The 576,716-nt window shown below is 40.2% G+C and overlaps 6 protein-coding genes and 1 long non-coding RNA gene across 10 annotated transcripts; 5 read left to right on the plus strand and 2 right to left on the minus strand.

The window, feature by feature from the left end:
* Nucleotides 1–13,225: 13,225 nt before the first annotated feature.
* leap2 (liver-expressed antimicrobial peptide 2) lies at nucleotides 13,226–26,600 on the plus strand. The gene is made up of 3 exons (XM_059976515.1): nucleotides 13,226–13,294; nucleotides 21,289–21,443; nucleotides 26,564–26,600. The coding sequence occupies exons 1-3, from the start codon at nucleotides 13,226–13,228 to the stop codon at nucleotides 26,598–26,600; spliced, it is 261 nt and encodes an 86-aa protein (XP_059832498.1).
* A 16,736-nt stretch (nucleotides 26,601–43,336) lies between these two features.
* On the plus strand, nucleotides 43,337–170,916 carry phka1a (phosphorylase kinase, alpha 1a (muscle)). Of its 3 annotated transcripts, XM_059977275.1 has the most exons (33): nucleotides 43,337–43,616; nucleotides 56,797–56,955; nucleotides 57,944–57,991; nucleotides 59,207–59,375; nucleotides 64,675–64,757; nucleotides 66,307–66,387; nucleotides 69,650–69,748; nucleotides 73,332–73,478; nucleotides 75,150–75,203; nucleotides 78,085–78,207; nucleotides 79,823–79,918; nucleotides 83,709–83,816; nucleotides 90,753–90,831; nucleotides 95,286–95,420; nucleotides 101,014–101,123; nucleotides 105,729–105,873; nucleotides 106,727–106,805; nucleotides 107,856–107,935; nucleotides 121,468–121,644; nucleotides 129,921–130,006; nucleotides 130,415–130,551; nucleotides 130,664–130,820; nucleotides 131,406–131,485; nucleotides 131,567–131,645; nucleotides 134,812–134,941; nucleotides 137,572–137,673; nucleotides 146,147–146,253; nucleotides 149,338–149,379; nucleotides 152,820–152,861; nucleotides 156,747–156,893; nucleotides 156,991–157,044; nucleotides 168,113–168,313; nucleotides 169,053–170,916. In XM_059977275.1, exons 1-33 carry the CDS (start codon nucleotides 43,539–43,541, stop codon nucleotides 169,224–169,226), a joined length of 3,588 nt encoding a protein of 1,195 aa, XP_059833258.1. In that variant the 5' UTR covers nucleotides 43,337–43,538; the 3' UTR covers nucleotides 169,227–170,916. The 3 variants fall into 3 exon arrangements, with proteins under 3 accessions (XP_059833258.1, XP_059833260.1, XP_059833259.1); XM_059977277.1 differs by lacking the exon at nucleotides 121,468–121,644 and having other exon boundaries at nucleotides 169,053–170,915; XM_059977276.1 differs by lacking the exon at nucleotides 149,338–149,379 and having other exon boundaries at nucleotides 169,053–170,914.
* An 8,017-nt stretch (nucleotides 170,917–178,933) lies between these two features.
* On the plus strand, nucleotides 178,934–276,964 carry hdac8 (histone deacetylase 8). Its single transcript, XM_059977278.1, has 12 exons — nucleotides 178,934–179,072; nucleotides 179,285–179,537; nucleotides 185,540–185,592; nucleotides 199,521–199,651; nucleotides 215,064–215,205; nucleotides 226,448–226,560; nucleotides 231,907–231,984; nucleotides 232,079–232,187; nucleotides 258,070–258,242; nucleotides 260,682–260,776; nucleotides 270,802–270,907; nucleotides 274,223–276,964. The coding sequence occupies exons 2-12, from the start codon at nucleotides 179,427–179,429 to the stop codon at nucleotides 274,243–274,245; spliced, it is 1,134 nt and encodes a 377-aa protein (XP_059833261.1). The 5' UTR covers nucleotides 178,934–179,072; nucleotides 179,285–179,426; the 3' UTR covers nucleotides 274,246–276,964.
* Nucleotides 266,843–287,786, minus strand: LOC132398193 (uncharacterized). Its single transcript, XR_009513566.1, has 5 exons — nucleotides 287,647–287,786; nucleotides 284,291–284,402; nucleotides 283,744–283,841; nucleotides 270,756–270,927; nucleotides 266,843–270,659 (listed from the first exon to the last, which is right to left on the minus strand). It is a non-coding gene; the product is annotated as an uncharacterized LOC132398193 (long non-coding RNA).
* On the plus strand, nucleotides 283,903–287,653 carry cited1 (Cbp/p300-interacting transactivator, with Glu/Asp-rich carboxy-terminal domain, 1). Of its 2 annotated transcripts, none has more exons than XM_059977279.1 (2): nucleotides 283,903–284,169; nucleotides 286,442–287,653. In XM_059977279.1, the coding sequence occupies exon 2, from the start codon at nucleotides 286,468–286,470 to the stop codon at nucleotides 286,942–286,944; it is 477 nt and encodes a 158-aa protein (XP_059833262.1). In that variant the 5' UTR covers nucleotides 283,903–284,169; nucleotides 286,442–286,467; the 3' UTR covers nucleotides 286,945–287,653. The 2 variants fall into 2 exon arrangements, with proteins under 2 accessions (XP_059833262.1, XP_059833263.1); XM_059977280.1 differs by lacking the exon at nucleotides 283,903–284,169 and adding an exon at nucleotides 286,133–286,308.
* A 15,218-nt stretch (nucleotides 287,787–303,004) lies between the features above and the next one.
* Nucleotides 303,005–312,208, plus strand: rps4x (ribosomal protein S4 X-linked). The gene is made up of 7 exons (XM_059977281.1): nucleotides 303,005–303,073; nucleotides 303,503–303,580; nucleotides 304,164–304,344; nucleotides 305,205–305,302; nucleotides 307,881–308,052; nucleotides 310,438–310,595; nucleotides 312,042–312,208. Exons 1-7 carry the CDS (start codon nucleotides 303,071–303,073, stop codon nucleotides 312,141–312,143), a joined length of 792 nt encoding a protein of 263 aa, XP_059833264.1. The 5' UTR covers nucleotides 303,005–303,070; the 3' UTR covers nucleotides 312,144–312,208.
* A 47,038-nt stretch (nucleotides 312,209–359,246) lies between these two features.
* drp2 (dystrophin related protein 2) lies at nucleotides 359,247–450,261 on the minus strand. Its single transcript, XM_059976516.1, has 22 exons — nucleotides 450,164–450,261; nucleotides 437,145–437,301; nucleotides 434,450–434,567; nucleotides 432,956–433,224; nucleotides 428,860–429,006; nucleotides 426,814–426,892; nucleotides 425,499–425,559; nucleotides 412,791–412,852; nucleotides 407,282–407,356; nucleotides 405,245–405,446; nucleotides 400,073–400,158; nucleotides 398,958–399,115; nucleotides 391,693–391,859; nucleotides 390,493–390,604; nucleotides 389,576–389,712; nucleotides 386,572–386,637; nucleotides 385,219–385,284; nucleotides 382,393–382,551; nucleotides 381,145–381,382; nucleotides 366,326–366,446; nucleotides 364,635–364,727; nucleotides 359,247–359,928 (listed from the first exon to the last, which is right to left on the minus strand). The coding sequence occupies exons 1-22, from the start codon at nucleotides 450,208–450,210 to the stop codon at nucleotides 359,891–359,893; spliced, it is 2,658 nt and encodes an 885-aa protein (XP_059832499.1). The 5' UTR covers nucleotides 450,211–450,261; the 3' UTR covers nucleotides 359,247–359,890.
* Between the last annotated feature and the right edge of the window lie 126,455 nt (nucleotides 450,262–576,716).

Raw genomic sequence — 576,716 nt, forward strand, 5'->3', positions numbered from 1 at the left:
TGGAGATGAAGATTATGGCTCCACTATCTCTAAGGCTTTGCACAAAAGGAGTATTTATGGAAGAGTGGCAAGGAAGAAACCCTGGCTTAAAAAAAATGAGTACATCTTTGCCATAAAGAGTTTGCAAAGTGTCATTTAGAAGGTACTTGTAAAGAAATGGCTTCCTCAGGGATTCAGATAGATAGGGAACATTACATTCTGGCTAACTCTCTCTTAAAGAAATGTGACTACTGTGTGTGGTTAAATTTTCTATCTGATATATTCTACAAAGGCAGGCAATATAAAACTCATGCAGCTACTCTGTAATCTTACCTTCAATGAAAGCAAACACCAGCATTGTTACAAGAGAAAGGTATAATTGGACCCCACTGAGAATGAAGTAACCTGACTCAACAAATAAAGCAGATTATATCCCAGGTGCCCTGTGCCAGACATTTCCAACACTTAGATAATGTTCAATTAGTATGGTATTTTATGAATGCTGTCCTTTGCCTCCAGTATAAACAATATTAATGCACAGAAATTGAAAAATGTTGTTTTGTTCTTTTTTTAAGAGCAATACAATCCAATATTGTTTTTATCTGAAGTCGGGCTAGTGATCAGTTCCAAGGAAGTCATGATCCCTGTTAATGGGATATTGTTATAATGTCAAAATCATAACACTTAGTTACATCTGTATAGTTAAAAATGGAAACTAAAAACTCTATACTATGAGCATCAGGAATAGTATCAGTAGATCTAGCAGTTCACTTCTGTTTAAGTTAATGCTTTTCTTGTTTTTAAGGACTTTGAAAACACTGAGTGGGCTACAACTGACAGTAATGAGTATTTACTGAGCTATTCATTCAGTGAGTAATTGAATACAACAAACTGCAGACACTGACAATCTGAATTGAAAAGAACACATTCTCTTATTTCATTCAATGGACAGTAACATGATATCAGCACTGTATTATTAGAAACTTCATGATTGTCAGGGTAGTCACTTACGGAAAGTCAGGAAACTTCATCTGGAAATAGACTATTTCCACAGAATGCGCAGAGGCACCAAAAGCCTGTACCTGTCTGTGTGCCAGCGAAAGAATAGAGAGCTTGTCACTAACTGTGGCAAGATACCACAGTCAGATACCACTACACCTATGTGAATTGCCCCCACCACTGGACTGAGTACTGTTATTATAGGCACTGCAACTGATATTAGATTCATGGAGTTATACAGCACAGTGTTAGGCCCTTCAGCCCAACTTGTTCATACTGACCAAGGTGCTTTTCTAGGCTAGTTCCATTTGCCTGCATTTTGCTCATATCACACCAGACCTTTTCTATCCATGATTCTGGCACTAGCATCTCTGCTATAGGCCATGCTATTGGTCCATCTACTAATTTTGCCCAGGTATTATTACTTCAATAGGTATTGGATTAAATACTAATATTTGTTCAGGCATAACAATTGATAAAAAGACACAAATATTACCAAGATAAAAAGAAAGACCTCCATTTGTATGGTATCTTTCAAGGTATTTAATGCTCCAAAGCACTTTAAACTCAAATAACTTTTTTTGGCTTAATTTTTCTTTAATGTGCAAGCTGTTACAGTAAAACTGTACATGATAAGCTATGACAACAATGTGATGGTGATGAAATAACTTGTTTTGGTGCTGTTGGCTGGGGGATGGGTATTGGTCAGGTCTAATATGTACTGGTACAAGGAGAAGTACCACAACTGACAGGATGCCTTCTATGGTGCATCTATAAAAACTGGTAAAGGTCAAAGGGGACATGCCAATTTTTCCAGCCTCTTGAGGAAGTAAGGACACTGGTGTGTTTTCAGATTGAGAATCATATTTAAAATCACCAGCATATGTGATGAGATTTGTACATTGTACAGCAGTACATTGCAATATCTAGTCCTAGTCCTAGGCCTGGCCCTGAATTCTAGTCTCGTCCAGGGCCTCTGTGTCACTGTCCAGTGTTGTTTCTTCCTTACTCACTTTGCTATCTCAAAAAACCTAGTCCTGTCCCTAGTACTCCAGTGCCTATGTCTTGCATTTGGGTCTGCCATCAACGCCTGCCTTGTAACAGAGGTAGTGTTTATGGGTTCATTGACCATTCAGAAATCTGATGGTGGATGGGAAGAAGCTGTTCCTGAAACATTAAGTGTGTGTCTTCAGGCTCCTGTTCCTCCTCCTTGATAGTAGCAATGAGAAGGGGGCATGTCCTGGGTAATTAGCGTCCTTAATGATACATGCTGCCGTTCTGAGCTATCAACTTTTCAACCCACTGCCTTTACAGGGTATCCTGGATGCTGCAGAGGCTAGTGCCATGATGAGTTTACAAGCTTTTTCTGGTCCTGTGCAGTGGCCCCTCCAAACCAGATCCTGATGCAACCAGTTAAAATGCTCTTCATAGTACATCCATAGAAATTTGTGTATGTGTTTAGGAAATACCAATTCTCCTCAAACTCTAATGAGATATAGCTGCTGTTGTGCCTTCTTTGTAATTGCATCAATATGTTGAGCTCAGGATAGATCCTCAGAGATGTTGAAACCCTTTCCACTTCTGATCCCTCAACAAGGGCTGCTGTGTGTTTCTCCAGCTTCATCTTCCTGAAGCCCACAATCAATTCCTTGGTCTTCTGTCATATGCTGTTGCTGTGACTCCACTCAAACAGCTGATCTACCAAGTTCAAGTTTAATTGTCATTTAACCATACATGAATACCAACAAAATGGTTGAGGGAATGGTCCAGGACCAAGGTGTAAGACACAGTACCAAAAGCCACACAGCACAAGCCACATACGAGATAGGAAACAGATTTAAGATATTACTAAGATACAGTCACACAAAAAATATACAGTCCCAGACCCTGAGTCCATGAAAGTTGCACAGCCTGCTGTCGAACACAATGCAGCTGGTCTTCTGCCGAGCGGACACTGGGAGCAGTGCTGATTCCAGCTTGGATGCCACGCCACACCGCCGCTGGTGGAGACACCGATTCCGAAGCCTCCTTCCTGGGTGGCTGTAAACAGGAGACACTGTGGCTTGAGGCCTTGTCTCCACTACAACCAAGGCCATGCGGCTCCCTACTGTTCACCAATAACTCAAAGAATTGGGCTTGCAGCATTCCACATTAACAACGGCCAACAGGGTCTTGCGATCACAAGAATTACTAAGGTGATCAGTGGCTGTTAGACAGCACACCACCTCTGTGAACCTACTCCTCTCTGATGCAGGCAGTAGCACGATCCGTGCCATCTCCAGCTCCTTCAGCTTCTCTGCCACTGAGCAACTCGCTGATGGGGTAGGGGTAGGTCTACAGGACTTTAAGTTCTTAATGTCCAGCAGTGTCTTGTGATTGTAGTGTCTAAGAATCAGAATCAGGTGTAACATCATCGGCATATGTCATCAAATCTGTTAACTTTATGGCAGCAGTACAATGTGATACGAGATAGAGAAGAAACTGAATTACATTATGTATATATGTATATTAAATAATTAAATTTTTAAAAGTAGTGCAAAAACAGAAGTTTTGAAATAGTTGTGAGGTAGTGTTCATGGGATCAATGTTCATTTAGGAATCAGATGGCAGAGGGGAAGAAACTGTTCCTGAATCACTGAGTGTGTGCCCTCAGGCTCCTGTACCTCCTATCAGATGGTAACAATGAGAAGAGGGCATGCCCTGGGTGGTGAGAGTCCTTACTGATTGACACCACCTTTCAGAGGCACTGCTCCACGAAGATGTCTTGGATACTAAGGAGGCTTGTACCCATGATGGAGCTGACTGATTTTACAACTCTCTGCAGCTTACTTCAATGCTGTGCATCAGCAAACACACCCCCCTCCAGCATACCAGATGGTGATACAGCCAGACAAAATTCTTTCCATGGTATATCTGTAGAAGTTTCGAGTGTTTTTGGTGACAAGCTGAATCTCCTCATACTCCTAATGAAATATAGCCGCTGTCTTGCCTTCATTATAGCTGCATCAATATGTTCGGACCAGATTAGATCCACAGAGATATTGACACACAGGAACTTTAAATTGCTCACTCTCTCCACTTCTGATCCCTCTATGAGAATTGGTTTGTGTTCCCTCATTTTACTATCTTACCCTTTCTGAAGTCCACAATCAGCTCTTTGGTCTTACTAGTGCTGTGACACCACTCATCTAGCAGTATATCTTGCTCCTGTACACCCTTTTGTCTCCATCTGAGATTCTGTCAGCAATGGTTGTGTAATCAGCAAATTTACAGAAGGCTTTTGAGCTATGTCTAGCCATACAGACGTGGGTGTAGAGAGAGTAGAGCAGTGGGCTAAGCACACGTCACTGAGGTGTGCCAGTGTTGATCACCGGTGAGGTGGAGATGTCATTCCCAATCCACGCGGATTGTGGTCTTCTGATTAGGAAGTTGAGGCTCCAGTTGCAAAGAGAGGTACAGAGGCCCAGGTTATGTGGCTTTTTGATCAGGACTGCAGGATTGATGGTGTTAAATGCTGAGCTATAGTTGGTGAGCAGCATCCTGACATAAGTCAGCATTGTCCAGCTGATCCAAGGCCACGTGGGGAGCCCTTGAGACCACATCCGTTGTAGACCTATTGTGGCGATAGGCAAATTACAATGGGTCCAGATCCTTGTTGAAGATTCTAGCCATGACCAATCTCTCAAAGCATTTCATCACCGTAGACGTGAGCGCTGCTGGGTGATAGTTGTTCAGACAGCACACACTGCTGGTATAAATTCTGCCCTTTTGAAGAGCTGGGAACTTCCAACTGTAGCAGTGAAAGATTAAAAATGTCTTTGAATACCCCTGCCAGTTGGTTGGCACCAGTTTTCAGAGCCTTACTTGCCGCCTTGCAAGAATTCATCCTCCTGAAGGACAGCCTGACATCGGCCTCCGAGACAGGGATCACAGGGTCACCAGGTGCTGTGGGGATCCTCACAGCTTTAGTTTTATTCTCCCTTTCAAAGTGTGCATGAAAGGCATTGAGCTCATCTGGGAGTGAAGCATCTCTGCCATTCATGATGTTGAGTTTTGCTTTGTAGGAAGTAGCAGCCTGCAAACTCTGCCAGAGTTGACATGCATCTGACATTGCCTCTAAACTCTCTCAGAATTGTTTCTTAGATCTTGGAATAGCTCTCTGCAAGTCATACCTGGTCTTCTTGTACACACCTGGGTTGGTTGATAGACTTAAATGCCATAGATCTAGTCCTTAGCAGACTATGAACCTCCTGATTCATCCACGGCTTTTGATTTGGGCATGATTTGGGTATGTTTTTGTAGGTACACACTCATCCATAAGGGTTTTAATGAAGTTGGTAGCCATGACAAACTATTAGTGATGTTAACTCTAGGGAACTTCTAGCTTTCAACTCTTGACCTCAGCATCATTGTTACACATATGAATATTTTACTCCTTCGTGAGTACTTGGAGGAGGAGGAGGAGGAGGAGGAGAATAGTTCCATTATAACTTCATAGTCAGACATTCTCAGATCAACAAGTCCTCATACTGGGCAGAACAACACAAAGCTGACAGGAGGTGAAGCCAAACAAGAGAAGATCTGCAGATGCTGGAAATCCAAACAACATACACAAAATACTGGACGAACAGCAGGCCAGGCAGCATCCATGGAGAAAAGCACAGTCGACATTTCGAGCTGAAACTCTTCAGCAGGACCGGAGTCTCCAGTCCTGCCAAAGAGTTTTGGCCCAAAACTTAGACTGATTTTTTTCCATGGATGCTGCTTGGCCTGCTGAGTTCCTCCAGCAGATAGTGAAGCCATTACAAGCCCCTTGTGTTCCAGTGTGGTGTCTTGCTGGACAAGGAACAAAAGGCCACAAATCAGAAGTAGACTTACAATGGGTTGAGAAAAGCTGTTTAGCTCTCTAGGAGAAGTAGCTGTCTGGAAACAACAGTTCAGTGATGAAGTTGTCCTCAGCCCTGAGGGATTGTATGGACGCACACTCTCAGAAAACGCTGCCTTCTAGATGTATATTAGTGCCCATGTCGGAGGGAATCATCTCTTTAATCCACAAGAATAAATGGGAGCTGAATAAAATCAAGAGTTGGTGACAAATTTTGTTTCTAAATGTCAGTGTTTAGGGCCATGACTCTGTTTAGGGCCATTACCAACAGGGTCAGGGTCAATTCTGGCCAGGCCATGAAGTATCTGGCAGAAAGATCTCTAACAGCCTTGCACTATGATTACCTGTGTACAAGAAAAGAGGTTAAACCTTCTCTTCAATTCCATATAAATTATACTGAACCTCTGCACATCAATTAGGGAAGACACAGTTTTTGGGACGACAGATAGGTATTGATATTGACGATTCCAGCAAAGAAGGCATTCAGGTTATTGGTCCTTTGTGCAGACAATGAGTCCCCAGCAAAATTAACCTGGCTGTGTAATATTTTCCATTTCTGACAGCTGCAGGTTTTATTATTTCCAAGATGCCTATTTTGTTCCAATTCAAAAGACTGTTCAAACAAATTATGATGGGCATGGATATTTTCAGTATAAGCACAATGAATTTATTTTTAATTTAAATGCAGTACAAAAAGCGATACTTAAGACATCTGTCATAGTCTGTTCCTCAAACCTCAGATACTCTGGAGAGAAAAGGACAAGCTGAACCGTATGCTTTGTCCTCTAAGTGGTTTCTTATCACCTTACTGTCTGCTGTTGGCTTCAGCTCCTCCTGCTCCTGTGTTGTAGTTGTTTTTTTACTGCATTCTCTTAATAAACCTTTTCTCTATAAATTTTATGCTTTAGTTTCCTGAGCAATTTTAGCCTTGCACATAGACCTACTGTAGCTTATTCTGTTCTGGGGACTTCACAACAATTATCTTATGTTCTGTTACAAATATCTTTTGCTTCAGTGAAAACGTCCCTGGGGATGTTTTAATCCTGATCTCTCTATCTCTTAACAGTGTTATGTCCTGAATTTATTTGTTTGATGTGTCATACTTTGTTCGCACATTTCTGTACTTATTCTCTTCCTGATGATCTGTCATAATTCTACACTCTTAATTAGCTCCCTGACCTTCACAGTCTCGAATGTTAAAACATAATCCTATTTCAGCACATCCTTTGAAGCTAACATAATTTTTTTTTGATTTAACTGACAATCAAGCTTTGCTTTTTGACCTATGCCATATTAATACAGTTAATGCACATTCTCGTTGCCTTAGCAATCTTTGGAACAGTGTTGCATGACGTGATCAAGTCAATGATGATTTGGAGTAAGGCCTTTGATTGCATGCAAATGGAAGTTCATCTGCACACAGAGGCTGATTTAATCTTGGTTCTGGAGTGAAGACAACATAGATTTAACTTCTCAGTATTCCCACCAATAAGTTCCACTCCAGTGGAAAGCTTGTTAGAGGTAAGGTGTAGCATTGTGGCCTGAAATATTGACAAATGTTGGAAGGATGATGGTCAATGCTGGTCTGCGTTAAGATTAACGCTGCTGTAACCCATTGGTTAGGATCTCAGTTTGCATGGCATCATGAAACAATTGCAAAATGAAGCCTTATTACTACCAAATTTGAAGAGAATTCCTCACAATCTCATCTGACTGATGATGTAAAAGTTTGTAGCCTGGTTGAAAATGACCATGTACAGAGAATGACATAGCTCTCTTCATTTTTTTAAAAGTTGTGCCTTTAGATCAGAGGTTCTTAATCTGGGGTCCATGAACTTGAATGGGAAAAAAATTACTTTTACTAACCTCCAACTGAAATTTAGTATTTCCTTCAATTATGAATGTAGACTACGGACCCCAGTGGTATTAGCAGTACCTGTGACTTTGCCGCCATTAGAAATCACAGATACTTTCATATCACATTACAGTTGTTACAAATATCTCAAAATATCGGTATGCTTATTACTACAAACTTACAGTAGTTATTAAATCTACTGCTAGATGAACATGATTGCAGTCTTCCTGTGTGCAGATGTCTGTGCAACGTAGCTGGCCAACTACAAGGCACCCTGCTGTAGATGGATTGAATTCCCACTGTCATTCAAGGAGAGGTTCTTAGCTGACTGGGAGGAGATGGTTGAGGAAGACTCTGGTGATGACTTTCCCTGTGACAGGCAGCAGAAGAATCCACTTGCAGTTTTCAAAGCTGGATTTGCCTCCTCTCTTGAAGTCTTTGATGTCCTCTGGTATAGCATATCTTTCAAAGACAGTGTGTATTTGTGACCCTTGCTACCAAGCTTAGAGCTTCGGGAGGGATATAATTTGCTCTTAAGGCTTCTTTTTAATTAAATTTTCATCAGCCAGGAGGGGCAACAAAGCTTGTCTGAATAGGGTGCAGTGGGATCCTCTGAATATAATATAGTGGGATTGAATCTCATGTCAAGACAAAGTGAGATTAGAATTATTTTGTTCACGCTGGGCTGATTGCTTCAATGAGGTCATCTCAATTCTGGGCTTTCAATGGGGTGCAGCTTCAGGTGTTTACATAACCTTGATAGCTCATTAGAACCGACTTAAGTAATGACCATTGCTGGATTCTGGACTCCTACGCACTTCCTGCCATCACCTACTGTTTCATCATTGATTTGTTCACTGAAGCAAAAGAGAGGATTGCCTCAAGTGGCAAAGAAGCATTTGAGATGACACCGAGAACCTTTGGTTCAATCAGTACTTTGTGTGCAGTCAGAAACCCCATGGAAGGAATGTATCACCTTATTAACCATTGAAGCCACCAGTCCTGCCTCATCTGTGATATAACCTGTCGGTCCCATAAGGGGTCTCGGAAACCACAGAATCGGGTAGGACCCTGAGAGTCTGTCTGAGAAGTCAGGCTGAAAACACTTTGAGTTAGCAGGAACGCTTCTAAATAAGACTGAACAGTTTCAGTATTAAGCTATATTTTACAGCAGGAACCTCATGACAGGGCATATCATACTGGAAGTGTTGCCTACTCCATTCCTCATGACCACTACAATCAGCTTATCTAAAGTCAAAGTAAAATTTAAAATTTATTATCGGAACACATAAATGTCAAGACATACGGCCCTGAGTTTCTTCTTCTGCGGCCATACTTAGTAAATCTATAGAACAGTTAAATTAAACATCAGGAACTGTAAACAAACTGTGCAAATGCAGATGGTAAATAAATAGCAATAAATAACAAAATTAAAGTCCTTAAATGAGTGTGGTTACTCCCTTTTGTTCAACCTTCCATTTCATAGGCCATAATTCAGGTAGACACTATATTCACACAGCCAAAGGGAGAGATACGGAGCTAAGAAAACACTGGTTCAAACAAGATTGCCTGATTTCTGTCTTTGGTGGATTCCGGCTAATTGGGACACATCATGACCCTTTGGCCCAGTTAAGCCGCTCTCCCATTTCGCCTTAATTGAGGAACAAATTATGTATTTAAATGAAATACAGAATAAATTGGAGCACAGCCAAGTCATTATAGTACTATAAAACTGTGAATTAGTTCCAAATGGATGTCAGTGGAGGAATTCATTCATTGAGCTTTCGATTGACTGTAAATAAACAAAATCAGCAGACTCCTACTGTATATAACTGCCTTCAAAGAGTGCTTTTGATAATTGTATTGTCCAAATCTCTTTTTTTAAATTGTAATATTCAAGATAATTGCAAATACCTTAAAATTCTTCACAGGTTCTAACTCGTTTAAGTGGTGAAATCATTTACATTTTCGCGCTCAGCCATTTCCGAGACTGAATGCTTGAAGCCGCAGTGAGCAAGGCAGTTCTGAACTGTCGTGCTGTTTTTTTACTTGCCAACTATCAGTGACAAAAAACACTGCCTTTTGAACACGCAGCCAACGCTATTTTAAAAACTGTTCGCTCCAAACACAGTGTAGTGTCCGGCAGCCACACAACGTGAACACAACTGTTGCTGGTTAGAACCTGTTCGGCTAGTCTCCCGCCCCGATTAAACGGCGGAGCGACCCAAATAAACGAAGGGAATCCTGGCTATTTTCTGGGTTTGCTTTTGTTCTTTAAGCGTTGTCCAAAATAAGCCGCTGCCCCAATTAACCAGAATCCACAATTCTCGTGTATTTACAAATTCACTATAAAATTTGTTTATACTGTTAAGCCTCATGGAAAATGGAAGGCAAGGTACTCCAGGAAATGTCTCCCGATTTCAGCCTGGGGAGAGGCGAAGAATATTTAACATAGAAAAACCAGTTAGAATACTAGCGATCAAGGGGACCCTGCTGTTAATGTTAACCGAAGAATAACTCAATACCTCTGCCATGTGGTTAAAATGACACAATACAAGGCAGAATGTCATGAATTGCTCAAGAAGTTGCCATTTCAAATGAACTCTGAACTGATGTTTACAGAAGTTTATTTCAACTTTGAATGACACTTGTACAAATTTTTCACGAACATTCTACAAAATGATTTTTATACAAGTAGACACAAGAGACTGCCGTTGCTAGAATATGGAGCAAAAAAGCATTCTGCTGGAGGAATTCAGTGGACTGAGCAGCATACTTTTGGGAGGGGGTAGACGTGGGATGGAATTGTCAATGTTCCAGGTCATCATCAGGACTGGTCTACCCAAATTCATATGGAACAAACTTTGAATGCCCTTCATTATGCAATTTGTAAAACAGAACCATTCATTAACCTCTCATAAGAAAGTTTGGCTTTCATTTCTGTGGTGGCACAGGTAATGGATCAGTGATCATGAATACATCTGCTTCTGAACAACTGTATGAGGGTCAGCCCCTCCCATTCCTCTCCAACCACCAAAGCAGCATAAAGTACCCTTACTGAGATGAAGGATAGGACCTGGGTTTAAAACCCCTTCTTAATCTCCTGTGAGGTTGAGCTCCCATTCTTAGCCATGTAACTCATTGTTCCCTTACTCTCAGTAAGGGGTGATTAACTTATGGGCTACTCAGAGTCAAAGCCAGGCAACTGCCATACCAGATGCTAATCCGTTATTCCAAAATAAACTTTAGAAGTCACACGATTGTTGTTTGGGCACAAACAGAAAACGTTAAGAAACTGGAGTACAAAATTTCTGTGAACTTGGCAATCAGTGACTCCATGAGCATGTTAGTCATGGCTTAAATCAGGATTTTCACATGAATCACAATTCCCCTGTATGCATTACAAGCTCCTTTAGTTTTTATATGTTGTACTTTCAGCATCTGTTGATGTTGGAAGAGGAATTTGTGGGAGGCTGCACTCAAAGTGCAACTTCACATCCAGACAAAATTTAACAGATTTCATCTGATATTTCACCTTGGCTGAACACCCTCATCCTGGTGTTTGATTGACTGTTGCATAGATTCAAGACAGCTCATTAGACAGAGGATGGGGTACCAAAAGAAAATCACTGCAATCTGTCCTGTTCTATGGAAGTCATGTCTAATCAAAAAGATGCAGTTAAAGTCACAAGTCAGTCTATTTCAGGTTCAGTCATTATTTATGAAATGTCTTCCTTGACTTCCTCCTAAGTTTGGACACACCAAAAAAAAGGCTAAAAGAAATATATTTACACAATTTGGAGTTTGGAAGTTGTGGAAATAATTTACAGGTTTACTAAATAAAGTAAAATCTATGTTAACATTTCAGAATTTGGTTCAATAAATATGGGAAGATTGAAGGGAAAATTGTGGGTAAATAAGATGGAACTATTTGCTTTCATGGAAAATAACCACAGGCACAAGCTATCCACTGAAAGGTCTCTTCCGTATTAACATTTCTATGAATTTCTAGACAGGGTAGTGCTCTAAAAATGCACAGCTAATCACACATGAAGGGAGTATAGTAATGGTAAACTGATGGAAAGGCACCAATGCTAAATGAAAGGAGAATAAAATAGAGAAAACTTAATACCCTCGGTCACTTGGATGAAAATACGCATGTAGAATAAATCATACAGACCAGAAAGATCCTGCTTTGAACCATTCTCTGTGTTGAATTTGCTTTGTCTTTTGGAAATTAGCCAAGGTTAGAACTGGATATAACTCAGGTTACAAAAAGTCCAAATAAAATGTTGGCCCTGCTAATGGCCATGTTCTGGATGATATGGAAAATTACTGTCTGGCTTGTTGATTTCAAGTAACACTTTTAACATGACAGAATATCCCAAAGATGTATTCACGTTTTCAAACAAATTGGAATAAATCTCTCAATGAAATCGAGACTGATTGCCAAAAGCTTTGCAAGTAAAGGTGGTTTTAAAGCAGCATTTTAATTAATGAAAGTCAATGGAAAAGGATATAGCGTTAACACCTTAGGGTATGTTATTATAGGTATGAAAACTGGACTGTGCACTCAGAGTGCCAATAGCACAGAGGTGTTTGTGGCTGTGGGCTGTTACAGAGATAAGCATATGAGGAGTTCCATTTTTATGTTCTGCATTTTCAACAATACTCAGAGTTATGAGAAATGTGAACTCATGACTGTTTTAATCACGGTTGATGACTAATATATATAAAAGGGGCATGTAACCTTTATTGCAAACTTACATAGAGGATAGCATTTTCATTATGTTTCACATTTGTTATGCCTTTTTTGGTTAAGTTGCAAATAAAATTAGTATTAATTCAGAGAGAAGTGAAAAATACAAAGGGTCAGTTTTTAATATGACTGCATTGTGTGTCAAAGACCAGGCTGGGCCTTAAGCAAGGGAAGAGAGATGTTCAGGCGTTGTTCAGCTCTTATTATAGCTGGACTGGGAAGTTCATGCACCCTCTCAGACAAGGACAGGGTGTTAGCTTCTGGTATGGAGATACGTGTTGTTGAGCATTGTGAAATAGCTACACATTAGCATACCGACCAACACTTCAAGGATCTAAGAAAGCGAGGGGAGTTTAGATGAGCCATTAATTATTTTGGGAAGAATTTTACATATTAATTTGAGATTCATGCATATAGGCATATGGAAGAATCCCAAACACTCTGAGATTTCAGGACAGAAATGATGTACATATATGGCCATCATTCTGAGTCAGTTAGTAAAACCAATAAAGTTATCACAGGAGTCCACTTTTTTCTCTCCCTCTTGTTTGATGAATGCCTCACAACAGGTTCAATACAAAAATCTTTAAAGTTGCTAAATACTTGGCAAATAATCTGTTGCAAGTCCACTCTGCAGATAAAAGATAGAACAGATTGTGTCCTTGAGTACTACAGATATAAAACTAGGCTTGATCTCACAGCTCACAAATCTCACCGGGCTGAAGCAGTTGTTGGACGGTTTTGAAAGATGGAAACTAGAGGTTGGAAGACAGGACTAATCATTGCATTTGTTACTTTATTGTTGATTTGTCCTATGGTAAGTGAAATTAATATTGATCTTATCTAGTCTCTAGCAAATAAAAAACTGGTATTACGTAATTATCTCTAGCTGTATTTTCCTTTCTGCTTTATGACTGGGCAAATATGCCATACCACGGCAAAAAGATTAGAGAGCTTTCTGGACTGTTGTGAAGTCAGCAATCTATGCTTAGGGACTGTTGCAACATGTTTCAGTGTTCTGGGCTGAGATGGTAAAAAATCAGCAGAAATTCCTGTCTCATAATACCTACAGGATATTGTTGCATGCTGATGTCTGACTAGAGTAGGAGAGAACATCCCTAAAGTATTCCATGGTTAATGACTTACTGACAGCATCCCAGCATACAAGAGAATTGTGGTTATTCAGAAATTACATCAAATTGTGGCCTGTGCGCATTGCACAGAAAATGTCACGGTAGTCAACAATAAAAGGAATGATTTAAATTTACATAGTGCCTTCCCTGCCCCTTTCAGGATTTCCAATACATTTTACAGCCAAAGTAACCACCCTTCAAATGCAGAAAACATGATGTCCATCTTAAACACAACAGGATCTCATTGGTGACAGTATGATGATGACCTGTATTTAGGAATCAAATAATAAAACAATTTGATTTTTAGGAATCTTTACCATTAGTCAGGGCATTGGGAGAAATACCAGGATATTGTTAAAAATGGAACACCTGGATAAAGGGAGAGAGCCTCAGTTTATACATCCAGATGATGGTACAGCTAATCCATCAGTCTTGCATTGCTATGTCAGTTAAGAGTTTGCTTTTGCTCTGATGCTTGGAGTGATACTTAAATCCTCTTGATCTAGAAGAAAATGTACCGCAGGCAGGGCCAAGTTCATACGCATTTAATTCTGCAGTTGAAAATCGGAAGAGATCTGTAACAACTGGCTGTAACATTGCTAAATAGATAATGCTATCTCATACATCAAAATTACTCCACCTGACTTCAGGAAAGGGGAAAATACACAAAAAAAGTATGCTCCTTAGTTGCAGGAAGTAAAAAGAACATTTGCACTAAGATGGGAACTATAACCAAGTTAAAACTGACAATATGTGAATGTAATTTTGCCGATTTGTGCAAAATGCCCTGACGGTGATAACCTTGTGTGCATGAAGCACAATTCATGGTATACACTTAAAATAGTGTTTTATGCTTAAATACATGGAAGGACATTCTAATCTGCTGTGTATTTAATATTTCAGTAATAATTGAGTAACTTCGTATATATTGTTTGATTAAGCATTCTTATTTGTTTAAATAATTCATTACGATTTATAGGTATGTTACGTACATGGGTTATGACTGCAGAAAAGGTTGACAGAAGTTGCTTAGCACTTTTGTTCAAGGGTGTTTATTCAGTGGCTCAAAAAAATCAAACTTAGACAAATTAGCTAAAATAGCAAATAGAAAACTGCCAATATTTACAAAAAGCTATCTGCCAGAAAACACAATAAATAGCTCCATACTTTGCCCAGAGTGAACTCCTAGCAGCTTGATCCCTCTCCCCTGCTGAGAGCGATCTGCTTTGTTTTTATTTGCACCAGGAATTACCATTTGTTACTACCCACAAAGTGAACTTAAGACTACACATGAATCAAAATGTTATGCACTCACACTGTAGTTACAATCATATTACAAAGAAAAGCATCCACCTTAAATACAGTATACAAACATACATATACATTTACACTTCCCCATTACTAAAGAAATAGAATATTCTGAAGTGTATGGCCGGAAAGGTCCTTTTAGGACACATTATTAGAATATACCAATGGAAGGACATTGCAGGGTGAACAATCAGCACAACAATAGCAGAACGACAAGGCAACGTTTGTCTGTGTATGTGTAAATGTGCAAGTTTATGAAAAGTATTTATTGAGTGCTCTCCGGCACGATGTATAAATACGTGAATATTATACATCATCACACTACCATGTGATACATACAAGCCTCATTTACAGTAAACACAAAGTTAGACTCACATTTTGGATTCCCATGTCTTACTTTGAATTAGTTTAACGTTTTGAAGTTACAAAACATGAAAGTGGCAATGAAGCATTTTTAAAATGAACCAGAGACAGCTATTGACCTGTTGAAGCATGTGCAGAGAGGGTCAAGTTTTAAAAAAAGAAATACAGTGTGTGTTCTTTGGAAGGGAAGCCACGGTCGAGTTGTTTTTAGGTCAGGAAATGGAGATAACTGGCTCTTGTATACTGAGCTAATTGAACAGTATTTTGAAGCAAATGAACAGCCAGTTGTGAAATGAATACCAATTTTGCCAAGTGGATTGGGCTTAAAGGCATACAGTTTGCTTCAATGTTTGAATGGCCCAACCAAACCAACAAAAGTTAGCTTTGCTGATATTGTGAAAGCAATGCAGGAACAGTTAGAACCAAAGCCACTGTTGATTTGCAGAATGCTTTTGGTTTCTTAAGTGGAATCAAAAAGAAGATAAGTCCATTTCAGCATATATGGCTGAATTGAAGAGATGGTCTAAGCATTGTTAGTTCAGTAATGGGCTCAATGATGCACTGAGAGATTGTTCAGTTTATGGAACCTTACAAGAAAGCATTCAAAAATGGCTCTTAACTGAAGCACAACTTATATTCAAGAGAGCAGTGGAAATTGCTGTATCAATGGAAATAGCAGACAGAGATGCAATTGAATTGCACTCAGGAATGAAAGTGAACATGAACAAAATTGCAACATCTAAACAGAAACCAGCCTGGCCAAACTAGCCTGTGTCACATTTGTGGCAGGGGCTCACGTACACCAGACCAATGCAGATTTAAAGGTGAAACTTGCAAAAAATGCAACAAAGTAGGACTCGTACAAAGAGCATGTCCGTCACAGAAAAATAAGTGGTCTGCATGGAAAGAGAAAAAGATAAAAAGTCAAGCTGCAATTTCAAAAATAGCACTAATCTGCATACTGCATACTGTTGATGAAAAATTTGATTAAGTTGAGAGAGACTGGCTAGCCTTGAGATTTACAATGTGAAAACCAGCAATAGACAAACAATATGCCTAATGACTGAAATGAAAGGCAAATTAATTAAAATGGAATTGGACACTGGTTCAGCTGTTTCATTCATTCCACAATATGAGTTTCAATGGCATTTCAAAGATACTGTCCTGAAGCCTGTAGATATCCAACTAAGAACTTATAGTGGAGAAAAGATAACTCCTGTGGGAATGACACTCGTGACCATGAAATACAACAGCCAACAAGCCACATTGAACTTTTATGTGGTAAAAACAGGAGGACCAGAATTGTGGGGTCATGGGTGGCTGAGACAATTTCAATTTGATTGGAGATCTATCCACTGTTTCCATACCACATCCCCTGCAATAAAGTTAACTGAAAGCAAATTAAGAAAGGTGCTGGATGATGCCACAACTATCTCCATGCCAAACACCATGAACCATTGCCAAACAGAGGACAAAAAGGTGTTGGTGCCAATCTCTGTACCTCTGGTTGGAAAGAATATTGGACCAAGGAAGGACCATGTTGCTCAGAGAATTTGTGAAGGTAATGTGTTACGTATCCTGTAACTGGATCACTTACCAGCAAAGATAGAGAGGTCCGTTGAAGTCTGATGGCACTATTTTCAAACATTTTTATTTATAAAGGGACACAAAAGTAAGGTTAATACAAACATTCAGATAATGCATGTCGTCAATACTCAATCTAAAGCGCGGGTATAGTAATAATCATCATTAAGAAGTGAGCTCTACTGTTGTCTAGGGGTTAATATATTGTCCGTTGGAAATATAAAAGTCACTCAGAAGTCTGCAGGCTTCAGCCTTTTGGGAATCGCTGGGTTTCACGTGTTGCGACAGAGAGAGAGAGAGATTGGTGAGAAAAGGAAAAACTTGCCCGGGTCTTTATGAAGCAAATCCGTTGAATCAGGGGAACGGGCTCCCCCCGATGTTAGTTAAAAGTGGTTTTCTGTGAGTCCAGCCACAGATTCCAGGCCCGGAATCTAACGCACGTGGCTTCCTTCAAAATGGCTTCCCGCTACGATGGGATCGCTATCGTGTCTTCTTGGTGCGTCTGAAGGGGCTGTCCCCCCCAGACCCTCCTTTATACTTCCTCATGGGGTCGCAGGTGTCAATCAGGTTGGGATGATGCAATCTCTCTCTCAACCAGCCCACTTTGCCCGAGGGCTTTACACATGGTCTCCATGAGACAATAGTCAATGTCGCCTTATTTTGTATCCCGGTGGAATGCGGTATTCGGCACGTCTCTCTCTCTCCCACTTCCTGGGTCTACTGACCCCCCCTCAACTAGTGCTCTTGCAATTCTCACAAAGGAGGGGGCTGGGATCATAACAAATGAAAGCAGTGGTCCGACTCCAAAAGTTTTTGTTAGGCAACATTTCTGAGAAAGCATCTGTTACATTGATCAGGCAGTTACTTGTGAAATGTGGCTTGGTTTTAAGCTGGAAGAGAGTTCAAGGACCTTCAGGAAAATTCTAAACATTCAGATTTTGTGTGTAGAAAGAACCAGAATCTACCCTGTGTGCATTAAGGTTATTGCATGACCTTCTAGTGGGAGACAAAAATCTGTTGGTAAAAGTAGATGCAAAGACCAAAGCCCAGCTGGATGAGTGGAAGGCCAAAAAAGAAAGGAGTCAATGGAGATCCAAAAACAAAGGACTCATCAGATGATTTTGTGGATGAGGAAACCAAAAGGAGAAATCAAATCGTAAAGGGAGCAACAGAAGGATGAATAAGAGAATACTCCTTCACAAGATCAAGGTGCATAAACTAGAAGAAGAATGGTAGATAGTGCTATCAGAACCACTTCCTACAGTCTCAGAGTCAACTCCAACAACCACCATGGAGGAGGCCCCAGAACCTGAGATTCTTTTCACAGCCACAAGTCTCACCTGCCAAGCCGAGGGATCCCCTTTGTCAGAAAGATGTTATCCCACAAGAGTAAAAAATCCTCTGCAGCGATTAAGTCTTTAGATCTGAATGGGACAATTTAAAATTTACTATGTTGTGGATATCAGTATTTAGCAGATGTATTATATCATAAATAGAGTATATAGTTGAGTTGCCTTCTTTATTGAGTTGGAGTTTATAGCTAAGCAGAGAGAAGTGCTGTGTATTTAAAATTATAGCAATATTTGAGTAATCTTGTGTGTATATATACACACACACACACACACACACACACACACACATATATATATATATTGTTTAAGCATTATTGTTCATTTAAATAATTCATTATAGGTTATATGTATAAATATGTGAATTGCATATGTCATCACACTACCATGTGATATGAGTGCATCTCGCTTAAGTAAACACAAAGTTATACCTACATTTTGGACTCCCATGCCTTCCTCTTGTTACGAATGTGCCACAACTCTGAGGGCCGAAGGGTACAAAGTAGCCCCCTCCTTTTTGAGAATCACAAGATTGCTATTAATTCGGGTCTGGGACCCAGGAAATGAGAGAGAATCCAGAAGGTTTTGGAATGTGTCCTGGCCTCAGCGAAAACAAAACCCCTGATAACGGCTATTGTCTCTTGGAGATGGAATTGTGTACTGAGTACTGGACTATTCATTGAAGCCCTCAGGGGACGACCAGAGTGGGCTGGTTGAGGGATTGCATCATCCCAACCTGATTGACATTTGAGACCCCGTGAGTAAGGATAAAAGAGGGTCTGAGGAACAACCCCTTTAGACGCACCAGGAGAAATGCTAGAAATCCCGTGACAGCGTTTAATAGCGACAGCCATTGGGGGGCTCGTGTGCGTCCTTTCCCTTGCTTGGGATTGGCAGCCTCACCACGGAAGAAGGGCTTTAGCTAAAGGAGAGGCCACAAGTGAACGGCCACACCAAAGGGACTCCCAAAGGATCGAAATCATAAAGGTTGGAAAACCCGCAGCGGTAACCGTTCCCATTCTATTCCTATTTCTCTCTCTCTCCAACAAAGTGCAACACAGTGACAACCAAAAGGCTGCAGCCTGCATGAACTGAGTGACTTTTATATTTCCATCGGACAATACATTATCCCCTAGACAATGATAGAGCTTATTTCTTATTGATTATTATTATACCCGCACTGTTAGATTTAGTATTGACGACGTATATTATCTGTATGTTTGCATTGATATTATTTTTGTGTATTTTTACTAATAAATACTGTTAAAAATAGTACCATCAGACTTCAACGGACCTCTCTATCTTTGCTGGTAAGTGACCCAGTTACGGGGTTCGTAACACTCTGAATTAATTTAATGTTTGAAGTTACAAAACACAACATAATCCACAAGCTCTCATCATTGTCGAGCCTCCATTGCAATCAATTAATCACAGACTTGGATAACAGAAGGAATGTTCGGGGAGAGGGGTGCAGAAATATTGCAAATGAGTAGAAAGTATCCATAGAAAGAGAGAAACAAGAAGTAGGGGCAGGTGAACACGTATGAAAGAAATAATTGCAGTGAGGATAGACTAAATCATGGAAGTAAAGAGGGTGGGAGTTAGCCTGTGAGATATTTGAACCTGTGCTGGATAATTGACAGGATTAATAGAATTGAGGAAGGATCCAGCAGGAACAGACAACCAGGTATAGAGCACTAGAATCAGTCAATTTAAAGGAATGGATGTTGGTGGATTTTCCCCTTTAATTAATACAAAAAAGGTCATGACTTTCTGGTTAAAGCTTACTGCAGATTGCAAAGCCTATAATGTCTGCAGGCCTTGTATGTGCAGAACAAATAGTGCAGGAACGACCTTACTCAGCATTTGATACCATTGTTTGTGCCTGACGACCTCTTGTGGCCTCTGATGGCATGTCATAGGCATAGGGGACGTGGGGTGGGGGGTGGGGTGGAAAATATCAGTGGTACACTAAATATTGGAATGTGTTTAGTAACTGGATTTTTTATACATTTCCATCACATAATGTACAGAAATATTGAACAAGGCAATAGATTTTCTGGTATAATTTATATTCTGTTGTTTAAAGCAGGTTTTATATGTGTTTTAGGATGAAAATGTCAATTATCAAAAAATACGAGGGATAGATTGAAATAAATTTGTATCAATGGATTGAAGATCTGTTGTGATTCCTATTAGAAGATTCCTATTAATTCCTTAATAAAATACCAATTTATGGAGTCAATCATGTGAGACTTGTCCTGACTCCAACGTACAGAGTGATATCATTCTATTAGGCCTCAGCTAACAACAGTTCCTTCTTTTAGTAGACGCTTGAATATTTGTATTGCTCTAACGTACATCTTCTGATTTACGTTTGAAAAAATCTCTGATGTCACAAGATTGGAATAAATGTTCTGGAATCATTAAATTATAATTTAACCAGGACCATTTAATAATTAAAATAACAAAGTATGTTCTTAACGGAGCTTTTCCTTATACCCTACATAGCATGAATCAGAATGTCCCAGAAATCCTAGATGAAAAAATACCAGTGCAACAGTTTATGTGGATTTCCACGTGTAATATCTAATAATTGGGAAAACTGCATATCAAATTAACCCCAATTATCCAAATGCATGATAAAAATTTAATGCAACTGTAGCAAATTAATTTCCCGGGCTATTTATGAATCATGGTTGATTGCACTCAGACGTCTTGGCCGCTCCTTTGAGGTTTAGTGAAGTGTGGATGAGAACTGATGGAGCTATTTTTCCTGTTCATCATCTTTACCGTTCCAAATTGTGCTTCTGTCACAATACTGAGTTTCCAACTGCTCCCAAGTGGGTCAGTGAATATTGGCTGCCCCCATCCTCCTTTGTACTAAAGAACATCCAAGGTAGTCACTCTTAAGATCTGTGGATGTATATTTCTTAAAGATGTTTTATTCTAGCTGGACAACATTGAAAAATAATCAATCTGTAGGTGCCAATTATAAATTTAATCTATTCATTTGTTTAAAGACTTATTTATTTTTCATTTAGTAATTATCTGGTGCTTCTTTTCATTTCAAGTTTGATTCAATGCCCATCCATAAGGAAGGTTGTCAGAGATCCCCATTTCTTAGACGTTTTTCACGGAACACTCCTTTCTGGAGAATTGTCGGTAGCAGTAAACCTATTCAAGCCCTCTGTCAGAGTGACTATGAGTGCAGCACAAAAACTTGCAGGTAAAGTCAGTGTATTATAATTATTCTGAAAACAAATACTTGTATTCTTTTACATAGTTTCCAGCATATTGCATAACTGCAAGGAAACTCTCCCTCGTTTCTAACCAAGTGCGGTATATCACCACAAACTGCAGCTCAGGCTCTAGAATTCAAATTATCTGCTCATTGTCTGCTACCAGTAGAAATACTATGAGCAAACACCTGCAACTTTTATATAAGGTTTACGTGCAAAGGATTGCTCTTTCTTTTATGAGGGGTGATTGATAAGTTCGTGGCCTATGGTAGAAGGAGATGTTATTAACTTCAAACTTTCTGTATAATCAAAGAGTTGAGCTGTATGTGCATGCAACAAGAGCTGTAAAACTCACCTCCTTCTACCTTAGGCCACAAACATCAATCACCCCTGCTGTGGACACTGGAGGTCCAAGATCCATATGCTCCATGACTGCTGGACCTATGTAAATATAGGAGGGGATTATGTTGAAAAATAAATGTGCTAGGTTTTCTAAAATTGACTCCTACCTTAGGCTACAAATTTATCAATCACCCTTCGTAAGTTGATTATCAGAGATATAACATCAAAAATAAATTTATAATGATTTATTTGTGTTTTATATTTTAACTAAGCCAATCTTTTCAACCACAGTCTTATACTTCTGACACTCAACTACTGATTACTGTCAATTTACAAACAGTCTTTCTGCTGCATGTTTATAGCCACTAGGCTATTTGACTGAAAGTAGATTTTCATATTGGTCAGTGCTGATTTTAACTCACATCTCAGAGATGTAAATATCTTGAAGAGCATTGGGGGTGTGTGGATAGTAAATTTACTGATAGCTTGAAATACCTGGTAATTTTACTCTGCCCAAAGTAAATAGTGGATGTAATATTGCTTGCATCAATATCTTTGTGTCTGAGTTGGGATCTTTCTGCAGGAATAGCAATAACTGTCTTCCCCTCTCGCAGAACTAATTTTCCCAATCTCCTCCTTTTTAAGTTGCTGACAAAGGCACTGGTCTGGTAATACCAAATGTGTGCGATCATTTGCACAAGCTGTACGTTGGCAGGCTTCTTGCTTGTGCTAAATATGACATCTAAGTTGTTGTTCACACAAAAGGTGTGCCACCAGCAGTGATGTTGATTCCAATGAGATTGCGAAGAAAATTCCCACATAGATCCCGTGACTCAAAGAATACTGCTGTTAAGCACCATTTCAATAATATCCCAGGTGTGATATCAACTTGCCCAAGCACAAAAAGACTAAAGAATTCTCTATCAGGAAGCAATTTTTAAAATTGATTATTTAAACACCATACATTATATAATTCATATACTAAATAAGGATTAGATCATACATTTATTTGTTAAATTGCAGCAGCTGAAATATCAAAATTCTTTTAACATAAAAATTCCTTATATTTTGAAATATTCATATAAGGAAATAATGCACACAAAACATACACAGAATTAATTTAATGGAGTCAGCTAGTCTGCTAAGCGATCTTCTAAATATGGATAAGGGACATCACAAACAATATAAATTCATTATTTCACACAATTTCCACTTGGTGGCAGTAAACTACAAATATCAAAAGTTGCTGTCAGTTTTATGATGTAGTGGTGACAAACGGAGGTTGTCTTCCCAATATTACCAATGTTGTGGCCATCACTGAATCGTGGCTGAAGGATGGTTGTAGTTAGGAGCTGAACATCCAAGGTTACACATTGTAATGGAGGAATAGGAAGGTAGGCAAAGGGGGAGGCATCAAATCAGTAGAAAGACGTGACATAGGATTGGAAGATGTTGAATCCTTGTGGGTTGGGTTAAGAAACTGCAAGGGTAAAAGGACGTTAATGGCGGTTATATACAGGCCTCCCAATAGTGCCTGGGAGGTGGACCATAGGTTACAACAGAGAATAGAAAAGGCATGTCAAAAGGCCAATGTTATGACCGTCATGGGAGATTTCAACATACAGATTGGTTTGGAAAATCAGGTTTGTAATAGATGTCAAGCGAGTGAGCTTGTTGAATGCCTATGAGATGGTTTTTTAAAGCAGTTTGTCATTGAGTCCATTAGGGGATCAGCGATGCCAGATTGGGTGTTATGGAATGAACAGGAGGTGATTTTTGAGCTTAAGGAAAAAGAACCCTTAGGAGACAGTGATCACAATATGATTGAGTTCAACTTGAAATTTGATAAGGAGAAAGTAAAATCTTAGCTATATTTCAGTGAAGTAAAGGAAATTTCAGAGGTATGAGAGAAGAGTTGATCGAACTAAATTGGAAGGAGATGCTGGCAGGGACAGCAGCAGAGCGACAATGGTGTGAGTTTCTGGGAAAAATGAGGAAGGTGCAGAATAGATGTATTCCAAGAATGAAAAACACTCAAATGGCAAAATAGTACAACTGTGACTGACAAGGAAAGTCAAAACAACCACAGAAGCAAAAGAGAGGGCATACAACAAAGCAAAAATTAGCAGGAAGATAGAGGACTGGGAAGCTTTTAAAAACCTACAGAGGGCAAATAAAGAATCATTATGAGGGAAAAGATGAAATATGAAAGCAAGCGAGCAAACAATATCAAAGTGGATGGTAAAAGCTTTCTCAAAATGTAAAAAATAAAAGAGAGATGAGAATGGATATAGGATCACTAGAAAATGAGGCCTGAGAAATAATAACAGGGGGCAACAAGATGGCAGATGGACTAAATGAGTATTTTGCATCAGTGTTCACTGTGGAAGGCACCAGCAGTGTGCCAGATGTAGAAGGTAGCGAGGGAAGAGAATTGAGTGCATTTATTATTACAAGGGAGAAGGTGCTCAAAGAGCTGAAAGACCAAATGGTATATAAGTTACCTGGACCAGATGAAATGCACCCGAGGGTTCTGAAAGACAGAGCAGTAGAGATTGTGGAGGTATTAGTAATGATCTTTCAAAAATCATTGGACTCTGGCTGGGTACCAGAGGACTGGAAAATTGCAAATATCACTTCACTCTTTAAAAAAGGAGGATACTTTCTTTTAAAAAAGAAAAAAAGAAAGTAAATTAAAAACCAGTTAGCCTGACCTCAGTGGTTGGGAAGATGTTGGAGTCAATTGTTAAGGATGAGGTTATGGAGTACTTGGTGACACAGGACAAGATAGGACAAAGTCAGCATGGTTTCTGTGGTGAACTACATATACCTGTTTGGACATGCCCCCTCCCCCCCCCCCCCCCGCTGACTGTTCCTGTGGCTCCTCCCACGGACCATGGCTCCTCCCACGGGCCCCAGTATAAAGGTGATTGGGGACTCCGCCCCAGCCTCAGTCTCCAGGATGCAGTGTGGTGGTCAATTGCTGCTTATTCTTTCTTCCAGCCAATAAAAGCCTATATCTCGCCTCACGTCTCCAAGAGTTATTGATGGTGCATCAGTTTCCTTAAGAAAAAATCTTGCCTGATGAACCCGTTGGAATTCTTTGAGGCGATTATAAGTAGGATGGATAAAGGGGATACAGTGGATGTTGTATATTTGGATTTTCAGAAGGCTTTTGACAAGGTGCCACACATGAGGTTACTTACCAAGTTAAGAGCCCATGGTATTACAGGAAAGTTACTGGCATGGTTAGAGCATTGGCTGATTGGCAGGAGGCAGCAAGGGGAATAAAAGGATCCTTGTCTGGTTGGCTGCCAGTGACTAGTGGTGTTCTGCAGGGGTTGATGTTGGGACTGTTTCTCTTTATGCTGTATATCAATGATTTAGATGATGGAGTAGATGGCTTAGTTGCCAAGTTTGCAGATGATACGAAGATTGTTGGAGGCGCAGGTAGTGTTGAGGAAACAGGTAGTCTGAAGAAGAACCTAGACTGATTAGAAGAATAGGCAAGAAAGTGGCAAATGAAACACAATGCTGGAAAATACATGGTGATGCACTTTGGTAGTAGAAATAAACATCCGGACTATTTTCTAAACTTGGGAATTCTAATGCAGAACACCTTAAAGGTTAGTTTGCAGGGTGAGTCTCAATGGTGAAGAAGGCAAATGGAATGTTAGCATTCATTTCAAGAGGTCTAGAATACAAGAGCAAGGATTTTATCGCTGAGGATTTATAAGGCACAGGTGAGGCCTCACCTTGAGTATTGTGTACAGTTTTGAATATTGTGTGCAGATGCATTGGCATTGGAGAGGGTTCAGAGGAGGTGCACAAGGATGATTCTGGGAATGTAAGGGTTATCATACAAAGAACATTTGATGGCTCTGGGTCTGTACTTGCTGGAATCTAGAAGAATGAAAGGGGATCTCATTGAAACCTTTCAGATGTTGAAAGGCCTAGAAAGAGCAGATGTGGAAAGGATGTTTCCCATGGTGGGAGTGTCAGACAAGAGGGTTCCGCCTCAGATAGAGGGGCGTCCATTTAAAAAAGAGATGTAGAAAAATTTCTTTAGCCAGAGGGTGGTGAATTTGTGGAATTTGTTTCCACAGACAGCTGTGGAGGCTGGGTTGTTGGGTGTATTTAAGGGAGCACTTGATAGGTTCTTGATTGGACATGACATCAAAGGACACGGGAAAAAGGCCAGGGTATGGGGCTGAGGAGGGGAATGAAGCATCAGCCATGATTGAATGGCAGAGCAGACTCGATGGGCCAAATGGCCTAATTCTGTGTTATAGTCTTATTACCACTATTGAATCTGCCAATGATCTAAATGGTTACTTTTATTGGTCAAATACTTTGCAATTCTTTGAAATGAAAAGCTTGCTTTTTAATTAACTTTTTCTTCAATGAATCAAAGAAAATACAATGCAGTTTACTGCTATTAACTGGATAAAACTTTTGGGATTATTTTACTGTGTTAATGTAAAGGCATTCACTGTCATTTGTGCATGTATAAATCTATCTTGAGTGCTAAGACCTCAAAACTAAATGGAACATGAGCCTATTCAGTAGGGAACATGCATAGTTGATAAAGGTTTAATCATTTCTTAGTAACTGTGGCAAAAAGTAAGTTACATTGCTGTCTTCATTTGAAAGAATAAAGATATTGGAATACAATAAAGAATTGCTAGTAGTTGACAATGATTGTACTTGACTTAAAAGTGCTTTCCACATTCTGATGTATAATTTATGTCTCTGTATTTCATAGGGACGGACGCTGTACTCATTCTAAATTTGTGTCCTGAGGAAATGTGCCCCTGGGATATATTCAGCAAACTAAATCTTGTGCTGGTCAAGAACGAAGCCTACCACTACAAGTCTTATTTACTGTTCTTTCTTCCCTCACATTTATATTCTGAAAATATAAACTTTGAGCCAGTCCAAACTTGCCCAGACTAACTGCCTGCAATCCTCACTGCAGTTTATCCATGCCTGTACTTATAAAGATATAGAAGATCAACTTCGCCCATCTGAAACATTTTAGTTTTGCAATGCTTTCAGCAATATGAGGCTCACTAAGGAAAGAGATTCATTTAATTTGTTTGTCCTGGACCACATCCAGCCCCATAAATGACTAAAAGCTTGGGCATCATCTCCAAACCCAGTCTGAAAAGCTGAGAGCTTTGGAAGGAGATAAGCAAATTTTTGAAGTGTTCTGAGAAATTTGGGAGCTTCTGCCTGAGTAAAGTTTAAGTCAATAACATTAAGTTATTTTTTTAAATTTAGTGCATTGTTATAAAGTTTTTAAACAATTAAGTCAAAGAAATTTATTATTTTGGGTTTTGATCATATTTGTATGATACTGTTTTAACAAAAGTGCTTATTTCAATACCTGTATTAAACTATGAACAACTATTTCAACTGTGCTCTTCTGTAAAACCTTTGACTCATGTTTAATATTCAGCTTCTATAAAGAGAGCATTTTAATTGTTTTTAATTCAGTACTTCTTTTTCATCTAACCTGATTGTCTCAATTTCATTGACTGGAAATTTCTATAAGGATGTAATTAATAATACATAAGTCATATAAAAGTCAAAGAAAACTAATCAAAATAATTTCTACCACATTCCAATCCTTGGAGCCATGGACAATCAACAAGGACACTGGTAGACACCATAAGCACAAGAGATTCTGCAGATGCCGGAAATCTGGTGGAGGAACTCAGCAGGTCACGCAACGTCTGTGGAAATGAATAAATAGTTAATGTTTTGGACTGACACCCTTCACCAGGATTGGAAAGGAAGGGGGAAGACTCAAGAATAAAAAGGTTGGGGGAAGGGAAGCTAGAATGTGATAGGTGAAGCCTGGTGGGTGGGGGAGGGGATTGAAGTAAGAAGCAGGGAAGTAATAGGTGAAAAAGGAGAGGAGAGTGGACCATTGGAGAAAGGGAAGGAAGAGGGGCACCGGGGGAGATGATAGGCAGATGTGGAGAAAGGAGGACAGAGAGGAGAATTCAAGAAGAGGAAAGGGGGAGAGGGGGAAATTACTGGAATTTGGAGAAATCGATGTTCATGCCTGAAGGTTGGAGGCTACCTAGATGGAGTATGAGGTGTTGCTCCTCCAACCTGAGTGTGGCCTCATTGTGACAAAAGAGGAGGCCATAGACTGACCTGTAAAAATGGGAATGAGAATAGGAATTAAAATGGTTGGCCACTGGGAATTCTCACTTTTTGTGGATGGAGCAGAGATGCTCAACAAAGCAGTCCCCCAATCTACGTCAGGTCTCACCAATGTAGAGGAAGCCACATCAAGAGCACCAGGTGCAGTAGATGATCCCAGCAGATTCATAGGTGTAATGTTGCCTCACTGGAAGGACTATTTGGGGCCTAAACGGAGATGAGGGAGGAGGTGAATGGGCAGGCGTTGCACTTACAAGCAGGGATAAGTGCTAGGAGGGAAATAAGGTAAGCTGTGGAGAATGATTGCTGAATTTGGAGGCTCATGGGCTGGTAGTTGAGGACAAGAGGAGCTCTCCCTGTTAAGGTAGCTAGAAGATGGGGTGAGTGTGAATGTCTGGAAAATGGAAGAGATGTGGTTGATGACAGCATCAATGGTAGAGTAAGAGAAACCCTGTTCTTTGAAGGAGGACATCGCTGATGTCCTGGAAAGTATGCCTCATTCTGGGAGCAGATGCGGAGATGTAGGAACTGAGAAAAAAGGGAATGGCATTTTTATAGGAGACTTGGAGGTAAGAGGTGTAGTTAAGATATCTGTGGGAATTGGTAGGTTTATAAAAGATATTGGTAGACAGCTTGTCTCCAGAGATAGAGACAGAGAGATTGATAAAGGGGAGAGAGGTGTCAGAAATGGATGAAGGGAACATCATTAAGGGCAGGGTGGAAGTTGACGCGCTCAGCATTGGGGCATGAAGCAGCACCAATGCAGTTGTCAATATACATTGCACAGAACGAGTTGGGGAGCATTACCAGGGAAGGCTTGGAGGCAGGGACCAGTCCTGTCAGATGGAGGAGGGTGGTGGTGGAGGGGAACTGATCAGCTTGTTATTGAGAAAGAAACAGAGGGCTTTATGGCCTCCCAAATGGGGGATAGAAGTGTATAGGGACAGGACATCCATGGTGAATGAGGTGATCAGGACCAGGGAATTGAAAGTTACTGAGGAGATCAAGAGCATGTGGTGGATGTAGGTGGAAATAGACTGAACCAAGAGGGAGAAAATGGATTCGAGACATTCTGTCACAAGTTCAGCGGGGTAGGGGCAGGAGCAGGCAGAAACAATGAGCCTACCCAGACAGTCGGGTTTGTGGATCTTGGGTAGGAGGTAGAAATAAGTAGTGTGGGAAAAGGGAACTATGAGGTCAGTAGCAATGGATAGGAGATCTCCAGCTCTGATGAGGTTGATTATGATGCGGGAGACAACAGCTTGATTGTCCAGATGGTTCAAAGTGTAAGTGAGAGAAGGTATCTGAGAGTTGCCACACAGCCTCAGCAAGATAGAGGTCAGTCCAACAGACTACAATGGCACCAGCCTTGACTGCGGGTTTGATGGTTAGGTTGGGATTGGTGTGGAGAGAGTGCAGGGCAGTATGTTCACAGGAAGTCGGGTTCAAGGAAGAGAGAAGAGTTCTGAAGTCAAGTCGGCAGTTAGAGATGAAAAGATCCAAAGCAGGCAGAAAGCCAAAGTGGAGTGTCTGAGGGGAGGTGGAGAGTTGGAGATGGCCTCTTACCCTTTCTCTTCACTGTCCTATCACCTCCCCTTGGTGCCCCTCCCCCTGCCCTTTCTCCCATGGTCCACTCTCCTCTGCTATCAGATTCTTTCAACTTCAACCCTTTACCTTTTCTATCTATCACCTTCCAGCTTCCCCCGTTCTCCCACCCACATGGCTTCACATGACTTGTAACTCCTTCCCCTCCCACCATTTTCCTAATCTAACATATTCCCCTTTCCTTTCCAATCCTGATGAAGGATCTTGGCCTGAAACGTCGACTATTCAATTCCATAGACACTATCTGAGTTGCTGTGTTCCTCCAGCATTTTGTGTGTGTTAACAGGCAGACACTGTTATCCAGAGGGTAATTTACAACAAATATCTCACACCAATCCTTAAGGGAAGGTTCTGCGAGAAGCATCTCCCAGGGAACAGAGCCAGCCACCCGAAAATCAGAAACTGAAAACTTGTTGATTTCACAACTGCCACAGTTTTCATTTAAATTCCTAAAACATCATTGCACAGTTATTTTTAATCTGGAAAGAACATTTAAAGTAGTTTAACAGCTATCTTTGATGGCTGTTTGGCTCTCTTCAATTGAAAGGAACCTTCCATTGTACTAAAATGACTCTACCAAGAATGCAGAACAGAACCCCAGCCTCCATACCAGATTTCTGATGGAAATGGTTCATTTGCTTTTGACCCACACTGACATTGTTAAAAATTTAATAATAATAAAACTCTCATAGTGTCTGATATTGATACATACCATACTAAAAGACTGAACATACTTGTTTGGAGTAAATAATAATGATCGCACAATGTGATTATTCTGAATATTGCAGTTTAGATATCAGTGCCATCAGGATATAAAACGACATCATAAGAATAAGCATAAGTACAAGAGATTGTGCAGATGCTGGAAATCCAGAATAACACACACAAAATGCTGGCGGAACTCAGCAGGTATCAAAGGAAATTAATAAACAGTGATGTTTCTGGCCAAGACCCCTCTTTGAGACTGGAAAGGGAGGGAGAAAAGGTTCCTGTTTTTGAAGAGTTTACAACAGTGGTGCCAAACCTTTCTGGGAGTGTATGCCCAAATTGGTGATAATCTTCTAAAAAATTCTCTCATGTGCCATGGTAATTTTGAACAGAGCTGATAATTGATTAATGAATTGGTAACAATAATTATGAACTTTTTTTTAAGGAAAAAGGATATTTTTCCTTTGCATATTCCTGTTGCATATTTAGATACATTTACTGTGTTACTATTTATAAGAGTATAAAAGGGACAGATAGAAATAAATGAAGCATTTTAGAAAAACTGTTCAAAAGTTATTAATAATCTTTTGTAAAGATAATTGAAAAATAACATTTTGTTGTACCTCATATATAAGAAACATGACCGTGAAAATATAAAATTATAAACTTTGATGCATTTTCATAAAAGATGAAAGGAAGGAAAATAAGTACACTTTACTCTCAGGGAGACCTTTGTTGCTGCACTAATGATACCAAATATTTTATATCCAATTTGAATTTTTCTTTCTTTTTGCCCATCATTCTGCCTGTTCTCCATCTCCCTCTGGTGCTTCCCTCTCCCTTTCTTTCTCCCTAGGCCTCCCGTCCCATGATCCTTTCCCTTCTCCAGCTCTGTATCCCTTTTGCCAATCATCTTTCTGGCTCTCAGCTTCACCCACCCCCTCCGGTCTTCTCCTATCATTTCGCATTTCCCCCTCCCCCGACTACTTTCAAATCTCTTACTGTCTTTCCTTTCAGTTAGTCCTGATGAAGGGTCTTGGCCCGAAACGTCGACAGTGCTTCTCCCTATAGATGCTGCTTGGCCCGCTGCATTCCACCAACATTTTGTGTGTGTTACTAATCCAATGCCATGTGTTTTTGCTGGCACCAAGCTGGCGTGAAACATTTCCTGTTAAAACATCTCACTGTTCTCAGGTTGTAAAAATCTACTCACAGTTTCATTTGTCAGTAATGATAATCATTGTCTATTTTTTTTAACATTGGTAGGGTTTAAAGAATCGAGTAGCAGCACTGCATGCTGTGTGCCAACAAAATTTTTGCATGTGCCACCTTGGACACACATGCCTAAGGTTTGCCATCCCTTGCTTATAAGGTTATAAATAAAATGACCATTGTTAATTTTTATGTCAACTCATATTTCTTAAAGTAGCCTTTGCCCACAACTCTCTTGGTCAGCCGCATGCTAGGTTCCGGGCAGATCTGGTTACAGACTGTGGTCTTGTAGATGAGGATAGGGGAATCATGTGGAAGACATTAGTTTCTACATTATTGACTCACCACTCATACCCCTGATCGTCTGATACCCTTGGCTATCCCAGCATAACCCATCCATGAGCCAGCAGAAGGGGAGGATCATTGCTTGATCCAGTCATTGAAAGAGGGTTTTTTTGCAGCGTGATGTTCCAAAATACAGACCCCCCCATGAGCAATGACCAGTAAGGGGGGGTGGGGGGAGCCTTCAGTGTGAGGAACCTGATACCTTCTGGAGATCTAGCCCTGCTCTCAAGAGAAGACAAGCCAGTTCTGACCAATCAGACTGTGTGAGCCTCGCCACTGTCTAGTTGGGATCCCACAGGAATTAGGGAGAAGGAATCTACAGTTCAGAAGAGGGTTAAGGAGATGCCCGAACAGTCCGGCAAACTTGCCGCTAAGCTTAAGGAATCTAGCCAGCAGCTCTCAAGGAAGGGAAAGACTCCATTACGCTGATCCTTCAAACCTATTCCTGGGGGGGTGGGGGACAAGAACCCTCTGTAATGTCTTGCTGCCATTGCCTGAGGATATAGATGGGAATTTGGACTCTGATTTGGCCACTGTTTCTATGAATGAACTTCGTGAGCTTAGAGAGAGGATTCTGAATATTAAATATCCCCTGCCACCTAAGAAGCCTCAGGAGCTGTCCTCGAAGGGAGGTCTGGAGGAGACAGCAACACCCAAACCAGTTGAAATCACTTCCGTCTACAAGGACTTGGAGGAGGTCTTCAGCAAGGGAAAGAACTTGACTCTTCCTCCGCATCGACTGTGCTATTGACCTGCTGCCCGGGATCAATTGTATGCACTCTCAGGCCCAGATAGAAGAACAATGGAGGAGTATATAAAGGAACCTCTTGAAAAAGGCTTCATTTGGCCCTCCACCTCACCTGTCAGCACAGGCTTCTTCTTTGTACAAAAGAAAGATGGGAACCTGCTGCCGTGCATTGATTATAGGGAATTAACTGCATTACGGCCAGGAGTTGCCAACCCCTTCCACTCAGGAATATAGCTTTCGAGATGCTCCACAGGGGGAGGGTATTCACAGAACTAGACCTACGGAGTGCATACAATTTGGTCCGTATTAGGGAAAGCGAGGAGTGGAAGACGGTATTCAATACACTGACAGGACACAACGAGTGCCTGGTTATGCCCTTTGGCCTTGCAAACGCTCCAGCCATTTTCCAGGCCTTTATAAACAAAGTGTTCTGGGTTATTCTCCAATAAGCACACCTTCGTCTACTCTGAAGATATACTTATCCTCTCGAAGTCCATTGAGGAGCACATTGCTCACATCAGGGACATTTTAAAGAGACTTCGAGACCATGGACTTTATGCCAAGTTGGAGCTACATGTGAGTCTAAGTTACATGTGACAACTGTTTCATTTTTGGGTTTCATCATCTTCGAAGACAATTTGAATGATGGACCCTACCAAGACCCAGGCTGTCAGAAACTGGCCACCGCCATCCAATATCAAACAAGTTCAATGATTCTGGGATTTTCAAACTCAGTGTCAGCTCTGCTGATGGTGCTAACTAAGAAATCTATGGGCCCTTTTGTCTGAACTACTGAAGTGGAGGCTGCTTTTGCAGAGCATAAACAGAAGTTCTCAACAGCTCCCTCCTGGGCCTTCCTTTCATTGTGAAGGTGGGCTCCTCAGACATTGGAATGGGTGCCATCTTGTCTCAACGATCACTTTGGTTGGTAAACTGCACCCACTGCTCCTTCTCCAGGTGGCTTTCTCCAGTAGAGAGCAACTATGACATCAGGAATCCGGAGTTTCTTGAAGTTAAGTTAGCTTTGGAGGAATGGTGTCACTGAATTTAGAATTTAGAATTTATTTAAATCCATCTGTGTTGCCTTTATGGCAGTTATTTAGTTTATAATATTTTCGCTTAGTAATTCATTTTCTAGTTAGAATTAGAAGTGTTTAAAGTATATTCATTGCCTGTAAAATATATCGGCATGCGATGACGTCACATCCAGTTTCGCCGCGTCTTGTGGGAAAATACCGGTTTGAGATCGACGCGAGGGCGGGGGCTCGCACGAGGCAGACCCAAGCAAGAAGTTGTTTGCAAGCATTAGAAATCACAGTGAGAGCAACGCTGTGAGTTAATAGATAATTGATATGTTGAATTAAAATGTTAATGTCGATCCTGTTAAAAGTAATAACGGTCGATAATGTTTATGTTTTCGTTAGTTAAAGAGTTGCAGATAGTTTGCATTGAAGTGTATTTAAAGCAGTCAATGGCGTAGGTAAATTCTGCCTGTATGCTGCACTTTAATGTAATGTAGTTATAGTTACTTTTACAAGTATTTACAATGTAAATGTGATATCAAGAAGGGAACAAATACTGTATCAATCTTGTATTGTTTTATCAACAGTTTTCACCATATGTTAATGTGAAGAGTGAACAGTAAATGGTTAATCTTACTGTGACCTTGTTCTCATTGACTACAGTTTATCTCGGCGTTTAATTTGGCTTTTCAATTACACACGAGCGAGAACGCTACACCATCCCACAATGTGAGAGAATAAAAATCTTTGTGTTATGACTCTGTTGCAATGTACAGACATGTGAATTTAAAAGTCTAATGGCTTGCAGAAAGAAGCTGTCCTCTAACCTGTTGGTCCAGGCTTTAATGCTACGGTGGCTTGTGCCAGACAGAAGCAGCTGAAACAGTTTACGGTTGGAGTGAATGATGTCCCTGATGATCTTCTGGTCCTTTTTTTTTGTACCTACTGCTATAAATGTCCTCAGTGGAGTGAAATTCATATTCACAGAGGCACTGGGCTATCCGTACCACTCTCTGCAATGCCCAGCGATCAAAGTTGGTGCAGTTTCCATACCAGGCAGTGATACAGTATGCTCTCAATGGTTTCTCTACAGAAGGCCTTGAGGATTTGGGGGCCCATGCTGAACTTCTTCAGTCGCCTGAGGTGGAAGAGACGCTGTTGTGCTTTTCTTTTGCCACAAAGCTGGTGTGTACAATCCAGGTGAGATCATTGGTGATGTGTATACCAAAGAACTCGAAACTACTCACCCTCTCAACTGCAGACCCATTGATGTTGAATGGGGCACACTTGTCTCTGTTCCGCCTGTAATGCAAGATCAGGTTTTTTGTTTTTTTTTGGACAATGAGGGAAATGTTGTTATCTTGACACCTCTGTGTCAGGGTGTCAACCTCTCCTCTGTAGGCTGTCTCATCACTGCTAGAAATAAGGCCGATCAGCATTGTCTCATCTGTAAATTTGATCAGCAGATTGGAGCTGTGTGTGGCAGTACAGTCATAGGTACAAAGGGAGTAAAGGTGGGAACTCAAAACACAACCCTGGGGACACCTGTGTTGAGGGTCAGAGGACAGAGGTGAGGGAGCCCACTCTTACCACCAGTCAGCAATCTGATAGGCAGGCTAGGATCCATCTGCACAAGGTGGGGTGCAGGCTGAGGTCTCTGAGCTTCCTGTCAAGTCTGGAGGGAATTATAGTGCTGAATGCTGAACTGTAGTCTAGGAACAGCATTCTAACACATGCATCCCTCTTCTCCAGGTGAGTGAGGACAGTGTGTAGTGCTGTGGGTATGGTGTTATCAGTAGACCGGTTCCATCGGAAGGCGAATTGCCAAGGACGCTTCTATCATTTGGACTGATCACAAGAACCTGGCTTGTAGTCAGGAGGCCAAGAGGCTGAAATCCAGGCCTAACAGGTGGTCCTTGTTCTTTAACCATTTTGAATTCATCCTGATCTAAAAATCCAGAAGCTAGATGCCCTGTCCCCTCAGTTTGATGAATGAAACGGACTAGCCTGCCACCATTTTGCCCCAAGCCAGTGTGGTAGTGCCAATTCATGGAGAATCAGCACTCTTGTACACAGGGCCCAAATGCAAGGGGAGATTCCCTGGAACAATTCTCTGGGGTGGCTGCTCCACCCGGTCCCAGGTACTCTAGTGGGGACGTTCGTCAAGAATGACTGCATACCCAGGGATTGTCACAACACCTGAACTTATCAAGGGGAGGTATTGGTAGCCCCAAATAACAAAAGAGGTTCAGCGGTACAAACAGGCATGCAAGGTGTACTGGATCTTAATGGCTCCTCCACCCGTCACCTGTTCCAGTGAGACCGTTAGCACATGCCTCCATGGACTTTGTCACAGTTCTCCTGCCATCCACGGAGAAGTCGGTCATCATGGCAATTGTCAACTGGTTTTTGAAAGTCTGCAAGTTTATTGCCCTGGAGAAGCTGCTATCTGTGGCAGAGACAGCCAGTATTGTCCTGGACCACGTCTTCAGGATCCACAGATTCCTGGTGGTCATAGTCTCGGATATGGTCCACAATTCACATCACATTTCTGGAGGGTGTTCGGTAAACTGATGGGGCCAATAGCAAACCTTTCCTTTGGGTTTCACCCCATAGTCCAATGGCCAGACAGAGTGGAACAACCAAGATTTAGAACATACCCTAAGATTCCTAGCCTTGGGAAGACCTGATGAGTGGTGCGACCATTTGATGTGGGTAGAAGTCCCCCACAATGCCTTACAGCATTTGACACATGGGATGTCACAGTTCCAATGTCAGTTTGCCCATCACCTCCACCTCTCTTTCCTGAACAAGAGACCAAGGTTGGGGTCCCTGCAGCTGATGTTCTCATCCAATGCTGCAAGCAATAATGGCTTAGGTCAAGAGGGATTTAGTGGGCCTCCACCCAGAACCCGAGACCAAGACAAACCAAAGGAGAAGACAGTAACCTGTGTTACAGCCTGGGCAACAGGTCTGGCTCTCCACTTATGACTTGCTGCTCCAAATGGAATCTAGAAAGTTGGCGTCTAAGTTCATTGGACCCTTCACAATCCTGAGGAAAGTAAATCTAGTGGCTCACATCTTGCAGCTCCCCAAGACCCTGAAGATCAATCCCGCTTTCCACATCTCTAAGTTAAACCCTGTCTGCACCAGCCCCTTAGCCCCACCACCATCCTCCCCACTGCCACCCAGGTTTATTGAGGGCGAGCAGGTCTTCATGGTGAGAAGACATTTGGACTCGCATACTGTTCAAGATATATGGTCATACCTCAAGGACCGGGAAGGATTTGAACCCGAGGAGAATTGCTGGGTTTCTGAAAGAGACACATTGGATCCGGCTCTCATTCACAATTACAATCACTGCCACTCCAAGCAGTCAGGGCTGTCGGCAGTCAGCTGTATGGGAGGGGGTCCTGTTATGAGATGCTCCCAACTGCACCAGTTTCCAGGATTTAGATGCTCCAACTCCCTGGAATACAGATAGCTGACTCAGCCCCCTTAAGGGTTCAAGACGGTCCCGCAAATTGTTTGTCATGTTTTGGGCACCAAGAATCGAATACTTAAGGACCACCTGAACTGTGGTTTGGTGTTCGATAGTAAGCCCTACTTGTGATTTCGTCTAGCTCAGTTCTCGATCCAGTTTGATACCGTATCTCGATCTGTGCTTCAGATATACCAGCATATGGGTCTTGTCACAATAGCATAGAAACAGGCCCTTCAGTCCATCTAGTCTGTGCCTAACTACTAATCTGCCTAATCCCATTGATCTGCATCTGACCTGTGAACCTCCATACCCCCCTCATTCTTGCACCTATCCAAATTTCCCTTAAATGTTGAAATTGATCCTGCATCCACCACTCGTGCTGGCACCTTGCTCCGCTCTCTTACCACCCTCTGAATGAAGAAGTTTGCCCTCAGGTTCCCCTCAAACATTTTGCCATTCACCATTAACTCATGACCTCTAGTTGTAGTCTCACCCAACTGGAGTGGAAAAAGCCTGCTTGCATTTACCCTACCTATACCCCTTATAATTTTGTATACTATAAAATCTCCATTGAATCTTCAACTTCCTAGGAATAAAGCCCTAACCAATTCAACCTTTCTCGAGAACTCAGGTCCACAAGTCCCAACACCATACATAAATTTTCTCTGCACTCTTTCAATCTTTTCTGTCGGTAGGTGACCAAAACTGCACACAATACTCCAAAGCAGGCCTCACCAAAATCTTGTACAATTTCAACACAACACATCAGCTCCTGTACTCAATACAATGATTTATGAAGGCTAATTCATCAGACACTTTCTTTGTGACTCTATCTCCCTGTGGTGCTACTTTAAAGGAATAATGGACCTGTATTCCCAGATCACTCTGTTCTACTGTACTCCTCAATGCCCTACCGCGTACCATGTAAGACCTACCCTGGTTGGTCCTCTCAAAGTGTAACATCTCACACTTGTCTTCATTAAATTCCATCTGTCATCCTTCAGCTAATTTTTCCAGCTGGTCCAGATCCCACTGCAAGCTTTAATAGTCTTCCCTGCTATACTTTACACTACAATCTTGGTGTCATCTGCAAATTTGTTGATCCAGTTTACCACATTATCATCCAAATTGTCGACATAAATGACAAACAATGGACCCAGCACTGATCCCTGAAGCACACCCCTGGTCACAGGCCTCCAGTCAGAGAGGCAACCACCTACAGGCACTCTCTGGCTTCTTCCGCAAAGACAATGTCTGATCAGATTTATTACCTCACCTTGAATGGCAGGCAACTGCACCTTCTTAACCAACTTCCCACGCAGGATCTTGTCAAAGAACCTGTGGAAACCATGTAGATAACATCCACTGCCTTGCCTTCATCAACTTTCCTGGTAACTTCCTGGAAAAACTCTATAAGATTGGTTGGACACAACTTACCATTCAAAAAACCATATTAACTATCCCTAAACAGTCTTTACCTATCAAAATACTTATATATCCGGTCACTTAAAATGCCTTCCAATACCTTTCCTGCTACTGATGTCAAGCTCACCAGTCTATAATTTTCTGTCTTAGACAGTGGAAAAACATTAGCTATCATCCATTCCTTTGGTACCTCACCTGTGGCTAAGGATATTTTAAAAATCTCCATTAGAGACTTTACAGTTTCTGCACTAGACTCCTACAGGATCTGAAGGGAACACTTTGTCACCCTAATTTGCCTTAAGACAGGAAATACGTCCTCCTCTATAATCTGTATAGAGTACGTGAACTTGCTGCTGAATTTCCTCATATTTATAGACTCTGCGTCCATCTCTCAAGTAAATACAGATGCAAAAAAAATCCATTTAATATCTCCCTCATTTCTTTCAGCTCCACGCATAGATTACCACTTTGATTTTTCAGAGGACTGATTTTGTTCCTTGCTATCCTTTTGCTCTTAATATATCTTAAGAAACCCTTATGATTCTCCTTCACCTTCTCTACAAAAGCAACCTCATGTCTTCTTTTAGCCCTGCTGATTTCCTTCTTAAGTATCTTATTGTATTTCTTATAGTCCTCAAATATCTCATTTGTTCCTACCTGTCCATACCTACTATGCATCTCCTTCATCTTCTTAACCAGGGCCTCAACACCTCTTGAAAACGAAGGTTCCCTGAAGCTGTAATCCTTTCCTTTTATTCTGATAGGAACATACAAACTCTGCACTCTCAAAATATCTCTTTTGAAGGCCTCCTTTGCCAGAAAACATCCTTTCCCAATCCACAATTACCAGAATTTTCTGATATCATCAGAATTGGCCTTTCTCCAATTTACAATGCCTATAAAAAGTATTCACCTCCCTGGAAGTTTTCATGTTTTATTGTTTTACAACATTGAATCATACTGAATTCAATCTGGCTTTTTTGACACTGATCAACAGTAAAAGACTCTTTCGTGTCAATGTGAAAACAGATCCCCACAAAATTATCTAAATTAATTACACATACAAAACCCAAAATAATTGATTGCCTAACTATTCACCCTCTTTGAAATAACGCACCAAGTCATCACTGGTGCAGCCAACTGGTTTTAGAAGTCATATAATTAGTTAAATGGAGATCACCATGTGCATTCAAAGTGTTTTAGTCGATTGTGGTAAAAAATACACCTGTACCTGGAAGGCAGTGAGTCAGTATCCTGGCAAAAACTGCACCACAAAGACAAAAGAGGACTCTAAGCAACTTTACAAAAAAGCTATTGAAAAGCACATGTCAAGAGATAGATACAAGAAAATTTCAAAGTCACTGAATATTCCTTGGAGTACAGTTAAGTCAATCATCAAGAAATGGAAAGGACATGGCACAGCTGTAAATCTGCCTCGAGCAGGCCTTCCTCAAAAACTGAGTGACCGTGCAAGTGACGGAGGCCACCAAGGGACCTATGATAACTCTGGAGGAGTTACAAGCTTCAGTGGCTGAGATGGGAGAGGCTGTGCTTACAACTGTTGCTCAGGAGCTTCACCAGTCGCAGCTTGACGGAAGAGTGGCAAAGAGAAAGAGAAAGCCACCGTTGAAAATAGCTCACATGAAATCTCGACTAGACTTTGCCAGAAGGTATGTGGGAGACTCTGAAGTCAGTTGGAAGAAGGTTCTATGGTCTGATGAAAGCAAAATTGAGCTTTTTGCCATCAGACTAAAAGATATGCTTGGTGTAAGTCAAACACCACACAATATCAAAAACACACCATCCCTACCATGAAGCATGGTGGTGGGTGCATCATACTGTGGGGATGCTTCACTGCAGCAGGCTCTGGAAGGCTTGTGAAGGTAGAGGGTAAAATGAATGCAGTGTGGTGAACTACATATACCTGTCTGGACACGCCCCGCTGACTGCTCCTGTGGCTCCTCCCACAGACCCCGGTATAAAGGCGATTGAGATCTGAGCCCGGCCTCTCTTTCTCCAGGATGTAGTACGGTGGTCAACCACTGCTTGTTCCTTCTTCCATCAATAAAAGCCAATATCTCGCCTTTACGTCTCAGAGAGAGTTATTGATGGTACATCATGCAGCAAAATGCAGGGAAATCTGGAGGAAAACCTGATGCAGTCTGCAAAAGAACTGCAACTTGGGAGGACATTTGTTTTCCAGTAAGACAATGACAACGACAATGACCCTAAGCATAAAGCCAAAGCTACACAGCAATGGCTTAAGACAACTAAGTTAATGTCCTGGTGTAGCCAAGTCCAGACCATAATCCAATTGAGAATTTGTGGCTGGACTTGAAAAGGGCTATTCACTTACGATCTTCATGCAATCTGACAGAGCTTGAGCAGTTTTGTAAAGAAGAATGGGGAAAAATTGCAGTGTCCAGATGTACAAAGCTGATAGAGACCTATCCAGACTCAAGGCTGTAATAGCTGCCAAAGGTGCAACTACTAAATACTGACTTGAAGGGGTGAATACTTATGAAATCAATTACTTTGTGTCTTATATTTGTAAATTAATTCAGATCACTTTGTAGAGATCCGTTTTCACTTTGACACAAAAGAGTCTTTTTCTGTTGATCAGTGTCAAAAAGAGCCAAATTAAATCCACCGTGATTCAATGTTGTAAAACAATAAAACATGGAAACTTCCAAGAGGGTGAATACTTTTTATAGGTACTGTATAATCTAACCCAAGGACCAGTCTAATCAGTGGTGCTAGAAAGTTTGTGAACCCCGTAGAATCTTCTCTATTTCTGCAAGAGTATGACCTAAAATGTGATCAGATCTTCATGCAAGTCCTAAAATTAGATAAAGAGAACCCAGTTAAATAAATAACACAAAAACATTATACTTACTCATTTATTTTTTTGAGTAAAATGTTCCAATGTTACAGGCAATTGCTGGAAAAAGTAAGTGAACTTCTGCTTTCAGCAACTGGAGTGACACCTTTGTACAGCAATAACTTCAACCAAACATTTCTGGTAACTGTTGATCAGTCCTGCACATCGGCTTGGAGAGATTTTAGACCATTTCTCCTTACAACTCTGTTTCAAATCTGGAATGTTGGTTGGCTTTCTTGCATGAACTGCTTGCTTCAGATCCTTTCATACATTTCTATAGGATTAAGGTCAGGACTTTGACTTGGCCATTCCAAATCACAAATTTCTTCTTTTTAAACCATTCTGTTGTTGATTTACTCTTTTCTTTCAGATCATTATCTTGTTGCACTATCCAACATCTATTAAGCTTCAAGTGAGGGACTACTCCCCTGACATTCTCCTGTAAAATCTTTTGATACAATTTTGAATTCATTTTTCCTTCAACAATTACAAACTGTCGAAGCCTTGAGGCAGCAAAGCAGCCCCAAACCATGATGCTCCTTCCACCATGCTTCACAGTTGGGATGAGGTTCTGGTGTTGGTGTGTAGTGCCCCTTTTTCTCCAAACATAGCAGTGTGCACTTCTGCCAAGAAGTTCAACTTTTGTTTCATCTGTCCACGTAAGTGTTGTAGAACATTATTATCCCATAAGCATTGTAGAACATCTAAGTTGTCTTTTGAAATTTCTTTTTGAGAGCAATGGTTTCCTCTGTGTGTCTTTCCATGAACACCATTCTTGTTCAGTGTTTTTCTTATAATGGACACATGAACAGACTTTAGCAAGTTCTAGAGATTTCTGCAGGTCTTTTGCTTTTGCACAAGAACACCCTTGTGTTCTTTTGCACCTCCTTCAGCATTGCACGTTGTGCTCTTGGTGTGATCTTTGCAGGATGCCCACTCCTAGGGACAGTAGCAACAGTAATGAGTTTCCTCCATTTGTAGACAATTTCTCTTAGTGGACTGATGAACACTCAGGTCTTTAGAAATACTTTTGTAACCTTTTCCAACTTCATACGTCTCTATAATTCTTCTTCTAAGGTCCTCTGAAAGTCTTTGATTGAGGCATAGTGCACATAAACGGATCTTTTTTGAGAAGAGCAGGCTCTGACAGTAACCTGACTTCGTGTGTCTTTTTATAGGGAGGGGCTGTTCTAAGGTGGGCGTTGAGAGCGGACCCAAATACAAGACACAAACACTGAAGTACCAGGAACAGGACTAGGTGTGTCAAGAAAGCAAGAGGAGCTGCTGCAGTATCCAAAGCGGAAGACTTGCCATTGAAGGGAATGGCCACGGGGGTACACGATACCGGCTGCTTATTATTCCCTTTCCCCCTCCTGACAGTCACCCAGGTACCTAATCTCCTGTAATTTAGGGTTGACGACTTCCCTGTGGCTCCCATCTGTCACCTCCTAATTCTCCCGCATGTCCAGTCCATAAATAGCGTGACTAAATTAATTCAGCCAACTCCCACCACATCAGCATAGTGGAAAGTTTGGGTTATGCGGGACCATTTAACTCTGTTACTGTCTTCCAAAAGGTGGTCGAAATAACTGTTAAGACAGGACAAAATTCGCAGCTGGTAACAATTAAAACACAGATGGCCGTTGCCTGTCCCCTTGTTGAATATAACACCTGGAGGATGACAGTGAACGACCTGTTGTGGTTTTGAGATTCGGAGGTATGTTCAAATTCTGGGATAAATACTTAGATTTACATCTTTCAGTTGATAATTGAACCACAGAGGCAGTGATTGAAGAATTGACGCCAATACAAGACACAAGCCAATTCTTGAGCTCTGCAGCGGCGAACGCAACTGGAGATGTGAGCCTGCGCAGTGACGGCGCGCGGAGCGCTCGGTGTGCGCATGTGCAGTGAGCAGAAGCGCCCTCTGGCCGTTGTTGGCGGGGTGGCGGGAACGGGCTGCGGGGGGCTCTGGCAGTTTCTGCCCCGGTCGGTAACAGGTGGCCCGGATAGAGGGGTATCGGGCCGCTCAGTGCGGCGCAGGGACACGAGAGGCTGACACTGCTGAGAGGACAGCGAGGTTGACGGGCGGATCTTGCAGCGGCACCCAGCAATAGGCGGGCGAGATCCAGGATGAGGAGCCGCAGTAATTCCGGGGTCCGGTTGGATTATTACGGCCGGATGGTGAACAACACCATCTTGTGTCACCAGGTAGGTAATTGTCGGCTCAATTTATACCGGAAAAGGTTTCGCTTCAGTCATCTGTAGGCTTTTGGTGACTTTTGACTCACAAGTTAAAGAGCCTTCACCTCCTTGAAACTCATTCGAGGTCTCATTTTTCGGCTTGAAGCCAGTTCCACTGTGAAACCTTAGGATGTGTTAGCTGTGAAACTTGATCTTTGCAGATGAAGACACTCTGTTCCCTTTAATCAGGGCATGTAATTTGACAGTTCATAACTCGTATCACGCTGTTTGCAACTGCAGCAGGTCTGTAACTGGCTAGTGCTGAATCGTTGCTGGATGTACTTTTGTCTTGGCAGTATTTTACACGTAGGTCTGAGCAAAAGGGGATAATTTCGTCTTGGCAGTATTTTATCTTACACGTAGGTCTCAGCAAAAAGGGGTGATATTTAAAAAGAAGCGTTTTGCAGTATTGGTACATATTCTACACCGGTGATAGTTTACAAGTGTTTTTTGGAAACATTGTAATTATTTACCATCTCTTGAGACATTTAATACCAACGTTCCCTCTAAGCTAATGAATAAGCTCCAAGACCTTGGCCTCAATACCTCCTTGTGCAGCTGGATTCTGGATTTCCTCCCAGTCAGTTTGGATTCGCAACATCTCTTTTACCATCTCCATCAGCACAGGTGTAGCACAGGCTTCTGTGCTTAGCCCCTTGCTCTACTGGCTTTATACCTATGACTGTGTGGCAAAGTACAGCTCCAATACCATATTCAAGTTTGACCAGGACTCCACTGTTGTGGGCTGTAACAAAGGTGGTGAATGAATCTGCAAACAGGAGTGAGATTGAAAATTTGGCTGAGCTGAGTCATAACAACCTTTCACTCAATGTCAGCAAGACCAAAGAACTGATTGTAGACTTGAGAGGGGAACCGGAAGTCCATGAACCAGTCCTCAATGGAGTATCAGAGGTGGAGAGGGTTAGCAACTTTAAATTCCTGAGTGTTACTATTTCAGAGGACCTGTCCTGGACCCAGCATGTAAATGCAATTGTGAAGAAAGCACAGCAGCACCTCTACTTCCTTAGCAGTCAATGGAGATTTGGCATGCCATCAAAAACTCAGACAAACTTCTATAGATATGTAATGGAAAGTTTTGACTGGCTGCATCACAGCCTGGTATGGAAACACTAATGCCTTTGAATGGAAAATCTTACAAAAGGTAGTGGATTCAGCCCATTACATTACAGGTAAAGCCCTCCCATCCACTGAGCACATCTAAATGAAATGCTGTTGTAGGAAAGCAGCATCCATAATCAGAGATCCTCACCATCCAGGCCCTGCTCTTTTCTTCCTGCTGCCAGCATGTAGAAGGTACAAGAGCCTCAGGTCTCATGCCAACAGGTTCAGGAACAGTTACCACCCCTCAACCATCAGACTCTTGAACAAAAGGGGATAACTACACTCACTTGCCCATCCATTGAGATGTTCCCACAAACAATAATCTCACATTAAGGGCCTTCTCATGCCATTTTATGTTCTTGTAATTTATGGCTATTTCTTTATAGTTGCATTTGCACAGTTTGTTGTCTTTTGGTTGATCTTTCATTGATCCTGTTATAGTTACTATACTGTAGATTTGCTGAGTATGTCAACAGGAAAATTAATCTCTGGGTTGTATATGGTGGCATATATGATGATAAAATTTACCAACTTTTTGAGTTCATTGTAATGTATCCTCTATTGTGCCTATTGTCTTGTTTATTAATTATTGTACTGCCTGCATGATTTTGTGTGCTTTATGTAGCCCTGTGCAGGTCTGTAGTCTAGTGCAGTTTTTATGTTGTTTTACGTAGTTTAGTGTAGTCTTGTGCTGGCTCACATAGTCTAGTGTAGTTTTGTGTTGTTTCATGTAGCACCAGAGTCCTGGAGGAACGTTGTTTCATTTTTACTGTGTACTGTACCAGCAGTTTATGGTCGAAATGACAATAAAAGCAACTTGAACATGGAGTGAGATTGTGTGTATAGACAGGTTGGGGTTCTATCGTATTCAAATCATTGCAGTTTAGTTGGTGGTACAGTACTGGATTCCCTAATGTTTGTTTTAAATACTTCAGTGTCTGGATTAGAAATATAAAATACTGGAACTACTCAGGAGTCAGGTATCATGGAGAGAGAGAGAGTTAATGTTTCAGGCCAGTAATTTTTCATCAAAGCTGGAAAGGGTTAGAAATAAGTTTATTAAATTGCAAAGGAAGGGAGAGATGGCAAGAATGTCAGGATGGAGATATGAAAAATAATGTTTTCTCTGCAGAAGGGATGTACAAATATAGAGGGAAGTTGTTGCGACTGTGAAATACAAACCACTGTAGGTACAGGGAATCTAAAATGAAAAGCAGAATGTTAGAACTATTAAGCCAGGCAGCATCTGTGGAAAGAGAAAACAGAGTTAATGTTATAGGTTGATGACCTTGAATCTGAATTAGCCTGTTCTGGTGCAAACTGAAAAGCCTGGTAATCTGAAATTTTTCAGTTTAGTGTTAAGTTCTGAGGTCTGTAACATGTTTGGTTGGAAGATGAAATGCAGTTTTGCAAGCTTACTTTGGAACAATGTTAGATGCAAAAGACAGGGATCATAGTGGGTCATGACCCTGACTTTACACTTGTCTGTCACCATAATATCCCATTACACTCTGACCTCTTTGTCTTTGGCTTACTACATTGCTTCAGCAAAGGCCTTTATAAACTCCAGGAACTGCATCTTCCAGCCAGTGTTACATACAGACATTGAAATGTAAAACTGAGTTGAACAATTGCTGTCCTTTTGCAGCTTGTTCCAGAGCAGGCTTTTCCTGATACAAGGTAATCAACCTGTAAGATTAATTTTATTTTTTTTCTCTTTTCCAAACAGTAACAACTTGCCTACTCTATTCAAGTGTTGAATGAATGGTTAATCTACTTTGGTGTTGTCAATTGAGGGAAGAATGGTGGGAGGAAGCAACAATAACTCACCTTTCATATTGTACAAGCTGATGTTTAACTTGCCTGAGTGCTGGCAGAATGGGCAGGGGCATCAGTCTAAAGGAAGGCAACTGTAATTCACTTGTATAACCAAACAATATATTTACCAGGTTGTCATTGCAAAGATGATGCTAGTGCATCACCTTTCAGATTGATGCTGCACTCACTCACAGAGTGCACCCAAGAACATTTGACATGGACAGTTATAATTTAAGCAATTATTTGTTGGAAGTCTTTCTGTTATGCACATTGCTACTATTCTGAACCACTTGTCCATCTGTGCTGAACACTCTTTTAATCTGTAAGGCTGGGCCTAATCAGAGTATTTCTTTTTAACCTGTATCGACAATACTCTTTGGTTATAACGGAGGGAAGTATGAACTTATAAACTCTACTTGGGCTTCCAGTGGGGTATAGATTTCAATTTTAACTGATGTTTTAATGACAAGCTCTGCCATCTTCGTCCTCATCCATCCTTCTTGATTGGTTAGTCTTCACCTTGTTTACAGTTCTTACTTAGAGTGAGACCATCATCTTTGCTAAAATTCTTTTCCTCTAGTTTTATTTCAATGACTTCCTTTACCAGGTGGTCCCAAAAGCCATTGGTGTGGCATAGTAGTTTTGTGCCATCATTATGGCCATTGTGAATGCAGTGTTCTGCTACTGCTGATTTCTCAGGTAACCCAACTGGATATACCTCCTGGGCTCCTTGATGTTGGTTTTCACCGTGTGTTCTGTCTGGCCAATATAGGCTACTCTGCATTTACAGGGAATCCTGTAAACACCAGCCGTCCTAAGATTCAGGTCATCTTTGACCTGCATAAACTGTGGTTTGAGCCTCCCTATGGGTTTGTGGGTGGTATTAATCTGGTATTTCAGGATCCTGGTAATTGTTCCAGAAATTGGAAATATAGGGAAGATAGATGGTTGTTTTCTTTCAGCCCTTTTAATGGCTCAATTGATTTCCTTCACCTTGTAGCCATTCTGTAGGAATGTCGTCCGTAAGCATCTTATTTCCTCAGGAGACTCTCCGGGTCCAAAATTGTTTTCACATGGTTAATCAAAGTAGAAAGAACCACTTAACGTTGGGAGGCATGATGGTGAATATTATTGTTAAGGTGTAGGTCTGTATGAGTGGGTTTCCAATAGATGTCATATCTGAGGCTACTGTCCAGTATCCTTCATATTAGAATGTGCATCTCCATGGTAAATTGAATCGATTAAAAAAAAATCTATATCTCTACCTGGCTCGAAGCCTGAGAAGTGTTTATTTGTCATATACATTTGGAAAACACTAGATCCTTTTTTAAAAGTATGAACTTGTTTATAGTTGTCAGTGTGACTACTGCTTTATTGGTGAGAGCTGACCCTGCGACTTTGATCAGTTCCATGATGAAGTAATAATAGACAATCAAATACATGCCAGTATAGCAGGTATGGCACTGAACTCTTCTTCCCTTCCATCTCTGAGCCTATTTCTTTGGCAAGGATTCCCGCCCCCCCCCCCCCACCAATAACCCCTTCTCCCATCTTCAAATCTTCAACCCTCTTCCTCGTGTTGAACATCCTGCTCTGGTCTTCTGCCCAATCTGGATCTTTTTATCTCTAATGAGATAATGAGAACTGCTAATGAGACGTCAACTGTCTTGACTTGCATATTGCTCTCTTCTATTCAAACCTCATGCTCTCAGAATGCACTGCCCTTCACTTTCTCCGCACTAATCCCACCCTCACCATCAAACCCGTAGACAAGGCCAGTGCTGCTGTAGTCTTGCAGACTGACCTCTACCTAGCTGAGGCCAGGTGGCAACTTTCAGATACCTCCTGTTATATACCCCTTGAAAAAGACCTCAGTAAGGAGCATCAGGCCATTGCCTCCTATATCATCACAAAACTCATGGCCTCTGGAGGTAATCCATTTACTGTCACCAACCTCATAGTTCCTTTACCCTGAGCTGCGTGTTTCTACTTCCTATTCTAAATCTACAATCCTGACTGTCTGAGTAAGCCCTTTATTTCTGCCTGTTCCTGTCCCACTGAACTCGTATCCGCATACCTTGACTCCATTTTGTCCCCCTTTGTTCAGTCCCTTCCTACCTACCTCAGTTAACTTCACACGCTCTTGATCATTTCAGTCACGCCATCTGTGGCCTTGATTGCCTCCTTTTCACCGTGGATATTCAGTTCATATATGCTTTTATCTCCCATCAGGAAGGCCCTGTAACACTCTGCTTCTTTCTAAACAAACAGACTTAACTAGCTACCCTCAATAACCACCCTGTCCATCTGGCAGAACTAGTTCTCACGATCAACAATTTATCTTTCAGTTCCTCCCACTTTCTCCAAAGCCAAGTTGTAGCCGTGGGCAACCACGTGGGCCCCAGTTATGCCTGTCTTTTGTCAACTCCATGGAATAGTCCATTTTCCAAGCCTTCACTGGTAACCCTTCTCAAGTATTTCTATGCTACAAGTTCAAGTTTAAGTTTAATCAACTATAGACATGAATACAGCCAAACAAAACAGTCTTGCTCTGTGGTCAAGGTACGTGCAGCACATATAGTTGTGGTAGCAGAAAATAAAAGCACAAAAAATAATATGACCGGGTCCCTAAGTGGCATGCCCTATAGATAGATGGTGCATGGGATGTTGTCCTGGTTCAGGTTATTTTCTGCCAAGCAAACACTGGAGGGCAGCAACGATGGGAGAGGCCAACACACAACCCAATACGGATTCCAGCGCACCCACAGAGGCCTACTGGTGCCTCCTCTTCTGGGCAGCTGCAACAGGCAACATTGTAGTATGAGGGTCTAAGATGTACAACAACAAGGCAACACAGCTCCCCCACCATTGGTCTTGCCAATGAACCAGTGAACTGGACTTAAATATTCTATATTAACAATGTCCAAGTGGTATTGTGATTGCAATAAAAATGTATAAGGCAATCATTTGTACTGCCTCCATGCCACAATGGTGCACAACAAGTCCAGGTGACAACACGGTACACAATAACTCCAGCTCCATCGCTATCAAGCAACTCACTGATGGGGTAGACCTGCTGTACTTGATGTTCTTAATATCCAGCAGTGTCTTGCAATTAAAGACGGTTATAATGGGCTAATGGTTGGAGCCAGAAAAGTTTATCATCTTACCGAAAGACCAGCAACAGCTGCAGTAGTGTGCTTCCTGCTCCCATGCAGAGCTCGCCAATTTCATCAACTTTGCCTCCAACTTCCACCCTCCCTCAAATTTACGTTGTTCATCTCTGAAACTTCTCTCCATTTTCTTGATCCCTGTATCCTCAGGATACAGACTATTTACCGATAGCTTTTAAATCTACTACTATTAAATCTACACAAATATGTACTTGTATTTGTGAGTTGTTGTATTGTAAATACATTAGCTGCCATGGTACGTTCAGGGAGAGAGGGTGAGGGGAGGTTTGTTTAGGGGTAAGATATAAAAGCAAAATGGAGGAAAATGTAATCCATTATGTATTCTGTATTGCGTCATTCCTTCAATAAAAATATATTTTAAAAAATCTACTGACTCTCATCATTTTTACTATATCTTTTCCCACTATGTCACTTATAAAAATGTTACTCCCTTTTCTCTGTTCCTCCACCTCCGCCTCATCTGTTCTCAGGATGAGGCTTTCCATTCCAGAACATCTCAGACAGCTTCCTTCTTCCCTTCTGCTATCATCGATGCCGCCCTTGACTGCATTTCCTCTATTTCTCTTACGTTCACCTTTGTCCCATCTTCCCACAGCTGTAATAGTGATACTGCCTGACTTGCTGAGTTCCTCCAGCATTTTGTTGTGTTGCTCTGGATTACCAGCATCAGCAGAATCTATTATGTTCAGTGGACTGGTTCTTGATATCTCATAAGTCTTCATTTTGGTAAAGAGGTGGAATAACAGATCTCTCTTGGAAAAATCTACATACATGATCCCTTTTTAGTAGGTCTAAAGAAACGACTATAATTGGATATTTCTGGCAATTCCAATTCTTAATTGATTTTCAGTCTTTTTTACTTCTGCTTCATTATTGATGTTAAAAAAGCAATCACATCACTTTTTTCTTCTACTATGGATCTGCTTTTGTATTCTCTTTCCCCTCCCCTTTAGATTATTGTCCCATAGTTATCAGCTACAATGCGATTGCATTACCGGTCATATCTTTTCTTCCCCTCTCTTCCAAGTTCACCTGCACCTCTTCCAACCTGGTTTAATGCATTTGATGCTGACAATGTAACTTCATCTACATGAAGGTAACTAAGAATACTCTAGGGGACCGCACACGTATTTGTCTACATATTATTTTAACTGTTGTTCCCACTCCCAATCCAACTTGTCTGTCCTCACATTTTCTCCACTGTTGCAGAGAGGCCACATGCAATTTAAAAATAAAACAGCTTATTTTCCACCTGGGGTAGTGTACAAACCAATGATATGAACATTGGATTTTCCAATATCAAGTTACCCAACCCCTGGCATTCATCTTCCACACACATTCTGCTGTCCACCAAGCTGTGTTTTGCCTTGGTTCACCTTCTCCATCCCCTCTCCCCATGTTGTTCCATCTCTCCTCATCTGGCTCTACATTACCTACCAGCCTCTGTTCCCAATCACTTTCCCTTTGTCCTGTAAATGGGCAATATTTCCTCTTCCTTCTCAGTCCTGATGCAGAGTCTCAACCTGAAACACCAGCAAGTCTTTTGCATCCACAGATTCCACTTGAGTTACTAAGTTTAAACATAGTAGCTCAAACTTAAAAAGCTTAAAACTTAGTAAACGTAAAATAATTCCATTTCCAGCATCTGCAGTCCCTTTTGTTTTCATACACATGTAATGTTCCCTCTCACTAGGTGTAGAGAAGTACACCAACTCAAAATCCTGACAATAATTTAGGGAAAATGACAAAGTCTACAGCATTCCCTTAAGGTGATTACAGTAAGCTTTGATGATAAACATACACAGCAATGCATCTGTTCAGGTTGTCAGCACTTGCAACATTCCATCTTTCTTGCTGTGTTCAGTGAAGTTACTTATAGAGGGAAACTTGTCCAGTTCACATTTAAGCTACACAACAGATCTGTAATTGTTACACGATATTGAAACTTCTGTGATCTTCTAGTCAAAATGGTGCCTGCGTACAATGGCCAACGTTTTCTGGGTAGACCATGAAACCATATATTGCACTTTTTAAAATATCTTTTGTGTTTGTTTTTCATCTCAAATGTGATTCTGGAACTGTTAGAGTCTGTGATTTGCAGTTTGGATGTCGTTTGGGTGTCTCAGTGCTCTGCAGTGTCCATGAGGATTCCAGGAGGCAGAGGCAAAATTTGTGGCAAGCAGGCTGAGGGCTGGGATGGGGTGCAAGCTGATGTTCGACTCCATTTCCCTGATTGAAGTTTCCATTATTTACCGATTAAAGTGGCAAGGGAGATTAAAACATTGAGGCAAATGTGGAAGGTCAGTGCTGGCTGCCTGCCTTTTGATCAGAGATGGGATCGGTCTGCTGCTGGAGATGGAAGTTGCCATTGTGCCCGGAGAATGTTACCCAGATTTTCTGCATTTTGGATATGAACTTGGGCTATGAACTTTTCAAAAGACTTATAGTTTTTATATTCCGTGTTTTTCAGCTGATCTTCCTTACTTTTTCTTGTGCGGGGAGGGAAGATTTGGAGGTTGATGATTGTGTTGCCATTCTCGCTTGGTTTTGTGGCTCTCTGGAGAAGAAGAATTTCAGAGTTGTATACCTTGATAAAAATATACCTTTGAACCAATGCAAAGTGGCAATAACATTTATACATTTAATCCAGCATATAGTTATGCTTAATAACATTTTCTGCATTTCCCTCTTGTTATTTTCTTACTCTTAATAATATGTAATTGCTTCAATTTTCAAGTGAACAGCAGTTCTATAATTTTAAGCTTTTTGAATGTATCAACAATTAACTTTAATCCTGCAGCTTTCTCCCACACCCTCATATGCAATCAGAATTAAAATTTTGTTTCAATTGGTTGTTTGTAGGCATAATTAATGTTACTCTGTTAATTTAAATTAGATAGTTGAATAAACATGTTAAATAATTGTGAATGTATAAGGCTTGTTACTAGGAGTTTTTTTTTGCTGGAGTGTAAATAAACATAGAGCCTTACTGTTTAATTTGCCTTTACATGGCTGGGCAAGGGAAAAGATGATAAACCTGCTTTTTGTTAAAAAAAATTTTAGGACCTTATGACTCACAGATTAAAGGCGTGTGTAAAATCTTTCTTTTTGTAGCCCTATAAATAGCAAATGCTTGGTAATAAATATAAATACTACCAGAATACAGATGTTAGCAATATGTTTATTATCGTATGGATTGCATTATTAAAGCATTTTCTGTAAAATAATGTGCAGTGAGCTAGTATTCAGTTCAAATAATTCAGTAGAATATTATATTACTTCAGTTGACATGAAGTTCCTTATATTAAGCAACATCAGGATTTTACTGCTGTAAATATAATGTTGCCCTGTCGATACAGGATTAAGCATAATTCATAAATGCGTTGCTGGGTCCAGGTAATTCTGGTAAATGAAGCTTTAATTACACATCCTGTCTCTATATACCTTTCCATCTGTAATTAACAAATCCTTTTTGAGGGTATTTTGTTGAAATTGAATATGTTAATTAGAAGCTTAAAATTGACTTTGACTTTGCCATAATGTACACATTTGTGGCAGCTTTTCTGTTGTTGAAATGCAGTTGACTTTGAGTGGAAAATTGAGGAAAAGCATATTTACGAGCTATCACAATTAGAGTGATAATTTGCTTTTGGTGTACCACTGATTGCTCTCAAAACAAAAACCTTCAGTTCAGGATGGCAGCCAATGCATTGGAGAGATTGTTATGGTTGGTTTCAGTGTCTCTGGCTGAGAGAGGGAGAAAAGTATTATTTCAGACTTCCAGCTACTGATTGATAGCAGGATAGCAAGAAACTGCCTGCGACGGACAGGAACTCTCTACATAGGGTAGTCAGAACTGCACCAACCTACCCCCATCAAAGACATGTATACAAGAAGGTGGTGGATAAGGGCCAGTAACATAATGAAAGTTTCTACCCACCCTGCTGATGGACTGTTTGTCCCACTCCCATCAGGGCAGAGGTTACATAGCATCCATGCCAGGACCACCAGACTTGTAAAGGCAATTCAGTGACTTTCCCCAGGTAGAAAGGCGGATCAACACATCCACCCACTAACCCACCCCTCCACACCTCCCAGCACCAGTACTTTATCACTTTGTCAGTCACCTTATTTACAGAGACTTCTGTGTCTAGCATTACTCTATGGACATGCAATCAATCTATGTACATAAGCTAGCTTATGCTTTTATATTTATTGTGTTCCTCATCTTATTGTACATTTTGTATTGCATTGGATCTGCAGTAATAACTATTTCATTTCCCTTTACACTTTGTACTGCAAATGACATTAAATAATCTTGAATCTTGAATCCTGAAATTGAAGGCAATTAATCGCTGGTTTATTGTGATTAAAATAAAATGTTCCACATTGTATGTGTGCTTTAGATAAGATAAGTGCTTGGACATTGAAACAATATTCAAAGATGTGGAGAACAAGGGCATAGTAAGATTAGAATTATTTTTTTCAGTATACAAGTGCTGCCTCTCCGCAATAAAGCAAAAACTTTACATCAGATTCTGTGCATATACTGGTGGTATTGAATTCCCTTTCTCAAATAGCTCACATTTATCAAACATTATCTTGTATCCCAATGATGGATGGACAAAAATATTCTATAAGAAACTTATAGAAAGTATTGACATTGCACCTTCTTGACCATAATTCCCATTACAGCAGTTGCCTGGTGCTGTGTTAGATGTTTCAGCACCATGGTTTTGTGTCTGAAACAAAGTCCAATTTAGGCCATATACCATCTCCTTTTCTAATGCTGCCCATTTCCACCTGGCATGCCAAGTTCTATCTCTGCCTCAGGTTATCTGCTGTCAATGCACTCATCTTTGATTTTGTTATCTTTATTCTAGACTATTCCAATGTAATTCATGTCGTAATATTTCTAATTCAGTCTTTACACCTTTGCTTGGTATTTTATATTAAGATGCATTCGCAAAATTTATATTTTCGTTTTTCCCATGCCTTTGCATCTGTTCTCATTGCTGCTGCCCTTTCTACCCATATAAATGTACTTTTTTTTCCTTAATTTTTGTCTTTGTGAGACAGGTTTCATAACTTCTGTTTTGATGGTTGTGCTGATGTCAGTTTTTTTCCTTACCGATAGATTTCTTTGATTCTGTTGTTGAAGTGTGCTGAAGAGGGATGGTGGGACTGGAGAGTTGTGGTGAGAAGCCACCATGGTTGTGCATAGATTGTGAAGACGTTGAATAGTATGTGGCCTTTCCAATGCACCCATTTGATCTGTGGCATTCAGTCTTTTGAGAGGGAATAGAGACTAAATGACAAAGTTCTAAAAGTGTATATATGAACAGAATGAGCCTGATGAATGTATGAATAAATCCTTGAATAGAGTTGAAAGAGTATTTAGAATTCTGGGAATTGTAAATAGAGGAATCAAGCACAAAATTAGGAAAGCTGTTGCTACGAACACTAGTTAAGAGATGCTATTTCCATTAGCAGATAGTTTAAGGATTGGAGGACACAACTGAACACGTAAAGTTCTGGCAAAAAATACAGAAGAGATATGAGGCACAAGAATTTTTATTCAGTGAGTACTTAGGATTTAGAATTCACTAATGATAATGGTGCTGGAATCTTAATCAATTAGTGCCTTTGAAAAGAGGTTTGATAAATATGTAAGAGCAAATAATTTGGAAAATTCTGGGCAAAGAAAAGGGAAATATGACTGACAGGTTTATTCTCATAGGAGCTAACATAGACTCAATGGAAAGAACAATCCCAGTCTGACCTGTAATAATGATTTAATTTTATTGCAGTTTTTTTTTGTGTTTTCCAGCCAAGACTTAAATGTATATCATTTTGGTGAGCAAACAGTGGATGTACATGTCATGTAAAGATGAACACCTTAACTTGTACTTTCAGCATTGTAAACCAATTGTGTGTCTCAATTGATGCCCGATTTCAGTAATTCCTTTAATAAATTACTTGCTTATTATTCACTTCTTTATTTTTGTGTCACGGCAAATTTTTGAGCTTATTACGTTGCATTAAATGTTGCAGTAAGGAAACATCTGGAAAACTTAAGGAGAAATTAAGCACCAATACAGAAGCAAGTCTCAGCACTAATTATGAGGAGTATAGATAGGTTAAATTCAAGCAGGCTGAATGAGACTTGAACTAGAGGTCATAGGTTAAGAGTGAAAGGTGACGTATTTGATGGGAACCTGAGGGGCAACATCTTCACTCAGAGGGTGGTTTGAGTGTGGAACAAGCTATCAGTGGAAGTAGTGGATACGGGTTTGATGGCACCATTTAAGAAAAGTTTAGATAGGTGCAGAGATGGGAGGGGTATGGAGGGCTGTGGGTTGATGGGTCTAGGCAGAATAACAATTCGGCACAGGTTAGATGGGATGAATGGCCTGTTTCTATGCTGTATTACTCTGTGACTATGAAGTAAATTTTATAGGTGGGGGTGTATGTCTAGGGTTTTTCTCAAAATCTATGATGAGGGATTATTGGGCAAATCATACATGCGAGTCAGAAAAAAGTATTTGGCTTAATTCCATCTTCAGTGCTAGACCTACTGTCCTCCAGGTCACTGATCTTCAAGTATACATCCAAGTCCTTCTTAGCTGCTATTTAAGTTTTGATTTCTGCATCTATTTCCCTTTCAGGCAATAAGTTTCAGATCCAAACTGGGTGATTGACATTTTTTCTTGTTTATGATCCTCATTGTGCCCTGCTTTTGTTAGAAGCATTCCTTTCTGTATATTCATGTCCCTCTTAATATAGTATAGCTGAAAGAGCTCTCCCCTCATCCTTCTGTGTTGCAAAGAAAACAGTCCTAGTTTATCCCATCTTTCCTCTCATCTATAATTTTCTAATCCTGGTACCCTCAAAAATTTAATAATTTCACTTTTGATTTTTTCCCTGTACTTCCAGTATTCTTATTTTTAAGTGATGCGGAAGTATTTACTTATTGCTTAAAATCTATTTATAATCATCTCTCCTTTGTCTAGAATTCTGTAACTGGATTACTGCCAGCTAGTCTTGATCAGCAGCATGCTTGGGTGCGTGATAATGTGTACAGTATCCTGGCAGTCTGGGGTTTGGGAATGGCCTATCGTAAAAATGCTGATCGCGATGAAGATAAAGCAAAAGCTTATGAGCTTGAACAGGTGAGCAGGTGCATCTAACAAGCAGTCCTTGTTACAAAATGGGAGAAGTGTTCTTCATAATGTGTAAATTTGTTTTGTCTTTCTGCTTTTACCGGTATGATCAAGAATAAAATAAATGGACATAGACTGGATAATATATCTATCATTCAGATACAATTCAGATTCAGATTTCCTTTATTATTTATCTTTGATATTGGATAGAACTATTTATCTCTGTATTGGTGTAGAACCATAATTTTTACATGTTAGAATGGTGTCCATCCTCTTTTAATTGCCACATCCTAATTCTTCCCCAGTGAAGTAGGCTTGTGATCTTTTTCATGTAGGCCACTCTTGAGTGCAATATGGTTATTCTAGAAATTTCTTAATGCTAACCTTGTAAAATTTAGCTACTTTTCTCAGCGGTATCCCATAATTGAGTTTTAACCAATCCTGTGTCAGATTGTCTGATGAATGTTGTGAAGAGATGGAGCTTTTTTGCCAGCACTGGGACTTGGTCATAGAAGAGGAATTATGTAATGTGGAGAGGGTGGCTGATATATAATATATGCTGTAGTTGCAGTAATGTTCAACCTCCACACCCCTCACTTCTCGACCATGTCAACATTTTGCTTTGTTCCAATAGGACTTGGTTACATAAAAGAATCCTCCAACTTGCACTATTTATGACAGAACGAAACATTTCAATTTGTGAAAAAACAAGATTTGCCAATTAAACATTTCTGAAACATTTTGAGATTATTTTCAACTGCATCTGTGTGGTTAAAATTTCAAGTTCTGTTTATTTTCTCAATATGTTTGTAATGTGAATACTCCAATTTATTGGACCTACTGAGAGCTTGTAACTTAATCCCTGAACAATTTGGAAATGTCATGTGAAAGCTGAGGTTGGTACCATGGTGCCAAAAAAGATCTATTGGTGGGTCATGACCTGGTAGGAATTGCTGACTGCATATTAATATGTACTGGTTTTTATTTCATCTTACAGAGTGTGGTGAAACTGATGCGTGGATTGCTACAATGCATGATGAAACAGGTACAAAATGATTCCAGGTTTCACATCGTATCTTTGTTTAGAATTATTCACATTTAGCACTTTGAACTCGTCCATGGCACTTGTTGGTTATAGCTTATCTGGACTACCTTTTAAATAAAGAAGCAAATGTCACATTACCACCCATAAACACATTCTGAGTATTTAATCTTTGTTTAAAATCTTTAAAAATATTTTTACTGAGGTTTTTTATGTTCTGCTTAAACTGAAGCAGATGATGCTTTATTTAACACTGAATCCTGTTTTGGGATTTGTTAATTCTTTTTTCTCAGTTTGGAGAAATACATCGAATCACTGGAGAAGTGATTATTAATATGAACAAGTGGAGTGTATATACATTTTCCCTTTCTCCTGAAGAAATTCTATGATTATCTTGAGGGTACAACAGCCTTTTGGTACCTTGCCCATGGTACCTTTCATCTTGGCTAAGTTTATAAAGAAGGCATCCAAACATTTGAGTTGTGAGAGGTGTCACAATTGGTTTGTTGTCACCTGATGTTAATGTACACCTTTTGTGGGAGTCATTGGATAGTCATCAAGAGCAGGTCTATCTGAATTGTTCCCCCCGTGAAAACCTGGAAGCTGATGGAACCTAATTCTATGAACTCAGTTGCTGCATGTTATAGTCTGTCATGAGACATTTCGCTATATAAGAGCTCTTGAGTGCCTTGAGATCAATAGCTACGTCTGTCAGAAATGCAGTTAAGTATACTTCATACAGATAATTCTGTTTTAAGGACATCCTTAAATTTGATTTTGTTCATCATTTGGAAAATGTACAAGAATACTCTATGGTAAACATACTACTACAGTATTGGAATGAATGTCATCTAAATCCATAAGGCTAATTAAAAAATTCAATTACTAAAAGTGGAGCAAGAGTTATGTCGTTCATAGAAACAAACTTTGAATCTAATAACATTTTGGCAGCTCTTTCATATGCTTGGGTGTCCCTAAGTTGAATGTTCTTAACCTGGGGATAAGTCATTGGGTATATTTACATCGAAGGTTGATGGGTTCTGGATCAGACAGAGCATCAAAGGTTTCATGGAGAAGGCAGAAGAATGGGGTTGGAGGGATATTAAATAAGCCATGATGAAATGGCAGAGCAAGCTTGATGGGCTGAATGACCTAATTCTGCTCCTATATCTTATGGTCTATTTTGCCATTGCTGATAATGTTCTTTTATATATGTAGATAAATAAAGTTGAAAAATTCAAGCAGACCCTAAGCACAAAGGATGCACTTCATGCAAAATACAACAATACAACATGTAATACAGTGGTTGAAGATGATAAATGGGGTCACTTGCAAATTGATGCCACCTCCCTTTACTTGTTTTATCTTGCACAAATGACTGCATCAGGTAAGGAACTCTGAAATGTTGCCTAAATATCATTTGATATTTCAAATTACTGGTAATTCTAGTACACCAGAGTTGATAGTTATATTTGTCAGTAATTTGAATGTTGTGACATCACAAATGCTTGCATTTCAACTGGTTAGTTTTGATTTACCTTTAGCTCTAATTTGGATATTCCACATTTTATTTATTGATGATTGTTTAATTTGATTTATGATTGTGAGCTTGCGGTAGTAGCACATTATCATTGAATGTCTTTCCTGCTTTAATACTTAAAAGGAGTGATGTTCCCTACCTGAACTGGCCTCAAAATCACAAACATAATTGTAGCTATCCCAGTCCTTTGTAATTGATTTTTATTCAAATTGGCCAGAAATTAGCATTTTCTGTGTAATGCAGAGTAATACGTGCAAGGGAAGTATGAGCTCTTCTCCAACTGGAAATGTACTTGCTGCATTCTGGAAAATCAAACCAGGAACTTGGTATCCAAGATGAAAGCAAGTGTAAGACCATTTACACACACTAATAAGAGATTTTCTAACCACAAGCTATTCACCAACACCTTTACCGGACCCTCTCTTTCCTCCAACTGTGCACTCTTGGATTGTAACTATTATTGTGCTATTCTGTTAGAGCTCTGTATGGATACTGAATATTCTCATCTCAACAACACTAGAATTCCAACGTTGTATATACTAGTGCTTACACTGGTGCCAGAATTTATGTTGGTGGTCTATCAGACTTTGTGTTACTATCCTTGAATCCATATGGGCTTTTGAAAACTTGAATAATTATTTTGGATACTTCCAGTTTTTTCACTCTATTTAATGTTTCCTTTTTATATGAAACAAAAACAAAAAAACTAAGTAGGTCATGCAATATCTGTAGAAAGAGGACAAATGTTAAAGACGAAGTGAATCTATAACTTCCTTGTTAAAAAGCACAGAAGTTGTGAACAATCTGAGCCTAAAATTCTTGGTTCCAATCATGCTGTCATTAAGACAGTATTCACACAGGTACTTTTGGTAGATCTTGGGGATTGGTGGCATTCCTACACTGAATTATCTCTTTAGACAAAAAAGTGACATAACTGCATATTTTCTTTTAGTATGATTCATTTTTCTTCCATTAATAATATTGATTTTGAATTCATAAAACATGAAGAATGAACAGATGAAGTTTTAACATCTGATGAACTTCACCTCAGCATTTGAATCCCTTTTTTTGTAATTTATATTTTTTATTGAAGTTCATCATCAAACAAACATTTCCATAAGATGTATTTCAGACATTGTACATATAGATCATATAATCATATATGTCACAAATCTCCACATAGTATTTATCTGAGGTATACACTTATAGAAAAAAGTACAAAGAAAAAACAAGCAAAAGGAAAAGACTATGTACAAGTAGGGAGTGATCTTTTTTTTTAACAACATATTCATTGATTTGTGAGAATAAAATCAGGCCTATGAGGCATTATGTAGTTAAACCATTTTTCCCAGTATGAATCAAATTGTTCCAGCTTATGATTAACAGATGCTATTATCTTCTCCATTTTGGAAATGTCCATTGTAATTTCCATCCATGCATTTAAAGTTGGGCTCTCCTGTGATAACCATTTCCTAGTAAGAGTCTTTTTACTAGCCACCAACAGTATATTCATGAAATATTTATTTCTTTTCAACCATTCTTGAGGTATATACCCAAAATATGTGGTCTTGCTCTCTAAGGGTATTTCACATTTAAAGATGTCTTGTAGGGGATTGTGTATCCCCCTCCAATGGTCTTTGATAGCAGGGTAGTCCCAAAAAAATATGATAATGATTTGCATTTTGATTTCCACAATTTCTCCAGCAAACAGGGAGCTTACTATCATAATGGGATTTCTGAGAGGGTGTAATAAAATATCTTATCAAGTTTTTCCATCTGAACTCCCTCCATTTCAGTGAACTGGTACACATATTATTGTCCATTCTTCGTCAGATATAATTATCCCTCCTTCCTTCTCCCATTTTGTTTTAATGTATGAAGTCGAATGTGTTTTAAGATTTGACAACCCCCTTATACATGCTTGAAATGATTCTACTACCATTATCTGAATGATATGCTTTTCTAAAGAGCTCTATCAAGCATGTACTTGCCTTGGTTACATTTTAAGCATCCTATTAACATATTGTCGCATCTGTAAATACAGATTTTAAAAAATCTTGTTTTTCTAATAAGTGTTTCTCTTTAAGCATTTCAAAACTGAACAGTGTTCCTTCTTTCATTATGTTGCAAAGAACTGTTATTCCTTTAGCTGTCCAGTCCTTAAATCTAGCATCCAGATAATTTGGCGTAAAATCCATTTAAGAATTGCAATATCCCCCTCTAGATTACACTCTTTTATAGTAGTTTTCCGTATTTTAAGAGTCAATTTCACCCATGGGTTATCAATAGTATTTATGTACCTTTGCAGGTTGTTATCAGCCAAAATTGCTTGTATGGGGATGGGAAGTACCCGCTCCTCAATGTTTTTCCATTGAGCATCATATGAGGGGTTGCACCAACATTTCACAGCTCTCAACTGTGCTGCAAAATAATAATCTCTAAGAGAAGGTAGGCCCTATCCCCCCCGTTCCTTTGCTAATTGCAAAGTTTTGAGACGAACTCTAGGCCTTTTACCTTGTCAAATATACCTTGATAACATCTTGTTCCATTCATTGAATTGATTTTGATTAATCTCTATTGGTAGGGTCTGAAAGAGATATAACAGTCTGGGCAGTATATTCATTTTAATAGACTTAATCCTTGAACTGAGACTGAAAAAAGGAATCAGGTTCCACCTTGCCACATCTTTCTTAATTTTTTTAATATAAAGGCTGATAATTGCATTCTGATAATTTTGCCAAATCCTTTGGCATAATGATGCCCAAATAATTGAAAGACTCTGTTTGCCATGCCCAGGGGTATCAACTTTCAATTTCTCTTGGTGGGCTATAGTTATATGAAAGTAACTGGGTTTTATCTATGTTGATCTTGTATCCTGATAATTGACCATATTGTTCAAAGGATTGCATCAATTTAGGTAAAGAGTATGTTGGTTGCCCCAGGTAGATCAAAATGTCATCCGCATAACAAGCCAATTTATGCTCTGCCCCTTTAATAGTAATTCCCCTGATATCTTCATTTTGTCTGATGTATTGAGCCAATGGTTATAGATATAATGCGAAGAGTAGCAGTGACCATGCACAACCCTATCTCGTGCCCCTTTCTAGGGTAAGACTATTTGATAAATATCCATTGATTTTAATCCTAGCGGTAGGATTGTCATATAGTGTCTGTATAGTTTTAATAATTGTGTCTTGGAAACCAAATCTATGTAAAACTCTGTAAAGAAAATTCCAATTAACCGAATCAAATGCTTTCTCAGCATCCACGCTTATCACTATTGCTTTGATTTTATTTTTTTGTATATGATCCATAATGTGAAGTGTCCTTCATATATTGTCTTGTGTCTGGCGTTGTCATATAAAACCTGTCTGATTGTTACGTATCAGTATGGGTAGAAACTCTTCTAATCGTTTGGCCATGATGGAGGTAAATAATCTATAATCTACATTAAGAACGGATATTGGTCTAAATGACCCGCATTCCATTTTATCCTTGCCTTCTTTCAGTATAGCTGGGTGGCACTTGTGCCTTTTTTAGAGCCCAGTTCAGTGTGGGGAGTAAAACAGGAATTAACTCATTTTTAAATTCTTTGTACCACTCCGCTGTATACCCATCTGATCCTGGTGACTTGCTTAATTTAAGACTACTAATTGCAGCTTTTAGTTCAACTTCAGTTATGTCAGCAGTCATCATTCTATTTTGTTCTTCGCTTAAAGTGGGTAACTCTAGAGAATTCAGGAAGGTGTCATTTTGGGTTATGCTTCCCCCTGGAACTTTGGAATATAGAGTTTTGTAAAACACTTCAAAAGCTTCTTGAATTTCACTTAGCTTATTTTTTTTTTTATCATTTTTGTTCTTGGATCTCTAATTCTATGAATTGTATTTTCTGCTATCTTTTATTTTTCAGTTTCCATGCCAGTATTTTCATAGACTTAGATCCACCTTCATAATGTCTCTGTTTCAGAAGCATTAAATTTTTCTTTATTCCTTGCATAGCCAAACTATAATTTCATTCCTAATTTTTTTTAAATTTCCTCTAATGTATCCTGTCAAATTCAATTTGTGTTTTTTTTCTCTAGTTCCTTCAGTCTATGTTGTAATTCCTCTAATGGTTTATTCCTTATTTTTTTCTTATATGAAGATATCGCTATAATTTTCCCTCTTAAGACAGCCTTCAGAGTATCCCATAGAATGGGAGGTGAAACCTCTCCATTATCATTGAATTCTAAGTGGAGACCAATTTCTTTTTTAATTTGTTAGCATTCGAATACCTTTAAATATATTTTTAACTTTGTTTTTAAAAAGGTTTAAGCTTTTTTCTAGAATTGAGGTATTTAATGTTAAGTTTTTTGATCTTTTGCATAGTTATATATCCACCATCTTTCTTTAAAACTTCGAAATTGCAAGTTAATGCTTTGTAAATTTACATACTGCCAAGTTTCCAATAAGTACTTTTGTGTCTTATCTTCATTTAATCGTGGCTGATACAATTCTGTGCATTTTTTGGGATTCCATTGAAAGCTAAAATCAACAGTGTCATGGTGTTTTATTTTATTTAATGATAGTATGAAATTCTCCTTTTGTCTCCCTTATTACTATCCAGTATTGAGCATGTTATTCATAGCTAGACACCTACTTTAACACATAAAATAGTAGACTTGTAAAAACATTGTAATTTTAATCTCATAATTCCCTGAAGCAAGAGAGCCCAGTGATATGGATAATCATTCACTTTCAGTGACCTGATTTGCAGTATTACTGTGGTCCTTGTATTACAGAGCCTGCAATTTGCTTCATGTCTAAATCTGCATGATGACATATTTAATTTATGATACTTAAATATTTTTAATGATCTCAATCTTTTAGTGTAAATATTAGGCTTTCTGTTCATGTATAAACTTTGCCATCACCAATATCCAGTTCTTGTTGAAAATTTGCTGATGTACTGTCACTATTGCACAGTGGAATTGAATAATTTGGTCTCCATAGTTGAAATTTTGTATTCAACACTAAAGGTTTATAGTTAATTACTGTAAATTTGAGTTTCTACATAATTCCATCGATATCAAAAACAGAACTGTTTTAATGCTACATTCTAAGTCATGAGATTAAGTCTTTAATAATGTCTGTTTTCTCCCCCCAGGGCTTCATATAATTTTTACTTTGGATGAAGTAAATTTTATACAGAATCTTGTATTTTATATTGAAGTAGCATACAAAGTTGCAGTGAGTATCCAGATATCCTGACCCTTCTGATTTCACTTTGCAGTTTTGTAGGGAGGAATATTGTGTTTTGTTCGGTGAAGAAAAATTTTTTTACTGGTACGGTTGTACAAATAAAGACAATCTGCTTTACATATTAAGCATATTAATATGTTTACATATTAGTACTGAATATTTTGGTGGTTTTCTTATTAATAAGCCGCACTGTCTTCCTTTCACCACTGGGTTTGTCTAAATCCTTTGGTAAGGACACTCGTGAGTTGCTTTTCCCTGCTACTTCCATATACATGCTTTCATGAAATTTTGTTACAAGATGACAAGACACATTGCTATATTATTATTGTGCATTCTGTCAAAATTGATGAATAACCACATGATTTGTTTTTGTCTATATACCTACTCTTTGGGTGAGATACCCAAATGGGGCCAGGCTGTTTGGCTTTGTAAAGAGTGTATAAGAACATTCAATATAGCAATAGATCCGTATTCTGCCTGGAGAACACCGCTGATCTCCAGGCAGAATACAGCCACCCTCTCTCTTCTATAGGCATGTGAATTCTGAAACCGTGGCTAGGTTTCTCTGGATCACAAGCCTCTTGACTTTCTGAATGAGCCTACCTCATGAAACACCTTACTAGATCCATATGTACCACAACCATCAATCTACCTTCATCAGTGTGCTTTATCACATCATCAAAGAATTCAATCAGGCTTGTGAGGCACAACCTGCTCCTCAAAGCCATGCTAATTATCTCTGATCAAAGTAAGCTTCTTCAAAAACTTATGAGTCTGAACCTAGGACAATGCCCTAAGCAGAGCTGAAGCGACTCCGATTCATAAACAGTTTTCAGCCTCATTTCTAATAGCTTGAATTTTGCTAAGGTTCCTTAATGCCCGATATCAATTATTGTGATTCAGACCTAAGCCCTCAGATTCAAGTCATTGTACCTACATTTAGATCAAGGCTGAACTAAGACCTTAAGCACCAATAATATTGTTTATGATGTTGTTCATCATTTTGGTGAAAATTGGTTAGTTTGGATATATTTTACCTTTTGTGGGTTGGCCAAATCTTGGTGATATTCCATTTTACTGTGTGGATGTCAATGTTACAACTGTGCTGAACAATGTGCCTAGAAGTACAGCTGTTTCTGGAGCACAATTTTTTGGCATTACAACTAGGTTGTAAGTTTCATTAGTGAATTGCAATGGTTGAAGGTTTTCTTTGATGCTGACAATCAGTGAAAAACATCCAGAAGGATCAATAGCATTTGCACTGAGGTAAATAGGTGGTACACAATGGAACAGAATGGTTGCAGTTATTCTTTTCTCTCTGTTTATCTCATCCCTGAAAATAACATATTTTGGTTCCTTTCCTTATTTTTCTGGCAAGAGTCTTTGATTTTGGTACCATTGCTATTTCTGCCTCGGATGTTTATGTTTGAAACTCCATTCCAGACTGCCAGGTTCTAACTTGTTGCATTTGTCCAAGCTAACCTTAATAGTTTCTTTCATGTGCTGCATATATTTTTGTTGTTTTCTTTTGTGACAGGACTATGGGATGTGGGAACGTGGTGACAAAACTAACAGAGGAATTCCAGAGCTCAATGCCAGTTCGGTAGGAATGGCCAAAGTAAGTATTAATTTATGGTTTAATGCAATTTTTATAATTTTAGAAAGGCAAAGTGATGGAATTGAACAACCTCCTTTTTGGGACCTGGAGTTGTGGAATGGAAATCTCTTTTCTGTTAGCTACAAGGAATTGAGAAACAGTAGCAGCTTACATTTATACAGCAATTGCTAGGGTAGCATGATTAACCAAAGCATATTTCTTCCACTGAAATGCCAAATATAGAATAATGATGAAAACCTTATTCATAGTAAAAAAAAATTAAAGATCAGATTAATCAAGAAGATTAATAGAAGATAGAATTCTGGAGCTTAAGGCCAAAGGTGGCTGAAGATATGGTTGCCAATGGTGGAATGGTGCAAGAGGTGAGAACTGGAGGATATATTGTAAAAGGTAAAAACGGTATGCAAAAATGTGTGACTGATAACATGTACAGTAATAGAGCAGTAGAATTGTACAGCACAGATATACTTAATGCTTTGCATATTTTTGTGCTTAAATAAATGTTTTTTAAACATCATGATTGTATTTGTGTCCCTCATCTCCTCTGGCAGTGCATTCCAGATACCCGCTACTAACTGAGTTAAAAGACTGTTTAAATCTGCTTTAAAGCTTCATTATCTCACATTAAACATAAACCCTTTTGATTTTGATAACCTTGCCATTGAATAAAGATTCTGTTTATCTACCCTGTTAATTCTTTATACACAACTATCAGGTGATCTCTAAGATTATTTCACCCCAGTCTGTTCAACCTCTCCCTATACTTAAACCCCAGGCAATGTGTGGGGTGAATCTCCTTGGTACTCGCATCCTTCCTGTAGTGTAGTGACTAGAGCTGCACACAGTACTCCCAAGTGCAGTCCAACCAGTATTTTCTAAAGTTGCAACATAATCTTCCAGCTCCATATTCTGTGCCTTTACTATAAAGTTATGTATGCCATATGTCACCTTCATTGTTTTATCTTTGTGTTGCCAGTATGAAGCCTTACTAAAGTTCATGTAGAGAACATATACCATCCTCCCTTTGTTGTTCCTTTTAGTTGTTTTCTCAAAAAACTCCCAATAAAGTTGGTAGGACAGAGCTTCCCCTACACAAAGTCATGCTGGCCAACTGTCCCTGATCAGCCTGTTTTTCCAAATGTACATAAATTAATAAATCCCTTAGGATTTCTCCAATAATCTCCCTACGTATGACATAAGGGTCATCACCTGTAGTTACCTGACTTATTTCTGCTTCCCTTCTTAAATGTTAGCTATCCCCCCAGTGTTTTGGTATTTTATCTGTTGGAAATGAAGATGCAAGTATCTGTGATAGGACCCCATGTTTCTCCTCCCATGCTTCCCATAGGAATTTGGGATAGATATTGCCTGCCCCTAGATATTTATAAAGCTTATGTATCCCAAATCAGCTAAGGTCACCTGCTGCAGGTTATTCACAACCCACTCCCTGAACTCTCTCTCTTCCATATCCTTGGTGAATTCAAATGAGAAATATTCATGTAGAACTTTGCCTACATTCCATGGTCCACCTTCTGGTTACTAAGGGGCCCCACTTTTTTCTTGGCTACCCACGTGCTCTTGATAAACTTATGGAATGTTTTGGAATTTCTTTAATCTTAAATGCCAACTTCGTGGCCTCTTTTTGCCTTCCTAATTTATTTCTTAATTTATCTCTGACATTGTATATATTCTAATTTCTAATTGCCTATGCCTGCCATATGCTTGATTTTTCCTCCAATCAAACATTCAATAACCCTTAGTTATACAAAGTTCCCCAATCTTGCAGTCTTTGTCTTTCACCTTCACTGGAAGTCTTTACAATTCTTTTTATTATCCTAAAATATATTCCCATTTGTAATCTGTTATTTTACCTACAAACAACTGCTTGCAATTTACTTTCAACAGGTCCTCTCTCATGATAGTAAAAGTAGCCTTTCCTCAGTGCAACAACTAAGCTTGAGCATTAATCTTACCCTTTCCATATCTACTTTGAAACCCACAGAATTATGGTCACAGTTCCCAATGTTCTTCCTCACTCACCCTTCCATCAACTGCCTAGCTTTATTTCCAGTTCTGCCCTTACCTTTAACTATCATAACATCCATAATTTTATATTCAATGTCCTTGTGATGAACTGGAACAGTAAGCAAAAGATATTTTAACAATGGTCTTCTTTTCAACCTAATCAAAATATTAAGCCATGACAAATATGCAGTATCCCTCATGGAAATCTAAGGTATCTGTGTGGTTTTCATTCTTTGTGCACAAGCTCAACTACCAAATTTCAGGAGGTTGGCAAACATGAGGAAATCTGCAGATGTTAGCAAACGTGCTTTCAGTATCCTAATTACCTTAGAGCAATAAAGAATCAATCAGAACTGATGAATTATCTCAACTAACTCTAGCAGTTGTGAATCTTTCTCCTCTCCAGCTCTCAAATCTTGGTAAGTAACTGACCAAATTCTGCTGTACTCGGTGTAGAGGCACTAGTTTAATTGATCATCTTTATCAGAATGATGGTATTAATATTTGAATCTCTTTTTTCCTTACCTGCTTCCCAGCCATCTTGTTTTTATTTTATTCTGCAAAGCAAATACGGCACCAGAGGTACAAACTGTTTCTCATAGAGTTGCATTACAAACCCATCAGTTGAAATTTTTATATTAAAGGATTCTTTCTCAACATGTTATTGTTTTTCCTTTCCTAGTATCATTTCCTCCATAATCATAATACATTGTCTATCACAAAATATTTTTAAGAAATGCGTGCACCTTCATCTTTTAACTGTCAATTAATAACTTGATTAATAACTTGGTGTATCCAAAACTCCACATGTTGAGTATGATTATTAGCCTGTTCAATTGCACTGTGAAATCCAAGTCCCTCCTTTGACTTAAACAGCTTCTGTTAAATAGACTCCCAAGTTACAAGTATAACATAGATAAGGGAGTATCTGCAAATTACAATAGTGACCACCAGCATCCATTTATTCTGTCATCTATTGTGTTGAAATCATAGACATTGAAATTTACCCAAGTCTTGTTCAGAAAATCTAGTTTACGGAGGGTAAAATTCTTAGGTGTTTTCTGAAGATTAGATTAAGTACACGTAGCTTTCATTCATCAGAAGTGTTCTGTGTATCAGAAGTGGAAAAAGATATTGTTTCATTGCAGCGTAGAAATACAAATGTTCCCTAGGTTATTTTTAAAAATGATAGTTTGGGTGTTGTTCTGAAATAAATCCTTTTCTGTTTGAAACACAGGCAGCTCTGGAAGCACTTGATGAATTGAATCTCTTTGGTGCTAATGGAGGTCCCAGATCAGTCATTCATGTCATGAATGATGAAGTGCAACTTTGCCAAGTAAGATCTATAGAAAGGTTGTTTTATTTAATATATGTTGTTGCTAAATTATACTGCAGTAAAATGTGATGTATTGAAGAGAATTGTAATTAGTATCAAAGTGTACAGATTTGATTTTTCTATTCAGCGTTCAGCATCATGTGGTTTTGGAGTGCAAAGATATCCACAATTAATCAAAACATTTTTTTTCTAAAGGAAAGGAAATCAAAACAAACATTTACAATAAAAATGAAATAAATAAATTGCCTTAAGAAATGTAAACCATGCACTGTAGCCTAAAAATTAATACTTCTAACTTTTGGAAAAATGACAGTTCCAATTTAGTTTAAACAACTTGGATTTCCATAGCTTTGTTGCCCCTTTTACTAAGGGCACTAAGTACTTCAGTGGGCACTTCTTTGGTTTTTGAAACATCTTAACTTCTTCAACATCTTCATACAGCAATTTTCTCTGTACGTGAAAATCTAATTTTCAAGTACCTGTATAAAATAAGAGATTTCAGTTCCTCAAAGCAATGCATAACTTGTGTTCTTGTGCTAACAAATACCCAATAAGTTCCATTTTCTGTGTTGTTGGAACACTAAAGATGTGACAAGCATTGAATATGCTAACATTGTTCCTTGTTCTAAGCCATAAACACAAAAGATTTTACAGATGCTGGAAAACCGGAGCATCATACACAAAATGCTGGAGGAACAGTCGACATTTCGGGCTGAGACCCTTCTTGTCACCTTCTAGTTAATACTCCTCCCACTCACCTCACATTTTTATTCTTGCATCTTCCCCCTACCGTTTCAGTCCTGAAAAAGTCTCTTGGCTTAAAATGTCAACTGTTTATTCATTTCCATAGATGCTGCCTGACCTGCTGAGTTCTTCAAGCATTTTGCGTATGTTGTTCTTTGTTCCAAATTTTATATTTCTTCTCCTTTCGTATTCAATGTTTAGAACATTTTTTTCAATAAAACACAGATTCTTTGATCAAAACTTTGTGCTGATATAAAATTGGATATTTTTAATACTTGATCTTATGCAGTAGATTTTTGATAAGCGTGTTATTTCTATTGCTTTCCACCTATTAGAGTTACAAATTCATTGGTACTTGTAATAAACAAAAATCATATGCATTTCCAAGTTTTATTTATATCTATTTTTGCCATAGAATTTTTTTTTCCCCAAAAGGGAACTATTTTTGTGCTAAGTTGGGCAGATAAGGGTGCTGAGTAAAGTTTAGTCAAGAATCCTTTGCTTTCACATGGATCAGAAATTAGTTTTTTTTCTGTTGCAATTGTTACGATGTCTAACATGCTTTGTGTTTTGTATGCTTTCTTATTGTGAGATGTGGTGCAGAAGATCTCAGTAGAGTATGATAAAATCTCTGCATGTGTCTTAATTTCAGGAATAGATAGATTACAAATTATAAACTCTGGAGATGGTGGGCAGGGAAGGGGCATACTTCTATTGGTAAGTTCATTGTGAAGAGTGATATTGTATGATGCTTATAGCTTTCATCCTGCTGTGCTTTTCACAGTACTTTGGTTCTTTATAAGAAAGTAGCCAGGTGGAATGGTGGAATTACCTGCTGATTTCCACCATATTTACTATAAAACCCACTTTCAATTATACAAGACCTCCATTATAGTGAAATATGCCAGCACCTTTATTGTAGGCTCAAAAATACCTAAGAGCCCAAACATCAACAGTATGGAAAAGGAGTAGCAGTGAAATCTGAGGACTGTAGCTCTGTGGGAGTTTAGAGATTGAGAGAAACTGATGAAGGATTTAAAACTGAGTATGAGCTTTAAATTTAAATAAAGCATTGCTGGATCATGAATTTACACAGGTAAAGAATGAATGAGATTTTGTTCAAGTTAATGTGTGAATAATGAAAGATTTGGATGATCATGTTAAAGAAGGTGGAAGATGAAGGCTTGATGGGAGTAGATTGGAACAGTTGTACTTAGAGCTTCAAAAGTATGGATAAGTGTTCTGGCAGCCAATGAACAGGCAGTGAAAGGTTGTGCTATGGGGATGGAGTCAGGTAATCGGGAACAATGAGGAAAGGGTGAGGATTAGAGGTAATAGCTTTGATCTTCCCGCTTTGAAGCTGGAAGAGCTTTATACTTACATTTTAAGCAAAGAATTTGCAGGTAAACTGTGGCCACAACTGTTGCAAGTGTAACCCCCTGGGTCGCCTCAGGCTCGCTCAACTTATTCTCGTCTAGAGGGAGCAGCCTTCGGCCCCGCCAAACTGGGTAATCAGCTGGTGTGGATGCTGTGTGATGTCCCCGCCTCGCCTAAAAACAGACAGTACACCATAAGCGATTAAATGAGTACAATTTATAAAGGTTACTATAACTAAGTGATTAATAATGATACAGTATATATGAAGAGAAAAATTAAAGAAAAGGCGCCAAACTTATCAAAGTCCAAACCCCTTCGTGCACAACCGTTGGAGCTCAATTACTGAAGTCTTCTGGCCACCATTTGATCCCCTCTGAACTCCTCAAGTCGCAGCTCAGGACCCTCCAAAGTGGTCAACCAAGCACTTCTAGCTTCAGCCCCCCTCCTCGGATACCTCCGGGCCTCGGACCCCCACTTGGGGTCCGTTCCTCGCCCAGCTTACAGCATTGCGTCCTCTCGCTCGACCCCCTCGTGCTGATCTGCCCAAAAGCCCGTCAACAAAAGCTTACAGACTCAGAAGAAAGAACGTTAATCCCCATTTGGTTTACAAAGGAATACAATTCTCGTTATCAGTAAATTTTAACCCAAACAAGCTTCCAGCACTCTCTCGCAACAAAGAAACATTCCTGCTTTTAACAAAACAAAGAAAAAAGAAGAAACCCCCATTCCTGCTAGTTAACAAAACAAAGAAGCCCTTTTGATTACATACACAGTAACAAAGAGAAAAGAAGAAACCCCCTTTTCACAAGAAAGAATGGGAATAGGCCGATATAGTAACAGTTGACTCTAAGGAGAATGATGTGGTCAACCATATTGAAGGCTGTAGACACGTTGACAAGGATTATGAAGAAGTAACTCAACCTGATTATTGTCAATGTATAGAATGCTATTAATGGCTTTTATAGAGGTTTATTTATTTTTATTTATTGAGAATAGGCCCTTCAACCCGTCAGACCTTGCCAGCCAGAAATCCTCTGATTTAATCTGAGCCTAATCACAGGACAATTTACAACAACTAATTAACCTACTGACTGGTACATCTTTGGACTGTGGGAGGAAATGGAACCACATAGTCACAGGAAGAGCATACAAACTCCTTGCAGGCAGCGGTGGGAATTGAACCCGGGCCACCTGAGCTGTAAAGCTTTGTGGTGGCAGTACTCTGGTACAAGTAGGTGTTATTAAGTTGTGCAACTAGTTTTGACTGTTATGTGCTGTTTTACAATGGTTTGTTTTGTTATAAGCAATGGATAAAGGCTAATATATGAACTTTAGTAGAACTGAGTTAATAATTGGAAATTGCAGGATTGGTCTTGGACTCCAAACAGCTTTACATTTATTGAACAGACTTTCATTAGCAAAGAAAAATATACATAGACATTAAAAATATGCTTTATTCCAGTTTATCTTGCAGTCAATGCTGCCAAGAGCATCAACATCTAAAGAAATTGATGCTGGTCTCCTCTCAGTTATCTCTTACCCAGCTTTTGCTGTAGAAGATATTGAACTTGTTGAGTTAACAAAACACGAGATCATCACAAAACTACAGGTAAGTCTTTTGACGAGCTTACATTTTTCTCCTGTGTAGGCTCAAAGGACTCAAATAGTCCTTTGAGGTCTGTCAGAATGCAGTTTAATAATGGGTCACATTTTGCCTCGGGCTCAGAAGTGTCATGAAGAGAATTTAATCTAATTTTTGTTCTTTTCCATTCCTGGCTTGGGATATATTCAGACCAGCTATTCACCACCCTAGCTCAAAAGTGCTAACTTGGTATAAATTACAGTTTGATTTAGCTATTTTTATATACTGCATTCATGAGTAGATGAGAAGGATGTGAATTTAATCTGAGAGTGAGTGAAATGTGGCTTAAGTTACACTCAGTGGCCATTTTATTACGTGCTTCTTGTACCCAGTAAATTGGCCACTGAGTGTATGTTTGTGGTTTTCAGCCTCTGTAGCCCATCTGCTTCAAGGTTTGACATGTTGTACCTTCAGAGATACTCTTCTGCACACCATTACTGTACGTATGGCTATTTGAGTTGCTGTCACTTTCCTGTCCCCTTGAAGCAGTCTGGCCATTCTCCTCTGACCTCTCTCATTAACAAAACTGCTACTCACTAGATGTTTTGTTTTTTGCTTCATTCTCTGTAAACTGTAGCGACATATATGTGAAAATCCCAAGAGATCAGCTGTTTCTGAGATACTCAAACTAGCAATTACTCCAGGGTCAAAGTGACTTGGATCACATTTCTTACCCATTCTGGTGTTTGGTTTAAACAACTGAACTTCTTAACAATGCATGCTTTTATGCATTGAGCTGTTACAAGTGATTGACTGAATAGATATTTGCATCAAAGAGCAGTTATACCTAATAAAGTGGCCACTGAACATAGGTTGTTCTTTGTAACATGCTTCTGAATGTAAAGATCTGACAACAGTCTGGCTGCCAATAGCTCTGTTGAAACTTGGATTAGTGGTAATTTTGGAAAGCTTACAGTGACCTTTGATCACACTCCATGTCCCTGAGACCTTGGTAGAACAAAGTTTGGTCCAAAGGCAGAAGATCAGTGACTTTGGAGCAGTGTAAAATCTGCTTCATTATATTCTCTGATCATAATTCAGTCCCCTTTACGTTATGAATGTCTCTGTTCAGTGTGCAATCATGACCATGTTTGGGCTTTGTTCTACTTCTCCATCTCATCCTGCTCCATCGTTTAAGTGAATTTTTATGGGAGTTGTATTTTTATTAGCTGTTTGTGGTCATTTGCCTTTTCCACTTACACTATTCCAGATCCATTACTATCTTTTGCAGTTCACCATTCAACTTGCCACTTAAATACTTTCTGTAATGTGGGGTTGTTTTTCCTTAGCTTTGTGTGTTTTTAAATCCTTCCCGTTTTGATGAAAAATTATTAACCCAAAATGTTGACTTTGTTTTCTCTCTTTAGTGCTGTTGAAATTTTCCAGCATCTGTTGTTCGTTTTCCATATCTTCCTTTTTTCTGTTCTCTTCCTCTTTTTTCTCACTGCAAGTTTCTCAACTAAACCAACTTGTGAAGCTGATCGTGAGATGCTATAAACCTTGCTCTAAATGGATTTGATTTTCACCTTTGCATCATATAAGGAATAAACATAATTTTGTATGTGGAATTACATTCAAAATGGGACTACATTGGTGCAGAGATGATCCAAATAACTTGGCTGTGCTTTTGTGTAACAGGGTCATTATGGTTGCCGCCGGTTTCTGAGAGATGGTTATAAAACGCCAATAGAGGTATGGTAGAACTCTTATTTTCCCCACAAATGTGCTTTTTTAGCATTAAATAATACTGTGATTCTTGATCATTCAAGTATGGAATAGCTCTAATATGTATTTTCTTCTGACAATATTTTGCACTTTAGTGTCATTTTCTTAATCAGTATTTTTCTATTATAAACCCTTGCAAGTGTATATGATGTATTTTGGCTTTTTGAGGTGTGATTTCCAAAAAAAAATTAGAAAAGTTTTGTTCTTTATAAATTGGAAAATTAGTCGGTGTATCTAGGATTAAAGAGAAAGAGAGTGTCAAGTTAAAGTTCAAGCTCAGTTTATGTTACTTCAACCAATATCACAATATCACAAAACAAAACAAAGCCCCAAGGTGCACAATACAGTACATATAACTTGGACATGCAACACAAAGTAATATCACCACAAATACATTAACAAATAATAATGTGTATATATGATGCAAGTTAAAAGTAAACAGTATAACGCAACTGGTGCTTCATACCTGATGAGAGCACTCAGAAGTCTTATGGCCTGTGAAAAGAAGCTGTTTCCCATCTTAACAGTTACTTGTCCTAGTACCATGGTATCTCCTGCCTGATGGTGGAGGGTCAAAGAGATTGTTGGACAGAAGGGAGGGTTCGTTGACAATGCTAAGGGAATTGCAGCACTCCTGATAAATATCTCTGTTGGGTGGAAGAGAGATCCCAATGCTCTCAGCAGTCGTCACAGTCCTTTGTAGGGGCTTGTGGTCAGATGCCATGCAATTTCTGTATCAGATGGTGACACAGCTGTTCAAGACACTCCTGGTGGTGCTCCTGTAAAAATGAGGTAAAATAGGTGCGGAGGGGGGCACCTCACTCATCTCAATTTTCTCAGGAAATGCTGCTGTGCTTTCTTGACCAATGTGGTGGTGTTGAGGGACCAGGAGAAATTGTCTGTATGTACACTCCCAGAAACTTGGTACTCCTATCTCTCTCTATGGAGGAGCTGTGAATGTGCAGTGAGGAGTGCTTCCTGAAATCCACAATCATCTCTTTGCTGTTATCCATGTTGAGACTCAAGTTGTTTGCTTGCCCCATTCTACTAGTCACACTACCTCCTCTGTACATTGTTCTGTGTCGTCGTTGATGAGGCCAACCACTGTTATCAGTGAAAACATTCATTTGGTTTGAAATGCATTTATGCATCAGCCACGTAAACCAAAGTGGGCTGGGCACGCATTCCTGTGGGATGCCGGTGCTAGGTGTGATGTAGATAGAGATGTCACTGCCAACATGGACTGAATGAGGCCTTTCTGTCAAGAAATCCATGATCCATTTATAGAGACTATAAGACTTAGGAGCAGAATTAGGCAAATCTGGCCCATCAAGTCTGCTCCGCTATTTCATCAGTGCTGACTTATTATCCCTCCAAATCCCATTCTCATGCCTTCTCATAAACTTTGATGCCCTGACTAATGAAGAATGTATCAACCTCCGCTTTAAATATACTCAATGACAGCCTCCACAGCCATCTGTGGCAACTAAAAAGCATACGCAGCCACCTATCTGGTAAGAAAATAGGTGGCTGCATATGCTTTTTAGTCAATTCTCGTTGGTGCACAGACATTGGGGTTATGTCAACTTCTTGTTTCCCTGACTTAGAACAACTAACGATTAAATGTAGTGTTTTGAGAGGCTGGTGTTGAAGAAGATCAGCTTCTGTCTGAATGGTGACTTGGATCCGCTCCAATTTGCCTATGGATAGTAAAATCTGGAATTAAGAAACAGATAATACAGTGTTTGTGGCCAAAGATTGTTAGAACTGTTGACTCTCATCTCATTAAACCAGATTTGCTTTCCTAAGTTGAGCTAGAATTGCAGTTATGGGCAGTGAATGTCGAGATAGAAGGGCTATATTTATCTTAAGTTATTTACATAGTGTTAAAGGGAAAATCTTAAAGAAATAGGTTAAGGAACAAATTGTGTGGTTGCATTGTTTCTGAGCATAGTTGGCTACATACCCAGTCCAGTCAGCTGGAGGGTAACCTCAGGGGATGAGACGAGTGGTCCAGAAGTAGTTTACAGGCAAGTCAAGGATCACTTGATTATAAAAGACCTGCCTAACTGTTTTGAGTTTTGTTCTACAACCAAAATGTAGTTTACAACTTAGTTTGTCTTGCATGGCGAGCCAGAGATGTTAGTACAGAGCTGTCAAGAGAAAGGGGTAATTGGATCAAGATGGAGAGCTGTTACTGAAACATCATTTTAAAGTGTAATTTGGCTGATTTTTATCATTGTACTTTCATGCACAAATTTCTTTGCAGACTAGACTGAGAAGTTTGGAGGTGAATAAATGAGGCAATGTACCTGAAGTGATGTTTTCTTGTAATTTGAGGAAGTTTTATATTTCTTATTTCTATTATAAATTTGAAGAAAAATTTAATGTAGCAAATAATACCAAAATTTACATGTGATTTAAAAAATGTCTAGATTTGTGTATTCCATAATTCCTTTATGTTTCTTGGGTTGATTTGTAGTCTGCTCTGAATCCAATGATAATTGTCCAAAGGTTAAAGTTCTTTTAGCACCTATCATCTAGCAGCCTTCCTTGAGAATTCTACTCACTAATTGCTAGCTACCACCTATTTCTCCAATAGCCAATTTGATCCTCCTGTACAGTTTTTTAAAAATTAAAGAAAAGTGGATCCTTTTTCATCTAGTGACTTGCATGAACCTTTATTTTACTATTCTCATGCATTACAATGGTTGCCTTGTCAATGGCTATTAAGGAAGGAGGAACTGACTTCCACTGCAGATCTTGCTTGACATATCCAATGTCTTTATTATTTGCACAAAATTCATCTTTCTGTTATTTTAGTTACAGTAGCTTATTATGTCTTTAGGATCCTTCCAGACTTTATTACGAAAATGCAGAACTGAAGTTGTTTGAGAACCTAGAATGTGAATGGCCATTGTTCTGGACATACCTATTACTCGATGCACTGTTCAATAAGAACACAGAGCAGGTAAGAATATGTGAGATATTTGATCCAAACAAAAAGAGCTTATATTTAGCACTGTATCTTCATTCTTAATTGGCTAATGAGTTGCTGGTGCAGTAAATGCTTACTTTCATTAAAATTTGATGCCAGCTAATATGAACTGGCAAAAAAATTATTGCATGGCAAGAGTCCGCCTAGTTTAAAGTTGACGTACTTGGCTTCAAATCAAAGGATTTTACAATTAAGCTCCACCCTAGAAATATCAGCACATAATTTTCATTGAATTCATCTCTGAACTGTAGTAAGCAGAGAAATATTGAACTAGGGTCACCCTTTACATTTTCCCATGGTATTATTTGAATAAGCTTCTTGCTATCCCAACAATAACTTAACACCAAAACATCTCTCAAGAAGTCAAACAACACACACAAATTGCTGGTGGAACACCGCAGGCCAGACAGCATCTATAGGGAGAAGCACTGTCGACGTTTCAGGCCAAGACCCTTTGTCAGAACTTCTCCCTATAGATGCTGCCTGGCCTGCTGTGTTCCACCAGCATTTTGTGTGTGTTGTTTGAATTTCAAGCATCTGCAGATTTCCTCGTGTTTGCTCCCAAGAAGTCATCTAATTGCTGCTTGTACGACCTAACTCTATATTATAATCGATTATAAACTGCCTGCAGCAGTTTTCTGTTTACAGAAATAGCAATTAGAACTATTTCCTCAATTCATGTACAAGCTGCTAGGTAATGGGTGGAGCCAAGGGTGGCAGGGTTTTATAGTGGCCAACTGTTTTAATTCCACTCCACATTCCCATTCTGATGTGTCAGTCAATGGCCCCCTTTACTGCCATGATGAGGTCACTCTGAGAGTGGAAGATCAACAGCTCATATGCAGTCTCGGTTACCTCTAACCTGATGGCATGAACATTGATTTTTGTAACTTCAGGTAATTTTTCCCCCTCCCCTTCTCTCTTTTTTCCATTTCCATTATGGCTCACCTCTTAACCCTTCTCTTCTCACCTGCTAATCACCTCCCTCTCAATGCCCCTCCTCCTTTGTTTCTCCAATTGTCCATCTCCTCTCCAATGAGATTCTTTCTTCGTCAGCCCTTCATCAGCTTTTTACTCAATTCCCCCTCACCCACCCACCCACCCACCTTCCCTCTCATCCACCCACCTGCCTTTCCCCTCACCCAGTTTCATCTATCACTTGCCATCTTCTACTCCCCTTTTTTTCAGTCCTGATAAAGGGTCTTAGCTCAAAGCTTTGACTGTTTATCCCCTCCGTAGATGCTTCCTGACCTGCTGAGTTCCTTCAGTGTTTTGTGTCTGTTACACTAGATTTCCAGCCTCTGCAGAATCTTTTGTATATACAATACACTATAACTTTTAGTTTATATATAAATACAGAATTATTATATCAAGTAGATATATTTTTGATAAAGCTGTATTTGCAAAGAACTAATGTACTATTTCTGGATGTCATATTTTGCCTCAATTTAGGCACAGGTCAAAGGGGTCTACTGCATTTTTATTTCTTCCAGTCCTTCTTTAGGATAAGTAATATATTTTCAAGGTCTTAAGATGCTGTTGAACATTTGTGACTAGATTATTCAGATATTTCTCTTCCTTTTTATAGATTGAAGAATACAGGGAAGCTCTGAACAGAGTTCTTGTTGTGCGCCCAGGTGGTATCCATTTAATACCAGAACTTTATGCTGTTCCAGCTGATAAGGTAATTTTAAAATACTTTCCGGTAGGTATAGGGTACGTGCAGAATAAATACTTTCAGATTGATTCTTCTGCAAATTTGTTGACACTAAGAATACTTTAGTAATAAAATGGCTTAGAAGTATTATTCTCACCATTGTTATTTTGTCTGAGCATTATTTCTGTATGATGTAGTATCTTGCAACTTAATATTTTCAGTGCAAATACAATAAGTTAGAATGTGGGGAAATGGTCCATAGAAGACCATAAGACATTGGAGCAGATTTAAGTCCTTTGGCCCATTGAGTCTGCTCCACCATTTGTTTATGGCTGAGTTATTTTCCCCTTAAACCCCATTCTCCTCTCCTCTCCTTGTCACCTTTCATTGCCTTACTAATCAAGAACCTATCAACTTCCACTTTAAATAGACCCGATGACATGGTCTCCACAGCCATCTGCAGTAATTCCACAGATTACCACCCTCTGGTGAAAGGTATTCCTCCTCATCTTTTTTCTAAAAGAGTGTCTTTCTATTCTGAGGCTGTGTCTTCATGTCCTACCCTCTTGTACTATCTGAGAAATATATAGTACTTCAAAACATATTTATTTCGCTGTACATTTCTCACATGATATATTAGCAAGGCAGTGAATGCGGCTGACATTTTAACTGTTTGGTGAAAATCAGCAATATCAAGATACTCTGCAATTATTATGCTTCTTGGGTTTCAGTTCCACATCCTCTGACGCTCATGTTTACCATTCCTTAGTGTTTTCTATATCCTCATCAAAGCTTCTCGTAACTCACTGGATGTTTTTCCAGCCAAGGAAATGGTTCCATGATACTTTGAGTGAGAAATTAGTGGAATACCTGTAGAGGAGAGACAGGAAGCTTTTGCAGTTCCTTGGTGTACTTGAACAAGATTTTATTTTAATCCATCTGCCATGTGGATTTAAGCATTTGTTGTTCTTAAATGGAAAACAGGATATGAAACTTAACTCGAATGTGCCAAACAATTTTGCTTTGAAGACCTGATCACATCATGTGTTATGTAGAAGTGCAATGCTAGTCTATTATTGTGCATGGAGATTAAGTTTATTCATGACTTAGTTTCATGCCATCAGAAAAGACTTCCATTTTCCTAAAATGAAAAGGTCACACAGAAAGGATTTTGTTTGAAAATTTCCGGGTCCATGGTGATCGCTTCTCCTAAGTATTACTATATTTAATGATCTTCCCTGGTATTTCAACAAATATATTCCTCAAAATATTGCTGACTTCCGATCCAGTCAGCTATTAACAAATTAGATTGGAATTTCCTATTTCACTCTCACTTGTGAATGATTTAGCTTTGGGAGGACTTTTTACAGAATGATGTTGCACCCTTCCTTGACATCCTTTCTGAATTCTATGGACTCTCTAGCATACCATGCCTTTACTGACATGCTTTTAGCTCTTGTCTTGATATCATTTTTCTAAATAAGCTAATTTCATAATTTCATAATGCTCTGTCTTCTACAGGCCCCATGAATCTCCAAATCTATAACTTCTTTACGAGGGAGGTTTTTTGACTTCCTTTCCTTTCAGGATTTCCAATCTGTGAATAGCATTTTTAAAAAGGAACAAGCTTGTAGATTGAAACCTATTCTAATTTCCCTATTTCGACCATAACACTTAGGAGCAGAATTAGACCAGGCCTGCTCTGCCATTCCATCATGGCTGATTTATTATCCCTCTCAACCCCATTCCCCTGCCTTTGCACTGTAACCTTTAACACCCTTACTAATCAAGAACCCCTCAACCTGCATTTAACGTACACACAATGACATACTCTCCACAGCCATCTGTAGCAATGAATTCTAATAATTCACCACACTATGGCTAAAGAAATTCTTTCTTATCTCTATTCTAAAGGGACATCCCTCTATTCCGAGTCTGTGTCCTCTGGTCCTGACTCCCCCATTATATGAAACATTCTCTCTGCATCCATTCTGTCTGCGTCCTTCAATATTCAACATGCTTTAATGAGATTCCCCTCATGCTTTTAAATTCCAGCGAGTACAGGCCCAGAGCTATGAAACACACCTCATGTGTAAACCCTTTGATCCCTGGGCTCATTCTTGTGAATCTTCTCTGGAAGCTCTTCAATGTCAGGAGCCTGAAACTGCTCACACTACTTCAAGTGCAGGCTGGCTAATCCTTTATAAAGCCTCAGCATCCTTAATCTTTAATTGTTGGATTCCAGCATAATATATTTAAATAAACTAAAATTAATTTAACCACTCAACTTAGTTCATCAAGTAGACAGTAAGTCTGTTAATTTCTGAATATTAATATACCAATTTCATTGTTGTTTGTCAGCTTGCATGTGATTTCTTTGTGAAACTTATTTTCACTCTTAATGAAGAGATCAAATTAATTAAACAAATTCAATGCTTATTGCATGGCCAAATTAGTTTATTTTTATGATTAAACTTTAGATGATTTGGGCAAATGTGAAGTATAATTTCCTAAAACAGGTATTCTCCAACTTACAAAGATTCAGGTTACAAACAGAAACCTGCCGTAACCCAGGGAGGTTGTGCAATTGAATTTGATTCTAATTTCAATACCACATTTGCCCCAGTTTGTACTTGCAGTAAAGAAATATCTGAGTATTTTTATAATTAGTTCTTTGTGTACATCTGATTTCACATTGTTGTTAATAGACATTGAGTGGTGTCTGAAATTTTATTGGAGTATCTATTAAACCATTATTCACATAATATGAAAAAAATATTTCAGCCAAATATTTTAATTACTTGGGTGGACTCTTACTAATTTCTGTAATAAATGTACACTTGTTTGAATTTCTTCTTTAATATTATCTTCTGAGTTTTATTTAGACCATAAAACCATGAGACATCGGAGCACAATTAGGCCATTTGGTCCATCGAGTCTGCTCTGCCATTCAATCATGGCTGATCCTTTTTTTTTAACCCCTCCGCAGCCTCACTCCCCGGTTTTCTTCCTGTAACCTTTGATACCGTGTTTAATCAAGAACCTATCAAGCTCTGCCTTAAATACATCCAACAACCTGGCCTCCACAGCTGCCTGTAGTAATAAATTCAACAAATTTACCACCCTCTGGCTAAAGAAATTTCTCTGCATCTCTGTTTTAAATGGTTGCTCCTCCATCTCGAGGCTGTGCCCTCTTGTCCTAGACTCCCACACCATGGGAAACATCATTTCCACATCAACTCTGTTTAGGCCTTTTTGCATGCTTTGTTATTCTTTTTGTTAAAAGAACAGAATGCAGTTTTTGCATTGATTGCCAGATGATGCTCTATCTGTCACACGAGCGAGGCGGTGGACGAACCCAAGTGTAGAACACGGGCGCGGAGGCTGAGTCGGGAGGCATTCTTGACGTAGCAAGAGTGGAATCGGTATCCAGGAGCGACGCTAGACTTAGAAATGGCAGTCCTAAGAACCATGAAACGAGGTTACTCACACTGGAGTTGACTAACAAACTGGCAGCTCCTTGTTGTGAGCTGCATTTACCCTGCATTTGCTGATGGAAAACAGGTGTGTGTAATTAGTGGCACCTAGGAATGATTGGAAACTAAATGAGGGGATTGAGGCCCAATTCCTGAGGTAAATAGCAAGGTGGGGGATTGCCAGAAGGGACCAGACACTATCTTTTTTCCTTGGATTAAAAACAATCTTAGTCTTGAGTGCCATCTTGACGTTGCCTTATTTCAATGCCTGTTTATAATGCCAACAGATTTACTGAAGTAGAAAGTGCTTTGAAATTAATTATTTCACTTTTTGCTTCTAGATGGATGAAGAGTACCAGAACCCTCACACTGTCTCAAGAGTTCACTTGGGGAAGCTGCCACATATGTGGGGACAATCCTTGTATATGCTAGGATGTCTTGTTGCAGAGGTAAATGTTACAATTTTAAAATATTGCAATATTTAAAAGTTACAATTCTTCCAATTAAATCAAAATTATGTATTGAAACTTCGTATCTATCAATCCATTCTATCGTGTAATGTACTTGCACAATCCCAAGGATTTTTCATTTGTCTTGCTAATCATACAGTTAGTTGCACAAGCACACACAACTATTTTGAGTTTTTATTTCTTGTATGGTGGAACTTTTCTGTTTCTTCACCCATGCAGATCATCAATGGATTTGTTTTCCCTAATTAAGCTACAATAAAATATTTCCCCATTATTTTTTAAATTTTATTTGTTTTGTTCTTAATTGTATTTGATTTCATTACCATTTCATCTCTCTACCTTGTTAATCATGCTCCTTTCTTTCTCTGGCATCTCCGTTCCTACATGCTTGCTTAATGCCTGTTATGCCACTAGCATTTAGGTCAGTAATAAAGTTCCTCCATCTCTGTCTGATCTTGGTCATTTTCTGCGTTCTGACCTAGCTGTGGTTTAGGATCCTTACTTCTACCTCTGTGGTATGGCACCAAGTTTTCTTTGGTCTCCTACTTTTCCTTTGCCCTTCGGGGTCCAGTGAAGTGCTGTTTTGATGACAGAGTTGGCTTCTCATCTCATTTGGTGCCCAATCCATCTCCAATGTTTCTTCCTGATGGTTGTGGCTATGTCCTTTTGATACTGAAGGAGAAGTGCATGGTTGGAACTCTTTCTTGGCCAGAAAATATGGAGGATCTTCTGGAGACAGGTTGTGTGAAATGATGACCACTTGGCAAGGTTGCTTTCAGTCACATGCTAACATTCTGACCCATACAAGAGTGTGGTACAGCTTCAATTTGGTTCGATGCTGTACACAGTTGATTCTCATATTGCTCATTGATCTGAAGATGTTTCTAGCTTTACTGAGTCTGCACTGGATGTTGCTCTTGGTCCCACCATCCTGCAGAATGGCGTTGCCCAGGTAGATGAATCCAGCAGTGCTGGGTAAGTGGACACAATATATCTTGACGAGAGGAAGAGACTCTGCATTGAGGGTAATGGTTTTGGTCTTCCTCTTGCATGTGCTGGTGTGTATGTGAAGGAATGTGAGGTCATCCACAAAGTCAAGGTTTTCTAAAGTAGAAAGCAGAGTCCACCTAATGCGTACAAACTGCTGGGGGAACACAGCAGGCCAGGCAGCATCTATAGGGAGAAGCACTGTTGATGTTTCGGGCCGAGACCCTTCGTCAGGACTAACTGAAAGGAAAGATAGTAAGAGATTTGAAAGTAGTTGGGGGAGGGGGAAATGCAAAATGATAGGAGAAGACTGGAGGGGGTGGGATGAAGCTAAGAGCTGGAAAGGTGATTGGTGAAAGTGATACAGAGCTAGAGAAGGGAAAGGATCATGGGACGGGAGGCCTCAGGAGAAAGAAAGGAGGGTGGGGAGCACCAGAGGGAGATGGAGAACAGGCAAACAACTAAATATGTCAGGGATGGGGTAAGAAGGGGAGGAGGGGCACTAATAGATGTTAGAAAAGTCAATGTTCATGCCATCAGGTTGGAGGCTACCCAGCCGGTATATAAGGTGTTGTTCCTCCAACCTGAATTTGGATTCATTTTGACAGTAGAGGAAGCCATGGATAGGCATATCAGAATGGGAATGGGACGTGGAATTAAAATGTGTGGCCACTGGGAGATCCTGCTTTTTCTGGTGGGCCAAGCATTGGTGTTCAGCGAAATGGTCTCCCAGTCTGTGTCGGTTCTCACCAATATATAAAAGGCCATACCGAGAGCACTGGACGCAGTATACCACACCAGCCGACTCACAGGTGAAGTGTCGCCTCACCTGGAAGGACTGTCTGGGGCCCTGAATGGTGGTGAGGGAGGAAGTGTAAGGGCAGGTGTAGCACTTGTTCTGTTTACAAGGATAAGTGCCTGGAGGGAGATCGGTGGGAAGGGATGGGGGGGGGGGGGGATGAATGGACAAGGGAGTCGTGTAGGGAGCGAACCCTGCGAAAAGCAGAAAGAGGCGGGGAGGGAAAAATGTGTTTGGTAGTGGGATCCCGTTGGAGGTGGCGGAAGTTACGGAGAATTATATGTTGGACCTGGAGGCTGGTGGGGTGGTAGGTAAGGACAAGGGGAACCCTATCCAGAGTGGGGTGGTGGGTGGATGGGGTGAGGGCAGATGTGTGGGAAATGGGAGAGATGCGTTTGAGAGCAGAGTTGATGGTGGACGAAGGGAAGCCCCTTTGTTTAAAAAAGGAAGACATCTCCTTCGTCCTGGAATGAAAAGCCTCATCCTGAGAGCAGATGTGATGGAGATGGAGGAATTGTGAGAAGGGGATAGCCTTTTTCCAAGAGACAGGGTGGGAAGAAGAATAGTCCAGGTAGCTGTGAGAGTCTGTAGGCTTATAGTAGATATCAGTAGATAGGCCGCCTCCAGAGATGGAGACAGAAAAATCAAGAAAGGGGAGGGAGGTGTCAGAAATGGACCAGGTAAATTTGAGGGCAGGGTGAAAGTTGGAGGCAAAGTTAGTGAAGTCGATGAGCTCAGCATGCATGCAAGAGGCAGCGCCAATGCAGTCATCGATGTCGTGAAGGAAAAGAGGGGGATGGATACCGGTATAGACTTGGAACATGCACTGTTCCACAAAGCCAACAAAAAGGCAGGCATAACTGGTACCCACACGGGTGCCCATGGCTATACCCTTGGTTTGGAGGAAGTGGGAGGAGCCAAAGGAGAAATTATTGAGAGTAAGAACTAATTCCGCTAGACGGCGGAGAGTGGTGGTAGAAGGGAATTGGTTAGGTCTGGAATCCAAAAAAAAGCGAAGAGCTTCGAGACCATCTCGGTGGGGGATGGAGGTATATAGGGACTGGATGTCCATGGTGAAAATAAGACGGTGGGGGCCAGGGAACTTAAAATCATTGAAAAAATACAAAGCATGAGAAGTGTCACGAACATAGGTGGGAAGAGATTGAACAAGGGCGGATAAGACAGTGTCAAGGTATGCAGAAATGAGTTCAGTGGGGCAGGAGCAAGCTGAGACAATAGGTCTACCTGGACAGGCAGATCCACAAACATCTGCCCTCACCCCATCCACCCACCACCCCACTCGGGATAGGGTTCCCCTTGTCCTTACCTACCACCCCACCAGCCTCCAGGTCCAACGTATAATTCTCCGTAACTTCCGCCACCTCCAATGGGATCCCACTACCAAACACATTATTCCCTCCCCCCCTTCTGCTTTTCGCAGGGATCGCTCCCTACACGACTCCCTTGTCCACTCATCTCCCCCCCCCCCCATCCCTTCCCACCGATCTCCCTCCTGGCACTTATCCTTGTAAATGGAACAAGTGCTACACCTGCCCTTACACTTCCTCCCTCACCACCATTCAGGGCCCCAGACAGTCCTTCCAGGTAAGGCGACACTACACCTGTGAGTCGGCTGGTGTGGTATACTGCGTCCGGTGCTCCCAGTGTGGCCTTTTATATATTGGTGAGACCCGACGCTGACTGGGAGACCATTTCGCTGAACACCTACGCTCGGCCTGCCAGAGAAAGCAGGATCTCCCAGTGGCCACACATTTTAATTCCATGTCCCATTCCCAATCTGATATGTCTATCCATGGCCTCCTCTATTGTCAAAATGACTCCAATCTCAGGTTGGAGGAACAACACCTTATATACCGGCTGGGTTGCCTCTAACCTGATGACATGATCATTGACTTCTCTAACTTCCGTTAATGCCCCTCGTCCCCTTCTTACCCCATCCCTGACATATTTAGTTGTTTGCCTGTTCTCCATCTCCCTCTGGTGCTCCCCTCCCCCCTTTCTTTCTCCTGAGACCTCCCGTCCCATGATCCTTTCCCTTCTCCAGCTCTGTATCACTTTCACCAATCACCTTTCCAGCTCTTAGTTTCATCCCACCCCCTCCGGTCTTCTCCTATCATTTTGCATTTCCCCCTCCCCCAACTACTTTCAAATCTCTCACCATCTTTCCTTTCGGTTAGTCCTGACGAAGGGTCTCGGCCTGAAACGTCAACAGTGCTTCTCCTTATAGATGCTGCCTGGCCTGCTGTGTTCCACCAACATTTTGTGTGTGTTGTTGTTTGAATTTCCAGCATCTGCAGATTTCCTCATGTTTGCTCCACCTAATGCCTCTCTGCTTATCTTTCATTGTTTGCCTCATAACTCAGTCAATCCCAGGTAAAACAATATCACTGACATCGCACAGCCTTGCCTGACTCGTCTCTTGACTTCAAAACTCAAATTGCATTCCCGACTATGCAGGTGAAATTAACATAGAAACGCTGGATAAGCTGGACAATTTTGAAAGTGATCCCTTATGATCTGAGAATTCACCAGAGGCTTTCCCTGTGGAGGCTATCAAAAGTCTTTTCAATGTCCACAAAACTTGCATACAGTTACCTCTGCCACTCTGTGCACTGCTCTATGATGTTATGTCTGTGAAGATCTGGACAACACAGCCTCTGTTCTTCCTGAAGCCAGCTTGCTCCTTCCTCAAGCATACATCAACAGCATCTGTAATCTGTTGGACAATGACTTTGACAAGAATTTTGCTGGGCAATGATAAATGTATGGTGCCACACCAGTTGTTGCAATTACTTAGCACTTCTTTCTTGGGAATCTTAACAGTGCTTGAGGAAGCAGCAAGCTCCCTTTCTCCAATCACTGGGGACTTGTCCCTGTTCCCAGATTATAGTAAACAGTTGCTGCAACTTTTGGTGTGACTTGGAACTGTTCGGCATTTGAACTGTTCGCCAGTTTTGAAATCTTGTATATATTTTCCTGATCACCTTGATTGGTTTCTGCTTCGGTCTCCACTGCAAGGTCCTCCATGCAGACTCTCTTTTCTTACAAGTCTCTTCACTTTCTTATTAGCTTCAGTATTTGCTGGGTAAAGTTTCACCTTAATTCATGTTGACTTTGCTTCTAACACTTGTTAATTTTACATCTTTCTTCTAAAGCTGTTCATGTCTCCTACTGAATCTATTCTTTGTTTTTATTTCCTGCTTTGTATCCTAGACAAGTTTTGCAGCTCTCCTTGAAGAATAATGCAATTTATTATTACTTTTTATTGATCTTATCTACTGATACATCCTCATCAAGGTCTTGCAAGGCCTGAAATCTGTTCTTAAAGTTAAAGGTGAAGGCAGATATCACATTGTTTTCCTTGAACTTCTCAAAATCAAAATGTCTTTGTACATGTGTTCTGGTCCCAATGCTTCTCAGCTTGAGTTTTGTCACTGCTACAGCAAGGTGGTGATCACTTCCCGCATCTGCTCCTCTTTTTCACCTTTACATCCTGCAAGGATCCTTTCCTCGTACCATTGATCATCAAATGGTCAGTTTGATTCTTGTGGAGTCCATTGGGTGAGCACCATGTCATTTTATGGATTTCACAGTGTGTAAACAGGGTCCCTCCTATGACTAGATTATTCATGGCACATAATTCTGATAGTCTTTTACCATTATTATTCTTTGTTCCACTTCCATGCATACTCATGATCCTAGTAAAGTTTGAGTTATTAGTTCCTGTATAAATTGGCTTTTAAATCTCCCATGATGAAGATTATTTCATGGCATCGTGTTCACTGTACCTTCGATTGCAGCTGTTCATCAAAGACATTCTTTTCTTAAGTGTCACTATCATTGGTTGGAGCATAGCACTGGATCACAGTCATGTTCGCTTGCTTCCCTTTCAGCCTGACTCTCATCAGCCTTCTGTTGACTAGTTTTCATCCGTTCCTATAGTACTGTGCAAAAGTCTTAGGCACATATATGGAGCTCGGGTGTCTCAGACTTTTGCACAGTATTTGTCAATGGGGAGTGGAAGGTGAGTTTCTAGATTTGATGGGAGCAAACTTTGCTGGGACTGGTGAGGGATGTAGGACAGGCGGCAAAGAAGGAGTACTGGGGTACAGGGTGGCTCAGATGTAGACTCACCCAGCCCTGAGACACCAGGCAAGGTCATTTGATTCAAACAGTTGGCTAATTAATTATTACAGAATGTCTCTCTGATGCTTCCTGCTCCCTCCGCTCTCCCTGCTCCTTTCCCACTCTGTCCACAATAGAGACCCATACCAGAATCAGATTTATCAACACCCACATACGTCATGAAACTTGTTGTTTTTGCAGCCGCAGTACAGTGCAGTACATAAAATTACTACAGCACCTTGGGGTGGAAAAGTCTTGGGCATCCTGGCTATAGTATCTATATATACCTATCCATACATAAATACTTTTGGCAATGATTTTTACCAGCTTTCTTTCATTTAATAATTTATGGGATATGGCTGAGTCTTGGCAAGAGCACATGTATTCTAATCATGAATGGAGAAGGGATGTTAGGCCACAAAGAATGCCTGCAATAGGATTGGCGAAGGTCCTCCCTGACGGTTCTGGAATGTTCATAGAACTAGGTATAGCGGCTGTGGTTAACTGAACACATCATTGGCCTTGATGTTTCTTTTACTGATCACAGCTCTCTTTATAAATAGTGTTTTGAATGTATGTAGTTAGATAAACTATATTTGAGTCTGTTGGATGCTTTCATTAGTTACTATAAAAACAAATATGATGTTTCATTTTTCTGTCTGACTGTTAGCATGCATTTTTTTTTTGGAGTCAGTAGCATAAAAGACCCTCTTTCTATCTGGGACCTCACTAAACTCTGCATGTATTAACCATTAAACTAGGGTGTCCAGTTGGAATAGTAATATGTTCCTACTCTACCCCTCTCCAGTTATAATATGCCCATTTCTGCTTCAGCTGAGTTCGGGTCTTAATACAGATAGAAATTTACGATTAAAGCCTTTCAGGCATGTTTGACTTAGTTACGCATTGTCATTAAGGGAGAAATTTATTTCAGTTTGTGAACTCTGCAATCTGTGTCTTAATATAAAACGTGTTTCTTCCAGGGTTTTCTTGCTATTGGTGAAATTGATCCTTTGAACAGAAGATTCTCAACTGTTCCAAGACCAGATGTAGTAGTACAAGGTGTGTGCATTGCATTGGTTTCTACTTTATTCATCATTATTACAGTTTTCTTACCAGGAGTCTGATTCCAAATTTACTATAAATCAGCTAGATAAATTATGTGCTGTTCAGCACTGATAACCAACAATTAGAAAGTGGAAATTTTCTTTATATGTACCGTATATTTATTGAGTCTGAAGTTCACTTTCTATAAATATAGTCTGTATAATAACTATCCGATCTATTCTAAATAAAAAAATAATGGAAGCAACATCAACAATACTAATGTTCTTCTCCAGTTCCTCTTAACAATATACCACATTCTAGCATGAATAAGACTGCTCCATTGCTGAGGTGTGCAAAGCTGGTACGTGACCTTGCTTAGCATCAAAATGGCCCAATTAATTTGAATTGGAGCACAAGACCGTAGATGCCGGAAATATGAAAAATTCCAGTGAAATTGAAGTTAGGCAAATGAAGGGAACAATTCTGCATGAACTTCAGTTTAATGGCTTACTTACTTTGTCCATTACCCATACTGGAGCATAGGCTATTGACAGCAGCTTACCAGAGTTCCCCAGCACCACCACACTCCTCCGGTTGGCAGAGCTTGTTCTAACTCTCAATAACTTCTCCTTCAGTTCTTCCCACTTTCTCCAGATCAAGGGTGTAGCCATGGGCACTCGCATGGGCCCCAGCTCTGCCTGCCTCTTTGTGGGTAATGTGGAACAGTCTATGCTCCAAATTTATACTGGTACTGCTCGCCAACTTTTCCTCCGCTACATTGATGACTACATTGGTGCTGCTTCCTGCACCCATGCTGAGCTCGTCCATTTCATCAATTTTGCTTCTAACGTTCACCCAGCCCTTAAATTCACTTGGTCCATCTCGGACACTTCTCCCCCCTTTATTGATCTCTCGGTCTCCATCTCTGGAGACAGACTATCCACTGACATCTTCTACAAAGCCACTGACTCCCATAACTATCTTGGCTATACCTCTTCCCACCCTGCCCAATGCAAAAATGCCATTCCCTGTTCCCAGTTCCTCCGTCTCTGCCGCATCTGCTCCCAGGATGAGGCTTTCTGTTCCAGGACTTCTCAAATGTCCTCTTTCTTTCAGGATCGTGGTTTCCCTTCTGGCGTCTTCAAAGATGCGCTCACCTGCATCTCCTCCACTTCCCGCACTTCAGCCCTTAACCCATCCTCCCGTCACCACAACAGGGACAGGGTTCCCCTTGTCCTCACCTACCACCCCACCAGCCTCTGGATCCAACACATTATCCTCCGCAACTTCCGCCACCTTCAACAGGACCCCACCACCAAGCACATTTTTTCCTCCCTACCCCTCTCAACTTTTCGCAAGGATTGTTCCCTCTGTGACTACCTGGTCCACACGTCCCTCCACACAGAACTCCCACCTGGCACTTATCCCTGCAAGCGCAAATGCTACAACTGTCCCCACACCTCCCCCCTTACCACCATTCCGGGCCCCAGACAGTCCTTCCAGGTGAGGCAACACTTCACCCGCGAGTCTGCTGGAGTTGTCTATTGCATCTGGTGCGGCCTCCTCTACATAAGTGAGACCCAACGCAGATTGGGGGACCGCTTTGTCGAGCACCTACGCTCCGTCCGTCACAATAGACAGGACCTCTCGGTTGCCACCCACTTCAACTCTGCCTCTCATTCCCATCTAGATACGTCCATACATGGCCTCCTATACTGCCATGATGAGGCCAAACTCAGGTTGGAGGAGCAACACCTCATATACCGTCTGGGTAGCCTCCAGCCTGGTGGTATGAACGTTGAATTCTCCAATTTCCAGTAATTCCCTCCCCCTCCCCTTTCCCCTATCCCAGGTCCCTCTCTGCCTCTCTCCCCTTTCAACTTTCTGCTTCTTTATTTCTACATGCTTATCCCCTCCCCCCCCCTTTATCTTTCCTCTGATTGGTTTTCCACTTGGCACCTCTAGGCCCTACCCCCTCCCCTATCTCTATTACTGGGCTTCGGCCCTCTCTCTCCCCCCATTCCTGATAAAGGGTCTCGGCCCGAAACATTGGCTACTCTTTTCTCACGGATGCCGCCTGGCCTGCTGAGTTCTTCCAGCGTTGTGTACGTATTCTTTGATCCACAGCATCTGCAGTTGTATTTTTAAGCTTACCAGAGTCCTCTGTCATGGGCCAACCTTTCAAATCGTCCATAGATGTAGCGCATCTTTGAAGATCCTCCCTCTCCCTCTCCCAGGTATAAGGTCTTTGGAGCTTCTGTTAGCATTTTTGTAGTACTGGGTTTTTACGCATAGGGGTTGCGAGCCCCATGCCCAACTCCTCCTTTCGTAGCCATGCTTCAAATCCTCCATGATAAATTCTTCTCAAAGGAAAATAGTTCTAATTGTTACCAATCAAAGGTATTATGCTAGGGTTATCTTTTTTAAGAGTTTTTCCTGGCTGTGTCTATGGCCCAGTTATCTTAACCATTTCATCGTCTATCATCAGAGAATGTTTGCTGACAAATTCAACTTCAAGTGCTCCAATATTGAAACACTTCATACTTGTACGAAGTGAGAAAATAACAATGTGCAAGGATAGGATGATAGCAATCAAATAATATTCATGACCTGGCCAAGCCTGACAGTAATCAGCTCTGCTGAAATAGTAATTTCTTTTCTTGTGCATTTTTCCTTTGTGCTTCTTGTCAGTTTTAATATCCTTTGCAGAAAGTAGAGACGCTGCTGCGCTTTCTTGGCTTTGGAGCTGGTGTTGAGGGACCAGGTGAGATTCTCTGCCAGGTGAACACCAAGGAGTTTGGTGCTCTTAACGATCTCAATGGAGGAGCCATCAGTGTTCAGCAGGGAGTGGTCCGTGCTCTCCTGAAGTCAACAACTATTTCTTTTGTTTTGTTCACATTCAAGTGCAGGTTGTTGGCTCTGCACCAGTCTAGTATTTATTATTTATTAACTAGTAGTTAATAAATGAAGGAAAATGGCATCAAGTTCAAAGTAAAATTGATTTTCAGAGTACATACATGTCACCACATACAACCCTGAGATTCTTTTTCTGTGGGCATACTTAGCAAATCTATAGAACAGTAACTAAACAGGATCTAAAAACTGTAAATATCAGGAACTGTAAACAAACTGTGCAAATCCTGGTAATAAATTAATGGCAACAAATAACAAGCCTGAAATAACAAGATAAAAGAGCTCTTAAATGAGTGTAGTTATCCCCTTTTGTTCGAGGGCCTAATGGTTAAGGGGACAGTAACTGATCTTGCACTTGGGGATGCCATTCTTAAGGCATCTGTCCCTTCTACCTGACAGCAGCAGCAAGAAAAAAGCACGGCTTGGGCGGTGAGGATCTTTGATGATGGATGCTGCTTTGTGCTTAATGGTTGGGAGGGTTTTCTTCCCTGATGTAGTGGGCTGAATCCACTACCTTACATAGGCATTGAAAGACTTACAGAAATTCTAGCAAATTTAAATTTCAGTGGCCTGGAATAACTATTCAAATCAAATTTGTGAGGCTATTTGAATAGAGTCACAACAAAAAGTGATAGATTGAGAGAATAGACCAATTTAAAGTGTGGCAATTTGAATCCAGTGCACAGAATAAAGACTCAAGAAAGACAACCATTACTTTAATAGATCAGGAATAAGAAAGAGGCAAACGTAACAATGCTTCACTACTTCTAAACTCTAAAAGATTTATGAATTTATTCATAGAAATTGCTAATGACTTTTTCAGCAAGGCAAGTGGGATGTTGGTCTTTAGTTCAAATGGTTTAGAATGAAACATTAATAAAGTGAATAGTATAACAGATTTTTTTTGAATAATCAGTGAAATTTGGTGGGCTAGGCTCAGGAAAACTAATACCTCCATTCTTGGAATTTAGAATAAGGAGGCATAATGTTTACATTAGAATTAATTCACTATTAGTGAGGCTAGAAAATACAATCTCATCTACAAGGAGCATTAAAAGGTGTGGAATTTTCACCCAGGAAGGCTCAATATTATGAATTGAAAATTACAATTGATTTTTTTTGTGTTAGTAAGGCTACCATGGCAAATAGAATTAAGATACAGATCAACTCAATGAGTTGTATTGTAGATTTAAGACTTCAATTGCTTATTCTGGTTTCTGTTATACTGAAGAATCTGCTTGATTTCAGCTCCCTATTTAATTATGTCTGGACCAGTCAATCTACCAAAAATTCATAAAATTCAATTTTTGCCTTCCAGGGCTCTCATACATCATTCCAATGCTATTAAGATTAACTAAGTGAAATTATTAAATTAGAGGCAATTTGGTTTTCTTGATGATCCATTCATGGAGCTGGGTTTTGAAAGGTGCAAATTAGTTATATTTGAGATGCACTTAAAGATTATCTACAAGGATGATAGGTTTAAATTCCATGAACATTGGTGAAAATCTTCTATATTTTATTCCCTTCTGTAATCTATTTTCTGTTTATAATAGTGGCAATAATAGCAGAAACTGTGGGAATAAAGGAGGTTTTAGAGAAGCATGGAATCAGCGTTGAAACTGTATCAGAAGTCTTACCGATCCGTGTACAGCCAGCTCGTATTCTTTCTCAGATTTATACAAGACTAGGTGAGAGAATCTGTTCCTTTATTTGCATTGTTTATGGAAATTGTCAATTTTGCTCTGAGATTTGTAAAGTCAGTGTCGTAGAGTAATAGAACACTACAGAATCAGGCTCTTCGACCCATATAGTCTGTGCCAAACCATTAATCTGCCTATTTCCATTGACCTGCACCTGGAATATAGCCTTCCGTATCCTCTCACCCATGTGCTTACTCAAATTTCTCTTAAATGCTGAAATTGACCCCACAACCACCACTTGTACTGGCAGCTCATTTTGCAAACTCACCACCCTCTGAGTGAAGAAATTCCCCTTAAACACTTCACCTTTCATCCTTAACCCATGACCTCCAGCTGTAGTCTCATTGAACTGCAGTGGAAAAAGCCTACTTGCATTTACCCTTTATAATTTTGTATACCTCTATCAAATCTCCCTTCAATCTTCTACATTCCAGGAAATAAAGTCCTAACCTTTTACACCTTTTCTTATAACTCAGGCCCTCAAGTCGTCCTGGCAACATCCTTTAAAATTTTCCCTGCTCGCTTTTAATCTTATGTATATCTTTCCTGTAGGTGGGTTACCAAAACTGCACATGATACTCCAAATTAGGCCTCACCAATGTCTTACATAATTTCAAAGTAACATCCCAAATCCTTTACTCAATACATTGATTTGTGAAGACCAATATGTTAAAAGCTTTCTTGCGATCCTATTTCCCTATGATGCCATTTTCAAGAATTCTGGATCTGTATTCCCAGATCCCTCTGTGCTACCATATTCCTCAGTGCCCTGCTGCTTACCATGTAAGATCTACCCTTATTGGTCCTTCCAAATGCAACAGCTCACACATTATCAGCATTGAATTCCATCTGCCATTTTTCAGCTGATTTTTCCAGCTGGTCCAAATCCCTCTGCAAGCCTCAAGATTGGTTAGACACAATTTACCACACACAATACCATGTTGACCATCCCTAATCAGTCACTGTCTATCCAAATACTTATATATCTGCCTGTACATCCTTTCCGCTTCTTTCTGGACAATAGACCCAACTAGTTCCCCTCCACCATCACTCTCCTCCATCTGGCGGAACTGGTCCTTGCTCTCAGTGATTACTCTTTCAGCTCCTCCCACATCCTTCAAACCTAAGGTGTAGCCATGGACACTTGCATGGGTCCCAGCTGTGCCTGCCATTTTGTTGGCTATATGGAACAGTCCATGTTCCAAGCTTACACTGCCATTGCTCTCCAACTCTTCCTACGCTGCATCGATGACTGCATTGGTGCTGTTTCTTATATCTATGCTAAATCGACTTCATCAACTTTGTCTCCAACTTCCACCCTGCCTCCAAATTTGCCTGGTCCATTTCCTGCAGGAATCTCATTTGTTCCTGTGTACTTACACCTGCTATGCACCTCCTTCTTTTCTTTAATTAGGGCCTCAATATCACTCAAAAACCAAGGTTCCATAAACTTGTTATCCTTGTCTTTGATTCTCATAGGAATGTACAAACTCTGTACTCTCAAAATTTCACTTTTGAAGGCCTCCCATTTATGAAGTACACCTTTGCCAGCAAACTACCTATCCACACTTGCCAAATCCCTTCCAATTTATAATCTCAACCCAAAGACCAAACTTATCCTTTTCCATAATTACCTTGAAAGTACAGGTAATCCCTGGGTTATGAATGAGCTCTGTTCTTAAGTCCGTCTTTAAGTTGGATTTGTACGTAAGTTGGAACAAGTACATCTGGTATTATTTAGCGTCAGTTCGTCAAACGTTTGTCTTAGTATATAGCATATATTTTACCTTTCTATGCATATAAAACACTTAAGAAACATATGTATTCCAACAATTAAACCACAGCGTTGCTTAGTAATAATTGTAGCTTTCATCGGGCCAGGGCCTTTCACGTGCTCCATTATTCTCACTTTATCCTTTAAAATTGTTCTGGTCATTGACTGACTGTAGCTTAACGATTTTCCAATGACCGATGACGTTTCACCTCTTTCCAAACACTTTATTATTTCCACTTTATTTTCAATCGCGATCGCTTCCTGTCAACGGATTGGAAACACTGCGGGTGGTGGGTCCCGGGCTCCACCGGGTCCTAAGGACCACCGCACTGAATTCCCCAGGTGGCAGTGTTTCTGTTTTACAAGATCGAGTTGCGAGCTCGACATCAACCTAGCACGGATGGAGAGCGCACTCGGAAGCGGTCTGTCACTGGATCGAACTCGGGAACCTCCGTTCTCGAGCCTGGCGCTGATCTCACTGCGCCACCAGCCAGCCGGAAAAGGGGGCCCGGGCAGGATCTGGGTGAATCTTGCTAAGAAGAATTTAAGCCAAATGCAAAGTTACACACTCAACACAGTGTCAACGGCAACGGCTTAAAATGGTGGATGGCATCGTGATCCGACTTAAAATGGTGGACGGCGTTATCCTTCCTCGGTTCGTAAGTACAAGTTGTTTGCAAGTCGGACGTTCAGAACTCGGGGACTACCTGTAACGGCATTATCGAGGAAATCTGCAGATGCTGGAAATTCAAGCAACATACTCAACTAGAGAGCATGCAATACTAAATCATCTATTAGGGAATGAAACGGGCAGGTGTCAGAAGTTTATGTAGGGGAACACTTTAAATCTAGTGATCGTAATGCCGTTACACACACAAAACGCTGGTGGAACGCAGCAGGCCAGGCAGCATCTGTAGGGAGAAGCGCTGTCGACGTTTCAGGCTGAGACCCTTCATCAGGACTAACTGAAAGGAAAGATAATCAGAGATTTGAAAGTAGGAGGGGGAGGGGAAAATGTGAAATGATAGGAGAAGACTGGAGGGGGTGGGGTGAAGCTGAGAGCCAGAAAGGTGATTGGCAAACGGGATACAGAGCTGGAGAAGGGAAAGGATCATGGGACGGGAGGCCTAAGGAGAAAAGAAGGGGGAGGGGAGCATCAGAGGGAGATGGAGAACAGGCAAGGTGATGGGCAGAGAGAGAAAGCAAAAAAAAGCCGGGGGGGGGGGAACAAAAAAAACCCAAAAACAAATATCAGGGATGGAATCTCCCAGTGGCAACACATTTTAATTCTACGTCCCATTCCCATTCTGATATGTCTATCCATGGCCTCCTCTACTGTCAAGATGAAGCCACACTCAGGTTGGAGGAACAACACCTTATATACCGGCTGGGTAGCCTCCAACCTGATAGCATGAACATTGATTTCTCAGTTAATGCCCCTCCTCCCCTTCATACCCCATCCCTGATATATTTAGCTTTTTTTTGGGTTTTTTTTGGTTTTTTTTCCCCCTCCCTTTATTTTCTCTCTCTGCCCATCACTCTGCCTGTTCTCCATCTCCCTCTGGTGCTCCCCTCCCCCTTCCTTTCTCCCTAGGCCTCCCATCCCATGATCCTTTCCCTTCTCTAGCTCTGTATCCCTTTTGCCAATCACCTTTCTGGCTCTCAACTTCACCCCACCCCCTCGGATCTTCTCCTATCATTTCGCATTTTCCCCTCCCTCTCCTATTTTCAAATTTCTTATTATCTTTCCTTTCAGTTAGTCCTGACGAAGGGTCTCGGCCCAAAACGTCGACAGTGCTTCTCCCTATAGATGCTGCCTGGCCTGCTGCGTTCCACCAGCATTTTGTGTGTGTAACGGCATTATGATCACTAGATTTAAAGTGTTCCCCTGCATAAACTTCTGACACCTGCTTTGTTCATTCCCTAATAGATGATTTAGTACTGCATGCTCTCTAACTGGGACTTCTATGTTCTATGTACTGATTAAGGAAATGTTCACAGACTTTTTCCCATCCAGCCCTTTTACAATATGGGAGTCAATATATCAAAAGTTACAATCACCTACAATCAGAACCTTGTGTTTCTTGCAACAGTCTGCAATCTCTCTACAAATTTCCTCCTCTAAGTCCTGTGGATTGTTGGATGGTCTATAATATAATCCCATTAACATGGTCATACCTTTCTTATTCCTCAGTTCTATCCATAAAACCTCACTAGATGAGCTCTCCAGTCTGTCCTCACTGAGCACTGCCATGACATTTTCATTAGCTAGTAATGCCACCTTCACCCTTTAACCACTCCCCCTCTGTTACATCTATAATAATGGAACTCCGGAACATTGAATTGCCAGTCCTGCCCCTCCTGCAGCCAAGCTCACTAATGGCAATAATGTCACATTTCCACGTGTAGATCCATGCCTTAAGATCATTTGTCTTTCCTACAATATTCTTTGCATTGAAATATGTGCAGCTCTCCCTCCGCCTTTAATCTCACCCACTCTATCACATCTATAACAACGGAATTCCGGAACATTGAGCTGTCAGTCCTGCCTCTCCTGCAAGCAAGTCTCACTAGTGGCTATGATGTCATAAATCCATGTGCAGATCCATGCCTTAAGATCATCCATCTTTCCTACAATACTCCTTGCATTGAAGTATATGCAGCTCAGAACATTAGTCCTGCCATGCTCAACCTTTTGATTCCTGCCCTTGTATTAGACTTACAACAAATTTCTCCATAACCACTCCACCATCTGTTCTGGCACTCTGGTTCCTGTCCCCCTGCAACTATAAACCTTTCCCCACCCCACTACCTCTAGTGCAGTACTAGTAAACCTTCCTACTAGGATATTAGTCCCACTCCATTTCAGGTCCAGTCTGTCCTTGACTACAGGTCCCATCTTCCCTGGAAGAGACCCAATGATCCAAAATTAACTTTGGTTACTGAATGGTACTGATTTTCAGTGAAGCATTAGCTGCACTAAGTGAACTCGTAACTTAATTCTGAAGAAGGGACATGACCGTTTCAGATGCCTGATGTTCAACAATATATCAGTAAAGAAAGTGTAACAGACGATTTGCCTCCTGAATTAGCAATCTTTATTTCATTTAGCGATAAAGCACAGAACATGCCTTTCCAGCCCTTTGAGCCAGGTTTCTCAGCAACCGACAAATTTAACCCTAGGACAATTTACAATGACCACTTAACCTCCAAACCAGTGGGAGGAAACTGAAGCACCCAGAGGAAATCAACCAGCATATGGGAAAGAATGTACAAAGTTTCTTACAGAGAGTGCCATAATTGAACTCTAACTCTGAGCTGTAATAGCATTGTGCTAACCTAGGTGCTCCTTATTGGAGTAATACCCCAAAATATCCCCGGTAAAAGGAATCACACTGGCCTCCTGCACTGTGGTGAATTCCTATCACATGTGTCCGATGTTGGTATATAAGCAGTACAAAAAGGGAACAAGACCTATCCATTAGATAGATGTGTTGCAACTACATAAAAGATTGAAATCCCTTGCCATGCAGTAGAAAAATAAATGCAGCTATTTCTGGAAAAATACTTTGGGGTATTCCTCCAACCCACAAAGACAATCAAACAAGATTAAGCTTTTCTCACCAAAGTTATGAACTGTATCTGAATAGTTAGTCCGGTAATCTCTCCAGCTGTCCTCCCTGTGTTTTCTCCAGTGCATTTTTTTTTTGTGCTTGCACCAAAACTGCACACAACATAACAGGTTTGAGAGTTACTGACTTTAGTCTTTAAAATGCAGCTGACATGTAGATCTAATTTTGTTGACAGGTTGCAGTAAAAGAATGGGATTGAGTGGTCGGCCTTATCGACACATGGGTATTCTTGGTACTTCAAAGTTGTATATTATACGGGATGAGATCTTTGCTTTTACTCCTCAGGTAAATTAGATGCACCTTATTTTCAATTCCATTTGAGAAGTTTTATTTGTTCTCTAATGAAAGTATCTTCTTTTAGATTTGTTGCACATCTATTCATAGTGCGGAGACTTTTCAGCATTTCCCTATAAGATCATGGATTTATGTGGACATAGTTGCAAAAGTAAATTTCGTCCTGCAAGATTGTTCATCCATTGCATGTTTTCATACTAATTTCTGACTTACCTTTATATATTTTGCCTATGAACTTTAACACCTGAGTAACAAAAATCTATCAATTCCAGAAAATTAACCTTGCCATTTGCAGAAGTGTTTCAAACTACAACAACCCTTAGTGTAAACAAGTGTTTTCTAAATCTGCACTGAAATGCCCATCTCTAACTATAAGGCTATGTTTCCTTCTCTTATAATCCTCAACTAATGAAAATGTTTCATCGGTCTATCTGATTGTCCCTCCTTACTGCTTGTAATGATCAAATTGCTCCTTAGAAACTTTACTTTTCAATTTCAAATAATAAAATGTATTCATAATAAAAATATATATGCAAAATAAACAGTGTGAAACTTTAACATTCATGGTCATTACATTCCGTAGTGTTAACTTATCATTCTTTTAAAAATCACCACCATAAACACTCATGCAGTCCCATTGGGTTTTACTCCTTTTGCACTTGCAGGGAATAAAACTTTAGATTGTGTAATCTTGAACTGTGCCATTCAGGTACCAATCTCATAATTTAATGCCACACTAAGTCCAGTATCAGTGTCATTCTCAATTTGTTGAGCTATGAACCTTTCAGAGAAGTCTTCTTGGGGCTTTAAATAGCACAACTTTGAACTCTTTTGAATAACTACAAACTGGCCTCTGTTGAAGTACATTTGCCACAGTTTATACTTATTTACTTAAAGAATCCTAGCTCCTTGCACTATATTAAACAATGACAAAAATTTCAAAGTAGTTCAAAGGCATCTTAAAAGTACTTTATATGTGTAAATCTTCGTATGCTAATTTGCAAGTGCTGTTTTTTTGTTCAAAGGTCAAAGTATATTTATTATTAAGTATGTATACATTATACAACCTTGAGATCCGTCTCCTTGCAGGCAAGTAGGAGACAAAACAAAGAAACCCAAAAACAAGCCCCATTTATATGAAAAAAAAACTGTCTAACACCCAATGTACAGAGAATATAAAAACCACATCATGCCCATTAAGAAACTAAAAGAATAAAATAAGGACTATAGGACAGTTGAACTACCTAATCCAGGCAGCATCCTGGTAAATCTCTCGAGCTTTTCCAAATCCTCAACATCCTTCCTATAAATGAAACAACCAGAACTCCATATGTGGCATAACTATAGTTTTATAAAGCTGCAACATAACGTCCTGACCTCTGAACTCAATGCCTCAACTAATAAAGGCAAGCATGCCATATGCCTTCTTAACTGCCCTAACAAACTGTGTAGCCATTTTCGGGGATCTATGATCTTAGAGCCCATTATCCTTCTGTTCATCAACACTGTTCAGGTTCTTGTCTCTTCACATTTGACCTCCTAAGACTAGATTAAACTCATTTACCATTTCTCAGCCCACTTCACATTTGCCTGGTTTAATCTCTGTCAACCATTTCTTCACCCATATCTACAATTGATTTTTATCCTGTTATATCTTTTGCCAGTATTCTACACTAACCACGATACCCCCAATCTTCACATCATCTACAAATTTATGAACCCACTCATCTACATTTCCATCCGGGTCGTTTAGATAAATAACAACAAGCAGGGGTCCCAGTACAGATCCCTAAAGAACACCACTAATGACAGGCTTCCAGCTAGAAATCCCTTTGAGGTGTTGAGACCTAGCGAGAACAGATTCCCCACCAGAACACTGAGCACTGGCATTCCCCAGGGCAATGCACTCAGCCTGCTGCTGTTCACTCTGCTGACGCATGACTGTGTCACAGGATCCAGCTCAAACCATGGCATTAAGTTTGTGGATGACACAACAGTGGTTGGCCTCATCAGCAATGATAATGAGTCAGAGTACAGAGAGGAAGTGGAGCAGCTGGTGGATTGATGTAGGAAGAACAACTTAAATCTGGATGTGGAGAAGACCAAGGAAATCATTGTGGACTTCAGGAAGGTGCAACTGAACCATCCTACTCTGCAAATACATGGCTCTTCTGTAGAGAGAGTTAAGTGCATGAAGTTCCTGGGAGTTCGCATCATGGATGATCTTACCTGGTCCCTTAATATCACCGCAAACACGAGAAGATCTGCAGATGCTGGGAATTCAAGCAACACATGCAAAATGCTGGTGGAACGCAATAAGCCAGTCAGCACCTATAGGAAGAAGTACAGTCGACGTTTCGGGCCAAGACCCTTCGTCAGGACTAACTGAAAGAAGAGATAGTAAGAGATTTGAAAGTAGGAGGGGGAGGGGAAATCCTAAATGATAAGAGAAGACAGGAGGGGAAGGGATGAAGCTAAGAGCTGGGAAGTTGATTGGCAAATGGGGTACAAGTCTGGAGAAGGGGGAGTATCATAGGACAGAAGGCTTTGGAAGAAAGAAAGGGGGAGGGAGCACCAGAGGAAGATGAAGAGCAGGCAAGGAGTTATTGTGAGAGGGAAGGAGAGAAAAAAAATTAAAAATTAAGGATGGGTTAAGAAGGAGAAGAGGGGCATTAACGGAAGTTAGAGAAATCAATGTTCATGCCATCATGTTGGAGGCTACCCAGATGGAATATAGGGTGTTGATCCTCCAACCAGTGTGGTTTCATCTTGACAGTAGAGGAGGCCATGGATTGACGTATCAGAATAGGAATGGGATGTGGAATTAAAATGTGTGGCCACTGGGAGATCCTGCTTCCCTCTGGTAGACAGAGTGTAGGTGTTAAACGTAAAGGTCTCCCAGTCTTAATATCACCTCCCTGTACAAGAAGGCAAAGCAGTGCCTCCACTTCCTATGGAGATTGAGACAAGCAAGGCTCCCTCCATCTTAACTGAATTTTATAGGATCATCATTGAGAGTGTCCAGTATAGGAGCAGTCAAGCATTGGACTAGAAGTCCCTACAAAGGAATGTGAGAACAGCTGAGAGAATCAAAGGGGTCTCCCTACCATCCATCAGGTACATTTATCAGGAGCGCTGCATACACAGAGTCCTTAGTATTATTAAGGGACCCACTTGTTCATCCAGCATCTTCATTGACTTTTGGCCATCAGGTAGGAGACCTGATGCATAAAAACAAGAACAGTCAGGATGGGCACCAATTTCTTCCTTCAAGCCATTAGGCTTCTGAACTCCCTGCTTCATCACGTTTGAAGTGTCACTGGTTAATCTGTTCTGTATCTTACAATACTTAATTCATGCACTTTACTTTGTTTATTTATGTATAATTCATCTATAGATTTTATCCTAACTTTCATAAATTATTTTGTGTTATGCGTACTATGCAATGATACATATACATGTACTACTGTGTTTTGCACCCTGGTTCGAAGAATCGTTGCCTCATTTGACAGTATGTAAGTATATAGTTAAATGACAAGAACCTTGACTTGACATTGATCACTTTGAATCCAAATGCCTAATTCACCATAGATCCCATGCATCTTCATCTTCTGGATGAGTCTTTCATGAGGAACCTTGTCAAATTGTGTAAAATTGTGCTGCATTATAATAAAAGTAATTGTGTTGCATTGTGTAAGATCCATGTAAGCAACATCCGCAGTGCTACCTTCATCAATCACCCTTTTCATTTAATCAGAATCCGGTTAGTAAGTCACATCTTGCTCTGCACAAAGCCATGCTGGCTCTTGCTAGTTAGGTCACAACTTTCCAAATGCTCATAAATCTTATCCCTAATAATTCTCTCCCACAATTTCCCTACTACAGACATGAGACTCACAGGGTTATAGTTTTCAGATTATCCCTGGTTCTCTTCTTGAATAATGGGCAACACTAGCTACTCGCCAGTCCTCCTGGACCTACCTGTAGTTTAAGAGAACATGAAGATGTTGGTCATGGCCCCATCAATCTCTTCTCTTGTGTCTCCCAGTATCCTGGGGTTAATCCCATCATACTCAGGGGGCTTAACCGCTTTAATGCTCTTTAAGAGACCCAACACTACCTCCTCTTTTACCTCAAAATGCCTAGCATATCAAATTATATGGCTCTATCCATTTAGTTCGGAGTTGAATAAATTGAACATTTGAGGCTGTAACACAAATATATCAATGAGGTGTTAAATACATTGCTGAGGTGTGAGTGCCAATTTATGTCCCTGCCCGTTGCCTCTAGATGTGGTTTCCTTCATTTGCTTTCCAAATTGTTACTTAGGAACGTGAATTTCAAACATAGTTTGTAGTTCTGGTACATCATTAAGTTGGTATGAATCTTTCCCTGATTACTTTTTGAAAATTTGTATAAATAACATAGTCTCCTTTACACTAGTTTAGTTGCCCCTCTAAATATTTCTGTCTCGTTTTTCATGCTTGATACATTCTGCACTGGAATTGCTTAGTGAAAGTTGGGTACTATTTTCCCTTTTGTTCTTTTAATAATTAGCAGTTGCCTAGCAATTTAACAAAATTTGTGTATTTACAGTTTGTTGATCAGCAGCAGTTCTATCTTGCTCTTGATAATCGAATGATTGTCGAAATGCTTCGAACAGAGTTATCATTTTTGTGCCGTTGCTGGAGGAAGACTGGGCGGCCCACTGTAACATTTCCAATTTTACAGTCCATGCTCAGTAAGTCGAGAAAGTAATTCCTGTGGGATTGAAAATGTCTCTAATTCTTTAATAAAGTCTCACAATCATTTAAATTTGTTAATGTTATTAGTTGGCCTGTGTTTGTTCCACAGGTATCTTGTAGGCTCCGGTCTTAATTTTTGAGCCAATTAATGTTTGCTAATGGTTTGACTGTAGAAGCCTTTGAACTAAATTCTGACACTGATAAAATGCATTTCAACTGGAAAGAACTGCAGAACTGGGTCACTGAGCCAAAGCTCCTAATTGGCCATTGGAAAGCAGGGAATCTCTTGTGATTCATGGTTGGCTAAACAAATGATGATTAATTTTCTAAATTAACAAAGTTGTGTTGCTTGTCAATTATATTTTTTATGGAAGGGCATATATTTCTCTCTCCTGATTATTCACATGTGTTCATTATGGAGCATTTTTGTCTTGCATGGAAGAATATCGCAACCGATGAACTATGAATGCACATAGATTAATTGTATTGTAATATCATTTATTCAGTATGTTTTAATTTCTTTTCTGAATTTACTTATGTTTATGTTTTCTTATGCAGGTATCAAATTACACTTACACTTGATTAGCTATGTTAAGTTTTATTTTCTTTTAAGATAGTTGCAGTAGTGAATAAACTAATGGAAAGTAAACTCTGTGGTTCCATAGATTTCCAGTGGAAATAATCATTTAGTAAAAATCACTGATTATAAAAGGGAAGCTAGTTGGAAAAATGAAAAGCATTTCTCATTATTAGTTGGAAATGAGAAGGTTTGACACTTGAATGTAAATTGTGATTGCAATGCCAAAGCAACTATTATCATTTCAATTGGATTCAATATTTATGTTGCAGTTGATAATGGCACCAGTTTGGATCCTTATGTTATGTCAACATTAAGGAAATTACAAGATGGATACTTTGGAGGAGCCAGGTAAGTAATATGTTAACCCATGCACGATTTAAGCCTTGCACATTTTTAGGAAGAGTTGCTGAATAATTATGAAGAACAGAACTGGGACCAATGTAGAAGGAATATAGCCACTAGATAGAAGTAAGACTGAGGTGTTGGGCAGAGACTGCTAGGTAACAGGTGGAAGGGCGATTCCAGCATTTGTCTCCTTTGTTCTGCCCATGGACTTGACCTTAAAAGTAATTAATTTACAATCAGTCCTGTGGGTGAAAGCAATGTTTCATATTAGTTACTATTAACATGAAACAGAAAGAAGTGATTACTGGATATTTCGTGAGTCACTGATAGCTGTAAGGGATGTGAATTTTATTGCAAGTCGTCAAGTGAAGTTTGTCATTTAACTACATATATGTATATATTGTATAGAACCATATAATGTATATAGAAATGAGACAACATTTCTTTGAACCAGGGTGTAAAGCACAGTGGTATACGTAACACAACTGTTTTTCTCCTATCTTTATATGGGCTCTTGATGATCTTTCCTGCTTTAAATTGAAACCAAGTTGTTTTAGCCTATATAGCTCGTAACTTTTGGCCTGAACTTTAAATAACACAAATGTTCCAATTCTTACTGTTCCCAGACAAACAAACAACACATCTTGGTCATCTTGTTGATTCGCTGATTTGTGAAATAGGCACATGATTTTTCATGCAACACACAAAAAATGCTGGTGGAACGCAGCAGGCCAGGCAGCATCTATAGGGAGAGGCGCTGTCGACGTTTCGGGCCGAGACCCTTCATCAGGACTAACTGAGAGGAAAGATAGTAAGAGATTTGAAAGTAGGAGGGGGAGGGGAAAATGCGAAATCAACATTCATTTTCTTTTTCCAAATTCAATCTAGTTAAAGCTTGGGAACAATGCATACACAGTTTCTGACTTGTGCTTTAGTAGCTTCTAAGTACTTTATTTCACCTTTAGAAATGATAAAGTCACTCAAGTGTAAATGGCTGGGTAACTTTGATTAGGAGTTACGATAATAGAAATGCGATGTATTTCTTGTTTGCAGAGTTCATGCAGCCAATTTGTCAACATTGTTGGTAACCTCATGCTGCACACGACTCAGTTTTATGGATGTTGGACCTAATGGTAAGACTTTTGATAACTGATTTGATTCATCCTATTCACTACAAATGATGGAGGACCTGCATGATTTTATGGATTTAGATCTTGGGGTAAGGATGAGGATCTACATGATTCCCATTTTTTATAATCATATAGATATATTCTGATACTGACATCAGATACTTGTGTAACAATATAGTTAGATAATTTTTGCTATATTAAAGTTTTATAAAGGATGTCTGCATAAAGTTCAAAGAATTTTATTCAGGATCCTGAACTCCATTATTTCAAATATATGCAACTTTTACTACCTTGGTCTTATGAATTTGAAGTTCTTTTAAATTAAGTGTGATGAGTGGAAATCTTTATTAGTGGTTTAGGTTTATTTGGACTTTGAAAATTATTTATTCAATTTACTGAATAAACCTTTTATTTCCATAGACATGGAAGGGTGGACAAAATACTTCTTTGCCGTTTTCATGTTCTTGTGTGGTTGATGAACAGTTAAAATCATTAATAAATTGTTTCAAGATTCTTTATTGTCATTCTTCTGTATATAAGTGTAAAAGGAGAGCAAAATAATTGTAATACTGAACCTGATGCAACAAAAACACACCATAAGTAGAAATAACACGATAAATATAAATACATAAGACTAGCTTATATACTTAAACAGATTGTATGTACGTAATATAACACTAGGCACAGGAGTATCTGTACATAAGGTGACTGACAGAAAATGATAAAGTAGTGGTGATGGGGGGGGGGGGTTAATGGCTGGAGGTGTTGATCAATCTGATGGCTTGGGGAAGTAACAGTTTTTATTTTAGTTGTTATTTATGCATTACTTAAGAGTATTTTAAAGATAGACACCAAATTATGACTGCTTAATGCTTGTTTGGCAACAGCAGATGAGACGTTGTCTTCCTGCTCCTTTGCTGCCAGATAATTTGTACTTTCCTAGACTTTCGCACTTGGTTTTCCTTTTTATTCATCCTTTTACGAATGCTTGTTAATTATGATGTCATTTTCTGAGCTGGGTTCTTCTCTCACTAGTGTTTCAATAAGCCATGATTGAGATGGACCTCACAGCCAGCTCAGTCAGCACTTTGCTCCATCACATATTCAGTTATTATTGCTTATTCTTTGATTTTTGGAAATTCTTCACTTAGGGCAGTTCAATGAGGAGTCTGGAGCCAATGGATTTAGGCAAGAAGCAGGGGTTGATGGGGGTAGGGTTATGCCCTCCATCTCCTACTCTGCTAGTTTGGTTTTGTTAATCAACAGCTTCTTGGGCTTAGACTGGCCTATCTTCAATTTTCTAGCAAGTCCACTATATCTACCCAGATCAAAAAGGCTTAAACACATTGGGACTATATTGTTTTGACCAAGACTAACATCAGTTGAGTAAGTCACAGATTTGAATACATGAGCTTAAGAGGAAATTTTGCTCCAGTACTTTGGTACAAATTAACATAATGTCACTCAGCAGTCCCAGTGCAAGAGCTCGGATAATCTACTGGGACTACATATTCTATCATATAATGGCTGGTGAGCACTCTTTGTTGCTTTTACACTGTCACTCATAAAGATTGTGTTTATTAATTACTAAAGAAGAGCAGAACTTTATGAGGATAGAAACAGCACATGGGAAAAATGAGTACAGTTTAAAAAGTCAAGCCGAGTATTTGTTTTAGTAAATGCATAATGGCAGGCCAGGAACAAACTGGTTGTATCGGAAACCTCAGTCTTACAACAGGGCAGGAGCTTTCAAATAATGCATGGGAAGGATGGAATTTTGCGTTGGGATGGGGTAAATAATGTTATTGAAGTAGTGGGCAAAGGTGCAATGAGGCAATGTATGGACATATTGAAACTGTGTCTTGAAGGATATATGGTATTCCATTAAGTAGATAAGATAAAATATCATTTAAGCTTTGTGCCATTTGGGAAACCCTGAAAAGCTGTGATTTAACCAGAGATCCAGCGAGATGAATAATGATAATATATTTGCAGAGAATTGTCTGTTGTGGCTTTGCAAATGTAGTATATTTTTGGGTTACATCTGAGAATTTACGTGTGGATCTAAGTTACTGATATTAAAGATTTAACTATTGAATGTCTATTTTTATAGAAATGCCCTCTTAAAATTATTAGACGTTCTAGCTAGCTTAAAACATTAACGTAAACTTGGCACTTGGATCAAAGGCAGGCATAATGGAGGGAGAGGGTGGATTATTTGAGTGTGACTGATTTGAAGATTAGATTGATGGGAAACATTATTAACATTGTAATGGGGATCAGCTCATAGCTGCCTGCTGTTTTAATTGTAGAAGCAAATGTACATGGTTGCTATATTAATAGCTTAATGGAGTCCAGCAAGCTTAAACTGTGGGATTTCAGCCATGTTCATAAAGAAGAAAACAGTTACAGCAAAAATACTTGAAGAGAAGTTTACATTATACTGAGTGAAAGAATATTACAAGAAGAGCATTTTACATAGTACATATGTCGCAGGTTGTATTAAGAGAAACCATGATTTTAGAATTAAAGCAAAATTTGATTATTGATATTGAACTAAAATTTGACAGTGCTCTGCATTGACAATGGATGCATATACCAGGTATCTAGTGAGATGTTATTGGTCAGTAAAAATAAGAATGTATTTTGTGAAACCTTGAGAAGATGAGGACAATTGGAATGTGTAATTCTCTGTATTGAGCATGGAGGAAAAAAACCTTAAGGTACTTGATGAGTTTTTAAAATTGTAACACAAATGGGGGAAACATATGTTCATGCAAAAGAACTAATTTGTTTAAGTTAACTTGTTGTTGGAAACAGACTATGGCCTTTGTGGTTAGTGTAAGAACCAAAATATTACTGAGCCATTCCATTTTTTTTGTTGTACTCCAATACTTTATTTACTTTGTACCAGACCCGCCACAGTGTTGATATGATGCTATCAGTGACTAAGAAAAGACTGTCATTATGGTTATATTGATCTGTATAAAATGTAGTCTAAGAAAAGCCTCAGAAGTGAGTCATGCAATATGTCACCAACTGTGCCAAAACATGGGATGATTTTGGCAATGGAGTTGTGACAACAGTTAGTGATGTTGCAGGCAATGGTGTTGAGAACTTTAAAACTAATGCATCAGGAGCACCAACCAGAATAGCAAACGACAAATTATTCTCAGAGAGGTGTGAACTGATGGCTGTTTACAGATTGTATTTCTTGCTAAGGAGACTGTTGATACTTGTATACCACATGCTGTTGTTAGTTATTCTGGACTGCGCAGGCATGTGACGGTGGGCAGTGAAGCGGGGAAGATTTAAAAAGGGCAGAAATCCTGAATCGGTTTTCGTTTGGAGAAGGAAGTTGGAGGATCAGAATGGGAATGCGGCGGGAGCCATCTTGAATTTTTCTTATTCTCATCGGAGTTAAGAAAGGCAGGACTGCGCAGGCGTGTGACGGCAGACAGTGAAGCGGGGAAGATTTGAAAAGGACACAGCCTTATACAGCGGGCAATGGAGTGAACCAGGAGCAGAGTGAGGGCTTAAGGGCTTGGGCTTAATGGGCTTAGGTGGAAGTGGGCAAGGCAAGGTAGGCTTAGGTTTCAGTTTTTCCTGTTATTTGAGGAAAGGGGAAGTATGAGTGTGAGGGCAGCTTGTGGTTTTCAGAGTCGGATGTGTGAGGTCCTGGAGTCTCCAAACCTCCTGGAAGTCCATATCTGCACCAGGTGCGCCAAGCTGCAGCTCTTAAGGGACCGTGTTAGGGAACTGGAGCTGCAGCATGATGACCTTCGTCTGGTCAGGGAGAGTGAGGAGTTGTTAGAGAGGAGTTACAGGTAGGTGGTCACACCAGGACCACGGGAGGCAGACAGGTGGGTCACGGATGGGAGGGGGAAGGGGAAGAGGCAGGTACTAGAGAGTACCCCTGTGGCTGTACCCCTTGACAATAAGTACTCCTGTTTGAGTATTGTTGGGGGGGGACAGCCTACCTGGGGGAAGCAACAGTGGCCGTGCATCTGGCACAGAGTCCGGCCCTGTAGCTCAGAAGGGTAGGGAAAGGAAGAGGAAGGCAGTAGTATTAGGGGACTCGATAGTTAAGGGGTCAGATAGGTGATTCTGTGGATGCGATCAGGAGACCCGGATGGTAGTTTGCCCCCCTGGTGCCAGGGTTCGGGATGTTTCTGATCGCGTCCAAGATATCCTGAAGTGGGCGGGTGAGGAGCCAGAGGTCGTGGTACCTATAGGTACCAATGACATAGGTAGGAAAAGTGAAGAGGTCCTGAAAGGAGAGTATAGTGAGTTGAGAAGAAGGACCACAAAGGTAGTAATCTCGGGATTACTACCTGTGCCACGCGACAGTGAGAGTAGGAGTGAAATGAGGTGGAGGATAAATGCGTGGCTGAGGGATTGGAACAGGGGGCAGGGATTCAAGTTTCTGGATCATTGGGACATCTTTTGGGGCAGGTGTGACCTGTACAAAAAGGGCGAGTTACACTTGAATCCTAGGGGGACCAATATCCTGGCGGGGAGATTTGCTAAGGCTACTGGGGAGACTTTAAACTAGAATGGTTGGGGGGTGGGAATCAATTTGAAGAGTCTAGGGGAGAGGAGGTCAGTTCACAAATAGAGAAAGCTAGTAGACAGTGTGTGAGGGAGGATACGCAGGTAATAGAGAAGGGGAGCCCTCAGACCGAAGATGTAGGGAAGAAGGAAGAAAAAGATAATAAAGTTGATTGCATTCGTTAGGGATAAACAGAGAGGAAGAGGTGGAAAGTTTCTTAAATGCGTCTATTTTAATGCTAGGAGCATTGTAAGAAAGGTGGATGAGCTTAGAGCATGGATTGATACCTGGAAATATGATGTTGTAGCTATTAGTGAAACATGGTTGCAGGAGGGGTGTGATTGGCAACTAAATATTCCTGGACTTTGTTGCTTCAGGTGTGATAGAATCGGGGGGGGGGGGGGGTGGCAAGAGGAGGAGGTGTTGCATTGCTTGTCCGAGAAGATAGTACATTAGTGCTTTAGCAGGATAGATTAGAGGGCTCATCTAAGGAGACTATTTGGGTGGAATTGAGGAATGGGAAAGGTGTAGTAACACTTATAGGGGTGTATGATAGACCACCTAATGGGGAGTGAGAATTGGAGGAGCAAATTTGTAAGGAGATTGCAGATATTTGTAGTAAGCACAAGGTTATGATTGTGGGAGATTTTAATTTTCCACACATAGACTGGGGAGCCCATTCTGTAAAAGGGCTGGATGGTTTGGAGTTTGTAAAATGTATGCAGGGTAGATTTTTGCAGCAATACATAGAGGTACCAACTAGATTAGGGGCAGTGTTGGATCTCCTGTTAGGGAATGAGATAGGTCAGGTGATGGAGGTATGTGTTGGGGAGCACTTCTGGTCCAGTGATCACAATACCATTAGTTTCACTATAATTATGGAGAAGGATTGGACTGGACCCAGGGTTGAGATTTTTGATTGGAGAAAGGCTAACTTTGAGGAGATGCGAAAGGACTTAGAAGGAGTGGATTGGGACAATTTGTTTTATGGGAAGGATGTAATAGAGAAATGGAGCTCATTTAAAGGTGAAATTTTGAGGGTACAGAATCTTTATGTTCTTGTTAGGTTGAAAGGAAATGTTAAAAGTTTGAGAGTGCCATGGTTTTCAAGGGATATTGGAAACGGTTCGGAAAAAGAGGGAGATCTATAATAAACAAAGGCAGAATGGAGTAAATGAGGTACTTGAGGAATATAAAGAATGTAAAAAGAATCTTAAGAAAGAAATTAGTAAAGCTAAAAGAAGATACGAAGTTGCTTTGGCAAGTAAGGTGAAAATAAATTCAAAAGGTTTCTACAGTTATATTAATAGCAAAAGGATAGTGAGGGATAAAATTGGTCCCTTAGAGAATCAGAGTGGACAGCTATGTGTGGAGCTGAAAGAGATGGGGGAGATCTTGAACAATTTCTTTTCTCCGGTATTCACTAAGGAGAAGGATATTGAATTGTGTAAGGTAAGGGAAACAAGTAGGGAAGTTATGGAAACTATGACAATTAAAGAGGAGGAAGTACTGGTGCTTTTAAGGAATATAAAACTGGATAAATCTCCAGATCCTGACAGGATATTCTCTAGAACCTTGAGGGAAGTTGGTGTAGAAACAGCAGGGTCTCTGACAGAAATATTTCAAATGTCATTAGAAACAGGGATGGTGCCGGAGGATTGGCGTATTGCTCATGTGGTTCCATTGTTTAAACAGGTTTCTAAGAGTAAGCCTAGCAATTATAGGCCTGTCAGTTTGGCGTCAGTGGTGGGTAAATTAATGGAAAGTATTCTTAGAGATGGTATATATAATTATCTGGAAAGACGGGGTCTGATTAGGAACAGTCAACATGGATTTGTACATGGAAGGTCATGTTTGACAAATCTTACTGAATTTTTTGAAGAGGTTACGAGGAAATTTGACGAGGGTAAAGCAGTGGATGTTGTCTATATGGACTTCAGTAGGCCTTTGACAAGGTTCTGCATGGAAGGTTAGTTAGGAAGGTTCAATCGTTAGGTATTAATATTGAAGTAGTAAAATGGATTCAACAGTGGCTAGATGGGAGATGCCAGAGAGTAGTGGTGGATAACTGTTTGTCAGGTTGGAGGCTGGTGACTAGTGGTGTGCCTCAGTGATCTGTATTGGGTCCAATGTTGTTTGTTATATACATTAATGATTTGGATGATGGGGTGGTAAATTGGATTAGTAAGTATGCAGATGATACTAAGGTAGGTGGCGTTGTGGATAATGAAGTAGGTTTTCAAAGCTTGCAGAGAGATTTAGGCCAGTTAGAAGAGTGGGCTGAATGATGGCAGTTGGAGTTTAATGCTGATAAGTGTGAGGTGCTACATTTTGGTAGGACTAATCAAAATAGGACAGGGGGATATTGAGGCCTACGACTTGAAGCTTATTAATTAGTTTTGAGAGAAAGATGCATTGAATACTAAGCTGTAGTCAATGAAGAGCATCCTGATGTATTCATTTTCTCTGTCCTAAAGTTTCAGGATGGAATGAAGAGTCAATGTAATGGCATCTGCTGTTGACCCGTTATGATGGCAGACAAATTGGAGTGGATCAAGTCACTTTTCAGGCAGGCAATAATACATTTCACCACCAATCTTTCAAAGCAGTTCATTGCAGAGGATGTAAGTGCTACTGGCTGGTAGTCATTGAGAGAGGGCACCATGTTCTTCCCAGGCTTAATTGAAGCCTGCTGAAGCATGTGGATACCTCAGGTTGCTGAAGCGAGAGGTTAAGGATGTTGGTGAACACTCCAGACTGTTGATCAGCACAGTTTTAATATTTGTCTGGGTACCCTGCCTGGTTCACCCTCTTGTAGGGTGGTCTTATGTTGGCAGAAACTGAAATCTCCAGGTCATTGGGAGCTGTTAGGAGTTCATGAAGGTGCCTGCGTGTTTTGATGGTCAAAACATCATTTGAGCTCATTTGAGAGTGAAACCTTTTTGTCACCTATTTCACTTGTTTTTACTTTGTGGGAGGAAATGGCATTCAATCCCTGCCACAGCTGTCGAGCATCTTTCAGTGATTCAGTTTGGTCCGGAATTGCTACTTTGCACGTGAGATTGCAAGATAGTGTCAGCGACTAACAGCACATTTTGCAGACACCTCTTAAAACTATTAGATACTCAAGTAGATATACTACTTCTGAACTGTGATCACTGGAGTCTGTAGCCTGTAATTTCCCTTTTAAGGATGCTATTTTGCAGCAACTAAATGATCTGGTGCATTTGTGATCTACTGGGGATTTGGAAATCTAGATTCTTGTGCAGGTATATCCAGGCCAGCCATCACTGGGGGGTGGGAGGGGTAGACACTGCATTGATGCCAGATGATGGAAGACAAACCCACAGTGGGTTCTGTTACTCTGTGCCGATTAAAGCCTCAATTAAGTATAACCCTCAGGTTTGGCCAGCAGCGTTAGTCTAAAGAAGGCAGTCTTTGGCCTCGCCAAATGTGTGGAATCTGAGGTGCAAAACCTCCTGTTTGTGTTGATGCTGTGTGATTGGTTTCCCCGTTACAAATCAGCACCACGAAATAACAGAAAGTACATTATATGCAGTTAAACGTTTTAGCTTTATAATTCTTAATTTGACTAAAGGGTTGGTAAAGAAAAATAAAGGGCCCATTCTAATGAAACAGACTAATGTGCACGTGTTGGAGCTCACGGTTTTCCTTCCATTGGTCCTCCATTGATTTTCCCAGGCTTCGATGACTCCCAGCCCCACTCCCAAGTCTACTCAGTCCTGCTGGCTATGAATTCTCCTTTCAGGTGTCTTCTCCGTTCATCTGTCGTTGAACAAAAGACCCAGATCACGTCAGTCTCAGGCACACAACAAGAAAAAAACACCCCCTTCATTGGACACTGCACATTGCAAAGCCCCCGTTATCTCTAACCATAAACCAATCACAGCTGCTACAAAAAAACTATTACATTAGCAGTGAAACCTTTCCCAAGATGTTACTTAAGATTAAAATTGAGAGTGGAAAATGAAAAGGTATTCAGCACTGTCTGCCTGCAATTGACAGGTCTACCCTCTCTTTCTTCTTGCTACTACTGTTGGGCAGGAGGTGCAAGAGTCTTAGGTCCCATGCTGCCAGGATCAGGAGCACTTGTTGCCCTATAGCTATCGAGCTCCTGTACAGGCTTCACTCACCTCAGAGCTGAATGGGGTCTACAGTTGTGGACTCGCTTTCAGGAACTCTGCAGTTCATGTTCCTTGTGTTTTTGTGTACTTTTTGTTTAGTATTTGCACGATTTGATCAAGGCACGGGCAAAGGATGAACTGGTGTTCAGCTCACTACTCCACGAGGTTCGCTCACTTCAGCACTGAACTGAGTGGCCTGCACCCATCGACACTATGTTCCATGTGTTTTTGTTTACTTTATTTTTATTATCTGTGAGATTTGATCAAGGCATCAAGGCTGAGGGTGAAGGCCGAGGGTGATCAGCTCAGTACTCCAGCGCTGAACTGACTCTGAAGCTGTGGCCTGCAATCATTGGCACTCAACTAAGTGCTGAGCAGGCTCTGTGACTGCGGACTCACTTTCTGCGGTTAATGTTCTGTGTATTATTTGTTTTCATTTTACTACTGTTTGCATAAATTATTTCTTTTCTCACATTGGGTGTTTGTTTTTTTTTAATGGGCTCTATTGTGTTTCTTGTGTTTTTTTGTTTTATGGCTGTCTGCAAGAAGACTAATCTCAAGGTTGTATAATATATATAAACTTTGATAATAAATGGACTTCAAACTTTGAGATGACTTTCTGGAGATTGTACCTGGGCCTCTGGTGTTTAACTTGGTCGCCAGGCTTGAACAGTACTGATCCGGCCTTCAGCAGATTGCAGATCTTATGGTTTGTCCAGGGTTTCTGATTAGGGATAACTGAATGATTTTGTGGGAACACACTGGAAAGTCAATGACAAATATGGTGCATTTGTTCAGGTTTTCTGAATCCTTGAACACCATGCAGTCATGAAGTGTTCAGTGCCATAGCAGAGCCCTTGCTGATTGTTTAAAAAATGTCTGAAATCTCATGAGTACTGGCAGCTACTGCAACCAAATACGTGGTTTGTATTAATATCTCCTTAAATGAACTCTCATCTTGTTTTCAGTCTCACAGTCTGCATTTGCCAAGAAAGGTTTCTGAATAATTGTTAGAAATGGGAAGCAATTTTTATGTTGACCTTAGATCAAAAATTCTGAGACAGTTTCAATTAACTCAACAAATCAGAGATGCTTCAGATTTCAGGATTACGTAGGACAATATCCTTATAATAAGGAAAAAAATCATTAAGAATTAAGCAATGGATAAGTAGCAGAAAATAATTGCTATTTTGTTTTGAGAGAGAACATACAGTAACCGATGAATATTTTAATATTGAAGAATCAAGTTATACGGCGTAACTTATGTAAAATGTAGCCAGTGCTATCTCTTTCATTCAGTAATTGCTTTGAACTTAGTGACAGTCATTCAGTTTTGTAAAATGAAATGAATTGCTCATTCTTTCACTGTGCTGAATGGGATTGAATTTATTATATGGGCCGTGACAACTCTCCTCATCATTGCACCCAAGATGATTCTTCATTTTATGTGTGATTGGACTTGATATACTTATTTTCATTGTCTTTATTAATGTGGCATGACAGTAAGTTGATCTGTTCTTAAGAAAAGATGGATGAGAGATATTTTTGCTTCATGCTTCAGTGAAAGTTATTGGCTTTGTTCTCAGTGCATTTTATTTCAGATGCATGGTATGCAGTATTGCTTTTTTGAAGCTGAGTCATGTAATTTTGCCTTGGCCTTTGTTGTTTCTTTTGTAATGTTCTTTGTAATATACAAATGAAACATGAAGATATTATTCTCAGCATATTGGAAAACTGAAATGTGTCAAGTTGTCATAATTTTGTTTGCATCTTTCATTTGCTCTTTGCTGATGTCTATAGCAGAAATAAGCAAACTGTACACAGTTCTTACTGAGATTCTGAAATTGAAATTAATTTTTTATTATTTCATATTTAAAAGAACTGTGGGTCTTTTTAAAAAAAAAGAAATTTTGGGAATATGGGTTACAACCTTACACTTAAGATATCAGTATTAGTGTTCATCATTTGAAAGTATCATGTCTGATTTCCTTCTTTTGATTTGCTTGAATATAATTGTTCGAAAGTTTGAACATATTTGTTACATGCACTGATTAAGTTTGGAGGAAATAAAGATGTCAATGTTATGACTTATTGCATTCAGTACCAGACAAACTGCATTTTAAAATTTGCATTTTAGTTTGAATGTTTTCTATTAGCACTTGTATTTTGTATTCCTGTTTCTCCTTGATTCTTGTAAAGCTTCACGCTGAAATACTATCTATTAAATGGTGACAGCCTTTCTAAAATAGTATCTAGTTGTCAACATTGACAGGCGATTCTTTTCTAGGGGAGATCAATTTCTGCAATCATGAACTCCTTTCTGGTATTCCGTTGATATCAGATCAATAAGATATAAGATCTAAGGAGGGCCTGACATGATGTTCCTCAAATTTTATGGAATGCTAATGCAGAAATTACAAGGGCCCAGAGACATTTAAAACATCCTAAGCAATGAGTGAGGTGCCAGAGGATTGGAAGTAGCTAATGTTGTTCCACTGTTTAAACAATGCTCTAAAAATAAGCCAGAAAATTATAGGCCAGTGAGTCTGACATCAGTAGTGGATAAGTTATTGGAAGGTATTCTAAAGGACTGGATGTATAAATATTTGGATATATAGAGACTGGTTAGGATAGTCATCATGGCTTTGTATGTCCAATCTTAAGAGTTTTTTGAGGAATTTACCAGGAAAGTTAATGAAGACAAGGCAGTGCAAGTTGTCTACATGGACTTTAGCAAAGCCTTTGACAAGGTCCTGCTGGTCAAATGGTTCAGTTAGTATTTATTTATTTATGCGGCATGGAGTAGGCCCTTATTGCCTTTGACCCATGCTACCCAGCCATCCCCAATTTAAGCCTAGCCTAATCACAGGACAATTTACAATATGACCAATTAACCTACCAGCCAGTACGTATTTGGACTGTGGAAACCCACATGGACATGGGGAGAGCGTACAAACTCCTTCCAGGCAGCGGTGGAAATTGAACCTGCACAGTAAAGCATTGTGCTAACCACTATACTACCATGCCATCCTAATGATAAGATAACTTGGATTAGATGCTGGCTTCATTGGAGAAGCTAGAGAGTGGAAGTAGATGGCTGCCTCTCTGACTGGAGGCCTGTGACTAATGGTGTGCTGCAGGGATCAGTTGCTCGGTCTGTTGTTGTTTATCATTTATATCAATGATCTGGTTAATAGTGTAGTCAACTGGATCAGCAAATTTGCAAAAAAACCCACCAAGATTGGGGGGTATAGTGAATAATAAGAAAAGCTAGCAAAGCATCAAAGCTTGCAGCAGGATCTGGACCAGCTGGAAAAATAGGCGGAAAAATGGTGGTTCAAGTTTAATGCAGACAAGTGTGAGGTGTTGCACTCTGGAAGGACAAGCCAGGGTAGGACTTACATGGTGAGCACTGAGGAGTGCAATAGAGCAGTAGGATCTGGTAATATAGATCTATAATTCCTTGAAAATGGTGTCACCATTGATAGGTTGTAAAGAGAGCTTTTGGTACATTGACCTTCATAAATTGAAGTATTGAGTACAAGAATTAGGATGTTATGTTGGAGTTGCATAGGACTTTAGAGAGGGCTGATTTAGAGTGCGGAGTCGATTTCTAGTCATCTACCTAGTTACTGCCTGTTACATTGCTGGCATTTAGGCAGCAAATGAAGGTTCTCCATCTCTGTCTGTCTTTGGACATCTTCTCTATTGTGCCCCAGGTATGGTTCAGAGTCCTCATTTCTGCCTTTATAGTATGGCGCCAAGTTGTCTTTGGTCTCCCATGTTTCCTCTGCCCTTAAGGGGTCCTATGAAACACTTTCTTCATGATGGACTTGACCTCTCTTCTCATCACATGCCCAATCTGTCTCTAACGTTTCCTCCTGATGATTGTAGCCATTTACCTACAGGAAAGATATCAATATGATTGGAGAAAGTGGAGAGAAAATTCACAAGGATGCTGCCAAAACTCGAGAACATTAGTTATAGGGAAGTGTTGAATAGGTTAGGACTTTACTCTGTAAAGCATAGGAAAACATAGGGAGATTTCATAGATATACAAAATTATGAAGCGCATAGATAAGGTAAATGCAAGCAGGCTTTTTCCACTGAGGTTGGGTGAGACTACAACTAGAGGTCATGGGTTAAGGAAGAATGCTGAAAGGGTGGTGAGAGTATGGAACAACCTGCCTCTGGAAATGGTGGACATGAGTGATTTCAACGTTTAAGAAAAGTTTAGAGAAGTACATGAATGGGAGGGGTGTAGAAGACCACAGTCTGTCTGGATGCAGGTTGACAGGACCAGGCAGATTAATAATTCGCCTTGGACTAAGTAGGCCAAAGAACCTGTTTATGTGCAGTAGTACTCAATAATTATATATTCAGCTTCACAGTGCAGCGTGCTGTTGCACATTGCATTGCTGGCAGCTACTTCTGAATTTTGATGTTTAAACATGCCAACTCATGCCAGTTGCCAGTTTTGCAGAGCAAGAACTATGTGTGTGTAAAAGAGGTGTGTGTTTGCCACCGTTGCTCCTGTAAAATCTAGACCATTGGGTATTGTTTTAGATCGTCTGTGGGGTGAAGTGTTTGTACATATTGCTTTTCCCAATGAAACAGCTGCAGCCTCATCAATAGCTATGTACGGCTTGATTGCGTAGCATTTTTATTTGTACTTTTTGACTGTGTGCATAGCTGCATCCTGCCTTTTAATCAGCCAGTGTGTTGATAAGGAATTTCTTACATGGCTGCTGCAGGATTCTTATTATGCATGCAAGCATTGGAAAAGTTAGAGTTCCCATTATCAGTACTAATTCAGTTTGAGTTCTTCATTACCACAGTGGAATACCGAGATGAGCTAACTGTGTACTTAAACCAACTGCTTGAGACGAAACCTTCAAAAACTACTTTGCTGTCATCTGGAAAGAAAACGAGCCTGCATCGATTCCGTGATGCCGCACGTGCTACGCGGGATGTCGTATCTCTGGCACATAAAGCAAAAGAACTTGACATTCAAAGTTAGTTTGATATTACTGAATTATTTTTAAAGAGCTTTTATGATGAGAGTTTCAATGGTAACCAAACCTTTCTTGTACATAAGTAAGATGCTCATACGATAGTTTAAGTAATAATTTTTTCAAGAAACATGGGGGTAGGCATAAGAATCCTTTTCCTGTCTCAATGCCTTTATATTAATTAATATTTTTAAACAACTTTCCATTTTGAACTAAACACCCTTGGGTCTTTTGTCACTTTCATATTTTAGAGAAGAGTGAGAATTTTTTATACGAAGTGCAGAGTGCATTAATACAGAGTACATCGGCATCTGTATGTATAATGTTTCAGGGAATTACATTGCAGTCCTCTGTGCATGTGATGTGCAAACATAGAAATGTGTTCAGTGATGTCAATTAATGTGCAGTGCAGAGTAATGTAAATTATGTGTAACATTGCTTAATGTCATTGTTATGTTAATACTGTGAGATTAGGAGACATGGCAGTGGGTGGATTCTTAAGTAGGGCTTGATTGGTTGAAAGGTGGTTGTGTTTGGCAGTTGTTTAAACTGGCAAATTTAAACTCTGGGAGATGATGCTCAGATAATTGACAAAGGATCCTGATGGTATTTGATAGAAGGGTGATGGGTGGTAGTGAATACCAAGAAAGTCACTGAAAGATCAATCTATATAGAAGTTGATAGGTGCATGGACTACCTAGTAGCAAACAGGTAAGGCTTGCTTCGGCATACTTGACACCTGATCAGCAGGTTCTTTCCTGCAATCACAAGTGAGCCATAATTCTCTTGTTGCATGTCCTGGTTCTTCCAAAGCATATTCCCAGCACCTGCAGGTAACCAGACATGATGCTGAAGGGGGACAAAGGATTGGTTGCATTGAAGAGTGAGTGAGGTGCTGCTTTGTTGCAATTAATTCCATGAAGTTTTGACTTGAGCTTCTCTGCCTGGGATAATTACCATTTCTTATCCTTAATCATGGAGTCTTAGATAAATAAGAAAGAGAAGAATGGGTAGTCCTTGCCTATCTAGATTTGATGGGGAAGTGCAGTATTTCCCACACACTGAGTAGGATTGCTCCACTGTTTTTTTACCCAAACCCTGTATTGGACTGTACATCCATCATATACAAATGTGATATTCTGTCAAAGTTATACTCTGGGTCCAAACTAACTAAAGAGTGTCCACCACCCTGTCCTGTTCAATAATGATTATGTTCCAGAGATTATCTGAATAACATCGCTTATCAATGTAAGAATTCTTCTTTTTTGCCTTTACACTGGTAGTTGAGGGTGATGTTACCCTTTTCAGTTTGTCAGAGATGTCCAGTTCTACTGAGAGACCTCTGTGAGTAGTTGTTGTGAAAGGCTAGGATGGCTCGATAATGTCCTCGCAGCCAAAAATGTTAAGGATCTGCAATCCTTCTCTGTCGAGCTATATAGTTTATAAGTCAAATGCAATCTTCCAGATCTTATTCTCCTGAGCTCAATAGACTAGAGGATAGTTTCAGAGGATTGTAAATTTAAAACAAAATTTAAAACTTCTAAATAAAAACTAACTCCCCATTGATTGCATCAGCTGCAGATTTTGCATGCTTTTCTGCACGACACACTTCTCTCAGAATACCTTCTTTTCTGAATGCTGAGGATGAATAGTTTCTTAGTATTTTCTTAGAATGCTTCACACCACTGTATCTGTGAAGAGAAGCTTCACAGTTCTTTAACCACTCTAATCCATTTTAAGTTCCTTAATGATTTTTTTTAAGAGACATTAATTCTTGTTCTACTATCCTATTCTAATGTTAGCCTATAAGATTTAATCAATCACCTGGAAACACTTTTCAAAGAATAACACTGGTATGATTTCAATGATATGTGATTGAGCATGTGTAACACAAATGGGAAGTCTACTCTGGACCAATCTGACCCGTCTACTTTCAATCAGATGCATTGCCATAGTGTTTCATCTGCTGAGTTGCTGAAGATGTCATACAACTTGTATTTGTAATTATTCAAAGATTCATTAGCATATAGTGTACAGTTTACTGACATCTGCCAGATTATCTAGGTATATCAGCAATGTGTTTGAAGTCACCGCCAGGAATTGTCCAAGAAGTTGCCAGCAACAGTGTGAACTTTGGGAAGGAAGTCAACCAATTTTTCTTCAGAGAGGATGTATGCATATTGATAAGCTGGAGTGGATCATATTCGTATGTTACAAGCATTAAAGGGAGACGGCAATCTTTGACTTCTGTGATGGTGATGTTGCCTTTCTGCTTAATAATGTTTATTATTGTCTGTTAGCCAGATTGATTGCCAATGGGACTACCATTATGATCGTTGTCATTTATTCCTTAAGTGCAGCAAGTTTCACTCCTGCAAAAATTGCATGTCAGCCTTGACCTTGAGGTATTTCTAAGGTCTTAACTCTTATATCATGCTTTAAACAACAGTACATGTCAATAGATGCAATCTTTAAACCTGTTAATTTGCAAACATATGATTTAACACTGCATCACAACAGTCATTACTTTGTACCAGTGTACCTAAATTATTTAAAGCTTGTGAATATTGCCCCCAAGCTGAGATATGAGTTGATCTGCCCTGGGGTTTGTATTGTACTGTGGTGAAGAAAATGAAGTTGCTGTTGGTTGATTCCCAGTTATCCTTGTCTCCTCTTGATTTGTATCTTCAAGTTTGCTGCTGCTGGATCTGGAGTAAGTTCTCAGCAATGCTGATCCCAACTTCTCAGTGTTGGCGAGTCATTTTCTTAACATTGCTGTTCCTTGTCTCCTAAAAGCAGGGTGCTTTGGATGCTGCACTGTTATGTTTTGTAACTTCAGAAACGAATCAAAAGAAGAATGCGAGAATAGTTTTTGTGTATTTAGTTTTTCTTTAGTGAGTGAGGGCTCCGTCAGTCAGAGTCAACCATGGATGTTGTGTTGTAGCTGTCTAGATATGCAGTGTGGTATGGAGAACAAGCTGTTGCCCCTTTCCATGCATCTGATGAACCCAAAGGAGTCCAATACAGTTTGGTACCAGCAACATCGCAAGAGTTGCCAGTTAGAGTTGAACTTAACATAGGATGCCTTAGTGACTCCAGCTCCTGATTTTTCCCAAAGCCTTCCCCATGAGTAGGTGTAGCCACAAGGCAGCTGGAGTTTGAGATCAGAGTTTTCCTTCTAGGTGAGCTGCCAACCATGGCTGACAAGCACTACCTGCCCGAAGTGACTGGTTTTAAGGTGCCAGTAACTTGCCTTTGCCCCTCTTTAGTGAGTTGTTGACATATGATGTAGTTGCATAATGACGAATGGCATTCACATATTTCTTACATATAATCCATAATGAATTTATGTAAACATCAATGAATACTTAATCAAAACAATACATTTACAATATTTTAAAAATATACCTAAAATGCTAAATATACTACACTCCTCCCTGCTTAACTATGAACTCCAATTCAATACAGAATGCATTTCAAGTCAAGATGTAACATATTGTCACTTGAAGAGCGTTTGATGTCTCTGGGCCTGTATTCACTGGAATTCAGAAGAATGACGGGTGACCTAATTGAAACCTTTTAAGTGTTGAAAGGCCTTGATAGAGTGGATGTGGAGAGACATGTCCTATGGTGAGGGAGTCTAGGACCAGCGGGTCACAGCCTCAGAATAGAGGGGCATCCTTTTAGAATGGGGATGAAGAGGAATTTCTTTAGCCACAGAGTGGTGAATCTGTGGAATTCATTGCCACAGACAGCCCGTAGAGGCAAAGTCTTCACATATATTTAAGGCAGTGATTGATAGAGTCTTGATTGGTCAGGGTATGAAGGGATATAGGGAGGAGGCAGGAGATTAGGGCTGAGAAGGAAATAGATCAGCAATGATGAAATGGTGAAGCAGACTCAATGGGCCAAATGGCCCTATTCTGCTCCCATATCTTGTATTACTCTCTCGTCATTATATATTTAATCACTATGATGGATTTCTTACTCTTGTGGGATAATATTTTTTCTGAAAAGGACAGTCTCCCTGTTTGGCAGGTGAATCTTGTGGCTATGAAATAATCTCAAGTTCTGTGGCCAATCTTTCCAAGTGCCATGTTTAATCCCCTCTGTAGTCTTTCACCATGATTTTTTGTGAAACATCGAACCTCCTTGTTTGAGGGGTCTTCAGAATATTTTAGTTGTTGGTCTTGCATACTCCTTCTGAGATTGGATTTGAGGAGATCCAAGAGTGAATGCAAGGGACAACCAAGGAAAAGCATAGCTGGTGAGTTGATGGTTGTGGAGTGTGCTGCATTGTGATATGCAAGGAGAAAATTGACAAGCTTCTGATTCAGTGTCAGTGTTGTGTGTTTTACTAACATTGCTTGCAGTGTGATCTTTAGACTCTAGACAAGCCTTTCCGCCGCGCCATTTGTAGCTGGGCGAACAGTGCAGATGCGATATGTCATACTCTAGCAATGACCAAACCTGTTCTGTAACAGACCATGGTCCATTGTTACTGACTAAGTGTTCAGGAACATCAGTCCTCGAGAAGAGGCTTCTCAATACATCAACAGTGTGTGAGGCTGTAGCGAAGGCAGTTGGGAACTTCTGGCAATTTTGTAGTTGCATCCACTACAACCAAGAAGTTTGTGCCCATGAATGGCCTGGAAAAATCCATATGAATCCTCTGCCAGGGCCATGGTTAGAGAGGCATTGCTCTTGACAAGCTACTCAATCTTTTACTTTTACTTTGAACTTTGATCTGCTGATCTATACCAGGCCACCAGTCAAAGCTTTGAGCCAACACTTTAACTCAGCTTGGATAGTATGACTCTCAATCCTCACATCAGATAGCCCCCATCAGGGGCAAGTTCCTCCTGGCACTGGTAAAAATGGGGGAGCTGGAGATTGTTGTGTATTCCAGCCATTTTGAGCGACCATGTAGACATAAGACGGTGTGGGGTCTTTCCTGGTTTCCCTTTTGATCATCTCTGCTATAATAGGAAGACTTGATTTACATTAGGGAGAATATGTAAAGAAGAGTGTCCTCTTTAGTAACTTTTTTCAGGTATTTCCTTTTCCATGGGTAAACAGGAAATCCATGATTAGTTGTAATCTTGAATTCGATCTTGTAATTGTGCCCTCCAAGGATTTGTGCTGCTTTTGTTAGTGGAACACCCTTCTGTGGATTGAAAATGGACACTAGTGTTTGATGATCAGTATTGAGGGGAAACTCTCACCTATACTGGTTGAAATGTTTTATGTCGCAAACCAGGTTCAAGGCCTCTCTGGCAATTGTTGCATAATTTTTCTCTGCAGCAGTTAAGGGAACATGATGGGTGTTCACTTCCATCACTCATAACATGACATGATTGCACCTATAACTTAAGGCAAAGTGTCATAGGCAGCTTCGCTGGACAATGTGGACCATAATGTGTCAGTACATTGTCTAATGTCACCATTTCCTTGGTCTTTTGGAAAGCCTCCTCACACTGCTTTGTCCATTGCCATGTCTTCCTGATCTGTGGTAATGGGTTCTAAGGGTGGAGTACAGTAGCCAGGTTGACAGGAACCTGTATTAGTAATTGACAAATCCTAAAAAGAACCATAACTGTGACATGTCCTTTAGCCTTGGGACATCTACCACTGCTTTAATTTTTCTCAGCACACTTGTGTGATCCTTGTGCATCTATGGTGTGACTACAGTAAGTGATGTTTGGTTTAAAGAATTCACATTTGTTGTGTCGTGCTCCAAGTGCATAATCTTCCAATATTTTTAACACTGTCTTGAGATTTTGGAGATGTTCCTTGTCATCTTCACTGGTAACAATGATGTCATCCAGGTAACACTGAGTGCCTGGATACCCTTGCAGTACCTGGTCCATTGCTTTCTGCCAGAATGCAGGTGTAGATGCTACACCAAATAAAAGCCTATTATCATGATAAAGCCATTTGAGTTTCTATGGTGAAAAACAATTTGGACTCCTCTTCCATCTCCATCTGTAAATAGGCCTCTGCTAAGTCCACTTTGCTGAAATATTACCCTCCAGAAAGGTTTTTCAAAGGTGTTGTCTATCCTGGACAGAGGGTGTTGATCTACGTTCAGTTGATGGTGACCTGAAAATCACCACAGATCCTGACAGATGCACCCCTCTTTGCTACTGGGACCTCTGGAGTTGCTTATGGGCGCCACTCAACTTTGGAAAGAGTTCAGCCTCCATGAGATCTAGTTCACTATCTACTTTAAAATGGTTGGTTGTAAGGAACTGGACAGGGTTTGTAAAATTTGGGTGTGGCATTTTCATTTAACACTATTTTACCTTTGTTCTGTTTGAGGTTTCTAATGCCATCCTTGAACACTGCTGTGGTATCGTTCAGAACCTTTCTTCATTCATTTTCAGTTGGTACTATTGCAGTGGATGTGACATGCAAATGGTAGATGAATCTTAACTCAAATTGTTGTTGTCTCAGCCAATCATGACCCCATAATGTTGGCCCTCTTCTTCTTACCACATACAAGCTCAATGTGGTTGTTGTTGTACTTCACCATTCCGAATGTCATTCCCACAGGAGTTATTTTAGTTGGATATTTGCAGGTTTCAGTTTAGTAACTTTGAAATACTGTTCAGTCTCATTTTGTGGAGTGACTGAACAGCCAAATTAGTGCCCAATTCCATTTTAATTAATTTGCCATTCACTTCTGCTGTAAGCCATGTTGCTTGTCTATTGTTAGATTCCACATTGTAAATCTCAGGGATTTTCAGTCCTGTGCCACTCTAATCATTCTCAGATTTTTCATCAACAGCATGCAGATTAGTGTTCTTTTTGGAACTACAACTTCACTTTAGTTCTTTTTCTCTGTGCAGTTCATTTCTTTTGTCTGCCTCAGTGCTACTTTGTAGTATTTTGTGCAAGCCTTGCCTTTAAACCTTCATTGGTCTGGTGTATATTGAATGCCTACCACAATGGTAACACAATTTGTTCAGCCAGGCAGGTTTCTGATAGATATTGCAATTTTGTTCACACTCACTTTCATTCCTGGCAGCAACTCAATTGTATCTCTGGCTGCTGTTTCTAGTGATACAGCAATTTCAACTGCACTTTTAAATGTGAGTTGTGCTTCAGTTAGGAGCCATTTTTGAATGCTTCTCGTAAGATTCCACAAACTAAATGATCTCTCAGTGCATCATTCAGCTCATCATTGACTGGCAATGCTCAGACCTATTTTTCAGTTCAGCCACATAAGCTGAAATAGATTCTTTCTTTTTAATTCTGAACTTAAAATGTTCTGCAATCAACCATAGTTTCGGTTTTAAATGTTCCTGCGTTATGTTCACAAAATCAGCAAAGCTCATTTTGGTTGGAGCATTTAAACTTCTAAGCAGACTATATGCTTTTCCACCAAATGCACTCAGCAAAACTGGCACTTGTCAAGTCAAGTCACTTTTATTGTCATTTCGACCATAACTGCTGGTACAGTACATAGTAAAAATGAGACAACGTTTTTCAGGACCGTAATGTTACATGACACAGTACAAAAACTAGACTGAACTACTTAAAAAAAAAAGAGAGAAAGCTACACTAAACTACAGGCCTACATAGGACTGCATAAAGTGCACAAAAACAGTGCAGGCATTACAATAAGTAATAAACAGGACAATAGGGCAAGGTGTCAGTCCAGGCTTCGGGTATTGAGGAGTCTGATAGCTTGGGGGAAGAAATTATGTAGCAATTCTAATTCTGATTGCTTTTAAATAATAGAACCCTGTTTTCATCCATTTTAAATTCCTAGTTTTATGCCTCTAGTCTATAATCTGTGGATTATTGAATTCTTGTGACCTGGTCAAGATATCCAACACAACTATTTTATCCTGCCAGATATCTATGCATTTAAAAAGATTCATTTGGACAGTTTATGAATATGATAACAATATTGGAAGATATTGGAGAAATGGTTCTAGTTGAAGACCAGAGGAGCAGAATGAATTGCGTAGCTCTATAGCTGATAAAGGTTCAGTAAGCAAATTGATCTATGAAGGATAATAAAAATAGAAAATGCTGAAAAATAGAATCTGTGATAAGAGAAAGTAATTTAATATTTATGACGAAAAACACTTCATCGGAACTGGGTTGCCAAGTTGAGTGCAGTTTGTATCAATAGTGTAGAAATGACCATGTTGGATGCATGTTAGAATTAAAATCTAGAGTAACATTATTTGATGGGTCGAAGCTTGAACAACATTTGTTCTGAATAGCATATAATATTTTAAATGTAAGATTTTTTTCTTTTGTAGATGTCTCTTTCTATCTACCCAACAGCTTGTTATCTGAATCACGTCATAAACTCAATCTTGTATCTGCATCCTCAGTCAGTCCAGAGGTAATTATTATTTGAATGAGATTTCTTTTTTATTATTTGTTCTACAAAATTAACTCGCATTCTTCCTTTACGTCCGTACCTTAGGATATCTTCTGTTTATCAGTATAATATTGGGAGTGCTTGAAATTAGACACCACAAGCAGACCAGGTGCAGAGTCATGTTGATGGGTTAACAGATTGGATAGAATATTTTGGAAAGAACATTTTGATTTGCCTTTGGGTTAAAAAAAGTTGTGTTCCTGCTGTAGCCCTCTGAGTCCTACACTTGTACAATAAATTCCACAGAGTATCTGCACCTGGTCTGAGGAGGTGCACAACTTGTATTAATTGAGCTTGATTCATTTGTGTGACTAAAAGAGTTAAACAATCTGAATTATTTAATTTGATCTTGTTCTCATTCTGTAATAGTTTCCATTAAAGACCTCAAAAGACTTGCCTAGAGATGACTCTGGTGAAATAGACTGTAAAGCCTTGATGGAACAGTTGAAAAAGTGTCATAGCTTACAAGAACAGGTTGAAATAACCCACTTAATCTATGTCACAAAGTAAGATTATTGTGTTTTAAAACATTTTCATTTTTTTTAAAGGTAGTGATTAATATGTGTTTTAATTACCTTTTCTGTTTCTCTTTCACCACCCTGCTGTTCAAATGTGTAGGGGTATAGATTGGAATGTGGGGCAAGAAGATCATCCTGACATGACTGTTCATGACCTCTTAATGGAGCTGTACACAAAAGCCAGTAATGAGCACCACTGGGGACTAATCCGTTATATTTCTGGTATGCTCCATAAAAAAGTTGAAGAACTTGATGAGGTAAACAAACATCTAATACTGCAGTTTTAACCTGCAAATTGCTACATATGTGCAGTGTTTAGATTATTTTTTACTTGCGCAGGTCTACTAGAACAGATACTCATTTAACCATGATATAAGTTTGATTGTTTGTATCTAATTGTCATTGAAAATTGTTGTGTGCTTCAAGGAGATTAAATTTTCATAAAACTATATATTATAAAGTTTCAGCTTTTGTATGATGGAGTGTTGAGTTTTTGTATCTAATTTTATGACATGTTCTACCTTCTGCTACTTCAAGTTTTGCTTTGCCGCTCTCCTTTTATTCCATGAAAGTGACAACTGATTTGAGCAACAGTTGATCATATAGTAGTAGTCCTTTGTAGTTTATACAAGGATTCTTCTCTGATCCTCCCTGTAAGCCTCACTTACTAGATCAACAAATAATATTTGTATCCAAAAGGCAACATCGGGTTGGTGCACTTTAGGCTAACTACAACAAAATGATGAAGCATTTACTGAGATATTGGAAGATCTTAGTAATTTAACATACCTGTTCTAATGATTAAAGAGCTTGATGATGCATTCTGATGATATTTGTCATAGGCCTGCACAACCCTTTTGTCAAATCAGAAGCATCTGACTGTTGGCCTTCCTCCTGAACCACGTGAGAGAACCATTTCAGCGTGAGTACTCCATTAAGCATCATGCCAGGTCATAGGTTGAGAGAATTTTAACATTAACTTGTGCTTCTGCTTTCTCATTAGACCCTTGCCTTCTGCTGAACTTACTAAACTGATCGAAGAAGCTAACGAACACAATAACACTTTGTTCATCCTCACACAGGTTGGTTCATGCAGCATAAGTTAATTAAATTTAGATTCTGTTATATGAATTCAGCTTTAATGACCTATTTATTTTTTTATGTTATCATTGGATTACTTCAGCCAGTGAATCGAGCAAATATGCAATGGAAAAGCAAAAAAAAATTAAATGCTGATGCTGAAAATCTAAAAGAAAATCAGAATGCTGGAAATTTTCAGCATCAGTGGTGAGAGGACCAGAATTATTGTTTTGAAATTGATGATCTGTTATCCAAGTTTGTTGTTGAAATGTTTTCAGTTACAGGGAAGGGTGGAGAGAACAAAGGAAGTGTGTACAGTTGGATGCAAACCAATAGGGACTAAATGCCACTGGTGGTGATCATGCTGCTTAAGAGAGCGGTGGGGGCATGTCTTTAGAAGATATAAGGAGCAGATGAATGAAGAGAAGAAAAGGAGGGAGAACAAATGACAGCATCTGCATTGTTGTTAATCTCACAGTTTAAGATTTTTTTCCCCTTTATTTTGTTTTTACTTACCTTTTTCTCATTACATTAACTGCCAGAATGTTGGGTGGATTGGAGACCATGTTTTATGAGGGAAGGTTGAGCAAATCAGGTCTTTTCTCTTTGGAGCAAAGGAGGATGGGGGTGGCTTGATAGAGGTGTATAAGGTGATAAGAGGCATGTTTAGAGTGGACAGCCAGCATCTTTTTTTCCAGAGTAGAAACAGCTAATGAAAGAGGGCATAATTTTAAGATGACTGGAGGAAAGTATAGAGAGGATGTCAGAGGTAAGTTTTTTACAGAGAGAATGGTGGGTGTGGAAAATGTGCTGTCAGCAGTGATGTTAGCTGCAAGTACATTAGGGACATTTTAGAGTCTCTTAGATGGGCACATGAATGAAAGAAAAATGGAAGTCTATGTGGGAGGGAAGTACTGTACCTTTTGAATGTTCTATGTTTGTAACTACAGATAGATCTTAAAGTTCAGTTTGGATAGTTTTGGAATTCAATAAAATGACAAATGTTGATTTATTTGTCATTTCCATAACACAAACGTATTAAGGATATCTTGCTGTATACATAGTCTGATGGGTGTTTTTGTGGAGGTGGGGACACTGAATTGATCGTCAAGGTATTGTGATATTACAAGTGTTATTTAAAATGTAAAAACTTAAGAGAGAACAAAATCTTAAATTGTGAATCCAATTAATGATAGAAATCTGATCTTCTTTCATTTAAAGGATAGCTATGGCTTTTCTTGAATTGATGTAGGCATAGGAAATTTGAAATATGAAATTTAAGGCAGGAATAGTGCAGCAAGTCATTAGAAATGCCAGGCAGGAACTCTAAAATGTGATATTCTTTATCAACCACTTGTTTATAAGATTTTATTAATACCTTGTTTCTTTTTGTGGTTATTGCCTGAATTCTAAAAAGTAGAATTGACATTTGTTTTACAGTTTGCCACCTCTGGTATACAATAATTGTTGTGGTGCTGGTACACCTTGTACAATATGTTTATACATTGAGAATGGCATACCTAGAATTGTTCAACAGAAAACCATAAGGGAGAGCTATTATAATGACATTAAAAATCTTTACAGAGTGACTTTTTTTTTAGCTTAAATAAGGATAGACCCTTACACAGGAAACTAGAGAACCCAAAATGAAAATAATTGACAAAAATTCTAGATCTTTGACCAGGATTTTAAAAATACGCAGTGAATTATGATCTAGAATATGCTATCTAGAGAGATTGTGAAAACAGATTCAGTAGTTATTTTCAAAGAAGCAACTGGTAAATACTGGAGTGGTGAATTAAATTTGCAGGGTCAAGGAGAAATAGGAATAAAGAATCAATTTTGAAACATTTTTCAAAAAAATGTGTACAAGTTAATAACATAAGAAGTAGGAGCAGGAGTAGTCCATCCAGCCCATCGAACCTCCCCCGCCATTCAATAAGATCATGGCTGATCTGTCCGTAAACTCAGCTCCATCTACCTGCCTTTTTCCCATAACCCTTAATTCCCTTACTATGTAAAAACCTATCTAACTTTCTTATATATATTTAGCGAAGAAACCTCAACTGCTTTCCTAGGCAGAGAATTCCACAGATTCACCACTCTCTGAGAAAAACAGTTTCTCCTCATCTCGGTCCTAAATCTTCTCCCCTGAATCTTGAGGCAATGTCCCCTAGTTCTAGTCTCACCTACCAATGGAAACTACTTTCCTACTTCTGTCTTCTCTATCCCTTTCAAAATTTTGTATGTTTCTATAAGATCCCCTCTCATTCTTCTGAACTCCAGAGAGTATAGTCCCAGTCGACTCAATCTCTCCTCATAGGTTAACCCCTTCATCCTTGGAATCAACCTGATGAACCTCCTCTGTACTGCCTGCAAAGCCAGTATATCCTTCCTCAAATATGGAGTCCAGGTGCGGCCTCACCAGTACCTTGTATAGTTGCAGCATGACCTTCCTGCTCTTGAATTCAATCGCTCTAACAATGAAGGCCAACATTCCGTTTACTTTCTTAATAACCTTTGGTACCTGCAAGCCAACTTTTTGTGATTCACGCACAAGCACTCCCAAGTCCCTCTGCACAACAGCATGCTGCAATCTTTCATTATTTAAGTAGTAAACTGCTGTTCTATTATTCCTTCCAAAGTGCATGATCTTGCATTTACCAACGTTGTATTCCATCTGCTAGACCTTAGCCCACTCACTTAATGTGGTGAACTACATATACCTGTCTGGACACGCCCCCCGCTGACTGCTCCTGTGGCTCCTCCCACGGACCCCGGTATAAAGGCGATTGGGGACTCCACCCCAGCCTCAGTCTCCAGGATGCAGTGTGGAGGTCAATTGCTGCTTATTCTTTCTTCCAGCCAATAAAAGCCTATATCTCGCCTCACGTCTCCAAGAGTTATTGATGGTGCATCACTTAACCTATCTATAACCCTCTGTAGACTCACTACATTCTCTGTACAATTTGCTTTTCCACTTAGTTTAGTGTCATCAGCAAATTTTGGTACACTACACTCAGTCCCCTCTTCCAAATCATCAATGTAAATAGTAAACAGCTGCGGGCCCAAATTGTCTTTTTTTGCCATAAACATTTTCTGGATTCAGAAATTGTTCTGCATATTATGTCCACTATTTTATATGTATGGTATTTTATTTTTTGATAGGAAGTCATGGTTTATCTGGCAATGTATGCAAGGACAGAAGCTAATCTATTTGCTGAGATGTTTCGACTGCGTGTTGGATTAATAATTCAAGTTATGGCAACTGAAATGGGCAATAGTCTCAAATGTTCAGGTAAAGTTTCTCAGAAACATCAGCAGGTAAAGCAACCTGTCTGAAAAAATATATAGTATATATACATTAAAATTCTGTTGTGTGTGTGTGTAATTAGACTATGGGGAAGAAAAAGAAATAATGGGTTGAAGGCAATATTTCATTAAGAATTTGAAGAGATTTGGTTTATCACCTGAAACACTCAAATTTCTACAGATGTACTGTGGAGAGCATTCTGACAGGCTGCATCACTGTCTGGTACTGGGCTGGGAGGCTAATGCACAGGATTGAAAGAAGCTCCAGAAAGTTGTAAAATTAGTCAGTTCCATCTTGGGTGCCTCAGAAAGGCAGCATCCCAGGACATGCCCTCTTCTCATTGTTACTGTCAGAAAGGAAGTACAGAAGCCTGAAGGCACACACTCAGAAGCAGCTTCTTCCCCTCTGCATCTGATTCATAAATCGACATTGAACCTGTGAACATTGCCTCTCTTTTTTCATATTATTTGTTTTTGCACTTTTTAATTGAACTGTTTATATATAAATATATATTTACAGTAATTTACTTTTTGCTCTATATTATCACGTATTGCATTATACTACTGCCACTAAGTTAACAAATTACAAGACATATGCCGGAGATATTAGACCTGATTCTGGTTCTGATAGAATAGGGCAAGTTGTTTATCAATGCTTGTTCAAAATATTTTACTAGGTGATTAAATTGATAGGCTGGCATTCATGATTCCACATCATGAAATAATCAGTCTTCAAAACTATATGTATTTTATGTTTTATAGCTGATACCTGATTCCAAATACTTCTCTACAGTATTTCCATGGGTGCATAAATGAGCAGAGAACTTGAGAACCAGAGAAATTTAATTCATGAATCACTCTTAATAAATGTGACAGACCTTTAGGACTTTTGAAGTGCAAGTGGCAGTAGATGGTGAAGACACATGGCATAATAAGATGAACGGGGAATTGGCTTAAGAGCAGATTGCAGAAAATGGGTCTTTATCAACTGCAGTTTATAGGTTAACTGCAGGACTCAAAACTGTTTACAATCTAAATAAAAGTTGGCAGCTATATAACAGTATTGGGCTATATTTGGAGTACTATGTTTAGTTTTGGTTGTTGGAATATAGCAAATATGCAGAAGCTTTGGTGAGAGTGCAGAAAATATTACCAAGATGTTGCCTGGGTTGGAATGCATTAGATATAAGGGGAGTTTGAAGAAACTTGAAATGTTTTCTCTTGACTGAGGAGTGATGTGACAGAGGTATAAATATAATGAGAGACGTAGATAGAATAGATATATTGAGTCTTTTTCCCAGAGTGAAAGTACCAAAGCTGAAAGCGTAGGGGGGATGAGTTTAAAGGAGATATGTGAGGTAAGTTTTCTTTCATAGAGAGTGCAGGTTCTCAGAATATGCTGAGGGAGGAGGAAGAGGCAGAATAATAGCACATTTAAGAGGCAGTCTGGAACAGATCAGTCTTCACCATGACTAGATCACTGTTCTGTGCAAATAGAATGCTCTGAGGATAATATTTCATCCTCAGTGAACAGACAGCTGCTTTGTGTAATTTGATCTGGAGGCTTATATGTGCCTCCAGATATTGAGTGCAATATTTGACAACCTTATTTGTTTGGTACATTGCAGTAATCATGCCTACATACCTTATGCCACAAGCTATATTGAAATAAGAATAAGTGGTTGTGCTTGTGGCCTCTTAATCCCAAAGAGTGCATTTATGTTCATGGTTTGGAAACTCATTTGGGTGGCATGAAACACCATTTCAAACCAATACCAAAATTCAAATTCTGATATTGAGCCAGGCCTTTTGTGTTAGTGCAGCAAATCCTTGCTACAGTTGCTTTTAACAAATGCTTTCATGTTTTTAGCACACAGAGAAATAGAAGTAGAAGTCCATTTGGTCCCAAAAGCCTGCACCATCATTCAGTGAGATCATGGCTAATCTTTTACCTCAGTAGCAGTTTCTTGCACTAATTCCTTATCTTTTTGATTCCCATAATGTTTTATCTATCATCAACCTACTCATTGATTCTGATTCTACTTTTTGCAATATTTCACATTTTTTATGAACATTCCTTGTGTTTACAAAAATACATCTATATTGTAACAGTGTCAATTTTCATTACAAACTATTAGTGAATTATTGTTTTTTCAATTTCAGTTATTTTTATATATTTCTTAAATGTGACTATCTTTTAAACAATCCAGCTATCTTTTATGTCCTGATTTTTATTCAGATTGCTAAGGGAAGCTTTTTTTTTAAATGATTCTCAAATTGAATGACATATTACATTTTTGGATTTGTAGTATTATTATTTAAAAAAAAGCATCTTCAAAGTTGAACATAAAATGTCTTACTTAACATCAACAAGCACCTGAAATGCCCCAACCTCTTTTTTTTCTGAGGTTGTTGAATCATTTCTTACAGCCTATAACTTCCAATACTCTGGCTCCTTGGTATCCTATTTAATGCTTATACATATTTTGTTATGTGACTAAATTTAATGTGGTACTCCAATTATAGTTCTGTACCATCAATACACATCAGAATTTGTTTTACAGTAATCTGACCTTAATGATTATTATCCTTACCAAGTTTTTTTCTTTTATTTAGGTGAAGCAGCAACTGAAAGCTTGATGTCAATGAGACCCTCTGACCTGAAGATACTTCTTCACCACGTCCTCAGTGGAAAAGAATTTTCAGTTGAAGAAAATGGTTAGTATTTTTGACCTAATTTATTGCTTTTCCAAAATATATACATGTGTATAATGTGAATAAACTGCACTGGGTAGAAGTAATATTTAATGCTCAGTTAGGAGACCATTTGAAATAGGATGCCATTAAAATGGGTTTTTCTGAAACAATGTAGGCGAATGAGAGAGGAGATAAGTTGCAAGGGCACAGGAAGCTAAGGAGAGGAGGAATAGGAATGATGTCATTGTTCTGTTGGCAGATGGCATGGATATGATGTTCAAATGGCTGTCACCTATGTCATAACAATTAGGTAAATAGTGGCTTGTAATCCCAACTTTCTTTCATCTATATTCGAAAAATTCTTTTCCATTGGCTTTTGTATTTATCGGCTTCCTGTGGATTCTTCAGAAGTGCGTGATGGTGTCTTGGAATTAATTGCAATTTCTATTTAAATATAAAAGTAAATTTCAGTCCTTGGCTTGTGTAAAACTTACCAAGAAATTCAGTGATTTCCTTCAAATTTATCAAGATTGTTGTAGGAAGTTTAATCATCTTATATTATGCAGAATTACTGAGTATATTGAAATATTCAGATTAAATAAGACAATTGGTTCTTCTTGTGTGAAAGATTAATTGAGCTAAAGGGATACTGTTTGTGTGAGTCATATTTATGTCCAATTGGATTTGCACTTCCCTTTCTTATCCTCTTGCAAGTACTGTGCACTCTTGCGATTTTTCTTGATTTTACCTATCAAAACGTTGTCATGCCTCTCTTTCCCTTCCCACTTTGCTTTTCTGGTCTCCATTCATACGTTCTACATATGTATATATATCATTTCGTGTTTCCATTCCCCATTTATTTCCCTATAACGTTCTCTCTCAGATGCCGATCAGCTACTCCATGATTGTCTTGTCACCCATCAATACAAAGGGTATTGTACAGTAACACGCAAAATGCTGGAAGAACTCAGCAGGCCAGGTAGCATTTATGGAAAAGAGTAAACAGTCAATGTTTTAGGCTGAGACCCTTTGTCCCTGATCAGCCTGGTCTGCTAAGTTCCTCCAGCATGTGTCTGTTGCATGGATCTCCAGCATCTGCAGATTTTCTTGTGTGGTAATTTACAGTAGCTAATTAACCTGCAAGCATAATTTAGGAATGTGGGAAGAAATAAGGAAACCTAAGCATAAGGATTTGTCAATTTTGTCCTTATTTATACCTACGCCTATTATATCTGCAATCTGATTACAGCCTCCGAAATGCTTTTCCCTGAGCTTTCCATTTGCTCTGGTTGATTCTATAAAGTGCAATTAAGACTCCCCACCTACAGAATGTGCAATATGCTAATCTGAACAATTTCAATATTTATGGATAGTTGCTAACCCTTTGTCTATTCCAGCTTCAGAGTAATTCCATTCCCCATGTTTATTTTCTTAAACCCACCTGCATCAGGTATTTTATAGCAGCTCATTAACCTACCAACCAGCACTAAGTAGGTCATGAGAATAAATGGGAGCAACTGGGGGAAGCCTACACAACAGAGAAAGAAAGTGCATGCTCCGGTCTGGTAGAATTGAACCGGGGCCACTGGAGGTGTGAGGCAACATAACCACTTGACCATTTGTAAACACATGTATGCCTCTGTTATGGAGTTAAAACATACCTTTATTGTCTATTCAATTAAGATTTTTATGGATTAATTATTGTATCAGCAATCCTATATGGTAGTTTAGCGGTTAACATTATGCTATTACAGCTCAGAGTGCTGGAGTTCAAAGTTCAATTCCGGCGCTATATGTTTGTATGTCCTTCCCATGAGGCTGTGGGTTTCCTCCCGGTGCTCCAGTTTCCTCCTGCGGTTCAAAGGTGTACTGGTTAGTAGGTTAATTGGTCATTGTAAGTTGTGCTGTGATTAGGCTACGGTTAAATATGTAGGTGCCGTATAATGGATTTGCTGGGCTGGAAGTGCCTGTTCCACACTGTATCTTTAAATAAAAAATAAATAATTGTTTCCTTGACCACTGCTGCTTCACTCACTTTCTCCCTATTCCTCAAGGCTAAAGCATTCATAGTGATGTTCACCCAGAAGTTCTGAGTAGAGACCTATCTTGATCTCTTCATGAGATCTTACCTTAAGTATTGTGATAGAGCAACATGGCACAGATACAGGTCCTTCAGCCAAATGAGACCATGCTGACCACAGCACTGATCCATCAAATCCCAATTTCCTGTGTTTGGCCAACTTCCCTCTGAGCTTAGTCCATGCGTGTATTGACCCAATTGCTTCTTATAAGCCTCTATAAGGCCACCCCTCATCCTCCTATGCTCCAAGGAATAAAGATCTAGTCTGGCCTATCTCTCCCTACAACTCAAGCTCTCTAGTCCTGGGAAAACATCCTCATAAATCTTTTTCTGCACTTTTTTCCACTTTTACCACATCTGTCCTCTAACAGGGTGGCCAGAACTGTACACAGAGCTCTTAAGTGTGGCCACGCCAATGACTTGTACAACTACAACAAAATGTCCCAACTCCTGTACTCAGTGTCTCACTGAAGAAGGCCAGTGTGCAATATGTTTATCTCACCACCAGTGAATGATGCACTTGTACAGTACTCCCAGGTCCTCAGTTCCATTGCACGCTATAGTGCAGGATCAAGTCAATTTGGTTCATTCCACATAATATTAAGAAATGTTGGAGAACCCCTTGTCTTCAAGGCAGCATTTGACTGGTATCAGTATCAAGATTTCCAGGAAAACTGAAGTCAGTGTGCTCCCCTAGTGGGACTCCTACCTTGTTTAAAGCAAGATAGTTGAGGATAGAGCCATTAAATAAAGTACAGCATAGAAGCAGACCCTAAAGTCCATCTTGACTTTGCCGAACCATTTAAACTGGGTACTTCCATCGACCTGCACTGGGACCCTAGCTACCATCCATATATCTATGCAAACTTCTCTTAAATGCTGAAATGAAGCTCGTACCACTTGTCTTGGCAGCTTGTCCACACTCTCACAACCCTCTGAGTGAAGAGGGTTCCCCTCATGCTCCCATAAACTTTTCTCCTTTCACCTTAATCCATGGCCTCTGGTTGGAGTCCCACACAACCTCAGTGGAAAAGCCTGCTTGCATTTACCCTATCTTTACCCCTTATAATTTTGTATACCTCTATCAAATCTCCTCTTACTCTTCTATGTTCCAAGGAATTAACCTATTCGGTACCACACAGTAGGCTTATTCAGAAAGTCAGAAGGCATGGGATCCAAGGAAGTTTGGCCAGGTGGATTCAGAATTGGCTTGCCTGCCGAAAGCAGAGGGTCATGGTGGAGGGGAGCTCTACTTTTTATGATTTTTATTAATGACTTGGATCTACTTTTTGTGATTTTTATTAACGACCTGGATTGCAGATGACACAAAGATGGTGGTGTTGTGGATAGTGTTGAGGATTGTTGAAGATTGCAGAGAGACATGGATAGGATGCAGAAGTGGACTGAGAAGTGGCAGATGGAGTGCAACCCAGAGAAGTGTGAGGTGGTACACTTTGGAAGGACAGACTCCAAGGCAGAGTACAAAGTAAATGACAGGATACTTAGGAGTGTGGAGGAGCAGAGGGATCTGGGGGTACATGTCTACTGATCCCTGAAAGTTGCCTCACAGGTAGATAGGGTAGTTGAGAAAGCTTCTGGGGTGTTAGCTTTCATAAGTTGAGGGATAGAGTTTGAGAGTCGTGGGGTAATGACGCAGCTGTATAAAACTCTAGTTAGGCCACACTCAGAGTACTGTGTCCAGTTCTGGTCGCCTCACTATAGGAAGGATGTGGAAGCATTGGAAAGGATACAGAGGAGAATTACCAGGATGCAGCCTGGTTTAGAGAGTATGCATTATGACCAGAGATTAAGGGAGCTAGGACTTTATTCTCTGGAGAGAAGGAGGATGAGAGGAGACATGATAGAGGTATACAAGATATTAAGAGGAATAGATAGAGTGGACAGCCAGGGCACTCCTCTTCCCCAGGGCACCACTGCTCAATACAAGGGGACATGGTTTTAAGGTAAGGGGTGGGAAGTTCAAGGGGGATATTAGAGGAAAGTTTTTTACTCGGAGAGTGGTTGGTGCATGGAATGCACTGCCTGAGTCAGTGGTGGAGGCTAATAGACTAGTGAAATTTAAGAGACTAATAGACAGGTAAATGGAGGAATTTAAGGTGGAGGGTTATATGGGAGGCAGGGTTTAAGGGCGGCACAACATTGTAGGATGAATGGCCTGTACTGTGCTGTTTTGTTCTTTGTTCTTTATTCCAATTTACCTTATAATTCAGGCCCTGCAGACCCTGCAAAGACCCTGTAAATTTTCTCTGAGCTCTTTCAACCTTATTTACATCCTTCCTGTAGGTTAGTGACCACAACTGCACACAATGCTCCAAATTAAGCCTTACCAATGTCTTATATAACTTCACCGTAACATCCAGTCTCCTGAACTCAATGTGCCAAAATCTTTCTTAATGACCCTGAATACCTGTGACACTACTTACAATGAATTATGGACCTGTATTCTCAAATCCTTTTGTTCTACCTCACTCTTCAGTGCCCTATCCTTCACAGCATAAGACTTGCCCTGGTTGATCCTTCCAAAATTCAACACCTTGGATTTGTCTGCATTAAATTCCATCTGCTATTTTTCCAGCCTATTCTTCCAGCTGGCTCAGATCCCACTGCACCCCAATCTTGGTATCATCCACAAATTTGCTGATCCAGTTAACCGCGTTATCATCCAGATCTTTGATGTAGATGACAAACAACAACAAACTGAGCACTAATCCTTGTGGCACTCCACTCGTCAAAGGCCTCCAGTCAAAGAGGCAACCCTCCACTATCAATTGTTTTGCTTCTCCCATGAAGCCTATGCCTAATCCAGTTCTCTACCTCATCCTGAATGCCAAGCAACAACCTTCTTGACCAGCCTCTCGTGGGACTGTGTCAAATCCTTACTAGAGTCCATTTAGACAATATCTACCGTCTTGTCTTCAAGTTATGTTCCCAGTAACTTCCTCGACAAACTAAAAGATTGGTCAGGCATGACCTACTACATACAAAGCCATACTGACTATTCTTAATCAGTTCATGTCTATCCAAATACTTATATATCCAGACCCTCAGAGTACCTTCCAATAACTTTCCCACTACTGATGTCAGGCTTACCAGCCTATAGCTGCTTGGTTTATTTTCAGAGCCTTTCTGGAACAGTGGAACAACATTAACTATCCTTCAATCCTCTGGAGCCTCACCTGTTGCAAAGGATAATTTAAATATCTCTGCTAGGGCCGTGACAATATCTGCAATTGCCTCCTGAGGGATTCAAGTGAGGAAAGCTGTCATGGCTTGCAGTGGGATTCAGACCCTGGGGATTTATCCACCCTGGTTTGCCTCAGCACAGCAAACACCACCTCCTCCGTAATAGGGTGCATGAAGATGCCACTTTTCCCCACTTCTATAGACTCTTTGTCCATCTCCTGAGTAAACACAAATGCAAAAAAATTGCTTAGGATCTCCCCCATCTCTTTTGCCTCCACACATGGATTACTATTCTGATCTTCCAGAGGACCAATTTTGTCCCTTGCTATCTTTTTGCTCTTAACATATCAGTAGAATCTCTTAGGATTCTCCTTCACCTCATCTGCTAGGACAACATTATGCCTTCATCTAGCCCTCCTAATTTCTTTAAATGTTGGAATACTGAGCTGCCAGTCCTGCCCCTCCTGCAACTAGGTCTCACTAATAGCTACCATATCATAATTCTAGGTGTTGATCTATGCCCTGAATTCATCTGCCTTTCCTATGTATGATTCTTCTTGCATTGAAATATATGCAGCTCAGGACATTCGTCACACCATGCTCAATCTTTTGATTCCTACTTAGCCTGAGGTCTTAACGTCTGTCTCCAAAACCTCTCTACTAACTGTTCTGTCACTCTGGTTCCCATCTCCCGCAACTTTTGTTTAAACCCCACCGTGCAGCACTTGAACTCATTTTGCAGAACCTTGACACTCCTCTTACCTATGTCATTGGTACCTACATGGACTACGACCTCTGGCTGCTCACCCTCACACTTAAGAATGCTGAGGACTTGATTTGAGATGGCCCAGACCCTGGCACCTGGAGGCAACATACCATCTGAGAATCTTGTTCTCATCCACAGAACCTCCATTCTGTTTCCCCAACTAAGAAATTCCCTGTCACCACAGCTCACCTCTTCTCCCCCCTTACCTTCTTGGTCACAGAGTGAAACTCAGTACTAGAGACTGTGTCTTTCCTCTGAAAGGTCATCTTCCCCCGCCCACCAGACATTATCCAAAGTAGTATATCTGTTGTTGAGGGGGAAAGCCACAGGGGAAACTGCACTGGCTGTTTAAATCCTTTTCCCTTCCTGACTCTCCTGACTTTCCTAGTTTCCTGTGTCCTGCACCTTGGCTGTAACTACCTTTCTATATGTTCTATCTATCGTTCCCTTGGCCTCCCGAATGATCCGGTGTTCCATCCAGTTCCAGCTTCAAGTCCTTAATGCTGAGTGTTAGAAGCTAAAGCTGGATGTACTCCTCGCAGTTGTAGTCATCAGGGACACTGGAGGTCTCCCTGCCTTCCCATACCTGCAAGAAGAGCATTCAACCATCCTGCCTGGCATCTCTACTGTTCTAATTGAGCAAATATAAAGAAGAAAGAACAATAAACTGTGGCATGGAGGGGTATTGGGGTGCTGTACCAGCAGCTTATCACTTTCTGTGAATCAAACTCTCCTTGCTAAAGCCGCAAAATCCCCACACTAATTCTGTCTACTCCAATGATAACAGCTGCTCCGCTTGTCCCTGCTTCCTATTTGCCAATCAATCCCGAACATGGATTGGCCGCTGCTCAAAGCTCCAAACTGCTGCGAGTTGCTGCCTTTTCTACTCACTTGGTGAATCTGAGTGAACTATGTCTTCTTAGGCTTCCAATCTCTCCATTTGGGTGCTACTGAAAGAGAAGGATGTTGGAGGTTAATCAGCTCAGCCACAAATCATTACTGTAGGTGTTCTTAAGAGCAGTGACCTAGGCCCAACCATTTTCAGCTGCTTCATCAATTATCATACTTCCATCATAAAGTCAGGTGGGTGTGTTTTCACAATGTTCAATTCTATTTGCATTCCTTCAAAATGAAGCAATGAATGCCTGCATGCAACAAGATCCAAGCAGCACTCAGATCTAACTGCACACAAGTTCAGGGTGGTAAGTGGCAAGTAACATGTATACCACAACAATGCCAAGCAATAACCATTTCTAACAAGATAGAATCTAACTACTTGCCTTGACATTCAAATCCAATACCATTATTGAGTCTATCCTTCAACATCTTAGGAGGTCACAATAAGTGCTACAATAAGTGTATGGGACACTGGAAAAATGTTGAATTTCCCCTTGGGGATGAATAAAGTATCTATCTATCTATCTACTAATGTTTGTAAACTCAGCTGGATTAGCCACATTAAAGACTATGACTACAAGAACAGGTTGGAGGCTAGGTTTCCTATGATTTGACTCGCCTTTTACCACCCCAAATTCTTGCTGACCTAAGACAGGACATAAGACAGGAATTTGTTCTGTTGTCCTGGGAGCAAGAGACTCACCTTCCCCCAATGCCCATGATAAGAAGAATCCACTGCTCCAGAATAATCATTCTGCTATTCTAGTCTCCCCATCCTCTTTCCCTAGGACTGAAGCCTGTCTTGGTTTAGCTGATGGCTGTGTGTTGAGCTGTAGAATCAGGGAAGAGGAGAATGGGAAGAAGTGTTTATATGAGTTGTCTGCTAGTGAACATGGTGGAGAGGAGAGTAAAGAGGTGAATGTTATAGTCTGGTTGTCATTGAGTGGTGGAGAGGAAGTGAATTGCAGGTACAATTATGTTTAAGAGACATTTAGGCAAAAACGTGAAAAGAAACGACAAGCTCAAAGAGATGATTTGATTGGTCTGGATTAGTTGGGCTGAAGAGGCTGTTTCATGCTGTAAGACTCCAAGACTGAATATCATTCTGTGGATATATACACTGCAGGAGTTCACCTTTCAATGAAAGAACTCTTCATGGTGCATTTACAAGTTTTTTCTGAAAATTAGTGAATCATTTAAGGTAGAATCATTATGATGGAAGATTGTCCAAAGAAATTCTAGACATATTTAACCCTTCTAGGTGTTTGTCCCCTGTTTTATTTCAAATAGCTATTTTTGTTGAGCGATATTATTGTATGTATTAATTAAATTGGAGATATCTCATAAATGAAATAAAGTCATTTGGCAATCTATTTATTTTCTATATTTCACAATAAATATACCTTTCAAACTCTTGCAAACTTGTATTAATCCCTTTTCTTATTTCTATCATTGTTTTTAAACTGTCATAACTTTTTTTCTGACAAAATAATGATCCAATTATTGCCATATGTTGGAGCTGCAACCTTCCTGATGTCTTTCCACAGTTGATCTTTCTACAAGAAAATATATTTCTATCCATGATGTGGATCACACTGGAGCAACAAAAAGTGAGCGAGCTGGAATTAGTAAACTGAAGCTTGAGATGATGCAGGTGAGCAGTCCATTTAACTGAAATGTGATCCATGTATTTATAAATATGCATTTAGAATAGCTATCATAGAATAATACATTATCCAGTGTAGTTGGGGTGCACTGTACCACTGAGTTGAGCTGACATTCAGCTACTCTTCTTGTCCAGTAGCTCAAACTGCAGAATGCATGTGTCCATACTTAATGAACAGAATCAAACTGACTGCCACAAGTTATTCAAAGGCAGCAGTATCAAGATTCAGACAGCATCAGTGGAATGATTTTCAGCATGAATTGATGCTGCAAATTTTACAGTTAGAATATTATGCTTCGTGGAGTAGATTGGAAAGTAAAGAATTGAATCTTAACACAAGCAGTTAAAGAAAGAAACTGGGAAATTTCCTGATGTCTTGATTCAAGGTTTCAACCTAAAATGTTGACAGTGCCTTCCCCCTACAGATGCTCAACCTGCTGAATTCCTCAGGCAGATTGTTTATTGCTCTGTGCCTTGGTACCTGTTTATTTTGTGTCTCAAGATCAGGAAATTGCCACATGAATTGTTGTGATCTCCTTTGAGATCTTCAGCACTGGTACCTTGCTGAGATCTTCAAGATTAAAGTATATAATAATTTACTACATATTTGTGAATTTAGTATACATTTCTACCAGTTACCCCCTGAACAAGCAAAAATAATATATGATCTGGACTATTCAAGTTTAAATTAATTTATACTGACAAGCAAACAATCTGGCACTGAAATTTTACTTCTAAAAGTCCTGAATCTCATTCCTTTAGTTTGTAATTATTCCTGTAGATTTTAACCAAAATTTAAATTGTTTTAACTATTTTCTTTAGTCTCTCTCTTTCTTTTCATCTCATTTTTCTTTATCTTCCCTTCACTTTCTGTGTTTCATATTACAGTGAATTTTCTGTCTTGGATTCTACAAAATGCAGTTACCCCTGAATATGGCCATGGAGATTATGGGCAATTGACCTGCACCAATTAAGTGGAATTAAAATGACAAAATTACTTTGTACTCTGTGTACATTTTAATTATTTTTCTTTTTTAATGTAGCCTCGTGAGGCAAAACCAGTATTTCCTGTCTAATCTTGTTCATCCTTGAAATGGTGGTTGTTAGATATCTCATTGAACCTGTACTGTCTTTTTAGTAAAGGTGCTTCCACACAGTTAATGAAAGAAGAGTTCAAAGGCTTAGATTAAGTTTTGACAAGGGAATTAGATTTGCTAAGTCAAGATGGTGTCTGAACTGCTGAGGAGCTTGCATTTGGTTTATTCCTTTGATTTATTAGAACTTACTAAAACTTGCTTGCTAAAGTTTACTTGCACTACCTAAAAAGAAAGGTTGCACCTCTTAAAGATGCATTGCAAGTTGGCCAGGATTTGGAAGATATACTAGAAGTGCAACTGACTGGGAAGCAGTGAGGAATAGCACAAGGTATAATGCGTTGTTTTCAAACACAGGACCAGTTAATGGAATTTAAAGACTGTGGAAAATGATAGCCCAGGAGGCCAGAACCATGATCTAAGCACAGTGCTGCAAAGGATTTGATGAGATTCCATAACTTAGATAAGTCTGTGCATCATTGAAAGGCATAATGTACCATTTGCAAGACTAGCATTAAAATACTGCTCAATAATTCACATCCCAGAATCTTGTTTATAAACAAGCACTTTCAGATGGAACTCTTTCCTAACACATAGGCACAGCACCTCACCAACATATAGTTAACTTATCTACCTACATCACATCTGTATTGAGGTAGATCTGCTGCTAGCCATTTAATTATAAAACCACATAGACTAGGGTACATATTGATACTCTACTGTCAGGTGAAGGTGGTGCATAATTGGAGCATCCAGAAACAAAGCCCCAAGAGCTCAGACATGCCTTCGTACTTTTATGGAGGAGACATTGCGGCCCATGATTGGGACAGAGTTATACCCAACTGTCTTCACTCCCCCCCCCCCCCACTTCCCCAACTACACTCTCTTCTAATAGAAAATCACTCACTCTCACCACGTCACAGCACTTTTCATATTTTATAATTTTTTCATGCTTTTCTCATTTATGGCAATTTTTTCTCATTTATGACATCATTGGCAAGTCCAACATTGCTGTCATTACCAAATTGCACTTGAGAAGTTACAGGTTAGCAGCTGCTTTGAACAGCTACAATTCTTCTCACAAAGATATTACCAAAAAGTTGATTGGTAGTGATGTTACAAGATTTAGATACAGTAAATCATGATATCTGTAGGGGATGTTGGATGGTCCAATACTTCTGCTGTCATTGTCCTCCTGAATGTAATGTTGCAGACTTGGGAAATTTTGTTTGATGGTCTTAGTGGTTCTGCCTGCCCTGGATTTTGTAGAAGAGACACACTGCAATAATCCCCTCCTGATGCCAAAGTGGTAATTTGATGACTGAAAGAAGTGCATAGAGGAATAGTTGAGTGAAATTCTGCAACTCATGTTTCCAGCATTTGGTTTTCTTTATTTGTTGTCTTTGATGTTTAAGATTTGTACAGCTTATTGTTTAGGATACAGCCCTTGGGCAATTTTCCACATTGTTTAGTTGACACCAGTGTTGTAACTGGACTGGCATCAGAAGTGGCTAGTTCTGGAATGCCTGTCCGTTAATTAAAGCCAGGATTTTGTTTGGTCTCAGAACTGAACAAGTGGTGCTTTTATAATTCCATAACGTGGAGGCTGTTATTGAACAGAAATGGTTAGTTTTCATAACATTAAATGAATCCAAGGATTTTGGACCAGGCAGGAAAATAGCATTTGAGTTAGAAAAGCAACCAAGGTTTCCAATTTCTTGCATTCCTAGTGCTTTCTTTACTTAATTAGGGGAGGAGAAAGTAAAATTATTATAATGTGTTGGGGAGAAGAAGAAAACATAAAATACATATCAAGAGAACACTGTAGTTGATGGATGTTTTGGCAATTTGCTGCCAGTGGAATTGTGCTAACAATGACTGTGTTATTTGCTAATTGTAGCCTTTAAAGTGTTTAACTCAGAAATTGTTTACAGTCCGTTAAACTAATTTATCTGATTTCTCCCCCCCATGTTTTTAGATGGATAAGCGTAGATTTTCTGCTGCTGTAACCAATATTGAGGTGACATATAACTCTAGCTACAAATAAATCTTCACAATTTTTCCATCCTTTTATTTTACTGACATACCTAATTATTTCTTTACAGAACATTAAATCCTATACATTGTTTTGAGGTCACAGCTTAACGATCAGTTTAATGTTTTCATTTAAAATAACCAATATATGTATAACGGTAATCCTTTGGAGTCTTCTAATTGTTACTGCGTGCTTTGATTAATCACCATTTTATTTGGATTTGCATGTACCCCAGAATAACAGATTTAACCTTAATCCTTTGTTTTAAATATTTTTTTTCTAAACTGGTACTGTTTTCTGACAAAGATTGATGAGATGATAATGTTCATGGATCATTCACAATCCTGATGACAAAGTGGAAGAAGTTGGATCTGAATCATTAAGTCGGGGTCTTCAGGCTCCTGTACCTTCTCCTGGCTGGTGGTAATGGGATGAAGCCATGTCCCAGACAGTGAGGGTCCTTAAAAATTGATGGCACCTTGTTGAAGCACCGCCTCTTGAAGATGTCTTCAGTGGGGAGGGTTGTGATGGAGTCTATAACCCTCTGCAACTTATTGTGATTCTTAATAGTGGAGGTTCCATAGCAGACTGTGATGCAATTAGACAGATTGTTCACCAATATCTATCTATAGAAATTTCCTGATCTTCAGTGACATACTGAATCTCTTCAAACTCCTAGCAAAGTAGGGCCACTGGCATGCATTCTTCATGACTGCATCGATGTTTTGGGTCTAGGATATATCCTCTGAGATGTTGATGCTCAGGAGTTTCAAGCTCCTCACCTTTTTCACTGCTGACCCCTCAATGAATACTGGTGACTTTAGACTTCCCCTTCCTGAAGTCCACAATCAGTTTTGTATTCTTTCTTTTCTTTTTACAATATTATTATTCAGAAGAAAAAACAAAATTAACAGAGTGCAACACATAGATACATCTCAACATAAATTGTGTACATTCATATATTGTGATAAAATTGATCAAATTGTTATAGCATATCACATAATGGTATACCACTCTGTAATCAAAAATTTAAAGATAAGTCATACATCATAAAATAATTTTTTTTATATAAAAAAAGTCAACCCCCCTACCAACTACCAAAGAAAAAAGCTGATGGATGATAATGGATAATTAGAAAAAAAACATATTCGCTTAAGAAGAGAAGATAGAAATATACATAAAAGTCTGTGCACTGTTAAACTTTATAAATTGGAAAAGTAATTTAGGAAAGGTGTCCAGATATTATAAAAAGATTGTTTCGAATTTAAGACTGAGCAGCGGATCTTCTCTAAATTTAAATAAGACATAATATCACGTAGCCATTGAAGATGTGTAGGAGGGGTAGACTCCTTCCATTTAAGCAAGATTGCTCTCCTTGCTAAAAGAGAAGTAAAAGCTAAAACCTGTAGGTTAGGAGTATTTAAAGTTATATTTTCATTTGCAATAATACCATACAAGGCAGTAAGGGGCTTTGGGTTAAATTGGACCCTTAAAAAGTTGTGAGAAGGTATGGAATACTTCCTGCCAAAACTTTTCAATTTTAGGGCAAAACCAAAACATATGAATTAAAGAGGCATCAGCAGAGTTGCATTTATTACAAAGTGGAGAAACGTTTGGATAAAAACTGGACAGCTTCTGTTTAGAAATGTAAGCTCTATGAACCACTTTAAATTGTAGAAGAGAATGACGGGCACAGAAAGATGATTTATTAACTCGTTTAAGAATTTTATTCCATCTTTCATCTGAAATCTGACAATTTAGGTCATCCTGCCAAGCTTTTTTTATTTTATCTAAAAAGTCTTGTCTAGAATCAATCAACAAGTTATAGATACTAGTAATAGAAACATTAACAAATTGTTTTAAATTTAAAAGATAAAAGCTTTTAGGTTTTACTATTGGGCTGCCAATATAAGGAATATTACTTTTTGGTCCAATTATATTTATCGTAAAGATTGCCCATTATGGGTCTCCTTAGAAGTTAAGTCTGTAAAAAAAATTCCTCTATTGTCTCTCTTCTTGGATCATACTCTTCTTTTTCAGCAAATAAAACAACAGATAACATAATTGTTAAGCAAAGTTTAAGGATCTGGTCTCAATTTAGAACATTTTTTGGTTTAGCGAATTTTTCATTATCATCTCCCATTCTCCTTAATTATTTTTTTTATCTCTTCCATGACTGACAAAGTCATGGGATTGGGATGAACTAGGTATTAAGTGTTTTTGGGACCTGTTTATCTCAGGATCTCTTGCTTCATTTGACCAATTGTTAACTAAATTTGCACTGCCAAAAACACATTTTTACAGATACCTTCAAATGAGAGATTTCTCATGTTCCCAATTAACTACTTTTCCTATAGGTCCTGATAAAAAAAATTACTGATAATCTTTTAAATTTAAAACCTTTTGTTAATGGTTCTAGTTTTGTATTCTTTCTGACATGGATTGTGAGGTTATTGTTGCAACATCATTCAACCAGCTGATTTATCTCACCCCTGTACACAACCTCATTCCCATCTGAGATTCTATCAATAACAGCAGTGTTATCAGTGAATTTATAGATGTTGTTTAAACTGTGCTGAGCCCCACAGTCACAAGTGTACAGAGTAGAGCCATGGGCTAAGCAAGCATCCTTGAGGTGAACCTGTGTTGATTAAAGGTGAAGAGATGTTATTAGTGATCTGCTCTAACTCTTGTCTCCGAAGAAGGAAATCAAAGATCCAGATGCAGACGGTGGTATTGAGACCCAAGTTTTGAAGTTTGGTTAGTAGCACTGAGAATGATGGTACTGAACACCGAGCTGCAATCAATTAAACGTTGTTTGTCTTGTGGTTTTCTAAATGCCCAAAGCAGAGCTAATGAGATTGAGTCTACTCTAGACCTGTTATGGTGATAGTGAACTGCTTCAGGTCCAGGTCCTTGCTCAGGCAGAAATTCATTCTAGCCAGAACCAACCTTTCAAAGACCTTCATTAAGGTAGGTGTGAGTGTTGCTGGTTGATAGTCATTGAAGCAGCTCACCCTGCTCTTCTTGGGCATGGGAAGCAGGCTGAAACCTGACTGCAGCAATGTGAGACTGTAAATGTCCTTGAACACTCCAGCCTGTTGATCAGCAAAGGTTTTCAGTACCCAGGCAGGTACTCCATTGGGGTATGTATGTAAAAAGTTAATGTTTTAAGTGGAACTTTACCCCAGTGGAATCCTGCTCAGTTACAAATTATGATTTCTCTTCCTGTAACATTTTAACCATGGATATTAATACTGCATGATGTTTTTTAAAAAAAGAAATAATTTTTGTTATGGAAGTTTAACCTTAGTATTTGAGATCACTAACTTCCAACTTGCTTTGATAGGCCAGAAATCCATAAAATTGCATTGTTTACATGGTATGTTCATTAATCTAAATATTGTTATTTCTTGCTATTGTAGACTGGAACTTTGAAGCCAACTGGCAAAGCTGATGAACAAGAGGTGATGATTTTTGTTACTAATGTTGCAAATTTTGTCAATTGATTTGTCAGAATTATGTCCTCATAATTTTTGACAAATACCATTGAACAATAACTGCTTTAACTATCTTGACCTCTGTCTGATTTTTCCATTACCTTAAGGAAAGGCTAGGTGAAAATGCACTCAAAATTTTAAACATCAGTTTGTGTGCTCCTGCAAGAGTTACTTTGCAAAATGAGGTATATAATGGATCTATACTGGATCTTATTTCAACGTGATTAGCTTAATTTAATGATTTAGACTTTGTTCTTTTAAGATAAAGGTGTTGAAACTGGCATCTAGTCTTCACTCCAGCTTTTTTACACTGAACATGAAAATTTCTGTGACCCATTAGAGATAGAGAATACTTTGAACTTCATGAATACATATTTCTCAATGAGTGATCTTGATACTCTATTCTGTCTTCATTGTACAAGAAGTGCACAATGAGGTATCTTGGGTGTGCTTTTTCAAGTCATATGCAATAAACTAGTCTATCAACTGTGTGGTCATAATGACCTCTTTCTGGAGCAGCAACTCTGATAATCTGGATGTTAGCCATTCTCCTAGGACGCAAATTTCAAGCGTTAATCATTCCAAAATATAAAGCATAACTGTAGTAAGCACTTTCCTGGAACTTGCATTGCGCCATTTCTATTTTATATAAGTTTGACCTGGATGTATAATGTTCTGCAGTGTGAAACATATCAATATAACTTTGATGCATCAACTTCGTTCTCTCTGAAGATAAAGTGAAAAAAACATTGAGTGAAAATACAGGAACATGTTTTCATTATATTGTAATACACAGAGAAATGCATTGTTTTCAGTATTAGTTAATTCAGTCTGTGGTTAGTCTTCATATAAGTAAAAATTTAGCATGTTGCTCTTTCCAACATCTTAGATTAATCTGAATAACTATTCTGTTCTATAAGCCAAAGCAAAACAGTTTTCCTTGCAATCTCTTTAAGCAGATTGCCTGCTTGCTATTTTGGATTCTTATTTTCAGAATGTTTACACCCATCAATTTCCTTCTCAAATTCCATAATCACAGACCAACAGATCAAAGGGCTTTGTTTCTCCAAGCCCAGTTCACAAACCATTTGTTTTTTCTTTAGCCTTTGGAAGAAGCAACTTCTAACATTCAACATTTGTAACATGTTTTGATGTTACTTTCCTTAAATTGCCAATTGTGCAGATTGATTTCAGGTTCCTATTTTTATTAATTTCCTTTCTCTAAATACTTTCTGTTGAAATATTAGCCTTTTAACTCCAGAAATGTGGCTAAAGCTTATTCCTCTTGGCCTGCATAACCTGAGCTGCTTTCAGGTTAAGATACTATTAAGAGTAAACACGAGGAAATCTACAGATGCTGGAAGTTCAAACAACACACACACAGAATGCTGGTGGAACACAGCAGGCCAGGCAACATCTATAAGGAGAAGCACTGTGGACGTTTCGGGCCGAGACCCTTGATCAGGGAGGCCTCGGGAGAAAGAAAAGGGGAGGGGGGGAAGCACCAGAGGGAGATGGAGAAGGAGAAAATGGAGAGATTATATTGGTGAGACCCGACGCAGACTGGGAGACCATTTCACTGAACACCTACGCTCGGTCCGCCAGAGAAAGCAGGATCTCCAGTGGCCACACATTTTAATTCCATGTCCCATTCCCATTCTGATATGTCTATCCATGGCCTCCTCTACTGTCTAGGTTGGAGAAACAACACCTTATATACTGGCTGGGTAGCCTCCAACCTGATGGCATGAACATTGACTTCTCTAACTTCTGTTAATGCCCCTCCTCCCCTTCTTACCCCATCCCTGACATATTTAGTTGTTGGCCTGTTCTCCATCTCCCTCTGGTGCTTCCCCCCACCCTTTTCCTTCTCCCGAGGCCTCCCGTTCCATGATCCTTTCCCTTCTGCAGCTCTGTATCACTTTCACCAATCACCTTTCCAGCTCTTGGCTTCATCCCACCCCCTCCAGTCTTCTCCTATCATTTCGCACTTCCCCCTCCCCCCACTACTTTCAAATCTCTTTCTATCTTTCCGTTCAGTTAGTCCTGCCCGAAACGTCGACAGTGCTTCTCCTCATAGATGCTGCCTGGCCTGCTGTGTTCCACCAGCATTTTGTGTGTGTTGTTACTATTAAGAGTGTTTGTTTGGAATTGTGTGGATTACCACTTAAACAGTTGCGGACAAAAATAGTGTTAAATTTAACCTGTTTTACAAATATATTTTTACAGTAAAACTAAGAATTTTGTCCTACTTATTTGACAACTGCTAAATAAAATTCGATGGTGAAGGAGAGATACATAAATGAAAAAAGTGGAAAGACGTAACCTATCAATTTTCCTCGATTCACTAAAAATCATGGTACTTTTTGATGACTGCTAAATATGTCCACCATTTGTTATATTCTCTTCCTGGTGTTCTTCAACTTTATCTTTAGTATAGCCCACTTTTTCCCAAATATTCATCTCACTTTTTAGGAGTCAGAATGGATCAAAGTTTGAAGGAAATTATTTCACAGCACCTCTTGTTGATTTGTACTGAGTATTTGGGCTAAGGGCCATTTTACGTAGAGGGCAAAAGAAGTCACAAGATAGGTTCTGTAGAATCAAGCCATCATTAATGGAAAATCACTTGGAATCTGGAGCCATTATCGTAGCAAGCCTTTATTCATTTGATCTCAGTGCAGGGAAGACTAGGTGGAAAAATCTCCCTGAAATTAATAGTTTCATACTTCCGATACAATTATGAAACATGGCAGATGATTGTCAAGCCCATCAGGTGTGCCCTTAACAACTTTTGGTTTGACTAAGTAGATATAGATGACTATCTGGAACCTCCTATTGTCCTTTGCATAAGTTTGAGCCACAGAGCTCCTCTTAGTATTTGTACTTCATAGCTTTCAAGTATATTAATTCAAAATTATATGCTGACCCTAATATTTGACCTATTCAGATCTTTACTGTTTCTTAAGGATGATCTGTTTAAGTTATTTCAGATGTTTCATAGTTATTCACAGTCCATTCATTTACTGTTTCTGTTATCCTGATCACAACAGGGTCATGGCATGAAATTTCAATTTGTCTCTCAAGGGATTAATTGGTGCCCAATCAACAGCCCATTATCTCCTCAGTCTCAACAAGGCCCATTATGTTTCCTGCACATTTGATCAACCATGTCAGAATGCCTCATGTTAATGTTACATTTGTTTTTATCCCAACATGTGCATGTATGTTGAGGAACCAATTTTTTTCATGTGAATACCATGATTAGTTTACAGCCACATGACATGTGGCTCCCTTCTGCGTGATCAGTATAGCTGATGTTCTGTCAGAAAGCAAGCTTTGTATCTGTACAGCTGTATCTTGTGCTTTCAAGGTTGATAAGAGGTTGATAAATGCCCTGTAGACATTCAGTGGAGAAGAATGGTTCTTGCTTATGTCAAATGATTAATATATCTTCCATTCAACGTGCTCTCTATCAAAGCCACTCAGTTTTAGTAAGTACCTATGCTAAGATGTTTAACAGATTGACATGGAGTTGGACAGCTGAATTTAGACAATTTTATATTTAAAATAGATAAATATTTATGTGACATTGGTAGGTTAAAAGTTGCTGAACAATTACAAATGTGTTTGCTCTTGCAGTAGTTGATTAAAAACCTACTATTGTCACAGATGAGCAAGTTTTTCAGCTAGTTATTTACATCACAATTTCATTGGCTACTGCTGCTTGAGATATCCAGTGTATGTGTGATTTGGACACGGATAACTTGAGCAAACTGATATTGTTTTCTCCTGCCTTAAAATACAGTGGAAGATGCATTAATAGTGAATCAAATAATTTGTATATTACAGCAAACACTTAATGTGCCTGATCCATGGCAAGATAGTGATTTTATAGACATACGTCAGGGACAGTGGTTGCGGCGAAGACGAATCGATGGTGCACTCAACAGAGTTCCTGTTGGTTTTTATCAACGAGTATGGAAAATTTTACAAAAGGTCAGTGTAGCCTTTGAGTGTTATTTGTATTTTCATGCAGTAAATGTTTCCTTTATGAAGCAAAATTCTATTATATAATTTTATCTCTAATTTGCAGTGTCAAGGGTTGGCAATTGAAAATTATGTTCTCTGGTCATCTACAACTGAAGAGGTAAACCACTATATTATCTTTAATTTATCTAAGACCACAGTAAGATCTCAAACTTAAAGTGGTTCTTTGGTATTCTGCAATAACTGTAATATCATATCATTCTACTGGCCAGGAAACATCTTTGGAGAGGAAAACGTATTTAACAAGACATGACATTAGGGAAAAAATATAATAAAAAAAAATGCTTGGCGATAGATTGGGAAGAGAGCGCATGAAAAATAGATATTGGTGCAAGAAATGGCATAAAACACAATGAATAGATCAAATGGAGCTGTAGATAAGAATATCAGAATCTCTTCTAGAAGCTGCTGTCTGAAAAACTGGGAGTGTTCCTCATAATCTGAAAGGGTTGAAGCTGTATTAGTATTAAATGCCAAATGGAAATATCAGGTTTCATTTATGAGATTGGAGAACTTTGTCGCAACTTGAAGACAATTTGTGAAGAATACAAGGATTCTTGTGCTCCAAATTTTGGGACTGATCAATCTAATATTCTGTGACAAAATACAGATCAGTATATCTTGTGAATACTTCAGCTGCTGAAATGTCATCTGATATACACAAGCAAGTCTCATATGTGCAAGCACCAGTTTTGAGTAATTTGGGGCACACATAACTAATAACTGTTGAGGAGATACAGAGGTTGCAAACCATATTATTGGTATGGCCATTTTGAAGCTCAGAATTCTAGTTAACATCATTCAACATTCTTGACTGAATGCATTTTTCCCCTACCACAAGCAAACACTATTTAAAGGGATGATCATCTCTTTTCAGATGACATCCCAATTGATTTCTAATATCTCTTATTGTACAAGTGTTTCATGCTTTTTAAAGTATTTAAAGGCTACAGAATTTGGTGTAAAATTTCCTAAAGAAATTGACCTCTCCAGTTGTTCTGAAACATGAATGCACCAGTTGGCAATTCCATTGGAACGTGATGTTACTGGGAAAATTAAAATAGCCATAGGGTCTAACAAGCAGGTAAAAGAGGAAAGAAGAGGAGGAGGAGCTCTTTACTTGGACAATTCATCAAGGTATTCAGGAAACATATCTTCTGCCTGAATCTCAGTAAGGCACTGTTTGTGACATGCTGATACCTCAGTAGACACATTCCTGCTGAAATTTGTCACCTGCTGCAGAATGCATTTCCCCTTTGTGATGCAGACTGACTTTTAATGGCACAGTATGGTTTTAATGTGTGCTAGATACTTGAAATATGAAGTTACATTATGCGGCATGTTGCCACGCAGCAGTGCAGACTGTATGTTGCAAATATGTTAATTAACAGACAGAATACATTTGGTGTACTGCTTGAATTGGAAGCGATGGGCTTGCATCATGATCTCTGTGTCTGTTTTCATGGAATATGACATTTTAGTCTAGTCATTTTTCTCAAACAATTTAAAATTAATAGTTTATGGCCTAGAGAAATATATATCCGGAGAAACATATAGACTTAATAATTCATAGCTATCCAATAAATATTATTTTTGTGCTCCTGAATCTGTTAAATTAATAATTCAAAAGTCACTACAGAGTATTTAAATAAAACAGATTGGCTATGGGCCAGGGCATCAATCTGAGGTTGGCACAGGTGGATTTCTGGGTTCACAATCTAGCTGTTGGGTAGCAATGACAGAGATTGCAATGAAGTTGCATGGCAGGATGGGGTAAGGCTTTGCTAAGGGTATGTATTTGACTTGAAGAACTTATTTTTGATTCACACTCATCTTGTAATGACTAGATGCTTCCTGCAGTAGGTTTGAGGCTTTGGTGGGTATGGAGTACCTGGAATGCAGATACTGAGCCCTCAGTTATTTTTTCCCTCCAGTAAGTCTAGAAGGGCAGTAAGAATGAAAGCAGATCAGAGCACTGTAACCTCATCACAGTACTCTCTTCATTCATTGTACACATGCACATTCAGATCTCGTCTCTGGAAAAGAGAGTAATCAGGAACTAACTTTTATCCCATCCAGAGCACTAAATCCATTTCTATTTCAAAATTACACTAGCTGATAACACCACAAGGTAACCTTATAATTTTCTATGTCTCATTAACACATTTCACTTACCAATTCAGCTCTCAGTAATAGAAACATTAAATGATATACGACAAAGTGACATTATTCAGACAAAAACATAGGCTGCAAGTTTTTACTGGAAAAATTTGTTGCATCAAATTCTTTCTCTGCTCATGACTAGAATATTCAGAGGTGCATGAGAGCAGTCTACTAGCTCTTCTTTACAATGAAGAAACAAATGTCTCTGCCAATTGGAACATAGTACTCACACGCTCTTAATTTCTTTTAAAAGTTGCACAGGCCATGGATGTTAGTTCCTTTCCACTATCCTCTTAAGCATTTGCCCAGTTTCTCTATTTCCAGTTCATAGCTTTGCATTCAGACATTTTAGAATTAAGTTTTAATATAACCTCCACAAACCTCTCTTATCTTCTCTTCTAATTTTAGAGCTGCCTTGAAACCAATCCCTTAATTAAAGTCTTCATTATTTAATAATTGCTGCTGTAGTTACTAATATTTTCCTGTTTATGATCTGTGTTCCACTTTGAAATATTACCAACAAAGGGTAATCAGTCACAATTATCAGTTTGGATGTTTTGACTGCCCCAAAGGTACTCAGTTTTGTTTTGACAGCAATGTTAAAATAGTAAAATGATCAGACAATCCAGCAATGGCCTAGATGTTGAACTTGAACACAACAAAGTTGTTCTAGCCCAGTCTAAGCTTCAAAGCCCTAACCATTATTATCGGGAGACTAAACACCACATTAGGAGAACTGGCTAAAAGACTAATCAAATAACTGCCCGATGTATTTGTACTTTAGCTTCATATTTTACAGGCAATCTGTCATCTGAACCCCTGTGGTCCTGGGAATTAGTATTGACTCTGAAACCCAAAGAAATAGTGTCCTATCAAGTCAAACAAGTGCAAAAAAAACCTCTTCCTGATTACCTCTAACCATCCTGCCTCAGTCTTTGAATCAGTTAAACAATACTTGCAAGTGGCAAAGTGACTATATACTTAGCAACACACACAAAATGCTGGAGGAGGTCAGCAGGTGAGACAGCATCTAAAGAAATGGAAATGAAGCCAGTGTTATGGGCCAAGCCCCTTCTTCAAGACTGAGAAGGAAGGGGAAAGATGCTAGAAAAGAAAGGTGGTGTGGTGAACTACATATACCTGTCTGGACACGCCCCCTGCTGACTGTTCCTGTGGCTCCTCCCACAGACACCTGTATAAAGGCGATCAAGGCCTGAGCCCGGCCTCTCAGTCTCCAGGATGTAGTATGGTGGTCACTCACTGCTTGTTCTTTCTTCCAGTCAATAAAAGCCGATACCTCGCCTTTATGTCTCAGAGTGAGTTATTGATGGTGCATCAGGTGGGGAGAGGGGAAGGAGGCTAAGTGAAAGGTAAAAGGTGAGGCCAGATGGGCGGGAGAAGAAGGAATCTGATAGGAGAGGAGAGTGGACCATAGGAGAAAGGGAAGGAGGAAGGGATAGGCAGGTGAGAAGAAGTAAAAGATCAGTATGTGAAGTGGGGGGGGGGGGGGGTGAATTAGTTTTTTGGAAGGAGAAATCAATGTTTATGCCACCAGGGTGGAGGCTACCTAGACAGAATATAAGGTGTTGCTCCTCCACCCTGATCGTGGCCTCATCATGGCACAAGAGGAGGCCATGGGCCAACATGTTGGAATGGGAATTAAAATGTTTGGTCACCAGGTAATCCTGCTTGTGGATGGTGTGGAGGTGCTCAGTGGAGCTCATTCCCCCCTCTTCCCCCCCCCCCCCAATTTATGATGGTCTTACCAATAAAGAGGAGGCCGCATTGGGAACACAGGACACAATGGATGACCCCAGCAGATTCGCAAGTGAAGTGTTGCTTCACCTGGAAGGACTGCCTGGAACACTGAGTAGAGGTGTGGGCAGGTGTACCACTTAGGCCGGGATGAGTGGAGAAGGAAATCGTGAAGGGAGTTATCACTGTGGAAAGTGGAGGTGGGGATGGGGGGGTGGGTGGGGTAAGGAAAGATGTGGTTAATGGTAGAGTCCCTTTGGAGTGGCAGAAGTTGTGAAGGATAATGTGTCGGATGTGGAGGCTGATGGGGTAATAGGTAAGAACAAGAGGAACTCTATCATTGTTAAGGCTGCAGGAAGATGGGGTGAGTGTGGGTGTTACATAAAATAGAGGAAATGCAGGTGAGGGCAGCATCAATGGTAGAGGGAGGGATTTGCCGTTCTGTAGAGGAGGAATCTCTGATGTCGTGGAATGGGAAGCTGCATCCTGTAAACAGATGTGGTAGAGGTGAAGAAACTGGGAAAAGGGAGCAGATAGGGTGGGAAAAGGGCAACTGAGATATATTCTTGGATATATGTGAGATACAGTCACCATATATTTAGTGGAGAATTTCATTGTCTATTGCCTTAAGAAGCTTGGTAGTTTCAGCAGAGTTCTGAAGGAAAGAACTGTTGGATTTGTCTGAATAAAGAATCGACAGAAGGAAATAACTTACATGACTTGGTGCAAAATATCTATCCAGGGTAGTAATAGTAGAAAAGACCAAAACGTAATCAACTTGAGTTCTGTGTCACAACCAACTTTCTAAATGAAACATGCATTAGTTGCAGAAAGTACATCAGCATAATCTGTAACCTCAAAAGCTGGCACCTTCCTCCATTTCATTCAGCATAGATTCAGGTTTATTTATTTATCAAATGTTTATCGAAACATACAGTGAAATGCATAATTTGTGTTAATGATCCACACAGAGTAATGATGTGACACAAAGTAACAGTTGACATTTCAGGTCAAGGCCCTTCATCGGTCCTAATGGCCCAAAACATTAGCTGTTTACTCTTGTTCATAGATGCTACCTGGCCTGCTGAGTTCCTCCAGCATTTTATGTTTGCTGCTTTAGATTTCCAGCATCAGATTTTCTCATGTTTGTAAACAGGAAAATAAGCCCCTTTCCTCCCCCCAACCACTCATGCACCCACCCATATGCATACACAGTGCTCCAACCACAAGACAGGCCACCTTCAGCCTTTTGCAGACTCGTGGATTTGCAAACATTAGGCTTCACAGGAATATCACAGGACAGGCTCTTTGACATACATTTTCTGTGCCTGTCATGATGCCAATTTAAATCGCATGCCTGCCTGTACATGAGCTATGTCCCTCTTGACCCTATCTGTTCATGTGTCTGTCTAAATGCACCTTAAATATTGCTATCATATCAACTTCCACCACTTCCTCTAGGCACCTACCATACTCTGTGTAAAATGTATAGTAAACTTGTAAACCTATCCCCTCACTTTTAGATGATAGAATAGATGGCTTTGTTGCCAAGTGTGCAGATGATACAAAGATTGGTAGAGGGGCAGATTATGTTGAGGGAAGAGGTAGGCTGCAGAAAGACTTAAACAGAGTAGGAAAATGGGCAAGAGAGTGGCAAATGAAATGCAACGTTGGGAAATGCATGGTCATGCACTTCGTTAGAAGAAATAAATATGCAGACTATTTTCTAAATGGGAGAAAATCCAAAAACTTGAGATGCAAGGGGACTTGGGTGTCCTTGTGCAGAACACCCTAAAGGTTAACTTGCAGGTAGAGTCGGTGGTGAGGAAGGCAAATGCAATGCTAGTATTCATTCAAGAGGTATAGAATACAAGAGTAGGGATGTGGTGCTGAGTCTTTATAAGGCAATGGTGAGGCCTCAGCTTGAGTATTGTGTACAGTTCTGGGCTATTCATCTAACAAAAGTTGTGCTGGCATTGAAGAGGGTTCAGAGGAGGTTCACAAGGATGATTCCGGGAATGAAAGGGTTATCATACAATGAATGTTTGATGGCTCTGGGTCTGTACTTGTTGGAATGCAGAAGGCTGAGGGTGGATCTCATTGAAACCTTCCAAATGTTGAAAGGCCTAGACAAAGTAGATGTGGAAAGGATGTTTCCCATGGTGGGAGAGTCTAGGACAAGTGGGCACATCCTCAGGATAGACAGGTGTCCATTTAAAATAGAGATGCAGAGAAATTTCTTAAACCAGATGGTGCTGAATTTGTGGAATTTGTTACCACAGGCAGCTGTGGAGGCCAGATCACTGGGTGTATTTAAGACAGAGCTTGATAGGGTCTTGACTGGACACAACATCATAGGTTATGGGAAGTGGGGCTGAGGAGGGGAAAAAAGGATTTGCCATGGCAGAGTAGATATTTGATGGGCCAAATGGCCTCAGTCTTCTCCTATGTCTTATTGTCTTGTGGTTTTCCCCTTCTGTGTTTAACAAAGGGACAGAGGCTCTGACCATCTACCCTGTCTATGACTCTTGTAATTTTTATATATTTCCATCAGATGTGATACAAATATGATACAGCCTCTGTGATACAGAAAAAAGCAAACAAATTTGTCCAATTTCTCCATATACTATATAACTCTCTAATACAGGCAACCTCTTTTGCATCCCTTCAAAACCTCCTTATCCATCCTGTAATGTGGTGATCAGAACTGCACACTGTATTCCAAATGTAGCTAACCAAAGTTTTGTACAGTTGCACCATGACTTCCTGACTTTTATGCTCAGCAGCTTGATTGATAAAGACAAGTATGGTACACCAATTCTTTATCAGCTGGCTTGTTTTTATCGCTACTTCCAGAGAACTAAAGACGTACATCGCAAGATCCCTCTGTATATCAATGTTCCTAGAGTTCCTGTCACTTACTACAGTATTTCCAAATGGTCAGAGAAATAGTGAATCATTTAACAGCTTTCCTCACCATCCGTAACTCTGTTAAGTTTTTAAGTGAAATAAAAATTGGTAATCAGCCCACCTACATGTTTGTCCAAATCATTGATACTTAAACATAAGTAACACCAGAAGATACAGCTCTGATTCTTGAGGAAGAACACTGGAAACAGAACTCCAGTCAGAACAATTCCTCTACATCATTATCCTCTTGTGGCAAAGACAATTTTAAGTCCAATCTATTGAGTCTCCATAGATCCCATGTGCCTTAATTTTCTGAATCTACTTATCACAAGCATTTTAGTAAGGTGTTTGACATGGGCTTTTTCAAGAAGATTAAGATGCATGGGATCCATGATGAATTGGCTGTTTGGATTGAAAATTGGCTTGCCATAAAAGGCAGGAACAGTCTATAGTCTTATTCTTTCTGGAGATCTGTGATCCGTGTGTTCCACAGGGATCTGTTGATGCACCATCAATAACTCTCTGAGACGTGAGGCGAGATATCGGCTTTTATTGACTGGAAGAAAGAACAAGCAGCAATTGACCACCATGCTACATCCTGGAGACTGAGAGGCAGGGCTCAGGCCCCTCAGGCCTTTATACCGGGGTCTGTGAGAGGAGCCATGGTCTGTGAGAGGAGCCACAGGAACAGTCAGCAGGGGGGATGTGTCCAGACAGGTATATGTAGTTCACCACATCTGTACTGGGTGCTCTACTGGTTATGATGTATATACTATAAATGATCTGGATGAAAACGTAGATGGGTGGGTTCGTAAGTTTGAAGATGATATGTAGATTGGCGGTGTTTGATATAATATAAAAGACTGACAAAGGATACAACAGGATTTAGATCTGTTGCACATATGAATCGAGAAATGGCAAATGGAATTCAACCTAACCAAATGTGAAGTGTTGTACTTTGGAAGATCAAATATAGAGAGGCAGTACACTATTAATGACAAGACTCTTAATGATATTGATATGTAAGGGGTCATGAAGTTCAAGTTCATAAGCATCCTGAAATGGCTATACAGGTTGATAAGGTGGTAAAGAAGGCATATGCATGCTTTCCTTTTATTAGTTGAGGATTTGAATTCTAGGGTTGGGAAATTATGTTGCAGTGTTTTAATACTCTAGTTAGGCTGCCTCTGGTTTATTGCATTCTATATATTATAGGAAGGATATTGAGGCTTTAAGAAAGACGCAGAAGAGGTTTACCAGGATGCTGCTTGGAGTCAAGGGAGAGGTTGGAAAAACTTGAGTTGTTTTATCTGAGGGGAGATCTAATAAAGGTGTACAATTTAATGACAGGCATAGATAGAGTAGACAGCCATTATCTTTTTCCCAGGGTTGAAATGTCTAATAGCGGAGGGCTTGTATTTGAGGGAAGAGGGGATATGTATGTGAGTCAAGTTTTTTTTATACAGAGCTGTGGATGTCTTGGTTGGTGATGCAGACAAATGCAGTAGTGTTGTTCAAGAAGCTTTTAGGCATGTGAATGTACAGGAAATGGAAGGATATGGAAATCTGGTAGGCTGAAGAGATTAGTTTACTTGGCATTTGAGTACTAATTTAGGTTGACACATTGTGATTTGAAGGACCTGTTTCTGCACTATACTTTCTACATTCTTTGAGGGACTTTACTGAAAGCTTTGAACTTCAAATTCTTTTGTATACAGCATTAATCTTCAACTCTTACCAGTTTATAATTTCCTGAGGAACATCATAGGCTATTCTTCAGTCCTCTGGGACCTCGTGTCTGGCTATACAAGATGCAAAGATCTTTGTCAAGGCCAAAAGCACAATTTGTCCACCAACATAAATACAAGAAAATTTGCAGATGCTGGAAATTCAAACAACAACACACACAAAATGCTGGTGGAACACAGCAGGCCAGGCAGCATCTAAAGGGAGAAGCGCTGTCGACATTTCGGGCTGAGACCCTTCGTCAGGACTAACTGAAAGGAAAGATAGTAAGAGATTTGAAAGTGGTGGGGGTGAGGGAAATGTGAAATGATAGGAGAAGACCGGAGGGGGTGGGATGAAACTAAGAGCTGGAAAGGTGATTGGCGAAAGTGATACAGAGCTGGAGAAGGGAAAGGATCATGGGACAGGAGGCCTCAGGAGAAAGAAAGGAGGGTGGGGAGCACCAGAGGGAGATGGAGAACAGGCAAACAACTAAATATGTCAGGGATGGGGTAAGAAGGGGAGGAGGGGCATTAATGGAAGTTAGAGAAGTCAATGTTCATGCCATCAGGTTGGAGGCTACCCATCCGGTGTATAAGGTGTTGTTCCTCCAACCTGAGCGTGGCTTCAACTTGACAGTAGAGGAGGCCATGGATAGACATATCAGAATGGGAATGAGATGTGGAATTAAAATGTGTGGCCACTGGGAGATCCTGCTTCTTCTGGTGGACCGAGCGTAGGAGTTCAGCGAAACGGTTTCCCAGTCTGCGTTGGGTCTCACCAATATATAAAAGTCCACACCGGGAGCACCTGATGCAGTACACCACACCAGCCGACTCACAGGTGAAGTGTCGACTCACCTGGAAGGACTGTCTAGGGCCCTGAATGGTGGTGAGGGAGGAAGTGTAAGGACAAGTGTAGCACTTGTACCATTTACAAGGATAAGTGCCAGGAGGGAGATTGGTGGGAAGGGATGGGGGGGTGGGGATGAGTGGACAAGGGAGTCGCGTAGGGAGCGATCCCTGCGAAAAGCAGAAGGGGGTGGGATGTGCTTGGTAGTGGGATCCCATTGGAGGTGGCAGAACCTAAATATTCTGGCTACCAGAGTAATTCAAAGATTAGATATCATGTCCATCTTTGAGCTTAACATCAGCTCCAACAACATTGCCAAAACTTAACTCTAACCAAGATGAAGCAGTCCTCTCAATTGGTACCTCTTAATGTCCTACACAATTGTTTCTTTCTGCACCATTGCTGTGGTGCGTACCACCTTCAAAATTTACAGCAGTTACTTGTTTCAGCTATTCCCAACAGCATTTCCCAAGCTTACAACCTCCACCAACAAAGAGGACCAGGGCCACAGGGACCTGGGGACACTACCACCTGCAGATTCCCTCATGTTGCAGGTAATTTGATTTGGAAACATAATTCAGTTCCTTTACTGTCAGTAACTATACAAGAAGAGTTCTAGCGGTTCAAAAAGTGACTTGTCACTAAAATTCTCAAGGGGACAGGGATTGGCTATGCCGCCCCTGTAAGAGGCAACTACGGCCCCAAAATTAATGTTAATCAAAATAAATATTCTTTTCCATTCAGTTTGCATGGTTGGGTGGAGAAGCTGAGGTGAATGGGCCAGCACTGCTGTGAGGTGGACACTTTTTAATAATAATTAATGAACAGGATTTCACTAATAATAGGAATTTTAGAAACAGATCTAACCTGTGTCTTCAAGGGGGAGTGAATAAAACTAAAGATGCTAGAAAGAGCAGAAGTGATAGTGATCCTTGAAAATATACCACTTTATCACTTCATACAGCTGGTAAAACAGCTGTTCCCAACTCCTGTCTTCATCTGTGCCTCAGCAAGTATTCTCTCCATTGGGATATTTCATCTTTAATCCTGTGGGCAGCATCTTTACTAATGGATTTATCACACAATACATTATGAAATTAGTTTTTAAAATCTGTGTGTTCATCAATTGCACTACTCTCGTCAATCCTCCATTACTTCAAAGAACTCATTTAATTTTGTCAACTGTCATCTCTAACAATCTCATTCAATTTATTAACTCATTTTTTAAGATGTGATTGATTTTTGGTCAGATGTTCACTGAGCACTGTCTTTAAGACAACTAGCCTGTCATTGTTGGAGGCGTAAACTTGCAATTCTCCATTTTCTGTATCATTCCTAAAACTCAGACTGTTGGAAGATTATAATCAAATCCTCTGATATCAGTTACCTAAGCTGCATCCCATCCTAACAATGTTCATCTGTTTTATCCCATTCAAATTCTCTGTTGCCTCCTCCTCAATTGTTTAGAGAATTAGAGGTGATCTATCCACTTGGGCCTTAGTCCACACAATGATTTTTTTTGTTTTGTTTTTGCTCCAATTTGACCTGTCTTCAATTCACCAACCCTCTCTTATTGATATGTTCATAAAAAACATTTTAAGTTTTCTGTGAGTGCATTCTTGTACATTCCTTTTGCCTTGTTTTTCAATTCTTAGAACTTAAAGCATTTGGTTTGGTGCTGTAGTGTATAATAAATGTAACATTATGAACACAGATGTGAAGTGTACATTTTTATTTACTTGATCATTTCTTCTTCTGAACAGATGACTCCTGGTGAGATTAAGTTTGCTGTTCAGGTGGAGACTTTCCTAAACTGTGTGCCACAGCCAGAATATCGGCAGCTTCTTGTGGAGACGATCCTTGTGCTAACCACGCTGGTGGATATAGACATAGCGAACATTGGTAGAACAATTCATATTGAGGACATTGCACACATGGCAAATAACTTATTCATTCAGGAGCAGGTAAAATTGACTTTCTCATTCATAAAGAAGGATTTTTTTCCTTTCTAATTCCAATCCTTCTTCTGACCAAAAGGTTGGACGGGGAGAGGATAATCCACAAAATCCAGATTGTGTCCAGGTTTGCAATCACTTCAGGCGCTAATAATCTTTTCATTTTCTCCATCAATGTTATAAATTTTCTGGATATGTTCTCTGTGAATAATACATGAGTGGGAGCCCAAATCCATAATGATGAAGTTACTAGACTGATGTTCACATACTTAGACTCACCGGAGAATATGAGAATCAGTTAAATTCAAGTAATTTAATAAACTTTGAATAAAAAGCTTGACTAATAGTGGTAATGAAATTACTAGATTGTTGTAAAAATATGTTTGGTTCACAAGTGGCCTTCAAAAAAGCAGGAAAGGAAATATGCTGACATTACACGGCCTGTCGACTCATAACAGTATTCTCTGAAATGCCTGGACTATCAGGATGCAGCAATGTCCTATAATTGAGAATTGCCAATAAATCCTTTTCTTGTGACATCTTCACATTTCAAGAACAATTAAAACAAACTACGTTATTCCTCTAGATCAGGGGTTGCTCACCTGGGGTCCACAGACCCCTCGGTTAACGATAGTGATCCATGGCTTAAAGAAAGGTGTGGAACCCCTTCTCTAGATTCATATTAAGACTGAATGATTCGGTTTTAACAGAGCTATGGCACTAACTGGATTCTCACTTCTCTTATTAGGCAGCCTTGGGAGCCAATGATGAAATGCTAGAGAAGGATAAAACCACCGGGATTTGTAAATTGTTATATGACAGTGCTCCAAGTGGTCGTTTTGGCACCATGACTTATATCTTGAAGGCTGCAGCTATATATGTAGAAGATTTCTTACCAGCTGATGGGTGTCAAGTGCAATAAAATATTTATGAACTCAAATTAGATTGTGACACTGAACAAAGAAGCACAACGCGTAACATGAAAATCCAGAAACTTTATCCATGTTGAGTTACTCACAGTTGCAAAGCAAAAATGACTGTGAATTAAATACTTATCAATTAAATTTTCCAAGGAAGCATGACCTAGTATATTTCTGAATCCCTTTTGTTTAGTAGAGACTGAGAAAGATCTAAGATTTTATGTAAGTCTTTTATGTGAATTGCGAATGCAGAAAAATTGCATCATTAAAGAAAGCTATTAGGCCAGAAGTTCAATTCATTTCTGCCAGTGGATGGGTTTTTCAGTCCTGTATAAACTCATTAGTATTAAAAGTCCGATACTGGAAATTAAAACAATGTATTTTTGCTGTAAACTGGTATATAAACAGTAAAATTACCTCAGCATCACTTCCCATCATAATGTTTTCACTGTTGCATTATATACTGAATTTGCATTGAGAATACTAAGTTCTCATAAAACCTCAGGAACAAATAAGCAAAATAATGAAAAAATGTTTTTCCCTTGCACTGACAAGAATTGCCGATTTTGGTCCTGTAGTTTGTATTTCCTTTTTATTTATAATTTTTTAAGTAAGTTTACACTTTGACAGTAATGATCATTACAATAGATCTGCCTTATCTTAATCTGTAAGAAATGATTTTGGAAGTTAAATTAATTTAAAAAATAATTTAAACCAGAATCTTTTGTTTATTTTGGCAATACATTTGTTATCTTTGCTACTTAATGATTTGCATGTGGTTGAGCTATTTAACATGTTCCTTTATTATTTCCAAACAAGGACAAATCAAGCCTGTTAAACTTTAGAATGATATGCAACTGCATTCACAAGGGAGCTTGGAGCTTGATTACTTGGAATATTTGATGTGTAAAAAAAAAACAACTTGTGTGTAAGCATTGTAGCAAAAGGTAAAAAGTACCTTGGAAGCTCAGAGTGTGGGGTGAGCTGCTTTGGATAATATTTATGAAGATGTTATATTCAGATCTTTACAGTGGCCTTGAAAATGGCATCATATTCTAATAACAATTATACTTCACTTAATTTGACCCACTTAAATGCTTTTATCTATCTCAGGAAAATCTAAACCAGTTAATAAAATATTTATGAACCTAACAAATTAATTTTTTTGTTGTGCCAATAATTTTAACTGATACTTTTTTAACCTGAACTAGTATTCACACATGTGTAGTTGTCTTCCTGAATTGTTGTGTTGCCTCCCAAATCTGCATGATTGCATGTCTGAACAGCACAAAAAGGGAACCAATCAAAGTCTTTCTCTATTACTGCGATGCATAATCCATTTTTGGCCTAGCTGTAGTTTACGATGTGATTTAACAAATACACCTACATCTCTTACCTGTAACCAGTAGGATAAGGTAGCCTTCAATTGATTTTACCTAATGTTATGCCTCGAAAATAATTTATCAGTACATTTTCCGATCCTGCAATGTTGCTTCATGAAATCTTTGTGGATTACAGTAATCATTGTCCACACTTAGATCTCTCCAGATGGACCTCAAAGATATGAAATCCAGTTTCACTTTATGGTCATCACATCTTTATGGTCATTGCATTTGCTGAAGAAAGATACAAAACTAGAAAGGTATGGAAGTTAAATTATTATGGTCAGTTACAGAGACTAGGCCTGTGCTCACCTGAGATAGTAAAATTAACAGGAAATATAATTGTCTTTTGTGCTAATTAAACAAGCTGATTTTTGATTTTGTGGCAGCTTTATGTTTTGGCACGTCAGAGCAGGCATGAGGGATTCAGTCATTTAAGCTTATATTCTCTGGATTATATTAGAATGAGAGAGGGTTTTCATAGAAACCTATACAATTATAACAAATTTAGAGAGACTAAATATAAGGAAGTTGTTCCCAACCACTAAGGAACCCAGTACCAAAGGCCATAGTGTCAGGATAATGGAACAAGCCAATTAGAATTGAGTTAGAGAATTTTTTTTTCACCCAGACAGTGGAGAACTTATGAAATTCTCTAGCTTTGTTGGCAGTGGATACAGAGTCATTAAATATATTCGAGGTGGAGGTAAATGTCAAAGGAATATGTTCTCATGCAAAAAAAGTCATTTCTCTGAAACTTTTCCAAGACCTTTATTAAAGGTGGCATAGTGCATTTAGTCCTAACCTTTGTGTGTTCTCCTGTAACCACAAGGGTTTTCTTCCCACATCCCAAAAATGTGTAGATTGGCTACTTTTAAGTATTAGTGTATAAGTGGTTGGTATAATCTGGGATTATGAAGAGAGGACTGGGGCTATGGAGAGAGAGATTAGTCTAAATGAGTGTTTGACGGTTCAAGCAGTCTCAGTAAGCCAAAGAGTCCGTTTCTGGACCGTATGCTGTCCCATGAACACAATATAGTAACAGATTAGTACTCTTTTATTTAATACAATACCCTCAAATTCATCAATGGATTTACTGTATTGAACATGAACTTTTGGTGATCACTATAAAATCTTCCTCAATCTCCTTAAGAGCATGTGGTTCTTCTGCTGTGAATTATCTGGGTTAAAAAACAGTTCCCTTTGGTCCGTTCTGATGGTGCATTCAAATCTGCATTAGTTTTAATTATCTTTATTTGGAATGTGGACATCACTGGCAGTTTCAGCAATTAATGTTGTCCTTAATTGTTCTTTAATGCCTTAACCTTTTCACATATCTTTGTATTTTCAAACGTATTGACCACAGTGCCATCACCACAATCCAATTTATAAACAAAACTGGACAGCAGGTTGAGGACTGATCTGTGGAGAAGGGCATTGTCAATGTGCCTCCAGGCTAATGAACAGCCTCTAGTTACACTTTTTTAGCTGCAAGATTAGAGTCACTGAATATACAAACATACACAATTCCTCAAGTTAACTAAAGGACACTTGCCCAGAAATTGAATGTCATGGTGTTGTTTTATTTCCCCCAATATGCAGTTGATTATCAATAACCACAATGGATTCAGCAGATGCTGGAAATCTAGTTCAACACCCATAAAATGCTGGAGGAACTCAGCATATCAGACAGCATCTATGGAGTAGAATAAACAATCAACGTTTCAGGCCAAGACACACGAGAGGAAGGGGAGAGAATTCAGAATAAGGAGGGGGGGTGAGGGGAAGGAGTACAAGCTGGCAGGTGATAGGTGAAACCAGGTGATGGGGAAGGTGGATGGGTAGTGGATGTCAGAAGGAGTGAGAAGCTGAGAAGTGATATGTGGAAGAAGAAAAGGGTTGGGAAAACTTGCCTTTTGTGATGGACGGAGCAAAGGCCCTTGATGAAGCTGACTGCAAGTCACAGATGCCGAGGAGGTCACACTGGAGTAGCAGATATAGTAGATGAACCTGACAAACCTATGGGTGAGATATCACCTCACCAGGAAGGACTGTTTGGGGCTCTGAATAGTGGTGAGGGAGGAGGTGTAGAACTTGTCTGCTTGCAGGGGTGAGTGTCAGGTGATAGGTCAGTGGGGAGGGATAAGTGGACAAGAGAGTCATGAAGCGAGTGGTCCCTATGGAAAGAGTGGGTGGGGGAGGGAAAGATATATTTAGTGAAGATGGCAGAAGTTATGGAGAATGATGTGCTGGATGCAGAGGCTCGTCGGGTGGTAGGTAAGTTAATGTCCAGGAAATGGGTTGGGGGATATGGATGAGGGCAGCATCTATGGTAGAGGAAGAGAAACCCATTCTTTAAAGGAGGACATCTCGGACGTTCTGGAATGGAAAACCTTATTCTGAGAAACTGAGAAAAGGGAATAGCATTTTTACAACTGATAGAGTGGGTGAGAGTCAGTAGGTTTATAAAAGATATCAGTAAACAATCTATCACCAGGGAGAGAAAAGGGACAGAGTGTCTGAGATGGTGTAAATCATGTGTGAACATTTGTGGGTCATATCACACCATTAATGAAACTTGTATGGGCACTTCTTGTCATGAGACACCCTTGTGATTTCTTCATGAAGAAGCATTTAAAGAAGCCCAAAAACTGCTTGGGGATATCCATGAGAGTGGGTTCTTAAAACTGCAGCACTTAAAACTGGACTGTGTGCTCAGTCCACTGCTGTTCACTCTGCTGACCCATGACTGTGCTGCAACACACAGCTCGAACCATATCATCAAATTCACCAATGACACAACAGTGTTGGGTCTCATCAGCAAGAACAATGAGTCAGCTTACAGAAAGGAGGTGCAGTATGGACTGATGCAGAGCCAACAACCTGTCTCATAATGTGAACAAAACAAAAGAGATGGTTGTTGACTTCAGGAGGGCATGGAGCGACCACTCCCCGCTGAACATCGACGGCTCCATGGTAGAGATCATTAAGAGCACCAAATTTCTTGGTGTTCACCTGACGGAGAATCTCACCTGGTCCCTCAAGACCAGCTCCATAGCAAAGAAAGCCCAGCAGCGTCTCTACTTTTTGCGAAGGCTGAGGAAAGTCCATCTCCCACCCCCCAACCTCATCACATTCTACAGAGGTTGTATTGAGAGCATCCTGAGCAGCTGCATCACTGCCTGGTTCAGAAATTGCACCAGCTCAGATCACAAGACCCCGCAGTGGATAGTGAGGTCAGCTGAGAAGAATATCAGGGTCTCTCTTCCTGCCATCACGGACATTTACACTACACGCTGCATCCGCAAAGGAAACTGCATTATGAAGGACCCCATGCACCCGTCATACAATCTCTTCTCCCTCCTGCCGTCTGGGAAGAGGTTCCGAAGCATTCGGGCTCTAAAGAACCAGACTATATAAGAGATTCTTCTCCCAAGCTATCAGACTCCTCAATATCCGAAGCCTGGACTGACACCTTGCCCTACTGTCCTGATTGTTTTTTATTGTAATGCCTGCACTGTTTTGTGCACTTTATGCAGTCCAGTGTAGGTCTGTAGTCTAGTGTAGCTTTCTCTGTTTTTTTTATTATTATGTAGTTCAGTCTAGTTTTTTGTACTGTGTCATATAACACCATGGTCCTGAAAAAGTTGTCTCATTTTTACTATGCACTGTACCAGTAGTTATGGTCAAAATAACAATAAAAGTTGACTTGACTTGACTTGACTAATCTGGGAAGTATGCAGGTGGATGAAACATGCAGCTGTATCCTTTGGCCAGCCCAGCCCTGACCTACACTGTACCAATTCCCCCAACATCTGATCTCCAACATGGATCAAACCAACTTTACAACTCAATTTCAGCACTCCTTCCTCCCTGCATTCTTCATTCCTAATTCATTGTCTTCCACTATTCCCCAATGATGTTACTGCAATTTTCATCATCTTCCCAATGCTGATGTTGTCCTTTCCATCACTAACACAACCCATCCACAACCTTGGCATTAATGGACGACTCCTGACCATTCTCATGTAACCCCACCAATAACATCAGCCAGCTTGATCCCAGCTCATGCTGGGCTCCACTCCCAAGTCTGACCTTGAGTACAGATTCACAAACGAGAAAATCTGTGGATGTTGGAAATCCAAGCAACACACACAAAATGCTGGAGGAACTCAGCAGGCCAGACAGCATCTAGGAAAAGAAGATAGTCGACATTTTGGGCCGAAACCCTTCGACAGGACTGAGGAATAGATTTAGAAAGTGGGGGGATGGGAGTAGTACCTGTTTACTTCTTTGGCAAGGGCTCTCCAATCCGCACCAACGACCCCTTCTCCCATCTTTAACCCACCTCCTCTTCCTGGACACCCGGCCCTGTGTCCTGTCGGCTCTCCACTCACTCCACACTGACGAGATGTTCCTTACTGGGGTCCTGTTCAAGAGGTAAGTAAGAGGAGGTGTCCGAGGCTTGGTGCTGGGCCTCAGCAAGGTAGAGATCAGTACACCAGACTACTACAGTACCTCCCTTACCTGGGGGTTTGATGGTGAGGTTAAGATTGGTGCAGAGGGAGTACAGAGTGGTACCTTTCAAATTTAAAAAAAGCTGTCATACCTTAGTTTGGCAAATGAAGCATTTCCCTTGTAAAACAAGACAGAACAAAAAAGAATTGCAACAAATTTCCTTTATCCTCTGTCCTAGTGACTTATTCAGAACAGTTAAATAATTCCTATTCAGAAGCTACTGTATGTTGAGTAATTACAAAGGTCTACTTAATTAACGAAAGCTACCATAGAAGTTATTCAGATTTTGTCTATGTGTAGTATTAATAAATTCATTCCTCAGGACTGACTAGCTATACTGTAAAACTAACATTTTTGCTAAAATAGAACAGTGCCTGAATTTGTGCAGTTTGAAATGTGAAGCATCAAAATGTTTTGTAATGTGGTTGAATAATGGTTAATAATAAGGTAACTTATGTGTATAAATAACATTCATTATCACCTCTTTTGGCATTTTAATAAATATTCCATGTAAAAACACATAAAGTTCAATTAGGATTCAGAAAATTTCCGGTTAACATTTCAGATTTTTCAGGAAGTATACATTAAGAAGGGAGTTCAGGATTTTTGATGTAGTAGTAGTGGGGGAGTGACGATATATTTCTAAATTATGATTATAATTGTAACTTCTAGGTGGTGCAGTGCCATGTTCCTGCTAATGTTTTTCTTCTGGGCAGAGGAAAGTATGTTTAAAATGCATCTTGTACATGTTACAGACCAAAGTTTGCTGGTAGAGAAGAGGATGTGAATAAAACAGTGGACATGTTCCCAATAAAATGAAATGCTTTATACCAAATGGTATTGCAGTTATAAGATTGCACACATCCAAGCAAATGGAGAGTATTCCTCCAGCCTGGGAAATAGTGGTATGAAAGAGTACCCAGAAGGAATCACAAAAAAATACACACCAATGACTTTCTTTATATGCAACATTGGCATCATTGGCAAAACCTGTGTTCATTGGTCATCCACAACTGCCCCAAGAAGTTAGTGCTGTGGTCGCACAATTCTATTGGTTAGGGAGTTCCAGGATTATTAAGGAAAGGTAACATATTTCCAGGTCAGGACTTGGAAAGGAACAGCAGATGATGATGCCTTCATGCACTGTTGCCCTTGACATCTTGGTGGTAAAGGTCACAGATCTGAGAGGTTCTCTCAGACTAGCCGAGTTAAGTAACTGCTCTAAGTTTTGTGCACAGCACACGCTACATCTGGTGGTGGAGGGAATGAATATTAAGGGACATGCAGGCTACTTTGTTGTGAATGGTGTTACACTCCTTGAGTGCTTCTGGACCTGAAGTGATGTGGAACAGTGAAGAATACTCCATCCTGCTCTTGTGGCTTATAATGTGTAAAGGAATTAGGATGACAGTAGGTAAGTCATTATTGCAAGATGCAAATTACTTCAGAATATTAATATTCTGACCTACTGTAACCTAAGTATTTGTTTGACTGCTGCAGTTGAGTTTCAAACCAATTGTGATCATCAAGATGTAGATAGTACAGGACTTCCAATGATAACTAAATATTGAAAGTAAGCAATTAGACTTTCTTATTGAGATGACTGTAACTGGGCACAAATGTTATTTGCCACTTATTCACCCAAACCTGAACGTTGTCTAATTGTGCTGCACATAGATGTGGACTGTTTCATTGCCTGAGGGATTGGGTATTGTGGGATCTTAAGTGAACATTCACACTTTGGAATTTATACTGGAAGATCACTGAGGCAGTTGAATTTGGTTTGGCCTGGCACTGCCCTATGAAAACCCTGCAGGGATGTCCTGAGGCTAGAATGATGTTTGGAGAATAATCACGTGTCCTACAAAAAAATCACAAGAAATACACAACCATTGACTTTATTCATTAACAATGATGGCATTATTGGCAAAACTAGAGTTTTGATTTCACCTTTATGTGGAGGGATAAGGATAAAGTAAGTTGGAGGTTTCCAAAATAATTATTTTAAGAATCCATAATCCCTAAATAACCTAGTTTAAAATGTTCTGAATTCCTTGAAAAAAATAAAGCCAGAAACATAGTAATTAGAAGAAGGATTAGGCCATTCACTCAGCACCATCATTCAACATGACGTTTGCTGATCATCCACTGAAATATCCTGTTATCACTTTCTCACTATTTCTCTTAATCTCTTTGACATCAAGAAATATACTGCAATTTACCTTTTTCTTCAATCTATTTAATGACTCGGTGTCCATTGCCTAAGATACTAGAGAATATTGTAGGTTCACCACCGTTTGGCTGAAGAAATTTCTCCTGATCTCATTTCTCAAAGGCTTGTTCCATAATCCTGATGCTGAGACCCTTGGTACTGGTCTACCATCCCAGTACATAAGGGTGATATACATATTTAATTTTAGCTATCCAGAGAGTTCATCTTTGATGCCACGCCCCTATTCTTCATTCTTCATTATCCAGATCATTCCCTTGCTTCATATTTGTGTATCTATCTAAAGCCTCTTCAATTCCACCAAACTACAAGCTTCCACGATCACCCCGTTAATCCATTCCAGGCACCAACACTCTCTACTTAAAAAAAAAAGTTACCCCTCATGTTGCCTTTAAACTCTACCCCTCCTTCAATTTCAAAGCATGTTGTATGGTGTTCGATGTCTGCCATAGGGAAAAGGTTATGAATATATGCCCTAGAATGCTCTTCATAACTTTAGTATTCTCTGTCAGATCTACCCTCGGCTTTTGATGCCCTGGGGGGGGGGGAGGGAAGAACTCAATTTTGTTCAACCTCTCCTTATGGCTCATCCCCTCTAATCCAGGCAGCATCCTGATAAAACTCTTCTGTACCTTTTCCATATCCTTCTTCTAATAGAGCAACCAGAGCTGTACACAATACCCCAAGTGCTCTCTGGCAAAAGTTTTTATTTAGCTGCAGCATGACTTTCTTACTCTTATATTCAAACCCCTACCAATGAAAACAAGTATGCTATATACCTTTTTTACTAGCTATCTGCTGAGGTAGCCATTTTCAGTGAATATGCATCCAAAGATAATTACGTACTTCGATGTTATTAAGGAGTTACCATTAAATGTGTACTTTCTCATTTCATTCGACCTCCCAAGGGGCAACGCTTCACACATGCCTGGATTAAACTCCATCGTGCCCCTACTCTGCCCATATCTGTAATTGATCTGTATCCTGCTTTATTCCTGCACACTGTCCACAATTCCGTCAGTTTTGGTGTCATCTGCAATTTGCTGATCCACCCATTTACATTTTCAACCGAATCATTGCAAACAACAAACTCTTAACTTATTGTTGCTTAATTGTGCCCACAATGAAGAAATTCCATTATTTTGCTGCTGATTGAGGACAGATTGATTGGGTAGTGAATTTGCTCTTCTTGTCAAGTATATAGTGTTTTTGAATGTCAAAATAGTAGATGCAGTAGATTGTGGTTTTTGGCATGACAATTTCCTGATACTCGTAAATCCAAACCTAATGATTTTCCGGTTTTATTGTTAGTGGGCAAAGACCATTTCAATACCAATTAGCCAAAAAAGTGTTTATGTTGGAAATCTAAAATTAAAAATTAAAATGCTGGGAACAGGCAGTATGCAAAATATAGAAAGACGAACAAATTACAAATCAAAATAATCAGATAGCAAGAAACAACGTTTATGGTTACAATTGTCTAGTTTAATTTCAATTAACTTTTTTTTCCTCTTTCCCAGTTTTTGACTTGAAACAGACGTGGAAATTGAGGAATCGGCGATGAAGATTATAACGCTATCGATTTCACGGGAAAGAAGCTGATGAAATTCTTGTTGACGAGCGGATCGGGAACACCGTTATGAGAAACTTTCGCAGCAAATCTTGAAGCTGAAGTGACAGGCTTCTAATAACAAACACATCTATCTCTTTATTGTCAGGTACTATTTGAGCCGATGAGATTCCCTATGGTTCACATTTAATATTTTATTGATATTTAAATTATATAATAAACATTTGTATTTTATCCAGGCGGTAGCGTCTTTTGTCCCTCTGATCAGAAGCATTCTGTTCCTACTAAAGATTCACAGCAGTCGAACGTAATGTATGAAGTTGAGGTTTCATGATGCACACGTTTTGTTTGTCTTCCCAGTTCATGGTGACTCTCCGCCGAGCTGACGCTGCTGGTGGAGGCGGAATGGTCCGACAGCCAGGAACGATACTCGGACTCTTTATCAGGTTGCACGGCGGACGAGTTGAGGGGAGCGTCACCCGGTGCTGGTGTTGTATCGGAGATGGAGGCGGAGGTAGAGGGTTTGGAGTCGCCCACCGTCACCAACACCATCTATATATATACTCCTGATTATATCGAGAAATGCGACTCCCTTTCCAAGATCTCCCGGCGGGTAAGCGAGCGGTAAGGGGCTTGAGCTCAGGGCTCAGACACTGAGGCCACGGGGTGGAGAATCAGAGTAACCGCCCGAGAGGTGGGCTGGAAGGTGCAGCGGGCCCGTCAGCGGCCAAAGGGACAGACTTTGGATGTATCAAAAATCAAAATAAATCACATCAGATAGCGGAGCGTAGGTGAGCACGCAGCGAAAGGCATGAGACAAGCCTGCAGAAATGCAACTTTTCATTGACTCCTGGGAGCCTCCGACTTTGCTAAAAGTGGAGAAGGTGCACCCTAGATATTAATGAGAATCTAAGAACGTGCCTTGAGCACACAGAAGCCCTGTGTAGGAGGCACACCATTTAGTAAACTATCCATTCATCCTCCTGGCAGCCACCACTAACCAGGTTAGTATAGAAAAAAGTAGATTTTACATTGGTCTTTTTAGCCTCCTCAGAACCCACAAAACGAGTTGTCTTAGATTTTAGGTATTGTCTAAGAATAAGGTTATGTCTGAAATGGCGAATGTAGATATTAAATGCTGAAGTGCGAATCAAGTCACCATCTCTGCACAGATAGTGACAAAATTCTTGATTCTTGTAGCCATGAGGATGAGCTATACACACCGAATGCTGGAGGACCTCAGCAGGCCAGGCAGCATCTGTGAAAATGAATAAACAGTTAATGTTGTGGGTCGAGGCCCTTCTCCAGGACTGGAAAGGAAGGGGGAATATGCCAGAATAAAAAGGTGTGGGGGCGGGGGGGAATGAGTTTCCGGCATTCCATAATGCTGCCAATAAGCTTAACAGGTGGTGGAATGATCTTGAGTCGTTAGAAGGTAAATCATATTGTGGAGTATATACAGCTTTTGCACTGCTTTGGTAGCAAATGGCTTATTCCAATTAATCACCTAGTAAGCTACGGATGTTAACGTGCTGCTGAAGCAGAGCTTATTGTCATCTGCACAAATATGGAGGAACAGACACAAGGAAAAAGGTGCTTGCAGCTTTGTATCATTGGTGCAGAAATGCACAGAACATAAATCATGCATTTTTCAAGACAGTGAGGAGACAAAAGAAACACTATCTGAAACAGATTACGGTAACCTGTAGCATTCCATTGCTGATCGTTAGGCTTGGGCAAGTTGTTCGAGAACATGACGGCAGCTGTTTCTGAATTTGGTGGGATGGGGCCTTAGGCTTTGGTACTTCCTGCCTGACAGTCACAGTGAAAAGAGGGCATGATCTGGATGTAGCTTTGCTTTTTAGTTGCTGGAGTTAATCATCAGATTAACTGTGTGGTCAATTCAAGTTTTTGTATCTCAAGACTTGATGCTGGCTGCTTTGGTCAGAAGAGCTGGGAAAGGAGTTGACCATTGCTACCACCACACTGGAGTTAAAGGCAAATGCAGTAGATGATTGTAGGGCCACTGGTGTTTCCCTGAAGACTTCTTAGTAATATCCTGGGGCTGCATTAAACAGGATTATTGAACAAACATGGGTGTCCCAGCTGGCTGAATGCAGTTTAATCACATTCTTTATCTACACCCCTTCATTCTCTGACAGCTAAAACTCAGCAGTGGATATGAGTGGTTACCGTCTGGTCGGGGGTACCAGCAATGTAAATGTGTCAGGCCCACAGGCCCTCTCATCGATGTACAGGAGGGGGTTGAGGTGGTCCCTGTTTGAATGTCTGCAAGGACCTCATCCCCTTCCAGACTATCTCATGGATCACTGGCCCAACCACTGAAAGGGCCCAGCTTATCAGTATTCACTCCCCATTCAGGTTGACTGCCTTCAGCTGGTTTGTGTATTTTCTTTCTCAGTGTGCCACGTCATTGAAGTTGTGGAACTTGATGTCTTTTCTGTAATTTGGATCCTTTCCCATCTATATTCCCCAATATTTTTTCTATTCTGAGCTATACAACTAATCTTTTATCTTCAGCAAGCAGCCTTGATTACAGAGTACCATTAGCATTCTACTTTGCCATATTGTTCACGGCTTGCTGTCACACTATCTTGGTGTCTTGCATCTCAGTTTGTTGTGGATCTGCTTCCATCAGGTGTTGTCAGATCTAATATAGCTGGCTGGTGTTCATCACTTAGGTTCTCTGCAAAGACACTATTACAGGATGTACTATCTCTTGCTCTGTCTGTGAGAGCCACAAGAAGTTGGGTCATATGGTTTATGCTGAGTTCAGTGTTTCGACTGGCTGCCTCACTGGGACTGTACACCAACACAGGCACCATTCATCTGGAACACCACTTGGGAGCAAAACCTGTCTTTTCCGCCAGCTCCTTTACCCTGACGTCACCTGGCTGTGGGAGGGCTATCTTCTCTCCCTTTGGCTCTCTCTGATCTGCAATATGTTGTTGCTGCTTTGCTTGATCCTTCAATGTGTTACCCTGCTTGCAGTGGTTCTTCACCTGTCCATTTGATGTTCTTCCGCTGCTTTGCTTGCACTGATGTCTGCCCACTCGTTCTCTTTCTGTTTCTGAACTATTCCCTTTCTGGTGAGCCTTTACTTTAATCACTGCTACCTCCTCAGGCAGCTGCACGGCTTCTAACAGCCCTGGCTGAACTTGGCCCCTCCCCTTAGGACCTTCTGATATGATTCCCGCACATCACCTTGTCTCTCTCTGAACCATGTTAGCTGCTCTGCAGGTCACATATATTTACTGTCCCTCAGCATAAACTGTGTGACTCAACTTCTTGTGGCTCTCACAGACAGAGTGACAGTTATTTTTTTCTTTTTCTGAGTCTGTGTTAGCACCTTCCCTATTCAGTGCGTCTGTTGCCAGGATAGTACTTTCATTGTTTGGGCACACCAAAAAATCTATAGGAAGCTGCTCTCCCTCAGTCTCAAGTAGTGGGGGCCGACTTCTCTCCACCCTCATTGTTTCATCTCCTGCACTGGTGATATAAATCGCCTCTCTAGTCTTGGGCAAGGGTAGATCATTTACCGATACTGACGACCCTGTGTCCACTAACATTTCACATAGCTGGCCCCCTAATAACCCCTCGTGTATGACCACCACTGGCAATAGAGGCTGCTGTCAGCTATTTGTCCGACCTCACCAGCTGTGTAATCTGATCAGCAGTCAAATCGGAAAGAGAGGGCTTTGCTTTAGATTCTGCTTGCTGTGGTGAGTGATACTCACACTTTGCTCCCTTTTCTCCATTGCTCCAATAATGACCTGAGAAACTGCAGCTGTAACAAATGATCTCTTTTACCCTCCCACTTCTTTTCCAGCAGTTCCTTCATTGCTGGCACACAAAGCAAGCCACAGCAGCTACATTCACAACAGCCACTTTACAATCTTCCCCCCCCCCCCACCCCCCCATTCTGTCTCACCAGCCCATGATACTATCACGGAGCTGGTCAATTCCACCGCTATCCCCAAATCTAAAACTTGCTGGTGGGCTGATCTCAGACTTCCTTCAGCATTTTCAGGAAGCCTGGGTTGTCCCTGGATTATTCAACCCTGAATACTCCTCATACGCTTGATATTTATGCTCAGCATAATCCATGGTTGGCTCTTCAGCTATCTAACCACTGACATCAGCATTCCCCAGTTATTGCCTCATATACCCCTTAACAAAGCAATACGTCTCCCCATTGCTGGCATTCCCAGTAGTTGCCCATGTATTGTCCTGCACTCCATGGGCCACAGTCTCCCAAATATTCCTCAAGCACTTTGCTTTTACCAACATATGTATATCTTTAGCATGCACCTGGTGAATTTCAATCGTTTCTTCAAGCTTGCACCAGAATTCTGCACTCCCTCAGGCGACCTTAAGTGAGGGCCGCTCTGACAAAATGCTCTGCTTCTCCCCTGGGGGTGAAGGGTTTATGGATGGTTGTAGTCAAAGTTGAGGGGGTGGCTCGGGTCATTGGCATTCTCGATATGATGTTGCCTAACCTCATTTGGTGTTAACTGGGTGTAATTTCTCCCTCAAATATCTCCACACTAATTTCCACATGATACAAAATATAAATGATGGATTAAAATTAAACAGTGCATACTTAAAATCATAGTGTACGTACTCTGCAATTTGCCACTTATGTGCGTCTAAACTTATAATACCTGTTGTATTCCTTTACACTTAAAACTGTTATACCAAGGTTTCAGTTTTATTCAGACTTGTATAAAACACACAAATGCACTCGCAATTGTGTCTGCTACTGTGTAGATCCCTGAACGAGTATACACACACTCCATTGGTGTCCGGAATAGTCAGTAACCACCCTTTTCTACTGGTGGCCCTGTCTCACCAAATTAACACAAAGCTGTCTAGTCTCTTAACTGAAACACACGTGCATGCACGCACACCACATTACTTTTGTACCCACCAGTTCAGCTCTGCCGTGTTTGAGAAACTTCGTGATCCCGTGGTCACTGACCTGACCAGAACCAAGTGTGATGCTAATTTTGAAAATACTCGCCCCATTTGGACTGCTGAAATCGCTGGCCACACGATGGGTCACGAATGTATCCTGGACGAGCCCTTAAATGATGTGACGTGAGCAAAGACACCGAAGCTAGTGGATGTAGAAGTGTTTTATTTGACATAAACGAGCAGTAGGCATCCTATTGAGGCACTCTTGGACGAAGAGGCCAGCTTGATCCAATATTGCACAACATTTTTATATGCTAAAGATCAAAGGTAACAGTAAGGCAACTCTAGTTACAATGTTTCTACAAAGCTTCCTTAGAGTTACATATAGTTTTCGAACAACTCCTCCTTCACACCCACACCCAGAATGAATGTTAATTGCCACTGACTGTAGGCCACACTGGCAGGTATCTGAGGTCTAATTGATCAGAGCTGTATTCTAAATTCAATCTGCAATCCACACTCAACTCTGAAGATTAGTTGGTAATGAAATAAATATTTGCTATATACCCTAACTCCAGAATATACCCTAGAATCTTTTTGTTCATTTTACCCTGACCAAGCATATTTTTTTTTCCTTTTCTACCATGTACAGGTTATAGTTGCCTCTTCTGAGGCAACAAAGACAATCAGCTTGAATGTTCAAAACTGTTTAAAGTGTAGAGTTATAAGCTTTGTTAACCAGCTCCTTCAGGTACTAGATTTAGGAACTTTTGGAAACGAGCTTCAAGATTCCGAGTGGTTTAGATTTCATGATCAGTGGAGAGCTAAAATACTTTTAATTTATGTAAGTGATTGTTTGGCTTGTTTGTGGTTTCATTTCAACTCTGTTGGTGCAGATTTCTAGATGTGAGATTGAATGATATTAAACCATTATTAACTTCGGTTAATGATATTAACTTCAGTTCAATTTCATTCCTTGGCAGAATTATTGGTGTACCAGTAGGACATCACTGAATTAGAAAAATATTGGTTTACCAACCTTCAGTGAGATTATAACTAGGGAAGATCTGGCATCCTGACTTATTTTTTCAAGCAGCATCATTAAAAACAAAATAATTGACCATCTTATTCTGGCTTCTGACCTCTTTCTTTTCAGTCCTGATGGAGGGTCAACTGAAGCATCAACTGCTTATTCCTCTCCATAGATGCTGCCTGACTTGTTGAGTTCCTTTAAAATTTTGTGTGAGCTGTTCAAGATTTCCAGCATGTGCAGAATCTGTCGTGAAAATAATTGATCGTTTTTTGGTGTTGTTGGGATATATTAATTGCTATTTCCCTACAACACAAACTTGATTCTACTTGAGTACTCCAATGGTTTTGAAGATTATATATATAATCAACCATGTCATTTGTGATCCTAAGTTGGCTGAATGAAGCAATTACCTGTAAAAAAAAAATTGCCATTTTAAAAATGCAAGTGTTCCATGGGAAAAGTCCAAGCATCTGTTTGTTGTTTGCTAGTACAATGAGAAAGAACTTGAACTGATCTATAAGAACTTAGCATGAATCAATGCTGTTTGTGCTCTGTTTTGTTGCTTTTGAAAGCTGGACACCTTTTTAGTACATTCATACCTTCACTTTGTGCTATTAATTAATTAACTTTCTTTTCTCTTCCAGGCTAGTATGGTCCACTCACTGATTGCTTCCTATGGATTGCTGAAATATATGAGGTATGGCCATATTATTTAGTCAAAGTATCTTCTCAGGCATCAAACTTCCCTTTAATACCATCAACCCATCCTGGCTTAATGCCCTTGGCTAAACAGAATTATTATTAGTAATATAGAAAATATAGAACTGTATGTTTTTCCTATCATTTGCCAGTGTTGATTTTAAGCTTTTCCTCACATGAAAAGAAAAACTTTCTTCAACAAGTGGAAACCCTTCTTACTTAGCTCACATTTGTAGTTCATAAGTATTGTTTGCTTTACTGAGGTAGTTGCACAAAGAGATCTCTGTATGCAAACACCAATAAATAAAAATTGCAGTGTTCTTTATTACAGCTTTTTTTGTTTATTTTTTAAAAAGCAAACTAGGATTTTTTGAGGGATTTAATTGATAACTATAGAAGTTGTGAATTAACATTCTTCAAACCCTAGTTAAACCACAGTTGAAATTCTGAGTGTTTTAGGTTATAAGATCCTGCCCAAGTTTTGGCATCATTAGCAAGCTGAACATGCTTTCAAGATCTCTAAGCTATTTTCCTTCATTGCAGTTTCGTCAGATCAAGAGGAACAATTATTTTGTTCGTCTTTACACTTGTGTACTGGAAATGATGTTAAGCAGTCTTGAATCTTGATTGTAACCACATACAGGAAGAATAGGCTTTTTACATGTAAGTCCAGTATGATAGGAAGGGGAGTCATGGGGTTGCACTGTTGGTTGCTAACTAAATCCTACCTTCAAAACTGCTGAAGAATCTTTGCAACTTGGCTAACCACCATCTGGCTTAAGACAGCTACTGTTTAGTAACTTCCAGAATTACTCCAAACTGATAAAAGTAACATTTTTGAGAAAATTTTCAAAATGTTTTAAGAAACTTTAGCATTTAAATAGTTTTGAATAGGTTTTGTTGGGAGTCTCCTGGTGGTGCTCATGGCGTGAGATTCAATTTGGTTTCGCTCCATTCCCTTTACTTCTATTACCTGTAGCCACCCTTATTTATTTTGATTTATACCTACACTAGAAGGCTTATGTTATAGACATATTTTAGGATTTTGACTAAGTCATTGGAAATGAATACCAGATCACGAGAAGCTAAAAATGGGAAAGACTCTGATCCTAATGGAAAAAAAGATGGTGATACGAAACCATCTAAGCAACCTTCTTTAACTTTTGAAACAATGTGGAAACTTCTAGATGATAAACTTACTCAAAAATTTGCTGTGTTCGAAGGACCTTTAAAGATGGTTGAGGATAATTTTAGATCCCTTAAACATGAATTTGAACTACAGCAAGCAACAGTTTCAAAACTTGATGAAGGAGCTCACCAGAGAGACTAAAGGATTACAACTCTGGAAAAAAGTATAGCTTCGATGTCTCAACAGCTGAATCGTTATAAATTCAAAGTTACCGACGTTGAAAATCAATCTCGAAGACAGAATCTACGGATAATCGGCCTGCCTGAAGATGTTGAGGAGGGTGATCCTATCAGGTTCTTTACTCAATTTTTATTCGATGTGTTTGGCACAGAATTTCTGGACGCCCCTCCATTAATTAAACGCATTCATTGCACACCACGTCCAAAATCTTCTGCTGGTTCTAAACCAAGACGAGTTATTGTTCGTCTCCGTTATGTTCATATTAAGGATTGTTTGATACGTTTTGCTCAGCGGAAGGGCATGTTCGAATTTAAAGGTTTCAAATTCTGCTTCGTTGAAGATTTCAGCCCCGAGGTTCTGAAGGAATGAATGGCGTTTAAGCTGCTGATAGCGGAATTCTTTCGAATGGGTCTCAGACCATTCCTGCTGTTTCCTGCCTGATTGAGAATTGTCCTCTCTGATAATTCCCATTGTCTCTTTAAGTCATTAAATGAAGCACAAAAATTTTACGACCAACAAACTTCCTCTGCTACGGTCTAATTAAGGTGTTCCGCTTTCTTTTTTGGCTTTTACTTAAATTTTTAAGCTATTTGCCAGCTTACTGATCTGGTCGGTCAGAATGTGAAGGTTCCCTTTTTTGGTTTGTACTGTAGGTATTTTTAGTATTTCTAGGTTAACTTTTCTGTTCCCTTTTGGGATTCTGCTTTTATTTTTTGAAACTATTTAGTAGATGATTTGGTGTTTGATTTGTTTTTTGAGCAGAAATGCATTCATTCTCTCTTTTTTTACATTTTAAGATGTCATCCTGCTTTCTTCCCATAAGACCTTATTTTCTTGCTGTGTTATTTTCAATTGTTTATGTGTGAAAATAACCAACAACATGAATTGGTGTTTTTTTTTTCCTTTTTCTGAAATACTAGTATTTTAGTACTCTGTTTTATGATTTCAACTTTTTTTTAAATTGTGGTAGTTTTTTTTCTTGTTCTCTTTTTTGATAATTTTTTTCATATATTTTTTGGATTATGGGTGGCTTTTCTTTAAAAACTTTTATCTTTTGGGCTGGCATCAGGAGAGATGGGGGTAGATTTAGCTCTAGCTTATCTCTTGGCCAACCTCTGGCCTATTTGTTGACTTCAGGAGGGCACGGAACGACCACTCCCCGCTGAACATCGACGGCTCCTTGGTAGAGATCGTAAAGAGCACCAAATTTCCTGGCCTTCACCTGATGGAGAATCTCACCTGGTTCCTCAACACCAGCTCCATAGCAAAGGAAGTCCAGCAGCGTCTCTACTTTTTGCGAAGGCTGAGGAAAGTCCATCTCCCACCCCCCATCCCCATCACATTCTACAGGGGTTGTATTGAGAGCATCCTGAGCAACTGCATCACTGCCTGGTTCAGAAATTGTACCATCTCTGATCGCAAGACCCTGCAACAGATAATGAGCTCAGCTGAGAAGATCATCGGGGTTTCTCTTCCCGTCATAACGGACATTTACACTACACGTTGCATCCGCAAAGGAAACAACATTATGAAGGACCCCATGCATCCATCATACAATCTCTTCTCCCTCCTGCCGTCTGGGAAAAGGCTCCGAAGCATTCGGGCTTTCACGACCAGACTATATAACAGTTTCTTCCCCCAAGCTATCAGACTCCTCAATACCCGAAGCCTGGACTGACACCTTGCCCTACTGTTCTGTTTATTATTTATTGTAATGCCGGTACTTTTTGTGCACTTTATGCAGTCCAGTGTAGGTCTGTAGTCTAGTATAGCTTTCTCTGTGTTTTTTTTATTATGTAGTTCAGTCTAGTTTTTGTACTGTGTCATGTAAACCATGGTCCTGAAAAACGTTGTCTCATTTTTACTATGCACTGTACCAGCAGTTATAGTCGAAATGACAATAAAAGTTGACTTGACTTGACGACTTGATTTCCGGGTCTTTGTGGGTGGGGGGGAGGGAGTTTCTTTCTTTTTAGATTAGACTTTTTCACCTGGGCTATTTTGAAACTACTAAAATGTCCGATAAGTCGTAACTTCCAGTTCCTCTTTGAACCTTTCTTCCTCTTCCGGGTTCATGAGTTTGTATTCTGGTTAACTGTTTATGTACCATATTATTGATTTTACTATGATGGATAAGGTTATTAATTTTGTTTTGTGGAACACAAACGGTTTAAACCGTCTGATTAAATGGAAAAAAAATTTCAAACTATTCCATAGAATAAATGCCCTTTCTTTGCACAAGAAACTCATGTGAGGAAAGAGGACAATAAGCATTTTTTTTAGGTTTTGGAAAGGTTAACAATACCATTCGAATTCTGAGACCAAAGTGAAAGGAGTTTCTATTTTTATAGATTCTTCAATTTCATTTGTTCATTATGAAACAATTTCGGATCTGAATGGTAGATTTTTGTTAATTACTGGCCTACTGTGTAACAAAAAAGTGGTTATGGTTAATGTTTATGCTCCAAATGCTGACTATCCTGAATTTTATAAACACTTATTTAGAACCCTTCCCAATTTAAATGACTATATGTTGATAATGGGTGGAGATTTTAATTGCTGTTTAAATCATTCAGTGGATAGATCTAAGTCTAATCAGGCACTTTCGAATAAATTGGCGACCTTTATTAATTCCTTTATGCTTGATTTTGGAATTTCAGAAATTTGGAGCTTTTTACATCTAAAGAATAAAGAGTTTTCATTATTTTCACATGTATACCACAGTTATTCTAGAATTAACTGTTTTTTTATTGACTCTTGTTTAATTCCCTCTGTTACTGACTGCAATTACAATTCCATTGCCACCTCTGACCATGAGCCCCTGAAACTCTATTAAATTAATGGATACGCCTTCTAGTTTTGGACAATGGTGATTCAATTCTGTATTACTACAGGACTTGGACTTTGTAAATTTCATTAAGGAACAGATTGGTTTCTTCTTTTCAACAAACTCTACGGAAGAAATTTCCAGCAGGGTTCTATGGGATACTTTTAAAGCAGATATCCATGGGAAGATTATCTCATATTTTGCTGGACTGAAAAAACAAATTAATAAAGAGATTCGTATGTGGGTTGATAAGATTAAAGCAATCGACAAGAGTCAGGAGCTTTATAAAAAGAGGGTTGAACTTCAAATGGAGCATAGTTTACTTTTAACATCCTTGATTGAAAATCAGTTAATTAAGTCTAGGAGTCAATTTTGTATACATAGTGATAAATCTGATAAACTATTGGCTAGTCAATTGAAATCTGCTTCGGTTAAGTGTCAGATTGTTAAAATTCATAAACGAGATGGAACTTTGACGGTTGGTCATGATGACATAAACAAATCTTTTCAAAAATTTTATACCTCCTTATATCAATCTGAATTTCCTGATGACCCCACTATAATGCACGAATTCTTAAGGAAATTGAATGTTCCGAAATGATCACCTAATAAATGTTTAGTATTAGATGCTCCTATTACAGAACAAGAAATAAAGGATGCTATTTACACAATGAATTCAGGTAAAGCACCTGGCCCAGATGGCTACACAGTAGAACTTTTAAAATCCTTCTCTAATATACTTTCTCCCTGGTTATGTAGAATCTTTAAAGATGCTTTATTTTGTAGGTAAATTACCACAATCTTTTTATGGTGCCTCTATTTCCTTAATTCTTAAAAAAAGATAAAGATCCCACTTGAATGCACATCATATAGACATATTTCCTTATTGAATGTGGATTCTAAGATCTTTTCTAAAACATTGGCAACTAGTTTGGAGAATTTATTGCCTCAAATTATTTCTGTTGATCAGACCGGATTTATTAAAAATCGCTATTCGTCCTTTAATATTAGGAGATTAATGAATATTGTTTATACTCCCTCATCTAGAATTCCAGAATGTGTCATCTCATTGGATGCTGAGAAAGAGTTCGTTAGAGTTGATGACCATACTTATTTAGTACGCGTGAGAAATTTAATTTTAGTCTGCAATTTATATCCTTGATTAAATTGATATATTATACCCCTATGACTTCAGTACTTAGCGATAATATAAGACCTCCTTTTTTTCAGTTGTTACGTGACACTAGGCAAGGCTGTCCTCGTAGCCTGTTGTTATTTCTTTTTCTTTTTACAATATTTTTATTCAGAAGAAAAAAAACAAGATTTACAGAGTACAACACATAGATACTTCTCAACATAACTTGTGTACATTCATATATTGTAATAAAATTGATCAAAATGTTATAGCATAACACATAAAGGTATACCACTCTGTAATCAAAAATTTAAAGGTAAGTCATGCATCATAAAAGAAATGTTTTATATAAAAAAAAAGTGAACCCCCACCAACTATCAAAGAAAAAAGCTGATGGATGATAATGAATAATTAGAAAAGAAAACATATTTGCTTAAGAAGAGAAGATAAAAATATACATAAAAGTCTGTGCACTGTTAAACTTTATAAATTGGAAAAGTAATTTAGGAAAGGTCCCCAGATATCATAAAAAGATTGTTTCGAATTTAAGACTGAGCAGTGAATCTTTTCTAAATTTAAATAAGACATAATATCACGTAGCCATTGAAGATGTGTAGGAGGGGTAGACTCCTTCCATTTAAGCAAGATTGCTGTCCCTGCTAAAAGAGAGGTAAAATCTAAAACCTGTAGTTTAGGAGTATTTAAAGTTATATCTTCATTTGCAATAATACCAAACAAGGCAGTAAGGGGATTTGGGTCAAATTGGACCCTAAAATATTGTGAGAAGGGTCTCACCAATATATAAAAGGCCACTCCGGGAGCACTGGAAGCAATATATCACACCAGCCGACTCACAGGTGAAGTGTCGCCTCACCTGTGAGTTGGCTGGTGTGGTAGGGCCCCAAACAGTCCTTCCAGGTGAGGCGACACTTCACCAGTGAGTCGGCTGGTGTGGTATACTGCATCTGGTGCTCCCGGTGAGACCTGACGCAGACTGGGAGACCATTCCACTGAACACCTACGCTCTGTCTGCCAGAGAGAGCAGGATCTCCCAGTGGCCACACATTTTAATTCCACATCCCATTCCCATTCTGATATGTCTGTCCATGGCCTCCTCTACTGTCAAGATGAAGCCACACTCAGGTTGGAGGAACAACACCTTATATACTGGCTGGGTAGCCTCCAACCTGATGGCATGAACATTGACTTCTCTAACTTCTGTTAATGCCCCTCTCCTTCTTACCCCATCCCTGACATATTAGTTTTTTTTCTCTCTCTGTCCATTACTCTGTTCTCCATCTCCCTCTGGTGCTCCCCTCCCCCTTTCTTTCTCCCTAGGCCTCCAGTCCCATGATCCTTTCCCTTCTCTAGCTCTGTATCCTTTTTGCCAATCACCTGTCTGGCTCTCAGCTTCACCCCTCTCCCTCCAGTCTTCTGTCATTTCGCACTTTCCCCTCCCTCTCCTACTTTCAAATCTCTTACTGTCTTTCCTTTCAGTTAGTCCTGACGAAGGGTCTCAGCCTGAAACGTCAACAGTGCTTTTCCCTATAGATGCTGCCTGGCCTGCTGCGTTCCACCAGCATTTTGTGTGTGTAATAACTGCACAAGGATTTTCATTGGTTTCCATCTTAGGGACTTGGTTCTTTCTGAATTGAATAAACAATTGTTTAATCCAATAATTAAACATACATTATGAATATGATTTCAGTTTTGTAAATTTTTTGGCTTGAATTAATTTATTTTATCAAGACCTATTATATCTAATTTTTTCTTTCAACCCTCTGTCATGGATCAAGCCATTTTGGAATAGAAAATGAAGGATATGATATGTTTTCGTGATTTATTTTTGGATAACTGTTTCATGTCTTTTGAAGAGTTGTTTAATAAATATAATTTGCCCAGATCCCATTTTTTTTTAGATATTTACAGATCAGAGATTTTTTGTATGCAATGTTTCATATCCAACCGATAGCACGGAAGAAGTTTTAGGCTTAAACCCTTATCAAAAGGGTTTAATTGCAATCATCATGTGATTATGAAAATACAGTTAGATATATCCGATAAAATTAAAAATGAATGGGAAAAAGCACTTCAACTTTCTTTATCTATAGTGTTATGAATGCACCACAGCTCTGAGGGGCCGAAGGGTGCGGGGGAGCCCCCTCCTTTGTGAGAATCACAAGAGTATTATTGGGTTGTGTCAGAGGACCCAGGAAATGAGAGAGAGAGAGACCTGGTCATTGTCTCCTGGAGACCACGTTTGTGGATTGGGGACTATGCTACATGCAAGCCCTCGGGCAAAGTGGGCTGGTTGAGAGAGGGATTGCATCATCCCAACCTGATTGACATCTGAGACCCTGTGAGGAAGTATAAAAGAGGGTCTGGGGGAACAACCCCTTTCAGACGCACCAGAAGAAATGCTAGCGATCCCGTAATAGCGGGAAGCCATTTGAAGGAAGCCACGTGCGTTCAGTTCCCTTGCCTGGGCGCCGGTGGCTGGTACCACGGAAAATGAATTGGAACTAACAACGGGGAACCAACTCCCCCGACGCAACGGATTGGCCTCATAAAAGTCCCGGGCAAGTTTAAAACCGTCTCTCTTAAACCCAAAAGCTGCAGCTTGAAAGGACAGTGACTTTTATCTTTCCATCGGACAATACAATATCCCCTAGACCGGGGATCGGCAACCCGCGGCTCCGGAGCCACATGTGGCTCTTTTACGTCTGTGCTGCGGCTCCCTGTTGCTTTGGGAAATAATTGGTCAGTATTTAATTAAAATATATTTTATGTTAGTTTGTTAGTTTTTGAAATGTAATTCTAAATTTGAAGATTATGGTGATCTTGTACAATCTAAATAAGATGTTGTGGCGACCCATTTCCTGACACTTCCGAACCGGCTCACAATTAGCCAGCGTTCAGGCGAAGGGAGATAGCCTGCGGGGATTTGCGAGTACGTGTCTTTTGCAGCATCCGCGCCCATGGGGGGCGGGTTGAGGGAGGCTTAAAAGCAAGGCTGTTTAGTTCGAATAAAGCTATCTTTGACTGCAGTTTACTGACTGCGTGTAGCACACCGCTACAACGTGTTTTTATCGCTGGCTGTCCAGAGGGGAGGTGCTGAAACGCTTTGTCGCGTGTCTGGAAGAAGTGAAAACTTTCCTGGGCAGCAAAGGGCTCACCTTTCCTGAGCTGGAACAGCCAGAGTGGCTTGAAAAGCTACACTTCATGGTAGACATGACAGCGCACCTGAACACGCTGAACACAGCTCTTCAGGGGAAAGGACGCACAGCCCTGCACATGTTGGAGGATGTTTTGGCATTCGAGCGCAAGTTGACAGTGCTTGCCAGAGATTTACAGAAAGGCACACTGTCTCACTTCCCCAATTTGAGAGAGTTCAAACAAGGTCACGACATGATAAATTTGGAGTATTTACATTCTGCAATCATCGCAATGCAAACATCGTTTGGGAAACGCTTCTGTGAGTTCAGAGAGGAAAAAAACACATTATCCTTCCCGGTCACTCCCCTAAGCATCGATCCATCCCTACTGAATACGACTGCATTGTCAGGTGTGAGTCAACCTGACCAAGTATGATAAATATTTTAATTGCCTATTATTTTACGTATATTCATATGTTTTCATTGTTCAGTGAAATAGTCCTTTTATTTTTCAGGTTGACAGCTGGCTGACGTTATTTTTGGTTTGCTGCTGGTGGCAAATTTAAGTTTGGCGTTTTTCATAAATACAAGAAGGACTCAAATAGACGTTGAGTATTTTACTTAAAAGTAACCTTCAACCCAACGTCTTTTTTTCGGAGTTCAAAATGTTTTTGTTGCATGCAGAAATGTAATTTTGTTTTCTCTGCAGGAGTTCATCAATTTCATAAATGCAACACATTATAGTTTGTTTATACATAGCATAAAGGCAAAACAAAACATTGTATGCAGTGTTATTTCATTTTAAATGTCAAACGGGTTTTGTGGCTCACAGTGTTTTCTTTTCTGTGGGAAACGGGTCCAAGTGGCTCTTTCAGTGTTAAAGGTTGCTGACCCCTGCCCTAGACAAACGATAGAGCTATTGCTTAATTGATGATTATTATTATACCCACGTTTTTAGACTGAGTATTGACGACGTATTTTATCTGAATGTCTGTATTAATCTTATTTTTGTGCCCTTTTATAAATAAAGACTTTTAAAAAATAGTACCATCAGACTTCAATGGGCCTCTCCATCTTTGCTGGTAAGTGACCCAGGTACAGGGTTCATAACAACAGAGAAATGGGAGAAAATTTTTCAATTAGTTATCTTTTCTTCTGTTTTCTATTTGTGCCAAACATACATTGATTCAATTTAAAGTGGTGTCCAAAGATAAATTAACTCGTTTTAACTCTCATATAAATCTGATCTGCGATAGTTGTCATTCTGAGGTAGCCTCTCTGACTCATGTTTTGGTCTTGCCCTCTTTTGGAAAAATATTGGAAAGATATTTTTGATACATTTTCTAGTTTTACACATTGATTTACAACCTCACCCTATCACTGCAATTTTTGGTTTACCAATGATTGATCTGCCCTCTTCAGCTCGGCAGATGATTGCATTTGCTACTTTAATGGCTAGAAGGTCTATTTTATTGAATTGGAAAGAGAATAATCCTCCAACTACATCTCAATGGTTTTCCCAAAGCATATCCTGTTTAAACTTAGAAAAAAAAATTAGAAGTGGTACCTTTGATCCCTCGGTTAAATTTGAAGAAACTTGGAGGCCATTTATCCAATAGTTTCATAGAACATAGAACAGTACAGCACAGTACAGGCCCTTTGGCCCACAATATTGTGCTGTCCCTCAAACCCTGCCTCCCATATAACCCCCTACTTAAATTCCTCCATATACCTGTCTAGTAGTCTCTTAAACTTCACCAGTGTATCTGCCTCCACCACTGATTCAGGCAGTACATTCCATGCACCATCCACTCTCTGAGTGAAAAACCTTCCTCTAATATCCCCCTTGAACTTCCCTACCCTTACCTTAAACCCATGTCCTCTTCTACTGAGCAGTGGTGCCCTTAGGAAGAGGCACTGGCTGTCCACTCTGTCTATTCCTCTTAATATCTTGTGCACTTCTATCATGTCTCCTCTCATCCTCCTTCTCTCCAAAGAGTAAAGCCCTAGCTCCCTTAATCTTTGATCATAATCCATAATCTCTAAACCAGGCAGCATCCTGGTAAATCTCCTCTGTACCCTTTCCAATGCTTCCACATCCTTCCTATAGTGAGGTGACCAGAACGGGACACAGTACTCCAGGTGTGGCGTAACTAGAGTTTTATAGAGCTGCATCATTACATCGCGTTTCTTAAACTCTGTCCCTCGACTTATGAAAGCTAACACCCCATAAGCTTTCTTAACTACCCTATCTACCTGTGAGGCAAGTTTCAGTGATCTGTGGACATGTAACCCCAGATCCCTCTGCTCCTCCACACTACCAAGTATCCTGCCATTTGCTTTGTACTCTGCCTTGGAGTTTGTCCTTCCAAAGTGTACCACCTCACACTTCTCCAGTTTGAACTCCATCTGCCACTCCTCAGCCCACTTCTGCATCCTATCAATGTCATAGAATGTAATTTGACCTTTTCTGATTCCTTTATATTATTTATTAATTTGAGTAGAGGAGTGGAGTTGACGACATTAATGATTTTATCCGATATAATAGAATAGCCCAGCTTTGTTTAGTTTTATTTCTGTTTAGTTTAGTTTACTTTTTTATTTTTCAATTTGGGGTATTTTTCCCATCTTTTTATTTCTTTGTATCTTGTCTATATTAAGAGTTTGGAAGGTCAATTATATTGGTGTTACCTATAGTTTCTACTCACATGTGTTAATTGCCAACAATGTAATTTCACTCCCTTTGTACTATTATGACCGCTATGTATTCGTCTTTGAAAAATTCAATAAAAAGATTGAAAAAGAAAGAAAGAAAGGTTTTGTTAAAATACTAACCCCTTGCAATGGAGGGGAACTCCCTACTCAAGATTTAAACATGCAGATTAGTGGATAGATTGTGGAGTCCACTGTCACAATCACAAAGTCATAATGATGCAGTGGAGGCCACTCAGCCCATCAAGTCCATTCAACTACCTTCTGTATAGTAATCAAGTCTTTCTCATCCTACCGTCTGCTCCAGAGGGTTTCCTCAACCCTCAAAGGCAGCTGTTCAGGCCATTACTGCCTAAAATTAAGAGACACAAGAGACTGCAGAAGTTGGAATCTGGAGCATCAAGTGATCAGAAAGGATGCAAGATGTTGATACAAAGCATTGACAATTTCTCATCCACACCCCACCTTATGTGCTTCTCAAGCTGCTGAAATCCTTTAGTAGATTGTTGCTACGGAAAGGTCTTCCTCACAACTTCCCATAACTGTATTTCAAAATCTGATCTGTATCCTTGTATCACCAGGTAATTGTAATGTTTTTCTTTGTCTATATTATCTAAATTTATAATAAGCTCATACTCTTATTAAATCCAGTATCACTCTCCTTTGTTCATGGAAAACATTTTCAGTAATTTCAACTTTATAAAATCCTTATGCCTCGAAACATTTTGGCAAACCTATGCACTCTTGTCAAGTGTGGTGATCAGAAATTAGCTTAATACTCTGTTTTTAGCATAGCTGTTGTTTTATGAAGATCTGACTTAGCTACTCAACATTTGTTCTGATTTTCTTTTGAAATCCAAGATGCCATATGCTTTGATAACTACCATTTCAATGTAAAATAAAACCGGGCAGCACAGTATCGTGGTGGCTAGCACAAAGCTTTGCAGTGCAGGCATCCTGGGTTCATTTCCTACCACTGCCTGTAAAGAGTTTGTACATTCTCCCGGTGACTGCGTGGGTTTCCTCCAGCGCTCTGCTTTCCTCCCACTGTCCAAAGATGTACCATTTGGGAGGTTAATTGGGATTAAACTGGGGGATTGCTGGGCACCGTGGACCCATCAATATGGTGGCAAATGCTGCTGGTTCATCTGTGCTGGCCTTGAAACCAGTGTGGTTGGCACTCTGTTTGGGTCAGTTAAAGACAGGGATTCATACAGACGTATGACTATTTTTGTTATATTTGGAAATGAACAGCCAACCATTTACACAATGCACTCCACTGATATGGAATGATGATTAACTTAATTTTCCAGATGTATTCTGTTGGATCATCCTACTAAATTAGCTAACTGACACATTCACATCTGCTACCATTTACTCTTTTTATATCTGATATGAGTTGTCAATACCTAATTGCTTTGATACAATTGCAGATTATACCTGTGATTTCTTATCTGTGTATCTTATGCATGTCTTTTGATTGTAAGCATTGACAATCTAGCGAGAAACCTTACTGATTGTTATGCTCCATACTTGACATCTTATGCCAGTGGCCACCTTCTTAAAGACAGGCCAAGCTGAGACCTTTCTCAGCTTGAGAAAGGAAAGACGGCAGCTCGCTCAGTTTCGGCAATCTCTTCAAATCCGACCACAAGTGTAATTGACCTTTATGTCTTTTTCACAATTGCAAGTCACCGATGGACATTAAAAACATCAAGTACTGCAGGTCTCATTAGCAAGTTGCTGGATAGTGGTGGGGCTACACTTGTCTCACCTGCTACAGCCTCCCAGGGAAAAAGGTGCGGTACATTTAATGGTGCAGACAATTGTCTTGGACATTTTGTTTGTGATCACAGGACCTGTTGGACATTGGTAACGTAGCATTCTGCAAGTCTGGTTCATTGGTGAGACCGACAGCTGAGGAGCTGCGTGGCCTCAGTGGTTACACACACCAGGCCCTCATGCTATGGTTTTGCCTGTTGCAGCCACCCGGGGAGGAGCCACTGGAGCCATTTTGGGAGAGAGCAGAGGCACGGTGGGCATGCTGGAATCCGGATTGGGTTGGGGATCGACCTCTCTCATCAGTGTTACCCTCCAGTATTTGCTTAGTGCAAGACAAGTTGGATTCACTCGCCTGCAGCTGCACTAGTGCATGATGAGGAACTGTTGCATCCTTGTTCTTGCAGAAATGTAGCTCCATGTTTGCATCCCATGTACCATCAGTCTGCAGGCCATGTCAGTCTGGGGCATGGGTTATATTAGCTTTTTTGTGACTATGTTTTTCTGCTATTGTAATTATATGAGCTGTGTGTGATTGTTGGTACTATGTTTTGCATGTTGGCCCAGGAGGAACATTTGGCCATATACGTATGTATGGTTGAATAACAAGTAAACTTGAACCTGAACTACTTGTTCTTTCCAACCAGTGTTTGGCTCTTAAATATTACAGTTAGTTCCCTAAATTAACTTGCTGTTTCCGCATTAACTACAAAAAAAAGGATTTCAGTGGCACCTCCATGTATTTTTCAATGTTAATGCCTTTCATCATCAGCTAGCCAGTTGGTAATTCCTATTCTGTCATTGCACTTTGAAAATATTTACAATTACAGACCAAAAAGCATTGGGGCTGAAGCATTAACTCCAGATAGAAATTTACTAGCTACTGTACCTGTAAAGTTCTCTGAAAGGTGTAAATTTGTATTTTTATTTCTCTTATTGTTTCTACTAGGGTTGTCAAACCCCGAATAGCTTCAATGGAGGAAATGGCAATGTTCCATACGGATGCTTACCTGGAACACTTACAGAAAATCAGTGAAGATGGTGATGATGATGACCCTGAATCTGTAGAGTATGGACTAGGTGAGCAGTCTGACCTGTCTTTTTTGATGTTTTGGAGATTTATTGAAATCATTTGTTTGTGTTTTTCATACATATTGGAAATTTTTTCACTGATAACAACAGTGAGGTAAACCTAGTTACATGTAGGTTAAGGTATTTTCACTCTGCCCTCATCTCAGTGGTTCACTGTTGTTTATTAATGTGGCTTTTGCATATTCCATACTTATTTGTGACCTTTTTGACTGATAATTCCGGCCTTTTGCAAAACAGCAGTAAATTAATCCCTATTAGTCCTTGATGCTTTTAATGAGTGAAAAGAAGCCAGATCTGTGCCTTGAATTCATGACCACAAAGTACCAGGTTGAAATCGCTGAACTTCTTCACTTGGGATTTTTGGCACTGGCAGGGAGGAAATGTTTCATTCCAACAATCAGAGGAGGGTTATTGTACAGGATAAAAGAACAGTTCATAATCTGCTATGCCTAAGTGAATGGCTAATACGAGGCCGCATAATTTTAAAGTGATTGGAGGTATGTAGAGGGGAGATGTCAGAGGCAATTTTTACACTAAGAGTGTTAAACTGAGGTAAAGCTTTGCAAATGATGCAGATGCAGCAGATCATGTTTTTCCCTGGCTGCTGGTGGATCTAGATGTGGCCAGCTGCAAAATTGCTGAATGTATCGGGTTATTTAGAGCAGCTGGACTTTTTGTCCACTTCTTTATGTTTCATAAGTGAATTTCCTGCTCCAGACTTTTCCTTTTGATTTAGCCCATATGTTTGAAGCATTAAATTCACATCAATGCAAAGCTACTTTGTCAGGAAATATACTGAATAGATCCAGCTTTCGGAAAACTGTGGTTACTGTGTGGTTGCATTTAAAGTGCTTTCATTTTCTTTATCCTGATGTGTTACCTATTCAAAATATGGTGTCTAATCAAAGCATAAATGCTCAACCTTTTAAATGGATTCTCTGCGAATGAACAGAAAAGGTGTGATATATTAAAATTGTATCAGTTGAGAATGACTGGTATACATTGACTATGGCAAACTGTCATTAATCATGACGCCTCTTGCCGCTTTCTGAAAGGGAAGTGATGAATTTGGATCCAACTCCAGATATTCTGAAAACATTTAATTGTTTTACTGCTATTTGAGGATTGTTTTGTAAGAGTTGTCTTCTGGGGGGGAAAGCACAGAAGACGTCTCCGGAGCCTTTGAGTATAAGAAAACTTTTCTGAAATACGACATTGTGCCATTTTGAAGAGATCTGAGATCTATCTCACTTCTGATGGTTTCTGAGAAATGATCACTTGTGCAGAATAACTTAGCACTTGATTGACTTTGGTGGAACATTTGATTTTAACAGCTTCTGCTTCCATCTGTATAGCAGAAACTAGTTAAATGAAATCAAAGGTTGAAATGTGTGCAGCTTTCTGTGAGCTACAATAACTATTAGCAAATCACACAAAACTTACCATCCCTGTGCAGTACTACCTTTAATGAAACTAGTTAGAAAAAATAAAATACAGAATAAACTTATTATCTAAATACATATATGTTACCATATAATTACTATATATATAGGGAAAAAGAGATACAATAGATTTGTACAAGTTATACATAAAGACTGATAAACACCAATGTGCAAAAAAGATAAATCGTGCAACTAAAAATAGTACTGAGAATGAGTTGTAAAGTGCACTTGAAAGTGAGTTGGTAGGTTAGAGGATTAGTTCAGTGTAGTGACCCATGTTAGTTCAGAGCCTAATGCTTGAAGGGTAATTCCTTAACCTTGTGGTGTCAGACCCAAGGCTTCTGTATCTCTGATATGTTAACACCAAGGAATTTAAAGCTACTGACCCTCTCCACCTCCATCCCCCTAACGAAGACCAGCTAATGGACCTCTGGCTTCTCAATAATCAGCTCTTTTGCTGCTGTTAAGTGAGATGTTTTTGTTGTGACACCACTCAAGCAGATTTTCAGTCTCAATCCCATATGCTGATTCATCACCACTGTTTATTCAGTTAGCAGCAGTGGTGACATCAACAAACTTAAATATGGCATTGGAGCTGTACTTAGCCACAGAATTCTAAGTATAAACTGAATAGAGCAGGGAGCTAGGCACACAGTCCTGTGGTGCACGTGTGCTGATGCTGAGTGGGGAGGGCATGGTTGAAAAATCCGTACTAACTGGGGTCTGCCAGTGAGGAAATCAAAGGTCTAGTTGCACAGGGAGGTACCAAGGCCCAGGTCTTGGAGGTTAAGGTTGAGTTTCGAGGCTGTAATGGTGTTAAATGTAGAACTGGTCAATGAAGAACATCTTGACATATAAATACACATATAATTTTTTGAAGCTAATTTCAAGTCCTTCAAGTGCTCTGACTGAACTTTAATACATTCCAACTGGCCACTGGATTGTTTAGACTTCAGATCCACTGAGGGTTAGTGTGATTGTGGGAACAGCAAGGGATGAGAGAATGAGGCATGGGCTGACTAGAACAGGGATGATATGATTTGGTGAAATGAAATGATATGAGTCAGCTGCACCTTTCCTCATTCCCTGTCACGCCTATTGTTGAACTTGAACGTACACGAGGTCCTCAGTCGGTCATTAACCTGCAACTACTCAATGAGTAAAAAACAAACGTTGCTTGAGAGTTTCTTTGGAAGAGGTGGTAGGGACATAAAAGGCTTAACAATGATGATAACGCAGAGACAGCTGAGGCCGAGACTGCAAAAAAAAAGCTTCCTTCAACAGAAAATACGACAAGCCGCACATAAAATATGGCTTTAATGCGACCGGTGACTCGCATCCTCCAAGCCTCCTGTGTGTAATATGTGGAGACAAGCTGTCTAATGAGGCAATGAAGCCCTCAAAACTGCTTTGGCACCTTGAGTCCAAGTACCCTGCACTTAAAGACAAACCTGTTGAGATTTTGAACGGAAAAGGCATAAACAAGCGGGACAGAAGCAAGTGCTGAAAGCCACCACCTCCACAATGCTGCTGCTCTGAGAGCATTGTACTTAGTGGCTAGATGTATTGCTAAGGCTAAGAAGCCTTTCACTGTTGGTGAAGAATTGATTCTGCCTGCTGCCAAGGACATGTGCCATGAACTGTTATGAGAAGCTGCAGCTAACAAGATGGCACAGGTCTCTCTTTCAGTCTCAATCCCATATGCTGATTCATCACCACCTTTTATTCGGTTGCAGTGGTGACATCAACAAACTTAAATATGGCATTGGAGCTGTACTTAGCCACAGAATTCTAAGTATAAACTGAATAGAGCAGGGAGCTAGGCATACAGTCCTGTAGTGCACCTGTGCTGAAACCACAGTTTCAAGGAGAATCGATGACATTGCGGAGGACATTGAAGCACAGCTGTTGGAACAGCTTAACGAGTCACTGTGTGACGAGGAGTGGATAGCAAAACTCACTTATCTGTGTGATGTCTTCAACCTGCTCAATCATCTCACTTTGTCACTTCAGGAGAGAATGACAGTTGTCTTCAAGTTGGCAGATAAAGTGGCTGCTTTCACCTGTCTTCGCTGTCGACAGAACTTGAGTGTTACTTCCCAACTGCAAATGACCCAAGACGTGCAAAGGAATGGGTCCGTGACCCATTTGTGAATGTCCCCGGTGAATCATCCATGTCAGCGTGGGAAGAAGATCAACTCCTCGAGCTTGCAAATAACGGTGGGCTGAAAAGTATGTTTGACATAACATCTCTGCCGGCATTCTGGATCAAAGTCAAGGCTGAATATCCTGAGATAGCCCCAAAAGCATTGAAAACGTTGCTTCCATTTCCGACATCATATCTCTGAAGCAGGGTTTTCTGCAATGAATGCAATGAAAACTAAATTGCGAAATAGACTAGACATAAGGAACCTCTTTTAATTATTGCTGTCTCCCATCACCCCTCGATGGGACCGTCTTGTTGCAGGGAATCAAGCCCAGGGCACCTACTGATTAAGCGATATTGGTGTGTTGCAATGATTTTATATGTTCATACAAGGAAAATATGTGTCGTGTGTTTAATATCCAAATGTTACTTAAAATGTTATGATGCTATTGACTTATAAGAGACATATAATTGACATTACTATATTCATGCGAGGAAAATAGGCGCTATGTGTCTCATATTAAATTCATTAGATAACCCTTTTAGAAACAAAATTAGCTACTTGTAAGTGACTTATAGTTGACTTATCAGCTATATTCCGGTTGTGATTAGCAACCCCCCCCCCCCGGTTAGCCAGTCTGCAAGAATATTGTCAATATCAAACCAGTCCATGGTGCAAAAAAAGTTTGGGTCCCCTGGACTAGAACACAAACTGATCTATTATATTCCTCTTGCCACTAGATGGCACCAGGTGCCAGTTTTATAGAAAATCCTGGTTGGCTGTCTTTGCTACTTGTTGGAGTAGCTTCCAAGGCTATCAACAATGCCCCGTTTAATTTCAGAGCATCACCTTTTAAAAAGTTAGCTGTACACCTTGTGCTATGGCTGCTTGGGTAACAGAAATTTGCTCTGCAGAATTCATAAATACGACTGAAAATTGGAGTTGTAGAATAAAGTTTGCTCTCATGGAATTTATGTGGGGAGAAAGAAGTAAATATATACAATTTTTAGTTCATATTACTTGGCACATGAGCAGATTTTCCAACATTGCATTATGGAAAATCATAATATGGATCATTTTCTCAGATTGTAATCCCCCCCCCCCCCCCCCGATGTGTATAGAGAAATCAATTGTTTGATATTTGTCCCATTGTTCAGAGATCTAAAGTTTGCACTTGTCTCTGCACAAGATGTAACCAAGTGAACAGTAAATCCAAGGCTGCTTTGTGGCTGCTGATTCGCTGATACAGATCCTTTAACTGGGATAGTTTTGTGTATGGAGTGAATTACTTTCAAGATCCAGTTGTATTTGTATTTCATCTGTCTTTGCTTTTGCTGTGGAGAGCAACCAGTATTTTTCCAGATGTCAAGCAAAGTTCAAAGACTAAAATATAATTGTGCATTATGCCATATTGAGAAGCTATTTACTGTTCATACACCACCACCACCTTTACTTTGATTATAATGTGTGTAAATTTATCCAGTGATTATTGTATCCAATTAACATTTGCATAACTACATTCCTAATTACAAAATCAAAACCTGATCTAAAAATACCCTATCTCACAACCATTATGGTGCTAGGAGAAACACTGTATTCTCAATTTGATTCACAGCTGTGCAGAATACATATTTATCCTGAAATTAAATGTGAAGCTTTTTTTTAAGTTAGCAAATATTATTCCTGGACTTCAAATGGTGGATGAATATGGCTGTTTCTTTGTTGTATCTTGGTCAAAATAAGCAAATTTATTAAGAATACCATGGTAGTAAAGCCACAACACTGATTGCAGTGATGTGAGGAGAATAGCTGTCAAATAATATAAATTACCCTGTACTTATTTTTTTCTTGGGAAAGATGTCATGACTAAGAGGTGGCTTCAAAGAGAAGAGAACAAAATGTGAGGAAATGTTTCTTGTTGTGGAATTGTTCTGGGAATATTTACAACAATCTGCAGTTACATATCAGTCTCACATTACCAATATGTCCTAAGGTATTTTGGAAAATTGTTATCAAATATAATTTGATGCTGAACAACATGGTGAAGTAGTAAAATGGATAACCAATAGCTTCAATAAATAGGTAGGGTTTATGTAACCGTAAGCCAGAGAATTCCAGAGACTGAGCCTCAACAGCTGAAGCAGAGCAACTAATTAAGGGTCATTTATAATGAGCTCACATGACAGCAGGCGAGTCAGACCACATGATTTTTATGGTGTTGAAGGGTTGGAGGAGAACAGTTTAATTTGAAAATAAGGATGTGAATTACAAAACTAAAATAAGGCACCGTTTAGTTTTGGGTTGGTGTAGATCGGCAAGCAAAAAAGCGAATGAAACTTGGTGTGAATTAAAATACGATCATGAACTTGTGCTGTAACATAGAATGGCACGTAATGCATATGTTGTTGTCATTTGCCCAAAGTTAATTTGTTCATTTGAGACCAATGAATGTTATGGGCCACACAAGCTCTTTCTATCTGTAGATTTGAAACCAGCTTTGGCCTTAGTTCCACCCATATAGCCTCACGAGACGAGCTTGCCAGTCTGTCCTGACTGAGCACTGCTGTGACATTTTCCCTGACTAGTAATGCCACCCCTCCCCCTTTAAACCCTCGCACTCTGTCATATCTAAAACAACAGAACCTCAGAATACTGAGCTGCCACTCCTGCAACTAAATCACACCAATAGCCACAATGTCATAATTTCACATGCTTTAAGCTCATTCACCTTACCTACAATAATCCTTGCATTGAAATAGATGCAACTCAGAACATTATTCCACCATGTTCAACTTTTCAATTCCTGTATCTATATTTATTCGGGAGATGGACACGGAGTCTGTAGAACTGAGGCAGTGAGGACACGAAACTTATGTGGATTTCAAAGGAGGAGGTGTTTGCTGTCTTGAGGTAAATTCAGGTGGATAAATCCCCAGGGTCTGACAAGGTATTTTCTCAGACCTTGTGGGAGACCGGTACAGAAATTACAGGAGTCCAAGCAGAGGTATTTAAAATGTTCTTAGCCTTGGGTGTGGTGCCGGAGTATTGAAGGATAGCAGATGTTGTTCCATTGTTTAAGAAAGGCTCTTAAGAATAAGCTGAAAAATTATAGGCCAGTGAGCCTGTGGGTAAGTTATTGGAAGGCATTCTAAGTGAAACCATCTTTTACTGGGCGTCTCTGGAAATGCGGCTCGTTAGCCCCTTGCTAGCAACCACTGGATTCCGCAGCGAGAAGTCACCTATCCAGCTTTGTCTGTCTAGGGAGTATCTGATTTTGGTCCCACCAAATCTATGGGATTGGATGGCTCATCCACCCAAACCCCAGTTTGTGCGAATGCTGTGTGATTTACTGCCTCTGCAATAGCCCGTCGGCATGAAGTAATAAATTGCACACTGTATACAATTATAAAGCAGTGCATTTATGAACGTTAACCAAAGAGTTAGTAAAGAAAAGAAAGAAAAAAAACCCAAAAAGGAGCCATTATAGTTAAACAGTCAAATGCTTCAAAAGCAATAATTCACTGATCCTTAGCAGACCTCCGTGTCTTGGCTGCATCGATTCGTGTTTTCCCACTGGATCGAATCATATGACCGGTTCCCTCCAGCATCTGTCTTCATCTCCCACCAAAGACCAAGACCAACCTTAGTGTCTCTCACAAAACCTCTGCCCCAGCATTCTCTAGGGCCTTCTCCCGGTTCCACCATCCTAATTGGATGACACACATTACTCAGCATCCCTTATCTTCAACAATAACCCAAAGAAGCTGAAAGCAGAACTACTAAAATGAAATACCTACAGCATAAAAATGTGAACCAGGGTATTGCACATGGAACCAAATGCATAAGTGTTTGGACAGACAGGCTGATTAGGGATAGTCAACGTGGTTTTGTTCATGATAGGTTGTGTCTTATCAATCTTATAGAGTTTTTCAAGAAGGTTACTAGAGAAGTTGATGAAGAAAAAGCAGTGAATGTTATCTACATGGACATTAGCGAGGCCTTTGGCAAGGTTCTGTATGGAGGGTTCAGGATAAAGTAGTAAATTGGATCAAACATTGACTTCAGGAGCTGGGAGAAAATGGTGACACATCACAATGGCAGTGAAGGGTCTCCAGTCTTCTTGTGTTCCATGGCACTGGACTCTGACCCTCATCTGTCAAGGCGGCTGCCCATGCATTAGCCCCCCCATGTTAAACCAAGTCAGGCATAGGCATGACTCCATGCCTCCATTCTCCTTAAAGGGAATTCATCTTAATGTGTTAAAACTGGATTAGCAAATTTGGGGGCGTAGTGGACAGTGAAGAAGGCTTGAAAGCTTGCAGCGGCATCTGGACCAGCTGGAAAAATGGGCTCTTTGAGAAAAGGCAGTTGGAATGTAAGTGTAAGGTGTTGCAGTTTGGGAGGATGAACCAGGATGGAACTTACATGGTGAGTGGTAGGGCCCTGAGGAGTGCGATAGAACACAGGTTTATAATTCCTTGAAAGTGGTATCACAGGTAGCTAGGGTCATAAAGAGAGCTTTTAACACATCGGTCTTCATATATCAAGGTACTGAGTACAGGAGTTGGAATGATATTGTGAAGTTCTATAAGACTTTGGGGAGCCTAATTTGAAATGTTATATGCAGTTCTGGTTACCTACCTACAGAAAATATATCAATAAGATTGAAAGAGTACGGAGAGAATTTACAAGGATGTTGCCAGGACTTGAGGACCTGAGTTACAGGGAAAGGTTGAATAGATTAGGACTTTGTTCCCTAGACCCTTGGAGAATGAGGGGAGCTTTGATAGAGGTATACGAAATTATGAAGGATATGGATAGGGTAAATGCAAATAGACTTTTTCCTCTGAAGTTGGGTGAGACTAGAACTAAATGTCATGGGTTAAAGGCTAATTTATACTTGTATGTTGTATTGACGCCGTAGGTAACGCGTACCCTACGCCACAGGGTGACGTGCACCTCTCCAGAAAAGTTACTCATGCATCATGGTGACGCAGACCGCAACAACTGTGATTGGTCTACTTGGTGGCATCACATTTCCGGTTGCTTCTTCTCTGCCGTGTCTGTAGGCTGTACGTACACCGATACGAAATAGGTGAACCAAATCGTCAGATCTATCTGCCAACATGCGAAAATGTTTGAAATGCATTTCCTCTTCCATGTTTCTCATGAAGAAACTCAACACAGTGGCATAGAAACCCCACCGCCAACTAGCGGTTTGGCACACACCAACGCATACTAGCTACAGTGTAGAGCAGGGGTGTCAAACTCACGGGCCGCATTGGGCAAAATGCAGCTTCATGCGGGCCGGATCAGTCGGGCGCGTGCGAACGCAGCTTTCATTGCCTCCGTCTTTTCAGCCTGTTCTCATGTGTCTCAGTCTCTGCTATAACTACAAAGTGTTTCACTTCACAAATTCCGTTTCTTATGAAGAAGACTGCTGAGCAAGCATTATTTTTATGATTGGTATTAACTTACAATCATAGGCTTCATATCGCCGGGCCATTAATAATTAAAATAATAGATCTATCTAAAATGATCTTGCGGGCCGGATATGGCCCGCGGGCCTTGAGTTTGACACCTATGGTGTAGAGCGACGCAGAAGTGAAAATCAGGGTTATGGTGTAAGCTGCAGCGTAGCCCGTACGCACGAGGATAAATCACCCTTTAGGGAGAAAGGTGGAATGTTTAAGGTAATGTGAGAGAGAACTTCTTCACTCAGAAGGTGGTAAGAGTGTGAAACAAGCTGCCAGTGCAAATGGTAGGAGCGAGTGATTTCAACATTTAAGAAAAGTTTGGATAACTAAGGGTATGGAGGACTATAGTCCTGGTGCATGTGGATGGGGCTAGGCAGAATAATAGTTTGGCAAGAATTTGATGAGCTGAAAGGCCAGTTTTGTGTTAAGAGTGCTTTATGGCTCAAAGATGATGCTGATTAAGATTGGATTTTCATTTCAATCAATTCTCTGAGCAATGCAAGCTGGAAGCTGAAGCATGAAAAGATCATATACTCAGTGGTTCCACTTAATATCAGAAAATGTAGACAGTATACAACATGAAATTCTTGCTGTTCGCAATCATCCACGAAAGCAAGGGAACCCCAAAGAATGAATGATAGTAAAACGTTAGAACCCCAAAGCCCTCTCCTCTCCTCCCATGCACAAGCAGCAGCAAAGCTTCAGCACCCACCAAGCAATCGATAGCAAAGTCCCCAAAGAGAGACCATGATCTGCAGTACAACAAAAACTAATTGTTCATCTGATAATTCAACATGCCGCAGGTTCTCCACTTCCTATAAAGGACAGAGAGTCGCCTCCCTTTCCACAGCCAGTGGGGAGACCAACAAAACAAAACTGCTTGCTGGTTATGATGTTACAGTCTGCCGAGTCGCTTTTATTCTGAGTTTTCTGACTTGAGAATTGGCAGTAAACTCTCCTCCACCATCGAGAGAGAGAGAGAGAGAGAGAGAGAGATCGCCTGAGTGCAGAGGTCTCTGACAGCTGCATCTGCTGTCCTGATGTTCCATTCTATCTCCCACGACGCTTCAGTCAGCAGCACTGGCATGGAATCGATTCATCAATAGGGCCTTACCCTGACAGCGCTCATCTTCCAGATCCTGGGGATATCACAAATGGCTGGTCGGTGAGCTCTGGGAGAGCAAATCATCACCATAAAGAACTACAGTTTGAGTGCAGAAGTAGATCATGGACTCCAACAGAACCTCATCCACCTTGAAAAGGGAAAAGGAAACGTTAAGGGAAGAAATTAAGGTGTTTCACAGATGAGCTTGAAGAAGCTATCCTCTACCGACATCTTAGCTCCGCCTCAGTAACAAAGATACTGCATCTTATTAGTTAATCTTACCTATTCTGTTGACGGGGATTTTGAACATTTCTTGCAAGTAGGTGTTTTTTATATAGATCTCATTGTGCTCACTATCAGCATCAAAATTTTCTGGTGTTAACTTTAAGGTTACTGCTACAATGTTAGGCTAGTCCAGTACATGTTTTCTTTCTCCACACCCTATATGTCTCCCGGCATAATGTTTACCATTGTTTATCTAAGAGCAAACTTACTAAGATAGTGTTCCAAACCATCTTTGTCTTGTGAAGGAAACTGAACTGAAAAATAGGGAAGTTATTCTTCATTAATATAGGGCATTGATACAGCCACATCTGGAGTACCATTGGTCTAGTTATTTATAGTAAGGAATGTAAATATAGTGGGTTCTGGTTAATTGCATCACCTGTTAATTGGGACAGCCACTTATTTGGGAGAACTATTAAAGAACAAAACCTGATAAAGAAAATAACCAGGATTCCCTTCATTTATTTGCGACTTTGCCACTGGATATCAGGAGTTCAGCAGGATATCAGGAGTTTGTTTAATTGAGTTAGAAGTTAAAATTGCAGAGGATTAGAGAGGAAGGTATTGGTGACGTCTCTGAAATTTTTGATCATGGTAAATGGATATAAAAGAACAAGACTTTTAAGTGAGAGGTGAAGGAGATAAAACAAGCAAATGATGAGGTGATTAAAGAATGGTAAAATTCTTGCCTCTATTTGGCTGAACAGTGATGAAAAGCAGAGTCAGAAGGGACTTCATTTAGGAATCAAGTGTCATAACTTCCGAATCAGTTTTCCATCAGGACCATGATGATGAAGCAGTCATTTACAGAAAACCTGATCAGCAAACAGATGTTCTGAAAGGAGTTGTGAACTGGAGCAGTGAGAGTTGCGTCTACAGAGTATTTGAGCAGAAAGAGGTGAATGGAAGAAGAATAGTGCAAGAAACACAAGAACCACTTGCCCTGTCAGTGCGCTGCAGGAGAAGTTCAGCAAGAAAGATTGCTAATTAATTATAAAGAAAAAACAGTAGGACAGCCACAACCATGGCATATCAAAAACACTGGGATATTAGAAGTAAAGTAGACTGTTAATTGGAAATTCACTGATTATATGAAATAATTATAAACAATTATGGTATCACAGGTATCCTGACAGAAACAGTAGTGAAAACTGAACAGAAAGAAAATGTTCTTTTAAAATCAAGTAATAAAAAAGGAAGAATTTTTTTTAAAAAATACAGAAATATGGACGATGCATAGTCACTGCAAATCTGATGGACTGAATGTTTCCTTCAGTGCCATAAAAATCAACAACCAGAATTTTAATAATAATTCTCATCGTATAATGTAGATTTTTTCCCCATTTGAAGGTACCAGCTTCAAAAGTATAAATATTTAAATATGTTTCTTCAAAAATAATGTTTCTCTTTATAAAAAATGTAAGAGTATTTTCCATGTACTCATCCATAAACTGTTGCTGGGATTTTGGATAAGTTTCTTTGTCATCTAAAGCTTTGGCAGATTTGAAAAGTTTAGTCATAGTCCTTTTAATGGTAAACACATAACAACAATGTTATTCTTGTTTTTTGCATTGTTCTTCAGTAGCACAGGATAACTTTTAGCAATCACGTCCCACCCCAATGTTCTATATTTCCCAATTCTAAAGAACCTGGTGCTCAAAGAGTTAACCTTATCTGGCTGGAATACCTGCATGAGGAAAGATGGTCACAAGTAGAGCGTCTTGTGATTTCCAAAAAGTAATTTGCTTGTGAAAAGTTCTGTACGTTCTGTCTGCCTGATTCAGAAGAGGATCTTCAACGTGAACGCGGCAGCCAAGTCTTTCTCTTGTTGCTAGGTGTTACGTAATCTCAGTCTGTATCTCGCAATAACTCTATAGATAAGGATTAGTGTCAGTCAGGTTGCCTGAAAGCTGGGACCATTCCAGTACAGAGGAATTTCAGTTCACAAAACTCTCATTATCTTTCACTTGAACCTGATCTAACAAAGGACCTTCTGTGGAACTGTTAGTAGCCTATACTGGGAAAGGACAAAGACAACCAGACTGGTGTTTCCTACCCTGAAATCCCCCTCTTTAGCTCTGAATTGGCTTTGGAAAGGGGGGGGGAAGAAAAGAATTTCTGTTGATTGAAATAGAATGATGTGTGGAGGGGGTAATGTAGGAAATGGTGTCTGCATCTGAATTTAAATTTGAGATTTTGTTCAAATCTTTGCTGCTTCAGATTAATCTGATATATTAATGTTAATGTGGTGGATTTAAATAATAGATTTCTTTTATTTTCCCTACTCTTAAAGAACTATTCTGAACAGAAATCTGGCTAAATAGCCAGTTTTTAACCTTACCCTACCAGACACCTGGTAACAATGAGGCATCCAGAAAATCTTGGGTGACCTGATCTTGTTCAGGTTTACTGTCTTTTTCAATGAACAAAGATATGTATATATATTACAATAGTAAATTATGACGTTGAAATCATGTTAAATCTTATGAAACTAATAGTCTGTAAAGTTGTATCGCTCACAAATAGGACTCTGCAGTCCCAAAAAAAGATGGAAAGGATTAATAAACTTTGAAACTCAGGCTTATGTGTAGCTTCTACTACAATATGAAGAAAGTTATCTCAAACTCCTTTAGTTGAAACCCTTTAATATGGAACAACCTAATGCATTTAGCATGATGATGCAAAAACAGAATTGTACAAAAAATATGTACTTTGCTTACTTTAATATATATTTCTTTCTTACAACGTCTTTCTCTGAAGGGGGGTAATAAAAGGATTAGTTGTTCTGGGGAAAATAAGTGACTGAGAGGCTGAATTGTTTTTGTCTGATATGATACAGCTCTCAGGGTTTCACTGTTGAGTTTCAGAGGGCTAGCAAAAGATTATAGAAGTTTCTTTCAGCTCAGGAAATAGTATGTTGCATTAGAAAGGCTGAAAAAGGAAGAGGAAATAGATTTCTTGTTAGCTCTGAGCATATGCATTGAAAACAGAAACTGTGCAAAGAGTATTTTCAATTAACAGTGCTCTGAGTTAGCTAATCACTGCTTGGACAATGTTAGAAGTGATGAAATTAGTTATAACAACCATGGATTTCAAAAGTGAATATCAATATCCTCCCCATTTATGAGAGTATGTATATATAATATGCTTGCATCTGTGTGTAAATGCATAATAATTGTGGAAAGAATGGGCTTGGCTCTAATTTTCACAACAGTTGAATAGTTGTTCAATATACAGTAGCAGAAAAAGTTTGTGAACCCTTTGCAATTACTTAGATTTCTGCATTAATTACTCATAAAATGTGAACTGATCTGATAAGTCACAACGATAGACAAATACTACCCACCTAAACTAATAACAGACAAACAATTGTACTTTTCATGTCTTTATTGAACACATGGTTTAATCATTCACAGTACAGACCGGAAAAAGTATGTGAACCCTTGTATCTAATAACTGGTAGAACCTCTTTTAGCAGCAATAACCTCCACCAAACATTTCCTGTAGCTGCTGACCAGACTTGCACAACAGTGAGGAGGACATTTATAGCATTCCTCCATACAAAAGTGTTCCAATTCATTTATATTTCTGGGATATGCCACAGCATCTCATTTGGGTTAAGGTCTGGACTCTGACTTGGCCATTCTAAAACACAAATGTTCTTCTTAAATCATTCTGTTGTTAATTTACTCTTGTTTTGGGTCATTGTCTTATTGCACCATCCGACTTCTATTGAGCTTCAGGTGATGGACTGTTACCCTGACATTCTCATGTAAAACGTCTTGATACAATTTTGAATTCTTTGTTCCCTCAACGATTGCAAGCTGTCCAGGCCCTGAGGCAGCAAAGCAGCCCCAAACCATGATGCTCCTTCCACCATGCTTCACAGCTGGGATGAGGTTTTGGTGTTGGTGTGCAGTGTCCTTTTTCTTCCAAACATAGCAATGTGCATTTCTGCCAGAAAGTCCAACTTCTGTCTCATCTGTTCACAGAACATTGTCCCCGAAGCATTGTAGAACAACCAGGTGGTTTTTTGCAAACTTGAGATGTACCGCTAGTTTTTTTTGGAGAGCAGTGCTTTCCTCCATGGTGTCCTTCGCTTGGGTTCTTTTTCACCTCCTTCAGCATTGCACATTGTGCCCTTGATGTGACCTTTGAAGGATGCCCACTCATTGGGAGTGTAGCAACAGGACTGAATTTCCTCCCCATTGACAGACAACTTCTCTTATTGTGCACTGATCTCAGTCTTTAGAAAGACTTAGTTCTTTGGAAATGCTTTTGTAACCTTTACCAGCTTCATGCATCTCTACAATTCTATTAATGTCCCCGGAAAGTTGTTTTGATCGAGACATAGTGCAGATTTTTCTTGAAAAGAGCAGACTTTGTCAGTAACCTGACTTTGTGTGTCTTTTTTTATCAGACAGGGCACATCTACAACCCACACCTCCTAGCTCATCTCATTGATTGGAACACGTGACTCCAATTAGCTTTTGTAGAAGGCATTACCCCAGAGGTTCGCATACTTTTTGAACCTAGACTGTGATTTTTTAAGTGGTGTACTCAGTATTGATGAGAAAAGCAGATTGTTTTTGTCTATTACTGTGACTCAGATGAAGATCAGACCACATTTTATGAGTAATTAATGCAGAAAAACAATTGCAAAGAGTTCACAAACCTTTTCTTGCAACTGTGGTTTCAAAGCTCATGAGTAATGGTCATTAGAGTAACCTTTTCTCTAAGCATGAAATTGACAATTTAACGTTCACATAGAAATAGTGGCAGAAGGTGAGCAAGAAAAATAGAAAGAGAAAAGAACAGAGTAAAATTAGTTTTTTACAAAAACCTGTACTGTGGTTGGGCTGTTTTTAGTTCAGTTTTCATGTTTACTATTGAATTGGTTTAATCATTGTTTTACAGCTTCTCTCCAATGCTTGCATGTTTCAGGTTATGACTGCCCTGCAACAGAGGGAGTGTTTGATTATGCTGCAGCCGTAGCTGGAGCCACCCTTACAGCGGCTCAGTGCTTGATGGACAAAAAATATCAAGTAGCAATAAACTGGCCTGGGGGATGGCATCATGCAAAAAAGTAAGTTTAGAAAGATAATTTTACCAAGTTAACAACAAAAATAATCAATGTAAATATAATTAGATTAAATTCTATTAATTAAACTTTCATTTATATCTTTTAATATCTTTATAAGAGTTATACTTGAAGAACTTGGCCTTTTCCAAAACTGGGCTTCGAGATGAAATTTTACCTGGAATTATGCTGCTCTGTACTGAATTCAGGACGTTGAATTTCAGTCTGGATGTATTCAGTGCACTCAGGATTTAATATATTTTTTAAAATATCTTTTTACTGATGTGGTTATCACAAGTAAGGCTTACGTTTATGGCCTATCCCAATCACTCTTGAGAGTGTGGTGGTAAGCCATCAATGTTCCCTCTAATTTGTAATGACCAGTGTGTGCAAAAAAAACTTATGTAATTTTTTGCCAGTAACATGTACACACTGGATTTTATAGAGGTATTCATTTTGACAGCAAAATTCTGTCAATAAAAACTTTGATTTCCTCAGGGTTTGATCATTTTCACTCTCATTCATCTGCACTCTCACGAAACATATGTAGCAGGACTGTAGCAGGTAATCAAGGATATTCTTGCCGGAGCTTTTGCACACTGTCCATATGTGATCTACTTAAAAAGTTAAGTTTCCAAATATTACTCCACTTCTTACCACTTGCAAATTCTCCAGCAACTTCAGCAACGCAACAATACACGCAGGTAACACCATCTTCTGTATTATACATAAATATTTCTGGTAGCTGCACATTCCTGACCTCGTGTAGCAGTTTCTATTGTTTCATCAAGCCTTTCAGCTTTAAATGAACTATCAGTCCTTTTGTGCTTCACACCCTTTGCTTCTTTGGAATTTAACATAGTGAATTAATAATTTCTTCAATAAAATAAAATAACTGTTGAGGTGCCTTGCCGTTTGGCGTGGGCAATCATGTCTCTCCATCCATCACGGTCCCTGACCCTCTGAATTATAGTTGTTGCCTCCCCGTTTCCAACTACGATGTTAATCCATCTATCATTTTCTTTCTCTGTCCACCTCTGCTTTTTCCTTCCAGCTTTCCAGTTGTAACTAAATGTTCTGATGTCTCTCTTCGCATGATGTGTCCAAAGAAATTTGATTGCTGTTTTCTGATTTTTTTTCAGTAATGTACATTTTGTTTTTGTTCTCTGTAGAACTTCTGCATTGGTTATCCTGTCCGTATATGATATGCATAGCATTCTTCTGAGGAACCACATCTCTGCTGCATTGATTCTTTTTTCTTGCATTTGTGATGGTCCATGACTCACAGCCATGCATCAATATAGGAAGAATGTAGCAGCTGAGAGTTCTAAAGCAGATGTCAATTGCTATTTTCTTGTTCGTTAGAATATTTCTCATTTCTGTAAATGCTGTTCTTGCCATTGCTATTCTTGCTTTTATGTCTGTTTCAATAGACAATAGGTGCAGAAGTAGACCATTCGGCCCTTCGAGCCTGCATCACCATTTTGAGATCATGGCTGATCATCTACTATCAATACCTGGTTCCTGCCTTGTTCCCATATCCCTTGATTTCCCCTATCCATAAGATACCTACCTAGCTCCTTCTTGAAAGCATCCAGAGAATTGGCCTCCACTGCCTTCCGAGGCAGTGCATTCCAGACCCCCACAACTCTGTGGGAGAAAACAACACACACAAAATGCTGGTAGAACATTCCTCGTGTTTGCTCTCTGGAAGAAGTAGTTTTTCCTTAACTCTGTCCTAAATGACCTACCCCTTATTCTCAAACTATGCCCTCTGGTACTGGACTCTCCCAGCATCTGGAACATATTTCCTGCCTCTATCTTGTCCAATCCCTTAATAATCTTATATGTTGCAATCAGATCCCCTCTCAATTTCCTTAATTCCAGCGTGTACAAGCCCAGTCTCTCTAACCTCTCTGTGTAAGACAGTCCTGACATCCCAGGAATTAACCTTGTGAATCTACGCTGCACTTCCTCTACAGCCAGGATGTCCTTTCTTAACCCTGGAGACCAAAACTGTACACAGTACTCCAGGTGTGGTCTCACCAGGGCCCTGTACAAATGCAAGAGGATTTCCTCGCTCTTGTACTCAATTCCCTTTGTAATAAAGGCCAACATTCCATTAGTCTTCTTCACTGCCTGCTGCACTTGCTCATTCACCTTCAGTGACTGATGAACAAGGACTCCTAGATCTCTTTGTATTTCTCCCTTACCTAACTTTACACCGTTCAGATAATAATCTTCCTTCCTGTTCATACTCCCAAAATGGATAACCTCACACTTATTCACATTAAACGTCATCTTCCACGTATCTGCCCACTCACCCAGCCTATCCAAGTCACCCTGAATTCTCCTAACATCCTCATCACATGTCACATTGCCACCCAGCTTAGTATCTTCAGGAAACTTGCTGATGTTATTCTCAATGCCTTCATCTAAATCGTTTCACGTTTGTCATCAGATGTTACCCATGATCCAAGGTACTTGGAGTTGTGAACTTGCTTCAGGATTTCATTTCCCAATATGATCTTACAGTTTGGGATATCGGATTTCTTTGATATTACCATTACTTCAGTTTTCTTTTTGTTTAAGGTTAGGCCAAATCTTTCACTCTCTGTGTTGATGGTAGATGCTAGTTTCTGTAAATTTACTTCACTGTTTGCTGTCAATACTGTATCATCCGCATAGCGGAGGTGGTTGATATTGTGTCCTCCTATACTTATTCCAGGTAGGTCTTACATAGTTCTCATGATGTTTTCACTGTACAGGGAGAACAGGTCTGGTGAGAGAACACAACTCTGACTCCTCGCTTTATTAGCTGATATTCACCAATCTCGTTGTCTATCCGTATGGCTGCACTTTGTTGCTAGTAGAGATTCCTGATTATTCTTAGATCTTTTCTGTCGATATTAATATCTTTAATCATTTTCACGATGACTTGGTGTTTCACTGTGTCAAAGGCTTTTGTGTAGTCAATGAAACAGAAGTATAGGTCTTCTTGTACTTCTATTGACTGTTCAATAATATTCCTGAGAATCTTAAGTTGTATTTGATGTTCCCTTGCCTTCAACAAAACTGCATTGTTCTTCACTGATCTCTGGTTTAATTTTGTTTCTTATTCTGAGCATGATGATTCTAAGTAGAATTTGTGTGAGGTGGCTCATTAAACTAATTGTTCTGTGTTGTCCACACTCTGTTGCACCTGGTTTCTTTGGCAGCGCAATGAATGCTGCCTTTAAAAGATCTTCTAGTACTTTGCCACTGTTGTATATTCTATTCAATAAGATTGTTAATTTCTCTACAGCCAGTTCTAAAATCTGCAGACAAGTCATCGCAAACCCCATGTTGTCAACACCATCTACATCAGAAACCGCATAAAGAAATGTGATTGTGTACAATTGTGAAATATATTTAACATGCCAATGAGGTAGAGTGAATGTGCACAACCTTTTGTGCACAAGTAACAAAAGATGTGTACACATACACGTTTTAGAGGGAATATTGTAGGCCATTATTCTAAACACCTACGTTCTTCCTGATGAAGTATTTCCATAATGCTGCGTTAGAAATCTTATGATTCAGTCTAATGGAGATGAAAGAAGAACATATATTGTGAACACGTATTGTTTTTCAAGGATAGTGTGTGATCAAAAGAGAAGCCTACAGACTGGTGATGTTCCCAAATGTGTGCTTCCCTTGCCTTTAGTGGAAGAGGCTGCCGATTTGGGAAGTGTTGTTGGGGTAGACTGAGAGAGTAGCTGCATTATCATTCTTGTTTTATCCTGAAAGCAGCAAACTGTGAACCTTAAAGAAAATATATTTTTAGTAAAATCGGGTCAGACGTTGAAATGCAGGTGATGGTGATTGTGTGCTTCATTTCACTTGAATTTCCTCAAAAGCTGTTTATTATTTCAGTCAATCAATTTTCTTGACTGCTTGTTCTTAGCAAATGTAGTTGTGTATCATTTAAAACTAATTTTGATTTCTAGCATTTGAAACAGTGAAGTCTGAGATCAAGAGAAAAATTGGGTTATGATGATACTGTTTATCTAACCCTTTCTAAACATCACCTGAACCTGTTTACGTTCATCAGTATTTCAGTCTGAATCATTGCCCTTGACTCTGGGGCGGTGGGGGGGAGATGGTTTTCTGTAGATGTAATGTTGAGAGTTAGAGGTTTGTGGACATCCATCTGAGTGGAGTAAAGGACAGAAAAAGAGAAAGACATGATGGGGAGAGGTGTTGTTTGCTCTAATGTTCTCCATAGCAATGGTTTCATTATATGTAGATTTTAAATGTAACCTTATGATCTTGATATGATTGTTTTAATGGTCAGAGGTGTAAGTTCAGTATTATAGAGTATTTACGCACACTCGCACTCATTTGTCATTTTGCAGTTGTAGCACTGACAGTACACACCTCAATGTCTTCCCCGGTATTTTCTCATAATGTCCTAAACTGAGCTGATGTGCTTGGGTTGGCTTTATGGTGACTTCCCTGCCATACAAAGAAGAATATTCCATTTCTTTAATAATGGGGATGTGTAAATGTGTATATGTTGTTCATATGCTGTAATTAATATAAATATTTTAATTTTGTAATATGATTGTAACTACATTGTGGGGTGTATCATATTCTAATTCATGTGCACAGACATCCCACCCTGCAAAAACTCATTTCAGTGAGGTAGCACCATCAATTTGAGGGAGACATCAATTGGTGGGATGTCTGTGTGCAGTTTTAATTTAACCTTGTTCGTAACTAAAGATGGTATGTCCTAGTGCTGATTTAAAGGAGCTCATCGCCCTCTGTAGGGGAGAGTGAGATCGGGGCTGCCAGGAGTTCAGACTGGACAAAGTATGGAGTTATTATTGTGTTTTATAGTAGATATCTTTTTGTAAATATTGGCAGTTTTCTTTTCACTATTTCCACTAATTTTTGTATGTTTGATTCTTGATGCACCTCAAAAACACCCTTGCACTAAAGTGTAAAGTGACTCCAGTCATTTTTGCTTTGGTCATTACCCACGTATCTAACAGTTGGCTTTAACCAAATGTAAAAGGATTGAACTACTAGTTAACACACATTTGGATAAGTTGAGAAGACCACATCATTTACATATTTTACTCCTGGTTCCTGAAATAGAAACTCTATTCTGAGCTCTGTTATCAGAAGGGATTACAAAGTGTACAGGGGAAAAGAGTCCAAGATTCTGCTCAAAGTCTTTGTGGGGGAGAAAGAATGCAATATTCCACTCAGGGAATCTCTGGCTTATGACTACTCAAAGTGGAGAAGGAGCATCAAGATCACAATGAAAACAGGCATAAGTGGCAGATGCAATGCATCATCTTGCAGTATACTCATTTGCCTGCTTCGTCAGACATCTCTTGCTCTATCCCTGGAAGTCTGTGGGTCCCAGATTTGTCTCGTTAGTCATCTCAGACCACACAACACTGGAACAGGAACAAGTTATCCTTGATCCCAAGGAACTGCGCAAGGACAAACATTGTTTCCGCAGCACCATCTTATGATGAACTTTGAAAAGTTGTGAACAATTCACATTTTGATATGCATTTCTTTACAAATCTCACTATTTTTATTCTGTGTCTGTTTTAGGGTCACAATTTTATTGCAGCATTTAACAGTATATCCCATGTTTTTGTCATGATTTAGAGTTGTTAATTCAGCAACATTACTTCTGATGATGTGTTGCCTCACTGTCCATCATCAGAAGCAATACGTATTTTAAGTTGGGAATAAAATTTGTTCACTCGTATTAAAACAAAGGATGAAGTGCCTGAGCTAAGACTGGAATAAAACAGTCCATTTTGTTCCATTCTCTCATCATTTGTCCATTTGCTTATAATTTTCTTCCACTGAAGTACATATCCAGTCCCTTAATCATCTTAATTTTCTGCAATGAAATAAACATTTGCTCATATCAACTCAGGCTCTTTTACCCATTTTGAGCGACAATGATTATCGCAGACTGCAGTTTTAAAATTCTGTAGTTGTCGCTTCACTCTCTTCTTATATGTTTATTGATGGTTTCTGTCAGTTATAAAAGAAATTTAGAAAAAATACCCTGAATTCTGCCAGAATAATTCATTCATTTGCTGGATTGTTTACAAGCTCTCAGAATATGTTTACCATTGTGTTGGATTTGTACCAAGATTCAGATAAAGCTCTGCTCCCTCAATCTAATACTATGATGTCAGTCTGATTTCCAGAAGTAGTGTCACATCAAAGACTATTGTAGAAAACACAAGCTTGGGGCTTGTGAGTAACAATAGAGAGTTGTCCCAATAGGAAATAGAGTATCTATAAATGGGCCCCTTTCTGGTTGGCAAGATGGATTAGTGCTGGACCTCAACATCTTGATTACTGTGTACAGTATTGATGTTACTTAAGGCAAATTGTTGCTGTATTAGAAGGTGTTCAGAGGAGGCTCACTGGACCAATACCTGAAATGGTATCTCAAATGGTCATCAGAACTCCATTCCACAAAGGGTGGTGGAAGCAGAGGGTTTGAGAGTTTTGAAGGCAAATTTAAATAGAGTATTGATAAGCAGAGAGTGTGAAAAGTTGGCATTGTTAGCTAAAATGGAGAGAATTTATAAGATGGAAATCAGGAGTGCAGAGTAATTAAACAATTAATTTCAATCTGTTTTCACAAAAGACATTCAAAATCTCCCAGTTATATTAGATAATCAAGGGTCTAACAAAAGCAAAGAATTTAAGGAAAGCAGTACTCAAGAATTTAGAGAACTCAAGGCAGATGAATCCCAAGGAAATGATGATTTATAAATAAGAGTTTGAAAGAGGTGGCATTAGATGTGATATTAGTTTCCAAGGTTCAATAGATTTTGGTATTGTAACTGTAGATTGGAGGGTGGCAAGTATTATGTCACTCTTTGTGGCATTGTACTTGGCAGTGGCTTGTAGGTCAGTAGTAATAATGTAATAACAGAACATCTGGAAAAGAATAAGAGAGCCGGCATGGATTCAAGAAAGGAAAATCACATTTCAATAATCTGCTGGAAGACTTGAACTATGTGACTAGTAGAATAAATTAGGGGGAACCAGTATATAGTGCTTTGAAAATGTATACAGCCCTCACAGCTTATTTTACCTACTCATTTTCTAAATTTAAAATATATCAAAGTAGGATTTTTAAACTAATCTACAAAACATTGTACATCATGTCAAATCAAAAGAAAAATTCCAAAACCTGTCAACAATTTGCTAAAAAATTAAAAACCTAAATTGTGATGCTAAAGAAGTACTCATTCCCTTTGTGATTACTCTGCCAATATTCCTCAGGTGCAATACTATATATTACCTTACCAATTCACCCAGTTTGTTGATGTAGAAAATTGGAGAATCACCTGTTTTCAATGAGTTTATGAGAATAAGTACCTGCTCTCTCTGTAAGCTCCAGCAGTGTGGTAGATTTTCAACAGACAACACCAAAATGAAAATTAAAGACTATTCAAGACTGGACAAGAAATTATTATAGAGAAGCAAAAATCTGGGGAAGGGTAGAAGACTGTTTCAAAGTCATTGAACATACCTTGAAGCTCAGTGCAGTCCATTGTAAAAAGGTGGAAAAAATATGAAACCACAGCCACACTGCCTAGGTAAGGCCTCTCCCTCTAAGTTCAGTTGCCAGAGTAGAATGGCACTTATGAGAAGAAAACATGATGCCAACATTCACTCTAAGTGAGCTGCAGAAGTTGATGGCTGTGACTGGAGATGAAGTTCATGGCTTCACAATCTCTAAGGCCTTGCACAAAAAGGGTACTTATGAAAGAATGGCAAGGACCCCAGGCTTAAAAGATAGCATATCCTTGTCTGTCAAGTGCAAATCATCACTTAGGAGATACTAGAAAGAAATGGAAGGACGTCTTGTCAGATGAGACTAAAGTGGATCTTACTGTCCTCAACACTCAGCAGTAAGCGTGTCGTAAATCTAATACTGCACATCAGTCAGGTAACACCATCCCTACTGCAAAGTATGGTGGAGGTAGCATTGTGCTATGGGGATGCTTTTTAGCAGCAGGGACTGGAAATCTGGTCAGGGTTGATGGGAAACTGAATGCTGCTAAATAAAGAGAGATCCTGGATTTAAAAAAAACCCTGCTAGCCTCTGCCAGAAAACTTAACTGGGGAGGAAGTTAGTCTTTCAGCAGGACAACAACACAAAGCATGCTGCCAGAGCAACCATGGAGTGGCTTCAAATGAAGAAAATTGAGTGGCCCAGTCAGAGTTCTGACCTTTAACGGATTGAACTTCTATTGGTGGATGTACATGGTGTACTTTAATAAGGCGTTCAATCAGAAATCACACAGGTTGGTCACCAAGGTTAGACTGCACAGATTGAAAATTGGTTAATGGACAGAATGCATTGAGTGAGAATAAGTGGATTGTTCTTGGATTGGCAGACTATAACTAATGGGGCATCATAGGCATCAGCCTCAGCTTTTCATAAACTACATCAATGACTTATCTCAGGATACAAAATGATACCAAACATCAGGCTAATGATCAATCATCAGACCTTTCTAGCATCTGCTTTAATGTGTTACTTTTGTAATGTATGCTCATGTCTCTGGAGTTACAATTGAGCTTAAAACCATTAGTACATTTTCCTGCAGTAGTTGTTAATTCTTTTGAGAGTAAGATAAGAGGGAAAACGGCAGGTTTAGCATATTGTTACTTTGAAGTAGTCTGTCATCAGTTTGCCACAGAGACATGTTATATATGGGAATGGTTTGAGCAACAGACATATTGAAAATGTTATTGTAACATGAAAAGCATGTGATCATCCACTATTTAGATTGTTTTACATGTCAGATCATTCATAATCCCATTTATATTGATTGTGGTTATGAATTCCATTTCCCTCAGTTAGGTCTTGTATAGATTTCAGTTAATATACAGTCAGCAAGATGGAAAAAAGCCGATTTAGTCTTTTGGTTTGACTTATTTATAGATAGTCTTCTAATTTGAAGAAGTGGAAAGCATTCTGTGAAAAAGAACTGTGCAAAATTTTGGCTTTTTGAAATATTAGAATGTATTTGATACTTTGAGGGTTTTGTACATTCTTGGTTTTAATCTATAATAGTATTGAGACTACAAAATATTACTACACAGATCCTGTAGCAAGTTTGAGTTAACACTGAGCTGGGGCATTAAAAGTTCTGTTAAATCAGGAATTGAAAGGCAGCATCAGTAATAGTGACCATGAGACAATAAAGTTGTAAAAACCCATCTGCTTTGCTAATAACCTTTGTGGAAGGCAATCTGCCACCCTTTCCCGCCCTAACTGTATGTAATTCCAGACTCATTATCGCCCACCTTTTGGATTATTAGCAAGAAACCTGAACTTTTTGTGTGCTGGATTTGCCACTCAACCTCTTGCTGATATAATTCTGAAACTATGAATTTCCCTTTTCTGGGATTGTTGATGTTGATATGTTGCTGAAAACTATGCTGATCACAAAATGGCAAGGCCTTCTGTAGCAGCGAGGCATTGTGCAATACAATGCCATCAGAATATGGGACTGGGGAGGATGGGCAAATCAAACCCCATCCACAAAATAGCTGAAAAACTTTTGACAGCCAGCAAAGCAATATTCCCAGATTTTGCCCCCTATTAAATTATTATGGAGTTTTGAGTGTTTTTGTATGGCCATTCCAATTCAAAACTTTCAAAAATAAGCTAAACCAGTGTTTTGCAACCTTTTTTAGCCCAACGCCCCCCCTAAAGCACTTTCATACTTGCCAACGCCCCCCCCCCCCAAAGCACATATACTTTCCAGCGCTCCTATAGTGTAAAAACTTGTCTACCATATGATTCTGCTTTAACTTTTTATTTGTCTTTAAACCTAGCTTCCGCAGTACCTGTGCGCTGTTCGGTGGCTTCCATATCAATGTGATCCTTGAGCTTGATGGTTTTTAGCAAGAGTTGAAATACCTGGTTCAGCTTGTGACAGCAAAAGTCTTAAGTCCCCATGCAAAACAATGTCCAAGCAGTTTCTAGTTTTTTGTGAGTATGTGGTTCACTGCACTGGAGCCTCTTTCAACAAGGTAGGAGGATGGAAATGCAGTTTGGCTCTTCTCCAAAGATCAGGAAACTTTGTATGACAGTGTAGCCACATACCACAAAAGCCAACATTTTTGAAAAGCATTTTTGTTTCTTCATTCTGAATTTCGATAATTTCTTCTTGCAAGCTCTTTGTTCCATTTTTTCCACCTTGCAAAGAAATAGGTTAATTACCCAGTCCGGAATTTCCAGATTGTTCAAATCCTTGAATCAATTCTGAAAATCCTTCAGTGACTATAGTTGTAAGCAGTACTCTTGCAAGTCACCATCTGTGAAAGAGAGTGCTGTGCTATCCGTGCAGGGAAACTGAGAAAATTCTTCTCCCAGTCTTTTGCTTATATAATTGGATAGATGCAGAATGCATTGATGTAGTTGCCATGAATTTGGAACATAGTAATCATTGGAAAATTGGGTGGGAAGATACAGGACACTTAGTCCATTTGCTCCATTGAGTCTGCTCTGCCATTTCATCACGCTGATCCATTTCCCTCTTAGCCCCAAACTCCTGCCTTCTCCCTGTATCCCATTATGAGCTGTCTAATCAAGAAGCTGTCTACCTCTGCCTTAAATATACCCAATGACTTGGCCTCCAAAGCCACTTGTGGCAACGGATTCCACAGATTCACTATTCTCTGGCTAAAGAAATTCCCTCTCATCTCTATTCTAAATGAACGTCCCTCTATTCTAAGGCTGTGCCCAATGGTCCTAAACTCTCTCACTGTCGGAAACATCCTCTCCATATCCACTCTGTTGAGGCCTTTCAACATTTGAGAGTTTTCAATGAGATCCCCCCCCTCCAATCTTCTGAATTCCAATGAGTACAGGCCCAGAGCCATCAGATGCTCCTCGTATATCCCACAAGAAATTCCAATTCACTGTATTGTATCTTAGAGCAGTTAAAAGATTCTGAAGCTACCTCTGAAGGAAGCAATGAACTTCATTGGATAGCCTTTTAAATATCCATATTTCTGCTAACGTTTTGTAACAGAATTATCACTTATAGTTTAGTTACTAATTTTGAAGTTTGTTTTGTAGGAACACAAAAAAAATAGCATGAACTATTCCTTGTAAGTACACTCTGTTAATGCCATGGACAAAAGCCATCATCTTCTTATATCTACCTGTTTCTTTTGCATGTAGGGATGAAGCATCTGGGTTTTGTTATCTGAATGATGCTGTGCTTGGCATTCTAAAACTGCGAAAAAAGTTTGATCGAGTTTTATACATAGATATGGACCTACATCATGGTGATGGTAAGATTAAGTCTATCAATTAATTTTAATTGCAACATCATGATGTGACATTGCTAATGGTAAATTGAAAAATATTCTGTTTCATAAGGATAGGAGCAGTAATATACTCATCTGCTGCAAACTCAGGCATGTGTGATCCAGTATGTTCTCAAGGGCATAAGTTTAATTGCTGCACCTGAAGTCAATTAGATGTTCATTTCTTTTTAGGGGAAGTTGGAGTGAATTAAACATCTGAACAAACTAGGAAATAACAAACTTGTTAATGTGACAAAATGAAAACTGACAAATATATTTTACAACCAGTAATGTATTAAAGGTCTTGCATCTGCTTAGACCTTGGTCTGTGAAGTTTGATATTAACTCTGTCCCTTATAAATTCCTGGGATAACCATTAAACTATTTATGAGTACCTAAGCTTGTTTTGATTGTATCATTTAATCACCAGGTGTCATGAAGCAGATGAACACTTTGCAGAGCAACATCTCTTCTTTAAAATTTCCTTTATTAACTGAAACTTATAATTTACATGATGTGGACATATGAAATAAGCTTGAATTCCTCATCTATAGGCAGATAATTATGTTACCTGATGTTTTAATGTCTGTATTAAAGTTTTTTAACTTGAAGACCTTAATCTTTTCTTAAAAGCCTTAGCTTCAGATTGATAAGGGGTATTTGAACCCCTGTGTGTTAACATGAGGTTGGGTGAAAGTAGTGGTTGGTAGAAGGGTGAGAGAAAGCAATATACACAGGAGATGATAGCACCTGGGACACACAATGCCAATCTACCAGTTGCTGCATTTGATTTGGGTGACATGGACGTAGAGAAATGTCGCCCAGGGGAGAAGTTGATATGGTAATTTCAATATTCTGCCTGGATAATGAGAGATAACAGAGATTTGGGACTTGAATTCTGTACATGAATGTTCTGAAATGGTAGAAATCAAATGAAAGTGAGCAAAATGAATTAGACAAGCCTTGAGGACTTACAAATTTTCTAGTTAAAAACTAGCCATGTAACTATTTTCTTGAGTGACTTTTTGAAAGGCTTTCTTCGCAGAATGTGTAATAAGACTATGCTTAAGAAACTTTGAAGGAAGTTTTGGTATAATTTAAATTAACATTGTTGATCATTTACAAACTTTGGAGATGCCATTTTTTATTTTCTGTTTTCTACGGCTGTTGTACCATTGGAATTACTTGTGCTGTGATACTGTGGAACCTAGTAAAGAGCAATGCTGGGCAAATTAAGGATTTTAAGCACAATAGCATGTTTTTCTCCCACACCTGCAGTTGCACAGGAGAGAAAGAATCATCTGAGTGGTCCAGAATGTAGAAATCATATGCGCCAAGAAGGGATGTAGAGGCAAAGGCTGTTTCCTTGATGTGTCTAAACTCTGATGCTTAGGCTCAAGATGTCAAAGCTGTTGGTGAGATATGTTGTTGTATATGTTAGCAATCTGTTTACTGCTAAACTTGGTAGTCATCCTTAATCTGTTCCTGGAATGGTGAACCCTAGTATCAACTCCTCCTTCACAGGTTCAAGGCTGAGATAGATTTTTGAGCTGCATTGGAATCAAGAGTTGTGAAGATCAGTAGGAAAGTGGAGTTGCTGCTAGTGACCATGCAACCATAATCTTATTGAATGGTAGAGCAGGCTTGAGAGCCAATGTTGACAGACTCTTGTGCTTATCTCTTATTTCCATACAGGGGCATGTTGGATGCAGCTGGTAGCTATGCACAAATGCATCAGATTGGTGAATTGTTCTCTAGGATGGATAACTAATCAGTTGATGAATCCAGTCATATTGGCAGATTGACTTGCTTCCGCAAAATTTAATGTGTCTGTGATGAGTTTCTTACTGACCATTCATGGTTACATAGGGATAAAGGGGGAGGGGTTCCATACCAGCAATATATGGCTGTTACACAATCACGAGAAGGTCTTTCTGTGGATGCAGGTTCTGAGTAGTTGCTACTTCGCATTCATCCAATAGCAATCCACTCCTATTTGTATCTCCGATCCAGGCTGGTTGGCTGTTCTGAGACAATAATTATTATCTGTCCAAGAGCTATAGCTTAAAAATAGCACTGTGTGTGCAATTTCCGGCTGTCAATGAGTAATTTGCTATAAGTCAGTGGTATGTTGAAGTTTAAGATGAGGGCATCCAGAATCCTTTTCAGTGACATGCATAATGTGCTGCTCTAGGCAAAGGCTTGGATATTCTCAAAGGAGCCCATTTAATACTAGAGCAGCAGAAATGCTGGAGGAGTTCATCAGGTCAGCAGCATTGAAGGAAAGGAATAAATAGTTGATGTTTTGGGCTGAGACCCTTCAGGACTGAAAAGGAAGGGGGGAGGTTAGTGGTGTGGTAGGTATCCCTGTTATGGTGACTGGAAGATGGGATGAAGATGCATGTCTGGGAAATGGAGGGGATGCGGGTGATCTCCCTCCTGGTACTTATTCTTACAAGCTGGACAAGTGTTACACCTACCCCTTACCCAGTGATTATTCAAATTATACTCTTTGCATCCAGATTTCAGAAGACCCCCAAAATCTATTTTGCCTCCAATTGCCAGGGACATTAGTCAGTTGATTGCAATGTTAATTTAGGCACAAAGTAAATAATCTATATTTTAGTTTCTGGATGTATAAGTATATTTATTTTATAATTAGAAATAAAAAAGTCTTTCAAGATCTAGGATGATTTCCTTCCACTCCAGTTCTGTGGTTCCAGGGTGGCTTGTGACACCAATGTGGAACATACAGATTACACAGATAGGCAGGTGAGACAAGAGCAAGGAGTAGATAAAAATTTATATTCCATAATATATAAATGTATTCTTCATGGGCGTATCAACTGCTTATAGTTATATACCAATGGATGAAAGGATATTTGTTCATTATATGCTGTAATGTATGATGTAGGCAGTCATAATCTCATGACCATGATTGCTCTTGGCAAATTTTTCTGCAGAAGTAGTTTGCCATTGTCGTCTTCTGGGCAATGTCTTTACAAGACGGGTGACACCAGCCATTATCAGTACTCTTCAGAGATTGTTTGCCTGGTGTCAGTGACATAGCCAGAACCTGCGATATGCACCAGCTGCTCATATGACCGTCCACAGCTCCCATGGCTTCACGTGGCCCTGATCGTTGGGTGGGGCGGGGGAGTAAGCTGGTGCTACACCTTGCTGAAGGTGACCTGCAGGCTACTGGAGGGAAGGAGTGCCTTATACCTCCTTTGGTAGAGACGTATCTCCACCCAGCCACCTAGAGAGGATATTAAATATGTAATAGTTCCTGGAAACGTTGTTCCATTAATCACAATTCCACTGGAGTCTGTCACTATAGGATGAGCATTATAGCACATGTTTGTAATGTGACCTGTTTTCTTGTACTCCAAAATAGTTTGGATTTAATGACTTTGACAATAAAGGTACATTATCCTTTATTTTAGGCTGTACTTAATGCATGACGTATTTATGCTGTTAAATTTATGCAATTAAATTATTGAAATCGTAATCCAAAAACCTGAATTAATAATCCAGAGAAGTGAGAAGAGTTCCACTTTGGTAAATGTGGAACTTGAATTTAGTCAATTATACCATCTTTCAAATGAGCTTTTGAAATTAGGCCCATCTGCACAACCAAGTGGGCATAAAGGATCCCACATCTCTGTTCTGAAGACGAGCAGGGGAGTTATTCCCAGAATCCTGGCTGACATTTAACTTAAGCAAAACAGGTCATCATTACATTCCCATTTGTAAGTAGTTTACTACATCTAAATAGTTCATGTTTCCTTTTTTATAATACTATTTCAAATGTACTTCATGGTGCTTTGACTAACCAGAGGCAGCGGACATCCTATATAAAAATGTTTTTCTTGTATTTCAAATTAATTTCTCAGCTTTAAACAGTTCATAGAATCTAATGGGATCGAAGAGGAATGTGCCAGTTCTCTCATAAAATGGGCTAAAGATCCTGTTGTTTTAATGTTGTAAGGGATAACTTCATGTATTAATACCAAACAGTACTTGTTTAATTATCAAAACAAAGACTGGAAGGAGTGCAAAAAGTTACAAATTAAATGGATATCATAATATGTTTTAAAAGATATCAGGGAATAGTTCTGCTTGGTAGAAAATTACTTCCAGGTTACAGCCATTTCAAGCCTGACAAGAGCCTGAGGATTTATATTAGTTTTGAACCCCAACTTGGCGCAAACCTAATATATGCAGTTAGACCTTTGGGCATGAGTTCTGTGGTAAAGATGGATATTAAGAAATATGACTCGCTTACTGTGTAACTTGCAATCTTCTGACTGCTTGCAGTGAATAAGCTGAATCACATCAAATTGTACTGAACCTTAGTACATTCTTCACAAAGAACAGGCCCAGTTTCAGGGCTGAGTTTTTTGATATGTGACCCAACCTGATCTGGGGTTGGGTACCCAGGCTATACAGGTAATTTTAAAATTATAGTTTACATATAATATTCAACTGATTGTTGTAAAGTGTTTAACATTTGCTTTCATGTTTCTGGAGCCCTTCAGTCTTTGAAAACTCCAGCAATGATTGAAATCAGGAATAATGAGCCACAAGTTCATTTTCACTGCCAAAGTGATTGTTTGGAAGTTGTTGAGACATTCTAAAGTTTAAATTTTTTTACCGGGGAATCCCTAATTGTTCATTGAGGTACTTTTATAATAAACTTCTGGAGGCCCAGGGCAACTCCGTTCTGATTTCTGCTTAATGTTACTTGCAAGAATGAATGTTGGAAGTCATTATCTGATTTATGACTTAAATTTAGAAATTTTCTTTAATGTGCTATATGAAAGTTGTTTTGTAAATTCAACAAGATGAGCCATTCTATTATTCCTCTAAATTTTACATCAACTTAACATCGAGTCTTGTAGGATATGGTGTTGTTTGTATCTAAAAGCATTATCTTGAAATAAAAATAATGATTTCTGGAAATACACAGTCAGGCTGGCTGTGTTTGTGGGGAAAGAATTAAGGATTTTTTTCCTTCCTAGTTCTGATGATCTAGGAAGGAATGAAAGTCGGTTAAGCTGCTGTGAAGGTAGGGGTTGTGTCTGATAGGATAAAACCCAGCTGATTTTTGGTCTCCACCTGCATTTCACAACAATTTTATGATTAAGATTTGTATGTCACTTTGAGAATTAAAAAAGGCGGGGGGGGGGGGATTCCTAAGTATATTGGAACTCCAGAATTCCAGAAGATTTTAACACTTATTAAATGTTCTCTATATCCACATAACATCCAGAATCTAAAATGTCATAAAGTGTGTTGCTACTGCACTCTTTTTCTCAACATCTCCAGGTGTCGAAGATGCATTCAGCTTTACATCAAAAGTAATGACTGTATCTTTTCACAAGTATTCCCCTGGATTTTTCCCAGGTAGTTTTTCCTTTTTCTCAATCCTTTGAATTTGATGACAACATTTCCTTTCTCAGACATTTTTTTTAATGATTTCTTGCTGTTACTTCCCAAGGGACAGGAGATGTGACAGATATTGGAATGGGGAAGGGAAGATATTACACTGTTAATGTCCCATTGCAAGATGGCATTCAAGATAACCGGTACTACCATATATGTGAAAGGTAGGAACTGCTGTGGAACTCAGACAGATCATGGTCAAAGCCAAAGTACTTTATTTTGAAATCTTACTATTGAATTGGAGTTTTCTTAATTTCTATCTACATTATTTCATATATTTTTATAATTTTCTCCTTGCATAATTAATTCTTGATATCTACTGTGTGAAAATGGTGCATATATAACTGGGGTCAGATATTTTTATGTTGAGAGAAGATTCTGAATAAAATTTCAGTTTTTGGTGTTGTGCATTTGTGTATGCAAAACAATCAAGTAATCTTGCTGGTTGATGTTGAGTAAAAGCAACATTCAAGTTATTCACTCAGAAAGACTCAAGATGCTGGAAATTCATAGTAAAAATGAAATACCGTAAATGATCAGCAGGTCAAGTAGATTCTGTGGAAAGAGCAACAGGATTAATGTTTCAGGTCAAAAACCTTTCATTAAAATGAGGAATGAAGGAAAAACAAATTGCAGGGTTAGGAGTGGATGGGAAAAAAAAGAAAATATCTGACGGTGTGAGGCCATTTATTGTGAGGATAAGTTGCAGAGGTCCTCTGGCAAAAGGGTTAATGGGACAGTTAGAAGATTTCAATACAGTCAAACAAATGTAATGTGTTGCAAGCAGTAAGGCTGTGGGGTCTAGAAAATCAGGCAGTATTCAGAGTGAACTATTGAACCAGAATAATTGGTGTCGTTTTTCAGCAGAAATAACCAGTTCTGATGTAGACAAAGGCAAAGAGTTACCTGAAGTGTGAGGATTAAGTATCGAGTCCAGAAGGTACAATGTGCATAGATGAAATTCTGCTACTCAGGGTTACATTTAACCGCATTATAGCAGTGCAGGGGGACACAAGCTGATACAGTATATCAGAACAGGAGTGAGATACAGAAGTGAGGTGTCAGGAAACAACAAGCGTAGGGTTTTCCTGGTAGACTGAACTCATCCTTCCACTAATTAGCATTTTTTCAATCTGAAACTGAGGCTCTACCTAAGCACGCTAAGTGTTCTGCTAGCACTTCATTAATAACGTCCAGAAGCATTTGTGAACGGAAGCCTCAACCCATTCAGATTTGATTATTTATGTGCTCCAGTATTACTTCCTCAGTAAAGCACAAAATACCTTTATTATCAAAGTACATGTACTATATACAACCTTGAGATTTGACTCCTTACAGGCAGCCATAAAACAACGAAACCCAATAGGACCCATTACAAAAAGACTGTCAAGCACCCAATGGGCAAATAAAGAATAAATCGTGCAAACAATAAAAATAAGCAAATAACATTCAGAACTTAATGTTCATGAAAGTGAATACCCAGCCATGAAGCCAGTCATCACTGCAACCGATCCAGGTGACCATTAGTTGTAGGCCACAACCTCAGTTCAGCACAGAAACGAGTATACCTCGTCAAGCTGTGAGCTCACCCCTGGCCCTGGCACCCTGACCTTTTCAATATGAACCAGCGCTTATATCACCCAAACATCAGTTTGTTCCTTGCTCTCAGACCTGGGCCCTGCTGCTTAACATGCTCTTGGACCTGGGCTCTACCACCTCAACTTGGCCTGCACGCGACCTTTCCAATCTGACCTGGCACTTAAGTCGGTTGAACTTTGGCTTGTCCCCTGCTCTCAGCCTGGGCCTGGGCCCCGCCGCCAATTCAAATCGGCTCCAAGTCCACTCAAGCAATGGCCAAACATTGCCTCGTTCCTCGCTTTTGAGCCTGTGCCCCACCATCTCAATTCACCCACACATGCCACACCACAACCGTACTGACCTTTAGGACTTCAACTCACACTGTGAAACTGCTAGGTTGTGCAGCTGGTTCAAAAGCTCATCTCTGAAAGGGAAATTACAAGTGAATGATTGTAGTGATCATTGTCCAGAAAAAGTGTGATTAATAGAATAGTTGGTAGTTTTGTTTGCTGTCAGTAAGACATCGCTGTGTTTCACTAGCACTGTCTTAAACTGCCATCTTTTACCAGCTACCTACCTTAACAACTGCTGTTAAGTATGTAGCCTTATTTCTGTTTTCTCCCTCCCTTTTTCCATAATAGCCATTTAACATTTCATCTTTTTCAAAATATGAGAAAATTTGTAATTGGCACTAAATGCGTTCACTTTCTCTGCATCAATCTTTTTCAAATCCCAGATATGCGGACCATTAGATCTAGAGGATATATTATTTCATGTTTGTTGTAAGTTTCCCCTCTTTAATTTTTTTTGTATTTCTTTACAACATAGAATCAGGCCATTCAGCCCACTGAGTCCATGCAGCTCTGTGTGAAATCTCTTCAACTGTTAACAGATATTTCTTACGTGCCTGTCAAATTTTCCCATCACCTAGACCAGGGCATAATTTACAGTGGCCAGTGTCTTTGGGATCTTGGGAGTGGGAGGGAGGTGTTGCCAATGTGGTCACAGGGAGAGTGTATAGAAGTTCACACAGACAGTAGCAGAGATCAGAACTAAGACAATAACACGATTCGCCGTGCCACTGAGCTGACCTACTTCTTTTGGCAGAATTTTTAAATTTGAATACAAGTACCATATTTAACATCTCTGCCATTTCCTCATTCTGATTTGCTTGTCTCACCTTCTAAACACTGTACTTGTACTTTTTGCAACTGTCGACCTTTTACAATCTTGTAGAAGCTCTCTTATTTCCTGGAACTACATTGTGATGATGAAACCACTCCTACACGGGGAAGACTTTAATTTTATTATTTCAATCTTGACTTCCCTGATTGATACCGTTTTATAATACCATGCCCAGCTTATTATGGCCATAAATGGTTTGGAACATTTCAAAAGTGAAATTATTGGATCGTTTTCTCACAGGTAAGAAGTTAGTGGGTTTGTCAGCATAGAATTAGCAGCACAATGTTTTGATAACATTAGCTAACCTCCTAAATGTTAATTTCCAAAGCATACAAGATCTTCAGACTTTATTTTGACCTGGCATTAAATGAACACTCTTTTATTCAAGTCCAGCTCTCTGTTGATACTGGCACCAGAAGGTGGCTTTGATAGTCTTCATGATTACAGATTAAGACATGAACACAAACAGTTCTTCTAATGTGATCAGTCCAGACAGGAAACAAGAAGAATACTGCAAAGACTAGATACAGGCAGCCCTCATTTTATAGAATTCCAGTTAGCAGAAATTCCTAAATCACTACCAAAATATTTGGGATGTGGGATGAAAATTTGCTCTTACAAAATTTAAGCAAAAATTGTAAATAATTTTTTTTTTCATCTCACATCTTGATGCACATACAGACAACAGAGCTTTGCATTACTTTCTGGGAACATAATCACAGCTGTCACTTGTATTGAAACTTGGTGAGGATTGAGATCCTATAACAAAGCAACAACAACTTGTTATGTAAAGTACTTTACTGGGGTGTTTTGAAACAAAAAAATTGACTCAGCCGCAGAGATTTTTGGAATGATGATGAAACGCTTGATGAAAGAAGTTCCTTTCAGAGTGCTTTAAGGAGCAATAGAAGTAGGATAGCTGCAACCCTTGCAGGGACTGAGTAAAGGCATTCAGATTATGAAAGAGCAAGATGCCAAAAATGATTAAAAAAAAACAGACTTGGAAACTTTGTACAACTAGAGGATGTGTAGAGCTCATTTAATTGTACCATGTTAAATTTGCAAAAAATATTTCTCAGTTGGTACAAGTTTTGAGATGTTTTCATTTATAACGGGCTTGTGCATAGCACACTTGTTCAACCATCATTTTCATTGGTAAGCACTGCATCACTTAGATATCACTAAGAAAAAGAGGATGTAGCTTTTCATAATTCCTCACTAACAGCAGCTGTGTTATTTAAAAGGATATTCAGCCTCTTTACTCTAAAGCAGACAGCTTAGTTCACAGATACTTGGTGGCTGCCAAAGCAACTAGAGCTGAGTCCAAGCTGTTAAATCTAATTTTGATAACGTGCACAGTAATTTTTCCAATCATTTGAAATAGTTCTTCAGTGGTGGCCTGAATCTGCTGTGAATGGAAGAGAGAGTTGTAGACAGGAAACCATGTTTGGGGACCACCATGAAGGATAGAAAAAAGGGTTCAAGTCTGCAGACATTATACCCCAGAGAGTGCAAGCTTCCACACTACCATCTACAGCTGTTGATAGCATGGCAGCTAGTTAAAGTTCTTAAGGGTTTTCAAAGGCAATGGCAGCAGTTTCAGCATTCATTTGAAATGTGTTATTCTGATTCTGGAAGCTAACCCTTAACTTCTTAAAGTAGCAGCTTGCACTTCACTTTGGGGAGGGCTTGTTGATGCACGTTCTTTCTGAAGAAGGATCATGCTCTCCATGAGTCCGCCTTCATGAATTGAAACTTTCAGTCAGAGCAGTATTACCTGAGCCTGTCTCGGTGGGGTAAGATGTGGATCAGCACAATTTGGGACTTTTTATTTTAAAGTTTATTGAAACATAGCAATGTTATTACTAATATAGGGGATGGCATTTTAACAAGTTACAGGGTGGGAGGAGGCATAGTCCAGGTAGCTGTGAGAGTCCATGGGTTTATAATTGACATCAGTAAATAAGCTGTCTCCAGAGAGATCAAGAAAGGGGTGGGAGGTGTCGGAAATGGACCGGGTAAGTTTGAGGGCATGGTGGAAGTTGGAGGCAAAGTGGATGAAGTCAATGAGCTCTGCGTGGTTGCAGGAAGCAGCACCAATGCAGTCATCGATGTGGTGTAGGAAAAGTGGGGGGCAGACACCAGTATAAGCTTGGAACAGTGCCATCCCCTTCTCAATTCCTCTGGATTCCAGAGATAGGGTTTCTCTTGTCCTCACCTACCAACCCACCACCCTCTGCATCCAGCACATAATTCTCCATAAGTTCTGCCATCTTCAGTGGAATCCCGCCACCAAGCACTTCTTTCCCTCTCCCCCACTTTCTGCTTTCCACAGGGATCCATTGTCCATTCGTTCCTCCCCACTGATCTCCCTCCTGGCACTTACACTTGCAAGCCGAGCAAGTGCAGTACCTGCCCCTACACCTCCTCCCTCATTACCATTCTGGGCCCCAAAGAATCCTTCCAGGTGAGGTGACACTTCACCTGTGAATCTGTTGGGGTTTATATTGAGTCCAGTGCTCCCAGTGTGGCCTCTTGTATATTGGTGAGAGCCGATGTAGATTGGGAGAATGCTTTGCTGAGCACCTACGCTCCATATGCCAGAAGAAGTGGGATCTCCCAGTGGCCATCTATTTTAATTCCTCTTTCCATTCCCATTCCAATATGTCTATCCAGGCCTCCTCTACTGTCATGATGAGGCCACAGTCAAGTTGGAGAAACAACGCCTTATATTCCTTCTGGGTAGCCTTCAACCGGATGTGAACATCGAATTCTCGAACTTCTGGTAATGCCCTCCCTCCCTTCACCATTCCTCATCTCCTTTTCCCTCTGTCACCTTAACACCTTGCCTGCCCATCACCTCCCTCTGATGCTCCTCCCCCTTTTTTCCATGGCTCTCTATCATCTCCTATTAGATTCCCCCTTCTCCAGCCCTGTATCTCTTTCACCAACTTTCCAGCTCTTTACTTCACTGCACACCCCCTCTGGTTTCACCTTTCATCTTGTGTTTCTCCCTCCCCTTGCTCCCATTTTTGAAATCTACTCATCTTTCGTTCTCCAATCCTGCTGAAGGGTCTTGACCTGAAATGTTGACTGTATATGAACAGAGACTTCAGCGAGTTCTAAAGGTTCCTGCAGGTCTTTTGCTGTTACCCTTGGGTAGCTCTTTTTCACTTCCTTCAGCATTGCACATTGTGCTCTTGGTGTGATCTTTGCAGGACTCCCACTCCTAGCGAGAGTATTAACAGTACTGAATTTCCTCCATTTGTAAACAACTTACTGTAGACTGATGAACACTCAGGTCCTTAGAAATGCTTTTGTAGCCTTCTCCAGCTTCATGCATCTCTACAATTCTGCTTCTAAGGTCCTCTGAAGTTGTTTTGATCAGGGCATGATGCACATAAACAGATCTTTCTTGAGAAGAGCAGGTTCTGTCAGTAGCCTGACTTTGTGTCTTTTTCATAAGGCAGGGCACCTCTAAAACCCACACCTCCAATCTCATCTCATTGATTGCAACAGCTTATGCCAAACACCTCTTGTAGAAGGCATTATCCTGGAAGTTCATACGCTTTTTTTGAACCTAGACTGTGATTGTTTACTGGTGTACTCGGATTGACAAGACGAAGTACAATTGTTTGTATGTTGTTAGTTTAGGCAGATTGTGTTTGACTATTACACTGGACAGCAAATTTTTTCAAAAGTGTTGTTTCCTCAGAATTTTTTTTGTTTATGATAGACTGCTTGAAGATGAGCACTACCATAATTTCAGACTACTTGTATCACGTAGGAATTTGGAGAAACAACAAATTAACTTTTATTGAATATAATGTGTTTAATTGCATAATGGTGTTGATGCTTTGCAATAGTCCAACTAAGTTAAAAATATTTTGTTAATGATTTTCATTTGTACTCAGTATCTGTGGCTTCTCGTTTAAGTGTCCAACAATAATTTGCCAGCGTTGATGAATTCCAGTTGCCCTGGTATCTTTTCTCCATGACCGCAATGTCCTGGTGAAACCTTTCACCGTGCTCGTCACTAACAGCACCAAGATTTGCAGGGAAGAAGTCTAAATGGGAATGCAGAAAATGAATCTTTAGTGATATGTTGCATTTCATCGTTTTATATGCTTGAAACATGCTTTCAACCAGCTGCATGTAGTTCGGTGCTCTGTAGATGCCGAGAAAAATTTCAACAACTTCTTTGAATGCCTTCCATGTGATTTTCTCCAGTTCCACAAGATATTCTTCAAATTGCCTGTCATTGATGACCTGTTTGATTTGTGGACCAACAAAAATGCTTTCCTTTATCTTGGCATCAGTTATTCTAGGAAGCATCTGTCTCAAATATCAAAATCCTTCATAGAAATTTTTGTGATAGCAAATTTCATCCTTACAGTCCTGAACCCAGTAATTATTACTAAAACCTGTCCTGCCATGCAGCAGCCAGGCCGCCTAAGCATGCCCAAGCATGCCTGGACAAGATAGGAAACTCTCCAGCTTACATTGTAGGCAACATTTTAATTGCCTTGAATTATGAATTGAAATAATAAACATAAGTTTATTTAAAAAATAGTGCAGGATAGGGAAATTTCATGGTGATTTTCATTATCAGTAGCCCAAAATTCATAAGATACACCTAAAGATATTCAAGAAGCAAAATCTTTATTGTCCAGTGTTATTGACTTAGATAATAGACAACAGACAGTAGGTGCAGGAGTAGGCCATTTGGCCCTTCTAGCCAGAACCGCCATTCACTGTGATCATGGCTGATCATACACAATCAGTACCTCGTTCCTGCCCTCTCCCCATATCCCTTGACCCCGCTATCTATAGGAGTTCTATCTAACTCTCTCTTGAATGCATCCAGAGACTTGGCCTCTACTGCCTTCTGGGGCAGAGCATTCCACATATCCACCACTCTCTGGGTGAAAAAGTTTTTCCGCATCTCTGTTCTAAATGGCCTACCCCTTATTCTCAAACTGTGGCCTCTAGTTCTGGACTCACCCATCAGCGGGAACATGGTTCCTGCCTCCAGTGTGTCCAATCCCTTAATAATCTTATATGTTTCAATCAGATCTCCTCTCATCCTTCTAAATTCCAGTGTATACAAACCCAGTCGCTCCAATCTTTCAACATATGACAGTCCTACCATTCCGGGAATTAACCCAGAATGTCCTTCCTCAAATTTGGAGACCAATACTGCACACAATACTCCAGGTGGGGTCTCACCAGGGCCCTGTACAGCTGCAGAAGGACCTCTTTACTCCTATACTCAATTCCTCTTGTTACAAAAGCCAGCATGCCATTAGCTTTCTTCACTGCCTGCTGTACCTGGATGCTTGCTTTCATTGACTGATGTACAAGAACACCTAGATCTCGTTGTACTTCCCCTTTTCCTAACTTGACTCCATTTAGATAGTAATCTGCCTTCCTGTTCTTGCCACCAAAGTGGATAACCTCACATTTATCCACATTAAACTGCATCTGCCATACATTTGCCCACTCACCCAACCTGTCCAAGTCACCCTGCATTCTCATAACATCCTCCTGACATTTCACACTGCCACCCAGCTTTGTGTCATCAGCAAATTTGCTAATGTTACTTTTTATCCCTTCATCTAAATCATTAAAGTATATTGTAAACAGCTGTGGTCCCAGCACCGAACCTTGCTGGTCCCTTGATTCCTGTCAGCCAGCCAATTTTCAATCCATGTCAGTACTCTGTCCCCAATACCATGTGCCCTAATTTTGCCCTCTAATCTCCTATGTGGGACTTTATCAAAAGCTTTTTGGAAGTCCAAGTACACTACATCCACTGGCTCTCCCTTGTCCATTTTCATAGTTACATCCTCAAAAAACTCCAGAAGGTTAGTCAAGCATGATTTTCCCTTCATAAATCCATGCTGACTCAGACTGATCCTTCTACTGCTATCCAAATGTGTCATAATTTCCTCTTTTATAATTGACTCCAGCATCTTTCCCACCACTGACGTCAGGCTAACCGGTCTATAATTCCCTGTTTTCTGTCTCCCTCCTTTCTTGAAAAGTGGGACAACATTAGCCACCCTCCAATCAGCAAGAACTGTTCCTGAATCTATAGAACATTGGAAAATGATTACCATTGCGTCCACGATTTCTAGAGCCACCTCTTTAAGTACCCTGGGATGCAGACCATCAGGTCCCGGGGACTTATCAGCCTTCAGACTCAACAGTCTATCCAATACCATTTCTTGCCTAATATAAAGTTCCTTCAGTTCATCCTTTACCCTAGTTCCTTTGGCCACTATTACATCTGAGAGATTGTTTGTGTCTTCCCTAGTGAAGACAGATCCAAAGTACCTGTTGAACTCATCTGCCATTTCCTTGTTCCCCATAATATATTCACATACCTAAAGAAGCTTTTACTATCCTCCTTTATATTCTTGGCTAGTTTACCTTCGCACCTCATTTTTTCTTGGCGTATTGCCTTTTTTGTTATCTTCTGTTGCTCTTTAAAAGCTTCCCAGTCCTCCGGTTTCCCGCTCATCTTTGCTATGTTATACTTCTTCTCTTTTATTTTTATACTGCCCTTTACTTCCCTCGTCAGCCCTTACTCCCCTTAGGATCTTTCTTCCTCTTTGGAATGAACCGATCCTGCACCTTCTGCATTATTCCCAGAAATACCTGCCATTGTTGTTCCACTGTCTTCCCTGCTAGGGTATTGTTCCATTGAACTTTGGCCAGCTCCTCCCTCATAGCTCCATAGTTCCCTTTGTTCAACTGTAATACTGACACATCCAATTTTCCCTTCTCCTTCTCAAATTGTAGGTTAAAACATATCATATTATGGGCACTACCTCCTAATGGTTCCTTTACCTCAAGGTTCCTGATCAAATCCGGTTCATTGCACAACACTAAATCTAGAATTGCCTTCTCCCTGGTAGGCTCCAGTACAAGCTGTTCTAAGAATCCATCTCGGAGGCACTCCACAAACTCCCTTTCTTGGGGTCCAGTACCATTCTGATTCTCCCAGTCTACCTGCATGTTGAAATCCCCCATGACAACCGTATAATTACCTTTGCAACATGCCAATTTTAACTCTTCATTCAACTTACACCCTACATCCAGACTGCTGTTTGGGGGCCTGTAGATGACTCCCATTAGGGTCTTTCTACCCTTAGAATTTCTCAGTTCTATCCATACTGACTCTACATCCCCAGATTCTATGTCCCCCCTCTGCCAGTCAGTTTCGATATGATGTATTTCCTTGAATATTCATTTCCCAGGCCTTGTCCGCTTGAAGCCATGTCTCAGCTATTCCCACAACATCATACTTGCCAATTTCCAAATGAGCCTCAAGCTCATCTACTTGATTCCTTATACTTCGTGCATTCATATATAATACTTTTAATTCGGTACCCCTCTCCTTTCATATCAATTCCTATTTCGCTTGGCCATACTGTATGATCTCTTCTTGAGCTTTCTACTCCATTGATTCTGTTGTCCTTTTTAACTTTTCTTATTTTCACTTTCCCTTTAACTCCATCCTTATATTTCCAGTTCAAATCCCTTCCCATCCCCACTACTTAGTTTAAACACATCTGTGTTGCGGTGGCAAACCTGTCTGCCAGAATGCTGGTCCCCCGCCTATTAAGGTGCAACCCGTCCCTTTTGTACAATTCATCCCTACCCCAAAACAGATCCCAGTGGTACAAGAATGTAAATCCTTGCTTCCTGCACCAGATCCTCAGCCACACATTCAGATCCATTATCTCCCTGTTCCTGCCCTCTCCAGCATGAGGAACTGGAAGCAAACCAGAGATAACCACCCTGGAATTCCTGCTTTTCAGCCTTCTTCCGAGTTCTCTGAAGTCCCGCTGCAGAATGTCCTTGCTCTTCTTCCCAATGTCATTTGTGCCGACATGCACTACCACTTCTGGCTGTTCACCTTCACCCTTGCGGATTCCCTGCAATCGGTCCGTGATGTCCTGGATCCTAGCACCAGGGAGGCAACACACCATCCTTAAGTCTAGCCTGTTGCTGCAGAAGCCCCTTTCCGTACCTCTTACTATGGAGTCCCCTACTACCACGGCTCTTCCTGATGTCTGACTCCTCGGCTCTGCTTCTGCACCAATTTTCGGCTCGCAGTCCTGTCCGCCTCTCAGACTGGCAGTATCTTCTGTTCTTTCAGCTTCCAAGAGGGTGAACCTGTTTACAAGAGGTACCTCCCCTGGGTTCTCATGTACTTCAAGCTAATCCTTTCCTTCCTCATCGTCGCCCCCTTTCTCTCTTCCGGTATCCTTGGTGTAACGACCTCACTGTAGGTCCTGTCCAGAACACCCTCATTTTCGCGGATAAACCTGAGGTCATCCAGTTCTTTCTTCAGTGCTGCAACATGCTCCTTCAGAAGCTGAATCTGGACACACTTTCCACAGCTGTCGCAGCCGAGGGCACCATCAGTGTCCCTGACCTCCCACATCATGCATGTAGCACACTGAATCAGCTTAGTGGTCATGTCTTCACCCTCTGCAATTGTGCCTGGCGTAGTCTCCTCGCCGAAGACTCTCGAGCCAAAGACATGAAGGTGAGACCACATTTTATAAGTAATTAATGCAGAAAACCAGGTAATTTAAAAGGGTTCACAAACTTTTTCTAGCAACTGTATCTGCTGGATAGTGTTCATGAAATACTAAAGCACCAGTGTCTCATTGTGGGAAGATAATAGCCATGTGAAACTTTATATCACTGAGTGTGTGGCTGTTCATTTTTATCTCAAGCCCAGCTGCTAGTTAAAAAAAAAACTAATTATGTTACAAAGTTGAATGAAAAGATATTATTGAATGTTTCCAGTCTTAGATGGATCTCATGAGTTGTTTTAATGATCTTATTTTTGTAATGATTCATGTGCTCATTTATTGATTTTATGTCTTGGTGACTTTAGCTGGCATGGAAACATAGGCTGTTATTTTGGACAACAACACACACACAAAATGCTGGTAGAACACAGCAGGCTAGTCAGCATCTATAGGGAGAAGTGTTGTTGATGTTTCGGGCCGAAACGTCGACAGCGCTTCTCCTTATAGATGCTGACTAGCCTGCTGTGTTCTACCAGCATTTTGTGTGTGCGATGTTGTTTGAATTTCCAGCATCTGCAGATTTCCTCGAGTTTGCTGTTGTTTTGGATTTATTTTAGGCTAATTTTCCTTTTGATTTCAGAAATGGTTAGAAATGTGCAGCTCTGAAGAGATTTACACAGCTGTCCACATTTGAAATAATGCCTAAAAGTTGTGAGTCTTCAAGGAAGATTGCTGTCATTATAGTCTGCTTTTTCTTTACCTTTGAGTTTGCTCATTCATTGTGGCATCAAGATCAGCAGGAGGACTGAAAGATACTAGGAGCCTTACAACATTAGAACTAGTATTGGAGAACTAAATGGAGTGGTGTGGAAATAGGGAGCAAGTAGAAAGGTTGAGAAACATAAAGGAGAATCAATGTTACTGAAGGTGATGGAATTGCAGAATTAAAGACACTGTCCAGTGCCATTGTTGGTTATTTCCTCTAATGGATCAAACTTACCTTCCAGTATAAAGATTGAAAATCTACAAATGCCACAAATCTGAAATAAAAACAGAAAATGCTGGAGGTGCTCAGTCAGCTGGGCAGCATCTGTGATTAAAGAAACAGAATGACCTTTCATTAGAACTAGAAAAGTGAGGGAATAAAGAAAAAAAGGAGAGGTGGAGAGAAAGTAAATGTTTGTGGTAGGGTGGAGTTTAAAATAATCCAGATCTTCATATGATTTTTTGTTTCATCTGAGGAAGAGCAGGGAAGGATGACAATAAAAGACTGCTGTATATTTGTAATTGTATTTTATTTCAGCTTTTCAGAAACTGCATCTTACAGTTCCAGCATAATTCTTGTTCTTCTGCCATCATTTATCACCTTCTATTCATGTCTCCTCCAGGCAAATCATCAATGATTAGCAGGCACTTTCCACCCTTTCTTAGAGGGCACCAGCAATAATTGTCGTCTGGGCTTTCTTGAGCTCTAATGTATCATGTGCTTTATCCTTCCTGCCCCTTCCTCTTCTCTGCTTTAAATAGCAGAGTAACGCACACACACAAAATGCTGGAGGAGCTCGACAAATCAGATGACATCCAAGGTGAGGAATTAACAATCAATGTTTCAGGCCAAAATTCATCATCAGGTCTGGAAACGGAAAGGTGTCAGAATAAGAAGATGGGAGGGCAGAGGTGAGAGGAGGGGAAGGAGTCCAGCTGGCAGGTGATAGGTCAAAAAGGTAAAGTGCTAAAGAAGGGATCTCAGAGGATAGTAGACTGGGGAGAAAGGGAACGAGGAAGGGCACTAGAGGAAAGTGTAAACAGGTGAAGAAAAGAGAAGGGGTAAGCGGGGGCCCAGAATGGTGAATGGAAAAAGAGAGAAGGGGGACGGAGAAATTACCGGAAGTTAGAGGAATCAATGTTCACGCTGTAAGTTTGGAGGATACCCAGAGGTATGAGTTGTTGATCCTGCAGTCTGAGAGTAGACTCATTGTGACAGTAGAGGAGGCCATGAACCAACATGTAGGAATGGGAATGGAGAATGGAAATAAAGTGGTTGGCCACTAGGAAATCCTGCCTTTTGTGAATGCACAAAGATGTTCAACAAAGCAGTCCTCCAATCTGCAATGGGGCTCACCAGCGTAGAGGAGACGGCACCAGGTACAGTAGCTGATCCCGACAGACTCGCAGATGAAGTGCTGTGTTTGGGGCTCTGAATAGTGGTGAGGAAAGAGGTGATTAGGGAGATGTAGCACTTTATGTGCCAGGAAGGAGGTCACTGGGGAGTGACAAATGGACAAGGGAGTCAGAGAAAGGGCGATCACTGCAGAATGTGTGGGGTGGGGGGGTATATAAAGATGTTTTCTTGTTGAATCCTTTTGAAGATGGCAGAGTTTGCGGAGGCTTGTGGGGCGCTGGGTTAGGACAAGAGGAACTCTATCCCTATTATGGCGACATGAAAATGGGGTGTGAATGTGGGAAATGTATGAGATGCGAGTGAGGGTAGAGGAAGGGAAACCCTGATCTTTGAAGAAGCATCTTTGAAGATGTTCTGGAATGGAAAACCTCATCCTGGGAACTGATAGTGCAGAGACGGAGTAACTGAGAAAAGGAAATGTCATTTTTACTAGTGACGGTGGGAAGAGGTATAATCAGCATAACTGAGAATCAGTAGGTTTGTTAAAGATATTAGTATTATTAGTAAAGGTTTTTATCATTTTTCATTTCTGATGAAAGGTTGTCGATCTAAAAGGCTTTCTTTCTGCAGGTGCCCTATTGACCTGCTAAATATCTCATGTATTTTTTTGTTTTATTCATGTTAAACAATGTGTATTTACTGCCCAGTTACTAACAAAATATTTAACCATGTCTTTAATTAAAGGAAGTTTCAAAGTTAAAAAATGAATTTATGCTTTGTAAATTCTTCTTGCGCAAAGAATTTCGGAGTTCCCAAAAATATTGGAATCTTATTCACTGTTAAACTTCCTGAAAATAATTGCCTAGTAATTGGATTGTACACTGGTGTGCTAAAATTTCCTGCTTATTGCTGTAACAAGAACAACTAGCCTAAAAAAGTACCAGCACAACTAGCCCATGCTTGTACTACTGCAAAGTGATCACTAAACTAACATAACATTGTGTTCTCATTGATTACATTCTTCAAAAGCACTTATTGTTACATTGAGCTCTGTGGAACCTGTATGAGTAGACTCCAGAGAGTTTTGTGAAGTGTGTCAGCAGGATGACCCTCTTAAATCAAGATTATAATGTGCTTTTCATTCCCCTAAGACAGTGGTTATTGTGTGGAGGGCTGAGGTTCAGTTTATATCAGTGTGGGTTGACAGTTGCATTAGATGACAATTGATAGCGTTAGATACATAGCTGGAAAAGGAAAAATGTCAGGCATCCTCTCTCAAATTGAAACAGGAGACTCCTGGTCCAACTTTCCAGTTGTTGCAACTTCATACATGATTCATTACTAATGTGATGTACTTGGGTAAAATCAATTATGAATTATGTAGCATAAGACAAAACAAGGCTGTGTGATACATTTTCTAGGCTAAATAGTGAATATTTATAATGATAAAGGGAATATCAGCAGACAAATATTGATAGCACAGTTAAATATAGCCTTCTAAAATCTTCTTTTCAAAACCCTACCCTGTTATATGCACACTCTGCTGACAACTATTATTTTATTTCTGGATGTCTTCATTGTTACTATGACTAGGGATAGTGTTAAATATCTGTAGCAATTTTGACAAATCTCCAAGATAGTCCACAGTCAACAAAAAAAAGTCTTGGAAATCACCATGGACCATGTTATTTGACAGTACATTTTTATGGATGCAATTATTTGTTAAAATATATAACATCCTTAATGTATTATCTTCTGATATTTCAATACAAAGTTTGCAAGCAAAGCAGTCCAGAGACAGTAGATGAAAGATAATGTCCTTCCATTCACCCTTTTTGTCCTTTCAACAGTATTGGCAAATAGCATTTGAAGTTTCAGATTTCTGTTACTGACTTTCATCCTGAATGAATGACAAGAAGACTAGATATGAATTAGGCGTTACTCACAATAATTAGTAGTTGGTGTCCTTTTTAATGGCTCCCTTGACTGTTTTTTTCATCATCTATTTTACATCAGCCTTTATATGATAATGCTTCACTCTTAGGTGAATTCAGCCGCGTATACACATTATTACTTCACACGTAGCTCCAGCACAAAGTTTTATCAGTCAGGAATTGCTTTCATTTTGGAAGAAAGGATACTGTCATTTTGTTATACATAGCCAAAAGCATCACTGTAAATAGCTAGTATACCAAATATTTAATTCTGTTTTTGTATTTAACTTGTGTGTATCTTCATAATAGGGTGCATGGTATGCTTAGCAATTCATGTTAGGAACCTTATGATCTATTCATTGTTTTGAATCATTGCAGCCTCTTGTTATTGCAGTTACAGTACATTTTCTTTGCATGGCTGGCTCTGGCTTCTGCTACTAGTTATTATGTTCAGTCAAAACTGACAACTCTAAATATATTGGAACAAAAGCCCTCAGATGTTGAAAATTGGAAACAAAAACAGGAAATACTGGAAGTACCCAGCAGGTCAAATGACACCTGTTGAGAGAGAAACAGAGTTAGTATGTCAAGGAACTCAGCAGGTCAGGCAGCGTCTATGGAAAAGAATACAGTTGATGTTTTGGGCTGAAAACTTTCATCAGTCCTGATGAAGGGTGTTGGCCCAAAACATCGACTGTACTCTTTTACATAGATGCTGCCTGACTTGCTGAGTTCCTCCAGCATTGTGTGTGTGTGTGTGTGTGTGTGTGTGTGTGTGTGTGTGTGTTACTTGGATTATCAGCATCTGCAGATTTTCTTTTGACTGTAGTATGTCAAATCAAGGTCTCTTCATCAGGATTTGGGTAATGAGGAAACAAGCATGTTGAAGGAGAGGGAATGAATGAGAATTTAATGAATTTATTCCCTCTGTTTGGAGTTGTGTCTGTACATTTTTTCCCAATTTATTTCTTTTTTCCTCTTGTTGTTTTCCAGTTTTTAAAGTAATTGTTGCCTTAACAACTTTTGGTGTGCACCAATTGCCCTCAGTTCTCTCCCCACAAATGCAGTTTAATTTGCTGGGTGCTTCCAACATGTTCCATTTTGACCCAAATATATGTATGTTAGCTTGATGATATTTCTCCTTAACCAGTGAATGATGATAACTCTACTGGCCTGTTGGGAGAAAGAACCTGAGGGTGTAGTGAACTGAAATAATGAGCTGAACAACTGCTACACAGAGTAGAAGTAAGTTGGATTGAGCTTCTGAGCTTGGTGACAGGATTATTGAGTATATTGATCCTTGCTTCTTAAAGAAAATTGCCTGCCAATACACCACTAATTCAGTAAACAGATGTGAGATCAAACCTTGCAGTGGTCTTTATAACTGATGGCAGAAGTATTCGCAGATAGATTGTCATTACGCTTCTGACTATGAATAAGGTGATGTAAGTGCAGCTGTTTGCAAATATTCTGGTCAGTATGGTAGTGCTGCAGTTAGTGCTGCTGTCATAATGTTTCAGGAACCTAGTTTTGATCTTGACCTTGGGGGTTCTCTGTATGGAGTTTGCATGTTCTCCCTGTAACTTGTTAGATTTCCCCTCACATTCTAAAAGTTGTGTTAGGTTAATAAGCTACAGATTTTTTAAAAAAACTATTGCTTCATGTAGGTAAATGGCTGAAGAATTAAAGGGAGCCGATGAGGATGTTTGTGAGAGAGGGAGAGATATAAATTATAGGTGGAGGGGCAAAATGGGATCGATAGGAATTCCGGCAGCCCCAAGGTTTATAACCTCCTGTGTGATAATAAGTAGGTAATATATAGATGAGCACTATCTCCCTGATTGAAGCTTTTTATTGCAGAATATATGTGATTTCTAAATTTCTAATGAAAGATGGGGATTTGATATGGACTTGCAAACAATTCTTTTTCATATTGCATTAAGGCAGTCTAGTATGGAATAGCTTGAAAGTTGAATTGCTTTACTGCAACTCAAAGGAATATAAACCTGATCAAGTATTCGTTTCCACTGAGAAATATATCACTATTTCTAGACTCCATTTTTGGAATGACTTTGTAGTTTTGGAATTCCTGTATATAAGTACATCTTTTGCACTGCAAATTTCAGACAAAAGATCCTCTTATTATGAGCTAATATAATGAGAGACAGTGTGTTTCATGGAGTACTTGTACAAAAGGAAAGTCTGTTCACAACAGAAGCAGTAGCCTGGTAAAACATGGAACTGGGCCACCCCTTGAAAGTGAGGACTGCAGCACTGGCTGAAGTGGTAAATTTCCACAAAGGGAATGAGAATGGAACAGTGCTTCTCCATGCTGGACTGTTGACATGAGTAATGTATTACTTAGAGAAAAGTTTTCCACGGAGGGTTATGACATGTATCTGGGTCAGGTGGATTCTCAGTTTTGATTGTACTGTTCTGAAGGACCATGATGCCTGAAGCCAAAAGTGAAGCACAAGTCATGATTAAAATTAAATCAAGCATTGCACACAACTGCAGGAGATGCAATACCTGTTCTTTCATCTTCTCATGTCCAAGTACCAGGAATAATATGAGAATTTCAGAGGAAGACTTGGTATAGTCTTCATTTTATCCACTCCCTGAATTTGAGCCTCATTTCAGTATTCATTCATGTAGTTCTGCCAGTATCTCGAACATTCAATCCAATGCTAGGTAACAATATTCTAAAAATCATATTTTACTAATGTCTTGACTATATCTGCTTGGAAGCTTGATGATTTTCTTTAAATAGTATTTTTTAACATTAGCAAGGTAAATGGATAATGAAATACACACACACTCTCTCACGCTTGCTCACAGTCTTGCTCACATACAGTACCTTAGGTATATGAATCCCGATGAAAGGATGTTGGGAAGGTGGAGTGCCATGGGTGGACGGGGGGTGCAGATGCAGAGAAGGAGTGCTAGGGGCAGGGGGTGATACTGGTGCATACGCACCCAGCCTGGAGACTAGTGTTCTTAACACATGCACGGTACTATAGTAATCTTGTGTATTGTACTGTACAGCTACCACACAAAAAAACAAATTTAATGACATGTGAGTGATGATAAACCTGATACTGATATGGATCTCTATTGTGCACTGAGAGTGGGAAGGGGGGAGGGAGAGGGAGGGGAACCATGATTGGGAAAGGGGGAAAGGAAAGGGGGGAGGGAGTGGGAAACATCAGACAGACGTAATGATTAATGAACCAATAGTCTGGAATCAGATGACCCTGCCTGGTGTCTCAGGGCTGGATGGTCTGCACCCACGTCACCCTCTGCCTCTTGTTCCACACCCTCCCATGGTGTCCACCCTTGCAATTCTCAACATCCTTTGCTCCTGCCAGATTTAACAAACACTCTCTGCCTTTCATGTTGACAAATAACAGCGCTGTGCAAAAGTCTTATATTGTACATATATACAGTACATACAAGTGATGATCCATTTCACTACTGTTAATTCCATTCCCTTCTATAGTTAGATTCAGTGACATTGAACATCCAGCAGCATGTAATGAGAAATCTCATCATCACAAACATTTACCAGACCAGTGACTGAATATCTATTAATATTATGTTAATCAATAGTTATACTTCTTAACCGGAATTTTGTGATGATGATTGAATCTGTACTGATGTTATTACAGTTGTCTTGAGCAGCTGATTTCAGTAATTACTTGCAAGCAGCGCTTTGTGATAATTACTTCATCTGTGGCTAATTTAGAAGATGTGCATTGTCAATAACTGTCAGCATTGACAATGGCTCCTGACCAATTATCACACCTACATTCAAATATGATATTCGCAATCAAAGCAATTGTATAAGGAATTGTTTTGTTAATAGGATTTTCTATTGAAGAGATGCTATCATTTGGAGTGTATTGTACCAGAGAGTATTGAGGGTTAAACCTTCAAAAGTGTTGTGCATTTATGAATTCTGTTAACAATTTGTTCCAGCAATAAATTTAGTGAAAAAATATATATTGCTTATATAATACTGTTTTAATTATAGATTTATATTATTAGACATATTATGGTCTTTCCTAAACAATATTTGCAATAAAAAAACATTTGTAGAACCTGTAAACAATTAGTCCTTGAAAGCTGAATAACTGCATTTTACATTGGTATTGTGAAGCACTGTTGTAACTCACTCCAGATGCGTGCCCACAGAGAGTAGGTTTATTCTATTCAGCCAGCTGAATATGAACACATCTTATGTAAGCTTAAATGTGCACACTTTGTTTAATTTTATCCAATTTCAGTCTGCAATAATGTAGATTTACTGTAATAGTACTTTTTTGTACAATTACCTCTGTGGCCCTGTTTCTTTTCATGTATCCATGATGCTTGCTGTTAGTTTGGATATTCCTTGCCAGTTTGTCCTCATAGTCAAATTTCCGCTACTCAGCTTTGTAGTTTTGAGCTGCCAGTTCCTGAAAAATTCCCAGTCTGCTCACCTACCAGCAGCTTTTGTCACTTTTCTATATTCTAATTTTAGTTGAACGTAGTGCTTAATATTTTGATCCTTTTAATTGAGTCCATCTTTCCAACTGCAATAAATTTAATGCTGAGCATTATATGTAGCTACTTCATAGAAACATAGAAAATAGGTGCAGGAGTAGGCCATTCAGCCCTTCGAGCCTGCACTACGATTCAGTATGATCATGGCTGATCATCCAATTCAGAACCCTGTACCTGCTTTCTCTCCATACCCCCTGATCCCTTTAGCCACAAGGGCCATATCTAACTTCTTAAATATAGCCAATGAACCGCCCTCAACTATTTCCTGTGGCAGAGAATTCCACAGATTCACCACTCTCTGTGTGAAGAAGTTTTTCCTCATCTCGGTCCTAAAAGGCTTCCCCTTTATCCTTAAACTGTGACCTCTCGTTCTGGACTTCCCCAACATCGGAAACAATCTTCCTGCATCTAGCTTGTCCAATCCCTTTAGAATTTTATACGTTTCAATAAGATCCCCCCCTCAATCTTCTAAATTTCAGTGAGTCAATCCAGTCTTTTTTCAAATGTAAGTCCTGCCATCCCAGGAATCAATCTGGTGAATCTTCTCTGTACTCCCTCTATGGCAAGAATGTCTTTCCTTAGATTAGGGGACCAAAACTGCACACAATACTCTAGTTACGGTCTCACCAAGGCCTTGTACAACTGCAGTAGAACCTCCCTGCTCCTGTACTCAAATCCTTTTGCTATGAATGCCAACATACCATTTGCCTTTTTCACCACCTGCTGTACCTGCATGTCCACTTTCAATGACTGGTGTACAATGACACCCAGGTCTCATTGCACCTCCCCTTTTCCTAATCGGCCACCGTTCAGATAATAATCTGTTTTCCTGTTCTTGCAACCAAAGTGGATAACCTCACATTTATCCATATTAAATTGCATCTGCCATGAATTTGCCCACTCACCTAACCTATCCAAGTCACCCTGCATCCTCTTATCATCCTCCGCACAGCTAACACCGCCGCCCAGCTTCGTGTCATCCGCAAACTTGGAGATGCTGCATCTAACTCCCTCATCTAAATCATTAATATATATTGTAAGCAACTGGGGTCCCAGCACTGAGCCTTGCGGTACCCCACTAGTCACTGCCTGCCATTCTGAAAAGGTCCCGTTTATTCCCACTCTTTGCTTCCTCCCTGCCAACCAATTCTCTATCCACATCAATGCCATATCCCCAATACTGTGTGCTTTAAGTTTGCACACTGATCTCCTGTGTGGGACTTTGTCAAAAGCCTTTTGAAAATCTAAATATACCACATCCACTGGCTCTCCCCTATCCATTCTATTAGTTACATCTTCAAAAAATTCTATAAAATTCATCAGACATGATTTTTCTTTTACAAATCCATGCTGACTTTGTCCGGTGATTTCACCTCTTTCCAAATGTGCTGTTATCACATCTTTGATAACCGACTCTAGCATTTTCCCCACCACCGAAGTCAGACTAACCAGTCTATAATTCCCCGGTTTTTCTCTCCCTCCTTTTTTAAAAAGTGGGGTTATATTTAGCCACCCTCCAATCCTCAGGAACTAATCCAGAATCTAAGGAGTTTTGAAAAATTATCACTAATGCATCCACTATTTCTTGGGCTACTTCCTTAAGCACTCTGGGATGCAGACCATCTGGCCCTGGGGATTTATCTGTCTTTAATCCCTTCAATTTACCTAACACCACTTCCCTACTAACATGTATTTCCCTCAGTTCCTCCATCTCACTAGACCCTTGGTCCCCTACTATTTTCCGAAGATTATTTATGTCCTCCTTAGTGAAGACAGAACCAAAGTAGTTATTCAATTGGTCTGCCATGTCCTTGTTCTCTATGATCAATTCAGCTGTTTCTGAATGTAAGGGACCTACATTTGTCTTGACCAATCTTTTTCTTTTCACATATCTATAAAAGCTTTTACAGTCAGTTTTTATGTTCCCTGCCAGCTTTCTCTCATAATCTTTTTTCCCTTTCCTAATTAAGCCCTTTGTCCTCCTCTGCTGGTCTCTGAATTTCTCCCAGTCCTCAGGTGTGCCCTTTTTTTTGCTAATTTATATGTTTCTTCTTTGGACTTGATACTATCCCTAATTTCCCTTGTCAGCCACAGGTGCACTACCTTCCCTGGTTTTTGTAGTTCAATTGTTGTAGTTCATCCATGAGATCTTTAAATGCTTCCCATTACATGTCCACCGTCAACCTTTTAAGTATCATTTGCCAGTCTATCTTAGCTAATTCATGTCTCATACCTTCAAAGTTACCCTTCTTTAAGTTCAGAACCTTTGTTTCTGAATTAACTATGTCACTCTCCATCTTAATGAAGAATTCCACCATATTATGGTCACTCTTACCCAAGGGGCCTCGCACAACAGGATTGTTAACTAACCCTTCCTCATTGCTCAATACCTAATCTAGAATGGCCTGCTCTCTAGTTGGTTCCTCGACATGTTGGTTCAGAAAACCATCCCACATACATTCCAAGAAATCCTCTTCCTCAGCACCCTTACCAAATTGGTTCACCCAATCTACATGTAGATTGAAGTCACCCATTATAACTACTGTTCCTTTATTGCACGCATTACTAATTTCCTGTTTAATGCCATCCCCAACTTCATTACTACTGTTAGGTGGCCTGTACACAACTCCCACCAGCGTTTTCTGTCCCTTAGTGTTATGCAGCTCTACCCATATTGATTCCACATCCTCCAGGCTAACGTCCTTCCTTTCTATTGCGTTAATCTCCTCTCTAACCAGCAATGCTACCCCACCTCCTTTTCTTTCCTGTCTATCTCTCCTGAATATTGAATATCCCTGGATGTTGAGCTCCCATCCTTGGTCACCCTGGAGCCATGTCTCTGTGATCCCAACTATATCATATTCATTAATAACTATCTGCACATTCAATTCATCCACCTTGTTATGAATGCTCCTCGCATTGACACACAAAGCCTTTAGGCTTGTTTTTACAACACTCTGAGCCCTTATACAATTATGTTGAAAAGTGGCCCTTTTTGCTTTTTGCCCTGGATTTGCCTGCCTGCCACTTTTACTTTTCACCTTACTACTTTTTGCTTCTACCCTCATTTTAAACCCCTCTGTCTCTCTGCACTTGTTCACATCCCCCTGCCACATTAGTTTAAATCCTCCTGAACAGCAGTAGCAAACACTCCCCCTAGGACTTTGGTTCCAGTCCAGCCCAGGTGCAGACTGTCCTGTTTATATCAGTCCCAACTTCCCCAGAACTGGTTCCAATGCCCCAGAAATTTGAATCCCTCCCCCTTGCACCATTTTTCAAGCCACGTATTCATCTGAAATATCCTCCTATTTCTACTCTGACTAGCACATGGCACTAGTAGTAATCCAGAGATTATTACCTTTGTGGTCCTACTTTTTAGTTTATCTTCTAACTCCCTAAATTCACCTTGTAGGACCTCATCCCGTTTTTTATCTATATCGTTGGTACCAATGTGCACCACGACCACTGGCTGTTCACCCTCCCATTCCAGAATGTCCTGCAGCCGCTCAGAGACGTCCTTGACCCTTGGACCAGGGAGGCAACATACCATCCTGGAGTCTCGTTTGCAGCCGCAGAAACGCCTATCTATTCCCCTTACAATCGAATCCCCTAGCACTATAGTTCTCCCACTCCTTTTCCTTCCCTCCTGTGCCGCAGAGCCACCCATGGTGCCATGAACTCGGCTGCTGCTGCTTTCCCCTGATGAGACATTTCCCCCAACAGTATCCAAAACAGTATATCTGTTTAGGAGGGAGATGACCTCAGGGGACTCCTGTACTACCTGCCTACCGCTACGCTGTCTAGTGGCCACCCATTCCCTTTCTGCCCGTGTAGCCTTTACCTGCGGTGTGGCCAACTCACTGAACGTGCTATTCACGACTTTCTCAGCATTGCGGATGCTCCAATATGAATCCAATTGCAGCTCCAGACGCTCAATGCAGTCTTAATATCGGCCACTGCTTATCTACTACCTTTCCTTTCACCTGCTTTCCACTCAAAACAACTCTTCCTGGATTCTTTTTTGTCTTTATTTAAGTTGAAGACACTCATTTTAGACTAGAGGAATTCATCCTCAAACTGTATCTGAAATCTGTAGAGCAAACACGAGGAAATCTGCAGATGCTGGAAATTCGAACAACACACACAAAATGCTGGTGGAACACAGCAGGACAGGCAGCATCTATAGGGAGAGGCGCTGTCAACTGAAACCTGTAGTGTGACTTTAGTTCTTCAAAATCTCATTTTAATCCTAACTCATTACACATGACTAATTTCTTAAAACCTTGTTCCCACCTAGGTTCCACAGCAAAAGGCTACAAAAAAACAATGTACAAATTCACCACTTTGATTAGTCCAAGTCATTTTGCAGGTTAAAACTTGTCAAAATATTTGCAGTTTCCTTCCCATTTATGATTTGCCCTCACGCAAGACAATACTTCGGGGACTAATGGATCATTCTACTCAAGTCTTCTTTCCTTACTGTTCTTTTTGTCTATCCACTGCAACAAATTAACTGCTCATCACTACCTTCCTTGTTTAATAATGCTACCCTTCCTTCCCCGCCCTCTGTGCCTATTCTTTTGGAACACAGAATAGCCCGGAATATTGAGTTCCCAGTCCTGATCAGCCTCCAACCACATCTCTGCAGTAGTTATTAAACCAAATTATTTAGTTCTGTTTTCGATGTCAATTCATCTACCTTGTTACAGGTTCTGCTTGAATTCAGATAGAGTCTCAAACTTTGACATTTTTGCATCTGTTACTCCAGTTCCAATTTTAATTGCACACTTGTTATATTTTTGCTTCTTTTTGTCACATTTTGATTTTTCACTCCTTACCACTCTGCAACTGGTCTCTCTTTTTGATTCGCTTCCTGATACTTGAACCCTCATCCCTTACAATTAGTTTAGAGCCCTGTCAGTAATGCTATTTACACAGTTCTCCAGGATATTGGTCCCATCATGGTTCACATGAAACCCATCCCAATGCAATAGCTCTCTCTTGCCCCAGCACGGGAGATTATTAACTTTATGATTCTGCTTACCCATTTCATTTCAAATTGCTGTTCATCTCCAACACAATGTTTTTCCAAGATGATTAGTGCCCACAGGGACTACAACTGTATCCTCCCCCTTCCAATCCAAATTCCTCTCCTGCCCAAAGAACAGTGTTTGTTACTCTAACAATGATATCTCCTCGCTGGTATATTTTTGTTTCTTCCCCCCCCCCCCCCCATATCATATATCCCACATATGCTATAGTATTCTGGATAGTTTGCATATTCATCCTGCAAACCCTGCATGTATGTCAACAAGGAGCATATGCCTCATACCTATTAGACGATGGTAGGAACTGAGACCTCAGCATCCTCCTGCCTATTTTATAACTATTTCTTACTGACCTTGACTACTGAAAAAAATTTAGGTATTTAATTTACAGAGTGTAACTGCCTTCTGGAAAGTGTTTGGGTAACAGTTCCCCTTCCTGATGTGTCACAGTATCTGAAGCTCAGACTCTCGCTAATCAACTCCGAGCTGGCAGGTCAGTTCCCTGAACTACCAATACTTTCTGTAAGTGTAGTTATCATGAGCCACAGTGAGGGGTATTAGATCCCACATGTTGCAGTTTCAATAATTACCTGCCTAGCCATCTCTCTCTGATTTGTATGGGCAAACAATGAATCAACAGGGTGAAATTGCTGATTGACCATATATATGAATTCAGAGAAGTAGGCATTAAGATCAAGGTAGGGTGTCCCCTACCCTATGAATGTGAGGAAGTCACTGAATACAGTCTTTTTTTTAACCTCATTATCCCTACTGGGCAGAGGCTGACTCATCAGAGTCCTCTGTTCTGGGCCAGTTTTTCAAGTTGTCTCTAGGTATAGTCCATCTTCTTAGTGTATCCTTTCTCTCCCAGGGATGAGATCTTCGGAGCTTCTGTTGGTGTTTCTGTAGCACTGGGTTTTTACAGGATGGGGTTGCTAGCCCCATGCCCAACCCTCCGCCTTTCACAGACGGGCTTGGGACTGTCCGTGGCGGAGTTATTGAATATAATGATTCTGGGATATCAAATGCAGGGATAATTTTGTAGCCCTTAATATCTTTACTTCTGTGTTTCTCTCTAGTGTCTTGAAAGAGGTTTATGTTTCATTTAACCCTGAAGCTGTAGTCTGTCAGCTAGGAGCAGACACTATGGCCGGGGACCCTATGTGCTCCTTTAATATGACACCAGTAGGAGTGGGAAAGTGCCTGCGTTACATACTGAACTGGGAGTTGCCAACTCTGATCTTAGGAGGAGGTGAGTTTATCTGCCTTTGGTTGAAGGATGGTTGAGACTAAATATAGAGTTAACTGCAAATCAATATGCAACTAGATTATTGAACAGTTACATTGTTGGTTGTGAGAAGGATGTAAAAATAAAATTGCATACCTTTACAGAAGGGAATTTTTTAAAACGCTAAAGCCTCTGAGTAATTGTATAACTAAATCATCAGTGGAGCCTATGTATAGCCTGATCTGCTGGTAATGTTCCAGTATGTCAGAACCACATTAGCAACAAATTATAGCTATTGAAGTTTAATCAGATTTCACCTGCCTCAAAACTTCACTCAAAGACAGAAATTCCCTTTCTTCCATCCATTTCCACCACCATCTTCTCTGTATCTAAATTATTCTTTCTCACTTCTTCAGATCTGATGAAGCACCCTTCACCTGGAGTATTTTCTTTCTCTGTTTCCGAAGATGCTGCCTGACCAGCTAAGCTTCCAGCATTCTTAAGTTTCTGTTTCTATATCATGTTGGCTCAAGTTTTCTTATCGAAGTCTGGCCTGGATAGTTTCCACAAGATTATGCCAGCATTATATTGTACTGACCAAGAAACTTAATATTCTGATAACTGCTCCCGTTAAGCCATTTCAACTTGTCCTATCACAGACATTTGCTTTGTTCTATACATGCCTAATCCACTTCCTCTCATACTGAAAATTAATTTGTATCTCTCTCTTTCTCATTTCTGCCCAGGGGTCACATTTCTGAAATGTTAACTTGGTGCCTATCCACAAATGCTAACTGATCTGCTGAATTTCTTCCAGCATTTTCTGTTTTTATTTCAGATTCCCAGTATCTACAGTTACTTTAGATCTTTGAAATGTATTCAAGGTTCTTCCTTAATCCTATCAATACTTCCTTCTGGTGTATTGTTAAATATGTCTCTAGAGGATTAAGGTAGTGGGTGAATTGGGTCCATTGATTTTTTTAAAAAAGTTCAAAAGGCATATACTGGTAAAAGTCTGTCAGGATATGATGCCAAATATTTGGTTATAGGCTCTGATGAAATGCAATCTTAGCTGAAAGAGTGAAGCTATCTCTTTATTATTTGTGAAATTACAGTTTAAAATAAATTTGTAAAATACTGTGGAACCTGAAATGAACACCAGAAGTGCTCAATGCTCTGAAGTCAGGAAGAATTGGCGGGGAATCGAAAAGATTTTTGTGCTATGTTGTCCAGACCCAACTGCAAGGTTTCCTGAGTTTCACCTGCCTCAAAGAATGCCAGTAATTTTAAAGAGGATCCAACAGAAAATCTGTAGTATGCTTATTGTATTAGGGATCAACTTACTGCAGTCTCTGTCAGGAATAAGCAATAATATTATTATACCTACCTTTGATACAAATTTGTTTGTGATAAACTCCCTCATCAAAATGACTATACAGTGGATCACAGACTTGAACCTCATTATATAATATTACTCCAGCCATGACCTAGAAGTTGCTGTTTTCGGTTGAAAATTAAATTGGGAAAAATTAGACTTAAAAGAAGTATTGGGGTGCAGATGAAGGGAGAACAAAAGAGGCTTGAGTGAGGGCAAGGAATTGTGGCTAAATCTTGCATTTATTCTCTTTTACACTTTCCCTTTTAAAATCTTCTGAGGACGATAAACCCTATTGAGAGATGGGTAAGAGTACCAGTTGTATTGAAGTATGTAAAAATTGTCAAAGTGATCTTCTCCCTCCATGGCAGGAGTTTTTGGAGCAGGATCCCACAATTTATAGAGGAAATGAAAGCAGTTCTTGAAAACTATAAAATTTAATTGTTTTGGTAACGAATGGACTAATATCAACTCAACAGTTATCCACCAAGCAATTGTGTAAACAACAATACTCACAGACTTGTATTTTGACAGTATAATAGCCTATTATTGAGAAGTCTTCTTCAAAGTTAAGACTGTTAAGACTGAACCTCACTGATGTTGAGGGGATAAACAGAATAGTAATTGCTTGTATGTTCACGTACTAATAATTTAATGCACTGTACAAGCTCTGAAAACCTTATGTTAAACTGTAGGAAGAGAAAAGATAACCTAATTGATAGTTTTCTTAACTAATCATTGTGCCTTCAAAGGTAATCAATTTGAGTATATAATAGTGTATTAAAATGCTATTAAAATGAGAACTATTAAATAATCTGTGTACAATGCATTGTCTCATATAATATTTCAAGCAACACACACAAAATGCTGGAAGAACTCAGCAAGCCAGGCAAAATCTATGGAAAAAAGTACAGTTGAAGTTACGTGCTGAAATGTCAACTGTACTTGTTTCTGCAGATGCTGCCTGACCTGCAGAGTTCCTCCAGCATTTTGTGTGTATTGCTCAGATTTCCAGCACCCGCAGATTTTCTCTTGTTTGTGATAAGATATTTCTACATTGGTTTGTTTTTTTTTTCTGGTGGTGACAGGAGGCTATAACCATGCTAATACAGCCCGGTGCTGGACATACCTCACTGCTATTATCCTCGGAAAAACTCTGTCTTCAGAAATTCCTGATCATGAGGTAAGACTGCATCAAGCTTCTTTTCCTTGCTGAGTGCTGAGTCATTCTATCTAATCAAAATGGGGATTTTTACTCTGAATGCAGCTTTGTTGTTGAATTGGTCACACAACAATAATGTACTGTTTCTCCATTTTTCCCCAAATGATCCCTTGCACTGAACCAAAGTAAACTGTAACTGTTCGATATCTTAAATAGTTGTTCATTTAAAATTACTTGATGGATTTTTATTTTATCTGTGTAATGTGATTTTGGCAAAGATAGCAAAGGATACAAAGCGATGGGATGATATCATATGTTGGAGTATAATTGTTTAGAAGAAATGAACAATTGTTTGTTGCATGAATTCTTTACTAATGATTTTAAGAATATTACTAAGAGAAGGTACTAAGTGTTAACAGGGACTAGTAGTAATGAAGGAAGTTGACAGAAAACTTTTTTTAAAGTAGCAAATTCAACAGAAAAGTTCAGTTGCCATCAATCTTTATTGTAAAATTATGACAGAATCATTAGCTTTAATTTGCAGAGTACCGTTATTTGATCACAAACATACAATATTCTTCACAGAAATTATATCAAACAAAGAAGTAGCACTGACCAATGTAAGGAGACACCATAGTAGGTGATCATAAGGTTTATCAAAGAGGAAGGTTTTAAGAATCATTATGAAGTATTGAAGAGAGGTGAAGAGAAAGTACGATGGTCTGAACATTTGGAGATTATAGAGAAGTCAAGAGAGTTGGCATCATCAATGTATATGATGCTTTCTCAGCTGAAACACAGCATGTGGATATGTGGATGGTGGGTGGGGGTGATCATGTGAGACAATAGAAGAACTACTACATGTATGGAAATTAGTCACCAAAAGGAGATTCTTCGGTAACAAATGGACAAATATATATACACACACACACACACACAAACACACACACACACACACACACACACACACACACACACACACACACACACACACACACACACACATATATATATTATATATAAACTGTGTAACTATGGTCCCACATAGCTCGTAGCATTAGAGGGGACGGGGTGGGTCTGGTCAACTATATAGACACTAAGAATTTGGTTCACATATCACTCACTCGCAGATTGATTCCCATGCTCCTGTTCACACATTGGGTCCTCAGTTCCTGTGCACCTATCTATTTGCTAGTGCCTAGTCAGTGGGTCCATTTAATATCAGATAATGTATACAGTATACAACCTGAAATTCTTACTCTTTGCAGACAACCATAAAACAGAAGAAAACACCAGAGAATGATGAAAGAAAAAAGTGTTAGAGCCCCAAAGTTCCCCTCCCCCTCTCAAAGCATCAACCCTCCTCCCACTTGCTCCAGCAGGAAGCATCAGAGCCCACCACCCATTAAGCAGTAGCAAAGCTCCCAAAGAAAGACCATGGTCTGCAGTCCATCAAAAAAACATTGTTCACCCAACAGTTTGACATGCCACCGGCCCTTTCTCTCACTAACAAGGGACAGAGAGGTGTCACCCATTCTACAGCTAGAGGGGAGACCAAAAGATTGCTGTTTTGATGTTACAGTATAAACCGATGCTTACTTGAGCTCACCCAACTCAAGAACCGGCAGATCCCACCCCCCCATTGAGAGAGAGAGAGAGAGAACAAGAAAAATCACTTGAGTGCAGAGACCTGGACATCCACACTTGCTGCCTCGCTGTTCCAAACTCCTGCAGTGCCCCAGTTGGTGACACCAGCAAAGAATTGGGTTCATAGGGGCCACCCGAGGCTGCACCCCGAAGGTGCACATCTTCCAGGCCATTCCTGGAGAGATCAAAGAGATCAGTGAGTTCCGGGAGCAGGAGCCTACTGCCATGAAGAACTGCATGATCAAGACTCTTGACAAGACCCCAACCATCTTGAAAAGGGAAAAAGAGACATCAAAGAGAGGAAATTATGCTATTTCACAGCTGAGAACATAGAACATGGAACATAGAATAGTACAACACATTACAGGCCCTTCGGCCCACAATGTTGTGCCAACCCTCAAACCCTGCCTCCCATATAACCCCCCACCTTAAATTCCTCCATATACCTGTCTAGTAGTCTCTTAAACTTCACCAGTGTATCTACCTCCACCACTGACTCAGGCAGAGCATCCCACGCACCAACCACTCTTGAGTGAAAAACCTTCATCTAATATCCCCCTTGAATATCCTCCCCTTACCTTAAAGCCATGTCCTCTTGTACTGAGCAGTGGTGCCCTGGGGAAGAGGCGCTGGCTGTCCATCCACTCTGTCTATTCCTCTTAATATCTTGTACATCTCTATCATGTCTCCTCTCATCCTCCTTCTCTCCAAAGAGTAAAGCCCTAGCTCCCTTAATCTCTGATCGTAATCCATACTCTCTAAACCAGGCAGCATCCTGGTAAATCTCCTCTGTACCCTTTCCAATGCTTCCACATCCTTCCTATAGTGAGGCGACCAGAACTGGACACAGTACTCCAAGTGTGGCCTAACCAGAGTTTTATAGAGCTGCATCATTACATCGCAACTCTTCAACTCTATCCCTCGACTTCTGAAAGTTAACACCCCATAAGCTTTCTTAACTACCCTATCTACCTGTGAGGCAACTTTCAGGGATCTGTGGACATGTACCCCCAGATCCCTCTGCTCCTCCACACTACCAAGTATCCTGCCATTTACTTTGTACTTTGCCTTGGAGTTTGTCCTTCCAAAGTGTACCACCTCACACTTCTCTGGGTTGAACTCCATCTGCCGCTTCTCAGCCCACCTCTGCATCCTATCAATGTCTCTCTGCAATTTTCGACAATCCTCTACACTATCTACAACACCATCAACCTTTGTGTTGTCTGCAAACTTGCCAACCCACCCTTCTGCCCCCACATCCAGGTCATTAATAAAAATCACAAAAAGTAGAGGTCCCAGAACAGATCCTTGTGGGACACCACTAGTCACAACTCTCCAATCTGAATGTACTCCCTCCACCACAACCCTCTGCCTGCTGCAGGCAAGCCAATTCTGAATCCACCTGGCCAAACTTCCCTTGATCCCATGCCTTCTGACTTTCTGAGTAAGCCTACCATGTGTAACCTTGTCAAATGCCTTACTAAAATCCATGTAGATCACATCCACTACACTACCCTCATCTATATGCCTGGTCAGCTCCTCAAAGAACTCTATCAGGCTTGCTAGGCATGATCTGCCCTTCACAAAGCCATGCTGACTGTCCCTGATCAGACCATGATTCTCTAAATGCCCATAGATCCTATCTCTAAGAGTATTTTCCAACAGCTTTCCCACCACAGACATAAGGCTCACTGATCTATAATTACCTGGACTATCCCTACTACCTTTTTTGAACAAGGGGACAACATTCGCATCCCTCCAATCCTCCGGTACCATTCCCGTGGACAACGAGGACATAAAGATCCTAGCCAGAGGTTCAGCAATCTCTTCCCTTGCCTCGTGGAGCAGCCTGGGGAATATTCCATCAAGCCCCGGGGACTTATCCGTCCTAATGTATTTTAACAACTTCAACACCTCTCCCTTAATATTAACATCAACCTCACTCATATTGTCCTCACCATCATCAAGTTCCCTCTCAGTGGTGAATACTGAAGAGAAGTATTCATTGAGGACCTCGCTCACTTCCACAGCCTCCAGGCACATCTTCCCACTTTTATCTCTAATCGGTCCTACCTTCACTCCTGTCATCCTTTTGTTCTTCACATAATTGAACAATGCCTTGGGGTTTTCCGTTAACCTACTCGCCAAGGCCTTCTCATGCCCCCTTCTTGCTCTTCTCAGCCCCTTCTTAAGCTCCTTTCTTGCTACCCTAAATTCCTCAATAGACCCATCTGATCCTTGCTTCCTAAACCTCGTCTATGCTGCCTTCTTCCACCTGACTACATTTTCCACTTCACTTGTCACCCATGGTTCCTTCACTCTGCCATTCTTTATCTTCCTCATCGGGACAAATTTATCCCTCACATCCTGCAAGAGATCCTTAAACATCGACCACATGTCCATAGTACATTTCTCTGTAAAAACATCATCCCAATTCACACCCACAAGTTCTAGCCTTATAGCCTCATAATTTGCCCTTCCCCAAGTTAAAATGTTCCTGTCCTCTCTGATTCTATCATTTTCCATGATAATGCTAAAAGTCAGGGAGTGGTGATCACTGTCCCCCAGATGCTCACCCACTGAGAGTTCTGTGACCTGACCCGGTTCGTTACCTAATACTAGATCTAGTATGGCATTCCCTCTAGTTGGTCTGTCAACATACTGTGACAGGAATCCATCCTGGACACACTTAACAAACTCTGCCCCATCTAAACCCTTGGAACTAATCAAGTACTAATCAATATTAGGGAAGTTAAAGTCACACATGATAACAACCCTGTTATTTTTGCACCTTTCCAAAATCTGCCTCCCAATCTGCTCCCCGGTATCTCTGCTGCTACCAGGGGGCCTATAGGATACCCCCAATAGAGTAACTGCTCCCTTCCTGTTCCTGACTTCCACCCATACTGACTCAAAAGAGGATCCTGCTACATTACCCACCCTTTCTGCAGCTGTAATAGTATCCCTGACCAGTAATGGCACCCCTCCTCCCTTTTCTCCCCCCCCCCACCCCATACCTTTTAAAGCACTGAAATCCAGGAATATTGAGAATCCATTGCTGCCCTGGTGCCAGCCAAGTCTCTGTAATGGCCACTACATCATAATTCCATGTATGTATCCAAGCTCTCAGTTCATCACCTTTGTTCCTGATGCTTCAGGAAGAAGCTGAGCTTGAAGAAGTCGCCCTCTGGTGCCATCTTAGCTCGTCCTCCATGCTTTATTTAAACCGGCTAACCAAAATGTCTTAAAAAGGTGAATTAAATGCATGTTTGAGTCATAATAAATTAACATCTGATTGTCCAGATAATTTGATCCTCTGGTACCTTCAATGTCCTGACCCTGCTTCATGCACATGAAATAAAAAACAGAGATTGCTAAAATATTCAATTACTCAGGCAGCAGCTGAGGAGAGAGAAACAAGTTGTTGACTATTTACCAGAGTTCATTTACCTACAGAGATTTTCCAGTAGTATTTTTTTTGTAATTATTGATTTTCAACATCTGCAACATGTTGCTTTAAAGGGATAGATTACCTTTGTCAAAATCACGTAGGTATCAATAGTAACTTAGATGGTTAGAAATATAGTGATAATCAATCTGAACCCTTCCCAAGTCTTAAGTATTCAGAATTTCTTCTCGTACCCAAGCTGACCCAGCCATTGCCATATGCATTGCAATGTTAACCATGCTATTGACCTCTTTGAGGATGGAACATCATAGAACTGGATCTGAAACTTTCAACTTCCTGAAAGTTATTTCCTTACCAAGTAAGTCATATTGATTTAGTAAAGTACAGACAGAGCTGGCATGGCAAAGCATGTCCTGACCCATAACAAAAAGATTTATCAGAACATACAGCTAATTTGATTTAAATCCAACCAGATGTTAGTCAGAACTCCTCTGACTTGCACCAAATAGCCAGCCTCTAGTGTGATCAAAGGCATTTTAGTACTTGACAGTGACAATACCTGGTTAGATGGAATATTGAAAAAGGACAACATTAATCTGGAAGGATTTTGGAGATGAAATGAAGGTAGATCTTTTTTTGGAGCAATGAGGTGATTGTGTCAGATTTGAAGGAGTGCAGGACAGCAGTTGAGGAGAGAGAACTTGTAACACTATAAATTAACATGGAGCCCAAGAAGCAATGTTAGATAGTCAGGAGTTTTAGGGGAATAAGGTTAAGGAGAAGGAGGTGGGTTTTAAGGACAAGATAAGGTAGCATGAAAGGATATGGCAGAAAAACCAGAGTTCTTGGTCACTACTGAGTGAAGTGCTAGAAGCTTAGCCGAGGGAAACAAAGAGAAATGGCAAAGGTAGCTGATCTTTGCTTTACTGTCAAGATCTCCTATTGTAACAGAAGGCATCAAAATCAGCAAGTTGACAAGCTGGTTGGAATGGGATGGGCTGTTTAAGATTTTTTTGCAGCAGAACAATGAAGCTAGGGTTAAATGTATTGCTGTTATGATCAGTGGACTTAAAATCAAGACCAAGAAATGTAAAATAACCTGACATTTAACATTTGGAGACCACGATGAGATTTCGAATGGTTTTAGTTTCTAGCAAAAAAAAATTGTGATCTTGTGTGGTTATATTAATGTAGCAAATTTTATTCATCATGTGTATGTTTTAAGCTAAAAATATTTCACCTCAGCAAAGTTTATATATTTAGGATTGGCCACTGCTTGAACTCTGAGAAGATATTGGCTGTTCCATTCCCATGGATAATCTACATCATTGTTGAGCTGACGTAACTGACACTTCCTCTTGTATTTAGCAGCAACTATTTACAGAGCACCAGTTTAAATTTAATTCCTTTACAAATTGATCTTGCACAACTTGAAGACCACTCAGATGTTGCTGTTTTCAATATATTTTTCTTAGTAATCTAAAATCTTTTCATGGACAGATGAACAGATGTCTTTTTAAAACTATACTTCAACTTTTCCACATTCTTTTCTCTATGTACACCACTGCTTGTTGGCTCTCAGTATTCTAGTTTCTGCTGACTGAATACATTTCATTGTGTCCTGACTCTGACTTTGAATCTTTGAATCTGACTTTCCAGTTAAGTGTTCTAATAGATCACTGGAATTTTAGGAACGGAAAGTATCTGGAAGCTGCATTGTCCTCTTTGTCGCACACCTTCAAGGAGACATCATTTTTCTGTTAGACCAGACTTCATCACTTCTTTGGATGACTTTTAAAATTTTAATTTTTAATCTGTCTCTCAATTTGTTCTTTGAAGCAAGTGAACCAGATGGCTTTATCTCTGGACTACTTTACTATTGCTGACATTTTAGAATGGGGCAGTTTACAACGCAGCTAAAACAAAGACCGTTTTGAGTGTCAGAGACTGTGATTATAGTTGAGTCAAGTACTCTGTATCCATTATTCTACCACTTTGGACTAATAATAAACGTGGATGGAAGTATGGAATTCAACCCTTTGCAATAATTACAAGCTTCCTTTGCAAATGCCTTTCTCATTGAAACTGTAGCAAACCATGACTAAGCTGAGAACAGTGACTGAGTGAAATGATACAGCCTGAACTCTGCTCTGCTAATCTCTGGTTGGGTTTGCAGCTCCATTGTCCTGAGTATAATTGGTTCCAGTTGTATGGAATCTCAGGTTACTTAATTATTTATCAACACCCAAACAATGAACTAGTTGGCATTTCCTGCAATTACTTCGGAATATATTGTTTTGTGGAATTTACAGGCAATTGCCTTTCAAATCCTGCTTCACAAATAATGAGCTTGGGTTGTTATATATGGACGGAAATAATTAATTTGAGTGAGAGGTTGCTTTTTGAGTCTGAAATCTCAGTCAGAATACCCTGATATGGTCAGGGCTGCAAAGCCTGCAGTACTGTGCAAAAGTCTTATTATATATGTGTAGAGCTATGGTGGCTAAGACTTTTGCATGGTACTGTATTTGTCAATGTGGAGTGGAGAGCAAGTCTGTAAATCTAACAGGCACATAGGTTGTTGGGAATGTAAGGGTAGAATGCTGTGGGAGGGTGAGGAGCAGGTGGCAGAGAGGGAGTGCCTGCTGGAGCTGGTGCAGGTGCAGACACACCCAGCCCTGAGACACCAGGCAAAGTCATTTGATTCCAAACAATTGGTTTATTGATCATTACAGAATGTCTCTCTGGTGCGTCTCACTCCCTCCCCTCTCCCTTCCCATTTTCCCAACCGTGATTCCCCTTCCCACTCTCATTCCACAATAGAGATCCGTATCAGAATCAGGTTTATCATCACTCATATATGTCATGAAATTTGATTATTTTTGCACCAGCAGTGCAGTCCAATACATAAAGTTACTATAGTACTGTATAAGAATGCAGACAATGTCACCTCTACACATTCTATACAAATTTATTATTGAAAGCCATCAAGGTATCTTTGTGTAAATTCCCAGCTCTTAAGATTAAAGGCAATTGGTTTCCAAACTTCTAGCAAATTCTAGGAAAATTGAAACTACCCCACCCAAAACATTCTTTTTCTTCATGCAACATTTATAAAGTACCAAGGAATGATTTCACGCAACAGTCACGAAATGTTCAGTATTTTGCTTATAGTTTCACAGCTGAATGATTGTACTTTAATCTATCCCACACTAAATACTGGAAGCACTCAGTAAGTCGGGCAATATCTGTGGAGGAGAATAAACAGTGGATGCTTTGGGCAGAAACCCTTCATCAGGACTGGAAAGGAATTGGGCAGAACGCAGAATCAAGGTGGGGGAGGGGATAGGGGTACAGTATGGCAGATGAGGGGGGGTATGATGATGAAGTATCACTTGGAGGTGATAGCTGGAAGAGGTAAAGGGCTAAAGAAGATGATGTCCGGCACCTTCTCTCGCGTCTGCCACAAAAGGCAGAATCTCGTGCTGGCTAACCATTTCAATTCTATTTTTCATTCCCATTCTGGCATCTGTTTATGGCCTCTTCTACTGCAATATTATGGCCGTACTCAGGTTGGAGGAGCAACACCTTGTATTCATTCTGGATAACTTCCAAACAGATGGAAAGAAGATCGATTTCTCCCCCCCCCCCCCATCTTTTTCCATTCCCTATTCTGGTTACCTTCTCACCCCTTCTCTTCATCTGCCTGTCACCTCTCTCTGGTTCCCTTACTCCTTCCTTTTCTTCCATGGCCCCTGTCCTCTCCTATTAGACTCCGTTGTTATTCCTTTACCTCTTTCACTTGAAACCCCCTTTTTCCAGGCATCTTCAGAGAGGCAGCTCGTTAGCCCCTCACTAAAAGCCACCAGACTCAGCGGTGAGAAAACTACCTTTCTCAGACATCTGTATGTCTACTGTCCCGCCAAACCGGTGAGGTTGTGGTGTCTCACCCACCCGAACCCTGATTTGTGTGAATACTGTGTAACTTACTGCCCCCATGCAATCAGCCATTGGCAAGAAATAACAGACCGTATACTGCATACTATTATAAGAGAAAGTATATTTATGAATATTAACTTAACCAGTTATTAAAGAAAAGAAAAAACAGAAGGGCCCATCATAATTAAACAGTCAAATGTGCACAGGCTGGAGCTCAAATCTTCCCAAAGCGGTTGTGTCCAATGTACTCACGGTGCCAACTCATATTCACCGATCCCTGGTAGAACTCCCTCTCTTGGGCTCTATGGAATGTGCATCCCGTCAGATTGAACCCCACAGCCAGTTCTTTTGAGCTTCTTCTTTCCATCTCCCGCCAAAAGAAGACCTCAACCTACCTTCGTGTCCGTCACAAAACCTCTCCCCAAGTGTTCTCTGGAACTTCCTCCCAGTTCCACCATTCTGATTGGATGACACAACATTCCTAAACATCACTTTTCTTTAATGATAATCGAAACACTACCAGCAGAGCACACTGCTTCTACAGAAAACCATTACATGAAATACCGTACAACAGTAGCAGCAAAATCTTTACCAGGCCGTTACGCACCTATCACCTTGCAGCTTCTTGCCTCATCTATTCTCTCTCCTTCACCCCTTCCTCTTCACCTGGTATCACCTATCACCTCCTTCACCTTCTTATTCTGGCTTCTTCTCCCTTCCTTTCCAGTCCTGATTAAGTGACAGGTTGTTTCCCCTCTATAGATGCTGTCTGGCTTGCTGACTTCTTCCAGCACTTTGTGTGTGTTGTTTTAGAATTCCAGCATCTGCAGAATCTCTTGTGAATTCAATTCCATGTATATTCTTCATTTGAGATGCCAGTCTTTATTTCTGTTCCAGTCGTCCATTATTCTGTACAAGACCAAAACTGGTTTTAGGTTTGATTTGATTATAACACATAATTTATTCTGGGCATCAAAAATAAGATTGAAGAGAAGGTTAACATACCTGCAGATTTTTTTAAATGCCATTATTAATGCAATTGCTTTTATAGTATTTTACAGAGTATGGGCCTGATTATGTACTAGAAATCACACAAAGCTGCAGAACTGATCAGAATGATCCCCAGCGGATTGAACAGTTACTCGATACCATCCGAGGTGAGCAGCAGAAACTTTCACTAAATTAAGATAAAGAGGAAAACCCGTGTCAGAAAAAAACATATTTATTGAATTCATTTATAACAGATTTCAGCAGCAATATTTCCCACAACCAGGAAAGGACATGTCATTTCAGATCTTTCAGAGGGACCATGAAGTCACTCATTCCTGTCTCCTTAGTACCATCAATGCCAGGTGACATCCAGTGCTCTTGCCAACCTTCCTACACAGCACAGCTGCTGGATACTAATTTTGTGTCTAATTTACCTCTCCTGCTCTGTAAGCTCTGCTGAAGAATCAACTACTAAATACCCTCTGTATCAGTCTTCAGAATTTGGGTTCACTTGTGAACAAAGCCTTGCTGTTCATGAACATATTGGAGACGGTTACTTTCAAATCATGGTCTGGATGGGCAGCTGACTGAGAGAGAGGAAGATGTCTTTCCTCTAAATATTGCTTTCCCATCTAGCTGTACCTCCCACCACTTGCCCCATTTGAACACTATCAAACTTTGGTGTGATCCCAAGCTCCTTTGGTACTTTCTTCAGGTTTAAGCATTTTGTCGTGTTCCTCTTGTCTCTTATTTAAAATCCATATCCTTTTTATCTACTCACATATAAGCGTTATTTCAGTGTGATGCCTTCACTGTTTTTTTCGTTCATCCTATGCATCTAGCGCCCTCTCATTGAATTGATTCACTTTGTCAGACATGCCTTCAACAAAGTGTGCCCTTTTAAAGTATTAAGGACATTATAAATGAAAATGAAGAAATGGTGGATGTTAAATAATTACCTTGCATTACTATTTACTTCATAGGAAGAGAGTAACATGCCAGATATCCCAAAGAAGCTAGAGTGTTCTTTGCACAAAATAATTAATTATAGTAAATTGTATTGACAGATCCCAGGACCTGTTTTAAAGGGAATGAGAACATTTCAGGTGTTCACATTTTGCTTTTTCTGAAGTCTTTCAATTCAGGAGCTGTTCCTTTATGATGGAAAAGTCTGCAAACCACTTTGCTGTTTAAGAGAGCTTTGAGATGGAAACTTTGTAGTCTTACATCTGATGACAGGAAATTAATAGACCCTCTGTTAAGGATAGGGTGAAAAGGCACCTTGAAATGTCTTAACTGACTGGATATTGCTAGTCCAGAGTTGAAAAGGATGGATCACCTAAGTTGAGATTCTACAGGAATCTCTGTTAGGGTCTCAACTAACTGCTACTTTAGTGATGTAGTTGACAGCAGGGAGAGCTAAATTCCTATCTGCTGGTTTCCAAATGAAAATTGTCAAAAAAACCTTCAAGATTATATTTTATATTCATACTTTTTTCATCTGTGAACTTGTTTACATAATATCAGAAGTGGATTTTTGCAACCACATGACTAACATCTTTACTGTTTGTTAATGACAATACATTGCTCATTTCTATCATAATATTGTCCATATTTGCATGCCACAAGATTTGATTAAGACTTAGGCTAATAGGTGGCAATTAACGTTCATAATGTTACAGGTGCAAGGCAATGACCACCTTCTAAAACAAGTCTCACCTAGACTCCTTGATATTCAAATTGTTGCCGTTGTCACCATCATCATCCTGTAGGGTCAATATTCGCCAAGTGCTTAATTATACCAGCCTTGTAAATATTGCCTTCCCAGGAACATTAGATGTCCAATTACAGGCTGCACATCCAGTGACAGCATCTCATCATTTCACTCACGGAAACCATTCCATCTTCTACAAGATGGAAATCAGAAATTGAACAAGTATTGGGCACTAACTAGGATGAATGTGTTTCTAACAAAACACAAGGAGACCAAGAAACACAGTTGCTGGAGGAGCCCATTGGGTTGAGCAGTATCTTTAGGGAAAGAAGGATTTCTCACTATTTCGGGTCAAGACTCTGCATCAGCTATCAAGGAATACCAAAGTTTCAATAAAAAATGCTTTGTCAGAGTACATATAGATTACCACATAAAACCCTGAGATTCATTTTCCTGAAGATATACTCAGCAAATCTATAGAATTATAACTATAACAGGATCAAGTAGAGTGCAGACAACAAACTGTGCAATTGCAAATAGCAATAAATAAAAAGAACATGAAATAACAAGATGAAGAGTTCTTAATGTGAGATCATTGGTTATGGGATTATCTCAATGGATGGGCAAGTGAGTTATTTATCTCCTTTTGTTCAAGAGCCTGATGGTTGAGAAAGCAAGAAAAGAGCATGGCCTGTGTAATGAGGATATCAAATGTTCAGTCTCACTATCATCTTTGTGGTATTGTGGCCTGTCTCGTAGTCATGAAGTCTTTGAAAGGGAGAGTGTGGAAATGGCCCAAATAGTCGCAGGAAGAACGTGCAAACTCCACGCAGACAGTACCAGATGTCAGATTGACCCTGAGTCTTTGGAGATGTGAGACAGCAGCTCTACTAACGGCACTGTGTATTGTCTACAAAGTACTTCATGGCAATGTTGCACAGCAATATTGACACTTCAGATATATCCCTAAATTGTACTGGAACCTTGCAATATTGTGGAGGTTAGTTCACAACCTGATCTGGAGTGGCTCAAGAAGACAACATCCCACCAAATCCACAAGGGCAATTAAATGGGGGCATTCAATGGACACCGACTAGACACATGAAATGTACTTGACTAACCCATTGTTTTGGATATAATTAAATTCAGGAGGTTGCATTTCCGCAGAAGCATATGAATTCTAAATGGTTAGTGTAAAACAGTTCATCCTAATAACTTACTGAAATAATAAGATAATTCATTGTTAGCTATTAAATGTGGTTTTACAAAGAAAGGGATTATGTAAATTTATTGAATTTCAAAATTGAATTTTGGTCTTTATTACAGCTGAAAATAGTTAACAAGGTGTTAGTAATTTCAATAAAAAGGAAATAATTTGGAATATAGTTAATCTTTATTAAAGATGTATGTTATTTGGCCTGAGTACTTCCTGGATCTGAACTGAAATGAATACTTTTAAATGAAGCATTGTCAGTACATGGATTGTTTATATGATTTACATCTTCCCCAGATAACTGAAAATAAATCTTATCCAAAATGGACCTGCAGACAGTAAAGCAAAGCTTGAGCTCTGTCCAGTAGTTGTACAGAAATAACATTCCTGAAGAAGAACCTTTTTCGTTGTATTGTTTAATGTTTCTGTAGCTAATAAGAATACAGCTGGTCCTGAAACTTCATTCTTTGGGGGGAATTTAAGGTGAAGTTAATCTGTGAGGAGCAAGGTTAAAAGTTTATGTAAAAATATTGTGTTTTTGTGTGTATTTTCCAGGAAATCTGAAGAATGTAATTTAATATTTGAATGGGAATGAGCGGAAGGCTGCAAAATCTTTGAACTGCGTGCAGTCTGAGCCTGTTGTAGCTGCAGGGGAGACATGGGTCAAAATTACTTGCAAGTTCCAGGACAACAGATGCTCATTGAAACTTGAAGATCCAGTTAACACTTTAAGGGGAAAAGACTATTCAATATTCCAAAATTGTCATATCTTGTTGTGTTTGCTTATTTTGTTAACCTCATGTTGTAAATATATTTTTACTTGATCTTAATTGCTTCTTTGTAATGTGACCTTCGGTGGAATTGCATTTTAATTTTAATTTCTGATTGGCCAAGGAATTTGTCAATTACACTTTCAGGAAATCAATTAATATTTTAGGCTTATTGTGAAAGCATTTATTTAATCAATTTCATCTACTGTTGAAAAATTGCAAAAAAACACCTTTTCAAAATGTAAGATATCAATTTAACATCTTTATGACAGTTTATTGGCTAAATTTTCAATGGAGTTAAGAGTCTCAAACAAAGTTGGTAGCACAGAAATATACAAGGGAGACTCTCCCACTCAAGAATTAAGTCTGGTTAGAAGATGGTGTGCGGGGAGGGGGTCCCTGCTGTCCCAGGAATGGACCACAATACCTGGAGAAGGTGTATGCTACATAAAGCCATTTGTTAGAACAGGATCGGAATGAATTCCATACAAGGAGTTAAAGTTGGACCTTTACTGTGTATTCCACCTCCATAAGTTGACCCTTCTTTCCTCATTGTCTGACAACGGTGCCCCAGACATTTAAAGATGTCTCACATCTTTGAACTTAAAACAGTCTCAATATGTCCTGTTTAAATGTTACATGGATCTAGGTTTGAAAAATGTTGCTGTTGTGCAGAAATCTTGGACTAGAATTCTACCATCATTGCTGTTAGCAATTTGATGTCCTCAAATTAGTGAAAGTGTTTATAAGCTTAACATGTGGCGTGTCAGGACAAGAGTTAGAAATTCCTATGCTCTAGGATAAATGCCAGACCTCACTCTAAGACTCTTTTAATAAAAAACATATCAGTATTATAATTTAACCATTAGAAATTATGACTAGTGTTTAAAAACTGTTGATGATATGAGGGAATTTGATGGAAAAGTTATGATAAAATAATTACTGGGAACAATAAGGTAGCTAACTAACAGGCTACTTTGGGCGATACAAAGCATGGAAGCTTTGCTAGATGAGGCAGTTCATTTATAATGTGGGATGTAAAATGGTATAATGTGAGCCATTTTCATATTTCACCAAGGCAGGCTACTGTTGCGAATGCCCAGTCTCCAAATCCAAAACAAAACTGTCCAAGATCTACTGAAACTAGCTGTCAGGGAGACCCATTTTTTGTTTCTTCCCAATATGAGATCTTGGGGAATTCTCATAAATTGAATTGCTGCATGCAGTTTACAAGATATGTTAATGGCATTGAAAACTGGCTCCACTAAGTGGATTTAAGTGTGACTTAATAGCAACTATGATCACTGAGTACTGCCTGGCAAATGTTTACTCAACCCAAGAACATTAAGGAACCAAAATTGCCTAAAGAGATATCATTTTAACCACTAAGTGCTAGTTGTTTGCTGGTATTGATCTTAATAATTTGGGTGGGCTATACTCCATGGTGAGCACAGAGTTAAGATAACACGGTAATTATTGTCCCACCTTCTGTTGAAGTAAAACATCTTCAAACATCAGTAATGGTGAGTCTTCTAATCAGTTTCGAATCTTAAGCGTGTCGTCAACTCTCACCATTTGAACATTTTCAGAAAAATGATTTTTTCTGGAGTTGCGCTGATGTACAGATACACTCCACTTGTCTAAAATGTTTCATATAAATAGAGATGACAACAGAAAATACAAGCAAGTTGTTTTCGTTTGCACTTGCATTAAAAAGTGTCTTGTCAATTAAAAATGTTTCTGTGCTTCTCACCGTTGGAATGCAATGACTAGTGATTTTTAGGCAAGCATGACAATCTTCGATATACAGGTATTAGATGATCAGTTTTTGCTAACATTGCTTGAGGAAGGAATTAGGATGCAATCAAGGTAACTGAGACAGAACTAAAACCAAAAGAGCAGTGAATAATTAATTGCAACTCCAGTAGAGTTAAAGATGGCTGTAGAGAGCTGATAAGACAATAAATTAAATGAGAAAGAAAAATGAAAAAGAAAATTAGACACATCTCCGTTCTTATTTTACTTACACCATAATTATTCTGGTGACATGACTGTGTTGGGATTAACTCTTGTTGGGGATTCAATCCACCTTGGAACTAATGGAATTGGTTTTTGGACCCCAATTCCTAAATGTTCATAATTTTCTTCCCCTTTAATACTCAATGCAGGGATCCCACTAAATCATTCCTATGAAATTCCTTATTTATTAAAGTGAGAAACAATGCCTTGTGTAGCATTGCCATAGGTTATGTGTAGATGTTAATGAAGCAATTCATTTTTAACAATTCATTCAATTGCCAGCATCAGCATGTTTGTTTTACTTTTATTTAAACCAAGTTCAATTTAAATGGGTCTTAAGCATAAAGTTGTAATTATACCTCAGCCTTAGGAGTTTAGCAATTTATCAATGTTAAGAGTTGAAATCAAATGGTATTTTTTACATTGTTCCTGTTACTGTTTCTCATTTTTGCAGATTTATGGTAATCAGAAAGTGTAGAATAAATAGTCATTAATAAAATAAATTAAAAATGCCAGTGATTATTCATTTCTTTCAGAATCTACTCCTTTAATGGGGGTTCTTTGCTGATTTTTGACAGTCCCTTTCTCAGAAAATCTCTGAAAATATTCAGAAATTTTTAATTACTTCCATCACTGCAAATAATTAACATATTTAAGGTTTGTTTATTTTTTAAGTTATCTTTATTTTTATATTGGAAATGCCTATTCAAATCACGGGTGTCATATCAGAGAGCTTGGTTTCCTAGAGTAAAGCTGTGGAACCTCAGTTTGTCTGGCTTGCCTTTGGACTCCATATGGTGTTCAGCAATGGAGCAGCATCAATCTGAGATTCTCAGGGCTACTTATAGTTCAATTCTGCCTAGTCTACATCGTGGGGCTATTAACTATAGTGTTTAACAAATAGAAACAGCTTAGAAAAGCTTTTCAAGAGGTATTATTACCCACAGATGCCCTGATGCCCAAATATCAATAAATATAAAGATATGTACTTGCACTAGACACCAGATGATTACGGGGGTGTTAGCGCTCCCTAGAATTTCCTTTGTAATTTTTTTTTTGTAACAAATCTATTGTGTACATATAATCTTATATGCTCAAATTGCCAGGGATCATTGGACAGCAGTCAGGAGAAGTTCCAGTTCCCACAAAACCTCCCCTAAGTCCCCCAAAGTCAATCAGTAACTAGACTTTACAGGTGCAGTGTAGTTTGCTTCTCTATATGTGGTAGCTGGACAGTATGATCCATTCAAGCATTCCTGAAAATCCTAAATGCAGTGTATCCACAGGATACTGGAGAGAAAAATCACAGACCATGCCATTCAGAAAACCTCTGCTTAAAAACTGGATCATTTAAATCAGATTTCTCTGCACTACAGTGGCACTGACCAAGTACATGTATAAGTATGCAATTGACTACATTACACATAGGTTGCTGTGGAAAAGGCAACATACAGTATACCAGTCACATATGATGGTGTGTGTGTTTGGGTGAGAAGCTGACCTATTCTGTAGGTGACCAACTTGTTAACTTCCTCTTTTAGACTCACCTTATTCAGCCTGAGAGTAGGGAATCTGTGGAATTAATTGATACAGATGGCTGTGGAGGCCCCAAGTCATTGGGTATATTTAAAGCAGAGGTTGAGAGATACTTGATTAGTAAGGGTGTTATGGGAAGAAGGCAGGAGAATGGGTTTGAGAGGGAATAAGAAATCAGTTATGTTCAAAAGGTGGCGAAGATTCGATGAGCTGAATGGCCTAACTCTGCACCTGCATCTTATGGAATGATTGATCAGCATCAAAATGCAAGCAAAGTCTTTGAAATCATCCCAATATTCTTCAACTGCTTCAGCAGTGTAATACTGAATATCAGCAATAAACAGTATCCATATTTTCAAAGTTCCATAATTTGCACCAATGTACATTCTTACTTGCTTTCTGATTACAAGCTGCTGTTGTACTAATAGCTCTGAATCCCAATCTAAAAATGTTGCAGTTACAGCAATGTTGTCCAGAAGACACGGTTTAAAAAAACACTTCCTGCCTTGATCTTTGGAGCTGTCAGCAGCTGGATGGGAATGCAGACAAAAAAAAAGTAACTAAAGGCAGTCAAAAATGGAAAGGAGGAAATGTAAAAATACTTGTGCTAAACGGGAAGTGTTGATACACTGTGGGAATGGCATAATTTGACTTCATTGAATAGTCACAATTTTCACTAGAAACTACAGGATTGCAACTGAAAATGTAGACAGAATTTGACTTAAAATAATATTTTAAAAATTGGATAGGCGATGCTAAGGAGCAGTTTTCATTTCTAATGAAGAGGAAAGTTGGAGACCTTTAGTAAGAGATTCACTATGAAATTAGGAAATTTATAAAAAATGGTTTATCTAGAGTGTATGTGTGCTGAAAAATGTGATACTTCAAGGGAAATTAGATGAGCACATAAACAGAAGAGAAAATTACACATAAATAAAAGAGGAAGCTTAAGAAGACCACAAATATCAGCATGGGCTGATGGCCTGTTTCTGTGTGCACATTCAAGATAACTGGAAACAGCACTGCTTATTTATTTTCTTGTGATTCTGGTAACTTGAGGAACTGAGCTTACTTGTAACAATCCAAATCTTCCTGCTGAGAGCAGCTAACTCAACTGGAACTGAACCTACACCTTCCTAATCTACATGATTTAGCAATGAAGTGGTGATTTTACCTATTCAGCCTACACTCCCCCCTTTTTAGCTATAATTTTATTTCCCCCTTTTGCTCATCTAACTTGCCTTCCATTCATATCCTTAGCTGAGGTGATACTATCAAGCTAATGATCAATCCTAGTTCAATTAGGAATTCAGAAGGACATGGTGCCAATTGCACTGGACCCATACAAAGCTTTGGTGCTCCAGTCTGAGGTAGCTGCCATACAGGGCCACCTTCATGCTAAATAAGAAACCCAGCAGACAGTACAGCTAAGCAGTTTGCCAGTCGATAGATCAGATCAAGGCTCCGGATCACATGAAATCTTCAAAGGCAATAGGAAATAATTTAACAGGAAACCCACATAAGAGCACACACAGCTTTCTATAACTATATCATGCACCAAATAACAACTTCTTCCAGAAATAAAACCAAAATCAAGAATCCTCGCTATACACTCAGTGGCCACTTTATTAGGTATACCTCATTAATGCAAATACCTAATCACCCAATCATGTAGCTACAATGCAAAGAAGCATGCAGACATGGTCAAGAGGTTCAGATGTCCAGACCAGACATCAGAATGCTAAGGAAATGAAATCTCCGAGATTTTGACCATGCAGTGATGGTTGGTGTCAAGTGGAATGGTCTGAGTATCTCAGAAACTGCTGATCTGGGATTTTCATGCACAGCAGTATACAGAGAATGGTGTGAAAAATAAAGATAAACATCTGGTGAGTGTCAGTTCTATGAGTGGAAATGCCTTGTTAATCAGAGAGGCCAGAGAATGGCCAGAATGCTTCAAGGTGTGCAGAAGAGCATCTCTGATCACTCAACACGTTGAACCTTGATGTGGATGAACTACAGCAGCAGAAGAACAAACACATACACTTAGTGGACAATTTACTAGGTATAGGAGGTACCAAATAAATTGGCCACTTAGTGTAATATAAATCTTTTCCCAGCTCAATCATTCTTATCATGGCAGACATTGGTTCCGTAATTATTACAATGTACATTTGGGTGAATATCTGTGTCAATGAACCAGAATTTCCTGGCTGTAGTCAGCCATCCACACTTCTCTACCCTTGTTTTGGGAGAATCCCCTTGTGAACACTTCCTGTAGAAGCTGATCCAGGCCCTAAATGATGTGGGTTTGCAGAGTACAAAAAAAAAATTGAATGTTACTCATGTTAGAAACATTGAAAGAATTCAAGTTATTAAATTATTCAAACAACTAAAAACTTTTTACAGCAGTTCAGAGAAGTCAATAAATTAATTAAATAATATGAATTGCCTTTACCTAAATCCCACAGAGCCTTCTATTTCCATTGAAACAATTACTGTTTTTGAATGTGCAGCAGGGTGAATGAACAGATTCCACAGTTCCAAGCTGGGTGTATTTTCAGCAGGTTCACACCCTGCCACTAGACTCCATATGGAGTCCAGCCACAGAGAAGGGCCAGCAAAACTCCTCACTTATCAAGAAGTTCAGGCTTCTACATTTGTGCATGATTCCTGAACTTACTGATGCATTGCTTATTTCTCAGTAAGAACTGGGCGAGAATTACAGTTTTAGATTATGGGGTGCTTTCTTGTTAAAGGGATTTTGTTTTGAGTACATGAGTCAATAGATTTAGTAATTGTTCTTTCATCTCATTGGAGAGATAGTTTTCAAATTTGAGACACAACTTCAAATAACTGTCATCTATCTGCCTATTGAGTTTTATGAAAGATGGAATGTCTATCTGGCAAAGAGTCTGTTTGTCCTCCCACAGATGGTTTCGGATCTATTAAGGATTGCCAGCATTTTTGGTTTTTATATCAGAAAATACACCGTCTATTATGTCATGGATCAGTTTTGATGTTGGAATTTACTAACAAAGTAGACATTTAAAAGATCATGTAACTTCAAGTCCCTGTTTACTTCATTCCTGTTGTCGGTTCTCTGTTGTCACTATTGTTCTGGAATTTCAGCATCACTTCTTGGAGTTGTGTGATGTTGTCTTTAGTTTATTTCTAGACCAATATATCCCAAACAAGATTTTGTTTGCCCAGAGGTGTGTTGTCTTTCCACCTGGGGTGAAGGGTGGGGGATGGTGATGGGACTAAAAATTCATCAAAAATGCTCAAGCAGAGATAGAGGTAGAATGCAGAACATTAACGTGTAAAGAATCTGCTGCCTTGGTATCAGCACTAAATCTGTCACAGAAGCTTTGATTGGGGCTGTTACATCTCCACATATTGTTTACAATTATAGTTGGCTGCAGACAGTTGAATTAAGTCCTCTCTATCCAAATAGGCTTACTGAGTATTTAGGGCTTGCAAAGAGGTGTTGTTCAAATAGTTACCTACAATCTCACTGGCAGTCTTCCAAGCAAGGTAAAATATTGCAAAGCACCAGAAGTTAATCAGATGAATGCAAGATCCTGATTGGCAAAGTGGTCAAAGTAGCAATTTCTCCCAGACGAGGACCGATTGAAGGTTTGGACTGAAGTACCCCGAGAAAGCTTCAACGATCCAAATGAATCACTTAAGTTCCTATGGGCGCCATGCCAGAGGCGTCACCGGATTGAGTCCTCTAACCCAAATGTTTCAGAGCAGAGACATTTCAATCTTAGAACAAAGCATCCTGCCAGATGCAGGAAGGGGACCAGATGGTGCTCTTTCAGAAACTGCTGGAAATTCCTATTATGTGTGGAAACTGAAAAGAATGGAAGACTCCACCTATACTAAAGTGTACCGTATTCATCTTTCAACGCCAAGGCAAATTACTCCAGATTGCTTTGAGTGCTCAATTTCTCAATGAAGCCAGTTGATACGTCTTTTGTTCACCAATCTTGCTGACTGTTACAAATAAAGCTGTTGATCAGTATACAAGCGCTGGGAGATGGATGCTTTGTATGAATTTGGTAAATAGAAATTGAAAAAATATGCAAGCAAATCCAGAGTTACATTACTGTCAGCAGGATAAAGCACAACAGCAAAGAGACTGGTTATGGTAATGACAAATCTACAGGGAACTTTCCCATTGGAAAGAAATACAGTTTGCAATGTGCAGCATTACACAGGATGGCATTGAAAAGTAAGTGTGTGTAACGGGTGGTCTCCAAGTTGTCCTGAATTCTGAGACATACTGTTATTGAAGTGCCAATTAGACAGCTACTTTTGTGCAAAACCCTGAACATCTGCCCTTTCTGGAGCTGATCTGGGCTGTTGCAAAACATGGAGTCGTGTATATGGCAAGAATGATGGACTGATGGCAGACTTGGGCACTTTTAGAGCAACGGTCAGTCTGTAATATTTTATATGATCAGGGCTGGGCAGCATCTCTGGAAAGAGAAATGTGGGTTTTATTTCAGCTGAATCATCTTTCTACCAGAATTGGTGATTTTGATGTTGCAGGATGATAGTTGTTAGTAATTTCCTTCTGCTCCTACATGCTTACTCCTTGCTCATTGGCTGGTGGTTTTCTACGACCTATGGCCCAAGTTCTTCAATCTGCTGGCTGAAAACCCAACTTAAACCTTTGGGCATCTCAAATGCTTCCACATGCACACTGTCAAAAGACTGTTCTGAACAGAAGGATCACAAATACTTCACAGGGGAAGGTCAGTGGAGTGAAGAAGATAAATATGGGGTGGACTGATATTTCCTGTGTCCAAATGTCAGAAGAAATTTTCTAATTTAAATTTCCTTTCATCCAACATCCATGTTCTCCTGAGGCTGGTAATACAGACTACACGATTAGGAAGAATAGGGAAGTGAGTAAGAGGATTACAGTTATTAATGGTAGTGTATTTTTCACTGCTATGAATATACAATCTGCAGGTGGGTGATATCAGGGACGCAGAACCTGTGCCTGTGAATGACAACACTTTGCACTCATCTCCAAATTATTCCTCGCCCTATCCGAAACCCACCGTCCTCAAATGGAATTGCCCCCTGCTGTGAATGTTGCCTTTAAAAATCAGCATGGGGGAAGTCCGTTTAATTTTGACCACTCTCCTGTAGTATTGATTCAATTGTCCATTTGTTCTTCCGTGCCTTGGCACAGGCTTTCCAGTGAGCAAACTGGAGTTGAGACTTGTCCTACACAAGCTAATATAGATCGGCAGTTAACAGCCGGAAAGTACCATTTCTTCCAGTGGAGCCTGACTCCGGCTGTAATAATGACAAGGGATTGATTTCCTAATCTCTGTCCTTCAGATCACTGAACACTGAGCAATGCCAAGTCAAGTTAGTGGATCAGTAGTATTTTTGATACATAATAATTAAAATCTTTGTATGTTTTTTTGCTCCTGTTTTGTGTTCTCTTTGTGGGTGTTTAGGTGTAATCTCCATCTGAGTTTTCATGGGTATTGTCGTCATTTAAGTACTATCAGTGTTTATGTGTGGGTTCCGTCACTAGTCATGAGCTTGTTCATGTGCAGTTTGAATTAACAAGACGGTTTGAGGGAGTTTGCCTTCGGCCACTTCAATCAGTACAGCGGAACACTACATGTTAGTAATATCACTCCTCTGGTGATTGTTTATTTTGATCAGACCAATCTGCGAAAAGGCCACATTATAACAGTTGCCACACTTTAAACGTACCTCGTATGTGTATCCCTCGGCACTGAAATCCAGACCAGATTTTCCAGTCTCCTTGCTCGGGTGAAATCTGTACTTTGAGTCAGTGAATGCTGATGGGACTGGGACAGAATAAAGTGCGGAGACCAATGAAAAGCTCTTTCATTGCACTTGGGGGATTGACGGAGGGAGCGGAGCGCGGAGACGATTCGATGAAGTGGGGATCATTCTGTCCTACTCTGCAGGACCGGAGTGAACTCCTGTTAACTCTGCCTTCGTCAGGACTCTGAGCGGGAGAAAATCTGCGTTTACGCTGCAAGTAATTGACTTTGATAGATCGAACTGTGCGCTTGGACCCAATAAAGGACAGAGCGGTTCTGAATTAAGCGCTCGCCTCTGAGGAGTGATCCGGATCTTGTGGAGAGCGGAACCCAGGCAGCACCAGTTGGGGTAGGGTCGCATCGCGAAGATATTTGAGGGCCACATTCTCGGGAAGGGGGGACGAGGGGTTTGTAGAGAATATCCGATCCATATCGGATCACGTCTGCAAGAGAAATCTAGAGACACTAACCTTGGGCATCATCCACGGGGAGAGCGGGTTTGCATTCACATGGGTCACGGATCTTCCTTTCCCCTTTGTTTGACGCCCCCTGCTTAATCAGAACAATTCGAATTTCGGAGAACTAGAGTGAAAAAATGAATAACGACATCTAATGACTATCAGTGGCAATGGAAGGAGCTTCCGGCTTGGTGGTTTCACAGAGCTGGTGCCCTCCGCTGCTGAGGCTTTCGCCCGTCTGCTGGAGATAGATCTGTTTCGACGTATCCAGAATCTGACCCTGCTGACAACCCTGGAGTCAGAGCGATCAGATTCTTTCGACGAACTGAATATTTATCAAGTGACCAATATGAGTCAAATATATTGGATGGGGGGGGGGGTATCAAAATCAAAAATCATCCCATTGGTTTTTGTGACATTTTAACATTTTAACATTTTGTGGATATTAACATAAATTCATCGTATCCTTGCATTAAAAATAGGGAGATCTCTGATTGTTCCATACGTTCTGTCTTCACCTATATATCCATATTTAATCCTTACCAAGTACCTAGTACACTGGGTGATCGGTATATCTAATATAGGATCAAATTCAGCCATTAGAATGAAAATGGTCCTCCCTACTTTCTGAAGTTCGAGACGTGTAGAAGCGAAAGCTTGAAGCGGTCTCCGTGGCACCGTGGGATTTTACACGGCGTCCAAAAACGAGAGAGGCGGACAGCATTAGACATAATGCAACAAGAGCATTGATCTTGGGTGGTTGCTGTGAGAACCAGGGAGAGGATGTTAATGGTTATGCTGGTGAGCATGTGTTACCGAGGAATAACTGGGGAATGAAGGTTTTGGGATTTCACACAGAGCGGGAATAAACCAAAGAGAAGGCCAATGGCCGCCTTCTATCTGGTCAGAAAAGACGGAGTGTGGAACCGGGGAAAATATTGCCACTTACATGAAGGATTTCAAAGTCACAGCGCGCAGTAACAGGCCGTTCAGCCCACTATCTCCAAACTGACCATCAAATCTATGCCATTCCCATCTACCAGCACCTGCCGCCGAGAGAATTGCTCCACTCGATACTTTTTAAACGTGAGCTTACAGCCACTGTCAAAGGTTACAGCTCTGTCTCCATAATTACATGACCCCCGGTCCAATAAAAAGTCCATCCGTTTGTGCTAATTTATTAAATAGATTTCAGTGTTGTTAATGCATACCATTGAGGTATTTTTTTAAAGCTCTTGGGACAATGCCCGGCGCCCATCCCTGACAGAAGGCACCTTCCCGGGCCGCTGCAGTCCTTCTCGGTCGCAGCCGATGTTTTAAATATTCCAGTGAGTCCCCGAGGAAACTGCGGAAGTGCCCCGGTTATTAGAAATCCGTATCTCTAAATCCAGACGGACAATGCAAATAATTCAAACACAGAATCTATTTAGAAATTAAACAAAATAAAAACAATGAACATCAAAAGCTTAACGTCAATCCGTTATCAACTACCTACCCTATATACCACCGTCAGATGCATTTTGTTAGGCAAACACGAGAAAAACGAAATGCAACAGAATTTCAGGGAAAGCTACACATCAACAGGTAAAAAACTAACAAATAATCGATGTGCGAGGACAAACTGCAAATAAAAATAATACCGAGAACAGTGAAAAAGTGAATTTAAACTCAATGGAACGACTTTATTTATAATGATCGCTGAAGGACGTAATAAAGTCAATAATGTCGAAGATCTGGAGTTTGAACAGTTACTTTTTTTTACTGTGAGTAAGTTTTAGCATCTTACTACGCAGAACGGGAACATTTGTTTGTGTGGGTTATTTATTTCTAGGTCAGTGTCCAGTTCGCAAAATATTATGTGAACTACGCCTCCTAAAATGCCCAAAGGCCACACTATGAGCCAATATAAAGCGGGTATGAATTGCTCCTAAAAATATCGTAAACTGGAAGCATTTCCCAAGAACTTCGTTTCTGGCCTGTCTTGGTGTCTTGCTTTGCAACATTCTCTTTATGGAGATAATTTGCAAAATGTAGGTCAGAGGAAACTTTGCAACACTGCGAGTGGACTTCCTTCAGAGGAATAACAAAGATTGCAGTCTTTATGTTTGAGATTTACCTCCTTGGTAAAACTATTTTTTTGTTTCCCTCCCCTCCCCGTTTCAGGTCCCTGTCTGATTTCTGCTGGGTCGATGAGTTCCCTCGTGTACCCGGGACTGAAGGAGTGTGAAACGGTCGCCATGCTGCACTACGGCGGTTCGGTGATCCGGAGCAGGGTTCCCAGCGGCTCCAGTGGGCAGTTTAACGCGGGGCTGATCACTTCTTCGTGCGGGGTGCAGAAGCAGCAGTTTACCTTGCACGGCCCGCAGCTGCTGGCCAGCTTCCAGCTGCAGAAGCTCAATAGCCAGTACCACAGCTCGGCGCTGCAGCCCGCCCCGCTGTCCGGAGACGGCCAGACAGCGGGTGCTGCCCAGACCCCGGCACAGGCCATCCCGGGAGCTCCAGCGCCGCATGCCCCGGGCATCATCGACACGGATCTCATAGATGAGGACGTGCTCATGACCCTAGTGCTGGAACTGGGTTTGGATCGAGTGGACGAGCTGCCTGAACTTTGGCTGGGACATAATGAATTTGATTTCACTTCAGATGTGACTTCGGTCACCTGCTGACGGTGAGCCCGCCTGGAGACTGTCAGTGGACTGAACCGATTCAAATGCAAACACGCCGGTTGACATCGGGCGATTTGAGAACGTTTGCGACCGGTTTCCTACATACAAACTGTGTTAACAGACTCCGACAAAGAGCTGGCCTTTGTGTTGCCCAGAGTTGCGTCTTCATTCAGATTTTCGCCTTTCCGCGGTGACCGAGAAACGGAATGGATACCGCACTGGAGATGCTATGACACAAAGCGAGTTGCGTTTTAAACACGAACCAAGAGGAAGCCCGGACACGGAGAATCGACGGCCTTGAACGACGTGCCTTAAACATAAAGTATGGGTATGGTTCTTGCTGGTTTATTGAAATGGAGAAAAACAGGACCTCGGGCTCTCCCTTAAATAACAACATCCAAACATATCCCATTTACTGGAAACGACCCAGATCCTCGACATTTCTCCCCCACTCCCGCGGATGCTGTTCTCTCGCCGAGTTCCTCAGACAGATTGTTTGATATCCCTTTTGCTTTTTCATGTCCCGTACGGCTTCGCGAGACAACTCCTTGGAGTTTCGTGGAGAGTTATGGCTTGTTGAATAGATTTCTAAAATTGGTGTGTTTCGTAGGGTTGGACTTCCTCGCATAAATCCACTTTGTCATATTCGATTCCTTCCAATTACGCACAAATGGTAATGTCGATTTCAACTGGTTCTCTTACCTTGAGGAACCTTCCCGAGGTTACAGCCTGGTAGACGAGGAGAGAACGGACGCTGATGATCCTCTCTCTCTTCTCGGGAAACACAAATTGCTGTAGGAACTCAGCGGGTCAAGCGGTATCGTGAGAGGACAGGAATCGTGGAAGATCTGGGTCGAGACCCTAAACCAGGATGCTGCCTGACCTGTTGAGTTCCTCCAGCGGTTTGTGTGTTGCTCTAGACTTCACCACTGCGGTCTGTGGTGTGTCCGGGGGTTGCTCACCTTCTCCAACCCGACCTTGTCTGTTGCGTAAAGGGGGGAAAGGTAGCAAATTACTTCACACAGGAAACAGCAGGAAGTAGACAAACTTGTTGCCAGATCTCCTGAATCCCAAGTCCTGAACGGATACCAATAAATAAGTTACTATGCTGTTTACATAGCTTACTATTTATAAACAAATCAGATCAAGCGAGTAAATGACAGCTGACCACGTCCCTTGATGTATATATTTTAGTCATATCTGTGAGAAAAGGTACAAAACGACACTTTTTGCTGTTGAGTGGAAGCAGCGCAGTGGACAGCTCTCGTGTGCCCCCTCGTGGTCATTGTTAGACTAAGACCAGAGACGTGAGAGACGGCCGGCGCTGGAACTGCTGGAGGAACTCTGAGCCGGGGAGCATCGAGATGCGGGGTCTGCCTCTGAAATTCCTTTCCAATCCCAGGTGCTCTTCAACCCGCTTAGTTCCTCAGAGTTTAAGTTCTGAACCATCTTGAGTAATTCATACAATCACAAAGTGTCGACTGATCTTAAATTAGGAAAGGCATTCCATCGGCATTTATACTACGGTCACTCAAATAAAATAACTGACTTCACTGCAATTCAGTAGAGAATGAGTTTCATCGGACGATTAGTTATTTTACTCAGTGGACAATCAGTTGTCTAAAGGCCGCCAGATACTTTCCTTCATCGAGCGAGAAGGTCACACAAAAGGGCGAAAAGAAGCCGAAAACAAGAGGTGGGAGCAGGAACAGGCCAATCGGCCACATAGAGCCCAGGTTAACATTCAATAAGATGATGGCTGATATGACCTTGGCCTCAACTTCCCTTTCTCTCCATGCATACTGTATTTCAGCGTCTGTGAATCCCTGCCTTGAACATACATATTCATTGACTCTGCTACCGCTTCTGAGACGGAGAATTCTGAAGAATCTTTGACTCTGAGAGAAAAAATTCTTTCTGATCTATTTCTTAAATGACGCTCCCCTTAGTCTGAAACTATGCTCCCTATTTCTGGATACCACAAAAAGAGTGAACATCTCCTATGGGGATCTTTTTCTTTTAGTGGCGTTTAGAACTATATTGAATGGTAGGAACAATTTTTGGGTAATCTGGGTAGGTAGAACTTAAGATTCTGAAATGTTTCAATAAAATCTCTTAATTTTTAGACACAAATTAGACACAATTTGCTCAACTTTTCTTCATACGTCAACCCCTTCATCCCAGGAACCAACGTTATGCGCCTTCTCTGTATTGCTCCAATGCAAACGTATCCTCCTTTAAATATGGAGATAAAAATGTACGCAGTTCTCTCGGTTTGGTGTTCTGGGCATCCAATAATTTGCATGGACTCTTGTATTCCATATTCTTGAAACCAAGTGCAGGTAGTTCCCTGGCCCATACAGATCCTGTACTGTTGATAATATCCTTTTATTCTTACTTCCAGAAAGAAGGACCTCATATTTTCCTATACTGTATTCTATCAGCCAGCATTCAGCCCACTCATATAACCCATCTATATCCCTCTTCAGGTCCTTCCTGTCCTCCTCACAGCTTCTGACTTTTGATCATCAGCAAATTTGACTACTGTTCACTTGGTTCCTTTATCCAAGTTTATGTTCTGGATTGTAAATAGTTAAGGTCCCAGCACTGATCTTCCTGACAAGAAATTACTGGCACTTTTTTTTTGTTAGCCACACACCTATCCATGCCAATGTATTACCCCGCCCTGTGTAATCTTACTTGATACGAATGAAATAGTTTGAGCAATTAAGGTGAGAAATTTAATTTCAGCATATCTCTTTGGTGGACACATAGGGCAAACATTAAAAAGATGGGCCAAAGGGCCTGTTTCTATGCTGTAGTACTCTATGACTATGACTATATAATCCTTTTAAATGATTAAGTGCAGTGATATATTAGGGAACAGTTCCCTAGAAATTCAGCAAATGCTTATGTGTCAGTTCACAAAGTGGTCATTGAATTCTTGAACATGATATTTTTGTGAGTTGAAATATTCATTTCTCCTCTGTCATGGGCTTAAAAATAGTGAACAAATATATTGTACAATGTTCACACTAGTTTAGTCTTGAGTGTCTGCACACACATCTCCTTTCTTCCATGGCTTTCTAAAATACAAACAAAATAAAGAATCCTTTAGTTCTACACAACAGAGATGAAACACTTTCCATAGATTTTTTGTGGAAATTCTGTAATCATGATTCTTTTTCCTATTTGTAACAACCATTCAATGACGGAACATTATCTATGTAACACTGTCATCTACAACTTTTTGTACAGTCCTTTGCTGGTGGCGTTTAACAAATATACATGCTATAAAAAGACCTCAACTGTGGCACTTTGACTTATTCTGCAGAGCATGTTGTAAAGCTGTATAACATGCACAAAAGTAATTTACCAGCACTGATACTTAATAAATATATTATTTGTTGCATTCAAGTGAAAGGGTATCATGTGTCTCATTTCAGAGCTAACTAAGTAATGTGAGTTTTCATATAGTAATTTAAAATTTTGACTGACATTTGGAATATTTCTAATATGGAGAATGTATGGTTCAATTAAGAAATGGTACAAATAATTAACAATTTTTATTTTACATTTCAATCCATTATTTTTCTTCTCATAACACTATATTTTATCATTCAATCTAATTCTTAACTGTTCATACTCATACTATTTCTCCCCTTTCTTTTGCCTCTTTTTCTTCTTTAGCTAATCAGTACTTTGAAATGTATCAACTAATGTTTTCTTATTGTAAGTATGGAATTCTACTAACAAATTTTATGACAATTCCAGTATTTCAGTACTTTTCAAATGTCATTTCACACGGAAACAATTTGAAAATGTTGCTACATCACATCAGTAATCAAAACTATTTATCCTCAAAATAGCAATGTGTTGGTTGCCTTGAACTGGAAAGATGTCATATATTAATTGAATTGCTATCTATTGAGAAAATTAGGGAGAAAATCTCAATAATTTAACTCAAAAGTGCTGTATATTAAAGACGGGAGCAGGCTTTGCCTAGATAGGGAACAGCTTAGACTAGCCTTTCTCAACCCTTTTGCTCTGGAGGAACTCTCAAAATAATTTTCAGGTCTCAGGGAACCCCTGCATAAAAATTATAATACCTACAGTTCATGGTACATTAGTGCAATCAGTAAGCTGTAGATATAATAATCCAAAAATAATTGACAATGCTTTTTTGAGTAGAAAATCAATTTTTAGCCAATCTTTCTTGGGTAAAATCAGGTAGTTAATCTTAGCTTACCTTTCTTAAAATTACTCTTTTTCACAAAATTTTAAAAATCTAAGGGAAACATAGTATTTTTTTTCACTTCTGGGTCAAACTTGAGATAAGCACACATGGATTTCACCTTCAACAGAAATGAGGTGATCTTTAGCCTTGCTTTTGATGCTTTTTAAACAAGAAAAAGCTTGCTCATACATGAAAGAATTTGAAAACTGCAGCAAAACGTTCATTGCTTTTCTATGAATGGCAGGATGTTCTTCTTTCACAGAAATTCAGAACTTGTCTGCAGCAGGTCAGTAAATCTCACCTTGAGTGCATGATCACAAAGTTCTTCCCCTTCGCTCAACATCAAGTTCTTAGGCTGAGCAGAAGATTCAGAGAAATGATCCCTCACTCAGTCATAAACTTGTGTTGGAAGGGAGGAAAAATACTGTTCAATTTTGTTCTGCAGTTCTCCCAGATGGCTTTCAATAAGACTCAAGACTTTCTGATCCTTCCTCACTCTCAAGCCCAAGCAGCAATGGAAACATTTCAAGATTTCCTTTTGCAGCATGATTTTTCCAAAGATTCAGTTTACTTTTATATTCAAAAGTCTTGTCACTTGAAGTCAAAACTTTTTCTCCATGGCATCGCAGAGACTTGTTCAAACTGGTTTATATAATGAAAAATGTCTGTTAATTAGTCTAATTTCTGCAGTCATTCTTCATCTTCAAAGCACTTAGCAAAATCTGCCTTTCTATTTTCTTGAAAGTACTCCTGCAATTCACCTTTCAGCTCAAACACCCTGTTGAAAAATTTCCTCTGCTAAGCCACTGGATTTCTGTATGTAGCAGGAGATTGGTGCGCTCTTTGTCCAGGTTTACGCCATTTTAAAAACATTCTCAAGTGAACTGATCTGAAATCTACTAAATAACTTGCTTCCTGGACCCTTTTACTGACTGTGACTTCATTTTCAAAAACTTTAATCTTTTGCTTTGAGATTCCAATAGTTGTTTAAAATAATCAGCTCTTTTACATGTCATATGGCTGTGAATTGTAGTTATAAGTGTATTTTCAATTTTGCATTTGTAAGATATTTACCCACTGACGAGGCACAATGGAATAGGACTAGTTGGATCACCAGTCCATCTAAAACCCATTGATAAGAGGCTTTCATTGTAAAGGTATAGTACTGGCTGATTAATTTAGTCCCACCCACTGTTTTTGTCTCCAGGACCCAGAAGAGGCTGGTGGACTTCTTCTGGGCAACAAGAGGTATTGGCTGTCTGCTGCAATCCTGAGTCTTCTGATCGCAGAGGGTGGTCATTCATTGGTGTGTCTGTGCACCCAACTGGCGGCTTTCCGCCTCAGGACCTTGCAGAGATACCTGTACAGTGACCAGCCTCCGAGACGCTGGTGACGTGCATTCCCCGCCGGACACTGCCTGCAGAGGGGCATGGGGCTCTCAGCGGACAGCATCAGCCACGCCGCTTTGAGGGAACTGTCTCGCTTTTACCAAGAGCAGTTGAGGGTACGGGGTCTAGTCTCGTCCAGACAGGGTGCTCCAGCGCCACTGCTTTAACTGCGAGGGAGTCTGGTCCCCATCCTTGGGAGGGTATCGAAAGGGCTCGGGGAAGTGAAGTTCTGGCTGCACCACCACCTAATGGGCCAGAATTGCCTTGGGTTACCACGTGGGGAGGGTCTTGGGGGAGGGTGGGTGCACTCCATGCCCTTTCGTAATGCTCTTGTATGGGTTCCTGCACACCTTTCACTTCCTTGCCTTTATCTGTAGACCAGACTCACCTTGGGGGTCTGTGTTACTAGCTGGCAGTGGAGGAGATCCTCTGAGGAAATCTCTTTAAGCAGGGGTCCTTCCCCTGTACACTGGGGGCCTGGGGTGGAAGGTGTTGCATCGGGCAGAACCGTGCAACAGGTCTGTCAGCAGCTTCACTGACACCCCATCTGCGTGCCCATTCTCTGACCGGGATACCAGGCTGACATGGAGTGTGAGAGGTTGCAGCCCCAGTCTGAGTATGTGAAGGGGCTTCAGCCCCAGGCTCCTCACATTCAAGCACCCAGCATCGAAAGGGGCAGATCGCCAGGAGGATCTACTGGTGGGCTTGCCTCTGGGCCTGGCTCGGCTGGCCATTCACAGGTCCAGGCGGCAAAGAGTCGAGGGCTCTGCCAGGGCCGAATGTCTGCCCTCTTCTGAGCATACGTTCATGCCCAGCTGTCCTTGGAGAGGGAGCATGCATTACAATGGGTACAGAAGGGGATTTCCGAGAGCAGTGGGCCTCCAGTCTTTTATATACTGGAATAATTGTATTTTCAGTTGAATGTATTTGTTGTCTTGTAAATACTGAATATTTGTAATTTGTGTATTTCTTGTGTAAATAAACATATAGTTTTATAGAAAAAATGGATTATTTTTGTCCGTTGTTGCACTACTGCAGTGAAATGACTCAGAAGACTGTAATTCTTCATCATTTACCTCAGAATTGTCCGTAGGCCTAGGCCTAAAATCCTCCTCTTCAAAAATCACCTCACTGGACTGTCTTTTGAATGACAATTTCCCTCCAAATTTCTAGTGTACTGATAGTTTATTCGATCCCAAAAGTCTGTTGGCAGTGCATCAGGAGAAGATGGGGGAGTTAATTCAGGAGGGAGAGACTGATGTCACAGCCCAAGAAGGGCAAGTCCACTCAATGCTCGGACAACGCACTTCACGCTCCTCATCAGCCTACTGTCCTCCCCTCTGTGCAACACAGCAATCACCATCAGTCGACCAAGCTCCCCTCCATGCAACACAGTGATCACCATCAACCTACCATCCTCCCCACCGTGCAATACAGAGTTCACCATCAGCCTACCACCCTCCCCTTCATGCAACACAACGATCACCACAGCCTACCTTCTTCCCCTCCGTGCAATACAGAGTTTGCCATCAGACTACCGTCGTGAGCCGTAACTTTAATAATAAACTGCAAAATAACAAGCCACGAGGGTGAAACAAGAGAGAACAGATATTTAACTTGACAAGGCAACTAGATAACTGAAGGTTAGGAGCAACTGGTTGAGGTTGGCTGGTAAGATGAGTGAACAAGGATTTGGATGTGAGCTGGGTTTAAATAGGTTGCAGGTGACAAGTTCAGCCAGCCAGTGGTATAGTGACATCCGAACTGGACTTTGAGGCGAGCGGTATCCTGTTCAAATCCAGCCGGCTCCTTGAACGCTGTTACATCTGTGCTGGGTTGAGCATTGAGCTAGCAACTTGACCTCATAAAAAACAAATAAAAAAAGAAACAGCAATTTTGCTGCCCGATGTGGCACAAAGCATGGAGCACCCTGAAGTTTGAGAGAGAAAAGATAAAACTGGATGTATCAGTATTATAGAGGATTAAAGGGAATTACAGAGGAGTGAGAGAGGAGCTGGCCAAAGTTGACTGGAGGGGACACTACCAGGGATAATGGCAGAACAGCAATGGCTGGAGTTTCTGGAGGCAATTCGAAAGGTTGATACATCTGAAAGACGAATAAGTATTTTAAAGGGAGGATGAAATAGCATAAAAGCAAAACAGAGGGCATATAATACAGCAAAAATTAGTGGGAAGTTAGAGGATTCAGATTCTTTTAAAAAGCAGGAGGCAACTAGAAAAACCATAAGGAGAGAAAAGATGAACCATGCATGTAAGCTTGCTAAAAATATCAAAGAGGATACCAAAAGCTTTTTTTTTCAGATAGTATATAAAGAGTAAAAGAGAGGTGAGAGTGCTTATTGGACCACTGGAAAATGGCACTGGAGAGGTAGTAATGGGGGAAAAGAAATGACAGATTAACCTATTAAATATTTGGCCGCTGGTAAGAATTGGTGTTCCACAGGAGACGGTATTTGCGACTGCTTCTTTTTACATTATACGTCAATGATTTGGATGTTGGAATTGATGGCATTGTGGCCAAGTTTGCAGATGATACAAGGATAGGTGGAGGGGCAGGTGCCGTTGAGGAAGCAGGGAGTCTGCAGAAGGACTTAGACAGATTGGGACAATGGGCAAACAAGTGGCAGATGGAATATAGTGTAGAGAAGTGTATGGTCATGCACTTTGGTCGAAGGAATAAAGACATAAACAGTTTTCTAAACAGGGTGAAAATTTAAAAAAAATCAGCGGTGCAAAGGGACTTGTGAATCCTTGTGTAGGATCCTCTAGAGGTTAACTTGCAGATTGAGTTGGTGTCAGGAAATGCAAATGCAGTGTTAACATTTATTTTGAGAAGACTAGAATATAAAAGCAATAATGTAATGCTGAGGCTTTTATAAGGCATTGGTCAGACTGCAAATTGTAAGCAGTTTTGGTCCCCTTATCTAAAAAAGATGTGCTGGAGTTGGAGATGGTCCAGAGGAGGTTCATGAGAATGATTCCAGGAATGAAAGGAATGAGTTTGCCGGTTCTGGGTGTGTACTTCCCGAAGTTTAGAAGAACGTTGGTGTCCAGGACTAGAGGGCACATCCTCAGACTAGAGAAAGTCCATTCAGAGCAGAGATGAGAAGGAATTTCTTTAGCCAGAGTTTGCTGAATCTGTGGAATTCATTTCAGACCGTTGTGGATGCCAAATCATTGAGTATATTTAAAACAGAGTTTGATAGGTTCTTGGTTAGTCAGAGCATCAAAGGTTTTGGGGAGAAGGCAGAAAAATGGGGAGGAGAGGGATAATAAATCAGCCATAATGGAATGGCAGAAGAAATTCTATGGGTCAAGTGGCCTAATTCTGCTCCTATATCTTATGGTCTTATTGTCCTGGATATTGTGATCCTAGTGCGAGGTGTGTGACAATGCACTGCCCCCTAGTGTATGAAATGTAGACACCAGAGTTTTTCCTCAGCAGCACTAGGCCTGTAGTCTGGAAAAACACCCGATTTAAACCACAGATTAAAGTGTTTAAGAAACAGGCTGATATATCAACTAGTATATGACAGAATTCTCTGGAATAAGCATCGACCAGATTTTGCAAACGACAACGGAGCATTCCAGGGATAAGGCACTTTTTAACCATGTGGTCTGTTTGCACGTGTGCAGTTCATGATGAAAAGCACATTTGCACCAGTTGATGTCTTTAGCCAAATAGATTGGGGTCCAGATTTGAGGTCAGTTGTTGTTCAAGGCACCTTGTACTTGGTAACTTTTATTAATTGCTGGAGAATCTTTCATGTTCCAGCCTCCTCTTATTTGATACATTTTATGATTCTCTCTGATTATTTTTATGACCACGAGACATAGGAGTAGAATTAGAACTGTGTGATGTGGTGCTTATTACACTTGATGGATTTGAAATGGCTGTTGCTGCTTCTGATACATGGTGTCTTACCAGCCCTACTGCATTCTGTTCCATCTCATCTGTGACCCATTTTGGTCTTGATGTACAGTCTTGGGTATCAACTTTATCAATAACTGATCTGATCAAAGTTTGCTCACCTGGCTGTACTCCCTGAATATAGACAGAGACTGAAGATCGCAGCACCAGTAGAGTCAACCAAGAAGATATGGACAAGGGAGGCGGAGGAGCATTTAGAGGGCTGCTTTGAGTTGGTGGACTGGGTGGTATTCAGGGATTCATCCAAGTCTGAATGAATACGCCACAATTGTCACTGACTTCATTGAAACCTGTCTGGATGAGTGTGTGCCTATGGGAACATACCTTACATTCCCAAATCAAAAGTCGTGGATGAACCCGTATGTATTCTTCTGAGGGCTAGACCTGAGACATTCAAGTCTATTGATCCAGGACTACATAAGAAAGCCAGGTATAGCTTGCAGAGGGCTATCTCAAGACCAAAAGAACAATTCCGATTGAGGTTAGAGGCAGAATTGATGCATGCCAACTCTGACAGAGTTTGCAGGCCATTACCTCTGACAAAATGAAACCTAACATCACGGATGTCAGTGATGCTTCACTCCCAGATTGGCTCAACATCTCTCATGCAGGCTTTGAAACAGAATAAAACCACAACTGCAGCATCCAGTGACCCAGTGATCTCTGAGTCAGAGGCTGATGTTAGAAAGTCTTTTAAAAAGGTGAGCCCTCCTAGGACGGCAGGCTCCAATGATGTACCTGGTAGGGCTCTGTAAACATGTGCCAAACTGGCAAGTGTGTTCAAAGACAATTTCAATCTGTCATTGCTACAGTCTGAAGTTTTCACCTGCTTCTAAAGGGCAACGATCATATCAGTGCCCAAGAAGAGCAGTGTGAGCTGCCTTAACAACTATCGTCCAGTAGCACTCACATCTATGGTGATGAAGTGCTTTGCTAGGTTGGTTTTGGTTAGAATCAACTCCTTTCTGAGCAAGGATCTGGACCCACTACAACTTGCCTATCACCACAATAGGTTTACAGTGAATGTGATCTCACTGGCTTTTCACGCTGCCTTGGATCACCTGGACAATATTAATACTCATGTCAAGCTGCTATTCATTGACTGCAGTTCAGCATTTAATACAATCATTCCTATTATTCTGAACAAAAAGCTCCAAAACCTGGGCTTCTGTATCTCCCTGTGCAACTGGATCCTCACCCTCCTCACTGGAAGACCACAATCTATGCGATTCAGAAATAACATCTCAAACTCTGTGGCTAGCTACAGCTCAAATTCTGTCTATAAATTTGCTGATGACACAACTATTGTTGGGAAAATTTCTGATGGTGATGAGAAGGTGTACAGGAGCAAAATAGATCAGCTAGTTTAGTGGTGTCATAGCAACAACCTTGCACTCAATGCCAATAAGATCAAAGAATTGATAATGGATCTCAGGAAGGATAAGACAAGGGAACACACATCAAAGGATCGGAAGTGGAAAGGGTGAGCAATTTCTAGTTCCTGGGTGTTAACATCTCTGAGGATCTATCCTGGGCCCAACATATCAATGCAGTTACAAAGAAGGCACGACAGCATCTATATTTCATTAGGGGTTAGATGTGATTTGGTATGTTGCCAAAGACTCACACAGATTTCTACAGATGTACTGTGGGGAGGATTCTAATTGATTGCATTACCGTCTGGTACAGAAGGCCCACTGCACAGGATTGAAATAAGCTGCAGAAAGTTGTGAAGTCAGTCAACCCCGTCATGCCCAGTGACCAGGACGCATCCAAGGAGAGATGCCTCAAAAAGGCAGAATCCATAATTAAGAACCCCCAGCACCCAGGGCTTATTGCTACCATCAGGGAGGAGATACAGAAACTTGAAGGCACACACTCAATGATTCAGGAACAGCTTCTTACCCTCTGCCATCTGATTTCTGAATGGACATTGAATCTATGAACACTACTTAATTGCTTACTTTTTTTTGTTTTTGCAATATTTGTTTAATGTTACATATATGTAATATACACATATACACTTCCTACTGTAATTTTTATGTATAGCTGCCGCATAACAACATGCCATTGATAATTAACTTAATTCTAACATTGAACTTTAGTTGTGTTTCAGAATTTTGTAACTGGGCCCCTGTACATGTACTGCTGGCCTCTTAAGAAAATATTATGATTTAATATGATTATTGCAGTGGTTTCATTTTATCAACAGTCAGTCGTCATCTAATTTCTTAAAGGTCTTGTGAGGAATATATTTTGCTTGCTTGGCAAAATTCTTACTTACTTTCTGTGTTCAGTAGCTTGACTGGCAATTTCATACCAGGTTTAAGAGGTGTACTCAGGATTAACAATAACCCGAAGTCTGAGTCTTACTTTGTTGTAGAGTCTTAAAGTCATACAGCACAGAACCAGATACTCTGGCCCACCACTGGGCACTACAGTAGGTAGTGGTTGTCATAACAATATTAGAGTTTGGAGTGTTGGAGTTCGGAGTTCAACTCTGCTATAAGCAACTTCTTGCTTTCCTTCCTGTGTGCACTTCGGTTTCTTCTGGGTGCCTCTCACAGTCCAAAGATGTACCAGTTAGTCGGTTAACTGGTTGCTGCAAATTGTCCCACGATGAAGCTAGGGATAAATCAGTGGGTTGCTGGCTGTGCATCTCAAAGCAGCAGAAGGGCTGGTTCCATGCTATATAATTCAGTTAAATATAATAAATACTGATTATCAACTACTTATCTCTACTAATACCATTTACCAGCACTTTGTCTGTAGCTGTCCATGTCTTGGCAATTCAAGTGCATATCTAAATGCTTCTTAAATGTTGTGAATGCACCTGCCTCCAGCACCCATTCCTCCCATCCTCTGAGTGAGAAAGTTCTCTTTTAACCTCTCACTCTAAATCAATACTATCCAGTCTGAGACACCTCTACTGTGAGGAAATGTTTCATACTGTGTGCCCTGTCTAAACAATCCAGTCTATCCATTTCCAAACCATTTTATCTCAGCTAATGAACTGCTCAATTTCCTCTGCATCCTTTGCTATGTCTCCAAAACCAAGGTTGCCTGATGCAAGCGGCCTTTTTCCACTAAGGTTGGTTGGGTGAGACTAGAACTATTGGTCATAGGTTAAGGGTGAATGGTGAAATATTTAAGAATCATAACTTCTTCAGTCAGAGGGCTGTGAGGATGTGGAACAAGCTGCCAGCAGAAGTAGTGGATATAGGTTCAATTTCAACATTAAAGTTCAAGTTCATGGTCATTCAACTGTATGCACGTGTACCACCAAATGAAACCATGTTTCTCCGGATCAAGGTGCACAACACAGTACACACACACACAACATGAAGTGATATTACCTCAAATACATTAAAAATAAGTTGCATTTTCCTCACAAGTTAAAAAATAAACACTATAATGCAAATGGTGCTTTATATGTGCTGAGACCTGAGTGGTGGCAGGGACTTCAGTGCTCAGACAGCTTGGGGGTACAAGCTCCTAATGCTACGGTACCTCCTACCTGATGGTAGGGGGTCAAAGAGATTGTTCGATGGATCATTGATGATGTGAAGGGCATGGCATGCTAGTGCTTCTTGTAAATATTTGTAATAGGTGGAAAAGAGACCCTGACAGTCCTCTCAGCAGTGCCCGTAATCCTTCGTAGGGACTTGCAGTCAGATACTTTACAATTCCCTCACCAGATGGCGATGCAGCTGGTCAGGACGCTCTCCAAGGTGCTCCTGTAAAATCTCGTTAGAATGGGGGTGATGGGGAGCCTCACTCACCTCAGTCTCTTCAGGAGGTGAAGGCACTGCTGTGCTTTCTTGATTAAAGTAGTGGTGTTGAGGGACCAAGTGGGATCATCTGCTATGTGCACTCCCAGAAACATGGTGCTCCACTCTCCACGGAGGAGCCGTGTATGTGCATTGAGTGGCCCCTTCCTAGAGTCCACAGTCATTTCCTTGGTTTTGTCCACATCGTGGGCTCACACTATTCTACCAGCCATCTCAACTTCTCAAATTTAAGAGAAATTGGTATAAGTAGATAGATGAGAGGAGTACGGTCCAGGTGTGGGACAATGGGACTAGGCAAACTAATAGTTCAGCATGGACTAGATGGGTTGAAAGGCCATTTACTATGCTGTACTGGCCCCCATAATGTGGTGAACTACATATACATGTCTGGACACGCTCCTCCCTCCTGCTGACTGCTCCTGTGTCTCCTCCCACTGACCGTGGCTCCTCCCACAGACCCCGGTATAAAGGCGATTGAGGCCTGAAGCCCTGCCCTCAGTCTCCAGGATGTAGTATGGTGGTCAACTACTGCTTGTTCTTTCTTCCAGTCAATAAAAGCCAATATCTCACCTCACGTCTCAGAGAGTTATTGATGATGCATCACATAGCATATCATATCTTTCTTCTGTGTGGTGACACTGCACTGCAGCTGCTTTATAAAGTTATACCATATCCTTTGTGCTCTTTTAATCCGTGCCACAACGAACAAAGGCAGATACCCTACGTGTCTTCACTAGCTTATCAGCTTGCACTGCCACCTTCAGGAGTCATTCAATTAAACACCAAGTTCCCTCTGTTGCTCAATAATCCCTATGGCTCTACCTTCATTTGTATTATCTGTCCTTATAAATCCTCACTTTTCATTTAACAGGATTAAAACTTATCTCTCATTTTTGGTCTATTTTACCAACTGATCAATCTTACCTGGTAGCAAACAATTATTGCAATCACAAGAGCAGGCATTTTTCTCCTTCCTCTCCTACTCCACCCCTCCCTTCAGCTCTCCACGTTTATCTTCCCCTCCCCCCACCTGGTCCCATTGACCCACGACAAATAATTCAGTCAACACACACACAATGCTGGTGGAACACAGCAGGCCAGGCAGCATCCATAGGAAGAAGCACTGTCGACGTTTCATGCAGAGATCCTTCATCAGGACCCTGACAAAGGGTTTTGGCCCGAAACGTCGACAGAGCTTCTTCCTATAGATGCTGCCTGGCCTGCTGCGTTCCACCAGCATTTTGAGTGTGTTGGGTGAATTTCCAGCAACTGCAGATTTCCTCGTGTTTGCATTTTAAATAATTCACCCATAGGTTTCCCCTTTCCCCTCCTCCACTTGTTTTTGTTCCATCTACCATTCACATCTTCCCCAACAATTCCCATTATTACCTCCTCTTCTTATCAGATTCCAGCACTAGTAGCCGTTTGTATTCCTACTTATCACCCTCCATGCTAAAGAAATGCAAACTGAAGAAGCTCTGTCTCTGGGAGATGAAGGATCTTCAGAGATGGACATCTTGAAAGACCGGCTCAGGACAGAGTACTCCGGCACACTGCCTTCAGCAGCCTGTGCCCAAGTCGGGGTGATAGACATAGCTCCCTTCAGCAGCTGTCTCCAACTTTAACTGTTGCCTCATTATAGGAAGGATGTGGAAGCTTTAGAGAGGGTGTACAGGAGATTTAATGTTCCCTGCATTGAAGAACATGTCTTGGGCGAGCTAGGGCTTTTCTCTCTGGAGTGGAGGAGCAGGAGAGGTGTACAAGATGATAAGAGACATAGATTGAGTGGATAGCCAGAGACTTTTTCCCACAGCAAAATGGCTAATACAAGGAGGTAAAATTTTAAGGTGATTGTAGGAAAGTATAGGGGTGATATTAGAGGTATGTTTTTCTTTTGAACAGAGAGTGGTGGGTGCATGGAGTGTTGGTAGAGGTAAATACATAAGGAGAATTTAGGGAACTCTTAGAAAAATGTAGGAGTGAAGGATTAGATTGATCATGGTGTAGGTTAAAATGTTGGCACAACATCATAGGCTGAAAGGCTGTACCATTCAATATTAACACTCTACTTCTCCCTTCTCTCATCTTGTCCCATGTTTTTCTATTTTTTTCTGCTTCCAACCATCATTCACCTGATGCGGGCTCCAACTCATTCGCTGTTCCCCTCCCAATCTGGCACAACCTCACTTCCATCAGACACCCCTGCTCAGTCGCCTTACTCACCACTCGCCGTCTTCTCCCCCCCCCACCCCCACTTTTCCTGTCAGTTTTGATGCAGTTTCAACCCAAACCATTGAGAATTCCTCCCCTCCCCCCCCCCACACACACACGCACAGATGCTGCTCGACCCGCTGAGTTCCTCCAGCAGGTTGTTTGCTGTGTAGAGAAATGCAATGGGTGATAGATGTTCGCAGTGGATGTTTTTCTATATCATCCACAACCAGGAGACGGAGTCTGCAGGCATGACGTTAGTGTAAGGCGACGGCTTTTAGTTCCTTTGTTCAGCACACAAAATGACTCGCATGTTTTTCACAAAAGTTCCAGATTTTAGCATCTGTGATCCATTATCGCTGCGTTTGTATATTTCTTGCTCAGTTTACCAGGGATAACCTGCGAAAAGGTTAAACAACCCGAGCTCGGCCATCGACGACGGCGAGCGGCCAACGCGCAGGCGCGCCCTGGTGTGACGTCAGGCGGAGCCGAGCCCGGTTGAGCGGTGCATTGTGGGAGGTTGCTCCTTTTCCTCGCTGACCCAGAGATGGTAAGCGCGCCGGGTCGGGGTCTGCCGGCGGAATCCGGCGACATCCGCGCCGTGACCGGCATGAGGCCTTTCAATACGATCGTAATCGGTTTAGGGACAGCCACGGAACCGGGTCCGGGGCGGATCTATCGGCAACGGTTTGAACAGTGTCGGATATTTTCATGTGAAGGTGGTGGGTAGTGAGCGGCCCTCACCAGGCCGCGGATCAGCCTCACGGTGTAGTAAAATGAACGTGCAGGTTTGACGGGGATGTTCGGTGCTGTATGTGCAGGCCCGGCTCGACCCACGCCAGTAGGAGGCTGGAGTTAAAATGGTTTTACCGCTTCCCGTGAGCTGCACGTCTGTGGGAGAGTCGGATAGAGGAGTGCGAGCCTCCCACTGGGCTTTCCGCCCAAACCTATAACTAAACAGATTTTTCTGTTCACCTAGGCCCGAGGTCCTAAGAAACACTTGAAGCGCTTGGCGGCTCCGCGCCACTGGATGCTGGATAAACTGACGGGAGTGTTTGTAAGTATCGAGACGAAGTGTCTGCACTGTTAGATGTGGTTGGGAAGTGGAGTTGGTACGTGTTTCTTCCCACTTAGTTGTTCATAGTAGCTCCTTTGCAATCTCCAATCGATGTCTTCTTAACAGTTCTTAATTAAAAAGAAGTTAATTTTTCCCCACTACTGGTCAAAGTGGCCAGCATTTATATCATGTGCATGGTATCTGGATTACTGCAAAGCAGAATCAAGGGGTAATGACTGCTCTAGCATTAAAATATGCTGGAAATCATCCAATGGCTGTGAAATAGTTAACTCATTGGGTTGGTGGCCTTTCTTCAGATTTGAGAGAAGTTACAGGTTCTGAAGACCCAAGATAAGTTGATGCAAAGCAAAAATGGGATTTGAATGGGATGTAATAATGACCATTTGGTAACTGGAGATTTGTGATGTTTTTGTGCTTGATGTTGAATAAAGAAATCCACTGTTTGAAGAAAAGCTGAATAATGTTGCCTGTTTAGATGCTTTAACATTTTTCTATTTGAATATGTTCCTGGGTATTTAGGAATTCTTTTGGTATATTGAACCAAAACTTTTCACTTCTTTAGGCTCCACGTCCATCCACTGGTCCCCACAAACTCCGGGAATGTCTTCCCCTCATCATTTTCCTCAGAAATAGACTAAAGTATGCCTTGACTGGTGATGAAGTCAAGAAAATTTGCATGCAGAGATTCATCAAGATTGATGGCAAGGTTCGCACAGACATCACCTATCCTGCTGGATTCATGGGTAAGCACAAGGAAGTGCTGTATCTGCATGTATAAGTGGTTGCAGCTCAGTGTTTGTGTGGTTTGAATTAAATACCTTGGGCAAGGTGACATAGTAAAGACATCGCTGTGGTATTTAGTGAACAGCACAAAAAAGGATTAAAACCTGTCATTCAAATCTTTGGTGTTTAAATTTTGTATTTGTCATTCTTCTTACTGAACTAGTAACATTCTGTTTCAGCACTGTTGAGTTCTAATGCTTTTGCCCACATTTTCAATTTCTTACACAGTTCCATGCCATTTATACAAGTGTTTCTCTCCCCACCCCTTTTACAAAAGTAGAGCATTCTTATGAAACCTTCCTTAAGCTGAAATGGTGTAAAGCGAAGAACCATTATATAGGATAAGTTTCCATAAAAGCAAAAATCCTCTTTGTAATGCAAAAATGTATTACTAATGTAGGTCTTTTGTAAAAGCAAAGTGGCATAAAGCAGTGCCATAATCGGCTTAGCTTGGGTCCTGTGATTCTTTACCTGGTATTCTTCATTTTCAGTCATCTTGTTAGATGCTACCAAAATCTACCCCTTTTAACAGAGTTTTGTTGTTTTTCAAAACATTTCCAGTGACCTGGTGTCAAATTTAATGCTGTATTGTGTTTTGTGGGATGCAAATACAAATTACTAATACTTGAGTTTTCCCCAAATTCAAATGAGCTAAGATTGAAGTATGGGTTGTAGGTACGGCAGAATTGAACTTCCTGTGGACTAGAGATTGTTAAAATGCTGCTAGGTTGTGTTGATCTGTACGTAGTAGGTCCTACCATGGACTCGAGGTCAGAACCTGGTTTAATTTACAAATTTGTCCATCTTTGTTCATTTTCAGATGTCATCAGCATCGATAAGACGGGTGAGCACTTTCGTCTGATCTACGATACAAAAGGTCGTTTTGCTGTGCACAGAATAACTGCTGAGGAAGCAAAGGTAACAACATTGTGCATTGTTATACATCGGTGCTTTGGTGTGTTGTTCATCAGCCTGCTTTCCTTCACATGCAGAGCATTCCTTGTATTGTTGGTTGTGTTGGGTTCTTGTTATGCAACGGAAACTAGTCTTTGGACTAAAGACTGAATGGTCAGTTGTGGCCACTCTTAGGTACAGAGGTGGAATCCAGTGTGTCCTTTGCTGCAGTACCCAACCACTTTTAAGTTCGACATGTGCATTAACGTGTTCTGCACACCACTGTGGTTATTTGATTTATTTGTCAGCTTGAACCAGCCTGGCCACTTCCTCTGACCTCCCTCGTTTAATGAGGCATTTTTACCCACAGATCTGCAAACTGCTGGATTTTTTTTTGTATTTCACACCATTTTCTAAATTCAAGAGATTTGTGTATGAAAATCCCTGAAGATCAGTTTCTGAGATACTTAAACCATCTCATTTGTTGCCAAAAGTTTTGCAATCATAGTTATTTAGGTCACCTTTCTTGTTCTGAACCTCTTGACTGTGTCTGTATGGTGTTATGGATTGAGTTTCTGCTGCTCAAGTGTCGATTAGGTATTTGCATTAACAAGCAAGTGTACCTAATAAAGTAACAGTGTATATTGAAAGCCTACAAAGCTGAGAGCACTATTTTATCCTAAGTTGGTGATAGGGTGATCAAGCCAGGCAGTGTCTCCTCTGCTACTACTGTTGTTAAATTTTGCTTAGTTTTGGATAATGTCAATCATTGTTTGTTTAAAATATTACTTATATATTTTAAGACAATATGACTTACGGCAGCATGGGCTTGGAGCAGCAAGTAGTCCTGCAGTCTCGAAGTTTACAAACGATCCAAATATTGCATGAAAGTAAAGTATAATAGCTTTTTCCTCCCACAGTTCTTTATTGTAAACCTAGTGTTGGATGCAAAGTCCACCTGTTTCCCTTCTTCAGTGCATCATATTCTTTAGCTGGCGAGTTTTGTAGAGGAGCATAGGCACCTGACTCTTGGAACTATCTTGATTTGTTTCAATATGCAGACTCAAAAAATAAACAATGGGCTGGCAGGTTCCATAGGGAACCCAATTTGGCCCAATGTGTTCCTGGTATTGTTGTGGAATGGAGGCAGTTACGATGTTTGCTCTGAGGAGTTAATCATATCTGTCCTGTTATCTCTCCCCCCCCCCACCCCCCATTTACTTGCACCACGAAAGATTAAGCAATTGGCAGGTTCACGTGGGTAGCATCCTCAGATATTCAACTGAGAAATTAGCTTTATTTTGAAACAGGTACTTTGGAATACAGAAATGTACAATGAAATGTGCTGTTTGATTTAAAGTTAACTTGTCTTGGGAGTTTGCAAGTGTTGCTATAGTTACAGTACCAATGTAGTATGCCCACAACTCACTAATCCTGACCATATGTCTTTGAAATGTGGGAGTAAACTGGAGCACCTGGAGGCAACTTGTGTCACAGGAAGAACATACAAACTCCTTACAGACAGACCATGGCAGGAATTGAAATCTTGTCATCAACTCTGACAGCAGTATGTTAACTGCTGCAATGTTATGCTGCTGTTTATATTAAGCTGTTCAGTAGTACATTTGACCATTCTAAATAAATAAGATGCTAAAATTAAATTGATTTAAAGATGGAATGAAATGTATTTTAATTGTGATCTTATTTTTTCTAGTCCACTGCTGTGCAGGTGACAGTATTGGGTCAAATATAGTATTTTAGATAACCTGGTGATTTAATGAATATTAAGACACATTAATTTTCATTAAATGAGATCATGTTCTTTCTTTCAACTATGAAAATTGCAGAAATGGTCTTCAGTATCTTTCCCTTCAACTGCCAAACTGTGCACTTTGGTACTCCATCTTCTGAATTTGGAGGTCTGTGGTTTATTCGTACAGGACCTTTGAGCCCAGTTTGTTTATTGGCATACAGTGTGGAGTAGGTCCTTCGAGTGGCACTGCTCAACGGCCCCTGATTTAACCCTAGCATAATCATGGGACAATTTACAATGTCCAATTAGCTAACCAACTGGTAAGTCTTTGGATTGTGGGAAGAAACTGGAGCACCCAGTGAAAGACCACATGGTCACGGGGAGAGCCTACAAACTGCTTACTGCCAGTGCCAGGAGTTGAACCCATGAATCAATTTGGATCCAGCAAAGATGCAATGAGAAGCTTTCATCACAATGTTTTCTAGTAACCATAGTTCCCAGTATCCTTGGAAATACTACCTCATTGGGTAGTGTACCCCAAAGATTTTAGAAAGTGCTTAGTCCTGAAGAATGATCTCAGCCAGAAACATTGACTGTTTGTTCATTTCCGGAGATGCTGCCTGAGCTGCTGATTTCCCCCAGCATTTTGTGTTGCTCTGTAATATCTTAGTAGTTTTGTGCTTGAGCGATAAGGTAGTTTCATTCCTAATCAGGAGTGCCATATTTTCAAAATTAGGCAATATTGCATAGTTGGCAAAAACCAAAAGTGGGGACATTTCAATTACAAAGTTAAGATTTTATCCCCAATTGGTGTATGTGAATAATAAATTATTTTTATTTCTTTTGTAGTACAAGCTGTGTAAAGTGAGGAGGATCCGAGTGGGCACCAAGGGAATTCCACATCTCGTTACACATGATGCACGAACTATTCGCTATCCAGATCCTCTGATCAAGGTCAATGATACTGTGCAGATTGATCTGGATACTGGCAAGATCACAGACTTCATTAAGTTTGACACAGGTATCTAGATTTTTGCAGAATGGACAATATTTTTTGAGTTGAAACAAGTTATTAGAAAATACTTCACTATGCGAGTCAGACAGTACGTAGAGATGAGGATAGTTAATGCAGGTCAATGAAAGGCACATTAATTTGAATGATTAATGCATTCTTCACCATAACATATTCTGAACATCCAAGCGCTTCCAATGCTTTGGTTTTGATTTGGATTTCTGGCAAAGTATCTAACTTGCATTCATAATTATAGTGTTTCTGGATAGTTTGTCTTCCAACGTCTGGAGAAAGGTTGGAAATGTAGATTCAAAGATGTTTGGCAAGGTTGACGTTTAAATGAAGAATGTTGAATAGCAAGGATTCTAGCCAATCAGCAATGTTAGATCTTTTAAAGTGAAGATTATAAAAAGCTTAGCAAATTTTGATAAAATAAATCATAGCCCCTACCCCCAAGAAATTCAGGAATGATCTGCAGTTTTTCCTTTAGATCACAATGAATGCTGTTCAGTCCTTCCATCATTCTCCGAATGACTCCTGACCTCCAAATGTTTTTGGCTGTGCTTCACTGCATTCTTTAACATTTGGACTCCCCCAGCACCTGTGAGGATCTTGTTTTGGATTTTAGCTCAGTCTTTTAACACTGTGGATCCATGGTTGCTCCACAGCAAGCCCAGTGTCCAGCAGTGGATTATAACTTTGTGATGGGAAGTAAGCAGTATGCAAGGCTGGGCTCTCAATTTACTGGTTGAATGTCTATAAGCTCTCCTCACTTAATACAAATTAATACCTCCATTGACAAATCCATTAAAATCTTAAAATTAGCAGATAACATGACTATAGTTGGTCTCATCTCTAATAATGATGTGACCTGCTATTACAGAGGTAGACCGTCCTGCAGTATGGTACCCTTGTAACAAAATGGAGCTTGATGCTATCAAGACAGTGGGTTGAGGATTGGTTTCCACTGGCAGCCCCCTACCTGCCACCCCTTGGAAATTATGGTCAGGCTGTGTATAGTTGATTCATTGAAATTCTTGGGTATTACAATAATCAATACATTGAAGTGGGACAAGCATATTGCACTCACCAAGGATAGTTCAGCAGATTCTTTCCTACACTTTAACATTTCAGCGTATCCTGATGAATTTTTACTCAGCCATCATTGGGAATGTTGTGATGATCTCTATCGCCGTTTGGTTTTCCACTACCTCTTCCCTCTTAAAGCCTATGTTGCAATGAATGATCCACAGTGGAGAAGATGGTTGGCTGCCGACATTAAAAATTGCTCATTGCCAGAGCGAAAAAAAGTACTGGAAAAATTAACTGCTGACTCTGCCCACTCTAGCAGTCACCCATTCACCAAATTGCCATCAGAGAGACTGGACTACAGAGTCCCTGACAGAATCCATTACCACCAGGATTACACCTTTCCTCCAAAGCTGCTTCTGTTTCTCAACTTGGGTGTAATAATCCTAGCTGTCCCTTTAAATGGTGTTTCCTACTCTTGTTCTCTTGATAATTGAGTCTGTTCACATGTTCACACTTATTTAATTTTGATTATTGGTTTGTGCATGTGACCATTCTTATTGTTGATTGCTCATGCCTGTTTGCACTATTGGCTTGTAAATTGGTTGCGTTTATGTCGTCTGTTCTGGTATTTTATGCTTGGGCACTGAACCACAGTCGATCGTGGTATATTCCAAATACCAGCAATAAGTAAAGTGATTCTCATTTAGTTGCAGTTCCTTCTTGCTGTGTGTCTGGCTCTCCTGTGAATCTGAAATTCACTTTTCAGTGGTATATTTAAGTTTTTTCATACCCCAGAGCACATTCTGAAAACTTAAAAATTTAGGGATGGAATTTTGGTTTAATAATTCAATAACTATAGTAAAATTGTATTCAGTTTCATGGAACTGTTACATGAAGTTCTGGCAATCTACTTCCATGCATGACTAAAAACTTAATATGGTAGCTCAATAAATGGCTCAATGCTCAAAGATTTGAATCTACATTCAAAAATTCCATTATGTTTCTGGGGTTTTGGTACTTGTATCTCTGTAACTCCAACCATGGACCTTTCTGGTTAACGACATTTCTACTATTCCACATATACATGTTCTAGCAATGTGCACTCTGATTTACTGATACATTTTGAATTGTATCAAAGCCAGTTTGTATTACTTCAACTGAAGACACAAATAATTAGTGAGGTTGTGAAAGTGGCCTGGGTGCTGTGTGAGAAATTTTTGATATTTGATTATAGCATGATGTAAATGTGTGTATTGTTTGTATAGGATATAGCACACACTTAATAGTTTAATAGGCATATTGCATCTAAAAAATTTTTAAATATTTGTCTCCTATTAAGCTTCCATTTCTTTGTATCTGCAGGCAACTTGTGTATGGTGATAGGAGGTGCTAACTTGGGCCGTATTGGAGTAATCACAAACCGGGAGAGACATCCTGGCTCTTTTGATGTTGTTCACGTAAAGGATGCCAATGGTAATAGCTTTGCTACCAGGCTTTCTAACATTTTTGTTATTGGAAAGGTGAGTATAAATCTTAGTGCTGTCAATTTTTTTCCTTCCCTTGTGATTTCCCCATTCTGGTCTCTTTATTTCCTCACCTGTTTTTGACCTACCTCTGCTTCTTCTCCAGCCTTTTGCCTTTTCCATTTACCACCTGTAAAGCTTCTTTCTTCATCCCCCTCCTCTGCCCACCTGGCTTCATCTATCAATTGGCTTGTCCTCCTTCCCACCATTATATTCTGCATCTTCCCCATTCCTTTCCAGTTCTGATGAAAGGTCTCAGCCTCAAACATCAACTGTATTCATTTCCATTGATGCTGCCTGACTTTAATTCCTCCAGCATTGTGTTCTGGATTTCCAACATCTGCAGAATCTTGTATGTTATTTTTTGAAATGTTTGCTTATAGATAACAGTATTGGAAATAGTCGTAGAAACTGTATAGCAGCATAGTTTTTTTGGACCGGCAAACTTTAACATGTCTTTAAACTTAATTACTAACAACAGTTTGCAATTGCTGGAAATCTTGAGCAATGCACAAAATGCCGGAGGATCTCAGCAAGCTGAGCAGTATCACCGAAGGGGAATCATCAGTTGTTTTGGGCTGAAACCTTTCACTCTTGATACAAAACCAAACTGCTGTATATTGGTATAGTTGATTCAGTGTTCAGCTTTGTGTGACTGGTGATGAAACTTTGTCTATATTATGACTTCCTGTTAGTGATGTCTTCTGAGCTAGAAGATAGTCACTTTAGTAGATTCCAGTGCAGCACTGAGGATTGAAAATGCTGCCTTTATGGTGAGGTACCAAATTGCCCATTTTCCTCTAAAGTGAATACAAATCCTATGGCACTGTTTAAAGAAGAGCTCTAGTTCTTTGTGGATGGGGCTCTAGTTCCTTGCTGTTTGTGCAATCTCCCCCTGCACACCCATTTGATGCATATAACTGACTGCACTTTAGAGTACTTGAATGGTTTTATATTTTGGGGTGATATTTCTTGATTATGAAAGCACCCACTTAAAAGGTGTTTTACAGTTTGATTTATAGATTTCCAGACTTCGATTCAAATGAATACTCGCATGATTGCTGAGTTCTGTTTCCTTTGTTTTATGTATTTTTATAGCCTGTTACTGATGAATTTATGGATTAACTACTCCTTTAAATATTTCCTCCTGTTCTAGAATATATTGAGAGCGGGGATTAGTTCTGTGATACAGTAGTTTTTTTTTGTATCAAGATAGTGCACATGTCTAAAGAGGCTGTCAAAATCAACATTCACAACATGATTATGAAATATGCTAATTATGATGCAATGTGTCATTGCTTTCTGGGCAAAGCAAGGAGGAGGGAGACAGGCAATGGTGAAAGTCGAGTGGTATTGAATTAAGTGATTATTGAGGTCAATGCTACTGGAACCATAGACCACAGGAAATCATTGATTTATGAATGATCTGTTTTCATTACTCAGGGTAACAAGCCATGGGTTTCCTTGCCTCGTGGAAAGGGTATCCGCCTTACCATTGCTGAAGAGAGAGACAAGAGGCTGGCTGCAAAACAAAGTAGTGGTTAAATCTACAATCTACAGTGGAAGCAACAAGATGCAGATCATAGAAATTAAAATGTTTTATGTATACACTGCTGACTAATTTTATTTGTTGTACTGTCACCAGCACTTTTAGAACATTTTTGAGACAGGAGTATTGAATAATTTTAATTCTGATTTTTGAGGAGTAGTGCTTGATAGAACTGCATGCAGTGGGAGGGGTTGTGTCCCTTCAAAGTTACAAGTCAGATTTGTATCTTTCTCAGAATTCAGCATTACAATTTTTCCTCTTCCTTGACTGGATTGACTGAAACTCCTTAATACCCATTTCCAGAGGTGTCGGCTGCACGCAGCCATGAATGAGGCTAATTAGGTGAATGAGACATGGACGGAAAAGGTGCCCAGTGGGAGGAGGTGGGAAGGATGCAAGGGCTGGAGTGTAGCTGGGAGTAGGAGATGGAATATATGCATGTGTATCAAAAGTGAATTTGCAGTGCATTCAGTGTTGTATGAAATACGCACCATTTTTAATATCGGTTTTGGAAGGGATCCATGGAATAATTTTTGTAGATTTCACTTGCAAGGGTATGGCATGGAAGCTGGTATTGTAAGCGCAATTGAAATGTATGACTCTGAAAACCACTGCTTTCAAGGCTGGTTGAAACTTAATGTGGGTTTCAGGAAATTTTTGGGCATGGGGGGGGGGGTGGATTTAATGAAATTACAGGCAGCCAGTGCTGTAATAAAAGTAATTGGTCACTGAACAGATCACCAGATGTAACATTCTGTGGCCACTTGATTCAGTACACCTATTCGTTAATGCCAAATATCTTAATGACCAATCGTGACAGCAACTCAAGGCATGAAAGCACATGGACATGGTCAAGAGGTTCAGTTGTTCAGACCACAATTGAGAATGGAGAAATGGCCTTGACCATGGAATGAGTGTTGGTGCTGGATGGGGTGGTCTGAATTATCTCAGAAACTGGTGATCTGGCATTTTCATGCACAGTAGTTTCCTATTGGATTGCTGACGGGTGGTAAGATGGATTCTTTCCTTTGACCCTCAACACGTGTCCTGAGTCCCCTCTACTCCCTTTACACCCATGACTGCTACCACACAGCTCTAATCTGATCAAATTTGTGGACGACACCATATAGTTCAGCCTTTTTTCTAGCAGTGACGTAACAGCTAATGCCCTGGCGGTGCCAAGACAGCAGCCTCTCCCTCAATGTCCAAGAAACAAGTGCTGATCGTGGATTACAGGGCAGCATCAATGGGACTGCAGTTGAAAGGGTGAATAATTTTAAGTTCTTTGGTATACACATTTCTAAAGGTATCACCTGGACTGCTGTGGCAAAACAAAACAAGCATCTTCCACCTCAGGCGACTGAAGAAGTTCAGGCATAAGCTTCCAAATCCTCAAGGCCTGCAGGGGCACCACTGAGCATCCAGACTGGCTGTATCACCACCCAGTATGGGAACTGCAGAGTGGTACAGAAAGCCCAGCACATCTGTGGATGTGAGCTTGCCTCCACTGAGGACATTTACAGCAGCAGCTGTGTAATGAAGGCCTGGAAGATCATCGGGGACATCAGTTACCCCAACCATAGACTTGCATCAGCACTTAATGTGCAACACAGAGCTTATATTGCCAGTAACCAACTGGAGCTCAAGAAATGCAGCTATGATATGTACAGTCAAGGCAGTGAAACAATATAGGGACAAGATTCAACAACACACAGCTTATGGCAAGCTTTGCACACCATAACAGTCTTAAACAGTGGAGTTTCCATCATTGCTGCTTCTCTCCCAGATGAGCTAAATCTTGTAAGCTCAATTCGATGTTGCTAACACTGATGAGCCCCTGAAGAAACCTACAGCCGCTGTGACCTGCAGCTTGGTTATCTGAGGCTGAAGTATGCAGGTATTCCCAATGAGTGGACAGTCACAAATCTGCAGGATCAGATGGCATCCCAGGATGGGTACTCAGGATGTATGTGGCACAACTGGTGGGTGTGTTTAGACATTTTTAATCTCCCTCTCCCAGTGTAGAGTGCCCTCCTGCTTCAAAACATCCACCATTGTTCCAGTGCCTAAAAAGACCGTGGTAACATGTCTGAATGACTGGTGTCCTGTTGCTCTCACCTCAATAATAAGCACATTCTTTGGGAGGCTGGTCAAGAACTACATCTGCAGCATGCTAACCCCTACAATTCGCCTATCAACACAGCTGATCACCAGATGATGCAATACACACAACTCTACGCACCTGGAGAAGAGGGATGCTTATGTGAGATCTGAATGAGTTCAGCATTCAACACCATAATTCTCTCCAGGCTCAGAGACCTCTGCCTTCACCCTGCCTTGTGTAGCTGGGTCCTGGACTTCCTGAACACCAGCAGGTGGTAAGAGTGGGCTACCTCACTTCTGACCCTCAACACAGGTTCCCCTTGGGGCTGAGTGCTAAGCACCTCCTTTACACTCTCTACATCCATGACTGTCGCCATCCACAGCTGCAATCTGCTGATTAAATTTGCTGAAAACACTACAATGATTGGCCTGATCTCAAATAATAATGAGGCAGACTACAGAGAAATCGTCACCCTGATGCAGTAATGTCAAGAAAATAACCTCTCCCTCAATGTCTCAAAAACAGAGGAGCTGCTTGTGGATTGCAGGAGGAATGGAGATGGGCTAACCCCTATTGACATCAATGGATCTGGGGTTGAGAGGATAAACAGCTTTAAGTTCCTTTGCATAAACATCAATGAGGATCTCACGAGGTCTGTACACACTGGGTCTGGTGAAATGGGCACAACAGAGCCTCTCACCTCTGATGGTTGAAGTTGTTTGGTGTGGACTCCCAAATCTTACAGGTGCACAATTGAGAGCATCCTGACCAGCTGCATCACAGCCTCCTATGAAAACTGTACCTCCGTCAATCGGAGACTGCTGCAGAGAGTGGTGCAGGCAGCCCAGCGCATCTGTAGATGTGAACTTCCCATTGTTCAGGACATTGACAAAAACAGGTGCGTAAAAGGAGCCCGAAGGATCATTGGGGACCTGAGTCACCCCGAACACAAACTTCCAGCTGCTACCATCTGGGAAACAGTACCACAGCATAAAAGCCAGGACCAACAGGCTCTGGGACAGCTTCATCCATGTCAGACTCCTTAACTCATGCTGACACAACTGTATTTCTATGTTATATTGACTATCCTGTTGTACATACTATTTATTATAAATTACCATACATTGCGCATTTAGAGACATAACGTAAAGATTTTTACTGCTCATTTTTTTGAGGATGTGACTAAACACAATGATGAAGGTAGAGCAGTAGATGTAGTGTATATGGATTTCAGCAAGGCATTTGATAAGGTATCCCATGCAAGGCTTATTGAGAAAATAAAGAGGCATGGGATCCAAGGAGACATTGCTTTGTGGATCCAGAACTGGCTTGCCCACAGAAGGCAAAGAGTGGTTGTAGATGGGTCATATTCTGCATGGAGGTCGGTGACCAGAAATATGCCTCAGGGCTCTTTTCTGGGACCACCACTCTTCATGATTTTTATAAATGACATGGATGAGAAAATGGAGGGATGGGATAGTAAATTTTCTGGTGACACAAAGGTTGGGGGATATTGTGGATAGTGTGGAGGGCTGTCAGAGGTTACAGCAGGACATTGATTGGATGCAAAACTGGGCTGAGAAGTGGCAGACGGAGTTCAACCCAGATAAATGTGAGGTTGTTCACTTTGTTAGGTGAAATATGATGGCAGAATATAGCATTAATGGTAAGACTCTTGGCAGTGTGGAGGATCAGAGGGATCTTGGGGTCTGAGTCCATAGGACACTCAAAGCTGCTGCATAGGTTGACTCTGGTTAAGAAGGCATTTGGTGCATTGGCCTTCATCATTACCTTTCACCTCTGAGTTTAAGAGCTGAGAGGCAATGTTGTGGCTATATAGGACCCTGGTCAGACCCCACTTGGAGTACTGTGCTCAGTTCTGGTCGCCTCACTACAGGAAGGATATGGAGCTTAGAAAAATAGAGGGCTAGGGGTAAGCCTAGGTAGTTCTAAGGTAAGGACATGTTCAGCACAGCTTTGTGGGCTGAAGGCCCTGTATCGTGCTGTAGGGTTTCTATGTGTATGAAAGATGTAAGTAATAAATTAAATTCAAATTCCAGAAGAGCATCTGAACGCACAACACATTGAACCTTGAAGTGGATGGTCTACAGCAACAGCACTCCTGTCAGCTAAGAACAGAAGTGCATTCTGGCCTCCACTGAGGATTGCTTTGTGTTGACAGGCCATCTGGATCATGACCAGCTGGATGCCATGGGCATTGCTTTCTCCTCTTTGGCCCCAGCCTATGTTGTTGTGAACAGAGAAGTCATGGCTCAGTTATAATTTGTTTCTTTTGAGTACGTGGGGATGTTTTGGACATGGGATTTAGTGGTCAGGTTAGGGTTTTAGGGACAGGGAGGGATCTGGGGAATTAAAAGGACAGGTTGGAGTATGAAATCTTCGTGTTTGAAGAGCCATGATAGAACATAGACAATCTACAGCACATTCCAGTCCCTTTGGTCCACAATCTTGTGCCGACCATGAAGCCTACTCTAGAAGCTACCTAGAATTTCCCTACTGCTTAGCGCTCTATTTTTCTAAGCTCCATGTACTGATCGAAGAGTCTTAAAGACCACTTATTGGTGGATGCAATGGGTGGTGGCTGTGGTCTGGATCAGGCTGGGATATCCAACCGACTGAGCAACACGGATGCTCCAGGATCTGTCAGTTGTTAGGTTTTGGATTCAGAGTTCCATGTGGACAGGAGGAGTAAGGTCAGTTGACCACCCCCCACCCCATCCCTCATCTTCCAGGTTCATAAACTGGCAGAACTGGCCTTGTGCTCAGGATCCTCTCATTGCTGAGTCTGGAGATCGAGGTCTAGTGTTCAGTGATTGATGGAACCTGAGGACGATGTTGAGGATTGAGCCCCAGGGTCGAATTGGAACTCTGGAAATTGAGGTCTTTTGGCTGGAGCCTGGGCCAACAAATCTCTGAGAGTCTGCTGGAGTAGTTGAAGGCTCGGTGTCAGTGTATGACTGCATCCAAATCAGAGTCTGCTGGAGACCGGACTATATGGATTGTCTTGGCACTAGAAGACTACATGAGTGGGAAGGAGGAAAGAACAGGGCTTGTTTGCATGTTTAATTGTTCTGTGTTTTTCTGAGTACGTGGGCTGGCTATATGTCATGGCACCTCTGGGCTGCTCTCCCCACACCCTTGGGTGTGTTGGTGTTCATGCTGTACTTCTCATGTGGTAAATAAACTTGAATCTTGAATCCACTGGAACTGTCATACAAAATGCCTTAGAATGTAGATACATGCATCTTGGGGACAAAGAAATGGCAGGTGAACTTAATGGGTATTTTGCACCAGTCTTCACTGTGGAAGACACCAGCAGTGTGCCAGAGTGCCAGGGAGCAGGGAGTGTCATTGCTATTATGAAGGAAAATGTGCTAGGCAAACTGAAAGATCTTAAGGTGGATAAGTCACCTGGACCCGATGGATTACCTTCCAGAGTCATGAGATAGGCTGCTGAGGAGATGATGGATGCATTGGTCATGATCTTTAAAGAATCACTTGATTCTGCATGGCCCTGGAAGACTAGAAAATTGAAAATATCACTCCAATCTTTAAGAAGTGAGGATGGTAAAAGAAAGGAAATTATAGGCCAGTAACCCTATCCTCAGTGGTTGGGAAAGTGTTGGAGTCTATTATTAAGCGTGAGATTTTGAGGTACTTGGAGACTAATGATAAAATAAGTCAAAGTCAACAGGGTTTCTGTAAAGGGAAATCCTGTCTGACAAATCTGTGAGAGTTTTTCGAGGAAGTAGCAAGCAAGGTGGACAAAAGAGAGACAGTGGGTGTCATTTGGATTTTCAGAAAGACATTTGATAAGGTGCCACACATGAGGCTGCTTAACAAGATGAAATCCTATGGCATTACAGAAAAGATGCTGGCATGGATAGAGGAATGGCTGACAGGCGAGAGGCAGTGAGTGGGAATAAAGGGGACCTTCTCTGGTTGGTTGCCAGTAACTAGTGGTGTTCCTCAGGGATCAGTATTGGGACTGCTAATTTTCACATTGTTTGTTAATGATTTAGATAATGGAATTGATGGCTTTGTGGATGATATGAAGATAGGTGGAAGGGTAGGTAATGCTGAGGAAGCAATGCGATTGCAGTAGGACTTACACAAATTGGAAGAATGGACAAAATAAGTGACAGATGGAATATAGTGTTGGGAAATGTATGATGTATTTTGGTAAAAGAAACAATAGTACATATTATTATCTAAATGGGGAAAAAATTCAAACATCAGAGGGACTTAGGAGTTTTCGTGCAAGATTCCTAGAAAGTTAATTTACAGGTTGAGCCTGTGATAAAGAAGGCAAATGCAATGTCGGCATTTATTTCAAGGGGAATAGAATATAAAAGCAAGCAGATAATGCTGAGGCTTTATAAGGCACTAGTCAGGTTGTCCTTGGAATATTGTCAACAGTTTTGGGCCCCATATCCAAAAGGATGTGTTGACATTGGAGAGAGTTCACAGGAGGTTCCAAGGATGATTGCTGGAATGAAGGGGTTAACATATGAGGAGCATTTGGCAGCTTTGGGCCTGTACTCATTGGAATCTAGAAGAGTGCAAACCTACTGAATGTTGAAAGGACTAGATAAGGTAGATGTGGAGAGCATGTTTCCCATTGTGGGTGTATCCAGAACCAGAGGCCACTGCCTCAATGTTGAGGGGTGACCTTTTAGAACAGAGGTAAGGAGGAATTTTTTTTTAACTAGAGAGTTGTGAATCTGGAATATTCTGCCATCAACTGCAGTGGAGGCTATGTCTGTGGGTATATTTAAAGAAGAAATTAATAGCTTCTTGATTGGATGGGGCATCAAAGGTTATGGCGAAAAAGCAGGTTAATGGGGTTGAGTGGGATCTGGGATCAGCCATGATGGAATGACAGAGAAGACTTGATGGGCTGAATGGCCTAATTCTGCCCCATTGTCTTATGGACCTAAGTAGTTTTGTCCATCTAGGCATGGAAATAAGAAATGAAGAAGAGATTAACGTTTCAACCACAGGGAAATGATTTGATTCGGCAAAGCTAATCCAGAATCAGCTGACTGTGCACTAATTGGATTGAGAAATAGTGAAGCATTTTGATGTGATAATATGTTTTAAAAGTATTGCAAATCATACTTAATTGCGAAAGCAAAACATTCTCAGAACATTTGTTGTATTGAATAAAACTAAGCTTGGTTCATCCCATTTGTTTTTTTTCCCTCTGTACTGGTTTACTTTACATCTAGTGATTTATTCGAGGAAGTTTCATGTGCTATGTAAGTATGCCAACTCAAGCAAAAATTGCCGCCTTATAGCTTCTGACAATCTCTTTATGGGGAGAATTAATGAGTATCCCCTTCCCAAAATGAAAATTCATTTTTCTGTATTTTAATTTTCATTTGATTTAGTCTTGTGTAAAGTTTTGGGACAATAGCGTGAATAGGACTCATTAAAACCTGTTCCACTGGACAGATCTTAGCCAATCCTTTGCCTCAAATTCATATTTATCAGTAATGTATATTGGAGGCTAAATTTGTTATTTGAGGTGATGTGACAGTCACATACTTGTGGTTTATAATATTCATAATAGTATTTGCACTTTCTAATGGATGATGATGCCTCATGTTCCTTCAGTGCTTCTGCAGAAGTTCACTCAATGTTTCAATCATTGTGCTGCTGCACTTTGGAGCAGCTTAGTCCTGGATCAAACCTCACAATGCAGTGTTATTTACAATGAAATTCTAATTTATTAATCTCAGTGTAATGTTTTCAGCTTATTTATAACATTTCTTTCCTTTAACCCTATCCCTTCTCTGGTTTCCAAAAAAAGGGCAGTGCTTCAAATGTAGGCAGTTAGTTTGCTTATAATCATAAATACCTACTGTTACGAACCTGTGGTGGTTTACTGAGATTGTTTCTTTAAGAGCACCTGAGTGAGACGGGACTATGACGTCAGTCACAGGCTGTAGCAGCTTGCTGTGTACTTAAACAAACGAAGACGCACACTTACAGATGAGAGAGAGAACTGCCGGGGCAAGTTTGCTCCAGAATGGGTGAAGTCTAAGGCTTTTCCATTACCCAAAAGGTTGGGTTAATCAACATTAACACTTCTGTTGGTAAAGCATATTGGTAGGCATATCCAGTGTGGCAGGAATGGTTTTTGATAACTGCTGTTACCAGCTGTTCAAAGCACTTCACAACTGGCAGCAGTGCCACCGGGCGGCAGTCATTTAGTTCTGAAAGTGTAAAGTTCTTTGGCACAGGGGTGATGATGGCGGCTCATTTGAAGCTTGTGGTGACAGCAGCCTGGGTGAGGGCGGCATTGAAGATGTCAGTGAGCTGGTGTGAACACTCCTTGAGTACTTGGTCTGGGATGTTGCCTGGCCCAGCTGCCTTACAGAGGTTGACCTTGTAGAGTCCTTCTCACATCTGTTACAGACAGTGACTGCTCACTTGGTAGTGGGGTAGCTTTTGTGGCTGGCATTGTGTTGCATGCCTCAAAGCGTGCATGATAGTTGTTTAGAGCATCAGGGAATGAGGCATCACTAGTACAGTCGAAGCTGTTTTTCCTTGTGTTGTCAGTAATGCCTTTGATGCCCAGCCCCATATGCTGGGGATCATTATCGGATGGATGTTTCTGAATTTTATTTTGTGCATAGATACCCAAAATGAGGCCTCTCCTGGCTTCTTTGAGAGCTGTTCTGTAAACATCCTGGGCTTTTAGTAGGGAGTGCACGTCTGCATTCAACCAGGGGTTCTGGTTGGGGTGTGAGATGACTGTTCCTGAGGTATCAGCATTTGTCTACACACTGATGTAGCTGGTGGCAGATTCCTCAGCCAGTGTCTTCTGTCTGTGGCAGCCTCCTTGAACATCTGCCAGTTAGTCCATTCAAAGCAGTCCTGAAGCATAAACATTGCTTCATTAGTCCGTACAGTGATGGTTCTCTTAACTAGTTTGTCCATTTTCAGCAGCGGTCAGTATGTTGGAGCAAACATTGTGCAGATGTGGTCAGAGAGGTGAAGATGAGGACATAGGATGACATTGTAAGTACTGTGTTTGTATAAACATGGTCTAGTCTGTTTGTTCCCCTAGTGACTATGGTGATGTGTTGATGGAAGTTTGGTAAAATATCCTGCAGGTTAACATGATTGGAGTTTGCAATTTTGAAGAAACTGTCCAGAGGCTTGTTTTGTGGAGAGCAGATGGCACCGTAAAGCTCTCCCAGTGCATCCTTGGTGTTGACGTTAGGGGTGAGGGAGGATATAGACAGCGCTGATGAACACAACAGTAAACTCTTTGAGCATTTAATTGTAAGATGTTCAATTGCCCCAGAACAGTGACTGCTAACTACAGATGAGTTTGTGCACCAACCTTTGTTAATGTACAGATTCCTTCTCCTTTGGATTTCCCTGACATGGAGTTTCTGTCCGCATGGAACAGAGTCATGCCATCGGGTTGAAACTTTGAGTCGGGCATGTTGTTTAGCCATGTTTCAGTAAAAACCAGACTGCAGCAGTTTCTGTTTTTGTGCGTTCATTCTAAGTCTCAGTGATTCAATTTTATTTTCTAGTGAGTGGATGTTGCCCAAGAAAAGTGATGTAACAGCCAGCATGGTCTGGTTAGCTCTGCTAGCTTGTTCCCTGGCTCTCACCGTGTTCCTGGTTCCCCTCGCGTCACCTGCGTCTGCAGCCAGTTTGACTCCAGCAAATGAGATTGTTTTTCACATAACATATCTAAACAGAAACCTGTATTGTCAATCCCAAGCACACTTTCCTGTAGCTCAGTTTTTTTAAACAGTGTGAATTGGCAGCACAGATAGTCTCACAAATCTTGCTTCAGATTTTTCAATGGTGTAATCAAAGCTTCGCATGTTAAGTCCGGAAATCGGGTGAACAAGAGTTGTGGGATTCTCTTACAGTATTTTTTTAACATCACTCTTTTTCTGACTCTCAAATTAACATTTCCGAAAACTAGGTCAAAAATTTATTGTTTCTTAAAAACATATTACGTGCCTGCTAGAGTAAGTCTGCAGAAGAACAGAATAGTACAGAAGATCTGGAGAGAGTAGGGAAGTTGAAGTTGATATACTTAGAATAAAGAGGGTTAAAGGCAGATTTAATGAAAATTGTTAAATTGTAAAAGGGGATTGATATGGTAAATGGGGTAATCTTCTGAAATAAAAGCAGAAATTATTGAATTTACAGAAATTAAACTCCAGAACAAGGAACACTTGTTCTGAAACAGTGTTGAGTAGTTGCAATACAAAACATGAGAGCTTGGTGGAACCAGATGCACCATTAGCAATTAAGAGGCACCTAGATGAGTGTCTGAACAAACCAGGCATAGAAGGCTACAGATTAAGTGCTGCAAAATGTGATTAATAGAGTTGGAAGCCCACTGGTTAGCACAGATGTGATAGGTCAAAGGCCCTGTTTTCAAGCTGTGTGACAATATGACAGCTGATAAAAGAACCAGGAGATAATAAGAAATAATGTTAGGCAGCAAATTCTTTTATTATGGGGTAGCAGGTTGAAGTAAGAAGATTCAACAGAGCAATTTTGAGATCTCATTGAAACAGCCAAAAGGCCTGAGAATTTGCTTTGAAAATTGTGCCCTATTCAGGTTTTGCAGAACATTGACATATCTGGAATTCTGTAGCTCAGGCAATCTATATGGTCACATCATTGAAAACATTTGTGAAATAACTCAAAGTTTTAAGTGAACTTTTATTTTCTTATTTTAAGAATGTTAGTTGTGATCGTAAGGGCTTCATTTCCAGTTCAAAAAAAACACCCAATTGATAGGGTTTGAAGTTTTCCAACACAAACAAAATATTTGGAATGCATCTGAAGGCGGATTAACAAAACTAGCAAAATGCTATTTGTAATTTCAGTGCACAAACAAGAGAAAATCTGCAAATACTGGAAACCTGAGCAGCACACAGAAAATGCTGGAGGAACCCGGCAGGCCTGAAACGTTAACTGTACTTTATGTGTGATGCTGCAATTTCAGTTTGGCTATTTAGCAGAAATGTTTTTTTTGATATTTCAAAGATATACTTTATTCATAATAATATCAAGAAATGCAGCTCATTCATAATTTTTCAATATTTATTGTAGCATTATATCCAAATTCTCTACAATGATCCAACATTACTCATACTTCCTCCTTATACAATCCACTTTTGAAATGTTTGAGAGGCTTTTTTACAGGACACATCCTTAGTATCCATTAGCAGCATTGGCCTAGGCTGCGGTGCTTCCGTACAAAGCCTTTGCAGTGTCTGCATTGAACTTCATTCATCACGTGTTCCTGCACCTTGGAATGTACTCATTAGCAGCACTCGCCTAGAACTATCTCCTTCCTCACGAAGACCAACACATTATCAGAAAACCAAAATATGTCTTTCACTGAGTAGTTGATCTTCTGGTAATAACTGATATTTGTCTCTGGTTGTGTACCTGGGAACGGCCCGTGACTCACAGACTCCACTGTTACAAAACTGCTTGAACAAATATCAACAAGGCCCATTGCATCATTTCCTACTTTGTGGGAAACAGAATCCACAAAGGGGTGGATGATCTCAACCTGAGGCTGTGCAGGAAGCATAGGACTCTGCTGGGAAAATTGTCCCACGTGATCCATCACAGAGCTTGCAGAACGTCCCTGATGGACTTGTTGTCAGAATTAGCATTGGGTTTATTATGTCATGAAATGGGTTGTTTTGTGGCAGCTGTATGGTGCAAGACATAAAAAATCACCATAAGTTGCAATAAGTAAACAAATAGCACAAAAGAGGAACAGTGAGGTAGTGTTCACGGGTTCCTGGACATTTGGAAATCTGATTGTGGAGGAGGAAAAGCTGCTTCTAAGATGCTGCAAGTGCATTTTCAGGCTCCTGTCCCACCCCTGCGATGGTAGTAATGAGAAGTGTTCCTCTGCAAAAAAAAAATTTATAGAGGTGGGAAATGCAATGCAGTCTGTACATGTGTTTCTTTACAGTAATTTTTCCATCAAACTGATGGATTCAATTCTAGTTCTGTTATAAGTATTTAAAAATCAGGTAAAACAGGGCTTGATGGTGATTTTTTTTTAAAGGAGTATGAGAAGAGCTTTAAGAAAATGTCTGGAAGCTACATTGGTGAAGGAGTTTGCACATAGAAATATTGGTTCCCCAGGAATATGCAGACTAGGCAGATTATAATATTAATTAACATTATCATTTTGATGCTCAAAACTCCAGAAAAGTCCCTCCCTTAAATATTCAAAAACAGGAAAGGCTTTTGGTTTATTTATTTTTGAGATTTCTGTGGATCTACATGCGTTTCTTCAGACATTCCGCGTTACAAAGGTTCAGAGAGGAAAGTGTGCCAGATAATGTAAAGACCTGTTCATTGATTTTTTTTTGGACAAATCAACCTCTGCTAGACACGAGTGCCCTAATAAGCATTTGCCTCTGCCTCCTTTGAAACAACTGGTTCTACGGGAGAACCAGAGGACTGGCAGTAGGACAAAGAATTTCAGCATCAAGCTACTGATGCCGGAGGATATTGAGGAACAAAAGAGAGATTATGTAGGTTGAAAGTCGTGAAGATTTTCTTTGACTCTCCGATTCACAGGTGGGAAGCAACTAAGGGGAACATCAAAGGGTTCTTCAACATTAAAAGTATTTAGAAAGCAAAACCAAGTCAGAGGGATTGGACCTCCTCCTCACTGACAATCAACACTGGTGCACCTCAGGGATGTGTGCTTAGCCCACTGCTCTACACTCTCTACACCCATGGCTGTGTGGAAAGGCACAGCTCAAATGCCACCTACAAATTTGCTGATGATACAACCATTGTTGGCAGAATGTCAGATGAGAGGGTGTACAGCAGCAAGCTGAGTGGAGTTGCAGCAACAGCCTTGCACTCAACGTCAGTAAGAACCAAAGAGCTGATTGTGGACTTTGGAATGGTTACAGTGAGGGAACACACACCAGTCCTCGTAGAGGGATCAGACGTGGAAAGAATAGGCAAATTCAAGTTTCCGGGTGTCCATATTGCTGAGGACCTAACCTGGACCCAACACGTTTATGCAGCTGTAAGAAAGGCAAGACAATGGTTATATTTCATTAGGAGTTTGAGGAGATTTGGTATCTCACCAAAACCACTCGCAAACTTATACCGGTGTACCATGGAGAGTATTACAACTGGCTGCATCACTGTCTGGTATGGTGTGGGAGGGGCTACTGCACAGCATTGAAGTAAGTTGCAGAGAGCTGCTAATCAGCCAGCTCCATCATGCGCACTAGCCTCCATAGTAACCAGGATACCTTCAAGGAGAGGTGTCTTAGAAAGGCAGTGTCCATCATTAAGGACCCCCGCCATCCAGGATATGCCCTCACCTCATTGCTACCACCAGGAAGGAGGCACAGAAGCCTTAAGGCACACATTCAGTGATTCAGGAACAGCTTCTTTCCCTCTACCATCTGAATCCTAAATGGACATTGAACCCATGAAGACTATCTCACTACTTTATTAAAATTTATAGCACTACTATTTTTAGAACTACTAACTTAATTTAAATGTTATATATATTTATTGTAATTCCCTGTTTTTTTTCTCTCTATTACCGTGCATTGCATTGTACTGCTGCTGCAAAGTTAACACATTTCACGACATATGCCAGTGATATTAAACCTGATTCTGATTCTGACAACACAGTTTTCTGGAATTTCCTCTCCTCTATCACGGAGTTGCTGCATGACAATAAGTGGGATACTCTGGATCAGCCACTATTGCACATGGACTATGAGATCCTGTCCAAAGTCATTGCCAGCTGTTCAAGTCTGCTCTGGGACAGGTGATCCACCCAGGCTGAACTTGTGCTGTTACTGACAGGAAAATCTCTGATAGGCTTGCATTTCCTGGGATGCCATTGCCTACATGCAGGACACAGGAATGTAATCCTGCAGAGTCAGCATGGACCATGAGAATGCCTTTGAAAGGATGTCACATACATACATGGAACATGTAACAGTGCAGGCTCTTTGGCCCACAATGCTGTGCTGACCTTTCCAACTACTCCAAGAGCATTCTAACCTTTCCCTCCCCCATTGCCCTCAGTTTTTCTCTAAGAGTCTCTTAAATGTCCCTAATGTATCTGTTCCATGCATCTGCCCCTCTCTGTGTAAACACCTACTTCTGACATATCCCTATACTTCCCTGCAATCACCATAAAGTTATACCCCTTGTATTAGCCATTTCCGCCCTGGAAAAAAGTCTCGGGCTGTCTTCTCTATCTCTGCCACTTTATCATCTTGTACACCTCTCTCAAAGCTACCTCTTATCCTCCTTTGCTCCAAACAGGATGGTCGTAGCTTGTTCAATTTCTATTCATAAGAAATTCACTCTAAACCAGGCAACACCTTGGTAAATCTCTTTCACACCCTTCTTATGATGAGATGACTAGAACTGAACACAACACTCCAAGTGGGGTGTAATCAGAATTTGTAAAGCTGCAACATTACCACATAGCTCTTGACCGCAATCCCCATACACCTTCTTAACTAAAGAGGTGGATGAAGAGGAACACAGGAGAGAGCTGCAGAAGAAGCTTGGGCAGAGTAGCACGCTGGCTTCAATCAGCCTGGCTGTAGAGCCTCAATGCAGCCTTGACTGGGCTGATGAGTTAAACCAATTCTTCAATAGGTCTGACAATTGCCCTCCTGTTTACACCCCCCTCAGAATACCAGCCCAGGTGCTGAGACACCCAATGCTTCCTTAGTAGCAATGCCTTCCCTCCTCCAGTTCAACACAGCCTACCACTGTCTACATCCCATCCTTCCCTTGCACCTCCCATCCACACCTCCACATACCAACTGCTATCATCCCGATCTTCACCCCCATTCAGCCCCCATGTCCCACCAACTTCCCGGTTATCATGGCCTCACCTTCACCTGAGCAGGTGAGAAGGTCTCTGGGGAAACTCAGATACAGCAAGGTATTGGGACTGGATAGTATGAACCCCAGGGTCCTGAGCAATTGTGCTGAGCAGCAGTGTGGAGTTCCCCAGCACATTTTCAGTCTGAGTCTCGGCCTAGAAAGGGGCCCAGTAGTGTGGAAAACATCATGTGTGTCCCAGTACTCAAGAAGGGCCAACCAAAAGTCTTGAATGACTTACTGTTGAGTGGCCCTGAACACACACATCATGCAGACCCTGGAGAGGCTAGTCCTGGTTCACCTCCGACCTCTGATCAGATCAACCCTCTGTGTCCTGTAGTTTGCCTACCAGGAGCATATTGGAGTTGATGATGCCGTTATCTACCTGCTGAAAAGAGCCTGCTCCTGTTTGGATAGACAAGCAGCACTGTGAGGATCATGTTTTTGATTTCTCAAGTACCTACAATACCCTGCAGCCCTCATTGCTGGGGCAAAATCTCTGTTCACTTCAGGTTGGCAATTCCATTGTATCCTGGACTATCTGACTGGCAGACTTACACAGCAACTTTGAGGGATCTATGAACGTGGACTCCAAGATCCTTTTATTCCTTCACATTGCTTGGAATCCCACCATTGACCTTGCATTATGCCTTCAAAGTGTATCTCTTCACGCTTCTCCAGGTTGAACTCCATCTGCCACTTCTCATTCCAGCTCAACATCCTAACAATATCTTATAGTAACCTTGGCCTACCCTTTACGCAATCCACAATACTACCAACCTTCATGTCTTTTCCAAACTTACTCGCTCAAGTCATTTATAAAAATCACAAAGAATAGTACAAGGTGGATGTGTACTCCAGAATTGGTTTTAAGGGGGGGATCAGAAATTGAATTTATCTTCTCTAAACAAATACCTATAGTGTAATCCAAATGAATGGGTGAGAGACAGATAGATTTACCACAAGTCTGGAGTCAGGCAGGGTTGTCCACTCTCACCTATTTTATTTGTGTGTTGCAAGGAGCCAGTTTCTGAATCTTTCAGGAATGACAAGAGCATAGGAGGGGTGACATTGCCGGGCAGTGAAGGCACACTAATCAAACCCTTCCTATACATAGACCATGTTGCTGTCTTCTGTTTGGATCCAAGGTCAGATAGCAGATTGATCAGAATCTGTGACAAGAGTGAGTTTGTATTGGAGGCCACACTCTTCAGTAACTGACTCTATTTATCCAATGTTCCCTTTTACCACTAGATCGGATGACCTGAAGGTGTTGGGAATCCTGTCTGGCTGGGCTGAGACATGTAACAAAGAACTGGCTGGAGCAGATGGGAAAGATAAAACAAAAACTGTGTTGATGGATAAGGTGTTCTCTGTCAATAACTGGGAAGAACTTTGTTAGCAAGTGCAATATGCTCTCGGGGTGCTGTACTTGGAATAGGTGTGGCCTTTTCCCTGCACATCACTCTGGATGACTTCGGCTTTATCAGGGGGTCCAAGATGGAGCAGTCAGGGAACAGTGCGAAAGTTTATCCAGTATTGGCCTTATCCTGATGACCACCTTTGTGTGATGCTTTATCAGTCAGTGTGTGGAACAGAAATACACTGACACCAAGTGCTAACATTCCACATTCCCTAGTGCTGTGCATGACCCCATTACTGCATAATATCCAAGTCAGCTGGGAATTGCCACACTCCCTATTATTTATGGAAGAATTCTTCCAGATCAACACCTTTGACCACAAGTCCATCAGGCAGTGGTCAGCTCAGAAAAATTTCAGACAGTGCAGGACAGGGACACTCTGGACTTTCTAGGTTTGGTCCTTGAGAAAATGGTTAACATCTTATAGCAGAATGTCCTTTTACCATCAAACACCAAAACCTTGCTTAGCTGACAGCGAGGGGTCTCCCAGTCAGAGCTTTCCGCTACAGATGACATATCATTCTCATAATGTGTCATGAGGCTACCCTTGGGGTGGTTGCAGTGGGGAAGGGATGGCACTGAGGATTTGCTAAAAGGATGTGAAGAAGGATGCAAGGGTCTGTGAAGTCAGTTCATTCCTAGCAGCTATACATCAGAGGACTCTCTGATCCATGTTGTTCCTTTTCTCACCTTGTGGTGCATTGGGCAGCATTTTTTTCGGCTATTTCTTTAGCATTTTTTTTATGAGGCTAAGTTGCTAGCTTGATGCTCAACCCAGCACGGATACAAAGTGCAGAAGGGGCCAGCTGGATTCAAACCCATGACTATTCTGGCTGACCAATGGGCTGTTCCATAAGATCATAAGACATAGGAGCAGAATTAGGCCATTTTGCCTATTACGTCTGCTCTGCCATCCCATCATGGCCGATTTATTATCCCTCTCAGCTCCATTCTCCTACCTTCTCCCCGTAAACTTTGACGCCCTTACTAATTGAGAACCTATCAACCTCCACTTTAAATATACTCATCGATTTGGCCTCCAGCATTCTTCGGCAATAAATTCTACAGATTCACCACCATCTGGCTGAGGCAATTCCTCCTCATCTCTGTTTTAAAAGAGCATCCTTGTATTCTGGGGCTGTAGAATCTCATCCTAGACTCCCTCATGATGGGAAATACCCTCTCCAATTCTATGAGGAGTGGAGGTTGTTCAATATTTGATTGTTTTCAATGAGATTCCCCTCGTTCTTCTAATCTTCAGCAGGTACAGGCCCAGAACCAACAAACAGTCCTCATACATTAACCCTTTCATTCCCAGGATCATTCTTGTGAACCTCCAATGGACCTTCTCTAAACTCAGCACATCCTATCTTAGATAATCCTTTCCCAAATCTGTTCACAAACCTCCAAGTGCAGTCTGACCAATGCGTTATAAAGCCTCAGCATTACATCCTTGCTTTTGTATTCCTAAGCTTTCAAAATGAATGCTAACATTGCATTTACCTTTCTACCCACGAGTTAACCTTTAGAAGATCCTGCATGAAGTCCTTTTACACCTCTGGTTTTTGAATCTGGTCTCCGTTTAGAAAATAGTCTTGACTTTATTCCTTCTACCAAGATGCATGGCCAAACACTTCCCAACACTGTATTCCATCTGCCACTGGCCAGTCTGCTAATCTATCCAGGTCCTTCTGCAGACTCCCTTCCCCTGCCTCTCCACCGATCTTTGTATTGTCCACCAAAGCTGGACACAAAGCCACCAATTATGCCATACAAGTCATCAATAGACTGTATAACATGAAAATAAATTCCCAAGGGAGACCCATCGAGACAGACATTATTCTTGGAAAGGCATCAGCTCTGTGAAAGGTGTAATTTGGTCCACCCAAAACTGGTTGATCTAGCACAGCAAGATATCTGTAAGGGGATTCCGCAGACTTACACAGTCCAGGCTGCAGGAATACATGCTGAGGGGTGGACTGAAGCTCGGTATCTTCAATGCTAAGGCTGTGGGAAAGGACCACAGTCTTGTAATATGTGCCAAACCATTTAAACTGCCTCCTCCAATCACCATAGCCCTCCATACCTCTACCATCCATGCACCTATCTGAACTACTCTTAAATGTTGAAATCAAGCTTGCTTGCACCACTTGTGCTAGCAGCTCATTCTACACTCTCACGACCCTCTCAGTGAAGAAGTTTCCCCTCATGTTCCCCTTAAACTTTTCACCTTTCACCCTTAACTTGTAACCTCTGATTGTAGTCCCATACAACCTCAGTGGAAAAAGCCTGCTTGCACTTACCCTATCAATACCCCTCATAATTTTGAAAACCTCTATCAAATCTCCTCTCAGTCCTCCATGTTCCAAGGAATAAAGTCCTAACCTATTCAATCTTTGTTAACTCAGGTCCTCCAGATCCTTGTAAATTTTCTCTGTACTCTTTCAACCTTGTTTGCTTCTTTCCTCTAGGTAGGTTTCCAAAACTGCCCGGATTACTCCAAATTAGGCTTCGCCAATGTCTTATACAACTTCCACATAACTTCTCATCTCCTGTAATAAGTACATTGATCTACGAAGGCCAATGTGCCAAAAGTTTTCTTTATGAACCTATTGACCTGTGACATCCCTTCCAACAAATTATTCCCCATCAAGTCTAGTTTAAACTCCACTGTGCAGCACTAACAAATCTTCCCGTTAAACCTTCCCCTTCGGTTCAGGTACAAACCTTCTCTTCTGAACAGGTCCCAGCTTCCCCGGAGGAGAGCCCAGTGATCCAAAAATCTTATGCTCCCCCCACACCAACTCCTTAGCCACGTGTTAAACTGTATAATCTTACTATTTCTGGCCTCACTAGCATGTGGCATGGGTAGCAATCCTGAGATCACAACCCTGGAGGCCCTGCCCTTTAACTTAGCTCTTAACTCCCTGAAATCCCTTTGCGGAACCTCATCACTCTTCCTACTGAAGTCATTGGTACCTTCATGGATCACAACCTCTGGCTGTTCACCCTCTCACTTAAAAATGCTGAGGACTTGATCTGAGATGTCTCACCCCTGGAACCCAGGAGACACCATAGCGTCTGGGAATCTTGTTCTTGCCCACAGGACCTCCTTTCTCCTATCCTACTTAACAATCCCCTATCACCACAGCTCACTTCTTCACCCCTCTTCCCTTCTGAGTCACAGAGTCAGAATTAGTGCCAGGGACCTGACCACTGTGACTTTCCACTGCTAGGTCACTACCCCCAACCGTTTCCAAAGTGATATACCTGTTGTTGAGTGGGGATGGCCACAGGGGTACTCTGCACTGGCTGTTTAACTCATTTCTCCTTCCTGACTGTCACCCTGTTTCCTGTGTCCTGAACCTTGAGTGTAACTATCTCTTTATATGTCCTATTTATCACCCCCTTAGGCTTCCGAACGATCTGGAGTTCCAGCTCCAACTCCTTAACATAGTGTGTTAGAAGCTGCAGCTGGATGCATTTCTTGTAGATGAATTCATCAGGGACACTGGAGATCTCCCTGCCTTCCCACATCCCACAAGGGGAACATACAACTATCCTGCCTGACGTCCCTACTGTTCTAACTGAGCAAATATAAAGAAGAACAGTAAACTGTGGGCAGCAAGGAGTTCTGTCTATAGTTTATTGCCTTCCCTGACTGAAGTCTCTCCTCGCTGAAGCCTTGAAGAGCTAAAGCCTCAAAATCCTCACTCTAACTCTGTCCACTCCAACAATGGCCAATCTTGCCAATCAATCCCGAACACTGATTGGGCGCTGCTCAAAGCTCCAAATTGCTGCCAGTTGCTGCCTTTTCTGATCAATTGGTGAACTTTGTCTTCTCAGGCTTCCGATCTTGCTGATCGGGCACTGCTCAAAGTGAAAAATACATCATCAAAGAGAAAATTCAACTCAATTATCCTTCTGACCTTGAGGCAACTTTTATATCAGGACCACATTGGTGATGTAATTTCTCATGCAATATGACTTTGGAGCATTGTGGATTAAAGTTGACCTTTTTACCTCAGACAATCTGATACAATACCGTTTTAAAACCGGGATCCAAGTCCAAATCAAATATTTACCTGCTTCCTTAGGAACCCATTGATCTTCGGTCCTTTCCACTGATCCCACAAGCCTGCAAATAATCTTATGGCTTCTGGTGCTTCAGTCTTCCTGTGATTCTTGGCTTCTGGTTTCTCTCCTCTGCCAAACCAATCTTACACAAGGCAAAAAAAAAGTCATTGTTTCTCTCCTGACCCTCAGACCCTTTCCCATCTCTCTACCCCAAATGGTGCAATTTTGGTCATTTTCACAAGAAATTCACAGATGAGGAAAATCAATCAAAACCCAAGCCTGGTTACAGAAACCAGATTTTTCTGCACAATGTCCATGTTTTCAGTAGATACTTTGTGCCTTTTCACCTTAGCTGGTGGCAATGACAGACGGAATATAAGCCAGACAAGTGTGAACTAATGCAGTTTGGGAGATCGAATTTGGGCAGAATGTACAGAAAAAATGGTAGGAACCTTAAGAGCATTGATGTATGGAGTGACTTTAAGGTTTATAGGGATCTGTTAGTCCCGTTAGACGGTGAGTTGTGCCTTGGAAGGTTTCCAGGGTGCAGGCCTGTATGGGAGACTGGCAGTTGCCCAAGCTGCAAGCCTTTCCATTTCCACGCCACCAATGTTGTCCAAGAGAAGGGCACAAGGACCCAAGCAGCTTGGCACCAGTGTCATCGCAGAGCGACGAGTTGTTAAGTGTCTTAACACATTGCCTCAGCTGAGGCTCGAACCAGTGACCTTCAGATCACTAGACCGATGCCTTATCCACTAGGCCATGTGCCAACTTTCCTGAAAATGGTGACACAGGCAGATAAAGTAGAAAAAAAGACATTTGGTATTTTTGCTTTCATGCCAAGAGTTGGCATGTCAGATTGTATACAACATTGGTTAGACAGCACTTAGAGTTTTGTGTATATTTCTGCACATAATGCTACAAGAAGGTAGCAATAGGGAGTGTGAAGAAGATATTCAACTGGTTGGTGCCCGGAATGGAAGGCTGTACCTATAACTAAAGATAGGATGGGCTGGTTTTATTCTTACTGGAATGTAGAATTCTGAGGGGTAACCTTAGAAAGGTTTATAAAATGATGAATGATGTGCAGAGGGTAGAAGATCAGAATCTTTTCCCAGGCCCAGGGAAGACTAGAGGGCACAGAGTTAAGATGAGGGGAGAAAAATTTAAAGGAGGTTTGAAGGGCAGGTTTCTCGCACAGAGACTGGTGATGATCTGAAATGAGCTGCCAGAGGATGTGGAAGAGGCAGATATTTTTCCAAAGTTTAAAAGATGTTTGGCCAGGTATTTGTAAAAGAAAGTAGGCATATGTCACCAAAGTGGGGAAATGGGGTTAGTGTAATTGACATCATGGTCACTACAGATGAGGTAAGGGCCTGTCTCTGTGCTGTACAATGGTTCCACGACCCTATCATAAAAGCCTGATCCTTGCCATTGTTGGTTGTTGAACTGTTGGCTCAGCTCCCCCACAATGGCCCTTCTCACCCATGCACCATGCTGGCTTCTAGGGACCTCAGCTGGGCCTCCCTTACTTCAGCCTTGGGCCTTGAGGCACCTTATTAATTAAATGGGAGAAATAGGAGGGGAAATTTCAGTTTGCAAACTAAAGTTATGTATCTGAAGTTAAATCAATTTGTCTAGTTAAAATTGCATTCCAATACTGTATTTGAAACTTTCTTAGATCAGATTACGTTTGATTTTAAAGACAGAAGACATGCAGAATGCTGGAAACTGCACTGACAAATGTTACTTCAGCAATGAAATCTTGTCATCAGCATTCTCATCCTCTTTGAATGATCTTTAAACATTTATATAACGATCTACTTGCTTTGCGTCATTTTATGAGTATTGAGGAGACATAGAGTTTAGATGATTAAACATCAGTTTAGAGTTATCTTTCTGCGTTTCAATCATAATCCCCATCTACTTTATATTTTTGAGAGGCTGTCAGTCTGATTTTACTTGGTGTTTAACATTTTCACAATAAGATTCTCACAGATTTAAAACCTTCTGTTCTCTCAACAAGGATAGTATTTCAGTTTTTGAACATTAGACCAAACTATGGCTCTCTGATTACTACACATATAAACCCATCAACATTAATGGTCTTCCCCAATCCGTGAAGATATATTTTATGGCGAGAATTACTTGATAAGCACATAACAATATGCTGGTAGATTGCTACTCAGCATGGGCACCAGAGAAATTCAGGAGATAATTGATGTTTAGTCTATTTAGAGACTCCTTTGATGCTGGATTTGAAGGAAAGGACTGTTGTTCATCTATCCAGTGTAAACACACCAGGACCCAGCTGAGATCCTGAAATGACATTAAGGGTGGATCTTATATGAAAGGGTTCATTCTTGCTTAATGTTAGAGGTGGATTTTTACAGATTGCCTTGAGACGTCTGAAGATCATTATATTTGCTCTTAGACATGTCAAGAGACAAAACGTTTTTCATGCTTCATTTATAATATTACCACAAATGTGGAAAAGGAAAGAAAAAGAATGTAATCTATAGCCAACCTGATCTTTATATGAAACCCATGGCCCTAAGGCTTCTCTTCAGTCGTCTGGCTGATAATCTAATCACGAGATTCTGCAGATGCTGGAAATGCAGAGTAACACGCAAAGAAAATGCTGGAGTAGGTCAGACAGCGTTCATGGAAAGGAATAAACAGTCGACAAATAAGCAGGGCTCATGATGAAGGGTCTCGGCCTGAAACGTTGACTGTTTACTCCTTTCCATGGATGTCACCTGAGAGGCTGAGCTCCTGCATTTTGTATGTGTTACTCTGGGTGGCAATCTAGTCTGTATTACTGTGCACCATGCAGTAAGAGAATGCTTGGCACCACTTAAAGAAGAGTAGTGGTGTCACTGGGGCCCAACTACATACAAATTGGTTGTAATATTACAGCAGCAACAGCACAGTTTAAAGACTTAAGTGTTAATGTAATGCTTTAAAATATTCTGAAGTCAGTAAATGCTATTTCTTAATGTTATCCTGGGAAGGTGCAAGGGTGCTTTGGTGTTCTGAAGATCATCACAACTCTTTTTATAGGAAGTGTTTTTGAAGCATCGAATGACCTGCTTCCACTCATATTCCTTATATTTCCTACATCCATAGAATCTAAAGGAGGTTACAGAGTTGAACAAAATTCCTGCTTGTTACTGGGTCGTACTCCCTTTGAACAATGTTTCTCAGAATGGTACAGCTCAATAAAGCAATGCAGCCAGCCATGATAATCCAGGAATAGAGAGATCTGGAAAATTAAATTCTGCAACTTCCTGTAAGTTGATTTCAGTTAAGTATTATCAAAACAAAGTTAATACATAAATAATAAGCCCACCCTCAGCTTTTTCCTATCCCAGTTTGACCCATAAATCGGCAAAAGATTGTACTACTAGTTCATTTTAGGCTTTGTCATCAGGTGTACTGATATGTGCCAAATTAACATGGTGTTGAAACCAATGCTTAAGGCATCATGGGCCATTGAAAAGTTATTAACTGGAGTTTAAATAAGGAACATATTTCCGAAGGCTTCAACATTGTTATTATTTGATCACAATAAATGCCTTTGGGGGTAGGATGTAGCAGGAGAGTAAATCCTTTCAATCACATTGTATTATTAGAACTCAATAAAATTCTATTTTATTCTAGAATTTTCTTAAAATCCCTACTGACTTGTGGAATCTGCTGGCTCATGACCCTTCAAAATCAAGAAGGAGCATTTAAGATGGAGTCAGAACTTTATCAGAGCATTCATCAGAGCATCTGAGCTGTGAATTTGAAAGTCCTGTGCAAACAGCAAAAGAAAACAGAATTTGAGGAACTAAATTTTCTAATAAACTAATTATCTAAATTTTTAGGTAATAATAGGAATCAGGAATTGATCCAAGAAAAGAGTGCTGAACTAAAAGGTTGTTTTTACTTCTGTAGGAGTTTGCGAACATTCGGACTGATAACTAAAACTTTGACAAACTTCTCTAGATGTGTGGTGAAGTATCTAGACTGGCTGCATCTCAGACTGGTATGGAAACACCAATGCCCTTGAACGGAAAATCCTACAAAAAGTAATAGATATTGCCCAGACTTGAAACACTGTCACAGGAAAGCAGCATTGATTGTCATGGGCCCCTGCCACCCAGGTCATGCTTTCTTCTAGCAGCTGCCATCCGGAAGAAGGTACAGGAACCTCAGAACTCTCACCACTGGGTTCAGGAACAGTAATTACCCCTCGACTATCAGGCTGTTAAACCAAAGGGGATAACTTCATTCAACTTCACTTGCCCCATCAGTGAGATGTTACCACAACCGATAAACCCTCTTTCAAGGATTCTTCATCTCATGTTCTCGATATTTATTGCTTATGTTGCTATTATTATTGTTAGTTTTATTTTGTATTTGCACAGTTTGTTGTCTTTTGCACAAAGGTTGAATACACAAGTTGATACAATCTTTCACTGATTCTGTTATAGTTATTATGTTATGGATTTTATTGAATATGCCTGCAAGAAAGTGAAACTCTGGGTTGTATATGGTGACATATGTGTACTTTGATGGTAATTTTTCTTCAAACTTTGATTGTCATGATCTTATTGAAGGGGAGGGGCAAGTAATAGATCCTGGACAGTCTACACCTCCTCCTTTTTAAAATTTAATTGTACCCAGTCCCTCTGTCAGGCAGCTCATGAAATCACTTGTGGCAGAGTTGATACATCACTCATCATTCACCTCAGAACCCACAGGAAGGAAGTAGAAGAAGCAAGTCATCTTCAGCTCCAGGGAAGTAGCTAAGTAGAAGAAGAATAAAAACACAAAATGCTGGCAGAACTCAGCAGGCCAGGCAGCATCTATGGGAGGAGGCAGTGATTACGTTTCGGGCCGAAACCCTTCATCAGGAGTTGAGGAAGTAGAGGAAGAAGTCTACTTGTGCTTTTTACATTTTGATCTTTGGTTTACCTCAGTAATGAGAGATTATTTGAATTTCCTCCTCCCCCATCCCTCCCTTTAAACACAAAATAGGCTCCTAATGCCTTAATTAATTGTAGTTAACAGTTCAGCCCTAAAGCTTGGGGTTTTGTCACAGATGGTGCCTAAACTTTCCTCTTCACGTTTTCTTTAGCACCTCCTCTTTTGAAAGCTTTTCTTGTTTTACTAGGGCTCCTGTTTATTCAACTGTGCTAAATTTCACACTGAATCCCCAGGATGCCAGTACACAACAAGAATTATTCATGACCTCCTTTCTCTAAGAAGTTATAACATTCCAGTTCTGCAGCTCACAAAATCCAAACTGGTCAAAGATTTGCTAGCAGAGAGAAAGGGCTCAGAGAGGCTTGCAGTTGAAAAGTAAGAACTTGTTCAGATTTTCCCTTGTTGAAAAGTGAAAATTTGTTCAGAATTTGGCAAGATTTGCTTGCAGTTATGGAAGTGGCTCTGTTGTCTGTTCAGAACATCTGCTACTATCCAGTGCAGGAGCTCAGACTCACTGAAATCAAACCAATCTGTGGAAATGATGCCAGGTAAATTGCATTGATGTTCTCTTGAGAAGAAGTTCTTTGGGAGAAATGTTGGACCCACATTTCATTTTCATTTTCTAATTCTTCTGAAATATCCCCTAAGAAAGCAATTCAATTATAAAGCAGATTGCATGATCAGAAAGTTTATGTAATTGACTATATTACACTAGTTTATTTTGCTGGTTATATCATTCAACTGTTTTAATTTTGTTAAGTTTATTGATACTTTTATTTCGAACATTCTTCTTCAGCTGATGGAAGCCACGTATTTGAAATGCTTATTTGCGGTTTTCAAATCTAATTTTCTCTTTCTTTTTGAAGTAATTGATTCTTTGTTGAGGTATGCTTCACAGTTTTGGTTTGCAAGCTAATATCTATTTCCAACTCCAAGTGTAAGCCTGAACAAAAATCTGTTGCAGACTATTTGGCCATGGTGGGAATCGCAACTCTGCCTGAATCTGTCTTTACTCAACATCCAGTTGTGGTTGTTGGATAATGATCAATAGTTCAGATCCTGGCAGGTATTTCTTCCCAGGAAAAGTAACATTGGCCATATGATTTATCCTGCGGATGAACATTTGAGCATATGGGAGCTTTCTGGTCTGTAAAATCTGAACTAGATCAGGTGAAGAATTTGAAACTTTGTTCAAAGGATGTTATTACAAAGTTTATTTGTAGCATAACAAGTTCTTAAAATGACAGATTAAAGTAAATTGATGGTAGGTTTAATATTGTGCAATGGTGTAAAATCGCAGCCCACTTTACAGATTACTGACTTTTTCCCTCCATTCACACTAACTGACCAGAAGAAATACAAAAAGGCAGAATAGGCACCCATCTTATCTACTGCAGAAAATTTAAACCTAGCATTAATGTAAGAACAAAATATTACAGCGATGGGGAACTCAAAATAAAAGTAGAAAATGTTGATTAGATCTGTGACATTTACAAGAAAAGAACAAAGTTAATATTACAATTTGAGTTAATGTAAAGTTTATTTGGGAATTCAGCAGTCTGTACAGAGTTTGTACCTTCTCCCCATGATAGTGTGGGTTTATTCTGGGTGTTCCTGTTTCCTTCCACAGCCCAAAGATGTGCCAGTTGGTAGCTTAATTGGTTATTATAAATTGTCCCATGATTAGGCTAGGATTAAATTGGGGGTTGCTGGCCAGAAGGGCCTGTTGTGCACTGTACCTCAATAAATGAATATTACTGAGCTTGGCTACTAGTATGATGTGATGTGTTAACAGACTAAGTGAGTGATAGAGTTCTTTTTGAGGAAAAACTGTATTTTTAGTTCAATCTTCCTTGATCTCTGTGTTTTTGAGAATGTGGCTTTTCCCTTGCTGTGTCTTTGTAATTCTCGCTGTGAAATGCCACTCAAAACATACAGAACATTTACTTCTGTGCTACGTAGGTGAGATTTCCCACTCTGTTGCTTTGATCCTATGATAGCGGAGACAGTGAGCTGAACCATCTGTTTTTACTCTTCCATTTGCTTTAACGCCAGTCCTGCCTTTAACTTTCTTACAGTTATTCACTTCCCTGGAGACCCTGGGTAATGACATCCAGAGACTTGGAGAGGCAGAGGTGCAGAAGGCAAAGCCCAGTAAGTGACTATATAGTTCACTGAGTGGGAATAATATTTATTTTGTATCAAAGCATGAAAGATACATGTATTTGCACAGTGTGCTTTGGAATTTAGTATCCATTGCCTGTAGGTTCCTTTGTATCCTTCAACAGGCAATTGAACAGCATAGAGAAAATAATTATCTGGCCATTAGAGATGAGCTGGTGGGTGGCAATGAGGCTGAATTGGTTGTGAGCCAGCATGGACATAATGGGCCAAATGGGCTCATTCTGTGCTATATATGAAAGAATAGTGCATTATGCCTTAAGACCTGTGGAGACTACACCCATCTTCCAAGCAGAGGAGGGAACTGTAACTGTGCAGACAGGTCCTAGCAGGAGTGGAAATTGTAACTTTATGGAAAAGTCCCGCAGGAATAGGAATCGCGACTTGTCAAACAGATCATGGCAATGGTGGCAGAGGAAAATCTGTAAGCTGAGCTTGGCAGGAAGAGAAATCGGAACTCTACTGGCATGTCCTGACAAAATTGTAAGTTGTTCTACTAAGCACATTTTTCCCTCTTCCCCCTCCCCCACCAGCCCCTACCACTTTCCACTCTCTATGTGATCCCCTTGTCTACTTGCCTCTCCTGACACTGATCTTGCAAGCAGGACGAGCGCTACACCTGCCCCTTCACCTCCTCCCTCATCACCATTCAGGGCTCCAAACAGTTCTTCCATGTGAGGCGAAACTTGGCTGGGAGTCTGTTGGGGTCATCTATTGCCTCCTGTGTTGCTGGTGCAACCTCCTCTATATCGGAGACACTCGACGTAGATTGAGGGACTGCTTCATGGAGTACATTCAATCCATCCACCACAAAAGGTGCAATTTTCTGGTAGCCACTCATTTCAATTTGACTTCCCAATTCCCATTCTGATGAATTGGTCTCTGGTCTCCCTTACCGCAACGATGGGGCCACACTCAGTTTAGAGGATCAACTCCTCATATTCTGTCTGAATAGCCTCCAACCTGATGGCATGAACATTGATTTCTCTAACTTCTGGTAGTTCCCTCGACAGCTCCCCTTCTGTCTTTTTCCATTTCCCATTCTGGTTCCCCTCTTACCGATTCTCTTCTCCTCACCCTGCCCTCCTCCTTCCTTTTCTCCCATTGTCCCCTGGCTTCTCCTATCAGATTCCTCCTTCTTCAGCCCTTTACCTTTTCTACCTACCACTTCCTAGTTTCTTACATTACCCACCTGCCCCTCTTACTCCTCTCTTGGTTTTACCTATTAATTGCCAGCATGTACTTCTTCCCCTTCCCTCACCACCTTATTCTCATTTCTTTCCCCTTCCTTTCCAGTCCTGATGAAGGGTCTTGGCCCAAAATGTCAACTGTCTATTTCTCTTCATTGATACTGCCTGTCCCACTGAGTTCCTCCAGCATTGTGTGTGTGTGTTACTCTGGATTTCTTGCATTTGCAGAATCTCTTGTGTTTGTGATTTGCTAAATTTACCTCAGTTTTGGTATTTTGATTTTTCATCATATTACTGAGAATTCTTAACCTTTGTAACATTATACCAACTGCAAAAGTTCTCTAACTCTACAGACTGAGGCTGGCAAGATTCTAGAGGTGAATCCTGAAGGGTATGGTAATTATATGTCTGCAGATGTCCTATCAGGATTGGGAATTGGATAGATGGGTCGCGGCAGTTGTGATAATAGTAAATTTATGGACAGGTATGGCAAGAAATGGTCATCGTAATTCTACAAATGGATCCTGGCGAAGTGATTCTCTAGACAAGGCACTGGTTGAACTGTGGACGGTTAACTTCATTAGTGTCAAAGAATTTGGGACTTGTCCACCTAGTAGATTTCCAAGTTTGCTGGTCAAGGTCTGCTGGTGATTTTTACACATGGAGACGAATGTCAGACCATGTACTTGCTGTAACTCCCCAGTAGTTGCCCTGGGGAAAATGCCTAATTAATATGCACCAAATATGTTGTAAACAAGGAAGGTTAATATAAAGTAACTTGCATCTTTTGGACTCAGTTACTTCAATTTTTTTTGTGTTTTAGTTTTTAATAATGCTTACATTTTTTTTAAATTGAGGTATTAGTTTTTGAATGTTTTCTGAATTTAAGAATATTGAAAATCTTTCCAAGTCTTCAGCTGGCAAAGCCTGAGGTATGGCTCAGCTGTGAAATGCACCTAATAGCAGTCTGATGTGCCAGTTTGAGTTTCACAGTTAACATAGAAACATAGGAAACCTACTGCACAATGTAGGCCCTTCAGCCTGCAAAGCTGTGCCGAACATGCCCTTACCTTAGATATTACCTGGGGTTACCCATAGCCCTCTATTTTTCTGAGCTCCATGTACCTGTCCAGTAGTCTCCTAAAAGACCCTATCATGTCCGCCCGCAGCCCATTCCATGCACTCACCACTTTCTGCATAAAAAATCTTACACCTGACATCTCCACTGTACCTACTTCCAAGCACCTTAAAACTGTGCCCTCTTGTGCTAGCCATTTCAGCCCTGGGAAAAAGCCTTTGACTACCCACACATTCAACGCCTCTCATCAGGTCGCTTCTCATCCTCCGTTGCTCCAAGGAAAAAAGACCGAGTTCACTCAACCTATTCTCTTAAGACATGCTCCCCAATCCAGGCAACGTCTTTGTAAATCTCCTCTGCACCCTTAGAGTTCTTTCAGTGTTATCCAGTTTTTGTGCTTTCCTTTCATCAGTTTTAGTTTTCCAAAGTATCCTGCTTCAAACTGGTCATTATAAATTGTCCGTTGCTTCGACTAGGTTTAAATCATTGGGTTGTTGGGTGGTGTGGCTCATTGGTTGGAAAGGCCTGTTCCACACTGTATCTTAAAATAAAATAAAATTACACACATTGCCTTGGAAGGATTACCAAGTTACTATGCAAGTGTCCTTCCATTATACCATGTGTAATTCTCCCGTACTGAGCAGTATTCTGTGTGTGACATTTCCAGTGCACTGAATTAGGGTTTGTTGTGCTGTTTCTCTTCATTTGGATTCAGATTTATCTCCAGTTTTCATTGTGAATTGTGAACAGATGTTTTTAGCACAACTCTTACCACTTGGCATTTTAACATGGGCAGCGCCATGCATACTTTATATTCCAGAAGATTGACTAAATTGGCAGATAGTGTTGTCAGCCATCGTGTATTGTAGATTACAAACCAGGCTTGATAAATTGACACAGGGTGACTTGTCAGTCATGCATTGGAAATCTATGTTTTAGCAACATACGGACTCTCCCCAGTCTCTGCTTTTTAAAAGGATCTTTAAAGATGTCAGCTTGTTGGAAGTTGAAAAATTCCTCCAAGGAGGTGAGGACCACATGCCACAGACTGAACTGCAACTGTAGACTTTGGCCCACTCTACTCTGCAGTCAAAAGTACAACAGTCCTCATGTGTTCTGCCATGCTTTCTCTAGGCTGGAGGTGGAGTTATTATCATCAACTTCCAGTATGTACTGTATCAGAGACTCTGCTCAAGGTTTATCATCTTTCATCTGATTCCTAAGTCCAGTCAGGCATCTAAGAATCCTGCTATCACTTGGGAAGAAGCAAGCATCTTAATTGACATTGCTTCCATTAGTCTGATGACTCACTTCCTCAGAGCCCCAGACACCCATATTCAGTCCTAACCTTGCGTGCTGTCTGCATGGAGTTTGGTCATTCTCCCTGTGATCTTGTGGATTTGTCTCGGACTCTAATTTCCTCCCACGTGTAGGTTTATTGGCCATTGTGAATTGTCTTAAGTGTGTGGGTGAGTGGTAGAATCTGGGATGAGCAGAAGAGAAAGTGAGGAGCAAAGCAGAACTGGATTAATTGATGGTTTGTGTAGAATGGATGGTTGAGGAGTGATGACTCTAGGGAGCTGATGGACATATTACCATGTTGTATCTCTCATGTCGATAGTTCTGTTTCTGCTGTAAGAGAACTTAAGACTTTGATCATCAATCAGGTGTTTTTAGCCTGTAATTGTTGAAATGAACTTAGAAATCACATTCACACCAATAAGAATGGATGAGGCTCCATTAATCCTTCTCAGATCTGGAGTTGGATTCCCACATGCTCCGACATTTTGCAGAGACTTTTGGGCAGGCCTGAAAATTCATCAAACGTTTCATTGTGAAAACCCATCTGTAGGCTGTTCTGTTGGAGGCCCCACATGAAAAGTTCCTATGTTTTGTTAAAGCTGAGGTAGACAATTGTCAGAACTTGCCAGAGTGACTAAATGTGAGGTGGTGAGTGTAGATATTCAACTTGCTGCCTGCAAAATAAGGCTGTAGTTAAAAAATTGAACAGAAAATTAAGCAAATTTCTATTGTGCCAGTCTTATGAATATGGAAATCTGGTGCTTCTCAACTCCTCCTCCTCAGATACTTCAGAATGCTGCACCAATCATGGATACAAATATTAAAATCTATCGATAGATATTTCCCATTCTATACACTGCCAGTAAGTAATATCAAACTGTTCTTATTTAGTGAAGATGTTTATTTCTTCAGTCCTGATTCTTGCTAGTGTTTCAAACTATGTCTATTAGAGATCATAAAGTGCTGAGATTAACACTGGAGAACAGATGGCTGAAGGGGCAGCTTGCCAGAGACAGTTCACACTCTGAAGACCAGCCAGATTTCTGAAGTGAGGCCAACAAACCTCTCAAGTTGTGTCTAACGTGGCAGCTGCACAGCCTTTTCAACTTTTTCCTGTGTCTGCCCCAAAGTTTGTAGCAGGCCTTCCATATACATACATCGGAAACTTCATCCTGCATGTTTGCACCTTAGAGAATTGTATGTATGCAGTGCACACTGATATTATAACTTTAATACAAATTTAATTGCAATGCCTTATACCAAGAGTTTCTTCCTGTGGCTACTGAAGGTCACATTATTCTTCAGTACAAAGTGGATAAAGCAGAACCACACTGGGCTCTCTAAGGATGGGTTGCCATTAGATTAGTCTAAAAACATTTACGGTAGCACTCAAACAGATAATTGATTTTAGATACACTCAGTCCTCGGAACACAGTCTCTCCTTTCCTTTCTATATGCACTTTGAAAATTTTAAAGAATCCCTTTCCTTCTGTGCTGTGCATTAACATAAATCGTTAGTGTAATTTGCATCCTTAATCAAATTAAATATGAAGGATTCTGGTTAATTGGGACACCAGTACATTTTGGACCAATTAAATGGCTGCACTAATCGGCTGAAGTTTCATAAAAGTAGTTGAAAAGTTATACAAAAAAGAGTAATAGATTATGTATTTAAATAACATACGGACAAAATTAGAACACAACCGATAGTACTATGGTACTATAAATGTGTGTGTTAGTTCCTAAGTTTTCTCGAGGTATTGATCCATTGTATGCTGCCATGTTCTGATGATTGCAAATGAACAAAAATGACGCTGGCACCTAATGCAGATAATGCACTGCCTTCATACAATCCTTTCAATGACTGCATTCTCCAAATCTTCACTTCATTGTAACATTCAAGATGATTGTCAATACCTTCAATTCTTCATAGTTCTTAACTTGTTGAAGTAGTGAAATAGTTTCATTTATACCCCTGATCATTTTTGGCATCTCCAAGTCTGGATGCTTGAAACCTCAGTGAGCAAAACAATTCTGAATTGTCTACTGCATATTTCTCGCCGATTATGAGTGACAAAAATCATTGCATTTTCAACATAAAACACGCAGCTGATGCTATTTAAAAGCTGCTCGCTTTAAGCACGGTGTAGCATTTAACAGCCACACAAGTGCGTGTGACTGATGCTAATTAGAACCTATTTGGCAACAGTCTCCTGCCCAATCGAACGGCTTAGTGTCCCAAGTAAATGAAGGCAATCCCATCAATTTTCTCGATTACTATTAGTTCTTTCAGAGTTATCTCAAATAAGCAGCTGCCCTGATTACCCAATAGCCGAAATAACAGGAATTCCCTGTACACAGCTTCCCTTTAACAGCCTCATGGTGTAATCTTCAAAGGATGAACTTAGATGAGTGAGGAATGATTTGTAAAATATTCTTCTGCTTTGTTAACATGGAGTGATATTTTTCACTCAATTTCCCCAAAGGGTTATTTTATGAAGAGATCCCATTGTTGTAACAATTAATGTCAAGAATGATAAAGTAACATGATGTCTTTGTTTTAATTTTTTTCTTGTTTTTAGGTTCTACTATCTCCCTTTCTGCCCCTGTGACCTATTCCTGCCCTATAGTATATAGGCCCTATAGTATTTAGGCCTCTCATGCATCCTCAGCTTTCAGCCTTCAATGACCAAGCCTTTCCAGAATCTCTCCACCTCTCCATCTTTCTTTTGTTTTCCCTTTGAACCTTCTTAAAATTTAACTCACTCTCTAAACTTGTAATGTGGCTCAGAGCTACTATAAAAATGTAGGAAATGTTGGAAGTACTGAGCAGATCTGTAATGTTCAGAAGTTAGCATTTTAGCAACTATTTCTCCTTCCATAGATGCTACGTAACTGGCTGAGTCTTTCCAGTTTTTCATTTTTATTTTCAGTATTTTGTTTCTGGGATAATGCTAAATTTTGCTTGCTAATGCCCACGTAAGCACTGTAATGTTTTATTATGTTAAATGGACTATTAAAATACATTGATTGAATAATTGGCTTTGTTCTTTTGTAATTTCATTGACTTACCATTTTATTTTTATTTTTCTGCAATGAAATAAGGCAGTATGTTAAACAGGCTTTTAAAATCGATTTTGTGACATTTCTGAATATTTTTTCAATAGCCTCACTTAACACAAGCCAATGATGTGTTTATAGGAGAGACAATTTCTTCCTTATTTACTCATCCAGTCAGGTAAGACCAGTCGCAATGCTGCAAACTTAATATCCGCTTTTAGTATTCCCTGAGATTCAGCAATGCCACTCAGTCCAATATGTGGTTCAGTCATCTGGCATTTGTGTCTGTAAACATTCAGTATGCAGTAATTCTGCAATGTAATCCAAAGCCATAGTTACGATAATCCTTTATGATCTGAGCTGAACCATGTGTTAGCTTCTTGTGCTCCCATATTACCTTCTCCATTTAATTTCCACGATCTGTCACAAACACTTGGTGAAACGAAGGCCACACACAAATTCTTTAGACATTTTATTTTACAGGTAGCAAATGAACACAGAGTAATAGAAAGTGGGAAATCTACTTGGGGGGGGGAAATCGATGTATCTTTATAAAGAGGTTAATTGGTCATTATAAATTGTCCTACGATTATGCTAGGGTTAGATAGGTAGATTGCTGGGCAGTGCCGCTCATTGGCGCAGAAGGGCCTGCTCTGTGTTGGATATCTAAACAAAGAAAAAAACGAAAAAAAAAAACTGTTTGACAAATGTATGTTTAGTTTTCAGAAGGTTGCATAGGGATGCAATAAATAGTGCTGCTGACTGACAGCTCCAGTGGCTTGGTTTTAACACAGTGCTCTCTGTATAGTTTGCATGTTGCATATTATACCTGGAAGTGGTTGAGACGGGTAAAATTTTGATGCTAAAAAAAATTGGACAGGTATATGGACAGAAAAGGTGTCGAGAAAAACAGGCAACTGGGACTAGCTCAGAAAGGCACCTTTGTTAGCATGGATGAGTTGGGCCAAAGAGCCTGTTGCAGTGCTTTGTAGCTCTGTGACTGAAAACAGAAACTAAAGTTCTAGGAATAGTAATTCTGTTATTTCTGTTCCTTCCAATTTATAAATTGAAACAATGATAGAAAGTATGAAATTGTTAACTGAATTGGCAATATTATTTATATGACATTATGTAATTTTAAGAATGAAACAAATCATGTAGATTTCCTTGCTATTTTTGTATACAATTGTCTGAAAAATATTTTCCACATCTATGCATATTTTGCAATATACTTGTAAGCAGAGGAAAACCTCTTCCTTTTAATCAATTAAACAATTCTGCTCTTATTATCAACAATTTAATTGATTATAGAGTGAGAACAAAAGACTTGCATTTTTATGCCATCTTTGGAGCAGGGATAAACATTATTTTTATAATTTTGCTACAGGTTGATGTGGCCCAAGAACAAATGTTTTGACTATTTGTACAGTGAAGGGCAGGAACTTTTGACAGCATTCCCTGTTCAAGCAACAATCAGCTTCTATACTGAATCAGACAGCGAGGATGAAAATGAGGAATTTAATGAGGAAAATGAATTAGAAGAAGATCCAGTCACCGGGAAAGAGCTCTTTGAGAAAAATCAGATAAAAAATATAAATAGTAACAGATGATAGACTATATGCTGATATAATATATTAAATTACAAGACACTCTGTATTTAATTGTATTAAGTTGTCTTTAATTTATCAATTTCTCAGTAAAATGACCAAGATGTTTTGTTTTGTCTGTGCATACTGCAGAGATCTCTTTATTGTTAAAATATATTTTTACTGTTCTTGTATTAAAAATATTTGTGCATTTGTCTGACAAAAGAACAAAATGATCAACAATGCTTAAGTATATGCTCTGGCTAATATATGAAAGTGTAAAGAAATATGAGCTGAGGCCGGAGAAAGGAAAACAAGAAAAGAAAATGTCTGATCTTGGATGAGGGAAAAAGAAGTTAAGAAATACAGTGTCAAGTAGTGGATGAATCAAAGCGTTCTTTTGATTAGGCACCCAAAGCATGTGTGATAGACCTAGTGCAGGAGATGGCCACCACCAATTGTTGGCCAGATTTCAAGGTGGACATCAGTGAATAGGTTGTTTGTTCTGATTGTCTTTCTATCTTCTTTGGTTATGTTTGTGCCCCTGGCATAGAAGCATTCAGTGTGCAAGGAGTCCAGTGTCCATTAAATTCAGCTTGTTGTTAAAATTACTATCGAAATGTGTTGAGAGCAGCCAAACATTTGTTGAAGGCGTATTATGCAATGTGATGCCATTCTGCATGCCACAGTTCACTTGGAGATGCTAGATTGTGTAGCTGGAGAGAGATTCCCAAAAAAGCAAGCAGGGGTAGTTGGGATATTCTGTGCACTACAGTTCACTTGGAGACATTGTATTGTGCATAATTAGGCACTTGGCAAGGGCCAATAAAGAGCAGTTAGGCTTAAACGGAGTGGCCATTGTGGGAGGAAGTCAGTGCTAGAGTGGGGAGTTCAGTCTTCAGTTCACAGAGGCGTCAGGGAGGAAAGGCAAAGCCTAATTGCCTCAACAATAGGTATACTGCTTTGGATATTACTGTGGGTGGAATTGACCTTGCAGAGGCAAGCCAGAGCTGTCAGGTTTCCAGCATCGATCTTGGCTCTGTGGCTCAGAATGGGAGGAGGCAGGGAAAAGAGGCAAGCTGTGGTGATCGGGGGTTCCTTGGTTAGGTGACTAGACAGAAGGTTCTGTGGATGAGAGCCAGATTTCTGGATAGTATGTTGCCTCCTCAGTGCCAGGGTCAACTTGGATTCAGTCTATAATACTCTTAAGTGGGAGCACGAGCTGTTATATGTTGTGTTCCATGGTAGTACCAATGACATGGGTAGGAAGGTGGACAAGGTCCTGCAGAGTTCAGGGAATTAGGTACTAAGTTAAAGGACAGGACCTCCAGGGTTGTGATCTCAGGATTGTTACCCATGCCACGTGCTAGTAAGGCCAGAAAAAAAAAGATCATTCAGTTTAACACTTGGCTAAGTAGATGGTGCAGGAGGGAGAGTTTAAGATTTTTGGAACGTTGGGCTCTTTTCTAGGGAAGGTGGGATGGTATGCATCTGAACTGGAGGGGGATTAATATCCTTGTGGGAAGGTTTGCTGGTGCTGCAGGGGGGTGGGGAGGGGGTTTAAACTAGATTTGAGGGACATGGGAACCAGAGAGCCAGAGCAGATAGTGAAGTGGTTGTGGGGAAAGATGTTGTTAGGCCTATGTACAAAGTCAGGAATCGAAAGACTGAACATGTTGGGACTATTGTTCTGAGTTGTATACATTTTAATGTAAAGGCTACTGTAAGATAGGTGAACCAGTTTAGGGCATGGATCTGCAGATGGAATTATAACTATTAGTGATAGTTATAATTCATATAGTAGTAGCTATTAGTGAGACTTGGTCGCTGGAGGAGCAGGACTGATAGCTCAGTGTTCCAGGGTTCTGTTGTTTTAGATGTGATAGAGTGGGAGGGATTAAAAGGGGAGGGGTGGCATTACAGTACGAAAGTGTTGGCATTCATTTTTAGAGATATAAAATATAAGAGCAGGGATGTGATGTTGAGGCTGTATAAGGCATTGTGAGACCACACTTGCAGTACTGTGTGCAGTTTTGGGCTCCTTATTTTAGAAAGGATATAATGACATTGAATAGGGTTCAGAAAAGATTCACGAGAATAATTCCAGGAAAGAAAGGTTACTGTTTAAGGAACATCTGGCAGCTCTTGGGCTGTATTCCTTGGAGTTCAGAAGAATGATGGGAAATCTCATAGAAACATTCTGAATGTTAAAAGGCCTGAACAGATTAGATATAGCAAAGTTATTTCCCATGGCAGGGGATTTTAGGAAAAGAGGGCATGATTTCAGGATTGAAGGACGTTCTTTTAGAATTGAGATGCTGAGAAATTACTTTAGTCAGAGGGTGGTAAATCTGTGGAATTTGTTGCCATGAGCAGCTGTGGAGGCCAAGTCATTGGGTGTATTTAAGGCAGAGGTAGATAGATTCTTGATTAGACAGGGCATCAAAGGGTATGGGGTGAAAGCAGGGAAGTGGGGATGACTGGAAGAATTGGATCAGTCCATGATCGAATGGCGGAGCAGACTTGATGGGCTGAATGGCATACTTCTGCTCCTATATCTTATGGTCTTATAGTTGGGGACAATGTCATGGCAAGTGCTCAGACAGGACAGAGTGGAGAGCTCGTCATTTAAAATTATATGGGTGGAACTGAGGAATAAGAAAGGGATGATCATGTTAATGGGATTATATTATCGACCACCCAATGCTACAGGATTTAGAGGAGCAAATTTGTAGAGAGATCATAGTCTGTTGCAAGAAACATAAGGTAGTGATAATAGGTGATTCAAACTTTCTACACATTGACTGGGACTCCCAAACTGTAAAATAAGTGAATGGTTTAGAGTTTGTCAAACGTGTTCAGGAAAGTTTCCTTAATAAGTACCAATCAGAGAGAGTGTGTGATACTAGATCTCCCATTAGGGAATGAGACAGGCAGGTGACAGATGGTCGTGTAGGGGAGCACTTCAAATTTAGTGATCGTAATGCCACAAGTTTCAAGGTAATTATGGAAATGGCTGGGACTGGTCCTTGGGTTGAGATTCTAAGTTGGAGAAAGGCTACTTTTGGTGGAATCAGAAACGATCTGGCAAATGTGGATTGGGATAGGTTGTTTTCTACCAAAGGTGTTCTTGGTAAGGGGGAGGCCTTCAAAAGTGAAAGGGTTTGTATGTTCCTGTCAGAATAAAAGGCAAGGATAACAGGTTTAGAGAGACACTGAAGCCCTGGTTTAAAAAAAGGAGTTTGCATAGCAGGTAGAGGCAGGAAGGAAAATTGAGGTATTTGCAGAGTATAAGAAATCAAAAAGACCACCCAAGAAGGAAATCAGGAAGGCTAAAAGGAGAGAGGGGTTTCTTTAGCAGACAAGGTGAAGGAGAATCTCAAAGGCTTCCACAAATATATTAACAGCAAGAAGGTAGCAAGGGACAAAATTTGTCCTTTGGAATATGAGAGTGGTCATCATTGCATGGAGCTAAAAGTGATGGGGGAGATCTTAAATGGTCTTTTTGCATCTAGGATGACAGAGACAGTGTCTATAGAATAGGCAAAACAGCACTGAGGTCATGGACCGTGTACAGATTTCAGAGGTGGAGGAGTTTGCTGTCTTGAAGCAAATTATGGGGGATGAATTCCCAAAGCCTGACAAGGTGCTGCCTTGGATCCCGTGGGAGGTATTCCAGGGGCCCTAGCAGAAATATTCAGAAACATTCTTAGTGATGGGTGAAATGCCAAAGGATTGGAGGATAGGTTGTTCTGTTGTTTAGAAAAGGGTCTAAGAATAATCCAAGAAATTACAGGCTGGTAAGCCGAACATCAGTAATGGACGGGATACATAAGTGTCTGGATAGACAGGGACTGATTAGGTTGTGTCGAATCAGTCTTAGACCATAAGACAGAGCAGATTTAGCCCATGTGGCCCATTGAATCTGCTCCACCATTCAGTCATGGCTGATCCTTTTTTCCCCTTCTCAGTCCCACTCCCCGGCCTTCCCCCTGTAACCCTTGATGCCATCTCCAGTCAAGAACCTATCACTCTCTGCCTTGAATACACCCAGCAAAAAGACTTCCACAGCTGCCTGTGGTAACAAATTCCATAAATTTGGCTCAAGAAAAATGTCCGCATCTGTTTTAAATGGAAACCCTTCTATCCCGCGGTTGTGCCCTCTTGTCCTAGACTCCCCCCTATGGAACATATCCTTTCCACATCTATGCCTTTCAACATTCAAAAGGTTTCAATGAGATCCCCCTCTTCCTTCTAAATTCTAGCAGGTGCAGGTCCAGAGCCATCAAATGTTCCTCGTATTTTTTCCCTTTCATTCCTGTAATCATCCTTGAAAACCTCCTCTGGACCCTCTCCAATGCCAGCACATCTTTTCTAAGATGAGGAGCCCAAAGCAGTTCACAATACCCAAGATGAGTCCTGACGAGTGCCTTATAAAGCCTCAGCATCACATCCCTGTATTCTAGACCTCCTGAAATGAATGCCTTCATCACCACCCCGACTGAACCTGCAAGTTAACCTTTAGGGTGTTCTGCTCAAGGACTCCCAAGTCCATTTGCATCTCAGACTTTTGGATTTTCACACCATTTAGAAAATAGACTGCACATTTATCTCTTCTACCAAAGTGCATGACCATGCATTTTCCAACATTTTATTTCATTTGCCACTCTCTTTTTAGCCTTCCTGTTTCCTCAACACTACCTGTCCCTCCACCAATCTTCGTATCATCTGCAAACTTGGCAACGAAGCCATCTACTCCATCATCTAAATCATTGATATACAGCATGAAAAGAAGTGGTTCCAACACCAATCCCATGGAACTTGCTGCCTCCTACCAATCGGCTAATGCTCCAACCACACCAAATAACTTTTCTGTTAATACCATGGGTTCTTAACTTGGTAAGCAGCCTCATGTGTGGCACTTTGTCAAAGGCCTTCTTAAAGTCCAAATATACAACATCCACTGCATCCCTTTTATCTATCCGACTTGTAATCCCCTCAAAGAATTCCAACAGGTTCATCAGGCCATGCTGAATTTGCCCGATCTTACCTGTGTCACCAAGTACTCCAGAACCTCATTCTTAATGATTTACTCCAACATCTTCCCAACCACTGGGGTCAGGCTAACTGGTCTATAATTTCCTTTCTGCTGCCTTCCTCCTTTCTTAAAGAGTGGAGTAACATTTGCAACTTTCCAATCCTCTGGCACCCTTCCAGAGTCCAATGATTTTTGAAAAATCATTACTAATGCCCCCACAATCTCTACTGCTATCTCTTTAAGAACCCTAGGGTGCAGTTCACCTGGACCTGGTGACTTATGTACCAGCTTTTTGATCTCTTTTACCCTTGTAATAGTGTTACGTACCCATAGGTATCTTGTACTTGTCACGTGACAGTGGTGTTGAAGCTATAATGGACCTAAGGTAATGGTTTTGTGATGGTGGAGTGATGTCATTTTCCCGCCAGTAGAGGTCATGTGACAGTTTTTTTTCACAGGGAATAAAAGGAGGACCCCTCCCTGTGAGGAGGGGCAGTTCGTTGCTGGATTTGCCATTTTGACTCCATGCTACTGCGTGGTCCAATATTATAATGAAGTTCCATTGAAAGGTGGAGTTTTATTTAATGCTTAAAGTTTAATAGGTCATTGCCGGCAGTTCCTTTATAATACGCCAGTTAAAAATCAGTGGAGAGTGAAGATCGGAGTTCGGGAGCTAAGAGATCGAGAAAAGTCAATTTCGACGGTGAAACAGGTTCGACCTTGTTTGATCCTCATTTGGAAGGAATTCATTGGCTGTGCCTGTGTTAACCCCTGCAATAATAGCAGAAAGGGTTGGGTACAGTTTCGTCAAGGAAAGGTCAGTGCCTTTAAGCCGTTTCATTTTCATCTTCGTAAATTCTCCGGGAAAAGTATAGTTCGACTGGGAACCGCAACAACACGACGTGGAAGAGAATTTAAATCCTCTAAAAAAAGTCTCTCCTTTAATGGACTGTAAGCATTTTGAACTTTCGCAGTACTACTTTGAAGAACTGTTTTCGCTTTATCCCTTTAAGAACTGTTTAAGCTGCCGCACAGCAGCTGATTTCCAGTTGTGTTAGTCGTTTGTTTACTTTTGGGGGTTTGTTTTTCAGTGTTTAATAAATGTTTTATTTGTTATAAAAAACCCTGCCTGACATATATTTATTGTTGCTAAATCCGTAACAATAGTAACTGCACTCACTTCTCTTCCCTCACACCTTCAACACCTGGCACACTGCTAGTGTCTTATAGAGTTTTTTCAGGGAGGTTGCCAGGAATGCTGTTGGACACATGGTAGCATATGTTGTCTACTTGGACTTTAGTGAGGCCTTCTACAAAGTCCTACAATGGACGATGGTCAATAAGTTTCAGTCTCTTGGCATTCAAGATGAGGTAGTAAACTGGATTAGGCATTGAATTCATGGAGGAAACTAGAGAGTGGCAGTAGATGGTTGCCTCCCTGATGAGAGGCCTGTGACTAGTTGCGTGTCACAGAGGTCGGTACTGTGTCCATTGTTGTTTGTCATCTATATCAATGACCTATGTGATAATGGATGTTGGAGTCGATTGTTAAGGATGTGGTTTTGGAGTACTTGGAGAAATATGATAAAATAAGCCATAGTCAGCAGGGCTTCTTTAAGAAAAATCTTGCCTGACACACATGTTGGAATTCTTTGTAGAAATAACATGCAAAATAGACAAAGGAGAATAGTTTGATGTTGTGTACTGGATTCTCAGAAGGCCTTTGTCAATCAGCCAATGCTCTATGCATTCTAGTATCTTTCCTGCAATACCAAGGGATATTACCTTGCTTAGCAGCCTCATGTGCAGCACCTTGTCAAAATCCTTCCAAAAATCCAAGTACATAACATCAACCAACTCTCCTTTGCCTATCATGTTTGTTATTTTCTCAAAGAATTGCAACAGATTTGTCAGGCAAAGTTTTCACTTAAGGAAACCTTACAGAATTTGCCGTGTTTTATCATGTGGCCCCCAAGTACCCTGAGACCTCACCCTTAACAATTGACTACGACATCTTTCCAAACATGGAAGTCAGGCTAACTGGCCTCTTAATTCCTTTCTTATGCCTCCGTCCCTTCTTGAAAAGTGGAGTGACATTTGCACTTTTTCAGTCCTCTGGAACCATTCCAGTGTCAACTGATACTTGAAAGATCATTACTAATGCTTCCAAGATCTCTTCAGCTACTTCTTTCTGAACTCTAGGTGTAGTCCATCAGGTCCAGGTGACTTATCTACCCTCAGACCTTTCAGCTTCCCAAGCACCTTTTCACTAGTAATAGCAACTGCACTCACTCTTGAACCTCTGGCATGCTGTTAGTGTCTTCCATAGTGAAAACTAATGCAAAATACTTATCAGTTCATTTCTCAATTTCTTGCTCCTCCCCATTACTACCTCTCCAGTGTTATTTTCACGTGGTCCAATATCTACTCTTGTCTCTCTTGTTTTCTTTATACATCTTGATATAATGGCCTCTTCTCTCAAGGAAAAAAAAGATTGAATACAAAGTAAGCATTTGAGATCATAAGGCATTGGAAAAAGGATTTATTTATATAATTTTTTAAAAGCTGTACATTGAGTTGATTAATTTAAAAAAAGTAATAATACAAAAGACAGTTTCCTTTCTTAGCTCTCCTTACTGACGTTTTCCTCCACACGTATGAGTGGCCGCAGAGGCAGGCAAAGGCTGTTAGAACTAAATGCAAATAAGGCATATTCCTTTTTATTAATGTTAAATTTTGACCAAAGCAAGCACCAGCAAATGACAAATCTCTTTTTATCCAAGTTGCATTTCAGACAGAAATGACCAGGTAGTAGTGGGTCAGTTTTTTAATGATGGCTTGAGTTCTGAAAGTTACTTGTTAATAATGAAGATAAATTAAGCACTCATTAGCCTTAAAAATAAACTTTTCTTAAAAAAGTGAATCTATTTTTCAGGTTGTACTTTAGAAAATTTTCAAACGGCCCATTCAAAAAAATATGATTAAAACTGGATGACCATTAATCCTAGAAGAAAACTGAAGAAGTTTTTATTGGGAGAAAGTAGATGTTTCAGAAAGGAATCACAGACAATCACAATCTTGGAAGAAGATGGCTATATGGTATAGATGGCATGTGCCTATGTCAACTGCAGATATGAGCCCTTGTATCGGCTAAGAGGTGCCTTTGACAGTACCAGTATTAAACCAGTATCTGCAGAAAATGGACTAAACAAGTTTGCCAGGATTATCACCAACACTCCATCTAAGTTGTGTGATGTGCTGGCCAACCAGGTACACCCATTCATGGGAATTCCAAATGTACTATGAGTTCTGAAAGGAGATGACTGGCAAATCTATTTGAAAGGAAAGGACAGAAAACAAAGTGAGAAGGATAAGGTGTGATTCACATGCAACAGAAATACAGTGACATTTTAATCAGTAGTGTTCACTGCTGAGGAAAGCAAGGTTTAGTTGCATATAGTTGCATGAGTTGGTAGCTTTTCCATCCTAACCAGGACAGAAATGTGTTTCATGCATGAAGTTTGAGATATTTGGGGTAGGCACCCATTGCCCATTTTGGGGCACTCCAGCTGAAGCTGCAGTGGGCTTGTTGAGGAAGAGTGAGAATTCAGTGGATTCTGCCCCTGTGAGGACAGGGCCTCCATCCAGCTCAAGAAATGCTACTGATGAAAGAACAGACAGGGTTAGTGCCTGTCAGCTCCCCCACACCAAGGCCTTCTGGTACCCGAGCATTGTAGAAGGGAGGTGAACCAGACGCTCAAAAGCTGATTGTAATATATTTAGATTTTCTCACAAAAAGCCCGAGAGAAACAGTTGGTAGGGATTAGGTATTCTCCCCATTAGCCCATGTGCTACGGAAAGTCAACCACATTATTAGTGGCTCGACACCCACGTAGTTGCTGTGGAAACTCATTCGTCACATTGTGATTTTGGTGCTTAGACCAGATCATTCAAACTGCGGTTAGGTCAATGCTAGAGTGGATCCATCCCAGTGCTTAAGCTGAGATCACCTCCCTCACAGAAATTTGGCTCACTGATCTAAATTGAAATTTGCTGAATAAGAAACAATTTTTAAATTATTAATGCTGACAAAAAAGATATTAAATATTATTTTGAGGATCATTGAGTGAAATATCTCATATTTGGTAATTTCACAGCATAAGAAAACATGTTCAACATTTGTTCAGCACAAATAATTACAATAGAAAAGGAAAAGGAATTGTTACATTAATTATTTCCTTATGTTCCTGGTCTTACAAGAAGAATAACACATTTTTGGCATTGTGATTTCCACATCTAAGGCCAATATTGCACACAATGTAAGTTCATTGATATTCTGTCTGTGGTGGAATCTTAGCCACATAGCTTTGGAAAATTCCTCACCAGCAAGTGATTTTTTTGTTTTGTAAGCAGCTCAAGTCAGAAAGGAGAGGTTTTATTTTGTCTAATTTCACATTTTCAGATTGAAAATGTTGCATGGCACCCAGGATATTTCAGACATGAATTGTCTGGTAGATCATAGGTATTCTGAAAATTATTATTGTGTGCTTAATTTTTATGTGTTTTACTTGAGGCTTTTACTGAAACTTAATCACAGGCTTTTAGAAAAATCCCATCACATGGATACGTGTATTATAAAGATCCCAAACACATATTTGCATTTTCATGACGCAAGTGCAATTTCTAATCTTCCATCCTGTGACATCTGAAATCACATTTTGACATCGTCCCAGTGCCTTCTTAAGGACCTTTTAGTCCTTCAAAATGTAACATCTCAAAGCTCCTTCTGTTCTATTTTACATCCTAAGAACACTTTTAAACTTCAGCTTTATAACATCTCAAAAAATATCTCTCAAACTTCAGTCCTACAGATTTTGAAAGACAGTCTGTAAACTCTGTGCTCGACATTCAAACACCTTCAGCCTTCCATCACACAACATACTAAAGAACAATTCAGTTTTATTTTTATTTTATAATTCTCAAAGCATAGGACCCTTCTAATATTCAGCCAAAATCATTCTATTTAGTTTTATGATATGTCAAAAACTTATTTCAGTCTATCCTAACCCTTCAGTTTCAGAATATTTCAAAGTCACCTTCTAACCTTTGATATATCTTTGAGCTTGATTTTACCATGTTCCAAATATAATTTCTATTTTTCCAAGGATGGCATCAAATTTTATTACCTTTAACACTTCAGGTTGCATCATTTGAAATGTAATTCCATCTCATCCTGAAGAAGTAATTGATTATACTGTCAATTACCTTTAGGAAACATTTTTATCTGTTCTGCAAAAATCCAAAGACATCACTTAGCTCCACACATGACGAGATTCCAGAAGCTACTTTCTAATCTGTTTAATGCATAATCCCTTCTAAACTCCAAAGTTACATTATATCTTTAATTTTATATCTCTTAAAAACAACTCTTCCACATGTGTTTCCTTGAGGTTGCTCTCACCTTGTTTTTGAAAGATAACATTCAATATTCTGTTACCAATTCAAAATCCAAACAGAAAATTCTAATCTGTATCATGTCCAGCAGAAAGATGCCTTGAAATTTCTTTCCTCACTATACTCACGAATCCACTTTATTAATGTTGTTGCATCCCAAAGACACATTCTACCTTTCAAACTTAAGGATACATTAATTCCCAAAAACCAAGATCAATACTCTTTTTTTATGACCAGGTACAAAGAAGTAGAAGCTCTCTTTTCCAAATAAGCTCAGTAATGAATTTAGGAGCTTGATGCAATGAATTATTAAGTACATTTTCAAGTGTTGAAATTACAATTAGTGTTCTTTTTCATATTTCATACTTGGAGATGAGATCTCACAACTAGAATGTATTCTTTTTGATACATTTAGAGTTTTACAAATATACTTTTAATCTGATGAATGAAAGTTTTAACTTTTTATTGAAAGCTTTCTCCAACTTTACTCATCAAACCTGCTCTCAGTTTAGAATCTGCCTTGGTCATTTAGACCATTAGACATAGGAACAGAATTAGACAATCGTCCTGATCAAATCTGCTCCACCATTCCATCATGGCTGATTTATTATCCCTCTCAACCCCATTCTCTTGCCTTCCCCCTGTAATCTTTGATGCCCTGACTAACCAAGAACCTATCAACTTCTGCTTTAAATATATCTAATAACTTCCCCATTTGATGGTTTCCAGAATAGAAAATCCACTCAGGTACTTCTGCCACAATCTTTACCTATGTTTATCCCAGGTCAAATCTGAAATCTTATATACTGGACTAGATGCTTCACAAATGAATAGTAATTCTGTGAACATCAACTTCAAACTGCATAATGAAAACTATTACACCTTTGTGTTCATACATCAAATTGTGAATCATAAATTCTAGATAAAATTGTCTAACTTATTCAATATCAACAACATATCCTGTTGCCTCACACATTTCCCCAAAATATTCCCTGTTCAACAATTCCCATTTGTACTGTTGAAATATTAGCTCATTAGCAACTTCAACTATAAGATCATGTTTATATTAGGACTGTATGTGGCTTTTAGGTGACTCAAGAAATAAAAGACAATTATCTTTCTTTGCTTTGGTTGTCTCAGAGTTGGATGTTCTGGAATACTGGACTCAAAAAGATTAGGTGTTAATTGGATAATTGAGATACCGTTAAATCCAAGTCCTCTGTAGCTCCTTCAGAACTTGCAGAACCAAAATGGTGAGACCCGGTACTGGGATTATGCTTTAACATTTGAGGTTCTGTGAAGGTGAGCCAGTTCCAGCAAGGGATTCATTCAAATGTCTTCTATCATTTCTGTCTTTTCCTTAAGTGATTGGCAGATTCACCTGAAAAAAAATTGGAAAAAAAGGAAGGGAAGAGTAATAAATCTCTCTTGAAAATTTTGCTCTTATTACCTCTTCTTCTAGATCTCCTTCGGAACTATATTGGGATAGTATTGAATATCTCCAAAAATCATATTGGAACAGTCTCACAGCCTAACCAGAAGCCCTGGCTGAACACTAAGGTGCACTCTCTCCCTAATCCCGGGACGCTGCCTTCAGGTTTGGTGGCACAACAGCTCTCAGAACAGCCAGGAGAAACTGCACCTTGGACATGACCATCTACATTCCAAAAACTCAGGAACACCTGTCCGATAATGATCCATGGCATCAAGGGCACAACTGACTGTGAAAGAAAGACAGTGACGACTGTACCACTGACCCCTCTTCTCCCCGATGCTCTAAACAACTTCTATGCATGCTTCGAGGCATGCAACAATGGTGGGTGCATGGAATGCACTGCTAGCAATGGTGGTAGAGGTAGATACAATAGGGTCTTCCAAGTGACTCTTAGGTAGGTACATGGAGCTTAGAAAAATAGAGGGCTATGCGGTAGGGAAACTCTAGGCAGTTTCTAGAGTAGTTACATTGTGGGCCGAAGGGCCTGTGATGTGCGGTAGATTTCTATGTTGTATGTTCTGTAACGCTGGCCACGAAAGCCGCTCCCCTCCCAGGTGAACAGTCACTGTCTGTAACAGCTGCAGACGTGAGGATTCTGCAGGGCGTCAATCTCCGAGGGGCTAGACGACATCCCAGGCCGAGTACTCAGGACGTGCTCACACCAGCTCACTGGCACCTTCAGGGACATGCTCACACTTTCAGGCTGCTGTCCCCTCATGCTTCAAAGCAGCCACCATCATTCCCTGCACCAAAGAACCCGACACCTTCAGAGCTCAACGACTACTGCCCAGTGACACTGGTGCCAATCACCCTAAAGTTCTCCAAATGGCTGGCAATGGCACATTTCAAAAACTCCATTCCTGCCATATTGGACACTCAGCAACATGCTTATTGACAGAACCACTCTACGACAACTGCCTTAGTATCTGTGATCCCCTGGCACTGACGCACCCAGAAGACAAGGACACTTACGTGTGTCAGAACGCTGTTTCTGGATATCAGTTTGGCATTGGTATTTGGTGTTTGAGCCCCAGCTATTCATCATCATTATCAATGATCTGGCAGTGGAGATGAAAAGCCATAGTTGTAAGTTTGTGGATGATACCAAATCAAGTGGGACTGTAATTACAGGAGAAAAACCTCCAAGAGGACATGCCTAGGCTAAGTGAGAGGGTGAGAAATGGCAGGTGCAGCGCAATTTGAAAAATCTGAGCAATGTACACAAAATGCTGGAGGATGTTTACAGGTCGAGCAGCTGTCATGGAGGTAAATAAACAGTCATCATTTTGGGCAAAGACCCTTCATCATGACTGGTAGGGAAGGAAGAAGATGCCAGAATAAGAAGGTGGGGGAGAGGGAGGAGTACAACATTGGCAGGTGATAGGTGAACCCATGTGAGTGGGAAGGTGGGTGGGTGAGGGAGGGGGAATGATGTAAGAAGCTGGGAAGTGATAGGTGCAAGAGGTAAAGGGCTGAAGAAAAAGGGATCTAATAGGAGAGGAGAGTGGACCATGGAAGACAGGGAATGAGGAGGGGTTCTAGAGGGAAGTGATGGGCAGGTGAGGAGAAGAGAAGGGGTGAGAGTGGAAACAGAATGAGGAATAGAAAAAGAGAGAAGGGAGGGGGACATATACTGGAAATGAGAGACATCGATACTCATGCTATCAGTTTGAGGGCTACCCAGATGGAATGTTGCTCCTTTAACTTGAGTTTGGCCTCATCATGGTAGAGGAGGCCATAGACCGACATCAAAATGGGAATGGGAAGTAGAATTAAAATGGATAGTAATTGCTAGATCGAGCCTTTCTTGGTGGATGGAGTAAAGATGCTCAACAAAGCAGTCCCCCAGTCTGTGTTGGGTTTTACCAATACAGAGGAGGCTGTACCAGAGTACAGGAAACAATAGATGAGTTCAGAAGATTTGTCACCTCACCTGGAAGGACAGTCTGAGGTTCTGAATGGTGGTGAGCAAGGAAGTGTACAGGAACAATGAGGTTTATGGCAGTGTATAGGAGATCTCTAAAGTTAGTGATGGTGTGTGGGTCAATGTCCTGATTCTCCTTAGCAAGGATTGCTCTTCAAGGTTTAAGTCCGAGGGGATGTCTGATAGCTGCCATCTGGCCTCAGCAAGGTAGAAGTCAGACTGACAGATGACAACAGCACTACCCTTGTCAGTAGGTTTGATGGTGTGGTTGGCATTGGTGCAAAGAGAGGATGCAGTGGTCCTGCCTCTGGCTCTGAGGTTGGACCCTCGACTAGGAAGGGGAGGAGGGAAGAGAAGAGAGCGGTAGTGATAGGGGATTCTATAGTCAGGGGGGCGGATGGGAGATTTTGTGGGGAAGATCGGGAGTCTCGGATGGTATGTTGCTTCCCTAGTGCCAGGGTCCGAGACATCTCAGATCAGGTGCAGGTTATTCTCGAGAGAGAGAGAGAGCAAGAATCCAGATGTTGTGATCCATGTAGGGACCAACGACGTGGGTAGGATGAGTGAGGGGGTCCTGCTTAGTGAGTTCAGGGAGCTGGGTGCAAAGCTGAAGGGCAGGACCTCCAGGGTAACAATCTCAGGATTGCTACCTGTGCCACGTGCGAGTGAGGCAAGGAACAGAAGGATTATAAAGATTAATACGTGCTGAGAGGATGGTGCAGGAGGGAGGGCTTCAGGTTTTTAGATAATTGGGCTTTGTTCCAGGGAAGGGTGGATCTGTTCCGAAGGGACGGTTTACACCTGAATTGGAGCGGTACTAACATTCTTGCAGGAAAGTTTGCTAGTGCTTCTTGGGGGGGTTAAACTAAATTTGCAGGGGGTGGGGATCCAGAATGTGAGAAAGGATAGCGAGGGGAAGAATAAAGGACAGGTGGCGACTACATGGTTCCGGAATATTAAGTGTGTAGTAGAGAAAGGTGAGGCAGAACAAGTGATAAGGAGGACACATGTACAGAGGGATGGTCTGACAGAACATGAAGTTAAATGTGTTGAAAGAATAAGTAAATTTAGGAAGGACAACAAAATTCTAGGGGTGTATAGCCTGATGGGAATTCAGGGAGCTGAGTTAAGCACAATAGGCAGCGATTCAAACAGAGAGAGGAGAAATGGACTAAAAATTCTATATCTGAATGCACGAAGTGTCAGAAATAAGGTGGATGAGCTTGAAGCTCAGGTGCGAATGGGTAACTATGATGTTGTTGGGATAACGGAGACATGGTTGCAGGGAGATCAGACCTTGAAAATGAATGTACAAGGGCATACGTGCTATCGTAGGGACAGAAATGTGGGCAGAGGGGGTGGGGTGGCCCAGTTGGTGAGGAATGAGATTCAGTCCTTTGCAAAGGGGGACATAGGGTCAGGAGAAGTAGAGTTTGTGTGGATAGAATTGAGGAACAGTAAGGGCAAAAGGACCCAAATGGGTTTTGTCTACAGGCCACCAAACAGTAGCATGGATATTGGGTGCAAGTTGAATAGGGAGTTAACATTGGCATGTGGCAAAGGTAATGTCGCAGTAGTTGTGGGGGATTTCAACATGCAGGTGAACTGGGAGAATCAGGTTGGTGATGGACCACAGGATAGGGAGTTCGTAGAGTGCCTATGGGATGCATTCTTGGAACAGCTTGTACGAGAGCCGACCAGGGACAAGACTATTCTGGATTTAGTGTTATGTAATGAACAGGATTTGATAAGCGATCTTGCAGTAAAGGAGCCATTAGGAGGTAGTGATCATAATATGATAAGTTTTTACCTGCAATTTGAGAAGGATAAGGGCAGCTCGGAGGTGTCAGTGTTGCAGTTGAACAAAGGAGACTATGGAGCCATGAGGGAGGAGCTGGCCAAAGTTGACTGGATGGATAACCTAACAGAAAAGACAGTGGAACAGCAATGGCAGGTATTCTTGGGAATAATGCACAAGGTGCAAAATCAGTTCATCCCCCAGAGAAGGAAGAATTCAAAGGGGGGAAAGGGGCCACAGTGGTTGACAAAGGAAGTCAGAGATTGTATAGCATTAAAAAAAAGGAAGTATGACAGAGCTAAGGTGAGTGGGAGGACAGATGATTGGGAAGTTTTTAAGGAACAACAGAACTTAACTAAAAAGACAATATGGGGAGAAAAAATGAGGTACGAACGCAAGCTAGCCAGGAATATAAAGGAAGATAGCAAAAGCTTTTTTAGGTATGTGAAAAGAAAGAAGATAGTTAAGAACAATGTTGGGCCCTTGAAGAATGAATTGGGTGAAATTGTTATGGGAAACAGAGAAATGGCAGAAGAATTTAATGAGTACTTTAGATCTGTTTTCACTAAGGAAGACACAAGCAATCTCCCAGATGTATGGATGGGCCAAGGACATAGGGTAACAGAGGAAATGAAACAGATTGACATTAGGAAGGAAATGGTCATGAGAAGACTGATGGGACTGAAGGCTGACATTTATCCTTAGCTCTCAAATTGTAACTTTTGAGCCAGCAACTGATGGAAACATCCCTCTTTTACTCTTTCTCGTTGGCTCCTTAGATAACCATCGTATGCCATTAAGTTATGGCTCTGCTATATTTTTGTACATGTCCCTCCTTCATTATATATATTTACGTAGAGAAGGACTTACCTTTGGGGGAAGGAAAGGAGTTTCTAAGCTTTTCCATTACATCTTCCAAATGCAGCACCATATCTTGGGAAATACATTGACTGTCTGTTCCACCTATGAAAAAATAAAGAGCACAGAGATCAAAACTGTTAAGTTTCCTGGCAGGTGTCATAAGTATATGATACAATTTATCATCACAGTAATTCTGGGCAATAAGACCTAGAGTGATGAACAAAGCTAGGATTTGAAGGAAGTTTTGAGGTTCCTCTGAAGGCCATTCTCACAGACTCACAGAAAATATTTATCTTGTTTAGTTGACGATGCTGGGATGAAAAGGCCACACAAAAAGTATCTGTGCTGCCATCAGCCTCTCTGATATTTCCCCAGGCAGTAGTGTTCCACAGATCAGCCTACTTCTGTCTTCTGGTTCAGGGTGGGAGCTAATCAATAATGCTGCCCTTTTGGAGGTGACAAAGAGCAACAGACTGCACACAAAGTGCTAATGGAACTCATCAGGTATCTTGGCATTAATGAAGAAAAGGAGCAGTAGATATTTTGGGCTAAGGGACCTGAAGCTCTCCACAAAAATATCAACTATCTATTTCACTCCATAGATGCTGCCTGACACGCTGAGTTTCTCCAGCTCTTTGCATGTTGCTCCGGATTCCAACATCTGCAGTCCCTTGCACCTCCAAGCACAACATGCTTTTCAAAATAGCTGTGGCCCTGTGCAACAAGTTTGGTCCATTCTCTGTCGATAGCTACAACTAGGCTTATCTTAATTTGTTATGAGTTAATTATGGAAATAAGGAAATTTAGATAAATCTAAATTTAGATAAATTCCAGAATGTAACACAATTTCTCCTCAAATCCAATTGATATCTTTGAAATGAAGATTCAATTGGTTACATAAAGAGCTGTTTCCTCTGATAGGAGAAATCCAAATGAAAGTGAAACGATGTAAAATGAAGAACTTTTGTTCAGATGGTGCAAATCTCTTCAGCAAAGTTTGTAGACGTTAGTTACAATGCCACCTTGAAACTGCTAGATTTAGTTAATTTAATGCATTAAAGGGTCTGGAGAAAGGTTGGGTAAATGGACCTGAGATTTAGCATAGGTCTGCTATAGGTCTAATTGAATAACAGACAAGACTCGAGGCTATGAACTCCTCTCTTTCTCCTTCTAGAATGAACAACCACACTTACTTATAATCAAATGGTTACCTTACTATTTTACTAATCTATTCTTGATTATCTTGTAATAGAACAGATTTATAGGATTAGACGTTCTTTCTTGGTGTCTGTAGCGCCTGCAAGCTCTTTTGTATTACTGCTTACACAACGAAATAATAGAGGTCAGGATGTTAACATAACATCCTTTATTGAAGGCAGTAACTCTGAAGCAAACAGCAGTGTCTGATACAAGAATGCATCAGAGTCACAGCATATTAGTGTTTTTTGCTGTACTTACACATACATATAACAGTGATGCTATGTAATCACTTAATATGATCAAGTTACATTTGTTATTCTGTTTAGAGTAGAACTAATCTATTATTTCAGGAATTTTAAACAAGGATAATGCATACAAGAAACTGAAAGAGAATAAAACAATAGACGCAAAAATAATTTTGTTCGTCCTATAAGCAACTCTGCAATATGGCAGTACAACATTTTTGTAGATGTACAGTATTTTTCACACAATACTCTCACCTGTTTTCTCAGAATTTGGGCTGCTTCTATCGCTTTTTTCTTGCTGGTTGGTATCAGGATTTTGGGAAACTGAGGAAGCAGAAGAGGTCGGTGATCCACTTCTGTCAGTTTCTTGTTGTGGCTACCAATGGATAAGAAACTTAATATTATCAAAAGATTCACTCCAATCATTCTGTAATATGACTGTGTCAAGCAATTACTTGAATGTTGGCCAAAAGAGACAAAGGAAAGGATGGTTCATAACTCAGAGTATGAAACTACAAAATTCATTACCACTTACTGATATTCTACAACATAAACCTTAACAGAAAATTTGGACATGGTACGCAAACAACTGAGTGAATATTATTACAAAAACACTCAACATAATCGTATGAATTAATTTCATCTGTCATTTGTTGAAGGCGTTAATTCACTTGTATAAAGTCAGTGCTTAACTTTATATGCAAGTTGGCATACAGCTGGCAAGGGGATCAAGGGTATGCTTTTTGAAGAGAGATGATAATGATAGATCTGAAAAGCAGGAGAATATATGAGGGGAGTTGTTTATACAAAAAATAGGAGCAGGTAGACCATTCAAGTCTGCCTAACATTTACTATGGCCATGGATGACCTATTCTGGCCATAGCTTCTGTGTCAGTTCTCTAAAGCTCTTAGCTGTCAAACTTTGAAATATTTATCTCTCTGGTTTAAATATATATAATAATTATGTATTAATAATTCTATATATAATGCCGGCCTCCTCCACTCTCATGGGCAGGAAATTCCAGACATACGCCACACTCTGAGAGAAGAAATTTCTATATGCCTCACGTTCAAATGACTGGATCTTTATTTTGTAACTGTGGCCCTTTGTTTGTCGCTCTCCCACTATGAAAAATATCTCAGCATCGACCCTGCCAGCTTCCCTTATGATCCAAGATTCTGTATTTGAATAAGCTCACTACTCATTCTTTCAAAGCCCAAGAAATAAGGCTTTAAATTGCCTGGCATGTCTAGATAGGATAACCCTTTTAGTCTACAAATTAGCCTGGTGAATCTTCTTGGACTGCCTCCAAAACTAATATGCACTTTGTTTATTAAGATAAGGAGATCAATAGTGTGGGCAGTATCCCAGTTGTAGACTGCTCGTCTTATACAACTGTAACCAAACCTTCTTATCCACAACCAGCCCCTTTATAACAACATCCAAAATGTCAGATCGCGTGGAAACCAGGGTAAACAGCACTTAAGTAAGAAAGGTGTCAAGGGAGTGTTACAAAAAGAACCCGGGACAAGAGGCCTTGTGAAGGTAGCACTGGGTGCTTACGAAAAGGGGTGAGATGTTGGAGGTGTTCTTGGGAGTGGAATTGGTCAGGGAGGAAAGAAGCAAAGTCAATGGAAATGATGGACAAAACCTTACTGATACAGATTCCCACGTGAGGTTGGAATGCTTTCACTTTGCTCCTGCTTTCTGAAGCAACCCTTCATTTTACATTATTCTTTAATTATGTTGAATATTCTCAGAGCTGGCATGAAAATGGGCAAGTGTTCATGCATCCCAGAGCAGGAAAGGAAACTGCTTGTAACAAAGATGCAGACGACCCTTAACCTCCATGTTTCATGGCAAACAAACTAGGCAACCACCAGAGGGCAGCAAACAACACATCCTAACAGGAGCTTTGGTACACATGGAACATTCTGACACTGAGAATGTTTTACCTTCAAGGGATATTGACGTGATTTGAAATGTTATTGGACAGAGCAAGGAGGCTGTAAGATACAAAATCCCCAACCACGAGAGAAGTTGAGATTGATTAATCGTAAGAGAATTGACAGGGAACATGAAGTTATTTAAATTCATCGAAGCAAAATTGAAGAACAAAAATGCAAATCCAGCCCTTAACTCATGCCAATTGGAATACTTTCTGAAAATCTATGTAATACTTTTTGTGTATTGGAGTGAATTTAGTACACAGGAATGAACACAATTTTCAGATTTAGTTACAAGTTTAAAGGGCTATTTAAAAAAAAAGAGATTTGTTCCTGTTGGAGAAAAGGGGATTACATTGCTGTGGCCTTAAATGCTGAAGTACACTGATTAAGGTGCCACAATTGGTACTTCCTTGTACAATAGACCAAAAAATTAAAATAAGTCAGGGGGAAGTGGAACGGGCCTTGTTGGAATGGGCAGTGTTCGAGTGGAGCTTTTGACGATTTAGCTTCTAGAGGCTTGAGTGAGAGAAGGCAAAAAGCAGTTGATATATATATTTAAGTTCATTTGTTGTTTTCTTCTCTATAATTGCACAGTTAGAGCAGTAGGGATGCCAGGCAGAATAGTTTTTTGTGATGTGGGAAGGCAGGGGGAACTCCAGTGTCCTTGACAACTTCACCTGTGAGAAGCACATCCAGCTGCAGCTTCTAACACTCTCCATTATGGAGTTGGAGCTGGAACTGGATGAACTCTGGATCATTCGGGAGGCTGAGGGTGTGATGGACAGGACATATAGCAAAGTAGTTACACCCAAGGTTCAGGACACAGGAAACTGGGTGACAGTCAGGAGGGTGAAAGCAGTTATTCTCCTGCAGAATACCCCTGTGGGCAGCCCACTTTGGTATACCAGGTATACAACTTCGGACATTGTTGGTGGAATGACCTGGCAGAGAACAGTCACAGAAATCAGGTCTCTGGCACTGAGTCTGGCTCTGTGTCATTCAGACAGAGAGTGGTGGGGTGGGGCAGTGGTGGGGTGGGGGAGAAGAGGGAAGCTGTGGTGATTGCAGTTTTATTAGTTTGGAGAACAGAAAGGCAGTTCTGTGGCCGAGAATGAGATTCCCGGATGGTATGTTGCCTCTGGGGTGCCAGGGTCCAGGATACCTTGGATAGGGTCCTCACTGTTCTTAAGTGGGAGATGAGCAGCCAAAGGGTGTGGTCCATATACATACTAACGATGTAAGCAGGAAGAGGGATGAAGTTCTGCAAAGTGAGTTCAGGGAGTTAGGTGCTAAGTTAAGGACAGGACCTCCTGGTTTGTGATCTGAGGATTGCTACCCATGCCACGTGCTAATGAGGCCAGAAATAGGAATATTATACAATTTAACCCGTGGTGTAGCAGGAAGGGCATCAGATTTTTGGGTCATTGGGCTCTCTTCCAGGGAAGGAGGGACCTGTACAGAGGAGTTGGTTTGCATTTAAACTGGAGAAGGATCAATATCCTAGCGGGAATGATTTGTGAGTGCTGCGTGGGGTTTTTTAAACTGGAGGAATGGAAACCTGGGTGCCAGAACAAATAGTAGAGTGGTTACGGTGACAGATGTTGTTAAGACCTCAGACAATGTCAGGAAGCAAAAGGTTGAGCATGGTGGGGCTAATGTTCTGAGTTGCATATATTTTAATGCAAGAAGTATTGTAGGAAAGACAGATGAGCTCAGGGCATGGACAACATATGGAATTATGATAGTGTAGCCATTAGTGGGTCTTGCTTGCAGGACAGACAGATCTGGCAGCTCAATATTCCAGGGTTCTGTTGTTTTAGACGTGATTGAATGGGAGGGATTAAAGGAGGAGGGGTGACATAAATTGTCAGGAAAATGCCCACGGCAGTTCTCTGTCAGGAAAGAGCGGAGAACTCGTCTAGTGAGACTTTATGGGTGAAACTAAGGAATAAGAAAGGTATGATCATGTAAATGGGGCTGTATAATAGACCACTCAATAGTCTGCGGGATTTAGAGGAACAAATTTGTAGAGAGGTCGCAGACTGTTGCAAGAAATATAAGGTTGTGACAGTAGATGATTTTGATTTTCCACATATTAACAGGGACTCTCAAACTGTAAAAAGGATTAGAAAGGATAGAGTTTGTCAAAAGCTTTCAGGAAAGGTTCCTTAACCTGTACATAGATGTCCCAATGAGAGAGTGTGCATTGCTTGATCTCCTATTAGGGAATGAGACAGGGCAGGTGACAGAAGTTTGTGAAGAGGAACAGTTTGCATCTCGTGATCATAATGCTATTAATTATGAAAAAGGATAGGACTGGTCCTTGGGTTGAGTTTCTGAATTGGAGAAAGGCCAGTTTTGGTGATATCAGAAAGGATCTGGCAAGAGTGGACAGGGACAGACTGTTTTCTGGCAAAGATGTGGGAGGCCAATTAAAGTTGTTTTGTCAGTCAGAATAATAGGTAAGGATAACAGGTTCAGGAATCCTTGGCTTTCGAGAGAATTTGAAGCCCTGGCTAAGAAAAAAAGGGAGGGGTAGAGCAAGTATAGGGAGGTAGGAACATATGAGGTTCTTGAGGAGTACAAGAAATGAAAGAGAATGCTTAAGAAGTAAGGAGGGCTAAGAGAAGGCATGGAGTTGCACTAGTAGACAAAATGAAGGAGAATCTTAAGGGCATCTGCAGATATGTTAAGACCAAAAGGATCACAATTGGTCCTCTGGAAGATCAGAATGGCAAAATATGCATGGAGCCAAGAGAGATGGTGGAGATCTTAAATGGACTTTTTACATCTGCATTTATTCGGGAGATGGTCACAGAGTCTGTAGAACTGAGGCAAAACAGCAGCAAGTTCATGAATCCTATACTGAATAGAGGAGGAGCTGTTTGCTGTCTTGATGTAACTCAGGGTGGACAAATCCCCAGGGCCGGACAAAGTGTTCTCTTGAACCCTGTGGGAGACAAATGCAGAAAATGCAGGGGCCCCAGCAGAGATACTTAAATCATCTTTAGCGACAGGTGGGGTACTGGAGGATTGACGATACTGATGTTGTTCCGCCGTTTAAGAAAACCTCTAAGAATAAATCATGAATTTATAGGTTGGTGAGCCTGATATCAATAGTGGGAAAGTTATTGGAAGATATTTTAAAGGACTGGATATATGAGTATTTCGATTGATAAGGGCTGATTAGGGACAGTCAGCATGGTTTTGTGCATGGTTGTTATGCCTAATTAATCTTACAGATTCTTTTTGAGGAAGTTACCAGGAAAGGTGATGAAGGCAAGGCAGTGGATGTTGTCTACATGGACTTTGACAAGATCCCGCATGGGAGGTTGGTCAAGAAGGTTCAGTCATTTGACATTGAAGATGAGGTAGTAAGTTGGGTAGGACATTAGCTTTGTGGAAGAAGCCAGAGAGTGATAGTAGATGGTTGCCTCTCTAACTGAAGGTCTGTGACTAGTGAAGTGCCGTAGGGATTGGTGCTGGGTCCATTGTTGTTTGTCATTTATATCAACAATCAGGATGATAATATGGTAAACTGGATCAGCAAATTTGCAATGACACCAAGACTGGGGTGTAGTGGACAGCGAGGAAGACTATCAAAGCTTGCAGTGGGATCTGGACCAGCTGGAAAAATGGGCTGAAAAATGGCAGATGGAGTTTAATGCAGACAAGAGTTAGGTGTTGCACTTTGGGAGGGCCAACCAGGGCAGATCGTACACCGTGAACAGTCAGGCACTAAGAAGTGTGGTAGAACATAGGGATCTGGGAACACAAGTCCAAAAATCATTGAAAGTGGTGTCACAGGTAGATAGGGTGGTAAAGAAAGCTTTTGGCACATTGGCTTTCATAGATTAAAGTATTGAGTATGGGAGTAGGGATGTTATTTTGAAGTCATATAAGACAATGGTGAGGCCTAATTTAGAGTATTGTGTGCAGTTTTGGTCACCTACTTACAGGAAAGATATAAATAAAATTGGAAGAGTACAGAAAAAATTTTCAAGGATGCTGCCGGGACTGGAGGACCTGAGTTATATGGAAAGATTGAATAGGTTAGAACTTTATTTCCCAGAATGTAGAAGCTTGGGAGATTTTATAGAGGTATACAAAATTATTTGGAGTATAGATGGGGTAATTGCAAACAAACTTTTTCCACTGTTGGGTGAGACTACAACAAGAGATCATCGGTTAAGGGGTAAAGCTGAAATGTTTAAGGGAATCACGAGTGGAAACTTCTTCACTCATAGGATGGTGAGAGTGTGGAATGTGCTGCTTGTGCAAGTGGTGGATGCGATTTCGATTTCAATGTACGAGGGTGATTAATAAATTCGTGGCCTAAGGTAGAAGGAGTCAATTTTAGAAAACCTAGCACATTTATTTTTCAACATAGTCCCTTCCTACATTTACATACTTAGTCCAGTAGTTGTGGAGCATACAGACCTTGGACCTCCAGAAAGTGTCCACAGATGGGTGATTGATAAGTTTGTGGCCTAAGGTAGAAGGAGATGAGTTATACAGCTCTCATTACATACACATGCAGTTCAACTCTTTGAATGATTATGCAGAAAGTTTGAAGTTAATAACATCTCCGTCTACCTTAGGCCACAAACATCAATCACCCCTGCTGTGGACACTTTCTGTAGGTCCAAGATCTGTATGCTCTATGACTGCTGGGCTCAGTGTGTAAATGTAGGAGGGGACAATGTTGAAAAATAAATGTGTTAATTTTTCTAAAATTGACTCCTTCTAACCTAGGCCACGAACTTATCAATCACCCCTCATATAAGGGAAGATTGGATTGGTGCGAGGATGCTAGGGGTATGGAGGGCAATGTCCAGGCATAGGTTGATGGAACTAGTCAGCTTACATGGTTCAGCATGGACTAGATGGGCCAAAGGTCTATGACTCTCCATATATAAATAAACATGCAAATCCTTGAACATCAGCAAAGTTTCAAGCTGCCTCTTAATACTCTACTGTAATATTCAATCTCACCCTTGCATTTCAACACCCTTCTGTTTAGCCTTCTATTTTCAGATTATAATTGAAAAGGTACGTTACTGTTAGATATGAGGGTGATCTAAACTTGTACTAATATGATGGAAGAATGTTCTAATTTTAGTTCTAATGCTTTAGAATGGTGGATCCTGACCTATTTGAATAAAAGCCCATTTGTGCACATTTGATAAAATATGCACTTTAATGTAAATCCCTGATTATGTCGAAGGAATGTCCTTTTAAGGATTTGGGGTTGTCCTGGGTTTCAAAGAATTACTGACAAATCTAACTAGAATGCCAGGTACTTTTTCATTTATTTTTGCTTCTTTTGTGAATTTACCAACAGAACTTTCTCAATATTGTTAAAGTCTCCATGACCCCTGCCCTGCCAAGAGATTGTGCATCCCTGGTTTGGGATCCCCAGGTTTAAGATATACCTATTGAAATTTACATTTATTGATGGATCTCTGATGCATTGTATATGGCGTTGGACTATTTGGTGCTGTCTTTAGGATTATCCTTTCATGATTCTGAATTTTAATGGACAGATAGAGTAGCTGATAAGCTGCGGTTGGCAATAAAAGGGAGCCAAAATTAGCAGAAGGCATGACCGCTCTCGCATCATGTATGTTGGAGATTGTACCGAGATCAGGTGGATCATTCATCTGGATTAACCTCACATTTTGATGAAAAGTTATTAAGAACCCATATGGGTGAATGCAGCAAGGCTGAAAAGGTCACGAAAAAAGATGAGGTAAAGGAAGAGTTAATGCTTAGGAAAAAATAAGAGTCGCTGGAGATCTGATAGTCTGTGGTTTTGAAATCCTCTTGAATAAGGAATATGCTAAAAGAATTGAATTCAACATAATGTGAATTCAGTGATTAAAAAAGAGAATAGAAATGTTTGATGTAACAAAAGAAGGTTCAAGATAGCAATGGGGGTAACGTGAATTAAATATCATATATGCACACACGGGTCTACGTGTATGTTTGTATGTATAGTTCTTTGTGTGCTAGAAGTGCCTACTTGCCAATAACACAATAACATTTACCTTGTGAATATTTTCCAAGAACACAAGGAATTACTTTTGTCAGAATGTCAAATGCAGATGCTTTTGTAGGAAATCTGTTTAGGGAATACTGTCAGGAGTTTGATGTTCAGTTAATATTACACAATAGTATAGATGTCTTTATTTAATAAAAGTATAATGACAAGAATATTGAAATACTATCAGGCATCGACCACTGAGGAAGTAATCAGTGATTTTCTGATTACAGAAAACATTCCAAAATATCCACTGAAAAATAGTCACAGCATGGCAGACTGATAATCTCATTTAGTATTAAGTATGACACTAAACAAACACAATTTTGTTTTATTTGCTATTCCTGGGTGGTTCAAGGCCTTGTAACTGCAGGTACCTTGTAGCATAGAAATTTAATTTTAAGACTAACAATTTCTTCTTGATTTTACATCTAACTGAGAATGATTTAGCTGAGCCCTGGTAGAGTTAAGGGGCTAAAAATGACAAAATTTCCCAGTGTATTGCACTACTCCAGGTTTCTTTGTTTATATTCTACTTCAACAAACTGGATTTTAATTCAACGACTTTATCCATTGACAAATGGATCTTCATCTTCTCTGTGACCATATGTCAGTGCACCTAACCTGGGGTCGTTTGACATGGTTCAGAGTAAAACAATGTTGCATTACCTCACACTGACCCTATTCATTCTTCTGAATTCAGAATTATGGCTGGATTTTGATTACAATAAATATTGTTCTGATAAATGAGATATGGGCCATATGGGGAGACCGTCTGTATAATTGCAGTAACTCAGTATGGTGGATGAAGAGGGGGGAGAGCAAGGTAAATGTCACAGGCAAACACATATATTTTATGAATTACACGGATAAAATTTCAAGTGGAACCCTTTTAAATGTCACTCTAATGAAGATGTACCTTGTGCCTATTAGTCTAGTTGTCACTGCATTGATCTTCCAGAACTAATTTGTTTTTTTGAACATTTATAGCAGAAGGCAGCCTTGGAAAATAACACTCAATAGCATTGTGCATTAAATAATGCATCACTCAATGCATAGTCAAGGGAGAGAAGATGTATAATTTGAGAACAGCCATTGAATCCAGGATTCATACAGACATTTATAAAGATTCACACACACTACATTACATTTGAGAACTCATGGACTACACAGAAGCTTCACAGCAAGGAGAACTAAAACCAGAGTTATCTCCTATACATGGATGATATATAGCACAGAAAGGCTCCGATGGAGTAAAACACAACGAGAGAGTTGTGAGGGGCTTATGCTTACAATCTGAAAATATTACAGCAAATTATTTATATGATTAATGAAACAGTGTCGACTCTGGCACTCAATATATTGATCAGCAAAGTCACCAGTGATGCATGAGGCTGTTTTCCAATACTTGTTTGCCTAATGTTGATATTCTAATTAGTTACCTCTGTGAGGATTGATGGTGTGCAAACAAGATGGCCGGCTACTGGATTATAAACTAAGTTGTTGCAATATTGATTTTTCTCTGTTCTATGTCACTAATATATCTATTAAACAGTGGGCAAATTTTATGATTCAGAGTCCCTGGTGAAAAGTTAAATCATGCTGATCACTGGTCTTGAAATTCTGTTAAATGTTTTGCCTTGTGAAGCTTTGTGCCGAACTATTAATTACAAAGTCTCACAATGGAGTTATAAAGTACGCTGAATACAAGTTACCGTGTCTCCCTATTTGGATTCCTTCTTCATTCAAAAGTAATTTTTGGTTAGAAATGGGATTTAATTCTGTCATGGATTTTGTGGTTCTCCAGAGTAAACTGCAGGTCGCTCCGGAAGGGCCTGATGAAGAGTCAGGCCTGAGGTTGGATTGATGTGCGATGAGGGAGTCAGTGTGACCCATGCCAGTATCACCACTGATCACTCTCATCTAACTTACAACCCAGAGAAGAAAAACCAAAGGTTATTTTCAAACTTCTGCAAATGTCATTCACTTACATTCACACAATTCAAGCCATCAAAATCGATTAGATTAAAAATTCGTCAAACTATTTCTTGCTCAATGTTGGGAAAGTAGTAGATTTATATTTTCTGTGACATGTTAACAGAGAGTTTTGCAGAACTCCAGATTGGCTCCTCTCCTGTCGGTGCTCAACTAATCAATACTCTGTGTTTTAGTGCTAAATTTAATTTTAAAATTAATTTTAAATGCTTCTGAGACAACTTCACAGATCTTCACTTTTGCTGCAGAGCTTTAATGAGAGAAGCTTTTAGAGCTTCTGAAAATGCAGTTGAAATGCCTCTGCAGAGATAGGTTAGACAATGTGAGCTGACTCTTCAGTGCAACCCTGTGTGGTGCTGCACCTCAGCAGGTGCTGTATATCATGTTTAAGAACAGCCTTTCATTACCCTGTCAGGTGGATGTTAAAGATTCCAGACTATTTTGGTGAAGAGCAAGGGTTACCTTGCTTTCTTGATCGGCATCTTGAAGGGCCATTAATTCTGCTGCAATTACTAGGTGCATTCTATCTCCGAATTGGCTGCTGCTTTGTCCAAGTTACAAAAATGACAACACATCAAAAGTAGTCGACTTTAATTCTGAGAAAGACACTGAAGCCTTAGAAACCTCTTTGTTTCATTTCAAAGAAAACAGAGTTTTACAGTTAAAAATGGGTCTAGACTTGGGGAAAAATGAGGTCATTTTTGGCTGTCTCAGCACTTCTTGGGAATTCTGTTTCTGATGTTCGCATGATTTTCAGTGGCTCCCCAGTGTAGAAACTCCACTAATAGAAGAACCAGGGGAGCAACAAGAAAAGTATTGCATAGTAAAATTTTCAGCCTTATTTGTCTGAAAATGATTCTTATTTTGTCACAGGAAAATCCAGTATCCCCTGAAAGCATATTATCTAAAGGGTCAATGGTTGAACTGCGTCTTTTGTTATTCTGACCTCTGGAGGCGAATACAGCCTCATGCACATGCCTGTAAGCGCTTTGTGTGTGGATTTCATTCTCGTTTTTCTAGCCTTAGGGTCATTGCAAGCTGCAGATCTCTGACACACCTCTCCGTTTGCTGCTGTTCACTACGTGAGAGAGGTCGCCGAACCTCCATTCTCAAGCAGAGAAGATTTGGTCTCTTTTAATTTCACCCCACAGAAGCAAGCATTTCACCTGTTCATGTGAAATTACTTTTTACAGGGATCCCCCTGTAAATGGGCTGCTGGAAGTATCTGTCTATAACATTGAAGGCTTCTACTATTCCTTTGCAAAAGAACATGCCCCTGAAAGGCATTGTTTTTCACCAGTCCTTCCAAGTCTGTTTGACCTGCTGGGAGCAGTCATCCATCACCCCATCATTGCACCATCCATTCATTTAATGATGGCAATGGTCCAATGTAGCTGGAAGAATGTCAATTGTTTTATAACTTTCTAAGATCTGTCTGCAGAGAGCACAGCAAGGAGTCTAAATTTTGCATTCGATCTATAGGGCTTCTGATATATAGTGAGAACTAATGATAGAGTTCTGTGCACCTCAAAATTCAATATTTATGGCACTTTCACAAAGAGCATTAGGGTGACCCAAATTTTATTTTTAAGTCATTGAAAGGTAACAAAATAATTCTGCTATTAAAATTGTTTTATAATCACAATCAAATATGATGGCAGAATATAGCAATAGACAATAGACAGTAGGTGCAGGAGTAGGCCATTCAGCCCTTCTAGCCAGCACCGCCATTCACTGTGATCGTGGCTGATCATACACAATCAGTACCCTGTTCCTGCCCTCTCCCCATATCCCTTGACCCCACTATCTATAAGAGCTCTATCTAACTCTCTCTTGAATGCATCCAGAGACTTGGCCTCCACTGCCTTCTGCAGCAGAGCATTCCACATATCCACCACTCTCTGGGTGAAAAAGTTTTTCCTCATCTCTGTTCTAAATGGCCTACCACTTATTCTTAAACTGTGGCCTCTAGTTCTGGACTCACCCATCAGCGGGAACATGCTTCCTGCCTCCAGTGTGTCCAATCCCTTAATAATCTTATATGTTTCAATCAGATCCCCTCTCATCCTTCTAAATTCCAGTGTATACAAGCCCAGTCACTCCAATCTTTTAACATATGACAGTCCCGCCATTCTGGGAATTAACCTTGTGAACCTACGCTGCACTCCCTCAATAGCAAGAATGTCCTTCCTCAAATTTGGAGACCAAAACTGTACACAATACTCCAGGTGGGGTCTCACCAGGGCCCTGTACAGCTGCAGAAGGACCTCTTTACTCCAATACTCAATTCCCCTTGTTATAAAAGCCAGCATGCCATTAGCTTTCTTCACTGCCTGCTGCACCTGCATGCTTGCTTTCACTGACTGATGTACAAGAACACCTAGATCTCATTGTACTTCCCCTTTTCCTAACTTAACTCCATTTAGATAGTAATCTGCCTTCCTGTTCTTGCCACCAAAGTGGGTAACCTCACATTTATCCACATTAAACTGCATCTGCCATACATTTTCCCACTCACCCAACCTGTCCAAGTCACCCTGCATTCTCATAACATCCTCCTGACATTTCACACTGCCACCCAGCTTTGTGTCATCAGCAAATTTGCTAATGATACTTTTAATCCCTTCATCTAAATCATTAATGTATATTGTAAACAGCTGTGGTCCCAGCACCGAACGTTGTGGTATCCCACTGGTCACAGCCTGCCTTTCCGAAAGGGACCCGTTAATCACTACTCTTTGTTTCCTGTCAGCAGCCAATTTTCAATCCATGTCAGCACTCTGCCCCCAATACCATGTGCCCTAATTTTGCCCACTAATCTCCTATGTGGGACTTTATCAAAAGCTTTCTGGAAGTCCAGGTACACTACATCCACTGGCTCTCCCTTGTCCATTTTCATAGTTACATCCTCAAAAAACTCCAGCAGATTAGTCAGGCATGATTTTCCCTTCATAAATCCATGCTGACTCGGACTGATCCTTCTACTGCTATCCAAATGTGTCATAATTTCCTCTTTTATAATTGACTCCGGCATTTTTCCCACCATTGATGCCAAGCTAACCGGTCTATAATTCCCTGTTTTCTCTCTCCCTCCTTTCTTGAAAAGTGGGACAACATTAGCCACCCTCCAATCAGCAGGAACTGTTCCTGAATCTATAGAACATTGGAAAATGATTACCAATGCATCCACGATTTCTAGAGCCACCTCTTTAAGTACCCAGGGATGCAGACCATCAGGTCCCGGGGACTTATCAGCCTTCAGACTCAACAGTCTATCCAACACTGTTTCTTGCCTAATATAAATTTCCTTCAGTTCATCCTTTACCCTAGTTCCTTTGGCCACTATTACTTCTGGGAGATTGTTTGTGTCTTCCCTCGTGAAGACAGATCCAAAGTACCTGTTCAACTCATCTGCCATTTCCTTGTTCCCCATAATAAATTCACCCGTTTCTGTCTTCAATGGCCCAATTTTGGTCTTAACTATTTTTTCGCTATTCACATACCTAAAGAAGCTTTTACTATCCTCCTTTATATTCTTGGCTAGTTTGCCTTTGTACCTCATTTTTTCTTGGTGTATTGCCTTTTTTGTTCTCTTCTGTTGCTCTTTAAAAGCTCCACAGTCCTCTGGTTTCCAGCTCATCTTTGCTATGTTATACTTCTTCTCTTTTATTTTTATACTGCCCTTTACTGCCCTCGTCAGCCACGGCCGCCCCTTACTCCCCTTAGGATCTTTCTTCCTCTTTGGAATGAACCGATCCTGCACCTTCTGCATTATTCCCAGAAATACCTGCCATTGTTGTTCCACTGTCTTCCCTGCTAGGGTATTGTTCCATTGAACTTTGGCCAGCCCCTCCCTCATAGCTCCATAGTTCCCTTTGTTCAACTGTAATACTGACACATCCAATTTTCCCTTCTCCTTCTCAAATTGTGGGTTAAAACAATCAAAACAGGTTAAAACAGGTTAATAGCATTAACGGTAAGACTCTTGGCAGTGTGGAGGATCAGAGGGATCTTGGGGTCCGAGTCCATAGGACACTCAAAGCTGCTACGCAGGTTGACTCTGTGGTTAAGAAGGCTTACAGTGAATTGGCCTTCATCAATCATGGGATTGAGTTTAAGAGCCGAGAAGCAATGTTGCAGCTTTATAGGACCCTGGTCAGACCTCACTTGGAGTACTGTGCTCAGCTCTGGTCGCCTCACTACAGGAAGGACATGGAAATCATAGAAAGGGTGCAGAGGAGATTTTCAAGGATGTTACCTGGATTGGGGAGCATAGGTTGAGTGAACTCGGCCTTTTCTCCTTGGAGTGACAGAGGACGAGAGGTGACCTGATAGAGGTGTACAAGATGATGAGAGGCATCGATCATGTGGATAGTCAGAGGCTTTTCCCCCAGGGCTGAAATGGCTGCCACAAGAGGACATAGTTTTAATGTGCTTGAAAGTAGGTACAGTGGAGATGTCAGGGGTAAGTTTTTTACACAGAGAGTGGTGAGTGTGTTGAATGGGCTGCCGGTGGTGGTGGTGGATGCAGAAACGATAGGGTCTTTTAAAAGACTCCTGGATGGCCACATGGAGCTTAGAAAAATAGAAGGCTTTGGGTAAAGCCTAGGTAGTTCTAAGGTAGGGACGTGTTTGGCACAGCGTTGTGGGCTGAAGGGCCTGTGTTGTGCTGTAGGTTTTATGTTTCTATGTTCCTAAGACCATCTTTTTTTTTTATAGATCTTCAATTCTAGGGAAACAAGGATATGAATAAATACTTTATTATTACTTTTGTTTAATAGTGAAAAAGATGCTCTTTGGAAGAGTTTGCTATTTGGATTTTATATATGCATAGTTGGTCAAAATGATTTGTATCATTTTTGACCTTTAGCATCCAAAATGCCAAGCTGCTCTTCATTGAAGAGAAAACAAGACTGCAAAGATGTGAACAGAATATTCAGTATCAGTCTGCAAAAAAGTGAAAGATGCTACAGTACCTATGAGTTACTTAATATATCCCATTCCAATAAAATAATTGCCCATTTGTGGAGAAGGATCTTACTGTATGGTTGCACTTGCGATTTCCTACCTGTCTTGACTCTCTCACCTGTAGTAACAGCTCCCGGAGTCTTCCGAGTTGAGATTCCAGTTGTTTATTGTGATCTTCCAAGATCTGCATCCTGGTCTCCAGTCGGGATTTATGCTGTCGGAGCAGCCGTGCCTCAGCAAGAAGCTCTGTGTCCTGAGAACTCAGAGGGGAGCTGGGTGATCTGTCCTGCATAGAGGAAGACAACGCCGCTTCTTCGTGCTTCCATTTCAGTCGCCTATATTCTTCCTGCAAAATTCTTGGGAGAATTTTTAATTGAATTAACTCAATCTTTGCATTTGTTGTGATTCTTCTTTAATATTTTATGTAGGTAGTGAATGTTACAACACACAGGGATCTGACCTTTCCTCTCTCCTTAAATGCAGTAGTTGTTGTGGGGGTGGGTTTGGAAATTCCACACAATATTCTTTATTACACTGATGGAAACACTTCATGGGGCAGGATACTGCCACATACATAACTTGTGAGTACCTATGGTTGTAAGTGGATGAAATATTGCACTCCAGAATTTAAGATGAATCTATACCAGGAACCTATTGTGAGGACGCTTTCTCATTGTGTCAGCAACAATGACTGCCAATTCAGATAATGGTTTCTTATACTGTTCCATTACATACTGTCAACTCTGCTGTATGAGATAAATCTCCTCATTCACTGTGCCATCAAGCTACGAGTGAGGTTGCTTATTCTTAATAGAGGATACTCCTTTATGGTTAGCTTTGTGGTATAGAACTGACTGCACTTGGAAAATAGTTGACTCAGCTATAGCTGAAAAGAAACATTATCCTTTTATCTGATCAGTTTCTCTCAGACTGAGATCAACGACCCAAAGATAAATCTACTCTCTTTCCCAGCCCTTTCTGTGGAGTTTTCTTTAATAGCATAGCTTGCATTTAGGCTACATCTACAACTGCATCTACAAGTCTACAGGATAGCTCATATTTTAGAATACATTGTATGAAAAACAAGAAGCACAAGTATCAGAGGTTAAAAGAAGAAGAGGAAATAGTAATCAGTCAGACGACATCTATGAAGAGAGAAGCAGATTGATGATCTTCTGAAATAATGTTTCAGGTTGATGACCTTATTGATTTGAATTATTAAGTTCCTCTTTCCACAGATGCAGCCTAACCTGCTGACTATTTCCAGAATTGTTTGTTTTTATTTTATGACAGAACTGGACAAGGCTATATTTGACTATCTGGGTCTATACATCATCTTCAAGAGTAAGGCAGCAGTTAGTCATACCTATTCTCGTTTTCAAGGTGTCCAATAATGGCCTCAAGTTCTGTCTTCTCTTCTGTGTCCAGAGCACCCAAGAGCTGGTTTGGACTGTGAGTTGGATTTTGAGGAGAATCTTGATCTGTCTCAGGGCTGAAATACTGAACCACCAACTGTTCATCATCTCTGTATTTACATAAAGAGTACTCCATAAATCTTTCAATCACAGCTGCCTCTATCTCTATAGGGAACTATCTGCATGTCACGTTTATTTCTACTTAAAGCAATCAAAAGTAATGCCCTAATGAATCAATTCAGGATTAGATTGGATACATCTATTTACATAGGTATAATGGCATTCGAATTTTCTTCACAATGTACATCATGTTGCTTTTCTCTGATGGCCGTGTAACGATGTGTGACAGAGACAACTAACAAGTATTGATTTGTCCTGAATTTGACCCTTTGTTTTATGTCAGGGCAGAAAGACCCAGAGGAGTTGTACTAGAATACAAAGGAACAAGGCAGATATTTTTCATTACTGGATGCACAGTAACTGGCAGGTATCTCTGCATTTAACCTTTGCTGCTGTTAGATTCACATGAGAGGACATCATGTGAAAAGGTCACAAACTATTAGGTGAAGCTTTGCTACAAGTATCCGGTGTGCACATATTGAACTAATGGTGAATGATGGGGAGGAGATGCTCCTCAGCTTACAAATGCCCAACATATGGACAAGTAAACCAGACCCTATTCTTACCAATAAGTAAACAGGACCGGGAGAACCGATGGTTGCAGTGGTGCTGCAGGCATCTTCTGAATGGGAATGGGCCACAGGAATTGAGTACCGTATTGGTCAAGAGCGGGGTGCACTGAGCAGATTCATTTGTTCAGTCACAGAATCAGCGAAGCAGGCTGGCAGCCCCTATTTGAGTGCCTGCTCCCCCTCTGGTCGTAGCTGCTTCTATGATCCTCTTCCACCCAGTTTTTGTTCATTTCCAATTTTACAAACAGTTTGAGTTCCAACAATTCTGAAGAAAGGAATTCTGTCTGTATTAGCTGCTGTGTTATTAATGTAGAAATAGAAAACGGAATTGAACATTAGCAGGCCTTACTGCACTGCTGTAATCCAAACGCTCGGCTGCAGTTAGTCAAGTTGCACTTTTATTCCTCTGTGGGGTTTCACGCACCTAGATAGCCAAGTAACGGTAGTTCCATCATAAATCAGTCAATCAGAAGAACATCTCAGTGTGCGGCAGAACGTGTACTGGCAGCCCTGGATATATCATTCACATGATATTTTTCTCAGCTGGCTGTGCATGCCGGAAGTGGAATATATTGTTATCATTTGACACATGCACTTTTATTATCCAATAAAGTCTCAACTCTACATCTTAAAATGCAGTCGGAGTTTTTGAATTCACAGATAGGTTTTATGAGTATTTCATTCTCTACAAGGAGTAATATTTTGTATGTTCTGTTCCATCTCACACCACCTGATTCAAGAAGATGGTCTTGTTGTTTTAACATTAATTTTTGTGGGACCTCCCTGTATGCAAATTGACCGCTGTTCTTCCAACAGTGCAGGAATACCATTTCCAAAAGAACTTTAATTGTAGATATATTCTACAATTCTGGAGCTATGTAAAGAGCTATATAAATATTAGGTTATTTCATCTTTTTCGGCCCTGACCCTGCCTTATGCAGCTGGATCCTGGACTTCCTGCCAGATCGCCAGCAGGTTGTAAGAGTGGCTCCCTCACCTCCAACCCTCTGACTCTCAACACAGGTGCCCCTCAGTGCTGTGTACTGAGTCCCCTCCTTTACTCCCTGTATATCCATGACTGTATCACCACCCACTGCCCCAATCTGCAAATTAAATTTGCCGATGACACTACATTGATTGGCCTTATCTCAAACAATAATGAGGCAGCCTACAGAGAAGAAGTCATCTCTCTGACACAGTGGTGTCAAGAAAACAACCTCTCCCTCAATGTTGTAAAAAAAAAGGAGCTGGTTGTGGATTGCAGGAGGAATGGAGGCGGACTAACCCCTACTGACATCAATGGATCTGGGGTTGAGAGGGTGAACAGCTTTAAGTTCCTCAGCATCCACATCACCGAGGATCTCACGTGGTCTGTACACACCAGCTGTGTGGTGAAAAAGGCACAACAGCGCCTCTTTCACCTCAGACAGTTGAGGAAGTTTGGTAGGGGCTCCCAGATCCTAAGAACTTCCTACAGGGGCACAATTGAGAGCATCCTGACTGGCTGCATCACTGCCTGGTATGGGAACTGTACCTCCCTTAATCGCAGGACTCTGCAGAGAGTTGTGCAGACAGCCCAGTTCATCTGTAGATGTGAACTTCCCATAATTCAGGACATTTACAAGGACAGGTGTGTAAAAAGGGCCTGTAGGATCATTGTCCTACCAAGTCATCCCAAACACAATCTATTCCAGCTGCGACCATCTAGGAAATGGTACCACAGCATAAAAGCCAGGACCAGCAGGCTCCGGGACAGCTTATTCCACCAGGTCATCTGACTGATGAACTCATGCTGATTTGAATGTTCTATTTATTATAAATTACTATGATTGCACATGACACATTTAGATGGAGACATAATGTAACGATTTCTACTCCTCATGTATGTGAAGGATGTAAGAGATAGTCAATTCAGTTCAATTCATTTGAATTGTTATTAATGTCATGTTTTATTTTTATTGCAATCACAACAATGATTTCAAGAAGTTATATGAAATAGATAATCACAATTTTCTTTTGCTGCAGCAGTTATTTTATTGGTTGCATTCTGTGTGCAAGAGTTAAAAATCATATTAAAATACTTACACACTTTCATCAGGTGAAAGGCTGCCACTGAAGAAGGAACAGTTTTTACTTTCCATTTCTGCAAGCCTACAAAGAAGCAAAGTAAACATTATTTTAATGAACGACTTGTGCATTAAAAGCACATATTGACAGCTTCAAAAATCCCAGAAAGGTGCACTTAATTGATTCAGATCTTTCAATCGCATTTCTGGATTGATATACCGTCAACAAAACAGGACTCACCAAAGGCACTTTAAATCGTTTCTTAAAATAAAAAGATTGCATAAAATGTGTGGTCAATGGTGAGTTGTCAGCATTCACCTCTGGTCTACAATAAGGGACACAAAGCTCTTTATGGCATAAATGATATCACAAGAATATCAGCAGAATAAGCAACAATCACAAAACAGCTGAACAAAGACTCTGACATCTGTAAAACTCAGGTGCCCATCAAAATATCAAAATTTATGGATGTTTCTGAACGTCAGAAAGATGTAGGTAAATCTTAATGCCCAGTGCACTATACCTGATGTTTGCAATAACACATTTTTCAGGATTGAATTGCATCAACTTGGAAATTTGATGAGACATTTCTCTTCAAAGGTTATGCTTGAATGGATATGCCATTATCCATGTTGCAAGTGCACACAGCAACACGAGTTACATTTATTTGGAGAACTGATGAAGTTTGCTAATTCAAAGTGTATTTGCCATTGATGTCTGTCACAAGTGTGACTCTCAAAAGTGCCAGTTTTATATGATACTCTTCCTATGTACGGTACATGTACAATTTAATGGGGCTTCTAAGAAAGTATCAATAAAACCCCAGGTATCTGACTCACAAGTTCTTCCATTAATCAAAATACTTCAGTGGAGAAATGACGTACCTCTCACTTTCTCCAGACATGTCCCTCAGCTAATTCCACTACCAACCCCTTTCTTTGACAGCAGAAGATTTACAACTCCTAATCTGTTGACCCATCTTGGTTCCAAGCTGATTGCTTTTCTCACTCCCTACAGCCAGTCCAATGACTTCTATGGACCTCTAGCCTTGATGACCTTCCATGCCTTGATCTGATGTCTCACTTTGCACACCCAACTACTTGGGCTTACCTGCAATTTTCTTTTGCATGATCTACGGTGATACACTGTGCATAGGAAATACACAAAAGACCTGAGTCCTAGAGACCAGGCACCATTGACTGAAATGCAGCAAGACACACAGTAATAGATTAATGCAATAGATCTCTACAAGTGCTGATGATATTTTCAAGGAAATATCCTCAACAAGTTATGCCAAGCTTTGTCAGTAGAAGAGTTGATTTTCCACTATATCTACAAAGAAGGATTCTGTCATTGTTCCTATTAATCTACCTGCTGGCATAATGTTCAATCCTGGAGTGTGTATCTGCATGTGGCAACACTGGAGATGTGGCAGGCCTGAAACATAGAAGAACATATATCTATCTAAGTAACACAAGTATTCACATGCACATGCACGAATGCGCATGCACTCACACACACAACCACACACACCTATCGTAAATGATGTTTTAAAAGCATCAGCTGCTCCATAACATTCTTTACATGCAAAACTATGCAATATCTCACACTGTATTTGATTCGATAACGTAGAGGATTTAGCATTGTGAGTCCTTTGATAGCTAAACTGGTTATTGTGTCTTCAGAAAGTGCACCCCTGTGTAGGTCTCTTTACTTTTCAAACCAACATTGTTAACATTAATTTAGGCTGGGTTTTATGCAAATTGTTAAGTTGCTTTTCTCTCCTCAAGGTGAAGTTGATAGAAGATATCTTCAGATAATGGAGCAGTTTAGTAGCATTGTGGTTAGCATAACGCTTTACAGCGCCAGCAACCTGACTTCAATTCTGCTTCTTTTCAGAGTTTATACGTTCTCCTAATAAGCTGGCTGGTGGTGTAGTAGCATCTGCCCCAGACTTCGAGGCGAGTGGTCCCGGGTTCGAATCTGGCCGGCTCCTTGCACATTTTCCATTCGTGCTGGGTTGGGTGTCGAGCTGGCAACTCGGCTTTGTGAAAAACAGAAAAACACTAAAGAAATAGCAAAGTTGCCGCCCGCTGCACCATAAGGTGCGGAGAGGAATGACGATGCTCTCCTAATGGGTTAACTTGAGATGTTCAGGTTTCCTCCCATGTTCCAAAGAGGAATAGGTTAAAATTAGTAAGTTGTGGGCTTACTATGTTGGTGTCAGGAACATATTGACACAAAACAACACATTTCACTGTAAGCTTTGATGTCTTGAGGCACATTTGACAAATAAAGAATATGTCACAGTTCCCTGCATTACTGAGTCTTGTCATACAGCTTAGGCCAAAGGTTTTCTACAGTCCTTTAGCATTTCTATTTTCTTCTCTTTCACAAACATCCTCACATACTTCTTCAAATATTGTCACCAATAGAGATCAGAAAGAATGGACTGCTGATAACCTTCAAAACCCAACACCTGTGAACCCCAAAATTAGCACCCATTTGGGAAGTGAGCTATCCTGAGACCCTTTATAAGGGTTAACAGTAAAGTCACTGTTTCAAGTGCACACAAATGTAGAAAGCCTGAAATCCATTCATCAGGCTGTTAGGCATTTGCTGGTCACTTCCCAGTGCCGGTCTCCCCATGGAGTTCTGTGATGGATTGTAAAGCCACCAGTAACTACAGTAGATAATATGCCCACTCAACCTACACCTGCTTTAATCTGATGCAGGCCCAATGACTCCACTCATTACAATGGAAAGATAAGTTACTTTTCATTTACATTTTTAATTGAGTTAGTTTTGTTTGTCTTTATATACTTTCTAGTGCTTTTTAATGTTTTAATCATTTTAATGGTTCCTTAAGGTTGTTATAGCCAGGGGGTCAATGGGGACAAGCTCCCACTACCTACTAAATGCTCCCAATGGCGTGCACCTCAAATAGTCTCTGACAACCAAGCCCAGCTCCTGACCTTCACATGTGGCTCAGCTATTAAGCCTGGCAGAACTGTTTCTACAAACAGGGTTACTGGCACTTTAAAACCAGTCGCATCAGGCAGATGGGGCTTGTCGGCCATGGTTGGCAGCTCATCTAGAAGAAGGAAAACACTGATCCTGCAGCCTTGTGGCTATATGCAATCATTGGGAAGGCTTCAGGAGTAAATCCTGAGGGAAAAGCCAGGAGCTGGAGTCCTTAAGGCAATCCTACATTGAGTTCAATGTTGACTGGCAACTCCTGCGACACTGTTGGTACCAAACTGTATCAGTTTCTGCCATTCCTTTGAGCTCATCAGATGCATGGAGAGGGGGGAGCTTGCTACATGGGCAACAACATGCTCTCCTTACTGTAGGCTTGCATATCAAGAGAGCTAGGACGCATTATCCATGGTCAACTCTGACCAAGGGAGGCTTCAATCATTTAATGTTTTTATCATAAGATGTTTTGGTAACTTATGTACTCATTAATAGCCTTTGATGCTTATGAATGATTGTGAATGTCAGATACACTCCTATTGTTCAAGCTCTTAGGAACACACACAAAATGCTGGAGGAACTCTGCAGGTCAGGCAGCATCTATGGAAAAAATACAGTCAACATTTCAGGCTGAGGCCATTCGGCAGGACTGGAAAGATGCCGAGGAGTAGACATAAAAGGTCAGGAATGAGGAGGGGAGAGGGAAACACAAGGTGGTTGGTGAAGCCTGAAGGGGGAGGGATGAAGTAAAGGCTGGGAAGTTGGATGGTGAAAGAGATACAGGGCAGGAGAAAGGGAAGAGGACAGAAGGCCAAGGAAGAAAGACAAGGGAGGAGGACAACTAAAAGGAGATGATGGGTGGGCAAGGAAGTAAAGTGAAAGAGGGAAAAGAGTGGGCACTGGGAGAACCTCCCTCTGGTGCTCCTCCCCCTTCTCTTGCTTGTTCAAGCTCTTTGCTCCTTTCTGCAGCCTGGGTGTTGGCTCTCAAATTAGCTCAGTGGGATTGACAATTGACAAGACAGAGCCTCGCCAGTCAGATCAGTAGTGGTTTCTTTTGTGAAGTCTAAGCCAGGGAACACTGACCAATAAGTGCTGTAGCAGGGAGAAAATTGGTAATTATGGACAGAATTTTGGACCATTTTATCAAAATTCAACATTCCTTAGTGTAAGTCTTTACGAGCCAGTCTGGGTATTGCTAATATGCATGGAATTACACTCAAATATTTGTTGGCATTTTTAAAGAAGAGGGAAGTGAAAAATTAAATACAATTGCCTTGTAAAGGTAGAAAGACATAATTATACACAATATTTCAAAGAAAACAATTCTTCAATAGAACAAGAAATGAATAATCCAAAAGCATTAATTTGAGATTAAGGACAAAATTACAGTTTGACTTACGTGTCAATGTTGTCTCCTTCCATCAATGATTGTACAGGTAGGTAACCTCTTTGTGGATGTTTGCTGAAGTACTGTTTGGTTCGGAACTTGTTTTTCAATGTTTTTGCAAAGTCTCGCACATTCTCTCCTGATGTTGTCTTGGAGAAAAACAGATGGATTTAGGTGCCAGCTGGCGTAATGCACACTTACTTCTTTTAATGGGATTGAATCTATGAGTGTTTTTTAAAATTCTGTTCAGGAATGTTGAAATTTATTTTGAAATAATCTCAGTTCAATTCACCTGAACACATATATATTCAACAAAATTGTTGTCAGTTTAAAGTTGACAAGAACACGGAAGAATTGTTGCATGGGCTGGCACTCTGGATGTCTATAGGATTGACCCTTTTATAACTAATTTTCAGGTTTCATCTGTGACATTAGCAAACAGTGCTGGGGCATCTTCAAATTTGGACATTCAGGAATAGAGGAGGAAGAAATCATCTTGAACCCACTGCATTTCCTTTAGCCAAGATTATTATTTTATCAGTGTTTTGGATCAAAATGTCTAGATAACCTGGACAAACAGTGAAGAGAGATCAAGGGAAAAAGAGAAAATACATATTAAAAAGATAGATCATAATGAAGATGCACAATAACCTAAAATTTCTCAGATGGATTCGGGTTGAGGATGGATTTGAGTCAAGAGTTCTTCATCACCAAGACTTTTATGAATATCAATATCAGTCTTACCATAATTCAAAAGCTGCTTAAAATTAGGAGCAAGTGCAACAGAGGAACTTAGGCAACAAAACTTGAGATTTGATCATGATGCAGTACCAGAGATGGTGATAACCCCTGGATATTGATGGTGGTGCAGTTAGGAACTGGATTCTTTGTGAGCGTGTATATAAGGGAAGGCATATAATGTTACTTACAGGAGCACAGTACTCCATGATGGGATAGTGCAGTTTGTGACCCTTGCTTGCCCTTCCTGTCAAGAAACATGTTTGACAGATGTCAACATTAAACTGCTTCAGACTGCGGTACCTGAAGCAGAAAAGATAAGTCAAAGCCAATTAGAGACAGGAATTAAACAAGAAACACAAAACAAATGAAAATTGATTCTGAATTAGACCATAAGACATAGGAGTAGAATTAGACCATTCAGCTCATTGAGTCTGCTCCGTCATTCAATCATAGCTGATTTATTTTCCTCTCAACCCCATTCTCCTGCCTCTTTCAGAACCCTGGTGTAGCAATTTGATCTAAGTGTCTTATCTACCTTTGGACCTTCAGAAGAGAACAGAAGGTTTTATTGATAGGGTAGGATGAAAGAGATGGGAGAAGGCTATCATATAGCTGAAACACTGATGTAGAACTGTTGGCCCCAGTGACCTATTGCTGTGCTAGCTATTCTTTGTAAATGAATGCATGTAAGGTTAAGAAGAGGTACAAAAGTAGAGCAAATAATAAAGAAAAAAAGAGAAACATAAGATCTAGAGCTGCAGGGAGTGGAAGAACAAGAGCTGGTGTTCCATTAGCATTATCTCTAGTTGGTATCTTTATTGGTACCAAACCTATGCACACGTACAAACTTCTGTACAAGTTTGGTTTGCTTAAATTGTTACAATTGACACTGATGTGTGAAAGGCTGGTGTGGTACTGGGTGGGTTGCCCTTTAAGGATTTTTCTGCAAATGTTTCAATGTGACATTTTCTAGACACTCACGTTCTGGAGAAGAACCCCTGTATGAAATGCTGTTTTACCCATTATAGTTTTGTCTTAAATTAGTTGCCTTTTCAAATTTAAGTGGTAGTCTATCCTCTGGTATCTTACTGAATGAGAGAAGATAATAAGACCATATGAATAATCCTAGACCTCAAGCTATTGTGTGGACAAATCAATTATAATGCTGGTACGTATACCTATGCTCATTAATTTACCCTGGACTGAAAGTGTCAGCCATTGCTAAGGAACAGTGGTATAAATCAGCGCACCATAAATGTCTCTTCACCATATTCAGAAGGTTTATTGCATCACGGTGAAGGAAAGGAGAATTTAGCATACTTCTGTTTAATTGCATAGACCACTGAAAAGAAAAGTTAAGTAAAAAGATAATTATTGTATTTAATTACCTGAAGCCTTTGATTGGGCATTGTTTGCAGACGTGACATTTGGCTTGGTGTTTTGCAGCTTCAGCAGTTACTAAACGATGCAGGACTGGCAGCCAGACCATTGACTGGGGTTCCAGTCGCATCCATTCCAAGAAATGTGTGACCTCAATTACTGGCTCCTCATTAACCTAGAGGCAGAAGTAAATGACATGCTGCAGAAATTGTAAATGGCACAGTCATTGAGTCCAGATTGTGAAGATATTCTTCAAACCAGATTTTGTGATGGATTAAAATAATGGGTTAAAATAAAGATGGGTTAAAATAAAGGTAAGCATAACATTAACTTTCAGTGTTATTAGAAGCATTATTTTTTTTTCAGTGTGCTGAGAGATGGTCACAACAGCAATTGCTGAAATTTCTGAATTCAATATTTTACACAACACAGAAATGTAGCACTGAAAATTCTCTGGCAACTTGGAAAATATGGAATGGAGGAGAAAATGTGTTCAAGAATTCTTTGGTTTAATATATTTTGTGTCAATACAGAGGGCATAATGAAACAGGTCTAGGTGGGGGTGGGGGGTGTGGAGAGAGCTGGGTTCATATCAGAACCAGTAAAGTAGGAAAGAACATTATCTATAAAGTGATCTCTTCTGAATGGAATCAGAATAGGAACAAAAGACTATGTACCCCTTAGTAATGCAGCCTAACCAAATTAACCCTTGGGATGATTCTCATCATCTCATCTCCAGCCTCAAAGCCTAGGGATCAAATCAGCTGCCCTGGTCCCTGATATTATTCTAGAAGGTACTAATTAGTTAGGGCATGCAATGATTTCACGGTATAACTATCATTAAGAAAACAATTATATGATTTATCTCTATATGATAGCATAAGAAAAAGATACCTATAAGAAATCTGCAATAGCTTCTGTAATAAATTGTATGTATATGTGCCTGTGAGCCCACCAAAAGATGATTGACTTCACATGCAGCTGACTTATGAATGATGGGTTACATTTGCTTGTGCAAGAACAAGAAGGGCAAATGCATGGCTGATGTGGACCTCAAATTTACCTTTATATTCCTCAGGAGTGCCATGGTAAGATTTCAGCCCACCCTCTGCACTCCTACATGACTCCCACCTAGTTTATTTGCTTGGTGGGTTTTAACAATCAGCGCCCTGGCAGTATTGCACAGGCAGGATGCAACCAGCTGATACCATCTGAGGAAAACTAGAAATAAATTAACCACTCTCCAGGGCTGAGAAGACAGAGAACCAAGTGGGAGAGTTCTTATGATTAAAGACAGATTTAAAGTGTGAAGTCTCATGAGCGAAGAGGTGCCGAGAATGGGATCCCATCACCCACATCAAGGGGATTATAACTATATCTATCTTGGTGGGGCCTGGGGAATTGGTGATATGGAGGCATTAAAGTAAATACAAACCCCATTTCCAGAAAAGTTGGGATATTTTCCAAAATGCAATAAAAACAAAAATCTGTGATATGTTAATTCACGTGAACCTTTATTTAACTGACAAAAGTACAAAGAAAAGATTTTCAAAAGTTTTACTGACCAACTTAATTGTATTTTATAAATATACACACATTTAGTATTTGATGGCTGTAACACACTCAACAAAAGTTGGGACAGAGGCATGTTTACCATTGTGTTACATGTCCTTTCCTTTTAATAACACTTTTTAATCATTTCGGAACTGAGGATGCTAATTGTAGTAGATTTGCAATTGGAAATTTTGTCCATTCTTACTTGATATAAGACTTCAGCTGCTCAACAGTCCGTGGTCTCTGTTGTCTGATTCTCCTCTTCATGATACGCCACACATTTTCAATAGGAGATAGATCTGGACTGGCAGCAGGCCAGTCAAACACATGCACTCTGTGTCTACAAAGCCACGCTGTTGCAGCCCGTGCAGAATGTGGTCTGGCATTGTCCTGCTGAAATAAGCATGGACATCCCGGGAAGAGACGTCGCCTTGATGGCAACAGATGTATCTCTAAAATCCTAATATACGCCCCAGAGTCAATGGTACCTTCACATAGATGCAACTCACCCATTCCGTGGGCTCTGATGCACCCCCATACCATCACAGATGCTGGCTTTTACACCTTTCGCTGATAACAATCAGGATGGTCATTTTCATCTTTGGCACGGAGAACTTGACGCCCGTTTTTTCAGAAAACTAACTGAAATGTGGACTCATTTGACCACAGCACGCGGTTCCACAGTCTTTCGGTCCATCTGAGATGAGCTCGGGTTCAGAGAACTCGCCGGCATTTCTGCATAGAGTTGATGTATGGCTTCCTCCTTGCGTAATACAGTTTCAAGTTGCATTTCTGGATGCAGCAACGGACTGTGTTAAGTGACTATGGTTTTCCGAAGTACTCCCGAGCCCAGGTGGCTATAATTGTCACAGTAGCATGACGGTTTCTTAGGCAGTGCCGCCTGAGGGCTCGAATTTCATGCGCGTTCAACAGTGGTTTCCGACCTTGCCCTTTATGCACTGAGACGTCTCTGAATTCTCTGAATCTTTTCACAATATTATGTACTGCAGATGTTGAAAGACCTAAATTCTCTGCAATCTTGTGTTGGGAAATGTTCCTTTTGAATTGACTAGCAATTCTCTCACAAATTTTGGCACAAAGGGGTGAGCCACGACCCATCCTTGCTTGCAAAGACTGAGCCTTTGATGGACGCTACTTTTATACCCAGTCATGATACCTCACCTGCTACCAATTTGCCTGCTTAATGTGGAGTCTTCCAAACCGGTGTTACTTGAATACTCTGTGCACTTTTCAATCTTATTTTAACTCTGTCCCAACTTTTGTTGAGTGTGTCGCAGCCATCAAATTCTAAATTTGTGTATATTTACAAAATACAATTAAGTTGGTCAGTAAAACTATTGAAAATCATTTTTTTGTACTTTTGACAGTTAAATAAGGGTTCATGTGAATTAACAGATCACAAATTTTTGTTTTTATTGCATTTTGGAAAATATCCCAACTTTTCTGGAAATAGGGTTTGTACATTGCTATTATTGGTGTTATTAACAGTAGAATATCTTCATTCTTTGTAGAGGAGGGAAGGCTTCAGATTCATGGACCAGTTTTAGAAATGTCAACTTTTAGAAAGGATGGCCAATATGAAAGACAAAGAGAACTGCCTGAGTAAACAGTGCAGGGGAAGCAAGAGGGAGTTGAATGGACTTACTGCATTGAGGAGTTTAGAAGGCCTGTAGAGGTTTTCAAACGGATTGAACAGTACAGAGTAGTGAAAAAGGAACAAGAACTGTTGCTGGAACAACAACAAAATGTACAGATGTGTATGAAAGATAATGAAATCAAAGCAGGAACTAGAAGTACTGATTAGATTGGAATGCTCCTTAAAAGAAGACATTACATCTTCGTTTTGGTTGCTCTGCAAATATAATCAAAGTATCTTTATTATCAAAGTATGTGTATGCCACCATATATCACGAAGAGATTCACTTTCTTGCAGATATTCACAGTAGAACAAAGAACTACAATAGAACCAATGAAAAACTACACACACACACACAAAGACTGACAAGCAAGCGATGTGCAAATACAAAGAAAACATAATTAATCAATCAATCAATCAATTAAATAAATAACAAACATAAAAAGGTGGAAGAACTCAGCAGGTCAGGCAGATTCTATGAAAAGGAACAAAGAGTTGACGCTTCAGGCCAAGGCTCCTCCATTAGTCCTGATGAAGAGTCTCGGCCCAAGATGTTGACTCCTCACTCCTCTCCATAGACCAACTGTTATCCACCACATGTTGGCAACTTTGAAGCAGGTTAGCTTTTGCTCAGAGGATTTGCCTGGTAAGGTCTCCATGCTTAACAGTTTTCATGTGTGTCAACAGCTGAAACCCACATTTTCCCATTAGCTACTGTTAGTATGAAGTGATAGACTTCATTCTAAACTGTTTGTGCTTCTGTCTTCACACATGATAAAGGTAATAATTATTCTCCTTTTCAAGCATGGACCCACAGTGGCTCAAATGCATCACCAGGATGCTGTTGCAGAGAGCTTTTGTTATGAGGGTAGGGAGCACTAAAGTGGTTTTGCAGGATTGAGGTGCAATTAGCTGGCTGTGTATCACAGAGAAAAGTTGAAATTGTTCATTTTTTCAGTAAAAAGAACCACACCTCAATAACACCGAAATAAGTCATAGAAACATAGAAAACGTATAGCACAATACAGAACCTTCGGCCCGTGAAGTTGTACCAAACACGTCCCTACCTTAGAAATTACTAGGCTTACCTATAGCCCTCTATTTTACTAAGCTCCATGTACCTATCTAAAAGTCTCTTAAAAGACCCAATTGTATTCGCCTCCACCATCATTGCCTGCAGCCCGTTCCACTCACTCACCACTCTCTGAGTAAAAAACTTGCCACTGACATCTCCTCTGTACCTACTCCCCAGCACCTTAAACCTGCGTCCTCTCATGGCAACCATTTCAGCCCGGGGAAAAAGCCTCTGACTATCCACATGATCAATGTCTCTCATCATCTTATACACCTCTATCAGGTCACCTCTCATCCTCCGTTGCTCCAGAGAGAAAAGGCTGAGTTCACTCAACCTATTCTCATAAGGCATGCTCCTAAATACAGGCAACATCCTTGTAAATTTCCTCCGCACCCTTTCTATGGCTTCCACATCCTCCCTGTAGTGAGGCAACCAGAACTGAGCACAGTACTCCAAAGGGAGTCGGACCAGGGTCCTACATAGCTGCAGCATTACCCCTTGACTCCTAAATTCAATTCCACAATTGATGAAGGCCAATACACCGTACGCCTTCTTAACTACAGAGCCAACCTGCTCAGCTGCTTTGAGCGTCCTACGGACTCGGACCCCAAGATCCCTCTGATTCTCCACACTGCCAAGAGTCTTACCATTTATACTATATTCTGCCATCATATTAGACCTACCAAAATGAATCACTTCACACTTATCTGGGTTGAACTCCATTTGCCACATCTCAGCCCAGGTTTGCATCCTATCAATGTCCTGCTGTAACCTCTGACAGCCCTCCACACTATCCACAACATCTTCAACCTTTGTGTAATTAGCAAACTTACTAACCCAGCCCCCCACTTCCTCATCCAGGTCATTTATAAAATCACAAAGAGTAAGGGTCCCAGAACAGATCCCTGAGGCACCCACTGGTGACTGACCTTCATGCAGAATATGACCCATCTACAATCACTCTTTGCCTTCTCTGGGCAAACCAATTCTGGATCCACAAAGCAATGTCCCCTTGGATCCCATGCCTCTTTACTTTCTCAATAAGCCTTGCATGGGGTACCTTATCAAATGCCTTGCTGAAATCCATATACACTACATCTACTGCTCTTCCTTCATCAATGTGTTTAGTCATATCCTCAAAAGATTCAATCTGGCTCGTGAGGCACAACCTGCCCTTGACAAAGCCATGCTGACTACTCTTAATCATATCATACCTCTCCAAATGTTCATAAATTCTGCCTCTCAGGATCTTCTCCATCAACTTACCAACCACTGAGGTAAGATTCACTGGTCTATAATTTCCTGGGCTATCTTTACTTCCTTTTTTGAATAAAGGAACAATATCCGCAACCCTCCAATCCTCAGGAACCTCTCCCATCCCCATTGATGATGCAAAGATCATCGCCAGAGGCTCAGCAATCTCCTCCCTCACCTCCCACAGTAGCCTGGGGTACATCTCATTGGATCCTGGTGACTTATCCAACTTGGTGCTTTCCAAAAGCTCCAGCACATCTTCTTTCTTAATATCTATGTGCTCAAGCTTTACAGTCTGCTGAAAATCATCACTACAATCACCAAGATCCTTTTCCATAGTGAATATAGAAGTAAAGTATTCATTAAGTACCTCTGCTATTTCCTCCGGTTCCATACACTTTCCCACTGTCACACTTGATAGGTCCTATTCTTTCACATCTTATCCTCTTGCTCTTCACATACTTGTAGAATGCCTTGGGGTTTTCCTTAATCTTGCCCGCCAAGGCCTTTCCATGGCCCCTTCTGGTTCTCCTAATTTCCTTAAGCTCCTTCTTATTAGCCTTATAATCTTCTAGATCTCTAACATTACCTAGCTCTCTGAACCTTTTGTAAGCTTTTCTTTTCACCTTGACTAGATTTATTACAGCCTTTGTACACCACAGTTCCTGTACCTTACCATAACTTCCCTGCCTCATTGGAACGTACCTATATAGAACTCCACACAAATATCCCCCGAATATTTGCCACATTTCTTCTGTACTTTTCCCTGAGAACATCTGTTTCCAATTTAAGCCTCCAATTTCCTGCCTGATAGCCTCATAATTCCCCTTACTCCAATTAAACGCTTTTCTAACTTGTCTGTTCTTATCTCTCTCCAATGCTATTGTAAAGGAGATAGAATTATGATCACTATCTCCAAAATGCTCTCCCACTGAGAGATCTGACACCTGACCAGGTTCATTTCCCAATACCAAATCAAGTACAGACTCTCCTCTTTTAGGCTTATCTACATATTGTGTCAGGAAACCTTCCTGAACACACCTAACAAACTCTACCCCATCTAAACCCTTTGCTCTAGGGAGATGCCAATAGATATTTGGGAAATTAAAAGCTCCCATCATGACAACTCTGTTATTATTACACCTTTCCAGGATCTGTTTCCCTATCTGCTCCTCGATATCCCTGTTACTATTGGGTGGCCTATAAAAAGCACCCAGTAAAAAATATCGACCCCTTCCTGTTTCTAACCTCCGCCCACAGAGACTCTGCAGACAATCCCTCCAAATCTTCGAAACTACAAACTGAAATCAAATATACCAGTGATCTAAGGAAAAGGTAATAGTCATTTTCATTGCAAAGTCCAAGATTTTTCATTAAAAAGTGAAGATAAGTCTATTTTCATTCTGAATCTAGGAAGCACATCCATTCCATTTTGGTTCCATTCCACAGAAGGAACAGTTTTCTCGTTTAACTCCCAGAATATTCAGTTTGGTGTGAAACTGATTGCATCATTAATTTGACTGATAATTAAAATTAAGGTAAAAGAGTGATAAGACACTAGAGGCTGGGTTGCAATTAAAATAAACAAATCTCAGACAAGTCTGGCAAGGTGCAAGTATTCCCACAAAATTATTCCGCCCCTCATTTCTCAATCATCCCATTTCCTCCCAGCCCGCCCTTCCTCCTTACCGCAATCCACCTCCTGAATGGAAAAATGCTCACAGCAGACTTACAAACCGGAAGCAGCTCCTGACACTGGGCTCCACATTGCTTCCTCCGAATGCTGCCACCTCGCCCAGCTGGCGGGGGATCTGAATGGCTTCATGCAGGAGAAGGCTGAGGTGTCGCTGATCACACAGATTAGCTGAGCTGCTCACTTGCTTGTACAAGTCTATGGAGGTCAATAATATTTAATCAATTATATTAATGAAGAAATTAACTTTAGAAATTTAAAATGTATTGGTTTTCTTCAGTAGAGGGATGGACAGAAGAAAAATAGGACCATAAATTAAAGTAGTGCTTCTAAGGAACACAATGTGCTCTGAAACATTGAATAGTTATTGAAGTATTTCAGAAGGACAGTTGTTACAATAAATGGAAGATGGAACACTCTCAAATTAATCTATTTGGTTTATCTGCTCTTAAGCCTCTCCTAAATCTATATGCTAACCAGCCTTCGAGGAAGGCCCATGTTCAGCTTTGGGGAAGCAGCTGTTCTGTGACAATGTTCTTTCCTTCTTGACCACTACAGTGTCAGAATCTAAAAATTAGCTGGGGTGCTCCTTATGTGAGCTGCTTGCATTACACCAAAAAAATGCAATATGGGTAGGCAATTACTTTTTATAATTACCTTCTTGTGACTATTTTGCAACAGAACTTTGTTTCTGCACGAGTTACTTGAGGCAAATATTTGTATATTAAATTTAAAGTTAATTAAAGCATTTAATGTTATCTTATTTCCGCATAAACAGTAAGGAAAGACTTGCCCTTATTCAACATCCTGTCATGACTTTCAGTACTGTTTGCAGTGAGGCTACTGGCTATGCAGGTTAAGGGTGATGGCCATTCTCCACACAGAATGATCCTGTGATTAGCAGAAAGATTAGTGTTCTTTGTGTAGTTTGTTGCTCTTTGTGTGAAAGTTTAACGCATACCAGAATAGATAAAAGGCCTTAGTATGGTAAAACATAGTTCAGTATAACTTCACTTGGTGCATTTGGATGCAATAGGAAGATAGCTAGTGAAGTTACATTGAAATATAAGGAGCATTTTGAGATCTTTTGGGAAAAGTTGATAAAGATGTTAATAAACCCAAGCCTTCCCTTCCATCTTTGTGTCTGATATTTACACTGATATTTCTCTTCCACCTCTGCATTGCACAGAGTTATAATTCCAGTTTTGAAGGACAATGCTCGAATCTTGCCATTGCGACCACTAGAGGAGCGAAAGAACAAAATTAATGAAAGAAGTAGAGACAATATACATCGAAAAATAGTTGAAGGAAATGAAAACCTGTTTGCATTTTTCAAAATTGACCACGTCTTTCGAAGTTTTCAAAACTGAAATGCTGAGCAACCAAATTCTCGCAAGAATTTACACAACTTTTCTCTCTCAGCCTGATCTATGACTCTGTAGGGCGTGAGCTAGCTGAATCAAGAGCCCTTTGGCATAAGCTGTGATAATAAATGGTGCTGATGTTTCTAACTGTTGTAAACATCACCCCAGGTCTGCACCATCATCGTCCCACATTCACATAATGTTGGATGGCAACTGGAGTGGGAAATTTGAGAAGTTTCTACTAATTAGCCCACTGGATCTCAATCTCTATTCAAGAGATTGAATAGAGGAATTTTCAACCTAGAGGAAAATTTGCAGTCAAATCTGGGAACTTTCTGATATTTACGGTTCATTGTGGAATTGAATTATTAAGGTTCTATGAAGTGTCAGATGAGATGTGGTAGAATTCAGTTCTTTTATTGCAGGAAACCAACCCCAGGGATGGTTCAAATATGTATTATGCAAATGCCTGTTCCTTATTTAAAATTCAGGAATAAAGATAAACCTGCTTTACAGTTCATGTGTGACATTTAAATTTGTTCTTCCGTAATTGAGACTTCTGTTGCATGTTGCGCAAACTTGAACCGGTGGTGATAAATCCCAGCAAACAGATTCTGCACAGCTGACTGCAATTCCTGGGATTTACTGTGGGTGAGGGAAAGATACAGCATAGGAAGCCAAGCTCACTCCTAGCAACTTATCCAATGGGGAACAGCCTATGTGAGGGAATTAGTATTAGCATAACTTAATGATATATTCATTAGTACAAAATCATCGGTGCTTTCCTTTGTTAGTGACACTCAATTAGGAATTCAAATGCACAATCTTGGCTTTTTTTTCAATGATGTAACTGAAGAATGGTCCATAGAGGAGAGGAGAGGGCTGTTGTCCTGTCAGGAGTGTGACAATGAACAGTTCCAGCATGTGAAAAGTTCTATCACTGCATCACGATATATAGAATGCTGGCACTCGCTGTGCAATGGTCAACCTGTTCCGTGTATGGACATCACTGTGCAATGGTTTTTCCTGTGCAGGACTGGACTGGAATGCCTATCCCTTCCTCTCCTTGTATTCTGCTGGCTGTCTCTGCATTGCACAAACTTTATTTCCACCACAGTTATTGCAGGTGCCCTTGGTTCTCCTACCTTCTCAACCCACAGGACATTGGAGACTTTGATAGTTCCTCACCATCTCTTCCCTTCCCCCAAGGTGATAATGCAGGCCCAGATGCATACCACTACTCTCATACTGTACTTCCAACAATCACATCAAAAATAAAGGCTCTGATTCTACCCTTCATCCACACTCCTACATGTGGAAGGGTCAAAATAATGAGAATTCAAACTTACAAATTCCTTGCAGTGCTCAAAAGGCAGTGGAGAATCTTCATCCTGGTTGAGGGTTCTAGAACCAAGGGTGACAGTTTCAAATAAGGGGTTAGCTATACAGAGCCAACATGAAGAGATATTTCTTCATGCAGAGGTCTGGAATTCTCTGTAATGGAGGGTTAAAGAGTTTCTATCAGTGAGATCACTGAGCAGGAGCAGAGGGACCAAATGACCTATCCCTTATGTTCGGATGTTATCCACTCCTTCCTGCCGCAGTGGTTGCACAGGCCTCAATGCCTCCCCACCATTTACTGGCCTCAGCACAGGCACAATCAGGCCTATGGCATCTGATCCTCCTGACTACTTGAACCTCGACTTGGAACCAGGCACTGGTCACACGCTTTCAACCAGGATGGCATGCAACCAAAGTTTGCTGTGCCCAGCTGTCATGTATTTTTGGTGCATTTCTGATTTTTTTTGGCTTCTACTTCTAAACTCCTTTTGTTGCCTTCTTCTACAGGCCAGGATTAGCAATTAGTGCAGGGAAGTCCTTCTCATTTCAAGTCAACATTTCATTCCAGTCAGATACAGCATGATTCGTTTATGAAGTGATACTGTTACTGAACCTTCTCATCAAATTCTCCCCAGGTGAGACATGAGGCATGCTTGGAACAAAGTCATTTCCAGACTCCTCCACAACCTAGATGTACTGACATAGTTAAATAAGCAGACATTTTCAAATGGAAGAAGGACACTACCGTGGCTGACAAGTGAAGTCAGAGCCAAAGTAAAAGCAAAAGAGAGGGCATACAAGGATGCCAAAGCTAGTGGGAATCTAGAGGATTGGGAAGCTTTAAAAACTTGCAGAAGGAAACTAAGAAGGTCATTAGGAAGGAAAAGATGAATTATGAAAGGAAGCTGGCAACTAATATCAAAGAAGATACTAAAAGCTTTTTTGTATATAAAGGGTAAAAGAGAGTTGAAGGTAGATATAGGACCAATACAAAATGACACTGGAGATATTGTAATACAAGATGCAGAGATGACAGAGGAACTGAATGCGTATTTTGCCTCAGTCTTCACAGTGGAAGAGATCTGCAGCATACCAGACATTCAAGAGTGTCAAGAAAGTGAAGTATGTGCAGTGAAAGTTACGACTGAGAAGGTGATCAGGAAGCTTAATGGTCTGATGGTGGATAAATCTCCTGGACCTGATGAAATGCACCCTCGGGTTCTGAAGGAAGTAGCTGGAGAGATTGTGAAGGCTTTAACAATGATCTTTCAAGAATCGATAGGTTCTGGCATTGTATCAGATGACTGGAAAATTGCAAAGGTTACTCAGCTATTTAAGAAGGGTGGGAGGCAGCAGAAAGGAAACTTTAGATGTGTTAGCCTGACATCAGTGTTTGGGAAACTGTTGGAATCTATTGCTAGAGATATTACAGAGTACCCAGAGGCACATGAAAAGATAGGACAAAGCCAGCATGGTTTCATGAAATGAAAACCCTGTCTGACAAACTTACTGCAATTGTTTGAGGAAATTACAAGCAAGGTAGACAAAGGAGATGTAGTAGATGTGGTGTACTCGGATTTTCAGAAGGCCTTTGACAAGGTGCCGCACATGAGGCTGCTTAGCAAGGTAAGAGCACATGGAATTACAGGGGAGTTACTAGCATGGGTGGAGCATTGGCTGATCGGCAGAAAACAGAGAGTGGGAATAAAGGGATCCTATTCTGGCTGGCTGCTGGTTACCTGTGGAGTTCCACAGGGGTCGGTGTTGGGACCACTGCTTTTTACGATGTATGTCAATGATTTGGACTATGGGATTAATGGATTTGTGGCTAAATTTGCTGATGATACAAAGATAGGTGGAGGAGCGAGTAGTGTTGAGGAAATGGAGAGCCTGCAGAGAGACTGAGATAGTTTAGGGGAATGGTCAGTGAGGTGGAAAATGAAATACAATGTTGGAACATGTATGGTCATGCTCTTTGGTGGAAGAAATAAACGGGCAGACTATTATTTAGATGGGGAGAAAATTCAAAATGCAGAGATGCAAAGGGACTTGGAGTCCTTGTGCTGGATACCCTAAAAGTTAACCTGCAGGTTGAGTCGGTGGTAAAGAAGATGAATGCAAGGTTGGCATTCATTTCTAGAGGTATACAATATAAGAGCAGGGATGTGATGTTGAGGCTCTATGAGGCACTCCTGAGACCATACTTGGAGTATTGTGTGCAGTTTTGGGCTCCTTATTTTAGAAATATATTCTGACGTTGGAGAGGTTTTGGAGTAGTTTCATGAGAATGATTCCAGAAATGAAAAGGTTACTGTATGAAGAATGTCTGGCAGTTCTTGTGCTATATTCCCTGGGAGTTCAAGGGAATGAGGGGGGATCTCATAGAAACATTCCAAATGTTAAAAGGCCTGAACAGATTAAATATGGCAAAGTTATTTCCCATAATAGGGGAGTCTAGGACAAGAAGGCACGACTTCAGGAAAGAAGTACGTCCATTTAGAACAGAGATGCAAAGGAATTACTTTAGTCAGAGGGTGGTAAATCTGTGGAATTTGTTGCCATGAGTGGCTGTGGAGGCCAAGTCATTCGGTATATTTAAGGCAGAGATAGATAGGTTCTTGATTAGCCAGGGCATCAAAGGGTATGGGGAGAAGGCAGGGGAGTGGGGATGACTGGAAGAATTGGATCAGCCCATGATTGAATGGCAGGGCAGACTTGATGGGCTGAATGGCGTACTTGTGCTGCTGTATCTTATGGTATTATGGTCTTATATCATTTTTATCCTTGAACAGCATCTTTTACTCTATGCTAGTCTAATATTCCACATAGTAAAATGCCAGCCCTGCCAACTCCTTGCCAACTTAATGTTAAATTACAAACAGATTTCTGAGTAGATTTGAACTGAAGCACTCAAAATTCATTTTGTGTTATTCTTATTGTAACCAAGGGTATCTCCCACACATCAGTTAAACTAGCATTCACGCCAGCAAGCCAGTGCTGGGATTGGCTTGTCAGTTAAGTCAAACTGGTTCTAAATTCTTGCTTTCCCAAACCAATCTTAGTTTCAATCACTGGTGTGGGGCTGAGCTACAATACCATTTTCTGCCCTGGTTTCCTAGTTGCCTCAGCAAGATTTTCTCAGTGTGCAAAGGTGCAGTGGGAAGTTTCAGCACCAAAAATAGCAATCCCATTGGGATGAGTGGGAGAAATAGGATGTTGGTAGAAAGGCAAGTTGAAGTTTAAAACAAAATATTTAAGTTGTTTTTAATGGCCTGGTTGTTCTTAAGTGAGCTTTTACTATGTTAATCATCTAACATTTTGAACACATTACAAGGTTGCTGGCCTACTGAACGAAAAGGACTTAGAGGGTTTGAGTTATTCTATATGGCTGTGCAGTCACCTGTGCTAAATCAACAGCTGTTCTGTAGTCTGACTAGAGAAAAATGGACCTGGGAGCCATATTAGTCCAAGGGATAGATAGGCAATGATTTTGGAGCAACAAAAGATCTTCTCCAGTATTTTATATTTACTAGAATCATTTTGTGCAATATAATGTGCTGTCATCTGTGTTCAACATCGCTAAGGAGTAAATGGTACGAGAAGGGGTGAAATTAAAACCTACTTGTCATAAACGTTGAGAAGCCAGTTAAGACACATGTCCACAGAGAGAGGCACGTTCACAATTATTCCACGCTCCTGTTCGAGGTGATCGTACATTGTAGTGAGGCACTGGATGATTTCCAGAACATCGATTGTCTGGTCACTCTGTTGTAGTTTGTATTGACTGAAGATATCCGAGGCGCTGCTTATGCTTAACAGATCCACTAACAGAGAATAGTGAAGAAATAAACAACACAAACTTTCCAATAACAATGCAACATTACTATTTTCAGTAAAACATGCCTAGCGAGATATAATTTGTCCATTTAGAAGGAATTAATTAGAGATATTTTAATTATACAATTTTAACAATTCAGTCTTTTCCAGTTTGGGTTCTTTGCCCTGCTCCTTTGATGGATAACCTAGAGAGAGGCTCTGCTATATAGTGCATCTGAAGGTCAGTTCCACCTCATACTTCAATACTCCATAGAAAAGTTTTCATTTGATGCAACGGAGTAACACAAGTAATATCGGTATAACACCCCACATCTTATCACCAACAACTCCAGTGGATGAACAGGCTCTGATGTAAAACGGACTGGTGTGTGGCTATCACCAATTTTATTGTTTCACACTGAGAACAAATAATGAATGCTTCTGCTTTATTAAGTTTTCAGCTGCTCTTAATGGGCACTGAGTAAGTACAGGAGAGCAGTGCTTAAAGTGTTTGTTTGATCAGAGCATCACCATATTTAAGGCTTAACTTTAAAGTACAAGCAATACTAAAATTCAGAAAAAAGTTTTAAGTTAGAGGGATAAAGATAATTCATACATTGAAAGAGTACAGAAAAAACTTACAAGGATGTTACTGAGATTTGAGGACCTGAGTTATGGGGAAAGATTGAAACAAGGTAACTGGAGACTAGGAGCAACTTATTGAAGAGCAACCAATCCTGCCAAAGGTTTTCAGTCCAAAATGTCAACTGTACTCTTTTCCTGGATGCTGCCCAGCCTGCTGAGTTCCTCCAGCATTTTGTGTGCATTGCTCAGATTTCCCGCATCTGCAGATTTTCTCTTCTTCGAAACTGGTTGAGGCTGGCCAATTCCAAGTGTGAATGAGGACTGTGGATGAGTACTAGGATTAAATGGACTGCAGGTGATGAGTTTGTAAGAAGCAGCAGGTGATTCCTATTAGCTGGGTGAAGACGAGGAGGTGTCAGCATGTACAGACCCTGCAGCTGGCCCCAGCCAATCTGGTAGGAATTCCTCGATGAGTGATGGATCCAAGGTGTAACTGAACTTTTCCTCTGGGTCATAGCTTTCCCAGTCAACCAGGTACCGCATATGATGATGATTTGAAAACTGTGTACATTGGAGGTGCAGGCTGAGGTGGGTTGAGTGGTCCATGGACCACGGGTTTGAGCAAAGATATGTGAAAGGTAGGTGTGACCTTGAGGGACGTTGGCAGCTGGAGATGATAAGTGACTCAGTTGACTCAACAGATGATCTTTAAGGGACCAACGAACTGGGTGAGAGCTTGTGAGAGTTGGTGCGCAGTGGCAGATCTTGGCCCCAGGCTGGAGTAGCTCTAGCTGGGGTCCAACCACAGTTGGCCTGGTGGCAGTAGGAGCGGGCAGCCCTGTGTGCTTTCCTCCAAGCATTGTGACAGTAGTGAACCCAAAATGGATGGCAGCTAATAGGATGGACATCTCCCAGTCTCTTTCCTATTAGCTGGGTAGAGACTGGGAGGAGCCTGTATCTGCAGGCCTGACAGGTCTACGTGCAGGTTGATGGGACTAGGCAGAGTAATAGTTCAGCATGAACTAGATGGGATGAAGGGCTTGTTTCTGTGTTTTAGTGCTCTGTGACACTTTTGGGGGTGGGGGGTTAGAAACGTCATGACAATGCTTGCTTTGAATCAATATAATTTTACCAATATGGTTTCAATCAGCTGAAGATATGGAAAGTGACTTCCGGATCACTCTGTGGCAACTGGAAGACACTGCAGTTCCTGGGGACAAAGAAAGCCGAGGCTTTGGAATGGCCCAGAGATACTTACAGCGAAGTGCCTTCTGCACGCGTCTCAGCTTCATGGCAGTTCGATAAGCTGAGAATTTGATGTTATTCAGAGCAGCTATAAAGAAATCAGAAAATATCTATCAAATCTTTGAAAAGGGAAATTAATTCATATTTTTCAAAGACTAATCTATTACTATATCTGCAAACTATCAGACTTGTCCAGCTTCCTTTACTGAATGAGCAAAACTTTTTCCAGCTTGATATATGAAAGTCTGTTTGCCTTCAGATCTTATATAACCATATAACAATCACAGCACGGAAACAGGCCATCTTGGCCCTCCTAGTCTGTGCCGAACACTTAATCTCACCTAGTCCCACCTACCCGCACTCAGCCCATAACCCTCCACTCCTTTCCTGTCCATATACCTATCCAATTTTACCTTAAATGACACAACTGAACTGGCCTCTACTACTTCTACAGGAAGCTCATTCCACACAGCTATCACTCTTTGAGTAAAGAAATACCCCCTTGTGTTTCCCTTAAACTTCTGCCCCCTAACTCTCAAATCATGTCCTCTAGTTTGAATCTCCCCTACTCTCAATGGAAACAGCCTGTTCACGTCAACTCTATCTATCCCTCTCAAAATTTTAAATACCTCGATCAAATCCCCCCTCAACCTTCTACGCTCCAATGAATAGAGACCTAACTTGTTCAACCTTTCTCTGTAACTTAATTGCTGAAACCCAGGTAACATCCTAGTAAATCGTCTCTGCACTCTCTCTAATTTATTGATATCTTTCCTATAATTCGGTGACCAGAACTGCACACAATATTCCAAATTTGGCCTTACCAATGCCTTGTACAACTTTAGCATTACATCCCAACTTCTGTACTCAATGCTTTGATTTATAAAGGCCAGCGTTCCAAAAGCCCTCTTCACCACCCTATCTACATGAGACTCCACTTTCAGGGAACTATGCACAGTTATTCCTAGATCTCTCTGTTCCTCTGCATTCCTCAATGCCCTACCATTTACTCTGTATGTTCTATTTGGATTATTCCTGCCAAAATGTAGAACCTCACACTTCTCAGCATTAAACTCCATCTGCCAACGTTCAGCCCATTCTTCTAACCGGCATAAATCTCCCTGCAAGCTTTGAAAATCCACCTCATTATCCACAACACCTCCTACCTTAGTATCATCGGCATACTTACTAATCCAATTTACCACCCCATCATCCAGATCATTTATGTATATTACAAACAACATTGGGCCCAAAACAGATCCCTGAGGCACCCCGCTAGTCACCGGCCTCCATCCCGATAAACAATTATCCACCACTACTCTCTGGCATCTCCCATCTAGCCACTGTTGAATCCATTTTATTACTCCAGCATTAATACCTAACCACTGAACCTTCTTAACTAACCTTCCATGTGGAACTTTGTCAAAGGCTTTGCTGAAGTCCATATAGACTACATCCACTGCCTTACCCTCATCAACATTCCTCGTAACTTCTTCAAAAAATTCAATAAGGTTTGTCAAACATGACCTTCCACGCACAAATCCATGCTGGCTACTTCTAATCAGATCCCGTCTATCCAGATAATTATAAATACTATCTCTAAGAATACTTTCCATTAATTTACCCACCACTGATGTCAAACTGACAGGCCTATAATTGCTAGGCTTCCTTCTAGTACCCTTTTTAAACAATGGAACCACATGAGCAATACGCCAATCCTCCGGCACAATCCCCGTTTCTAATGACATATTAAAGATCTCCGTCAGAGCTCCTGCTATTTCTACACAAACTTCCCTCAAGGTCCTGGGGAATATCCTGTCAGGACCCGGAGATTTATCCACTTTTAAATTTCTTAAAAGCGCCAGTACCTCCACCTCTTTAATTGTCATAGGTTCCATAACTTCCTTACTTGTTTCCCACACCTTAGACAATTCAATATCCTTCTCCTTAGTGAATACCGAAGAGAAGAAATCATTCAAAATCTCTCCCATCTCCTTCGGTTCCACACATAGCTGACCACTCTGATTCTCTAAGGGGCCAATTTTATCCCTCACTATCCTCTTGCTTTTAATATAACTGTAGAAACCTTTCAGATTTACTTTCACCTTATTTGCCAAACCAACCTCGTATCTTCTTTTAGCTTTTCTAATCTCTTTCTTAAGATTCCTTTTACATTCTTTATATTCCTCGAGCAATTCCTTTACTCCATGCTGCCTATATCTATTGTAGACATCCCTCTTTTTCTGAACCAAATTTCTAATATCCCTTGAAAACCATGGTGATCTCAAACCTTTAACCTTTCCTTTCACCCTAACAGGAACATAAAGATTCTGTACCCTCATAATTTCACCCTTAAATGACCTCCATTTCTCTATTACATCCTTCCCATAAAACAACTTGACCTAATCCACTCTCTCTAAATCCCTTCGCATCCCCTCAAAGTTAACCTTTCTCCAATCAAAAATCTCAACTCTAGGTCCAGTCCTGTCCTTCTCCATAATTATATTGAAGCTAATGCTATTGTGATCACTGGACCCGAAGTGCTCCCCAACACATACATCTGTCAGCTGACCTATTGCATTCCCTAACAGGAGATCCAACACTGCCCCATCTCTAGTCGGTACTTCTATGTATTGTTGCAAAAAACTATCCTGCACACATTTCACAAACTCTAAACCATCCAGCCCTTTTACAGAATGAGCTTCCCAGTCTATGTGTGGAAAATTAAAATCTCCCACAATCACCACCTTGTGTTTACTACAAATATCTGCTATCTCCTTACACATTTGCTCTTCCAACTCACGCGCCCCATTAGGTGGCCTATAATACACTCCTATCAGTGTTACTGCACCTTTCCCATTCTTCAATTCCACCCAAATGGCCTCCCTAGAGGAGCTCTCTAATCTATCCTTCCAAAGCACCGCCATAAGATTTTCACGGACAAGCAATGCAACACCTCCTCCTCTGGCCCCTCCTACTCTATCACACCTGAAGCAACTAAATCCAGGAATATTTAGTTGCCAATCACACCCTTCCTGCAACCATGTTTCACTAATAGCTACAACATCATAATTCCAGGTATCAATCCACGCTTTAAGCTCATCCATCTTTCTTACAATGCTCCTAGCATTAAAATAGATACATTTAAGATACTCTCCATCTCCTCCTCTCTTTCCATCCCTAACAATGCATTCAAATTTATTATCCTTTTCTTTCTTCTCCCCTACATCTTCGGGCTGAGCGCATCCCTTCTCCATCACCTGCCTTTCCTCTCTCACACACTGTCTATTTACTTGCTCCACTGGTGAACTAACCTCCTCTCCCATAGTCTCCTCAAATAGTCTCCTGCCCCCCCATCTTACTAGTTTAAAGTCCGCCCTGTAGCCCTAGCAAACCTCCCCGCTAGGATATTGGTCCCTCCATGATTCAAGTGTAACCCGTCCTTCTTGAACAGGTCACTCCTGCCCCAGAAGAGGTCCCAATGATCCAGAAACTTGAATCCCTGCCCCCTGCTCCAATCCCTCAGCCACACATTCATCCTCCACCTAATTCTATTCCTACTCTCACTGTCGCGTTGCACAGGCAGTAATCCCGAGATTACTACCTTTGCGGTCCTTCTTCTTAACTGCCTTCCTAACTCCCTATACTCTCGTTTCTGGATCTTCACTATTCCTGGTTTCTGTTATAAAATATTCTCTGGGCAATTCTAGCCCTGTCCCAGGGAAATGTCAGGGACCAAACCAGATCCATTGCCAGGTTCTGTCTAATACTTACACCCGAGATAAGCTTCCATCTACTCACCATCATCATCACTAATACAGAGGACTTCCATCTCTTTAATTTTGCCTATCTCTACTCTTGCCTCTGAAATCTGAAACCTTCAACTATGCTGCTGCTACCATAGATTGAAGCATTCCAATGCACCTTAAACTTTCAATGCTAATTCAATGTCCAAAAAACTCAGCAGCTAAAGCAATCTTTAGCCTGCACACCAACTTACATTGTCTGATTCACCCATCATCTCTGTTCTTGCTACTAGTTAAGCAAAAGCTTTGTTTTTTAATCTTCATACATATTTCCAATTCCTTCTTCACTGTAACCTCTTCTGGTCCTACAACTCATCAAGATAGCTGGGCTCTTGCAATTTTGGTTCTTTGATCATCAGAGCATTAAATCGTACTATTGGTAGCTGCCACCTCTCCTCCATTAATACACTTCTTAAAGTTTACACTATAACCAAAGTTTCAATCATTGGCCACAGAGGGCCAGTTTATTTGACCCATTGGCACCAATGATGGGAACAGCTGAATTTACAACTTTCCACCCACTAGCAAATCGGTTCCTCTCCATGCTCTGCAAGGAGGAATCTTCTGGTCAGTGTCCCTATGGGCAATTTTCCATTTCATTAGTCTGGGCTCCACTGAGATTCTTTGGTGAACTGGGATCACCAGACAGTGAATGAGCCCTGACAGAGGGAGACCAGGGAGTGAATGGAATCACTGACACAGTCTGGAAGTCTTGTTTGGGATGTAAGAGTACTCTGTGCAGGGAGGTATTAAGGAAATCTGGAGAAGTGGGGAGCCTTTGGGGGTGATGTCGTATTGAAGATGAAATACATGCTGAGCATTGGGAGGATAGTGATGCATTTTATAAGAAAAGGCTAAAGAAGGCTGGGTAATTCTTATGAAATACTTTTTGAATATAATATTTCCCTTGGGTAGCTGCTTGGAAACTTTCTATGCCTATCTACTCCCAAAAGGGATGTATTTAAACTGCATTTCTCGGCTGATCACTTGGGAGGAACAAACAGGAGAGGCAAAGGGTTAAACAGAGGCTCATGTGAGAGTTCAGATGGCCTGCCAATAAATGGCAAGTAGAACACAATGCTCTTGCAAATTGTCAGTGAGCCATGGTGAGGTGATCTGATCACATCCAATCAGATTACTGGTCTTCATAATTCCTAATTTGGTTTGCGGTCAAATTCTGTTTGACAGCACTGCTATAAAGGGCCCTGCTATGTTTTACTAAAGTTTTTTCTAAGAAAAATCAGCTCTTGTAGTTATAACCACACTTTAATGTGCCAACTGATTAAGTATTATAGAATCATTGAGTTCTGTAGCATGGAAATAGGTCCTGCAGCCCTCAACCAATACTGGATTTACAAAATGTTAATAAACTGCAGTGGAACATTGGTAGTGAAATGAAGGATTGTAAGGAAAGCCTCACCCAGTGACTGGTACAATTTGGCAATGTTTGGGCAATCCCAGCCCTCCTAGTCTATCTGAGCTAATCCCATTTGCATTTGACTTATATACCCCGAAACTTTTCCTTTTGAATCTTTCCCCTAAGTGAGATTATATTCCCGTTGAGGCAACAATGAGACAGGGAAACGCAGTTTGAAACTCGTACTGCACCAATAGACACAATAACCAATGTATCTGCAAAACCCAGTTGATTTCTATTTATTATACTGATTCTCAGACAATACTGAATAAAATGAAGGATTGTAAGGAAAACCTTACCCAGAGACTGGTACAATTCGGTTATTTTTGGGTGATCCCAGCTTGTGGTTTGTCCCTGGTGACTGAAAGGATAGAGCACACACATTAAAGCATGCAGCTTTTCAAAACCTGTACAGATCTCAGAATCAGAACTGCACTGAAACGGAGAATAAAACAATACTTGTGAGAATTCCTGCAGAATTTGGTGACCCTGTGATCTCTGTATCTGAGGCCAATGTTAGAACATCTCTCAAGAGGGTGAACCCTCACAGGGCACCAGGCCCAGGTACTGCACCTGGTAGGGCACAGGAAAAGCTGTGCCAACCAACTGGCAGGAGCTTTCAAGGACATCTTCAATCTCGCACTGCTGCAGTCAGAGTTTCTCAGCTGCTGTGAAAGGGCAACAATAATACCAGCGCCCAAGAAGAGCAGGATGAGCTGCCTTAATGGCTATCGCCCAGTTGCACTCATCTTCTGCGATGAAGTGCTTTGAGGGATTGCTCATGGCAGAATCAACTTCTACCTAAGCAAGGACGTGGACCCACTGCAATTAGCCCATCAGATGCAATTGCACTGGCTCTGCACTGAGCCTTGGATCACCTGGACACCAGCAATACCTCGATCAGGCTTCTGTTTATTGATTACAGCTCAGCATTCAACACTTCAGTACTAATCAAAAAGCTCCAAAACCTGGGCCTCTGTACCTCGCTCTCAACTGGTCCCTTGACTTCCTCATTAGGAGATCACAGTCAGTGTGGATCAGGTATAACTTCTCCTTGCTGAAATCAATACAGATGCAGCTCAAGGATGCATGCTTAGCCCCCTGCTCTATGCACGCTACACCCATGACCGTATGGTTAAGCACAGCTCAAACACTATCTATAAAGTTGTCAATGACACAACTATTGTCGGCAGAACTTCAGATGGTGGCAAAGAGGCATACAGGAGTGAGATAGATCACAACAACAGCCTTCATCAGTAAGACCGACAAATTAATTGTGGACTTCAGAAGGGGGAAGTCAAGGGAACACACACCAGTCCTCAATGAAGGATCAGCAGTGGAAAAGGTGAATAGTTTCAAATTCCTGCGGTGTCAACATCTCTGAAAATCTATCTTGGGTCCAACATATTGATGCAATTACAAAGAAAGCATGACAATGGCTAGAATTCATTAGGAGTTTGAGGAGAATTGGTATGTCAGCAAAGACGGTCACAAATTTCAACAGATGCACTGTGGGGAGCATTCTAACTGGTTGCATCACTGTCTGGTATGGAGGGGTCACTGCACAGGATCTGAAAAAGCTGCAGAAAGTTGCAACATCAGTCAGCTCCATCATGGGTAATAGCCTCCCCAGTATCAAGGACATCTTCAAATGGTGATGCCTCAAAAAGGTGGCATCCAACATTAAGGATCCTTTTCACTGAAGACACACCTCCTTCTCATTGCTACCATCATGAGAATGTACAGGAGCATGAAGACACAAACCCAGTGTGTTAGAAACAGTTTCTTCCCCTTCGCACACCACCAATGGTGTTCTGAATGGATAATGAACGGATATATATTATCTCAATATTTTTCACTCTTTTATTGCACTACTTATATGTATTTTTTTCTTATTGCAATTTTGTGTTTTTTTATTATGCATTGCACTGTACTGTGGCAGTAAAACAAAAGATTTTACAGTATATGCCAGTGATATTAAGTCTGATACTGATTCTCAGAAATACACACTAAAGTTAAATTATTATTGTGGCTTTCTTTCATTAGTGAGGACAGATAATATAAAGCTTTGGTTGGCAGAATAGAAACTATTGTCCACAAGAATCTAAAAGTTGGGTAATTCAGCTTTATATACATATAAATGCAGATCATATCCACATAAAGTTCAAAGTAAATTTATTATCTAAGAACATATATGTCACAATAAACATCCCTGAGATTAATTTTCTGGTGGACGTACTCAATAAATCCATATTAGAATTATAGACGTTACAGAATCAATGAAATACAGCAGGAACCTGGGCCTTCAACCAATGTGCAAAAGACAACAAATTGTGCAAAGCCAGAAAGAAAGAAATAATAATAAATACTTAAAATAAACAATAAGAGTCGAGAACATGAAGAGTCCTTGAAAGTGAGTCTATAGGTTGTGGGAGCATTTCAATGATGGGGCAAGTGGAGCTGAGTGAAGTTATCCATTCGGTTCAAGAGCTTGATGGTTGAGGGGTAATAACAGTTCCTGAACTTGGTGCTGTGAAACCTGAGGCTCCTGTATCTCCTTTCTGATGGCAACAGTGAGAAGTGAGCATATTCTGGGTGGTGGGGGTCCTTGATGATGGTTGCTGCTTTCCTGCAACAGTAATTCATGCACTCAGTGGAGGGAGGGCTTTTCCCATGATGAACTGGGCTGTATCCACTATGTTAAGATTTTCTGTTCAAGAGCACTGGTTTTTCTCTACTAGGTTATGATGCAGCCAGTCAATATACTCTCCACTGTAGAAGTTTGTAAAAGTTGTAGATGTCATGCCATATCTTTGCAAACTCCTAGAGGTGCTGCCATGTTTTCTTATAATGCACTTGTGTGCTGGGCTCAGGTCAGGTCCTCCAGAATGTTAGCACTGAGGGATTTAGAGTTGCTGACCCTCTCTGCCTCTGATTCTCAGTGAGGAATGGCTCATGGACCTTTGGTTTCCTTTTCCTGTAGTCAATAATCAGCTTCTTGGTCTTGCTGACATTGACTAAGAGACTATTGTTATGGGACCACTCAGCCAGGTATTCAGTCTCCCTCAGATATTCTGATTTATCATCATTCATGAATATGGCACTGGAGCTGTCCTTAGCCACACAATAATTGGTGCAAAGTAAATAGAGCAGAGGACTAAGCACACAGCCTTGTGCTGATGGAGATCATGGAGGAAACGTTGTTGCCAATCCAAACTGACTGGGGTCTGTAAGTGAGGAAATTGAGGATTCAATTGCACTAGGAGGCTTTGAGGCTGAGGACTTGAAGCTTATTAATGAGTTTTGAGGGGATGAAGGTATTGAATTCTGAGCTGTGATCGATAAAGAGCATCCTGATATATGCATCTTTGTTGTCCAGATGTTTCAGGGTTGAGTGAAAAGCCAACGAAATGGCTTCTGCTGTGGACATGTTGATCAGGTAGACAAATTGGAGCAGATTCCAGTTGTTTCACAGGCACGAGTTGATATATTTCACCACAAACCTCTCAAAATACTTCATCACTGTGGATGTAAGTGCTACTGGATGATAGTCATTGAGGCAGGTTCCCAAGTTCTCAAGGCACCAGTATAATTGAAGCTTTCTTGAAACAGGTGGGTGCCTCAGACTGCCAAAGCAAGAGGGTGAAGATCTCAGTGATCACTCTGTTCAGTTGATCAGGGCAGGTGTTTATTACTTGACCAACTACCTCATCTGGGCTGGAATACCTTCCTGAAGGCAGCTTGCACATTGGCACCAGAACAAATATATTCTGTTGAGTTGTTGATCATTAACCCAGAGGAATGCTTCTATTTGGGAAAAAGTATTCCCAATTCTATTCCTTTATTTTTCTCCCAGAGTCCCAGTGATGTGTAATTATTGAGTCTTAGTTCTGGAATACTGGCCAGACGGTCTTTTGTATGGATTAGAGTTAAAATCACACAAATCTTCCCATAGCAATGAGAACCAAATTATACCTGAATGATATATCAGTCTACTCAAACCAAAGATGCCATGGCCAAATCTTGTGCTACTGGCACCACTGTAGTATCATCAATTAATTTGGCAGTGGACTTGCACAAGAAATTTCAAACATTTGATGAAGTGTTTCAGCTACGGATGCACACATTGCTTGGTAATTGAAAGAAGGGTGTAACGCATAACTGGTCCAAAGTCATCCCTTTTACACAATCACTAAATTGTAAAAAATACTTCCTGATTCACTTCCACATCAGGCAATACAATAAGCCACAGTGAGTTTGGAGTGGGTTGGGATGGTGAGTTGGTGTGGCAGTGGCAAGGAGAAACTAATTCAACATTTCATCCCATTTAGATTAAAAGCCACCTGTAACCAGAAGACCACATTTTATGACTTAATCAGAAATGGAACAATAAAACATGTCCTGATGCCACCATCTTATGCTAGATATTGATTGCAATGTAGGTAATAACATTTGTCCACTGCAACCTCCTTTCGTAAGCTCAGTTCTGCTGCAAAAGCTGCTGGTTAAAGTGTTGTGGGAAGCATCAAAAGTTGACTAAAGAAACTCATGAATGTATGTATACATCCCTTTAACGTTGATCCACAATTTTTCCCCGATCCTCCTTTGCATACAAATTACTGTTTCAACTGGAATAAGATAACTCCCTGTGAAAACCTTACACTACCAAGTAACAAGCAAGCTCTCATTCTCCTTAAGCTTGAATTTTTAATGAGGTTCTAAATTTGAGATTAATCTTTTTTTCTGCACTGATATCTTCTTTGGAAAATGTCATCTTGTGGAAAAAGAAAATTAAAAGGGAATTTGAGACAGTTTTAAAAAGCATGATCTTTAAAGTAGCATCATTCAAAGTAATTTCAATCTTGTCAGGAACTTGAAGTTGAAAGAATGATTATGATCCTTTTTTGTATGAAATAGTTAAATAATCCTTGAGAACTCTGGGCAGATTCATCCACAGTGGAAAATTTAATATAAAAGATGTTCAATATGTTGATGTGCATTCTATGGCCTTCCAACGTTTCCTATTCTTTATTTCTGTTTTCACTAATTTTCTTTTCATCATCTCTCTGTGGAAGAACATCTCCAGCAGAGTGAAGTTAGTTCTTCATGATGGTCCACATGGCACAGTGCAGGAAGAAGCCACCAAGAATCATAGATCATTCACTGTATAGATGAGTTATGGCAGAGTCCTAAGGGTTTCTCTAAAGGTTGTGGATTAATAAATTGAGGACAAGAGCAAATCAGAATCCCTCCCATGTGTGATTTTTAACATTCAATTTTTTCAAATTGCAGTTTTACAAATATACTCACAATATTAGCATTAGTGACACTGTGCTATGGTTTGGTGGTTGTATCAATTACATACTCCTTTACTGATAACTCACCAATAACATGAAAAGTTTCAATATATTCTAACTATGCTGTAATACTACCTTTCCTGTTTTGGAGATCCTTTCGTTATCCACATAGTCAAACTATGCATGGTCAAAAGAGAAAGACGGTCTCTCTGCACTAGTGGAACACCTGACATTATTCCAGGATGAAGAGTCGCACAACTTCTTATTTATTACTTCAAGGCGTGTGAATGTAATTGAAGATGCAGCAATGGGCTGGGCTTTCAGCCAGGGTTTTGGAAGATGCAGGATCAGTTCATCCCACAGAAGAAAAAGCATTCAAAAGGGAGGATGAGGCAACCATGCCTGACAAAGGAAGTCAATGACAGCATAAAAGCAAATGAGGGCATATAATATAGTAAAAATTAGTGGGGAGCTGGAGGAATGGGAAACTTTTAAAAATCAACAGAAGGCAGCTAAATCATACACATAAGAGATTTTCCAGATGTGGGAAATCTTGAACAACAAATGTAAAATTCTGGAGGAACTCAACAAATCAGGCAGCATACATAGATGAGAATAAACAGTCGACGTTCCAGACCTTTCATCTTGTCAGACTGGAATGGAAGGGGCCAGAGGTCAGAATAAGTGTTGGCTTCCAGATGAGGCAACACTTCACCTGCAAGTCTATTGGGGCCATCAATTGTATCCAGTGCTCCTGGTGTGGCCTCCTCTACATTGGTGAGACCCAGCATAGATTGGAGGAATACTTTGTCAGGCACCTTCACTCTGTCTGCTGCTAAAAGCAGAATCTCCCAGTGGCCACCCATTTCAATTCCACTTCCTATTCCTTTTCAAATGTGTGTGTCCATAGCCTCTGCTATTGCTACCGTGAAACCAAACTCAAATTAGAGAAGCAACACTTCATTTTCCATCTGGGAAGCCTCCAGCCTTATAGCATGGACATTGATTTCTCTAACTTCTGGTAATTAGTCACCATCCCCCTTCTCTCTTTTTGCATTCCCCTTTCTGGTTTCCCTATCACCCCTTCTTCTCACCTGTCCACCACCTCCCTCCTGTTCCCCTCCTCTTTCCTTTTCTTCCATGGTTCACTGTCTTCTCCTATTAGATTCCTTCCTCTTCAGCCCTTTACCTCTTCCACCTATCCCCTCCAATTTTCCAACTTCATCCCCCCCTCGCCCACTTTCCTCCTCATTGATCTGCCAGCTGGTACTTCCCCTCCCATTACCTGCCTGTTTTGGCTTCTTCCCCTTTTCCTTTCCTGTCCTGATGAAGGGTCTTGACCAGAAACATTGACTGTTTATTCCACTTCATATATGCTGCTTGACTTGCTGACTTCCGCCAGCATTTTGTGTATGTTGTAGGAGGCAACTGAAAAAGCAATAGAGAGAGAAGAGCTGAAATATGAAGGTAAGCTAGCCAATAATATAAAAGAAGATTTCAAAAGTTATTTCAGATACCTAAAGAGTAAACCCAAGGAAAGAGAGGACTTTGGACCACTGGAAAATAATGCTGAAGAGGTAGTACTGTGGAAACAAAGAAATAGTGGATGAATTGAGTAAGTATTTAGTGTCAGTCTTACTTGTGGAAGACACTAGTAACATGCCAAAAATTTAGAGAGTCACGGGCAGAAGTGAGTGCAGTTGCCATAACAAAGGAGAAGGTGCTTGGGAAACTGAAAGATCAGAAGGTAGATAAGTCACCTGAATCAGATGGACGATATTCCAGAGTTCTGAATGAGGTAGCTGATGAGTTTGAGAAGGCATTACTATTGTTCTTTCAAGAATGGTTCTGCAAGAGTGGAAAATTGCAAATGTCACTCCACTCTTCAAGAAGGGAGGGAGGCAGAAGAAAGAAGTTTATAGGCTAGTTAGCCTGAGCTTAGTTGTTGGGAAGACGTTGCAGTCAATTGTTAAGAATGAAGTTTCAGGGCACATGGAGGCTCGTGGTCAGCATGACTTCCTTGAGGGAAAATCTTCCCAGGTAAATCTATAGGAATTATTTCAGAAAGCAACAGGCAGGATTGATGAGGGAAAGCCAGTGGATGTTGACTGACATCAGAAGAAATTTGCACATGCGGCAGCTAACTAAGATAAGAGTCTATGGCATTACAGGAAAGGTGGTATTACTAGCATGGATAGAAGATTGGCTGACTGGCAGAAGACAGAGTGGGAGTAAAGGTGGCCTTTTATGGTTAGCTGCTGGTGGCTTGTGGTGGTCACCTTCCAGTCAACCTGATGGCATGAACATCAAATTCTCCTTCTGGGACCCTAATGGCATTAACATTGATTTCTTCATCTGGTATTTTGATTTCCTCCCAATTCCCTCTTCTTCTATTTCCCACTCTACCCTCTTAACTGTTCTCCTTTCCTGGCTATCTCCTCTTCCCCCCCCCCTGGGTTCCTTCCTTTCTCCTTTTCTCCCATGGCCTACTCGTCTCTCCTATCAGATTTCTTCTTATCCACTCCCTTACCTATCCCATCCACCTGGCTTCACATATCACTTTCTAACTAGTCCTCCACACCCACACCTTTTTTTTTAGTGTCTTCCTCCTTCCTTTCCAGTCCTGAAGAAGGGTCTCGAGCCAAAATGTCGACTGTTTATTCATTTCCATAGACGCTGCTTGACCTGCTGAATTCCGCCAGAATTTTGTATGTGTTGCTTTAGATTTCCAGCATCTGCAGAAACTTTTCTATTTGTGTTCCGTAGGGGTCGGTGTTGGGTTCATGACTTTTCATGCTATATATTAATGATCTGGTGACAGGTTTGTGGCCATGTTTGTGGATGATACAGAGATAGGTGGAGGGGCAGGTAGCACTGAGGAAGCAGAAATCTGCCAAAGGACTTGGGCAGATTAGGAGAATCGGCAAAGAAGAGGTAGATGGAATATAAGTGTAGGGACATCTATGGACATGCAGTTTGGTAGAAGGGATAATGGTGTTGTGTATTTTCTAAACAGGGAGCGAATTAGGAATTAGGAGGTCAAAGGGAATCTTAGTGCTGGATTCCCTAAAGATTAACTTGCAGGTGGACTCAGTAATTAGGTAGGCAAACACAATGTTAGCATTCATTTCAAGAGAACTAGAATATCAAAGCAAGCATGCAATGTTGAGGATTTACAATATAAGGCATTGGTCAGGCCATGTTTGCAGTATTGTGAGTGGTTTTGGGCTCTATATCTGAGGAAGGATGTGCTGGCTTTGGAGATGTTCCAGAGGAGATTTACAAGAATTATCCTGGGAATGAAAGAATTAACATTTGGGGAGTGCTGGATGGATTTGGACCTGAACTTACTGGAGTTTAGAAGAATGAGGGGCAATCTTATAGAAACCTACTGAATATTGAAAGGCCTAAATAGAGTGGACATGGAGAGGATATTTTCTATAGTGGGAGAGTCTAGGTCTAGGATCAGAGAGCACAGCCTCAGAATAGAAGGATTTCCCTTTAGAACAGAGATGAGGAGGAATTTCTTTAGCCAGAGTCATTGGGCATATTTAAAGTGGAGGTTGATAGGTTCTTGATTATTAAGGGCATCAAAAGTTAAGGGGAGAGTGTAGGAGAAAGGGATTAATATGGAAAATAAGTTAGCCATGAATGAATGACAGAGTAGATTTGATGAGCTGAATGGCCTATTTTTGCTCCCATGTCTTATGGCCTTATAGTCTTATGTTGGCAATTTGTATCCATTCTAAACTTTCCCAGAAATGAAGGGATAGTCAAAAATAAACCACACTGGTGGATCTGCAATCTCATGTGAGGTAGACAATGTAAAGATGGTGCATTTCCTTTCTTGGATCAATGGATAAGATGTCTTTTCATGGTAATCCAATAGCTTCATGGTTACTACCGAGTCCACCTCAAAAAAAAAGTCCAGATTTATGTTCCCAAGCTACCACAGTAAGATTCATATTAACGTCCAATTCTGGGTGCTGGTCCAGGAACTTAATTACTATATTATTTCTGCTATCAGGATGGTCTTTCCTCTACAACCAAAAACAATCCATGACTCCACTCCTACTCACCTCACCTGTCATCCCTCTTTTCTTTAAGAAGTCCTTGAGAGTACTGCCATCTTCAAGAAAATACCCAACTGCTGAATAATTCATAAAGATCACCAATAAACACTTGTTTTCATAAACTATTAGAACATCCGAGGGTTTAGGCATTAAACTGGGACCTAGTCACTGAACTAGTTATGGCTTTAGACTTTCACTTGTATCTAATGCACTTATGTGGCTGATTTAGTTTTGATTATAATCTTGTTAGCTTCTAAATTCTATATTTACTAATTAACTGAATTTAAATTCCACAGCTGGTAAGAAGGGATTTAAACTCAAGTCTCTGCATCATTAGTCCAAATCTTTGAATCACTGGTGAGAAACTGAAAATATGTCATATGCCATTCTTTTTATCCACATGAATGTATTCTCCAATTCATTCTGCAGTTTTAAATTGACTCACTTGGTTTGATGTCTGTCACAACTATGAGCCACTTTACACATGTTGTTGAAAGAAATTTCACAATGCCATTTCTTGTCGTCCCTTGAAAGAATTCTGTTGAGGTTATCATTTCTGAAATCTGTGTCGACAGGTGCAAAATAATTTCTTTTCACCTAGATAATTAGTAATTACTTTTTAATTAAGGGTTGCAGTGTTCCCACAGATGCTGAGCCAGCTGTCATGCATTTTTGTGAAATGGTAGGGACTAATGCTTCTCTGGCTTCTTCTTCATCCTGTTTGAATATGGATGGATACTGACTGATACTTAGTGTACTCTGTTCACTGACCTTGCAATGGCAGGAGTCATATCACTCTTCCTAATCTCCTTTAACATCTTGGGTAAATATCACTTATGCCAATAATATATTTCATCTCAGTAACTTGTTCTGATTTCCACTGCATTGTATTCAAAATCCTTTGGAGAAGTTGAGCCTTATTTACTTCTGCTAAAACTTATTGTAACTATTATATTCCAAAATAGTTTCCAAAATTTGTTTCTTTATTAACATTATGTTATCTATCTTGTAGGTATAATCCAAATGACTAAAGTCTAATTTCTACTATATAAATCCACAAACAGCTATGTCATTGGACATAAGTGTTATCCATATCCTCCTGTCTTTAAGTCTTTCTTCTCTTGCATTGCTGCACTTCTTTCCATTTTATTGGTGAGGGGTTCTGCCAGGTCTGTACTTATGTGGGGACAGTGCTGGGTGAGCAGGTGTTCAGAGTACATCATTCGGGTGGATCGGTGAGGTTCAGGCCAGCAATTGAGATTGGGAAAGGGAAGTTGTCCGGGTGAATTGAGGGTGCTTGGGGATCGACGGTTTGGTATCAGGAGTCAGTAGGTGGTGTAGTTGGAAATGGTAGAATAGAGTTGGCAAAGTGGGGAGGTGGGGGGTATCTTCATTTGGAAATGGAGGTGAGAGTTGGTTGGAGGGCAGGGGTGTTGATGCAATGCCTAATAATTTAAATGTACTTTTCATTTTTCTGCTGTTTTACTAGATCAATTCATAGCAGGGAATTCCCAATCAGATTTCATGATTGGCATGATTTGCACTCAAATGTTCTATGTTTGACATGCTTAAATAACTCATAGCTCATTTGCATTGATGCTTATAATGAAGCTTGGGGAATTGTTGGTTTCACTCTTTGCAATAGTTACTTACCTCCTTCAGTAGGTGATTACTTTGCATTCAACTGTAATGGTCCAATCAGCACAATTGTTTTCAAGAAGGACTAACGCACTTGTCTAGTGTAGAACCTCTTTGAATATGATTCTGCCTTGTTTAAACCATATACAATATCAAAAGACAAGATTTCTCAAATTCTGACTGCATGTACTGCCTAGAAAACAATGAGACATAATCAGCATCTGCAGATGCACCACCTGGCTGCGTGCTTAGCCAGCTACACTAATCAGAGTCCAGTTTATTAGGTGTACCTGTATAGCTATTCATTAATGCAAATATCTAATCAGCCAAACACATGGCAGCAGCTCAATGCACACAAGCATGCAGACATGGTCAAGAGGTTTGGATTTGCATTCAGCCCAAACATCAGAATGGGCAAGACATGTGAGCTAAGTGACCTTCTCTGTGGAACGATTGTTGGTGCTGGATGGGGTGGTTGGAGTACCTCAGAAGCTGCCAATATCCTGGTATGTTCATGCACAACAGTCTCTAGGGTTTATAGAAAATGATGCAAAAAACAAAAAAAATCTGGTGAGTAGTAGTTCTGTGGGCAAAAATGTCTTGCTGATCAGAGAGGTCAGAGGAGAATAGCTAGACTGGCTCAAGTTGACAGGAAAGTGACAGTAACTCAGATAACTGTGTGTTACAACAGTGGTGTGCAGAAGAGCATCTCTTAAAGCACAAGATGTCAACCCTTGAAGTGTATGGCTACAGCAGCAGAAGACCACAAATGTACACTTAGTGGCTGCTGAGTGTACTTCTGATTATATAGCTAAGTACTACTCCAGTGCTGTATATAAATTTGCTGATGACATCACTGTTTTTAGCCATATCAGAGATGGTGCTGAATTGACATATAGGAGCGAGATTGAAAATCTGGTCGAATGGTGCCTCAGTAACATCCTCTTACTCAACTTCAGCTAAATCAAAGAGCTGATTATCAACTACAGGAGGAAGAAGCCAGAGGTCCATGAGCCAGCCTTCATTAGGGGGATGGAGATGGAGAGGGTTCCTACCTTTAACTTCCTTGATGCTAAACATATTAGAGGATCTGTTCTGGAACCAGCACATACTGTAAGTCTCATCTCAAAGAAGGGACAACAGCACCTCTACTTCCTTAGAAGTTTGTGTAGATTTGACATGTCACCAAAAACTTTGACAAAATTCTATACATGCACAGTGCTGAGCATCCTAACTGGTTGCATCTCAGAGTGATATGGAAACACAAATGCTCAGGAATGGAAAAGGCTACAGGAAGTGATGCATAGAGCACAGACCATAACTTGCAAAGCCCCCCCACCCACTGAGTACATTTACTGCATATGAAGTGTTGCCAGAAGCATCTATCATCAAAGGCTGCCCTTATCCAGGCTATGCCCTTTTCTCTCTATTACCACTGGATAGAATATACAGCAGCCTTAGGTCCCACACCGCCAGGCTTAGGAACAGTTATTACCCTACAATCACCAGATTCTTGAACTGATGTGAATAACTTTGTTCACCACTACTCAAGGACCTACAGTCTCATTTTCAAAGACTTTTTACCACTCGTATTCTCTGTATTTTTTATTTGTAGAGTTTGTCTTGTATTGATCATTATTTGTCAGCATATGCTTGCTTGCCTACAGTTTTTCATAACATTCTACTGTATTTTTCCTATAAATGCTTGCAAGAGAATGAATCTCAAGTAAGTATACGGCAATCTACTGTATACATACTTTGATAATAAATTTACTTTGAACTTTAATTCTTATCAAAACCTATCTGAATGTGCAAACTGTTCTTCAAAATATCACACATTTTAAAAAGAAAGCTTTTTTTCTTTTACCCCAATCATATTAACCCACCGATATAATAAGTACAATCAAAAGAGCTCAAGGAAGATGCTGAAAAGGATGTCATTGTCAAATATATTTACAGCTTGGATGGGAGAAGAGTGTGTTGCCAAGAATACACTTACTTGATGTAGTATGGTACTTTGTTTGGTGAGATGGCCCTCTCCCACGGAATCTGGACAGAAGCTGAAATAGAGAAGCACACAGAGATTGTGATAAAAAATGTGAGAAATGCTCACAAATAATTTAAATAACCTGAACTCAACACACATTATATATGGTTGTCTCTTTCATTTAGACATCACAATCACAGCACAAAGCAGATGACAAATTACTTTGAATAAATACGTATATTAGGAAAACATTTTCTGAGCAAACCTCAGAAGTAATTTTGCCTTTGAGGAAAAACATCAAATAAAGTGACATTCAATAATTATTTTGTCATAGAAGAATAATTCACCCAAAATTTGGAAGGAAGAGTGGGAATGGACAGTTCTATGGGAAGCTTGGTACAGGAAGTAGATGTGGATTAACAAGTATCAAGGAAGATACTATAATGTTTTTTGAAATTCAAAATTTTTAAATTGTTTATTCTTATTTTACAAAGCAGCACAGCATATCATGCAGCAGATACAGTACAGCATATTTACACAGCTATCCCGTGACTGGAAAACATATAAAACTAAGAAACAGAAAAAAAATCTAATTTAGGTTTAAATTAACATACTATCAAAATTGATCCCATGCATCTTGCACTTTTCCCTCACTGTTAATTCTTCCCAACATATGTTCATATGATGAAATCTTAACCATTTCCTCAGTCCATTCCCTCACAGTGGGATATCTGGGTTTTTTCCAGTTTTACCATATAATTCCAGCAGCTGTGATGAGACCCGCCTTTAAAATAATAAGTCTGTCATTGTCTACATTAGGTATCATTGTCCTATCACCCAGGAGACAAAGCCGTGGGCACAAGGGCAGTGTAGAACTCGACCAATTCCCCAACAAATCAAGAACTTTACACCAAAAATGGACAAACCATGGATAGGTATGATATTTTAAAGATATTTATGTTTTTTTTATCTTTAGTATAGGGACATCAGAAGGAATTTAAAGATGATAGACAATGGACAATAAGCTATTCAGAACAATATACAGTAATTGTTGAGTGAATTGAAAGAAATGTAATCAATACCAGATGAATTGATCTATATGCGCGCATGGCACTAAATAGTTCAAAAACATAAATGTAAAGCAATTTAAGAAGAAGGCAATGCAGGCTGTACATCATTTTAAAAAGGACACAAGCATCACTTCATTAAATCAATTAAGTATATGGTTTATTTAATTGTAGAAAAGTTATTAAAAACACAACTTCCCTGGATATTCCTTAAGAAAATAATCCCATGACATTTCCCAAATATGTCTGATTGAACCTACTAGATAAAAAGTGTTGGGAACCTGGACCAAAGTCACGGTGGGCATCTTGAAGCTGCTTAAGTCGTTCTTCTATCGATGTCTGTGGAGTGAAGAACAATAGTCATCAGAGCCTGAGACCTGGATCTCACATAAACAGTCACAGGACATCATCAACAAGACCCTTTTGAATGTTCAGCTTCGTGAGTATTTTTCTAAAGGAGAAATGAAGGCAGACAATACCATGCTGCACCCAACCACCCCAATGTTCCCTTCTCATTCCTTTTGCTATAAAGCATTTATGTGCTGGATATGGAAACTCCACAGACTAAGCTGTATCTCAAAGCGTGATTGCATCTATTGATTACATTTAGTGGTTTGTATTTATAAGATCATAAGGTATAGGATCAGAATTAGGCCATTCAGCCCATCAAGTTTGCTCTGCCATTTGATCATGGTTGATCCAATTTCCTGCCTTCTCCCCATATCCTTTCATGCCATGACCAATCACAAATCTATCAAATTCTGCATAAAGACTTGGCCTCCACAGCTGCCTGTGGCAAAGAATTCCACAGATTCACCATTCTGTGTCTAAAGAAATTCCTTCTCATCTCCATTCTAAAAGGACAGCCCTCTATTCTGTGCTCTCTGGTCTTAGACTCCCCCACGGTAGGAAACATCCTCTCCACATCCACTCTATCGAGGCCATTATGTATTGGAAAAACATGTTAATTACTAATTACAGAGCAGAGGAACTTACATTAGCTTTGTTTAAATGTACATAAAATCAAGGCTGAAAACCTGACACATTAAACTCTATGGGCAGCTTTGTATTTTCAGGTATACTTCACTTATAGTAGGTAAGTGGAAAAAGTTAAAATCAAATATGGATAAAACAAGGAACAAAGTAATATTCTTGACCTGTGCGAGACTTCTGCCTTACAGATTTTCTTCACAGTGACTTAGTTTTGAACTAGATCTGCAACAACCAATGCTTGGCTCAGAAAGTTTGAATTCTCCAGAATGGGCAATTTATTTGATCCTAAAAATTCCAACTGATTCCTGTTGAAAGAATCCACAACATACACATACACATCAGCTGCCTCTTTAACCAATAATCAGGTCAACCCAAATTTAGAGATTTTCTTCACCTAATATGCACTTACACATCCACTAACACGTCATGGTTCTTTGCCTGAAACTGAGGCTAATCTTCTTCTCTGGCACCAAGGTTCATGGAAGAATCTCTAATTGCCACAATCTTGAGATTGACTATGTGACCTGTACATCGACTTAACCAGCTACATCATTAGAGGAGGTTCTAGCAAGAACACTTATGGCTAAATTCTTAGCTTATTTGTAAATAAAGTGCAATGGTTTACTAGTGTGGGAACTATTACACAGGATCACCAACTGTATGAAAAAGGGCAACTTATTCACTTTAAATGGTAAGACCAGTGTAGTATAGCTGAGTTTTGACAGTGAACTGTGAAATTTGGAAGTATATCTTAATTATGTTTTGTGGTTGTGGTGATCCTTTACAGATCTTCGAGGAATGATTGGTGGTTGAGTAGCGTTTATATCAGGGTAATAGACCAAAGTATTCTAATTCTGTTTTATGTTAAGGAGAAAGAGCAGCTGAAATGAGACTAATTGTGTTTAGTTTGTAAACTTTCCGCAGGCCAGAGTACTTGGCTATGGATTCAATCTGATCTATTAATAACTTGATAGAAGCCTTTGTTTAACTATTCCATTATTTCCCAAGGTAAATGATTCAAAACTCCTGACAATTTAATTATCTCCACTTCACTATTTAAACCTGGCTAACTGCTTTCTACGAGGGCTCCAGGATGGATATGGTTCTGAGCTAGGATATTTCAATTGGGAATATTGAAAACAATGTATTAAGACCACAGCAATGCTGTCACAAGAGCTACTTAGAATTTGCAGCTGAGCCACTACTTTATTTGTTATGTCTTCTTATTTTGTTCACAGCTCAGCAATAAAAGTTTACACACTCCTGGTTCCAGATGTTGTTCTGCACTCTTGCTGGCCAACGGTATCTCATACCTGCAAGATCTTCCACCTCGATGTCAGTTCCTCCAGACGCTGGGCATTTTCTGTGGAAAGGTGAACGTCTGAGATTGCAAGTTGATGAGCCAGATCGTTGGCTATTTTCATGCCGTCTTTTATGCCTCCAAGTTCATCTTTGAATACCTGGTGAATCGTGAAAGACAAAATCAAAACTTATTAACTTGGAAGTACATCAGCGAGGAAAGTATTTATTAGTAACACAAGGCAGGATACTTGGTAGTGTGGAAGAGCAGTGGGATCTGGGGGTACATGTCCACAGATCCCTGAAAGTTGCCTCACAGGTAGATAGGGTAGTTAAGAAAGCTTATGGAGTGTTAGCTTTCATAAGTCGAGGGATAGGGTTTAAGAGATGCAATGTAATGATGCAGCTCTATAAAACTCTGGTTAGGCCACACTTGGAGTACTGTGTCCCGTTCTGGTCGCCTCACTATAGGAAGGATGTGGAAGCACTGGAAAGGGTGCAGAGGAGATTTACCAGGTTTCGAGAGTATGGATTATGATCAGAGCTCTTTGGAGAGAAGGAGGATGAGAGGAGATATGGTAGAGGTGTACAAGATATTAAGAGGAATAGACAGAGTGGACAGCCAGCGCCTCTTCCCCAGGGCACCACTGCTCAGTACATGGCTTTAAGGGGAGGTAAGGGGAGGGAAGTTCAAGGGGGATATTAGAGGAAGGATTTTCACTCAGAGAGTGGTTGGTGCATGGAATTCACTGCCTGAGTCAGTGGTGGAGGCAGATACACTAGTGAAGTTTAAGAGACTACTAGACAGGTATATGGAGGAATTTAAGGTGGGGGGTTATATGGGAGGCAGGGTTTGAGGGTTGGCCCAACCTTGTGGGCCGAAGAGCCTGTAATGCACTGTACTATTCTATGTTCTATAACACCAGGCAATTACCTGGAGGTAGGAAAGGTAGATGATTCTCTGCAATAAAAACAAACTCATTGTTTAATAATTAAAGCTCATGTTGGTTAGAAAGTAGAATGGAAGCAGCAGAAACTGCAGCTATTTCAACCATTGAAAAAACCAGTGATTTTCTTAAAAAATGTATTGTGGAGGATAGTTACATATTGATTATGTGCCTAACATAATTCAAATCACTTCAGGATAAACATGGATCACCAGGAATTTCTAGGAGAATTTATTCCAACTGGCTCTGCTTGTTATTGCTGTTTTGTGTTTGTGAATGAAATTAAGAATTCTCAAACCAAGGAGAAGGGCACCGCGGTAGCATAGCAGTCAGAGCAGCGTTATTACAGCTTGGGTTGTCACAGTTTGAAGTTCAGTTCCGATGTCATCTGTATGTCTTGCGTGGGTTTCCTCTGGGAGCTTCCATTTCCTCCCACAGTCCAAAGATGTACCAGTTGGTAGGCAATTTGTTCTGTGATTAGGCTAGGGTTACATCAGGGGTTGTTGGGCAGTGCGACTCAAAGGGCCAGAAGGGCCTACTTGGCACTATCTCAATAAATAAATAAAACTTAATAAGATGTGTACTACTGATGGAATATCAATCACCTGTTTTATTATCCAACACCTAAAATCTGTGACTCAAGAAGCAAGAATCTTTCTAAATAGTTATGAGGTTGCTCCCAACCGCTGCCACCTCATTTCTTGTACACTCATTTGAACCATTCAAACAAGCTATAAAGGACTTTCCTGCCTCTCTCCAAAAATAATTTTCTTTAGTTCACCAGCATTCAGACGCTAAGTTTCTGGTTCTTTCACAGCTCTGAACGTGTCTCCAAAACTCATTATTATTTCACGACTGCTAGCATTAAAAAAGTCTGTATTTATAATGAATTATGTCTTTCCACCATTCTCTTCAATAGCAAACTTTGCAATATGCATAATGCAATAAATTGAAGCTGAGTTAATTGGGCAGATGCTACATTGAAGAAGAAAAGCCAAGTTTATATATTTATCATTACTGCATAATTTAACATCACTCAAATTATTCAGTGATCTTTATATATTTGATTGACATGTTCTGCTAAGAATATCTTGATGATTCTGTAATGCGGCTCAACACCAAATGGTAGTAGAAAATCTGAAAAGGACGCTATTACTAAGTACGTGCAGGGCCTATGCCCTGTGAGAGTGAAACTTAATCTTCCTGTTTTATTATTCAATTCTCCTTGCAATAAGCAATAGCATTCTGTAAGCTTTAGCCAATTAAGCACCAAGACACCCCGATCCATCTGTATATCTGAGTTTTCCAATCTCTCTCACTTTAGTTAATGTGCTTTACTACCAAAATGGGGTATTTCACATTTTCCCACATTATATTCCATTTGCCAGTTTTTGTCCACTCAGTTAATCTGTGTCTATCCCTTTGTATACCATTTTGTCCTTTCACCACCAACATATCCTTGTTTTGTGAAGGGTCTTGCCCCAAAACGTCAATGCTTATCCCCATTCATAGATGCTGCCTAACTTCAACATTCTTGTGTGGGTGTTATTTATCCTTTCCTTCAAGTCACTTGTAAAAATTGTAACAAATTGAGGTGCCAATTCTATTTCTCAGGACTCACCAATTCTAACTATTTGCCAACCAGAAAGTGATTTCTTACTAGTCAGATTGTCCCAAACACCACAAGCTTTTATTTTGTACAATAAATAGCTCACGTTAGTACTTCAAATAACTCTTTTAAAAAAATGATTCCGCATGATTCCCCTTTCACAAAACTATCTCAAATTTACTTGATTACCATGAATTTTTCTAAGTACCCTCTATGTCTTTAATAAGTCTCTATTTTGGATATTAAACCAACTATAGTTTTTTACTTTCTCTCTTGCTTCTGTACCGAATAAAGGAGTTATGTTGGCTGTTTGCCATTCTTCTCCCATTCTTGTAAATTTCAGAGAATGGAAATTGATGCATTGACCATCTCACTATCTACTTTCTTTCAAAAACCTAAAGATAAAGTCCATTAGGGTTAAGGGACTTATCAGTTCCTAACAATTTGCTCAAAAACATTCCTTGGTGATTTTCCCAACGTGCTCCCTTTCAGATTCCAGTTTCACAATTATTTTGGGTGCATTAGCTGCATTATCTAGAGAAGGACCCCAGCCTGGTGTCCCTTGGTTAATGGTCGAGAATCCCTGATCAAGAGTAAAGATTGATACAAGGTAACTGCTTAATACCTTTTAAAAAATTCTATTATTAATTCCCGAGCTCATTTTCTGCAGAACCAAGTCTTTGATAACATCAATAGAATCTTTATCTGTTTTTCCATTTCTGGCACAATAACTTTTTCTTCCTTATTAATCTTTAAGACGTCCTTTGCTGTGTTTTATTTTTATTTGCTATTCAATCTTCTGTCATGTTTTGATACGATCTTTAACTCTTATAGAGTGGTGGGGCCTCCTCTGAATTTCTCTTTCTTGATGGAACACGTCTTAAAAGAGTAACAAATAATTTAGGGAAGAGGTGGACATCTATACAATGGAGTTTCTGTCTGAACTGACCTTCTCACTGATGATAAGAAAGATTGACAGTGCAATTATATTGAATTTATTTGCCAGTGAATCATTGGTACTATACATTTTGAATCAGAGGTTGAAACCCTATGACATGGAAAATATAAATGTAACCTGTTGATATTTTCAAAGAACACATGTTGTTGTTACCTTTCAGGTTTCAGTACTGACAAAAGTCACATCTGGCCTTTTTCTCCATTATAATGCCGTCTGACCTGTTGGATTTTTTTGTGATATCTATTTTTATTTATTTTTGGCTTTTCTTTTCAATCAATTGGAAGGCTAAATTTGGCCTGATCTTCGAGGTTATGAGATTGTAGCCCACTATATGTTGCCTTAAGAAATGAAACCTGAGAGGCTGTAATATAAGGTTGCTCCCAATCAGTGAATCACGTTCAAAAGACCGATTTTCTATTTCCTAAATGCAAAGCATAAAGCAATGCAGTGTACACACAAACTACTCTCACCATACTCTAATTCAATCAAGTGTGTCCTGTTAGCAGTACAAGGAAGCAAATTTATTATCAACATGGGCAAGAATATTTCTCGATGTCACATCAATGTTTACCTGCTGATTACAGTTATAACTGTACCTTAGTTGCATCAATATGCTCCTGCAATGAATCAATGAAGAGATCTCCCACGGGCTCCCAGGAATCTCTAACAGCTTCAGCCTGATCCAAGGCAAGACTAATCTCTTCCATGGCACTTTGGAGCTCCAAAAGTCTCTCCATTGTTCTCTCGATGTGCCTGTGCCGGTCGATGCAACGAGCACTCAATTTTTCCCACATTTCACTTGACACATTAGCCTGCTTCCAAATGTATCGACTCAAGTTCTGGATTCTTTGCTTTGGTGACATATCTGAAATTGGGTGTTCAGATACATTAGATGGAATCATGTACATGCTGGCTTAATGAAGATAACTGGATAAGAAGAGACAATATCACCATTGCTATCCATCAGTATAGAAATATTTAGTTGGATTATGGGGTAGAAGTTGCCAGACAAGGAAGTATGCACAGGAATATAGCATAGGGGTTTCTGGTGTTTTTTTTATGAATTTCAACTTTAAATTGTTAAATTATTGAAGCAAAAAAACAGAAAGTGACAATTTTTTAAGGAAAATACTACTGAACTTTATTTTGTTAGATTCTAGTAAATAATTAAAATAAAAGCCAAGTAAAAGTGAGAAAGAAGAGAACAAATGAAGATGCTGTATTTATAATGTTAAAATTAGACAATTCAGTTCTACAAGGTTGCTATCATAATAGTAGAATACATGTCAAATTTAATCATTTTTTTCCTTCTTCATTCACTTCTTTCATTAACAAATAATAGATTAAACAATCCAAGTACACACTGTTGGCAAGAAGTACTAGCAGGCCCAGGGTCAAACTAACTACCTTAACTTTATGATTTCCTTTACTAATTGTATGAACAAATAGTGCAGGGGAAAATGACAAAGCAGTGAACTTTCAGGGACTTTGAAAACAGTGAAATCTCCTGGAGGGCATGGATTATAATTCAAACGAAAATGAATCTTCAGAACATGAATGGTATGCACAAACTGATTCCAGATCTTTGAACTTAAAACAAAGGGCTCCTTAGAGGAGAATTCTTTTTTTGTCTCTTTGTTGTGTTGTTTTATCTTTGCAATAAGACCATCCTTGGCATTTGGAAATATATGTTAAAATAATTCAAATGGTCTAAGAGATTTTAGAATAAGCAAGTGGCGGAGTTGAAGGGCAGTACATAGATTTGCACTGGTGCATGAAGGCATTAGTTCTTTTGTTTTTCTCTTTATCTATACCATAATTTAGCCAGCCAATGATGTAGTGGCATCCACACTGGTCTTTGAGGCGAGTGATCCCGGGTTCCATTCAGGTTGGCTCCTTGCACGCTTACCATCCATTCTGGGTTGAGCATCGAGCTAGCAACTCAACTCGGCCTCGTAAAAAAAAAGACAAAAATACTAAAGAAATGGCAAGGTTGCCACTCGATGTGCCTCCAGGCATGGAAAGGAAGAGCAACAACAATACAATAATGGCAGAAAGAAAGCTACAGGCAAGCACAGTAATATGATGACCTTTATCGGGTGTTGGTTCCTCTGTCTCCTCAAGAGGATGCTGGGATAGAAATGCTTGAGCCGACTCCAAAGTCGCCAGTATGAATGGTCCCTTTGTCTTTACATCTTCCATGAAAGCCTTTATTGAAGCAATGTGGAAAGAAAATTATAATTAAGAGCAAGAATCAAATATTTAGCATCTCAGTTATCAGGTTAGTAAATTGCTTGAGTAAAATTTTGCGGTTGTTTTTGAATTTTAATTGTGGAAGTATAATGGAAGTTGTAAGAATCTGGACAACAATATTTAGGTGCTTACAGAAGTAGTCATCTGCTCAGGGGACTTAACCTGAAACCAATTCGTAAACAGGCATCTAAATGGAAGTTTGTGGAAAGGAAGGAATGGATGATATTGGAGCCTGGTGACTTAATAAAAGAAAAACAGTTGTGCCTGTTTGTAATGCGTTGACTGGTTAGCTGCCACAGGGATCCCTGGGGTCACCGGCTACAGGTTTCAGGGCACAATTGAAATGTCAGTGTTGCTAGCCTGTGAACTGGCAGCCTTTAACAGTCAATGTGGGGAGAGAAGAGAATTAATGCTGTGGTTTGCAAGTTCTGAAGTGTTTTTCTGGTGGAAGACCTGTCCATTATGTTAGCTGGAGCATCTGCAATATAATGCACTGCCTGCATTAATTCCATCTAACACTGATGTCTTTTCCCTTTACTCTTCGTGGTCATGATAACATCTTTAATGTACAGGCATTTCTCTCTTACTGATAGCAGGTGGATTAAAATTTCCAGGCCTATGACCCTTGTTGTTCATTTAATTTAAAGCATTTAAAATATTTAACAATAAGATGGGAACCAAAGGATTTAAAGGTGGTGGTAGTTTGTTTTAATTTTCAAAACTTCCCATAATTATTGCAGCACTGGCAAAGGTCAATTATTTGTGCTCAAGTAGGTGTGATTTATGCCCTAGTGATCCCAGTGGCAGTGGCCTGGGTAGTAACTAGGGGCTTGACCATTCACTCACTGTTGGAGGGCCATTCCCCACTGCATTTCCTCCACCCAGAGTTCCCCATTCCCCAGCAATGGTTCCTCACATTGAGTTAATCCTGTCCTGGTTCCCTCCTCTCCACTCAGTTTCCACCGTCTCCCTCCTCCATTTTATGACCCTTTCACACTTTTTCCGTTCATCTCCATGACAACCTGCATTGCTGAAAGGAGTGCTTTAATATTCGTGACTCACTTCACAGTGATTGAGACGTCAGCTGTTAGCAGGAGCGCCTGCCATGTCCCAGCTCCTAGTTCTAAAATGGAATAAAGCTACAATCATAATTTCTTAAAGTTAGAATTTCCTGATTTAACAATCTTGTTCAGAGGCAGGTGGATTGTACCATTTAATTGTTCAATTTAATATCAGAGAATGTATACAGTATACCGCCTGAAATCCTTACTCTTTGTAAACATTCATGAAACAGAGAAAACAAACCCAAAGAAGGAATGACAGAAAAAGATTAGAACCCCAAAGACTCCCCTCCCCTCCCCTCCCCTCCCCTCCCCTCCCCTCCCCTCCCCTCCCATACACAAGCAGCAGCAAAGCATCACCCCTTCCCTTCCCCCTCCCCCCAACCAACCACCATGCAAGCCCCAGAGACTAGGATCTAGAGTCCATCAAAGAGTACGGTCCATCTCAACAGGCCCTCTCTGTCACTAACGAGGGAGAGAGAGATATCGCTCCTGGCACAGTGAAAAGAGAGACCAACAGCTTGCTGTTTCGATGTTACAGTCTGCAGCATCGCTTATTTGAGAACCGAAGGCTCTCTCTCACCATTGAAAGAAAGAGAACAAGAGAGAGAAAGAGAGAGAGCGCGAGAAAGAGCGTGTGCGAGGGAGAGAGAAAGAGAGATGGAGAGACAAAGAGTGCAGTGGCCTCTGATAGCTGCTATCTTAATGTTTCGATTCTCCCATGACTCTTCAGTCAGTGGCGTCGGTGTGAAATGGAGTTGTCCTCAGGGTCCAATTTAGTATACCAAAATCAGGTGAAGCCCAACTTTTAGGCTTGAGTTGGAAGCCTGAAATTTTCCAAATGTCAAAGGCACATAAAACATGTGGGAAATGAAGATAAATTCAAAGACTAGGACTAGTTTATTAGGAAATAATATTTAATGTCTCACAGAATCTAACTCAGCATGTCATTACTCACCAGTTTAAACTGTGATATTGCAAGTTTTGATGTTTGATTTCTAGACGATATGGTTTTGGCCTATAGTTACAGTAATGAAACTGGCAATAAACTTCTCTGTAGGAAATGAATGCCACTCTTCTCTCGTCTGACTGCGATCACTTGATTAAATTGAGGGACTTCTTGCCTACGCTGCTCATTTATGGGAAATGCACCAGCCACCTGAATTTCAAGTAGGCCGCCATGCAGTAATATATATATCCTTTCTTACAGTGTCAGATGCAAATGCATCCTCTTGTTATTTGCTCATTAAGGTATGATGAGAACAGTGATACCCTCACAAAAGTAGTTTGGTATACACCAATTTTTAAATAGGGTATCCCCTGTTTAAGAGAGATTTGTATTCCATCTGTAACTTGAAATTAGCAAAATTAAATATAACCAGTATAAGCAATCACTGTTAATGAGATATTTCGCAAGAGCAGAAATGTCTACCTGCAGCTGATTGTTTCCGTCAACCCAGTGGCAACTCACCGAGTGGAATTCATTGTAGCGCTGCACTGCGCTGACGTCTCCAGTGAAGGGCAGCTGCTCAGACAGCTCTTCGTCTTTCACAGTCAACCAGTCAATGATCTCCTGCAAGGACAGCTGCAGCTTGCCACTGTGATCGGAGAGCGCTTCCAGCCGAGCCCTTCGGACAGAAAGGGGGTTGAAGCAGAGGTGTTAGTCCAGTGAAGGTAAGGAGGGTGCCAGGACATCACTGTTCACATTGCATGCACTATCACTGAAACTGGTCACATATCTGATCTCTAATCCGAGGGCATATTCAGAGCTGCTACCCGCAATCCCTGGCTGACTGCTCTGGGGCATGCCATCTCTTTACAGCACAGACATTGTGCAGTCTTCTATTCAGAGACCATTTGCATCCACAGAATAGCTTAGGCATTTGAGAGATCCCAAACCCTGGCTCACTGGCTTCCAAAGGCTTTGACATTCATAAACATTCAAAATTACTTGGAGCCTGTTAAAAAAATAAAAATGTTAAAGAAATTAAATTACTAAAAGATTGAAAATAACGAAAACACTTGAACTTAATAAGGCAAGTCAAAAGTTCTCTTTGCAACCCACCTTTTTCCCATTCATTTTATCTCGAGCTAATTCTAACCTGTCAACAGACTGATGAGCGACTCTAGAAAGTCACCATTACTCAGTGAGGAATCCAGCAGCACAGCAGAGATATCCCGGTGCTTGGTTGAGTGAAGGTGACCCTTCAACCTCCCTTTGGAAATACATCAACAGAAAGCTTCACTGCTGAAAGGTTCGGGTTAAATATCTGCAGATCTACACGTTTTGTCTGCAATGGATGAGTTGGCCGCAAAGACAAAAACTAATAAAATACTTCCAATTGTACATCAGGCTGACGTGCACTGCAAATATCGGCACCAGGCCCACTACTCACTCACTCTCTTCACCACAACTTTCTTTCTCAACAGTATTCTGGGATTCACTACACTTGTAGGTTGTGGGCAGCCTTTATTGAAAGCCATTAGAATGTTAAGTTGGTATGCAGGTTATTCAACTACGTAGTACTTATGACCAACTGTAATGAAGTTTAATTCCTTGTCTGTACTTCAATTTCTAACTTTGATTTTTTATATTATTCCCTACTGTTTATAATTTATTTATAATGTTGATTTTCAGTGCATGTTACACCGACACACCACATCAAATTCCTAATTGATGTGGTGAATAAAGTTTATCCTTGATCCTTGACATGATGCAGTTCTTTCTTGGGATCCCCACATATTAGTCACAGGTATTAGCTTCAAAGGGGGTGTATCAACTTATTTTAATCTCAAATGGGAAGTATAGCGGTCAATTATACCATCATTTGGTGCCTTCTGAAATGATCTGACATAGTATCTGGAGGGAATTTCCTTTCTATCTGATACCTGGTAAAAAGTGTGGGTGGACAGTGAAAAACTTTGCAACAACAATCAAATTCTTCTGTTTTTGCAGAGGTAGGTCATGTTTGCTTGTTGCCTGAATTAAACATTTCCCTTTTGCTTTAGGAAGACAGGGATATTTTCAGATTTTGCTCGTTCTCATTAAAATTCCAAAGGCCCTGAGCTAAATTAGGGCAGAATAAGATTTATTATAACTGGAATATGATGTAAAGTTTGTTATTTTGCTGCAGTAGTACATTGCAAAGACACAAAAATCTATAAATTATAAGCAAAACAAATAGCGCAGAGAAAGAAATAATGAGGTAGTGTTCATGGGCTATTCAGAGATCTGATGGTGGATCTGATGTCATTTAATCATTGGTCTTCAGGCTCTTGTATCTCTCCCTGATGGTAACCATATATAACCATATAACAACTACAGCATGGAAACAGGCCATATCGGCCCTTCTAGTCAGTGCCGAACGCTTACTCTCACTTAATCCCACTGACCCGCACTCAGCCCATAACCCTCCATTCCTTTCCTGTCCATATACCTACCCAACTTTGCTTTAAATGACAATACCGAACCTGCCTCTACCACTTCTACTGGAAGCTCATTCCACACAGCTACCACTCTCTGAGTAAAGAAATTCCCCCTCATGTTACACTTAAACTTTTGCCCCCTAACTCTCAACTCATGTCCTCTTGTTTGAATCTCCCCTACTCTCAATGAAGAAAGCCTATCCACGTCAACTCTATCTATCCCCCTCATAATTTTAAATACCTCTATCAAGTCCCCCCTCAACCTTCTATACACCAAAGAATAAAGACCTAACTTGTTCAATCTTTCCCTGTAACTTGGGTGCTGAAACCCAGGTAAAGTTCTAGTAAATCTCCTCTGTACTCGCTCTATCTTGTTGACATCTTTCCTATTATTTGGTGACCAGAACGGTACACAATACTCCAAATTCGGCCTTACCAATGCCTTTTACAGTTTTAACATTACATCCCAACTCCTATACTCAATGCTCTGATTTATAAAGGCCAACATACCAAAAGCTTTCTTCATCACCCTGTCCACATGAGATTCCACCTTCAGGGAACTATGCACCATTATTCCTAGATCACTCTGTTCTACTGCATTCCTCAATGCCCTACCATTTACCATGTATGTCATATTTGGATTATTCCTACTAAAATGTAGCACCTCATACTTATCAGCATTAAACTCCATCTGCCAGCACTCAGCCCACTCTTCTAACTGGCCTAAATCTCTCTGCAAACTTTGAAAACCTACTTCATTATCCACAACGCCACTACCTTAGTATCATCTGCATACTTACTAATCCAATTTACCACCTCATCATCCAGATCATTAATGTATATGACAAACACCACTGGACCCAGTACAGATCCCTGAGGCACACCACTAGTCACTGGCCTCCAACCTGACAAACAGTTATCCACCACTACTCTCTGGCATCTCCCATCTAGTCACTGTTGAATCCATTTTACTACTTCAATATTAATACCTAACGATTGAACCTTCCTAACTAACCTTCCGTGCGGAACCTTGTCAAAGGCCTTACTGAAGTCCATATAGACAACATCCACTGCTTTACCCTTGTCAACTTTCATCGTAACTTTTTCAAAAAATTCAATAAGATTTGTCAAACATGACCTTCCACGCACAAATCCATGCTGACTGTTCCTAATCGGACCCTGTCTATCCAGATAATTATATATACCATCTATAAGAATACTTTCCATTAGTTTACCCAACACTGACGTCAAACTGACAGGCCTATAATTGCTTGGTTTACTCTCAGAACCCTTTTTACATAATGGAACCACATGAGCAATACGCCAATCCTCTGGCACCATCCCTGTTTCTAATGACATTTGAAATATTTCTGTCAGAGCCCCTGCTATTTCTATACTAACCTCCCTCAAGGTCCTAGAGAATATCCTGTCAGGATTTGGAGATTTATCCACTTTTATATTCCTTAAAAGCATCAGTACTTCCTCCTCTTTAATTGTCATAGTTTCCATAACTTCCCTACTTGTTTCCCTTACCTTACACAATTCAATATCCTTCTCCGTAGTGAATACCGAAGAAAAGAGATTGCTCAAAATCTCCCCCATCTCTTTCAGCTCCACACATAGCTGTCCACTCTGATTCTTTAAGGGACCAATTTTATCCCTCACTATCCTTTTGCTATTAATATATCTGTAGAAACCCTTTGGATTTATTTTCACCTTACTTGCCAAAGCAATCTCATATCTTCTTTTAGCTTTTCTAATTTCTTTCTTAAGATTCTTCTTACATTCTTTATATTCCTCGAGCACCTCATTTACTCCATGCTGCCTAGATTTATTGTAGATATGTCTCTTTTTCCTAACCAAGTTTCCAATATCCCTTGAAAACCATGGGTCTCTCAAATTTTTAACCTTTCTTTTCAACCTTACAGGAACATAAAGATTCTGTATCCTCAAAATTTCACCTTTAAATGACCTCCATTTCTCTATTACATCCTTCCCATAAAACAAATTGTCCCAATCCACTTGTTCTAAATCCTTTCGCATCTCCTCAAAGTTAGCCTTTCTCCAATCAGAAATCCCAACCCTGGGTCCAGTCCTGTCCTTCTCCATAATTATATTGAAATTAATGGCATTATGATCACTGGGCCTGAAGTGCTCCCCAACACATACCTCCGTCACCTGATCTATCTCATTCCCTAACAGAAGTTCCAACACTGCCCCTTCTCTAGTTGGTACCTCTATGTATTGCTGCAAAAAACTATCCTGCACACATTTTACAAACTCCAAACCATCCATCCCTTTTACAGTATGGGCTTCCCAGTCTATGTGTGGAAAATTGAAATCTCCCACAATCACAACCTTGTGCTTACTACAAATATCTGTTATCTCCTTGCAAATTTGCTTCTCCAATTCTCGCTCCCAATTAGGTGGTCTATAATACACCCCTATAAATGTTACTACACTTTTCCCATTCCTCAATTTCATCCAAATAGTCTCCCTAGATGAGCCCTCTAATCTATCCTGCCAGAGCACCGCTGTAATATTTTCTCTGACAAGCAATGCAACACCTCCCCCTCTTGTCCCTCTGATTCTGTCACACCTGAAGCAACGAAATCCAGGAATATTTAGTTGCCAATCACACCCCTCCTGCAACCATGTTTCACTAATAGCTACAACATCATATTTCCAGGTATCAATCCATGCTCTAAGCTCATCCACCTTTCTTACAATGCTCCTAGCACTAAAATAAATGCATTTAAGAAATTCTTCACCTCTTCCTCTCTGTTTATCTCTAACAGTACAAATAACTTTTCTGTCTTCTTTTTCTTCCTTCTCCCATACATCTGTTTCTACACTCCAGTTCCTCTCCCCCGTCATATCTAGTTTAAATCCATGGGAGTCTCTCTAGCAAACCTACCTGCAAGAATATTTGTCCCCCTCCAGTTCAGATGTAAACCATCCCACCTGAACAGGTCCCACCTTCCCTGGAAAACTGCCCAATTATCTATAAATCTGAAGCCCTCCGTTGGGCACCATGTGTTGATCTGCACTATCTTACTATTTCTAAACCCACCTGCACGTGGCACTGGTAGCAATCCTGAGATTGCTATCCTGGAGGTCCTGGACTTTAACTTGGCACCTAGTTCCCTACACTCACCTTTCAGGACCTCCTCACTCTTCCTACCCACGTCATTGGTCCCTACGTGGACCATAACATCTGGCTGCTCACCCTCCCTCTTGAGAATACTGAGAACTTGATCCGAGATATTGTGGACCCTGGCATCAGGGAGGCAACAGACCATCCGGGATTCTCGATCTCTCCACAGAACCTCCTATCTGTCTCCCTAACTATCGAATCCCCTATCACTACTGCTCTCCTCTTTTCCCTCCTTCCCTTCTGAGCTGAGGGTCCAGTCTTGGTGCCAGAGATGCAACCACTACAACTTGTCCCTGGTAGGTCGTCCCCACCAACAGTATCCAAAACGGTATACTTATTGTTGATGGCTACTGGGGTGCTCTGCTCTTCCTGTCTTTTCCCCTTCCCTCTCCTGACAGTCACCCAGCTAACTGTCTCCTGACACCTAGGGGTGACTATCTCCCTGAAACTCCTGTCTATTTCTGCCTCTGCCTCCTGAATGATCTGAAGTTCATCCAGCTCCTGCTTCAGTTCCCAAACACGGTTTGTCAGGAGCTGCAGCTGGATGCACCTTTTGCAGGTGTAGTCATCAGGGACAGCTGTGATCGCCCTGACTTCCCACATACTGCAAACAGAGCACTCAACTGCCCTAACTGCTGCCTCCATTACCTACTCCTAAACTAATCAGATTAATTAAAGGAGCTTACCTTTAATTAAAGGCCTTACCTCACCTGGAGTGAAGCTCGTACTCAGCCTCTGCTCGCTATTTAAATTCTCCCGCTGCCTCACGGGCTGACGTTCACGCACTTGCACAGTTGTGCCCTGTTCAAACCTCGCCTCTGCCTGTTCTCACCGAAGCCTGATTGAGCCAATGCCGAGCCACTCTGCATCTGTACATGGCGGTATTTCTTTTTTTCTTCTTCTTTCTTTTTCTGGTAGTAATGAGAAGGAGGCACGTCTAAAATGGTGAGGGCCCTTAATGATGGGACGCTGCCATCTTGAGGCAATACCTTTGGCAGATGTCCTCAACGGGGTGGAGGGTTGCGCTCGTGATGGAACTGGCTGAGTCTATAACATCTCTGCAGCCTCTTGTGATCAGTGCGTTGGAGGCTCCAAACCAGGCAGATTGCTTCCCACTGTACATTTACAAAATATGGCACATCCTTGGTGACGTCCCAAACTCCTCAGACTCCTAATGAAGTAGAGGCACAGGTCTGCATCAATATGTTGGGCCAGGATAGATCTGAGATGCTAATGTGTGGGAACCTGAAGTCGTTCACCTGTTCCACTGCGGACCCCTCAATGAGGACCGGTATGTGTGTTTTTTATAACTTCCTGTTGCTGAACTCCACAATCAATTCCTTGATCTTGTTAACACTAAGAGCGAGGATGTTATTGTGATACCTCTCAGACAGTAGATCTTCCTTGCTTCTGTAAGCCTAACTGCCGTTTCAGCTTAGCGGTGTTATTGTCAAATTTATAGACGGCACTTGGGCCATGCCTAATCACACCGCCATGAGTAGAGAGAGGGCTAAGCGTGGTCCTTGAGGTGTGCCTTTGTTGACAGTCAGCAAGGAGGAGGTGTTGTTACTGATCTACACTGACTGTGGCAAATCATACAAATATGTAAACCTCACTCAGAACAATGAGAATGACTCAGTCCCTTCTGTATAAATTTTATTTAAAGAAAGTATATTGTAAATCCCGTTTTATTGCTTAGCTGCTGAGCTGAACTGTACCCCCACTTCTTGGTTTCTCGGCAATAGAATGCAATGATTAAATTTATTTATATTTATGCTTTCAAAGACTTCAACTTCACTACAGACTATCACAATTGCCTGAAGTTCATTCATTAAAAAATTCCAGCTAAGATTTTACTCTTACTCAACAAATCTCTGAGAAACAGATTGCAATTTCCTTGCATGAAATTTGTGCCTGCCAAGATAAAGAATGCTGCTGAGGGAGAAAAACTTCTGTTTTTTATCATCTGGAATTCACATCAAGCAAACTCAGTTCCGTTGCAATGCAGGCAGAAGCAAATAAATCTAATGGAAATGATTTAATTGAACTCTCAGAACAATATCCTTTAAGATGTGTATTACTCTATGGCAGTGTTAATCTACAGTAATTCTAAAGTATGGGAAAAAGCTGTTGAGCATTTTATAACATGACTGAGTGATTACAAGTGATAGTGGATAGATTTATAAAACACAAAAGAGACCATTTGGCCCATCAGTTTCATAAGGGCTTTCAAGGGAGAAATTTCATTGGTCCCATTCATCTTTTTCTATTTTCTTGTACCCCCGTAACTAATTCTCTCTCACACACACCCAACAATTTTCTGCATTTTGTCATTAATCTACACTTAAGGCTAATTTACAGTAACCAGTTAACTCATCAGCTCAACTTTCGGATGCGGGAGGGAACCGGAGCATTTGGAAGAAGCCAACATGGTCACTGAGAGAAGATGCTATTTCCAGACGAGCAGCAGCTGAGTTCAGGATTGACTCTGAATCTCAGGGGCTGTGAGACAGTGGAGCTATTTACTCTACCCTCTTAGTTGCCCTTTGCTACACTGCCTCATGATCTGCTGAACAGAGTGAACTTCTGGGGGAAAAGGGTGAACTTGATAAAGGGAGAGAGAAGAAAAGGGTAGAGTTTGATAGAGTGTGAGGACAGGAAGAGAACATGTGTGTGTGTGTGTGTGTGTGTGTGTGTGTGTGTGTGTGTGTGTGTGTTTGTGTGTTGTGAGTGAGAAAGGAGGGATAGGGAGAGTAGGCAGAAAGAAAGAGAGGGAAGGAGAGTCAGAGACAGACAGGCAGGCAGAGAAACAGAGAGGGTGTGGTGAACTACATATACCTGTCTGGACACGCCCCCTGCTGACTGTTCCTGTGGCTCCTCTCACAGACCCCTGTATAAAGGTGATCAAGGCCTGAGCCCGGCCTCTCAGTCTCCAGGATGTAGTATGGTGGTCACTCACTGCTTGTTCCTTCTTCCAGTCAATAAAAGCCAATATCTCGCCTTATGTCTCAGAGTGAGTTATTGATGGTGCATCAGAGGAAGGGAGGGAAGATTACCCTACCTAGTCTGCAGAGATGCAGGACATCCCAGAAGAAACTGAGTGAGAGGCTGTAGTGAGGTTGTAAGGCCTACAGTCAGTCTCAGCAGAAAGCAGAGAGGGGCATGACACAAGGAATTTTGAACTGGATATCAAATAAGATAACCACCTCAAGGAACCCAGCATGGAATTGATATCAAGATTCAGAAAGCAATGGTGAGCAGAGGCAGTCACTGAGTAGTAAGTAGGACTAGGTGAATATTGCTACTACTTTTGCAGTTTAATAGTCCAAGCTAATAAAAAGAACCAATCCTGAGATATTGAGGAGGAGGAAGAGGGAAAGAGGAAGGGAGGGAGAGAGCAAGAGAGAGAAAATCAATGCCACTTCCAGTGTCCAAGGTGACCACGCATGTAGGACGTGTTACCAGCTGCAACTACTGGCTGACCACATTGTGGAGCTGGAGCTATGGATGAACTTCCTAGGTGGGGGGCACCCACGATGCTGAGATGTACATAGATGATGTAGTTAGTGAGCCGGTCACACTGCAGATGAAGGTTTCATGGGTGGAAAGGGAATAAGTGATGCTCAGGCATAGTAGGAAATGGAAGTTTGTGTAGGAAGTCCCTGAGGCCACCCTCTTTCCAAGCAGTTAAGACCATAAGACATAGGAGCAGAAAAAAGGTGACTTGGCCTGTCGAGTTTGCTCCACAATTCAATCATGACTGAGTTATTATCCACCTCAACCCCATTCTCCTAACTTCTCCCCATAACCGTTATTTTGCTGACTAATGAAGAACCTATCCACCTCTATATTAAGTATACTCAATGACTTGACCTCCACGATTGTTCATTGCAATGAGTTCCGTAGATTCACCACCCTCCTGCTAAAGAAATTCCTCCTTATCTCTGCTCTAAATGGACGTCCCTCTATTCTGAGGCTCTGCACTCTGGTCCTAGATTCCCCCACTATAAGGAACACATCCATTCTATATAGACCTTTGAATATTTGATAGGTCTCAATGAGATCACTTTCATTCTTCTAAACTCCAACAAATGTGGGCCCAGAGCCATCAAACGCTATTCATACCTAACTCTTCCATTCTTATGAAACTCCGATGGAATTTCTCCAATGCTAGTGTATCCTTTCTTAGATATGGGGCCCAAAACTGCTCACAGTACTCTAAATGTGGTCTGACCATGCCCTGTAAAGCCTCAGCATTATATCTTTGCTCTTATATGCTAGTTCTTCTGAAATGAATACTGATAGTGCATTTGCCTTCCTTACCATTGACTCAGCTTGGAAGTTAACCTTTGGGGAATCCTGCACAAGGACTCCCAAGTCCCTTTGCACCTCTGACTTTTGAATTTTCTCCCTGTTTAGAATATAGTCTACGTCTTTATTCCTTCTACCAAAGTGCATGACCATACCCTTCCCCATACTTGGCCACCTCTTTGCCCATTCTCCCAGTCAGTCCAAGTCTTCTGCAGACTGCCTACTTCCTCAACACTACCTGATCCTCCATCTACCTTCATACTTCTGCAAATTTGGTTGCAAGGCCATCAATTCCATCATCTAAATCTTTTTCATATAATCTGCAAAGAAGCAGTCCCAATACCCAGCCCCTGTGGAACACCTTCAGTCACCGGCAACCAACCTGAAAAGTCCCTCTTTATTCCTATGCTTTGCCTCTAGCCAATCGGTCAATTTTCTATTCAAGCCAGTATTTTTTCTGTACTACCATGGGCACTTATCTTGTTAGGCAGCCTCATGTGTGACACCTCGTCAAAGGCCTTCTGAAAGTCCAAGCAAAGAGCATCCACTGACTCTCCTCTGTCTCTTCTGCCTATTATTTCCTCAAAGAACTCCAGCACATTTGACCAGCAAGATTTCCCTTTAAGGAAACCATGCTGACTTTGTCCTGTACCTCCAAGTACCCCAAAATTTATCCTTAATAATGGATTTCAATATCTCCCCAACCGCTGAAATCAGGCCAACTGCCTTATACTGTATTGCCTTTTCCTCTGCCTCCCTTCTTCTTAAAGAATCGAGTAACATTTGCCATTTTCCAGTCCTCCAGAACCATTCCAGATTCTAGTGATTATTGAAAGATCATTACTAATGCCTCCACAATCTCTTCAGTTACCTCTTTCAGAATGCTAGGCTGTAATCCATTTGGTTCTGGTACCTTATATGCCTCCAGACTTACAGATTCCCAAGCACCTTCTCCATAGTAATAGAAGCTACACTCACTTCTGCCCTGATATTCTCAGATTTTTGACATACAGCTGTGCCTTTACCTCCACAAGCCTTCCAGAGCCTGCTGTAGTGAAGCATCCTGCAGCACGATGCAGCCACCACCACGCTTCACGGTAGGGATGGTGTGTTTTTGATGATGGATGGTGTTTGGCTACGCCAAAAATAGCATTTAGTCTGATGGCCAGAAAGCTCAATTTTGGTTTTGTTAGATCATAGAACCTTCTTCCATCTGACTGGAATGCCTAGCTGACATTTCATGTGAGTTTTTTCAACAATGGCTTTCTCTCTGCCATTCTCCCATAAAGCTGTGACTGGTGAAGCACCCGGGCAACAGTTGTATGTGCAGTCTCTCCCATCTCAGCCACTGAAGCTTGTAACTTCTTCAGAGTTGTCATAGGTCACTTGGTGACCTCCCTCACTAGTCCCCTTCCTGCATGGTCACTCAGTTTTTGAGGATGGCCTGCTTGAAGTAGATTTACAGCTGTGCCATGTTCTTTCCATTTCTTGATGATTGACTCTACTGTACTCCAAGGGATATTCAGTGACTTGGAAATTTTCTTGTATCCATCTCCAGACTTGTGCTTTTCAATAACCTTTTTGTGGAGTTGCTTAGAATGTTCCTCTGTCTTCATGGTGTAGTTTTTTCAGTATACTGACTCACCCGCAGTCGGTCCTTCCAGATCCAGGTGCATTTTTACTACAATCAATTGAAACAACTCGTCTGCACACAGGTCTCCGAAAACAGATCTCCACTGAACTAATTATGTGACTTTTAAAACCAATTGTCTGCATCAGTGATGATTTGGTGTGTCATATTAAAGTGGGTGAATACTTAAGCAATCAATTATTTTGTGTTTTATATTTGTAATTAATTTAGATTACCTTGTAGAGATCTGTTTTCACTTTGACACAGAAGAGTCTTTTTCTGTTGATCAGTGTCAAAAGAAAACCCAAATTAAATGCACTGTGATTTGATGTTGTAAAACAATAAAAGATGAATAGGCACTGTCTGGGCACACCACACTATTCGAGATTCATCTCCATACAGGCAGCCACAAAACTAAGAAACCCAACAGAACTCATTGAAAATAGAAGACTGACAAACATGCTAAGTATAGAAAAAAATCCTAATTGTTTAAACAATAAAAGTAAGCAAAAAACATTCAGAACTGAAGTTCATGAAAGTGAGTTCACAGCCACAAAGCCATTCAGAGCTATTCCAGGAGCCTGTTAGTTATAGACCACAGCCTTAGTTCAGGACAGAGACAAATAAGTCTTGCGTGTAGTGAGCTGAACACTGGCCTGTTCCTTGCCTCTGGCCCCACACCCTGACCTTTTCAATCTGTCCCAACCCAATGCTTAAATTGGCTAAACAGCGGGTCCTTCTTTCTAGTTTGGCCCGGTACTTAATTCACTTAAACATTGATGTGTTCCTCTGCTCTCAGGCCCAGGCCCCACTGCTAAAACTCTGCCTTGCCTTGGTTGTGCTGCTTTGAATCAGTTCCAAGTCCACTCCAGCAGCCAAACATTGGCTTGTTTCCCATTCTTGGGCAGGGGCCCCACTGCCTCGATTTGGCTTGGACATGCCATGCTGCACCTTTGAGACTTCAGTTAACACTGCAAATATGCCAGGATGTACAGGCGATCCAAAAGTCAACTCCAAAAGGGAAATTACAGGCTATTGATTGCAGTGATCATTTCTGACAATAACAGTGAGTAATAAAGTAGGCAACATTTATGTTTGTTGCTAGCAAGTTGTCGCTGTGCCTCACCAATGCCATCATAAACTGGAACATTGCTTCCCAGGGGAAGGCATCACTAGTCAAATTTGTCAAACTACAGATCACTCTGTTGTGCAGGAGGAGTTAAATTCCAGCATTGATTGAGTGCTACACTATTGAAAGTGCTAGCTTTAACCTGAAATCCAATCTCCTTTCTGGGATGGATACAAAAGTTTCAAAGTAATTTCTGACAAATATTAAAGAGTTTATTTGGGCGTCATTGATAATATTCATCAATTAAACTAAGTCTGTAAAGTAAATGATTATCACTTTTCTGTTTATGTAGTCTTGCTTTGTAGTCAGTTCTATAGCTGGTTTGGTTGGAATTATACGAAGTTTCAAGTATAAAAAAAATGAGATTGTATAGGAAAATTACTTGTGAAACTCTGATCAACAGAATATTTCAGGAACTAAATAAGCATCTTCATCAGTATGTCCCAAACATGCGATCTTCATGGCCTTGGGCCAGAGCAGCTTGTGCTTAAGAACACTATGATCCTTATATTCCCCATGTGAGTCATAAGATATATCAAGAAACTTGTATCAATAGTCTGGCAGGATCAACTTCACCACAGCTATTTTAGCAGTTCCAGTGGGAGAATGCCTGTCACTTTTTCAAGGACAGATAGGGACGACCAATTGATGTTGGTCTCAACAGCAACTTCCACTTCCCATAGACAATTTTTAAAAAAAGACTTTGATCACATTGACCAAGGTTGGGATGCCAATTTATCACCGGCAGCTCAGTCCCTCCTTGAAAACTCTGAGCAAGCTGTCCCTCCTCAGCCATGGACCTAAAATATTAACGATTTTTAATAAGAATGCATTCACCTGATATTTTGAGATTTCTTCTTGATCTCGTTCCAGCAGAGGTTCATCTCCCCGAAGTGCTGTTAAAACGTCTGTGAGTCAATTCTTTTGTTCTCTTTGTTTGGCTTTCACATTTGTTCCAAGCATCTTGAATTAACAATTGTAACTATAAAGATAATTATATAAAATGTGTATTAAAATATATGTTTGAATACTTCAGACAAATGATTTGCACTGAGTCATCATTAGTTTTGTTATTTGTTTTTTTAAATGTTGATTTTGTTAGTGTACTAAAAATTTATATAATCACAATATTGCTATAATAACACAAAAATTAACAACTATAGATGTTGTTAATCTGAAATAAAAATAGAAAATGGAGTAAGTATTAGCTTCCTTGCATATAAGCTGCTTGACCTACTGGGTATTTTCACCCTTTTCGGTTTCAATTATACTCATGATAATGCAGAACACTTAGGAAATAGCTGCTAACTAGTGTAATGCCCTGGATCACATCTTTACCGTAATGCTGTAGGTATTTCATTTAGCAGCTCTGTAAGAGCGGTCTGTTCTACTTTCAGCCTGTCTGGGTTATTGTTGAAGATACGGGATAATGTGGAATGTGTGCCATCCAATTAGCGGGAGGTTTTCTTGATGACGGACAATAAGGTGGGTCTTGGGTTTTTTGTTCGGCAGAAGATGAAGAGAGGACGTTGCGGAGAATTGATCATAGCATACGATCCAGTGGGAGACCCATTTGTTCAAGATGGATTGCGAGCAATATTTGGAAGGTGGTGAGGTTGTTCATGCTGACCACGCCCAGCGCATGAGCGACGGAGAAGATCAAGATGAGCTGCAACTTGTGCACATTTGACTGTTTAATTAGAATGGACCCTTTTGTTTTTGTTATTCTTTACTAAACCTTCAGTTAGTTAAGATTCATAAATATAATTCCTTTAATCATATGAAGTGTACTGTCTATTATTTCGTGGCACTGATTTGTAACAGGGTACACAGCATCCACACAAATTGGGGTTTGGGATGGGATGAGCTGTCTCAGTCTCAGGAGTTTGGTGGGACTTGACAGTGTCTTCCCTAGACTTACCTAGCCAAGGAAACCATGGTGTTTTACTAGTATTTACGGAGTGTTCCCCCAACCTTAAACATCAAATGATTAAATGCTGTCCTTTTTATTTACCTAGGGAGTTCTCATCCATGAACTTCCCCAGAGTTTACGTACCACCAGCGGCCAGCTATAATCAAGTACTTGAGATACTGCATGATGTCGTCTCCAAACAAGGAACAGTCCATCCACATGCATCTCAAATTCAGCCAGGTTTGTCTGAAGAAATCCCTGCCCAATTACCATCAGCACAAGAAGACCCAGCATTGTCGTACTAAGATAAGGAATGCCTACCATTTCATGCCCAGACAAACATTTGGGAAATTTGATCACTTGGCTGTCCCTTCTCCTACCTGTACATGGGCAGAGACTGAAAAGCAAACCTCCAGAGATTAGAACCACAAGGAACGGTTGCGGGAAGGAGAGGAGCAGCTATAGGATGGCTTTGAGTCAGTGGACTGGGCCGTATTCAATGACTCCTCTGTGGATCTGAAACACCACAGTTATCATGGACTTTATAAAAGCAGTTGTAGATGAGTGTGTCCCTACAAAAACATTCAGAGTCTTCCCTAACTAGAAGCCGTGGATGAACCATGAGATCTGTAATCTGCTGAGGGCCAGATCAGAGGATTCAAGACTGGTGGCCAAGAAAGTTACAAGAGGTCCAGGCATAGATTCTGGAAAGTGATCTCATGGGCAATTCTGGATTAACCTTGAATCAATGAAGGATGCTTGACAGCTGTGGCAGGGCTTGAAAAATATCACCTCTTATAAAGTAAAATCAAATAAAGTATGTGACAACAGGGCTTCACTTCCAGATGAGCTCAATGCCTTCTGTCCTTGCTTTGTCCCTCAAAACATGGATGAAACATTGCAACTCCCACAACCCCCCCAGTGATCCTGTGATTTCAGACTCTGGGGCAGATGTGCAAGCATCCTTCAGGTGGGTGAACCCGTGAAAAACATCTGGTTCAGACAGAGTACCTGGTCAAATACTAAAGACCCGTGTTGATCAACTGGCTGTGGTGTTCACTGAGATCTTTAACCTCTTGCTTCAGACGTCTGAGGTACCCAGCTGCTTCAAGTAGGCTCACTTATGTCAACATCTAAGATGAACTTGGTAGCCTGCCTCAATGACTATCATCCAGTAGCACTTACATCCACAGTGATGAAGTGTTTTGTGAAGTTGGTGATGAAACATATCAACTCCTGCCTAAGAAAAGACTTGGATCCACTCTAATTTGCCTAGTGGCGCAACTAGTCCACAGCAGTTGCCATCACATTGGCTCTTCACACAACCCTGGAACATCTGTACAGTGAAGATGCAGACTTCAGGATGCTGTTTATCAACTACAGCTCATCATTCAACACTATCATCCCCTGATAACTAAGCAATAAGCTTCAAGATCTTGGCTACAATACCTCCTTGTGCAATTGGAGCCTTGATTTCCTCACTTGCAGACAGTTTGGATTGGCAAGAACGTCTCCTCCATCAGCACAGGTGCACCACAGGCTGTGTGCCTAGACCCCTGCTCTAGTCGCTTCACACTTATAGTTGTGTGGCTAAGGACAGCTCCAGTGAGATATTCAAGCATATAGCTGACTCAAAGGTGGTGTTGAATCCACATATAGGAGGGAGACTGAAAACCTGAGTGAGTGCTACCACAACAACGTCTTACTCAACGTCAGTAAGACCAGTTAGCTGATCATTGAATGCAGATGGAGGAAATCAGAGATCCACGAGCCAGTCCTCATTGGAGGATCAGAGGTGGAGAGGGTCAGTAACTTTAAATTCCTTGGTGTTATCATTTCAGAGGGCCTGTCCTGGGTCCAGCACGCAAGTGCGATTACTAAGAAAGCGCAGCAGTGCTGCTACTTCTTCAGGAGTTTGCAAAGTTTCCGCGTGACATCTAAAACTTTGACAAACCTCTACAGATGTGTGGTGGAGAGTATATTGACTGGCTGCATCACTGTCTGATATGGAAACACTAACGTCCTTCAATGGAAAATCATACGAAAGGTAGTGGATGTGGCCCAGTCCATCAAATGTAAAGCCCTCCCATCAATGAGCACATCCACACGGAGCGATATTGCAGGAAAGCAGCAACCATCATCAGGGAATCCCACCACCCAGGTCATGCTCTCTTTCACTACTGCAACTGCATTAGGAAGAAGGTACAGGAGCCTCAGGTCTCACACCACCAGGCTCAGGACCAGTTATAACCCCTAACCATCAGGCTTTTGAAGCAGAGGGGATAACTCACTTGCCCCAACACTATAATATTCCCACAACCTATGGGCTCACTTTCAAGGACTCTTCATCTCGGTATTATGAATTTATTTATTATTTGTTTCTTTTTGTAGTTGCACAGTTTACTACCTTTTGCACACTGGTTGAACGCCCAGTTGGTGCCGTCTTTCATTGATTCTATTATGGATTTGTTTGAGTATGCCCACAAGAAAATGAATTTCAGGAGTGAATATGGTGACATACATGTGCTTTGGTAACAAATCTACTTTACGTTAAGATGTGAAGGCACAACAGTGGTGCAGTATGTCCCAAACATAATGTAGAGATATAACAGCAATGAGTGCCCACCGCTCTGTGGTGCTGTTAGGTGATGAGGAAAAAAAACTGCAATTTAACAAAAAGCACAGCACGGCTTTATATAAAATTGATGAAAGTAACGGTTATTAAAGATTAATACATAAAGTGTCTACACAAAAGAATGTTAGGTTGTAATGAATAAGCAAAATAGTGGAAGTAGCAAGGTTATATCAAGCACATTTTAAATCTCCTGCTGCAAGCAAGTACAGTGTTTTACTACATGAGTTGCATCCAATTTGTGCATTTATGAAATAATAGGTATCAAGTTCCATAGTGGCTATCCAATATTTGTGTACTTTCATTATGGTGTTTTGAATCTTGAAGGATTCTAGCGAGTAGACAGCTTCTATCTTCGTTGCTGTTTAGTGCTCGTTTGTGTAGATTACTTTAGTTACAGCTTATAATAAAGAATTGTGAGAAAAACAAATAATTATGAAGATATTCTCTATGGTTTATCTGTATTACTCATAGTGATATATTAATCTTTCTATTTCCTTTGCCTTAAACACTGGCAAATTTTAGCGTCTCAGTCTGTAATGCAAACTTTTCCTCTTACCTCTGCAACAACAGCTTTATGCAGTTATCAATAAAATGTGATCACTAATAATCAGACTTTCAGGAGGAACTTTACAACTTTCCCACAACATTCAAAAATATGGCAATGATGCACCCATCTACCAGTAAGAATTCCACCTACTTAGGCCAAAATCTTTGTCATAATATTAATTTTGTGAAGAAGGCCCTCAAAGCAAATCCTTCTGAAAAGCTAAGTTGACATTGCAACATCTAGTTTGTCCTGACCACTATGTTTTCTAAATTATTATCTATATAGACTATATAGAAGAAAATAATGCTTAACATTAGTTCTAAATTTTCAGTAACACATTTTGAAACTTTTTTTTTTGTCTTACAGTTCTGGAATGAACTGTCCAAACAGTAAGACAAATCTTACTTTTCCAATTCATTAAGTACATGATGAGATTTTGTCAGAAGGTTCTACTTTGAGATGTCTTTGAAGTTAAGTTATTCCTTACAATGTTTTTCTCATCTGGACTGATCAACTAGAATTAGATGTACTACTGCAGTTGTGATCTCAGTTGATCCCTGAGGGTAGAGTTCAACCAATTTGACAATACAGTTTATCTGTTACTTAATATCAGTTTAATTTAGACTTGGTGAAACTCAAATCAAAAGTGGAATATGGGTGCATACAGTCATGTCTTATATCCCACTTAAATAGATATGTGAGAATGGTTTAGTGAACTGATTCACTTCAAAATCAAATCAACCATGACATACTCATGGAAACTTTGAGAAATTAGTATCTGTTTGTTTAATGATCACAAGATTGTAACAGCTGATTCTAGAAACTGTATGATACAGAAACGTGTGAATATACGTAGTTGCCTAGAAACTGGAGTTCACCATTTTTTGTTGCACTAAATAGGCACTGCAGTCAGTGGTAATGGTCCTCCAATCTGCTGAAAAGCCGGGAAAGTGGATATTAAAGGTAGTGGTATGACATTGTGTAAACCAATTCATGTGCTAAACACGTGTGTGTGGTTGTCATTGGGACGTGTATAAATAGATTTTTCAGCCACAATATCAACATGCTGGCTGCTGAAAATGATCTAGAGTATTCAAGTCAACATTTTCATTTCAATTTGCGCTATTCCCAGGTTCCTTACTTGATTACAACTAATCGAGCTAGATATGATTGCTATTTCAATTTAATATTCGCAAAGTAGCTCTCATGTGCAATTTGTCAAGAAAAAAGGCATTAATGGGCCCAACAATGGGATGTCAAACTGATTGAGCTTATTTGGAACATGGTAGATCCTAAGAAGATAAACCGGAGAGTGGCTTGCCCTCGGTTAATAACATAGAATGCAAAGTTACTGTTTTCACTCAGCTATATTTACACAGATCTCTGATTGTATCAAAGAGAAAAGGAGCAGTTGTTTATTGAATTAAAGATCTATGGATATATGTATAGTAAAAGTGAGTAAAGAATTAAGTTGAAAGTTCTTTTCTCATTTCCAATTAACATGATCTTGTGAATGCAATGCATAACAGGTTAAAATGAATCAAAACCGATGGGGAAGATTGGAGAGTGAATGGAATTGACATCTTAATTCTAAGCTTCACATTTGCTCTTGTTTGTCACTTGAAGTTATTTTATTGTTTGTTCTTGTATTTCGATGGTCGGCCATGGCTCTATAGATAATCATAGCAAATAATTACTTCTGTCAATTTTTCTTGGGAGTTACAAAATGAAGACATTCCATCTGTAATTTCAATTGCAGCAGATGAGTTCCTGGGCCTTAGGAAGACCTACAAGTGCTTAAAAATCTCAAAAGATATGGATATTAGCTACTTATTCAACCAGGAACAGAGAACCTGGAAGCTGAACTGAAATGGAACAGAGGCTGGGTGTTTAAAGAGGAAACAGGGGCTCTAGGGGTTTAAGAGAAGAGGGAATAGAAGTCTTGAAAGTTTTTAAATAGCATGAAGAGTGACCTGGAATGTTCAGTAAAGCAGTTTACAGTAAAATAGTTTAAAACATGAGCAGAGGCCCAGGCTGACACTGAAGAGCCACAGAGCATCCCATAGACAGAGGTGAAGAGGCAGATGTCATTGCCCATGTCTACAGCAACAACAAAGGTAGAGAGAGTGATGAGATCCTGTCAGTAGACTTTATGGAGCCAAGAAAGAAGTTAAATACCAATACGTGATGCTAGTTGATACAGAAATATTAAGGCAGAGCAGATGAATGACTTGCTGAAGAAATAATATAGAAGGGATGGCTTTAGAAACTTGAGGAATTGTACCATGTCTGAGGGAGGGGGAGCTCCACAACCAAGGTGAGTTGCACGTCAGCAGGAACAAGATCAATATCCTCAAGGTGGAGATTGCTTATACCGTGGGGAAGGATTAAAGTAATTTGGCAAATCAGAAGGGAAGAAAACAAGGCTATAAATAGAACATAGGGATTCAGGTGAAAGACTATTTAGAAAAACTAAGGGGAGGATTATAGAGCAGGATAATGACAGGGGTAATGATAACCAGAACATATCAGAAAGGTTCAGAATGTATAAAGGTAAGTGTGCATTGGTAAGCAGAGTTGGACTGATAAAGGAAATGGAATTCTTTTACCTGAATGCATGAATCATTTTTAACAAATGAGATATTAGGCCAATAGAAATAAATGGGAAAGAGCAAAGAACCATTACAGAGACTGATTGCAAGGTACGATCAAAGTTAGGAATTAAATATTCAGACATATTTGACATTAGGCAGATGAGAGGTGGTGTGTTAACTCTGTAAACAAAGGATCAGATCATAACAATGCTGAGGAATGATACTGGTTCTGAAAATCAAGATGTAGAGTTGGTCTGGTCAGAAATAGGAAGTAACAAGAATAAGATGTTGCTGATGGGAGTAGTTTAATGGCTCCCTTACAGTAGCTGTATAGTAAATCATGAAATAATGGGCTTTATAATCATGCCTATTTTAATTATTGTACAGACTGAATAAATTAAATTTGCAATGGTAGGCTTGAGGACAAGTTCATATAGGGTATTCAACACTGTTTCTTAGAACAATCTATTGAGAAACCAATCAGTGAATAAACTATTTGTAGTTTGCATTGTGCAATAAGACAAGATTATTAATACTCACATAGTGAAGGATCCCCAAAAACAGAGAGATCATAGAATGGTAGAATTTCAAAATCAGTTTGAGAGAGAACAATCTGGGTATGAAATTAGTGTCCTAAGTGTAAATAAGGGCAATTATAATGGCATGGGTTCAGAGTTTCTAAGTGGACCAAGATAGGTAAATAGGTAAGGTGGCAGATCAGGCAAGGTGGCAAATACTCAAGTATTTTGTATGTCTCAGTATGTATGGGAAAGAAAGGCTGTGATGGAGGTACACAATCTATGGCTAACTGGTGGTTAAGGATGATTATCAAACTTAAAGGAAATGCAAATAATATTACAAAAAATTTTGGTGAGTCAAAGCATAAGCAAGCAAGTTTATTTGTATAGCATGTTTCAAACACAATGCAGTTCAAAGTGCTTTACATAGAACAAGATATAAAAACAAAACATCAAATTTCAGACAACATATGAATATAAGATCACACAAAAAATAAATATGATAAATAGAAGCTACAGTGCAGGAGATTCCAATTAAAAGCTACAAAAGAGAAGTTTTAAGCCTCGATTTAAAAGAGCTTAAAGTTGGGGCAGACTTCTGATCCTCTGAAAGGTTATTCCAGATACGTGAGGCATAATAACTAAAAACCGTGTCAGCATGTTTAGTTTTGACCCTGGGGGCGGTAAACAGACCTGAGAGCTCGGAAAGGTTCATAATCCAGCGAGAGATCAGAGATGTATTTTGGCCCTAGACCATTCAGTCCTTTATAAACCAATAGTAATATTTTAAGGTCAATCCTCTGATGGACAGGAAGTCAGCCTAGTGATCTGAGAAATGGACTGATGTGTTCTACTTTCCTGGTCTCAGTGAGGACTCTAGCAGCAGTGTTCTGAATGAGCTGCAGCTGTCTGAGGGATTTTTTACAGAGACCTTTGAAAACACCGTTACAGTAGTCAAACCTACTAAAATAAATGCATGGACAAGTTTTTCTAGATCTTGCTGAGACATAAGCCTGTGACATAAAAATTGCTATATTTTCCAAGTCATGACTTGACAAAGCAACCTATTTGGGTGAAGCATACTTCTGGCAGCTCAACACCAACCAGGACAAATCGAACTGCAGGAACTGCAGTTCCCACTCCCTAAATATTCTTCCCCTCCATTACTAACACAAGTGGACACAGTGTGATGTATCTCCAAAATGTATAGCAGTTTTTCACTACGCTAGTTCCCGTACCCAAGACCTCTACCATCAAGATGGAAAGGGTAAGTAGAGACATGGGAATGCCATTAGCTTCATGTTCCTCTCCAGTTTGCAAACAATCAAGACTTGGAAATACACTGCAATTCTTTCCATGTCACTGGGCCAAAATCATGGAACTGCCCAATTAAGAGTATTATGAGAGCACTTTTACCAGAAGGACCGCAGTTGCTCAAGAAGGTAGCTCATTGTTTTCTGAAGGCCATAAGGGATGGGAAATAAACACTGGCCTTGCCGGAGATGCCCATATTTTGAAAAAAGAATACACAAAAAAATCTGACAATTAACAGTACTCATTTATCTTTACAGGTAAAATATGGCCAACATTCTGTTTCCCTATTATATTCCTGTGTTTGGACAGCGGGGTATGGAGATCATGCAAAGTGAACCGAATTTATAAAGAGCTTGTGGAAGCACAGGAATAATTGGTAATTTGTTCAGTCCTGCAGAGAACCATCTGTCATTGACAACACTCAAATCTCTGGCACAGAATATCTTCACAGCTTGTTCCATCAGTCTGTCAATAGTTGGAGAACTGCCACTTGCGATAAGACTTATTTTGCATCAAGTATATGTCAATATTTATTAAAAAAAGACAAATGATAATCAAACAGGAAGAACCAGACTACTAATGTTGTACTTGCTCTTCATACAGAGGAAAATGTGCCTTTTGAGAATAAAGCTAGATTTGGGGTGATGGAATCTACCAGACTAATCTGAACTACTCAACCTTTCTTCTTATGCCAACCCTTTCATCCCATGAATCAACCTGATGAGCTGACTCAGCTCTAGTCCAATGCAAGTATTTTATTTCTTAATCATAGAGGAAAAATCTGTACGTGATATCTAAACTCCCTTTTAATATTTGATATCTGTCAAAAGAAAGACCATTATTGCATCACATTTTCTGGACATGTATGTTGGTCTATCTTGTTTCATGTACGAGGATTGTCAGGTCCCTTTGTACCATGTTTTGTAGTCTCACTCCATTTAAGTAAGAGCTGACTCCCATTATAGGGTGTCAGAGGCAATCTTACTAAGTTGTATGATTATAGCTTCACATCTTGCCAGGAGTCTATAGGACAACAGCTTTAAGAGTGTCTGGAGCTGCAATATCCAAGCCATATGCAATATGATATTCTAGGTAACTGGAATGTTAAAAATGTATTAAAGTCAGCTGGTTTTGCATTGCAATGTGTATACCCATGTGCACTAGGTTAGTACTGCTACATTAAGAAAAGTTATTGAGTTCTGTATTCCTTGCCATTTCCACCCTTCCTTGATGCCAGGTCATCTAATGGTCCTTAGTTGAACCAATTACATTAGCTAATATTTATAACCAAAAGATTCAAAGTCCCAGAATCTCTATCTTGATTGTATCTGAACCTATCCTGGGCCCAACACATTGACGCAATCATCAAAGAGGCACATTAGTGGCCCTACTTCATTCGGAGTTTGGGAGATTTGGTATGTCACCAAAGCCCCTTTACAAATTTCTATAGACGTGCTGTGGACAGCATTCTAACTAGTTGATTCACAGCCTAGCCTCCAATGTGCAGGATCACAAGAAGCTGCAGCGGATTATGGGCTCAGCCAGCTCCATCATGGGCACAGCCCTCCCCACCATTGAGGACGTCTTCACGAGGGGATGCCTCAAGAAGTTAGCATCCATCATTAAGGACCTTCACCACTCAGGACATACCCATTTCTTGTTACTGCCATCAGCAGGAGATGCATTTAGCAAGAGCTTCTACTTCTCTGCCATCAGATTTCTGACCAGTCCGTAAATACCAACTTATTATTCCTCTTTATTGCATTATTTATTTATTTATGTATGTGCTTTGTAGATTTTTATGTCTTTGCACTATACTGCTGCCACAAGCATAAAATTTCACGTGTGTCAGGAATAATATATTTTATTCTGAGTCTGGTATTTATATGTGAAGATATGGAGCATTATGATCACATAAGATAGTCCAAATATAAGGTTCCAGTTTAAAATGATTTCGATTTATAATTCAATACCCTCCACATAGATGTCTGAACATTTGCAGTATTTAATAATGTGTTTATGTTACTAGAAATCTTTCTTTGACATTCAACATCTTGTCCTTTTCCACTTTTGGCAGTAGATGCCTATCGTTGTTTTTGAACTGACCTAAAATTAACTGCATTCAAGTCAGTAGGGGTATATTGTTTTGGAAATTTCCCTGTTGGGAAATTTGACCTGATGGCAGCATATGACAGCATTATCTCTGAATGATGTGTAGCTTCTTCCAGCAGATTAAATGAAAGATAATAACATCAGGAACAGGTGTAATTGGATGAAGTTTCTGTCCACAAAAAAAAGCAGAGTTGGAAAATGACCTTTTCACTACCATTCCTTAAGCTATTGTTTCATAGTGGAAAAATCAGTAATCTTATTTTATGTGGTCACAGCAATTTTTAATTCAGTGAGCTAAACTGCCTTTGGCTTACAGATCTCAAAAGCAGAATTGCTTGTGAAAAACTAAATGAATGTTGTACATTACTGTCTGGTAATTTAGTTATCTTCTCTGAAAAATCTAATAGATTTATGAGGCTTCTAAAACATGCTGTTAGTTCCTTATGGTGGTCCTTGACAAGATCTTGTAAAATATTCTTAAGCAATTTCCTCTTCACTTATTCCTGTTTTTAATAACAGGATTATAACAACCACTTTCCACTACCTAGAAATAATTAATATATTTTTTGAGCTCCTAAGATATGATGCATGCAAGAAACTTCTCTCATTGAAGACTCTATGATATGAGGGGTGATTGATAAGTTCGTGGCCTAAGGTAGAAGGAGTTAATTTTAGAAAACCTAGCACATTTATTTTTCAACATAGTCCCTTCCTACATTTACGCATTTAGTCCAGCGGTCGTGGAACATACGGATCCCTTCTTTGTAGAAACCGGTGTCTTGGACCTCCAGAAGTGATCCACAACAGGGGTGATTGATAAGTTTGTGGCCTAAGGTAGAAGGAGATGAGTTATCCAGCTCTTGTTACATACACATGCAGGTCAACTCCTTGATCTGCCAGGGTGATGTTGCCGGGGTCGAAGTGCTTGGCGGAGATGGTGCTTGGTGTCGGAGGGCTGGTCAGAGGATCAAAATTTTCGGACGGACTCGGAGTTGGCTATGGTCGGGGCTCCCAGTGTGCTGTATTGGCAAGCTATGGCGCTGGAGGTTCATGGCAGGAAGAGTTTTTCTTCCTTCTACCGTCTGCGTGATGATGGGCTGTCGGGACTTTGAGACTTTCTTTTAAACCATGCCATGGACTGCTCTTTGTCAGATCACGGTATTGCTTTGCACTGTTGAAACTATGTGTTATAATTATGTGGTCTTTGTCAGTTAGTCTTTTATCAATTATGGTATTGTCTGCACTGTTGAAACTATATGTAACTATAACTATAACTATATGTAATTATGTGGTTTTGTGTAGGTCTTGTAGCTTTAGTTTTGTCTGTTGGGTTTGTAGTTCCTTTCCAGGGAACGTGCTAAGATGGTATTGCGATATCAATACGCAGCACCTTCTCTGGACTCTGGATTGGGGATTACCAAACGTTATGTGGTTTTTCTTGTGTGGTCTGTTTTGTGCTTTTTCGTGATATCATCCTGGAGAATGTTGTCTCATTTTTTAACTGCCTTGTATTTGTGGTTTATAAATGACAATAAACTGAATCTGAAACTGAATCTGAATCTGAGTGATTATGCAGAAAGTTTGAAGTTAATTAACATCTCCTTCTACCTTAGGCCACAAAGTTATCAATCACCCCTGCTGTGGAATCTTTCTGGAGGTCCAAGATCCGTCCGCTCCACGACCGCCGGACTAAGTGTGTAAACGTAGGAAGGGACTATGTTCAAAAATAAATGTTCTAGGTTTTCTAAAATTGACTCCTTCTACCCTTAGGCCACAAACTTATCAATCACCCCACGTATATCCTATCTGTTCTAGGTGCTCTATATTCAGCAGACTTTGCAGATTTTAGATACAAATTCCATACACAATGAAATTTAACGCTTGCATGAAACTCACAGTGTAAACAAGATACATGGGAATAACAACTACTACAGTAAATACAGTAATGAGTGCAGAACAATGAACTGGTGCAGAGAACAGTAATGCAAACTGAAGCCATGCAAAGGAAATACGAACGTGACAGGAGAACTAAGGGTTGAAGAATGTGGCAGCACCACTGGAAAGGGGATGTGAAAGAGTTAATTGGTTTGTATTTTTGATTGCACTGGGAAGGAGCTATTTTTGGCTTTCAAACTCCTTTATTTTCTCTTAGGACATAAGTTCAAAGTTCAAGGTACATTTATTATCAAAGTATGTATACTATATGGATGAATGAAAAAGGAATAGTCTTGGATGGCAGGCAACTTGACGGTGCTGTGAGCTGTGCTGATGTAATGCCCTGTGAAAATGAACTGAACAGAAGGGTGTGATGAGCCTGTGATGGACAGAGCAATATTTACTACTCTCCGCAGGTTCCAACCATATGGGGTTGAGCAATTGTCATACCAGCGGGATACTTTTCGTAGCACTTCTGTAGAAGCTCAAAAGAATCTTCATAGACAAGCCAACTCTTCTCAGACTCCTGAGAAAGTGCATATGCTGATGAGCTGAATTGATCACCTCATCAGTATGGAGGAGCCAGGAGTGGTTTTTGATGATATGGATGCTCAGAAATTTGATCCTGTTGACTGACCTCTTCAGCAGTTTTGTTGATGAGAACTAATTGACAACTTCCCTGCCCTATTCCCACTCCTCTTTATACTTCTTGTATCCTGAAATCCATTGACCTCTATTTGAAATGCAATAAGTGAAAGGACCTCTGCAACCTTCCTGGGTACAGCATTCCAAAGATTCATCATGTCCTGTGAGAACAAATTCTTGTTTCAGACCTAAATGGCCTACCCTTTATTTTGGCTGTGTTATCTGTTTCTAGATTGCTCAGCTAGAAGAAATCTTACCTTAATACCTTTTGTAATAAGCCCTCCAAGAATTCAGTACATTTCAATATTCAGTTTTTGTTCTTCTAAGTCCTAGAGTATTGAGGCCCAGTCTCCTTAATCCCTTCCCTTACGACAGACCTGCCATGGCAGTAGTGGTAAATCTTCACTGCACTTATTCTATAGCAGTTCTATTCTTGATACATCTATGGTAAGGAGACCAAAGTTATACACCTGATGTGGTCTCATATATTGTAGTTGTAGTAATACAGCTTTACATATGTATTCAAATCCTCTTGTGTTAAGGCCAACAGACTATTGATCTTCTGAAATGCCTGCACAGCAAATGTTAACTTTCAATAAGTTATGGCCCAGTTCCCTTTGAATATTAACATTTCTCAGTCTCTTATTCTTTAAGAGGCATTGATCATGTGGATAGCCAGAGGCATTTTCCCAGGGCTGAAATGGCTAACACAAGGGGGCATAGTTTTAAGACGCTTGGAAGTAGGTACAAGGGGGATGTCAGAGGTAAGTTTTTCACACAGAGAGTGGTGGGTGCGTGGAATGTACTGCCAGCAATGGTGGTAGAGGCAAATACAACAGGGTCTTTTAAGAGATAATTAGATAGGTATATGGAGCTTAGAAAAGTAGAGGTTATGTGGTAGGGAAATTCTAGGCAGTTTCTAGAGTAGGTTACATGGTTGGCACAACATTGTGGGCTGAAGGGTCTGTAATTTGCTGTAGGTTTCTATGTTTAAAAATACTTGGAATTTGCTTTTTCCTGTCAAATAGGAACTTCACATTTTCCCCATTGTACTGTATCTACCATGCTGTGACCCACCCTTTTAACTTGTTGATGTCACCCAAAGCCTCTTTGCTTTCTCATTACTCCTCAAATCCTCATCTAGTTTTGTGGGATATGAGACAAGTTGGGGATACAGATTGTGAACATTTGGGGACCAAGCACCAATCTCTGTAGTTCTCCAGCAGTCACAGACTGATATTTTATTTAATCCATTGGAAGATGTTGCACAGCATTCAGAGAAGGATCTATTTACTTGCACTTTCTATTTTCTATTTGTTAACTAACTCTCAATTCATACTAGTAGCTTACCACTAATTCAGCGTACTCCAACTTCCTTTGTGGGATCGAATCAAAAGCCTTCTAAAAATTCAAATGATCAGTTCCACGTATTTTGGATACATCCTCAATGACTATCAAAGATGAATCAATTAATCAATGTTTTCATTTTCCTAAATTCACAATGGCTCTTCTCAAAGTATTATGTTCCATATGTCTTGATATTATATTTTTCATTGTCAATTCCTGAAGGTTTGCAGTTACCAATGTCAAGCTACAAAGTCTGCAGCTCCTTGTGTTCTCTCTTTGTCCTTTCTTAAAAACTTGGTCACATTTGATGCTCCCTGATCTGCAATAACAATCCCAGAATCTATAGAATTTTATAACTTGATAACCAGAGCATTCTTTAATTGCTTTGTCATTCCTCTCAAGACACGAGGAAGTAGATCATCAGGTCATTGGAATTTAGCAGCTTCTGTGCTCTTTGAATTCTCTGGTAGGTTTTTTGTTACTAATACTGATCTTTTTTACATCAATATGGGTGATGCCAACAGGCTCAATAAACTGATTAGAAAGGCTGGCTCTGTTATAGGAGTCAAACTGGACACACTGCAGGCTTCTGGAAAATCTTGGCAATTTTGGACAATGTTTCTCACCCTCTGCATGTCACCTTGGCTGAACAGAGGAGCACTTTCAGTCATAGACTAAGACAACTGCGCTGCTCCAAAGAGTGCCGTATGAGGTCATTTTTAGCCTCGGCCATTAGGCTCTACAATAAGTCAACCCATAGCTGGGGAAGTGATGACCCCCTCCTGTTAGACTGAGGTAACTTATTTTTTTACCCTTCTTATTTCTCTTTTACTATTGTATATCTGTGAATATGTAATGCTACTATGACACTGTAATTTCCTTTGGGATCAATAAAATATCTATCTATATCTACATTCTCATTTTTGGTGTATCCTTAGTTCTCCAGCATTTCTGGGAGTTTTTTCATGTCTTCCTTCATGAAGATATAAAGTATTTATTTAATTCCTCTGCAATTCCCATATTTCCAGTTATAAATTCTTTTTCTTTCTGTCACAAATATTCATTAGAAATTTTCCTTTCTGAGTACCTAGAGAATATCTCACTGTGTTTTATAGTCCATGCTAGTTAATTTGTTTTTTCTTTCTTTATTGCTTTCTTGGTCTTCCTGTGTTGAATCTAAAACACCCCCAGTCCTTAGGCTTCCTGTTTTTTCTAGCAAATTTATGAGACTTTTCCTTAAATTCAATACTATGTTAAATTCCTTTAGTAATGCATGGTTAGATTTCTTCTGTTGAGGCTTTGTGCCTTAAAGGACTGCATGTTTGTTGTAAATTGTGTATTATTTCTTCAAATGTTAGCCGTTGCTATCCCACTCCTCATGCCTCCGTAGTTCTGCTTGTTCAGATTGAAAATCCTGGTTTCAAATTGAAACATTACTTTTGAATTTAAGGTACAATTATATCACTCTTTCCTTGGTGACCCTTAACCAGAGGGTTATTAATTAACTCTTGTCACAGAGTACTAGATGCAAAACAGATTGTATTCCATTTCTGAACTAGAAATCCATTTCGGGAGCTAGTCCTGCACATTATTAGTGCTAATTTAATTTCTGAGATTATATAAAGATTGAAATTCCACTATTACTACATGGAAAGTATAAATTTCTAATTTCCTTATTTATACTATGCCCTACATCACTAGAAAAATACCAATGCCATGTTGATTCAATCTGAAATGTGTTTCTAATCTGCATTAAGAAGCACTGAAATAAATATTGCTTAGAACTCATAATAACTTAGGTTAACTTTTTCTATCCCTTGCTAATGTAAACTCATCTTGAAGCAAAAATGTAATTTTATCAACTCAATGATAAATGGATTTTCTCTCATTGGAATGTTTACCAAATTGGCCAAAATTATAAAAGCTATCTCTTGTTCTCAGGGCCATCACAACGTAACAAATTTCTAAAGTATTACTAATAGCATACTCACTGCACATCCATGTATCAGAGAATTAAGTGCAGTCTCAGCATGCCTATAGGACTGCAATATGAGACTAACATTTTTCCAGATAATTTGCTTAGCATTACTCATGAAGTGAGCATAGGTTTGCTTGGTGTGAGACGAGGCAAACACGGACTGATATTGTTAGTCCTCTCATCAAGGAAGCCTAGGCTCACTTACTTCATGACTGATGTTAAGCAGATTATCTGGAAAAACATTGGTCTGTTTTTGTAGCTGACCTGCAGGCATTCTGAGATGGAGTGGGTGTACTGTTCAGCGTGCCTTTCCTCTACTTATGACGTGATGAAGAGACCAAAATGACCATGAATCATACATAAAGCTATCCTTTTAAATAGTCACACTTTAAAAGAGATTTTGCTCTGATAATACCAAATGCTATTTATTTGTATCATCTATTTGTTCTTGCACAACCATGACTCCCCTGTATTTTGTTGAGGCTTCAGTTTCCCTAAAGTTAAATGTTACCCACCACTGGTGCAACAGTGCAGAACATCATTACTTGGAACAAGGCCACCTACTAAAATTTCCAGCTGAGCACTGATGTAAGTAAGTGCTGATCTTCTTGTTCCCGGTACACCAACCCTTTTACAGAGCTCCAAAGCTAATCTGGAGATGAACATCCCCCTGTGGGATAGGTAATGCAAAAGATCTGAAGAAATGCCCATCTGTCCTCTCTCTGATGGCACCCTAGGGCAAGTCATCTGTCTTGTACCGCGGCTAATTTGAAGGCGCTGGGAATTATTTAAAAATAGATTCAGGAGTTGACATGAAAAGGCAAGCTGCTGGCAAGAAGTTCTGGATCATGGCTTTTCAGCAGCTTTGCCAAGTTGTTCCATGTTTTAGAGTTGATCTTGTTACATTGTTTTTCAATCAGGTATATACTGAACCTAGTGCAACTACAAAATGAGCCAGAATCATTTGTCTGGGGCATGGAATAATCAGACCTCTCATTCACTCTGCACACTGTCCTCAACAAATCCAAATATTCACCTCAATGTAAGCAACATATTTGCAACACACACTTCATTAGCTATTTGAACAATTGTGTATGCTTATTCCAGTACATTCCATTACATTTACATTATTAGATAACATGCACATTTATTTCTGTGCCCACTGTTTTAAAATCTTCAGAATTCAAGTTAAGATCCGCAAAAGCAAAGTAATTTTATTTTGATTCTGAATTAATATTGTAAAGAAAATTGAGTGAGTAGTTTTCGTATATATGGGGTACACATTCTAACTATTTTCTAGTACAATATTTCAGATTCAACATTTTATAAATACCATAATAAGTTGGACCAGTACCTGAAACATTTTAAAATTAACACGTACAAAATACTGGAGGAACTCAGCAGATCAAGCAGCATCCATGGAGAGAAATAAAAAGTCGACATTATGGGCTGAGATCCCGAAACATTGACCCTTCATTCCTCTCCATGCGGCTGCCTGGCACGTTTGTGTTACTTTGGATTTCCAGCAACTGCTGAATCTCTTGTGTTTTAAGTTTTAAAATTCATTTTAATTAATGCAATTTTGCATATCTCAGGCAGTTTTGACTAGCATTTTGGATACAGTCCTAGAATAGTTCTGCTGAATTATGTAAGGTAAGTTTGTCACTCAATGTGAGGTTTAAAATATTAAAATATAGCTTTCATTCATACAATTAGGTTATTCTCTGATAGGATATTCTGTGACTGAAATACAGGCCTCGGAAATGAGGCTCATTTGTCAATTGAAGTGTTCAATCTCGAAATGACAGTAATGTATCATTCTTTCTTCATTCATGTTGTTTCATCTGACACCTTTAACCATTATTTCATGATAAATGGTAATACATTTTGCATTGTGCACATGGCATTGATTGGTCCAAATACCCTGTTAAATAAACCAGACACCCAGCTAATAAATTGGATTTATGCAAGAGTAAATGTATAGTACTCCAGTAAGTACACTTACTCCATTGAGGAAATGTACTTACTGACATAATATAAATTTCCTCAATGGATAAAAAAATAAAATAAAATCCTGACATGCAGGTCTTTTAAATAGTAACAAGAAATGTCTCTGTCTATGTTTGTCACTCTGGTATTTACACCTTAGAAGTAAAGAGGGTGACTATTAGGCATGAATAATAGATTATCATGCATGTTTAATGTAAACAACCATTACAGCTCAAACTGGCAGTAAAAAGGGAGGGATTATCTGACGAACAAGACAATCTCCCAAACTGAGTCCTTCTTTTCTTAGTCTTGGTGTAGTTCAGCATGTTGAACCAACATACAAAATCTATGGAGAGCTCCAAGCTATAACCAACTTCAAATGACTCATACTCAGTTCCAGCAGTGCATGAATCATTGTGCTCTGTGGAATATCTCTTCCTGTATCTACTGTTTGTTCTGCGTTTAACCTTTCATTCTTGCACTGTATGTACGTAGTTCATTCTGAAAATAGTTTCTCAACATAGCTGATTTTCCTTGTCTGCGATCATTGGGCAGGATCTAAAAAGAGAAGAGTTCAAAACAAAACCATGGATCCGTGCAGGGTGGGCTGCAGTGCTGGGAATGAGAGTTTGGGTAGAGGAGTGTCTGATTTGATGTGGATGCAGATTATTTAGGATCAAGCTGAAGTACATCCGCAAAAGTGTGTATGTCTTACTTTAGCTAAGTAGAATAAGAAAATAAATTTCATCCTCTGTTGCAAGCATTAAACACGCGATATCATAGAATATTGATCATCATTTCTGAATGTCAGTTGTGTTGACTACACTCTAACTAGACCAGACTGTGTATCTCCCGAGCCTCTGACCGTAACTGCTGTCCATCATCCTTGTCCATTGGGACTTACATTTTCTGGATGTAGAAAGAGGAATGAGATGACTGTCCACATGTAGTGATTAGTGTGATGTTATCGCAGCTCGAGACGTCAGAGTTCAATTCTGGCGCCATCTGTAAAGAGTGCTCCCTGTGGAAGGTGTGCGTTTTCCCCTGATGCTCTGGTTTCCTCCCAAAGTCCAAAGATGTACGGGTAGTTTAGTTGTAAATTGTCCTGCGATATCGGGGGTTGTGGGGTTGCTGGGGTGGCAGGGCTTGAACAGCTCTGAGCTGTGTCACTAAATGAACCAATGAAGGAATACTGGCTTGGTGACTGAGGACCCATTACCAGAGCTCGCTGATAGCTCCATTGTAAACAGTTTTAAATATACTTGAAAAACAGATTAAAAACAGCTATATTTAAAAGGAAAAAAACAGATCTAAAAGACTACTTTAAGAATATTAAAGCAATAAAACAATTAAAAGATTAGAATAAAATAAACTTCTCAAGTCCTTACCAGCACATCTTTCCCCACAGAGTTGACAAACTCATACAAATGACTGAGAAACTTAAATAAAAGATCCAGCTTTACAAGTCCAACTTTCAACAGCAGACTCTGCTTTTAAAAAGCATAAACAAACTGGGGTCCCAGCAATTACCAGTTGACTCCTAAAGTCAGAATTCTACCACTCAACAAACATGAAACAAACATGATTTAAGAATGAATAAGGGACATTCAGCTTGACTATGAGAGAGAAAACATAAACAAGACATTTACATTTTTGGCTCAGTGATCCTTGATTGTTTTCCTCATTTCGTGTTCAATTATTCTAAAAATTCCATCCACAACTTTCCAACATGCTTCCGCTCCTGTTGTTGGCAAATGAGACAGGCAGTATTTCTCTTATGGATCCTGATTACCTGTCAATGTGCAAAGATCTGAATGTCAAATTAAAATGGCTTTTAAAAGCAGAGAACTGAAGATGCTGGAAATCTGAGGTATTAAAAATAAATCCAAAAACTGCGGGAAATTCTCATTTGTGGAAAGATGAACAGAGATAATGTTTTAAGTCAATAAAGGGTTATTAATTTAAAGTATTAACTTTGCTAATTGCCCCACTGATGCTGCTGAATTGCTGAGCAGCTGCAACACTTGCTATTTTTATTTTAATAATGCTGCAGACCTAAATTAGTTTGCACTTTAATCATGTCTGCAAGCCCCTGTGATCAAAAGCCTTTTGGGATACCGGTCAGCTGCACATCTATCCAGTCAGAAGGAGCTCCTGACACTTTGATTTCAAAACATTTTCTGTTGCCTAGGCTCCAGAGGCAGATTTCATGTTTTAGGCGAGAATATACTGGAGTCAAAGATGCGGACCCGTTAGCTTTCAGGATGAGAAACCTCCATTCTGCAATGTTTGTGAATTTACCATGTTAACAATGATGACAACTGCCACTCTCAGGAATGAGAGAGGCGACAGAGAGTGGTGGACAAAGTTTGGCCCATCAGGGGCACAATCCTCCCTCCACTGGCACCATCAAAAGGAGGTGTTGCTTCAACATCATCAAGGGTCCCCACCATTTGGGGTCATGCCCCCTAATGAGGTACAGAAACTTAATGCCCTACATTACCAGGTACAAGAACAACTCATTTCTCTATACTCTATATTCTGTACCTGCCGCTACAGGTGAGTTTTTCATTGTACTGTACCTCACACACTTGCGCACATGACAATATATTCAATGTGAACTTGTACTTGGGATCGTTTTGTAGGTATTTAAGGGAATCAAAGGACATTGTGTTGGTGTAGGTAAGCAGAGCAGATCAGCCATGATCTTATTGAGAGGTGGAACAAGCACTAGGGTTTGGTTGGTGTTGGGCCCTCATACTAGCCAGGTAAGAAAAGATCTTAAATTTAAGGTCTGCTTTATTAGTCAGATTCAAACAATTTGTTTAGCTGCTGTCCTTGGGTTTTTACAGAACATTCTGGATTTCTCAGCGAAGTGCCAGGTGAAGACACCAGGATAAATTAATTACTTATCTTCATCCCTAGTATCCCTTGATAGTGCCAATCCTCTCATACCATGATCACTAGCCTGATACCCATTAAAAATGCAAGCTCCTGATTTTGTATAGACGCTGCTATTGAAGCCCTGTCTGTAATGCTAGACTTTGATGCACCCCTCAGCTGCCAGTGTCAATTTTCCTGTTCCTCTCACTCCATTCATTGCCTACCCAATTGCCAGCCTCCTATTAACCCCAGCAATCCACACTCCCATGCTGGCCTCCAACCTTTGTCACATCTGCTATGATGATCTGTGATGGTCACTTTCCTAACTCTTGCTGCTTTGGCCTGAGACTAGTAAAAAAAACCCAGCTTCAAGTCTGCACATTCTCAGTTCTGGAAATATCTCAGTCACATACACCCAAGACCATGGAGTTGGGATTTGAATTAGGCTTTCAGTAGAGGACAGTTGTCCATATTGGTTACTGGCACCCCATTGTTGTGCCCAAATCGTCCATGCCTTATGGCGCACCAGAACTTCTGGACGTTATTGCATTACCACTATGTAATGATCCTGAGCTTTCAACTTTAATCTTTCTGTCCCTTTTGTGTGGAAAGCTCAAAGTTCAGAATCTTTTCAGAATTTACACTGAGGAAAAAGACAGGCTAAAATCTCTCACTCACCAGAAACTTGTCACTTAGAAGTCTGAATCCATCAATTCAAGGGATGTGTTTTTTTCATCCACCTTGTATTTGTATAAGAACTACACTTGCCGATAATCAGAATCATTTTCTCCATTCTTGAACTGGCAATAACATTCCTCTGTGTGTTTTTCATCTTGCTGCTTACTGTTGTTTCCCTTGTTTGCAGATTTATGGCATTCTCCTTCCCCTCAAGCCTGCACTGTTCTCTTTTCTCTGTGTATTTCGGCAAACCCCCTCATCTGGCATTGTGCCTGTGCAGCCTCCAGTCTCAACACTTCCAACTCACAGCAGCATTCTTTACACTTCTCATCTGCTGTTGACTCTAGCTTCCTATTCATGTCCTTTGGAGCCTTGTTATTTATTTTTAAGCAATAATAAAGGAACAAGTCCAGGCTATTCAACCTTGCTTGTGTTCCGTTATCTTCTCTGGACTTGGTAATCCATTTGGATTTGTCTCCTAACCTAGATATTAGGATTCAGTTTAAGATACAACAATTTGATTTTATTCTAGTTCCTTTTTTCCTCTGCTGAACCTTAAGTTAAATGGTCCAATGTTTGGTTCTTGTGAAATGTGGCATCATCTCCGAACATGCTGGTTAAATCAGAACCAGAAACATGTTTATTTTCATTGACTTGTATGTTGTGTTATAGTACTATGCAAAAGTCTTAGACTCTACTGTTTATATAGCTAGGATTAAGGATTTTGCACAGGACTGTATTTGTCAAAGTGAAGTGGAGAGCGAGTTTGTAACTCTGATGGGAGCAAAGAATGTTGTGAATGGTGATGGTGTGGGACAGGCAGCAGATAAGGAGAGCCAGAGGTGGGGGTGGCGTGGGTGCAGGTACACCCAGACCTGAGACACCAGGCAAGGCCAATTGATTTCAAACAATTAGCTTATTGCTTACTACAGTATGGTGCAATACATAAAATTATTACAAAAGTTCTAGGCACCCTAGCTATATATACCCGTATGTACCCAAGACTTTTGCACAGTACTATAGGTGCCAAAACTCACCACCATAAACTTTGGTGCAACGTACCAGAATCAGTACAGATGATTTTGAAACAGGTGTCTCTGACAGACCAAATTACTCAGAGTGCAATCAGTTTCCTCAAAACAGTAAAAATAACAAATTCTTGACTTATCTTACAGTTTTGGACCAAATATGAGAATACTCTGAAATAATGTCAGCAGAGTTCCATCAGAAGACTTACTAAAACCTTTCACTTTTTTTCCAGGATAAATCTTATAGCAAAGAGAAATGAATCTTATAGCAAAAAGAAAAAAAATGCTGGCTGAATATTCCTGGTCAGCAAGCATCCGTGGAGAGAACTAAACAGATGATCTGCTTTCCATCTCTCAGTACAGATGATGACTGTCCATTTTCCTCCAGCATTTGTTTTTTTGCTCTTGGTTCCATTATCTACAGTCCCTTGCATCTCCAATAAATTTGACAGCAAGAATTCCCCATTAAAACAGTCAGTATATTGCTTACTTTTGAAGGCCAGTGCAAGAGCATGCAAATCAGCCATGAGTGAATGATAGAACAGACTTGATGGGCTGAATAGCTCAATCCTGCTCCTATGTCTTATGGTCAGAGTAAAGAATCAACTTAAGAAGGCTACACTGAAATACAGCAATCAATATTAATTATACACAGTGGAACTTTAAATTCCTCAGCATTATCGTTTCATTGGACCTGTCCTGGGCTCAGCATGTAAATATAATTATGAAGAAAGCATGACAGTGCCCCTACTTCCTTAGGGGTTTGCAAATATTCGGCACAACATCTAAAACTGTTTACAAACCACAGATGTGCGGTGGAGAGTATACTGACTGTCACATCACAGCCTGGTATGGAAACGCCAATGTCCTTGAACAGAAGATCCTTCAAAAAGTAGTGGATGTGGCCCAGTCCATCAGGCGTAAAGCCCTGCACACCACTGAGCGCATTATAAGGAAAGCAATCGCAGGAAAGCAGCATCCATCATTGAGGACCCCACCACCCAGGACACGCTCGCTTCTCTCTGCTGCCATCAGGAAGAAGGTGCAGGAGCCTTAGGACTCACACAGCTAGTTTCAGAAACAGTCATTACCCCTCAACCATCAGTTTCTTCAACCAAAGGGGATAATTTTACTCAACTTCACTTGCCCCATCATTGAAATGTTTCTACAACCTCTGGACTCACTTTCAAGGACACTTCATCTCATGTTCTTGATATTTCTTGCTTATTTATTTATTATTATTATTTCTTTCCTTTTCTAATTGAACAGCTTGTTGTCTTTTGCACACTGGTTGGTGTAGTCTTTCATTGATTCTATTATGGTTATTATTCTATTATGAATTTATTGAGCATACCCACAAGAAAATGAATCGCAGGGCTGTATATGGTGACATATATGTACTTTGATAATAAATTTACTTTAAGCTTTGGTAAATTGGGATTTATCATGACCAATACATTTTGGCCCAATTAAATGGCTGCCCGAATTAGCCGAGGTTTCAGGGAAATAGTTAAAATACGTAAGAAGACACACAACCATTTAACTGAGTAACAAATTATGTATTTAAATGAAAGACAGAACAGATTAGAACACTGTCAATATTACTACACTATAAAGTGGTGTATTAGTTCCTAATAGTGTCACAACCACGGATTCAGCAATTGTGCTCGTGAATGTTCATGTGTCAGCTAATTATTAGTTCATTGTGATAGTATTTAACTCCACTCATTCCGTCGCAGTATTTTTCAAGGCTTGGACACAGCTACACTTCATTACCTCCATTCCACCTTACCTGAGGAATTGGACTGTCGGGTCAACGGTCTGTGAAGACTAGCGGTATTCGTTTTATTCTTCGTTGCTCTTTTCAGCCTCAGTGTAGGCTTTGTTTTCCATTTGAGTGTTTTAGTTAATGGCCCTGTTTGGCCTAGAGTTTATTGTTTCGTTTTCCCTTTAACACTATTCGCATTAAAGTCTGTGAACTATCGACTCACTTCAGTGTCTCTCACTCCGCACTTGGGCCATATCCAAATCTGGTGACAAATAGTTATCGATGGAGGAATTGATCCAGTGTACACTGCTGTGTTCCTTTGATTGACTGTAAATGAACACAATCAGCGCAGACACCTAGTGTAGATAATGGACTGCCTACATACAATTTTTTTGATAAAGGCATTCTTCAAATATTCATTTTCATTGTAACATTCACGATGAGTGTCAGTACTTTCAAATTCCTCATAGTTCCTTACTTGTTGAAGTGGAGGAATCGTTTCATTTTCACCCCTGGCTATTTCTGGTATCTCCAAGACCAAATAGTTGAAAATGCCCTGAGCAAAACAGTTCTGATTAGTCTTACAGCTTATTTCTCACCATCAGTGACACAAATCATAAACCTATACAACTGACACTATTTAAAAACTGTTTGCTCTAAGCATGGTATACTGTCCAATGACTATGCACGTGCAAATGACTAACACTAGTTAGAAACTGTTTGGCAACAATCTCCAGCCCCACTGAAGTGGCACAGTGTCCTAAATAAACAAAGAGAATCCCGGCTGTTTTCTCAATTAGTTTTGTTCCGTAAGAGTTGGTCCAAATAAGTGGCTGCCCTGATTAACTGACAGCCCAATTAACCCGAATCCACTGTATTTTATTTTTGAATAGGCTACAGTACTGTATTTGTGTGTTAAAATAGAGAATTTTAATTCCCTATTTCTGATCCCTGCATTATATGTCTAATAGGAAAATTAAAGCTGTCAGAGAAGATAAGGAAAACAGCTCAGGCTATTTATACCATATAATGATGGTGTGACTCTCCTCCAGGTAATATCTGTACCTCCTACCACATACACCAGATTAAAGCTAGATGAGCTTCAGCCTCCCAAAATGAGAAGATGAAAGATTTCTGCAATAATAAACAGATTAGTCCTTCAATTTATCACTTAAAGTTTCAGAGAGTGCCTCAGGTGCAAAGCTGTCTTTGTCCTGTTTGGATCTTATCAAAACAATTCTTGCTAGGATGACACAGACGCTAAAAGATGTGAGTCAGTGTGGCAAGGAAGAGACAGGTGATGAAATTCAGGCATCTCACACTTTCAGTGAGGAACAAGGGCAGGAGAGGCTGCTTACTGTAACAGAAAAATACCGAATGCTTTTCTGATTAGGTTGGTTTTATCTAATTGATTGTGTCATTTCCGGACTCAAACCAATTCTGTGCTCCAATTCCATTATTCCCAATTTCTGGGAATAGAACCATAGAACATTACAGCACAGAAACAATAAATGTTCGGAATTAGACATCAGATGCAGATTGCAAGAAGAACTCACATTTTTCTAAATTATCTCTAAAATGTATTTTTACAATTTGAGAACATCAGCTGTCATACTAATTGCAGCAAACTCTGTGAGAAATTCTTTTTATACATAGGCAATGTGAGCAACGTGAGCATGTCTCATTGACACTTGTCGGCTCTCCTATTCATGGTGCGACAATGTGAAAACTATCAATATGTCATACCAATTTCTGCCAGTTATCGTATTTACACAAATGAAGAGTGAGAAACCTCACTGTGTCACTCTGGTATCCTTCAATTACCCAACATGATGTGGTGATGGGCTCAGAAATCCCAGCAGAACACCACTGTGCTCATCCCCTATTCTGTAAATGTTGCGGACTTTCAGACAAAATTACCACATCAAGGTAATGCTTATGTCAGTTATACTGCTTATGTAGATACAGCAGTAAAAAAATAGATGTCTGTTCACTAATTTATATGCTGACAATGAAAGAAGAACATTTCTACATCATTCATACCCAGTGACTGAGACATTGCATAAAATGACACAACATCACCCACTCTTTGTACTGTGCTAACGAGGGGAATTCTGTTTGTGGGCAACAACGTGGAAGGTGGCAGCTCACATTGCATGTATGATAGCGAGTGAGCAAGAAATATTCTGGTGGCCATGAACTAATTATTCATTCCAAGAAGTGTGAGGAACATTCGGGTGTGGAAATGGAACTGATCCTATTAATACGGCAAATTGTGAGCGATGTGAGAACAGCACACTCATACTCATTAATGTAAAAAGAACAGAAAATGCTGGAAATACTTATTATGCTATGCAATGTCAGTGGTGAAGAAAACAGGTTTAATATTTCAGGGTAATGACCTTATGTTAGAAGTAGGACATTTTTAGAAAGCATGTTTTAAGCTAGAGAGAAGCAGGAGAGGTGAAGAACACAAAGATGCTTCAGCAGAGACCAATTATTTATGAGGTGGTTCATTACCTATGCCACTTCTGTGTGCTGGATGAATGGAACTGCGATTTTCAATATCATCCAGAATTCCTTTCTTCATTTGGAGCAGTCATGGGTCACAGATTCCTTGGAGTTAGTGGGGATGTTGGATTTCCTCAGGGAGACTTTGAGCACATCCTTGAATCTGTTTTCTCTGTCAGCATGGCAATATATTCCTGTGACTGAGTTCAGAATAGGGAGTCTGCTCCCAGGCCTGTGAATGATGGCCTGCCCGATATAAATGACTAAGTGTGACTATGGTCTCAGTGCTGGGACTATTGCTTTGGGAGCCGGCCAGCTACTGATGTTCTCTTTACTGAGCCACCATTTAAACACTAACAATCTGCTGTTCATTACATTCTTTATAACCTAATCTGCAGCAATATTATGGGTTATTTTTAGTAATAGTTGAGTCAACGAGTCCTTCAACATTCCTACCATTGCAAAATGATCTTTTTTTGTTGGACAGCTATGCTTATCTATTTTGTTACATTATTGAAATATGAAATCTACATCATGCCAAATCTAACCAAAGCCTGCCTGCAACATCCAGGTTCTTAGTTAAAAATCAACAGTCCTCTCATCTGCTGTGCGTTTCAGCAGTATTCTCAAAGGGCAGCTTGAACCTACTATGAACTCAATAATCCGGTGCATTCCATACAACACCAACTTTCACTTATTTTGCTGGCCAGTAAACATTATTTTTCTGTCTTGTAGAAATGTGTGGCATCTGCCAAGAATACTCTGGCTCCCAAAGATTCGGCTGGTCTGTGTTGGCTGATATTTTCCCCATCATTCCATTCCTCCTACTGACATTCTCTGAAGGTTTAAACTGGAGAGACATTACTCTACTTGTGATGTATAAAACACATATTGTAATCTGCGCATTACAGAAATGGGAGGTTAAACCTGTGAAAGATTTTATTAGTTAAGGCTTATTGCCAAATCACAATCAGGTTTATTACTGATATATGTTGTGAAATTTGTTGCTTTGTGGTGTTTATTGTAAAAACACTATACATTACAATAAGAAGTATGTAAAAATAAATAAGTAGTCTCAAAGAGAGCAAAATAATGAGGCAGTATTCATGGGTTCAGCATTTGTTCAGACATCTGATGTTGGAGGGGAAGAAGCTGTTCTGTAATGTTCAGTGTGTGTCTTCAGGGTTCTGTACCTCTACCCTGATGGTAGTAATGAGAAGAGGGCATTTCCTTGGTGGTGGGGGTCCTTAATGATGGATGTCCTCTTTTTAAGGCAATGTCTTTTGAAGATGTCTTCGATGCTGGTGTCCACGGTGGAGCCGGCTGAGCTTATAACTCTCTGCAGCTTTTTCCAATCCCGTGCGTTGGTCCCTCTCTCCCAGACAGTAACGCTCTCCACAGTACATCTGTAGAAATTTGCTGGAGTCTTTGGTGACATACCAAATCTCCTCAAATTCTCAATGAAGTATATCCACTCTCATGCCTTTTTCATAATTACATCAACGTGTTGGTCCTAGGATAGCTATTCAGTGATGTTGATAGCCAGGAACCTGAAGCTGATTATCCTTTCCACTGCTGACCCCTCAGTGGATTGGTGTATATTCTCCTAATTTTCCCTTCCCGAAGTCCTCAATTAATTCCTTGATCTTATTGATGTTGAGTGCAAGATCATTGTTATGACATCACTCAGCCAGCTAACCTATCTCTCTCTTGTACACCTCCTTGTTACCACCTTGTGGTGAACTACATATACCTGTCTGGACACGCCCCCTGCTGACTGCTCCTGTGGCTCCTCCCACAGACCCCGGTATAAAGGCGATTGAGGCCTGAGCCCGGCCTCTCAGTCTCCAGGATGTAGTATGGTGGTCAACTACTGCTTGTTCTTTCTTCCAGTCAATAAAAGCCGATATCTCGCCTTCACGTCTCAGAGAGAGTTATTGATGGTGCATCAATTTTATTGACTGGAAGTTTTAAAACATGGAAACCGTTTTACATCCGGAAAGATTAGATTTGGACCCCCAAGACCCTGAAGCAGCTCTTGCCTTTGAACTCTGGCTTGCATGCTTCCACTCATACTTGGAGGAGGTTAGTGAAACTGAACCTTACTTATAATAGGGACAAGTGTGTGTTCGGAACCACCCGACTCGCTATCCTTGGGTATGTCACGGAAAACAGGGTCATTGGCCCTGATCCTGACCATATGCGCCCCCTGTTAGAACTCCCTCTTCCCACCACTCTCAAAGCCCTCAGACGGTGCCTGTGCTTCTTTTCCTATTACGTCCAATGGGTCCCCCATTACGCAGACAAGGCCCGCCCCCCTGGACAAGTCTACCATGTTTCCCCTCTCTGCCGAGGCCTGCGTGGCCTTCAGCCGCATTAAAGGGGACATTGCCAAAGCAACGATGCATGCGGTGGATGAGACCATTCCCTTCCAAGTAGAGAGTGACGCATCCGATTTCGCGCTTGCTGCTACCCTCAATCAGGCAGGCAGGCAAGCCAGTAGCATTCTTTTCTCGTACCCTTCAAGGCTCTGAAATTCGGCACTCCGCGGTGGAGAAAGAAGCCCAGGCCATAGTGGAAGCTATTAGGCACTGGAGGCATTATCTTGCCGGCAAAAGGTTCACCTTGCTGACCGACCAGCGCCCGGTTGCATTCACGTTCAGCAACCAACAGCGGGGCAAAATCAAAAATGATAAAATTTTGCAGTGGAGAATAGAACTCTCCACCTACAACTATGATATCCTGTACCAGCCTGGAAGGCTCAATGAGCCCCCTGATGCCCTATCCCGGGGAGCTTGTGCTAACGCACAGCTCGACCAGCTATACACCCTCTATGCACATCTTTGCCATCCGGGGGTCACCCGATTTTACCATTTTGTGGAAGCCCGGAACCTGCCGTACTCCCTTGAGGACATCAGGACGATGACCAGGGACTGCCAAGTCTGTGCTGAGTGCAAACCGCACTTCTACTGTCCTGAAAAGGCACAACTTATCAAGGCCACCCGCCCCTTTGAGTGACTGAGTGTTGACTTTAAGGGCTCCCTTCCCTCCACCGACCGCAATGTCTACTTTCTCAATATTATCGATAAGTACTCGCGGTTCCCCTTTGCCATCCCCTGCCCCGACACCACTACCACGTCCGTCATAAAAGCCCTGCGCCAGCTCTTCACTCTGTTCGGATATCCCTGCTATATTCACAGTGATAGAGGGTCCTCCTTTATGAGTGACGAGCTGCGCCGGTACCTGCTGGCTAGGGGCATTGCTACTAGTCGGACCACGAGTTATAATCCCCGAAGAAATGGAAAGGTGGAGAGGGAGAATGCCACAGTGTGGAAGGCCACACTTTTAGCCCTTAAGTCAAAAGGGTTGCCGGTCTCTCGATGGCAGGAGGTCCTCCCTGAGGCACTCCACTCTATCCACTCCCTGTTATGTACGTCCACCAATGCCACCCCTCACGAGCGCCTATTCTCTTTTCCCAGGAAGTCTGTCACTGGGACCACCCTACCAGCTTGGCTGACATCCCCAAGGCCAGTGCTGCTCCAGAAACATGTGAGGAGTAATAAATACTCCCCGCTGGTCGAGAGGTTTCACCTTCTACATGTGAACCCCCAGTATACCTACGTGGTCTTACCTGGCGGGTGGGAGGATGCGGTCTCCGTCCATGACCTGGCACCCACAGGAGCAGCAGACCACTACCCTGAACACTCCACAGTAACTATGAACCCTGTACCTGAGGTGACTCCGCGCACACCAGGCCCTACACAGACTCCTCACGACACTCATGTACCGGGCGTCTCGTAAGCGTATATACCAGGCGCCTCACACACACGTGAGGGATGACTGACGCCTGGTGGGCTGACACCTCCAGTTAGGCCAGAACTAGCACAACCACCGTCTCCGGTGCAATCACCACCGGCACCAGTGAAATCACCACCACCGGCACCTGTGCAATCACCACCGGCATCTGTTCAATCACAGTCGGTGCTATGTAGATCGCAGCGATAGATTTGACCACCTGATAGACTTAACCTGTAAATATACTTGTAAGAAACTTCGCCACATGGGAACTCTTTTTTAAAACAAGTGGGGGGGGGGGGTGAATGTGGTGAACTACATATACCTGTCTGGACACGCCCCCTGCTGACTGCTCCTGTGGCTCCTCCCACAGACCCCGGTATAAAGGCGATTGAGATCTGAGCCCGGCCTCTCAGTCTCCAGGATGTAGTATGATGGTCAACCACTGCTTGTTCCTTCTTCCAGTCAATAAAAGCCGATATCTCGCCTTTACGTCTCAGAGTGAGTTATTGATGGTGCATCACAGCTGAGATTGAAAAATACAATTTGGAGATTGTATATGGCATGTTTTGTATGGCCTCTGGTCTCACTGTTTAGTGGTGAAGATGAGAGAACTTCCAATCTACTCAAAACATCACGTTTATTGATGCACTAAATCTGTATATTTCTCTCTCTCTCTGCGACGGAGAGGAGAGTTGCAGGAGAGATGGTGATGGAGGCAAGAAAGCAAAACATGAGTCCAGATCCTATTTGAGCAGCTCAATCATGACCCCGTTTAATTCTCATTATTTTTCATTCCCTGATACTATGATGAAAAGCAACATATGAAAACCAAAGAAAAACAAAGGCTGTTCCGTTCTTCTTCAGTGCATTGTTAGATGAACATAGACACAATCTGAGGTGTACCTATCCATTGATATCTGTGGCCAAGTGGCTAAGGCATTGGTCCAGTGATATGAAGGTCACTAGTTCAAGCCTCAGCTGAGGCAGCATGTTGTGTCCTTGAGCAAGGTACTTAACCATATATTGCTCTGTGATGACGCCGGTGCCAAGCTGTATCGGCCTAGTGCCCTTTCCTTGGACAACATCGGTGGCATGGAGAAGGGGAGACTTGCAGCTTGGGCAAATGCCGGTCTTCCATACAACCTTGCCCAGGCCTCAGTCAACATTGAAATCGATGGACAGCCGAAGAAGAAAGAAGAAGAAGAAGAAGAAGAAGAAGAAGAAGAAGAAGAAGAAGAAGAAGAAGAAGAAGAAGAAGAAGAAGAAGAAGAAGACTCATCCATTGATATTCACTATATTCTACTCATCCATTAATATTCATTATATTCTACTCATTCATTCAGTAGGTTTGATGCAAAGAACATTGTGCGTGGCATACCACTTACTTATTTTATATTACACAATACATAAAACTTCCTGACTGTTTGCAAGACATTCTTTGCTATAGTGAGTCTAATTTTCAAGCAGTCATTCACCAATTTCTGTGCAAAAATGGTGTAATATTTAATCACTAGAGCTCAGATACATACGAAACCTCTTTTTACCAGGCACCACTAAAGAGCCGACTTGTTAGCCCCTTGCTAACAGCCATTGGACCCATTAGTAAGAAAAACACCTTTCTCAAACTCTGTATGTCTCGGGTTGGTATGACTTGGATCCCACCAAAACTGGGGAGTTGAGATGTCTCGACCACCTGAACCCTAATCTGCGTGAATATTGTGCAAATACTGCCCCCATGCAATTAGCTATCAGCAAGAAATAACAGATTGTGTACTGCATACAATTATAAAGAAAGTATATTTACAAATACCAGCTTTATCAAACAGTTAATGGGAAAAAGAAAAGAAAAAGAAGGGCCCATTACAGTTAACCCAGTCCAAATGTGCAGGTAAGTTGGAGCTCACCTTGAAGTTGTCTTTAACTCACACGCTGGATCCACGGTCTGTGTAAAAGCACACATCACCTTCCAAATATTGCTCGAAATACACCTCAAACAAACGGGCTCCCCCACGGGTATATAGGTCGTTCCTCTTTAAAGTCATTTATCTGTACGAAGCACTTTGTGCAACAGGGATGGCATCCTTTGCCATCTTTCCTCTTGTCTTCTTCCAGCTTCCCCAAAAAAGACTTTGACCCACACCAGAGTCTGTCACCTAAAACGTCTCTGCCCAGTGTTCTCCAGAACCTTCTCCCAATTCCACCATCCTGATTGGCTGACACAACACTCCTAAGTTGAACAACATAGCCCCCTATCTTTAGCTCAAACCCAAACAGACTGAAAGCAGAACATTTGCTCTTACAGAACTGCTGAAATGAAATGCCTACAGTGTTGCAGTAAAACTCTTAACCAGGGCGTTACATATGTTTATATGTACCATCTCATAAATACATAGTGGAAAAGGTAGGCTTCCTAAACAGCTGACTTTTGATACTTCTACCTATATCCTCCAGTTCTTTCCATATATTAAACACATATGTCTGCTGTAAAAAGCCTTGAGAGGAGGAAGAGGAGAGGACGGTAGTTGTTGGGATATGATGGGGATGCAAGATGAAAACTGGGTATACAGTTGATGAATGCTTATTGGCTGTAATTTATAATTTAAATGTTCGTGTCTATACTTGCAAAGCTGCTGGAGTAGCAGGTAATTGGCTGCCTGTTGCATTTTTGTTTCTGCTGATGGCTAGCATATGGCTTTTAGGACATCAGTTAACTTGACATTAATACAGTGGCCAAAAATAGATGCAGCACAGACAAAGAAACTCAGTAAATGCTGCAGCTTATTCTCAGAATACCGAGTCATTGGCATAGAAAAGATCTTTTTCTTCCCTTCTTTCACATTCCTTTGGACTTGAGTTGAATAAGTTCAGAACTGTGCCATCAAATCATCTTGTTATGGTGACACTTGTAATTTTGGTGTATCCTTAGAACAGCCAAGAATAGAGTAAATAGTATAGAGGAAATCCACAGAGCTTTTTAAGACCAAGATCTATAGGAAAGGCAACAAACAGAGGCACCTGCACCTACCATCCACAGCTCCACATACCAACTGCTATCATCCCAATCTTCACCTCTCTCAGCCCCCACCTTCCACTAACTCCCCAGTCATCATGGATTCACCTTCACCACTGAGAAGGTGAGAATGGCTCTAGGGAAACTCAGACATGGCAAAGCATTGGGACTGGATGGTGTGAACCCCAAGGTCCTGAGGGAGTGCGCTGAACAGCAGTGTGGAGTTCTCCAGTGAATTTTCAATCTGAGTCTCAGTCTGGAAAGGGTCCTGACTGTGTGGAAAACATCATGTGTGGTCCCAGTACCCAAGAAGGGCCAAATGAAAGCTTTGAATGACTACTATCCAGTGGCCCTGACCTCACACATCATGAAGACCCTAGAGAGGCTGGTCCTGGCTCACATCTGACCCCTAGTCAGATCAGATCTTGATCCCTTGTAGTTTGCCTACCAGGGGCACATTAGAGTTGATGATGCTGTCATCTGCCTGCTGAACAGAGCCTGCTCCCGTTTGGATAGGCAGGACAGCACTGTGAGGATCACGTTTTTTACATTTCTCGAATGCCTGCAATACCATCCAGCCCTCATTGCTGGGGAAGAACTCTGTTCAGTGCAAGTTAGCACTTCCATTTTATCCTGGATAATGGACTACCTGACTGGCAGAGCACAGTTTGTGCAGCTTCAGAGCTGTGTGTCAGACATGGCTACAATTAGCACTGGGGCCCCACAAGGGACTGTATTGGCTCCCTTCCTGTTTACCCTGTATACCTCAGGCTTTAGATTCAAGACTGAGTTATGTCATTTGCAGAGGTCATTTACAACACAGAGTCTTGCCATCTTCAGAAGTTTTCTGATGACTCTACTATAGTTGGATGCATCAGCAAGGAAGATGAGGCTGAGTACAGGGCTACAGTGGGAAACTTTGTCACATGGTGTGAGCAGAATCATCTGCAGCTTAATGTGAAAAAGACTAAGGAGCTGGTGGTGGACCTGAGGAGGGCTAAGGCACTGGTGACCCCAGTTTCCATCCAAGGGGTCAGTGTGGACATGGTGGAGGATTACAAATACCTTGGGATACGAATGGACAATAAACTGGACTGGTCAAAGAACACTGAGGCTGTCTACAAGAAGGGTCAGAGCCGTCTCTATTTCCTGAGGAAACGGAGGTCCTTTAACATCTGCTGGATGATGCTGAGGATGTTCTACGAGGCTGTGGTGGCCAGTGCTATCATGTTTGCTGTTGTGTGCTGGGGCAGTAGGCTGAGGGTAGCAGACACCAACAGAATCAACAAACTCATTCGTAAGGCCAGTGATGTTCTGGGGGTGGAACTGGACTCTCTGACGGTGGTGTCTGAAAAGAGGATGCTGTCCAAGTTGCATGCCATCTTGGACAATAACTCCCATCTGCTCCATAATGTACTGGTTAGGCACAGGAGTGCATTCAACCAGAGACTCATTCCACCGAGATGTAACACTGAATGTCATAGGAAGTCATTCTTACCTGTGTCCATCAAACTTTACAACTCCTCCCTCAGCATGTCAGACACCCTGAGCAAATTGGCTGGTCCTGGACTTATTTCCACTTGGCATGATTAACATATTATTATTTAATTATTTATGGCTTTATATTGCTATATTTCTTCACTATTCTTGGTTGGTGCAGCTGTAACAAAACCCAGTTTCCCTCGGGATCAATGAAGTATGTCTGTCTGTTATCTGATGACTCAGCAATAGTTGGGTGTATAAAGGGAGGATGGGAGGATGAATACAGGGCCTTGGTGGAGGACTTCGTCAAATGGTGCAAGCTGAATCATCTGCATCTCTACATCAGTAAGTCAAAAGAAATGCTGATGGACTTTAAAAAGACTAAGCCTGCACTGCTCCCTGTTACTATTGGTGATGAGGACATGGATGTGGTGAGGACCTACAGGTACTTGGGGGTGCAGCTAGATGACAGACGAGTGGAGCACCAACACAGAGGCTGTGTACAAGAAGGGCCAGAGTCGCCTTTACTTCCTGAGGAGACTGAGGTCCTTTGGCGTATCCAGGCCTCTCTTTCACATGTCTTGTCACAGTACAATCTTCAATACGGTGGTGTGCTGGGGGTTGCCAACAGGCTCAATAAACTGATTAGAAAGGCTGGCTCTGCTATAGGACTCAAATTGGTCACAACAGAGGCTGTGGTAGAACAAAAGACCTGACGGAAAATCCTGGCAATTCTGAACAATGTTTCTTACCTTCTGTATGCCACCTTGGCTGAACAGAGGAGCACTTTCAGTAATAGACTAAGACAACTGTGATAATTGAAAGAGCACTATATGAGGTCATTCTTACCCTCAGCCATTAGACTTTAAAATGAGTCAACCTATAGCCAGGGAAGTGATGACCCCCTCCTGTTAGATTGTTCGAGGTAACTTATTTTCTTTATTTTTTCTTACTTCTCTTCTAATATTTGTATATTTGCATATCTGTGCACCTGAAGTGCAACTGTGACACTGTAATTTCCTTTGGGATCAATAAAGTATCTATCTATTTATCTATCTATCTATCTATCTATCTACCTATCTTGTTCCTCAACAGCTTTCTCATGTATTAAGGCTAATATTTCAGTATGGAATGCACAAAAAACTAAATAAAATTATAGTAGTACTTTATCTGCAATATTATCAATGGTCCTATCAACTATGGGAAGGAACAAAGTTCCACCATAATTGCCATAATTAAGCCAATCTCCCTTGCATATTGTTATTACTTTGGTACTTTTGAAATCCAAGTATAAAGGCCAATACTAAGGTGGCAGAAAGTAAATAAACCTAGTAAAACTTCGAGTTATTTTAATGAATTGCACTTCACCTGGGATTCATTGGTTCCAATTGTCCCTCTGTTTGCCATTTTCATAGATTCTGAGTCTCCTCTACACTTAATGGATCTTCTCATTCAAATCATACTGGTTTCTTCTCAATTGATCATATGTGTTCAACTCACAAAGGAGGGAAGTTAAAAGATGTTGTTTCCATCTAATTAATACTGTGGTGGTGCCATCAGTGGGGAAGATTGGACAAGTATTGAGCCTACGAACGGATCTTAACTCTTCAAAAAAGACCCCTACTGTCTGGAAGAGCTTGCAGTTCTGCATCCTTATTTTCCACTGAAAGCCCTCCACCTGCTACAATTTCAGAACTCTATATTTTAATTTCTTTAAGTTTTCTGTAGCTGTTAAATATGAAGGCTGTCAAGGAGGTTCAAGTACCTTGAACAACACTTCCAACTTCAGAGCTACAGAAGCCTTGATATGACACGTGACAAAGAGTCCTTTGATTTGCGTCAAAGCAGCTGACATCTTGCTGAGCTGGGAAACTATAGACTTCTTTATTTATTTATTGCATTGTGGTTTGAAAGATGCTCTCCATTCATTGACCATGGATTGCTTTTGCACGGACAATTTGATGGTGGAACATGAGTGGAATTTGATCAGTTCATTTTACCTTGAGTTTTGCAACCTTTCCAGACATCAACACAATAGTCTGATTTTGGAATGATGTCCTCTCCATTGTGGATAAGTGAAAAATCTGGACTTCACTTGGCCCTGGTAATGCAAATACCCCCCAGGTTACTGTGATGAGTTATATAAAATCCAGAAGGCTTTGACTGTTGGTGTTGCTAGAAGAAGCGCCAGTTTTCCAGTAAGTTTCAAATAGCTACTTGGAACAACAAAATCAAACACTACACCAAGTGTTAAGAGTAGTTCTTTGTTAGTGCTTGGATATCTATATTGAACTTCCCTTCTTTTCCATGGTGCAGTCATTTGGAGTGCCATTGAGTTCATCCAGTGGGATGATTTTGGAATTGTTGGAAATATTTCTGACTTATAGTTCTCCTGGAGCAAGTGATCCAGGGGAGAAGACAACCCAAATATCACCCATTGTATCTTGCATGTCCAGCAGAAAAGAAACCCTGAAACACAGTAACTATAGATACTGCCACACAAGCGTCAAAATTTGACAAAGCCCTCTGTTCTGAATTTGCCAAGTGACAGATTTATATTTATAAGACACCTTGACTGTTACTGCAATGCCCCTTGAGTTGATGAAATGGTACCACACCATAAAGTTTAGGAGTATTTGCTACCTGTGCATCCGAAGAGAGATGTGCATCCAGATAATCATGGTAGCAGGTGTTGGTCTTCACCTCATTCTTCTCTGGAGAAGTGCCCATCTTACAGTAAATTGTTCAACACTGAAATGTCTACCAGGCATGTTATTGGTCTATATTTGAAAGCTGGTAAAGTCTCCTCATGGTAATTTTAGAATTGCTTCTCCTTTCATCTATGATACGGGTATAAAAGAGCCTGCTTATGAGTAATGGTGCACGAGCTGTAGATAAGAGTGAGAAAATTTTAGGCAGAGTCACATTGAGGAAGTGAGTTCAATAGCACTCTGCAGGTAGAATAATTGAAGAAAATGGCAACAATTAATCGTGACAAATAGTCAAAGGCAAGTAGAAATCAGATCTCATTATTAACCCTCATAACCCTGATCTTCACATGAAGGCAGCGAGGGAACAGGCCAGTGAGTCTGCAGTGGAAACCCTGGAGACACAGAGAAGATGGAGGTCCTGCCAAGTCAGTCTTCTTACTCAGGTGGAGCGGTTTGGCAAATGAGGATTGGCAGTTAATGGGGGAACAGAGAGTAAGCTGAGGCAGAGCTCTGAGAAGGAGAGAAGGAGATGAGGGGACGTGCAGTTGAGTGTGCACACATATGAAAGTTCACAGGACTGTTGTGCTTGTTTGTCCACTTTTGCGAGTGTTCCTGGAAGGAACAATTGGGGAAAAGGCAAACTACAGAAGGAACAGGGGTATTTGTTGGGGAGCAGGGAAAGATTGCAACTAGAGATGTTTTAGCGGAGCTGTAGGAAGCACTCCAGCTAATCCTAGAAGGGCTATTAAAACAACAAACTAAACAGGATTTGACAGCTTTTATATTCCTTCTACTGCCAGGAGGAAAGAGATCACAACATGGGGGAACTGTTACTTGGCTTAGGACTCTGTGGAATCTGTTTTGTCAAACAACAGCTGATGCACTCGCATGTAATAATTCTTTCACATTAGCTTAAGTCCTTTCAGCTGAGCTTTGTAACTCTTCTTGCCAATTTTGTTCTTCCTCACTGGTGAAGCAACAGTGCAATTGGTAAAGATGCTGCCTCATCACACCAGCAGCTCAGGATTAAGAAAGGCCTCTGGTGCTCTCCAGGTGGAGTTCTCACATTTTCTGACAAATCTGATGAGTAATCTGATGTGTGCTTGAAAGAAGACATCTGAGTTCAAACTTTGGGACTACTAAGGCAGGCATCTGGGAGAATAAGGCTAAGATACCTGCATCAGACTTCTTTGATGCCTCATTACCCAGCTCACTCAGCCCTCAGGTTACTACTGACTGACTTTGAACCACTTAAAAAGATGTTTCTTAATCATCTGCACATGACTCAAAAGCAGTTCTAGGTATTTGTCACAATCCATTTTTATGGAATGTTGGTGCTTATTGTCCATCCCACATTATCCTTGAGAGGATGGTGGTGAACAGCTCTCCTGACCTTCTGCAGTTCATCCGGAGAAGTGTTGCTCTTTCTTAAATTCTTTAGTAATTTTGCATGACTTTACCCCACTGTTGCTACTAACAGTATTCAATGGGAACGTGTTACTAGCTTTCTTATCATTAAGCAAAAAGCCTCATGCTGAGAATTTGGTAGGGCATCAGTAACACTGTTCTCCAGTACATTGTAATCTCATTTATTGAACATGTTTAGGACCAAACATCAAAACAGGGCCTAATTTCCACAATTTTTAACTATAAAAAAAGAGACAAATGGTGGATCTTCACATGACTGCATATTTTCCTATAACAGGGGTCACCAACCTTTTTTGCACCGCGGACTGGTTTAATATTGACAACGTTCTTGCGGACCGGCTGACGGGGGTCGGGGGGGGCGGTAGAGTGTTCATCACTACCGGAATATAGGTGATAAGTCAACTATAAGTCACTTATAAATGGTTAATACACTCAATTTCATTTCTAAAAAGGATTATCTAACGAATTTAATATTAAACACACAGCATATATTTTCCTCACATGAACATAGTGATAAGTCAATTATAATTCACTTATAAGTCAATAGCATTATAACATTTTATGTAACGTTTGGATATTAGTGCATATTTTCCTCTTAAAAATGTATCAAACCATTGCAACACACCAGTGAGAAGACAAGGTAAGGGCCGGAGGCCCCCATACCGGGGCTGCGGCGGTCACAGTCCAGAGAAAGTGACCGACCGAGCAAGGAGTGTGACAGGGCCTTGTAAAGGTAGGATCTATCAGCCGACAAAAGGTTGGCTCGACAAAACTGCTCTGCTACTTACAAAGCCCTGAGCCCAAATTAGGTCGTCTGCGAATATTTTAACACCAGGTTCCCCATGAACATTCGGTGTGCTAAACAGGTTTAGAGGCGGCGCCCATCTGTCTGCGCTCCAGGCCAGTATCAATGGCACTTCTCGCTGGTCGCACGAGGCGGCCGGTTACCTGAGGCCAACCAGTGATCCCTGGCGTGAGGGTGTCACTGCGTTTAGGCGACTGATGACCTTATGTGGGTAATGACCACTCGTGCGTTCAAGTTCAACAGTGGGTGCGACAGAGAATGAGGAAAGGTGCAGCTGACTCATATTGTTACATATCATCAAATCATATAGTTTCCTCGTGGCCTGGTAGCACATGCTTTGCGGCCCGGTGGTTGGGGACCACTGTCTTAAAAGATACACGCAAACAATTTAAGAGGGTTACATTGTGATAGCAAAAACGCCACTGGTTTATACAGTAAAGAAAGATGCCAACGTATCTTTCTTGTTCCTTATTTAAATGGTAAGAGGATAACTGATAAATTAAATTAACAAACAAAGATGTTTATCAACAATACATTTTTACAGAGAACCAGGATATGATTTCCACTGAGATTGATGATCTTCTGGAAGCTTCTAAGCTAAACATTACTTATCATAAATAAAGCAACTAATCATTTGGTACACCCTGAAAATGTCTGCACAGCCAACATTACAAGTACTACATAGGTTTCAAAGGAGGCTCTTCATCTCATCATGCTTATTGGCCCTTTGAGAGACCATTCAATGTGTCTGTTTCTCCTGGCCTTTTACCCGATTCCAGACGTTTGTTCCAATTCAAGTATTTATCCAATCTCCTTTGAAAATTGTTATCAATCTGCTTCCACCACACTATCTAATCCAGCTGATAAAACTCATTGCAGGAAGAAATGATTGTTCCTCTATTTTGTTTCTGGTTCCTTTTTCAATTATCTTCAACATTCACCCAATAATTAAAACACTTTCAGCAAGGGAAATGAAATTCTCATTTCTTAGGTCTAAACCCCATGCGATTTTCTAATTTCCAGTGGACTTCTTGTGCTTTAGTGATGATATGTTTTTCTAATATCTCCACGAAGCAGAGGCCTTTTATCCCGGGTATTATTTAGGCAGAACTCCTCTGAACTCCTCCGAGAACAGATCAAATTCTCCAAATTGTGAAGCATAGATTTATCTGCAATATTCCAGGAAAGACTTGACTTCTGTCTTATAAGGGTTTAAACACAGAATATATTCAAGAGTACAGCACAGGAACAATCTCTTTGGCCCACAATATCAGTGCTGACTAGGATGCTAATTTAAACTAATTCCATCTGTCTGCATATGTTCTATATTCCTTCATTCTCTGCCTATTCATGAGTCTGTCTCCATGCCTCCTTAGCATTGCTATTGTATCTGCTTCCATCAGCTCACGCGGCAGCACGTTCCAGGCACTTAACACTCTCAGTGTAAAAACCTTACTTTGTAAACCTCCCATAAGCTTTCCCCCTTCCTCTTAAAGCTGGTCCCTGTAGTGTTTGACAACTTCACTCTGGTAAAAAGACAGCGATTATCTGCCCCAATTCTGCCTCTCAGACTTTTATGTAGAACATGGAACAGTACTGGACAGGCCTTTCGGTCTTTTATGTTGTGTTAGTCTTGATGCCAATTTATACAAAGTGTCCTCCTCCTGCTTATCATCCATATCCCTCCATTTCCTTCATACTCATATGTTTGTCTATGTCTCTCGAATTCCACCAAACTTCCTGCCTGCTTCCATTACATCACCTCGCATCTACCACTCTCTGCGTAAAATCTTGCTTCTCATGTCGCCTCTATACTCTGCTCCTCTAATCTAAAAACGTGTCCTCCTGTGCTTGGCATTTCTACCTTAGAGAAAGGATTCTGAATATCTACTCTGTTTATCCCCTTTATAATTTTAAAACCCTCTGTCATATTCTCCTTAACTTCTGACATTCTATATAACCATATAACAATTACAGCACGGAAATAGGCTATCTCGGCCTTTGTAGTCCATGCCAAACACTTACTCTCACCTAGTCCCACTGGCCCGCACTCAGCCCATAACCCTCCATTCCTTTCCTGTCCATATACCTATCCAATTTTACTTTAAATGTCAATACCGAACCTGCCTCTACCACTTCTACTGGAAGCTCGTTCCACATAGCTACCACTCTCTGAGTGGTAAAAATTTCCCCTCGTGTTACCCCTAAACTTTTGCCCCCTAACTCGCAACTCATGTCCCCTTGTATGAATCTCTCCTACTCTCAATGGAAAAAGCCTATCTACGTCAACTCTATCTATCCTGCTCATAATTTTAAATACCTCTATCAAGTCCCCCTTCAACCTTCTACACTCCAAAGAATAAAGACCTAACTTGTTCAACCTTTCCCTGTAACTTAGGTGCTGAAACCCAGGTAACATTCTAGTAAATCTTCTCTGTACTCTCTCTATTTTGTTGATATCTTTCCTATAATTCGGTGACCAGAACTGTACACAATACTCCAAATCCAACCTTACCAATGCCTTGTACAATTTTAACATTACATCCCAACTCCAATACTCAATGCTCTGATTTATAAAGGCCAGCATACCAAAAACTTTCTTCACCACCCTATCCACATGAGATTCTACCTTCAGGGAACTATGCACCATCATTCCTAGATCACTCTGTTCTACTGCATTCTTCAATGGCCTACCATTTACCATGTATGTCCTATTTGGATTATTCCTACCAAAATGTAGCATCTCACACTTATCAGCATTAAACTTCATCTGCCATCGTTCAGCCCACTCTTCTAACTGGTCTAAATCTCTCTGCAAGCTTTGAAAACCTACTTCATTATCCACAACACCACCTACCTTAGTATCATTTGCATAATTACTAATCCAATTTACCACCCCATCATCCAGATCATTAATGTAAATGACAAACAACATTGGACCCAGTACAGATCCCTGAGGCACACCACTAGTCACTGGCCTCCAACCTGACAAACAGTTACCCACCACTACTCTCTGGCATCTCCCATCTAGTCACTGTTGAATCCATTTTACTACTTCAATATTAATACCTAACGATTGAACCTTCCTAACTAACCTTCCATGCGGAACCTTGTCAAAGGCCTTACTGAAGTCCATATAGACAACATCCACTGCTTTACCCTCGTCAACTTTCCTCGTAACCTCTTCAAAAAATTCAATAAAATTTGTCAAACATGATCTTCCACGCACAAATCCATGTTGACTGTTCCTAATCTGATCCTGTCTATCCAGATAATTATATATACCATCTCTAAGAATACTTTCCATTAATTTACCCACCACTGACGTCAAACTGACAGGCCTATAATTGTTAGGTTTACTCTTAGAACCCTTTTTAAATAATGGAACCACATGAGCAATATGCCAATCCCCCGGCACCATCCCCATTTCTAATGACATTTGAAATATTTCTGTCAGAGCTCCTGCTATTTCTACACTAACCTCCCTCAAGGTCCTAGAGAATATCCTGTCAGGATCCGGAGATTTATCCACTTTTATATTCCTTAAAAACGCCAGTACTTCCTCCTCTTTAATTGTCATAGTTTCCATAACTTCCCCACTTGTTTCCCTTACCTTGCACAATTCTACAGTATGGGCAGCAAGCCCTTCTGAGAGCGTATATCCAAATTGGTGATGGCTTTATAAAAGTTTCTCTCTTGTGACCTAGTAATTTTGGATAGAGAATATCATTGACTAGTGATTAATGAATTAGTCATAAAAATATTAATGGATTTTAAGGAAAAAGGTTGAGTCTTGTTTAATTATTTACATGTATTCATTGTTTTGCTATTAATGCATAACAGAGACAGACAGCATTTTAGAAAACCCAGTCAAAATTATTAACATTAATCTTTCAAAAAGGTAGTTGAAAAAAACTAACAATTTCTACATAATATTATTATTTTAACAATTTATAATGCAAATTCTGATGTATACATCAGGTCTGTGAGGATTTCAAAACTTATCCTCCAATATCAGCTGTTCCTGCAAGCATCTGGCTAACGCCAAGCTGATTTGAGACATTTCACTGCTCTTGTGTTGCGTAGAAATCATTCATTGCTTCATTTGGCAGTAAAGATTATCATTAAGTATCTTATTATGGTTTGGGTATAAAGAATTGAGGGGCGGCACTACATTCTACAAGCCAACAAAGCTTTTCTGCATGCCTTAGGCTTGCCACCCCTCCTCTAGAGAGAACAATGCAACTTTTGCTTAAAGCTTACAATGTTTGGATGAAACCCTATCTGCCAATTAACTGCCCATATTTCCAACTGGTCTATATTCTGCTGAACCTTTTGACAAACTTCCTCTGGCTAATCAAGAACTCTATTAAAGTCAAAGCATCTACAGTGTGTAGTGTAGTAGGCCTCTGTTAGTCTCAATAGACCATGGATTTGCACCTTAGCAAGGTTTTTTTTTATGGAAGACCGGCAGTTGCCCAAGCTGCTAGTCTCCCCTCTCCACGCCATCAATGTTGTCCAAGGGAAGGGCATTAGGACCCATACAGCTTGGCACTGGTGTCGTTGCAGAGCAATGTGTGGTTAAGTGCCTTGCTCAAGGACACACACGTAAACCTCAGCCAAGGCTCGAACTAGGGACCTTCAGATAACTAGACGAACACCTTAACCACTTGGCCACGCACCAACACATACTACAGTACAGCCCTAATCTCAATAATCTTTGTTACCTCCTCAAGAAGCTCAAACAAATTTGTAAGCCATGACCTTCCCTGCACAAACTGATACTGACTCACCCTCATTGGTCTGTGCTTTTCCAAATGTAAGTAGATTCTATTCCTCAGAATCTTCTCCAGTAATTTCTCTAACACTAATGTAATGTTCACAGGCCTATAATTTCCTGGCTTGTCTCTTTTGCCCTTCTTAAACAATGGAGCAGTATTGGCTATTTTCCAGTTCTCTGGGTCCATGCTTGAGACCAAAATCTCTAGGATCAGGATATAGAAGACTCCATGAAGGCTCCAGACACATCCTCTCTTGTTCCTTTGAATAACCTGGGATAGATCCCATTGGTCACTGCGGACTTATTCACCTTAATGTTCTTAAGAACCACCTTCTCATTTTTGATACCAACAGTCCGTAAAATATTAGCTTATTCTTCCCTGATCCTGCTATCCTCCATGTTCTTCTTAAAGTTTAAAGTAAATTTATTATCAAAGTACAAGTATATCACTATATATAACCCTGATATATGTTTTCTTGCAGACATGCTCAATATTTTGAATAACCATAATAGAGTCAATAAAAGATTGCACCCAACAGGATGGACACCTAGTGTGCAAAAGACAATACACAGTGAAAATATAAAAGACCAAAATAAATAATAATGATAAATAAATAATAAATATCAAGAACATAAGACGAAGAGTCCTTGAAAGTGAGTCCATAGGTTGAGAGCACAGTTCAGTGATGGGGAAGTTGAGTGAAGTTATCCCCTCTTGTTCAAGAACGTGATGGTTGAGGAGTAATAACTGTTCCTGAATCTGCTGTTGTAAGTTCTGAAGCTCTTGTACCTCTTCCTGATGGTAGCAGTGAGAAGTGTGCATGACCTGGCTGGTGGTGGTCCTTGATGATGAATGCTGCTTTCCTGAAACAATGCTCCATGTAGACATGCTCTATGGTGGAAACGGCTTTACTCCTGATGAATTGGGCTGTATCCACTACTTTTTGAAGGATTTTTTTGTTCAAGGCCATTGGTGTTTGCATACCAGGCTGTGATGCAGCCAGTCAATATACTCTCCATCATAGATCTATAGAAGTTTGTCAAAATTTTAGATATCATGCCAAATCATTGCAAACTCCTAAGGAAGTAGAAGCACTGCCATTCTTTCTTTGTACTGGTACTTATGTGCTACCAGGACAGGTCCTCTGAACTGATACACTGAGGAATTTAAAGTTGCTGACCTTCTCTTTCTCCTATCCGCCCTCGAGGACTGGCTCAGGAACCACCTGAAGTCAATAATTAGCTCCTTGGTCTTGCTGACATTGAGTGAGAGGTTGCTGTTGTAGCATCACTCAGCCAGATTTTCAGTCTCTCTCCCATTTGCTGATACATCACCAACTTTGATTTGACCAATGACAGTGCTATCATTGGCAAACTTAAATATAGTTTTGGACCTGTGCTTAAGCACAGTCATAATTATAAAGTGGGTAGAGCAGGGGGCTAAGCACAGAGCCTTGTGGTGCACCTGTGCTGTTGGAGTTTGTGGAGGAGATGTCATTGGCAATCCGAACTGACTTGGGTTTACAAGTGAGAAAATTGAGGACCCAATTGTACAAGGAGATATTGAAGCCAATGTCTTGAAGTTTATTGATTAGTTTTGAGGGGATGATGGTATTGAATACCAAGTGGTAGTTGATAAAGAGCATCCTGAAATATGTATCTTTGCTGTCCAGATGTTCCAGGGTTGAGTGACGAGCCAATGAGAAGGCATCTGCTGTGGACCTATTGTGCTGGTAGGAAAACTGGAGCGGATCCAAGTCACTTCTCAGGCAGGAGTTGATATGTTTCATCGCCAGCCTCTCAAAACACTTCATCACTGTGGCTATAAGTGCTACTGGATGATAGTCATTGAGGCTGGTTACTACTTTCTTCTGAGGCACCGGTATAATTGAAACCCGCTTGATGCAGGTGAGCACCTCAGACTAACGAAGCAGGTGGTTTAAGATTTCAGTGAAAATTCCAGTCAGTTGATCAGCACAAGATTTTAGTATTTGACCAGGTACCCCATCTGGGCCAGACGCTTTTCTTGGGTTCACGCTCCTGAAGGACGCTCTCACATCGGCTTCAGAGACTGAAATCAAAGGATCATTGGGAACTGTGGGAATTTGTGATGGCTCCTCCATGCTTTGACAGTGAAAGTGAGCATAGAAGGCATTGAGCTCATCTGGAAGTGAAGCCCTGTTGTCACCTATGTCCCTTGATTTAACTTCATAAGAGGTGATAGTATTCAAGCCTGCCATAGCTTTCAAACATCCTTTATTGATTTAAATTCAGTCTGGAATTGCCACTTCACCTGGGAGGTGGCTTTCCAGAGATCATACCTAGACCTCCTGTAACTTCCTTGGTCACCACATTTGAATGCCTCTAATCTGGCCCTCAGGAGATTACAGATCTCTTGGTTCTCCATGGCTTCTGATTGGGGAAGATGCTGAGTGCACTCATCTACATCTGTTTTCATAAAGTTTGTGACAACCGTGGAGTATTCATTCAGATTCATAGGTAAGTGCTTGAACACAGCCCAGTCCAACAACCAAGCAACCTATAGCTGCTTTTTTGCCTCCCGCGATCACCATTTAGTTGTCCTTACCTCTGGAACCTTGAATTTTAGCCGAGGAGAAGGATCAGATTTCCCAGAATGAGGTCTGGACATTGAACAGTAGGCGTTCCTAATCGTTGTGTAACAGTGGTCTAGTGTGTTGGGATCTCTGGTGCTACAGGTTATATACATAATGATAATTGGGAATAGATTTCTTTAAACAAGTCTGATTAAAATCCCCGACTATGATGTGAAATGCATTGCAATCGACTATTTACTGTTCGGTGATGGCATCATGCAGTATCCCAGGTGCTTCATTATTCACATCCACTGGTGGTCTGTAAACTGTCATGACCTTGGAGAACTCACTTGGTAATTAAATGGTGGATATTTGATCATTATGTGCTGAAGGTCAAGGGAATACAAGTACGACAAAAATGCCACCTCAGAGCACCAAAGAGAGTTTATCGTGAAACACACACCCCACATTTTGCTTTTTCTGAATCAGCAATTCAATTCATCCTGTGTATCAAGAAGTTGTTGGGCCTGATCACTGTATCTGGCGTACTCTGAGTAAGCCATGTCTCAGGTAAAACACAGAACACAACAATTCCTCATTTCCAATCTTGCCTTTAGGTCTCCAGTGATGGCACATTTGCTAATAAGATACTGCATTGAGGGGGCCTCCTCCCTTTGCATTTCAACCTGGCTTGAAGTCACTTTCTTCTGTCCATGGGGATAAACCTCAGTCCACTTAAAGGTGCTGCACCTTCAGGAAATCATGACATCTGTAGTTCATTAAGTTGATTCAGAGTATAAAGGGAAATCACATGCTGCAGACTGAAGTGAGTAGTTCAAAAGAGGTTCATTTAGAAGTTTTTTACGTAGCTTGCAGAACGTCACTGTGGTTCATTAGTGCCAACGTATCGAAATAAATTGAATGATGCCAGTGGCTACAATGAATACCAATGGCAAATACTCATCTAGTATATTGTTCACTTTCCCTAGCTCCAGGTATAAACTCTTTCGTCCTTGAGTGGTCCTACCTGTTTCAAAGTAAGCCTCTAACTTTTAAAGTATTAAAATGCCTCGGAATTCCTTTTATTCTTACTTGACAATGACATTTTATGACTCCTTTTAGTGCTCCTGGTTCCCTGTTAAAGTTCTGTCCTATATCATTTTGTCCTACATCCTTTCTCAAAAACCCCTATCGGATTCAGCTTCCTAAACCTTAATTACTCTTCCTTTTCCTCTATGACTAAATTCGCAACATCTCTTGTTATCCAAGGTTCCCAAACCTTGCCATCCTTGTCTTCTTCCTTATCGACATATGTTGGGCCTGAATTCTGACGAGCTGACCTTTAAATGACTCCCCACATCAGATGTGATTACTTAAAAATAGACGTTCCTAGTTGATCTTCAATGCTCTAGCCCTGTATTGAATTTCCCCAATTTTGCACTTTCCCTGAGGTCCAGTTATCGTTATCCATAACTATTTGATAACTTATGGAGTTATAACACTGTATAACAGAAGCTCTCTGATGTTATTCTCTTTAATAAGTCAAGGATCCTGTATGCCTTTTGAACAACGTTCTCAATGCCTTGTTATCTTCAAAGAAGTACAAATCCTTTCACCTCTACTAGAATACTGCTTTAAAGAAGTATCATTTTCTGATATAACCTACCACTGCATTATTTTTTCTATTCAATTAAATAAGAATATGAGTTCTGAATTCTTCATAAATATTTAATCCTTTAAAATCTGTTTGTCTTCATTTATTAATTTCTGTGAGATCCTGCTCATTATGGCATTCAAATTTGTTCCACAACTGTAAATAAATTCTCAGGCACTTATTGTTGCACTAATATATTTCAATTAATATTTTAGGAAAGTTTAAGCACAAGTATCTTGTTGAAAGAAAGAATAATTACATGGTATGCTGGAGTAACAATAAAAATGATAATTCTCAGTGGTAAATTAACATTTAATGGATTGGTCCATTGAGACAGATCTTGGCCATCTTGAAACCTCTGAGGATTTCAATGCTGAATAACCAGCATGATAAGAGCTACATGCCTTGCACATCTGAAAAGAGGCTTTTGAGGATGTGCTATTACTCCACTGGAAATATTTTCATTAACCCTATTCAGATAATAAATCATACTTCCACATCTCCAAAATCCATATCAATGTAAACCAATAAACAGTTACTTTGTAAACACGAGAATAAGGACTGAAGACCATTAGGACCATTAGCAATTATACTCTCTGTTGTTTCTGTGGACTAATACACGATTCATTCATTTTATAAAACTTGACAGCAGTAATTATTTTTTTCCAGTTCTTCAAAAGATGGTGGAGATTGACCTTGGACTATTTGCCCAAGAAAGTCCTTTTTAGTGGGAAATGTCAGGATTGAGACCCAGCGTCAAAGAAGGAACGGCAATGTATTTCCAAGTTATAGTGAGGTGATGAATTGAAGGGAAATGTACTGGCGGTGATATTTCCATTCATTTGATGCACTTGAAGACCCTTTCTTTGGGGTGATTGAAACTTTGTGTGTGGATGATGTTGTTCAGTTTGTTGATGCTCTGCCCTGCAGCGTATGCATTCCAGTAATGGAGGGAATGAACGTTTAAGGTAGCTAACAGGGTGCCAAACAAATGTCCTGCTTTGACCTGGATATTGTTGTGCTTCCTGAGTGGTGTTGGTGCTACACTCATTACGGCAAGTGGAGAGTTTTCCATCACTTTCTGATTTGTGACTTTAGCTGGTGGAAACCCTTTTAAAATGTTACAGGTTGACTCAATCATCAAAAAATTCCAAGCTTAAAGCCCACACTTGCAGCCATGTTATTTGTGTGGCTGATCCTGTTGACTTTCTGGCCAATGATAGGCTCTAGAATGCTGATGGTGGGATAGTTGCCAATCTCTTTTTGGAGATAGTTATTGTCTGGCACTTTGGTAATAAGAATACTACTTGCCACTTATCAGCCAGGCTTTAATGTTATCTGCCTTGCTGCACACAGTCATGGACTACTTGTTTCCTGATCTTTGTCAAATGCTACTTCAATATCAAGGCCACCCTTACCATATCTCTGAAATTCCGTTCTTTAATCTATATTTTGACTAGTGTTGTGATGAGGTCTGGAGGTGAGTTGTCTTGATGGAAGACACACTAGACATCTGTGAGCAGGTTATTGCTAAGTAAATGTCACTTGATAGCACTATCATAATACCTGCCACCACCTTGCAGATAACAGTGAATAGCCTGCATAGTAATTTAGCAAAATGGATTTGTCCTGATTGTTGTCCATGGGATAAAACTGGATAATTTTCCACATTGTCAGTGATGTAACTGATTTGTAACAATTTGGCTAAAGACAGCTAGTTTTGGAGAACAGGCCTTCAAGATTACAACTGAAAGTTTATTGGATACCAGTGCTTCTGTTACAGAATATTCAGTGCTGATCCATTTCTTCATATTATGTTGGGTGAATTTAATAGACTGAAGACTGCATTCTTCTATGTAGGGATTACAGAAATAAGCAAGGTGGACTGTCCATTGAGAATATTTGTCTGAACATTAAGGCTGCTTCAGCCTTTACTTTAGCACTCACGTGCTTTGCCCTGCCATCACTGAGGATGGGTCGCTTGATCTAGGCTTCTGGATCATTTGTGCAGTAATACAGTGATGCACATTCTTGCATTCATATTGCTGAGACTGTTGTCTTAGATCTCCTTCATTTCTTGTCAGATACTGCGGAAATGTACTTTACCTGTAGTAACACTATGGCATTATTGTCTGTAACAAAATGGAATCTGTACTGTACCAGATTGCTTTGCTAATAGGTTTTGCGCAACATTATGCCGATGGACCTTGAGTATATGACAAACCACAGAAAGACAAGCAGATGCATTACTGGAAGAATTCCACGCACACTGATTAAGTAACTAATATTTGTGTATAGGGAAGTGACTACATTTTTTGAAGCTATCACTGGCTTGTGTGTGATGATAGTCTTTTCATGCAGCAAGTAAAATAAATGAGCTTATGATTGATCCACTCAGATTTAATTTTTATTTGTTATAAGACATAATGAAAAGGTGCTCAACAGAACTTGGAGGTCCCACTGAGATTGTATGTTTAGCTGTGGGAGCAGACTAAGGTGGATTCTGGTAACTGCCTGCTTCCGGGGAACTTTGGCAGAGAAATGATCACCAAAATTAAAGTTTGTTTGCTTTTTATTCTGTGTGGCCTTTCTAGAAGAATAGAAAATATTGGGTTCTGTCCCACTGCTGTACTGTACACTGTAATCTGAACTACTGATTCTTAAGTGGTTTAGTTTCTCTGTGATTCCTATGTTCTCACACAGAGACACAGTGACCAGAAAGAATTGGACACATATGATTAGATTTTACTGGTAAGAGTGTCAGGGAAACCTATGCCATCAGGGATGCACCAAATCTGTATGGTAAGAGTGTCAGGGACACCTAGGATCCAGAATCAGGGATGCACTATTACCAGTGATAAGAGTAAGTAAGAGTGGGAATTGTGGAAAATGAGATAATAAGGTTAATCCTTACAGGATTTTATAGTGGACAAAAGAAAGAGAAAATAGTAAGTAGTGTGAGGAAGAAAGACTAGAAACTGGTAATAAAGGGACAAGAGAAATCCTTTCCAGTCCCAATGGTATATGTTTAATAATTATGGGAAGGGATCGTTGGAAGAATTATGAATGGAGAACCAAGGGGTATGTACCGACTTTGGATGGTAGGAGAATTATGGACCATAATAGAAGAATTGCCTGATCCAAAGACAGGTTTGAAAACATCTATTCAGAAACTTAAAACTATTGTCTTGTGTCTCAAACATAGTAATAGGAATTTGAAAACCCTAATGAGGGCAAGGTTAGGCCCAAATTCAAATTTTATAAGGTTAAATTTCAAGGTTCTCAAGAACACCATAACAGTGCCAGGCCAGGACCTGTCCCCATGCCAAATGGATTTTTATAAAACTATGCATGCAGAAAATAGAACAATATTCAGGACTGTCAAAAGAGCAGGCTATGGGACCTAAAATTAGTATTACTGCAAATGTTCTTTGTTCCAAATTGCATTCTGTCCTTCCCAAATAGAGGACAACTTATTAATGTCCTGAAACCAGACCCAGCGGAGGTTAGCATAGGAGAACAGGATTTATCCCATACCTTTCTACTTTCTTTGGATGTGTCTGCAGACTTATGTGAAAGAGATTCTTCGTGTAAAATGTGAGCTACTATTACCTGCACTCTTGAGGGACTTAATGTGCGTACACCAGAGAGCTATTGTGAACTCTACTATTTCAGTAGTAGTGTACTTATTTTGTCTAAGTGGCAGTTACTCACTACCAGTTATTGAGGAGTCTGGAACATTTTTACCAGGATGTTAATCAGGTAACGTGACTGGAAGTGCATCGGCCCCTTCCCAGTGTAGGTACATGTACTGAACAGACAACTTTTCATCTTACTCGTCTGCTGAGCGACACTTATTGGGTATGTGGTTTCCGGGCCTACTCATGCCTGCCAGGCATATCCTCCAAGTGTGAGTGGAAGTGGAGAGAGCTTTGGCCCTGGAAGAGCTGCTGTTATCTTGCCTGCATAGTGGCCCACATGTGAAACTTGGCATCACTATCTCACCACTCTCTGGTCTGGCGACACCAGAGGTCCATCACACAGTATCACAACTATTACACTCCAGGAGGTGGCTGGTGTCCATTTGGAGTGCTGGGTGGATGTTGGGCAAATATTTTGCATTAACTTATAAATATTGGTATTATAATAATAGCTTTTTTTTTACAATTTTTATGTGAAATAAAAGTGCGAAGGAAAGGATATTAGGAAAAGGAATGATACATGTTGAAGTGGATGGATGAAAGAGGAATTTTGGGTGGGACTTTGAACTGCATCATTGCTTTATATACACGTATATGCGTATTTCAATTACAGTTTCTGGTGAAATGTAGTGTTGTCAAGTAATGACAAAAACGAGGGAATGTGGAAATGTACTCTACTTGTAGTAACGAAATGGCATTCTTGTATGTAACAAAGTTGAACCTGCATTGTACTAGAGTGTTTTGCTAATAGTGTTCATGCAACATTATGCCAATGGACCTTGAAAAGAAAGACAAACAGATGTGTTACCAGAAGAATGCCAAGTACGTTGATTAAGCAGATGAACAAGATGCACTCTGACCTTGAACTGACACACAGTAGCTAACACTTATGCATAAAGGAGTGACTGTGCTGTCTGTTTCTTCAAATCTATCACTGGGTCTTGTGTGGTGATGGTCTTCCCATGCAGCAAGTAAAATAAATATGCTCATGATTGATCCACTCTGAGTCAATTGTTGTTTGTTATAAGACATAGTGAAAAGGTGCTCAACAATACCTATCATTAATCCCCTGATTTACTTACTCATTTTGTCTTCTATTTTATTGGATTTTCTGTTGTTCAGAAGATGTCCAAGTTATTGTTACAATTACAGTGAAGTTACTTAACTATCATGCTTCTTACCCCTTAATGCAGTATCTGCAAATTGTGCCAAGATCCGTTTTATATCTGTGTCTAGATCACTTATGTATATCAAGTAAAGTAGAATCCCCCCACCATAAATGAGCTCTGGGGCAAAGTATTCAAGACACATAGCAGCATGACATTGCTTATCAGACTGATAGCTGCTAATTAGTTTCTTTCAACCAATTCCTTAACTATTTTCAACTTTTAATGAAGATAACTAAAGCCTCTATGAGCTGTTTACAGAGGAAAAGTCCTCTGCAAACCCTGAACTCTACAAGATCTTGCACTAGGACATCATTTCCTAAACAGAAACCAAGGAATTTCATTTGCAGGAAGTTACCTCTCAGCAACCTTGTTGAATACCATTTTGCATACTATTTTCAAAATGAAAATTCTCATGCTGATACCTAATGCTCAGTTTAATTATTCTGTCATTCACTAAAGCAATGGTAAGGATTTGTATATAATTGCATTGTTGTGAAGGTTACTACATTAGCATGGTTCTGAAGCAGTGGGACCTTCTTATTCAATCACTTCTTAACCGCATCCAGCAATTACTTGCCACTGTAGATTCACTTAGCATGCTTTAGTGTGAACCATTAATTTCTGGGAAGCTGTCAGTCATATAGGCAATAAGTCTTGTACAATACAACTCAACTTCTTTCAACTTGAACTATAATTCAGTAATTTCACACCCCAGTCTCTGATATGAGATTGCCGCTAGGCAATTTAACAACAGAAGCTAAATTCCAAACAAAGCTGAATAAACTCCCTCAGCAGGCCATTGTGCAATGTACAGTACTGAGGGTTCTTTTCCTGTCTATTTCTCTTTCACTTGTTTTATAATATAGCATCAGCATTAATTATTAACAGAGCAGTATTGCTGCCTCAAAAGGAGCAGAATGTCAGCTCTCGAGAACTGTCTCTGGAGAGAGTGATGCTGGCAGCTGCAAACCTTTGTAAAAGGAATGAAGTCTTGCCACCTGCCTTTGCATCGTGCTCTTAACCAGACACAGAAGCTGCAAAAAGTTGCATGCTAAAGCTTAGCTGCTCATATTACAATACAGTAATTAATAGCAGTAACAACATTTTACGTAATGAAAAATCCCAAAGCAGCTTAAAAATTGAAACTAGAAATAAGAAAGGCTGATCTTTAGCTTGCAATGCAGTGAGGGGTCAACAGGAGCAGTGCATTGAGTAAGTGGGCCTTTTGAGAAGACGGTACATTCAAAGAAATGCAGTTATATGTTAAAGGATATTACAAAATAGAACATATTTGCACGGATAGGAGGAGAGCAAGGGCTAGGCATAAATAACTTACTTTTACATTGTTAAATTATTATAATTGTTTACTCATGCTCGCTGCTATTTACAATTTCTATTACTGACTTGGATGAAAAGACAGAGTCTAATGTATTCACATTTGCTAATGATGCAAAGTTAGATTGAAAAAAATCAGCTGTCAGGAGGAAGCAAAAAGTGTGAAAAGAGATTTGAATTAGTTAATGAGTGAGAAAGAAGGTGGCAGATGGTATACAACGTGGGAAAATGTGTAGTCTTGCTCTTTGGTGAGAACAAACAGAATATTTTTTAAATAGCTAGAAACCACTAATTGTTAGTTTACAGAGAGTGTTTGGGAGTTAGGGTTAGCATGGCACAGAAACGTACATACAGGTACAAAAGACAAATAAGAGAGAAAAAGCTACATTGGTTTATTGTTAGGTGGTGAGGTTGAAAATCAGAAAATCTTATTGAGAATGGGGAGGGGTTTTAATGAATAACATTTTGGGTACACTTTGCAAACACTAAGAAAGACACTTGCACCTTATAATCAGTTTAATGCAGAATCTCCGTGTTACTTCATTGGTTGATGTGAATATCTAACGAGGAAAGATTAAATAGGTTTGGCCTATACTAATAGGAGTTTGAAAGAACAAGAGGTGATCTCATTGACACACAGGAGATGATATTGGCAATGTAAATATTACTTCCCTTGGCTGAAAAGTATAGAAACGTGGGACGTGGTCACTAGATAAGGAGTTTGATATTTAGGAATGAGGATGGAGAAACAAAAATCTTTCGACACAGGACCTTTGGAGTTCACAGCCTCGGAAAGCTGAGAGTGCTCTAACACTGTATATATTCAAAGCTGAGACCAAAAGCTTACAAAAACAAAGCTATTGGAGGAACTCTAGCATGTACCCTCTGAGATCTGAAGATATTTGAATACCAAGGAAGCTGGTGCAAAATGGACTTGGCCAAGATGAGTCTTGATACCATTCCAAGGTACAACACAAGTGAGGAATTCTCCTGATTCCATTTTATGTAGAGTTGAACTCTAAAAGCAGCTGATTGAAAGAGGTGGCAGAGGTCTGGAAGGTCAATTTGGAATAGAAGAAAACTCCAAGATGCTGTGGAGTGAGAAAATGGTTCTTTGGGAGATAAGATATCTAAATTCAGATATATATGAATAGAACTATAAAAAAGTAAATTGAATGAGTATTTGGCAAGGTTTGAAGAGGCAGACATGCACCAAACCTTTCTACGTGCCCTGATGATAAACTTAAACTCCCTCAACATGAATGAGTAGCATTTTTGTATAGCTTAGCCAACACACTTGTTGTTGTTGCATATTATATTACATCCAAGTCACAATGCATGACTGTACTGAGATGTACATTAATATAAAACTTTGATTTAAAAAAATCTTTAAAAAATAGCCAAGAAAATAGCAGATTGGACATTATATTTGAACAAGTTCAGGCTAGTTAATGCCAGCCAATTCTAATTGCTTTGGAATCAGTTCAGTGTAGAACAGAACAAAGCAATTGTTTGTCAGGATTGTTTTAGTTGAAGTATTCTGCATTCAAACATTTAATGAATGCTGAAGTTGCTGGCCAGTCCCTTTTAGACAGCCCACACCATAAAAAGTCACAGATACAACCTCAAGGTTTGCTAAATGTCATGAAGAACAACTGCTGATTCACAACAAGGAATTGATAGTCTGCCTCTCATTTCCCCTCCTCCATTGCCTTCACATAAGTAATCAGTGAATGCTTACCCAAATACTTTTCATTGGTATTTTATGGACTCTAAATTCTAATCCTTCATTTTGCTTCCCTTTCACTTGATTTAATTCTGTCAGTACAGTCCCTATATTATCCTTGTGAAAATCTAGGCCAAGGAGAGATCTAAACAGCAAGGTAATGTAGAATGTCTTATCCGAGACTTTGGGTAACTCTGAAGAATAATCTGATGATCTATTACAGGGGGCACTAAGGCATCTTTCAGATTGACTGGAACCAAAGATGAAAGTCTGCACTACTTCTATAGTACCAAATTAATAGTCAACTAGATTTCATGAAGCAGATATAGTACAGCCCAGATCCTTCATTTTCAATGTGTGCTGACTCACAGGGTAGTGCTCTTAAATCTGAGTTTCAAATGATTGTGAATTCAACATCCCTCCACAGGCTTAAACTCAAAACGTGCTGGATGAGAAACGAACAAGCCTTGCTGCTCTTTTAGGCTCTGGGCACTTCCCTGAAGAAAAAAAATTCCTTGAAAAAAAGTCCTTCTAGTACTGACCTTACTGATATTGTGGGTCTTTGCTGTGCACACACAGGAGGATTGTTAGATTCTCTGCATCATAACTATACTTCAAAAGTTCTTCATTAGCTATAAAATATGTTGTTGTGAGGAAAGGCCTTATCTACTACAAGCCAGTTTTAATCTCATTATATTCATATCCCTGCCTACTGCTGTTTAGATGCAGGTACTCCCTTACTTTGGGGCAAGACATGTTGTCCCAAGGAGCTGCTGTGATGCTGGAACTGTGCATCTTAATCTCCATCACTTCAATCCTTCCTCTGCTTTTAGGATTGAAATACCAAGGAGAGGTATAATATGCATTGTTGTTCCTTTGAAGATTAATATAAAAGCTAGTGCTCAAAATGAGAGTCAAACGCAATATTGCTTCCCTATCTGTAGCTATTTAATTGACCAATGAGCAGGTAAGGTGCTTATTGTTCATTTCCTGATCAACTTTTCTTAGAGCACATGAAGAAAATCTATACTTTCCTTCTGTGACCAAACTCTCCTAATTGCAATTTCTTTTCAAGTAATAAACAGAAGAATCACAAACATGAGCAAATCTACAGATGCTTGTATGTGTTGCTTTGCATAAGTATTATTTCATTTCCAGTACTATTAATAGACAACTTCAGCCTTTGCATACAAGTATACCCAATGTGCTAGATGTTCTCACTGGGAGAAATCTAATATTGAATTTCTCCCTCTTTAAATAAGGGCAGTTCAAGGTTAAATTACACTCTTAGTTGAGATTTTGTGTCAATTTATATAAAGATTACAATTTACAAAGAAAGGATTCATAAATTAAAGTTCCATGTCACAGCATCAGAGAAGATTAAATAAGAAGTTGTCTTAAAAGTATGAGCAAAGAAAGGTTATCACAAATTTTCAGGAATGTTCAAGTAAGCCAATTCCCATACTGACTAGTTTTGAGAATGGTGTTTGACCAAGTCAGAGAGGAAGGGACTGAAGTACTTAACTTAGGAATTTCTTATTTCATTTGCCCAAGCATAAAACTGGACGTTGGTTACTGAATCAGATTAAGCAGGGTGCAATCCACTAAAATGAGTTGGGACTAGATCACTGAAGATAGTTTCCAATGGTTAATACAGGTTTCTGAAAGTGGCTTCAGTACCATAAATAATAACATTCAAAGGAAAATGTTACTTATGCAGAATTTCAAAAGGCCTTTGCAAGGTACACCATAATCGGCCCATAACTAGAGCCACGGAATGTGGAGTCAGCAGATGAGAAGCAGAACAAATCACTTGCTGGCTTCAGGGCATAAAACGGAGAGTGGGAGTAAAGTGCAGCTGTTCATAATGGAAGCAGGTGGGTGTTGGCATTCCACAAGGATCAGTGCTGGTACCACTGTTATACACAATGTATGAAAATGATTTTGAGTGGTGCCATTTTCAAATATATGAATGATACCCAACTGTGGAGAGGAGCCGGAGGGGGATTGCAACACATTCCAGGAGCAGTCAGTAAACTTGTAGAATGGACACAGATAAATCCAAGTGGTACATTCTGGTAGGAAGAATAGAGAGATCACACTGCTTGAAAGATATGAGTCTATATGGGATAGAGAACCAAAGGGAGTACAAATGCACCTTTTACTAAACATTGTTTCACAGATTCTCATGGTCTTTAGAAAAGCAAATGAAACAATAAGGTTTATTAGCTGAGGGAATGGATTCAAAAGTTGGGAGATATTCAGTGAACGTAAGGAGTACTGAACACAGATTTGGTTGCTATACTATAAAATAATATAGAGCCACAAGAGAGTGCAAAGAGGTTTTACGTAAACAATATCAAAATGTGAGACAGTATGTTATAGGAAAGGATGGATCAACCGAGCCCCATTATTCTTGACTAAAAAGGTGATTGTCTTAAAAATAATGAAAAGTTTTGATAATATGGATGCGTAGAGGATGTTCTGACATAGGAAGGAAAAGCAGCTAGAGACCTTGATTAATTTACCAATAAAAGTTGAAGAAATTCAGAAGAAATTTCTTTACTCAGAAAGTTGAAAGAATCAGAAATGTGAAGCATTAGGATTGGCATCATGTTTTATTTGCTTGTTGTTTCAATTTAGTGACTATGGTGTACCTGAATGACTTGATAGACCACTTCTGTAAGTACAGTACTTACCTCAATTGCCTTGGTGGAGGTAGAGTTATGTATGAGCCTGACAAGGTCAAGAGGGCGACTCCCCTGAAGGAAATTAATGAACCAGATGGGATTTTACAATTAATCTTGATTTCTTTAATTTTGTAAATTCTACAGTTACCAAGGTGGGATTTATACTCAGGTTTCTGGCAAGTGTATTATGACTTTGCTCCTTCCAAGAACTTTACCACTCCACCATCTATGTATCCAAGGTAATAACAAACCTGAGTCATATTCTGAGGTGAAGGACAAGGGAAAGGAAAGAGCTAGTAATGGGAATGATGGTTATGATGATCTGGATCACATGGATTGTAACTTTCAAGATTCTGATTGGTTAAGACATTGTAGCAATAATAAAAGTGTTACTGATCAAACTAAAAAATAATGCACATCTTAGAAAATGGATGATGGCTGATTTTTGTAATTCAATTATGCCTTTTTTGGGAAATTATGGGGGAAAGATCTACTAACAGAATGCATATCAACCTTCATAAAACTCAAATATTTGTGTGTATAAATGGTAATGAATAACATGAAATTAAGCAAAAAAAAAACTGAATAAAGTACAGTAGTTCAAAAGAAGAAGAGGAAGAATCTAGATCCAAAGTTATCAAGGCAATAGCAAAAAAGGCGATGATGAAGGAGGGTTGCTTTTGAGATTGAAAGCCCATGACAAATGCTGTACTGCAGGAACAGGTGCTGGCACTCTAACTATCGGTTAAGATTTGGATATGAATGTAGGAGATAGAATTCTATAATGATAGTACAGAATGATTTGAGTGAAATTAACAAGTCAATGAGGTTGAGAAACAATACAAATCTATTTATTTATTGAGATGCAGCTCAGAATAGGCCCATCTGGCCCTTCGAGGCACACCGCCCAGCAACCCCTCGATTTAATCCCAGCCTAATCATGGTACAGTTGATAATGACCAATTAACCTACCAACCAGCACATCTTTGAACTGTGGGACGAAACTGGAGCAACCAGAGGAAACCCATGCAGTCACATTACAAACTTCTTTGAGGAATTGAACCCAGATCACCAGTACTGCAAAGCATTGTGCAAACCACTATGCTTCCGTGTTGCTCTAAATACTTTCTATTGACATAGTGTGGTTTACTTGGATGAGGATTTAAACTAACATATTCTAAGAAAATGATTTAGCAGCCAAGGTATGGTGTTAAAATGTAGCGATCTACCATAGCTTGTATGTTTCACACTGAAATCAGCATCTGCAACATTATCATAAACTTCTGACACTACGCACTGACAGATTTAAGCATTTTGCTATTGTGACTGCCGATATTTTCTATTATGCTGTTTGATAATGTACTTTGGAATTTAATATTAATTAATGTGACTGTAATAAATTTTAAATCTCAGGCCACTCACCAATGTTGTAGTCACTGCCTCAGAAATAATTTCATTATGTGTGTAACATGATTATTTTCCATCACTGTCTATTCTTGATCTCAAAAGCTATTGCCTGAAACTGCTTTGCATAGACCTGTTGAAGAAGAGAAGATTGAAACAATGAGCTCGATGAAATCTGGTGTCCAGGGTTGAATAGGAACATCACCCGGGTACTAATCAGAAGGAATTCAGCTTCCAGTAACATGTACTTAACTCACCTTGCAAATTGTGCTCTTCCTGGTGGAAGTTTGTAGAGCCAAGAAATAATTCTTTTTGAAATTGGTTGCAAATCCCAGAGGGAGATGTGGATCAAATAATTTCTGCTAAAGATGAACCGAAACTACAGTACAAATAGACCACTCATTTAAGAAAAGATGCGCAAGTTAAATCCACTGCATACTTTAGAACCAATGTACCAAATCTCGGCCCGTGACAGAACCACAATCCAAAAATAAATAACCAGTCTTAAAGTTAATTTAATTCTTATAACTTTTATAAAGTTCAAGAGGTCGCCAAAAATCAGTGCCAGATTATTTACAGCTATTCATTTAAAAGGGAAAGCCAGACTTAAGTGTGAGAAAGGCATATTCTACCTCAGCATTGAACATATAAAATGAATATTGACAATAATTACTTTATTTCAAAACAAAGGAGCTATGATGAAATTTTATGTTATTGAACATGCTGCTGTATATGCTGTGTATCAATGCACATGGACACAGTATTATAGTTGGACAGGGAAGTTGTGTGACATGTCTGCTTTATAGCAAAGACACTGAGTTGGGCATGCAACCTGTAGTATAAGCTGGAGGATCTAACATGTATGTTGGTTAAATGTTTGCCTTGCAAATAAATCACTATCTCTTTTTACGTGCTTGTATTTTTATTTAAATACAGTCATGAAGCTATTTCATCTCCTTTTGTGTCTCCAGAGCACTCACCCACACCAGAAGCTACTGTGTGATGGATTTTGCTACTGGGCCACTGCAGAGAGCTATGTTTAGTGTCGAGGGTGGAGGTAGAGATCTCCTGGTACTGCACAACTTCTGCTGAGGAACCCGGAGATGAACTCCAAATCCATCTCCTCCATCTGATTAAATAGACCTGACAACTTATGAACCAACTTCTCATTATCTGCATCCTGATCATGAAAACATCCCAACTATGATCTCACGTGGATTTCTCTGTGACTGTACAGATATATATAAATTTACTCAAGGCAAATCTCCACATATGATTTCCTGTTTCATAGCACGCTCTTTCCTTTTAACTTACTATGCTCATTCTGCCAGGGATTGAGGTGGTTCAATGTGGTATCAGGTCTTCTATAGAACTTTGTTCATCATTATCAGTTACACCCTCCTCCTCCTCTCCCTCTTCTTCCTCTCTGCTTCATTTCCTCCTTAAGCTCATAACGAGTGCCCTGATTATCTGTTACGGAAAAACACGGGACCGCTTCTCATACCCTGCAAAGACTAAAGAATAGAGATTTTTAAATATATATTAGCTCCACCCAAAATACCTTCATGGTGATACAGCAGCACCAATGGATAGAAAGGGAGCATACTAATCATCAGTACAAAGGGGAAAAATAATCACAGTAAAACATTTATACAGGCAAACTGGAAGACTTTGTACAGTCTCCATTCAAGAGGAGGTTTGTACTTGGTGGCCCTTCTGCATGCAGAACAACATCATTCCATTATACCAAGGCCCTACACTTAAGAGTACTACCCACACATCTGGGTAGCCCCTCTCTCATAATGAAGAAGGGAAGAAAGAAAGGTTTTTTTTTTAGTATTCTTTTTGTTTTACCAGATTTGGAGACTTGTCTGTGGTGGTAGCGGTGGGGGAGGCTTGAGGAAGTATTAGAGTATCAATTGTGGAGTGAGGATGGTTGTGGGAGTGGAATGCGTGAGAGCTGTGGATTGATTAACAAATTGTGAGGGTATTAGTGTAAGTGTAAGTGTGTCTCTCTGTGCAAGACCTTCTAAATGAGAGAGACTATTTTTAATACTCTGGAGCTTACCTTGGTATGTCTTGTCAGGTCTTGACATTTCATTAGGAGGTGCAGGAATATGCCACTTGATCCATTGAGCCTTCAACAAAATCAAATCTCACTTTTCATCCAAGTGCCACTTTACTCTACTAGCCCTGCATCATTGATTCCTTTAATATCCAAAAATATATTGACCTGTCAGGGACAAAGCCTCCAAAATCCTTTTAGGAAAAGAAATCCAAAAATAATATTACGAGCAGGAAGAGCTTTTTTCTTCTCTTATCTCTGTCTAAACTAGCCAAGCTCTTATTTTGAGACAGTGACATCTGGTCTGGTCACCCTAGCCAGGAGAAATATCATCTCTGAATCTACCCTGTCAGGCTCTGCAAGAATTTTGTACATTGTATTTTTTACATTTGTCACAAAATGGAAGGCAATGAGACCCATCATATCTACGTTGGTTCACTGAGTAATCCTGTCCTACCATTTTCTTCCTGTACCATGTGGTCTATCATATTTTAAAGAGACCACCTCTTGTCCTTCTAAACTCCAGTCACAACAGGCTTACCCTGACTTCAAATCCAAGATGGAAGCGAACAGCAGGATGATTCCTAAACAAGATCTTCTGCTCTATAAGAAAGGACCTTGTAATCAGATATTCCCATCCCAGCGTTTGATGTTTGGGAAACTGAACAGATGTTCTGCTGACCTTCTTAAGTATCCCAAGTAGGAATTTCTAAAGCACCTACTCCTCCTATTGACTGCAGAGTTCTGATGCCCTTGTGCTGGCAACCGTTTTTAGTGAGGGATCAAATGGAAGTATTAATAATGAGTCATTTGCAATCTGCTATAATGGCAATCAATCAGACAATGAGAGCTCGTGATAAGCACTTCGGAAAAATTCCTACTTGCTTGAGAAAAAAAGAAAAGAGAACAGTCATTTGGATCTTGTTTTTATTAATTTTAAGAACTGAATGCAAATAGATATATCAGAGTAATACAGACAGGTAAACAGATACATCAGTGTTATTTCTTGCCTCATATCTAGAGGTGTATGATGAATACTTGATGTCAGATGTTCAGTGTGAGCCTGTTATCTGAACATGTCACTCATGCTAAGATGTTAAATTAAAACATGACTAAAGCAGCTGGTAATATTTGTCATATAGTCTGTGAAGGACAAGGTCATAGAGTTACTCTTGCAGTGCATATGAAGTGGAGGGTATGTTTCTAATTTTGGAGTCAAATGAGGAGAATGAATTCCACATTTCGAGTCTCTCAACAATAGCAACCTAGTCATATGCAAAATCTGCACAACTATAGATTTAGAAATGTCATGAAATGTATTTACTTCCTCATTTCAACTCAGACATACATCTTCATATAGACTCTGCTTGATTCTCATTTTCAATCATGTTGTTCCCGAGGTAGAAATCAACCATTTCCCTTGATGCAGAAGGCAAATTCTTTCAGAAAACCATTCCTCAAGCACTTTTGTGAAAGGGTTATAGCTCCACTGGCTGAGTTCAGACCTACTGATCTCACCTTAATATGTTTTGGTTTTTACCCACTTTGAAGTAAAAGTTTTCAAATTTAGTACACCATTGAAAATAACTTTTTATGTTTACTGAGAATACAATGATTGCTGGGATAAACAAATAGATAGAGTTTAAATGCTTGTCTCACCACACTACAATGGGAACCATTTTTAAACACAGTCCTGTCCACTTGCCTATTGATAAAGAGATTTATAGAGGTGAACAGTATAGAAACAAATCTCTTGGTTTAACTTATTTGGCCTGAACAAGGTGTGTAGCTGAGCTAGTCCCATTTGCCTATGTTTGGTCATATAGCTCTAATCCCTTTTTATTCATGTGCCTGTTCAACAACATAATTGTACAAACCTCTGCCACGTCTTCTGACAGGTTATTCCATATACCCACCACCTTCTGTATGAAAATCTTGCCCCTCAGTTCCCCTTTAAATACTGTATTTCCCTGCACACTTTAACTCTATGCCCATTAGCATCAAAGTCCCCTGCTCCGGGAAAAAGACCATGTTTATCCACCTCATGACCGTGTTCATCATGACTTCATGAACCGCTACAAGATCAACCATCAGCCTCCTTCATTCCAGGGAAAATAGTCCCAGCCTCTCCCGTGTTACCAAGACCTCTGTACCCAGCAAACATCCATATGAATCTTTCTGCATTCTATCCCACTTACTTACATCATATTAATATGTTGAACTGACTGCACATAATACTCCAGGTGTAGTCTCACCAACATCTTGTACAGCTATAACGTAATGTTCTATCGTCTGTACCAATGTCCCAAATGATGAAACCAAGCATTCCATACACTTTCATCACCACCAGTTTACCTGTATTGTTGCTTTCAGGAAATGATATACATTTACCCCAAACGTATCTCATTGTTTACTTCTCATCCTGGTTTAACATCACAAAATTAATTACTTCATACGTGTCTGAGTTAAATGTCTCTCATACCTTTAGATACTTTCCCACTTGATCTAGATTCTGTTGGAAATTTAGTCCATGCCTTTTATCAGAAGTTGCTGGTCTCCTAGATATTTTGGTGGCTGAGCTTATTAGACACCTGGCCAAATAGCTACTGACATTGATGATAATCTCCAATGGGGTAAGTGGTCGGCAGAAAAGTTTTTTAAAGCTGCCATGGGCATTAGTCATCAACAGCACTAATCATAATGGTGGAGTGGGGCAAGAAAAACCCCATTAAAGAGGAAGAAATAGCCCAGATATTTGAGTTTGTGTCACAACCAAGGATTTGGCAGCACAGTAGATACGGCAATTGCACTTGTGAATTTGCACGTGTCCGCTAATTATTATTTAATTGTGATTGTATTTAACTCCAGACTTGTCATCATAGTGCTTGTTGAGACTTGGACAGAGCACAGCAATGCTTCACTGCCTGTTTGCATTCGGCCTTGCATGAGATAGATTGCCGAGTCAACTAACTCTGAAGGCTAACAGTATTTGTTTAATATTTAGATGTTCTTTTTAGCTGCAGCGTGGGCTTCATTTTCTGTTTGAGAGTTTTAGTTAACGGCCCTGTTTGGCCTAGCATTTATTATTTTTATTTTCCCTTTAACACTGCTCGCATTAAAGTTTTGTGAACTATCGACCCACTTCAGTGTCTCTCACTCCGCACTTGGGCCATATCTGAACTCGCTGACAGTTTGAAAGGAAAATATGCCTTGAGTGCTTGAACATCTAGGTAACTCATGAAATTCTGTAGGCTTTGACAAGTTGCCAGAGATAGAGAACAAGAGACAAAAGGTGAGGCAGGAGTAATCACTGAAATTGAAAGGTAGACATAACAATGCTAGTCTACAATAGGCAAGGAAATGCTGGATGTTGAAGAGCAAAAAGGCTGTACAACTGATTACATTTCACTGGGAAGACAGAATAAAAGAGACTTAGGTACAAATATGTTTCACCAGCTCTTAGCTGCAGAGAAATGCTTGCCAATCATTCATTAAGCTACTTGGAAAAAAGGGCAAGATTTTACGTAATCAATATTTTCAACTGGATGATCAGTGAGAGAGTGATAAAACAATTTTACTCACAGAAATAACACCTCACTTTTCCTAGTTCTGTAGAGGAAGGTGAAAAATCCCTGCTTACATAATGAGTACAGACTAGAACAATAATTCAAACTGCAGCCATCTGAGATAGCGACAAATGTGACAGATTTGGCATCCACAACCTGAATCTGGGAGAAACAGTGAGTGATTATGGAGTCTGAGTAGAAGAGCAAAAGAAGAATGGTAAATCTTAAGAGATCTTGGAGAGACAAATCTGCCTGTGGTTGTAAAGATGAATGGTTCACATGGTTAGACTCTTTTGACCTGCCTTTCAGGATTGCAACTTTAGTGCAGATGGCAGCCAAACATGCCAAAGGATTTCATCCTTCACCAGGCACAATTGTGACAGTAGCCTATGGTCAGAAGTAATCCCCAAAGCTACAAGACAGTAACATGCATGAGCGGTGTAAATTTTTGATTGCAGATGAAGGGGGAAATGGCCATGTACTTATTCCCTTAAAAACACCAGATGTCAAAGAAAGGACACGTTACATCCCTTTCATATGTAATAAGTGAGTTCTTCCAAAGATATCATAGCATGGAATCTGCATTTCAAATTAGAAGCAGACAAGGCTGTCTTTCATATGTACAGCATCCAAACCATAGATGACCATGATGCTACGTAACAAGACTTTAATGTTACTGTACTAATCAGTGGCAATTTGCTGGTAATGCACAGTGACACAGTAGTAAATCTCTGTATTATCAGAGATTAAACAATTCAGTTACCTGCCCATAACATTGTGCATGGTAAATCTCAAAACCTGTTTGGCTGAAGTTCTAAAAGTAGCGGGGCAAATACACTGTTTGCTAGGTCACAATGACTGGTATTCTGAGTAACCAATGGCAGTAGCAGACTAAACTGGGAGGACCAGCAATAGTGGGGAAAGATCTGAATGAGGGTTGTTGGAATTGATGTCAATGTGTACAGTACCAACAATGCGAAGCAGTACCATGGCTATCATAAGTCAAGCTAACTATTTCAAAGAGTTAACGTTGACTTTCTTTCTTCTCATTGTTTCATATTCTATGGAATGTCACTAAAGTCAAGTATAATGGCAAAACATTAAGGCAAGGTAAGGCAAGTTTATTTGTAACTCAAGGCAGTTCAAAGTGCTTTACATAGAACAAGATATAAAAATCAAACATCTAATTCAGACAATATAAAAAGAATAAAATCAGCCAAAATTAGATATGACGAATAGATTAAAAAAGGAATAAAAGTTACAGTGTGGGAAACTCTGGAGAACTTGGAAATTTAGTACACATAGAATATCAGAGCAATTGACAACCAGTCCTGGTCCATGGTTCATTTTGCATCTGTTTGAGGATTCATGTGATGTAATGGTATAAAGCAGGCATTGATTTCTCCTTATCATCTCACCTCCAGTAGTGAACCGAGAAAGCAGGATGAGCACTGAGAGAAGCAAACGTTCCAAGATTCCTCCAAAGTGAGAATGAATCTTCCTCTTCAAAATCTTCTTCTTCCAGACTGCGATTCATTGCAACCTATAATTTCCTTTTTAATAAAGTACTTTTGAACTGACTGAACAATCTGGTGCCTCTGCGATCCCCTGGGGGTTTTGGCATGGATTAGAGTGGAGAATGCAGTGGCCAGCACCTAATGGCAGAACACAAACCTGTGGTCAGTTTCATTACTCTGCGCCAAGTAAGATTAAAATCATCGAGGTAGAGAGCAGAAACCACACAGGCGTTCAGCACGGTCTGCCTGTGTTTCACCAGTTTCATCCCGCTGCTGTTGGCAGGCAGAAGGAGTATGACTCTTGGAACCCATACCACCTGGTTTCAGTAGCCATCAGGCTACTGGACAGGCTTCACTTGCCTCAGACTGAACGTGCTCCACAACTGTGGACTCGCTTTTGGAGGCTCTGCGGTTCACATTCCTTGTGTTTTTGTTTACTTTCTTTTTACTATTTGTGCAATTTGATCAAAGCGCTCCAGTGCTGAACTGACTCTGGACTCACTTTTGGGGCATGGTTAATGTTATTTGTTTACTTATTCTTGTTTGCACGGTTTGTTCTTTTTTCATACATTGAGTGTTTGATGGTCTTGTTGTGTGGTGTTTTTCATTAACTAGGTTCTATTGTGTTTCTTTGTTTGGTGGCTGCCTGTAAAGAAGATAAATCTCAAAGTTGTATACCGTATACAATACATACTTTGATAATAAATGTATTGTGAACTTTGAACTTTTTACTCTGAATCACTGTGTTACCAGGGGAGTGCCAAGGCAGCATCACCTTCAAATACAATTCATGCCCCATCTTGGAGAAAATAGTGGAGAGGTGGTAACTGAAACAAGAGTCAACAATAAGAGGCGAAGAGCAGCAATTCAGATACAATTAAAGAGTTGGAGTCTGAAGACCAATGAAGATGTAGGAATCAAAGAATTGGGGCATACTGCAGGCAAAATAATCCATTTCTTGGAAATAAGATCAATGTGCATATGTTAATGTAAGATAATGACATTAGCATACATAAGACATAAGGCATAACATATTGCAGCCGCAGTTAGAGATGATGCCTCACAGCTCCAGAATGGTACTGAAGGAATTGTTCTGCAGGAAGCTGGCATGGAACTAATGAGCCAGATATGATTTGTTGTTAGTTATAATATGTAAGTATATTTATTAATAATCTGTAATAAAGCAGAGCCTTATTCAGAAGTCAATCTGCTTTCAAAATAGTCTTGTAGATAGAACTTGTCAGTTTACCCAGTTCATTGTCAAAGTATAGATTCATCTGAATGTAGCACTTTTTATTGATTATCACTAGCTGATATCACAAAATTGGGTGAATATCAGCTCAGTAGCCTGTCTACTAATAACAGAAGACCCCTTACCTTAAACTCACCTATTGCTAACCAATGCATAAAGTTATTCAGCCAGTTAGCTTTAGGAGGAAGTCAAGCTTCCTCCACAAGATTCATTTTATGCTTATGATGAGAAGGATGTCCAGGAAAAGTTGAATCATCCCACTAACATGAGATAGTGTGTCCATATGTATAAATCTTACTCTTCACAAGGGAGGCTTTGAAGGTGAGTTGATGACCTCTCAACATACAATTAAATGAAGCTGCTTGATAACTGGAGACTTACACGGTTGAACTGTTGTGAGCTTGGGAAGCCCAGCAGAATAAATTGCCAAGTTCAAAGTAGCCCTCCATTCCAATTTCCCAGTTCTCATGATTGTCTATAATATGAAACGTTGACTGAGTTATCTTACCATAGCTGCAGCTTAGCTGTCTAAGTTCTCCGAGCATTTGTGTTTTTATTCCATTTGCCCAGTTTGTCTGGGTGCATCATTCTATTCTGATGGAGGCTTTCCACATTAATGTTTCTAAGAGATCTTCTAACTGTTGTATCCCCTCCATCATAGTTAACAGGCTTTCAACTGTGTCTCCCCTATTTCTACCACCTCTGTTCCTAACCTTGCTCTTCTCAGATAGAACTAGGAGAGGATTCCTCTTCTTCTTGCCTTCAATTATGCTAGTTGTTGCATTCCATAAATCATTCTTCACAATTTCTCCCACCTTCTGTGAGATTCTGCCACTGGACACGTCCTATCTGTTTTTCCTTTCAGCATTCTGAAGGGATTGCTCCCTCCATGACTCCTCTGTTGATAGGACACAACTCCCCTTCCTTGCCTCTGTCCCATGCAATACCTGGCAGTTACAACACCTGTCCTTTTACCTTGTCCTTTTCCTTTCTTCAAGGATGGACACAAATAGTCCTTACAAGTGAAGCAGAAATTCATTTACATATCTTCCAAGTTAATGGATTATATTGTGTTCACAATATTGTCTCCTATACACTGGAGAAATCAGATGTTGATTGCGTGACAGTTTTGTAAATCACTTGCATTCAGTCCACTAAGAGGACACAGATATTCCAGTCACTGTCACTTTAATGTTCCATGTCACTCCTACCGGATCTCTTGTCTTTGGCTTCCCACATGATTCCAATTAAGTCCGAAATAAACTTGAGGGAACACTACTACATCTTCTGCAGAGGTACATTGGAGCGCTTAGGACTCAATATTAAGTTGACAAGTTTCAGGTAACAAGCCATTCCTGTTAATGTCAGAACATTCCTGTTGATCTCATTTGAGATTTTTTCTCTAGTGGATGCATCTCAACAGCTACACTGTTACACCTCCCATTTTTAACAGCATTCCTCAGAATCTCCTTTGCTGGCAAGTAATTCTGGCAAGCAGTCAATAATTGTACGTGGCCTATCAATCAGAGGTGTCAACAGAGCTTTACCAAGAGGGGTTTCTCGCAGGTCGGTGGCGGTTATTTAAAAAGAGACCTTTGTGAGCATTTGTCCATTGTATATGGCCTATCAGCGGCCTTAACTGGAGCACCAATCACAAGATAGATAGCAGGGAATGTTCAGGCATAAAAGGGAGACGCTGCATAGTGGAACAGTTATCGACGGAGTGATCTGAGGCAGAGTGGTAGGGCTTTGGTTCATTTGGGCTTCAGCAATAACGGGTCGAGGCGAGGCAAGTTACCTGTGAGGAATAGAAAAAGGAAGTATGTCTGTGAGGCTGGTGTTCTGTACTGGGTGTCAGATGTGGGATGTCTGGGAGACTCCCAGCCTTCCGGACAACCACATCTGCACCCGGTGCATCGAGCTACAGCTCCTTAGGGAACTAGAGCTACAGCCTAATGACCTTCGTCTGGCTATGTAGAGTGGGGAGGTGATAGAGAGGAGCTATAGGCAAGTAGTCACACTAGGGCCTCAGGAGACAGGTAAGTGCGTAACATTTAGGAGAGGGAGGGACAAGAGTCAAATTCTAGAGAGTACCCCTGTGTACTCCTAAGTACTCCTGTTTGAGTACTGTTGGGGGCGGACAGCCTACCTGGGGGAAGCAACAGTGGCTGTGCCTCTGGCACAGAGTTTGGCCCTGTGGCTCAGAAGGGTAGGGAAAGGAAGAGGAAGGCAGTAGTGATAGGGGACTCTATAGTTAGGGGATCAGATAGGCAATTCTGTGAACACAGGAAAGAAACTCGGATGGTAGTTTGCCTCCCAGGTGCCAGTGCCCAGAACGTTTCTGATTGCAACCACGATATCCTGAAGTGGGAAAGTGAACAGCCACAGGTCGTGGTACACATTGATACCAACACCATAGGCAGGAAAAGGGAGGAGGTCCTGAAAACAGACTACAGGGAGTTAGGAAGGAAGTTGAGAAGCAGGACCGCAAAGGTAGTAATCTTGGGATTACTGCCTGTGCCACGTGACAGTGAGAATAGAAATAGGATGAGGTGGAGTATAAATGTGTGGCTGAGGGACTGGAGCAGTGGGGAGGGATTCAGATTTCTGGATCATTGGGACCTCTTTTGGGACAGGCGTGACCTGTACAAAAAGGATGGGTTACACTTGAATCTGAGGGGGACCAATATCCTGGCAGGGAGGTTTGCTAAGGCTTTTGGGGAGAGTTTAAACTAGAATTGCTAGGGGGTGGGAACCAAACTGAAGAGACAGAGGAAGGGTCAGTTGGCTCACAAATAGAGAAAGCTTGGACAAAGTGTGAGCGAGAGGATAGGCAGGTGTTAGGGAAGGGATACGCTCAGACCAATGGTTTGAGATGTGTCTATTTTAATGCAAGAAGTGACATGAACAAAGCAGATGAGCTTAGAGCTAATATGTTGTGGCCATTACAGAGACTTGGATGGCTCAGGGGCAGGAATGGTTACAGATGGACAGACATACTTTATTAATCCCGAGGGAAATTGGGTTTCATTACAGTCGCACCAACCAAGAATAGTGTAGAAATATAGCAATATAAAACCATAAATAATTAAGTTATAGTAAGTAAATTATTCTAAGTGAAAATAAGTCCAGGACCAGCCTATTGGCTCAGGGTGTCTGACACTCCAAGCGAGGAGTTGTAAAGTTTGATGGCCACAGGTAGGAATGACTTCCTATGACGCTCAGTGTTTCATCTCGGTGGAATGAGTCTGTGGCTGAATGTACTCCTGTGCCTAACCAGTACATTATGGAGCGGATGGGAGACATTGTACAAGATGGCATGCAACTTGGATAGCATCCTCTTTTCAGACACCACTGTCAGAGAGTCCAGTTCCACACCCACAACATACTGGCCTTACAAATGAGTTTGTTGATCCTGTTGGTGTCTGCTACCCTTAGCCTGCTGCCCCAGCACACAACAGCAAACATGATAGCACTGGCCACCACAGACTCGTAGAACATCCTCAGCATTGTCCAGCAGATGTTAAAGGACCTCATTCTCTTCAGGAAGTGGAGATGGCTCTGACCCTTCTTGTAGACAGCCTCAGTGTTCTTTGACCAGTCCAGTTACTTAGAGTGCTAGGTTCAGAAAGGACAGGAAGGGAGGCAAAAGAGGTGGGCGCATGGCACTGTTGATCAGAGATAGTGTCAGGGCTGCAGAAAAGGAGGAAATTATGGAGGGATTATCTACTGTCTCTGTGGGTGGAATTTAGAAACAGGAAGAGATCAAGAACTCTACTGGGTATTTTTTATAGACCACCCAATAGTAACAGGGACATCGAGGAGCAGATAGGGAGACTGATTCTGGAAGGTGCAATAATAACAGGGTTGTCATGGTGGGAGATTTTAATTTCCCAAAGATTGATTGGCATCTCCCTAGAGCAATGGGTTTAGATGGGGCATAGTTTGTTAGGTGTGTTCGGGGGGGGGGGGTTTCCTGACACAATATGTAGATAAGTCTACAAGAAGAGAGGCTGTACTTGATTTGGTATTAGGAAATGAACCTGGTCAGGTGTCAGGTCTCTCAGTGGGAGAGCATTTTGGAGATAGTGATCACAATTTTATCTCCATTACCATAGCATTGGAGAGGGATAGGAACAGAGAAGATAGGTAAGGATTTAATTGGAGTAAGGGGAAATGTGAAGCTATCAGGCAGGAATGTGGAAGCATAAATTGGGAACAGATGTTCTCAGGGAAATATATGGCAGAAATGTGGCAAATGTTCAGGGAATATTTGTGTGGTGTTCTGCATAGGTACGTTCCAATGAGACAGGGAAAGGATGGTAGGGTACAGGATCTGTGGTGTACAAAGGATGTTGAAAATCTAGTCAAGAAGAAAAGAAAAGCTTACAAAAAGTTAAAAAAAAACAAGGTAATGATAGAGATCTAGAAGATTATAATGCTAGCAAGAAGGAGCTTAACAATTAAATTAGGTGAGCCAGAAGGGGTCTTGAGAAGGCCTTGGCGAGCAGGATTAAAGAAAACCCCAAGGCATTCTACAAGTATGAGAAGAGCAAGAGGATAAGACTTGAGAGAATAGGATCAATCAAGTGTGACAGTGGAAAAGTGCGTATGGAACTGGTGGAGATAGCAGAGGTACTTAATGAATACTTTGCTTCAGTATTCACTGTGGAAAAGGATCTTGGCAATTGTAGGGATAACTTTCAGTGGATTGAAAAGCTTGAGCATATAGACATTAAGAAAGAGAATGTACTGGACCTTTTGGAAAGCATTGAGTTGGATATGTCTCCGGAACCATACTAGGTGTACCCCAGGCTACTGTGGGAGGCGAGGGAGGAGATTACTGAGCCTCTGGCAATGATCTTTGCATCATCAATGGGGTTGGAAGAAGTTCCAGAGGATTGGAGGGTTGCAGATGTTGTTCCTTTATTCAAGAGAGGGAGTAGAGATAGCCCAGGAAATTATAGACCAGTGAGTCTTACTTCAGTGGTTGGTAAGTTGGTGGAAAAGATCCTGAGAGACAGGATTTATGAACATTTGGAGAGGCATAATATGATTAGGAGTAGTCAGCATGGCTTTGTCAAGGGCAGGTCGTGCCTCACGAGCCTGATTGAATTTTTTGAGGCTGTGACTAAACACATTATGAAGGAAGAGCAGTAGATGTAGTGTATATGGATTTCAGCAAGGCATTTGATAAGGTATCCCATGCAAGGCTTATTGAGAAAGTAAGGAGGCATGGGATCCAAGGGGATATTGCTTTGTGGATCCAGAACTGGCTTGCCCACAGAAGGCAAAGAGTGGTTGTTGACGGGTCATATTCTGCATGGAGGTTGGTGACGGGTGGTGTGCCTCAGGGATCTGTTCTAGGACCCTTTCTCTTCATGATTTTTATAAATGACCTGGATGAGGAAGTGGAGGGGTGGATTTGTAAAATTTGTCAAAAAGGTTGGAGGTGTTGTGGATAGTGTGGAGGGCTGTCAGAGATTACAGCGGGACATCGATAGGATGCAAAACTGGGCTGAGAAATGGCAGATGGAGTTCAACCCAGATAAGTATGAGGTGGTTCATTTTTGTAGGTTAAATATGATGGCAGAATATAATATTCATGGTAAGACTCTTGGCAGTGTGGAGGATCAGAGGGATCTTGGGGTCCGGGTCCATAGGACACTCAAAGCAGTTACGCAGGTCGATACTGTAGTTGAGAAGGCATACGGTGCATTGACTTTCATCAACTGTGGGTTTGAATTTAAGTGCCAAGAAGTAATATTACAACTATATCGAACCCCGGTCAGACACTACTTGGAGTACTGTGCTCAGCTCTGGTCATCTCACTACAGGGAGAAAGGGTGCAGATGAGATTTACAAGGATGTTGCCTGGATTGGGGAGCATGCCTTATGAGAATATGTTGAGTGAACTTGGCCAATGAGAGGTGACCTGATAGAAGTGCATAAGATAATGAGAGGCATTGATTATGTGGATAGTCAGAGGCTTTTTCCCAGGGCTGAAATGGCTAACACAAGAGGGTTCAGTTTTAAGGTGCTTAGAAGTAGGTTCAGAGACATCCGGGGTAAATTTTTTATGCAGGGAGTGGTGAGTGTGTGGAATGGGATACGATAGGGTCTTTAAAGTGACTCCTGGACAGGTACATGGAGCTTAGAAAAATTAAGGGCTATAGGTAACCCCAGGTAATTTCTAAAGAAAGGATATGTTTAGCACAACTTTGTGGACTGAAGGGCCTGTATTGTGCTGTAGGTCTTATGCTTCTAATCTAATTCAAACCACAAGGGTATTTATGAAATGACAAAGAATATTATACTGTCAGGATGGCACTGTACCAGTTGCTTTCGCCGCAGAAGCAGGCAGTCTCTGCCAAGTTGCATATTAAACAATGTTGCAACTGAGAAAGCAGTCACATGAGAGAATGGCAGAACTAGAAACCAGCAAAGACTGTTAGCAAACAATATTGCACATAACACATTATATCAAGGTCTCCAAAGCTGACTTGTGAAGAATTGGAGAGCGCAGTTGTTGCTTCATTGTTTTACTCATTTCCTGATCTACCATGACCAATGCATGTTATCATACAGAGTCAATATTACCTGCTCAAGCACACATTCACTTTCCTCTGCAACACACACTAAATGCTGGAGGAGTAGATTTAAAAGGTGGGGGGAGGGAGGGAGAAACACAAGGTGATAGGTGAAACCGGGAGGGGGAGGGGTGGACTAAGAGCTGGGATATTTATTGGTGAGAGATACAGAGCTGGAGAAGGGGGATTCTAATTGCAGAGGACGGAAGTCCATGGAAGAAAGAAAAGGGGGGAAGAGCACCAATGAGTGGGCAAGGAGATAAGGTGAGAGAGGGGAAAGGGGGTGGGGAATGGTGAAGCAGAAGGCTATACCAGAAGTTCAAGAAATCGATATTCATGCCATCAGGTTAGAGGCTACCCAGACGCTATCCAAACTTTCTCCTCTCTCACCTTGCATCTTCTGTTGCTACTCCATGGGTAGTAACAATAACAATATCAAAAAGTACCTAAATAACTAAGAGTTACATGTTCTAAAGAGGGAAAAACTACGTTATGAAGATCTTTCATAAGCCAATAAACAAATTTCATTGCAGTGTATCTGTGAAGACTTCATTTTTAACATTAAATGTTTATTTATTAATGTGCAAACGGTGTGAAATGTTGCTTCAGTAAGTTCTCCTTATTTTAAGACTTACAATTCAGTGGCTGTGTTGCCAAGCTAAACAACAAGGCTTGAAAACTATCTTTAAATCCCAGGACTATGCCACGGAAAGCCCTCAATATGTGTGACTTGATGTTTGAGGTGTTTAAAAGTTTCTCCTCTGAGAATTTGCCAATACAAATATTCTTATTAAGGTTTAGAGAGACTTCTATGTATAGAGCTTCAGAACTGCCAGGGGATGATGAGAGGTGACTTGATAGAGGTGTATAAAATGCTAAGAGGCATAAATAGAACAGACAACCAGCATCATTTTCCCATGAGGAATTAGGGTGATTAAGGTGATTGGAGGGAAGTAAAGGCAAAATTTCAGAGGTAGTGTTTTTTTTAACACAGGGAATACTGATTGTGTGGAATGCGGTGGTAGAGACAGATACATTAGGGACATTTAAGAGCCTCTTAAGTAAGCATGTGGAATAAAGAAAAATAGAGGGCTATGTGGGAGGGAAGTGTTAGAATGATCTTGGAGTAAGTTAAAAGGTTAGTCCATTGTGGGCTGAAAGGGCTATACTGTTCTATGTTCTCCGTCCTGCTGATTTTTTATCTGTCTCAATCTGAAGGAAGAAACAAATGATTGCCTGTGGAAAATACAAAAGTCATTCCGGTGCAGTTCAACATACTCATGAGATTGTGATAAAGGACAGTTCCAGAGACTGCTAAAAATCCTATATGGATTTGCTCAGATTCCATGCCTCAGCCCCGGCTAAACAGATATTATACATTTTGGGAATGAAAATATGCCAGCTAGCAGCAAGCTAGTGATAAGGATAGAGATTGAGGGAGAGGGCTGATAGCTGTGATATCAGATCTTCAGGGCTGCTGGCCAGATAAAGGGCGGTATTCAGCTAAGTGGCCTGAAACCATGTGGAACTTTGTATGTGGGGAGATCAGACCCAGATGGATAGGAGCGTTGGGAAGGAAGGGAAGGTAGTGAAGAAGACCAAAATTTATTGCAGTCTTGTGAAATTGGTGTAGAGAGCTTTGGAGCCCTGGCATCTTAGACAACTGTGGCCGTTAGGTACGTCAAGCCTTTAACACATCAAAGAGCTGATGTTAGTGAGAACCAGGGCCTGAGCCAACCAGTGGCAGGAGTAGGGTTCAGTGGTTGGGCACTGAGATCAATGAGTATGGGGTCAGGCCAGGTCACTGCAATAATGTGACTTGAAATACAGAAGGATATTAAGTCAGTGATGTACACTGCTGTGTTATCCTGGAAGTACCCAAAAGTATTTACTTCAGGGACAAATTAGTCTAATTTTTCCAGTGTCACGAGCAAAGCATCGTATAGGAATTGCCGTAATTTGATGAAATGTCTGATGCAGAAATCTTGCTAGCTATGTACCTGAATTTGCAGAGTGACCAAGAATAATTTAGAAATGGCCTCTGTCAAAAGTAACAGCGTTGAAATCTAAGAAGGTGTTTTCTAACTTAAAGCTTACTTTCTTTTAAGAATCACACTTGGTCGGCATTCACAATCGAAAATCTGTTTGCCTTCCCTGACTCTAAGATTTTCTTCATGCACATTTGCAGAAACCTAAATCAGCTTCTATTTTCATTCTACTCTCATAGTATATAATCAATTGGCATTGAACTTCAGGGGCTCATGAAGTACTGGAGAAAAGAGTGGAAGATTTAGTTAATGTCTCAGAGGATTTTAACCGAATTTCAGAAATGGAGTTCAAGATGTATTTATCACTAAAGGACACATTTTGCAGATATAACAAGAGAATTTCTATTCTTAAATCTTTACATTAAAACTTATTAGAACACTAAGCAATTTATTGAGGCATGTGCAAAGTTCACTTTAATTATAACTTGAAATCAGTTTAATATCAAGGATGGAGGTGATATTCAAGGCAATGTTTTCTTGTAAATTTAATCTTCAAGAACAGGTGTCTGTTGAATTTACAACAGTTATAGTGTCTCTTTATTGTCATACCTAGCTTGGATCAGGCTATCTGCCAGCAAAATCACCTGCAATAGCTTGGTGGTGCAGAAAATGCCTAAAGAACTTGCTGGACTGAACATGCAAGAGAAAGTAATTATTTTGTCAAACAGAGATTTACTGCGCTGGACTGGTGAATTGTGGTCCAAGGTGAAAGAGTAGCTGTACTGTGTAGCGTGTTGCAGTTTTACTCCTACAACTTAGCAGAGAACAAAATGGAGGAAATGAGACTGGTAGATGAAAATTGGATATATTCACCAACTAGTGAACCTTGAAGCCAAAATCTGACCCCAGGTCTTTGCTTTCTATTTTCTTTTCCTACTGCAAATCAAGACTTGATTTTATGTTGAGATGCTGGCCCCATTATGGACTTCAGAACTTCTATTTTGACTTGTATAAGGAAATTAGATCAGGAGTAGGTTACTCAGTTCTTCAAGCCTGCCCCACTCATCATTATGATAATGATTGATGTACTGCCTCCTGGTCCTTTTCAGGAGCCATACATTACTCCTGCTCCTAAGCCTAGGCTTCTGACAACTACCAAGCCTGGGCTGTCTCCTGTTGTGTTACAAATTGTTTGTCAAGTAGCGATAACCACCATAATGATTTTCAATACCTCCTGCAACCGTAATGCACCTGTTTCAGAGGCTGCCCTTAGGCAGTGCATATCGGAGGTCCTTTAACTAATACTAATGCAGAGTTTGCAGATATCACAAAGAGCATGTACATCAGTACCCTGCACCCTCTGTGGGCCAATGAATGAATGTAAATCTCAGAAGTTCACTAACCATCAATGTATGCCTCTGCACATGTCTGAGGGCTTTGCTGCATTCGCTTGTCAAACACATAAAGGACCAGGAAGGAAAATAACTGATGTTATGGTTCACATGATAAGTCTATCACTTTTATTTGTATTTGATATTGTACTGGATGTCATAATTTTAGATCTTTTATTTGATCTTAGAGATTTGGCTGGGCTCAGAAGCTGAGGCTGCAGCAACTAAATTAAATAGCATCACAACCCAACACCTTGCACAGAAATGGCTGCCTTAACGTGGAACCAGGACAACAGTCCCTGTGGAAAAGAAAATACACAGCTAATGAACCAGTTAATAATGCAAGAAATGGACTATAAATGCATGCAAAATGAATAGAAATCATTACTGAGAAATATAGTTACAATTTTTTTTGTAGATAAAAACAGATTTTTGAACTTCAAGTTGAATTGAAAGTGATTGATGGGTAAAATCAATTTTTTACTGCCTTTCTGAATTCAGCAGTCATAGTGTTTTTGAACTGGAATTAATTTGTTTTGGTCAGAGAAAGGTAATTTATACAGTAGTTGCTGGTCAAAGAAATCTTCAAACTTTATATATTCATTATACATAATTTTACTCTTCTATATAACTATTATAGTCACCCTTGTTAGTCACCAATTCTTTTACCATAGACTTTCACCTTTTATTGTCCGTTAATCCCTCTGCCCTCCACCCTACCTCAAATCTTCTTTTCTGATCCCATTCCTCTTTGATTTTCCTTCTGATCTTGTTTTACCTCTGCCTTTCCCCAGTTCTAATGGAATTTTGCTGAAATGAAACATTAAATTGGATCTCTTGGGCAGGCCGATCTGATGAGTGTTTGCAAAAGTCTCCCCTTTAACTCAGACTTCCATCACGTGTGGTATTTTATTTTTGGATTGTTGTTTGAGAAATGGGCTCTTACTCATTCTTAAGGACATCAATCAAAAGGGAAAAGGGAACTTGAGGAAAAGAGCAATTAGAGTTTTTTTTTGCTTTCACAGAGTTGTTCTATCTGTGCACTACAGAATCTGAGCAATAAGTAATGTTATAATCACAAAGCCTATCTGCATATGCCTAACTTTATTCTCACCAGTACTGGGCACTGTTGACTCCTGGTATCCAATATCTGACTTGCATCTCCTCAACCTAGGTGCTGTTGCGGCTCCATCTCAGTAAACTCACTCTTTGTTCTGCTGCTTGTGGTTTGCTACGGACATCTTCCACTCTTCTTCTGCATAACACTCTTCCAGTTTCCATTACTTTTAATAACTTAAAGCCTTGGACTTTGGTTACCATTCTTTATCTCCCTGTACGTATTCTATTTTGCTCTTGAGCCTTTATTTTTATGTCTATGTCATATAATAACATAGCAAACATAAGGATTACAGCATTTAAATTCACTTACAGAAAGATTCTTTCTATCATGGTCCCTAAAAGAGAATTTTTACAAGGCACTATGAACTGATATTATAATGCCTCTGTGATGACATGAGAAGGGCTATGTCTATAGTATGTTTCAGGCAGCCTCAGTGTTTTCTGTGGAAATAATTTCTGACAACTATTGAAACACAGAATGTGAGCAATGTAGCTGCTGATACAACAATGCTCATTACAATCAATCTGTTCAACAATAAGGGATAAAGTGTATTGCTCTTGTGTTCCCAACAGACAGGCTAAGAGAAATTTGGGAGCAACTTTTAAAGCATTATGACCTGTCACTTCTAGTAATTGTATATTAATAAAAATGTACACTACTGCAAAACTGTGCTTAACTCTTTGACATTTCTTTAAGGATTCCTCAAGTGACAGCCTCCACTTTAGAAGATCACCTTGAGCATGGTTTTCTCTTCACTGTTTATGGTACTTCCCTGCAATTCCTGATTTCTCCGTCTTGTTCAGGGGTAGACAACAGCTCAGTTAAGGTCTCAGAATAGTTTTTTTTATCAATGTAGACAGAATAAGGCATTGTCTGCTTAAGTGATTACATTTAGAGCACATCTCCTGCTTCAAAGCCCTTTAATAAACCTTCACATATTTCAAACACTGCTTGTGCAGATATCTGCAGGTACTTGGCTCAATGATGCATGATTGTACCAGTGTGGCATTTGCAACATCTGTTTGGCTTAATAGGTAATGATATCACCTTTCCATCAGAAGATTACACTTCAAATTGAAGATGAAGACACATAATTTAGGCTGGTGTTTCAGTGCCACCACAAAAGTGGGGTACATTGATGAAAATGTTATCCTTCAGATGAGGTAAATTGTAATCCTGTCTGTTCCACTGAATATAATGTATAATAAATCAATGCTCAATTCAATTAAGGATTGTGGAGTCACTTAGTGTTCTGGCCAATATCATGTCTTCAATTAAACTCATCAACAGCAGATTAATATGCGATTCATCTTTCTTACTAGAGTAGAGACCTTACTGTATGTTAGGGTTTCTCTTATATTTATATAGCCAACAACAGTGCTTCCTTTGTTGACAAACCCAAGGATATAGCCAGACATTACATAAGTACAAGTTTTAGATGAGACAACCATGAAGCATTTCAGGCTACGTCCACACTACACCAGATAAATCCATAACCAAAGCCTTTTCTCTTTGTTTTTATCCTGCATCCACACTAAAACGGCATTTTCGTCCCCCGAAAACGTGTAATTTTGAAAATGACAGATTGGCCGGAGCAGTGTGGACGGGGTAACCGGAGAAATCTAAAAATGCTGTCATGACGTGTGGAACAGATAGTGATGGCTGCATGCCATTTAATTGTTTTCTTGAACACAACCTAAAAATTTCAGAACAGACGGCAACGAGACTGAAGCCAGAAGAGTTAGAAATATACTCACCAAATACTTTGACCCGTAACTTACTGAATAATTTGACCTGTTTTCCGTCCTTGCTTGTATGAAGGTGGTTTACCTATTTATGCAAGTACTTCTCTGACAATAGATGTTTAACAGCCTAATGTAACATTGTATGGAAATACAAGATAACACTGATGCAGACATGTTTTATACATTTAACAAGGGGCGCAACGGAGCTCGTCAGTTTTTCAATGTTCGTTGTCAGCCGGGTCATACTGTCTGTGAATTCCCAGTCGGTTGCCTCCATATACTCCAGTATTTGTTTTTTTTGGTTTTAAGTTCTCCCACGTGAAAGCCAACAGCTGTCCGTCGTTTAAGTTTTTCTAGTCTGTAATTGAATAAACGTGCACCCAGTCTTTCATGGCGAGATTTGACACCAAACATGCCACTTATTTTCGGTAGATGTGTGCTGTGCATGCGCAGTAGGAGGAGATCTGCTGAAATATCCGTTTTAATGTGGACAGAGATATTTTTAAAAACACTTAGTGTGGACGCCAATCATTTTTATGCAAAACCGGTGTTTTCAAAATTATCCGGTCTAGTGTGGATGTAGCCTCAGATTGAACCCTTTTCTCCAAATTTGTAAGTTCAACAAATAGGAATTCTTCAGTCCTTAAAGAGAAGTACTAAACTTGCAAAGTGTGGTAAATGGGTGCATATTCCTCCTGAACTTTGAATACTTCAGTGGTATCATTTCAGAGGACTTGTCCCGGGCCCAGCACATGTGTGCAATTATGAAGAAAGTATGGCAGCACCTCTACGTCTTGGAAGTTTGTGAAGTTTGGTCATGGCATCCAATCCTTTGACAAACTTCTATAGATGTGTGGTGAAGAGTGTATTGACTGGTTGCATTACAGCTTAGTGTGGAAACTAGCATGGAAAAAATCCTACAAAAAGTAGTGGATATGGCCCAGTCCATTATGGAAAAGACCTTCCCACCATTGAACAGTTCTGTTGCATGAAAGCAGCATCCATCATCAAGGACCTCCAATACCAAGGGCATGCTCTCTTCTCAGTGTTGCCATCAGTAAGGAGGTACAGGAGCCTCAAGACCAACACAACCAAGTATAGGAGCAGCTAAATACCACACAATTGTAGGGCAAGTCCATTACTAATTACGCAACATATCCCAAGCTCCTACAGGTAAACTAACCACGAAACTGCAGCACTATTGAATGCAATCCCTGAGTACCCTGCTGTGCTTGTGAAGGTGATTCCTTTGGGCAGGGAACCCAAACCAACTTGCTGATAGTGACCCCAACTTTTTGATTGAGGAGATGGAAGGGTAAAGGGATCCATGAAGGCACCAGAGCTGAGATAAAGCAGTACTGGTAGAAGGTGTAAAGGAAAAATCAGTGCTAGGATCGAGTTGAGAATACAGCCATTAAGTGCTCAATGGTTTTACTAATGCAGTCAAAGTTTATATTCTTAATCTTTAATTCTAGAAAATAAATGGATACAGACATACACATGCACACACACAGGGGACTTCAATCGTTATAAGAAGCCAATGAGGTACCATGTTATTAAAAGCTTTAGAAAGCCCACATTTCCTTCATCAAACCTCTCAGCTGCCTCATCAGAATTTTTATCACTAACTACGCTTTGCCTCAACAAATCCAGGCGGGTTTTCCTCAATCAGTCCACACTTAGAAAAGTGATGCTAATTCTATTCCTGGTTATAGTTTCCTAATGGTTTCCCATGATCAAGTTTAAACTAATTGGTTGACATTTTGAACTGAGGTTTAACGTTACTAGTTCATACTAGTGTAGGTGTTTGAGGCTGATAGATCTGCTATTTCCATCCTCCACATTCTTCTTCCCTACAAGTGCCCAGAAGTGGGAAATATATCAAAGCAAAATCTTAACTTCTATCTCCGTTATATATCCTAGTAAATTATTTGTTTTTTAAATACAAAAAAAATACAGGTTGGAGAATATCAATCTGCTGGGACTCGCTGATGGATTAATCCCTCGCTTTGCTAGGTCAATCCCATTCATCGTAGAGTTTTTCTCATTTTTCCGATGAATATTAAAAAAAATGTCACATTTATCATGTTAAACTACACCTACCGTTAGTCAGCTCAATTTTAGAAACAATTTAAATCCTTTACTACATGTTTTGCACTACAGCCTTCTGCATTTTTGTATAAATGCAGATTACACTGAGTGTTCTGTAAATCTCTAAAAAACAAATTAAGCTAAATCTATTCTCAGTGTAAAAGTCAAGAAATTGGATTTAGACCCATTACTTAAACAGAGACATTCAACTTTGTTCCATTTAACACTGGGAGAAGCAAAATTAAAGCAAAGATTGTAGCTGCTATCTTTGTCCTGCATGGCGTATTGAAAAGTGGCCTTAAGTTCCAGCTGGCTGCAGAGTGTGTAAATAAATCAGTACACATTGGATACCTACGATGTAAAGTTGCCTTTGAGAGGCTGTACATCAGAAGCTGAACAAATCACCACATATTGGGAGAAAGCTGGAAAGGCAACATAGTCCTGGGTAGATCAAATAGATTATAATTATCTTCTTAGTCAATCTTACTGCTAGTGGAGCTTGCTGCCTTTTCCCTTCCTCTCTTCTCGCCTGGAAATAAAAAAACTAGTTGTCAATGTGGAGAACTCATCTCACTCTTTCTTGGACTAACATGACAGGAGGCCTTTTCCTTTGAATGGATTAACAACTGAAGGTACCAACTTAACCACGAGAACAATGCCAAAGGCCTCTTGCTTTTATAGCAAGAACATTTCAAAGGTGAGAGGGTAAGAGGAGGAGTCACTTTAACTAAGAATTGCAAAGAATTATCATGGTTTAAGTTGAAAAAGTGTAAGTCTAAGGTGAGGGGTGCGATTTATGAAAGCTTCTTGTAAATGAGTAGATGGTGTAAATGAGTAACCGCTAGTCTCATGGAGGTGGCCCGTTCTGTCACTTGAAAATATGAAAGTATGTTAACTTCTTACCACTAATAATGTTTTGCCTTAATGATTCCATGGAGGCTATTCTAGATCAATCCAGACATATTTATTGAAGTGAATGAGATTAGTAAATAGAAATGAATTAGCACATAATCTCATCCCAAGCAATATAAATACAGTATAAATATATATATGTCAGTGAGCTGACTGACACAGTCCTTCCTGATAAACTACCCAACTGACTTTCTTGATCCCACCTTTGTGCCTTTGCACTCCACCCAGCCCCAGTAATCCCCTTTACAGTCCCTTTCCTACTCATGCTTCCTCTGTAAATAGAACATGCTTGGAGATACAAGAGGCTGCAGATGCTGGAATCTGGGCCAAAAATCAAACACAATGGGTTGAGCAGCATCTGTGGAGGCAAAGGGAAGGTCTATCTTTCTGGTCAAGACCCTGTTTCCCCTAAAAAGTTATAAAGGTCACCTAGAACATACAACATAGAAGAGGATAGCAGAGGAAAAGGCCCATTTGCCCACAATCACTACAGCAAACAGGATGTCAAACTAAACAATTTCTTCTGCCTGTGCATGATCCATATCTCTCCTTCCTGTAGTAGGCAGCTATCAATCCCAGGGGATCATTTTTTTGTGCCTCTGGTGGACTGTGTTCTCTACAGGGTGCAGGCCTGGGTGGAAGATTTGAAGAACCGGCTGTTGCCCATGCAGCGGGCTCCCCCTCTCCACAACACTGATGTAGTTTATGGGAAGGGCAAGTGCTGATACAGCTTGGCACCAGTATCATTGCAGAGGCTGGCAGAGTGAAGTTGTAAACAACATCCAACTGCCTTAGGGACCCTGGCTGCAGATTTCTTCCTCAGGGTTCATTCCCAAAGCTTTTCCCATGGGTGGGTGCGGCCACAAGGCAGCGAAGGTTTAAAATCAGAGATTTCCTTCTCCTAGACGTGCTACAATCCAAGACTGATGAGCCCCACCTGCCCGAAGCAACTGGATTTGAGGCGCCAGTGGTCCGCCTTTGGCCCTTCTCTTGTCAGTAGGAACAGTTCCACCAGGCCTGGTAGCGAAGTCACATGTGAAGGCCAAGAGTTGGGCTTGGTTGTCTGAGGCTGTTAGAATCGCACACCACTTGGAGCACTTTATAGTGCTCCCAGCTTCGGCAATCTTAGGAACCTTCCTGTACATGATCTATATCTCTCCATTCCTTCCATATTCATGTGCCTATCTTAAAGCCTCCCAAATGCCACCATCATATTAGTCTCCACACGACGCTTGGGAATCTATTCTAGGCACCCTTCCACTCTTTGGTAAAAAAATATTGCCACACATTTCTTTGAACCTTCTCTTTCAACTCTACTGCATGAGCATTCTACCTTGACAGAAAGCTCCTGGATAATATACAGAGTATGTTGAAATGATGCAACACACTTCATTGCTGCATCCCCAGGTGGACACAATTATCCCTTCCAAATTTACCTCTACTTAATCAGATAGAAATTTAGGTAATCTACCTTAATGACATTGAATCCTTCCTCTCTGATTTCTCTAATTGTTGTACCTGATGAAGCAGCCTATTGCTGCTAAGAAGCTGTGTTAGAAATGGGCAGTCTGTGAATTGGAAGCATACTTTCTGCCTGCCTCTCTTCTCTTTTTGGAGAGTTACTTTCATTCTTGGTTTGTAATTGATTTTGCTTAGGAAAATTTAATCACTAGTGTAGAGTCAAAGAGAGCCACTCCTAGTCTTGAGAATTCATTGGGTTACAAAGGTCAGAAGCGAACAATAGGAAACACTGGATTTGGTTCCACCTTTATCATTTATTTCTCAAGCTAAGAATGACATTATCATTAACTTTCTGATCATGTAATTTTCTGTATAAGTCTTTGAAGTGTTAGTGGAGCAATCTGAACCCAATCAGAATTTTAAATGATATGATTAGAGTTAATCAAGCCAAAGCATTTTCCACCAAATTATTTAATATTAAAAGCAAAAGCATTTTTGGACCTTTCAATACTTCGGTATTCTATTATTGTTTAACTGTGCAATTAAAATTGCAATTAATTTTTAATCACTAAATGAATTAGAATTTATTTATTAATCACTCAACAGCCCAATTATGTTTTTCTTTAGGTATCTATTAACAATGAGAATTTGAAGATGACTATTTTAAATTTAATTTTATATAACCTTCTCCTCCTTTCACTTAGCCCTGTCTTTTTTCAATTTATGTACCTGGTTTGCCATTGAACTCAACCTTCCTAATAAAGACTTCCCTCTTACTCCTTTCACTGTTAATTTCAGATTCTTTCAAACCTGATTGCTTAGAGAGTTACATAGTTACATTCCCTGTTCAATTAAGTCTCAGTTGTCCAGTTCCTTCAATGCAGGGTTATTTCAGTAACTTGTCATGCAAGAAATTTAAAAGCCTAAGTGCGCAAGGGCAAATCTTAACTAATGGGAGTCATCTTTCAATGTCCTGCAATAGCAAAATCTAGGCCATTACTGTTAATTTCAGATCTGTCGCAGACTCATTCAACTATGTAGTACTTCGTCAATTATAGTTACTGTGCTGGTGAACTTCCAGGAAGAATTATTGAGAGAATTTTTAACCAATCAGTGCCCACTTACACTGCACTTCCACCATCACCCCAAGGACATGTACATTAATGCCAAGAATAAAGATTTTCTTTGGGGGAGATGGGTAATTAAGCTAGGTAGAAAAGAATATTTGTCTTGATAGTGGAGCATCACCATCTCCAATTCTTCTCACGTGAAAATATGACATCCCAACCATCTGAACTTGAGAGATTTGTAGAAAACACAGCAGATCCACGTTAGATGCAGCAAGAACTTAAATATCATTAGAGCTCCAAAGTGTTGCTTTAAAACTGAAACAGAATAACTGTTTGTTAAGAGGATTTTTTTTTCTGTATTGATCTCATTTTCTTTCCCATAATTCATCATTATTTTCCTTAAATTCATCTTTTCCTATGTTACTTACAAAACAGCAATTTAACAAGGGAGGAAGTAAGAACATTGTGGTGTATGATTAAAAGCACGAGTTGGGGGCAAGTGAAGATTGCCCTCAGTTGTAAGTACCAGCAGTGTACAAGACTGTTTCCAAAGCACACATTAATTATCTTAAAGCGGATCAATTAATACAACTCTCTCCTGATACTCTTCAAATCTAAGAGAAGGGTTACAAATCTGATTTGAAACTTTGACAATTTAACATTAACATCCAAATTCAGTGTAATTTCATCAGTATTGAAGCGAGATTGCTGATCAGAAAAGTTAACTCCATTTGACTTTTCTCAGGTATTGCCCGGCCTGCTTCTGTTTTTTGTTTCATATTTTTGATTAAAAAATGTAGGAGCAGGCGAAGAAAGACTACAAGGATCAATCCCAAATGTCTATTAGTCACACGAGCCAGAAGTTATGTTAAGGTTGTAATATTAATTAGTAGTAATGAATAATGTTCGGTTAACAATTTCACAGTAGCCAATTAAGCAGAAAAATAATGCATGTTCTGATTTGTTCCTTATGGTTTGCATGGAAGAAAATGCAATTAGCTCTAAATTGCAGTAAGGAGGCCCTGCTCCCAGTCCAATGTCAATATTAAATGTCCTTTCAATGTATATCAAACTTTCCCTGGAATGAAAGGCCTCATACCAGAGGGCGTGCATCTAAGGTGAGAGGGAGTAAGTTCAAAGGAGATGGGTGGAGCAAGTTTTTCAAAGGATGGGTACCTGGAATGTGCTGCCAGAGGCTGGTGGTGGAGGCAAATACGCAGTATCTAAAATGTCCCCTGAGTGTGCAGGGAATGGAGGAACATGGACACTGTAGCAGCAGAAGGGATTTGTTTCATTAGGCATTTAATTACTAGCTTAATTTGCTCGACACAACGGTGGGGGTCAAAGGCTCTATTGTTCTACGTTCTATTTGAAAAGCTAAAAAAAACATACGATAGAATGATATGATATTAAGTAATTACTAAGTTTAAGAACAAAGCACTTTTGAAATAGCTGAAAGATCATTCATATTTAATCTTTGAAGAGAGCAAATGATTATCCTTATTAACCTCAGTAAAGTGAACCAATTATTAACTTAGGCCTTACAAAAGAACAAATGGGAATTAAATGTTAAGGAGGATGCTGCATCTGGAAATCGTCCCAGCTTCTTATATTCTCAGAAGGACTACAACCGGACTATTAATGTTTTCCTGCTGATCTTGAGAGGAAGAAGGGAGAATTATATAAATGACAACCCATGGTACATTCCTATCACCATATATTAGCCTGATATCTTCTCCTTCTTGAAATTCCAACACCCCTCCAATTCTCACCACTCACTTGTCATAAAAAGCAAAATAATTATTAGTATCTACACACCAACATGTTATGAGCCCAATGCTGTCCTTTACACTACTGAAGTTTGCCCACCACAGACTGTGCTCCAGGAGAGTTGGGTGGAGGAATGAAGAAGCCAACTAACTATTCAGGAAAAATGTTTTCAGATGCACCATTTATTGCAATACAGTATTGCCCCATGATTTTAATGGCCTCATTCCCTGTGGGCATTTTGAGTGAAGTAGTGAAGTCCACAATTAGTGCTGAACTGGGAGAACCTTTCATACTGGTTGGAGAATTTAGAGAGATTTATTTTGCGGGCTGTTTAGCCTGATCTGGATCCAACTTGTTCAAATTCATGTAACAGGAACAATCCATTTCTCTTGAACATTGACTTCAGAAGCATCAGAGATCTGAAATAAAAAACTTGGTGCCAGAATTCTTTAGTTCTGATTTATCTGTTGATCCTAACAGAAGAACTGTATCGCCAAGAATGCTTTTCATCTTTTTGTTTTTCTTTTTCTTTCTTTCTAAATCTTTTTATTAATATTAGTAATATGGACAGAATACAGATGATATATTGATAAAGAAATTACCAACATACATATTCCATTACATATGAAAAAAAAACATACATAATAGTTACAATATAAATGAGTTTACCAAGACATAAGCCATAAGATATATGTATGGACATAGTAAATCTAAATATTTCATAATGTATAATATAAAAAAAACAGAAAAAAGAAAGAAAAAAAAACAAAAAAAAGAGAAGGAAAAAAAAAGCGGGCTGTTTATAATATCTCACAAAAATAAGTATTCATCAATGCCGTCACTTCCGGTCCTCTCATGTTTTTGTTTTTCTATTAATAATTATTTTACTAGCTCTATAATACTTGTTGTTTAAGTTATTCTTTTGAATGAGACAGTTGTCCTCTCAAGTGAACAATAAAGTATGCCAAGACAGTAGTTAAAGAGGAGCATAGGGGTTTTTGAGTTTATCAACATATATATCCCTCACTCAGACCATAGTTTACTAAATCCATAGTTTACAGGCCCGCTTTCCATTTTGAATAGCTGACTTATGGAGACACCATATATACTAATGAGCTCCCATAAATATTATTAAATTCAAAGAAGAACCAGTCTTGAGAAGAAAAAAAACTGCTTATGTGTAATGTCCCTGAAGTAACCAGACTTCATAGTTTCTGAAGACCCCATGCTGCCAGTTGCACTGCAGGAGGCCAGTGTACAGACTTGCTTTGGAAATTGACAAGCAACTGCATCTACTGACGTTTGTGCAATGATACTCAATCAAACAAAATCATCTGCAGTGATATTTCAAGCCCATTGAAATTAGCCACAGAGTGTGGACATCCTGATTTTGTACAATGGTAGCTAAGCAGGGAAGACAATAAATAATTATTCATGCTAATTGGCTTTCATCAATACCATTCATTACAATGCTGCACAGATATAATTACCACATCAGGTGATTGTGTGATTTTCTGACTTATGGATTAAATTGATGTCTGTAAAAACAGAACTCATTTGTAACTCATTTGTGTTTATCTATAGCCTGTAGATGAACACAATTTTATCTCATTGCTGCTTAAGGGATGACTGTCTACAGTACAATATTTACAACACTTCAGAAGTATTGACTGTAAAATGTTTTGGGATACACAAAGGATTTAAAATTCTCTATTTAAATGTAAGTTGTTATTTCCCCATTCATTTTACATATTATATGAGATTGAATAGAAAATCATTAAACATAATGACCTAAAAGGTCTTTTGAGAGGAAAAATGCTTATGCATTCTGTGTGATACAATCGCAATAAAGAAATTAAAAATCATGGAACATGGTAGGATCCACAATGTTAGTTTCTTTTCTTTGAATTCTTCTGTGTAGCAAATACCCTAATCAATTATTTGCTACAAATGAAGAAGCAGTCTTTCAGAAATTCTCTACAACCTTTCCTCCAATCACTAATATCAGCTTTGCTACTCTATCCCAATGAAATATCTAGCTGAACTTTCATCACTTTACCGCACCCAAAATGATTGCTAGTGTCATTATGGACTCTCACCACTGATTTTGTCATGATGCCCCATCTCAAAGCACCAGCTAATTGTGAGAGTGACTCTCACTTCTGGCAGCTGATTGCAACAGTGATGGAATGACTTGTCCATGTACCATCCATTGAGCCTTCAACACTATTGCTTCCCACCCTGCTGGGCTCTCTCTCCTACAAATCCACCCTTGACCCAGACGTATATGGGATTTATCTGTGTTTTCTGATAAATAACTTTAGGTTCACATGTTATGGAATTTTGTAGTGGAACTTGAAAATAAATTCTTATTAACCAGACAAGTGACAGCAACATAATGTGTACTTCAAGCCATAGTAAAATTCTGAGAATTGTCTCGAACTGTTGGAAGATTTGTGGAACTCTTATTCAGAAATGCTTAGATTTTGATGACCATGTGATTGGAAACATGTATTTACAAAAACATTATGAAAACCATTAGCATCCAACTTCCAGCACACTGCTGACACCTTCAGGCCCCATCCAGCATCTTCTAACACCTCCTCTCTCACAATCCAATCTCACCTCCTCAGCCTCTCTGATCATCTCAATGACCCAGCTAGCTCCTTTGTCTGACCATCTCCCAGCCTGTTCCTACTTCTCCTTCCCCTATTCTGATCAGACCCCACCACCACAACTCTGAATTCCTAGATATCATTGTGAGATTGTATCTCCTTGCTCAGTTATCCCTCTCCAGCCATTCATCTCTTTGACTAATTTCTGGCCTTCCCATCATCTCCCCAAACTATTTAGTCACCTCTTTCCCATCATCCATCTGAACAATTGCTTCCTCCTATCATCTTCCTGAACAATATCTCACATCTTTCCCTCAACTTGCTAAATGCTTTCTCCCTTCCCCAATCATCTCTTTGAATAATTTTCCTATTCCTTCCCTTGAACAATTTCACACCTCCCCTGTAGTCTTATTAAAACAGTTGTAGACGAGTCTGTTCCCATAAAATCATTCAGTCTTCCGCACCCGGAAGCCCTGAATGAACCATGAGATCTGCAAGCTGCTGAGGGCCAGGTCAAAGGCATTCAAATTAGGTGACCAAGGAAGTTACAAGAGATCCAGTTACAATTTCTGGAAAGCCATCTCACAGACAAGGTGGCAATTCCAGACCTAACTCGAATTAATGAAGGATGGAGTGTTTCTCCCTATAGATGCTGCCTGGCCTGCTGCATTCCACCAGTATTTTGTGTGTGTTGCTCAAATCAATGAGGATGCTTGACAGTTGTGGCAGGGCTTGAATGCTCTCAGCACTTATAAGGCGACAAGCGACATAGGTGACAGCAGGGCTTCACTTCCAGATGAGCTCAATGCCTTCAGTGTTCAGTTTGACTATCAAAACATGAAAGAACCATCATAAACTCCCCATCACAAGCCTCCGGTGATCCTGTGGTTTCAGTGTCTGAGGCTGACGTCCGAGCAGCCTTCAGGAGGGAGAACCCACAGAAAGCATTTAGCCCACACAGGGTTCCTGGCAAAGTACTAAAGACTTGAGCTGATCAACTAGCTGGAGCGTTCGCTGAGATCTTTAACCTCTCGCTTGGACAGTTTGAGGTACCCTCCTGCTTTAAGCAGACTTCATTGCTGGAATTGCCGGTGCCTAATAAGAAAGTGGAAACCTGCCTTAGTGAATATCATCCAGTAGCACCTACATCCATGGTGATGAAACTTATCAACTCCTATCTAAGAAGAGACTTGGATCCATTCCAACTTGCCTACTAGAGCAACAGGTCCACAGCAGATGCCATCTCAATGGCTCTTCACTCAACCCTGTAACAATTAGACACAAAGAGGCAAACATCAGGATGCTTTTTATCAACTACAGCTTGGCATCCAATGCCATCGTCCCCTCAGAACTAATCAATAAGCTCCAATACCTTGACCTCAATACCTCATTGTGCAATTATATTCATGATTTTATCACTTGCAGACCCCAGTCAATTTGGATCGGCAACAACGTCTCCACAACCTCCATCAGCACAGGTGCACACAAGGCTGTGTGCTTAGCCCCCTGCTCTACTTGTTATACACTTATGATTGTGAGTCTAAGCACAGCTCCAGTGCCATATTCAAGTTTGCTGACAACACCACTGTCATATGCTAAATCAAAGGTGGTTCCAATCAGCTTGTAGGAGGGAGATTGAAAATCTGGCTGAGAGGTTCCACAACACAACTTCTTACTCAATGTCAGCAAGACAAAGGAGATGATTATTGACTTCAGGAAGAGGAAATCAAGGTCCATGAGCCAGTCCTCATTGGGGGAATCAGAGGTGGCGGGGTCAGCAACATTAAATTCCTAGGTGTTATCATTTTAGAGGACCTATCTTGGGCCCAGCACACAAGTGCAATTACAAAGAAAGCACAACAGTGCCTCTACTTCCTTAGGCGCTTGTGAAGTTTTGGCATGACATCTAAAACTTTAACAAACTCCTATAGATGTGTGGCTGAGAATATACAGTATTGACTAACTGCGTCACTGCCTTGTTTGGAAAAACCAATACCCTTGAATAGAAGATTCTACAAAAAGTAGTGGATATGGCCCAGACATCACGGATAAAGTCCTTCCAACCAGTGAGCACATTTACACGAAGCATTGTCGTAGGAAAGCAGTTCCCATCATCAGGGTCCCGCACCATCCAGGTCGCGTTCTCTTCTTGCTACTGTCATAAAGAAGAAGGTACAGGATCTACAGGACTCACACCACCAAGTTCTGAAACAGTTATTACCCCTCAAACATCAAAAATCAAAAGGGGATACCTGCACTCAACTTCACTTGCCTATCATTGAAATGTTCTTACTATTTTTTTTTGCATTTGCACAGTTTATTGTCATGTGAACACCAGTTGGTGTGGTCTTCCATTAATTCTGTTATGGCTATTCTATTATGGATTTATTGAGTTTGTCCACACGAAAATGAATCTCAGGGTTACATATGAACTTTGATAATAACTTTACTTTGAACTTTGATCCTTCCTAAGCACACATCCCACCACCTCAATTACCTGAGACAGAACAGCCCCTGTGCACTTCTGTATATACAACCAAAATTAAGAAATCTTCGAATGATGATCTCTTGAGTATGGGTTATATATGCACAAGTGTCATCTAAGGCACAGTGTATATCCTTGCCCTTTTTCTTTTCCTTTGGTTTCAACCTACCTGATCCTAAAGCAACTCCTTCTCATATTTGGCATTCAGGAATGATCCAGCCAGGTGATTTAGTTGTGAAACAGAGCAGCAACTGAACCCATAGGAAGCAGCAGTGTTTTCCTATATACTGAACATTAATGAGAAAAAAAGGAAGCAAGGGAACATAAAATACAAATTTCTCTTAACAAGGCAGGTTGTACTATATCACCCCACTTCCCAATTATATTCATGTAACACTAGTGGCTATAACAGAGCTTCATGTATAATGCAACACTCTTCAGCGCAGGAGAATAGAAGTCATGTATAATACAGTATAATAAGTTGTTATAAGCCATCAATGAATGCTGCTTAGGGACAAAACATTACCTTAAATGCGACAATATAATACTTTTGTAATTATTTTATTGATCCTCCAAATCAACGTATTAGCTTTAAAAGTGGCAATGTTATATTTAAGGATAATGAACATTTGCCAATGTAGCAACAAAGACAGTGCTTTGATGGTAATTCATAAATGTGAACACACTGGATGATTGCTACACCACCATCAAGAATGCCTACCCTGCTATTCCATGCCCTCACTTCGGAAAGTCTGATCACCTGGCTGTACCTCTACTCCCTGAGTACAGGCAGAGACTGGAGACTGTAGAACCAGCAATGAGGACCAAGAAGGTATGGACAAGGGAAGCACAAGAGTGCCTACAGGACTGCTTTGAATCAGTGGACTGGACTGTATTCAGGGATTCATCTTTGAATCTGAGTGAGTATGCTGCAGTTGTTACTGACATTATCAAAACCTGTGTGGATGAGCTTGTGCCTACAAAGACTTACCGTACGTTCCCAAACCAAAAGCCGTGGATGAACCAGGAGGTACATCGTCTGCTGAATGCTAGATCTGTGGCATTCAACTCCAGCAACCCGGGCCTGTACCAGAAAACCAGGTATGATTTGCGGAGGGCTATTTCAAGGGCAACTTCAAATGAGGTCGGAGGCGATATCAGATGCACGGCAAATCTGGCAGGGTTTGCAGGACATTACTCCCTATAAAGCAAAACCCAATAGTATAAATGGGAGCGATGCTTCACTAGCAGATGAACTCAGTGCCTTCTATGCACACTTTGAAAAGGAGAACACAACTACAGCTGTGAAGATCCCTGTTGCACATGATGACCCTGTGATCTCCATCTCAGAAGCCGATGTTAGACTGTCTTTAAAGAGAGTGAACCCTCGCAAGGCAGAAGGTCCCAGTGGAGTACCTGGTAAGGCTCTGAAAACTAACTAACTAGCGGGAGTATTCAAGGACATTTTCAACCTCTCACTGCTATGGCCAGAAGTACCCATTTGCTTCAACAAGGCAACAATTATACCAGTGCCTAAGAAGAATAATGTGAACTGCCTTAATGACTTATCACCCGGTAGCACTCACATCGACAGTGATGAAATCCTGCACACATTGCAATTTGCCTATTGCCACAATAGGCCAATGGCAGACGCAATCTCAATGGTTCTCCACAGAGCTTTAGACTCACCTAGACAACACAAACACCTACATCAGGATGCTGTTCCTCGACTATAGCTCAGCATTAGACCAGACCAGACTATGTAACAGTTACTCCTCCCAAGCTATCAGACTCCTCAATACCCAGAGCCTGGACTGACACCTTGCCCTATTGTCCTGTTTATTATTTATTGTAATGCCTGTACTGTTTTGTGCACTTTATGCAGTCCTGTATAGGTCTATAGTGTAGTGTAGTTTTATGTGTTGTTTCTTATGTAGTTCAGTCTAGTTTTTGTACTGTGTCATGTAACATCATGGTCTTGAAAAACGTCTCTTTTTTACCATGTACTGTGCCAGCAGTTATGGTCGAAATGACAATAAAAGTGATTTGACTTGATTTAATACCATCATTCTCATAACCCTGTTTGAGAAGTTGCAGAACCTTGGCTTCTGTACCTTCCTCCACAACTGGATCCCTGACTTCCTAAGCGGAAGACCACAGTCTGTGCTGATTGGTGATAACATATCCCCCTCACTGATGAACAACACTGGTGCACCTCAGGGCTGTGTGCTTAGCCTACTGTTCTACACTCTATATACACGTGACTGTCTGGGTAGGCATAGCTCAAATACCATCTATAAATTTGCTGACAATACTACCGTTTTTGGTAGAATTTCAGATGGTGACGAGACGGCATACAGGAGTGAGCTATGCCAACTAGTGGAATGGTGCCACAGCAACAACCTGGCACTCAATGTCAGTAAAACAAAAGAGCTGATTGTCGACTTCAGGAAGGGTAAGACGAAGGAACACATACCAATCTTCATGGAGGGATCAGAAGTGGAGAAAGTGAGCAGCTTCAAGTTCCTGGGTGTCAAGATCTCTGAGGATCTAACCTGGTCCCAACATATCAATGTAGTTATAAAGCAGGCAAGACAGCGGCTATACTTTATTAAGAGTTTGAAGAGATTTGGAATGTCAACAAATACATTCAAAAACTTCTATAGTTGTACTGTGGAGAGCATTCTTTCAGGCTGCATCACTGTCTGATATGGAGGGGCTACTGCACAAGACTGAAAGAAGCTGCAGAAGGTTGTAAATCTAGTCAACTCCAACTTGGGCACTAGTCTACAAAGTACCCAGGACATCTCCAGTGAGCAGTGTCTCAGAAAAGCAGTGTCCATTATTAAGGACCTCCAGCACCCAGGGCATGCCCTTTTCTCACTGCTACCATCAGGTAAGACGTACAGAAGCCTGAAGGCACACACTCAGTGATTCAGGAACAGCTTCTTCCCCTCTGCCATCCAATTCCTAAATGAACATTGAAGCTTTGGACACTAACTCACTTTTTTAATATACAGTGTTTCTGTTTCTGCATGTTTTTTTTATCTATATATAATTGATTTACTTGTTATTTTACTATTAAGTTTTATTTTATTCATTACTATTTTTTTTCTCTCTGCTAGATTATGTATTGCATTGAATTGCTGCTGCTCAGTTAACAAATTTCACGTGATAATAAACCTGATTCTGATTCTGATGTACTTTGGAATATACAGAAACAAATTGGGGTCTCTGCCCAAAACGTCGACTGTACTCTTTTCTATAGATGCTGCCTGGCCTGCTGAGTTCCTCCAGTGTTTTGTGTGTGTTGCTCGGATTTCCAGTATCTGCAGATTTTCTCTTGTTTAGTTATGAATTTGGTTGGGTAATTGACCGAGTGGTGACAGAGTGGATTATTGCTTTATATTGATTACTTTATAAGAGGTACTCAGATTGGCAGGGTATGTGATCCTTCAGAAGGATTGTATGATGAGATCGAAATGCTCTTCACCAAATTTACTGACAGCAGTGCTCCTCACTAAAACAGCAAATAGTAAAATATGAGACTTATGGCAAACTGTATTGTGTTTTTTGATCTTTTATGCATTTGGTATGTTATTGCCTCGACATGTACAGGAATGTGATCTTCTCTTTGCATTCCCTGTTGTTGTGGAGGTCATGGTTACTCATCCAGAAGGAAGTCCTCTCAATGAGGCTTGCCTTGTTGTGTTTCAGTGGCTTCAGGTAGGCCCTCTTTCACATATTCTTGACATTTCTGGTAACACTCCTTTAGACAATTTCTCACAACTCTCAATCTTTGCTCCCTATCCAATCATTTGCTTTTTCCTTTGGCCCCAACTTTCCCAATCACTGGGCTGATTTTTATCACATGCTTTGATCACCTGTTTGAACCTAATCTCTTCCAATCATTAGTTCAGCTGTTGTCACCTCTTCCTCTGTGAGACAGACTCTCACCAACCACTTTGTCTCTTATGTAAATCTGCACACACTCCATCACCAACCCCCTTAACCCAATACACAAAATGCTGGAGGAACTCATCAGGCCAGGCAGCATCAATGGAAAAGAGTGAACAGTCAACATTTCAGGCTGAGAACCTTCATCCGGACTGGAAAAAAAAGATGGCATGAACATCAATTTCTCGAACTTCTGGTCATTACCTCTGCCCCCTTCATAACTCCCCATTCCTGTTTCCCTCTTGCACCTTATCTCCTTACCTGCCCATCACTTCCTTCTGGTGCTCCTTCCCTTCCCAAAATGTTGACTGTTTACTCTTTTCCATAGATGCTGCCTGGCTGGATCAGTTCCTCCAGCATTTTGTGTGTGTTGTTTGGACATCCAGCATCTGCAGATCTGTTCATGTTTACCCTTCACCCAGCCCTTGCCTTGCCTCATTCATAAGCCACCTAAGTGAAGTGTAGTGCCAGCAAAGGAATGTCCTTTGAACACACAGTGAGAAAATTTAATTCTACACCATGTAGCACTGTAATGTTTTGTAGTGCTAACTTTTCTAGATTTCAGAACTTTCTTCACTAAACAACAGCAGGCACTATAGTATACATTAGCTTTAAATCAGACATGGATAGAATATTCATAAACAAGAAAAAATGGTCAGATAAATGGAGCTAAATCAAAGATATGTGATAAGCTTATGCTTTAGGTGATTAAGTTATGTGTTTCTGTAAGGACAGTGAAAGAAAATATTCAGCAATGTGCCCACGAGTGAAAGTAGCTGGACTTCATCAAAGATGTGATCAGTGGAATTATTTGGAGAGCAGGTTTGATTTATCAAGAGCATGAATTGTTGGAGAACGGGCTGGATACTGCATCCAACTCAGGAAAGAAAAGTTAAGATTTGAATTGATGGTCTTACAGAGTAAGTGCATAATTGGGCAGATATCTGAGGCTTGAAACAATGCAACAAACTTTAAAAAGAAATGGAGTTCTGGCGGTGACGCAAGCACGATACTGCTCTCAGAGTGATAGTTTAGTTGAGGATATCAGGCATCTGTTAGATGTCCTAAATCATGCCTATTATGTGTGTGCAATGATTGAAGAGATGGATCATTGAATAGATTTATTGGAATACCTCTGGTAGTAAGGAAAGGAGCATATGGTCACATCAATGGATGCTGAAAATGAGCCATCCTCGCAAGAGAAAGGGAAGATCAGGCGAATGCTGAGCGTCAGTGTGTACAACACTCACCACACCATCCCACCTGAGTTACCTTCAGACATCAACTGAATATCAGCTCTCCTCACTGCAACACAAAGCTAAACACCTCTAGCTTGGAATTCTTTCTACTTAGGCTTAATCTATATAAAATGTTGACAACGCGAAGATGCTCTGGTTGCACAAGTAACATTTGTGGATCTGTGCTTTTAGTTGTCATCTGTTTCTCAGCAGATTGTGTGGTTGCAATGGGATCAAGCTCTGTAGATGCATCATGCACGCTCAGGGCCTCTGTCTACAAGAGCTGGAAGCTTGCAGAAGGGAAGCAAGGTGAAAGGGGAAAATGAAAATTCAGGCCTTACAGAACAGCAGGGATCAATCTGGACAAGGAGCTGATCCCTGCAGGTACCTCAACATGCAATGACCTATTTTATGGACACATCAGTAATGGTTGTTTAGGACTCAGAATGAACACATTTTTATGCATTGGATATGGGAAATGCTCTATTTTTCCATTCAAACACTGGCCTGACTGAGAGAGCATAATGACTGTAAATAGAAATTGGTCCAGAATTTGGTATCAATTAAGAAATGATGTTCTTCTGAACTTTAAGGATCCAGCAGCGATATGATAATCCCTCTATGATGAGAATGTCCCAGTTACTGATGTCAATCACCAATTTAAGAGTGTTCCAAGAGTATTGTCACACTCTGAGTGGAACGAACAATCATGTTAAAATGTCTTACTGACTTACTTACATAGCCAGAAGCAAACTGTACAATTCTAATTAACTTTTTAAAATATTATAAGGACTGTGAATAAATATTAAGACATGAAGATATGCTTAAGGTTGAATCTGAACTATTATGAATATGTTCATTAACAAACTACAAAAATATTTTAAAATATAATGATTTAAAAATAATCATGCAAATGAATTACCATATATAAAATTAATTTTCAAGGTTGCAAAGATAGATAAGCAATAATTATGGTTTATTTGCTCATTAGAGATAGTGTAAAAATGTGTTAATATTTTCAGGTATTTCAGAGCTGGACCTGTTCTTGGATCATCAGTTCAGTTCAAGTGACTTTCCTTAATTGTGTTGAAGCTGGCAAAGTGCACAGCCAGCGAAGAAGGTACACTGAATTATTAGCAGCAAAATGGATTATGTGCTTGGAAGTCTCAAAGCTGGTGTCAAAAATGACAATGAAGTCTTATTGGTCATGTTACCAAGACTAGAATAAAATCTGGGCCCATTGTTAAGTCAGCATTATTGCATGCATGCTTTTTGATTAATAGGCTTTCAAAATAGCTGTGGAATTAGAATGCTCAGTTTTCTGCCATTGCACAGCCCTTATAGTTTTGTTGGCTTATTGGATATCTGAATAACATCAGTTGACAGTTGCCTCTACCAATCATGCTTGTATTTCGAGCAGCAGGTTTGAGATACTTGTGTGCGGTATCCTGAGGTACAAAATCTCAGCTGCAAAACCTCTGAGAAGTACATTGCAAATGGACAGACGTTTGAGTGAATCTTACAACAAAGATAATAACAAACAATGATTCAGAATATTATATAGAAGAGTCATAGGAAATAAAGCTTTTTGCAGTTGTAATTATCAGGAATTATGTGGATTCTTGCCTTCCACGTATTTGTGTTAGTGCCTAACAATTAATCATACTGTTTGTTTTATTGTCCACTCTTAATGGAAGTGAACCGTTTGCTGAATCATTTCCAAGAGTGATGAAGAATTGTTCCTGGACACTGTTCTGGACTCACATACTAACAAGAAGGGCAGAAGGCTTCCTTCCCAAAGTGCATTAGCATGCCAAATATGTTTTCATGACATGAATTCTTGATTTGTATTCCGTTTTATTTTAAATTACTTGAATTTATACTCATGAATGTTACAGCTGTAGTTGAGCACATCTTCAAATCAATGTTGGAAGCTTCGGAATACTAGTTTATGGATACAGCTGCTGTGATAGGTCTGCCCAGTGCTTGCATATAATAAAATTCTTTGGATGAATATCACCTCATGATTGAATAAATACTATATTAATTCATTCTTATTAGTTGCCTGCCAGCTATCATTTCAAACCATTCTTTAAAGCACATACTCTGTTGTATTATGTTGCTATTATGAATGTAATCATGCCCAGCATGGGTAACAAGAAAGAAATAATAACAGAAGTAACAGAATCATTCAAATCTTCCATACAGAATTCCATCCATTTACCTATGTGGTGTGCCACAGTACAAGACTCCCGCAAATCTCAGTACTGCAATATTTATTAGGAGGTCTGTCTGCTGTATGTTTGCTAATTAGACCTGGTAAAGGAAAATCAAGCAACATGCACAAAATTCCGGAGGAACTCAACAGGTCAGGCAGCCTCCACAGAAAAGAGTGAACAGTTGACGTTTCGGGCCGAGACCCTTCATCAAGACTGGAAAAAATGATAGGAAGTTGGAGCAAGGAAGTGGAGGTGGGGGAGGAGAGAAAGATGTACAAGGTGGTAGGTGATAGGTGAAATCAGGGAGGGCGAGAGGGTGAAGTAAAGAGCTGGGAAGCTGATAGTTGAACGAGATAGGAAGGAGAATCTGATAGGAGAGGACAGAAGCCCATGGAAGAAAGGGAAGTGGGGTGGGAGCACCAGAGTGAGGTGATGGGTAGGTAAGGAGATAAGGTGAGAGAGGGAAATGGGACTGGAAATAGTGAAGGGTGGGAAATTACTGGAAGTTTGAAAAATCGATGTCCATCCCATCAGGTTGGAGGCTACCCAGATGGAATATAAGGTGTTGCTCTGCCAACTTGATGGTGGCCTCATCGTGGCAGTAGAGGAGGACGTGTCAGAATGGGAATGGGAGGTAGAATTGAAGTGGGTGGCTACTGCCAGATGCCACTTTTTCTGGTGGATGGAGTGTAGGTGCTTGGTGAAGCAGTCTCCCAACCTCTGTCAGATCTCACCAGGTATAGTAGATAGACTCACAGATGAAGTTTTGCCTCACCTGGAAGGGTTGTGTGGGGCCCTGAATGGTATTGAGGGAGGAGGTGTAGGGGCAGGTGTGGCATTTGTTCTGCTTGCAAGGATAAATGCTAGGAGGGAGATCAATGGGGAGAGACAAATAGACAAGGGAGTCGAGTAGGGAGCAGAGGGAAGTGGGGATGTGGAGGGGGAAGGATGTGCTTGTTGGGGGGGATTCCACTGGAGATGGCGGAAGTTATGGAGAATTATGTGCTGGCTGCGGAGGCTTCTGGACTAGTGGGGTACAAATCAAGTCTATTTACTTCAATAGGAATGAGCAGCAATTTAAGAATTTGGTAATTTATTTTGATTAAGTTACTCCTCAGTTGCTTAAGTACAATCTGGAGTTCCTACTTCTTTATTTATTTAATTATAAATAATGAAATTATTACTTTTTAATAGATTTTATATGTTTCTGAATGTTTGTGAATGCCAGACACCTACAGACGTTCAATTTCTCAAAGTTTTGAGTTTTGGATATGAGCCTCACATGATATTTCGTACTATAAGTGACTCTGTTGTATGCACCTGGGGTATCTTCCATGATGACCGATTGGCGCTGTGCTTTGCTTTCTCTTTGGAGGTCCATCTTTGGATGAGAACAGGTTTTGTGTCTGCGCAGAGGTACGTCCATCCATTTGAATGAGCTGACTGACCAATAGTGAGCTGATATGGGTTTGTTATAATACATTTGACAAAGAAGGTGAAGTAAATCTGGCATACTTCTTACATGTTCTTAATGCACGTCGACCAGACTATCGGAGAGATCGCACAAAAAGCCCTCTGTGAAGATGTGCCTCACATGATGCTTAGGTCATTCCGCGACTTCCAAGGACACATGACCATTTCTGACTGTCCAAATGAGCATCTACTGTGGGCTGTTAGGTAACAATCTGGCATAGTATTCATTCAACAGGCGAGGGGTGAACTAACTCTGCAGCTGATCAGCGCTGGTCTGTGGAAGGTCAACTAAACTGGTTTTATCAGTTCTGAAGTTGCTGGAACTTTAGTTCAAAGTTCAAATTTCAAAATAAATTTATTATTATATTACGTATATATCAGCATTAAAAAAACCCTCAACAATTCAAAGTACACTTGTTATCAAATTATGTATGCAGAATACAGCTCTGAGATTAATACTCCCGTAGGCAGTCCCGAAACAAAGAAACATCATGGAACCTGTTCAAGAAAACATCAAACACCAATGCATTAACAAAGAACAAATTATACAAATGGCAACAAGCAAGGATAGAATATCAAACATCAATCCAGGGGTCCAGTAGAATTCAGTTTAATTCAGTTCAGCATTGTGCTGCTAGCCCACCACAGGCCACAAGTCAAAGCATTCTTTGCTGAAGTGCCATAGACCACATCGATCAGCCTGATCAAACCATGCAAAAAAAGGTAACCAGAATCCAGGAACATGTGAAATAGGTACTCTGAAGTCCCCTAAAATGAGTCCAGAACCTCTCTGGCCAATTCTTACAAAGTATATCCCAAGACTCCTGCACTTTCCTCTGACATCAACTAGCGAGAGGGAAAGGAAGACTAGTCAACTGGAGGCAGACACCGCCGAACACCTACTCATCCTCCACTCTCATCCCCCACTCTCATCCTCCACTTTCATCCTCCACTCTCATCCCCCACTCTCATCCTCCACTCTCATCCCCCACTCTCATCCTCCACTTTCATCCTCCACTCTCATCCCCCACTCTCATCCTCCACTCTCATCCCCCACTCTCATCCTCCACTTTCATCCTCCACTCTCATCCTCCACTCTCATCCCCCACTCTCATCCTCCACTTTCATCCTCCACTCTCATCCTCCACTCTCATCCCCCACTCTCATCCCCCACTCTCATCCCCCACTCATCCTCCACTCTCATCCCCCACTCTCATCCCCCACTCTCATCCCCCACTCTCATCCTCCACTCTCATCCTCCACTCTCATCCCCCACTCTCATCCCCCACTCTCATCCTCCACTCTCAGCCCCCACTCTCATCCCCCACTCTCATCTCCACTCTCATCCCCCACTCTCATCCTCCACTCTCATCCCCCACTCTCATCCTCCACTTTCATCCTCCACTCTCATCCCCCACTCTCATCCTCCACTCTCATCCCCCACTCTCATCCTCCACTTTCATCCTCCACTCTCATCCTCCACTCTCATCCCCCACTCTCATCCTCCACTTTCATCCTCCACTCTCATCCTCCACTCTCATCCCCCACTCTCATCCCCCACTCTCATCCCCCACTCATCCTCCACTCTCATCCCCCACTCTCATCCCCCACTCTCATCCTCCACTCTCATCCCCCACTCTCATCCCCCACTCTCATCCTCCACTCTCATCCTCCACTCTCATCCCCCACTCTCATCCCCCACTCTCATCCTCCACTCTCAGCCCCCACTCTCATCCCCCACTCTCATCTCCACTCTCATCCCCCACTCTCATCCTCCACTCTCATCCCCCACTCTCATCCTCCACTCTCAGCCCCCACTCTCATCCCCCACTCTCATCTCCACTCTCATCCCCCACTCTCATCCTCCACTCTCATCCCCCACTCTCATCTCCACTCTCATCCCCCACTCTCATCCCCCACTCTCATCCTCCACTCTCATCCCCCACTCTCATCCCCCACTCTCATCCCCCACTATCATCCCCCACTCTCATCCTCCACTCTCATCCCCCACTCTCATCCCCCACTCTCATCCTCCACTATCATCCCCCACTCTCATCCCCCACTCTCATCCTCCACTCTCATCCTCCACTCTCATCCCCCACTCTCATCCCCCACTCTCATCCTCCACTCTCATCCTCCACTCTCATCCCCCACTCTCATCCCCCACTCTCATCCTCCACTTTCATCGTCCACTCTCATCCCCCACTCTCATCCTCCACTCTCATCCTCCACTCTCATCCTCCACTCTCATCCTCCACACTCATCCTCCACTTTCATCGTCCACTCTCATCCCCCACTCTCATCCTCCACTCTCATCCCCCACTCTCATCCTTGTTGACTTCAACCTTCCCTGACAACTCAGTCAGAGAGAAGCAATGGGGTCAATCATGGAGTCCTGCCCTGTCTCTAGGCTTCCAGGTTGTGCATTCTCCATCAAATCTCACTGAACTCTCTCGGAGACAGCAACGCGACAGGTTGCTCAATCGGCCCTAAAACTTACCATTAAAACATAAATCCCAGGTTCCAACCACACACAGATTAGTAGGAGAATCACATTTGAAAGAAGTAGAAGTACAAGAAGCAGTTTCATGAACTGTCTGCAGGATGTTGCCATTGGTCGCATTGTTTACCCGTGCGATCTCGAGACTCATTTTCTTACAGGCATTCACAGTAAAACAAAAAAATACAATAGAACCAGTGAAAAATTATAAAGTGATAAACAGCCAAAGTGTAAAGTAAGACTAATAAATTATCTGCAAATAAAAAAGTGATTAAATGATTCTGAGAACATGAGTTGTAGAGCCCTAGAAAGTGAGTCCATAGTTTGTGAAACCACTTCAGAATTGTGTTGAGTGAAGTTTGCTGCCATGTTTGTTGAGCTGCTCCTGAACCTGGTGGTGTGTTGGCCTGAGGCTTCTGTACCTTTTTCTTGATGACAGCAGCAAGAAAAGAACATGGCCTGGATGGTGGTGGTGGTCCTTGATGACGGATACTGCTTACCTGTGGCAGTGGACCTGTGTGATGTGCTCAGTGGTGGGGAGGGCATAACCTGTCGTGGCCTGGACTGTATCACCACTTTTTCTATGCCTTTCTGTTCTTGGACTTTGCTGTTTTCATACAAGGCTGTATACATAATGAAATTATATCTGATCCACAGGGCAGATTTTTGTTGATTACTGGTTCACTTTTTAACCGAAAAGTGGCTTTAGTTAATATTTACGCTCCAAATTTTGACTGCCCTGATTTTTTTAAACGTTTATTTACTACCCTTCCTAATCTAAATGAATATATGTTGATAATGGGTGGAGATTTCAATTGTTGTTTGAATCCTTTGATGGATAGATCTAAACATATTTGAACTCTTCCGAATAGATCAGCTTTACTTATTAACTCTTTTATGGTTGATTCGGGAATTACTGAAATATGGCGGTTTTTGAACCCTAAAGATAAAGAATTTTCATTTTTTTCACATGTATATCATAGTTATTCTAGAATTGATTATTTTCTTATTGATCATTGTTTATTAGCAGATGTTATTGATTGTAAATATGATTCTATTGCTATTTTGGATCATGCACCTTTGAAGTTATCTATCAAGATTTCGGACTCTTTCATTAATACTAGATCTTGGAGACTCAACGCTACTTTGTTTCAAGATCCAGAATTTATTACCTTCATAAAACAGCAAATTGACTTATTTTTTTCAACAAACTATACCGAAGAGATTGACAGAGGAATACTTTGGGACTCTTTTAAGGCTTTTATTCATGGACAAATTATCTCATATTCTGCTGGTAAAAGAAAACAAAGATATTTAGATATAGCTTTATTGGTGGATAAAATTAAAGAAATTGATAAGATTTATTCAGTTACTCCTACCAAGGAACTTTATAAGAAGAGAGTTGAACTGCAAATGGAACATAGCTTATTGTTATCTTCTTCAATTGAGAATCAATTAATTAAGACCAGGGCTCAATTTTATATCCATAGTGATTGAACTGGTAAATTGTTAGCTAATCAATTAAAAGCTATTTCAACTAAGTGACAAATTATTAAAATTCCTAAACAAGATGGTAATCTGACTACTGATCATAAAGAAATTAATAATACTTTCCAAGATTTTTATAAATCTTTATATCAATCAGAATTTGATGGTGATCTGTCTGTGATGGATAATTTTTTTAACAATTTGAATATTCCCAAATTGACAGATGAAGATCGAAGTTTATTTGATGCTCCTATTTCTATGGCTGAGGTAGGAGAAGCTATTTCATCGATGAATTCAGGGAAAGCTCCTGGCCCTGATGGTTATATTATAGAATTTTTAAAAACTTTTTCTTCTTTGCTTTCCCCTTGGCTATGTGAAATCTTTAATGATGCATTTACTAAGAAGAGATTACCCCAGTCCTTTTATGAAGCTACTATCTCTTTAATTCTTAAAAAAGATAAAGACCCTACTTTATGTGCATCTTATCGCCCTATATCGTTACTAAATGTAGACTCTAAGATTCTTACAAAAATTTTAGCTATTAGGTTAGAAAAGGTACTATCACAGATTATTTCAGGAGATCAAACTGGTTTCATTAGGAACCGATACTCCTTTTTTAATGTTAGAAAATTGATTAATATAATTTACACTTCCTCACCCACAACCCCAGAATGTGTTATTTCATTAGATGCTGAAAAAGCTTTTGATAGTTGAATGGACATACTTATTTAATGCCTTGAAGAATTTTAATTTTAGTTCTAATTTTATATCATGGATTAAATTAATATATTATAAGCCTGTTGCTTCTGTTCTTACGAATAATTATAGATCCTCTTTTTTTCAATTATCTCGTGGTACGAGACAAGGTTGTCCCTTAAGTCCTTTATTATTTAATATTGCATTAGAACCTTTAGCCATTGCTATTCGTGAATCCCCTAATATTTCTGGTATTACCCGTAATGAGAAATTATACAAGTTATCGCTCTATGCTGATGACTTGTTGTTATATATTTCTGATCCTGATAATTCTATTCCCGCTATTCTATCCTTGTTGGTTCAATTTGGTAGTTTTTCTGGTTACAAGTTAAATTTGGATAAGAGTGAACTCTTCCCTTTAAATGCACAAACTTTACTGAATGACAGGATACCATTTAAAATTGTTATGATAATTTTATTTATTTAGGTATAAAAATTACCAAGAAATATAAAGATTTATTCAGATTGAATTTTTTACCTATGCTTCATCAAATTCAACAACTTACTACTAGATGGTCTCCTTTATCCTTATCATTGGTTGGTTGGATCAATGCTGTTAAAATGATGATCTTACCGAAATTTTTATATTTATTTCAAGCCTTACCAATTTTTATTCCCAAGTCTTTTTTTGATAGCATTGATTCAAAAATTTCCTCATTTGTGTGGCAAAATAAAAACCCCAGATTAAGTAAAAGACAGTTACAGAAATCTAAAAAAGATGGTGGTTTAGCTTTACCCAATTTTAGATTTTACTATTGGGTGAATAATATTCAGAATTTATTATGCTGGAAATTAGATTTAGATTTACCATTGTGCCCACAGTGGGTAAATTTAGAATGTAATGGTACACAAGGATATTCTTTATTTTCTGTTCTTGGCTCTTCTCTCCCTGTTGATTTAGTTAAACTTAATAAACAGGTATCTAACCCTATTGTCAAACATACATTACGAATTTGGTTTCAATTTCGTAAATTTTTTACTCTTAAAAAACTTCGTTCTTGATAGCCCTATCTTACTTAATTTTTTCTTTAAACCCTCTTTAACAGATCAGGCTTTTAGTATATGGAAAAGGAAAGGTATAATATGTTTTCGAGATCTTTTTTCTGAAGGTAGTTTGATGTCTTTTGATCAACTTTCTAACAAATTTAAATTACCTAAATCTAATTTTTTTAGATATTTACAAATTAGAAACTTTTTGTATAAAGTTTTACCATCCTTTCCTAATTCAACTTTGATAGATTTTTCAGATATGATTTTTACTTTAAATCCCTGTCAGAAGAGATTAGTGGCTCTTATTTATAATATGATTATGAAGATACAACCAGAGATATCAGGTAGAATTAAACAGGAATGGGAAAAAGAACTTCAATTCAATATTTCAACGGAAAAATGGGAAAAAATTTTACAAATGGTTAATTCTTCTATATGTGCTAAACATGCTTTAATACAATTTAAGGTTGTACATAGAGCTCATATGTCTAAAGATAAGCTTGCTCGGTTTTATTCTCATGTTAATCCTCAATGTGACAGATGTCATTTAGATGTGGCTTCATTGACCCACATGTTTTGGTCATGTCCTACTTTACATAATTATTGGAAGGACATAGTTGCTACCATTTCCTCAATTTGGAATATTGATTTACAACCTCATTTTATCACTGCAATTTTTGGTATACCGAATGAAGATGATAGTCGACTCTCCCCTTCAATTAGACGAATGATCGCCTTTGTAACGTTAATGGCCAGGAGATCTATATTACAAAATTGGAAAGAAGTAAATCCTCCTACCACATTTCAGTGGTTCTCTCAAACTATTTCTTGTTTAAGTTTAGAAAAAATTAGAAGTACTATTTTTGATTCATCAATTAAATTTGAAGAAACTTGGGGACCGTTCATTCGACACTTTCATATGAATTAATTTGACTTCTTCCAGACCTTTACTCTTATTATTCTTGTTCTGGTATGGAGTTCCGGAGTTTTTGACACTATCATATACTTATAAACTATTATTATTGCCCATGTTAGTTTAGGTTTATTTTTTTTATTATTTCCTTAAATATACATTTTTTCCTATATTTTACATTTTTTTTCTTTTGATGATTATTTTTAATCTTTTCATGTATAATCAATATAGATTAGATTGATACTGTATGATCCTTTTTCGCTGATAGTTTAATAAGATATTGTTATCTTGTTACCAACTTAATTTCAAATCTATTGTATTCATAACCTATTTAATATAATATTATGTTAAGTTTTTTTAAAAAAACTAATAAAAAGATTGAAAAAAAAAGAAAAGAAAGGCTGTGATGCAGACTGTCAGGATACCCTTCAGTGAATCTGCTAAGAAAATTAGAGGAACTGTTGTGAAAAGCTTTGTAACTGCACTTATGTGCTGGTCCCCGAACAGATCTTCTGATATGATAATGCCAAGCAATTTAAAATGACTGATCCTCTCCACCTTCAATCCCCTAATAGGACTGGCTCATGGACCTCCAGTTTCTTCTTCCTGGGTTCAATAATCAGCTCTTTGGCTAGGTAAAATACAGATGGATGTGAGTGAGGACAGAGCAGATTGTTAGTCCCTACAGATGAATAGTTGCCAACAAAGCTCCTTTAGATCAGACTCTGAGAGCATAGCTGCAGAGTCAATCCACGACTTGTCAAATTTAGGGAAGAGAGAGAAATATAGGAGAGAAAACTGATGTTATTGCTATCACTGTTCTTCCTTCTGTGTGGTCTATCTGGGACTCAAAGAAGCATGCAAACAGTTAGAACCATATTCATACTGAAAAATGATGCAATTTGGTTTAAGATCACACAGGGTGATAACAATTTCTTAGGGAGTAGTACAACTGTGCAGCTTCAATCTACACAGCAAGAAGGATTAAACTGAGAGGCTGATGTAAATGCAAAGCTTCTTTTCTTTGTAAAGAATTTAACACAAGGCACATTAAGCACCAGTTCCTCTTGCTGTGCTAAGGCCAGCTGGAACATTATCCTTGTGCTCAGTTACCATCTTCACATACACTTTTAAATTGTATGCAAACTGAGACTGACCATGTTCCTTTCTTCAAATAAACACTATTTGTAATAATACCTCTTGAAACTGCTAATTTAGTAATTAAACTGAAAGATCACCATCCTACTTAAGTGCGCAATGCTAAAGTAACTGAACCATGAAGGGAATTTTATCTATTTAACATTTTTCACAAACTGAGGAAGTCTTTAAAAATACATTTCCAACCAATGAGCAACGCTTGCAGCATAATGTTAGGAAATGTCTTTTTTAAAAACACAAACTAATATCTATTTAGAATTTGCTGCCACACTAATCCCATTAACCTGCATTAGTCCACAGTCTTCTATGCTTTAGCAATCTGAGTACTTGTTTCCATGTTTTTTGAATGTTGTAAGGGTATCTGTATCTTCACCATCTCCATGGTATCTATCTTCACCATCTCATGGTATCTGTATCTTCACCATCTCCATGGTGTCTTCCTTCATCATCTCCATGGTATCTGTATCTTCACCATCTCCATGGTGTCTTCCTTCATCATCTCCATGGTATCTGTATATTCACCATCTCCATGGTATCTGTATATTCACCATCTCCATGGTATCTGTATCTTCACCATCTCCAGGCTCCAACTACCTTCAGTGTGAAAAATAAAACACTGTCAAATACTTTCTAAATCTCCTCCCTCTCATCCTAAAACTATGCCTGCTTGTCTTGGCCCAGAACATCAACTGTTGACTCTTCTCCATAGATGCTGCTTGGCCTGCTGAGTTCCTCCAGCATTCTGTGCATGTTGCTTGGATTTCCAGTGTCTGCAGTTTTTCTCTTATCCAGGCCACACCTTGTTGAATTACCAATAACATATTGTGTCCAATAACTAATTGGTAATAATTGAATTACCAATAACTGCTGTGTCTGACTCCTTCTCGTGAAATCTGTGTCGCATGACTGAACTTCCAAGGAGCAAGCTTCCATATCAGTACAGACAGGGGCTCATTAGAGTAGACAAACTGACTTGTCAATCACTCCTGACAGACATTATCCCCCATTAAATTTTAAAAGCTAGCTGATTTCAAGAAGGAAACATATGGCAAATTTAGGGCAAATAATCTCAGAAATGTATTTACCGTTATCTTCCATCACTTTTCTTAATCTCACCAGCTACCAACTTCACCCATTTTCCCATTAAACCCCTCCTTCTGCCCAGTAGTCACACATATATCTGTCCACATGACTTACGAGCTCCAGCACATTATTGTTGAATTTAAAACTTTCACTACCCAACCATTGACAGAATTTCTGTCTGCCTCAGCCTGAATCCAAAAATACTTTGCTGTGGTGGCAAAAAAACACAAAATGCACGGCAATCACTTATAATGTAGAGATATATATAGTTTTTCTGAAATAGAGAGGAATTTAACTTTAATTACACAGACTAAAGATTGCTTTCAAGGTTTACAGTTAGTATTCTTCCTTCAACTCTGAGATATTGAAGTAATACTAAGGCATTACAATTCGTGTCACATAAAAATAATACCAATTCACTGATAATTACACTGTAGTATTAACTTTCCTTTTGCTAATCAAGATGAAGAATTCTAAAAACTTGAGAAGAGAGCAATATTTAAACTTGTACTGAATGCAAGGCAGCAAAAATTCCCTGATTTGATGGTTAAAAGCAAAATAAAATTTCCAGTGTGCTCTGGAAATGTAGCAATAATTTGTCTTTGACTGACAATGTTACATGGGTGCTATCAAATGTGCTGACGATTCTAATATTTAGTTTAGTTCATTTTCATTTACATGGATCAAGTACAAACTTCTACCACATTGACCAAATAACTTGTATGACTCACAGTCTTGTGATGGATAGAATGGGGCAGAAGGATATTTGATATTTATTTCTTCTTCTTTTGTTCTCTTTACTTCTTTCTCTCCCATCTTCTCATAGGCAATTTCTGAGGATTTTAATGGAAGCTCTTAGAGACTTGTCACACTGTTACTATGTCCATTTGTGACAGCGGATCATGATCTCAGCTCTGCACCCTTCAGCTCTTGGACTGATACTCCTTTTCCAATACTGCATCAAAATCTTTACGCTTCAACAACTCTTCTTTGAAATCTAATTTCACAATCGTTAGATATGAACAGTATAAAAGTAAAATATCACATAAAAATTGACTGAGAAATTGGCAACTGAATTCCATCTATGCTCTCTGACACAGGCATCTTTGACTCCAGTTCTTGTTAAAGTTAAACTGAAGGTTACGATGAGGTTGCACTCACTGATGAATAGATTTTGGGTCTATAGAGAATTGGCAGCTATCCCTGTTAGCATATGTCCATGCATTCCAAACTTCAGTCCTGCACATTACGGTACAAAAGTATGAAACACACCAGAGATCAGTTATGGGTGCATTTCAGTCTCGCTCGGAATTGTATCCAGGGAACTTTATAGCAACCTGACTGCACATGCCAGATACACTATTAGTCATAGTTTTATGCCAGCTTTAGGTGATTTAACTAGGCCGGCCTGCCAAGCCAAAATGACCAGTGAAGGAGGGTCCCATTTTCTACTTTAACTAACTTAGGTCCATTCATAGAACTTCAGAGTAAATTCACTAATTTTAGAAATTTTAAGTGTATTTTTTGCACATGTGTACTAAAGGTATTTGATTACTTGAGACATTTGGAAACTGAGAACAGTCCCTTGATGGCTAGGACTGATAGGGGGTTTCTGTGGTTGGGACCTTACGTTCCACCACTGGCAGTCTGGGGTTGTTTGCAACCTGCTCCACTTTGCAGAATCCCTGTTGCAGCAAGGCCTCAAAGTTGTTTAGAACTGTGGATACAAACATCAAGTAATTGTGGCGCTAACGCAGGAGGGAGGTCCAGCATGACTTAGCTCTGGTTCCACTGTGCAATGTTACAGAATCAGAAGGCTCACCAAAGCTGGTTACTGCACCTCAACACTAATTATGCTTTTGCAATGGAAATGAAATAAGATGTTAATACTTATCTTTGATAAATAACAGCATTAGGGTGTGCTTATTAGAGTCACAGAGATGAACAGCACAAACAGCGACTCTGAAGTCCCTTTACACCTCTAATTTTTGAATCTTCTCCCCAGTTAGAAAATAATCTATGCCTTTATTCCTTCTACACTATGTGCCATTTGCCATTTTTAAGGCCATTTTCCCAAACTGTCCAGGTCCTTCTGCAGACTCCCTCTACCCTCAACACCACCTGCCCCTCTGCCTGTCTTTGTATTGTCCGCAAACTTGGCAACAAAGCCATCAATTCCATTATCCAAATCATGGACATATAACATAAAACAAAACTGTCCCAAAACAGACCCCTGTGGAACACCACTGGTCATCAGAGCCAAGTTGAAATGTCCCCCTTTATTGCCGCTCTTTGCATCTTGCCAGTCAGCTAATCTTCTATCCATGCTAGAATCTTAGCTATAATACCATAGGCCCTTATCTTTTTAAGAAGCCTCATATGTGTCACCTTGACAAAAGTCTTCTGAAGATCCAAGTAATCACCATGCACTGACTCTCCTTTGTCTACCTTGCCTTTCATTTCCACAAAAAATTCCAACAGATTTGTCAGACAAGATTTCCCCTTAAGGAAACCATGCTGGTTTTAGCCCTATCTTATCATGCGCCTTCATGTACCACAAAATCTCATCCTTAATAATTGAATCCAATATCTTCCCAACCACTGAACTCAGCCTAACTTGCCTATAATTTTCTTCCTTCTGCCTCTCTTTCCTTTCTTAAAGAGTGGAGTGACGTTGGCAATTTTCCAGTCCTCTGGAACCATGCCAGAATCTAGTGATTCTTGAAATATCATTACTAATGCCTTCACAATCTCTTCAGCTACCTCTTTCAGAATCCTAGGACATAGTCTAACTGATCCCAGTGTCTTATCTACCTTCAGACCTTTCAGCATCCCAAGCACCACATCCTTAGTAATATCAACTACACTCACTTCCACCCCGACACTTCTGAATTTCTGGCATACTGCTAGCATTTTCCACAGGAAGACAGACACAAAGTACTGTTCACCTGAGATTATGTTCATCTTTGTCCCATATTATTACCTCTCCAGCGTTATTTTCCAGCAGTCCAATATCCACTGTTACCTTTCTTTTACTCTCTATGTATCTGAAAAAAACGTTGGTATCCACTTCTACATTATTAGCCAGCTTATCTTCATATTTCATCCTTTCTCTGCTTGTGGCTTTTTTTTTAGTAGCCTCTGTTTGTTTTAAAAATCTTCTAAGATCGCACCAATTTTCGCTATATTATATACCTTCTCTTTTGCTTTTATGCTGTCTTTGACTTCCCTTGTTAACCACAGTTGCCTCATTCTTCCTTTAAAATATTTGTTTGTCTTTGGAATGTATCTATCCCGCACCTTCCAAATTGCCCCTAGAAGCTCCAGACATTGCTTTACTGCCATCATCCCTGCTAGTGTTCCCTTCCAATCAACTTTGGCAAGTTCCTCTGTCATGCCTCTGTAATTCCCTTTATCCAGTGTAATACTGATACATCTGACTTTATCTTCTCTCTCTCTCAAACTGCAGTGTGAATTCTATTGTATTGTGATCACTCCTTTCTAAGGGTTCCTTTACCTTAAGCTGCCTAAAGAAATCTGGTTCATTACAAAGCACCCAAGCCTTTTCCCCACCGGCCCAACCACAAGCTGCTTAAAATGCAATCCCCCAGGCATTTAACACATTTCCCCTCTTGGAATACAGCATCAACCTGATTTTTTCAAACTACCTGCATATTGAAATCTCTCGTGACTATCGTAACGTTGCCTTTTTTACATGCCTTTTCTATCTCCTGCTGTAATTCATAGCATACACCTTGCCCACTGTTCGGAGGCCTGTATATAACTCCCATCTGGGAGTTATAACCTTTTTAACCTTTGTGGTTTCTTGACTCTACCCACAAGGAATCCACGTCACCTCTTCCTAAGGATTTGATTTCATTTTTTACCAACAGAGCCACTGTACCCCTTTGCCTACCTGCCTGTCCTTTGGATACAATGTGTGTCCTTGGATGTTAAACTCTCAACTATGATTCTCTTTCAGACACAACTCAGTGATGCCCATAATGTCATACATGCCTATCTCTAACTGCACTACAAGATCATCTACCTTATTCCTTATACTGCATGTGTTCAAATATATCACCTTCAGCCCTCATGTTACACTTCAACTTCATCCACAGATGGCAATTTTGCCTGTCCTTCCTGACAGTCTCACTACACCCTGCATTTACTGCAAACCAACTATTCCATTCTCAGCTCTACCACTCCAGTGTCTATCTTCCTGCCAAATTAGTTTAACCACCCCCCCAACAGCTCAAGCAAACCCACCCACAAGGATATTGGACCCCGTTGGGTTCAGGTGTAATGCAAACTTTTGGTAGAGATCATACCTTCCTTAGAGGAGTCCCCACTGATCCAGAAATCTGAAACCATGACCTCTTCACCAGTTCCTCAGCCACACATTCATCTGCCAGATCATTCTATTCTTACCCTCATGGCACAAGGCACAGTCAGCAGCCCAGAGATTACTACCCTGCTCTTCAGCTTTCTACCTAACACCCTATATTCTCTCTTCAGGACCTCCATTTCCCTACCTAAGTCATTGGCACCAACATGGACCGCAATTGCTGGCTGCTCACCCTTCCCCTTTAGAAAAGCACTCCCCTCATCCTTCATTCACCTCTGAGCTGCAGGGCCAGAGACCTGGTTGCTGTGGTTTCCCCTGGTAGTACTCCATTTCGTCTCTAACTGTATCCAAAGTGGTATACTTATTGTTGAAGGGAATGAACACAGGGGTACCCTCAGAGGAATGGCCACAGAGCTGCCTTCCCTTTCTCTCTCCCAACAGTCAACCAACTGTCTGCCTGCTGCAACTTAGGGGCGACTATAATCATATAACAATTACAGCACAGAAACAGGCCATCTCGGCCCTTCTAGTCCATGCCAAATGCTTACTCTCACCTAGTCCCACCGACCTGCCCTCAGCCTATAACCCTCCATTCCTTTCCTGTCCATATACCTATCCAATTTTTTTTTTAAATGACAAAATTGAACCTGCTTCTACCACTTCTACTGGAAGCTCGTTCCACACAGCTACCACTCTCTAAGTGAAGAAGTTCCCCCTCATGTTATCCCTAAACTTTTTCCCCCTAACTCTCAACTGATGTCCTATTGTTTGAATCTCCCCTACTCTCAATGGAAAAAGCCTATCCACGTCAACTCTATCTATCCCCCTCATAATTTTAAATACCTCTATCAAGTCCCCCTCCCCAACCCCTCAACCTTCTATACTCCAAAGAAGAAAGACCTAACTTGTTCAACCTTTCTCTGTAACTTAGGTGCTGAAACCCAGGTATCATCCTAGTAAATCTTCTCTGTACTCTCCCTATGCCAAGCTGCATGGGTCCTAGTGCCCTTCCCTTGGACAACATCGGTGGCGTGGAGAGGGGAAGGCCTGCAGCTTGGGCAACTGCGGGTCTCCCATACAACCCTGCCCAGGCCTCGCCCTGGAAACTCCAGGTGCAGATCCATGGTCTCTCCAGACCGACGGATGCCACCACCACTCTCTCTATTTTGCTGACATCTTTCCTATAATTCAGTGACCAGAACTGTACACAACACTCCAAATATGGCCTCACCAATGCCTTGTACAATTTTAACATTACATCCCAACTCCTATACTCAGTGCTCTGATTTATAAAGGCCAGCATACCAAAAGCTTTCTTCACCACCTTATCCACAGACTATCTCCCTGTAGATTCTATCAGTCAACTCCACACTCTCCCAAATGAGCCAAAGGTTATCGAGCTGCAGTTCCAGTTCCTTAACACAGTCTGCAACAAGCTGCAGCTCGATGCACATGGGGCACATGTAGTTTTCAGGGAAACTGGAGATCTCACTGAGTTTCTACATCTCACACAAAGATCATTCCACTAACTCTGCACCCATTCTCAGTGCGCTAGCTACATATGTACTATTAGAGAAAGAAAGAGAAAAAAAATCTTTCTAGACACTTAGAACTTCTGCATGTGCTTGCCCAAGCCTATTCCTGCCTAATCCTCTTGAGACAAAGCTTAACCACTCTAACAGAGGGATTTGTTCTGTATCTCTTTTCCTTTCCTAGCCAAGTACCTGTCCAAATCAGTTTTAAACACTAATTGTTTCTGCTTTTACCATTACTTCTGGCAGATTATTTCTTACAACTACCATATCTGTGTGAAAACAACTACACCTCAGTTGCTCTTCCCTTTCATCTTAAACCTATGCTCTCTGATATTAGACTTCCCTAATGTGGAATAAAGATTCTGACTATCTACCCCATTTATGCCCCTCATAATTTATAAACATCATTAAGGTCACCTTTAGGACTCCATATTTAGCCTCTCCTCATAATTGTTGCCCTCTATTCCAGGCACCTTTCTAAAGATTATTTTTATTTGTTACATGTACATCAAAACTGTGTGTGTTGAAAGGCCTAAGTAGATAGTGAACATGGAGAGGATGTTTCCTACCCTGGGGAAGTCTACAGCCGGAGGGTGAGAGGGCGCAGCTTCTGTATAAGAAGATACCTCTTTAGACAGAGGAATTTCTTTAGCCAGGAGGTGGTAAATCTGTGGAATTCATTGGCATAATGACTTTGGAGGCCAAGTCATTGGCCACATTTAAAGTAGGGGTTGATAGGTTCTTGTTTAGCCAGGGTGTCAAAGGTTGTAGGGAGACAGCAGGAGAATAGGGTTGAGACGGTTAATAAATCCGCCTTAATGGAATGGCGGAGCAGACTCGATGGACTGAGCAACCTAATTCTGCTACTATGTCTGATGGTCTAATGGAAACAGACAGTGAAATATGGGGTTTGTATCAAATAAGTCAGCCGGAATTGTACTGTGCAGCCTGCAGTCTGCAAGTGGCTATGATTCAGATCCTAGTAAACTTCTTCAAAGTTCAAAGTAAACTTATTATGGAAGTACATATATATCACCACATATAACCCTGAGATTCCTTTTCTTGTAGACATTCACAGTAACTACAAAGAAACACAATAGAATCAATGAATAAAGCTGCATACCAACAGGCAAAAGACAATAAACAGTGCAAATAAAAGAACAAAATACTAATAACAAAAAAAAAGTAATAAATATTGAGAACATGAGCTGTAGAGTCCTTGAAAGTTAGTCTATAGGATGGAGTATCAGTTCAGTGTTGTTAATGTGATCAGAAGTCCTGAACTCTGGTACAGGAGGCTGATGGTTGAGGGCTCCAACCATAAACCTGTGTTATGTTTTGTAACTCCAAAACATAAAACTAATTGAAACAAAACTACTAAGCCATGTCTTAGCATGTTTAGTTCTGTTTTTTAGTTTATCGAGGTGTGCATTTATGACGTGGCAGTGTAATGACATATGCTATTCATATACTTTTACATAGGACTGGTAATAAATTTTTTAAACAATATATTTACAGTATTACACAAGTATTACAGGAATATTAATTACAAAACATTCCCTGCTTTGCTATAAACTCCAACTCAATACAGAATGCAACAACTTAAATACGTAACCTTTTACTCTCCAGCCATCTTTTATCTATAATACAACCACTGTATAGACATCCACAGTATAGTAAACTTTAAATTGTTCCATTATTGATAAAGCCCTTTGTGATTGTTTATTGTTCTTCCATTTCCATCTGCAGGTAGGCCTCATCTAAGTCCACTTTGCCGAAGTATTTTCCTCCAGAAATGTTTGTAAGGTTATCCTTCATCCTGGATAGACGGTTTGATCTACTTCAGGTACTGAGTTGATGGTGACCTTAAAATCTCCCAGATCCTGATGGACCCCTTCTTCCTGGCCACTGGAATCACTGAAATTGCCCATGGGCTCCAGTCATCCTTGCAAAGAATTCCTTCAGCCTCCATGTGATTGGGCTCACTGGCTACTTTATCACAGATGGTATAAGGAATTGGATGGGCTTTGTTAAACTTGTGAATTTTATTTACCACTATTTTACCCTTGATATGTTTGAGTTTTCCAATCCCATCCTCATTGCCACTATTATGTTTTGTAGTTGTTTCACTCAATCATGTGCCCATAATGCTGGCATTACCACCTACAAGCACAATGTGGCTTATTGGTTGTTGTCTTTCACTGTTATGAATGTCATCCCACAAGATTTGGCTCCAATATAAGCTCTTAGTTGGATATCTGCAGGCTTCCGTTCAGTATCTTTGAAATGCTGCTCAAACTTATTTTGTGGAATGACTGAAACAGCCAAGCCAGTGTCTAATTCCATTTTAATTAATTTGCTGTTCACCTTGAGTGTAAGCCATATTGCTTGTTTATTCAACCAACACACGCAAAATGCTGGTGGAATGCAGCAGGCCAGGCAGCACCTATAGCAGATTTCCTCGTGTTTGCTTGTTCATTGTTAGTTTTCACATTGTAAATTATAAGGCTCTTCAGTCCTGTGTCACTCTCATCGTTATCAGATTCTTTATCAAGGGCATGAGGATTAGTGCTTTTTGTGAAATTGTAACTGAACTTCTGATCTTATTCTCTTCTCTGTGCAGACCATTTACTTTTGTCTGCCTGACATGCTCTTTGTAAGCGTTCTACTTTGCTGCATTTTCTGCAAGTTTCACCATTAAACTTGCATTGGTCTGGTGTATGTGAGATGCTGCCACAATGGTAACACAATTTGTTTGTCCAGGTAGCTTGTGTTTAGATGTTGCGATTTTGTTTACACCTATTTTCACTTCTGATTGCAAGTCAATTGCATCTCTGGCTCTTGGTTCCATTGATACAATAATTTCCACTGATCATTTAAATGTGAGTTGTGCTTCAGTTAGGAGCTGTTTTTTGAATTTTTTTTGCAAGATTCCACAAACTAAACAATCTTTCAGTGTATCATTAAGCCCATAATTGAACTGACAATGCTCGATCTCTTCAATTCAGCCATGTACGCTGAAATGGACTTCCCTTCCTTTTGATTCCACTTGTGAAATCTAAAGCATTCTGCAATCAACAATGTTTTCGGTTCTAAATGTTCCTGCATTACTTTCACGATATCAGGAAAGCTCATTTCGGCTGGTTTGGTTGCCGCCCTTAAACTTCAAAGCAAACAGTATGCATTTCCACCAAATGCTCTCAGCAAAACTGGCAGTCACTATTCATTGGCTATTTCATTTGCTTTAAAAGACTGCTCAATTCACTCAGTATACGTATTCCAGTTAGTTCTTGAGTAATTGAATGCTTCTGTCTTTCTGAGGCAGCCAGCCATTTCTGTTTTACTTATTTATTATTATTATTATTATTATTACCCTATACTCATTGTTTATGAATCCATGAATTGCCTGTTTTGAACTCAACCATCTTCTCCTCTTGCGAAGAATGCTTATTGCATTTTTGTTTTAACTGGACTGTCTCGCTGCGCTTCAGCAAGTAGGTAGTTGTCTAGGGTTTGTTTAAAACTTCCTTGCTGGCATGTTATGCTTTGTAACTCAAAATCTGGGATCTTGGGGTCCAAGTCCATAGGACGCTCAAAGTAGCTGCGCAGGTTGACTCTGTGGTTAAGAAGGCATACAGTGCATTGGCCTTTATCAATTGTGGAATTGAATTTAGGAGTTGAGAGGTAATGTTGCAGCTATATGGGACCCTGGTCAGACCCCACTTGGAGTGGTGTGCACAGTTCTGGTCGCCTCACTACAGAAAGGATGTGGAAGCCATAGAAAGGGTGCAGAGGAGATTTACAAGCATGTTGTCTGGATTGGGGAGCATACCTTATGAAAAAAGGTTGAGTGAACTCGGCCTTTTCTCCTTGGAGCGAAGGAGGTTGAGAGGTGACCTGATAGAGGTGTACAAGATGATGATCATGTGGATAGTCAGGGGCTTTTTCCCAGGGCTGAAATAGTTGCCACAAGAAGACACAGGTTTAAGGTGCTGGGGAGTAGGTACAGAGGAGATGTCGGGTAAATTTTTTGCTCAGAGAGTGGTGAGCGCGTGGAATGGGCTGCCAGTAACAGTGGTAGAGGCAGATATGATAGGGTCTTTTAAGAGACCTTTAGATAGGTACATGGAGCTTAGAAAAATAGAGGGCTACAGGTAAGCCTAGTAATTTCTAAGGTAGGGACATGTTCGGCACACTTTGTGGGCCAAAGGGCCTGTATTGTGTTGTAGGTTTTTTATGTTTCTATGTATTGGAAGGAAAATATGCAGCCAGAAGATGCCTATCTTAGTTTTGTTTTTTTTAACTTTTGAGATGTGCACTTATGATGTGGCAGTGTAATGACATATGTAACTCATAATTAATTATTTAAATAACAAGGAATGCTTAATCAAACAATATATTTACAATATTACTCAAATATTACTGAACTATTGTATACTCAACAGTACCCATTACTTTTTGTATGCTTTTCCATTCAAGGGCATTGGTGTTTCCATACCAGCCATGATGCAACCAGTCAGTATTATCTCTACTGTGCATCTATAGAAATTGGTCTGACTTTGAGATGACATGCTGTATCTTCACAAACTTAAGAAAGCGGAGGCACTGCAGTGTCTTCTTTGCAACAACAAATCAAATCACCACAAAGATCCTCTCAAGTGATAACACTGAGGAGTTAAAGTTGTTGAGCCTCTCCAGCTCTGATCCCCTGATGTGGACGGGCTTATGGGCCTCCATCTTGTGCTCCTCGGCTTTGCGACGGTTGAGTGAGAGGTTGTTGTTTTGGCACATTCAGCCATATTTTCAATCTCCTTCCTATTTGCTCATTTGTCACCACCTTTGATTTGATCAACAGCAGCAGTGTCATCAGCAAACTTAAATATAGCAATGTGTTCTCTCTCCATTACTGCCACATTCTTTTTGTAGTGTGCTGACCGGGGCTACACTGTGGGACCTAACCTATATTTGGTATCGCCGCAATTTAAAATTCCAGTGATAAATGGCAACTCTGACCCACTGTTATTTCCTTGTTTACCAGGTCAGATTATATTACCTTCATGCAATGAGTCATTCAAATTATTGAGAATTATGTGAATTACTGAGAAATGATTATTCAGAATAGTTTCTTTGCTACTTTATTCTTAGTCCATAACTTTTTTTAATGTTCTGTGTCAGTTTGTGTTTATTAGGGTAGCGTGGTTAGGGCAAATGTTAGGGAAAACTATAGGGTCTAGAAACTCATCTACGGTTCACAAAATCAAATCTAACTTATTTTAACTCCTTAGCTTCAGTACGGCTCAAAAATCAATTTGCAAGTACTGTGGGTAGTAAAAATAATATCAGGCATACTGTGGAAAGTGACAGGACTGGTGACATAGATTCCTCAAAATATGGAACCCATCCTTCTCTCTGCTTCTAACATTGCGAAACCTTGACATACCTTAATCAGTATTCTACACTCTAAAGACATTGGGTATCATTATTTGGCAATACTACAAAATGTAAGTCCTGGTTCTTAGAAAGCACTTGATGTATCATGACCAACACCATAGGTTGGTTGGCAAAGACATGTGCACACAATGAAACTCAGTTTTGCTAAAGTAATTTGGCTTCTTCATTAATTTCAGAATGGAGAGTGAAGTAGAAAAGTAGAATTAGGAGAGCTCATTCATGCCCTCATGCCCATGTTTCCATTCAATTCTGTCACCACTAACCTACGTCTTTCTGAAAGTACTCATATTATGCAATAGACAGGTATGAACAAATTATATCATGATAAAATCTCACTTTGAATCTTTATCAAATTTTTAGTTAATAGAAATAATCACTGAATGGGAAAATTGTCATAGTTTGATCAGAGAGGATTAACTTCATGCTGTGTGGTCAAAGCACTGCAAATCACTAACATTCAGCAGTTGCAGACACACTGAATGAGAGTTAAAATGCTGTTCTGAGCTCATCGTAGTACTGCAGTCATTTGGTGGGGAGTACCATAGTAGCTAAACACCTTCTGAACAGATGACGAAAGAGCAATCCAATAGCAGAACAGCCACGAGCCCTGAATTATACTGTAAAATGAATACAAGACAGTCACAGTATGTCTCATTTGGCAATAAGAAAAAATCTGGTGAGTTGGCTAGCTGCATAACGTGAAAAGCAAAAAACATTAATCCTCCAGCTTGAAGGATGCTTACTGGTGGTCAACAGCTGCCAGTTACTTTTTATTACTATTGAATTCAGCATCAGAATCAGAAACAGGTTTATTATCACTGGCATGTGTCGTGAAATTTGTTAACTTAGCAGCAGCAGTTCAATGCAATACATAATATAGAAGAAGAAGAAATAATAATAATAGTAAATAAATAAGTAAACCAATTACAGTAAACATATTGAATAGATTAAAAATCGTTCAAAAAACAGAAATAATATATGTTAAAGAAGTGAGGTAGGGTGTTCACGGGTTCAACATCCTTTAGGAATCAAGTGGCAGAGGGGAAGAAGCTGTTCCTGAATTGCTGAGTGTGTGCCTTCAGGCTTCTGTACCTCCTACAGGAACAGAACTGGTAACAGTGAGAAAACGGCATGCCCTGGGTGCTGGAGGTTCTTAATAATGGACGCTGCCTTTCTGAGATAATACTCCTTGAAAGTGTCCTGGGTACTTTGTAGGCTATTACCAAGATGGAGCTGACTAAATTTACAACCCTCTGCAGCTTCTTTTGGTTCTGTGCAGTCGCCCCTCCACCCATACCAGACAGTGATGCAGCCAGTCAGAATGCTCTCCATGGTACATCTATAGAAGTTTTTGACTCTATTTGTTAACATACCAAATCTCTTCAAACTGCTAATGAAGTATACTGAGTTGAAATCCAAGCAATGACTCAAGCGTATTACCAATCTGTACTACTTTATTGATATGAAAACTTTCTCACTCTACTTTCTTGATCCATATCACTGAAACTGAAATACACTGAAAACTGTGATTAGCTAAAAAAGACATGAGATCTATGTGGCCAGAATTTGAGGGGTAAATATGCTTTCCTTTATAATCACATGATGTACAGTAGGTGTCACTGGGCCATGGTGAGCTTCTTCAAAATTGCCCTTTAGAAGGCACTTAAACTCAAGTTCATTGCTGGCAAATGTCAACACTTTCAACCTCTACCCAAGTATAGTTCAATATGGAATTCCAGAAATTACTCTAATTATTTCAATATACCCTAGCAAGTGCTTCTTTGGACTTCAGTGGTGAAGCTCCAGCTTGCTGAGACATTTCAACATTTATGATGGGGAATCATTTCTCCACTCCTCTCTCATCAACAGCCCTTCTAGTCCAATGGGGTAAGTGATAAGGGAAAATGTTTCTTTTATTAAAGTAATTTACATTTTGTTTAGGCTGTTAATTGTTTGAAATCATCGTAAGTGATATTAAAGACATTTAGGACACTGTAAAAA

The sequence above is a fragment of the Hypanus sabinus genome, chromosome 8 (assembly GCF_030144855.1).
Source record: "Hypanus sabinus isolate sHypSab1 chromosome 8, sHypSab1.hap1, whole genome shotgun sequence".
NCBI classification, from domain to species: Eukaryota; Metazoa; Chordata; class Chondrichthyes; order Myliobatiformes; family Dasyatidae; genus Hypanus; species Hypanus sabinus.

Excerpts from the sequence above, each read along its gene's own strand:
- rps4x (XM_059977281.1), top strand. Across the intron at positions 305,303-307,880 it reads TAACTGCTGAGGAAGCAAAG|TACAAGCTGTGTAAAGTGAG; the intron begins GTAACAACATTG and ends TTTCTTTTGTAG. Across the intron at positions 308,053-310,437 it reads CTTCATTAAGTTTGACACAG|GCAACTTGTGTATGGTGATA; the intron begins GTATCTAGATTT and ends TTGTATCTGCAG.
- hdac8 (XM_059977278.1), top strand. The coding sequence starts at position 179,427 with ATGGAGGCGGAGGTAGAGGGTTTGGAGTCGCCCACCGTCACCAACACC. Across the intron at positions 215,206-226,447 it reads GGATGGCATCATGCAAAAAA|GGATGAAGCATCTGGGTTTT; the intron begins GTAAGTTTAGAA and ends TTTTGCATGTAG. Across the intron at positions 232,188-258,069 it reads TACTACCATATATGTGAAAG|TGTCTTGAAAGAGGTTTATG; the intron begins GTAGGAACTGCT and ends GTTTCTCTCTAG.
- drp2 (XM_059976516.1), bottom strand. The coding sequence starts at position 450,210 with ATGAACCTCTGCTGGAACGAGATCAAGAAGAAATCTCAAAATATCAG. Across the intron at positions 382,552-385,218 it reads CTTTCACCTGATGAAAGTGT|AGATGATGAACAGTTGGTGG; the intron begins GTAAGTATTTTA and ends ATGTAAATACAG. Across the intron at positions 364,728-366,325 it reads CCCAAATTCTGAGAAAACAG|GTGGAACAGACAGTCAATGT; the intron begins GTGAGAGTATTG and ends ATTTTTTCATAG.
- phka1a (XM_059977275.1), top strand. The coding sequence starts at position 43,539 with ATGAGGAGCCGCAGTAATTCCGGGGTCCGGTTGGATTATTACGGCCGG. Across the intron at positions 75,204-78,084 it reads GTTATAAAACGCCAATAGAG|GATCCTTCCAGACTTTATTA; the intron begins GTATGGTAGAAC and ends TTATGTCTTTAG. Across the intron at positions 79,919-83,708 it reads ATGCTGTTCCAGCTGATAAG|ATGGATGAAGAGTACCAGAA; the intron begins GTAATTTTAAAA and ends TTTTGCTTCTAG.
- cited1 (XM_059977279.1), top strand. The coding sequence starts at position 286,468 with ATGAGTTCCCTCGTGTACCCGGGACTGAAGGAGTGTGAAACGGTCGCC.
- leap2 (XM_059976515.1), top strand. The coding sequence starts at position 13,226 with ATGGAAACTAGAGGTTGGAAGACAGGACTAATCATTGCATTTGTTACT. Across the intron at positions 13,295-21,288 it reads TATTGTTGATTTGTCCTATG|TTTGATTCAATGCCCATCCA; the intron begins GTAAGTGAAATT and ends TTTCATTTCAAG. Across the intron at positions 21,444-26,563 it reads TGCAGCACAAAAACTTGCAG|GGACGGACGCTGTACTCATT; the intron begins GTAAAGTCAGTG and ends TGTATTTCATAG.